Genomic DNA, 542,115 nt, shown 5'->3' with positions numbered 1-542,115 from the left:
CAAAAGAAAGAGAATTAGAGGGGCAGGGAGGAGACATGGGGGCGCGCATAAGGGGGTGGGAAACCAAAAGGGGCCAGATATAGGACACATCTAGATGGTGAGTAGGGGGAACCAAGGAGTTATAGGCCAACTATGCACTTGCAATATATAAGGGAGAAGGGCCAGGAGAGATGAAAGAAAGAAGGTGAGCAAACCAGAGTGTAGTTAATCACTGTGTCGGGCTCTCCTATGAGCTGGGGAGGCTGTTGGACTGGTGTCATTCGAGTCCCTGCAATGACTTGCTGATGGGGAATCGAAAGGCAGTGAGCGCTGTGTGCAAGATCAAGGGGGAGGACCAGGTACTTCCCGAGGAGCGGTCTGCTCCTGAGCCAGGGTCAGAAAGCACTATACCAGTCCAGCAGGTCAGGCATTGGAATATCCAGACATTCACAGAAGTGGGTTAAGTCTTCTGGTACTCGGAGCTGAGCTGTGCGGCCCATGGAAGAGGCCGGTAGGCAAAAGGGGAATTTCCAACGGTACATTATCTGCCTAGCCCGTAGGAGATCAAGTAAGGGATGAAGGTGTCTCCTGTGTTGTAACGTAAAAGTGGAAAGATCTTGAAAAAGTTGAAGCTCAACCCCATTGAATACAATGCAGCGTATGTTCCTGGCACTGCGTTAAATATCTTCTTTGATACTTACTAAACTGCAGATAACGTCCATCGAGGGATCGGTTTCCCTTCTCTGGGGTCGGAGTGCATGGAGAATGCGCTCCATTTCATTGGGTGTCTCTGGATCTCAGTCCAGTAGGTTGTTGAAGATATGGAGAACTGATTTAGACAGCTGTTCTTGCTCCACCATTTTAGGCAACACTCTGAGGTGCAGATTGTGTCGACGGCCCCTATTATCCATATCCTCCAGGCGCCTCTGAAGGTCTCTCATCTGCAGTGTGTGGGAGTCAGCAACGCATGTGTTTAATGGACGCCTCATGGTGTGAAGTTTGTTGTTCCACCAATTGCAGGCAGGTATCCATAACATGTATGTCCTGACAGAGTTCTGTGATTGCCGCTGACAGGGTGTTTTTGATGTCTGCCACTATGTCATGCAATTCCACCAGGCTAGGGACTTGTGGAGCTATGGAGGTGGTAGGCGGGAGGTGCTCAGGGCTTTCACGGCTCGTGTTCCGGCTTCCAGAGCCTGTGGTGCGAATATCTCTGGAATGTTCCAGCTCAGCTGCATCCCAGGTTCCTTGGGGGAGAGGGAGAGGTTTTTCTGGTGGTGGGAGCTCGGGAGTTAAGCAGCCATCGCGGACGAGGTCAGACCATGCCTTCCCTATATGGCCAATCTTAATTACAGCTCAATCTAGGCAAAAACTGAAAGGAAAGTACTTAAATATGTTGTAAGATTAAAGTAAAATAAAGCTAAAAAAACTATATTTAGATATGGACAATCCAGCTTAGGTCAGGTTCCCTATAATCTCCACCCCCAACTTCCTCCCTCCCGCTAAAAAAAAAAAGACTTCATTGTCAAAGGCTAAACTGAAAAACACTCTCATTTCTGAGATTTGGGTATGCTGTATTACAAACAGGGTGGATAAATATCAATGATTTTTTTTAAAAAATCAAACAAATCCGAATTTTTTTATTTAAATCGGATGTTTTTAAATAAAATGCTTTTTGAGGAAAATATATTACCATCCAAAGGTTATTCCATCATGAAATAAAGATTAGTTTTTTAATTATGTAGAATAAGGCTGTATATGTTTAATTTTTTTGGTAAATAAATTCCATTAATCCATTCACAATGTCATGCTCTTCCAGAGGTTTTTGTAAGATTATTGGGCAGTTTCTCTGCCTAAAAGATATTATCACAGATGCTTGGTTTACTTTTGCAGTTCTCAAAACTGAATTTGACTCAGCGGAGATCACATGCCTCTTCTTCACAGCAAAAATGTTATAACATGAACAGAGTTAAGAAAAAGACCTTAATCCTAACTTCTACAAACCTATGAATACAGAATCAACCCCTTCAGTGCTAAATTTCAAGAAATTCAGTGAATAGAATAGAAACAATATTTTTCTGATTGTTTGGAGTGGAATAGATCTGCACAAGAAGAAAGTGAAACTAAGTGTGAGGAGGAAGGGGCTGACAGTCTTAAGTTTCTTAAAATATATATATTTTGTTTAGCCAAATTAGTTAACAAACATGGATGTTTGTTTAAGCAAATAACATATGCTGTAATGTTATTGTTTCATTTGAATAAATCTATTTAAATTGTTATTATTAAGGTAATGATTATTTTTCTCCTTCCTAAGTACAACAGAAAAGTTGTCCAAATATGAATGATTAACCTATTAAACTGGGGATAAAAAAACTAATATGAAAAGTTGTTATTCTAAAAATCTTCATCTACTTGCATATTAAAGTAATACCAGCAAGAATTAGTCTATGTAGAAAACTATGATTTAAATCAAGCCTTACTGACTAGTGATTTAAATCGTGATTTAAATCAGTTTGATTTAAATCAAATCCACCGTGATTACAAGTGGATAGAGAAAGTGTAAACTGAGGGAAAGACAAACAGTGGATGTCAACTGCATGTGAAATTTTGCAAGCAATCCAAAAGCCACACATCACCACATCACAATAAGCAAAGGATAAATGTGACTAGAAACGGACAGAAGGGGGCGCCAATCTGAGTGTAGACGGTTATTGATTTATTAATAACATAGGGTATTAAAACTACTCACAAACATCATGAGTACAGGAACATGATAAGGTAATCCTTTGGTAAGCCATATATCCACCAGCGGTGAGGGTCCTGGTTCTTTAGGAAGAACGGGGATGGAGCCGTCAGCTGTCAGCAATGCAGAGAATTTGAAAATGGCACCGAAACCAGCGTGGACCGCAAGGAAGACAGGGACTCGGCAGGCAACCAATGGCAGAGCAGGGCAATGATGTAAGGTTACGTATTTCGAAGAAGTTGCTGTTTCTTCAGACCTGATTGGCTGTCAGATGCTCTGGTGCTTTATGTGACTAGGCCCAAACAGCCAAGCAGTGTCAAGTACTCTTTGGCCATAGAGTACATCATGTTATCAATAATGTCCTATCACTATCTAAGACTTACATCCCCATTGACACACAGACAGCAGGGTTTTGCTCCCTCATCATAGAATTTGATTGACAGAAGCAGGAACCAATGGCTGTCATTGCTGTTAATCTGCCCTGTGAGGAGGAAGAAAGCAGATAGAACTGCTGTTCTTGTGCACAATGCTGGATAGAGATCAGGTTCAGGTAAGTATAAGAGGAGGATTCTGGAAACAGAAGGTTTTTTTTGCCTTAATGTAGAAAATGCATTAAGGTAAAAAATGTTAAGACTTTAAAACCACTGTAACACCCAGTGCTTTCTGATTCTGATATAGCATAAATTGGTTGCAATCTGTTAGCCATTTTGCTTCTACCTAATATGTACAGCTCTCCTCTCTGAAACATACAGGTTTTTAACAGCAGAGTCCAGTAGCTCCTTCCTCCAAATCAAGTATGTGCCAGGCTTTCCTGCCACAAGGGTCATTTGGCAGCCTTCCTTGAAACCAAGAAAGAAAAAAATACAGGGTCACCAGATTAAGCGGCAGATGATTGTCTTTTCCAATAAAAGCACCAAACCTTTCCTAACATTAAGACTTGGCACGTCTTCTGAGTCCTCAGAGACAAATCAAAATACAGCCTGAACACAAACTTTCGTATTGCTTCCTCCCTTATCTGAAGCACTTTTGGAATGCTGCTCCTTCAGAGGGAAGAAGGTCCTTTGGATCATATCTGGCCTTTGCCCCACCAATTAGACAGCCCTGTTCTATATCAAGGTCTAATATGAAGGTCCTTTAAAATCTATGGTCCCCCCGTCTCTATGCCTGCCACCTTCCTTGGAAAAATCAAAAGTGCTGTGGTAGTTCACTGAAAACCACAAGCTGATAGCCGCTAAGGCTGTCAGAACTTGCAGTTCATTCATTCACAGAACTCTGTGAATGAATGACGTGGCCATGTGGGTGGAGCCCTGTATGGCCGTTCTGTTTTCAAATCTGACAAATAGTACGGGGAACTTCTATAGGGGAGGGCAGCGGGCAGCGGGCAGGTGGCTACAGCATTGGAAACAGGTTACATGTTGCACCCTAAAAATGGGTGGAACATGTAACATGTTCCCAAAGGTGAACTTATCCTTTAAATAAATGGCAATGTAAAGATGAAAGTTTTTCTTTTACTACTTGCATCTGACCATTGTACATACACTATATTGCCAAAGGTATTGTGATGCCTGCCTTTACACACACATGAACTTTAACCTCCCTGGCGGTATTCCCGACTGTAGCTCGGGGTAAAGTTTCAGTACCACAAGTGGTAACCCCGAGCTACACTCGGGAATACTATGCGGCGTTGCTCCACGATCCCTTGATCACTTACCTTGTCCTGCGCTCCCGCAATGTCCCTCTCCTGCAGTGTCCCCGGCAATGTAATCCGGCGGATGCCGGCATCTGTCACCTGGGTTCCGTCCCCTGCGAGCGTCGGGACGTACGGGGGACGGAACGGCGGGAAATTAAAAAATGACAAAAAGTGACATTCACTAAAATCACATAGTATAACATTACTGTATCAAACCATTTCACATATATTTTGTCCAGAGTGCTTTGTCCTGTGCCCTGCCTGCATTTGTACTGTTCTTTCTGCCTGGAAACTGAGAAATGTCCATGGCGTCCAAAAAGTGTCCCTTTAGGTCAAAAGCGGTTTTAGACCGGCTAGAGAACAGCAACAGTAAATCAGAACCACTTGCAGAATTGAGTGATAATGATTCGTGGGGGAAATTCGTCATCAGACACTGAAAACGATTTTGCGACTTTGCTCAGTGATGTGCGAACTTGGCGTTCTATTTCAAATTTCAGTGTTTTTGGTTTCATTACATTATTGAATTAAATTTATTATTATTATATTATTATTTTTATGATAATTTATTAAATTATAATTTATGATTTTGTGTTTCAAATTTTATCATACCGGGATGTTTACTAGACTCTTGTTCGGACAGATTTCAGTGAGTTATTCCTAAAAATTACAGGCCTACAATAAAAAAATACATATTTCCATGCAAAAAAATGGTACCTCTTTCAGCACTAAAAATCTGAAATAATTATACCGCCAGGGAGGTTAATGCCATTCCAGTCTTAGTCCATAGGGTTCAATATTGAGTTGGCCCACTCTTTGCAGCTTTAACAGTTTCAACTCTTTTGGGAAGGCTGTCCACAAGGTTTAGTTGTGAGTCTATGAGAATGTTTCACCACCCTTCCAGAAGTGCATTTGTGAGGTCAAACACTGATGTCAGACGAGAAGGCCTGGCTCGCAGTATCCACTCTAATTCATCCCAAAGGTGTTCTATCGGATTGAGACCAGGACTCTGTGCAGGCCAATCAAGTTCCTCCACCCCAAACTCACTCATCTATGTCTTTATGGACCTTGCTTTGTGCACAGGTGCACAGTTATGTTGGAACAGGAAGGGGCCATCCCCAAACTGTTCCCACAAAGTTGGGAGCATGAAATTGTCTAAAATGTCTTGGTATGCTGAGGCCTTAAGAGTTCCCTTCACTGGAACTAAGGGGCCAAGCCCAACCCCTGAAAAACAACCCTACACCTTAATCCCCCCTCCACCAAACTTTACGCTTGGTACAATGCAGTCAGGCAAATACCGTTCTCCTGGCAACAGCCAAACCCAGACATGTCCATCGGATTGCCAGACAGAGAGCGTGATTTGAACTCCAGAGAACACATCTCCACTACTCTAGAGTTCTGCGACGGCGTGCTTTACACCACTGCATATGATGCTTTTACATTGCACTTAGTGATGTAAGGCTTGGATTCAGCTGCTTGGTCATGGAAACCCATTCCATGAAGCTCTCTATGCACTGTTGTTGTGCTAACCTGAAGGCCACATGAAGTTTGGAGGTCTTTAGCTGTTGACTATGCAGACAGTTGCTTCCACTTTGTTATAATACCACTAACAGTTGACTGTGGAATATTAAGTAGCAAGGAAATTTCATGGATGGACTTATTGCACAGGTGGCAACCTATCACGGTACCACACTTGAATTCACTGAGCTCCTGAGAGTGACCCGTTCTTTCACAAATGTTTATAGAAGCAGTCTGCATGCCTAGGTGCTTGATTTTATACACCTGTGGCCATAGAGGTGATTGGAACACCTGAATCCAATGATTTGGAGCTGTGTCCCAGTACTTTTGGTAATATAGTGTAAATGGATGGACAGCACATTCTGAGGGTCAGAGGCCATTTAGAAATGCCCCTTTTTCACTTTGTGCTACACTTTGATCACTGTGCCCATTGAACACAGCAGAACACACAAAGAAGGTACATAGATGGTGTCTCTGTACCACTTTATTATTGTGACCTTTCACAGCACCACAAAATGTAAATAAAGACTGCAATTTGCAGTGAGTCCTCTCTTTCCTCTCATATTCTGATCAACTGTGAGATGAAAGGGAATGTTTTACATCTTGATTGACTGCAGAACCACTACCATTGTTATCAGTTACTAATTAAACTTAGCACTAGTGTTCTGATTGCCAGCCACACCAGTCCCAGTGTAAGCCAGCATCAGTGTCCGAATCACCATTCTTACCAGTACCAGTGTAAGCAAGCACCACTGTAATGATCATCAGCCACACCAATACAAGTATCGCCCAGTACCAATGTAAGCCAGCATCCCTATCCTGATTGCCAGCCTCACCAGTGCCTGTGTCACCTAGTACCAGTGTCCTCATCGCCAGCCAGCACCAGTGTCAATGTAACCTAGTACTAGTGTCCTGATCCCCAGCCAGCACCAGTCCAAGTGTTATCTAGTTCAATTGTAAGCCAGCTGCACCCCAGCCCTGATAGCCAGCCACATCAGTACATTGCCATCTAGTACCAGTGTAAGCTAGCACCAGTGACCTGATCACAGGCCACACCAGTACATTGCCACCCAATACCAGTATAAGTCAGCACAAGTGGCGATCAACAGTCACACCATTACAGTGTCATCTAGTACTACAGTATTTTAGCACAATATAGCACTGTATAGAAACTAACGCTCCCTGCAAAGACTGTTAGTTTTCCCTAAACTACTCCAAAACACAAAAGCTGCTGGGAACCAACATTTTTATAGTGAGGGGGTAGCACATAACAAAGCCCTCATTATTGGCCTTTCTAAACCAGCTGACCTAAGTTCAAAGATCAGACAGTGCGTTCTGCTTACAAAGAAGTTGGTCTGTCGAACCACTAACCTCAAACACGCAGGATTCCCATGTAACCCCAGTGAGACAGTAAAGTCATTGGGTCGAAACCCAACCATGACACTATCTGCCTGAAGTTTGTGCATTCTCCCTGTGTCTGTGTGGGTTTCCTCCCACATTAGTAGGTTAATGTGCTCCTGTCTAAATTGGCCAGAGTATGAATGTGAGTTAGGAGCCTTAGATTTTAAGTTTCTTTAGAGCAGGGACTGAGGAGAATGTACAATATATACAGTATGTGAAGCTCTGTGTAAATTTTTGGTGCTATATACAGTAAGTACCTCAAATATATATAGAAACCCCATGGTAGACCCGAGCCTCATCCATATTTGGAACCTCTGTTTGGTTGTAATTGCTTTCTGCCTCTCATTTGGGGAGAGTTCTTCTTTGTTCTGTCTTTAAGGCAACTTTCACTAGGGTGTGAGTGGAGAATCCCCTCAACAGTGACATACACAACAAGAAAATCCTTTCAAATCCTGTCCCCAAAGCTTGCTGTGTCTACTGGTACTCAGATGCCCCAGAACATGTGCCAGATTAAAATTAGTAAGTATTTTTACATTATGTAAAGGGATCCAAAAGGCACTAGAGAATTAGCAGCTGTGGTCAAAAAGGCCAAACCATTTTCCAAAAATAAAGATCTAGCAATGTAAAATGTTTGGCATTGTGATTTTTTTGTAAGGTTTATACAGGTTATACATTTTTACATTCTTGTGCTTATGTACAATAATTGAATTGTGGTACCACTTTTGACATTGTATGGTACGTTGCATATTGTACTTTAAAAAAACTTCAATAAAATGCTAACTAATATTGTGTTTTTTAACAGAAATAATTTATAAATGAGGATCAAACTACACTTTAGGGACTATTCATATGGCTCAATATGGCTTTAATTGTGTGTGTCTTGCGCGTTGGCTTCTCCAGCAATGTATTTTCTTTTTTACCAACATACAGAGGTCTGATGACTGTGTTGTTGCTCTAACGGTATCTGTATTTTCTTATTGGTGTAAGACATGTAACAATGCAGTTATAGTAGAGTCAAACAAACTTGGTGTATTATCAGAAATGGATGCATGCTGGCTGTTCCATATTACAAAGGTTTACTTACCAGCGTGGGATCACTGAAATCTATGTCACTGTTGTGTATATATAAAAGCCTTTTAGGCTGTCTCTAGTAGTGGTGTTATTTCTGTTGGAAATGTCAGACATAGACATAGAATTCAGTCACTGATCACTCCAGGCTCAACATACAATAGCAAAAAAAATTCAATGCATAAAGTTGTATAGTTACTGTGCATATTATAATCAATGGGCATTAAGGATGTCACATACATGAGCAAGTATGAAACAGCGTCATGGTAAATAAAGCTCATTTGGGTTTTATTGGCAGCCATCCTTTGTTTGCGGTTGGTGCATTTCATAAGGTTCATCTGTATACAATTTATGTGTTACCTATTGATGTAGTGTTGTGTGTATGCAAGCACAAAATAAGTAACCAACTGGTCACCCTGGTGTTTGCTCTGTCCCATCCAGGTCAGTGAACATGGTCTGACACCAGACAAAACTCCAGGCAAAGGAGGAAATAGTGTAATGAATCCACTATGGAACTCCCAGTCAGTATTTAAGATGACTATGTTGTCTAAATATGCCAAGGTGTATTTCCTATGTAGGCATAGGGTTTTATCCATTGCTGTTTGCATTTCCAGATAGACATTCACGGCTACGGCTGTCAATCACTGGGTCCCGGCAGGTGATTACTCGCTGGTGCCTGGTGATTGCCGAGCATCTCCAACGGGAAGGGGGGGAGAACTGTTTGTAAACAAAACAGTTCTCTCCCCTGTCAGTTCCTGCACACTGCTTTGCATAGTTGTGCATAGCAGAGCCATGCAAAGCAGTGTGCTTACAGTGAAGCACAAACACACAGTCCCATAGTAAAACAAACACAGCACACAGTTAACCCTTTGATCGCCCCACATGTTAACCCCTTCCTGCCCAGTGCCTTTAGTATAGTGTCAATGCATTTTATTAGCACTGATCACTGTATTGGTGTCACTGGGGATGTCAGTGTCCCCCCCAGTGTTAGAATGCTGGCCGCAGTCCCACAATAAGTTGCTGATCGCCGCCATTACTAGTAGATTTGTTTTTTATTCCATTATATATACCACAATTTGTAATCGTTATAACTTTCATGTAAACCAATTAATTTACACGTATTGGGATTTTTTTTTAAGCAACGAAATTTATGACGAAATTTGATTTTAAAATTTTTTTTACTGGACATACTTAATAGCAAAAAGTCAAAAATATTGCTTTTTTTCCTCAAAATTGTCAGTCTTGTTTTTTTGATAGCACAAAAATTAAAAAACACACAGGCAATCAAATACCACCGCAAGCTCTGTACTCCAGCGCTTTGGGATGGACTCAGCTAGGGTTATGGTAACGTCACAGATATCCTGGAAAATGCACTCCTTGCTGCCCTCAACGGACCGGGGTAGTCCAATGTTACTGGATACAAAGGAAAACAAACAGAGGGTGCACCGGCCTAGTGCATTATTGTAAAAAATTTATTGGAAGGATAAAAAGTAAGTATCGTACTCACAATAGGCAAACAGGTCAAAGGCACATCACACTATACAGCAGTACCCAATCCACATTGCATATAAGTCCAAAAAAATGGAACCCTGGACTTCCAACAGGCTAACACTCTTCCTCAGAGCAGTTTCCCATCAGCAGTATATAGTAGTCTTGTGACTTTTATCAGTGTCCAGCAGAGCACTGGTTAAAGCTTGTAGGAGGAATTTTCAATCTCCCCTATGAGGCTGCAGGACCCCTGACCCTCTGTCTGATACTGATTGGCCCTGTGCTGATCACATGCACTCTCCCAAGATAAAAAAAACTCTCTAGCAATACACATCAAACTAAACATGTGCAGCTTGTCTCCAAGTCTCTTTTCTTGGGGACAGTGGAAGAAGGGGAGGATCAGAGAAGTCAAGATCAAACATCCTTTTTTACACAATGTGGAGGATTAACCCCTTAGGTTCCACAGTGAGTATAACAAGCATGCTTTACTGCATATACAGACTGATTTTACTGTTGTGGGTTTAGTAACACTTCAATATCAGAATAGCCTAAACAAGATATGTATGGGATGGAACCGTAAACCTTAGCCAGTAAAGAGACAGGAACCATAACTTTCCACATCTCTTCATCGCCCTGTCCATCTAAGGGCCCATTCACATTTATGGCAGTCTTTTCTGCCTCTCATTAAAGCAATCCATGGTGGATTGGATGAGAGGCAATTGATAAGTGGTGAGGAGGTGATATGTACAGTCCTAAGGTGCTGCATGCCCTCGTTCAGTTGGGTGGTAGCGGTAAAACAGCATCTTAGCCCCCTGGTGCACATGTGAATGAAGCCTAACAGAAACAATAGACTTTCTTCATGCTCTTCTATAAAAGCTGTCTGTGCATCATTTACAGTCAGAGTATACAAGTCAGGCTTATTCCATATCTGACAAACGTTAAATTACAACTTCCTTTAAATGTATAGTAATGGCCACATATAATTATACAGTATCATCATTTTGGGGAAAAAAATTATTTACTAACGTATAACATAAAATGATACTACCAATCATGAAGAATTTATATTTATTCCGATTTCCCCTGCACACAGTGAAATGTTTGCTACGAACACATTTGTTTTGCTTCACTACTTTAGTAATCTGACCCCACGGATTTTATGCTTTTTATATCACTAGAGGTAATAAAAAGAAATACATTACAGACCTGCAGAACTCCAACATAATCTGAAACTAATGGCATGTAATTGCTTATCTGCTGCTGAGATCTGTGAACAGATATATGAAATCCCTGGAACAAAACATGAACTGGAAAATAAACTGGTGTTGACGCTTCAGCTCCTTTTCACTTACACAGCAGAGCTATACGTTGCCATCCATGAAAATGAACGAAGAGCTCAAATGATATAGTCCTACATTTTTAATTCAGTTTAGCATCTTTAAAGCAGAAGACTATTTTTTTAATTGTGCCAGAAATTGACATTCACAGATTTACTACCTAGGGAGAGGATCTACCTCTCATGCAGGGGCGTCCCTAGGGTTGATGTCACCCGGTGCCGGAACACTTGGCGACACCCCCTCTCTCTCTCCCCTCTTCCCCCCCCTCTCTCTGCCCTCTTTCCCCCCTCTTTCTCTCTCTCTGCCCTCTTTCCCCCCTCTTTCTCTCTCTCTGCCCTCTTTCTCCCCCTCTTTCTCCCCCCTCTATCTCTGCCCTCCCCCCCTTTCTCTCTCTCTCTGCCCTCTTCCCCCCTTCTCTCTCTCTCTGCCATCTTCCCCCCTTTCTCTCTCTCCCCTCGCCCCCCCTCTCTCTCTCTCTATGCCCTCTTCCCCTCCCTTTCTCTCTCTCTGCCCTCTTCCCCCTTTCTCTCTCTCTCTCTTTGCCCTCCCCCTTTCTCTCTTTCTCTCTCTCTCTGCCCTCTTCCCCCCCTTTCTCTCTCTCTGCCCCCCCTTTCACTCTCTCTGCCCTCTTTCCCCCTCCCTTTCTCTCTCTCTCTCTCTCTCTCTCTCTCTCTCTCTCTGCCACCCCCCTTTCTCTCTCTTTCTGCCCTCTTCCCCCCCTCTCTCTCTCTCTGCCCTCTTCCCCCCTTTCTCTCTCTCTGGCCTCCCCCCCTTCTCTCTCTATCTGCCCTCTTCCCCCCTTTCTTTCTCTCTCCCTCTGTCCTCTTCCCCCCTTTCTCTCTCTCTCTCTCTGCCATCTTCCCCCCTTCTCTCTCTCTCTGCCCCCCCCCCCTTTCTCTCTCTCTGCCCTCTTCCCCCTTTCTCTCTCTATGCCCTCTTCCCCTCCCTTTCTCTCTCTCTGCCCTCTTCCCCCCTTTCTCTCTCTCTTTGCCCTCCCCCTTTCTCTCTCTCCCTGCCCTCTTCCCCCTTTCTCTCCCCCCCTTTCTCTCTCTCTGCCCTCTTTCCCCCTCCCTTTCTCTTTCTCTCTCTGCCCTCTTCCCCCCCTTTCTCTCTCTCTGCCCTCTTCCCCCCCCCTTTCTCTCTCTCTCTGCCCTCCACCCCCCTTTCTCTCCCCCCTAACTACTACATGAAGCTGCAGTGCTGTCACCAGGGTCGGGGGATTACACACTGACCTGCTGCATACTCTGCCCACCCCTCCAGCTCTCCAACTTCAGCACCCATGGCAGGGATGTGGACCCGACCCTGCTGAAACTCTGAGGAGAAGAGGTGTCCGAAGTGCCTGCCTCCCTCACTGTCCATCCCCTCAAGGCTTGCTTATTTCAGCAGCGACACATACAGGGATGGACTGAGCTTCTCATGGGGCCCTTTAGTGACCCTGGGCCCTCGATCAGTCCGCTCCTAGTGGAGCGGGTCCAGTGTCACCTTGTGCAAAAGGTGTCACCCGGTGCGGCGCAAACCCCCCGTACCTGCCTGGGGACGCCTGCTGTCATGTACAGACTACAGATGCTGGCATCTCCAAAAAAGCATACACATCTAGTGCTGTGTGATTAATTGCATTCGTATACCCCTGGACCTGAAAGCATTAAGTTACAAAACTGGAGTTCCTTATTTTAAGATGAGCTGTGTTTTGTTTTCAGTCTATGTATACATACATTTATACATATATACATTACTATTACCAACATATCAACCACTTGCCCTCCTGAGGATTTACCCCCCTTCCTGACCAGGCCATTTTGTGCATTACGGCGCTGCAATACTTTAACTGAGTAAGTATCGTACTCACAATAGGCAAACGGGTCAAAGGCACATCACAATAAACAGCGGTGTCCAATCCACATTGCATATAAGTCCAAAAAAACGGAACCCTGGACTTCTAACAGGCTAACGTGTTTCGAGATCTCAACCTGGTGGCTCTGAGGAAGAAGTCGAGACCTCGAAACGCCTTGGAGGCAAGCTGCACATGCTCAGTTTGGTGTGTATTTCTATAGTGTTTTTTTTTTCTTGGAAGGGTGCATGTGATCACAGCAGGGCCACTCAGCACTGTCCAGACAGAGCGTCAGGGGTCCTGCAGCCTCAAAGGACAATCAGGGGAGAATTAAAACCCCTCTTACAAGCTTTAACCAGTGCTCTGCTGCATACTGATAGAAGTCACAAGCAGGGGCAGACAGACTACTCATAGGGCCCCTGCGCAATAGGGGATCATGGGGCCCCTGCGTCCTTGCCCACACTCAAAGCACACCCAAAAAAAGCCTATAAAGGGTACCAGGGGCATTTCATGGGGCCCCCTACTGACCCTGGGCCCTCAGGCAGTGCCCGAGTGCTCGAATGGTCAGTCTGCCCCTGGTCACAAGACTGCTGTATACTGCTGATGATAAAGGTATTCAGCAGTTTATCTTTACTAAATTAATTGAATTTCCATGATGTGTGTACTGTGGGAGACCAGATATAGTGAATGCAGGCTCCTGGGTTTAAAAACACTTTTGGCAAATAATTAATTTTCGACTCTACTGCAAATTTTTTACTAAAAGGATCTGGCTGGTAAAATCTCTTTTTGTTTCAGACTGACAATGGAAGTCACTGACTTGCAATTTATAGCAGTGTTGACAACCTGTTATGTTATCCTCCTCAGTTGGCCTTTGGGCTGTTTATCAGGTCTTCCAAATAGGCAGTCTAAAGCCAGCCATAGATGGATCAAATCTCAGGTGGTTCAGCAGGGACAAGCAGAGATTCGATTCATCTATGGGCAGGCTAGTGGTACTGAAGTTGATCCATCAATCGACTTCAGCACAGCCAGCTTGTTGGATTTTTTTCATGCAATCAGACACTGATAGAAGTCACTAGACTGCTCTAACTGCTGATGAGAAAAGGTATTTAGCAGTTTATATTTACTAAAATAATTGCATTTCCATGTTCTGTGTACTGTAGGAGACCAGATATAGTGAATGCAGGGTCCTGGGTTTAGTTACACTGTAAGAAAAGTTTTCTGGTCCTTTAATTTGCATAGATATAGCACCTCTAGATAACATTGTCTTAATTTATACTTACTTAATGTGTTTTATTTATTTCTTATTGATAACTATTTATTTATTTATCCTTGTCCAGTAATGTAGAAATGAATTTCGTTTTTTTGCACAAAGTAGTATGTGGATTGATAGTTTTTGATGTAATTCATTAGTGGCAACACCAGATTGGTAAATTGAGAGTTTGTATGAATGGCATATAAACAGCATAAAATATGGAGTCCGGACTGCTGCCTTATGACTTCCAGTGCTGAATCGCATTGAGGCGGGACTTCCGGTTGTTAACTTTACTTCTGCTGACATCATTTCTGGTGGTTTAAATGCACACTGACTCCAAGACATTTCAGAGCAGCAGTGGTTTCTTACAATCTGGTTGGATGGTCATACTGGGAGCCTGGGAATGGCACACCATATGTAACTGCAAAAAACATGCTCTCCCAGTATGCTAGATGTAAATGGGGCCTGAAAGTGAAATTAGTATGTTTACACTAGAACAATGACAGCTGAGTGTCTGCACCTACCATATACTATGCAATATGTACATTCTCAGTACAATGTCCATTAGATTTTCCAAAACTATGTAAAAGGAGAACCCACCTCAATAATCCATTCAATTTGGATTTATCAAATCAGACAGGCCCTTGTATTACATAGTTGTTTGTACAATCTCCTTTAGATCTACCATCAGATTGTACAATGTATGGCCAATCTAAAGAAACAAGTAAGAAAGTGGGCAGGAATAAAGAAAAGGTGATATAGTAACACGGGACCTGTGGTCTAGAAAGGTAAAACACACTCTATTCTGTGATGCAGTAAGGCAGTGCATGATGGCATATGAAGTTTTTTGGATGGACGCATGATGATTATTATGAAGAGTGAAATTCTGCCTGAAAAGGTGAACTTTATGCCTGGCCCTGGCTGAAATTGGCCAAATTAGTGATAATAATTAAAATCAGATCTGTGGAGTTCTCTAGGAGTCCCAAAACCTAGGACTTTTGTTGCTCTGTCATTTGGTCAGTAGTAAGGCCTACACCTTACTGTTGGTCTGTGAGACTATCCATAACATTCTGCACCAATATGGAAGGTATGGAAGTGTAGGACCGTCTAGTGTGCTACTAGAATAGTGTACTGTGCTGCAGGTAAAATCATTGTGTATGACTCATGGTAACTGTGTGCGTCTGTGACTGAGGTCGGGTTATTACAGGTCAGCTGGATGACTTAACAGGCTGTGGCTCTCTCTCCACCTCCTGACTCTGGAGCAAGGGCGGACTGACCATTTGGAAACTCGGGCACTGCCCGAGGGCCCGGGGTCAGTAGGGGGCCCCATGAGATGCCCCTGGTACCTTTTTCATAGGCTCTTTTGAGTTTGGGCAAGGACACAGGGGCCCCATGATCCCCTATTGCCCGGGGATCCCATGAGTTGTCAGTCCGCCCCTGCTCTGGAAGACCATAGAACCTTCCAGAAGTCATTAAGTAGGAAGGGGTGGAGACCTAATCTGCATGTTTATGAGAGTCTGGCCAATCCCAAGTTTGGAGGCCCTGATAGAGTGGTGGATTGCCCCATAAATATGGGAGAGTCAGGCTGACAGGAGGAGTCAGGTGGAAGATGGAGTGCTGAGGACACTATCGCTGCGTGGGATGGACTGAGACCTGGAGCAGTGGGAGCAAAGAGGACAGAGTGAGTACATCAACACACCCTGGAATCCACAAGGGGAAAGACTGCCACATGTAGCAATAGCAAGCTTTCAAAGGACAGCACATGGCTCAATCCTTTATCCTTGTCCAGGGAGATCTTCAGAGCAGTCAGGAGGGATGGTAGTATCTGTAGACTGTGAAGCTGGGAGCAGTTCTATAGGGGCGAGGAGACATCTCTGTATGTAGAAGCTAAGCTGATTTTAAGGGGCTGCTAGTTCCTCGCTGTAAACGGCTGATCCACAAAGACTGACGGCTTTCAAGGAAAAGAGCAGTCCAGGATCTGTTTTTGTACATAGGAAGGATGTTGTCTCCCCTTCATCAATTCAAGCCAAACTGGGCATCCCATAATCCCTATGTAGCCTATTGTAATGTTATTACTTGTAACACGTTGAAATGGACATTAGATGGTGGTGGTCTGCCATTCAGGGTCACTCACATGGACAGAACAGCCCTCTGGAACTTGTATGCTCTATAGCAGGACCAGGGGCAGACTGACCATTTGGAAACTCGGGCACTGAACGGGGGCCCGGGGTCAGTAGGGGGCCCCATGAGATGCCCCTGGTACCTTTTTCATAAGCTTTTTTGAGTTTGGGCAAGGACAAGGGGCCCCATGATCCCCTATTGCCCGGGGGCCCCATGAGTTGTCAGTCCGCCCCTGAGCAGGACTCAGCTGGTAAACAGGACAGTCAGGGACTACATTTCCCAAGGGAGGTGGCATGCGGATGGGGGTATTTAAATATCAAAGCCCGGGAGATTGGCCAGAAGAATGCGGTGAGAGACAGAAAGAGAAAGAGGTATGCTGATGGCTGAAGTGCTGAACTAGGCCGCGGAGCTGCAGTTGGAGAGAGAGGAAGAGCGGAAATTGCCTACTGACCACTTAGTCTGCCACGCTGCCCAGCAGGCCAATCTGACAGCAGGAGAATAGATGGGACACCAAGTCTGAGCAAGAGAGTCCCTGAACAGACCCTGTTTGCAGAGAAAGACAGACTGCTACGTACGATCTGCCAGACTACCTAATCAGGTGAGAGAGACCCATGCATCCACTAACCAAGTGAATACTGACAGTTTGCCACCTCAGCTATCTACCTACACATAGTTGTGAACATTACATGTAATTGCAGCAGTTTTCGGCCTAGTTCTCACAGCTACCATCGTTGAGATACATCTACATTGCAGTTTTTGTATTAGCAGACCGTAGCATGTACAGTGCAGGCCAGGATACAGCAGTGCCTCTGAAACAACAACTTACCCTTCTTCAACAGAGCAGGATTCCCATTACTGTTAACTTTTGCCCTTTGCTATATAAAGGAAGCTTTCTTTGCCTATAGACATTCATGCAATTGCTGCTATCCATTACTGCAAATCTGCCCCATGTTGAGTGTTATACAGGGGGCCCTGCATTAATTCACTACCACCAAGAGAAAAAGTGTTAACTCTTGTTCCTTCACTATTTCTGTGTCACCATCCCAAGGAACTATATTATACATCTCAACTAAATACCAACTGGGCCCCAACGAGCATGCAGAAAACATTGTAGTGTTCTTAAAGGGACAGTGCTCAATTTCAACTGAGAATTCACTTTCTTTCACATCTAAGCCTTGTCATCTAGTTCTGAGGACCCACAGTGAGCTTACCTGTTTCTTGTTAGTTGTTTTCTGCTCACTGGGGATTCAGCAGTTTCCTCATATTCGAAGACATGTATTATTTCTGAAAGCAGGCCTGCTAACAGTTATTGCTGGTTTATGGTGAATGTTGTTAATTTTGCTTGTAATTACCAAGAGTGGTTATATTTGCTGCATATATCAATGTCATTTTGTTCTTTTAACCAAGTTACCTTTAATTTCAACATAAACATCACATTGGTTTACACTAACTTGGTCACAGGAGCATGGTGGTGTCAGCAGAGGTTGGGTTTGCCACAAGAGGTTCAGATTGACAGGGAACCCAAAACAAATTACTAAGCAACTCTTAAGGTGGTAGTGGTACATCTATTTCCTGATCCAAGTTATTTCTCCTTAATAAAATAACAAAACCAAGCTCATATGCCTGTTGCCTGGCTGTGCAGACCTTAGGGGTTCCCACAACACAGCAGCCCTCACGAGCATAGCTCTACAGAAGGAAGGATAGTACTGGCCGGAGTCACAGCTCCCCAACTCAAGTCAGGTTTTGCATAATAAACTCCTCCATTTTGGGGCTCCAGGTGGTTGACCTGGAAAAAAGTACCTCAATAACTGGTTAGATTTCTTCTGACCTGCAGCTCCAAAATTGTATATCATATATGTTTGTGCATGTTTACTGGTATCTCCTGTGTTAGATTGAGTTTTCTATTTTTAGTAGGGATGATCTGTCACATTGTAACCAGGTGCATGATAGTAATGCATAATATTAATGTATAATAGTCATTCTTTGCTTATTTTGCTTTTCTTTTCTATCTCATTTCCTTGTTGAAAGCAGCAGAAGATCTAAAGAATGCCATTGCTGTAGTTGATGGACCTATGTTCTATATCAGATCAGATTCCCAAGATGAAAATGAAGAAAAATAATATCATCAATCATGTGAACTCCATTGGAATTGATTTATTTTGATAAATGATGTTAAAGTGTTTTCACATATTCTTCAGCATTATGGCATGAGAAAATAATTACAGAAACAAATCCGTAAACAAAGACATGCTGGTGATAATGGTTGATATTGTCATTTATGATTACATTAGGCATGTGAAATGATGTTGCAGACACAAAGAAGGAGCTCATATGACTCAGAATTAGTGATGGATGAATCAATTACATGATCAGAGGCATACTAGACCAGTATACTTGAAATTTTTCCTGCACCTGTGCTTGGTCCTTGCTCTTCCACCTTTTCCAACAGCCAGACAGCATGAGTAAGTTAGGTGGGTACTTATAAAACCCCAGGATACTCTATTTCTACATTACCAATTCCAGGATGCCCTTTTTTTATTAATTTATGTCATTTTGGTTGATTTTTGCAATGCCTGACTACAGAAAATGCAAGTAAAAGGTCCTGCACCTTATCTAAAATCATAGCCACAGGAAAACCACATAGTGATATGCAGTCCTCGGCACGGGAAAACACCCAGTGGTTTCCAGTGCATGGGGGTGCCCATGGAGAATTAATGGCACCCCTGTGTGTTTGCTAACATGAGCCTATTTTTGATGCGGGCGCAGGAAGGCAAGCAATTTCCATGTATCTAACCCTATATTACTATTTAAAATCTCAGCACTAATTTTTAGAACAAGGAAAGTGGAATTTAAAGGTTAAATGTGAAAAACATTGGACATTCACCCCCAGCATTACAGAAGTGAAAACCTGGCAACCAGAGGGTGGGGTTTGCTAACTGGCAGTTTTTCAGTTAGGTTTCTGGGAGTCCAAATGACCGACAGGCGCAACAAAATAATGAACATTTTACAAAGTTTCATAGCTTTTTCATTACCTACTGGAGCCCCTTGACTGCACATGCCATTTTCTGGAAAATGTGAACTTAGCCTTTAACCACTTGCCCTACAGAGGATTTACCCCCCTTTCTGACCAGGCCATTTTTTGCGTTACAGCGCTGCATTACTTTTTTTGGAGGAGAGAGAATGCTGAGTTGCATCCAAAGAACACCATACCTACTGTGAAGCATGGGGGTGGCAACATCATGCTTTGGGGCTGTTTCTCTGCAAATGTACAGGACAGAATGAATGGGGCCATGTATCGTGAGATTTTGAGTGCAAACCTCCTTCCATCAGCAAGGGCATTGAAGATGAAATGTGGCTGGGTCTTCCAACATGACAATGATCCCAAACATACCGCCCGGGCAACGAAGGAGTGGCTTCGTAAGAAGCATTTCAAGGTCCTGGAGTGGCCTAGCCAGTCTCCAGATCTCAACCCCATAGAAAACCTTTGGAAGGAGTTGAAAGTCCGTGTTGCCCAGTGACAGCCCCAAAACATCACTGCTCTAGAGGAGATCTGCATGGAGGAATGGGCCAACATACCAGCAACAGTGTGTGCCAACCTTGTGAAGACTTACAGGAAACGTTTGACCTCTGTCAATGCCAACAAAGGATATATGACAAAGTATTGAGATGAACTTTTGATATTGACCAAATACTTATTTTCCACCATAATTTGCAAATAAATTCTTTCCAAATCAGCCAATGTGATTGTCTGGATTTTTTTTCTCATTTTGTCTCTCATAGTTGAGGTCTACCTATGATGCCAATTACAGGCCTCTCTCATCTTTGTAAGTGGGAGAACTTGCACAATTGGTGGCTGACTAAATACTTTTTTGCCCTACTGTACGTGATCTTGTGCACCTGTGCCAACCTGTAGCAGTACTTCTGCTGTAGGGCAGATGGGAAGTGGTTAATTTTCCTTACCTGTGGCATTAAAAGTGGAATGTAGTTTGGTAAATGTGAACAATTACACTGTTTAGATATTTAAAAGACAGGATAGTTATTTCATGTACATTTGCTGTATATTGCCTGCGGTCACTAGGGGGGTAGGGGACTTTAAGGTAGGCATATCAAACTGGTGTTTTTCGGCCACTCACCCCTTTGCTTTAAGATTTAAATTTAATATTAAATGTTAAAGTGATCCTGTAAAGAAAAATAAGTTAAAACTAAAGGCTTCTATAAGACCTTCTAAACAAGTCCCTAATCCATGTGATGCACAAGCCTCATAAAGTAAACTTTCCCTGGCTGAGCTAAATCCTCCTTCCTATGTCTCCTACACTACCCCTCCCAGACACTGCAGATCACAGAACGGTTTCAGCAACAGAGACAGTACTGTCAGTCCAGAAAGCAGTGGACAGGACTAGGTGTGACCACCTGCTGCCTGACAAATTACAGGCTCATGAGTCAGCAGTGACAATGTTCATATACACACCCCCTGCAATACTTTTTCATCCCACTGTAGTGCAAGCTGGCACAGCCTATATGAGAGTGGCAACTCTGCTCTGAATTCAGGAGCAGTGCCGTAGTGTTGCCACATCATCATAGAAGGTTGCTTTCACTGGTAGGTTCAATAGGTGTTTGTGGGACTTTGCATGGGGATTAGGAGACACTGTAGGTGCAGATGCTCCTATAATTAGGTTCTACAGTACATATTTTTAACAGGAGGTTATAGGTATACTTTAACCTTCTGGCAGCAGGTGTGTTAAATCTTCACATTTTTGAAGAGCTTTGAGATGCTGCTGCTATCCAGCTCTTCTGTGTGTATCATATAATGTATCCCCAACTGAGTTCTGCAGTGACTACTGATGACCCCTAAGTCACTACTGCATCACTTAATGTGGTATTAATCTCCAAACCAAAAATGTATTATATTGCAGCTTACCAATCATTGGGCGTGTTAGCTGTATTAATTTTTCTTTTTAGGCTTTTTTTCTCTTTGTTTTCCCTAGCTGATCTGGCCAGTAACACACCTCTGGTATTAGTGATTCACCACTCTGGGTGGAGGAGCACAGGGGGCAGATTTAGACAGCAGCATTGTCAGTTTGGGGGGGGTGAATGTTAGATGTAGTAGCAGATTTAAATACAGTCATAAATTAAAGCCAAATTAGAGATAATATTTTAAAATCAGTTGCAGCTTTAATTTTCCTTTTGGGATAAAGGTTTTAAATAAACAAATAAAAGCTAGTGTTAAATGGTTTGTCTCATTCATGTAACTGCAAGACAGCTTGTTCTGTTGTCAGATAGAACTTACTGGCTGGATCCCCAGATGACAATAGAAGAAATAAAAACAAATGCAGCCATTACATATAAGAATTGGTAAGCTGCAATATGATAAATCTTTGCTTTTGGGTTTATTACTGCTCAAGAAGAATTTCCAAACTATAGCCTGAGAAATTCAAATATTTCTTTTTACATTTGAAAACTTCATTGTAATAAACTTTGATAAAGCACTTTCAGAAGTCTAACCTTCAAATACTATTTAAAATGTCAATGCTAAGATTTAGAACAGAAAATGCGGACTTTGGTAATGATCCTTGCCTGTAACATTTAAAGTAGAAAGTGCATAAAACTCATTAACATAGTTTAATAAATGTGAAAAGTGACAGTTTAAATATTTAAAAGGCAGGTTTAGTTCTTCATGTTTAATTGCTGCAGTATTGGTTTAAAGAATACATGACATGTCGAAAACGTAAGGCCTACAATTACTGAATGGACTATAAGGCAAGCATTTTAAACTGGTGTTTTTTGGCCTTCATTTAAAGTGTAGGTAAAGTCCAAACATTTTATCTAGTTTTTGATAGAGTGGGGAAGGCTTAAAGTATATTTCCACTTTTGCTGTCAAATTTGAGACATCCCCATCATATGTTTGTTATGTGTTCCCATTCAGATTAAAGATTAATTAAAAGCAAATTGTTATTTTAGTTTTTGAATCAAGTGAAGATAAATTAGAATACCTGTTAGTTTTTATTGCTGTCTTTTCTCCTTTAGGGAGTTTCACTATCTCTATTTGTCTTGTTTACCATTACCGCCGTGGTAGTTCATTGAGAACTACAAGCTGACAGCTGCAATAGCTGTTGGGACTTGTACTTCATTCATTCACAGAACTCAGCAGAGCCCCGCACAGCCGAGCTGTTTTTAAAAATTGACAGCTAATATAGGGAACTTGTCCCCCTACTTCTATCACGGGGGGGTGATCGGCCAGCGGCCACAGCGGTTTTAATAAGTTAAATGTTCCGCGCTAAAAACGGGCAGAACATTTAACATGTTCCCAAAGGTGAACTTATCATTTTAAACAATAAGTTCACCTTTTAAGAAAATAAATGCAGGTAAAATAATGTGCATTTGCTGTTTTTGTTTTAGGAGCCTGAAAGCATTGCACCAGCAGATCACTGGTGCCATGCAGGACTCCTGAAAACTGTCAGTGTAATCTGTCTGCCCGTGCATCGTACAGGCAGGCATTTCTACACTGATAGGAACTATCAATGAACTGCCACAGCACTCAACAGTGCAGTGGTAGTTCACTGAGAACTACAAGCCGACAGCCACAAAGGCTGTTGGTACTTGTAGTTTCCCTTTACAGAACTTGTTTTTTTTCAATTGTGACCGCTAGGGGGGGGGAGATCACAATGGGGATCTTCTAAATATGGGTGTAACATGTTACAAAAGGTCAACTTATCCTTTAACCCCTTGATGCCGACATCACACAGATATGCGGCCTCACAGAACTGGGCTTTTTTCTGTGGGTCTGCATATTTGCGTACCTGTCTTTGTGCTGGGAGCGCGCCGCACAGCGTGCTCCCAGCACAAAGACCGGGATGTCACTGAGAACCCCGGGTACCATTCTAACGATCGGGTCACATGATCGCTGTGATAGCCTCTGATTGGCTATCACAGTGATCAGTCCCTGTACAGCTTGGCCCCCTTGTTTTTTTTTTTCTCTCGTTGAATGGAGGAGAGAGATACATTGTATCTCTCTAACTCCTGGCATGGGGGGGGGGGGGGGGAATGTTTGTTAAAAAAAAAAAAAGATAAATAAATAATAAAAAATAAAATAAAAAATAAAGAAAAAATACCTAGATCAAGGTTTGATCTAGTTCAGTGCCAGGGTAACTGTTTGGGTCAAGGTCAGGGTCAAAGGTCAAGGTCAAGAGGTCAGGGTCAAAGGTCGGGATTTTTTATTTGTTTTTTTAATTGGTATTAGTGTCAGTGTGTTTTGGGTAAAAAAAAAACCCACAAAAAAACAAAATGTGCACTATTGTTTCTGGGCTGTACTACGGGTACAAACAACAAATAACATACACATATATGGCATCGTCAAGAACTGGAAAATTTATTTTGGGTTGTTCTATGGTGGTAGGTTATGGTAGTAACAAGAAACACACAGCAAAATTAAAAAAAATATATTCTTTTTACTATTCTAGGCCAGTTTTTCTTTGATAATAAAAAAAAAAATCAGGAGATATCCATTACCATATACCACCAAATGAAAGCCCAATTTGTCCTGAAAAAATGCGGTATAATACATCTGGATGTACAAAGTAGTTGTGATGATATGTACGGTTTTACTAACACATACCAACGTTGCAAAATTCTACTTAGGCATTAAGATTTGTTTTACCCTTAGGCGTGAAGGGCTTAACTTATACATTCATTATATATTCACTAAGTGCTAAGTGTACCTATAAAATTACCTAAAATCTAATTGTCTCCTGGTGGTTAACACACTTGACTGTCATTATTGCTCTTTGCAATGTATTATTGGATAATCCTGCGGCAGTCGAATAAATGACTTCATTCTAACTTATTTTAGTGAATGGCTATGTACACTCATCAACGTGGCAGTGTTATACATGCCATAAACATTCTTGCTATGATGAAATATGGTGCTTGCAGTGATATTTGTTATCATTTATCACAGTATGAACTACATTAACAGCAAGTCATGAATTCCTGTATCTTACTAGGTTAATATAATTAACCTAATAAAATTACTACCTAAAAGGCCATGAATACATTAAGCTTGTTAGACTACATTAACTCTAATCATTCCATCAGCTTCCTTCATATCTAATAGGAAATGACTTTAATAGAGCACAGTTACATTTTCACTGCATTAGTTTTCTCCAATACATAATAATAAAGTTATTATTTAAAATTAAGGTCATGAATGCATTAACTCATTTCTCAGCACTGCCCTTTCTTCTGTTTAATTAAAGCGAGTTAAAGATGAAAGAATTCATGAAATAAATGATCCAAGAAACCGTTTTTCTAAAATACCCCTGTGATCAGAAGGCACTAATATCTATCTCTCCAGGATACAAGAACAATCTGAAGTGATGACGAAGAAACACACCTGATATATAATAAAAAAATACCTTTGAGTATATTTTTTATAAGTATTTCTTGTCTTGCAGAATTCAATTATTTGCCATCATGATCATTATCTTCATGGAGTGCAGATGTCTTTTTATTCCAGGCTTTTCCATTTGATGAATAAAGCTGGCCATACACTGAACAAAATTTGCCTTGTTCAACTGAAGTCAAAAGGGCATGCAAGAAAAGTTTTGGCAATCAGCGGCTACAGCCACTAATCAGTACATTCTGAAAGTGGAAGTACAATGTCTCCGTGGGGGGATTCCTCCATCTACCTCATTGTGGATGGAGGAATCTGTTTTTTTTTTTTTTTGCTCAATCCACTTGTTCTCACTGTCTAGGTGGGATGCAGGAAGAGAGTACCAACTTTTACAACTTAGTTGCATGCTTGTTTCAGGTCAGTCTCTCACGTGGTAGGGAACTTGGAGGAAAGGAGAGGGTCAAGATCTATGGGAATAGGGATATTGCCACAAATACATTAAATCTATTTTGCACATTGCCCAGCAATTTTTTTTGTATAAATATGGGATATGGAGAGTATAATAGGAATCTGGATGGCATATAGCAGGAAACTCAATGTGGAAGTAGTAAAATAGTTATCAGGAGTATATATTCACACAATAATGCTCACAAATAGTTATACAAATTCAGATTACCTGCAGATACAAAAAAATACTCACAACATTAAAAAAAATGTTTTTCCAAACTATCGCATGGAAGTTTAAAGGTAAAGTTTAAATATGGCAATTTCTATGTAGTTACATTGGTTTCATTAGTTACATTGGTTCAACTTGGACCAATGTAAATATATGTCGTACCTGTGAGATCCCTGTGGAAACTGGAAATCACAGCAGTAGGTACCAGTATAAGTATGTAAGTGTCATACCTGTGGGATTGCACCTCCACTAGCTTCTGGGTCCATGCATTGAGAACTCAGGAGGTTGGTCACTTGGTATGGGCACCATTCAGAGAACACTTTGCATCCATTGAGAAAATTCAGACTGTTCCCTAGATGGGTGCCCGTTCTGAGCTGGCAACCTTCTGAATTCAGCAAGCAGCAGGGCAGCTGCTTGGCACAGGAGTGGCAATTACAATAGCAGCCATGCCTACAACAGGGATTTCCAGCTTCCAGGGGGATCGGGCAGGTATGGTATATCCCTAGACCAATTTAACTAAAAATGACCATACCTAAACTATAGCACTGAAGCAGACGTATGTCATAATCAACCTAAAAAAGATATTGTATTCTAAGAAATGTTAGTTGATATAGAGGTTAACTAGGTATATGTAAGGTTAAACCCTTACATATACCCAGTGAAGTGACTGGCCTCAGGTGATACACAGAGATGAAACAAATCATCCTACATAAGCTGTACCTGTTTATCTACAGCCATCTGTCCCCTACATCTATTCAAAGTGCAGAATTTACACAGGATCTCTGAGCTCTGAAAAGCGGGGGGCGGGGAGTTTCATCAGTGAGGAGAGCTCTGAGAGGTGGTTGGAGGGGAGATACACACCCCTCCCTCCACACAGCACACAGGAAGAGTGCCAAGGCTGTCAATCTGCTGGAGGTCCCTCCCCTGTCACCATTTTTCTCTTGGTGTCAGGAAAACTTGTCAGAAGTGATTCATGCTGATAGCAGAGGAACAAAGCAGCAGCCAGAAATAACACTTGGTGCTCTTAATTGACAAGTACACATTACAGAGGGATATGCTTTGTTCATATTTCATGTGTGAGGTTTACAACCACTTTGACCACTTGCCCTCCAGAGGATTTACCCCTCTTCCTGACCAGGCCATTTTTTTTTGCGTTATGGCTCTACGTTACTTTAACTGACAATTGGGCAGTCATGCAACACTGCAGCCAAATGAAATGTATGTCCTTTTTTTCCCCATGAATAGAGGTTTCTTTTGGTGGTATTTGATCACTTGTGCATTTTTTTATTTTTTGTGCTATAAAAAAAAAGGCTGACAATTTTGAGAAAATAATATTTTATACTTTTTGCTATTTAACCATTATGTCCTGTAAAAAAATTAAAAAAATCACATTTCATCATAAATTTCAGCCAAAATGTATTCTGCTACATGTCTTTGCTAAACAAAATCACAATACGTGTAAATTAATAGTATTACGTGAATGTTATAGCGTTTACAAATGGCGGTATATATACTGGGATTTTTTGTTTTTTTTACTAATAATGGCGGTGATCAGTGACTTATAGCCGGACTCCGGTGGGCATTCTGACACTGGGGGGAACTGACTTGGTTTCACTGACATCCCCAGTAACACCAATACAGTGATCAGTGCTAACAAAAAGAACTGACACGGTACTAATGGCAGGAAGTGGTTAACATGTGGGGCGATCAAAGTGTTAACTGTGTGCTGTTTTACTGTGTACTGTGTACTGTGTTAGTGCTTTCAGCGGTACACACACTGCTTTGTATGGCTCTGCTATGCACAGCTATACAAAGCAGTGTGCAGGAGCTGACAGGGGAGAGAACTGTATTGTTTACATACAGTTCTCTCCCTCCGTCGGTAATGCAAAGTGATCACTGGGTGCCGGTGAGTAACGGTGATTGATAGCCAAGGCCACGAATAGCAGTGCTGGTAGGGCACACGCGTCTTGCACACGACCCCTACCCAGAAAGGCAAATTCAATATACATGATTTTGCACACCCCTGCCGCCTTGAAGCAGTATATCTGCTATAGGGTGGCGGGAAAGAGGTTACCAATAAAAAGCTTTTGTTTTTTGGGTTCTATTTGAATATGACTGCAGTTAGATAAATGCTCATCAAAAAAGTAGCAATATCTGTTTATTCTACATACTTTTTGACTGAAATACAATTTATTGTATTTTGCAGCCTAATAAGTTGTACCTATACCCAAGCTAGTGATGAGTTAGGGAATGTACAGATATTTATGCTGATTTATATTATATATGGTTTGCTGACAACTTTGATCATGCTCAGCTGCCTTGGATTCCTGAGGCATACCCTCAAGCCACTTCACTACAGGATATTCAGAGAAATAGTTGATAATAATTACTACAGGCATCAAGCCGTGTTTTTAAAAGGAAATTTGATTTAGGGAATGTATGTATGCTGCCACACTTCTCTTTTTGAAAATGTTAGTTGCCTGTCCACCAAAATTATGCATTAGAAGGCCTTCCTAATCAATTTGCACTCAATCACACAGGCCCTTGCACTTCATAGTTGTTGGTAGATCTAAAGGAGATTGTACAATCAGATTGCATGGCGAGCTTTAGTCCTATACACTTACAAAAAAAATGGTCCATAAGCTGCCTTACGTAAAAATGGTCATAAGGTGTTGTGATTAGTTCAATGTAAATATGGTAGTCACCAGAGATTCAAAACATTTTATCATATTTCTGAACTGCATCCAATTTCATTACATGAGCATCTGCTGCATCCCGCAATTCATTTGTTTGTCGTTTATTTTCAGCCTTCACAAATAAACTGGCTGCTATTTGCATATTCTAACATTGCTTAATGAGACTAGCACAACATACTGTTTATTACAACCAGTGTATATTTTATATTTTATTCATATGATTCCTGAAAAGAAATGATGTAACAGATGGATGGGATTTTGTTTGTAATGCAGTTTTAATTTATAGTTTTCATTCATTTTTCCTTACAGTGTTACTGAACTGGGATTCCTTCCCATGACAATTTAAATTGTATGAATCCAGATATCCTGTTTGTGACAGTATCAACTATGAAAAATGTATTCCAGAAACTATTTGGATTGCATATTTACATTGGTCCAGCTTGGCACAATATAAAAAAGCATATCTCATAGCTGATAGGCTGCTGTGAAAACTGGAAATCACTGTATTTGGTGGAACTACAATAATAGCTGTAATTTTCCAGGTCCTGCTGGGTTTCTGTGGGGACCGCTTCCCCTCTGCAAACTGACCACAGGGAGTGGCTCACTTGACACTACTGTTATTGAATGAGTTGTATTTTTTTCAGCAATTACAAGGTGTTTTCTGATTAGACAAGGTGACCTCAGGACATCCACCTTATCCAATCAGAGAATGGCCTGTATTCTTTGAAAAATATACATGGTGTTCTATGAATGGCAGCAGTGCCAAGGGAGCAGTCCCCTGTGGCCAGTGTGCAGATGGAAAGCCACTCGGTACCCCCGGATAATTGTGTGCATTGGTGCACATGCTCAATGACAGCTAAATGACATCCATAGGAGATTCTAACTATTGCTGATCTTCTGAAAATGCTCATCCACTGGCTGTCCTGATGATTCAAAACTTTGCAAATAACTGAACTAGAACAAGAATGCAGAACGCTGTTCTGAAAGTATGACTCCACCCTGACCTCAGAGACAGTAAAACAACTAGCATTAGAAGGAGGTAACAAATAGCAAACAATGTATTTTATGGCTGGTGTCTTGAAAGCAATTCTGTTGAAAAGATGAAACTTAAATAGTGCATTGAACATCAATGGCCTTACTCCTCAGTCCTGTTTCCAGAGACTTCTTTCCAAGCCATCCAGCAGTGTAATGGATCAAAGTCACTGTTTCCTGTATGAGTCAAGCTACTTTCCTGTCTTAAGCTGGCCATAGATGGATCAACTCTCGACCAGTTCAGCAGGGATTGATCCATCTAAGAGCAGGCTGATTGTACTCAAGTCAATCCATCAATCGACTTGGATACAACCAGCCTGTTGGATCTTTTACATAGGATTACTGCCAATGGCAGTGCCATAGCTGCTAGCAGTAATCATTGTGTTCTACTGGCCAGGAAGTCTTCCTGCCAGCAGAACACAATTGCGCTGTGGGAGGGACTCCCCCATCAACAGACTGTGGGGGTATTGAGCGATTTTCTTTCTTTCCACCCATGGTGGAAGAAAGGAAAATTGAATCATCATTGGCTTGCTTTAGGGACCAGGCATTTTTTCCTGCTTGTTATCTTTCTTGGGCCCTGGTCCCCTCATTACCCTTATGCACATACAGTATAATTACAAGTACAGCATGGGATTATTTACATTGTTAAACTATAAACAGGGTTGGATTATGATTTAGCAATGTAATGAAACTAAAATGACAAAGAAAGCCCCCACAGCTGTGAAGGGTATTTAGTTAATAAAATGGCCTGGGGTTCCCTATTTTATTCCAAATAGGCATGTGGCCTGAGAGTGCAAAGAGAGTGTAGTAAGCATGCAACCCCTTCTTTCCATCATACCAGGCCACATGCCATTTGAGCAAAGCCCCCTTCCATTACAAAGTACCATTTCCCCAATGTTAAGGGACTTTTACCTTTGTGTGCCCCAAAATAAGAGGTGGGGATAACTATAAAATGAATGGACTTTGTAATTTGGCAGCCCCTTTTCTAATAAGGTGGTGATCGTAAATCCTCTCCTCCTGTGGGAATGAGTACAAGTGTACCTATTACCCATTCCCACAAAAAGTTGAAAGGAAAAAAAAACCAACACAGAATTGAAAATGCTTTAATAAAAGAAAACACAAACACATACTGACTTTTAAAATAAGACTTATTAATGTCCCAAAAACTAACTCCAGCATCAGTTGTGGTGTCTAACGGTGCATTCATCAATGAAGTCATCCAGCTAGGTAATCCACATCAATCACAGTGACTCATGGCCTGCCAATCCGTACACATCGGACTCCCGCTGCTAAATGACAGATTCCAGGCTGAGGTCATTTAAATTTCACCAGGGATGACATCACTGACCAAATTCCAGAATCTGTCATTTAGAGGCAAGAGAGTGGCATGTACAGCCTTCCTAAAATCTGATACTTTTGACTTCAGTGGTCTTTGGATTCAGGTTTGGGGGTTTTCCTATTTGGAAAAACTGCCGACTAGTAAGACACAGACATATTTGAGTAACACTAATCACAAGCATCCATTCAGCTTCCAGCTTCTTTTTTACTAATATTTTTCCTTTTTAGATTAGGAAATGAAGGGTAATACCTGATTCCAAAACTGCTTCCATACACAGCCCTTTCTGTGACTACCAACTCATCAAAACAGCAACATTTTATCTGTGTTAATCTGTTTCCTTTCACTATTTGTGCTAGTATACATGGAAGATCATTCTCACTCATGGAGAGTGTTGCATAACTGGATTTTTCTCGCTACATATTCTCTATTAGTTCTGCAATCCCAGTTCAGATTTAACCTGTGCATTTTAAAATGGCCTAATCTTCTCTGGACATATTTTTGTTAAGTTGTTTAACTGTACATATACTGTGCATCCCTTACACTGGAAGGCTGAAAGATTCTGCAGCAGTAGAAAAAAATAAGAAAAATAAGATTTCTTTGCCCCCGTTGTGAAGTTTAAAGACAACTTTCCCCACAACTGCAGCAGCCACAGGGGGATTTAGAGCTTGTTTTAAAGTGTATAATTCTGTAGTGATGTATGAACCGGCTTGAGCAGCCATTGTGAGGGGCAATGGAATGCAGGTATTCCAGACACCATGAAGTGTGAAATTCTTGTGATGGTCAGGAGGCAGTGAAAGGGCAGTGTTTCAACAAGCAAGCCATCAAAAAGATGGGAAAAGTATATTGCCTCCTTTTTTACTGGTATGCTGTTATGTACAAAGTGACCCTGTGTTGACTGGGTAGCTTTAAATACTTTACATAGATTGTCACGCGAATTGATAGAAAACAAGATAATCAAACAGAAAACTGGAACACTGTTTAACTTATCCATTCTACAACCTTAATTTTCTTGATTTAACTATGTCAAGGTTATCATAGTTTAAGATCAAGCCATTAAAATGGCACTTTCATTGTGACTCATTGTTTCTTATTTCCTAATTAATGAATGGGTTTCAACACAGTCTTCCTAAGTGAGGTCACAGAGATCTACATGGCCTAGCACTGCTGTGATGTAGAATATCATTTTTGATGCTTTAGAGGAAAATGTTTGATCGTCCACTGTCAAAGGGTCCTTAGCAATGAGTAACATCTGTTTCCTGCCAACTCACTTTGTCCAAGAAATAGCTTTCTGGGATAGCAGTCTGCGTTTCTCATAAAAATGCAACTAGCAGTCCTTTTCTGATCATGCAATGGAGAGGAATGTAATTAGTGCTATCAGTCCAGCTCCTAATACGGTGAAAATGTATACATTTGTACAACAGTCCCATGGCAGCAAACATGAAAGCAATTAAAAAAATCTGGAAGACAGTCACTGTGATATAAAGGTTTTTCTTTTGTTGAGGCCATGGACTTTCTAGGCAGCAGAACAATCGATGTATAAGTTTATTAGATATATATATACTGTATATATATATATATATACATGTAAACACAGTTACAACAGTACAAAAATACTTCTTTCACACTACCCAAACACTTGAAGGCCCCATAGAAGACAGATGTCCTGGTGGAAAATTATGTATAGGACGGGGCCTCTTGATGTGGTATGATTAACGTTCTACATGTTTTGCGATAAGCATCGTTTCTACAGGAGCTGTGTTGCAATTTTTCTGAATAAAATCATAAACGTTACAATGTTATGTTTTTATTCAGAAAAATTGCAACACAGCTCCTGAAGAAGCAATGCTTATCACGAAACATGTAAAACTTTAACCATACCACATCAAGATGCCCCGTCCTATACATAGTTTTCCACCAGGATGTCTGTCTTCTATAGGTCCTTGAAGTGTTTGGGTAGTGTGAAAGAAGTTTTTTGTAATGTTGTAACTGTGTCTACATGTATTTTAAAGTACTAATAAATGTATACCTTTTCAAAGAATGTTCTGGTGCCTAGAAAGTCCATGTGTTCTAAATTCATAGTAATTGATATTGTTTGGATGTGGCACTTGCTTACTACAGTAGTCTCATGCACCCACCGTAGCCAGCCTGTTTTTGAGCATTCCTTTGCAATCATGGTCCTTTGGTCCTTATGTGTAACTTACAATCTGTTGTCCACTCTCCTCAATCTTATTAGACCAGGGATCCCCAAACTATGACCGCCTGCTTGCTGTAGACTGGCCCCTGCAATAAGGAGACCTTGCATGCAGAACTTTCTTATTGCAAGACCTAGTAGAGAAACTGATGTGTGCAGAGAGGCAGAAGATGCCAGTCACCACAATCACAGTACCTTGCAAAGTAACAGGCACATTTGAACATAGTGATCTCCATCCTAAAGATGTCTGTATAGGCCTTGCCATGACGTCATCAAGAGGAGCAGCTCTGAACAAGAGGTCTGCAATGCTGGGAGGGGGACCATTTCTGATCCACAGGGACACTATTACTCAGGGTTGCCACCTGTCTGTTAAATCCTAAACATTTTTTTCTCCTGACCTTTAAAGTATGTGAATGAGATATACTGTCAGTAAAAATGACAGCTCAGCTAGTAAATACAATCTTTGCATGCACAATTCCACAGTCAGCTGATTTCACATAGACTGAGCTTTGCAAATGTCGTGAGTAGCCCATGATGTGTCATGGTCCCTGTATTGTGAAGTGCTGCTGAACCGGACCCAGTATGCCCAGTGACAATCTCAGTAACTCTTAGAAGGTCCATTGCCCCATTTGTTCTTGTGTATGGGTTGTGTGATGTCCGATGACATTCAGAACAGCATTTAAATATCATAAAGGTTTGACATTTTCCTGACACCAAATACAACAGCCCAAAATGCAGCGCAGAAAGCTATCTTCACAGTACAGTAATACATGCCAGCTGAGCTGAGGGTAAGAGAAAAAGCTTTTGAGTGACTTCACTCCCCCATTGAGAAGGATGAGAGCAGAGCACCTCAGATCTGCAGACAGAAGTCTTGGATTCTTGATACTTTATTCTTTAGGTCAGGGGTGTCAATCTCAATTTCATTGCGGCCGCATGAGAATTATGGTGTATCTACTCTTTATCATATTAAATAATTGCCTCTGCATTTAATTATTACTGGTTTTAGTAATAACTTCAGATCTAAGCTGTGAAGGGCAGGTGCAGATCGGCAAGGAGCCCATTCACGTTCCTGTAGAAGATGACGCAAGTGTGAAAAGGAGGGTCACACACCTCTGGTATCATCCACAAGAAACTTTATTGGAGACTGCTCAGACAAAACATGGTTCTGCCACAGTGTTCTATCTGAGTAGTCATAGTTACATAGTTAAATAGTTTCAGCTGGCATAGAATTGTATTATTGTCATAATAATTAGAAGCAGATGTCCAAAGAACCCACCCCCTTTACATAATTAGTCAAGAGTCCCCCCCCCCCACCACCATCATTAGTCAAGAGTCCCCCACACTCCCTTAAACCACACTGCATCCTCTTTAACATGTGCTGCTGATGCTGGGAAAAAGCAGGAGGCAGAGCTGGGAAGCATAAAGTGCAGGGTCTGGAAAGGACCAGTGGAGGGCTGGAGTCAGCTGCTGGAGCCTGCTGAATGCTACGACCAGAGGAGGTAGAGACAAGAGTCTTCACCGGGAGATGCAGGATCTGGCAGAGGAGTTCTGTCTTCCTATCTGCTGTCGCCTGCTGAGACAAGGAAGGGAAAAGAGCCGTATTGGACCAGTGGGCCTTGTGTTTGACACATGTGCTTTAGATGGTGACAGTAAGCATGACTCTTTTCTCCCGAATACAATACCCTTTCAGGGTCACAGAGCTTTCACTCTTCTCTACTCCTAATACCTTTTCCTGATGGAACTCTCCTCTGTGGAAATGTCAGCTTGGATTGGGAGTAGTTCTAGCAAGTCTGGTCTTTCACTACCATGATTTTTCATCACATAGCAGTAGATGGAAACTAGGGTGTGCCTTTTATCCACTTTCACATCAACCCTCATATTGCTCCTCTCTCAACTGGAGATGAAATGCCCTGTAGTCAATGGGGTAAAAAAGCATTGGTGTTCAGTGTTCTTATTTTCTCCCCACTGATGGCAGCATAGTTTTCTTTCTGCTGACCACTGACCCTACACATGTTTCCTCCCACTGATCTCTACTGTTGAGCATTTTTATTCCCACTGACCAAAGGCACTGGACAATTTTGCTGAACAGAAATATAAGGGGCACTATGACAAACTGCTGACCACTGCACTCTATATATTGTATGGTACACAACAATGCGTTTACCTCTGTACATTACATATTCCTGACCAAAGTATTGTATCAACATCAGTTTTAATAAGTTCTTCTTTAGGGTAGGCTCATACAAAGTGTTAACTCTTGGTCTATGTTCTCTCTTTTTTAAAAAAATAGATTCTTTAGGTCTATGTGTGTCTGTGAAGTTTGATTGTGGTACAGTGATTAGGGATACTTTTGTGGGTACAATGACTGTGAGCATTTGTGGTTAGTGCATACTGTGAGTCGGCTCAGACTGAATGTAACCATGTCCTTTTAAGGTATGCCCAATATTCAGCATAAAGTAACAACATACAATTTTTGCAGTGGCTCACACAGCATGTTTTGTTTCTGAACGCTGATGTTCTGTTATACTGTATAATCCTAGTCATGCTGACATTGTGTCATAGTATTTTGAATTCCTTATTGTAAAGCCAGACAGCTTACTTGGTATGGGTATTGTCAAAGTTATCATGTTGTTTATTCTGTTTAAATATTGATCATTTTAGTTTTAATAGGAGTTTCAGGCATATTTCAGGTGTTCAGTAAAAATGTTCTCTGTCAGTGAATTTTCTATATTTTGTCATTAAAAAAAAAAGTTGCAGGTGATTGGCAACCCTGATTATTCCCAATGATCACTGACACAAGAGCACCATTTCTCCCAATGATACAGGAATACCATCTCTCCTATTGACATATGGGCTCCATTCCCTCCACTGACCGAGGGGCACAAATTCTCCCACCACCCAAGATCACTGGGGCACCATTTCTCCCACTGACACAAGGGCACCATTTCTCTCATGAACTACTGACACAAGAGCATCATTCTCTCAGACCTGGGGGCACCATTTTCTCCACTGACCATGGACACAAGAGACGCATTCTTCCTGCTGACATAGGGGCACCATTCCTCCAACACATGCATACCATTTCTCTTGCTGACCACTGACATTGGTAACATTCCTTTCACTTACACATTGGTACCGTTCCTCCAACTGACCACTAACATGGGCACCATTCCTCCCACTGACTATTGACTCAGAGGCCCTATTTCAACCACTGACATAGGGGCAACATTCCTTGCACTAACATAAGAACATCATTCTTCCCACTGACACATGGACACCATTCCTCCAACAAAGCACTGACACAGGGCACATTTCCGCCCAGCTGACAGAGATATTTATTCCATCCACTGACCACTAATGTAGGGTCCTTTATTACTCTCATTGACCACTGACACAGGGGAAATGTTTTTTTAACTGACCTCCAACGTTGAAGCAATTTTTACATCTATTGACCACAGTATGGCTTCTAACATGTGAGGTTGATGGTCAACTGGACCTTTAACAAAAACAAATGGAATCACAGTCAGTGGGGAGTCAATGAACCACAACACAGCCACTCTCAGTCTTGCAGAGTGTTTTTCTCAGGCTGCTGCTGCAGTTTTCTTCTAGTCCACTTATTCTCCTCTGTGAAAGATGTTAGGTGTATATGCTTGTTAATTAGTTTACGCATTTCACTGCTTTCACCATTTCCTCGGGACCAACAAGGCATATAAGAGGTTTAAAGGCTTGTGAAGGCTATACAGTCATATAATCAAGTTCTGAAACAGACAAAAGAAAACATAAACATAATATACAAATTACAGTTGCAAGAAAAAGTATGTGAACCCCCTTGGAATTACGTGGAGTTTTGCATGAATTGGGCATAAAATGTGCTCTGAATGTCATCTAAGTCGCAACAATAGAAGAACACAGTCTGCTGAACATAATACTACACAAACATTAGATGTTGCCATGGTTTAATTGCACATAACATGTAAACATTCACAGTGCAGGGAGGAAAAAGTATGTGAACCTTTGGACTTAATAAATGGTTGACCCTCCTTTGGCAGCAATAACCTCAACCAAACGTTTCCTGTAGTTGCAGATCAGACCTGCACAACGATCTGGAGTAATTTTGGACCACTCCTCTTCACAAAACTGTTTCAGTGTAGCAATATTCTTGGGATGTCTGGTGTGAATCGCTCTCTTAAGGTCATGCCACAGCATTTCAATCGGGTTGAGGTCAGGACTCTGACTGGGCCACTCCAGAAGGCGTATTCTGTGCTGTTGCAGCCATTGTTTTGTTGAATTACTTGTATGCTTTGGGTCATTGTCCTGTTGCATCACCCATCCTCTGCGGAGCTTCAGTTGGCGGACAGATGGTCGTACGTTTTCATGCAAAATGTCTTGATAAACTCTGGAATTCATTTTCCCATCAATGACAACAATCCGTCCAGGCCCTGAGGCAGCAAAGCAGCCCCAAACCATGATGCTCCCTCCGCCATGTTTTACAGTGGGGATGAGGTTTTGATGTCGGTGTGCTGTGCCTTTTTTTCTCCACACATAATGTTGTGTGTTCTTCCCAAACAACTCACTTGGTTTCATCTGTCCACAGTATATTTTGCCAGTAGTGCTGTGGAACATCCAGGTGCTCTTTTGCAAACTTCAAACGTGCTGCAATATTCTTTTTGGACAGCAATGGCTTCCTCCGTGGTGTCCTCCCATGTACTCCATTCTTGTTTAATGTTTTCCTTATTGTAGATGTGTCAACAAAAAATGTTAGCATGTGCCAGAGATTTCTGTAGGTCTTTAGCTGACACTCTGGGATTCTTCTTTACCTCATGCAGCATTCTGCGCTGTGCTCTTGCAGTCATTTTTACAGGACGACCATGCCTAGGGAGAGTAGCAACAGTGCTAAACTTTCTCCATTTGTAGACAGTCTGTCTTACCGTGGACACATGAACATCAAGGCTTTTGGAGATACTTTTTTAACCCTTTCCAGTTTCATGCAAGTCAACAATTCTTGATTGTAGGTCTTCTGAGAGCTCTTTTCTGCGAGGAATGGTTCACATCAGACAGTGCTTCTTGAAACCAGTAAACCCAAAACAGGTGTGTGTTTTTTAAGGGCAGGACAGCTGTCAGCAACACATCCAATATCATCACATTGATTGGAGTCAAGGTTGGCTCACTCCTGGCTCCAATTAGCTCTGGGAGAAGTCATTAAGCTAGGGCCTCACATACTTTTTCCTCCCTGCACTGTGAATATTTACATGTTATGTTCAGCAGACTGTGTTCTTCTATTGTTGTGACTTAGATGACGTTCAGAGCACATTTTATGCCCAATTCATGCAAAACTCCACGTAATCCCAAGTGGTTCACAAACTTTTTCTTGCAACTGTATATAACCAGTTTATACATGCATCATCAACGGTACCCCATATTTGTGAAAAATAAATAAAATCATTAATAAGCTATCTCATTAACAATGATTTCTTACCCCCAATGTGTAAACTGAGGGGAAAGAGAAGCCATGAGGATTATATATCTTTTCTGCTGCGCTCAGTAAATACGGCTGTCGGCCCATGGGAGAGATTCCTAGAGGTAAACAATTCCAAGAGTATACTCCCTAATACCTCTCAAACATCAAATCTCATAATATCACATAGGTAAAAGTATATAAATCCACCAATAGCAGGTAAATAGACTGCTCCTATGCTATCAGTAACAGTGGTGATTGAATAAATCCAATTAGTAATGGATCTGATATGGTTGAGGCCAGACCTCAGATGTTATCCCAGCCTGAGTCTACACAAAATAACATGAGCACTCCTAAACAACCATAAATATTTAATATCAGATTCTGAAAAAAAAAAACAACTCACCCATTAAAAATGATGGTTATATTTTAAAAGGAGTGCTGGTGTTCCTCTCTAATTATGTCCAGATGCCACTAGCTCCCAAAAGTGTTTGGCCTAAATGTAGAGTATTATATGGGTCTGCATATGAACCAAACAAGACAAGTTGTCAATATCCAAACTCAATCACCATCCATTGTCCCATCAACATGCCTCTCATAAACACATGGCTAGACAATAGTAGTTTAAATACCTTCCAAGAGCTCTCCAAAGAACGCCTATCATGCAATGGACGGGTGCCTAACAAGCATCAGCTGTGTCCAGGGCATGTCAGCGGTCACCTCCTCTTCCTCCCCTGGAGTTTTGGGTGGACCAAGATGGCGCCAGACCAGAAGAGTGCAACTGAATGTTGTGCAGTCCCGGAAACTATGTCCTCCTCGGGTGAATCATGTGTCCATGGATAGAGACCCCGGTGTCCGAGCGGACCCGGATGTAGTAGTAGGAAAACAAACACATATTATTCCCATATAGTGGAATCCTATACATACTATCTTTCAGGGACTGCGGGTCTCGCAGCAGTGCACAGGTCTGCACATACACAGATTGCCTAGGTGCACTAATGTGCAGGCACTAGGACCTGGGCATCGGCGTCGGCAATTGCACCAATGACGGTGCAGGGCGCACTATTTAAACTGGCCAGACGGTGACTAGGTTGCCGCAAGATCTAGTTCCTGTACCCGTGTTCTGAAGTGTGTTCCTGTTGCCGATCCTGCTTGTCCTGATTTGTGTTGACCTTCCCCTGCTCTGACCCCCGGCTCGTCCCTGACTACTCTCCTGCCTGTTGTTATATTACTATTGGACCTCCCGTTGCTGAACCTTGGCTTGTGACCCGGCTGCTCTCTGTCTACTGCTTGGTACCTACCTGCCTCCACCGTTACCGACCTGGCTAGTCTGACTACGCTCATTCCTGACTGTCATCCATCCATCCCGCTCGGGACCTGCATATTGGTAAGCTCTCTTGAAGGATTTCATACTGTATTCTTGTTGAAGGAATCTATCCTGTAGGTTATATACTTGTCTTTCAAAGTCAATATCATTGGTACAGTTTCGTTGTATTCACACATGCTGTCCCATAGGGATACCTTTAATCAGATGTTGTGGATGGGCACTTGCAGGATGTAACAACGAGTTGCCAGCTGTTGATTTTCTAAATAAATCAGTTTGAATACTTTGGAAATTACCCTTTTTGATATGTAAATCAAGGAAAGGTAAAGTATCTTTGTACCATGATAAAGTGAATGTCAGGTTAAATTAGTTTCAATTAAGTTGGTCAACAAACTCCATCAAAGAGTCACTATTACCCTCCCAAAAAATCATCAGTATATCGTCGATATACAGTACCTGCTCCAAAGCATGATATGACAGGTATTTCAACAATTCTTTGCAAGACAAAATGTCCCACACACATACAGTTCCCTTTTGCCTTTGAACTTTAGGATGATACCTTGGTAGTCTAATTACTTTCCTAAATGATCTGCACTCTTCACCTTCCTACATATTTTCAATTCTGTTCCTGCTTGGTACATTTTTCATGATTTTTAAAGCAGAAACTCTTTAAAAATATGCCAGCAGGTGGAATTTTTGGCAGAAGAGATTTTCAAAGTTTTTTCTATCTGCTTACAAACTTTTGCTATCTGTACACTGACACTGGCATAGACAAGTGTGCCATGATGTATAGGTATATACAGTATAGTATTCACATATTGTGGCAGATGGTACTTGGCCATCCCTGCAGGTAGGTTATATTTTTTTAACACAGTAAAAAATAAAATAGATGCAACAAGCAAAAAGAAGGAAAAGAAAGTTTGCTTTATTGTCTTTACCCTCTTAAAAATAAATTATTAGTGAGCAAATATGACAATTGCCATGTAATTTTATTTCCCTGGTCTGTAGATTAGATAGTCCCATAAATAAGTGCACATGATCAAGATGCTCAGTTATCCTAATGTTTGCTAAAAATACATTCTTAACACTGTCAGGATAGACCCATGGATTCATGTTGTGTGTGTCAGTGGGGGGTTGGCATCATTTTACGTAAACTGCTTATACTACATTGTCTGAATCCAACAGGTAGTCCATGATTGCTTAAAACACACATATTTCCCATCCTAATGTTTGTTCAAACTAAACATCCTTTTCAGTTGGTAACCAACTAAAAAAAAGGCCCCGATTCACATTAGGCTGTTTACAGTTTTAAAAAATGTTTTATTTGAAAGCACCTAAAGTTGTTTCACAGTATACGAAGGTATAGGGCGGGTGTCGGCAACCCGCGGCTCCAGAGCCGCATGCGGCTCTTTTTCATCTTTGCTGCGGCTCTGGAGCACACTGCCCACCAGGTGACAGGCAATAGGGTTTCAGCGGTCGGCAAGCCGCGGATCGCAAGCCACATGCGGCTCTTCTGTGTGCCGGGCGCCCGCTCCCCTCCCTCCTCTCGGGCGGCCGCCTCAAAAGTCAGGACTCTTTTAATCCGGCCCGCGGAGCGTGGAACATTAGCTGTCAGGATGTAGGCGGGGCAGCCAGGATGTAGGCGGGGCAGCGTGACGAACTCCTCTCACAGTCCGCCCTGAAGACCGGAACACAGCGCGGGAACACAGCGAGAGGAACGCGCGGAGCAAAGGTAAGTGAATTGAGACAATATGGGGAATTAATTACTATAGGGGGGATGAATTACTATGGGGGATGAATTATTATATGGAGGATTAATTACTATGGGGGATGAATTACTATGGAGGATGAATTACTATATGGGGGATGAATTACTATATGGGGGATGAATTACTATGGGGGATGAATTACTATGGAGGATGAATTACTATGGAGGATGAATTACTATATGGGGGATGAATTACTATGGAGGATGAATTACTATATGGAGGATGAATTACTATGGGGGATGAATTACTATGGAGGATGAATTACTATATGGGGGATGAATTACTATGGAGGATGAATTACTATATGGAGGATGAATTACTATATGGGGGATGAATTACTATATGGGGGATGAATTACTATGGGGGATGTATTACTATATGGGGGATGAATTACTATGGGGGATGAAGTACTATATGGGGGATGAATTACTATAGGGGGGATGAATTACTATATGGGGGATGAATTACTATAGGTAAGATGAATTACTATGGAGGATGACTTACTATATGGGGGATGAATTACTATATGGGGGATGAATTACTATAGGGGGGATGAATTACTATATGGGGGATGAATTACTATAGGGGGGATGAATTACTATATGGGGGATGAATTACTATAGGGGGGATGAATTACTATGGGGGATGAATTACTATATGGGGGATGAATTACTATGTGGGGGATGAATTACTATATGGGGGATGCATTACTATGGGGGATTAATTACTATGGGGGATGACTTACTATGTGGGGGATGAATTACTATAGGGGGGATGAATTACTATAGGGGGGATGAATTACTATATGGGGGATGAATTACTATGGGGGATGAATTACTATGGAGGATGAATTACTATATGGGGGATGAATTACTATGGAGGATGAATTACTATATGGAGGATGAATTACTATATGGGGGATGAATTACTATATGGGGGATGAATTACTATGGGGGATGTATTACTATATGGGGGATGAATTACTATGGGGGATGAATTACTATAGGGGGGATGAATTACTATAGGGGGGATGAATTACTATGGGGGATGAATTACTATAGGGGGGATGAATTACTATGGGGGATGAATTACTATATGGGGGATGAATTACTATGGGGGATGAATTACTATATGGGGGATGAAGCTAACTGCACGATCCTGTATATAGCATTAAGGTAAGAAACAATATATGCAGTGTCGGATTTGTTTTAAATGTTGCAATGGTTTTGCGGCTCCCAGTCTTTTTTTTCCCTTCGGAAACGGGTCCAAGTGGCTCTTTATGTCTTAAAAGTTGCAGACCCCTGGTATAGGGTTAGGGTTAACTCTGTTCTCGGGTTTTTGGCTTTGGCGGGATCTTTGGGTCCGACCCACTGCTGCTGTGGATATATAAAAAAGGGACAGTGGGCCAGGGTCAAGAGTTCCCCTGCTGGTCCGTTAGTTGTGTTCAGTGAGGGGTACAGCCACTTAGGAGCCCGAAAAATGTGAGAGCTATCCAACCTGGGGTTCATTTCCAAAACACCAGCCTTTGGGGAATGCCACTAATGAACTTTTATTCACATTGACTCTACCTTTGCAGGTACGGTAGGGCAGCACGTAGCCTGGTTAGGATTAGGGACTAGGAACTTAGGGATAATGACTGTTCATCAGAGTTCTTGTTGAACTGTTCAGTCTGTTTTTGGACTTTGTACTGTTGCACTTTAATTCAGTAAAGCATTGGAATTTTGCCTTCTGCCTGGTCTGAAGACATTTGAAAGAGGTGCACTGCAAGTAACAGGCACTATTGCATACTTAGTCTACAGTTTGGGTCACTGACACATGGGGTATGAACGCATGTTATACAAGTGGTTGCCATGAGCAGTCTGTCGTAAACGTGTACCTGTTATAGGTGAAATCGCCTCTAGCCGAGAGGGACGCTACATTCTGTCTCCCATAGCAAACAGAGCAGAACTGCACTGCAGAGGTCCCTATCCTGTACAAAGGTATGGAAGTTCAAGAGGTAAAGTAGAATTATTGCCAAAACTTTCTTTTTCATTTTGGATAGTGTACCTTCACTTACTGCCCCACAGCCAAACAGGAAGTGAGAGGAAATACCTGCAAATTAAGGGAGTTTCTTGGGGATCCCCTGGATACTAGAACTAGTGTCCACACTGGAATATTTCCTGTCTATTACTTTTCTGGGGACAACCCAAAATTTGGGATTCTCCTTTACATTCACTTTCAGTGATAATAGTAAACAGGACAAATAGAGAGAGTGAATCTCCCTAACAGGGGCACAGACAGCAATAAAAACTGATAGGGCTTCTAATCCCTCTCTACTCTGTTCAAAACTACAAAACAAAGTTTTGCCTATAGTTATACTTTAAAGTCAAGTGTACATTGGAACGGCGGGGTTCAATGCTGCTACCGAAACCGGTGATGGGGAACGCTGAACAGGTGGCTGTGGTCAGTGTTTGGCACGGCCTGTCTAATTGCAAGCTACAGTGGGAAGATGTACATTTACACAGGGACCCACAAGTAACTGGAGAACAGTTGTTGTGTAAGTGTTTGTTCATCTCTAGAGTAGAGGCCTGCCTTAAGGTCGAGGTCCCTGACGGCAACCTCAGCCTTATCCCATGGCATTGGTGAAAACAGCACAGAGTAAAGATACCCCATGTGTTTGAAGTAGAGTGATCCTGTTATAAATGCCTAGCATAGCCCAGAAGAACCCACTCCAAGGTAGGCCGCCCAAGTGATCCTAGCTTGACGCCCAACTAGGAGTAGAACATGGAGGATGTGATGACCACCCATTACATGCAGACTAGGTTCACAATTGCATGTGGGAACACGTGCAAAGTACCATGCATTTTGGTGTGGCACAATTTTTAAAAATAAAAATTCTGAATGAACCCTCTGAACACTGCTACATACCCTTTCTAGTAAACTTCGAACAAAAACAGGGATTTTTTGTTTATATTTTTAAAAAGGGTCATGGACTTCTTTAGCATGTTTTCCATGAGCAGGGCAGTTGCAATCATAGGGCTGTCCTAAACTTGATGTGTGGAAATGAGCAAAATTGTGAATGTGCTCGGTGGTACCTGCATAGGTGTGAATGGAGCCATACAGACTATTTCAACATTAGGTCCAGCTCCCCATGACACATTGACATATTGGGACAAAATGTCATTCAACATCCCTACCACTTTGTTAACATTTGGCTTTTGGCTTTGAAGTCTCTTGGCCAGCAGCTGAATGGGGTTGGGGATGGGTCATTGATTGGTAGGAAGTCAGTGTCCTAGCAACCTTAAACCCTGTTTGGGAAGCTGTCACAGTCATGACAACTTCTCAGCACAGACATGACCACTCTGATGTAAACTGGTGTCCATGGGCGGACTGACAACTCATGGGGCCCCCGGGCAATAGGGGATCATGGGGCCCCTGTGTCCTTGCCCACACTCAAAAAAACCTGTAAAAAAGGTACCAGAGGCATTTCATGGGGCCCCCTACTGACCCCGGGCCCACGGGCAGTGCCTGAGTGCTCGAGTGGTCAGTCCGCCCCTGCTGGTGTCTCTATGTAAACAGGTGCAGTGTTGGTCTTAATCACCACCAATTTCCATATCTGTGGACTAGCAGTAATTTTTTAAGAATATGTCACAGATATAGAGACATGCTCTGAAAGTGGCAGTAGTATGAACTACCTATAATGGTTGCAGATGTTGGTACTGTAGCCAAACATGTTGCAAATGCTTTCCTGAATTAGGCACAAGCAGTTTTTTTAACTTCCCTAGCGGTCTGATTGTGTCAGTATTTCTGTGCTCAAAAGCTGTACATTGTTTTCAATGGAAATATGTTGTTTTTTTATTGTAGGCCTGTAATTCTTAGGAATAACTCACTGAAATCTGTCCAAACAGGAGTCTAGTAAACATCCCGGGTATGATAAAATTTGAAACATGAAATCATAAATTATAATATAATAAATAATCATAAAAATAATATAATAATGATACATTTAATTCAATAATGTAATTAAACCAAAAACACTGAAATTTGATATAGAGCTCCAAAGTCACACACCACTGAACTTAGTCACAAAATCGTTTTCAGTGTCTGATGACGAATTTCCCCACAAATCATTATCACTCAATTCTGCAAGTGGTTCTAATTTACTATCACTGTTCTCTAGCTGGTCTAAAACTGCTTTTGAGCTAAAGGGACGCTTTCTGGACACCATGGATGTTTCTCAGTTTCCAGGCAGAAAGAACAGCAAAAATGCAGGCAGGGCACAGGACAAAGCACTAGGGACAAAATGTATGTGAAATGGTTTTATACAGTAATGTAATATCAGATTTTAGTATATTGCGTGAATGTCAAATTTTTAAATTTTTTAAATTCCTGCCGGTTCCACCCCCCGTACGTCCCGACGCTCGCAAGGAACGGAATCTGGAAGACGGATGCCAGCATCAGCCAAGGATGCTGCAGGGGGGACATCGAGGGAGCGCAGGACAAGGTAAGTGCTGGAGGGATCCCAGAGCAACGCTGCAGTGTATTCCTGAGTGTAGCTTCGGGTTACCGCTTCTGGTACTGAAAGTTAACCCCGAGCTACACTTGGGAATACTGCCAGGGAGGTTAAAGGAACTAACTGCCATAAAAGTGTTGTATATGCTTTACCGAATTCCCCAGACTGTACTTAATGTAATATTAAAACTGCAATTTTTTAAGCACTTTGATCAGCTGACTTCATCATTTGCTGAGTATGTAGCTTCAGGTTTTGTGTTTCAGGGTGGCTCCTTTCTCTTTCAGATTCCTATGGAGTCACTCTTGATTGCAGGGACTATACACTGTGTGCATAAATAGAAACACACGGTCCTATACCCTTGGATATCAAGGTACTCCCCTGCTCCTTCCTGCTCTATGCTGACAGACTGGCTGGAGACTGCGGCGTTCACTGTTCACTCTGTCATGTTAAAACTGGAAGTTCAGGGAAGCAGGACTGAGCAAGCATGAACCAACAGCATTGAAAGTTGCACACTACAAGTGCTGGGGTAAGAATTTCAGCAGTTTACTGGGGATTGTTTATTTTATTAAAAGTAAATAGATAGAAAGGCGCTGCAATAAACCACTGAGATGTGATCTAAATTATAATAAAAATGAATAAAACATAAATATAATGAAGTGCATTTTATTGTGCTCAATGTGTTAAAGTGGTTCTAAGGCTTTTAAGGTTTTTTACCCTAATGCATTCTTTGCATTAAGGTAAATAACCTTCTGTGACTCAGATCCGCTCAACACACCCTTATACTTACCTGAGCCACATCGCGATCCAGTGCTATGCATGAGAGCAATGCTCTGCTCTCTCCCTCCTCACAGGGCAAATCGATAGCAGCAGGAGCCAATATCAAACTCTGTGATGAAGGATAAGAGGGCAGGGCTGTGTCCTGCTGTCTGTGTCTATGGACTCATGAGTGCCCCCATAGGAAGTAGCTTCCTATAGGGGCACTGAACAAAGAGGAGGATCCAGGAGCGCGTGGCGTTGGACCATGAAAAGGAGGATCCGAGCTGTTCTGTGCAAAATCATTGCACAGAGCAGGTAAATATAACATGTTTGTTATTTTAGTAAAAAAATATATATGAAGCTTTACAATCATTTTAAGCTAAAAAAATGATGAGGGTTTTATACTGCTTTAAGCTTTTTTTTATCACATTACCTGCTGTTGCGTCAATCAGCAGCTCATTTTCTTTCTCAAGTGATAAGTAAACAGAGAAGTGACCAAGTGCAGTCATGATAAAAAGGCTCTTTTCTGAAGATGAAACTAAGAAAGCCAGTCAGTAAACAAAGCTCAGCCTTTTATTAATACTTAATACTATTAGTGGAATTTTTTTCATTTGTCACATCCTCTATAAAACAGTGCACTGAGCTTTGCCATGGCAACCCTTATCTTACTGAAAGACACTGTAGACTCTTCTGCAGCTATGATGTGGAGAGGTGCACTGCGCTTTGAATCTATAATGAGAAGGAATACCGAGGTACCGAATTAGCCTTTCTGACAAACACTACATGCTGTGCAGAGGTGACAAGTCTTACCTGCCAATCAGGTCACACAAAAACACATATGTGATGTCAAAAAAGCTACTGTTTTCTCTCCATCAGATTGTCTATCTTTGCTGCACAAGAGCAAACAATTGACAGATGTTGTCAAAGTTCTATGCTGTAAATAAAAAGAAAAATCTGTTTCACTTTATAGTGATAGTAAACTCTGCTTTTTATCATGGGCAGCACAGTGGCTAAATGGTTAGCTCTTCTGCCTGGCAGAACTAGGTTCATTGGTTAAAATCGCAACCACAGCACCACCTGCCTGGAGTTTACATGTTCTCCCTGTGCCTGTGTGGGTTTCCTCCAGGTACTCCAGTTTCCTCCTACACTCCAAAGACATGCTGGTAGGTGAATTGGATCCTGTGTAAATTGGCCCTAGTATGTGTATGTATGAATGTGAGTTAGGGACCTTAGATTGTACACCCCTTGAGGGTTAGGGACTGATGTGAACATACAATATATATATATATATATATATATATATATGTAAAGCACTGCATAAATTGACAGCACTATATAAGCACCTATAATAAAAAAATCTTCTACCTACAGGCAAGCCTATAATAAGGCTTACCTGTAGGTACAATGAATATCTCCATTTATGAGATTTTTACATGTGTAGCAGCCAGTGATATCACCCACACATGTGCATTGCGTTCATAATAGATGGCATACCCAAGCATGTGCGGGAGTGACGTCATCATGGCTCAGCCATTTAAATAGCTGGAGCACAAGACGGAAGCCCAGGTAAAGATGGAATCCCCATCAACAATGACTGTGCACCACTGGAAGGATCCATTTTTTAAGTAAGTCTGTCATTTGTTTTACTCGGCTGCTTTAAATGGAATTTGTTATGACAGAAATGAGGGTGCTGCCATAGTTGACTTTTTACTCATCTCTTATATGTATGTAAGTTAGGAGTAAAACTTTAATGGCTGCATGCTTGTTCTGTGTTAGAGATGTACCAAGCAGAAAATAGGATGACAGTTTTTCATTTAGCACCTTTAAAGTGGTGGTAAATCTCCGGCATGAAATATGAACAAAGCATGTCCCTCTTTAGTGTGTACTGGTTTTAGTTAGGAGAACTAAGTGTCATTTATGTCTGCTGCTTTGTTCCTATGCTATCAACATGAATCACTTCTGACAAGTTTTCCTGACACCAAGAGAAAAATGGTGACAGGTGAGGGACCTCCAGCTAATTGACAGCCTCAGCTCTGTTCCTGTTAGCTGTGTGAAGCGGGGGGGGGGGGGGGGGTGTCTCTTCCCTTCAATCCATTCTCAGAGCTCTCCTCACTGAGCTCTGCAGTGTGTAATTTCAGCTCTCCACATCCTGTTTTCTGAAACCTCAGTCAAGATTTATAAATCCTGGACTTTGAATGAATGTAGAGAAGAGCAGCCTGAAGATAAACAGATACAACTTATGCAGGAGGATTTCTTTAATCTCTGTGTACCAACTGAGGCCAATCACTTCACTTGAGTATATGTAATGGTTTATAACCACCTTTACAAATACAAAATCTATGCAGACAAGGCATGTCTGTAGATGAAAACCAGCTGTGCAGCTATGATCAAAGTAGAATAAAGCCCTTGTTATAGGTGTATGCCATTTATATACAGTACCTCATGAAGACTCACCTAAAAATTCCCAGAACATTACTAGGAGTGGACTAGCACTTACTGTTCACCTTCATTATCACAGGAGTGAGCTTTGAATTTTTGGAATTTATTTTGTATGTTTGTTGGTCCGGGTGGCTTCAAAACATCTTGCTGTTTTTCCAGAAGATTGCTATATATTCCATATATTATTGAATCGGATGGATTCAAATTGGACGGTTTTGATATTTTCGGAAGCTAGTCCAACCCACCCAGAGAAATGGCATGAGCTGACTGGACATTCAACTAGTGCTATGAGCTGACTGGACATTCAACTAGTGCTATGAAACGAATAGAATTTGGATCTATTCATTATCGGAATATCGGAAAGTTAGAATATTGAATTTAGTTCTCCATGGGCCTGAACTATTATTGCATGATGTGATGTAATCCAAATAAAACAAATGCAAAATGAAATTTTCGTCAGAAAATTTAAATGAAAAGCACATGTCTAATGGATATCTCTAAGCTATGTGTGAGAAATCTTTATGTATACCTGTGTTTGTACTTGATTTGACATCCTAAATAAAGAAATAAAAAAAACTTAATCCTATAACAACTGCCTAAGGGGGAATTTTCCTTTTATTGGAAAGACATTGGAAAGACAATTTGAAGGGAAGGGACATCTCCCTGATGATACATACAGACCGATGGCAAAACAAAAAAAGAATGATACATATAAGGCTACTCCTTATTCAATACAGTGGTACACCCAAAAATAAATGAATATATCTAAAATAGACTGACATTCCAAAAAAAAACTCTGCATATATGTCCAAATGAAAAAAATATTGTCAAACATAAAATAATGTTTTCAAATATTGAAAACATAAATACAGTGCCCATATCTACTGCAGTGTTGTTTGAACACTTGTGTAACCCATTGAAATGTGATTACTTGCAGTACACTAAAATGGACATTAGATGGCGGTGGTCTGATCATCGGGGTCATTCACATGGGCAGAACAGTCCTCTGGAACTTGTATGCTGTATAGCAGGAATTAGTTGGTGAGAAGGCAGTCAGGGGCTACATTTCCCAAGAGAGGTAGCATGTGGGCAGGGCATATAAATATCAAAGCTTGGGAGATTGGCCAGGAGAGTGGGGGGAGAGACATAAGGAGAAGGTGTACTGACAGGTGAAATGCTGAACTAGGCCACAGAGGGAGTTGGAGAGAGAGGAAGAGCGGAAAGAGCCTACTGACCACCCGGTCTGCCACACTGCCCAGCAGGCCAATCTTACAGCATGAGACTAGATGGGACACTGAGTCTGAGCCAGAGAGTCTGTGTACTGACCCCATTTGCAGAGAGACAGACTGCTACGATCTGCTGGACTACTTAATCTGGTGAGAGATACCCATGCATCCACTAACCAAGTGAATACTGACAGTTTGCCACCTCAGCTATCTACCTACACATAGTTGTGAACATTAGATGTAGTTGTTTCAGTTTGCGCCCTAGTTCTCACAGATGCCATCGTTGAGATACATCTACATTGCAGTTTCTTGTACAAGCTGATCGCAGGACATACAGTTGCAGGCAGAGATACAACAGTGTCCACTGAAACAACAAGTTTCCCTTCCTTAACAAAGCCTTTGATGTTCAAAGGAAGCTGTCTTTGCCTATAGACATTTTACTTCAAGCCTGCCCGTGTTTAGTGCATTAAAGGGGACCCTGTCTTAATTTGCTACCTCCAAGAGGAAAAGTGTTAATTCTCCCCTTGTTCCTTCAATATCTCTGTGTCATCATCCCAAGGAACTATATTACACACCTTAACTCAACTTGATACCAACTGAGCCCCAATGAGCACGCAGAAGACATTGTAATGTTCTTAAAGGGACAGTGTTCAATTTCATATGAGAATTCTCTTTACTTCACATCTAATCCTTGTCACCTAGTTCTGTGGACCCACAATGAATTCCCAAGAGTGGTTATAATTTGCTGCATATATCAATGTAATTTTGCTCTTTTTGACCATGTTACCTTTGATTCCAATATAAACTTCATATTGGTTTACACTAACTAGTGTGTGAGTCCATTTTACAGCTGTAATTTACTTTGGTCACGGGAGCACGGTAGTGTCAGCAGAGGTTGGGTTTGCAACCAGAGGTTCAGATTGACAGGGAACCCCAAAATTACTAAGCAACCCAAGTACTACACTGTAGTAGATACAGTATGTATAGCACCATCCAGTGACCATAGGTAAATTAGTTTGGCTCACAAGTCGCTAAAGTGAGCATATCTGTGGGGTTCAAGCTCAGGTCAGTCTGGAGGGCTCTGCAGGTCAGGCCTCTGTCGCCTCCCCCTTTCCAGACAGTTCTAGAAGCTACAGGAGCAGAGATCTGAATATTCAAGGGAGTCTGACCAAGCCCCAGGCAGGAGGCCTGGCAGGGTGGTAAGATGTGCTCATAAATATTGAAGGGCCTGGCCAGTAGGGGTTGTTGCTAGTTGGAGTATGGAGTGCTGAGTCGAAGATCATGAGGCCTAGAGGGGACCCTGGGGCTGGGGGCTCTGCCTTCAGGCAGGAGCTGAGGAAGGGAGGAAAGAAGTAGTTTGATCACAGGGATTTTAACCACCCTATCAGTCTCATTCAGGAGATACCCTGTATTGCAAGGGAGGACCTGTACAGCAGGAGGCCTGAACAGTGGTCTTTGCTGAGCAGCAGGATTTCAAGGGACAGTGTGAGTACCTCTAATTACCCCCCCCCCAGAGCCATCAAAGGAGAAGGCAGCCAGATGCAATATTTTGCTAGTCCTAAAAGGAACAGTGCCACAACTTATCTCAACCCCTCCTTTGCTCTGGGATTCACTCATAGAAGCCAGGTGCGCTGGCTATTCCTACAAAGGGGACATAGAGCTCCTGCATACAGTTGAGAATTTGCTATTTTCCACTAAGGGGACATAGAGCTCCTAAAACAAAAGGGATATTTGCTACTGATCCATTAAGGACTGACATTATTCTGGAGGGAGTACAGCCTAGGATACATTTTGCTGCAAATTGTACATAGAGAAGTTGTCCTCTAAGTCGTTGTTGAACTCAGTTTGAGCATCCCATAATCCCCTAATCCCCATCCAAGTTTATATTCCCTCCATAGAACATAAAAACAAGCCCAAGGACTGGTTAGTGACTGAGGATGCAAGCTGAAAAAATGTGTGTTGCCTAGCTGTGCAGACAAAAGGGGGGCCCAAAATCCAGTGGCTCCTTAGGGGGTAGCGCCACATATGGACACTTTGTATTTCTGTTTTCACTGACAATATTTTTTCATTTAAACATAGTAATATACACTCACTTGCCACTTTATTAGGTACACTAATAAATTCAGTTGAGTGGTAACACAAATTGCTAATCAGCCAATTACATGGGAGCAACTCAATGCATTTAGGCATGAAGACATGGTAAAGACGACTTGCTGAAGTTCAAACCGAGCATCAGAATGGGGAAGAAAGGGGATTTAAGTGACTTTGAACATGGCATGGTTGTTGGTGCCAGATGGTCTGGTCTGAGTATTTTAAAAACTGCTGATCTACTGGGATTTTCACGCACAACCATCTCTAGGGTTTACAAAGAATGGTCTGAAAAAGAGAAAATATCCAGTGAGCTGCAGTTGTTTGGACGAAAATGCCTTGTTGATGTTAGAGGTCAGAGGAGAATGGGCAGACTGGTTTGAGATGATAGAAAGGCAACAGTAACTCATGTCAATATGGACTAAAATCTCTGAGGAATGTTTTTAACACCTTGTTGAATCTATGAAACAAAGAATTAAGGCAGTCCTGAAAGCAAAATGAGGTCCAACCTGGTACTAGAAAGGTGTACCTAAAAAACTGGCTGGTGAGTGTATATGCAGAGTATTTTCTTTTGGAATGTCACTCTGTATTAAAAACATTAATTTGTTTTTGGGTGTAGCACTGTATTGAATAAAGAGTAGCCTTATATGTATAATTATCAAGGGGATTCTACTTACAGCTGCTAATTGGTTATTATAATTTGCTTTTTGTGGTTTACTATTAGCGTGAAGTGGGTTATATTTGAAAACTAACAAAAATAGTCATTTTTAAGCCTTCCCTACCCTATACAATGTGAAAAAAAAGTTTGGGCTTTACAGTATATACTTTATTTCAAACTGAAACTTACTTCATTGGGATTTGCCCTACATTCCACAGTCAAATTCACTCCATTTACAATTGGATGACTGTGCTCTAGGTGGACCAAAACATAAAAATGTACAACTCTAATGCTCAATGACTAAACCCATTAGGGGGCAAATGCATCTGGAGGACCTCTCATGTGGGTGTAGAGCAGAACTGAAACCATCCTACACTACTTGGTTTAGTTTTGGTCAAAGCGGGTCAACATCCAGTGTCCTATTGGCCACCATTTTTCTGTAGCATGAATCAACATTCACATATATAATATCAGTAAATAATCTGTTTTAGCCTACAGTCAAATTTTCTGCAATAAATTGTGCTAGTGGTAAATGTAATTTGCGTGTTTTTTTAAAGTAAAAGAAGTAAAAAAAACAACACAGCATTGTTCCTCCCTCAGAGTTAACTGGTCTTGAATGCCAGGTCAACAGACTGGTATCCCTATAGCAGAGAGCTATAAATATGTAGCCCCACCCACCCATGAACTTCAGCACTAGTGGGAGGGGTACTTTGAGAAGGGTACCCACAAAAAAATGGGGTTCCACTTCCAAAGCACCAGTTCCCAAAGCTGACTGGCATTGGGCTCTAGGGCACTAACAGTGCTCAGGAAGGGGTGCTGGAAAGTGGCGGACTTATTTACCACTTACGCGGTAGCCATCCATTTATGCAGTAGCCAGCCATTGGGGAACTGGTTTTAGGGGTCCCCCTTAGCTCTATTTCACCATGCAAAACATTTTATCAAAGTGTCAATATATTTTTTTGATAATTTCACCAAGCAGTGCCACAAAGCAAAACTAGAGGTGAAGTTTGATGGAATTTTGGCAAAATTGTTGATTCTCCTTGAAAAATCCTACTCATCCCTAATTGCTGCAGACTGCCTTATTAGATATGTTTCCTTCCAAAGATGCTGAAATGTGATAAAGGGCTGTAGTGCAAAGAATGTCAGTAATGGTTCTGACTTGAGCTTCTTTGAAGAATGTCAGCAACAGAAAACCTTTAAGTGCAAAGGCAAGTTGCTCATAGTGGTATTGATTTTAATCGGCATTCACTCATCAGCAGGACGCCAAGCACCATCTATGGGGATGAAGGACACTCTCTTCACCAATGATCTCCATAGATGGCAATTAGCCTAGTAGGGAGTGCTTAAGTATAAGTAAGCATCTGGTCTCTGTGTCATTATCTGCACCATAGTAATCAAGAGACATCACACTGATTTGGGAGAGGATATCCTCTAAATATTTAAAAATATACTGTCTTTTTTTGTTTCTTAATAAATTTTTATTAGTTTCGAGAAATGTATAATACAGAAATAGTACATACTATTGCAAGGAAATACAAAAATTCAAAAATTGTATATAAATTGAAGTATAATGATACAAGGCATACACGGTTAATGTTGGTTTAATGACTTTACATCTGTTTAGCCATTGTACTCATAGATGCAATATTTTACACAAATAAGCGTATTTCGTAAACTAACTAAGTGGACTAACATAGTAAACAGTTCAAAGAAAGAGAAACAAGAACAGTTGAATAAACAATTGTGTAAAGGGTCTGACACTAGGTATGGGGAATTCCTGAGGTTGGTTTGGGGATAATGATTATGCACAATCTGTGCAGGTTTTTAATTAACTACATATTTAGATTGGGAATAATCATTCCAGATCTTCCACTGGCGTTCGTTCACCATTCTAGTACCTAGTTTGTTAGCAAGTAAAGATTCATAAAAATAATTTATACATATGATCTCTAGAACATTTGAGAGGTTTGGGGAGAAGTTGGATTTCCAGTTTCTCACTATAAGCATTCTAACTGCTAGTAAAATGTGGATTACTATTCTACGGCAGAATGTAGGAAATCTATCAATCCTGAGGTTTAAGATCGCAAGGCCAGGTTCAGGGATTGTGATAATGCCCGTTAGGTTAGAGATAAATCGGAGTTCCAGAAACTAGTCAGATTTTTACATGACCAGAAAATATGTATAAAATGACCCACACTACCACACCCTCTTCAACAAAGAGGGGATGCGTACTTAGTAAATTTGGATATGCTAAATGGGGTAAGGTACCAGCATATGGCGAGTTTTTGTGATAGCTCCCAGTGGTTCACACAGTTAGAAGCTTTATAAAGTAATTTAAAGGCATAACACCATTTTTCTATGGAGTATGATTTGCCCAGGTCCATCTCCCATTTTATGTAGGGAGTGGTTTTAACAAATTTAGTTTAATCTTGGAAAAGATTATGGATATTCCTTTGGCTTGAGATGTTTGTGCACTAAGGTATTTCCAAGCTGCTAATAAGAATATTTCTTGTTTGGGTAAAGTTTTTAAAAAATGCCTTATTTGAAGGTATTGATACAAATTATTATTATTATACAGGATTTATATAGCGCCAACAGTTTGCACAGCACTTTACAATATAAGGAAGACAGTACAATTACAATACATTTCAGTACAGAAGGAATGTGAGGGCCCTGCTCATGGAGCTTACAATCTAAAGGAAGGGGGAGATGATACAAAAGGTGATAGCTGCGGGGGATGATCTGGTGGAGGTGATTCAAGTACAGTTCTTAGGTGGAGGTGGGGTAGGCTTCCCTGAAGAAGTGCGTTTTCAAAGATCGCCTAAAGGCAGACAGGGTGGGGGCTGACCGGACATGCTGTGGTAGGGAGTTCCAGAGGATGGGAGAGGCTCTGGAGAAGTCCTTGAGGCAAGCGTGGGAGGAGGTGATGAGGGAGCTAGAGAGGAAGATATCATGGGAGGAGCGGATTTGGCCGATATCTGTGGATGAGGTCGGTGATGTAGCTAGGGGCAATGTTGTGGATGGCTTTGTAAACTGTGGTTAGTATTTTGAATTTTATACGTTGGGTTATTGGAAGCCAGTGAAGGGATTGGCAGAGAGGGGTAGCAGTCGCTGATCAGTTGGTAAGGTGTATGAGTCTAGCAGCAGCATTCATAATAGACTGAAGGGGGGATAGCCTGTGTAACAGTAGACCAGTGAGGAGGGAGTTGCAGTAATCAAGGCGGGATATAACCAAGGCGTGAATAAGTTGTTTTGTGGTGTCATTGGTCAAGAAGGTCCGGATTTTGGAAATGTTCCGGAGGTTGACGCGACAGGATTTAGCCAGTGAGTGGATGTGGGGCCCAAAGGAGAGGTCAGAGTCTAGCCTAGCACCCTGGCATGAGGGGAAGAACCAATGGTTGTGCTGTTGATCTTAATGGTAAAGTCGTGAGTGGGGGATCGGGGAGGAAGAAATATTACAAGCTCGGTTTTTGAAAGATTGAGTTTGAGGTAGTGATGTGACATCCATGCTGATATGTCGCTTAGTAGATTTGTGATAAGTGAGGAGATTGAGGGGGTGAGCTGGGGAGTGGAGATATAGATTTGGGTGTCATCAGCATAGAGGTGGTATTGTAAGCCATGGGAGGTTATCAGGGTTGGCCCAGGGAAGAGGTATAGAGAGAGAAAAGGAGGGGCCCAAGAACAGAACCTTGGGGTACCCTAACAAAAAGGGGAAGAGGAGCGGAGGAGGAGTTGTATGTGACACTGAAAGTGCGCTAAGAAAGGTAAGAGGATAGCCAGGAGAGAGCAGAGTCACGGAGGCCAATGGAGTGGAGTTTACTGAGGAGGAGCAGGTGGTCGACTGTGTCAAAGGCAGCGGAAAGGTCAAGGAGTATGAGTATGGAGTAATGGCCGTTGGTTTTAGCAGTTAGTAGGTCATTAGTGAGTTTTAGTAAATCAGTTTCTGTGGAATGTTGTGGGCGGATGCCAGTTTGTCGGGGATCAAGAAGGTTGTTGTCGGTGAGGTAGCAGTTCATACGGTTGTGAACAAGGCATTCGAGAAGCTTGGAGGCAAATGGGAGCAGGGAGATGGGTCTTAAGTTATTCAAACAGGTGGGGTCCAGCGAGGGTTTTTTGAGAATGGTAACCGGTGCATGTTTGAGTGGGGAGGGAAAGGTGCCCATGGAGAGTGAGAGGTTGAAGATGTGGGTTAGAGAGTTTAGGATAGAGCAGGAAGGAGGCTGCAACAGTCGCAAGGGGACAGGATCCAGGGGACAGGTGGTGAAGTGAGCCTTGGAAAGGACATCGGTAACTTCCTTGGAGGTAACAGGGTCGAAGGTGGAAGTGTTGAGTTTGTTGTTGGGCCTAGTATGTTGGTTAGAGGAGGAAGCTTGACACTGGAGATCTCATCACGAATTGTGCTGATCTTCTTCTTGAAGTGACTGGCAATCTCCTGTGCAGTAAGTAAGTTGGTAGGTGGAGGCAGTGGGGGTGGAGTAAGGAATTAAGGGTAGAGAAGAGTTGACGAGGATTGGATGAAAGGGTCTTGATGAGAGTGTTATAGTAGGTTTGCTTAGCAGCGTGGAGGCTGGAGTTGTATTTAAGAAGAGCGGATTTGTAGAGGGTAAAGTCTTTCAGGGATTTAGTTTTACGCCATGCTCGCTCAAGAGTGCGGCTGCGTCTCTTGAGACTTCTGGTGTCATCTGTTTGCCAGGGTTGAGACAGGCAAGGCCTGGTTCTGCGTGTAGAAAGAAGAGCAAGGGAGGATGATAGATAGTTGTTGTAGGCAGATGTGGCCAGCTCTGGGCAGGACAGGGGTGCAATTTCATCATAGAGGCGCTCAGTAGCGGAGTGAAGAAGGTCAGGGCTGAGGTGAAGGAGGTTTCTACAGGTGACGGTTTGGTGGTTGGAGGCATGGGGGGTAGGAGGCAGGGAGAGTGTGAAGCTGATAAAGTTGTGGTCAGAGAGAGGAAAAGGGGTGTTAGAGAGGTTACAGGGAGTGCATAGGTGGGTGAATACAAGGTCAAGGGTGTTGCCATTGCAGTGGGTGGTGGATTGTGACCATTGTGTTAGGTTAAAAGAGGAAGTTAGGTTGAGTAGTTGAAAGGTGGCAGGGGTGTGGTCATTGACTGGGATGTTAAAGTCGCCGAGGATGATGGCAGACACCTCAGAGGAGAGAAAGTACAGCAGCCATGCTGAAAAGTCATCGAGAAAGGCCCGGAGACCGGTAGATGACTGTGATCCTCAGACAAACAGGAGAAAAGAGACGAATACAGTACACTTTGAAAGAGCGGGGGGACAGAGATGGGGGAGCAGGAAGAACCTGGAACTTGCATTGTGGGGAAAGAAGAAGTCCGACTCCGCCCCCTTTTCGTCCACTGGGTCTGGGCGAGTGAGTCCAGAGGAGGCCGCCATGGGAGAGTGCTGCACAAATCTGTAAGAGATTAAATTCTTTGGACAATGCATCAGATGTTTTAATTATTTTATTGTCGTTTAGATCAGCTATAAACTGGATATAAACTGCCAGCCTACAAGAGAAATATTTGGTATTAAATTTGATAGGATGGATATGGGGATAGGGATGGATATTGATGTAGAAGGGCTGTAAAAAATCTTACAGAGATCTCTCCAGGCTAAGATAGAAGCTTGTATGGCAAGGGAAAAGATTGGACTGGATATGGGTACCAAGTATCGATTAGTAGAAGATGCCAGTTGGTTAGTTTCTTTGGTTAGTTTATCTATTAATACAGAATAATTAACGTCTGCTAGGTGTGCGGGGTCTGATGTGAGTTGTAGTCCTAAATAGGAGAGACCTGAGCCGCTCCAGGTGTAGGGGTATGTGTTTTGAAGTTGGCTCTTCATCCGAGTTGAGAGTTTCAATTTTAATATTACTGATTTGGTAAAGTTAACCTGATAATAAGATACTTGGTCAAAAGTTATGAGAGTAGAGTGGGCGTTAGCCAAGGATACGGAAGGGTTAGTTAGGAAAAGGACTACGTCGTCCGCAAAAAGGTTTATATTATGGAATCTATTTTTGAAGGAGAAGCCATGTATATGAGAATGTGTTCTGACAGTTTCTGCCAGGGGTTAAATAAGTTGGTTGAATATTGATGGAGACAGGGGGCAGCCCTGTCTAGTCCCATTTGTTATAAAAAATGGCCGAGAAAGGATACCTGATGTATACGCCTGTGCACTTGGAGAGGAATAGAGAGCTAGAATTGCAGATAAAATAGGGCCAGTGCAGCTAAATTTTTGAAGTGTCTGATTCATATAGCCCCAGTGGATTCTGTCGAATGCCTTCTCCGCATCCAAATATAGGAGCAGAGAAGGCACCTGACGAGCTCTGGCATTTTGTATTATATTAATGACCCTATGAGTAGCATCTGCAGCCTGCTTCCCTGATGCAAAACTTGTTTGGTCAGCATTAATTAGGGTAGGTAATATATGTAGAAGCCTATGGGCCAGGATTTTAGCATATATTTTTATATCTGTGTTAAGAAGTGATATGTGTCGAAAATTGGATGGAGATTATAGAGAGAATGATAATACTCAGCAAATGAGTTTGCTATATCTTTTGGATTGATAATTTTACTCTTATCCGAAGAGTGAATTATGTGGGTGATCTTAGATTGCATATGGCAGTGTTTAAGTCTCTGAGGAAGAAATTTACCTGCTCTATTACTTGAAGAATAATGGGTTAGTTTCAAATGAGTAAGATATTTGTGGTAATTTTCAATAAGCATAAGGCATAAATCAGAATGTACTCTGATTAGCTGGTGGGTCAATTTTGTGTCTGGTTTTAATTTATTATGAAGTTCTAAATGTTTAATGTCACTCATAAGCTGATCTGCTTTTTGAGTCCTCTGCCTTTTCACCTGGGGGCTCAGCTGAAAAAAAATTCCTCTAATGTAAGCCTTATGAGCACACAATAAAGAAAATGGTTTAGTAACAGATGAAGCATTAAGTGTAAAATATTCATTTAAATTATTAGCAATATGAGTTGTATGGGCAGGTGTGTGGAGCAGTTGGGAATTGATATGCCACACAGATGCCAGACCTGGGGTATTTCCCTCCTTAACCATCACGGATACAGATGCATGGTCGGACCTCGAGATCTCGTGTATGGAGGATGAGGACACTGCCTGTAGAAGTGACTTATGAACCAAAATCATATCAATACGTGCATATGAATTATGTCTGGTGGACAAATAGGTTTAGTTCTGTTCATTGGCATGTTGGCACCTCCAGACATCATAGATGTCGGCTGCATGGAAGATCGGCATCAAAGTTGGAGGGGTTCTTTTGGCTTTCGAGGTAGAGTCCAAGTGCTAGTCTATGATGAGATTAAAGTCACCACGGATTATTAAAGCACCTTTCTTTATAGAGGAGAGCTTGCGGAGGACTTTTTTGATAAAGTGAAGTTGATGGGTATTAGGTGCGTAGAGATTGACAATCGTGTAGAGCTTGTTGTTAAGTTCGCATATCAGGATCAAGAATTTACCTTCTGGGTCTGAGTAAGATTTCTGTAAAGTGAAAACAATAGAGCTTTTTATAGCAATAAGGACCCCCTTTTGTTTCGTAGGAGCAGATGCCATGAAGATATGCGGAAAGAGATTATGATGAAAGTTGGAGCTGATGTTATTTGAAAATGTGTTTCCTGAATGCACAGGATGTCACTTTACAGTCTAATTGCTTCCTTCCATAGGGATGATCTTTTTGCCGAGTGATTTAATCTTTGGACATTATAAGATGCTATTTGAATATCCATGGAGTGAAAATATGTAAAAAGATAGACCATACCTTTCTGCTGTATTGTAAAAGAGAGGGCTTCTCCACAAGAGTTGCTTCAACACAGTTTTCACTTGGTCACCCCAGAGCCAAAGCCAGACCAGTATAACAAGAAAAGAAAGAGGTGAAAAAAAGTAAATTAGCATATATTACAGAAAAACAATAAGAAAAAAGATTCGAACAGGAATCTGGTAGCCCAATACCAGAATACCAAGCCCACGATTCTCTATGTTGGTGAGTATCGTGGGCTTGAGGGAATCATGTAGTTTTACGGTGAGTAATAATGAGGGATTTAGGTTTGTTGTTTCTTACTGTGTTTTTTATGAGAAACCACTCTCCATTCATCCTTGGACTGCAGCTTATGCTGATTTGGTGGACTAGCAGGATCATGTTCTGGAATAATGCTTTAGGAACGAAGCAGGTTCAGTGCTTCAGCAAGAAAAGAGATAACTGTGTCCTTCTTTGATGATGGCTAGTTTGACCAGGTATCCCCAGCAATATACTATATTGTTGTTGTGAAGGGCTTTAGTAATGGGTAGTAAAGCTTTACGTTTTTGCATTGTGTATTGAGAAAGATCCGCAAATAGTTGCTTGCATGAAGTGATCTTTAATGTGGTAGAAATGCACACGTATAAGAATGTCTCTAGGGATGTTCTCCGCAAGGATTAAGTAATCGATGGATTCTATCCACCGCAATTTCTGAGGCGGGAGTTGAAGGCAGGAAGGCCTGAATGAGATCACATGCGTATTGGTGAAGTTAAGCTGGTTGAATGGCTTCCAGGATACCTCTTATTTTATTATTATTTCTGCACGATCTATCTTCCTGGTCCGCCACCTTGGCTTTGAGCCAGGTCACTTCATCATCTTGTTCATTATGTGCATCTACTAATGAGTTGTGCGATGCTGAGAAGTCCCCCATTTTTTGTTCAATATGGTATATTCTGCTCCTCAGTTCTCCTACTTCAGTTTTAAAGTTCTGAATACAAGTCATCATATCAGAGTGCAAACAGCTGCGGAGCTAAATTAACATGTCTTTCAATGTTGTATCAGAGATGGACTGATTCATAGTAGAGAAGGAATTAATATTATCCACCAATTCTCTAGTGTCATCTACAGAATCATTGTGTTTGCTCACCTCTGTGTTGCGGCGTTCAGAGTCCATCCTGGGCTTGGATTTAACAGGACTGCGGGATAGTGGTGTGGAGAGGCCTGGAGAGCAGTGCTGCGATCCAGCCGATGAGATAGGGCTTTGTGCAGGAGAGTGGGGATGGGCAGCATTGGAGGAGGCTGGAGATTGGCCATCGGCGCCATCTTGATCTCCTCTCTTCTTCCGGAGGAAAGAAATGGGGTAATTTCTTTGGCTGGGGTGCCTCTTTCCATTTGCGGGTCATCACTGGTGGGTGAGTAGGCAGTCAGATGATGAACAGTGTCTGCTGTGTGAGTCACGATCGCCCCAGGGATCAGGGATTCCCAGCGCTGGAGCGGAGCTCCTGTCTCAAGTGGCCATGCAGCAGAACGGTAGCCAAGCCTGTCTTTTGATGGCTTAACAATACACTAACCATGTAACCAATGCAGTATCATCCATTTGCAAACTCCACATGTGTAACCTGAAAGCTCTTTATTTTAATATTCACAGGCCCAACATGCATTACCAACAAAACATCAAGTGTGCCTTACACCGTATGTATTGCGGCATCATGTGAGTACACAGATGTGATGCTAAAAAATATTTATTAAAGTAGCACTGCATTTGACGTGTTCATTTATTTTCTTATGCCTAAAATAATAAAAATCTGGCAAGAAAAGTAGAATTTTTCTTAGTGGAATAACATAGTGAAGGATGATATCTGTCAAGAATAATGATATCCTTTCATTTTGGAGAGCGGTAAGAATTGACAGAGCTAAATTTGGTTTGAATTGCTTTCAGTTATGTGATTATATCTTCAATATCTATGCAAAATTTGAATAAAAATGTGAGAGTATAAGTCTGGACTACTTTGTCATGTCCACTATGACATTTATGAAAAGCTTTAACCTAAATCCAGTACATGAAAAGCCTTTTAGCACTAATGAGACAATCTTAAAGGGTAACTCAACTTTTGTTAAAAAATAATTTATAATATTTTCACTATTTCCATATAAACCACTATGGAATTTAATAGAGAAGGGCATTTACACCTTGAGGGTTAGATGACCCAGTTGTGGTACCCGCTTAGCATTTAGCATTTTGCACATAATGCTACTATACAGAACCAAAAAAGGAAATAGGACCTCATCAGCTTGGCAATCAGTGGCTAGAACAATAGCTGTTGGAGGCAGATATGGTTGCCACTTGTCCGGGATTCACTCGGACAGTCTGGGTTTTGAATCGTGTTTGGTTTTCAGTCCACATGAAAACTGGACACATTATTCAGACTGGACTGTGGCTCCCTAAGATAGCTGGTTCCTCTCCTTCCAGCCTGCAGGTGACGATAGATGGCCAGAACTGAGACTGAGAGCTCACCTCAGTCTCAGCGCTGCACTGCAGGGGAGTGAAGACAGTCTGTCCTTCTTCCTCTCTCCCCTTTTCAAGTTACTGATCGCATGACTAGAGAGAGGAAAGAGGATCTGCTTTCTATGCAGATTGTGATCTGTAAGTACAAGAGGGAAGAAGGGGGGAAACTCTGATGTGTGGAGGGACTCCTGATAGGGACACCAGAATAAGAAGGCACTGTGCTGGGGATACCAGATGAAGAAGGCACTCTGATGGGGACACCAGATTAAAGAGGCACTCTAATGGGGACACCAGATTAAGTAGTTACTCTGATGGGGACACCAGATGTTAGAAGGCACTCTGATGGGGACACCAGATGTAAGGAGGCACTCTGATGGAGACACCAGATGTAAGGAGGCACTCTGATGGGGCCACCAGAAGTAAGGAGGCATTCTGATGGGGACACCTAATGTAAAGAGGCACTCTGATGGGGACACCAGATGTAAGGAGTCACTCTGATGGGGACACCAGATATAAGGAGGCACTCTGATAGGGACACCAGATGTAAGGGTTTTTTCTGATGGATGGAGGCAACCTACCTAAGGGGGTACTCTGATGGGGGCAACTGATCTAAGGGGGTACTCTGATGGAGACACCTTATGTAATGTGGTTTTATTTTCTTTTACTTGAAATATGGATGTGATTGGCCTACTTTTATGTTTTTAATAGAAAGAAATTTGGACCTCCACTGGAAGAAAATTTTAGTGACGGGACCTCCATGAATTTCAGTTAATTACCCCTGTCCTAGGTAGACATTTGTGCATCGCAGGAATGTTGCAAAATTGTTTGCATTTCTGCAATCCACAAAAACACACAGCCCTTTTGCAGCTGTGCCATTAATTCTTGATCGCACAAACACACCTTAATTTTGTGCTCATTCACCTGTAGCAAAACGTATGCTAAAAAGTCTCATCCGTTTTGGTGTAGCGCAATTTTTAAAAAGGTTATACAGGTTTTATATCTATTTGTATTACATTTTGATTTTCATCTGCTGTGTATACTACAAAAAAAAGTATTTGGGTTTTGGCTTGCAGAGAAGGTGGCATCCCTAGAGGCAGATTGTTTGCAGAGGACCTAGAAACAAATAATGATAGCTGCTTAAATGACTTCATGATCTCCAGGAAGTGCTATGACTTGTTACACAATTAAGTATGTATCTGGTGTATGTAATCAAGTAGGTTAATACACATCTTGCCAAAGGCGACAGACAATGAAAAAACCAAAACAATTACATAAAGGCCACATGCCATCCATATCTGAATAGCAGTCGTGCTAGACTAAACGTTAGGGCACGTATATTTTTCAGACATTTGTGGTAGATTGCTATAAAAGCAAATAGCATGTGGCCTATTAGCAAGTGGAGGTTGAATATTACAATTTTACAGGCTGGGGAAAATTGGGAACATGTAACCGAGCAGCCAAACATGATCATGACTTTGCCTTTTTATTGTAAGTACAGCATCCTGTGGACGTAAGAAAGGACAACACACTAAGTGTGGCACGGTGCTGCAGAAATTATTGGCCATTGTAAAAGGTGGATGTTGTCCTAAAAAACATGGTAAGACACCTCTTCACTTACAGTACATATCATAGAAATTGAGAATTGTAAAAGATGATACATAATCGAAACTGTACTTTATGAACAAGATGACTGCAACTGTGTGAAAATGATATACAGTCAGGTCCATAAATATTGGCACATCAACACAATTCTAACATTTTTGGCTCTATACACCACCACAATGGATTTGAAATGAAACGAACAAGATGTGCTTTAACTGTAGACTGTCAGCTTTAATTTGAGGGTATTTACATCCAAATCAGGTGAACGGTGTAGGAATTACAACAGTTTGTATATGTGCCTCCCACTTGTTAAGGGACCAAAAGTAATGGGACAGAATAATCATCATAAATCAAACTTTCACTTTTTAATACTTGGTTGCAAATCCTTTGCAGTCAATTACAGCCTGAAGTCTGGAACGCATAGACATCACCAGATGCTGGGTTTCATCCCTGGTGATGCTCTGCCAGGCCTCTACTGCAACTGTCTTCAGTTCCTGCTTGTTCTTGGGGCATTTTCCCTTCAGTTTTGTCTTCAGCAAGTGAAATGCATGCTCAATCGGATTCAGGTCAGGTGATTGACTTGGCCATTGCATAACATTCCACTTCTTTCCCTTAAAAAACTCTTTGGTTGCTTTTGCAGTATGCTTTGGGTCATTGTCCATCTGCACTGTGAAGCGGCGTCCAATGAGTTCTGAAGCATTTGGCTGAATATGAGCAGATAATATTGCCCGAAACACTTCAGAATTCATCCTGCTGCTTTTGTCAGCAGTCAAATCATCAAAAAATACAAGAGAATCAGTTCCATTGACAGCCATACATGCCCACGCCATGACACTACCACCACCATGATTCACTGATGAGGTGGTATGCTTAGGATCATGAGCAGTTCCTTTCCTTCTCCATACTCTTCTCTTCCCATCCCTCTGGTACAAGTTGATCTTGGTCTCATCTGTCCATAGGATGTTGTTCCAGAACTGTGAAGGCTTTTTTAGATGTCGTTTGGCAAACTCTAACCTGGCCTTCCTGTTTTTGAGGCTCACCAATGGTTTACATCTTGTGGTGAACCCTCTGTATTCACTCTGGTGAAGTCTTCTCTTGATTGTTGACTTTGACACACATACACCTACCTCCTGGAGAGTGTTCTTGATCTGGCCAACTGTTGTGAAGGGTGTTTTCTTCACCAGGGAAAGAATTCTTCGGTCATCCACCACAGTTGTTTTCCGTGGTCTTTTGGTGTTGCTGAGCTCATTGGTGCGTTCCTTCTTTTTAAGAATGTTCCAAACTGTTGTTTTGGCCACGCCTAATGTTTTTGCTATCTCTCTGATGGGTTTGCTTCGTTTTTTCAGCCTAATGATGGCTTGCTTCACTGATAGTGACAGCTCTTTGGATCTCATTTTGAGAGTTGACAGCAACAGATTCCAAATGCAAATAGCACACTTGAAATGAACTCTGGACCTTTTATCTGCTCATTGTAATTGGGATAATGAGGGAATAACACACACCTGGCCATGGAACAGCTGAGAAGCCAATTGTCCCATTACGTTTGGTCCCTTAACAAGTGGGAGGCACATATGCAAACTGTTGTAATTCCAGCACCGTTCAACTGATTTGGATGTAAATACCTTCAAATTAAAGCTGACAGTCTGCAGTTAAAGCGCATCTTGATTGTTTCATTTCAAATCCATTGTGGTGGTGTATAGAGCCAAAAATGTTAAAATTGTGTCAATGTACCAATATTTTTGGACCTGACTGTAGACTCACCTAAACAAAATAAATAAAATATCATGCCATGGTCACAAATAATGCTTATCACTCCATGTTTTTACAGCTAAACTTAAATCTGCTTATATTTTGCCTTCCCTGGTACTCCTACCTCCCCTTCATAATATTAAAAAATGTATAAATAAAACATTTTCCTGTTCAGTACATACTGTATGTTGTACCCAGCCATTTCTCCACTGGGTTTCTGTACCTCTCTATGAAACAAAGACTGGTGGGATGGGTCAGCAGGATGCTGTACAAAGCTTCCTGGAAACATCACAGCACCCTGTTTCAGTACTCTTTTTAAGAACCCTTAGCCCAGATGCAAGCAGTGGTCTGGCTCTTATGAGTTATGGAAATATCAAAATGTCTTCATAGGTGGATGTCAATCTAGAGGAGTGGGAATTCTTATGCAGACTGCATTTGGATTATACAGGACTCCTGGAATGTGTCCTGGACAGCTGAGATATTCCCACAGTATTTGAGATGTAGCCCCTTTAGGGGGGCAGTTTTGGAGATTGCTTGGTAGTCGGGGGTTCTCACCCATGCAGGGTGAGGTGTTCTAGGGAAGTTTGGCTAGATAGACGGTTGATTTCTAGGACTCTCTGGATTGATAAATCCACACTAGGGACCCAGAATTTTGGCAGTTCAAGGAGTAAATAGATACCAAACATGTCACGCTTTAAAATTGTGCACATCCCTGCAACGTCATCAAACAACATAAATTTTACTGTCCATTGGGGACACTTTAAAAGTCTTTACATGTTACCACTTTAGATTTACAGAGGAGGTCTGGTGCTAGAATTACTATTCATATTCTGACATTTGCAATGAAAGCTCACATGTGTGGGACGAATGCTGTTTGCTTGCATGCGGGATTACACATGCGTTCACCTTTGCTCATGCACAGGGGAAGCAAGGACACTTTAAATTTTGGGTTTTTTTTTACACTTTTGCTTTAAATATTTTTTTTTCTGATTTTCTGAAATGTAAACTTCCTTTGAGACAGCAGTAGGCATGTAAAAGGTACTGTTTATGCAGAGACCTAGGGTCCTTAAAGCATTTATTCACACCAAGATCGGTGTGATCAAATGCTTTTCATTTTTAAAAATGGCGGTGTTTACCGCAGTGTAAACCAGAAGTGATGTAAGGTCATCGCTTCCAGGTTACAGTATCATATTGCTGAACAAAGCCGGTCCGGTCTTTATTCAGCTCTATGATCAGCCAGCTGGTCGATCGGGACTTCCGGTGGAAAAGGAGATCCCGGTAAAGCTGCGGAAGGTGGGAAGTCCCTTCCTGCTGCAGTAATAGCAATTCAGTGACTAGTTAGCTGCTTTGATTGCTATTACAAGGGATGGTACCGGTACCAGGATGGTGCCAGGCATTATCATGGTATAACTACTCAAACTCTGGTGACGTACAGGTACATTGTTGGAGCTGAAGTGGTTAAAGGCAATAAGAGTGAACACTTGGGCTTTAGACACTTGTTGCTTAACCCTTGCACACCGGCACCCTAACACCCAGATGAACCCAACCCTGGGGGGGGGGTGCTGAGACCAAGAGTTTGTCAGTGAGCCAATTGCATGATTCCTTGTTTTGATGGATCTATGAACTGTTTATCCGATTTTGTGCTGAAGGAAGCTATTTATGTTACCTGCTTTGGAGGAATTATTAAAGAGTTGTTTGCTATTACAGATGGCAGCTGGTGATCTTGGACCCCCCCCCCCCCCCATATTACAGGATGCAGAATGTTGAGCCTCTGCGTCTGAGAGAACTAAAATCCAAAGAATGAAAAGAATCCTGCACCACAGTTAAATACAATAGGTAAAGTTGGAGTTCAACTGTACCAAAGAAGTTCAACACAGTTTACAGTTTTGCATTCTTCCAGCATTGACTTCCTTCTCTACACTCTGCATTCAGTCACATGATATCACAGGAGCCACAAAAGAAGTCAACACTAAAAGATTTCTCTCTGTCAGGTACTGTGGTTGCAGGTCTGGACAGGGAGCAGATAGTTATATAAGGCCCCACAGCTGTCATTGTCTGCATGTCTCACTCTGATTGAGGTCTGAATGGGGGAATATCTCCACTCCCTAGGCTACCACAAAGCCACCACTCCCTAGGCTACCACAAAGCCCTACAGCAGTCATTGTCTGCATGTCCCACTCTGATTGAGGTCTGAATGGGGGGGTATCTCCACTCCCTAGGCTACCACAAAGCCACCACTCCCTAGGCTACCACAAAGCCACCACTCCCTAGGCTACCACAAAGCCACCACTCCCTAGGCTACCACAAAGCCCTACAGCAGTCATTGTCTGCATGTCCCATTCTGATTGAGGTCTGAATGGGGGAGTATCTCCACTCCCTAGGCTACCACAAAGCCACCAGCCTACCACAAAATAAACATAAAGGGTTAGTTCATGTTTTTTCAGAAAAAATGAAAAGGTGAACTATTTTTTCTGTTATCACGGAGAGTAAAAGTGATTAAAATCCCAAATTGTGAGTTGTCACCAGAACAGGAAGATCTTCTGATGGGGACACCAGTTCTGGTGACAACCAGGGATTTCCTTAGTTTTGGAGATATTTCCTCTCACTTCTTGTTGTGGCTATAGGATGTAGAGGGCAAAAAAAAACTGACGAGCTACAACCCTCCCTTACTCTATCCAAAATGTAAAAAAAATTTTCTTTTAGTTCTTCTTTAACTGGCACAGGGAGGAAATGCCACATTGCCTTAGTCCAATTCTCCCATATACAGGTCTCCGTGAAAGCTTGGAAACAAATCATTCATTGCATGCTATGACTTTGATGACTAAACTTTGTGCCAAAAAATTACCATAGCAATAAGATCACACTGATGTGTCTAAAACACTGGAAGGTATGACAGCTTATGTAGGCAGACGTTGAGCATAAATGTGCTTGACATGTAAGCAATTTGGCCTTCAGTACTAGGAGCATCAGGAATCTGGGCTCATATGGGAGCTGACTGACAGCTGATCACCAGCACGGTCTGGTTCTGCCGACACAGGAAATATGCAGCCAGAACAGTGCTGGCAGATGACAAGGACATTTACAAACATCGCACTGTTCATATGGCTTCAGCATGTCCACTTCATCAACAACATTGCACTGATCAAGCAGTCTGGTCTATTATTTGTGTCCTATCATCTGAACTGATAAATAAAAGCATGATATTTACTGACACATGACTGTCACTGCTTATTTCCAGTCTTTACTAATGTGACCTAGTTTGCCCCAGGGAGGTACACATGCAGGAAGCTTTTTATTGCGTACAAAAATAGACTGCAGCCAGAGAGAGGGAAAAGGATGTGATGTGACAGGGAAACCATACAGACGGCTTTTACCAGAGACTTTGTATACTGACATTTCTGGATTATAATAATAATAATAATAATGTGTTTATTATTACAAAAAAACTAGTATAATCCTGGTCCTTAACCACTTCAAGTCCGGACACTTTTACCCCCTTCCTGTCCAGGCCAATTTTCAGCTTTCAGCGCTATCACACTTTGAATGACAATTGCGCGGTCATGCAACACTGTACACATAAAAAAATGTTAGCATTTTTTTGAGATAGATAAAGCTTTAATTTGGTGGTATTTATTCACCACTGGGATTTTTTTTTGCTATATAAATCCAAACATTTTGAAAAAAAAAGTGCTTTTCTTATAACATTTTTCAAATAAATAATCTTTCTTCATAAATCTTGGCCAAAATGTATTCAGCTATCTTTTTAGTAAAAAAAAAGTAACCCAAATTCATTTATAACCAAAAATTATAATTTTTCAAAAAAATTTTTTTACATTTTTATTTTATTTGTTTTATATTATTATTTATGTTTTTGCTTTTTTTTAACATACTGTCACCCTAGCAGTACAGTGTCACCATAGTGACACTGTACTACTTGTGGGGGGTGATGAATATTTTTTTTTTCTTTTACACTGATTGCTTTTACATCCATAAAGGCTGTAAAAGCAATAATTTTGCCTTCTCTCTGGCTACATTCTTGCAGCCATTGAGAAATACTGTGAGAGCTGTGATTGGTCACAGCTTGTCACATGGTACAAGGCTGTTGTGAATAGCCTTGTACCATGTGACCTCTGTGATCATTCACAGATTTCACACGTAGTAAGCAATGATGTTAGGAAGTGGCATCTTGTTTACTACTGTTCATGTGATCACTGATTGGCCAATCAGTGATCACATGATCGGGACCTCACAAAGAGGTCCCGTACAGCGATCAGTGCTGCTCGCTCTCAGGGAGCGTGCACAGGCTGAAAATGCAGCACCGTTTATGAACGGCAAGCTGCTCCTGCACTGCTCCTGTCCGGCCGTTTATGTACATGGGCCGGATGGGAAGTGGTTAAGGGCCCTTTCACACTGATCAGTTTTTTAATTTAAAAAAAGAAGAAAAATTAAAAATGCATCCCTTTAAATCAGGGGTGCTCAACCCATGGCCCACGGAGCCCTCTGATGTAGCCTGTGACCTCAGACCCGGAAAGCACATACCCAGGGTCAGCAAACTCATGAATACAGGAGTTTTGGTGCTCTTTCAGAAAGTGCACCACACCTGCAAGATATATTAGAAGTCAAGAGCAAAGTGCAGCTAACCTACAGGAAAGTCACAGGTGTACTGTGCTACACCCACAGTGCGGATAAACCGCAGCGCATCAGTGTGAAAGCAACCTTATTGGGGGCTCAGGACAGTATGACTTGTTTACATTTGTGGTTTGGGGGTGGTAAAACCCTAGAGCTGAGACATGTTTTTACCACCCCTCCTCCAACCACTAGTGTAGGGTCAGCGGTCACAATGGCGACTCCATCACATGCTTCAGAGGACCCATGTGGCCTCCCTGTCACATTCTGTTTTACACTTGGACAGAAGGTCCGGCAAACGCAGCATATACAGGAACATCAATGGACTACGAGAGAGCTTAGCAGTGTCCTTGCAGTTCATTGAGAACTACAAGCTGTCTGCTGCAGTGGCAGACAGTAGTTGTAATTCATTCATTCACAAAATGCTGTGAATACATTTATTTATTTCAGGTACTTATATAGCGCCATGAATTTATGTAGTGCTTTACATATATACTGTACATTTCCATCAGTCCCTAACCCTCAAGGGATGTACAATCTAAGGTCCCTCACTTACATACATATACTAGAGCCAATTTAGACAGGATCCAATTAACCTATCAGCATGTCTTTTGGAGTGTGGGAGGAAACTGGAGTATCCGGAGGAAACCCACACAGGCACAGGGAGAACATGCAAACTCCAGACAGGAGGTTTTGTGGTTGGGATTTGAACCAACAACCCTAGTACTGCCAGGCGGAAGTGCTAACCACTTAGCCACTGTGCTGTCCAATGACGCAGGTGTATGGCAATCTTGCACAGCCGCACTCTTTTTAAATTGTGACAGAGGGTGCAGAGAGAAGATCCCCCACCCACTGTCACAGTGGGGCATCGGTGGGCCACACAGGTGCTCTTTATTAACATGTACCAATTTACTAAAATGAACTTATCCTTTAAGCAATTGCATTGCCAGATCTTACTATCTGTTCTCCTACAGCGTCACCTACAACACTGCCACCTCCCCCTCCCTCCCCCTCTCTGTCGGGGTCCCCAAGGCTCTGTCCTCGGGCCCCTCCTCTTCTCCATCTATACCTCCTCCCTTGGCAAACCTATTCACTCCCACGGCTTCAATTACCACCTCTATGCTGACGACACCCAAATTTACCTCTCCACCCCCCACCTCACCCCCTCACTCTCCGCCCGCATCGCCACCTCCTAAACGGCATATCAGACTGGATGTCGCTCCATTTCCTCAAACGTAACCTATCCAAAACGGAGCTCCTGGTCTTCCCCCCACCCCGTGCCCCCCCCCATCCTCTCCATCACTACTAACAACGCCACCATCTCTCCCACCCCACACGCCAAAGTCCTGGGTGTCACCCTGGACTCCCACCTCTCCTTCCTACCCCACATCCAACTGCTATCTAGATCTTGCAGGCTCCACCTCCGCAACATCTCCAAGATACGCACATTCCTCACCCCAGACACCACCAAACAACTCGTACACTCCCTCATCATCTCACGCCTGGACTATTGCAATTCCCTTCTCACTGGCCTACCCAAACGAATGCTATCCTCACTCTAGTCGATCCTAACCTCAGCGGCTAGACTCATCCACCGCACCAACTGCTCCACATCTGCCTCCCCCCTCTGTCAATCCCTTCACTGGTTCCCGATTGCCCAATGCATCAAATTCAAACTGCTAACCCTGACCTACAAAGCCATTCACAATGCCGCCCCAAACTACATAACTGACCTGATACCCAAATACTACCCTACCCGTGCCCTCCGCTCCTCACAGGACCTCCTACTCTCTAGCTCCCTGGTCTCCTCCTCCCACGCCCGATTGCAGGACTTCTCCAGGACCTCCCCCATCCTCTGGAACTCCCTACCCCAATCCATCAGACTGTCGCCTACCCTCCTCACCTTCAGGCGCACCCTGAAAACCCCCCTCTTCAGGGAAGCCTACCCCAACCTCACCTAACACCCGACCTCACCTAGCAACTAACCTCCTCCACTCCTCCTGCCACTCCATCCCCCACAGCCATCTCCTCCTGTGCCACCTTCCCCTCCCTCCTAGGTTGTAAGCTCGAAAGAGCATGGCCCTCGAACCCCTCGTGTATTGTATTGTTACTGTTTTGTCTCATGTTCTGTCCCCCTTGCTACTGTACAGCGCTGAGCATACCCTTTGGCGCTATATAAATACTGTATAATAATAATAATCTTACTTCTTTAAGATGTGATTAGATTCACTGGAGTTGATTTACTAAAGGCAAATAGGCTGTTCACATTGCAAGGGAATTTTAACGTAGCTTAGTGAATATAGTAAAAATTTAATTTACAAAGAATATTCAATCTTGTGCAAGGGGAAAAAATTATTTTTTAATTTTTGCCTTATTCCCCTTTTAATTTTCATGGATGTTGGCAGACTGGCTCATTTTTTCACATATGGTGTTCTTTTGCTTTGGTGGCACAATTTTGGTCTAAAGTATTCAACATGCTTATGAAACTAGTAGGTGATGCTAAAATCCTACAGGGAAAGTATGAACGTCTTAATCCGAAACCCCCGGTTTTAAGAATCTGCTACTTAAACTGACAGTCTTTATTTTTACCACTGCAAAATAGTTAATAGTTAAATCCTGGAAGTGCCCTACACTTAGTCCCCGTACTCATAGGCCAAATATCGGCCGGTTCAATAGAAACTGGCTGACATTAGTCCCATGTGTACACCAGCCTATCTGAGAGAAGGTAGCCAAAGAGCTGGCTTCTATTGAATGGGCATGCTGGAAAACCAGCATTCAATCAACATCCGATCAGTGCTGGCAACCAATGGCTGCCATGTATTGAACTGTATTGTTACTGTATTGTCTCCCATTATATTGTAAAGCGCTGAGCAAACTGTTGGCACTATATAAATCCTGTATAATAATAATAATGCCAGCGTTGACCGGTGTGTTCTGGCAGGTTGACAGTCCCCCTGTCAGAACACAGTAGCTCAGCAGGGAGATTGCTCTACTAATATTGGATAGTTAGTACAGCAAGCTCCTCTTGAGATCTTTAGGGGTTTTTTAGTTCAGCCTGCTAGGTTGAACGAAAAAAACTCATAGTGTGTACCCCGCAATAGTATAGTGGAGACCAGATCCAGAAACACTCAAGTAATGTTACATGAGAAGATAGAGGCCAGACTTTCCAATACAATGACCAAGTTGGCAACCTGAGGATGAACAGTTCTTGCACCCTGGTTTTGACATGCAACTACTCCACCTCACACTATCACCCTTTCCCCCTCCTTTCTGTTCATCCCATGTCTGATCCCTCCAACCCCACTTTCCCTGGACATTTATCCTCCCCACCACCTTTATGGACGATCTTCTGTTTTGTCTATGCAACTTTAGGCCATTTTCACACGGGGAAGGCTCAATTTTGCTCAACGGATGGGGGATCTGTGCGCTGATCCTCTGCTAATCAGAGCAGAGAGGGCAGATTACAGGTCCATGTCTACTCAGTTAATGCAGAGTGGACATGCAGGTGTAAACGGACTCCGCTGTCCGTTTACACCTGACTGCACTCCAATCCAATACACCTTAACAGAGGTTTTTTTGTGGACTGGATCAGATTGGAGGTAGGTGGGTGTAAATGGACACAAGGGATGAATGGAGGATCTGATCAGGTCTACGTGAAAATCTGACAGGTGGACCTGATCAGACCCTTCATGTGAAAGGAGCCTTATTATTTTATATTGACTGATTGCCTATATAGGTTTTATAAAAATCGAAATGTAATATCCTACTCAATGCAACCTTGAATGTTTGTATGAATACCTGTTAAAATATCAATAAACATAACAAGCAGTAGCAATAACCATAATGGGCAGCACAGTGGCTAAATGGTTAGTACTTCTGCCTGGCAGCACTAGGGTTGTTTGTTTGAATCCCAACCACAGCACCAGCTGCCTGGAGTTTGTATGTTCTCCCTGTGCCTGCGTGGGTTTCCTCCCACACTTCAAAGACATGCTGGTAGGTTAATTGGATCCTGTCTAAATTGGCCCTAGTATGTGCATGTATGAATGTAAGTTAGGGACCTTAGATTGTACACACTTTGAGGGTTAGGGACTGATGTGAATGTACAATATATGTGTGAATTGACAGCACTATATAGGTACCTGTAATAAATAAATAACAGGCAAAAAAAAAAAACAGAATTTCTGCTTGCTCATGATTCTACTATAGAAACTATCAGAGCTTCACCTCATTCACTAAGCAAAAGGAAGGAAAAATTCCCTTGCAAAAAGAACAGCCTATTTGCCTTTAGTAAAGCAACCCCACAGTGTTATTATACTATTTTGTACATACAGTGGATATAAAAAGTCTACACACCCCTGTTAAAATGTCAGGTTTCTGTGATGTAAAAAAATTAGACAAAGATAAATCATTTCAGAATTTTTTCCACCTTTAATGTAACCTATAAACTGTACAACTCAGTTGAACAACAAACTGAAATCTTTTGGGTGGAGGGAAATAAAAATAAAAAACTAAAATAATATGGTTGCATAAGTGTGTACACCCTTAAACTAATACTTTGTTGAAGCACCTGTTGCTTTTATTACAGCACTGTCTTTTTGGGTATGAGTCTATCAGCATGGCACATCTTGACTTGGCAATATTTGCCCAGTCTTCCTTGCAAAAACCCTTCAAATCTGTCAGATTACGAGGGCATCTCCTGTGCACAACACTCTTCAGATCACCTCACAGCCACTCTGGGCTCTGGCTGGGCCATTCCAAAACTTTAATCTTCTCATGGTAAAGCCATTCCTTTGTTGATTTGGATGTATGCTCTGGGTCATTGTCATGCTGAAAGATATAGTTCCTCTTCATGTTCAGCTTTCTAGCAGAAGCCTGAAGGTTTTGTGTCAATAATAACTGGTATTGGAACTGGGCTTAATTCCCTCTACCTTGACTAAGGCCCCAGTTCCAGCTGAGGAAAAACAGCTCCAAAGCAGGATGCTGCCACCACCATGCTTCACTGTGGGTATGGTGTTCTTTTGGTGATGTGCAGTGTTGTTTTTGCACCAAACATATCTTTTGGAATTATGGCCAAAAAGTTCATCTTGGTTTCATCAGACCATAACACATTTTCCCACATGCTTTTGGGAGACTTCAGATGTGTTTTTGCAAAATTTAGACAGGCTTGGATGTTTTTCCTTGTAAGAAAAGGCTTCCATCTTGCCACTCTACCCCATAGCCCAGACATATGAAGAATATGGGAGATTGTTGTCACATGTACCACACAGCCAGTACATTCCAGATATTTCTGCAGCTCCTTTAATATTGCTGTAAGCCTCTTGGCAGCCTCCCAGACCAGTTTTCTTCTCGTCATTTCATCAATTTTGGAAGGATGTCCAGTTCTTGGTAATGTCGCTGTTGCACCATATTTTCTCCACTTGATGATGACTGTCTTCACTGTGTTCCATGGTATAGCTAATGCCTTGGAAATTCTTTTGTACCCTTCTCCTGACTGATGCCTTTTAACAATGAGATTCCTCTGATGCTTTGGAAGCTCTCTGCGGACCATGGCTTTTGCTGTAGGATGCGACTAAGAAAATGTCAGGAAAGACCTACTAGAACAGCTGAACTTTATTTAGGGTTAATCAGAGGCACTTTAAATGATGGCAGGTGTGTACTGACTCCTATTTAACATGATTTTGAATGATTGCTTAATTCTGAACACAGCTACATCCCCACTTATAAGTGGGTGTGCACACTTATGCAACCACATTATTTTAGCTTTTTATGCTTACTTCCCACCCACCAAAAGATTTCATTTTGTTTTTCAATTGCGTTGTACAGTTTATAGGGCACATTAAAGGTGGAAAATGTTCTGAAATGATTTATCTTTGTTTCATTTTTTTTACATCACAGAAACCTGACATTTTAACAGGGGTGTGTAGACTTTTATATCCACTGTAAATTGAGATGTTATACTTTAGACATTTACTATGCAACATATTAGAGCAATTACAGTTGATTGTTTTTGTAGATGGTTATTAATGCTAATACTATGATATATATTAAATAAAATGGCATAGTTTTAGCTAGTCTAGGCTAAAAAAAAACCCTCTACAAATGTTCAGAAGCCTCACTTCTCACTGACCTTTCTGTTAGTACCAAATGCCTCATAGGCACTGTTAGCCATAAAAAAATTTCTCATCCCTGGCTGCCCTTTGATTTTGTGCTTGGGAGAGTAGAAAACGCAAAGCATCCAAAGCACTGCAGGAAAACTGCTGAGTATGTCTTAAAACGGTTTGAAATGACCTAACCATTGGAACATCAGCTCCGACCATTGCTGCTCCTGGGCTTGCTAGGGAGGCATGAAGCATAGCTGGGAAGATCAGACTCAGATCAGATATTATTCTGACCTAATGTTTTTCAAAATGTTGAGAATAAGTCGTCAATGGGAAAACCTGTTCAAATAAATCCCCCAGTGGCTTCAGTGAGTTCCTCTACCACCTACCGAACTGACAGTGCTTCTTTTCACGGTTTATTGATTTATTTCTTGTTCCCTCTATGTTTCTGTGTGTTTCGCAGCATCCACACATTTAAGCCAGAGTATACATTGCATTTAACAGAAGCTATTCATAGAGACATTTTACAGCTTTCTGGCAGGATTTAACACCTTAGCTTGGTTTGGTTTTTATTTTCTCATTGCTGCAGCGTGACCTGTCAATGGGATTGTGATGATAAAAAAATATAATGTTTAAGCTGCAAAATGTATAAAAATGGTGAATGATGGTCAAAGTTGACATTCATGTCTAAATGAATGATACATAACAATGAATATATGCTCTTCTTTATACTGGCATCCCTGAACTTAATTTATGATCCTATTACCCTTAGACCATGTGGTGGCTGCATCAGTGTTCTTTTTTTTAGGCTGTTTCCCCTCTCTTTTCACCTGGTGATCTGGCCAGTAACACACCTCCTGTATTAGAGTGCCCCCACTCTGGATGTAGGACCGCAGGGGACAGCTTTAGATAGCAACATTGTCAGTCTGTGGGGAGTGTTAGATGGACTAGTAGATTTAGATACACTAACCAATTGAAGCCAAATTCCAACTCACACTATAGTTACACAAGCAGTTACAGCAAACAGTTTTTTTCTTTTGGGATAAATGTTTTACATGATTAAATAAAAGCTGTAAGCACCCCTATCAGTGGTAAATGGTTTGTCCCAACACTCTAACTGCTATATCTGGAGGACAGCTTACTCTGTTGAAAAACAACAGACAATACAAGTGACAATACAAGTGCCAAAAATAACCCCGCCCCCTCGCTGACACCATCTGCCCCCCTGTTGCCGCCCACCGCCACTGCCGCCCCTCGCTGCCGCCGCTCGGTAGTTCTCAGCCTTTCCTGAGAAACCATCAAATGATCCCGGCGCTGGGCATAGAGATAAATGAAGGAAACATGGCCTCCACTCATCTCTATAACCTTGGAGGACCAGAGCGATGTCACTTCCGGTTCTGGCACCTTGTAAACAAGGCCTTTTTTTTTTTTAAAGCACTAGATCAGTGCTTTTTTTGATCTAATGCTTTACAATGTAGAGGAGAGATCATACGTTCAGGACACTAGGGACGCATTGATGAAGATAACACAGGTGGAGGTGCCTGCTGGGGCCATACTTGTCGGTATTGATGCAGTCCCTTTAAATCTCCATTCCCCATCAATGGTAGCCCTTTTCCTTGAGATAAATAATCCAGCAATGGGTGCTAAAAATGAATTCATATTTGAGCTACTTAATTTTGCTCTAAATAACAATTACTTTCAGTTCTCAGAGGTTAGCTGCTGCCAGATTAGAAGTACCTCTATGGGGGTCCCTTGGGCACCGGTGTATGCTTACCTCCATCTTGGTTGGTGGGAGGAGGAAGTCATTTATCGTTCTTCAATGTACCTCGGCCATACTCAGTTATGGCTGAGGTACATTGATGACGTCCTGGTCCTGTAGGATGGATTGATAGAGGAACTGCATGAGTTAAATGCCAATACCCAAAATATTCAGCTGACATACAGTTTCAGTTCCAAGGAGATTCCTTTCCTTGACCTCCTAATTTCTGCTGAGAACAATGAAAACCAAAACTCCAGCCATTATCCCAAGTCCCTTATACAGGGTATACCCACTGGACAGTTCTTGAGAATCCACAGGAACATTTCCAGTGAGCAAGATTATAGGTTGGAGGCTAATGGGTTGTATAGGAGATTCCGTGAAAGGGAATACCCTCACAGAGCCATCAGATAGTCTCATAAAAAGGTCTTGATACGCAGATGGGAGGAACTTTTAATATGCATACTAGAGATCCATCTGAGCAGCAGGCTCCTCTGGTACATATCATCACCTGTTATGGCATCCAGTGGGAGGAGGTTTGTGCAATATTACCAAACATTAGCATATCCTGACTCAATCACCACAATTGTCTAAAAATTGTAGGACTAAGACCACTATTGGTGGCAAGAAGAGCTATGAATCTTAGAGACAATTTGGTACAATCTGACCTTACTCATACACCCAAAAGGAATTGGTTAATCGATCATTGAAAGCCATCATTGAAAGGCATGTTCCCTTGTGGACGATGCCATATTTGTAAATATGTTGACCGATTGGACAGGTTTACCACCATAATTCTGTTCCAGACAGACTCAAAGGTAAAGCGGAGCTCCACCCGAAAAGGGAAGTTCTGCTTTAAGGCCTAGTCCCCTGCTCCCCACACTTTGGAGAGCGGGGGGGGAGGCAATACCTAAATCTGACAGGTACCCACTCCCACTACAATCGCCTAGGCGATCAAAAACAGAGGTTGTCCTCCCCTTTCCCTCTCCATAGTTTTCTGGGACATGTGACAGGTCCCAGAAGACTACGGGATCATTCACAAAGTGCGCAGTGGTCACCCGGCTGTGAATCCACAAGCTGTCACAGCTGAGTGCCTGCACTGGAGATGATGGCCAGTGAAAGGGACTGCAGTGAGGACACTGCTGGATCGAGGGACAAGTGAGTGTCTATTTTTTAAAAGTCATCAGCTGCAGTATTTGTAGATGCTGACTTTTATTTTTTCAATTTTGACTGGAGCGCCTCTTTAAGGTATTTTATACATCAAACCTCTGCAGCTGTAGAGGTGACTATAATACAGTCCTCCTGTGGAAGAAAAAGGAATGGATTTTTAAGTTGGGGCCACTGGCATGGAGTGGTGATCTGTGTCTTATACATAGTGGGTGCTGTTTATATCGAGAGCAGTTCTTGGGATTGTGACTGCTTCGGCGCAAAGAGCCGCAGACTACACAAATTGGAAACTGGTTACAACGGGAGTGGCTCCCGGGACTGTAATTGCTCTTAAGGGGTGTCTAATGCCCTGGCGTGGGTTAACCTCTGTATGCAAGATCCTTGCGGCTCCCGAAGCCCTCTGCCTTCACACTGACGTCACCCTCCTGCCTATTGCCTTTGCTATCTGCCTGTATGTGGTATTACCTGTGGCATTGCTTTGATGGATGCCGGAGCAGCACCATATATCCACTGACTGACATACTCTGATGGCTGGCCATTCATTCGTGGCTGATTTATCATTAGTTTGATGTTCCAGTATGTCTGGCTGGTTATGGACTTTAATTACCAGCTGATGTGGATCATGGATTGAGCTATTATATACCTTGAGTGTCTTCCACATAAAAAATATAGGTCTGTCACTACATGTCAATGTTCTAGCCCTCATAGTAAGCAATAGATTTACTACACAGGGATGAGGGTCGATCTACGACATTGACTCCCTGTTTAATTACCTTTTATATTTATGCTGCTGCAGCCTTTTTTCTAACTCCTATTACTACTAGCACCCTTGTATGTGTGGATTGTATGCCTGTGAGCCCTGGGCTCACATGTTTATAACATGACAATTTTGTTTTTAATCTGTGTTTGGTGAAGGCATTTTTGTTTAGTGATTGTTATATTTTTGATACCATTGGTAGATTTGTATTTTTTTAAGCCACGTTAGTTCTCTTTGGGACCTCTTTATATGTGAACTCTCTGCTTGCATTGATTTATTTTTGGTTATGCATGATTAGGTCCTGAGAACACCACCCTTAATTGTGGTGAGTCGGCAGCCACTCTTGTAGGAGTCCCGTTTGGTTTTTACATTTTAGTGCAAGTGTTCTAATCCCTCTATCAAAAAAAATGCTTTGCTTTTAGTTATTCTTTAAATAAGAATTTTAGATAAATAACAGAATAACAATATGCAGTATCAGTTTATACTTCACTTAAAAAAAACATTGACCAAAAATAGTATTCTCTCAATAAGCTATTTTCAATGCATGTTTTCACTAGAATTAAAAAATAAAATAAAGATAGTCCATTGTAAAAACAAATGTATATAGGGATTAGAACTGGCTACTTTGTAGCTTTTTATGAAAGCAGGAAGCTAACATGTTCAGGTTTTTCTCTAAATCGGGGGTCAACAAAATAATTTTTATAAACATTACATACACATTTAGAAATAACATTACAACTAACAAAACAAACAAACAAACAAAGGAACAAAACCCACAAATTTCATCTGATACAGCTTTAGTACAATGAAATGCTAGACCTGCCTTTCTCAAACTTTTCAACACAGAAGAACCCTTGACATAACTTTCCGGTCCCAGGGAACCCCTGCTAAAAAGGACTATATCTACAATTCATGATACATTTGTGTGATGGTCATGGGAAGAATGTTCCTTACACTTGTGGTCATTGGGAAGAATTACCCCCTTACAGATAGCTAAAAAGATCAATGGTGTCAGTGGGAACTTACCTAAGAGGTAAAAATTGCTCATTGCTCAAGGAACCCCCAGCAACCCCTAGAGCAGTGATGGCGAACCCGTGGCACGCGTGCCACAGCCGGCACGCCGAGCCTTATCTGTGGGCACGCCAGGAGAATCCAGCGGCGCGCTGTCTTCCCGGCTGTAGTGTGCGTGACAGCCGGGTCCCAAGTGCGCATGCACAAGAAGCAGTGCTCTTTGTGAATGGTAAGGCGGTACCTGGGACACATGACAGATCCCAGAAGCCGCCGGACCAATCACAAAGCGCAGCGCTTCTCGCGCATGCGCACTGGGCATCCGGCTGTCCGACGAGCGCCCACACTACAGAAGCCGGGAAGACAACGCGCGGCTGGATAAAGGAACAGGTAAGATAAAAAGAAAAAACTCTGCGGAAGTAAGAGCGGGTACCTGTCAAATTCAGGTACCCGCTCCCCCTCCCTCCCCAAAGGTCAGCAGTCATCTCTGTACTGTCCGCAGTCTCTGGTCATCCCTGTGCTGTCCGCAGTCTCTGGTCATCCCTGTGCTGTCCGCAGTCTCTGGTCATCCCTGTGCTGTCCGCAGTCTCTGGTCATCCCCTGTACTGTCCGCAGTCTCTGGTCATCCCCTGTACTGTCCGCAGTCTCTGGTCATCCCCTGTACTGTCCGCAGTCTCTGGTCATCTCCTGTACTGTCCGCAGTCTCTGGTCATCCCTGTGCTGTCCGCAGTCTCTGGTCATCCCTGTACTGTGTCCGCAGTCTCTGGTCATCCCTGTACTGTGTCCGCAGTCTCTGGTCATCTCCTGTACTGTGTCCGCAGTCTCTGGTCATCCCTGTACTGTGTCCGCAGTCTCTGGTCATCCCTGTATTGTGTCTGCAGTCTCTGGTCATCACCTGTACTGTGTCCGCAGTCTCTGGTCATCTTCTGTACTGTTCGCAGTCTCTGGTCATCTCCTGTACTGTGTCCGCAGTCTCTGGTCATCTCCTGTACTGTGTCCGCAGTCTCTGGTCATCCCTGTACTGTGTCCGCAGTCTCTGGTCATCCCTGTGCTGTCCGCAGTCTCTGGTCATCTCCTGTACTGTGTCCGCAGTCTCTGGTCATCCCTGTACTGTGTCCGCAGTCTCTGGTCATCTCCTGTACTGTGTCCGCAGTCTCTGGTCATCCCTGTACTGTGTCCGCAGTCTCTGGTCATCCCTGTACTGTCCGCAGTCTCTGGTCATCCCTGTACTGTGTCCGCAGTCTCTGGTCATCCCTGTACTATGTCCGCAGTCTCTGGTCATCCCTGTACTGTCCGCAGTCTCTGGTCATCTCCTGTACTTTCCGCAGTCTCTGGTCATCCCTGTACTGTCCGCAGTCACTGGTCATCCCTGTACTGTGTCCGCAGTCTCTGGTCATCTCCTGTACTGTGTCCGCAGTCTCTGGTCATCCCTGTACTGTCCGCAGTCTCTGGTCATCCCTGTACTGTGTCCGCAGTCTCTGGTCATCCCTGTACTGTCCGCAGTCTCTGGTCATCTCCTGTACTGTCCGCAGTCTCTGGTCATCTTCTGTACTGTTCGCAGTCTCTGGTCATCTCCTGTACTGTGTCCGCAGTCTCTGGTCATCTCCTGTACTGTGTCCGCAGTCTCTGGTCATCTCCTGTACTGTCCGCAGTCTCTGGTCATCTCCTGTACTGTCCGCAGTCTCTGGTCATCTCCTGTACTGTGTCCGCAGTCTCTGGTCATCCCTGTACTGTCCGCAGTCTCTGGTCATCCCTGTACTGTGTCCGCAGTCTCTGGTCATCCCTGTACTGTCCACAGTCTCTGGTCATCTCCTGTACTTTCCGCAGTCTCTGGTCATCCCTGTACTGTCCGCAGTCACTGGTCATCCCTGTACTGTGTCCGCAGTCTCTGGTCATCTCCTGTACTGTCCGCAGTCTCTGGTCATCCCTGTACTGTGTCCGCAGTCTCTGGTCATCCCTGTACTGTCCGCAGTCTCTGGTCATCCCTGTACTGTCCGCAGTCTCTGGTCATCTCCTGTACTGTCCGCAGTCTCTGGTCATCTTCTGTACTGTTCGCAGTCTCTGGTCATCTCCTGTACTGTGTCCGCAGTCTCTGGTCATCTCCTGTACTGTGTCCGCAGTCTCTGGTCATCTCCTGTACTGTCCGCAGTCTCTGGTCATCTCCTGTACTGTGTCCGCAGTCTCTGGTCATCCCTGTACTGTCCGCAGTCTCTGGTCATCTCCTGTACTGTGTCCGCAGTCTCTGGTCATCCCTGTACTGTCCGCAGTCTCTGTTCATCTCCTGTACTGTCCGCAGTCTCTGGTCATCTTCTGTACTGTTCGCAGTCTCTGGTCATCTCCTGTACTGTGTCCGCAGTCTCTGGTCATCTCCTGTACTGTGTCCGCAGTCTCTGGTCATCTCCTGTACTGTCCGCAGTCTCTGGTCATCTCCTGTACTGTCCGCAGTCTCTGGTCATCTCCTGTACTGTGTCCGCAGTCTCTGGTCATCCCTGTACTGTCCGCAGTCTCTGGTCATCCCTGTACTGTGTCCGCAGTCTCTGGTCATCCCTGTACTGTCCGCAGTCTCTGGTCATCTCCTGTACTGTCCGCAGTCTCTGGTCATCTTCTGTACTGTTCGCAGTCTCTGGTCATCTCCTGTACTGTGTCCGCAGTCTCTGGTCATCTCCTGTACTGTGTCCGCAGTCTCTGGTCATCTCCTGTACTGTCCGCAGTCTCTGGTCATCCCCTGTACTGTGTCCGCAGTCTCTGGTCATCCCTGTACTGTGTCCGCAGTCTCTGGTCATCTCCTGTACTGTGTCCGCAGTCTCTGGTCATCTCCTGTACTGTGTCCGCAGTCTCTGGTCATCCCAGTACTGTGTCCGCAGTCTCTGGTCATCCCTGTACTGTCCGCAGTCTCTGGTCATCCCTGTACTGTCCGCAGTCTCTGGTCATCTCCTGTACTGTTCGCAGTCTCTGGTCATCTCCTGTACTGTGTCCGCAGTCTCTGGTCATCTCCTGTACTGTGTCCGCAGTCTCTGGTCATCTCCTGTACTGTGTCCGCAGTCTCTGGTCATCTCCTGTACTGTGTCCGCAGTCTCTGGTCATCCCTGTACTGTCCTCAGTCTCTGGTCATTTCCTGTACTGTGTCCGCAGTCTCTGGTCATCTCCTGTACTGTGTCCGCAGTCTCTGGTCATCTCCTGTACTGTCCGCAGTCTCTGGTCATCTCCTGTACTGTGTCCGCAGTCTCTGGTCATCCCTGTACTGTGTCCGCAGTCTCTGGTCATCCCTGTACTGTGTCCGCAGTCTCTGGTCATCTCCTGTACTGTGTCCGCAGTCTCTGGTCATCCCTGTACTGTCCGCAGTCTCTGGTCATCTCCTGTACTGTGTCCGCAGTCTCTGGTCATCCCTGTACTGTGTCCGCAGTCTCTGGTCATCCCTGTACTGTCCGCAGTCTCTGGTCATCCCTGTACTGTGTCTGCAGTCTCTGGTCATCCCTGTACTGTGTCTACAGTCTCTGGTCATCCCTGTACTGTGTCTGCAGTCTCTGGTCATCCCTGTACTGTGTCCGCAGTCTCTGGTCATCCCTGTACTGTCCGCAGTCTCTGGTCATCCCTGTACTGTCCGCAGTCTCTGGTCATCTCCTGTACTGTTCGCAGTCTCTGGTCATCTCCTGTACTGTGTCCGCAGTCTCTGGTCATCTCCTGTACTGTGTCCGCAGTCTCTGGTCATCTCCTGTACTGTGTCCGCAGTCTCCGGTCATCTCCTGTACTGTGTCCGCAGTCTCTGGTCATCTCCTGTACTGTGTCCGCAGTCTCTGGTCATCCCTGTACTGTGTCCGCAGTCTCTGGTCATCCCTGTACTGTCCGCAGTCTCTGATCATCCCTGTACTGTGTCCGCAGTCTCTGGTCATCCCTGTACTGTGTCCGCAGTCTCTGGTCATCCCTGTACTGTCCGCAGTCTCTGGTCATCCCTGTACTGTCCGCAGTCTCTGGTCATCCCTGTACTGTGTCCGCAGTCTCTGGTCATCCCTGTACTGTCCGCAGTCTCTGGTCATCCCTGTACTGTCCGCAGTCTCTGGTCATCCCTGTACTGTCCGCAGTCTCTGGTCATCCCTGTACTGTGTCCGCAGTCTCTGGTCATCCCTGTACTGTCCGCAGTCTCTGGTCATCCCTGTACTGTCCGCAGTCTCTGGTCATCCCTGTACTGTGTCCGCAGTCTCTGGTCATCCCTGTACTGTGTCCGCAGTCTCTGGTCATCCCTGTACTGTGTCCGCAGTCTCTGGTCATCCCTGTACTGTGTCCGCAGTCTCTGGTCATCCCTGTACTGTGTCCACAGTCTCTGGTCATCCCTGTACTGTTAATTAGTTTGCACTACTGTACGAGTTGTTTTTTCTAAACCAAAAGCTCGATATTCAGGTTTCATTGCAGTGTTGGCACTTTGAAAGAAATAAGTTGGTTTTGGGTTGCAGTTTGGGCACTCGGGCTCAAAAAGGTTCGCCATCACTGCCCTAGAGGAACCCTGGTTGAGAAAACCTGTGCTAGACGAAGAGCTTAATTATACAGCTTACCCTGAAATAAAATTTAAAGGGGTAAAATCCATGTTTAACTTTTCTGCGCTTTTTATATAATATGTGGCAGCAAGATTTTATTTCCTTTTCATCTCTGGATAAGAATGTACCTTCTATTTACATAATTCTGAACTGCGCACATTTCTTCTCTGATGTCTACAGAAAGCAGTGCTTTTAAAACTTTACAGCTCCTGTCCTACAATCTCACAGGCTCAGATTCAGGGCAAATGAGAACAAAATACAAGGTTTATCAAAATAACAGATGCTAGAGCCGAATGGTGAATTAGCATTACTCAGCAGATACATTTTTTTTTACACTAAACATTAAGCATATCCGAGCCCAAAAGCAAAATGTCATATATTACACCTTATCATTCCTTCGTTATGGTGGCTGCATTAAGTTTTTTTCCGTTATTTTTTTTATTTGGTGATTCTGCCAGTAACATACTTCCTGTGCTATGATGACAGAGCTTCACTCACCCTTCTGTACCAGGACAACAGAGACCAGATAGGACCCCAGAACCCTTCCCTACTGTCAGGAGCATGTAATTCTCCTGCTCCATGATAGCTGCTGTTCTCCTAGCATCCTGGTTTTGGCTGAGATGCGTTTTCGCTGTCTGCCGGTCCACCTGCAAGGTGATTGATGTAGTCCATCTCTGGATGGAGATCAAACCTGTTTTAAGCAATCAAAACCCTCAGTCTTGCTTGTGATAGTGTGTGTAACACATGCTTCAGACTCCTTGTTCCTGTGCCTGCTAGTTTGGATTCCGCAATTGATGACCTCGGACTGGATATCAACTGCACTCAAAAAAAAAAAAGCCTTCCCTGAACCTGTACTGTCACAGACCACTCTGCCTGTTTTCCAGCCGCAAGTACTTGTCCTCTGTGCTCAGTTCAAGTACCTGTTCACAGTGCTCAGTTCTCTCCAGCCCTGGCATGGTAGCCAGGCACTATAGCATTGTGTACAAGACCTGGGGGCAAGCGAGTAAAGGTAGGCCTGCTTGCCTTATGGGAAAGAGGGCTACTATAGGCAAGGAACACAGAAGCCAGCAAGAGTTTCTGACCACCAAAGCTAGGGGTAGGCGTGACACCTACTTCTATTGTCAATAACATAGAAGGCATGCTTCTGTAGTCCTCAGCACTAACTAAGAACAATATAACTTATAGAGTCAGCACAGGCAGAGAAGACACAACATTATCTTTTCACATGATTTCTGCTCAACAGGTATTTTTTTGCAATATATCAAATTGATATGACAAAACACAATAATCGTTGTGGTCACTAGCATATATAATGTGTGCATGGTGTGTGTGCAGCACATGAGCCCTTAGGGGGATGAAAATTCTGAAGGACCCTCTGCACACTGGTATATACCCTTTCAAGCTGACTATGCAATAAATAGGGATATTTAGTTCACACATATTGCAATACATGCTTAAGCTGGCCAACTGCGTCAAAATAATCCCTCTATGGCCAGTCCTACTCTGCTCTGCCTACGCAAATGCTAATGTGGACACAATGCTAGCATAGGGGAAAAGACACAATGGGGGAGAGCTACAAGGTTCAGGTCCGGCTATTGTCAGTAGCCAGACCTGAACCTTGTAGCGCTCCCCATTGTGTCTTTTCCCCTATGCTAGCATTGTGTCCACAGTAGCACTGGCGTAGGCAGAGCAGAGTAGGACTGGCCATAGAGGGATTACTTTGACGCAGTTGGCCAGCTTAAGCATGTATTGCAATATGTGTGAACTAAATATCCCTATTTATTGCATAGTTTGCTTGAAAGGGTATATACCAGTGTGCAGAGGGTCCTTTAGAATTTCTAGTGTTAATATGTGGTTACACCCCTTTAGCACCTGATGGATAAATGCATGCACTAGCTTTTGGGATTTCAGCACAGGGATCTCTTGTTTGTTCTAAGGGGGGTGGAGTCACCACTGTGCACTTACTGCACATGTTGGGGATATGCCAATGTCTACAAGGGAGCAGTGCAGTCTTCATCATCCAATGGCTGACAGGGATCTGGGGGAGTTGCCACAGGGGTTGGCAGAGAAGAGGCAAACAAAGAAGAGAGAAGTATCATGGAAAGTGTATGGGCGGCCCATGGCAGGGCTATCACCAATATTTCTGTCACATGGAGGAGAGGAGCACTGCTTTCCTGAGCTTTAGTTTATGCCAGTGTTCAGATCCCCAAAGTGGAGAGCCCACAGCTGACACAGGTTAGAGGTGTGCATATATACAGAATGTCCATACAAAGTCTGTATTTATGTTTATACAGTGGGTGTGCATAGTTGGTACTGCTGTGCTATTTACATGAGGGTGGTGGTGACAGAAATCATAGGAGGTGTTGTGCGTTGGTCTGTATATACTGCTGTCCCCTGCACTGTGTACATTACAAACACTTGACCCCTGCACTCTGCACATAGGTTTAAGTTTTAAGCCCCACCCACTGTTAATGCCATTTTGCCACACTTAAAACTTATTGTGGTGTGCTGCGCATGTCATCTTCTTTTCCCTTTGTGTTCTTGTCTTGAGGAAGGAAGCCCAACTCATAATTTTGCACACATTTCCACTAGATTCAGAAAATGCCCCTGGTTAAAGTATCCTCTGATTCTCTGTAGGAAGATATGCCTGCAGTGAATGTTTGTTGATTGTCACATTCACTGCTATATAAATGTACCCCATGGAGTCTTTTATTGTACTACAATATCCAGTGGTAAGAGTACCATAATATATTACTGTATTGTGTTCCAATTAGCATTCATCAGTTTGGGCTGTAATTTAGACTTGCTTTCTCTTTGACAGTGTTCATCTAATTACAGTGAAATGATGAGCTCCTAGCTCACACCAAGCCCCAGGACAAGTCTTGTCCTAATTTCTTCTAGCAGTTTCTAGTTTTGTTTTGTGAAGGTTAACTCCTCCTTCTGTCAGTTACTCTTCTAAAACTCATCTTGAATCCCGTAATATGGGCTCAGGGCTTTCTATTCTATATGCCCAAGGGTTCTACATCTTCTTATGGGCTTGTTTCTGAGCAGAACTTGTGCTAGTGCTATACTTGTTAATCTGTTGTTCTATCTATCTATCTATCTATCTATCTATCTATCTATCTTTTTGCCTGATTTCCTACTTAGGATGAAAGAACATCCTGAAATCCATTCTAACAAAAATTTGCCCAGGTGGTCATGATGTTAGAAAGAAAATCCACAGTTTTTACCAATTTTGTTATTTTCTTGCAAAAGTGAGAAAAATTATACTTCTAAATAATTTTTACAGGTCACAGAATTGTCATTGTAATGTATCATGGTCTTCCAGTCTTCATATCATGGTAAGCACCATCAGAATCTTGGACAAAGTAAAGAGGATAATGAAAAGTAGAGGTGTCTGAAGTATAAATTATGTAAAGCCCTGTTCACTTTATCACATAGTGAGAACAAGCATTCCCACTACGCAATTTTGACATTGAAATGTCATGCAATTCTACGTATCCCATTGGGCAGCCCATTCACTTGAATGGGATGCCCAATGCACATATGTCACCTGAAAAAAGTTCCTGCTCCTTTTCTGTCAACAATCTTCATGTGATTTGTGAAGGAGTGGCTTTCCGCATGGGGGTTGGGATGCCATTGATGGATAATAGCACCCAAATGTATGCAGTGCATTGTGCTGGGATTGCCACACAATTTAGGATTGTGGGCAAAATGGCAGTCATTCTACCAGTGATCCCAAATTGTGAGATGTGCATGGGGCCGTAAAAAGAACTTGTTTGCAAACCTTTTAAAAAGCACTGTGGCCTAACTTCTTATTAGAGTAACACATGCTGAATCCTGGTCTGTGTTTGTCACTTTATCTTGACAGTTCAATTTTCTGAAGGCGTGATAACTGACATTTGAGCTAATTTGCTACTGACAGGAAAATTTAGTCAGAACTTGAAAGTATGGCTGTGGTGAGCATTACTAGAATTGGGCATACAGTCATGGCCAGAAATATTGGCACCCCTACATTTCTGTCAGATAATGCACCACTTTGTTCATAAAATTGTTGCAATTACAAATGTTTAGGCATTTTCATGTTTATTTCTTTTGTGTGTATTGGTATGACACAAAAAAGTGAAGACACACAAAGCCAAATCTAACACATTCCACGCAAAACCCGAAAAATCGACTGGACAAAATTATTGGCACCTTCTCAAAATTGTAAGAAATAGTTGCATTTCAAGTTTGTGATGGTCCTGTAATTTGCAAATAAACTCACCTGTATCAATTAACAGGTGCTGACACAACAGAAATCACACCAAAATGGTGAAAATTTATTCAACCTTTCTGCTGTGTGTCTCTGTGTGCCACATGGAGCATGGAGAAGAAAGAGCAACAAAGAATTGTCTTGATTTGAGAACAAAAATTGTGGAAAAGCACGGACGAGCTAAAGTTTACAAGTCCATCTCCAGAGATCTTACTGTTCTTGTGTCTACTGTGCGCAACATTGTCAAGACGTTTACAGCTCATGGCACTGTAGCTAATCTCCCTGGATGTGGACAAAAGAAAAAAATGATCAAAGATGGTAACGAAGGATTGTTCCAATGGTGGATAAAGAACCTCAACATGCGCATGGCATTATGAAATCTGAAGACTAGCAATTCTGTGGTGCAATGTAGGGCCCAGTGTCAGAATGTTGGGTTCCATCAGAGGTCATGGGTCTTACAGCAGGACAATGACCCAAAGCACACATCAAAAAGCACCCAGAAATGGTTTCAGACAAAGTGCTGGAGAGTACTGAACTGGCCAGCAATGTGTCCAGATCTCAATCCCATAGAGCATCTGTGGAGAGATCTCAAAACAGCAGTTGAGAAAAAAAAAACATTCCAATCTGAGGGACCTGGAGCAGTTGGCAAAAGAAGAATGGTATAGCGGTAGAGAGGTGTAAGAAACTCATTGATGGTTACAGGAAGAGATTGATTTCAGTTATTTTTTCCCAAGGGATGTGCTACCAAACATTAAATTGAGGGTGGCCATAATTTTGTCCAGTCCATTTTTTGGGGGTTTTGTGTGGAATGTGTCAGATTTGGCTTTTTGTTTTTCCACTTTTTTTGTGTCAAATCAATTCAAACAAAAGAAATAAACATGAGAATTCCTAAGCATTTGCAATTGCAACAATTTTCTTGGCGAAGTGGTACATTATCTGATGGAAATGGAGGGGTGCCAATATTTTTGGCCATGACTGATCTAAATGAAAACATAATCAAATTTTATAACATGTTATATCTTCACTGCAGTACTGTGTGGCTTCATGGGTTGACCAGAGAACAGTTTTCCCAATAGCTGGTTCCCATTCAAATTTGATATAGATTGGAAAGAAAATATAAAGTAATATTCCAATTCAACAGCTACTTACCCATGTCAGTTTTTTATTCTCTGTTTGGAAAAAAAATGCATTTCATAAAGATTGCATCCTGTAGTAAGAAATGAAGCCTGTTTCTTTGGGTTCTGGATAAAACAGCAGCCATTGGTCATCATATACCTGGAATCAATACAATGTATCTTTGTTCACTTTACTTGATTGAGAAGTTGCGCTCAACTGCTGTGAATGAGTTTGTAACCTTCATTATGTCAGAGCTTACAACTAGAAATCTCTTTACTGGAGATTTGTATCTTGATTAGAGTTCTCTTTATACACACAAGTCATTCCAAGCATAAACCATTTCACATGGTCATTCTTAGGGGAACCAGGATAGTCCCATGTTTTGTGTTGGTTTTTAAATGTATGTATAGTTTTGGGGAAAAAAAGTCTTTACCAGAGTAGTCAGAAGGGAAAAGGTTGCATATATTCAGTTTTATGCCACATCAGCAGCAACATTCTTGTTCTAAGAGTTATACAAATAACAGGCAATGGGGAAAAGCATAAAGAAGTACAAACAAAAAATACTTCTAGAGACTTGAAAGAGTTTTTGTTCGCAGTGTTTGAATAGGAACTCTAGACATGCAAGTATTTCAAGTGTTGTTTTGTATCTGTGGACTTCTTTATTAAAGAGTTCTTTTTGCTAAGCGCTCCTTCTTCAAGTCACTAACCTAAAGCAACCAATCACAATATTCAATCAATGGACTGACATCAAAAGAGTTCATTCTTATTGGTTACTATACACTTTTTTGGCCATTGTAGGTCACAGTCACAAAGACTCAGGTTGCAAAGGCTCTTGTGACACTGAAGGCTCCTAAATGAAGCTCTATTTTGTGCATTTTCATTTCTATGTTTCAGCATGAAGCTTTCTAAAAAATATATCTTCAACATACAGTGCTAATGACCCCCCTTTGCCCTGGGTTAGCAGAATCCACATATTCCATAGTCCCCGCAAAGATTGCAAAAGAAAGTAAAAGCTGTTTTAATGGAATTCAAGATGAGTGTCGCAATACAAGAATTAATATAGCAAAATTCAATAAAAACATCAACAGAAGTACTTTTATTATATAGTTTACTGGTGTATTGTTCCTATGTCAGTTTTCACAATAGCTTCCAAAGAATAACACTTTCTTTCTATTTAAGTATAAACTATTTTCTGGTTAAAAGTATGGTCCTCTTGGGTGGCTCACAATTCTGTTGAACTTCATTGGAAGACTGGATCATATTGTATATTATATTCTGACACAATGTACTGTACTTGAAACATATTCTTAGAGAAATACATAGGCTGGCATTACTGATTTCTCCTGAAATATTCAACTGTCATAATTACTGAATGGCCTCAATACTTTCTTGGTTACAAACCCAGAACAAGTGCAAATCACGAGTTCTGTCTTAAGCTGCCTGTGTATTGCTGGGTCTGTGATTGTGATAAGCAGAACTCAGAGGCAGCCTTCTGAGATAGTCAAGCTCTACTGCACATTGCACAGCCTGTCATATTAACACTGGTCAGTGAAATTGCAAATGTAGAGTTCAGATATCTCTGCAGGGGAGAAAAGCAAAATTATTATAGTGATACTAAACTCTGGTTTAAAAAAAGAAATCTATTAAAGTATGTCTATTTACAAAAACAATCAGTGACTTGTGTTATTCACTACTGAAAAAAAAATATTATAAAATATAAAAAGTTTTTTTTAAAAAACATATAAAAAATTATATTTGAAAAAGTCCACAAAAACTCTAACTTGTGTGCTCCTTCACCATTGTGCGCTCACCTGACGTATATGACCAAACCGTTAAGTGAGGTCAAATACAGCTTGTGTCCCTTTAAATGGACTTAGAGTTGAGTGGACATATATATCCCTGTCCCAGATGGATGGATGGATGAGTGGAGTGTTTGCCTTTTTCCAGCAGAGGGTCTCGCTGTTTCCCAGAGGCCTGCTTTCCTGGAGTTGGATGGATGGAGTAATCCCTTTCTCACTCCTTTCTGACTTATCTCTCCATGTGCATAAGTGTCATGTAATTAAAGAATGTAATATAGTGCCTTATCTCCTTTAAAAGTATTTATTAGCAGTAATATATAGTGCACTCACATGATATACCGTATTTTTCGCTCCATAAGACACACCTGACCATAAGACGCACCTAGGTTTTAGAGGCAGAAAACAGGAAAAAAAAAATTCTGAACTAATGGACTGCAGACATAGTACAGGAGATGACCAGAGACTGCGGACAGCACAGGGATGACCAGAGACTGCGGACAGTACAGGGATGACCAGAGACTGCGGACAGCACAGTGATGACCAGAGACTGCGGACAGCACAGGGATGACCAGAGACTGCGGACAGCACAGGGATGACCAGAGACTGCGGACAGCACAGGGATGACCAGAGACTGCGGACAGCACAGGGATGACCAGAGACTGCGGACAGCACAGGGATGACCAGAGACTGCGGACAGCACAGGGATGACCAGAGACTGCGGACAGCACAGGGATGACCAGAGACTGCGTACAGCACAGGGATCCCCACCTCCCCAAAGGTCAGGAGTAATCTCCATAAGGTCCCGCTGCAGAACTGAGCGGCCGGCCCGGTATTCTGACACGGCGGCGGTGGAAATACCGGACCGGCCGCCCTATAATCGCTCCATAAGACGCACTAACATTTTCCCCCCTTTTTTGGGCGGAAAACAGTGCGTCTTATGGAGCGAAAAATACGGTACATAATATAAACGCTTTTTGTGTGCAATATATCGAATCCTCTGTGTTTGCCACACTCCTTATACTTGCTGTGTAATATTCCTTTAAGCGTCGTGACGTAAAGTTGAAGTTTTTGTGGACATTTTCAAATATAATTTTTATATGTTTTTTTAAAAAAAACTTTTTTATATTTTATATTATTTATTTTTCAATAGAGAATAACACAAGTCACAGATTATTTTTGTAAAATAAGCACACAGGATTGCAATTTAAAGCCGGACTCATTTTTGTTACTAAAATCATTTTGGATTATACATATTAATCCTATGTTTATATTTCAGTGTAAATATCATATTTAATATTAGTGGAGTGCGACACATTTTGCATATATTTCTGATTATAGTGACACACGTGCATGAGTGTGTGTGAGGTATAGATATATGTTTTTTATGTATTTATTTACTCATTTACATTTAATAATTTATATTTCACTCACCAAATAAGATATTTATGCACATATACCATAGTAGCTCACAAGTATCACGGTTTTATATTTTTCTATTAAAGTATGTATTCATTTATGGCATCACCCCTACAGCAGACGTATTATTATACGAAACGCGTCTAGGAGGAGCCCTTGCACGCCTTGACATCACGCCGCCAGATCAGGAGGTCCGGCGGCCAACATTTGTATTATACTGGTCAGTGTATTCAGCAGCTTTATGCTGCATTGCTACTCACAGTCACCTTGTGTGTTTTTTACCTGTGTATGTGCACCACCTATACTTCTTATCTCTATGCTCAATAAATATTTTGAATACTACACTATGAGCATTTATATTTTTATTGCTCTGCACTGAGCTTTCACACCCCCACCCAGGATTCCAGGTGACCTGTCCAGGCCTAAGAAGCGAGTCATAGACCAGACCGGCATACCCACTACCCATTACCAAATAGAGGGACCTCCTGAGGACCATCCTAATACCAGGCAGTACCTGCACGGGACCTCCGGCCATTGAGATCTCTATATGCACATTAAGATTGTGCTTCTGGTGAGTGGGCAATCTTTCCATACTTTTTCACCTGGATCAGTTTTCACACTGGGCTAATCGAGTCATCATATGATATACCACATTGGACTTTTCACTTATACTCATACAGAATTGTTTACATAGGATTTGTTTCCTTATTGGATATTTTACATTTTTAGCGCTGCACTTTTATTTACATTTGCTTATTCCAGAAAGGTTTTGTGGTTCCTTTTGGTGCATATAGCTGCTTCCATGTGTGCTCGCTAGGTCTTACACATATATGTATTAATTTAACTCACAAATATATTTTCTATTGCTCTCAGCCTCCTCCGACTTTCTAAACTAACATTGTGTTCCAAACACAGTGAGGAAAAAAGGAAAGGAAGGTGGACAACAAGGTAGCTAAACATGAACAACAGATTACAAGGCCATTAAGGACCCTTTCATTGTCAGTTTTCCAGACAGACCTGATCACATGGGTCCATGTATCCCTATGGACCAACAGGTGCAAACAGATTTGTGTCCAATTATATCCACCTACCTCCAATCCAGCCTGGTTTGCTTAAAAAAAAAACACAGGGAATCCACTCCCCTCCATCTAGGCAAATTCGATCGGAGGGCAGTTGGGTGCAAATGGACAGCCAGTGTGCTTATATCCAACCACTCATAAAACAGAATGTGCTTGGTCCGTGTCTTCTCTTCATAAACGGAGTGGATACAGACCTGTTATCTGCCCGCTCTGCTCTGATCAGCAGGGGATCAGTGGTTAGATCCCCTGCTTATCTAAACGGAGCCTGTCCTGTGTGAAAGGAACCCAAGACTGCAAGCACAGTATGGTGTCGAGAGGCTCAGCAGCAGTAAGACATTTGAACGGTGCAAACATTTAAAAGATGGCCGTATGTCCGTTAATGACGATCCTGGCCGCGGTGGTTACCAGCTTACAGCAGTCATTCCTGTGAACATTCAGCGAGTGGAATGCCTGATCCTGGATAATCGATGCATAACCTGTCATGGTATTGCATTTCATTGAAGAGACTAATTTCAGCACTGATGGCGAAGTGAAGCAGAATGTCCTAGATGGTTCAGGCATACTAACAAATTTTTCTATGTTGAAGCTTTCCAGATATTAGTTAAATGCTGGGATAAGTGTATAAATGCAGCAGGGGAGTATATAGAAAAATAAAAAAAAGTTCCCACTCCTTGAAATTTGTTATTTTATTATAAAAAACTCAAAAGTCCTGGTTTGACGTGACTGCCCCTTGTACATATATATATATATATATATATATATATATATATATATATATATATACAGTCAGGTCCATAAATATTGGGACATCAACACAATTCTAACATTTTTGGCTCTATACACCACCACAATGGATTTGAAATGAAAGGAACAAGATGTGCTTTAACTGCAGACTGTCAGCTTTAATTTGAGGGGATTTACATCCAAATCAGGTGAACGGTGTAGGAATTACAACAGTTTGCATATGTGCCTCCCACTTGTTAAGGAACCAAAAGTAATGGGACAGAATAATAATCATAAATCAAACTTTCACTTTTTAATACTTGGTTGCAAATCCTTTGCAGTCAATTACAGCCTGAAGTCTGGAATGCATAGACATCACCAGACTCTGGGTTTCATCCCTGGTGATGCTCTGCCAGGCCTCTACTGCAACTGTCTTCAGTCCCTGCTTGTTCTTGGGGTATTTTCCCTTCAGTTTTGTCTTCAGCAAGTGAAATGCATGCTCAATCAGATTCAGGTCAGGTGATTGACTTGGCCATTGCATAACATTCCACTTCTTTCCCTTAAAAAACTTTGGTTGCTTTTGCAGTATGCTTTGGGTCATTGTCCATCTGCACTGTGAAGCGGCATCCAATGAGTTCTGAAGCATTTGGCTGAATATGAGCAGATAATATTCCCGAAACACTTCAGAATTCATCCTGCTGCTTTTGTCAGCAGTCACATCATCAATAAATACAAGAGAACCAGTTCCATTGGCAGCCATACATGCCCACGCCATGACACTACCACCACCATGCTTCACTGATGAGGTGGTATGCTTAGGATCATGAGCAGTTCCTTTCCTTCTCCATACTCTTCTCTTCCCATCACTCTGGTACAAGTTTATCTCAGTCTCATCTGTCCATAGGATGTTGTTCCAGAACTGTGAAGGCTTTTTTAGATGTCGTTTGGCAAACTCTAATCTGGCCTTCCTGTTTTTGAGGCTCACCAATGGTTTACATCTTGTGGTGAACCCTGTGTATTCACTCTGGTGAAGTCTTCTCTTGATTGTTGACTTTGACACACATACACCTACCTCCTGGAGAGTGTTCTTGATCTGGCCAACTGTTGTGAAGGGTGTTTTCTTCACCAGGGAAAGAATTCTTCGGTCATCCACCACAGTTGTTTTCCATGGTCTTCCGGGTCTTTTGGTGTTGCTGAGCTCACCGGTGCGTTCCTTCTTTTTAAGAATGTTCCAAACAGTTGTTTTGGCCACGCCTAATGTTTTTGCTATCTCTCTGATGGGTTTGTTTTGTTTTTTCAGCCTAATGATGGCTTGCTTCACTGATAGTGACAGCTCTTTGGATCTCATCTTGAGAGTTGACAGCAACAGATTCCAAATGCAAATAGCACACTTTGAAATGAACTCTGGACCTTTTATCTGCTCATTGTAATTGGGATAATGAGGAAATAACACACACCTGGCCATGGAACAGCTGAGAAGCCAATTGTCCCATTACTTTTGGTCCCTTATCAAGTGGGAGGCACATATGCAAACTGTTAATTCCTACACCGTTCACCTGATTTGAATGTAAATACCCTCAGATTAAAGCTGACAGTCTGCAGTTAAAGCACAGCTTGTTCGTTTCATTTCAAATCCATTGTGGTGGTGTATAGAGCCAAAAATGTTAGAATTGTGTCGATGTCCCAATATTTATGGACCTGACTGTATATATATATATATATATATATATATATATACAGTGTTGTGTTCAAAATAATAGCAGTCAGACATCACTAACCTGATCAATCTCTGTTTCTGGTAGAAATTATATTTCTACATGGCAAATAATTTACTAGCAGGTGTAGTAGATTAATAGAAATCCAACAGACCCAACAGTCATGACATGCATGCTGCTGATTCTGTTTAATTGAATCACTAAATGAAAGGGGCATGTTCAAAATAATAGCACTGTGGAGTTCTATTAGTGAGGTCATTCATTCTTTGAAAAACAGGTTGCAATTATTGCCCTTATTTAAGGAAGGAAGGCAGCAAATGTTGTACATGCTGGTTATAGTGCACTTCTCTCTGAAATTCTGAGGAAAATGGGTCGTTCCAGACATTGTTCAGAAGAACAGCGTACCTTGATTAAAAAGTTGATTGGAGAGGGGAAAACATATAAAGAAGTGCAGAAAATGATAGGCTGCTCAGCTAAAATGATCGCAAATGCTTTAAAATGGCAACCAAAACCTGAAAGACGTTGAAGAAAGCGAAAAACTAGAAGAATAGCCAAAATGGCAAGGACGCAGCCAACAATCAGCTCCAGGAAGATCAAAGAAGGTGTAAAGTTACCTGTGAGTACTGTTACAATTAGAAGACACCTATGTGAAGCCAAGCTATCTGCAAGAAGCCCCCGCAAAGTCCCACTGTTGAAAAAAAGACGTGCTGAATAGGTTACAATTTGCCAAAGAGCACATTGACTGGCCTAAAGAGAAATGGCGCAACATTTTGTGGACTGATGAAAGAAAGATTGTTCTTTTTGGGTCTAGTGGCCGGAGATAGTTTGTCAGACGACCCCCAAACACTGAATTCAAGCCACAGTACACTGTGAAGACAGTGAAGCATGGTTGCACAAGCATCATGATATGGGGATGTTTCTCATACTACGGTGTTGGGCCTATTTATCGCATATCAGGGATCATGGATCAGTTTGAATACATCAGAATACTTGAAGAGGTCATGCTGCCTTATGCTGAAGAGGAAATGTCCTTGAAATGGGTGTTCCAACAAGACAACGACCCCAAACACACCAGTAAATGTGCAACATCTTGGTTCCAGACCAACAAGATTGACGTTATGGAGTGGCCAGCCCAATCTCCGGATCTTAATCCAATAGAAAACTTGTGGGGTGACATCAAAAATGCAGTTTCTGAGGCAAAACCAAGAAATAGAGAAGAACTGTGGAATGTAGTCCAATCATCCTGGGCTGGAATACCTGTTCACAGGTGCCAGAAGTTGGTTGACTCCATGCAACACAGATGTACAGCAGTTCTCAGAAATAGTGCTTATACAACTAAATATTAATTAAGTGATTCAAAGGAAAGCAAAATCTTCAAACATGTTTCAGTTTATATAGTGATTGAATGTTTGAGTTTGTAAAAAAGAATACAAACACTGCTATTTTCTTGAACAGTCTAATATTCACTTTTCAATTCAATTTTTTTAGAGGAACAACACAAATTTGATATATTTTTCTTTATGTTTTGATTTGGAATAGAATGTGTAGTGCTCCCAATGCATTTGTGTGTATGGAAATAAAAGCTATTAGAAGGATTTTGAGCTCTATTCAATTTTTTCAACACACTGCTATTATTTTGAACACAACTGTGTATATATATATATATATATATATATATATATATATACACACATTATGTATGTGTGTGTATATATGTTTTTATATATATATAATGAAAGTATTTCTACTATGCATTTAGCTGTCTATCTGGAGTTTAGCTTTAAGTACTTAGCTCTTTGTATCGAATAAGTGTTGAGGCAGTACAAAATAAACATTTAACACTTTTACAATCAAATATACTGTCAAAATAAAAACAAATTGTACTTCTGTGACAAGACACTTGTACATCACTATGTTCTGTGTCAGCTGAACAATAGTCATTATCACATACTTAAGTGGAAATTGTTGAAGGAACAAAGATCAAGGCAAAGAATACCTGTGCTATTTTCTGTAGATATGTGAACAAAATCTTTGACTCATGTTCAAATATCACAAATTGAATCAGCAGCAGGGCGGGCGGTGTACCAGTAACTAGGACGTAACAGGACAGGGTGATGGGGCAAATGTAATGATTCCTAAAGAGGGACCTAACTGTCTTGCAGGACAGGGACTTTCAGTTGTCTATATCTGTCTCTGAACATAACTGCTCGACACGACAGTTTGAGAAAATGTCATGGAAATTTGAATAAGAAATAAAATGTCACATTTCATTTGTACAACTGTACTGTATGACATGTTCCTTCACAGCATCAATAAAAAATGACAAGTAGAACTCTGTATTTTATTCATAAATCTGTTATTAGCAGGGGGCTTTAGGAGATTTTGTATTAATTACAATAGTGTTGCAATTACAGATAAGTCAGTACCAGTTCAATCATACATTTCATGCAAACAAGGCAGTGTTTTCCCACTTCTATTAAAATTAGGGAAATTACTGTATATATTGTGCTTTCCATACAAAAGAACAGTCATGCCATCATTCTTTATAGTATAAACGGACTGGATAGTAATTTTAAAAGAATTTACAGTTTTAGGTTTTTGAAATAAAGATAACAAAATAAAATCAGATAAAAGTATGATAAGTGGCTTAGCCTTTAACTCTTTCACTGCATGAGCCAGTTTTGCATTTTTTGCACATGTTTAAAAACCACTTTAGATCTGAAGATTACATAAAACTCCCAAAACATTATTACACCAAATTCTGTATAAACAGAAGTCAATATTTAAATATTTTTTTCAGGGGGGCATGGAGGAATTTACTAACTGCGCTCCTGCCAAGACCCGAGGGAAATCACCACTCACTGACTTCCAGCCTCATCTCCTCCCATCTCCAATGGGCCATAGGGGATGCAGCACCTCCAGCCACGGCATACTGGAGTTCTTCACACCGGATGGAAGGGCCTGCTCCTCCCACACCACCAATAAGATTGTGGCTTCAGCTACAAGCGGCTCTGCCTCGGCCCGCTCCCAGTTTTTCTCCCCAATTCCCAGCCCAGTCCTGCTGCCTATCAATTCTGCTGGGCATCGCTCCACCACTCACTCCCATATTCCCCTGCTGACAGCCACAGGCATGGTGACTGGGACCTCTGGGACTATCTCCGTGTTCTGCCTACCTGCACAGAGATTGAGGCCTATGTGAAATGCCTCAAGCAGGGCTACCGCTTCGAGCTTCACTCCCTTAAAACAGACCTACAGGCAACTTGCTCAAAGATTAAAGAGCATGAGCAAACCTGCTATGCTCTGTCTGAAGCTGTGGTGACCCAGGAGCAATGCTTAGATGCCTATGAGGATTACATCACTTGATTATTTCTACTTCACGAGGCTGCAAATTACCCGAGGCTACGGGTACTGAGAATGTTTTACCAACGGTTCAGGGTATCTTTGTTGGCCTCTTAGACACCTCTAACTCTGTAGATCTGGAGATAGACAGAGTGCACTGAGCCCTGGGTCCCTGCAACCCTGACCCTGCTAAACCTAGGGACGTCATCTGTGCATTTTTTCCATACCAAAGAGCATATTATGCAGAAGGCCCGAGAGAAAGGTCTGTTGAACTTTGAGGGTGCATCAATTACGCTTTTATTGGATATTTCCAGTCATACTCTGGAGATGAGGAAGGCAGTCAAGCCACTGCTCACCCTGCTACAGGAGTGCAATATCTCTTATACTGATGTTTCCGGTTCCAACTGAAGATTTGAAGAAAGGGCAAGCTCTTCATCATCCGACGCCCCTCTGACATTCCTCCGGTGTTATCCGCTCTCCACCTACCTGATCTCCCTTCTCCTGATTGGCCTTGGACTTACTCCATGCCACTGGGATCCAAACGCTCTCCTGCCTCTATTGTGTAAACAGTGACAATGTGCGCAACCAAAAACAAATACAATGCAAATAATAATCAAGCTAATAGAGTTGCTGCACACAATGATAAGTGATCCCACAATTAAAAATAAGATATGTTGATATAGTGTTGCGCTACTCAATAGGACATCTCAAATACCTAAATACACTGAATATTAATGAAACAATAAACAATCAAAGAATCAAAGTGTCCATTAAATAGCTCATAACAAATAATGTGTAGGTGATCCAAAAAGTTAACACTGTATATGTTCTCCAACAGTATTATAACCTCCGCTTCAAAACTGTCACCTTCACTTTCTTTCTTCCACTCTGGGAACCCCAGGGAAGGAAAAACAAATGGCCTCTAACAGTGTAATACTGTTTATTGTATCAAAAGCGAATACCAATAAAAACACTTACATTATTGTAAAAACGCAACTCATGAGGACCGGACTTCCACTCCATGCCAGAAATTATGTCACTAAGCTCCGCCCTAATAATACTGTTGGAGGACATATACAGTGTGACCAGTTGCTGCCATCTAGAGTCCACTTATGGAACCGCAACTAAGCACTTGTGACCTGTATTTAATTATATAGGTCCAGGTATTTACATGTGGTGGTGTTTATCACACAATTGATTTTGGATCACTGGAGTATAATTGTTGGGTGAAGCACAGAATGAACTGGGGTATATTTGTCCGGTGAAGCACAGAATTAACTTTTTGGATCACCTACACAATATTTGTTATGAACTATTTAATGGACACTTTGATTCTTTGATTGTTTCATTAATATTCAGTGTATTTATGTAGTTGAGATGTCTTACTGAGTAGTGCAACACTATATCAGCATATCTCCTGCCTCTATGCCAGCACAGTCAGGCTAACTTGAGCTACTGGCCACTGGTAGAGCCTGAATGATCTGGCTGTTGTGAACCTCTGTAGACCCCACCAGGGTTTTTGCTCAACTTCCTCTTCTTGTTAAGGAGCTCTTATCCTTTGCTGGCTACCTAGTACTTATTTCCAAGTTTGCCTATGATGAGCATTGTTAATTGCACCCTTATGGGCCTTATCTGTTATTGCCTCGTAACTGTCTGTGGGGTCCCCCCCATTTCCCTTTGGGGTTGCAGGGGTAGGATCCCGCCCTTGTGATGCATCTGTATCTGTTACGTTATTTGCCCTTTGTGAATGCTGCAATATATATTTTTTTGATATACTATGTTAATGTTTTGTGCACGGCAATGGGACATAGTAGGAGAAGTAAATCCAGGATTTTGCTTCCTTATTGATTGCTTACTCCGGGGACTTGGGACTCCTTATAGGAGTGGCCTTGTGTACCCCCTACTAATTACATTTGCTCTCCTTATTTTACATGCCCCCCCCGGGGAGTTCCTTACTGCTCACTCCTCTCCTTTTACCATATCTGTATGCTTTGTTGGATTTGGGGCCTTCACTGCTTGCTCCATTGCCGCATACTATAATTGTTTGACCAGCACTGAACGCGCCATAACAGGACATGGATGCCTCTGATCTTTGCTCCAGGCTTTGGCCTTTTATGGCGTTCAATACTTTGTATGAACATAATGTTATGTTATTGAGCTGTTTTGCAGCCTGTGGGCCTCTGCTGGGGAGTAGATTACCCCTCCCTGGGCACAGTGGCTGGGTTTTTCAAGCCACTGTAGGTCACTAGAAACATTTAGGAATGTAATTTTATCATGTGGGTAAGGGACTGTTTAAAATTTAATTCGATTTCACAATGCTGTTCTTTTATAGCTGCTTCATTCAATGTTTTTTAAAATAGATCTGTTCTAAAGCAACAGCTATAAAGTTCTTTTCAGCCCATTAAATGTATACTCTAGCCCAGATTTTTTTGTTGTTGAAGTTTTGGATTGAGAAGCTCTTTACACCGAATATTTTCAAGCTTACAGCCTAACTCCAGGAATAATATGACTTTAAATAGTTTGTTTGGACCAAGCTTGCCTAACTGAATGGTGTAAATGGAATGAATGAAGAGGACTCCCGAGGCTCTCTTAGATTGTAAGCTCCAAGGAGCAGGGCCCTCCTAACCCTCTTGTATTGAACTGTATTGTTGCTGTATTGTCTCCTGTTATCTTGTAAAGCGCTGAGCAAACTGTTGGCGCTATATAAATCCTGTATTATAATAATACTCCCCAACAGAGGTCCACAGGCTGAAAAATAGCTATCCCACTTTCCCTGCCTATGTGCTTGTGCATGGGGTTATCCCTATGCCAGTAGCCCTGGCCCATGGCGGGTGGGGGGAGTTGGTTTTGCACTGTATTGCCCCTCTGCATTATTTCTTAGTCCTCACGTTTTTCAGGTCTGTAGTTTCAATCTTTTTTTCCCACCCCCAGGTCTCCCCCTTGAGCTCCCTACATGCGTATCCCCGTAGGACCACTGGTGACAAGACACTAGTGGATCCAACCAAAAAAGTGCAGTGAGACCTGTCTAGTAATAGGTCCATCCATTATGGTGAGTGTAAATCCATGTGGGGTCACCTGGAGCACCTGGAAGTGGTCACCTGTTTTTTCTGTTACTAATGGCACCAGCACCTGTTCACCAATCTTTTGGCTTTCAAGCAACTATTATTTGAATGGGACTTACTGATACTTTGGACATTATTTGTATTTTCTTGTGTTGTCTGTTTATATAATTTTTTTTAATTTATTGCATTTTCACATATGGCAAAATGTTAAGTAATTGTGGTTTACATTTTTGGCAGCGCAGTCTATATACGCATTTATAGGGCTCACTAATGTGGAAGTTAGACACATTTTGAAGACTACAGAATGACACTTATCTGTGTTTCTTTCTTTTTGGTTTCTTTTGGTTTTGCCTGTGGCACACAGTTTTCATTGTTATTTGCTCAGGTAGGGATTGATGACTTGTTTTTGAATCTTTCAATTACCCTCCCCCCTTTTCCCCTTTATTTGTCACTTTTTTCTCTTGGACAGCTCCGGACCCAGTGAGAGATACCTCTCTTACACCTTCCTAACACCTCTACTTTTCTCTTTCTTTCTTCTCTCTCAACTCCTTCCCTTCCTTTTCTTCTCACCCCCCCTTTTTTTCTTTCCTCTTCCTAACATTGCCTGGGGATGGCGCCCAGGATGTCACCACCTACTTCTTTCAAGCTCTGTTACTATAATGTCAATGGCCTCAACAATCAATCTAAACGGGAAAAAGTTTATACTCCCTATACAAGTCAAATGTTGACATTGTACTATTCCAGGAGACCCACTTCTGAGCTGATAGCCTTCATACTTGTTCCTGGAGATATTACTCCAGATGGTATCATAGTGTTCTCACATCAACCACAGCCAGTGGCATCTCCATCGTCTCCCAGTCCTCTCCTTGGAGCTCAAGGTTGATCCCAATGGTCGCGCTCGCTTCATCCTCGCTCCTTTCAAACATTTATTTCTAGCATTAAGACTCCTTCGGGTGATCTGGCGTTGGACCCACTCTTTCTTCACGAAACCTTTTGTGATTATTTTTTCTGCTTGATAGAATCTATCTCCTCAGGAGCGGGAAGGCGGCCCTTTGATGTTCCATGATCACCTTTGTGATTACGTTCAAGAAACTGCTCTGCCCACTATAGACGAAGACACCAGGGACTCTATCTTGGCGACCCCCTTGGGTAAAAGTCCAGGCTCTGGTGGGTTCACTCCCAAGTTCTATAAGACTTTCAAAGATGTTATTTCCCTTTCATGTTACATGTGTTTAATTCCATCTCTGCTGAGACACCTTTTCCGACACAAACCTTGGAAGCTCACATTTCTCTTCATCCTAAGCCAGACAAGGACCTTAATCTCTGCTCTAGCTATTGACCCATTTCTCTGATTGGCATGCATGTTAAAATCTATGCTAAAATGATTGTAACCCGCCTGCAGCCTCTCCTCCCAGGACTGATACACAAAGACCAAGTAGGGTTTGTACAGGGAAGGGAGGCACGCGATAACACCTTGAAAACCCTTCTAGTAACGAATCATGCTCAATTTGTTGGAATTCCTGTTTGCCTTCTATCCATTGACCCCAAGAAGGTGTTTGAAAGGGTTGGGTGGCAGTTTTTAGCCCAAACATTATCTCAAATAGGATTGGGCCCTAGCTTACAGCAGATGATTTTTGCCCTCTATTCCTTACCTAACGCTAAGATCCGCTTAAATGGTTCCCTAACGTTGAGTTTCCTCATAACTAATGGCACCCGGCAGGGATGTCCATTATCCCCAATTTTGTACGGCCTGGTTATGGAACACTTAGCAGTAGCATTCCGTAGCACCCCCAATATCACAGGCATTTCAGGCCTGGTTCAGAAAAGCACAAAAACCAATGCAGTTTGCATCTTGTCCATTTTGCAGTGCTTTTTGCATTTTGTGTTCTTTTGGGTTTCTTTTGGCCAACTTCTTGCTGGGCATATCAACCTCTCAGTGGCTAGGCCTTGACACATATTTGTGTATCATTTGTAAACACACATGTGCTGAGAGCGCGCCCTGCACACTCCCAGCACGTGTCAGCATTCCACGGAAAGGTCCCAATCTCTCCTTACGAGTGGGACCTTTCATGTGACTGCCATGACAGGAAATCATGGCGGTCACATGACCCTAAACCCCTTAAAAGGCCAGGAGGTGCCGGCGTGAAGGGGTTAAAAAACACAGATTGAGGCTCCAGTCACACTAGGGTGTTTCAAATTGCGGGCGCAATCGCCAAGATTCTGCTTGTGATTTGAAAACTCACTGTGAAAACGCATGATCGCGTGTTCAGGTGCCATTCAGTTCAATTGGAACTTTTTGGGGGCGTTGCGCAAAAAAACGCACCGAGTTTATGGCAAAAACTACATTGGTGTGAACCAGGCCTGAAATGCATTGATAATGCAGCAAAAACGCAACACAAAGTACACATGTGCTGCAGTTTTGAAGCATCTTTTGAGTCACATTACCTATGAAAAACACACCCTAAACATGGTAAAATCGCCGCAAAATCGTGGGTAAATTAACGGCAAAATTCCAGGTAAAATCACTGCAGAATTCTGGGCAAAATCGCAGGAAAAATTGCTTCAAAATTGCAGCAAAATGTGGCAAAATCATGGGTAAAAACACAACAAAATCGCAGTTACAATTATGCGTAAAATCACGGTAAAATGCTGTGATTGCGGCAAAAATGCCCCATGTTTTCAGGTGCAATTGCTTTGTTTCTGTTGTGTTGTGGCCAGGGATGTGATCACATGGAAGCATACAAGCAGTGGAAGTTGTTAGGAAAATAGGAAGAATTCTAATATTTAATTCCAGCAGACAACAGGGGATAAACAATCTAATTCTGGGCATGTGGACATATTTATTCAGGGATTAAAATCAGAATGTTCCTATTCTGTTGTGATTGGAGGGTGAATAATCACATGTGAGGATAGCAGTGGCCTCTGGGGAATGTGTGGGCATGTTTTCTGTTGAAGTGGGTGTGTACACATACCACACGTACAGGCCTAGTGTTCCTGCCCACATTCACTGCAATTCCCAAAGCTTGATGAGAAGTGTAGTTTCCTGAGAGGAGAGGATATGATGTCGTCCCTGCTGCTACACTTCCTCCTTGGCAGAGCAGATGCTGTTATTTTTTTAATTACAAAGATGACTTCCTGAAAATTCAATTAGACTTTTCACTTCACTGGTAAGGAATTTCACAAATGTATTAAATGTTTTGTGTAGGGGGGTGTACTAATGGGTGATTTTTTTTTGCCTATCCCGTAGTTCTTCTTTAAGCATACATAACCAGTCTCATGGGCACCAACCTGATATGTTCACAAATGAAATATTGGGAGAAGTATTACACTGGGAAGATACAGAAAAATCAGATCCCCAGCAGTTCCTTATAATAAGTGGTCAATGCCTTCCAGATGCATGCTGTGCAATTGATATAAGCAGGGTTAATTTTCCTCAGCTTCCCTGGTACTAATCTTTCATAAAGCTTGGCATCCCCTAATCCCTATGGTCTATTTTATCTCCTGATATTTGCACTACTGAAATGCATTCATAAACTAGCAGAAATGAGTTAAAATACTGTCAGAAATTCTGAGTAAGGCAGTAGAAAGTCTTGTTTTATGCACAGAATGTATTATGATTGTTAATCTCTGTGCAGTTGCTTTTTCTAGTCTCTGCCCCACATTTAAACAATCATCCTGGCGAGGAAAGGGTACCTAAATGAAATACACTATATTGCCAAAAGTACACCCCTCCAAATCAATGGATTCAGGTGTTCTAATCACCTCCATGGTCACAGGTGTATAACATCAAGCACCTAGGCATGCAGACTTCTTCTACAAACATTTGTGAAAGAATGGGTTGCTCTCAGGAACTCAGTAAATTCAAGCGTGGTACTGTGATAGGTTGCCACCTGTGCAATAAGTCCAACCGTCTATAGTCAATAGCTAATGACCTCCAAACTTCGTGCGGCTTTCAGATTAGCACAACAACAGTTCGTAGAGAGCTTCATGAAATGAGTTTCCATGGCTAAGCAGCAGCATCCAAGCTTTACATCATCAAGTGCAATGCAAAGCGTCAGATGCAGTGGTGTAAAGCACACAACCACTGGACTCTAGAGCAGTGGAGATGTGTTCTCTGGAGTGAAGAATCACACTTCTTTGTCTGGCACGTGTCTGGATTTGATGGTTGCCAGGAAAACGGAACTTGCCTGGCTGCATTGTACCAAGTGTAAAATTTGGCAGAGGGGGGATTATGGTGTGGGGTTGATTTTCAGGGGTTGGACTTGGCCTCTTAGTTCCAGTGAAGGGAACCCTTAAGGCATCAGCATACCAAGACATTTTGGACAATTTCATGCTCCCTACTTTGTGAGAACAGTTTGGGAATGGCCCCTTCCTGGTCCAACATGACTATGCACCAGTGCAAGGTCTATAAAGACATAGATGAGTGAGTTTGGGGTATAGGAACTTGACTGGCCTGCACAGAGTCCTGACCTCAACCCGATAAGACACCTTTTGGATCAGTTAGAGCGGAGACTGCGAGCCAGGCCTTCTCGTCCGACATCTGTGCCTGACCTCACAAATGCGCTTCTGGAAGAATGGTCAAACATTCCCATAGACACACTCCTAAGCCTTGTGGACAGCCTTCCCAGAAGAGTTGAAGCTGTTATAGCTGCAAAGGGTGGGACAACTCAGTATTGAACCTTACAGACTAAGACTGGGATGCCATTAAAGTTCATGTACGTATAAGGGCAGGTGTCCCGATACTTTTAAAACATAAAAATAATACCACAGCGCAAAAATTAAAACAAATAATGAAATACCATCAGTGATAATAAAAACCCACACCAAAGCAAAATTCTTCTGCATGGTCCAATGTAACCATCAGATGGTAGAAAATCAACCACATTCCATGAGGCACAAACCTATACCCAACACTTCTTAAACATGCAACCACATTTACAAGTAATCAATGACTCTTAAGTTATTTAAGCTAGGAGTCCATTAAATTTGGTGAGTGTGGACTGTACCGGAAGGTGATCACGGATGGTGTGGGCACTTTGAACTTTTTTTGGCACTGTTTGATTGGAGCACTTTTTTCACCGTTTATTTGGGCCAGTGGACTTTATTTATTGACTTTATTTTATTTACTAATATATATATATATATATAGTTTTTTATTATCACTGATGGTATTTTATATTTTATTAATTTTTCCGCTGTGGTATTATTTTTATGTTTTAAAAGTATCGGGACACCTGCCCTTATGTTGCCATGATGTTTTATGTTTTGATGGTTTTCATCTATGAACAGCAGCATTAAATAATGAATTGACTGATTTTAGGCGTGGGTTTATTTTACACATTTTGTCCCGATACTATTGGCAATATAGTGTACATGAATTATAATGCTGAAAAACATCTACTTTGAGCAGCATTTTGAATACAGAGAACAGAGGAGGCAACTATACAGAGATGCGCCATTATAACACAGTCACAGTGCCTAGAAAAAGCCTTAAAAACAACTTTCATTTAGGGGAGGGAGGGCTACTTTTTTTAACATAGTTGGTAGCTTTGCTTAAAATCAGAATTGTGAACAACATTCACTGTTTTAGTTGAAATGCTGTTTGTAGGGTCACTTACGGGCTGTTTACTTTATGCTCCATTTATGTTTTTCCAGCATGTTCTCTAAGAATGCATTTGAGATATCAGATATTTCGATAACTATCAAAGTTAGCTCATCCTCAGACCAGGTACTATTTATTTGGTGCAAATTTCCTTGCTGTGTATTTAATACTCATTCACTATGCCAGAATCTTTGCCTCTTAAAGCAAATATGTGCTATGTGCATGCAGTGCAAAGTACAGGCTCATTTAAATGCTGGCTAACTGCTTACATTACATTGTCCATTACAGTGTGCACTCCATTACATCCATCTGAGAAGTAAAGTGACATATCTGGTACTTCTTGGTATGGGGAAGCATGTGACTCCCCTTCCTTCCATATAACCATGCTGGTACTTGGCCACTGGCCATTCTGGCACCCAAAGCTGTCACATGAGTAAGGGAAAAAAATCCTCAACCCTGTATAAAGTGGTAGTAAAGTCCCTGTTTTAAGTTGTACCTACAGGTAAGCCTACAATCAGACTTATCTGTAGGTACCATGAATATCTCCTAAATGTGCACTGTTTGGGAGATATTCACATCGGCAATAGCCGATGACTTCACCTGTGCATGCGTAGTGACACTCTGCAGTCAGGTACACAGTATGCCGCTGAATGCAGTGCGTCATACCGTGGGTGGGCTCCTGCACACAAATCACGGAAGTGACGTCATCGGGCCCAGGCCACTCAAATGGCCAGAGCTTGTAAACCGAGAAGGAAGACCGGGTAAAGATGGAGGCACAAGGGGAGGCTGTGACAGCGCTGTTCTGGAGGGTTCTGTGTGCAGGCAAGTGTGTCATAATGTAGTATGCGGTACAAACTAGCACATTATGGCTTAGACCTGCAAGGGACCCGTATTTTTTTTCCGGCAGTTTACTACCGCTTCAAGCGTTCTGGGCTTACTGACCACAAAATAAGTTTAAGATGACACATATTCAGTGAAGGACCTCTTCTATACCGAGGTTAGCTTGATAATGTTTCATTATTGATGAACTAAATCCTTAAAAGGTCATAGTGACCATTATGTGACATGCAAGCACTGAAATCTTGACTAGTTATGTTAGACATTACAATATGATCATTCAATGATGATTCAATAAAAATATTGTTTTGACCATTTTAAAAGGAAACAACCCATTCAAGAAGAAGGTTTGATTGTATTCAACCAAAGCAGTTTGTTTGCTGTTTCTTGCTGTGTTGCGTTGTTTCAATTGAAACATTAAGAATGAATCAATCATTATGTGTATGGCCATTATAAGCATCAGACAGTTTGGTCAAGAGTGACTAATTCCTACCACACATCCTCATCATTCACCTTGCTGTAGGAAATGTATGTAATTAAATGTTTCCTACTGTGCTATCAACTCCTAGGATTAAGTAGGTCTTTACCAATAGCAGTTTGATAACAAGGAACAAATTCCTTAACAAAATAACATACATTACACATATTACCAAAATTAGCATGTGATGTAAATTGCTTCTAGCATTGTTCCAGTTTCTTCTTGCTGGAGGCCACTATTTTGTTGGAGCCCAGAACAGTCACTTTCTCATTGGAATCTATCCCCTTTGACTTGGTCTCAAAAACTATATGTCACTTTGTAAATAAAAGATGGACCTTTCCAGACTTGATGTATGTTTTGGCTTAGCTAGAGAGGAAGGCGGACAGCAGCTTTACAGTGTTGAAGTTCACAAGCTGCCATGAGGGAGAAAGGAGAGAATATCAGGGAGAAAATACACTCTCCTTGTAAGTTTAACTCTTTTATGTCTCCTTGGCAGCAGGGTTGTTCTGTCACCTCTCCTGCTTTTATTTTCAATCTCTCTAACCTGTGTTCCCTCAGCACAGTCTATGTCATTCCTGTTGCTTTCTTCCCCCTTCAGCAACAGTAAATTTTCTGTTCAATAATGTTTGTATTGTTTTCACAAGATAGCACTTAATGAGCCAGTGCAAGATATGAGCAACAGTAAATCTTAAAGTTTTCAGCTGATCGGACTCTATTAGCTCTGATTTTAGGCACAGTGCTGAAAATAGAAAACAACTGAGCATGTGCAGAGCAGGATGAAACAGTATCTTTCTGGATTTTAAACACTATAGGCACTTATTTTTAATGCTTTATATAGCTATACCTGCAAGAGAGACCAGCCGGTAGTCATCTATCTGGGCTTACTTTTCTGACTAAAGTTCCAACGAAAGTATTCTAAAAAAAAAGTTTCAATCCTGCCAGCTTTGATTACCTTAACTAACATTCCTATGACTTACTGACTCATAAAATTCACAAATCTGGTGTGTTCATATCCTGTTACCCGTTCTCAAGAGCGAGTGGCACAGTCTGTAAAATTGTAATAACAAGGCATGCTATGTACTTTGTTCTGCTTCTGATTGAAGAGCTGAATATCTTTGTGCTTAAGAATTAAAATCAGAAAGTTTGTGTCTGAAACCCATTTGGTAAGTATAAATATAACAGGTTTTTGTATGGTTTCATTTGATACAATACACAATGATTAAGCTAGGCTGTTCACTGTCGCACGTAATATTTACTGCAATAAACAATACATTTCAATAGACTCTCATAAAACACTACTCTGATTACATTTTTATGATTTATACTTGGTCCAAAACTACACTATATTGCCAAAAGTATTGGGACACCTCTCCAAATCATTGGATTCAGGTGTTCCAATCACCTCCGTGGCCACATGTGTACGAAATCAAGTACCTAGGCATGCAGACTGCTTCTACAAACATTTGAGAAAGAATGGGTCGCTCTCAAGAGCTCAGTGAATTCAAGCGTGGTACCGTGATATAATAATCCATGAAATTTCCTTTGCTGCTAAACATTCCACGGTCAACTGTTAGTGGTATTATAACAAAGTGGAAACAACTGGGAACAACATCAACTGAGCCATGAGGTGGCACGCCACATAACATGACAGAACGGGGTTAGCACATGCTGAAGCGCAGTGTGCAGAAGTCGCCAACTGTCTACAAAGTCAATAGCTAAAGACCTCCAAACTTCGTGTTGCCTTCAGATTAGCACAACAGTAGTGCGTAGAGAGCTTCATGGAATGGGTTTCCATCGACGAGCAGCTGCATCCAAGCCTTACATCACCAAGTGCAATGCAAAGTATCAGATGCAGTGGTGTAAAGCACGCCGCCACTGGACTCTAGAGCAGTGGAGACGTGTTCTCTGGAGTGAAGAATCATGCTTCTCTGTCTGGCAATCCGATGGACGTGTCTGGGCTTGACGGTTGCCAGGAGAACGGAACTTGCGTGACTGCATTGTGCCAAGTGTAAAATTTAGCGGAGGGGGGATTATGGTGTGGGGTTGTTTTTCTGGGGTTGGGCTTGGCCCCTTAGTTCAAGTGAAGGGAACCCTTAAGGCATCAGCATACCAAGACATTTTGGACAATTTCATGCTCCCTACTTTGTGGGAACAGTTTGGGGATGGCCTCTTCCTGTTCCAACATGACTGTGCACCAGTGCCCAAAGCAAGGTCCATAAAGACATGGATGAGCGAGTTTGGGGTATAGGAACTTGACTGGCCTGCACAGAGTCCTGACCTCAACCCGATAGGACACCTTTTGGATCAGTTAGAGCGGAGACTGCGAGCCAGGCCTTCTCGTCCGACACCGGCGCCTGACCTCACAAATGTGCTTCTGGAAAAATGGTCAAAGATTAAACAGTGCAATTCAAAGTGTCAGATGCAGTGGTGTAAAACACACCACCACTGGACTCTAGAGCTGTGGAGACATGTTCTCTGGAGTGACTAATCATGCTCCTCTGTCTGGAAATTTGATGGACGTATATGGGTTTGCCAGGAAACCGGTATTTGCCTAACTGCATTGTGCTAAGTTTAAAGTTTGGTGGAGGGGAGATTATGGTGTGGGGTTGTTCTTCAGGGGTTGGGCTTGACCCCTTAGTTCCAGTGAAGGGAACTCTTAAGGTGTCAGCATACCAAGACATTTTGGACAATTTCATGCTCCTAACTTTGTGGGAAAAGTTTGGGGATTGCCCCTTCCTGTTCCAACATGACTGCGCTCCAGTGTACAAGCAAGGTCCATAAAGACACGGCTGAGTGAGTTTGGGGTGGAGGAACTTGACTGGCCTGCACAGAGTCCTGACTTTAACCCGATAGAACACCTTTGAGATGAATTAGAGCGGAGACTGCGAGCCAGGCCTTCTAGTCTGACATCAGTGCTTGACCTCACAAATGTGCTTCTAGAAGAATGGTCAAAATGTCAGGGCAGGGCTTTGGCAGGGTAACGCACTGGCTGACGACAACCACCACCAACAGACCAAAGGGCGTGGAGTCTAAGTCCCAGGCTGCCAGGGCCCCTGATGGTGGGGATGGACTTGACGCAGCCAGGAACCAGGTCGCGGCTCCCGAGACACCCCGGCTGCGGTAATGGCGTGTAGCTGGTAAGAATGACAATAGTGTAGTCAGGCAGGCCGGGTCGACAACAACGGGACAAAACGGTACAGAACAGTAGACAGAGAATCACAGGTCATGGGCCGGGTTCAGCAACGGAAGGTCAGATCGAAGGAAAACACAGAGAATGGTCTTAGTCACAAGCCGAGTCAGATACCAGAAGAGTCACGAGAGTATACACAGAGCTGTAGCAAGACAAAGACACAAGTGCAAAGAGCATGTGCGGATCACAGGCTTATATGTACTCAGCCACACCCCTCTGGGGGATGGACCTCAGAGACCTGAAGGCATAAAAGATTCCCACCATGCTCAGCAGAAATCCAAGATGGATGCCAGCACATGGAGTAACATAACCTCTGGGAAAAGGTAGGACCTTGACACAAACCTTCTTATAGACATACTCCTAAACCTTGTGGACAGCCTTCCCAGAAGAATTGAAGCTGTTATAACTGCAAAGGGTGGGCCAACTCAGTATTGAACCCTATGGACTAAGACTGGGATGCCACTAAAGTTCATGTATGTGTCAAGGCTGGCATCCCAATACTTTGGCAATATAGTGTATGCACAGTTATTTTAGATCTGTTTGATTTCTGTTCATGCAAGTTCGCTATGTGCAGTCAAATTTGAGAAAAGCTCCCTATATGTTTGTCAAGTGTTCCTATTCACACTGCATGCCTAAAAAAAATTAAACATATTTCTTACCTTTTTCAGATGTTTCTGAGGAGAAGGTGTCATTACTGATCGCAAGGTTTTACAAACAATGTCATTGTGATCCTGTCCTTGGTAACATACAATAAAAGAAGCCTAGCCTAAAAACCTTTAACCCTTTGTTAGGACAGTGTTCAAATCCATTTACACTTGATAGTGAATATCCACCTGTGCAGGCAAGCAGGATTAATTATGGTAAACACAGCTGCCCAGCCCCCTCATAAACCAAGAGAACTATGAAGGATTTTTCCTTGCTGGAGTTTAAAAAACAAAGCATCCAAAATGGTAAGCTGGAATTTTACTATTTCCTTTTAAAGTATACGTTCACCTATTGAAGCATGTTACATATGACATCCATATTTATTTTGTTAACATGTAACATGCTTCAGACCTGCCCCCCACACCCCTGATCCGCCCTTCTTGTGACAGTGAGCGGGGGATCCTCTCCCCGCACCGCATTTTGAAATGGTATGGCTCTGCCATCAGAGCCATGTCATTAATTCACAGGAATCTGTGAATGAGAAAACTAAGTCCTGTCTGCCAATGCTGCAGTTGGCTTGTAGTTCTCAATGGACCTACAGGTGAAACTCGAAAAATTAGAATATCGTGTAAAAGTTTATTTATTTCAGTAATGCAACTTAAAGGTAAAACTAATATATGAGATAGACTCATTACATGCAAAGCAAGATAGTTTAAGCCGTGATTTGTCATAATTGTGATGATTATGGCTTACAGCTCATGAAAACACCAAATCCACAATCTCAGAAAATTAGAATATTACATGCAATGAATAAAACAAGGATTGTACATAGAACAATATCGGACCTCTGAAAAGTATAAGCATGCATATGTACTCAGTACTTGGTTTGGGCCCCTTTTGCAGCAATGACTGCCTCAATGTGGCATAGCATGGAAGCGATCAGCCTGTGGCACTGCTGAGGTGTTATGGAAGACCAGGATGCTTCAATAGCGACCTTCAGCTCTTCTGCATTGTTTGGTCTCATGGCTCTCATCTTTCTCTTGGCAATGCCCCATAGATTCTCTATGGGGTTCAGGTCAGGCGAGTTTGCTGGCCAATCAAGCACAGTAATCCCACGGTCATTGAACCAGGTTTTGGTGCTTTTGGCAGTGTGGGCAGGTGCCAAGTCCTGCTGGAAAATGAAGTCAGCATCCCCATAAAGCTTGTCTGTGGAAGGAAGCATGAAGTGCTCCAAAATCTCCTGGTAGATGGCTGCATTGACCCTGGACTTAATGAAGCACAGTGGACCAACACCAGCAGATGACATGGCTCCCCAAATCAACACAGACTGTGGAAACTTCACACTGGACTTCAAGCATCTTGCAGTGTGTGCCTCTCCATTCTTCCTCCATACTCTGGGTCCTTGATTTCCAAATGAGATGCAAAAGTTGCTCTCATCAGAAAAGAGGACTTTGGACCAATGAGCAACAGACCAGGTCTGTTTTTCTTTAGCCCAGGTAAGACGCTTCTGACGTTGATTGTTGTTCAGGAGCGGCTTGACAAGAGGATTACGACATTTAAAGCCCATTCCCAGGATCCATTTGGGTGTGGTGGCTCTTGATGCACTGACTCCAGCCTCAGTCCACTCCTTGTGAAAGTCCCCAACACTTTTGAATGGCCTTTTCCTGACAATCCTCTCCAGGCTGCGGTCATCCCTGCTGCTTGTGCACCAGGGATCCTTCCACATAACTGTCTAATAATGTGCTTTGATACAGCACTTTGGGAACATCCAACTTCTGTTGCAATTACCTTTTGAGGCTTTCCCTCCTTATGGAGGGTGTCAATGATAGTTTTCTGCACAACTGTCTGGTCAGCAGTCTTTCCCATGATTTTGATTCCTACTGAACCAGACTGAGAGACCATTTAAAGGCTCAGGAACCCTTTGCAGGTGTTATGGCTTAATTGGCTGATTAGAGTGGGACACTTTGAGCCTAGAATATTGCACCTTTTCACAATATTCAAATTTTCTGAGATTGTGGATTTGGGGCTTTCATGAGCTGTAAGCCATAATCATCACAATTATGACAAATCAGGGCTTGAACTATCTTGCTTTGCATGTAACGAGTCTATCTCATATATTAGTTTCACCTTTTAAGTTGCATTACTGAAATAAATTAACTTTTGTCTGATAGTCTAATTTTTTGAGTAGAGTGTGTTTATCAGCATGCTCCCAGCCCATTCACACTGCCTACTGCTCTATAAAGGAAAGCCTGTACAGAGGTATGGGCAACAGAGCTGCAGGCAGTGTTTTCGGGAGCCTGGCATTGCACCCACAATCCACTGATCATGGGTGCAATGCTCTGCGGGCTTCTGTAAAAAAAAATAATAAATGCACAGTTTTTTTCCCTGCAAAAATAAGTGCATTTATTATTTTTTTTAAAAAGCTGAACTTAGTCTTTATAGTGGTTGTAAACCTCAGACATGAAATATAAACAAAGCATATCCATCCTTCTGTAGTGTGTATTTGTCTAATTCCAGAACACTAAGGGGTTTATTTACTAAAGCAGGAGAGTGCAAAATTAGGCTCACTTCTGCATAGAAATCAATCAATCAGCTTCTAGCCTCAGCTTGTTCAATTAAGTTTTGGCAATAAAATCTGGAAGTTGATTGGTTTCTATGCAGAAGTGAGCCTAATTTTGCACTCTTCAGCTTTAGCAAATAACCCCTAAGAGTCAATTCTGTCTGCTGCCTCCTTCCTCTGCTATAAGCAGGAGTGTGCTGTGTGAAGGAGGTGAGTCCCTTCCCTTCAATCAGCTCTCAGAGGTCTGCTCACTGATATAACTTCATTTACCCTCCCTCTGCTTTTCAGAGCTGAGAAAACATGTAAATTCTGCACTTTGGATGGATGTAGGAAAATTATGGCTGTAGAGGAACGATGGCTGTAGATAAACAAGTACAACTCATGTAGTTGGATTAGTTTTATACTTGTGTATCACCTGAGACCAGGAACTTCACTGTGTATATGTAAGGGTTTACAACCACTTTAAGTTACGCTACATAAATGGGGACATGCAATAAATACTTGTATAAAGTAGGTGTTATCCCACTTTAGCTTCAAAAGTGGAAATATACTTTAAGTACCTGGTGTATCAAAATGAATTTACAAAGAACTATTAGGAACCCTGCATGAGCTAAGCAAAGGTTTGGTTTAACTTAGCCAGTCAATGGATGTATCAAGAACTACAGCAGCCTCTAGCTACACAGTGCACCAAGAGCTCTGTCACTATAGTATAGGGTTTTACCTTATCCAGATATAGCCTTTAGAAGCATATTGGCTCCATTAAGTTATTTCCCCTATCAAGCAAGTGTATGCAGAAAGTAATTCATATGCAGACATATAATTCATATGCTTGTGTCCCAATAAATAGAAGATTATTAGGTGACCAACCACCAACATTCATCCAAAATTGAAATACATTTTTTTTATTACCTGACTCGTTCAACAGGTTTATAAAACTTTCAAGACTTGTATCTCAAAGTTACAGTGGCTGCTTGTGTTACTAACTGGGCGGCTGATTTACAAAAAAATGACTGACGGCAAAAAAGTTCTTGACTGCATTTGACAATAATATTCCCAACATTTATTTGTAAGAAACAGAAAACATTCAATTTTGGTATGGTGGATGGCAATAAAAAAAAACAATCATTTTCCAATCTACAAAACCAAACACTCTGCTTCACCATTATTGTAGATTTCTTGAGTGAAACATTTTACTTTTCCTCTTGTAGCATGTTTAAAAAAATGTAAAATTAATTTTATTAATTTCAATAAATCAGAGGCAAAATGGCAAAGCAGTTAAAGGAAAGTGAACTTATTTAATTAATATTAGTACTGAATATAAAATACATTCTCTCCCTGGAAAAGCTTATTGTGTATGAGAGGTAACCCATTGTTCAGTGGTTTACAGAAAATAGGACCACATTTGACTGACAAAGAAAATGACTTTTCTCCTTGAAATGCCTGCTATATCAAAATACAGCTGACTGGCGCTGTCAACAATGACTTATTGACTCTTATTGACAATGACTCTCTTCTTTTGAAGACTCATAATAATATAAGAAAATAACATACACATTTATAGACAGTGCAAACATACATGATTTAATAGCCTTATTAAAAGAGTGTATTGTGTGGCCTGGATATTATAACCAGCATTTAAATCTTTCAAATAAGAACACATCTAACCTTTGCTTCAAAGTGAATGACCGCTAAACCTACAATGATTTCACATTTTACTAAAATATTATGTCAAGTTTATTCCACTGCAGTTGCAGTTACAACATGATTTGACACATTGAGCATCTGTGATAACCAGAGCTAAGGAAAATGTAATCACCGCCTAGAGAAACCACTTAGCTTAAGCATGTGGTATTTTTTTTTGTAATTTTGAACAGTCAATATTTTAGTATAGGTTTTCAGGAGATCCACTCCCTTCATATGGTTTAAGCAGTACTAATGCACAGAGGTTTAGAAAAATGCTAAAACAAATTCTGAAATTAAGATAACAGTTGGGGACAGTGGAAATACAGAGTAAATAAAATTGAGTGAAGTAAGAAGTAGAGAGTGGGCTATGGAATGAGAATGGAGAGAGTCACAGAGGCAAGAATGGTCATAAAGATATCTGCATGTAATTAACAAAAATAAAGCCAGCCATAGACGTATAGAAATTTGACTGGCTTGGTAGGAACGGGATGGATTTCGATAAAATTCCTAGTTAAATTGTTTTACTTGAATGGGATTTAAAGCAGAACTGAAGTTCCACAGTAACAAACAATGAGCAGGCAGGTTTTTATTGCAGAAGAGAAATGAGATACCAGCCTGCTCACTGTCTTCTCCAGCGCTGTAAACTAAGCTGCGCATAAGCAGCTCAGCTAACAATGCTGGGCCTGTCTCTGTGTGCCAGAATGATGGCTTCCTGCGCATGTGCAGAAGTGATATTATCCTGCGGTGGCCAATGAAGACAGACAAAGACTAGCATACAGGAGAAGATGCCAGTGAGGGACCACTGGATAGGTGAATATTAACTCCTTTAGTTCAGTTTTAAATTCCTTTAACCCCTTCGCACTGGTGCCTCCCGGCCCTTTAAGGGTTTCAGAAGCCTGGAGGCGGGACGGAGTTTAGGGTCATGTGACCACCGTGACACGCTGTCACATGATCGGGAAAGGTCCCGATCGAAAGAGGAGATCGGGACCTTTCTGTGAGTACCGGACATGTGTGCTGGGAGCGCGCAGGGCGCGCGCACTCAGCACATATGTCTTTTTTTAATAGAACGCAAATGTGCGGCCGCTCGGCATCTAGGCCCAGATGCCGGGAGGCCACACATTTGCGTTCGGCCAGCGTGAAGAGGCTAAGAACCAGGACATTGATGCCCTCCACAGAGTGGTCTGGTTGTGAGAAATTATGGCCATCAAGTGTACAGTATTTATCAGCATTTTGCCCCGTTATTGTATGTCTGCAGATTTATTATTTTTGTAATTTTTTGGGAAAAAATGTTTTAACTAAGAATGATGCTTTCATTTAAACTAAAGGTAGTGGACACAATCTCAATGTGCTATTTGAGCCAGAAGATGGGAGTTAATCTTGTGAAAGGTTGTCCTGTTAAAGGAAAAAAAGTTCCAGTTATAGTACTCAACTGTGTTATTACACATGCACTTATGAGGCTACATTCACCTCTAGGTTGCATTATGCAGTCTTCTTTGGGAAAGGTAATATGTAACCTGTTTCTGTAAGCACTATGGGGTTGATTTGCTGAAATTGGAGAGTGCAAAATCTGGTGCAGCTGTGCACGGTAGCCAATCAACTTCTAACTTCAGTTTGTTGAATTAAGCTTTGACAAAAAACATGGAAGCTAGTTGCTGCACCAGATTTTACACTCACCAGTTTTAGTAAATAAAAACCTATGTGTCTGCCATTGTGATGGCTATAAATAAGTATTAGGGGCAAAGAAAAGTTGAAGTGGAGTCCAGAGCAACACTTTATTTTTAAACCCGTGTTAGCAAAATTACCAATGTAATATAAGAACTGGTTTTGAGCAACACTTTTGTTTTCTCTTTCCATCTATGCTAATGTATTATCACCATTGACAAAACAGTAGCATGGTAAAAAGTTGAATCAGTCTGTCTGTATAGTGCCAAAACATCAGCCCCACTGCTATCATTTACTGTATAAGAAAAAAATTAGAAAAAATTCACATTGCTCAAGTAAACTTGGCTACAATTTCTAGAAAATATATACAAAATAATTGTAAATAAAATAAGCTTGAATGTATGTCAGGATTTTGTGAAGAGGTACGTGAAAATGGTTAACAGTATGGGTGTGGTTTTGAATATTTAGTAATTATAATGTAGAGTTACACAAACTTAACCTTAATGCAATAGTCTCTCAATTCATCCCATCCCAAAATATTCATATCAATGCTTTTGTCTCTGAAGGCAACGTCTGACCGTTGTTTTGTGTAATCAGTCTTTTACCAAAAATTTCTCTGTATATTTTTTCACGTGTCTCTGGAAGAGCCAGCACAGCTTTAATGTCCTTCACTTTGTCCAACAGAGGTTTCAACTCCCTTTGCAAAGCAGTCTGCTTGTTTCCATCATCATATCTCTTGCCTGAAGGAAAGGATAACATTATTGTACACCACACATACAGAAACTGTCTGTGATCAACTATACATATATTGTGATTTTTGGCCACATATTTATATAGAAAAAATCCATTATACTTGTCAAAAAATAGATTTTCTTCATGAATAACGGTCATAAAGAAATACTGCATAGTGTCACAAAACATTTGAGAACCAGTACAATAATACATAGTGAATATATTTTCTCTGAGGAACATCCAGCATTGAAATTAGCATAGTCTTTGAAGGGTTGCCACTGCAACATTAGTAATGGAGAAGGGGACTCCAGCTTAAAGTAACAAAGTCATCCCCATTTACCAATAAAGATGACAGGGCATTGCCATCTGGTAAGGCCTCTTGGTTGGCCATTCTCTACTATTAAACAAGGCATAGCAAAAGGCTCCTATTGTTCTTCAAGTTACACAATAGATTCATTGTCGTTCACTTCATAGGACTCTTGCCATTTCCCCTTTTTGTAGTTTGGTTTTTCTGCAACGCAAACAGGTTTGTCAGGAAATATCACTAAATAAATCCATCTGTGTAAATGTTGCTATAGAGGTATACTGTCCACAAATCCCCATGTAAGATGCACCTGAGTAGGAAAGTAGGCGTCTCTTAAATGCAACCAATAGCTTCAAGTTGAAATTTATTTTGTCAACAGGGGCTGTAATTGTTATTTGATATTGTTTTCAATTTTCTCATTATTAATGCCAGGCTCCAGCGAGATCCCATCAGTCTGTTTGGCTTTGGCCTGCTGTGTTTCCTCTATGTACTGCTGTACGGCCTTGAGTACTGCATTTTCCACCAGTCTTTTGCTTAAGCTCACCAGCTCAGCATCATCGGGTTCTCGTCCATTCTTATGACCTACACACCATAACAGAGAAAAGCAAGTTCCTAATAAGTTTTATAAATGTATGGGTTATTCTAAACACTATCAGCCACAGACACAGCAATTCTAGTCTCAAGTACTAACAGAAATTGCAGTAAAATATTTATGGTGAAAATAAGTGACTTTACAAACAGTTACCAGTAGCATTCACTTGTATTTCTAAAAGTATGTACACCTGAATCCAGCTGTCAATATGGATTGCCTGGTGCCAGTGAAAAATGCCAGAAGTGACACATACAGCCAGGATTCAGACTAGCTGTTATGGATTGAGACAGGTACATACTATTTGAGGATTTGCTTTGTTATATTTTGTATTTCAAAGTTTTCCCATATACAGTGGGTAAAGAAAAGAATCAATCCCCTTTAAAATAATCACAATGCATTGCTTTGCAGCCTGAAATGAAGACAGACACAGTTTTTGTTTTATCCAGCTGTATTTACTTATACTTGCAACTTTTAACATCCAAGTGAAAATAAAAATCCAAAAACAGAAAAACTGAGTTGGAAAAATGATCACCCCTTCCTAAAAATAATTTGTAAACTCAATCAGGCATAGCTAAATCACCTCCATGGCACACAAAGCTATTTGACTTTCACCTGTGATCAGCTGTGGTCATTTTGATTAGCTTAGCATGAAAAGAGCTTTCCTGGAGCATTTCAGTCCAAGGTAGTACAACTGAAGCAAACAATCAACTATGGGTTGCAAGGCACTGTAAAAAAGATCTTCAAGATAAAGATGTGGAAGCAACAAGTCAGGAGATGGATCCAAAAATTTTTCAAAAGGCATTATCAATGCCTACAGTAGAATCACAGTCAAGTCTATTATTAAGAAGTGGAAGGTATTTGGTACAACACAGACCTTCCCTGGATCAGAAAGTCAATCCAAACTGGATGAAAGAGTCAGGAGGAAACTGGTCAGAGCGGCTACCTAAAAGCCTACAGCAACTCTGAAGCAGTTGCAGGAATTTAGGACAAAGAGTGGTCATTGTGTGCATGTGACAACAATATCACAAATTATCCACAAATGTGACTTGTATAAGAGGGTTGCAATAAAAGCGTCACAACATCACTTCCGGGTCCAGGAACATCCAGGCTTAGTGAGAATGAGGCGTGGAATGCTTGTCGGCCTTCTTAGATTCACATAGGCTGAAAACACTGGTGCCGGTTTGCAGGCACCATACCATGTGAGTGCAATAGTGTTTGTTTTTACTTTTCTTTGCTCATTTAATAAAATACTGCACTTAGAAGGTGTTTCACTTGTCTGATTTATCTGAATGGTCCGGCATTATTCCAGCGTGAGGATTACCCATATCAAACATTAATATTGGAGGCGTGTTGGGAGTTTCTATACCTTAGTATATGGTCACAAGCGGATAATTGCTGGAGGGGAGATATCATTTGAGAGGATGGTTTCCTATATGACCAAAAAAGTGCATCTGACCACCTTAAATGGGGTCAAAAGGAGGTGAGTGAGCAATCTTTACTTTATTTTGTCGGCACGTGGTGAAGATTCAAGTCACTCTCTCGTTGTTTGGTTCGGGTCACAGTTTTAAGAAGCAACAAGGACTGTCACTTTAATTTTATGGACTTATATTTATTTGTTACACTTGTTTTGCTATTCGTATAAATTATGGGAATATAGCTGGCACCATGAGATATACATTTTAATTTCAAAGGTTCTAATATAGAGGCATGTAGTGATACTAGTCCCCTAATAATTGCACATTTTCACTTATTTGTACTTGTATATGTAGCGCCTACCTACTTTATCACATATTGACTCCTCAAGGAAGGCCACATTCAGTCACGACTGAGCTTTGCCAAAACGCACCTTGAAGATTCTGCGGCCACATGGAAAAATGTGTTAAGGTCAGATGAGAGTAAATTGGAATTATTTGGCCTGAGCAATAAGCGCTATGTCTGGCAGAAATCTAATACAGCGCACTATCCACATAACACCATTCCTACAGTAAAAGTGGTAATATCCTGTTATGAGGGTGTGTCTCTGCAGCAGAGACTGGAGGACTTGTCAGGATAGAAGGAAAAATGGATGGGAAAAAATACCGTCAAATTCTTGAGGAAAATCTGCTTCCCTCTGCCAGAAAGTTGTCAATGGAAAGAAAGTTTACCTTCCAACATGGCAATGACCAAAAGAACACAGCAAAACATTTCACATAGTGGCTGAAGGAGATAAAGGTGAATGTCTTTGCATGGCCTAGTCAGAATCCAGACTTAAACCCCATGGAAACATCTGTGGAATGATTTGAAGACTGCAGTCCACAAACAGTCACCATCACATTTAAATGAACGTGAGCAGTTCCGCAAAGAAGAGTGGGCAAATATTGCAAAGTCTAGATGTGCAAAGTTAGTACACACATATCCCACCAGACTAAAGGATGGAATTAAAGCAAAAGGTAATTCAAGAAAATACGGACATAAAGGGTGATCCTTTTTCCAACTTAGTGATTCTATTTTTGATATTTTTTCTGACATGTTGGTGTTAGATCTTTCACTTGGATGTTATAAGTTGCACTGAGTAAATACAGCTGGATAAAACAAAAACTGTGTCTGTCTTCATTTCAGGTTGCAAATCAACAACATAATTTAAAAGGGGGTTGATTCTTTTCTATACCCACTGTGCATATTTTATTTGTATACTATATATAGCCATGTACATGTAGTTCTCCTTTAATCCTTGATCCCTAATCAAGTGATTATGCTTTGATATACTCTCTCAAGGCCTGCCTAAGAAAAGCATGCTTAGAGAATATCATTAGGGTCTGATTCAGGTAGAACGAACCATTTTCTTTGTCACCCATTCCTAAGTTTTAACATTACAAATTTCTCACAAGTCACAGAGTGAAGCAGCAGGCGTGCAGATCAACGTGAAACATATGATAAGCACACAGCTAAAAACATAAATCCTAGTGTACAGTCAGTGGGACTTCTTCACTGAACTGACATCATTGTCCTGGAAACAGATGCCTACCCTACATAAAAAACAAAGATTCTGTTGACCTTCTGGGAAAAAAAGTGTTGAAAGGACTACTGCGATCTCTTTGAAAGGTTATACTTAGCATGCAAGCACTTACCATTAAAATATATATATCTAACATTAGGTCTGATTTAAAAAATTAAGAACATTTTATTAATAATGCTGCATGACTGATGTCTATAGTAATTTGCTTAAAGCAGAGTTCCAGACGTTTTTGTGTTTATTAAAAGTCAGCAGCTACAAAAACTGTAGCTGCTGACGTTTAATAAACACACACTTACCTGTCCCAGGGTCCAGCGATGTGCTCACCCATGCCGTCCCTGCTCTCCTTCTTCTCTCCACGGTGCTGGCATCTCAACTGTGGACACCAGGCCGTTTATAGCTTGAGGCTTCGCAGCCGAGTCATCCTGATTGGTCCGGCATTCTTATGGGACCTGTGAAGGTTGCCAAGAGACTGCGGGAGAAAAGAGGGGGCCGAACATCTGGCTCACTTGGCCACGGCGAACTGAGCTGGAAGAAGGAGCGGGTACCTGGCAAAACCAGGTACCCACTACCCCCCCAAAAGGTGCCGAATATGGCAGTGGAGGGGGGAGGAGGCAAACAAGCGGAGCTTCCACTTTTGGGTGGAACTCAGCTTCAAGTGAAGGTAAAATAAAGTACAATTACAGCTTTCCAAAGCTAGACTTTTTAGGCAAGAATTCTCCATTGCATTAGAACCTACCTTGCAAATGAACATATCCCAAATCACCTGTAGACAGATATGTCACTACACATCTGTATGTCACAACATATAAGAAAATGGTATATTTTACATCATCCCCTTCACAGTTGCAATTTGTGACTCTTTGGGTGTGCGCTGATCATGAGTCAATCATCTTGTGGGTTGATCAGGTCATAAATGCTCATAAGTCAATTAAAGGTGTGTGGCTGGTTTTGATGGGCAAAAACCTAGCGGGAATTGCAGTGTGTTGGTTTCTATAGTCCCGAAGGTGCTGGTGTGGGTCACAGCTCCCATTGCTAAGTATGTAGCTGGCATGGGTGACCACGGGTCAAGTTGACTGGATGAAATTTCAATGTGTTTCTTAAGTCTGGGGTCTGTAAAGTGATGTGTTTGGCGACTATAAACTCTAGGTTTTTGCCAGTCTGGTTAAAGGGCCACAAACCACCAGTTTTTTTGTAATTTGTGTCTGGTCCATGGAGGTGGGCTTGTGTGGTTAATGTGCGGCTGGTGCAAGAAGCCATGAGTCAGTGGGAGTTGCAAGTCACTAGGAAACCTGGGACTATAGTGTAAGCCATGGGTGTATGAAAATGCAGGGATACTGCATGAGTTGTTGTTTATGTTGTTTAGTCATTTGGTATTGTGCAGGTAGTCCACAATAAAACGGGGCATGTAAAACAGATCCTTGAGGGTGTTGTGCTGGCTGCTCAAACCCTGGGGGTTGCTGAACTGGGCAGGGATGTATGGATCAGGATCTGGTACAGGTGCAGAAGGATCTACAGTATGGTATATCTAGAAACATCAACAGCAACTGCCACCATCAACAGTTTATGGTACAAAATACAAACGTTTCACATGTAAAAGCATAATGTTCTGAGTAAGCAAACTACTGCATCAATACTTGTCTTTAAAAAGTAATCTCTACATTACAAAATTACAGACAGTTTCACTCATACTTCAAAACCATTTGCTAACAAGCAATAACAGGAAACAGATGATAAAACCAAAGGTCAGAATGGTCTGTATAGGTTTGTCTGATGACAGCTCAACATTTACTTGGAAACCCAACAGCATTGCTCTAAAATGTTATGAACGGTCCTCTAGAGAGCTCACAAATATCACTGTTTGTGTGACATTTATCTGCTCCTGTTTATTGCTAACCAGAGATCTAAGACAACACATTCAACAGAAAGAGTAAGCAGTGTGGATGAGCAAACCTTTATGAAAGAAATCTGATGTTTGAGTGCAACAATCTAAATTTAAAATGTAAAAAAGATCAGTGACACTAAAAGACATGCCAAAGAAATAATTGTTGAAAGGGCAGTATGACTGCTAAGTACATTACCTGTAACATCTGTATTCTGTCCTTATTATTACCATTGGATTATGGAAAATGTCACTGACATTAAATTATCAGTCTCAGAGACTGAGAAATGGCATAAGTTGTTTTATAATCTATCTGAGCAAACCTACACCTTCACCACCTAAAAAGAAAAAGCACGGTGCAGGTCTGAAAAAAATGGCACTTTCAAGCTAGGGTCACGCTAGTGCAGCTCTGAATTAATCCGATTTTCGGTGTGATTTTGTAATGTGACATTGGTATGTTTTCACATGTTTTTCATGCCACTGAGTTTTTTTGCAGGGGAAGGAGACTGCACAATTCACAGGTGCTGGTTGTTCATGAGTCGGCATCTGCTGGCATAATAAAAACCAATGATTCATTCTTGATGTCAGCCGGGTTTCCCGGCTGACAGCAGAATGTGAACAAAGGAGTCATCATTAATTAAAAAAAGGCTTGGGGGATCCCTTTACAAAGCATACCAGGCCTTTTGGGTCTGGCGTGGATCTTAAGGGAGACTCCATGCCAAAAATACAAATGGTGGGAGGTCTCCCTCCAAAATCCATATTAGACTCTAATCTGAACATGCAGCTTGGTAGGCAAGGAAAGTGGGGATGAGCATGTGCTCACTCCCAAACAATACGTGGGCACATGCTCTCAACATGGAGGAGTACTATGTTGATGAGGACAAGTGCCTCTTCCCCACAACCCTGGCTCGGTGATTGCGGGAGTATATAGGTGTGAGGCTTATCGGGATCTGGAAGCCCCCTTTAATAATAAGGAAGCCCCCATATACCAGTCTCTCCAATGTGAATGAGTAAAGGGCACATAGTACTAGGGCTGAAATACCTAATCAACATAATCAATTAGTTGGTCAGCTGATTAGTTTGCCTGCACAAAAAATGCATTATTTGTTTACATATCAGAAAATGCAGTTCAGCACACATACAGCTCAGTACACCATCCATATGTGTTAGTAAGTGGCTGAGAACTTGTGAATGTGTGAGGAGCAATGCTTTGTGGGACATATAGTCCTGGGCAGGAGAAGAAAGTTTTTTAAAGTAATTCTAAAGGCAGAAGTTTTTTTTTACCTTGCTATAGAGGTACACTATACTCTACTTTGCAGCTTGATATAGGGGCACTCTGAGGGCAGGAGGAGCCAGAAGCGCCAGAACAGGAGAATCGGGGTTGCTTTGGGCAAGACCATTACACAGAGCAGGTAAGTATTACAAGTTTGTCCAGCGTGTACAATCACTGTAAGGGCTCTGTGCAGGGAAGATCAGCATCTGAACCCAGAGAAGCTGGAGGCTGATAGACTGGAGGTATTATGATCTCTGAGTCCGATATGTGCCAGATTCAACCGCTAACAGTATATATATCTCTTCTGTTTGTTATTCTTAGATTGAATTAGATATTTTGTTCCCCAACCATATAGCTTGTTATTTGTATTTACCGCTGCATATAGATATTCAAAAATAAATTACTTTACATACTGTATTAACTAAATTATACACCAAACTTTTTTTGAAGTTTATATCCAATTAATCGAAGCAGCAATCGGTCAACTAATCGATTATGAAAATAATCGTTAGTTGCAGCTCTACATAGTATCCCTACTTATTCAAAAAGGTCAGCGGTAGATAAAAACACAACAGTTCTTGACAAGTCCTTAATTAAAAAAAATAATTTAAAAAATGTCCCTTGAAGTACATCCATTGTCAATCAATTCAGCAGAGATGTAGGTCCACATAAATCACAATGAACGACAGCGACTGACCCCACCCACTAACGACATCAATTAGGTCATCGGGTGACCCCACCCCTTTGTTTACTTAAGTGGAGGATGGGAGAACTGGCAATGTCATTAAGTGTGAGGCAATGGGAACAATTTTTTTTCTTTTCCATCAGCAGTCAGCAGCCGTCATTCATTGTGATTAATGTGAATCTGCATTGCTGGAAGATGTGATTGATGATGGATGTATGAGAGAAAATAAAAAAAATGAATACAGGAATTGTCAAAAACTGTGTTGTGTTTTTATTTACTACTGACTTTTTTTGGCAAATGAGTAAGAGTACTGTATACTCCTTTACCCCTTACTGATTCACATGAGGAGGGCCGGTATCTGGGGCCCCCTAATTGTTAAAGGGGCCTTCCAAAATTTGATAATCCCCCCACAACCAGAGGGTCAGGGTTGTGGAGAACAGGCCCTTGTCCTCATCAACATGGTGACAGGGTACTTTGATGAGGGGATCCCCCATGCTAAATGCATGTGGTCTGGTAAGGTTTAGGGGGGCACTCTCACCCCCTTCTTTTCCTAGCATGCCAGGCTGTATGTTCAAGTAATGGTCTGGTATTGATTTATGGCTTATGATAAATAATTCTGGAAGTAGTACATTCATAGTTTAGGTCTAAGCAGCAAGGTAAAGCATTTGCTTAGATATGAAGACTGTTAGTACCATCCATGCACCACAATAAAGGACTAGCTTCCTATGGATCTGCAAAACGTTACAAAAACATACAATGTTTTACAATGGTTTACAGTGCATGCACAAAATATAACACAAGATTCTTATAGTGTATTTTTCCCTAAAATATATCAGGATGAAGACTATCTCTAAAAAATAATAAGCTGCTAGAATGTAATCAGCTGCATCTCAGTATGCTAGAGCGTAGGAAGGCCTCCCTGAGGGAAATCACACGCTGCAAATTGCAATCAGAGTCAATGTCCATACAAGAAATAAAACAGTGTTTTGTAATAATGGAGCAACTTGTATAGCCTGACTTAACCACAGCTATGTATTCATGATGCCCCTTTAATTAGGCATTTTGCATTGTCTGTAGCTAACAGCTTAAAGCAGTATTAAACCCAAAAGCAAACGCTTATTTTATTGCAGCTTACCAATTCTTAGATGTGATGGCTTAGATGTGTTAGGTTTGCTTTCTTCTATCTGGTGATTCAGCCAGCAAGTCTGTTGTTTTTAGGAGCTCAAGCTCTCCAGCAGAATGTATCAGTTTACATGGATGAGACAAGCTGTTTGCCACTGGCAGGAGTGATTAAAACAATCAGCTTTTATTTATTCATGTAAAACCTTTATTCCAAATGGAAAAAAAACTGTTTGCTGCAACTGGTTATAAAGTGTTAGCTGGAGTTTGACTTCAGTTTGTTAGTGTTTTCAAATCTGCTAATACATTTAACACCCCCCATCCCCCCAAGACTGACAACACTGCTGTCTGCTGTGTCCCAGTGTATCCCTCCAAAGTGGTGTCTCATTAATACAGGAGGTATGTTACTGGCCAGATCTGCAGGTAAAAACAGAGGGAAAAAGCCAAAAAAAGAAAATGGATGTAGCCACCACATCTAATGATTGGTAAGCTGCAATAAAATAAATTTTTGGCTTTGGGTTTAATACCGCTTTAAACATTAAAATATACCTGTAGTCTTCAGTTATTTAGGTTTCTAATTTTCTGAATTTAGGCAATAAAGTAGAAATATCTTAATAATAATAGGACTCATAATGCACATGTGCCTACTGTTTGTTAGCTGTTTTGTTGGGACTGATAAACAAAAGTGATAAAAGGCCTGAAATGCTGCTTCATATTTCCTTCATGGTTGGCCACTTGTCTAACTTTATATCTGTCATAAAGGAGGATCAGCCAATAAAAAAGACTGGCTTTTTCCATCAGCGATCATATGGTCAAAGGAGTAGACTTTTGGCCATGTTACCAGCACTGAAGGGAGCCTGGAGCAGCATTTTCTGCAGGACATGTATGTATTCTTTCTCTCTTGCATTTGTTATTTATCCCAAGGCTGTAAACAAAGTGTATGGCTATGTTATGTAGGCCTAATTAAATGTTTTAATCTTTGTCCAAATAACTACTTCAGTGGTTTTAAGCCTAAGGTTGCCCTGGACATGTGACCTGTTTATATCCGGGTAAGCATTACTGAGTAAAACACACATGGTGATATTTTTTTTTATAATCTTGGTAATGTTATTATAAAGCAGAACAAGAGCCCAAAATAACAACATAAACAGGAATATCCTAATAAAAGATACAACAAAAGAGCAGGTTTTGTTGCAATATTCACATTCAAATCAGATTTCCCCTCTGCAGTAGTTCTGCCACAAGATGTCCTCAATCTGATGACCAGCATAATTTAACTCCTAGATTGTAAGCTCCAAAGAGCAGGGCCCTCCTATCCCTCTTGTATTGAACTGTATTGTCTCCCGTTATATTGTAAAGCGCTGAGCAAACTGTTGACGCTATATAAATCCTGTATAATAATAATAATTTAACCTTCTTCCTCTGAGTCCAATCTGGACCCGCCCCATCCCTTGACTGTACAGTGAAAGGTGAAGCAGCACAGAGATGAGCTCATCTGCCCTCCTCTTCTATCAGCATGCTCCTTGTCAGCATATGAACTAATCTGGCTCCCTGTATTGCTTCTCCCTCTCACACTCCAGCCCAGCTTAACAAGGACTGCATCACTGAGGTTATTTATGTCCTTCATAGGACACATTATCAGTTGTACAAATGGAAGAGTGATGAAGCATTGTATGCTCTATTAGGTTCACTTCTTAGGAGGCAGGGGGAGAGGTTTTGTGTCTAATGAATTACAGAGAACGATTACAGAGTTGTATTCATTTGTTTCTATTATATTTACCTAGAGTTCAGATTTAATACAGAACACTCTTGAACATACAAAAAAAAGTCCTGGAAATTACCCGCATTCCAGGTCCACCCAAAAAGGTCTGGTGGAGCCTCATGGGTTTACACAATCCACGGCTGCTTGTATCTTCAATACAACTGCAAGATTTCCTTGCCATAAATCTCAACTTTTGCATTCTCCATATTTAAAATATATATAAACCTATAGGATCTCCAAGAAACTGCAATGTGATTTAGCTTTCCAGCATCTACCAAAACACATCAGTTTGGATAAAAGGATACTAAATGTAAACTAAAAGTTAGCTGTCCTGTCTCTCTAGCCTTGAATGGTAAAGTGTAATCTCTGATTCTGGAACTTTAGCAGGGTGGGGCTTGGTGCTTTAAGCATCCAAGACATATAAGAGTCCAGAGGCTGACTCAGTACACCAGGGCTATTTCAGTTTGGGGATGGCATGAACCTGTAGCTGGGCCACGCAGGTACACATCCTTAACAAGCAGTAAATGAGTTTTAAAACAAACATTTGTTGAATTCTGAACCTGAGCACACATTCATTCAAAATTGACAGCAGAAGCACTAAAATTGTCCAAGTCATTCCCTCAGCAGCTCATCCCAGGGCATCTGCTCTCTGCTTACAACAACCCAGGACCCTGCATTCACCATATCTGGTCTCCCACAGTATACACAACATGGAAATACAATTATTTTAGTAAATAGAAACTGATAAATACCTTTTCTCATCAGCAGTTAGATCAGTCTTGTGACTTCTATCAGTGTCCTGCCCACCACTAACTTGTAGGAGGAGTTTTCTTTCTGCTCTAGGGGGATGGAAATCCCGACCTCTGTCTGGACAGTGCTGATTGGCCCTGTGCTAATCATATGCACTCTCCCAAGAAAAAAAAAAACCTTTCTAGCAATACACACCAAACTGAGCATATGCATGTCTATGGTTCAGTCTGGCGATAAAAGGTGGTCGCTTGAAAAAGGGGAGGAACAGAGAAGAAAGGATCAAACAGCCTTTTTACACAATGCAGAGGATTAAGCTCTTAGGTTCCACAGTGAGTATAACAAGCATGCCTTACTGCATATACAGAATGATTTTAATGTTGTGGGTTTAGTAACACTTTAACAGCTGGAAGGCTGTTGAGTGGCTGTGAGTGGAATCGGGGGGATGAGTTGCTCAGAGAATGACTTAAACAATTTTTGCTTAGAAATTTGAGTATGAATTGTTCCACAGTGTTGTTAGCTACAGAGGTCAGTGAAAGCTTGTTTTGAAGTAGATCTAAATCATATTATATCGCTAAAACCTCACTAAAGCTTTAATATGTCAACATCATTTCAAAAGTTATCAATCCTTTTAAACCTGAAGCTTTCATTAAAATATACTCTGTTGATCCTGCCATGTCCTTGTTCAGTTTTGCTCTTGCATTATCACCACAGGAGGAGACTACAGGAGATTGTACAGACACACATTACGCTGGCATAATCCAAAGTTGTCACTATTAGGAAGCTGGTACACAGTAATGATATGTAACTGACACTGCAGCAATTGTAAACTGAAAGGGGTTGGAGGAGACCAGCAGTACTGAGATACAAAATTATAAAAATGTGAAAACAGTATTTTACAGGTAAAAAAGCAATGGCAATTATTTATAGTGAACTGATATTTAATAAACTAAATTTTGTCTCGCTAGAGTTAGTGACCCTAAGTATCCTTAACTAAAAAAAAAACAAACTTTCTATTGTTCTCAGCCTCCTCAAAACTGCTTTTTATTGCTGCTGTGATCCAACTTCCTGTTAGACAGTAGCTACAATTGTTCTCTATAGTTCCACAGCATTTAGAAATGTAGCCACCCTCTCATGTTTGGTCTTGAGATGGACTAGGGACTATTGGATTTGTAGTAGTGTGCATGGAGCAGTGCACATAACCGCAAATATCGTGCTCTACTAATTCCAAAAGCAGAAGTGAGGGGATAGGGAGAGGTAAATATTTTGAAAAATTAAATAATTTTGGCAAACACTCCAGGTGTTTGTAGGCTGCTAGACATCAACTGAAACCAGACTATAAGGCCTTGTTTACACCTGCGGCAGCCCTTGCCACCCCTCTGAAAAACAATCAGTGGTGGATCGTTATTTAAAAGGAAGTAGAGAGGCATTCAGGAAGGGATAATGCCACATCCTGAATGCCCATTATGAATGGGGATTTTGTATGTACAACGTAAACACAGCATTTGGCTCACAGTTGTGGTGCAGCTCCATTCACTTGAATGGGTTGTGTTTTTTGCTGTGGCATGTGTACAACCCTGAGTGACTGCATGCTATCTTTTAGGCGAACTGTAAAACTGACACAACCTCCTTGGCTGCCTGCGTAAACAAGGCCTAAAAGTCTTTGGCCTCTTGCACACTGAGCGTTTGCCCAGCTCTCTTGAACACCTTTCTCCTGGCAAGAGAAAAGCAAAGGCAAAAAATGTGCCTAGAGCTGCAATTTTGTTTCTGCCAAAATGCTACTGCTCCAGAATGCGCTGACACTGGGGGTTTTTCTGCCTCTAAACGCATATGTGTGCATGGACACATAGGCTAACATTGTGCCCTGGTTCACACTGATGCGGTACAGAATTTGCAGCGTTTTCTGTGCGAATTAAGCACTGCATCAGAATCGCACCCCGTTCATGCGAACTGCTGCGGGTGTGTATGTTAAGTTAACAACACCCCAAAATCGGTCCGCAAAACAAGGTGAATCGGATCGCATAAGTGTGAATACCCATGCGATCCGATTCTAGTGCGGACCCAAAAAACGGTCCTGCACCTTTTTGGTGCGGTGCGATTAGAGCAATACAAAATGTATGGCTCCAATCGCACCGCACACAAATCGCTTGTGATTTGCACAGGAATGCGGAGCGGTTCCTGTGCGAATCACATGTGATATACCGCAACACATACAGTACATGTTAACCCAGGTTGAGGGGCATCAAATGCTTCTAAAAGTGTGCATGAGGCCTTTGTTGTGATATCTAAGGATGAATTACGTTAAAGTACATGCAGATAGAGATGTAAGTGATGACTTGTTTTAAAAAAGTAAAAGACCACTGCTTGTTAAAAGATGCATAAAAACAGTGCACTTGTGGCTTTCCTGCAGGTTAGCTGCACTGAGCCATAGTATTCTATTATATCCTGCAGCTTTGGTGCGCTTTGTGAAAGCGCACCTAAACTCCTGAATGCAAAAAGTGTACCTCACCTGCAAGATATAATAGAAGACTATGGCAAAGTGCAGTTAACCTGCAGGAAAGTTGTAGGAACACTACACTGCACCCGCAGTGTGGATAAACTTCAGCATATCAGTGTGAAAGCAGCTTTATAGGGGACTCTGGACAGTAAGGGCTTCTTTACATTTGCGATTTGGGGAACGGTAAAACCCAATAATTGGGGTGTAGCATCGGGGGCTGCAGTGGCAACCTTGCCCCATGCTCCAGGGGGCCCATGCAGGTTCCCTGTCACATTCTGTTTTACACTTAGACACGTGGGATGGTGGAAGCGGCATATACAGGAATCGATCCTTATCCTTTTCATTTTCCTCCTGTAACTGCTGGAATCTGGCTTCTCCTCCACTCCCTCCTGCCAGCATTCAGCGGCTGCCGGAGGAAAATGTTCATTATGCTATTCAAAATTTAAAAATTTTAAATTCGGAACCATCTTATTTCATTGTGTCCTGCAACTGTTTACCAAATCACTTAGGTGGCCGCCCTTGCTCTTCAAAAGCTCCCCTGGTTTACATTGTGGCCACAGGCTGTTTTTAGCAGTTACAATGAAAAGGACAAACTTGAAAAGCTTATGGGTCTTTTTAACAAAAATGTCTTTAGTTTTATACTTCTGCCTTTTTGGAGCTTCTCAGTATACAAAACAGAGATACATAGCACACACAATGTAATACTGAAAAAAAAAAGATTGACAAAAAATGGCTACTAAGCTACAAACTGAATGTGAAGTCCACAGAAGCATTGTTTTCAGAGAGCCGTTATGTGAATGGCGGAATGTTTCTATTCTTGTCACATTCCTGCGTTCATTCTTTGGCTGTTTATCATTAGGGATTTTAAGGAGGATGCATTTATCTCTAACTAAAGCATTGCAATTTCTCCCTAAACCTGGAAGTAATCCAAGTGGTAACTGTCTAAATATAGTTCATATTTTTTCATCCCTTCTTCCCCCTCACACTTCACACATAGGTGGCAATCATCTACTTTTCAGACAGCACATTAATCTCTTGCACCTTACATAACAGCTACATTATTTGTATCTATTTTGCAAGCGTGTTCAGGTTTTTAATTTGTAACAGAGTTATCAAGGTTTCCACTATTTTTTTTTCAGATAAATTTAGCCCTGACTGTTATTTCCCGTACCCAGAGTAAAAAGCACTCTAAGTACCCATTGTGCATAACAGGATATTTACAGATTGTACTTACTACAGTAGAACTGTGAAAGCAGTGTATCAACGGACTAAGTTGGAATATGATTAGTGCTTTGTGCATTGGGTTTGAGTTCATTATAAACACTTGTTATTGTATCTGTTAAATATTTTAAGCAGACTTTAGGTTGCAAAATGCTTTAACATATATATAAACCCTTACCTTATAAAACAACCCATTCAGTTTAAAACAGAAATTAAAGCAACACATTTGTATACCATTTTTTTTCTTTTTTATAAGTGAATCTCTGTTCTCAGCTACATAAGGGACTTAGGGAGGTGGGGGTGGAGAAACAACAGAACACTGATCTTCCCAGTGAATGGCTGTGCAGGTGGGGGGGGTTAGGGCAGAGCATGTCAGTACAAGTCTGAATATTGGAGGAAAGTAAACTGGCCACATTGAAGTGGATGTGCTCTCATGCCTAGCATGGTCGGTTTGAAAAATGAAAGCAGGGAGACTGTCAGGAGCACCAGGTATTTCAGACAGAGGAAGCAATACAAAGAGAACAGGATACTTTTTAATACAAGTACATGGTACATTAGACACATATCAGTAATATGAAATGTGGGCAAGGGCGGACTGACCATTTGGAAACTCGGGCACTGCCCGAGAGCCCGGGGTCAGTAGGTGCCCCATGAGATGCCCCTGGTACCTTTTCCATAGGCTTTTTTGAGTTTGGACAAGGACACAGGGGCCCCATGATCCCCTATTGCCCGAGGGCCCCATGACTTGTCAGTCCACCCATGAATGTGGGGTAACATATTCTTTAACCTTGTTACAGCGCTTTTAGGGCTTGAGAAAAGCAAAGCACTGTGAAATGCATTTGAATGGTAAGTTCTCTGGCCCTGTCACATGCAACAGGAAATGTGTCTATGTATTTGAAAATGGGAAAGTCATGGATATCATATTGAACCATTATCTCACCAATCCCCTCCACTTGATGACGTCACGACGCCGGTAACACAATGATACACTGTCACAGTTGATAAATGGAGGATTATCCTGAATGTTGGTTGAATATCATTTTTATATGCGCTTAATATCTGGTGTGATGTAGCACCTTTGAAATGTGAGTGGCCACTTTTTACATTTTTAATAAAATTGAGTCTTTTAAGGATAAAGCACTATTGTGTTTCCTCTCTTTTCCATTATACATGTGGAGTGGAGGAGGAGATTAAGAGAGTGGTGATAACTGGAGAAAGAATCCACTGGCAGATATACTGCTACAGGGCAGCATGGGTGAAAAAAATCACACATATATATATATATGATTTTGAATTTCCGGGTAGGGGGCACGCACACCCTACCCGCGTTGCCATTCACGGCTGTCAATTACTGGGTCCCGGCCGGTGATTACTCGCCAGCACCCGTGATTGCCAAGCATCTCCAACAGGTAGGAAAACTGTATCCACAGGGATACGCAACGCGTTGGGGAGGGGCAGTGACGTCACCACGTATCCGACTACCTGGCATGGCGAGTACTGACAGTGTGTGTAAGCACACCTACAAGGCTGGTTCCCACCGCACTTAGCGGTTTATTACAAAAAGCGTGAATTGTTTTATACTATGTGAGTGCATTATGGGCGCACAATAAAGTTGATCTTTTATCTGGGATAAGGCACCATATATTTTTCTTCTTTTCTATGGCCCATACGAGGATCAATAGAGAGCTGGATTGAGAAGTGCTCTGAGGAGAGGGAGAGATCCTTATCACCACACAGGCTCACACTGAAGCTTCCTATCTATACAATCCCACCTATACAACCATAGGCTACTGGAAGGAGAGTATGCTGAAGTTACCTACTTGCTGAACTCTGCATTAAGTTTGCTTTTACACAGGAATCAATTGGATTTTTTATTTTATTAATATCATTAATTGATGGGATTTTGTTTCTGGCACATTTTTTTGGGATTCTCATTTTTTATATTATTTTTTAATTTATCATTTATCAATATTTTTTAATATTTTGATTTTTCATTTTTTATTTTTATCATCAATTTTGTTTATTTTATGTCACTTTATTAAGCATGAATTAGCATTGATAATTTAGCACGTTTAAGTTTAGAGATCATGCAGATTATAAATATTAGGTATTGTAAATCATGTTTGGATCTTAATATACTAACATATTATTTAGACACAGGTTTGTGAGAGAGCGCGGCACCCTATTTTTATATATCTTTTACACATCGTTGGCACACATTTATGAGGGTGAGCAAGGGAGCCTGCGACCTATCCAGCACAAACGATTTATATTAAAACACCTTAGTGGCTCACAAGTAATTTTTCATTATTAACATGACCGTGCAATTGTCAGTTAAAGTAACGCAGCGCCGCAATGCAAAAAATGGCCTGGTTAGGAAGGGGGGTAAATCCTCAGGAGAGCAAATGGTTAAAGGCAATATTGAAAAAAACAAAAAAAAAACCCTCAAACGTGTTATATTTACCTGCTCTGTGCAGTAATTTTCCACAGATCAGTCTTGATCCTCCTCTTCTCGGGTCCCCACATACACTCATGGCCCCTCCTTCTTGCCAAGTGCCCCCACAGCAAGCAGCTTGCTATATGGACACCCAAGCAGCCTCACTCCCAAGCTGCTGCCCTGTGTGTCCATTAACACACAAAGTCGCTGTTGAGCCCCACCCCCTCTCTTTTCTCATTGGCTCACTGGCTGTGATTGACAGAAGTGGGAGCCAATAGTTTCCGCTGCTGTCTCAGCCAATGAGGAAGGTGGATCACCCTGGGGCTCGGGTAACAATTAGGAGGGGCTCAGGTAAGTGTTCTGGGGGCTTCTGCACACAGAAGGTTTTTTACCTTCATGTATAGAATGCATGAAGGTAAAAAACCTTGAGCCTTTACAACCACTTTAATTATACTACGCTTGTTTTTTTTCTCAGTAGGAACACTGGCTCATTAAAGGATAATTCTACTTTAGCACAGCTATCCTTTATAGGGACACCTTCTCTCTCAAATGGTCGCAGTCAGGAGACCTTGTGTACTCTCACACAACCCATTAATGAAACAATCAGTCACTAGAGGACATACTGATTAGTGAATGGGTTGTTATAAACAATGGGGCAGGCTGTGATGTCCCATTTTAGATCAACATTGGTATGTCTCAGTGTCCAGCTGTGAGAAGCCATTGTTATGTATACAATGAACAAATCCATTTACACAAATATAGCCTGCCATGCAGGGATCAGGAGTCTTAAAAACATTTTGTTTTGTTTTCTCCTTAGTGTTGCAGGCCATAATTTGGGGGAAATTTCACAGAAATTTCACCGTAATTCACCTTTCATCCCTATTTAGGACCAATTCAAAGTTTGGCATTTACAAAAATTAATCCTTTACTATAGGGCAGGGGTCTCCAAACTTTTAAAACAAAGGACCAGTTTATTATTCTTCAGACTTTAGAGGGGCTGGACTGTGGCCAGTAGGAGAAGAAAATGCCCCATCACTGGTGTCAGCGAGAGAGAGGAATAGTACCCCATCAGTGATGTCAGTAAGAAGAATAGTGTCCAATCGTTGGTGTCAGTGGGAGGAACAGTGCCCCATCATTGGTATTAGTGTGGGGAATAGTGCCCCATCATTGGTATCAGTGGGGGGAGTAGTACCCCATCATTGGTGTCAGTGGGAGGAATACTGTCCCATCATTGGTATCAGTGGGAGGAACCGTGTCCCATCATTGGTGTCTGTGGGAGGAATAGTGCCCCATAGTTGGTGTCAGTGGGAGGAACAGTGCCCCATCATTGGTATTAGTGGGGGGAATATTGCCCCATCATTGGTATCAGTGGGGGGAATAGTACCCCATCATTGGTGTCAGTGGAAGGAATAGTGCCCCATCATTGGTGTCAGTGGAAGGAATAGTGCCCCATCATTGGTATCAGTGGGAGGAACCGTGTCCCATCATTGGTGTCTGTGGGAGGAATAGTCCCCCATAGTTGGTGTCAGTGGGTGGAACAATGCCCCACTGTTGATGTCAGTCACAGGAATTATGCCCCATTGTTAAAGTCAGTGGGAAGAAAAGTGCTCTAAGGGCCAGATAAAGGCAAGCAAAGGGCCACATCTGCCCCCGGGCCACAGTTTGAAGACCACTACTATAGGGCATATTTATAATCAGGAAATACGACATTCGCCAAACATTCACTACAGGTGACACTGTTTTACCTGCAACTCCAGAAATTAATATTGCTGTAATCGAAACGAAAACACATGCAGCTGCATGCACTGCATTCATCTGCAGTAACTGTTTGGGGAATATAACATTTATTGCATTATAAATATGCCCTTAAGTTATTTTTAATGTTTTTATGTGCTTTTGATGCATTTGGACATGTGTTTTTGCATGTATGCTTTTATCCAGAGTGAAGACTATTTCAAGCATGAAAACACAATCATATAGTTTTTTATATGCAGAACCATTCATCTTTGTCATATGTGTATTTGCCTAAAGCAGCATAAAATAAAAGGCCCAATCTGTCCTGAAAAAAAATCAAGGCACAATTCACCTGTATATACTAAGTAGTTGTAAGGATGTACAGTTTTACTAACACAGTTATAAAACTGGGTGCTGATGTTAAAGGGGAACTTCACCTGAAAAGGGAAGTTGCACTATTTTTTCCTCCTCCTCTACTCATCCACTTTAGGATGTTTTTTTTTTTTGTTCTGGAAGCCGGTGCCTATTTTTGGCAGGTATATACATAGATACAATTAGCACACTAAAGGCTTATGGTCCTGTTGTTCAGCCAGGACACATAAAGGTCCATAGTCTGTTTAAAAGTCCATAGCATATGGTGACGCAACAGTGGCAGCCATCCTAAAGTGAGCCAACTCAATAAAAGCAGGAAAAAGAAGAAAGAGGAGAAAGGGGCCTTCAAAGTGCAGCATCACCATAAAAATTTATTTGCCACAGTTGAAAACACTGTTGATGTCAGTCACAGGAATTATGCCCCATTGTTAAAGTCAGTGGGAAGAAAAGTGCTCTAAGGGCCAGATAAAGGCAAGCAAGGGGCCACATCTGCCCCCGGGCCACAGTTTGGAGACCACTACTATAGGGCATATTTATAATCAGGAAATACGACATTCGCCAAACATTCACTACAGGTGACACTGTTTTACCTGCAACTCCAGAAATTAATATTGCTGTAACCGAAACGAAAACACATGCAGCTGCATGCACTGCATTCATCTGCAGTAACTGTTTGGGGAATATAACATTTATTGCATTATAAATATGCCCTTAAGTTATTTTTAATGTTTTTATGTGCTTTTGATGCATTTGGACATGTGTTTTTGCATGTATGCTTTTATCCAGAGTGAAGACTATTTCAAGCATGAAAACACAATCATATAGTTTTTTATATGCAGAACCATTCATCTTTGTCATATGTGTATTTGCCTAAAGCAGCATAAAATAAAAGGCCCAATCTGTCCTGAAAAAAAATCAAGGCACAATTCACCTGTATATACTAAGTAGTGGTAAGGATGTACAGTTTTACTAACACAGTTATAAAACTGGGTGCTGATGTTAAAGGGGAACTTCACCTGAAAAGGGAAGTTGCACTATTTTTTCCTCCTCCTCTACTCATCCACTTTAGGATGTTTTTTTTTTTTGTTCTGGAAGCCGGTGCCTATTTTTGGCAGGTATATACATAGATACAATTAGCACACTAAAGGCTTATGGTCCTGTTGTTCAGCCAGGACACATAAAGGTCCATAGTCTGTTTAAAAGTCCATAGCATATGGTGACGCAACAGTGGCAGCCATCCTAAAGTGAGCCAACTCAATAAAAGCAGGAAAAAGAAGAAAGAGGAGAAAGGGGCCTTCAAAGTGCAGCATCACCATAAAAATTTATTTGCCACAGTTGAAAACACTTACAGGATTAAAATAATATAGACGCCCATCAAGTCCGTGGTAAAAGGGAACCTGGGTATGTGGGGGTCACCTGACAATAGATGTCACCTCTGTAGATGGAGGAGGGATCCTGGAAAGCTGCAGCTGCAACCAGAAGTTCCTGGTGACCAGCGTGGAACGCAAATACTGGGCGTATGTGACGTCACAGGAAGGAAGAGGTGAGTACCATGAAGAGGGCAAGGCTACTCACTCGAAGCTTACTGCTCCTTCCGAAGGCCTTCCTCCTTCATCTATGGCGGTGACATCTATTATCAGGTGACCCCCCCCACAGACTGCGGAGAAATGGCCACATACCCAGGTCCCCTTTTACCATGAACTTGATGGGCGTCTATAGAATTTTAATACTATAAGTGTTTTTATCTGTGGCAAATAAATTCTTATGGCAATACTGCACTTATAAGGCGCCTCTCTCCTCTTCCTTCTTATTTCTGGCAGGGCCCTGTTTCCTCTTCTGCTTGGCTCACCTAGGCAAGCTGAGCAGAAGTCCCCCCTCCCACTCCGTAACCTCCTGGGATATGGCACAGGTCCCAGGAGACTGTAGGAACATTCAGAAAGTTCAGCATATCTTGCACATGCACAGTGGGGAGCTGGCTGTGAAGCACCAGGAAGTCACAGTTGGCTTTCCACATCCAAAATGGAGGTGTCGGGGACCCTAGTTTCGACCAAGAACCAGCCCGGTTGAGGACAGCACTGGATCCCTTGACTAAACAGTGAATATTTATTAAAAGTCAGCAGCTATAGAATCTGTAGCTGCTAACTTTTAATTTTTTTTTCCAGAACACAGTTCCTGTTTAAGGTTTGTTTTACCTTCCACCTTAAAGTGGTTGTAAACCCAGATTACTGAACATTTTAGCTAACTCAGCAAAGCAGCACAACTCATTTGTGCACAATCTGGCAGGGAAATGAGCAGCCTGTCATCTGTAATCCTCCCCACTTTGCTTCAGGAAAAAAAAACGACACATGTAAAAAAAAGTGCACCCCTCTCCTTTGATTGACATACATGCAAAGGAGATTTTTGAACAAGCATGAGTGAAGGGAGCATGTCTCCTGTTGCCTCAGCCTGAGTGGAGATCTGTTTAGTTTAAAGTGGCTGTTAACCTCATACGCATCATTTCTCAAATACAGAAATCATTTCATAGTTTGTTTAATAAAAATCCAAAGTACTGTTTTTCTTCCTTTAGTATTTTCATCTCTAAGCCTGCCATAGCTCTCTGAAAATCTCCGATCCATCGGCGGCACAGTAGTGACATCACTAGCCCCACTTCCCAGCAAGGAGTGACGTGCGTGCACACTTCTAGCACCCTGCGCACTGCTAAGCTGGCGTAAGTGTGTGAGTGTAGAGCTGGGAGGTGGGGCAAGTGATGTTATGACTCCGCCTCCCAAGCTCTGGTCTGTAGACACGCATGGACTAGAAATTTGCAGACAGTTGTGACAGGTTAGAGATGAAAATACAGAAGTAAAAATTCAGGGATTGTTACTGAACAAAATGTGAAATGGTGCATGTGTTTGAGAAATAATGCATATGAGGTTTACAACCACATTAACTTTTACCTTTCTTATTTTTATTGTAGTGAGTGCTGCCTATATAATATACATTTCATACTGCAAGTCCAAAGGCGACATGGACATGCCAGATTATGTGTGTGATGTGACATGAGAATGGTATAAATAAAGGCAGTCAAGTACTACTTTTACATAAAATTTCCTTAAGGGCTGATTCACACCATGTGTGGGGATGTGCATTTTTCTGCACCTCATTAACGCAGGTGCAGCACATAGAAAGTTCACTCCTCTATGTTATAGAGGAAAGGGGGTGGTTTTTGAACTCCATCTTGGTACCATAGGTTGAGCAAGCGCTGTCAACCTGTAACAGGACGTGCGTTACTAGCAGAATCACTAGGTGAAAATACTGTAAAGTGGAAAAAAAGCTTAAAAAAGAAACCTAATGCAAGGCCTGGTAAGCTACAATATGAAACGTTTTTGGTTTTAGATACACTTTAAGTTGTATCACAACCAGTGGGGAGTGAGAGGGACTGTCCAGGACAGTCTGCTCATTTCTACTGCCTGGGCAATGGGATCCCAGCAGTCAAATTCATTTGGAGATACCTAGGGCTACTGTACATGGTCATTTGTGTTTTCTTTCTGACTTACATTTCTAAAAGATCTGAAATATTGTTTGTATTTTAAACTGGATCTCACTTGTGTTAAATGTTTCATTTAGTTTGCTTTTATCCCTCTATGCAAGTCTGTGGGCGGCAATTTGAACTAATGGCAAATGAAAGTTATATTCATCTAAAACATCTAAAATAATGGCATATCAAGTACAATCTATTTAATCCCTGAAAGCATGCTGTGTTTGTTTTTCTGAGTCTGACACCGGTGTACACTAGGTCTAAGGGCTCATTTACATTTGCAGTGGGGAGGTAGGGGACATAAAAAAAGGTGGTTGAGCTGCTTTTTTTTTACCATCACCTTAAGTTATAAAGGCAGCTGGATGGGGTTGTGCAAATGCCGCAGCAAAAATGATCTCTGTCACTTTCGGCAGGCAGTACTATCATTGACTCCTTCAAGTGGATGGGACTGAGCCGCAGCCACCATGCAACCAAATGCAATGTGGAAAGGTGGTGCAGCCGTTCTAGGGTAAAGCAGGCAGTGAGGTGGGGACTATTCACTTTCTCACCTCCTGTCCAACACCTCATAGTATCATAATACCAAGTTCTTTACCAGTTCACAAGCCTAAACTTTGTTCAGGGTTGTCTACCATCAAGGACTTATTAATCCCCTATATACCTATCAAAAAAATCTGTATATTCTTCAATCTTTCAACTCAACTGAAAAACACATTACATCTGGCAGATGCCATATTACAGGGAATGGATATGTGTTCATCTTTGCTCCCGTGACAAGATCTACATATTACGCACTGTTAGTTGAGGATGACTTTAGCAAGATGGTTTAATAAGTTCAAAAAGACATGTTAACTTATGGAAATGTATTTTCAACAGGTAATTAATCTTGGCTCCCTTTCTGTGTCTTTTTTTAGCATGCACCTTAGGGAACCTCTCATTGATTATTACATGTGTGGCTAGACAATAGCAACTACTCTTTTGAAAGGTCAGACAAATACAAAATTGTCTACATTTCATTAACCTGTCATTAATGTAACACTTTAATGAGTATGCACTTTTAGCTCTAAGTAACATGTCAATGGAGCCTCTTTAGGAGTTCACAGCACTAGATGATCAATGATGACTGGAGGGGAACCACAATAAATAGAGCTTAATGTACATTAGTGAATGTAACATAAGGCACTTAAAAACTATTGCTTATTTGCACTCCTATAATTACTTCAGTGTTTCCTTATATACCACAACAGACGCCCAATCCGTTCTTTCATGATATTAGTCTTTTATGTGAAACAAAAGGTTTATACACTTAAATAAAGCACATATTTTTCAGCTGATTCATGTGGTGCACATATACAATCAGTGGGTGTGATCAGAAATAGCTTTAGCACATTTGGAAAAGCCTCGATCCCATAATTAGTTTATAAGCCAATAATGTATAATAATATTCATCTCATACCCAAGAATGGTACTGAAATCATATTGTATCTGGCAAATCACAGATCAGCTACAAACATTAGTGACATCAAAAGAAATAAGTATTAATACAGCTTTGTTGTGAGCGAAATATGTGTCGCATAAGGAGAAATTTTAGGCACATTTAGTTTTTAGTGAAATAATTCAGTGAGCTGTTTATGCTATGCAACAAACACTGAAGCTGGGATAGAGACAAAAGTTCTTCTCAGTTTAGTATCATCTGAGTTCTGTGTAATCCAGTGTAGCAAGATTTCAAGGAGCTCCTTACATGTGGGACAGGTATGCCGGCTTCTTGGACCACTGCGTACCATCTTTCTCTTGGAGACTGCTTTATCATGACTTGCAGTAGGTTTGTTTGGGCATACCTGTCCTTCAATGCATACTGGTAAGTACAAGGTTTCCCAAATCACCAGTACATGACTTTTAAGTGTAAAATGCAGCAACTTCAGAAACCCATCAAAGAATTTCTGTAACATTAGATAATCTTTGGGGTTGATTTACTAAAACTGGAGAGTCCAATATCTGGCGGAGTTGTGCATGGTAGCCAATAAGCTTCTAACTTCAGCTTGTGCACAGAAACCAAGCAGCTTCCAGGTTTTATTGTCAGAGCTACACCAGCTTTTGTACTCTCCTGTTTTAGCAAATTCCCCCCTGTAGGTCTAAGGGCCCATTCACACTGTTGTACCGAAATACTGCATGTTATGTTAAGGCAGCCCATTCATTTGATTGGGTTGCCTAACACACAAAAAAAGGTATCATTTTTGCCAGCACACTGCAGTCTATATCTGTTGGCAAGGTGGGTTGAGGTGCCTTTGATTCTGAATGGCACCACAATGCAAAAACATGCATAACCTCCATTACTGTGCATTGCAGCAGAATAGTGTGAATTGGTCTTAAAAGAGAACATACTTGGAGCCAGGAGACTAACAAAAGCCATAGCATTGCACTCATCTGCTACGGGGCCTGAGGGGGGAGTCCATTAGAGAGGTTATGCAAGAAAACTAAACTGTTAGGTCCCTTTCACAAGAGCTTTCCGATTGGGTCCGCCTGTCCATTTTTAAAGAAGACCCGATCAGACCCTCCATTCTCCTCTATGGAGTGGCGAATGTAAAATGACTTATGTCTGTTTACACCTGCTTACCTCCAATCTGATCCAGCAAAAACAAATGGAGGGGAAGATGAGGAAGGGGGTCCAGTGTAAGGTCACCCTACAGATTTTCTGTAAAGGTAAATTTACACTTTAAATTTAAAAATCTAGGTGGGCTGAAGTCAGACTTCAGAATGCTCCTAGCCACTAGAGATATGCTTCCTCAGAACTTATCTCCAGCCAAACTCCGAACCCGGAGTTCAGGTAGAGATGAGTTTGGAGCATGCTGGAGCTCATCTCTACTAGTCACAGATCCAACTGTCTGTGCAGTAAGAAGCTTTTGCTTATCTTTCACAGCAGTGCAGATTTATTGTCCTCTGATCTTTTATTACAGACAGAAATTACCCTTTATGCCTAAAGTAGTTAAAATTCCCAGAATTTATCCTCAGCTAAAACTTGATAGGACCAATTGATATCATTATAGTTAATATTATTATTATTACTACTACTACAGCAATAACGTTCATCCACAGCCATGGTCCCTTGTAGTGTACTGACAATGCTGACAGCTATCCTGCTACCTGTCCTTGATTTAGGCATACTTTATGTCAAGATCAGTTACATATATTGTCAAAATTGATCATACAAGCCGCTACTGAGAGAGTTAGTTGGAGGGCCACACCATAATTTTGCTATGGAGCCCTGTAATTCATTGTTATGCCCCTGCTTGAAGCCAAAGGCAAAACAACTGTTGATATAGTGGACATTGCAAATGTTGATTGGCTTGCTGCTTTCCTACATGTTGAAAACAGGCTTTACTTGTTAGAAAAAATGTTCTTATCAAGGATTACTGTCAGATTGTTTGTACAGTTTTGTGTATTATTCAGTAGGGAATAATAAGAAACTGTAAAAATAAGAAAACTGATGTTTTTGCTCTTGAGCTATAGTACTCTAGTCTGGAATTCTCCTTTAAAGCCATGTTATAGCCTGTTCTTACTAACATAGATGTATGTCCCTTCTTAGCTACTTGTGCCTCTCTTAGAGCTCATTTATATCAGCTTTGGCCCCTGAAGAGCGATCCATGGTGGATGTCTTTTCAGAAGGTGCTTGATAGGCAGCTAGGAGGTGTTACGTTGCCTCCTCACTGCCTATTTTATCCCTTAAAACCTTCACCTCCAAGCCACAATCATGAATAGCACACAATTTGCAGGGTAGTTGCGGCATGGTCCCATTCACGTGGTTTCCTTCAAACCAACTGAGAAATTAGGTCTTTTATTTGCATGAAACCATATGTCCTACAGTAATATGATTCTGGCTGAAACGCAGTACATGAGCAGGCTTCATATACAGGAAGTATGGCCTTTATGCTAGGGATTGGATCCAAAATATTATGTGAGATACATAAATCCATGGATAAACCTGTACATGAAGGGTAATCCTAAGAAGAACACTGCATCCACTCAGGGCCATGTTTAGACATCATGGTGTCCTAGGCACACCTTAATCATGACACCTTTTTGTAAAAGCCTTTACCATAATTTCTGGAAAAACTATGCTCGAATGCACTACTGGAGGAAACACAAAGGGTGCAGGCAGAGATGATTTGTGATCTATAGCCAGTTTTCTAATTTCTTTCAACATTCCCTTTACTCATAGCCTGCTGAATTCCTGCTGAATTTAGCCACAAGTGGCCAGAAGAGGATAACAAAATGGGTCTGAACATTTGAAAGCTTGATGCTGCATGACTTACACTACTGCCTTAGACACTGATCCACGAGAACCATTGTGGTAACTACAGCACTGCATCCACAAAGCTTTCTATTTATCTATGAAGCTGTGTTTTAAAGTATAAGGAAACCCTTCTAAAAGCTATGTTGTACATTATATACTACTGACTGCTGCACCATATTTGCTGTGATTTATGCATATATAATCCTGACTGCTGCACTCTGTAATGTGTGCTGTACATTAAAAACTTTTGATGATGCTGCCTATTGTTTCAACAGTTGCTGGTTGCTATGTCGTCCCCAGCAATTTTAATGAGGTTCTTCTTTAGGCTCCATTAACATCTAAACATTCCATGAACATGCAAAAAATGCACGTTGCGCTTCCAGTTTAATTCATTGTTAATAGCACCTCAAACACGGCCAGCAGACGCACAGCAAATACAGATTCGAATACAAGCACTGTGCATTTGGGTCTCCACACCCACTGCAGCCTGTATATCAAATTAACAGGTGTCCGTAAGGCCGCTGCGTCTGCATCTGCTTCTCTGGGCTGCCTTTGTGCAGCTTTGAGGTGGATGCAGATGCAGACAAAAGTGGCTCAGAACGAAGGACAGGTCTTAGTGCCCATCTGTGAATGAGGCCTATGTGTCTGCAGCACAGTGATCAAGATTATGTTACGCACAGGACACTTTACAAAGTACAACCAAATGACTCCCTCCTCCCAGTACAAATTCTGCACCCCTAAGCCCATATCTGCTACAGTACAGATCTCCCCTAACATCTCCAAATGACCCCTCCCAGCCTACCTCCTTAGTACAGATGCCATCAACAGAAACCCTACAGATTCCATTTCCAACACAGATCACCCCATAACACAAACCCCTTAGTACAGACTCCCCTCTCAGCAAGAACCCAAAGTACAGACAGACCCCTCAAGCACAGATCGACTCCCCCAGCACAGACTGGACCCCCACCACAGACCTGACCACCCCCGGAACAGATGGCCCCCCTCCAGCACAAACCCTTCAGTACGGACCCCCTCCATTCTCCCCAGCACTGTCCAACTTCCCCAGCACAAACCCCTCAGCAAAGATTTACTCCCTTCAGCACAGTCCCCACAATACAGACACTCCCAGCACAGACTAACCCCTCTTCCCCTCCCAACACAGACACCTCTGCAAAGCCTGACCCTTCCAGTACAGATACAGACCCCTCAGGGCATAGCAACCTCCCAGCATACACTCCTCAGAAAAAAACAACCCCCCCCCCCAGCACACATAATTCAGCTGTCTGTCACTGAAGCACTGGGTACGGACTTGCTGGAGGTGCCACCTGACATCTTTCTTTAAAAAGAAAATTGGAGATTTCCTAAAATGTTCCCTTAATGCACTCCACTGTGATGGAGATGCCAAGAAGAGGTATGCACCATGCTTCATGTCTTTTGGTCCTCCCAAGGAGTCACATTTTTGAAACAAACTAAACCTCCTCCAATTAGGCTATGGTTATCCAAGGTTAACAAACTCCAAATTATGAAGGAATTGATAGTGGCAGCTAATTCCAAAGAGGAACAAGTTATTAAAACTTGGTTCTATTGGACCATGTTTATTTATTCCACCTTGCCCTAATACATGAAAATGTCCTGTTTAGGACATCCCTCACACCCCCACTTATAAGCTAGATGTGTTCCTCCAGGAGGAAAGGTTCTCCACGGGTGTATGGAATCACTGACCAGCTGTAGTGTAGATCAGTGGTCTCCAAACTATGGCCCTCCAGGTGTTGAGGAACTGCAAGTCCCGATGAGGCTTTGCAAGACTCTGACAGCCACAGGTAAGACTCCCAGAGGCAAAGGCATGATGGGACTTGTAGTACTGCTGGAGGGCCATAGTTTGGAGAACCCTGGTGCAGATCATCATCCCATAAACTGGCTACTCATATATAGAATATGCCATAATTTTCAGAGCCTTGGGAAACATGCAATGCAAGTAATAGAGTTGCTATAAATGGATTCCTTATACTTATCAAGTCCATGCAGCATTCGAATATTATTCCCAGTGTAGGGCGATGGAGACTTGCCCATCCTGACCGTTTTCTCCGTATAACCGGCTGCCTCAGAGGTAGGCTGATGTTTGTCTGGCATGCTTGCAAACAATTGAACCTAAAATGGCCACTGGGCATCTACCACGCATGGGTATGACGTCACGACGGTGCGCACATGCACGAGCGTCATGACGTCACGCGCACACGCGGATCCCCAGAGGTCATACACATGAATTAAACACAAATATAGTGCAATAAGTTTAATATTGAAGAAAACCAACAGGCCTGCCATCTGGCATCTAGAGATCTAACACATTACCTACATTTAAAAGTGATCAAATATCTATCTTCTTCATCATAAAGTTAGACATCAATTACATTATGTGATTAGGCATTATCTACAGCCCAATATGAGAGTACGCCAGTACAAAGATACATAAAAACACTTACACAACAAGCAAAAGTTGTAGTGGAAAGAAAAAAGCTCCAGCCACCAAAACTCCGGTACTTCAACAATTTATAATTATTTAAACCAAGGAGAAAATCCCTGGGAAAACCTGCAAAAAAAAGCACAAAAAACCCCAACTGTAATTACTTCTGGATCAGAAACCTACTAAGCAGTCTATTCACCTTCATAGACATTTTATGTATAGTCAATGCTGCTGTGATGCCCACACATGGGTTGTACCTTCAATGGTATATTGTATACACAGGCAGTTCATTGATGCTGTTTCTGTTATTGTATGAACTGACTGTGCATACTGCTGTATGACTGTACTTTTGAAAATTTAAAAAAAAAGAATTAAAAAAAAATCATTTTGTTCCATAATACCCAATACAGCTTTAAAAATATACCAAGCTCGCTATTTAAACAATTTATATGTTGCTCACGATGCTGCAAGAAAAGATGCTGTTCCTGCTTTTTTTTTATTGTATTGATTCATTGATACATGTCACCCATGGCAGTGTCCAGCTTCTTATGTCTTCTTTGACAGTAGTTTGACTATTTGCCCTAAAAATGGGAAGAATCTAAATACAGAAATGTATCACATTTAGACTGCAATAGGATTGACAGATATGTTCAGATTTACCACTGGTAGGAGACACTAGTCTACCATATTTATTAGAATAAGTATTATACATTTTTTACACATATGGTGTATCTTGTAAACTAATCTTTTTCTGTAATGCATGTGCTACATTGTATACATCAATTCAGTAGATGCTAATTATGTTACAGTTTCGGGATTTTTAAATGACTTGGTGTCCTTGCTGATGGACAGATTTGTACCCTGAGCAAGAACATTGAAGGTTTAACTGTCAGGAACATAAATATGATGACCTTTGTTCCCGCATGTCATCGTTATGCTGGCACCAACAATACTACTAAGCCAATTACTAGTTCTCCAAGGCTATGATTTCTCACATACTTTTTCCTCATTAGTCATAACCTCTATAGGGTTCAACGAAACACAGGAATGGAGCCAGAAATACTGCTATAAATGGGTGAACTTTTCATTTTTAGAGGAACACAAACAGATTCACGGGTGTCCGGTATATGAAAGGTTTATAGTAGATTTAACACTTCTAATTACCAGAGCCACAGTTTGTTTTCCTTCTATTTATGTTTATATGCCTGCCTGAATCACATCAGACCAGCCTTTCTTAACCTTTTCAACACAGAGGAACCCTTAAAATTACTTTTTGGTCTCAGGGAATCCCTGCTAAAAATTACTGTATCTCCAGCTCATGACACATTCGTGTCAGTGGGAAGAATGTTCCTTACAATTGTGGCCATTGAGAAGAATTACCCCCTTATAGATAGCTAAAAATATCAATGTTGTCAGCGAGAACCTATCTGAGAGGCGGATATTGCTCATTTCTCAAGGAACCCCTAGCAACCTCGGGAGGAACCCTAGTTGAAAAACCCTGCATCAGACAGTCCTTTCACCAGTGAGGCAATGCTGCATTATACCTGTTGTGCAGCTATTTTAGACATAAGGCACCGTAAATTGGAAGTAAGTAGTACCTATTGAAATTCAGATTCTTAGGGCCCATTCACATCATTGCATTTTTTACATTTGTTGCAATATGTCTGTGAAATATATATGTCATTCACCCTATGCAATATGCTCTAGAAAGCACAAAAAAAAATTGCAGCAAACAGGGTAGATATAAAAAAAGCTTAACACTAAAGTGCATAGTTGTGAACTATTAATTATGACAGCCAGACATACTGCACTGAAGGAAACTAAGTTTTATTTAGAAATAGTTTTTTTTTCAGATTTTTTTGTTCAAGCAGATTTGTAATGGTTTTAACTTCTTGTAATTGGTGTAAGTTGGTGGCTAAGTGGTTAGCATTCTTGTAGCTCTGGCCCCTGGGTTCAAATCTGACTTGGAAAACTATCTCCATAGGTTTGTGTATCCAACACATACTGGTAGGTTACCTGACTCCCACCTAAATTGCTCCTAGTGTTATGCTAGCCATAAATGGCTCAATTTTTGGCCAAGTCCTGCTTAATTGGCTGAAATTTGAGCCATGGGGTCCAGTTGACTCTACTCAGCTTAACAAACTTTGATTACAAATTCAAAGAAGCTAGGTGATAAATTGAGGTGATACAGAAAGTAGTGGGCTCTGGTTGTCTGATTACAGTAGCCAACAGGGAAGAATCCCCCATCCATGCTGTTTAGGGTGGGTATAAACAGGAGAAATCTATCCATGTATGGCTAGCCATAAGCTGTCGATAGAAGGACTGAAATTCAGCCGGTTCAGCTGAGACTGGATTCGTTTTGATTCATCTATGGTCATTCGTGCTTGACAGAAATCAGTCTAATGATCAAGGAGTCATATTCCGTTGTCAGAATACAATAGCACAGCTGGGAGGATTCCTTCATCCACCTCTCTTTTGTGGATGGGGGAATCTGTTCGTTTTTCTTTTCCCCATTCAGCCTACTGCCTGATTGAACTAAAACAACCCATCTATGGGCAGTCTAAGTATTGTAATGACATCAGATTGTGAACTGCCTTGGAGGACTAATGTCAGTAGATCTACAGTATATATAGGGCTGTATAAAAATCAGATTTAAATAAAGCTAAAGTGTTTTCATTGTTTGGATAGTGGGTTATGTTGCTTTGTGAAATGAAGACTTGCTGAAATATAAATAGGGGAATAATATTTTCTTCAATAATTTGCTTACAGCAAATAATAATTTGCATGGCGAAAAAGAACTGTAAAATGGAGAAGAAAAAAAATCAACTTACTAATGAATTATGATCTAAATTTAAACACTAGGGTAAAATATGCTGTTCATTTTGCAAGGGGATTTTACTTAATTTAGCCTAATAAACGTAGTTAAAATTCACTTTGCATGAATTTTCCAAACACATGCAAAGAATACTCAATTACGTAAAAGAAAGTAAAAAAAGCAGTCATTTTGGATGATGGAAGTGAACAGAGCTTAACCTCAATCACGAAGGTAAGGCAAATTTCTCTTGCACAGTGAACATCTTATTTGTTTTTAGCAAGTCAACCTCATAATATTTTCTTTCACACCAGTAAAGACAAGGGGTAAAAAGTTTATTAGAATTAGAGGATGCTTTAATAATGTCTTATAGTTATTCATTACACATTTATTGCTAGTAATGTAGTATTTGACCCCATAACACGGGCAAGATGAATGCACCTGAAAGTTTGCTGCATTTACACAAGAATTTAAGGAATGTTTGCACATGTAGCTTTACAAGATTTGAGAAGCATTATTAGCGTATGTCCTTATCAATTTATGCACCAGTGATTTTCTGCTTAATCTCCATTCACTTTATTTACCACTTGATATAGTAGTGCCCAAAAGTTTACATACCTTGTCAGAAATTGTGAAATTTTTGCATTAATATTGAAAATATGACTGATCATGCCAAAAATCTGTCTTTTATTTAAGGATAGTGATCATATGAAGCCATTTATTATCACATAGTTGTTTGGCTCCTTTTTAAATTATAATGATAACAGTGGGGGTGGTAGTTAGGGGGTGAGGGTCCATCAGTGAGGTAAGGAAGAGGTAGTTGAGGGGTGGGGGTCAGTCAGTGGGGAGAGGGGGCGGTAGTTGGGGTTCTGTCAGTGGGAGTAGGGGGCGGTAATTAGGGGGGTGGGGTTGCTCAGTGGGGGACTGGAGGACATGGGATGGAGGAGATGGTACTGGAAGATGACGTGGGATGGAGGAGATGGGACTGGAGGAGGAGGACATGTGATGGAGGAGATGTTTACATTGCTTTATGTTAATATTGTTAAAGTTGTTGTTGTTAATATTTATTTTTGTAATTTTATTCTGCATAAACCATGTAACAGTGTAATTTCCTGAGATAATTTACGAGGGCATGTAACTCTTAAGGTCTGGCTAGTAGCTCAGGACGTGAAATTTTGAGCCCTGGCCCCAACCATAAGCGGTATGTTTAGAGAGGGTTCAACAAGGTCTAGAGCATCAAGAATACCATTCCCACTGTGAAGCATGGTGGTGGCTCACTGGCGGTTTGGGGGTGTGTGAGCTCTAAAGGCACTTAGAATCTTGTGAAAATTGATGGCAAATTCAATGGTGCATGTTATCAGAAAATACTGGCAAACAATGTGCATTCTTCAGACGCTCTTGGACTTTCCAGCATGACAATGACGCTAAGCAGAAGACCTCCAGTGGTTACAGCAGAAAAAAAAATGAGTGTTCTGGAGTGGCGATCACAGTCTACTGACCTCAATATCATCGAACCACTTATATGTTTACGGCTGCTCATGTGCTGCATAGATGAGAACAAAGGATGTCCAATCGGCTGCACTCCAAACAATCCATTTTATTGAACCAAGAAAAAAACAAAACAGACAGTCGAAATACAGTGGGAGACTGGCAGGTAAACGCGTTTCACGCTAAAGACAGCGCTTATTCATTACCCTATCATCGACCACTCTGGGGAGATCTCAAATGTGTGGTTCATGCAAGACGACCAAAGACTTTGCATGACCTGGAGGCATATTGCTAAGACGTATGTACAGCTATACCACCTGCAAGAATTCGGGGCCTTATAGACAACTATTACAAAAGACTGCATGCTGTCATTGATGCTAAAGGGGACAATACACAGAATTAAGAACTAAAGTTATGCAGACTTTTAAACAGGAAAAATTTCATTTTTTACTTGTTGCCATTTTTTGTTTTATGATTGTGCCATTCTGGTATGACCTACAGTTGAATATGGATCCCATAAGAAATAAAAGAAATGTGTTTTGCATGCTCACTCAAGTTTTTTTTAAAAATGGTACATAGTATTTTAAATTCTCCAAGGGTATGCAAACTTTTGCGCACAACTGTATATATATTAAGTTAGTTTATAAACATTAAATATAGAAAACTGACTAGATACATTTGATCAAACAAAGTTTTGTTATTAATTATTTTAATGCCAACTATTATTATTATTGGCATAACAGCTGTCAGAAAGCCTCAAAGGCAGGACTGTAGGAGTAAAATAGCTCATAATAATAAACTGTCAACTATGGAAAGTGAGTACATAAACATCCTCTGTCTATATATTAAGCATGTCCTGTTTCCTGTTCTGCTTGCTTATGCTTCACGAAGGTCTGGGAAATTTGGAAATATCTCATGCGTTATGTTGATTTACACTATCACTGAGAGAATAAGAATACAGGATCAGTAAATGAATACATTGTAGTCCCACCATTTTTCAATCTGTGTTGATATTCTTTTACAAAATATTATTTGATTATTAACATTGTATTATCATTTTATATGGCACCCATACTTTGTTTTTCATAAAGACTGACTTCACTTAAATTAAACCTGTAGTGGTCAAAGATAAACTAGCACTGCTGGAGTTTCCTGAAATGTTTTGGTATGGGGAAAGTGTGTGACTTAACACTAAGCTTGAGCACTGTCAAATTAGGGGCATCAGAGCACCTTGCAGATACAGACTTTCAAAAAGTCTGCATTTGCATATTCCATTTAGAGGTTTCCAGTGACACCACAGGGGGTCACTTGCTAGGCACTGCCACCCTTCACAGAATGTCTTGTACTTTCTTCAATGAATACAGGGCATTCTCTGACTGAATAAAGTGAAGTGGAAGGGCGGTGACATCACAATCTTCACCTTGTCCAATCAGACAGCGCCTGAAGAAAATACAAGGCATTCTGTAAATGGTGGCAGTACTGATGGTGTAACCCCCTGTGGTCAGTGTGCAGTGTGGCAGCCACTCAGCATAGGACCTAGAAGACTGTAGCAAGCATAGTAGTAGTGCCGATTACTATAGTTATTGTTGGCTTCCATAGTGGCCACAACGGTATGGGACACAGAAACATATACTGTATTCCAGCAAAATAAGATTTTTGCACTTTTGTACCAGACCTCAATATCTTAGTTCTTAAAGGGAATTTCAAAACTATCCAGAAAAGTAAAACTTTTGAACTAAGAATGATATTTCTATGGGCTGGGACTTGTGTTCCTCAATGGACTTCAAGAAAAAGATTTTATGGCAAGTAGAAACGTTACATTTCCATTATTGTCCATTGAACGACATAGAAATGTAAGAATTCTTGAACAGTCCAGATGTCCAAAACGAGTCCAACTGAGGGGTGGGCAACAGCAACCAAGAGATCCAACAGATGTGAAGATTATACTAGAAAATAGTATCTAAAGGATAACCTGGTGCTCCAGACCTGGAGAGATAATCACAGATAATGGGAAACTGTTACCTGCATGAGTTATGGGTCTCAATCCTTGAAATGAATCATCCACCAAAAACAGGTGGAAGAACCCACTAATTGAATGGGAGATATCTAGAACAACAAAATTAAGTAGGACAATAATTCACAACAGGACATAGAAACTTTACAAGGCCTCAATAAAATAGAGGGGTGGGCAGAAAAATGGCAGATGAGGTTTAATATTAAAAAATGTAAATGAATGCACTTGGGAGCATGCAAGTTACTGGTTAAGGGGAGTACCTCTGGGGGAACTGGGGATGGAAAAGGATCTGGGGCCTAGTACAGTGCCTTAGAAAGTATTCATATCCCTTGAAATTTTACACATTTTGTCATGTTACAACCAAAAATGTAAATTTATTTTATTGGGATTTTATGTGATAGACCAACACAAAGTGGCACATAATTGTGGAGTGGAAAGAAAATGATAAATGGTTTTCAATTTTTTTTACAAATAAATATCTGAAAAGTGTGGCGTGCATTTGTATTCAGCCCCCCTGAGTAAATACTTTGTAGAACCACCTTTCACTGCAATTACAGCTGCAAGTCTTTTTGGGTATGTCTCTACCAGCTTTGCATATCTAGAGAGTGACATTTTTGCCCATTCTTCTTTGCAAAATAGCTCAAGCTCTGTCAGATTGGATGGAGAGCGTCTATGAACAGCAATTTTCAAGTCTTGCCACAGATTCTCAATTGGATTTAGGTCTGCACTTTGACTGGGCCATTCTAACACATGAATATGCTTTGATTTAAACTATTCCATTGTAGCTCTGGCTGTATGTTTAGGGTCGTTGTCCTGCTGGAAGGTGAACCCCCACCCAGTCTCAAGTCTTTTGCAGACTCTTAACAGATGTTCTTCTAAGATTGTATTTAGCTCCATCTATCTTCCCTTTAACTCTGACCAGCTTCCTTGTCCCTGCTGAAGAAAAGCATCCACACAACATGATGCTACCACCATCATGTTTCACGGTGGGGATGGTGTGTTCAGGGTGACGTGCAGTGTTAGTTTTCCATCACACATAGCATTTTGCTTTTAGGCCAAAAAGTTCAATTTTGGTTTCATCTAACCAGAGCACCATCTTCCACATGTTTGCTGTGTCTCCCACATGGCTTCTTGCAAATTGCAAATGGGACTTCTTATGGCTTTCTTTCAACAATAGCTTTCTTCTTGCCACTCTTCCATAAAGGCCACATTTGTGGAATGCATGACTAATAGCTGTCCTGTGGACAGATTCTCCCACCTGAGCTGTAGATCTCTGCAGCTCCTCCAGAGTTGCCATGAGCCTCTTAGCTGCTTCTCTGATTAATGCTCTCCTTGCCCGGCTCATCAGTTTAGGTGGACGGCCGTGTCTTGGTAGGTTTGCAGTTGTGCCATACTCTTTCAGTTTTTGGATGATGGATTGAACAGTGCTCCATGAGATATTCAAAGGTTGGGATATTTTCTTATAACTTAACCCTGCTTCAGACTTCTCCACAATTTTATCCCTGACCTGTCTGTTGTGTTCTTTTGCCTTCATGATACTGTTTGTTCACGAACGTTCTCTAACAAATCTCTGAGGGCTTCACAAAACAGCTGTATTTATAATGAGATTAAATTACAAACATGTGGACTCTATTTACTAATTAGGTGACTTCTGAAACAATTGGTTCCACTAGATTTTAGGGGTATCAGAGTAAAAGGGACTGAATACAAATACTGGTGCTTTTTAAGGTGGCTCTGCTAAAGATGAACATACAGTAAAATGCATGCCATTGCATAATAGTAGTGCACAGCTACTAAAGTTTACAATAAGAAAATGGAACCTAAAATTGAAATATAAAAGGTGACACCTGGATTGAATTGAAGTTATGTGATATGGTGAAAGATCCTGGGTATTGGCCACAGCGTGTAATTCATTTAGCCTGGGCTTGCAGGAGAGTAGTCATGACTGAGAGCTAAAATGCTTCATAGGTGATAAGCACAGTGTGATGCTGTATACCAACAGGGTGGTGATGTACCTGTTTGGATTAGCTTTTCGGAAGGCTGTATGTGCAGCTGTGCATTTACAAGCCTGTTATATTCCAGTTTAGCATAAAGAGTAGTTCACTGAACTAACATTTACTGGATCCACAGGTCCTTCAGAGATAGGACTGTTACTGGTGTGCAGCACTAGAACAATGTGTCTGTGGTCTTGCAAAAAACATGCATTGCCTAAAGCTGTGCATCTGAGATCTGCCTGTGCATTACATGGCCATTGCCAAGACTTCTACAGCAGGAAAGATCCATGCTGTCAAAGTACCTATGAAGATCTAGGAATGAATATTACTTTGCAAAGGGGACCAAAATTGTAGGTACTTAATTTGGCAGCAGGCAAAAGCAAAGTTTGCCCAGCTGTCTGGGAACCCGGTCATTACAGCAACTGTAGCTCATAATTCAAACTGTTCACTGAGGCAAACTTCAGTATGCTGACAGTCCATAATTTACAATCTACTGATAATACTTCCTTTCTATAGACTCCATGTCCCAGTTACATGTGACATTGAAACCCTCTTATCTATAGAGCTGGCAGGAGTAAACTGCTCTCAATTCTGATGAAGGACAAACCAACATAAACTATGATCAAATGACAGATTAAGACTATGGCATTGACTGTGGGAAAGATTTTTTTTTTTACAAAAACACATAGCAGTTATGGTACAAGTTAGCATAACACAGTCTGTATTACTCTGATGCTACACTTGGCCTCAGAGGATCTTGCACTGCATAATTCCTAGGACTGTTTCCATTTGTAAAACACTCAGAATTCCCACACACACATTCATTTTTGAAACATTTGCAATGAATACTAATTTTTGTCCCTGCAGCATTTTTAATTTCCCAAGTTAGTAATAAAAGTAGAGAAGCAAACAAATCTTCTGACTTTCAAATACTGCAATTTTTAAAATAATTTTTTTTTGCTCCTTTTTGGTCATTTCACCAACGTATCATATAGATCAAAATGAAAAAAAAATATTAATTAGTATGCATACAGAAAAATGTAAATATTTCAACATTTCTGACCAATAAGATCACAACATTTCTGACTGGGTATTTATTATGAGTGAATACTAGTAAATGTAAAAAACATTACAAGTAGTGATGATAATCAGATAAAGTCACTTTGTAAGTCTAGATTTGGACAATAACATTCTAAATAGGATCTGAAATCTTTGGAAAATCACCTGACATAAAATCATAGACATTGACAACAACTGACGTCCACAAGCTGTTATGCCCATGTGGATAATAGCCAAATATCAGAACCTAACATATGGCAGAATTGTTGAACTGAAATATGTTCACTTTTTTTAAATTTTCTAAATTGTCTCATCATCTTAAAGTATTTGTGAGTGAACCTAACTTATGTAATCTATACAATGGCAAAACTTATCCACTGGTTAAGCATGCCATTTATGAAAAATGGTAAATATTATGTTAAAGTACTTTTTCTCTTTTATTTTATCAGTGGTCATGTGACTAAGGTTCATTTCTCCCTCTCCTGCCCCGGGTGCGGTGGGTGGATCCTCAAATTGATGTTAAGCGGCTTGCATGCCCGGTAGGCAAGTGGTATGTGCTTTGCCTACATGCTTTGCAAATCAACAGATTTGCATTAATTCCTCCCTGCCCAGCAGCACAAACTCACCTTTTGTTCGCTTCCACCTCCTGCTCTGTTCAGATGGTGTGAGTGAAGAAAATACTGGGTACTCCTAAATATGGAGGAGTCTGTGACTCACTCTTTTCGTCATGTGACAGCACTGGTGCTTGGTGACTGATCTAGTGCCATCACATGGCAGCAGGCAATGAGTCCTCAATCCTCTGTAAGCTCCAACTGAATCAACTCAAAACTTGCACAAAAGATGAGTATGTACTACTGGGCAGGGGGCATTAAAGCAACCCTGCTGCTAAAGTTCCCCAGAGTGGGCTTACATGTAAAAGAGTAGTGTAAATATTGACCTTCCCCACTGTGCATGGCATCGAACACCACTCTGTGCATTAGAAATTGACCCTCAGTCAGCTACAAAATCGACTTCAAAAAGTATTAGTCTCTTGGTTCTCATCACCTATCACTGGCCCCTCCTGCTGATGTCCACACCATTACAGAGTACAGTAATGACATGAAGTCAGCAGGAGGAACCAATAAGAGACATAGGGAACTATGAAGATCAACACTCCTGGAAATGTCAGTTGCCCAGCCGACGTTGAGGGGGGCATTTCTACGGAATAGCCAGTGTTTGCTAGAGTAGGCAGTGGAAAGGTTGAGTATTTACAGTCTTCATTTACAGGTAATCTTTTTCTTGGGAACTGTACAATAGCATTAGGGAAACTTTAAAGCATTATCTAAGCTCAGGTTCCCTTTAAAAGGCATGACAAAAGTTTGCTATGCCTATGAACAGTCATAAAAACGTAAAATGGCAAAAAAAAACTAATATAGGGATAAGCCTGTGCTATCTTAGGGATTGTTTGCTGAGTCTGCATAGCATATTACTTCCGCCCTTTCATGTATCTCTTGCTGTAATCCCGCGCATGCGCAATCACGTCCTAGTCAAGCGTCGTTTCTGATCCAATGTTCCTATGGTGACCATGCTCTGCCGCTTATAGCTAACATGTTTTACTCCACAAGACAGGCTGATTGCCACTATAGTATGCAGTCCAGTGCCAAGGTTTATACCCCATGTGATGTCACATGGACACATGGGGTGTAGTAGGAAGTTCAAAGAGAATCTGTAGTCTTGCAGGTTTTGAGTGCCGTTGGGAGTAGAAATCACAACCACGGTATCCTGTCAATGGACAGGCGGCACTCAGAGCATGTCGTGAATAATAGGGAGATGAGCATGCGCTGGTGACATCACTACACAGAACAGGACAGATTACAAGAAAACCAAGCAAGTAAGGAGACATCTAAAAGCAGCGATCATTAGGGTTTTTTATGCAGATTGATACGTGATAAAGTTGTGGGGGAGAGTTTACTATCACAAAACCTCACCAAATGTCTGGAAAATACTGCTACATGACTGCACAGCAGAAGATGGTGACATTTCTTTCCAAAATCTCCTACCTCCATTTTCTCCAACTAGTAAACATCAATAGATGTGACACCCACTGAGCGTTATCCTTCTTTTACATCCACCTAAGTATTATTATTATTATTATTGTACAGTATTTATAAAGCGCCAATAGTTCGCTCAGCACCTAAGTACTACCTTATCCACCATCTTACAAAGTCATACCTCCCCCTTCCATCCAGCAGCTTACAGGGAAGGCACTACTAACACAAGCCTTACAAAACAATAAAAAAGAAACATTTTATTGCAGAAGGACTGAAAAATGATTTCATGTTTTCCAAGTATATTTGCATAAAGAATGTTCTTATGAATTTAATTAGTGCTACTTTTTATTGTTTGTTAGCAGGTCCCTGTTTAAAAAAATATATCCCTTGCCTTTATTTTTTATTTAGTACATTTGGTTTGCATCTCAACCTCACCTACCTGCTTGTTCTACTGTTGCTTAAATCCTGGGAAAGTAAATTAAATCATAAAAAGCATGGTAAAATCTAATTGGACACAGCTTCAACTTATTGTGGTTGTCTTCTGGATTCTCTTTAACCTGCTTTGCATATCTACTCTTATAAGATCAAGAAACTGTAGAACAGTAGTTCTCAACCTGTGGAACCTCAGGACCCACATTCGTTCTTGGTCATTAAGTCACGACCTAAAAATAATTTAATTCCTGAAACATAATTTATTCCACAACTCAAACAACTTGTACAGTATTCTGCAATGAACAAAATTGTACATAATAAAACACTTTTTAGACTTTTAAAATAAATATTTCAAGCATAAAAATAAAATAACAAAAAATTCACCAATACCCCCTAACTTAGAGCAATTTCCCCTTTACCTCACACTAATAGCCCATCAAGCTGAGAAATGCCTCCTCTACCTCTCACTCTCTCAAAGGCACACTTCTTTAAGAGTATTAATGTCTTCAGTGGCTTTTTAAATAAACAGTATAGTTTGTGCAATTTTTGTGTGAGGGTTTTTAGTCCCCCCCATTTTATGAACTCCTGTAATCCCCCTTTCATGCCCTGCTTTAGCCCACCCTTTCATGCCCCCCTCTTTTCCCCTTTTATGCTGTTTCCTTATCCCCTTTTCACACCCTCCTTTACCCCCTTTTCATGCCATACCCATTTATGGTTTCCTTCAGTCCCCCCCTTCCATGCACACTTTAAATCTACCCCTCCCTGCCCCATCACCATTGACATCAGAGGCTGCATATAAGTAACATTTGTCAAGAAAGAAGCAGCAGCCACCAGGGGCACACATCATTAGAGGTACCTTTTTGGCACCTAGCTAATGCCCCAATAAAGTACTTGCCCATACTTCATCTTTAAGCAAACAGGCTGGCAGGCAGCTTAAACTATTCTTTTGTAAAGGTCTAATATGTTAAATTTACTACAACGTGGTATACCTATCATTACAAGTGTATGAAACATGGCAGTAGTGGCAATGTATGAGAGTACAACCATAAAAATAAAGGTGAAGCATACTAGGTCTCCTGTAACATGCTGGACTATGAACAAGGAATAAATCACTCACTGCATGTTATCAAAAACTGTGCATATTCATCACAATCACATGTATCGTAGATAACGACCTAGTTGAATAGCAATATTCATCTCAACTGAGGAGGTTCCTCTTTTTCTCTTTTGCTCTGTTAGTGATGACAATATGATGAGACCTAAAAAAGGGCTCCACTAGTGAACACTTCTGTCCCATTACCTCAAGTTGCATTACAGAACAAATACAATTCCATTTTAACTTCTTGACATTAATACCAATTTAAAAAATAGTAATACTTTTCAGCAGCAGCCTGAATAAACAAGATAAACGCAGAGCCAGATCAGCTTTGTACTCCGGCCAACTGTAGTCCTGATCATGAAGCTGGGCTACATCTTGGAAGAATTAATGAAACAACTCTCATAAATCAAAGCAGAGGGACTTTTAATTACCATTCATAGCAAAGCAGTTTGATCAGGCTTTTAAGGTATACTGAATTTTCAGATAACACACAGCATATCTGTTTCCAACGATTAAATTCATGCCCCAGGCAAATTCTAGTTTAACTTTGGAATACAAAATGATTGCAAAAAATTAGTAACAAAGTCGTCTATTTGTTTATTACTAATCAACTCCTGCATGGCCTGAAGGGTGCATTTATGTAGCAAAGACCTCATACACACACCAAGAATCCCACAATGCAGGGAATACCATTACAATATGGGTAGAGTACCACAGTTGTCATATTTTTTGCAGCTCGTCCAGCTTTGGGAAACGCATGAGCTGGTTGTCCAATTAATGCTAGTATACTACATGCAGCTTCCTCCTCGTACTTGCTCAGACGCGTTGCTATGGGGGTGCGGACTGCTCTCAGGTGACACCCACCAGAGGAGTGACACCATCAATCTCCACAAATATTTCTGCGATGTAGCGGGTGCAGCCGACCCCCCCCCCCCCCGGCTTGCCCTCCTGCGTCTACATTGTGACGGGTGAGGCACAGCTATGGAGTGCATATTCCAGAGCCTGCTCATCCCGCATCTCCCTCTGTCAGGACTGGAGCAGCTGTGACAGGGAGTGAGGCAGAGCCAGCTCTCTGTGTGCCCCCACTGCCTCCCTCTTCTCTTTTCTGGTCAGCAGCATGGGGACCAAAGACACATAGAGCAGACTGTGTGTGGATTCTTCTTTCTCACTCTTCTTCTGTCAACAGCAGGGAGGGAGATTAGAAAAGCAGCTGCAGGACCAAGCAGCTTGCAGATGGGAACACTGAGTTACAGGCAATCAGTGAGCAGTAATAATATGCAGTAACCTCTAGCAACCAATCGGTAAGTGGTAATGATGTGCAGCAACCTCTGGCAACCAATCGGTGAGTGGTAATGAAGTGCAGTAACCTCTACCAACTAATGGGTGAAAGGTAATTATGTGCAGTAACCTCTAGTAACCAATCAGTGAGCCAGGACTAATCAGTGAGTGTGGACCAGTCTTTAAGCTTACATATTTAAAGTTTTTTTCAGATAAGTCGATGTGTGTTTTGTTTTTTGGGATAAAGAGCAAATTGCATGGGTTGGGGGGCGCCAAGAAAATGTTTGCCCAGGGTCAATTAATATTAATGCCGGCCCTGTATCTGACCATGATGGTGTCACCCCAATCCTTGACAGTGCACAGGTTGGCACACCGGCGGCAGTATCATTTACAGGGGTCTTTTTGGGGTGCCCACTGCGACTGTGTGCTTCCGGCCTGAAACTAGCCTGACCAGTGCCCTGTGGCAGGCTAGGCAGCAGAGAGCCCAATAGCCTAGCCTGCACAGTGTCTGTTAATAGAGAAAAAAATTATCCGGGGGGGGGACGACACCAAATTTTACCACACCAGGTGACACCAACCCTAGTGAATGGGGAAAGAAAAAACAGAGGGCTCACAGGCCTAGTGCATTACCAAAAAAAATGTTTAATAAAATTAAAGTAGGTGTTGTACTCACAAATGACAATATAGTCAAGGCACATCATAAAGAGCTGAAAGAAAATCCAATAGTCTGACGCATTTCAAGGACTTGCCTCTTCTTCAGAGGCAAGTCCTCGAAACGCATCAGCCTATTGGATGTCTACAATCCCTATTGCGGACTGTTACTCAGTGCGGTGTTGACCCAGCAGCTCTTTATGATGTGCCTTGACTATATTGTCATTTGTGAGTACAACACCTACTTTATTTTTTATTAAACTTTTTTTTGGTAATGCACTAGGCCTGTGTGCCCTCTATTTTTTTTTTTCTTTCCTCATTCAGTATATTTGGATTCCCCTGGTCTATTTGAGGGCAGCAAGGTGTGCATGTTCCAGGACATTCTTATGGTATGTTCACTTGAAATCAGTGTAGCCTTGTGTGACAGTGTGAGGCTTTGTCACTATGTGAATTCAGGTATAAATGACACAAAATTTGCATTAAGGCTTACTGCAAAGCTCCAGAATGTGTATCGGGAGCAGAGAAAGCTGGTCTTTAAGCTTTCTCTGGGTTTTGTAATCCTGGAACCAGATGACACGAGTATGGGATTAGAAAAATATGAACAAAAACTGATTGTTTTTATGTTTGGATTGGGGCAACAAGGCCACTGACCAAGCAGTGATAAGATAACAAAACACCTCCAAATTCCCAGTAGTTCCCAGTATTGCCAATTGATATGTTAGTATGTTCAGAGTTAAATTTCTCCTTCAATTCAGCCCTGGTGCACCATGTCTTTCTGTCACATGTCAACAAAGTCAAGAGTGGAGTCAAAGTGAAGAAATTGATTTGATATGTCAGATGGCGTTCAACATTGTCAGTGACTGTGGACAAGGAAAATATCACTAGATGTAGCTAGATTATGTACATGCATTTTGCATTTATTTTGTATTTTTGTTTTATATATAACTAAAGATAATAAAATCAATAAGATTTTCTTTCAGCTGTTTAGTTCCTAGCATACAGTTTTAAATTAATTCCAAGCTATTGACATCTACTCAATTCATACTGCTACTTATCAGGCTAATGATAATGATTTCCACAGTCTGGCAAAGGTAGTTTTGGGACATATGGGGCAATCTGTTGGGTGTCTGTAATTTAACAAAGATTTAGAAAATGTGATCTAACACATGATTTAGGTCTTACTGAATAAGTATAAATACAGAACGTGTTGTGATTTGCACATTTTAAAATATGACAATTATCAAAAAATAATTTCCAGAACTTTGTGTTTAAAGAAATTGTAAAATTAACTAAAAGTCTTAAAATGGAACTTTAGTCAGAAAATTAAGTCTTGCCAGATCACTTCGGGCTCGTCCCTTTTGCAAGTATAGCTATATAAAAATTAAAAATAAGGGCCTATACTGTTTAAAATCCAGTAATCCACTGTCTCACCCTGCTCTGCACATGTTTAGTTGCTCTCCATTTTTAGGTGCTGTGCTGAATTTGTAGAGGCCGATCTGCAGACAGTCTAAAGATTAAAGCAGAACTAAACCTATAGATTTAACAGTTTAAAAAACAGTTACATTCCCGGCATGCCAAGAATGCTAACTGTCACATTTGCTTGCGTTCTCAACCAAACTGTGAAGCCATCAAATGACTGGTATAACTGATCACAAGTGCAGCACCATGGCAGTTGCAGAACAAACAGATGATCTTCCTTTGCTGAAAAGGATAGGAGGGTTTAGTTCTGCTCTAACTGCCGCTCAGGGCTCTGGGCTTCAACAAAATGGCAGCCTCTAGTAAGAAACAGGAACGATGCTGGAGGAAATTCACAGCACACACTAATTTTGGTTGCATAATTATTAATGAGGAATGTATGCTCTTTGCTAAAGAACATTATTTTTAATCGTTATGCATAAAGTTCTGATTTAACATCACAACAGAAAAAAAAAATCATATATTGGTGTTTTAATAAACCTATTATTGGTTGATCACTATGAGATTTTTCTTTCTCTACTTAGTAAGAACCAGCAACAAAGTTTGCTAAGCGTACTTGTACACTCACCGGCCTCTTTATTAGGTCCACATGTTCAATTGCTTGGTAACACAAATTGCTAATCAGCCAATCACATGGCAGCAACTAGACATGGTGAACACGACTTGCTGAAGTTCAAACTGAGCATTGGAATGGGGAAGAATGGGGATTTAAGTGACTTTGAATGACTTTGAGCGTGGCATGGTTGTTGGTGCCAGACGGGCTGGTCTGAACATTTCAAAAACTGCTGATCTACTGGGATTTTCACACACAACCATCGCTAGGGTTTACAGAGAGTGGCTATTCAGTGAGTGGCAGTTGTGTGGAAGAAAATGCCTTGTTGATGTCAGAGTGTCAGGGATCGCGGCGGCGCACGGGTCTGTGCATGCGCAGAATGCCGATGCGCATTAGCCGGTGGGCACTAGGGCATAGGCAACTGCGGCAACAGTGGCGGCTGCGCATGCTCACTCGCGATTGCGGACGCGCGCCTGGCACCAATGACAGCGCAGGGTGCACTATTTAAACCAGCCCTGTGCGTATCCAAATTGCTGTATGGTCTTGTTCCTGTGTTCCTGCTTGTTTCTGTTCCAGTGATTGCCTTGTTGCCGACCCAGCCTGACCCTGATCCTGTTGACTGTCTCCTGCTCTGACCTTTGGCTCATTTTGACTATTCTCTGCCTGATCCTGATTATCTGACCTCCCGTTGCTGAACCTGGCCTGTGACCCGATTACTCTTAGCCTGCTGCTCTGTACCGTTTGCCTCCGCTGTTACCGTCCTGGCCTGTCTGACTACACTACACTCCGCCTCTTCACATCAGGCTCTCACCTGTTACTTGCCACTGGCAACTACCTCTACCACAGCCGGTTGTACTCGGGGGCCGCGACCTGCTCTCAGTCTGCTCCAAGTCCATCCCCACCATCAGGGGCTCTGGTGAAACAGCAGGCTGGGACTTAGATTCCACGCCCTGAGGAATTCTGGTCTGTGGGGCGCTAGATGCTACCGCCAGTCGGCTCCTGTCACAGAGGTTGGAGAAGAATTGGCAGACTAGTTTGAGATGATAGAAAGGCAACAGTAACCCAAATAACCACTCATTACAACCAAGGTATGCAGAATACCATCTCTGAATGCACAACACGTCGAACCTTGAAGCAGATGGGCTACAGCAGCAGAAGACAACACCTGGTGCCACTCCTCTCAGCTAAGAACAGGAAACGGAGGCTACAATTCGCACAGGCTCACCAAAATTGGACAACAGAATATTGGAAAAACGTTGCCTGGTCTGATGAGTCTCGATTTTGGCTGCGACATTCAAATGGTAGGGTCAGAATTTGGCATAAACATCCATCCTGCTTTTTCAGCGGTTCACTCTGGTGGTGGTGTAATGGTGTCGGGGGTATTTTCTTGGCACACTTTGGGTTCCTTAGTACCAATTGAACACTGTTAAATGCCATGGCCTACGTGAGTATTGTTGTTGACCATGTCCATCCCTTTATGACTACAGTGTACCTATCATCTGATAGCTACTTCCAGCAGGACAATGCACCATGTCACAAGGCTCAAATCATCTCAAACTGGTTTCTTGAACATGACAATGAGTTCACTGTACTCCAATGGCCTCCACAGTCACCAGATCTCAATCCAACAGAGTTTCTTTGGTATGTGGTGGAACATTCACATCATGGATGTGCATCTGACAAATCTGCAGCAACTGCATGATGCTATCATGTCAATATGGACAAAAATCAAATGTTTCCAACACCTTGTTGAATCTATGCCATGAAGAATTAAGGCAGTTCTGAAGGCAAAAGGGGGTCCAACCTGGTGCTAGCAAGGTGTACCTAATAAATTGGCCGGTGAGTTTAGATAGTTCATCTGGAGGATTTTGTTTTTCCATTTCCTCAGCTCTCCCTCTACACAAAATGGAGATGCACTTTCAGAAATGTAATATTTATTATCAGCAAACTTCTTTTATTATTTTAATGTGAACCCGTCATGAACAATCAATGCAAAAACTACCCTAACTGAATTTTGGTATAGAATAGTAAAAACAGAGTGTGTATAAACAAAATGAAAGAAGTATCAAGTGCACTCAAAAATATAATTCAGATAATAATACACCTTTAAAAATTATCCAAGAGACAACAAAAAACAGTATTTAACTTGTTGCCGACCGCAGATAGCTGAATGACGGCTGCACTGCGGCCGGCCAGTTCTGAGTGGACGTCATATGAGGTCCCCCCAGAACGCGCTCTCCTGCGCGCACCCAGCGATCTCCGTGATCGCTGTGTCCTACGGACACAGCTGATCACGTGATGTGGTAAAAGGCCAATCACAGCGGCCTTTTACCACCTGATCAGCGGTGTCCAATGACACGCTGATCAGAGGGAAATGCAAGTGCTGGTTCTCGGCTGCACTTTCCTCACGCTGTCAGATCGTGAGGAAAGTACTGCCGAGAACCGGCAGTTGTCAGAGCGGGGATCGGCACCGATCATCAGGGCACTGATGATCAGTGCCCTGATGATCGGTGCCCAGCAGTGCCACCCGCAAGTTCCGCCCACCTGTGCCCTGCAGTGCGCACACTAGCTCCGCCCACCTGTGCCCAGCAGATCACCCACCTGTGCCCAGCAGTGCACCCACCTGTGCCCAGCAGTGCACCCACCTGTGCCACTCTGCAATTTCACACACCTGTGCCCAGAAGTGCCACCTACCTGTGCCCAGCAGTGCCACCCACCTGTGCCCACCCACCTGTGCCCACCAGTGCCACCCACCTGTGCCCACCCACCAGTGCTGCCCACCAGTGCCACCCACCAGTGCAGCCCAGCAGTGCTGCCAGTCAGTGCCACCAGTCAGTGCCCAGCGGTTGTGCCAGTCAGTGCCGCCAGTCAGTGCCCAGCAGTGATGCCAGTCAGTGCCGTCTATCAGTACCCATCATCAGTGTCACCTATCAGTGCCGCCTTTCAGTGCTGCATATTAGTGCCGCCTATCTGTGACACCTCATTAGTGCTGTCTATCAGTGCCGCCTATCCGTGCCACCTCATTAGTACTGCCTATCAGTGCCCTTTAGTGCTGCCTATCAGTGCCGCCTATCAGTGCCCATCAGTGCTGCCTCATCAACGCACATCAGCGAAGGAGAAAAATTACCTGTTTGAAAAAGTTTATAATAGAAACAAAGAAACTTTTTTTTTTTTCAAATTTTTGGCAATTTTTTATTTATAGCGCAAAAAGTGAAGCGCCCAGTGGCGATTAAATACCACCAAAAGAAAGCTCTATTTGTGAGAAGAAAATGATCAAAATGTCATATGGGTACAATGTTGCATGACCGCGCAATTGTCAATCAAAGTGCGGCAGCGCTGAAAGCTGAAAATTGGCCTGGTAAATAAGGGGGTATAAGTGCCTGGTAGGCAAGTGGTTAAAAGAGTAAACTTCTTCCCACTCAAACTCTCAAACTGAACTATAGCAACCAAAATTGGCCATAGAATAACACTGAATTATTAATCAGAATGCCATAATCACCCCAAAGCCTAATTCTATATTTCAGTGCTGAATTGAGTTGGCAAGATTTAATTTTCTGCCAGGTTTCCATTCTGCCTGTGACCCCATTATGGAGATGTTAAATATATTTCTGACTCTGTGATGCCTGTACAAGAAATTGGGAGGAGAGAGGGTTGGCATTAGGACAGAAAGACACAAACAGCAATAAATGTCCAGTCTTATAATATTTAACCCTTCCTCGCTCAACTAAAATGTGTTTTTGTGTTTTCCTGTGTCCTGGTAAGAGGTAGGGTGAATTTGCCCAATAAAGACACAGATAGCAATAAGCGCCTGACAAAATTCTATCAGTTACTTGCTTTTTCTGAGACAAAATAAATGTTTTGGCTGCATTTTGGCTTTAAAGTATAACTAAAGACAAACCTTTTTGTTAAAATGTGTAGAGGCCTAGCGAGCGCATATGTGAGCAGCTAAATGCACTAAAAAGGAACCACAAAACCTTTCAATAGCAAGCAAAATAAAAACAATATAGTGCAGTGCTAAAATGCAAATAAAAACCAATATGATAGAAATTCATGTGTTGAATGTAGTCATGAATTGACGGGCCCCTCAATGATAATAATAGTAAGGAGTGCTGATGTGACATTTCTGTAATAAATTCCAGTGTGGTATCCAGTGAAAAAGTGATAAGATTGTCCACTAATCAGATGGTTAGTATAGGTCTGGTCAGTTGTGAAGGTAACCCTCCAACAGCTTCTTCTTCTTTTCTGAACAGAGCTGGAGGATTACCTTCACAACTGACCAGACTTATACTAACCATCTGATTGAGGGACCCCCTGGAGGACATCAATATCCCACCAGCCTTTATCAGACCTCCAGCTGTTTTGGATTTCTACATGCGTATTAAGATTGCGCTTCTGGTTAGTGGACAATCTTATCACTTTCTCACTGGATACCGCACTGGAATTTATTACAGAACTGTCACATCAGCACTCCTTACTATTATTATCATTGAGGGGCCCGTCAAACCTTTTTGTTAGGTTTGGATAGAATGTAGAGGGAATAAAACCCCTGTCAGTTTCTATTGCTGTCTGTGCCCCCCCCCTGTTAGGGAGATTCATCCTTTCTTTGTCCTATTTACCATTATCATTGAAGGTGAACATAAAAGAAAATCCCAAATTTTGGGTTGTTCCCAGAAAACTAATAGAAGAGACATCTTACAATGGGGACACTAGTTCTGGTGACCTGGGGGTCCCCAAGGAATTCCCGTAATTTGCAGGGATTTCTTGTCACTTCCTGTTAGGCTGTGGGACAGGAAGTGAAGGGAAATCTCCGCATTGGGACACAGATGGGCAAAAATCTGACAGGGGTTATAACCCTCTCTTGCTGTATCCAAAATGGGAAAAAATAGCCTAAAGCTCTACTTTAATGGAGGAAGTCTGCATTATACCTTTTAGGGTTGGTTCACACCAGAATACAGTGTGGGAAAAGTGCATTCTGTGGGCATTTCCTACATCACAGGTAAATGCAATCTGCATGCGGGTATTAATGTATTGTTAATGGCACCCCACAAGCAGATTGCAAATGTAGTACCATGCGGCTTGGTGCAGTACATTTTGAAAAGTAGCGCAAGCACTACTTTTTCTATGGTCAAGTGTGTTTGCAGCCCATTCAAATGAATGGCCATCAAAATGCATTGCACACGAACATGTTCCTGTGCAATCCTGGTTTGAACCATCCCTTCAAACCCCTCTCAACTGCAACATAAACAGGATGCTTTTTCAATGGGAGATGTTTTTGCATTGAAGTCAATGGGAAATGTTTTGCATTGAAGTCAATGGGAGATGTTTTTGCATTGAAATCAATAGGAGGCATTTTTGCATTGAAGTCAATAGAAAGCATTTTTGAATTGAAGTCAATAGAATGTGGTTTTGCATTGAAGTCAATGGGAGGCAGTGTGTGAACCCAAGCACCAGGATGCAATTTCTAGTTGCCATGGCGACCTGGGATTTGTCGAGCTGTACGTTTTGAAGCAGAGTAATAGTAAATTCCTGTTTTAAAAGACACATCTTTACACATACTGCACTGACATAAAATAATGTCTGTATAATGTTGCCAAAAAGAATAATGATATTAAAAGGAGTTGTGGATCTCTTTGTATAGTGTATATAACAGAATGGAATCTATGAGCTGAGAGCTGAGAATAGAAGAAGTTAATGAACTTAATGTAACATGTCACACTTTATAAATATCACTACATCTTGCTATCTGGGGAAAATAATTTTATAAAGATAAATGTTCTTGTAGATGGAAGGATTAATATTATAAATCAAAGGATGTTTGCTCCATTGACAAGCGGTGAGGGGGAGTAAAAGTTGTTTGGATATGGCTCCCGGTTTTAAGAAAAACACATTTTTAGTAGAGTGAATAGCAATCATTATGGCAAACTAACAACTGCTACAGCTTAATGAAATGCACATCACTGTCACACTGCACAGTGCACAGACCTGCTAATCACAACTGACACACAATTTTGTTGCAATGCTGACGGACTATGATATTGAGAGGAATGTATCACATACATTCTAGAAAAGAAGGTATATTTATTTTTATATTTTACTACACTCCTTTGGCAAATAGAGTTTATCCCTTTAACCACTCCCACACCAGATGGCACACGCTATTGCAAAAAGCAGCAAGCTTTATAACATTTTAGCCTTGAACAAACTACAGTTCTAAATGTCAGGACACTATCTGCATGGAGTTTGTATGTTCTCCTTGTGCTTGCATGGGTTTACTCCAGGTTCTGCAGTTTCCTCCCACACTCCAAAGACATGTGGGTAGAAGAAAGGGTTCCTGTCTATATTGGCCCTAGTATGTGTGTGCCCATATGTATGCATGAGATATTATTATATTATTAAACAGTATTTATAAAGTGCCAATAGTTCGCTCAGCACTGTACATTACAAAGGGGGACAGAACATGTGACAGAACAATAACAATACAATGCAAAACATGAGGGGATTGAGGGCCTTAGCTTGTAAGCTCCTTTGAGGCGTGCGCCCCATACCCGGAACTGCAAAATCACATATATATATATGTGATTTTGCACAGCCGTGCCACCCTGTAGCAGTATTTTTTGCTACAGGGCAGCACGGAAGCGGTTAAAGTGATATTAAAGGCAATTTAAAAAAAAAAATTACAAACATATCATACTTACCTGCTCTGTGTAATGGTTTTGCACAGAGCAGCCCTGATCCTCCTCTTCTTGGATCATGTACCCCTAGAGCAAGCAGCTTGCTGGGCATCCAAGAAGGCTCACACCTGAGCCACTGCTCTGCGTGTCCATTTACACACAGAGCCGTGGGCCCCTCCCCCATTCTTTCTTCATTGGCTCACTGGCTGTGACTGACATCAGGAGGAGACAATGAGGAGGGAGAGTCCATGGAGAGCCAAGTATCTCGTGCACATCACTGGATCCTGAGGGGGCTTAGGTAAGTATTGGGGGGCTGGGGGGGAGCTGCACACAGAAGGTCTTTTACCTTCATGCATAGACAGCATGAAGATAAAAAATACCTTGAGCCTTTACAACTACTTTAAGTTCCGCTTTAAGTTAGCATGGTAAACAATCTAATAGGAATAACAGGCCTGTGTTAGGCTGGTCATACATTATACAATTTTTTTGTACAATTTTCCTTTAGATTTATCAAATCCATATAATATGAGATTAAATGTAAACACCTTCAATTTGTATGTAATCAGGCAGGCCCTTGCACTACATAGTTGAATGTAAATCTAAAGAAAACTGAACAAGAAATTTGTATAATGTTTGGTCAGATTTACTGTAAATAGATTGCATACAGACCTATTTCTATCTATCTTTCTACCCCTCACCTCACCCCTTCAGTCTCCTCTCACATTACTAACCTACTAAGTGACATATTGGCATGGATGTCACTCCACTTCCTCAAACTCAATCTTTCCAAAACTGAGCTCCTAGTATTCCTCCCAGCCCGTGCCCCCTCCCCTGACTTCTCCATCAAAATCAATAATACAATCATCAGTCCCTCCCCTCATGCCAGGGTACTAGGTGTAATCCTAGAGTCCCATCTGTCCTTTCAGCCCCAGGTCCAATCACTGTCCAAATCTTGTAGACTTCACCTCCACAACATCTCCAAGATACGCCCATTCCTAACCTCGGAAACCACTAAGAAACTTATTCACTCCCTGGTTATATCTCGCCTTGACTATTGTAACTCCCTCCTCATTGGCCTACCTAATCACAGGCTATCCCCTCTTCAGTCTATCATGAATGCTGCTGCCAGACTCATCCACCTTACTAATCGTTCTGTATCTGCCACCCTTCTCTGCCAATCCCTCCACTGGCTTCCCATTGCCCAACGGATAAAATTCAAAACATTAACAATAACGTATAAAGCCATTTATAACTCTTCCACAAATTACATCAATGATCTTGTCTCCAAATATCACCCAAACCGTCCTCTCCGCTCCTCACAACACCTCCTACTCTCTAGCTCCCTTGTCTCCTCCTCCCATGCTCGTCTCCAGGACTTTTCCAGAGCTTCCCCCATCCTCTGGAACTCTCTACCCCTATTTATCAGACTATCACCTACTCGGCTCACTTTTAGGCGAACTCTGAAAACCCATCTCTTCAGGGAAGCCTATCCTGCCCTCAGCTAATAATGGAATCTTCTACTCTTCCAACTAGTCCATCCCCCACAGTTACTACCTTTTGTACCACTGGCCCTCCTTCCTAGATTGTAAGCTCCAAGGAGCAGGGCCCTCCTTTCCCTCTTGTATTGCACTGTATTGTTGCTTTATTGTCTCCCGTTATGTTGTAAAGCGCTGAGCAAACTGTTGGCACTATATAAATCCTGTATAATAATAATTTAGCACTAATATATTTTTATATAAATGGATAATCCTTAAGAGTGTAAGTAAACACAAGCACTGATTGGTTTTTAATTGGTACCTGTTTAGCTGTTAAATATGACACTGTTAAGCTTTCTTTTTAAAGCCATTTGAAGTGTTAATAAATACCTGCTGATCCTGCCAGTATCTGCTTCTTCTTCTGGGTTCATGTAAAAAGGGTTGAAATGCCAACCAAGCACTCCTATTGCTGTGTTAGCATTGTCCCCCTGTCGTGCATGCTCATGTATTTGGACTACAGGACAATGTGCTGATGAAGAGTAGACTGTAGAGTCTCTCTGTTAGGCTGTGATACCACAAGGCAACCATACCTCTTGACCTGTCACAAGGTGATGGGATTTGTCCTGTAACCAGCAGTGACATAACTGGAAGTGGCTCTGCCAACAGCTCTGATGTGTACCTTGCAAGACCCAGGTATTGTAGTCACCTGACATCTAAATTATTCTGAATATTTTAATGGGGACACCAATACTTATGAGCACGATTTTTTTTGTTCACATGTACTTTACATGTACATGGCTTGTGTTTTATATGCAAATCAGATCACAGCATCAGATTGAATAGTTTTACTTTACATAAAAGGTTATCAAAGAAACAAAAATAAAATTGCAAAATAAAATTAAGCACAAGGACTCTTGTGAAACATTCACACCAGTCAGGTCCATTGTGTTACATTGCTCGTGTCGCGTTAAAGAGGTCTATTTATTTGAATGGGCTGCCTAATGCATGTAATGGAATAAAAATTGCACGCATTACTACCTATTTTAGTGCACTGCAATTCAAGAGCATCAGAAAATGCGCTGGGGGGTAATTCACAATAAATGGCAGCGCAGCACACAAATCCAGAATACATGTTACCGTGCACTGTTGTAATGCCAGTATAACTTTAACACACTGGTGTGTTTGGGTCTTTAAAGCGGTAACAAACTCAAAATTTTAATATACTGCAGCTTACCAATCCCTAAATGTGGTGGCTGTATTAGTTTTCTTTATATATATATATATATATATATATATATATATATATATTATTTCTTTTATTTATAGTCTGCCTTCCTTTATTTTTCACCTGTTGATCTGGCAAGTAACACACTTCCTGTCCTAAGGTGTCTCCACTCTGGAATGGAGGAACAATGGAGACACCTTTATACAGCAGCACTGTCAATCTGGGGGGAGGGTACTATCAGATACTATCAGTCTGCACTAGTAGATTTAGATTTAAAGTTGAGCTTCAGTTAACACTTTTAAGCAGTTACAGCAACTGTTTTTTTATTCTTTTGGGATAGAGGTTTAACATAAACGAATAAAAGCTGACAATTGTATATACCCCGTCATTGGTAAATAGTTTGTCTCAGCTTTCTAACTGCCACTTTTGCTGGACAGCTTGGTCTGTTAAAGGAAGTTGGAAACTTGCAGACTTGCTTACCAGGTCGCCAGGTAAAAATAAAGGAAAGAAAGCCTAAAAAAGAAAACTAATAACCTGTTATATAAGATCTAATTTTTGGGTTTATTACTGCTTTAAAGGAAACTATTACTGAGAGAAACATGGAAGGTGCAATTGACTTCTCCTTCAGCAAGAGAAGATGCCTGCCTATCATGCCAACACGCTTGCTTCAATACTTTGAGTCATTAAGTATGCAGACAAGGAAGAACGACTATATTCTGACTAAAATACATTCTTGTTCTGATTCAGAAAGTACTGAAGGCAGCAGATTAGCAGCCAGCATTTTTTTATAGCAGGAGGTCAGCAATGGAAGCCTACATACTTCTCTTGGGAATGGTTCATTTTGCACAGTTGATATATTAATTATATGCATCTGCTACATGAGTACTTTCAAAGTGATCTGAAGAACGGCAAGCAATTAACATACTAGCTTCATATGTTCTACCACCCCCCCATTCACGATTCAGCCTGTGCCTTGAACAGGATGGTTTGACGCCTTAATTATGACTGCTACATTTTCTTCCTTTCTGTAGGCTTGGATTCGATTTCTCCTGCAGGGTTGGCTTTTTTCCTACATTATTTTTCTCGAAAATGGGCCAGGTTTATATATATATATTTTTCTTTTTTTTTTACTCTGATAATTACTTTTAATTTACTGAACTCTGGTATGTGTAAGGTTTATCAACAAATCACAAATCTGCAGCTTTTAAACACAATCTCAATGTCTATTTTTTCAGCCAAACACCCAGTATTGAATCTATTAATGGAATGCTATTTTTCTCTACAGGTCAAGGACCTCCACCGAACTGAAATATATTATGACTGAAGATAAAACCACTGACACAAAGATTCAGAAATTCAAGTCTAAGAACTTCTCTTTGCAAAAAACTAAATGTTTGTAAATACCACACATTACATTTAATGAGATGTTTTAATACGAATTCCATTTGTTACACACTTAGGCCCATTTGCATGGGCCTAGCTGCTGACTGCTGCAGTGGTTTGTGTTGTCAACAGTGGCTGGCCCACACATAGCAAGTGATTGGAAAGGCTGCCTCCTGAACATCTGTTTGAAGAGGGACTTCAAGCCGAATGCGGTTTTGGCACAGCACTATAGGCTTGTTTTATATTCGTGACCATGGCAATGTGTATTGGGCTGTCCAGTGGCCATTGCCTGGTTCTGACAGGCAGTTGAGGCAAGGTCATAAAAGCACCTTAACTACCTGGTTTTACTACCTTTTACATGGGCCTTATGTTTTTCAACATAAGGCCCATGTGAAAGGGGCCTTATGTTGAAAAACACACATCCATTGATTTCAACCAAAAGAAAAATAAATTAAAAACCTTTAATGTATCACAAAGTTTTAATGGAGACTTTTGGAAAAGGAAGCTCTTTTGTCAGACATGTATTACTAGCATCACTTGTCAGGATACAGTGGTGAATATATCAAATAATAACAAGCCCTAGAGAAGTAATCCATTACAATTTTCCACGAAAAGTGCTCATTCACATGGTCACAGAGGCATTTTTTATTCATCTGGAGGAGTGTGGAGCTACAAGCAGCTAACCTATGTTAGCCAATGAAGATGTAGAGGCTTTGCAGACTCACTCCCAAATCCAGTTTGCCAGGCGCACAGGGACGAGTGCATGGCCCCGAACACAGACAGTGTGTACCCATCCCTGTACACCTGTCTAAGATGTATGATGAGTCTGTACAGCCTCTGCGTCTCCATTGACTAACATAGGTTGTCTCCGTGCTGCTCCAGAGACATAAATGGCTGTTTAGACTGTACAGGTCTCTGTGACCATGCAACCTTACTGAATCCAAAATTATATTTACAAATAAATTTTGCTATAAAACTACAATCAACTGGGGAATCTTGCAGAGTGCAAATACTATTCTTCTTCACACCTATCTGCCTCATTTTAAAGCATTACTAAAGGCTTTTTTTTTTTTTAAATAGCAAACATGTTATACTTTCCCGCTCTATGCAATGGTATTGCACAGTGCGCCCTCGAACCTCCTCTTCTCAGGTCCCCCGCTGCTGCTGTCCACTCTTCCTCTTCTCCATCTGCCCCCATATCAAAGCTATGGGGGCAGATGCACGGGCTCGCTCCTGAACGGGGCTGTGTATGTTTGTAGACACACAAAGAGTGGCTTGGCCCTGCCCTCTCCTCGCTGGATTTGAGTGACAGCAGCAGGAGCCAATGGCTTCCACTGCTGCCTCTGAGTCCTGTGAGGAGAGGGAGAGAGAACAACACTGCTGCTTTTGGGCACAGGGGGGCTGGGGGAAGCTAATCTTGGAAGTTTTTTTACCTTAATGCAGATAAACTTTAGCCTCTACAACCGCTTTAATCCATGCAATGTACATTGTTTTGGTTCATTCATTTTCTTTGGACCCAACACAGCAAACACACACCAGACTTATTTTTTTTTATGCAGTATACTACAACACATGTGTATTTACATCTACTGTTGTAGTACACTGAAGGTTCAAGTTCAACTGTTTACTGCACAGATGTGTAGGGGCTCTATTAGAAATTAATGGAATGCCCTGCATGTTGCTAACAAGCATTATTGCACATGAAGCCGCCCTTAGACAGTGCTGGACCATAGGCATACTTGAATGGTACTGTCTGTAGTGACTTTCACTTTAAATAAGTGCAGTTTAAATACATTATTTTAATTAAAGAGTCATTAATATATTTAAAATTCTGTTAACTGTATCAGTTCTTCCTGTGGTGTTATTGTTAACAACAAAAAAAGGATGAGCACAGTTTCCATGCCTTCTACATACAGCTTCTGATATGAAAGCGATAGTAAACTTTTGTACATTTTCTTGTAAAAGCATAATGCACTAGTATGCATTGCATATTAGCGCATCATGAAACAATTCCCTAAAAATAAAGAACTTTAGCGGCATGCTGTCACCATTGATGGGGCTTCCATCTTCACCAGCACTTCCTTCCGGGTTCACAAGCTCTGGCAGTTTGAACGGCAGAGCCGTGATGAGGTCACGACCAGGGTACAGAGCTCTGAAGAGATGGCATGGGTATGCTGTCACTTCCAAGCATCATCGGCTGGAGAAACACTGAATATCTCCTAAATGTGCACATTTAGGAGATATTCCTCGTACTTACAGGTACGTTTTACAACAGGTTTACCTGTACGTACAAGTGTTTAAGCAGTGTTTACTACCGCATTAATAATATCTAGTGTTTATACTACAAAAAAGTTAATATAAAGAAAATATATGATTATGTTGTCAGTGCCCAGAACCTTTTGAATCTCCGGTTATCATGTCCATGTATTAATGTGCGATTATCCCATGTCCACGTTTATCTATGCTCAACATGTCCTACACACTGTGCAATTTATATCACTAAATGTTTACTTGCTGTCTTTTGTTCTAAAATGATTATGAGTATATATACACTATATTGCCAAAGTATTGGGACACCCCTCCAAATCATTGAATTCAGGTGTTCCAATCACCTCCATGTCCACAGGTAAATAAAATCAAGCACCTAGGCATGCAGACTGCTTCTACAGACATTTGTGAAAGAATGGGTCACTCTCAGGAGCTCAGTGAATTCAAGCGTGGTACCGTGATAGGTTGCCACCTGTGCAATAAGTCCATCCACGAAATTTCCTTGCTACTAATTCCACAATCAACTGTTAGTGGTATTATAACAAAGTGGAAGCAACTGGCAACAACAGCAACTCAGCCACCAAGTGGTAGGCCATGGAAAATGACAGAGCGGGTCCGTGCATACTGAAGCGCACAGTGCGCAGAAGTCGCCAACTGTCTGCAGAGTCAATAGCTAAAGAACTCCAAACTTTGTGTGGCCTTCAGATTAGCACAACATTAGTGCATAGAGAGCTTCATGGAATGGGTTTCTATGGCTGATCAGCTGCATCCAAGCTTTACATCACTAAGTGCAATGCAAAGCATCGGATGCAGGGGTGTAAAGCATGCCACTACTGGACTCTAGGGCAGTAGAGACTGACTGCATTGTGCCAAGTGTAAAGTTTGGTGGAGGGGGGATTATGGTGTGGGGTTGTTTTTCAGGGGTTGGGCTTGGCCTCTTAGTTCCAGTGAAAGGAACTCTTAAGGCGTCAGCATACCAAGACATTTTGGACAATTTCATGCTCCCAACTTTGTCGGAACAATTTGGGGATGGCCACTTCCTGTTCCAACATGACTGCGCACCAGTACACAAAACAAGGTTCATGGATGAGCGAGTTTAGGGTGGAGGAACATGACTGGTCTGAGTCCTGACCTCAACCCAATAGAACACATTTGGGATGAATTAGAGCAGAGACTGTGAGCCAGGCCTTCTTGTCCAACATCCGTGCCTGACCTCACAAATGTGCTTCTGGAAGAATGGTCAAACATTCCCATAGACACACTCCTAAACCTTGTGGACAGCCTTCCCAGAAGAGATGAAGCTGTTATAGCTGCAAAGGGTGGGCAGATGTCCCAATATGGTATATATATATATATATATATATATATATATATATATACTGTATATATATATACACACATGTTTTTGTCATAGTGTGAAATAGTTGACACATACAGTAGTTGTCTGAATGGTAGATTTGCTTCAAACCTGAACTCAAGAAAACAGCTTAGGATTCAGTTGAAATACCCATATGTAAACTGTCTTATCTGAAAAAGGATTTGTAATTCTGCCCAGCTACTTATGTGATTACTACAGCTTTGTCATACAGCCCAGCCAAGGAAGGGGGTTACACCACTTTCTTTGTTAGGGCTTGGTGACTGGTGTTTTTTCTGCACTAGATAAATGCCAGTCACCACAAGGGTAATAGAAAATATTTGCTTTCCATGTGCCCTGTTCACAACACAATACTGGTGTGAACTTTAGTCCAGCGTCACACCAGCATAGTGGTGTGCAGAAAAATGCAGACATGCTACACCATATGCTGTGCAGAGACATGAATGTGCTGAAACACGCATTAAACTGCCCCCTCACTGCAAGGCAAAACTGATAATTGCCTGCACCCTAAACTGGATTGTTCAGAGCATGGGTAGTGTGAATGTTCCCTTAGATTTGAGGAATACAGTGGTGTCACCTCCCTATCTGCAGCCTGTGACAGATGATGATATCCATACAGACTTATGAATTTATGCTAGATGTATTTTTTGTACCCACTGTAAAAAACTTTCCTTGGAGTCAACTGAGGAACACAGGAAGTCATTCACTTTCAGGTTTTACAGTTGCCTACAGGGACACTGGCAAACAAAAAAAAACTGTAAGGTAGCCCAGGATATCCCTTCTATGTAAACCAAAAAAACCCAAATAGAAAGCTGCACATACAAGCTATCTAAATACCAAATACCATAAAATATATATAACATATAAGTAAACTTTACAAAATATCAAAAATAAATTACATGAAGTGTCAGCTTCTTTAGGTGAAACAATAGTCCAAGAGTGAATATCACAAAAACTATTCTGAGAATAAGACCGCCAAAATATAGGGTATATTATAGAACATGTAACGCATTTTAGCGCAGCTGTAAAATTCAGATCAATGGAAGGACATCTGAAAAACAGTCATTTCCAATGTGTCCTATTCACACCAAAGCGATGCATTGAGTTGCGCTAAAATGCAAAATGAATGTCAATAGATGTCAAAATGTACTGTATGTCAACAGACGTCAGTGTGCAATAAAACATAACTAAAATGGATGGAAATATACATGCATTTTACCGCAAGTCTGTGTGAATTGGGCCTCAATGGGAATTTACCAGGAAGTTTGCACGTTTTGCTGTGTTTGTGTCCACTAATATTGATTTTAGTGCTATTTTTAGTGAAAATATTGCTTTGATAAACATTTTGGGTAACTATCAGAGGGCATAAAAAAACATTAGCACCTTCTTTTTATTTTCCTGGTTCTATCCTTTCAGAAAATGTGTGATTTGGGGAGGTTTTTAAAAACTCTGAGGCTCTATGCACACTGCTCCTAGAGGAGTTTAGCATTTTGCCTGTATAAGCAACTAATGTTATCCTGTGTATCCATGCACATTAGGTAGTGCAGAGATGTTTTTTTTAGCTCAGCATTGAGAAAAAAAAAAAACCTTTCTGTTTTGTGTTTTTGAGAGCATTTTTCTGGCAGAAAAAAAGCTAAACGCTCCTAAACACTTAGTACAAAATTAGCAGGTTTTTTTACTGACAAGAGCACTCATGTTTTTTTAAGCCAGTGTGCATGCAGCCTTAAAGCTGTAAGGGGAATAATAAGAAAAACAATGGAAAAATTGCAAAAATGATCTGGCCACCTGAGTTGTAGCCCCCATTCACATTTCCTGTATTTTTGAGCGATTACCAAGCTATTTGCCATGTTGCGCCAAAGAAGCTCAGGGACCAAATTTTGCCCCTGAGCCAGGTGCATTTTTAACATGCACATTTTGCCAGCCAACAATCATGGCAAAAAAAATGAATGGTGCCCAAATGAGTCCATGCAGTTTGCTGCCATTTTAAATTGCCTGGTGCTGCAGGGTCTGGCAGCAAAAGGGTTAAAGATTTGTCAAAGTAATTGAGGTGGAAAGTGGTGGAAAATGAGATCATATAGTTACCAACCCCTGTTCTGTTGCTACAAAGATCCTACTTTAAAGGAACTTGCACTGATTGCTATCACAAAAGATTTTTTATGTACTTGTGTAACTAACTGTTTTATGATAAGAATAATTCCAGAGCAACTGTGTGACAATTTCATGTTGTACAGAGTATGAATGATGGCAACAAAAAACCTCTAAAGGCTGGTCTCAGCAGCAAATAAGAGAACCAGTGGTTTGGAGAAGTCTCTACTCTATACAATATATTAAGATTTCAAATCAAAGCTGGCTATATCTGCTGCAACTGGCTTAGACAGTGATCCTGCTGATCATTTTAGAAAACAACAAACCCTCATCCAATTTAGCTACACATGTATATGGCTAAAGAACATCTGTGCTGTCCCCTCAGCAGCAGAGTGGCAGTATCAACATATGTGATCAGCTGTAGTAGTATCTTGCAAACACAAGAACACAAAGGATATAGTATGTTAGCAATCAAGGACAAGTGTATTATGGGATACTGTGAACTGTTTCCGTATACACATTATGGCAGTCAAGGCTATTACAAATTATGACGTTTTCTTCAACTTTACCAAATGTGTTAGGGCATGGGTGCCCAACCTGTGGCCCTCCAGGTGTTGCGGAACTACAAGTCCCATCATGTCTCTGCCTTTGGGAGTCATACTGTTAACTGCCAGCCTTGTAATGCCTCATGGAACTTGTAGTTCTGCAAAAGCTGGAGGGCTGCAGGTTGAGAACCCATGTGTTAGGGTCACATACAAAAATTTTAAACTGAAGCGTAAGGGGAACCAATTTGGGCAGAACACACATACTGTAAGCCCAGCAGACAGCGTATACCATTGGTAACCACATATACTGTTCTTCTTATCCCTCTCCACTGTAGTCATATTTACAGGTTTTTTAACCCCCTTTCCCCTTTAGCAGCTCCTGCTGATCACATACACTGATCAACCATAACTTTATGATCATTGACAGGTAAAGCGAGTAACATTGATTATCTTGTTACTAGGAATGCACCAAAATTTCAGAGGCTGAAAAGCCCTATCGGCATTTTGCTGATAGGAACATTTTAGCCAATACAGGTGCCAATACAGGGGGCTGTGTGTACTGTAATGGGGGGGGGGGGGCAGAGGAGAAAGGCAGGAGAGGAAGCAGTGTATACAGTGAGGTACCATTAAATGTCACTGGTTTTATTTATCAGCTTTTTCCCCCTTCACTATAGCTCCAAGAAGGAGCTGTCATTCTCCCCTCCATTAAAGGAAACAAAGGGGTGGGGTCACTGCGTAATGTCACTGGTAACCCCACCCCTTTATTTCCTTTAGCAGAGGGGAGAATGACACTTCCTTCTTGGAGCTATAGTAAATGGGAATAAAAGCCGTTAATTAGATTTCAAAACCAGCATTGTTTTTAAATGCAATTACCGCTTTTTTCTTCACTATATTTTTGAGAAGGCACTGTCATTCTCCCCACCGCTAAAGTAAAATAAAGGGGCGGAGTCACAGTGACATTACCCAGTGACCCTGTCCCTTAGTTTCCTCTAGCGGCAGGGAGAATGACAGCTCCTTCTTGGAGCTATAGTGAAGGGAACAAAAGCCGGTAATTAGATTTAAAAACTGGCAGTTACAGTTGTGGCCAAAATTATTCAACCCCCAATGCTGTAAAGGGGTTTAGGGACTATAGTGTACATTTGGAATTGTATTCAGAATCAAATCCTACAAGGACGTTGTAACTACCCAAATGCAACTAAAATGACATCAATTGTTTATGTAATACAGTAGTAAATGGTTCTTATGTGGTTTCTTCATTGCCACAATTATTCAACCCCTTAAAGACTACCACTCTGAAGAACAGAGGTTCATACAGGTGCTTTCCATCAGGTATTGAAAACACCTGTGGATGTCACCGAGCAGCAATCAAGCATAATAAGCACCAATTAGGCAGCTTTAAAATGACTGTGATACTCAGCTCCTTCTAGACATTTACTGGTGTGGTTACAAACATGGTGAAGGCAAGAGAATGGTCCAGGAAGACAAGAGAAGAGGTGATTTCTCTTCACAGGAAGGGCAATGGCTATAAGAAGATTGCAAAGATGTTAAACATACCAAGAGACACCTTAGGAAGCATCATTCGCAAATTCAAGGCAAAGGGCACTGTTGAAACGCTACCTGGTCGTGGCAGAAAGAAGATGCTGACTTCGACTGCTGTGCGCTACCTGAAGCGTAGAGTGGAGAGAAGTCCCCGTGTGACTGCTGAGGAACTGAGAAAAGATTTGTCAGATGTGGGTACAGAAGTTTCAGCCCAGACAATAAGACGCACACTGCGTAATGAAGGCCTCCGTGCCAGAACTCCCAGGCGTACCCCCTTGCTGTCTCCAAAGAATAAGAAGAGTCGACTGCAGTATGCCAAAAGCCATGTGGACAAACCACAAAAGTTGTGGGATAGTGTTCTGTGGACTGATGAAACAAAATTAGAACTGTTTGGGCCCATGGATCAACGCTATGTTTGGAGGAGGAAGAACAAGGCCTATGATGAAAAGAACACCTTGCCTACTGTGAAGCATGGTGGAGGGTCAATCATGCTTTGGGGCTGTTTTGCTTCTGCAGGTACAGGGAAGCTTCAGCGTGTGCAAGGTACCATGAATTCTCTTCAGTACCAGGAGATATTGGATGGAAACGTGATGCAGTCCGTCACACACCTGAGGCTTGGGAGACGTTGGACCTTTCAACAGGACAATGATCCCAAGCATACCTCCAAGTCCACTAGAGCATGGTTGCAGAGGAAAGGCTGGAACATTTTGGAGTGGCCATCGCAGTCACCAGACTTAAATCCGATTGAGAACCTCTGGTGGGACTTAAAGAAAGCAGTTGCAGTGCGCAAGCCTAAGAATGTGACTGAACTGGAGGCCTTTGCCCATGAAGAATGGGCGAAGATACCCGTAGATCGCTGCAAGACACTTGTGTCAAGCTATGCTTCACGTTTAAAAGCTGTTATAACTGTAAAAGGATGCTGTACTAAGTACTAAGATTGAATGTCACTTGGGGGTTGAATAAAACTGATAATGCTGTGAGCACAGAAAAGACATTTGTGGTTATTTCATTATAACTGTTATGTTATATTTGTCTGACCTACAAGTGCCTCTTTAATGTAAATGTAAGCAAGATGACTGAATGATCAAAAGCAATGTCAAACTGGCCAAAACACTCAATTTCAGTGGGGGTTGAATAATTTTGGCCACAACTGTACATATATGGGCATCCAGTGAGGGAGCCTGAGTGTATACACTGCTCCCTCAACCGCAATGCAACCGTGTACAGTGCACGTGGTTGCACCACAGTAGTGTAGGCTTACAGGGTTAAAACAGGCAATGAGGAACTGGCATATTGCCTCCCAGCTGCTTGTCAAATGCCTTCTGAAAAGCGACCTACCACAGATTGCTTTTAAAAGGGATGGCAAAAGCTGCTGCAAATGGAAACAAACCCAAGAAATGTTGTAAAAAAAAAAATCACACTACTTTGCTAACCAGCACTTTTGCAACTCTAAAATAAAACTTATAATAAAGGAAATAGAAAGGCTGCCATTGCTAACCCTGAAACACTGAAAAAAGGTGCTAAGAATGGAAAATGGGTGGATGTTTGATAGGTCTGCCCCTTCTATTCACAGAAAACTGTGCTAAGGCTTCTATGAATGGAGGAGCTTGGCAGAAGAGGCAGACATAGTTGGGCTTTCTTGATGACAGCCTGTGATAGCACCTTGTATTAACCCCCTCATCATCCATAGATTACGACAACAAAGGAGGTGTTGGGGGGGGGGTGTCATGAAAGGAGAAGGATTTTAAATGGTTGTAACCCCAAATATAAAACTACTTTTTGCCATAAATGAATACATTTTAATGTAAACATACATAAACATAAAGCTGTGAGTGTGCCTTAGAAAAATGCTCCCTTAGCTCTTGTCTCAGCCCTCCAAAAACTGCTGGCCTGTGAGCGTGGCTTAGGACCAGAGAATTGTAGGTGGAGATGTGATGTCACACAATCCCTCAGTTATACACACCGTCCAACCTCGGCTCAAGAACGTGCACAGGTATCTGATATCTCTATGCTTGCGAGCATGTCTCCTGAGTGCATGCAGGGAAATACACAGGTGCTAGTGACTATGTCAGCTCTGCTTACAGCACAGGATCTGTGCTAATCAGGAGAAAGCTGGTAGGAAGGGTTAATGTTAAAAATCCTAGGAATCTTACAACCTAAAGTGGCAATGTGGACCTGGAAACATTCTCATGTAAGACTCTGTAAACAGCAATTCACAATCTAGGTGCTGTGAATACAGCAGGACAATAATCAGCTGTCAGCAGACTTACCTAGATAACTACAGCATTACTGAAGTGATGCCGATCTATGTCATAAATCACTGGTGCTGAGTTTTCGATCTTGTAAAGGCAGAGACCAGCAGGGAGAGGACACCCACTCCCCCACACCTTTGCAGTGTATTACATGGAGACTCATGCTTGTTTTGTCTTCAGTACAGTCTGTCACTCACAGGAGAAGGGGCGTGGCAACACCATTTTTCTGCTTGTGTCAGATTTATTCTGTTCAGAAGAGCAGGGGGGATTTCTGGAGAAGGGGATTGCGTCAAGATACAAACTAAGCTCAAATGCTTAGTAAAGGTAAAATCTATTCAATTGTAGGATTAGATTGATTTGTGTTTTTTTGGTTTACAACCACTTTAACTCAAAAGGAGAGACATTAGCACAAGGGACTCATCTTATTGACTGTAAGCTATGTCCCTTGTGCTGACCTTTCTGTTTATTTTTTTGGCTGCACTTAGGCTTTAACATGTTAAAGCTTATATAGGATTTCAGTGATTAAGATTTAGGTTAAGGGTTAGCTTCAATGATTGTAAGAGTTAAATGTTCAATATATACACAGTGGCAAGAGCCACTGTAGCCAAAGTACTAAATTGTCTCCATTTGTAGACAATGTGTTTAACTACCGCCTGGTGGATGCCTAAACATTTTGAGATTGCTTTGTATCCCTTTCCAGCCTTAGTCCTCCTGCACACTGAACGTTTTTACAGCTGCTGTTTTTGTCTTTTTTTCCTACAGCCAGTAAACTCCCCAACATGTTATCCTATGTGACCATGCACACATAGACTGTAATCAGCGCTTTTTGGCAGGGGTGATTTTTGGCTGGAAAAAAAACCCAGAACGCTGAAAAAAACCCCAGCTCTAACGCTGAAAAACGCAGCACACCGGCATTTTTGAACTCAGAAAAAAAATTATTTTTGGTCAAAAGAAAGCTAAAAACCACAAATGCAAAAAAAACGGCAAAATGCCACTAAACGCTAATGCAAAAACACTAAAAAACACTGAAAAACTCACATTTTAACGTGAGTTTACACAGCTAATGTTACAAGCGGTATGAAAACGCCCAGTGTGCATGGAGCCTTATGCAGATCAGCTACTCTTGATTGTATGTCTTCAGAGAGCTCCGTTTTGCAAGGCATGGTTCACATCAGCTGATGCTTTTTATAAACAGCCATCTTAAAATTTTGAGTGTCTTTTACCAATTAAAGTAGCTCTAAACCATACCTCCAAACTCATGTAATTAACTGGACTCCAGGCGTGGAAACTATTGACTCCAATTAGTTTGCGTTGAAGTAATTATTCTACGGGCGCAATTACATTTTCCTCCAGCACTGTGAATGTTTAATGGGTGTGTTCAATAAATATACAAGAAATTAGAATTGTGTGTTATCAGCTTAAGCACATTGGGATTGATTTACTAACACCCCGGTCACATCGGGTGCGACTTGGCATTCTTCCAAATCGTATGCCAAGTTGCACCCTATTGTCTGCAATTAGAGCAGTCAAATCAGTGCAGTTCTGACTTGGTCAGAGCCGCACCGATTTTCAAAGTAGTACATGCACTACTTTTGGTGCGATTTGCATAGACATCTGTTTCAGATGTCTTACAAAGCACACCTGAAATCGGCATTTCACCCGACTTTGAAATTGTGCAACTTCACTGTAAGTCGCACAATTTCAAAGTCGGGCTTGATTTGACCGGGGGGGGGTAAAGGCAAACATACTATGCACCGCAAATGCCCCTGTAAGTGCTCTTCAAGTGCAGTTGCTTTAGATCTGAGGGAAAGCTCTGAAATGAGGTGAAGCTCTGCTGAGTTCTTTAATCCAATCATGTGCAAGCGAACATGCTGTTTTTTTTTTCTTTCGTGCATATTCTCCTCAGATCTAGAGTAACTGCACTTTCAGTGCACTTGAAGTACGCTTCCAAGTGCACTTAGAGTGCACAGCCAATTTGCCTTTAGTAAATCAACCCCCTTGTGTTTGCGTTTATTATTTCCAAGGTGTTCACATACTTTTTTCTTGCCACTGTAGGTTCATTTTTTACCTACCAAAGAATCTTTAACTCATATCATGTTCATGTCATGCACATCTATGACATCAGAATGCCAGGCAGTTGTTACCCATTTCCCGATTCACCAATATAGTTTCTGCTCACCTCTCCCTCTATACTATTTAAAGTGGTTGTAAAGTCTGAAAGTTCTTACCTTCATGCATTCTATGCATGAAGGTAAAAACAAATCTTATGTGTGCAGCAGCCCCCTAATACTCCTAATACTCACCTGAACCCCCTCTCAATCCAACAATGTGCATGAGAGCTGTCGTGGGACTCACTCTCCTTATTGGTTGAGACAGCTGCTGTCAATCACAGCCAGTGAGCCAATGAGGAGAGAGTGGGGCCGAACTGCGGCTCTATAGGACCTTCTCTATTGCTGCGCATTACTTACGAGCAGGGAAAAGGACTACATTTCCCATGATGCAAATTAAAAAGCAGGAAATGAGAGGCATCATGTGCAGCAAACCTGTGGAGGAGAGGAGGGGGAGTGGAAGGTGGAGTTGGTGCCAAGGACTGCACATCCACATAGCCAGCCACTATCCTGATAGGCACAGTGGGCGACTCAGACCAGGAGACTTCTGAGTCCTCCCACTACAGCAAGCAGAGACGCACTTACATCCCTACTTGCTGTAAAAAAAAATTACAGCGGGGCAGAGACAAGACCGGTGGCCAGGGGGATACAAGAAGCCCTGATTCAAAAAATGTACCCTGGATTTCTCAAACAGGGCACACTGGGGAAAGAAAGAAGAAGCATTAACTATTAAGGTATGTAAGCGCCAGTGCTTACTGGTAGCAATATTTCTGCCCAGAGTTCTGCTTTAATCTTGCCCTCTGTGATGCAGGATAATTTCCTAGATGCCTCCATCCTGGTCAAGCATAAGATGAATGAAAGCCACACAACTCCCTAGTCTGGACACAACAGACTTCTATATACTGAAGCCAGCAGACTGCTTGGCTGGAAAGCTGTAAATGGGATTATGCTTACTCAAGACCCTAACAAGATAAGTGGACATGTATACCAGCCACTCCTGTATTGGCCTATGTGTTCTACATGTTTTATGACAATCATCTTTAAAATGTACATTGATACACACTTGATGTAGCTGTTCCTGATATCATAAAAATACAATGTTCAAGTAAGCAATGTACGGTAAAATAAAACACCTCTGTGTGGTTCCCTTTGCAACATCTGAGCAAAACACCCTAACAATCGGAAATTGAATGTTTCCAAGTAAACACATAAAATACCAGAAAACACTGCAATTGCTCAAGAACCTTTAAGTATCTTTCGACGTATGCAAATCCCAGACGGGAGACCTGAATGCAAATCATGTAATTATTAAATAATTTTTCTTTGCTATAGTGTGTCCATTTAACACTTTCACACCCTTGATTCATAAGAGAGTGTTAACACCTGTCAAACTAATTTTACAACAGGAGTGTTATAAGCTAAAGTAACATGAAAAACCCAAGACACTGATGAATGGTGAATACTGTGAAATCAATGAAGGGAGAAAATAGTTTTACATGGTAGTGGAAATGCTGATAGTTCAGAATTTACGATGTACAATGAATCCCTCTATTAATACCTAATTAAACCAATAAGCCTTTATATAGATCTTTTATACAGTATACCATATGGTCTTTTACAAACTATTTTAATATTGCAAGCACTGTCTATTTACATAGCAAACTATTTATTCCAAGTGTTAGATTCTGTTTATCAACAAGCAGATGTTATGTAGCAAAATGGGACTTTTATTTTGCTGTAGACTAGGAGTAGTACTTTTTGGGTCAAAAAGCAACTGTGAATCATAGCAAGCCTTAAAGGCACAAAGCTTCCTTTATGATCAGCTTGGCCAAGAGGATTTGAAAGCTTGCTATGACTTCCACAACATTATTCTTATCAACCTTTTGGCCCAAATAAATTATATTTTTAATCCACCAATAAATTAATAACATAATTTCAGATTCTGGCTCTACCCACCTTTGTGTGGATAATATCTGGGGCTATATTATCACAGATAATACTGTGGTTTTCACACAGGAATTTTTTTCTACGTCCCCTGTTCTTACCACAATGTAGCCAAGAGGTACGTGGTGGTAAGGTACAAAAAAAAAGTAGCATGTCATCCTACTTAAACTACTTAAACTATTCAAGTTATATCCAAATGAGGTAGCACTAACATCACAGATACGAGAGATTTACCATCATATCACAATGTCTGAGGCCAGCTTGACAATCTCTTTGAAGGATATATAAACACATCCTAATGCATGGTATACTAATGCTCCAAATTATAAGATTTTTGCATTTACAAAAAAGTTAATTGAGGGAGACAGAAAAATAGCCTAATATTACCCTGCCCTTAACCACTATATTTCAGTTTTGTGAGCAAGCAGCAAAAGTGGCCAATAAACACAAAGGGGTGGGGACCTGTGTTCCTAAATGGACTTCAAGAAAAAGATTTTGTGGGATGCAGGATGTCCAAAAGCAATCCAACTGAGGGGTGCACAGGAGCTCTTGAAAGATCCAACTGTGGATTTCCAAACAGGGAAATCCTACTAGAAGAATATCAGAATCAATCATTGTCTGAAAAAGGTTAACATGAAAAAGGAGTAACCACAATATAAATTGCTACTACTAAGGAAGGTCACCAAGAATGAATTTGGTGGTCCAGAACAGGACAGGAAATACCACTATAGGAAAACTATCTGAAAGAATGATGGATCTCAACAAAAATGTGAAGGACAATAAAGCAACTGCTAAAAAAAAAAAAAAACAGGTGGGGGGCAAACTTAGAACATAAGTGGTTAACAAAAGAAAAATGTTTGTACAGTGAAGGCCAAGACTAGGATTCCTAATGCTTGACCTAAGGGAAAGTAATGTTTGACAAAGCATAAATAGGTCCCATAAGGATCTCCAGACTTCTATCTACAAAAACTCTGCAGATAAAAGGAGAGCTGTGTCTTTTGATCTTCCAGGGGAGAGCAGGAGTAATAAGATGGATTTTCTTTGTGATGAAAGAAGCATTCTTAAAAAAAATCCCCACTGTATAAAGAGGAAGAAATTCACAAGCAGCGATCCAGGAACAAGAATTAGTGTCCAGCATTGAAATTGTGTGGACACTATGGGGTTTATTTACTAATGCTGGAGAAGTGAATCAGATTCACTTCTGCACAGAAACCAATCAGCTTCTAATCTCAGCTTGTTCAAATAAGCTTTGGCAATAAAACCTGAAAGCTGTTTGGTTTCTATGCAGAAGTAAGCCTGATTTTGCACTCTCCAGCTTTAGTGAATAAACCCCTAGGCGAACGCCAATGCTGTCCAGCATAAGTAGGCAGATATCAGTCAGGGACAGATGGAGACAAAAAGAACTGTTCTAAAATAGAACTTATAGGGAAGGTCTTTGTGTTAAGCCACGTACACACGGGCCGAATATTGGCTGGTATCAGCCGGTGCAATAAAAACCGTCTGACATTCAGCTCATATGTACACCCGCCTGGCTGGCTTCCAAACAGGCAAACATGAAAACCAGAATACAATCGGTATCCGATCAGTGTTGGCAGCTGGCAGCCAATGGCTATCAGCACTGACCAGTATGTTTTGGCCAGGGGCAGTCCCTCTGTCAGAACACAATAGCACAACGGGAAGATCACAGCACTAACATGGGATCGTTAGTAAAGCAAGCTCCTCCCAGGCTCTTCAGTTTTTTTTGTTCAGCTGCTTGGTTGAACAAAAAAAAACTGATGGTGTGTACCTAGTTTTGTAAGAGATGAAGAAGACCCTTTACCTGGTACAGCTGGTTGATCCTCTAGAAGAGCATACTGAATAGAGCAGAGGAAGAGCAGATTGGAAACAATTGTGTGCATATCAGAGTTATCAGGAACCTGGTGAAATAGTCTGTATGGTGCTGAGGCAGAATTAAATGTCTGCAAAGTACTGAGAATAGTAAAAATATTATGTTTTTCTTAGAAGCATCCAACCACTTAGGACACTAGCAAACAACTGAAGCATGACGGGTAGAGTGGGATCTATTCGGGGGCTTGTCTTCAATGCTTTATTTCTGTTTGGCAGTGTTTACCTCCTGTAGGCAGCTACATATAACCCAAATGTTAAACAATTACTATATTCCTGTATACCTTAATGGACAATAAAAAAATTATCTATGGCTTTAAACTGTGAAAGGCCCCCTCAATTATAATAATAAAATCTTTCCACCATTTTTTTTTCTTTGAGCACTGATCCATGTTGTATCACCTAAGCTGTTAATGATTGCTGAAGTTCTGAGGAGGATATTTTGAGCTCTGAGGAGAGTCCAGCTGGGTCAGCATAGATCTTACTGACTTATATGGAGGTGCAATTAGACGTTTGGGGGTCAATCTTAAAAGATGAAAATGTGCCCAAAGGAGAGTTTGGTGCAGGGGTCTACTATCACACATTTCTTGTACCACATTCACGTATATTACTGGACTGGATCATGGATTTATTTGTGGACATTCATGTTAGTAATTGTTGAGGGTTTTACACATATACATATGCACATGGTCTATAGTTTGTCTAATGGACTTAATGTAAAACATACGCTTTATTATTTAATTTAGCACAGCATATTCACATTCACCCTCATTTACGATAATAAAATCTTTCCAGCATATTAAATTATCAGACAGATTTATCAGTTTTCATATTAGACCTGTGTGAAATAAATATAATTACACTTATTACCACTGAAAATGAAAGACAAATATTTGAAGGAAAGGTCAAAGATGATATGGAAATAAAACAAACAATAACCAGCAGTCCAACTGCAGTTTACTTTAGATAGATCTGTGAAATGTGTATTCTGGTTGGTTGCTATGGGTTACTGCACTTTGTACCTTTTTTCTGTCTTACTTAGTAAATAATCAGGAAAGCATGTAATTTCTGTGACTGTTTCTGCTAATCTGATACTCCAAAGAGGTGCATTCATTCATAGTTTCATTCATTCATAACGGAAGAATTGCTCTTAGACGTCTTAGTCCATGAAGGCCACAATGTGCAGCCTGTGAGCATTTTGAAAGCCACATTTTTGATGGACTGGTTAAATCCACAGGAGAATTATGTATTGCACACTTTGTAAGACACTCACAGTTCACACAGCTTCTTCTAGCTATGTGAAAAAGCACACACACGGAGGTGCAAATTTATTTACTTAGCTTTGCCGGAAGCACTGATAATAATTCTTTGTTACGGATAAGCTATTTTCTATTATTTTACCACAGACTGTTCCAGAAGACTAAGAGAATGAAAAATGTAAACCATATGCAGGATTTGCGACTCTGGCTCAGATAACAAGAAAAAGCTTTGATATTCCAAAATCTAGAAACATTTTTACAAGCAATATGCAAGATTTTACAGTTTATGCAAGTAAATGCATCACTGCAGGACTGGCTTTTAGAAAGGCAAATCCAGACCATTAACCTTAGCTGATACCATACTAACTGGCTATAAATCAACACAAATACAGTAGCAGCAAATGTAGAAATTATACCATGTACTTCTCACTCCTCCACATACTGGATCATTTTACAAAAGAACTACATAACAAGGCTTTACTGCAAGCTCTTTATCTAAGAGCTAGTTGCTTATTTGAAGCTAATCATCTAAATATATGACTCAGTAACATTATTATAGCAATTAGTATACAATATTACATAGCGTATTTGAGAAAGCGAGGGAGAGAAACACTATGAGCAATCACCAGTCCACAAATGAAAGTAAATGCAACAGAAAAAAAAAAACTATTAAGCAGCTATACATCAAAGCACTACACAACTAAGTTTAAAAAAATGAGAATATGGCTCTATGAAACACAAGCGCACATGATTTTACCTTGTCGTGATCTGTTAATAGAAAGAAGCTGCCAGAAAACTGAGGGATAGAAAGCAGACACGTATTTTTAATATCTTTATTTATAGAAGAGGCAGCCTGATATGACGGTTTAAATGCCAGCTCCACTATCTGTGCCTTTTCCTTACAAATTCATTACCCTTCCTTACAAATTGGCTAAAAACAGCGTTTCTAAGCCAGCAGTCATTGCATCTACCGTGGATGTTCTTGTACAAAAGGGGGCACTTACTGATTTTCTCCTCGTCTCTGGAAAAAGGGAAGCAGCAGAGCTGGCCCATGGCACCTTGTTATTCTGCTGATCCTCTTCTGTGCAAACACCTCAAAGTGCAGATTAGTGCACAGGCTGGCAGAACGCTGCTTATTCCACAGACAAGGGAGGGGAGCAGAGGAGGAATTGAAGAGAAGGGAACCAGCGGCTATAGTGAAGGAACAGCTCCTCCTCCCTGTCCTGCTGTTTGATGCAATTGCTTTAGGACTGACAGCAGAGGAGACAGCACTACATTGGATCATACATGTGCAATGCTTTTTATCTGCACCCTGAATAATTACCGCAACGCTGCTTATGCTGCATTAAAGCATTTTATATAAAATGACTTTCCCTTTCTAGTCTTGTATTAATGTGAATATAGAAGGAGAGCAGATAAAGAAGGATGATGACCTAAGCTTTGATATACAATAAAGTATAAGGCTAATTGGGATAAGCAGTGTTTTTTTTTTGGGGGGGGGCCTTCAGGTGAAACATGCAGGCAAAAAGATCTACTCTTTTTCCTCCATTTTTATAAGGTTGTTTATTGGGGGGATGGGGGTGGGGTGTATTTATGGTAGCTTATTTCATTTCATTTAGGGGTCTTTCACTTGGCCACCCATTCAAATCTTAAGGCCGTACACATGTTGCAGCTGCAGCTGCAGCTTTTTTTAAAGGATAAGTTCACCTTTAAAAAAAATAAAAAAACTTTTACTATTTGTTTTTTAAGGAGCCTGGAAAGCATTGCACCAGCAATCAGCAGATCACTGGTGCCATACAGAGCTCCTGCACTGACTGTCCATACATCATACAGGCACGCAGTTTCACACTGACAGAAAAATTCAATGAACTACCAGAGTGTTCAACAGCTACGTGGTAGTTCATTGAGAGCTACAAGTCGACAGCCACAAAGGATGCTGATGCTTGTAGTTGTCACATTCACAGAACTCTGTTAGGAGCCTGCACAGTCATTCTCTTTTCAGTGACAGTTGGTACTGGGAAGTTCTCCCCGTACTGCTGTCACAGGGCTTGGATCGCCAAGGAGCAGGAACATGTTATATGTTCCACCCTAAAAACTGGTGGAACGTGTAACATGTTCCCGACGGTGATTCTGACACTTAAGGATCCTTTCACAGGGGCATAATCTGTTCAGTCGTGTTTTTGCTAAGAGAAAACAGAATCAGGGATGGTTCATACTGAGATCACATGGGAACATGCACGTTCACATGCGGTGCATCTTGACAGCCCATTTATTCAAATGGGCTGCAAAATGCACTGGACCATGGGAAAAGTAGTGCTTGCACTACTTTAAAAGCATACTACACCAAATATGGTATTGTGGCAGCATGAATTAGGTGCCTGCAAGAGCACTGTGTTTGCAATCTGTGTTTTGGGTGCCATTACATTGGCATCCACATGCAGATCACAAGGGCAGTATGTTTGAATGTGGTGTGGGAACACACACAGAGCATGCCTTTCCTGCACTGCATTCTAGTGTGAATTGGCCCTTAGTTTACATCAGTTTTCACATTCGTCTTAAGTTCAGTTTACATCAATGTAAACTTCAGTTCTGTTCAGGTCATTTTACATAATTTTCATCAAGTCCGTTTTTGCAGAAACCAATCATAGGCACCAAAAGTGCTTCTTGCCTAAAAGAGGACCTAAAAAGGAACGGATATAAACGGACAACATATGTTTACATACATTCAGATCTATCTAAGGCCTTGTTCACGCACAGCAATTAAATCCGTGTACTGTGCAGGGCTGTATATTACCAGCATGGAGATGCTCAGGTGTTGCTCACACCCCTGTGACAACAATGGGACTGCTGGCTTGGGGATGTAAGCAATGCCTATGTATCCCTGTTCCAGCAGTCCCATTGTTGTCTATTAGGACACAGCAGTGCATAGACACAGCTGCTGCTCCAAATGTGACAGCCATGCGGGTGCACAGTCCTGGATGCAACCAGGGTGAGTTCAGGGACATGCACCCATACAGATGTCATATTAGGACACAGGGGCTGTCCCAAAAGACATGAATGGGACTACCTGAATCGGGATGCATGGAACACCTGTGAATGAGGCCTAAACGGAAAAGGATGCTGCCTTGTTCTGTCCCAACACACAGATCTGAACAGGCACAGATGTAGGTAGATGATCATCCATTTACATCTGCCCACCCATAGTCATACATTATGGTTCAGTCTGGATCCATCTGAAAAACTGACAGATGGATCTAAACTGAATGTTTGTGTGAAAGTGCCCTAACTGGGGCTGCAGAGTTTAACAAACAGCACTGCCTACCAAGCTCACCCATTGAGATTAATGTGGCCACACCAAAACAGCAAGCCAAATGCTTGGATCACATTTTGCCACATTCTAAAATTGTTAAAAAAGTAAAATTGGTGTTTGGCAACTGAAAAAAGTAAACAAACAAAAATAACAAAAAAAGTGTTTCAGGAGGTGGCAGTACTGCCTCCAACTGACCAGCTGCCCTGTTGTTAACTGAACATGCTGCAGGTGGTTGCCTGATTGATACAGGTGCCAATTAGAATGCTTTGCAATTTATGATTGGCTAAGGTGGAGATCGTGACATCACCACCCCGCCTCATCCAATCAGGGAATGCTTTGCATTCATTGAAAGAATGCAAAGCAATCTCTAAATGGCGCTTGAACCATGCAGGCTACTTCCTGTGTGCACAATGCAGCAAGGCAGCCACTTGCCACAGGACCCTGAAGCTAGTGGAGATCACTGTAGTAGCAGCATCTACTACAATGATTTCCAGCTTCCAGGGGCTTAGCCAGGTATGGTATAAACATAGTTACATTGATCCAAGCTGAACCAATATGTAAAAAATATCTATACCTGGAATACATCGCAAAGTAAAGACTGAAGATTGTTAGGTCTAATACACTTGTACAATTTGTACCATTAAATGCATGTATTGTTATAGTCAATGGGAAGGCAAATGTATTGTAAGCCTCTTGCATAGCTGATATTTCCCTCTCAGGTCACAGCTCAGTGTCGAAGGCCCTCCAATACACCCACTAACCTATGAGGAAAGAAAAAACAGAGGGCGCCCAGGCCTAGTGCATTACCATAAAAAATGTTTAATAAAAAATAAAGTATGTGTTGTATTCACAAACGACAATATAGTCAAGGAATGTTATAAAGAACAGCTGGGTCAACACCGCGCTGAGTAACAGTCCGCAATAGGGAGTATAGACATCCAAAAGGCTGACACGTTTCGAGGACATGCCTCTTCCTCAGAGCCAACTGACCAAATGTCTGCTCCCTCTTTTATATGCTCACTACTAGTTAAACCAAAGGTCACATGGGCCATCCTGGACACTCCCCTGTGCAGGTGGAGGAGTCACAGGGGCAATCGACATAGTGTAAGTAAACACGAAAGGTCTATAAAAATATATATAAATATATATGTGTATAAATAAAACCATTGAAACTAGTGACAATCATAAAATCATATGAACCATAAGAAGTGTGCACAGTGAAAAATAAATAAGTGGAAAGTTACACATATATATAAAATAAAAATCCTTCCCTGGTGATGCACTGCACTGCTCGTCTTTAAATAAATGGATGGATGGATCGATGGATGGATGAGCAACGCTACAAAGCTGCCTAGTGCTCTGCTTGCCATAGACAACCATGGGACATGGATTTAGTATAGAGAGTAGATCTGAAACCCAGCAGAGACACTTTTTAATTTGTATTTGCTGGTTCTTTACCCACTAACCTATGTTCATAGGTCTGCCAAAAAGCATACGAGGTTGTACCATTAGCTTCAGGACAGGTGATTAGAGTGTTCTGAGCGCTTTCTAACAAGTGTATTGGAACATGGTTTAACTATTTCCACCACTCCAGGTGACCACACTTCAGCAGCTATGAACTGCCACTACTCTCTATTCACCTACTGCAGCAGAGCTGAGCACCTGACATTTTGGGTCTCAGTTGTAAGATAAACTAATTTTTGGAAAGACATAAAGCGGAGCTCCAGTCAAAATGTAAAAAAATAAAAATCCCTCGATCCAGCGGCTGTCCTCTCTCCCTGGCTCCGGCATGTTAAGTGTGGGCACCCGGCTGTATCAGCTTGCAGCTTCCCAAATGGGTACCCATTGCACATGCATGAGTAGTGCTGCGTCTTGTGAATGGTCCCGTAGTCTTCTGACACCTGACACGTGTGAGGGAGGACAACTTCCAGTTCGGAAGCGGGGGGCGAGGCCTTCCCTTTTTGGGTGGAGCTCCGCTTTAAGCTCTGTCCACTCTTTGCTTCCACAAGCCCCAAGCCCCTCTCTTTCACCATTCCACCGTATCTCCATGCCCTACAGTCAAAGGCTTCAAATCCAATTTTGATTGACTACCCCAAGTATTTAGTGATATAGCTGGTATTCTTACATTCATGCAATTTTTAGATACATCACTTTTCCAGTGCTAAGCTTCCCAGTCCCTTCTTAATGACCTGCTCCACCTCTTTCCTCTAATAATGGATGTTAACTGTGGCAACAACTTCCAGAGTCTTCTTTTGCCATCTATTGTACCCTGTTATATTTGGCTTTTCTGTGCAATCTGAGCACAGTTGCCATAGATACCACTGAAAAAGCAGTCACCACCACTCCATTAATAATCTCTATGGGAGTAAATGAAGCCAGCATCCCTAAATTCAACAGCTGCAATATCCCTCTGGATGAACAGGCAGAAATTATAAACTGTACCCATGTTTGTCAAACATACATATCTGGTTCTACAGGCATTATATAAAGAGGCATGTGGGAATATGTCCCAGGTGATACAAGAAACATGCTCCTGCTTTAATAAAATAATGAAGGTTTTAAAGCTAATTATGGAATATAAAATTGTCTTCATGTAAAAAAATTTACTAATGTATAGATATCTGGGATTTTGTAACAGCTATCCAAAATGAAGTAGCTTCCTTGGAGCAAAGACTGGAGCAAGCTCTGACCAAAGACAACCATTTAGGAAATTGTTTTAATCCTAGTGGTTTAAAATAGGCATAAGTACTCAGTGGTGAATCCAACATAGGGGAACAGTAACACAGTTCACTAATAACCAAAAAATACCTTCAAAACCAATCTCATAATCATAAAATAGAAAATCTTATATTCCTTGCTAAATCAAAGGCAACAGTATCTTTGTGAGAGACAATGATAATATGCATATAGTCAGAAATCATGAAATCCAATAACTGTTAACTACAAGGAAACTCCTAGAGATGCCAGCATTGCAAAAATAAGAAAACCTTGATGTATAATTATCATGGTTCATACAATTTGTTTCTTCAGAGCTACATTGAACTTTTTCATTTACCCACAACAATATTCACATTCATAGAACTATAAATGTTGATGTGATGTGCTGAAGTGTTTCCACCAGTGTTGCTGTCAAAACACAAAACATTTACTGCCGGAGCACATGCAACCTGAAATATGACAGAAACTCCCATTAGAAATTAATCCAATGAATATTTAAAGAATAATTTAATCATTAAGGAAAAAAAATATATGCAGATATTGTTTGAAGGTAAAAAAGGTGCATTTATTAGTTATTTCCCACAGTGTCTGCAAAGTATTGCACTTGCAATCAGAGGATCACGGGTGCAGTATCAGGCTCCTGCAGACACTTTATCCAGTTTTTTCAGGTAGAAAGCCAGAGGAAATGTCAAAGGACATACGAGTGCTCAGACTTGGGGTGAGCTTTAGGGTGGTAAGCAACATGTCACACCCTAAATACGGGTGTAACAAATAACATGATCCTAAAAGTGAACTTAGCCTTTAACCACTTGCCCTCCTGAGGATTTACCCCCCTTCCTGACCAGGCCATTTTTTGTTGATAACACAGGTTTTTTGATGGATTCAATTCTGTCTACCCTCTGGAGAAAAACGATCCAGTAATGTCTGAGTAGTAATTCCATCAGGTCCTCATTAGTAAGCTCATGTTGCACAGCAAGATGTTCAATGAAGTTGTCCTCTTGCAGATCTAGCTCCAGCTTCGTGCTAAGGGTCACTAAGTTGTTGAAGACCTCTTTGGACCCCTTACCCATCTTCTGAAGTCCATGAACTTCATGAACAAACTGCGGGCAAAGGTTTTTCCAAACCCCATTCATGGTGACAGCCGAAACCTCACGCCAAGCAAAGTTTATGTTTTTTATGGTCTTGTAGATGTTATACTCCTTCCAAAATTGTTGCAAGGTTGTTCCTGTTTCATCAATAGCCTTCACTGCCTGATGAAAAGAGTGACGTAAATAATATTTCTTGAAAGTTGCAATAACTCCTTGGTCCATAGGTTGGATGAGCACCGTAGTATTTGGTGGCAGATGCACTACTTTGACGTTGGGATGAAAGTCATCCATGAATTGGGGGTGACCTGGTTCACTGTCAAGCAGCAAAAGAATGTTGAATGGGATATCTTTCTCCAAACAATATTTCTCTATATCTGGGATAAAGTGGTGGAAAAAAGAGTCCTGGAAAATGACCTGTGTAACCTAGGCTTTGGAGTTACTCTTCCACACAACAGGTAGAGAGCCCTTGGCTATGTTCTTTTGAGGGCTCTTGGGTTCTCTGAATGGTAAACTAAGAGAGGCTTTAGTTTCATATCACCGGAAGCATTGCCATCAAACAACAGAGTAAGTCTATCCTTTGCGGCTTTGAAGCCTGGCATCTCCTTTTCCTCTTTAGTGATGTAACTTCGTTCTGGCATCCTCTTCCAGTACAGTCCTGTCTCATCGACGTTAAAAACCTGTGCGGGTAAATAAGCACCTTCATCAATAATTTCTCTAAGTGTTGCTGGAAATTCTTGGGCAGCTATGGTATCTGCACTCGCAGCATCACCACTTACTTTTACGTTGTGCAGGTGGGCTCTAGCCTTAAATCTGTTAAACCATCCATGGCTGGCAGTAAAAGATGGACACTGTTCACCCCATTTTTTCTTCAAGTCTTCAAACAGGCTTTTAGCTTTTTCTTGGATAAACTCTTGAATAAGCATTAAGCTGAGTGGGAGTCGATGCTGATGCTGATCCTGCATCCACACACTGAGAAGTTTCTCCATCTCCTCTATCACTTTACCACACTTTTTGGATATTATTGTTGACTTCATAGGCACAGCAGACTTCACATGTTTCATGATCTTGGCCTTGTCATTTAGAATTGTGCCAATGGTTGAATGATTCATGTTATAAGAACGAGCGATGTCTACCATCTTTTTGCCTTGGTCCAATTTCTCAATTATTTTCACTTTTGTTTCCATGGCTATTGCTTTGCGCTTCCTAGCAGTTCCCTCCACATCACCACTGCTTTTCCTCTGCTTCTGGACATCTTGTGCTCTGTACAGTACATTATCGCACTGTACTGTACAGTAAGCACACAGCAGCGCAGCTGTGACAATGTCCATCAGACAAATGAGCTACTTTCAGTGCTATGTTCGCATCTACGAATGTTCGTAATGAGAGGTCCTTTCGTATCTATGAAAGTTTGCAACTAAAGTCGGGGACTTAAATTAAGTGGTTTATGTGAAAGTTACAGTGTTTACAAATGTCGGTATAGATACTGAAATTATTTTTGTTATTTTTCATTTTTACTAGTAATGGCGGCGATCAGCAACTTATTGCAGGACTGTGGCGGGCATTCTAACACTGGGGGGGGGGGGATTGACTTGGTGCCACTGACATCCCCAGTGAAATGACACCAATACAGTGATCAGTACTACAAAAAAGCACTGACACTGTAGTAATGGCACTGGGAGGGAAGGGGTTACCATGAGGGGCGATCAAAGGGTTAACTGTGTGCTGTGTGCTGTTTCACAGTAAGCTCTGTGTGTGTGATTCACTGTAATCACACTGCTCTGGATGGCTGTGCTGTGCACAGCCATCCAAAGCAGTATGCACAAGCTGACAGGGAGAACTGTATTGTTTACATATAGTTCTCCTCCCTGTTGGAGATCATCGGCAATCACCAGCCGGGACCTGGTGATTGACAGCCGTGGCCACAACCCCTACCCGGAAATGCAAACTCATGTATATATATATACATGTGATTTTGCGCACCCTGCCACCCTATAGCAGTATATCTGCTATAGGGCACTCGGGAAGTGGTTAAACAGTACAAACATATGTAAACATTAACAATACTCATAACAAGTGATCCGCCTTTCAAAACAGCATGACAAAATGTGAGCAAGACTAAGATTATGAAAGACATGGGGCACCCTGCTGCAAACAATGGGCATGGGCATAGGCAGTGGGAGGTTTTTAAAGGGGGACTGAACACAAGCTGTGCCTGTTTACACTGCACACATACACCACAGTCCTTGTACCCACAAAATAACAATTACTGTACCAAAACTGACAGTCTCACAGACACAAACCTCAGGACAAAGGAGCATTTTTTTAAACAAACATTTCTATTACATATGTTTTTATGCATACAAAAAAGATATTTTTGTCTTAGGGAGTCTACCTTAAAGAAGAACTTCATTAAAACCAGCAACTGCATTGGCAAGGAACACCTTTGGTCGGGTCTATGTACAGCATAATATATTGAGTGCAGGGTTCAGCAGTAAGTAACAAACAAAACAACATACAGAGTTCAGCAGTCAGAATAAGCACTATGTTCATATCAGAACATCTTTGTTCTCAGAGTGCCACCTTACATGAGCTTCCCCTTACATCCTCCAGACTGCCCCCCTTACAACAGTGCCTCCAGAGTGCCTCCGTAGCCCCTCCAAATTGCCCCCTTATATCCTCCTGAGTGCCCCCTTACATCCTCCTCTAGTATACCCACCTACACATACATTACTGGCTGGTGGCAGCAGCAGGCTGCGACTTTTGAGCAGCTATCAGGAAAACACTTTAAAAATCCTTGTCAGCGACCCTGAACTGCACATGTGTGGTTCTGGAGCCAGCCAATTAGTGAACTACCGACCTTGGCCTCAACTCATGTGGGAGGGTATGTGAATATAAGCCACACCTGCTGCCCAATCCACAGCCGAGCTCAGCAGTTCTCTAATCAGCTGGCCCTGAAACTGTGCATGCGCGGTTCAGAGTCGCCAACAAGGGGATCTTTTACGGCACTTTTCTCCTGTCTATGGACAAGAGTGCCTGTTTTTTTACAAACCATTGGTAAATTTACAGACGATTGGATTCCATGAACAGGTGCTGTTCTATAAGCCCTGTATTTTCATACTTCATTTAATAACTTATATAATATTTAAAGCTCAAGTATTTCCATAAACTATTTTTGCACAATTGCACAGTAAAAATAAGTTACATCTACTGAAGTGTGCCATATCTCGTGCTGCTGCACTGTTTGTTAAAACTTGTATTCAGCCTGCAGTCTCCTGTCAGTGCCATATGTCCAGCACAAAGACTTGTACATTTGGCTGTAATATGGATATCAAAATAGGTTTCTTGCTTGGCACCTCATCCATTTGGAAAAAGCGGTGCATTCTTTTCATTAAATGCAACGTGTTCTGTGAAAAGTGGGGGTGTGGATGGATGGAACAATCTCCTTCCTCCAATCAAAGAATTCAGAGTTAAAGTGAATCTATGGCCAAAAATAATACAAACAGGGTGGCACTTAACACAAAGAGCACAAAACACTCCAGATTCCTGGAGCTATGCTTCCCTTTATAATGCACTTTCTGCAATGCAATCATTTTCCAAGGTCACTAACTCTGGCTGACATCCTCCTACTTGCCCACTGGACCATTTCTGCTAGTTGGCCTCACTAGCTCATAGTAACATGGAAGGAGCAATTGAGTGGGAGCCAGAACCATGGACTGCAAGTAGCTGTTGGAGTACAGATAAATTTGGGTTTTAAATGTACCTGAGAAAACCAAAGAGATGCACGACTGACAGCAGGCACTGTTGGTGGCTTTTCTTGCATTTTGGGCTACAGCTTCACTTTAAATTGAAAATATCTTTATTTGTTTGGGGCATCCCCTCCAGGGTATGGTCTTCCTCACTGTACAATATATAAATATAAATGTCTGCCAGCACAATTTAGAACTGCTTACAACCCTACCCTTTTGTTTTGTGCTGGCAGACATTTATAATTACCACCTGCATCTGTCTTTTATCCTGGCAGGTATATAGTACTGTACAATGTTCACATTTCAGCCATGATTTACAGCAGTTTCTTCTGTATTTTTACTACAAATTTTGCTATAAGTAAAAAATTCCAGGATAGGTACTAGGAAATAAATTCAGGAGTTAAGTACAGTGTGTTAATCACATTTACCTCACTGTTGTCCTTATGGACCTTTCAAGCTCTACAGTATTGTTAGCTGACCAATTGTGGTGCTTTTACATTATCTGATTTGAATTTCGTCAACAAAAGTAATATCCAGAGACTGGAAGTGGTCTATTAACAGTAATGTATTCTCAGAAAGGAGAGAATGTGTAAAGAACACATTACATTTACTTTTCACAGTCCTTAGTAAAAACCCATGTTGGAGTGTAGCAATAGCAATTATTTTTAAAGAAAAAAGTTGGTAAATTCTGCAAAATTTGAAAGCAACCATGCAGCATATGTGGAATTATTATCGATAAAATGGTTTCTGAAAAGTATACAGTACAGCAGGTAATAATCCAAAAAAAATATTTCAAATTATACAAAGCAAATGTAATAAAATCTTTGACACGTGACATTTTGTGATGTCCCTCTCCTCCCTATTAATGTACACTTCACTGTTCTACTTTATTTACATAGTAACAATGGTGTGTTTGTTGGCACAATATTGATATCTCTGTCCTAACTCTTTGTGCGCAACTAATTATTAAGGCAACATGAATAGGTGCCAAAACTCTCCTTACATTGCACCTGCTCAGAAAGTGTATTCTTTTAAAAAGCCATTTCTTAAAGCTGAAGCTTAGATATGGCAGTTTCTACACATTGGATCAATGTACCTATGTATGCCATACTTGTCAGATCCCAGTGGAAGCTGGAAATCACTGTAGTAGTGCCTAATACTAATACATTGACCATTGCAACCTTCCAAGTCCTGTGCTGAGTGGCTGCCCTGATGCTTAATGAACAGAGGCCATTTTCTTAACATTCAAAGAACACTTTGCATTTTCCCAATGTGATTTCACCTCCCAGCCTCTCCACCTTGCCCAACAGAAAAACATTTTGCATTCATTAAAAAAAAAAAAAAATTGCCATACCTAAACTTCAGCTTTAAAGTGTATAAATATTCACTCTAGCAAGATATGGTTTTAATACAAAAACATATTTTTATATGCCTGTAATGTTTAAAGCCTACTGATTGTAATTTATGTCCCTTGTGTTGATTTTTCTGTTTTTTATTTTAGCTGTATTTTCCGTATTTAGCTTTGTTTTGATTTTCAACCGGTAGTAAAAATCAGATTGTTGTATGATCCATGTGATCTCAACTATGCAACATAGTATCCATCTGTATCATGTACAGAGAGAAGAGTCACAACACATGAGCACAGGACAGAAAAGCCAACTTGATAACTTAGATTTTTTTCTAGTTATTTAATCCAATCTCTAAAGAAAATGTGGAGAAACGATGTCATATGCCCCAAAAAAGGCTACCCAACTGCTATGCATGTCCATATCAATACAACAGCAATACCACATATGTGTATGTTAGTTGCTGTATATACCTGTAGTACAGCCCGGAAACAATAGTGCGCATTTTGCTTTCTTTATCCTAAAACACACTGACACTATCTGACACTGATACTAATTTAAAAAAAACATTTTGTTTAAAAATCACAGAAAAAATACTGACCCTGACCTTGACCAAAACACTAGCCCTGGCACTGACCTAATCAAACCTTGATCTAGGGTTTGTTTATTTTTTTATATTATTATTATTATCATTTACTCACAGTTGTTTTTTTTTCTTTCTGGAAGGAGTTAGGGAGGGATACAATGTATCTCTCTTCTCCATTCAAAGAGAGAGAAAACACAGGGGCTGCCTCCACAGAGACTGGACACTGTGATACCCAATCAGAGGCTATCACAGCGATCAGGTGAGCCAAAATCAGGAGTTCTGGGTCCCGATCGTTAGTACAGGACCCAGTGCTCCCAGCACAAAGATATGTAAACACATAAGCAGCCCCACGGAAAAAAGCCCAGACCAGTGGGGTTGCATATATGCGTACGCTCGGCAAGAAGGGATTAAGTTAAACTTCAATACTAAAATGATAGATTCACAAGATTTTTCAAATATTTTCTGTATTTCAATATATATGCAACTGTTTGCTGTTTTGTGGCTTCATCTAACTTGCAATATAGATATAGCTATTGTATGCCACAAGTTAGTTACATTGTTGTCTGTCATATGGCCAAAAACCCTGAACATTGCTCTGCATGATCACTGACAGGGGGTATGATTGTGTCCAGTTGCTGGCTCTGGTTAAATCAGCATACCGGTGGAATTTAGCTGGCCTAAAACAGTGAACAATCAATTAGCTACCACCATTTGGACCACCACAGGACAGTAGGGGACCAGGTTATCTGGTTAAGCAGGACACACCAATTCAGGTATTACACACTATCCCCTATAGCAAACAGAAAAAAAAGCCAAACCAGCGCTCATGTCTTCTTGCATCCCAGGAACACGGTTTCAGTCACTCGCTGAGGTGCGGCCCTCTAAAGATCAGGGAATCTTGATACTACTGGATGAAAGCAAAAAAGGGCACACTCTCCTCGTGCATTACCATCATAAAAAAGGATTTATTAAAAATGACAAAAGTATATACTCACAAACCAAGGGTCGTGTAAACAAACCAAATGTGACAGTCCCAAAAAATAGTGGTCCTGCGACAGGGTATACTATCGCATTTTGGGAGTTGAACTCCCTTCCTCAGAGCTCAGAGGTATGAGTTCGACTCCCGAAACACGTTAGCATGCCCTGTCGTAGGATCACTATTTTCTGGGACTGTCATATTTGGTTCCTTGTCCGTTTACATGACCCATGATTTGTAAGTATACAGTATACTTTTGTCATTTTTAAAAAATTCTTTTTTATTACGGTAATGCACGAGGAGAGTGCGCCCTTTTTTGCTTTCTTCAAAGAGATTGCAGTTCAGAAATGAGTTTTGCCCAATTTGTTTGGTTTTTAAAGCTCAATTGAAACTTCAGTTTATATTAATATATTTCAAGTACATCAAAACAAAATATTTGCAGAGTCTTACATTGTTTGTTTTCTGTTTAAAGCAGCCACAGCCTGAACTGAAAAATCTTTGCCCTGCAAACATACTGCAAAGTTGACCCTTGCTCTCTCTGGGGAAGAAGTGGTCTCACTACAGAGGTCCAACAATTTCCCTGACAAGTCAAACCTTATGCTCCTTGCTAATTAGGGAGCTGTGGCTATGACTCAACAAGGGGCATATTAGACCTCTCCGAAGACATCAATGTTTCACCACGGAGCAAGCTATCAGAACACAGGCTTTCAATGTATCCAAGGTGTCATTGGGTATCCATTGGTAGCCCATTAGTACTTGTTCAATGAAATTAGATAGTTATCATTCCTTGATGCATACTGTAACACCAGAAACATGGAGGCTGCCACTACTGAACTATTTTATGAAACTGCTAGTTACTTGGCCACCACTGGCTTCAATGTGCTCTGCGTTAATGACCTGTAACAACCTTTCAGCAAATAAAGAGCAGGTGAGGTGCAGCAAAAGATGCTTGTTCAGGGCTTGAAAGTCAGAAAGTATTGAAATTATTGGATTAACATAACAGTGAGGCAACCAGTATTTTCACAAGGAGTGCTCAGCAATTACAGCCTTTACATACCCTTAGTATAAGTTACCTTTAACATATTTGAGTACAATAAACAAATAGCATTTGACTGTCAGCTCCTGTGTTTAGAGACCTTAGACTGCTGGCCATTGGTTTCTGCAGTTCTTCTATTTTTGCACTTCTTGTTTTTTGAGGCACTGGTGATGTAACCCTGGCCTCACAACTGCATCCTATGATGTTCCTGATCACTTGTTCCAAGGGGCCACCCTCTGGCAGAGTTCTAAGCAGAGTTCCAGATAGGAAAGATAGATGGAGTAATTTGCCCTTAGTGAAAATGGCCACTGCTAGAAGAATGGGGAGGAAAAGAAAAATATGGTATGCAAATAATAAATGGTCAGCAAGCATTTACAAGTATCTGTAGATTGCCATTACTAACATTTCTAAAAGTGCAATTCTTGATAAATTTCTTTCTAACACAAAATGTTCTGGTTAAATACTTGCTCCGGGTCAGTGAATCAGAAATGATCAAATCCTCGTGTCACCTCCACCCTACTCCCAACCTCCACAGTATACTTCACAACCAGTAAAAATATTGGTAGGGAGATTGTGGCTTGACATATATTGCAGCAAATGTGCAAAGGTAACAGGTCAAATGCAGATATCTTACCCCTGGAGTCCCAGAAGAATAATAAACTTTACATCATCTGCCAAATGTCAGCTTTTGGTGGTCTGACCCTTTAATTAAGGTGATCCTTAGATGTTACAACACTACTCAGACATGTATGATGAACACACTATAACACTATGCTTTGGTGCATGTCCAAAAAATAATAAAGCTGAATGTACCTGTAACCCACCCCATGGTACACGCATAATAGGCTAAATTCTATGCAATGTTTTACATGCTTCCCTTTGGTAGTTATAGCAAAATGCATTTACATATATACACACATCAGTAGTGTTTTGTTTTTCTCCATATTGCCACATGAAATTTTGAATGCGCTTTCAAATGTCTGATCAAATGTGCTGCTTTTGTGACTGCTTCTTTAATAAATATTGAAACCAACTTGGGCGAATACTCATCCAAGGCTAAAAGACTGAAATAAACAGAAGCATTCTGTATAGCTGAAAATGTATACATTTTCTGTTTGTAACATGCAATAAGATTTAACCAGGAAAATCTTCTTTCTAAACAAGCACTGATATACACTGTTAGCATGTCCAGAAATGGTGCCTGAAGAGAACTTCCAAAATTTGACTTAACACAGTTTATGTGTCGTCATTTTTAATGGGTGACTCAGATTGTCCTTGGCAATAATCCTAACTAGTGCAGAAGCAGATCATTCCTTAGATAGTCACATGCATGAAACAGATTTTGTAAAAGAAAACTCAGCTGAAAAATGTATACAGTCTAAAAATAATAAAACAAAAGGAGTGATAAAAAGTTGTGTGGATTGTGGCTCAAAATAGTTCAGCTGAAAAGTGAACTGTTATATTTCTTAGTGACTGCATTTTTAATGTGGGCATAAACTGCGTGAACCTGCTCCAAATTGATGACATTATCCAACACTCAACAGAAGACTGGGCCTGTTAGCCTAGGTTAACACTAGTGCTGCTGCATATCTATGCTTTTTTCAATGCTTTTTGTAGTGTGTTTTTACAGGTATTTTTCATGTGTTTATTTGTTGGAGAAGGACACTTGTTAAATACAAAACCCTGCCAAAAACACACCAAAAACGCATACACGTGCATTTTTTTGAGCTCCCATGGAAGTCTATGGTGTTAAAAACACACAATGCTGAACCAAAAGAAGCACCTGTACCTTTTCAAAAATCGCACTGCAGCATGTTGCATTGATGCAAACAGGTACCATACAGAGTAATGTGATGCCATTTGCATGTAGTGCAGCACAATGGCAGACATAGGAGAGATTGCACTACTATGAATATGAATAATATGAGTCGGAGTTTTGCCATAAAGGTACAATAGCACACATGACTTTTTGAGTGCACTTTTTGTGGTTTTGATCATTGCACTATTATGGTGACAATTTTGTGAATAATAAAAATCACCAGTTAAGGGCATAGGTTTTCTGGTACTGTGTTCTTTTTCCATGTTTTTGGACAGTGCTATCCATCTAGTTGCCAGAGAATTACTAAAGTCAAACGACTGTATAGTTTGTGACTGTTTTCCGAAATGAGAGCACTGCATTGAGCTGATATTTTAAGACTAAACACTGTGGGAGTAGGTCCCAGGACAGTGGAGGATAGTCAGCTGCCATTCTTAAGCTGGCCATACACATATAGATATTTGTTCAAGAATTTTAGTTTCAAGAATAATCGTTTGATTTTCTAATCGTTAGTGGAGTCAAATCGATGTTTTCTTTCGACAGCAGTGACAGAAAAATTCAAAGGGGTAGGAAGGAAAACTTTTCTCGATAAAACAAATTTTCGGCCTGTATATGTGGTTATCGTTCAGAAATTACATTAGTTTTAAACTCGAATGTTAAAAGCAAAAGACAATATTCGAACGACATTCGTCCATTTACCAAATGTACAAAGAATTTTCGTATGAATATTCTCGTACGAAAATCTACAAGTGTATGGCCAGCTTTAGGGAGATATGTGCCAAACCCAGAATGTATGCAGTGGTGTATTACGTTTTTGTGCTGCCGTAGGCAACACAAAAATTGGCTGCCACTGCAGGGCTTTCATAATATGCTGGAATGCAATGGATACTAGCACATTATGATATTATTTTGCAGAGGAATTTTTTTTTTTTTTACAGCTTTACAAACAAAAGCATTTCTAAATTAGTGCTATTCTCCTGAATGTACAGAAGTTTAAAACCAAATAAGTAATGCAACTTAACATATAATATCAAACAGTACATCAAATAATCATATATCATGCTAAAAATTTAAATCTGAATTTTATATATATACATATATATATGTATATATATATATATATATATACATATATATATATATATCTTCATATAGGAAAGGCAGAACTTTACAGGATCATTTGGTTAAATCCAACCAATTCTGCACTCCCAAACCTATTGCTACCTTCTTGGAACTGCGTAACACAGGTTACTATCCATGTTTGAACTGAATTCAATGTAATTGTATGATAAAGGGTCAGAAGTTTTCTCACCTACATAGAGGATCCAATATTAAAATTAAAGAAAATTATACATGTCAATCTTCATTTGATAAATACACTATATTGCCAAAAGTATTGGGACACCCCTCCAAATCATTGGATTCAGGTGTTCCAATCACCTCCATGGTCACAGGTGTATAAAATCAAGCACCTAGGCATGCAGACTGCTTCTACAAACATTTGTGAAAGAATGGATCGCTCTCAGGAGCTCAGTGAATTCAAGCAAGTGCCACCTCTGCAATAAGTGCATCCATGAAATTTCCTTGCTACTAAATATTCCACGGTCAAATGTTAGTGGTATTATAACAAAGTGGAAGCAACTGGGAACAGCAACTCGGCCACGGAAAATGACAAAGCGGGATCAGCACATGCTGAAGTGCACAGTGCGCAAAAGTCGCCAACTGTCTGCAGAGTCAATAGCTAAAGACCTCCAAACTTTGTATGGCCTTCAGATTAGCACAACAACAGCGTATAGAGAGCTTCATGGTATGGGTTTCCATGGCTGAGCAGCTGCATACAAGCCTTACATCACCAAGTGCAATGCAAAGCATCAGATGCAGTGGTGTAAAGCCACTGGACTCTAGAGCAGTGGAGACATACTCTTTGGAGTGACAAATCACACTTCTCTGTCTGGCAATCTGATGGACATTTCTGGGTTTGGCAGTTGCCAGGCGAACGGTACTTGCCTGCATTATGCCAAGTTTGGTGGAGGGGGGATTATGGGGTGAGGTTGTTTTTCAGGGGTTGGGCTTGGCCCTATAGTTCCAGTGAAGGATACTCTTATGGCGTTAGCATAGCAAGATATTTTGGACAATTTCATGCTCCCAACTTTGTGAGAACAGTTTGGGGATGGCCCCTTCCTGTTTCAACATAACTGCATACCAGTGCACAAAGAAAGGTCCATAAAGACATGGATGAGCGAGTTTGGGGTGGAGGAACTTGACTGGCCTGCACACCTTTGGGATGAATTATAGCGGAGACTGCGAGCCAGGTCTTCTCATCCAACATCAGTGCCTGAGCTCACAAATACGCTTCTGGAAGAATGGTCAAACATTCCCATATACACACTCCTAAACTTTGTGAACAGCCTTCCCAGAAGATTTGAAGCTGTTGTAGCTGCAAAGGGTGGGCCAACTCAATATTGAATCCTACGGACTAAGACTGGGATGCCAATAAAGTTCATGTGCGTGTAAAGGCAGGCATCTCAATACTTCTGGCAATATAGTGTATATCATTAAGTGCTCTATGTGGGTGACACCATCCAGAACGCTGAAGATCATAAATATTCCATCAGAGGTAAAAAGGTACAATTACCTTTAGCAAAAAATGTTACTGAAAAAGGGATATAGAGTTTCAAAATTAAGGTTTATAGTTATAGATGGAGTTGGGAGGAATCAAAGAGGAGGAGATCGTGAACAAATGTTAAAAAGATTGGAAGTACAATTGACATATTGATTGGATAGCTTGAGCCTCAGGGCATTGAACTTAGATTTCAATTTATACTTATTTTTGTGAACAAAATGATTGCTTTTGCCTGTGTATATGTAGATTAGTTTAGGATGTTTCATGTGATTTACAATTGCAGATCTATGTAATGACTGTTTCCAACTGTGGTTTAGTATTATTTATTATTATCTGTATTTATCTTTGCAGAAAATTATTATTTTTTTTTTTAATTTTGTGAATTTTGATCATTTGATGTTTTTGTTATAATTCTGGATATGTTTTATAATAGGTTGTCAGCAGAATGTTTTTTCTCTTTGCCAAAAACTGTTGCACTCCCAAAGGAACCCTGGGAAAGTCCTGTTCGGAGTTTATAGATCTCCCAGGTTCCTTTGTTATACCTTTAGGGATCTCTGATAGGAGGTCCAGTGCAGGGTTTACCTCTCTCTGTGGGCAATCAAATCCACCTGGGACCTGTAGCCAGGGCTCTCGGCCTGGGGATCAGACTAGTCCTGTATGGAGAGCTGAAAAGTTGTTGGAAACTAACAAGCTGTGTATGGTGTGGCTGACAAGCGGTAGGCTTGATCAGTCTGACAGTTAGGACCTGCAGTACTGTGTAGTGAGAGCTGGGACAGGGCTAGGTCTTTGTTTGATATTTTCTTGCCCTGTTTATTTTGGTTAAACACTGTACAGCACCTTGTATATAGTTTTGTAAATAGCACTAATAAACACCTTCATTGTTTGCCACTAATCTCACTGGCTTTGGTATCTGTGCCTGAAAGACTGCTTACTCAAGGAAGCATATATCCCGGCTGCCTATCCCCAGCTTACAATATATATATATATATATATATATATATATATAGATAGTGAAGTAAATAGACATTGTTAAACTGGATGGATCAGTGTCTTTATTCTGTGATCTTAGGGCTTGCCAGCCCACTTTTATTTAAAAATAAAGCAAAGTCCATGGTTTGTCACCCAGGGGTCTTCACCATCAAAGATAGACAGTCAAAATAATACCAGGCCATCTGGCTCTCTCTCTCTGTAGCAGCGCCGCTGCTTTTGCCTCCAAATTTTGCCTTTTTGCATTGATTAGACCCTCGGGCTGTCTCACCCAGCTCCCTTGGCTCTACAGAGACCAATCCAGGAATCCCAAAATCCAGAGAAAGCAGTAAAAACAGTTTTCTCCACACACAATCGATACTCTGGAGTCTCACACTCTGCATATGTGCTAACCCTTTGTTCTTTCTAAAACCATTTTCACAGCGACAGCCTTGCACTCTGACAATATATATAGTTTGAGAGAGAGAGAGAGACATGCACACAGTACATGTGTAATAAAATCTTAAAGAAAATTTCCTTTGCAGCTTTCCAATGAACGAAATAAACTATTCTGTAATAAAATGTCCAAAATCTATGAAGGTATCATAATTGCCCTTTGCATAGGACCTTTATATAATGAAAGAAAGGGAATGAAATGGGCCACTTTAAGCCATAACAATGGGATCAGTGTTTTCAGTGTGTTTTTTCTTTTTATATAATAACTGCACTGTAATAGGAGTTACAACAGCTTTGAACATTCCAGTAGTTTTGGAAATACTTTTTCAAAATAATGATGAATCTCTGTGTGGCATATCATTGTATATATGAATAAGGCAATGATGTAACCTTGTTGTTTGCATGAAAATTTCAGCAAAGCTAACTATAGCTCAGATACATTATCCTATACATAAATGTGGTTTTATTTCATGGTATCATTTCTTCAAAGCTTAACATGATCCCCAGAGCAAAACCCAATAAACCAGAAATCAGCTATATATAATTCTGCGTAGAGGTGACAGCTTCATGAAGCAGAATTATTTAAAGGTTTTTCTTAAACCATGGCAAAGCTGGGAAAAAGCTATTTATAGGTCCGGTTAGCTACATGCTTTTTTATTTTTCCCTAGCTTACGTTATTGGTCAGTCTCCTTTTGCCCATTGCTTGGCTATCTTTCCTCTTTCATTATAACATTTACGCACCATCTGTGCTCATTTCCTTTCAAATTTGCCTTTTACAGGGAATCAATCAATATGATACATACCTGGCCTGGAAACATCCACCTGCAATTCTGACTTTCGGCTGCATACTAGTTCTCGACCTCATTAGTTGAAATGAAGCTGAATAGGTGTTTTCAGCCAACAGAACTGCTAAAAAGCCACAGGTCAGAAAATTCAAGCTTCATAGGCATTGTAAGGAATAAGATGATGCAAGAATTTGGAATCTTTTACGAAAACTGTAAAAAGACAGGAAATTCTCTGTGTTTCTTCTATTACAAAGAAGGGTTCAAATAGGCTGTAACTAATGGGAACTTTTACATCCTGCACACTGCTCTCCATCCCCAGCAGGTTCTGAATGGCTTGCAGAAGCAGCAGAGGTATGGAAAACTCAGGCAGGAGTATGGAGAATAAAGTACTGGTGCGAAAGGCTAAGTTCACCTTTAACAAAAAACATTAAACACACAAATTTTTGCAAATACAAAAAAAAAAATGTGCATTTATTATTTTTTTTTCTATCTGAGCCTAAAGTATTGCAGCTGTGATCAGTGGATCATGTGTACAATGCCATACTCCTGTACATTCTCCCTCCAGCTTTTTGCCCATACCTCTGTATGGGTGTCAGGGCAGGAGCTGTGGAATGGACAGGCAGGCCTAATGGCAGGGTCACGCACCGACTGACGACAACCACCACCCACAGACCGGAGTCCCTCAGGGCGCGGAGTCTAAGCCCCAGGCTGCCCTTCACCAGGGCCCCTGATGGTGGGGATGGACTTGACGCAGCCAGGGACCAGGTCGCGGCCCCCGAGAAACCCCAGCTGCGGTAATGGCCGCCGCCAATGGCGTATAGCTGGTAGGAACCAGATAAGAACGATAGCGTAGTCGGACAGGCCGATTCGATAACAGCGGGACAGACAGTACAGAACGGTAGACAAGAATACACAGGTCACAAGCCGGGTTCAGCAACGGGAGGTCAGATAAAGGGATAAGGCTGAGAATAGTCTTAGACAAAGCCGAGTCAGTTTCCAGGAGAGCCACGAGAGTAGAAAAAGAGCTTGCAACAACACTATCAAACAGGACACAAATGCAAAGAGCAAGTGCAGACAACAGGCTTAAATGTGCTCAACCACACCCCTCTGGGGGATGGACCGCAGAGGCCTGAAAGCATAAAAGGCTCCCACCATGCTTTGCAGAAACCCAAGATGGATGCCAGCACATTGAGCAGCATAACCTCTGGGAAAAGGTAGGACCTTGACAATGGGTTTTTGATTTGAAAGCTGGAGGAAGTGTGGATGAACTACAAATGCGCTGATCAGCACACTTGCAGTCCATTAAAACCACAAGCCTGTCTACGGTGGTGGCAGACAACATATATTCTATTAATTCACAAATTCCTGTGAAGGAATGATACAGCAGTGCATGCAGGTGGAGCCCGCACATCCTCGCTGACTTTTAAATGTGACAGCGGCTGTTGGGGAGAGGAATCCTCGTCCACCGAACACTACAAGTTGGGTCAACTTTCCCGTGGAATGTAAACACCCGTCTACTATTTATTGCAGCTTAAGGAAAGGGAAGAGGGGAGGGGGCATAAAAATACAGCTAAACCACGTATTTTTGAGGCCCCACCAACCACAAGTCTAAACGAGGCCCAAAGCCTCATTCATGCAGGGAATACTACAGCAAGGCTGTGTTTAGCTGCACAGGAATGCATAGGTGCTCCATGCATATGCATACAGACAGTACCACTGATGTCAACAGGGATACAGCGATTGCATGGGACTGTACAGGTGGTCTGTGCATTCCTGTGCAGGGAGTCCCATTCATGTCAATTGGGATGCAGAAACTGCATGGACACAGCCACTGCTCCCTCTTTTACATCCATGTAGTTGCATGTCCCTGAACTCACACTGCCTACATTTGGGGCCATGCACCTACACCTGTATGGATGTCAGAAAGGGAGCAGCGTCCTTGCAGCCGCTTTGTCCCAATTGACATAAATGCAATGTGTGGATAAACATGGGCATACACTTTAGTACATCCTATATGAACAAGGCCTTAGTAGGAATTTAGCAGGAATTTTATAAGTTATGTTGTGTTCATGTGTGCTAATAAGAATTTTAGTGGGGGGTTTTTTGTGAAAATAGCGATTTGATAAACATTTGAGTAGCACATTCTTTTTGTTCTACTGGTCATGGGCTTTCATAAAATGTATGGTTTAGGGGGTCTTCTACATACCCTGAAAGCTGTAAGTGAAAATGAAAACCACCAGATTTTGAGAGTAGGTTGGATATTTAGTTTTGCGTACCTTCTATTTTCACCATTTCATAAAAATGAGGAATTTACCATTTTTGTTATTCATTAACTCCATGCAGGTAAAGCTTTTTATATTTAGTAGGAATTTAGCAGGAATTTGTAAAATTAGTGTTTGTATCTGCTAATAATGATTTTAGTGTATTGTTACATATTTATATTGTTTTGATAAACGTTTGCACAAATATCACAGGACCTAAACAAATTGGTAACACCTTTTTATTTTACTGGTCATGTGCTTTCAGAAAATATACGGTTTGTTGGGTCATTTAGAAACTCTGAAAGCGGTAAGGGAAAGACAAAAAGCAATGGAAAAATTGCAAAAATGGTCTGGCCACCTGGGTTTAAAAGTGGAGTGCAGGGCCTGGCAGCGAAAGGGTTTAACCAAGAGCTTATTGTCTCCTTTAGCATCCCTTATAAAAAACAATTGTTTTTTTAAACAGAATGTGTGTGATAGGTTTAGAGCAAATGATCGATGCAAAGGACCGTAGAAAACAATTGTTTTCTATGTGCCCTGTTCACACTGCAATTCTGCCTTCAGGTGGGTCCTATTTCCTGCAACAAACTCTGGAGATCACTGATTTGTCGCACTAGCCATTGTCAAGGTGAAATGTGACTTTGACATTTCAATAAAGGAAAAAAAAAAAAGGTAAACAGTGTGTTGAAGCAATGTAAGGCAATGCCCACAACTATGGGCACACAATGGACATTAGCCCACATGCTAAAATTGATCACTTTAGCATGTGGGTAGTGTGAACAAGTTTGTTCCCTATTCTCCAATCTACAAGACTTCTTCTAAAGCCCAGCTGTTGTTTACAAGACCTTTTTGAAAGATAAGAACCTCTCTGCAGTACGCATGAAGAGATCTAAATAATTAGGAGAGGTTTTTTATTTTTCTGACAATCCTATTTTAATTTAAAAAATCTGCTTTCATAAGTCACTAAAGTGGAAGTTTAAGCAAAAGAAAAAGTACACATATGATGCAGTTTGTCACTAGCATTATCACAGCAGTTTTTGTTTTTTATGAGTCCCCTCTTTAAATTAAAAAGGCTTAGTAAATGTCCCCAGTGACCCAATGCACACGGCCCTTGACCCTGTGAAATTGGTGCAGTGGTTTGTCAATAAAGTGTTATGTTTCTAATTGGAAGTTTTGGCTGTTGCTCTGTTATGGGCTTTTCAATTCTGCAGACCTTGCCTCCTTTGCTCCCTTTGTACAGAAAAAACACTGAGCCCTTCTCTATTCTGTAGTTATGCCTTCTCTGCATCTGTTAAAAGAATGAGCCCACAACCTCCCACAGCCCCTTCTCCATCACATTCCTCCCCTGGGAGATTTAACAAGCCTTAAAGTGACACTAAAAGTTAAAATATTTGAAATGAAAGTAATAAACATGTTATACTCACCTGCTCTGTGCAATGATGTGCAACATTTTTTAATGAAATGAATAAACATGTTATACTCACTTTCTCTGTGCCATTTGCTATAAGGGCACACAGTGCCTGCTCACTCCCAAGCTGTGTATATCTTTGGAGCCACATTCCACAGACAGGCACAGAGGGGCTTAGCCCTTCCCCCCATTTCCTCCTCACTGTATTTGATTGACAGTGGCTCCTGCTGCTGTTCGAGTCCTGTGTGAAGAGGAAGAGGGGGGAGAAAAGATGCAGCCATGCACAGCACTGGATCTCTTCTCTCCTCTCTCCTCCCTCACACAGGGAAGGGAGAGGACAGAGAGCAGTAAAACATTTTTTATATTAATGCAGAGACTGCACTAAAGTGAAAAACTTTGTGGCTTTAAAACCCCTTTAAAGGATAAGTTCACCTTTGGGAACATGTTACATTTTCCACCCATTTGGGAACGTAACATGTACTGTCAGATATGAAAACAGCGTGGCTGTGCGGGGCTCCGCCTCCACAGCCACGTCATTCATTCTCAGAGTTCCGTGAATGAATGCACTACAAGTCCAGACAGCCTTAGTGGCTGTCGACTTGTAGTTTTCAATGAGCTAACACCGTGCTGTGGAGTACCGTGGTAGTTTACTGAATCTTCCTGTCAGTATATCTGCTTGCTCGTACATCCCATATAGCAAGCAGATATAGTGACAGATCTGCAGGAGATCTTCATGGCATCAGCAGATCTTCTGATCACTGGTGCAATGCTTTACAGGCTCCTGCAGACAAAATAAATGCAAAAAAAGTGCATTTATTATTTTTGTGCAAAAAGGTGAACTTAACCTTTAATACCTTTTGGTGAGACTTCTCTTTTTTAAGTGACAAGGAAATAAAGGCCTAGCTACAGCTAACACTTTCTAGGCAGTTTCAGCAATGATTTTTTCTTAGCTGCCCACTGTAAGCACCCCTAACCGTGTTATATAGTTTGTCACTTTTGCTAGACAGCTTGGTTTACATGTAAATGTGAGGAAAAAGGAATTACTCACTTGCCCTCCAGAGGATTTACCCCCCTTCCTGACCAGGCCATTTTTTGCGTCACGGCGCTGCTTTACCTTAACTGACAAATGCGTGGTCATGCAATGCTGCACCCAAATTAAATTTACATCCTTTTTTTCCCATGAATAGAGATTTCTTTTGGTGGTGTTTGATTGCCTGTGCGGTTTTTATTTTTTGAACTATAAAAAAAAAAGCCGACAATTTTGAGAAAAAAAACAATATTTTTGACTTTTTGCTATTAAACATGTCGAGTAAAAAAAATTGAAAAAAAAATCTAATTTCGTCATACATTTAAGCCAAAATGTATTCTGCGACATGTCTTTGCTAAAAAAAAATCCTAATACGTGTAAATTAATTGGTTGACGTGAAAGTTATAGCATTTACAAATGGTAGTATATATACCGTGATTTTTTTTTAAAAAAATGTTTCTACTAGTAATGGCGGTGATCATTGACTTATAGCGGGACTGCAGCGGACATTCTGACACTGGGGGGGAACTGACTTGGTGTCACTGACATCCCCAGTGACACCAATACAGTGATCAGTGCTAATAAAAAGCACTGACACTGTACTAATGACACTGAGCAGAAAGGGGTTAACATGTGGGGCAAGCAAAGGGTTAAAAGTGTGCTGTGTGCCGTTTTACATGGTGTGCTGTGTTAGTGCTTCACTGTAAGCACACTGCTTTGTATGGCTCTGCTATGCACAGCCATGCAAAGCAGTGTGCAGGAGCTGACAGGGGAGAGAACTGCATTGTTTACAAACAGTTCTCCCCCCATCGGAGATGCTTGGCAATCACTGGGCACCGGCAAGTAATCACCAGCCAGGACCTGGTGATTGACAGCCTAGGCCACGATTGGTGGCACGGGTAAAGCGCTCGCGCACCCCCTACCCAGAACTGCAAAATCACTTATATATACATGATTTTGCACACCTGTGCCGCCCTGTAGCAGTACTTCTGATATAGGGCGGACAGGAAGTGGTTAATACACTGGATGATATCATACATTTATATACATAAATATGTCCACCATTTATACACATAAACATATTCACAATGTCAGTGTACTATAGAAGAATGTGTATCACCACATTATGTGCATTCGGATCAAATGAAGAAATTACAGTGCTGGCAGAAAAAAAATACATTCCATGATATCAGATGAACTAGTAAATCTGGTAAGATCATTAGGCTCTGAAAGATTTTTTGTGATCCAAATGAAGATGTGCAGTAGACTGCAATAAATGTCTAAAAGTAATTCAGGCATTTTGTACAAATGAACGCACATGCAATGAATCTTTAACCAGAGAACTAGTTGATATTTGCGGAAAATCATTCTCAAATGTCTGCATATTTACATAAGTCCATAACAAAACATATGCCCATATTAAGCTGTGAAACCATACATAATGCATATACAAAAAACATTTACACCTTTTTATAAAATGTTTTGTAAGGCCTCGTTCACATCTGGCGTTTTGTGATTTTAGGCAGAATCACTGAGATTCTGCCTGCAATCTAAAATCGCACTGCAATAGTGGCAAAACGCACCACGTGTGTGTTCATGTGCCATTCATTTTCATTGCCACCTAAACGCGGTGTGGTTCTGCTACTGATGCCGCGTGATTTGAGATTCTGCCTTAGATCCCAAAACGCCAGATTTGAACGGGGTCTTACAAGGCCAACACTGCAAGGAGGTAATTTCTTGCTTTGTCTAGGGGATAGGAGAATCACTTTGACTTACTGATCCTCCACTACCCCACTCTCCAGAGGTGGACTGTCTCTGTGCATCCACACATCCAATGCAGGGCTATGGATGGATAATAAACTATGTTATGAGGGGACTTCAAAAAAACAAAGACAGCTATGTTAATGCTACTGACAGACTGATTCCTAAATGTAATGTTTGATTTTGGCAATGTTTACATGTTAAGTATATATTGTAGATAGGCTGGCAAAGGATGTTACATATTGCCAACTGGCTGGATTCACACCTATGCACTTGCAATAACATGCAAAAAAACCCCACATATGCTGCAACATACACTAAAGTAGAACTGGTGTGCTGCCCCTTCCCAGCCAACATTATCATGTATGATCTAGCAAGCAAAACCCTTGGGTCACTTGCTGCTCTCTTGGGATCACCGTTATTATACTAGCAGCAAGACAGAAGTATACACATCATTTCAGTGTAACATTTCCCCATCTGCTGGATAATGTCACAATAAACAGATACAGGACATGGTGTGCCATTACATATTATAAATGGATCAGATCTAATTGCTGTACTATGGACACAGACAAGTGAAAAGATGCATTTAGCAAAACTGCACCTGCTGGTCTGTCAATATTTGGTAATTAAGGAATAAACCATAGCAACCAATCAATTCCTAATCAATACTCTTCCAAACATCTGCATGTATTTTAGTGATCTATGCAGCCTAATCTTACCAATTTATTTTTCTCTTGTAATGACTTTAGCAGCAGAGGCAAAACCATTGGTTTAGGAAAACAATATTTTCCTTTCATGCTAGTGTTCCAGCTAATTTGACTGTGTTTCAATTCCAGCAGCAGCATTCTGTTATAAGGCCTCATGCACACAGGGCGTTTTTGCAGCAACTTTTAAGGGCATCAGGCGTTTTTTTTTTTACTGCTTCCAAATGGCCCTTCATGTTATCCTATGTGTCCATGCACATATAGACTTTTAGAAGCTTTTAGTAGCAGTAGTGTTTACCAGCAGGAAAAAAAACAGGGCCAGTGCATCCAGGAGCAGCAGCATTGTGGCAGAAAAAATGCTTGACGTGGCTAAACGTGCCTAAAGGCTAGGCGCGATTAGCAATTGAGAGTTAATTAATTTCAATGGCCAGAATAAATTAACATTCTGACCAATGAAATGAAATAACGCCCAAGCACTTGACGCTTGTAAACGTGCCAAAATGCTTGTAAAAGCGTTAGATACTTTTACAAGCGTCAGGCGTTTTTTCTGCCAGGACAGCTTTTTGGAGAGTTTTTTTTAGCGTCCTGTGTGCATGAGGCCTAAAGCTGTAGAATCACTCACAGAAAATACATTATATAACAACCCTGAGGAAGTCACGTGTCTATCATGACGCAACGCGTCGGTACGCGAGGAGGATTCTGGGAGCGCGGTGACGTCATTTCCGGCGTGGTGGCCATATTTGAAACCCCTATATGAAATACCCATGCAGAACATTCATAGCATGTGGTATAGAAGCCTGTGATTGAAGATTCAAATGTGAGTGGGCATTTTTTATTATATATATATGGAATAAATACAGTTTTACACTATGAGAGTTTTTTGTCTATATATGAACCGAGGAGGAGGCTGCTGAGAGAGTATATGAGTCTGGGGAGGATCCGGTGATTCATCAGAGTGGTGTTTTATCCTAAGGCAAGCTGACCCTGTGGGGTCTATGCAAGGAGGTGAGGGGCCACTGCAGCCATTGTTTGGATTCACACAGTGTGGACACTTGTGATCACATGCATGAAGATTGAGAGTTTTTTTGTTTTGTTTGGACACCATTTCTCATATGGACTTATTTTGAGTAATATATATTTGCAGTGATTTTGTATTATTTATTGCTATCACTTTGAACACTTCTAATATTCCCGGTGGGAATACACGTGTTGCACTTTATTATATTTGCACTTTTTTGCACAGATTTTCTAGCACATATTTATATATTTATTATTATATATAGGATTTTAAGTTTAGCACTGTTTTGTGTATTACTCATTGCACAGATATACATTTTGCACAGATTTTTAGCACTTAAATATATATTCATTATTATATATGGGATTGTAGGTTTAGCTCTGCACTTTATAATATTTATTATACATTATATAACAAAACGCTTTTGGAAGCACAAAACAACGAAGACAAAAATGAAAAGCAACTTGGATGCAAATAATCCAAATGGAATGCTTAGAATAAACTTACTAAATATAACAGACCTATGTATTGCTTAAATTTATGAGAGGGAATGGTAGATAAAAATAGACTGCATTGTGGAATTATAAATTAACCAGACCTACTAACCTGCCTCTAGGTATCCTTTCCAGTTCATGGACTACATAGATGTCCCTTGTCTTGATCCCCTAAGATCCAGGCAGCAAGGACAGGTAGGAAATGTTCATTCCAACAATATGCACACACTTGCTGGCTCTGCTAGTTTAGTGTAAACAATCTTGATAAACATTTTTACTAAGAAATATGTTTTTCTGTACTGAAAATTGCAGGAAAGCATATCTTGGGATTCTATTTTTAAATGTGTGGAATCCTGGGTGAATGTTGTGTGAAATCATTTATAAATAGATCCCTTAGATACGCTTTCTTGCCATTTCAGTACAGGAAAATATATTTCTTAATAAAAATAAATGTTCATTTTTAAAACTTGTTCACACTAAATGTGTAAATGTGTAGAGCCAGCAAGAGATAAAAATGAAGCACACAGCACATTTATTCCATCGAGTTGCACTTTTCAAATAATCTTTGAAATGCAATCCTTAAAAGCCAAGAAAAGACCATGAATCAAGATATGTTACCAACATGGCTAAATGGTTAGCACTTCCTCCTGGCAGTACTAGGGTCGTTAGTTCAAATCCCAACCATGGCACCAAATGCCTGGAGTTTGCATGGTCTCCCTGTGCCTGCGTGGGCTTCCTCCGGGTACTCCAGTTTCCTCCCACATTCCAAAGACATGTTGGTAGGGTAATTGGATCCTGTCTAAATTGGCCCTACTATGTGTATATATGAATGTAGGTTAGGGACTCTAGACTGTATGCCCCTTGAGGGTTAGGGACTGATGTCGTATGTACTCTCCAGCGCCTCAGGATATGCACAGCCAAAAGGGAAGCCAAGGGTACGAGGACAGCGACAACCAAAGGAAATGTTCCAGGGGTGCAGCGCTCCTCAGACGGGGAAATCAGCCACTGGATAGAGAGAAAACAGGTGGCGCACACACCTAGTGCATTATCCAAGGTTTATTGTAGGAATGAGATAATAGGAACATACTCACAGACGAAGCATGTGTCTAAAAAGCATAGAAAAAGGGACTGATGTGAATGTACAAAATATATGTAAAGACTGCATAAATTGACAGCGCTATATAAGTACCTGTAATAAATAAATAAAACAGGTTTGTATAAAAAATAATTTTACAGGACTGCTACAGAGTGATAAAGTTCTGTAAAAAAAACTAATTCAAATTGTAACACCATGTAGGTGTCTGTGTCTGATTAAGTTTTTTTAAAGTAAAATAAGTCTTTTTCTAAAAATAGAAACTATATTTTTGTCAATAATATAAAAAAAAAACCAATCCTCATCAAGTCATTTAAATACCCTATAAAGTGGGGTTCTGCAACCCGCAGATCGCAATCTACCAATATATCGCAGTCAGGTGACTGGTAAATCGTGGTCTAAGCTGGTTGACCCGCCATCCCAGAGTATCAAACAGAGTGCAATACAGAGGGACTACTTGTAAAGTTGGAGCTGTAGTAGGGAACAAGAGCTGCATAAGCTGATGCCTCCTCTATAGTGCTGGCTCCTGTCCCGTGTGGAGTGATACCAACTGCACTCCACCTCTTATCCCAGCTAGCGGTCTCCAGGGTGGTGCCAGCAGCAGGAAAGAAGAGATTTTCAGGTCAGTGTAAAGCAATACACTGGGAATAATAGTATAGGGCTGCTTTCACACTGATGCGCTACGGTTTACCCACACTGCAAGTGCAGTGCAGTGTACCTGCAACTTTCCTGTGAGTTTGCTGCACTTAGCAATAGACTTCTATTATATCCTGTGGTTTTGGTGCACTTTCTGAAAGCGCAGCTAACCCAAAAAAGTTGCAGATGCGGTGCTGTGTAGTTAAGCTGCAGCACATCAGTGTGAAACAGCCTTATAGGGGACTCAGAACAGTAAGGATTAATTTACATTCCCAGTTTGGGGGTGGTAAAACTCCATAGATAAGAGGTGTTTTACCACACCCCCTTTAGCTGCAGTGGCCGGGGGTGTACACATGTCTCAGCTGATTATATGCCCTGTCATGGTTGGTGGATGTAGCACCTGCCAAGAGTTACCAATTCAAGGTAATGAGGCCTCTCTGCAAGTGCCCTACAACCTTATGCAGTACAGCAGACAAGGGGTTAAAGCAGGCAGCATTGTGTTGCTTTCTCACCACCTGCTTTAACCCCTTGGACCCCACAGAAGCATGCAGTTGCAGGGTGCTTGCAGAGTAGCCCCATTTCCTTGAATGAATCATGAATGGCAGGAGGTAGCACCCACCAAAAGCAACAGGGGCTTAATTAATGATTACTATGCACACCTTTGGCTGCTGCCTTAACAGCTAAAGGGGGTAGGGCTTGGGGGCAGTGAAACCATGGCTCAACTGCTGGGTTTTACCACTCCCTAACTTTATGTGTGAACGAGCCCTAAAGGTGCCGCTGCCAAATGTAACTAAGGGCTCATTCCCAAGTGCAGCAGACACTGCTGCTCTTCTGAAAAGCAATCCGAGTGTGTTTTACATGTCGCAACATGCAATATATTGCCACCTTACCACCTGATTTAAACCCATGATTGCCATGCAATGCAAGCGATTGCAACACAGTAGTACGGCAATTAGTGGTTTAAATCAGGTGTGAGGAGACGGCACTTGGGGACACTGTGCCCGGTGATTTTGACTTCTCCCTTTTTGTTCAGGTAGATCTCTACCTCTTAAAGTTTGCCTACCCCTGCTGTAAAGATTTTAGCAAATATTATTGCAGACTCTTCCCTGTATCTGTTTATCTGATATAAAGACAGACTATTCCATTACATTCCTCAAAATTAGCGCTATTTAGTCAGCCCTGCCTACTATAATATTGATATAAGGAAAATGTAATCACGTCCATCCCTATGGTGCTCTTTCTGAAATATCATCAAATATAAAACACTCATTACATTGCTATCTAATAAAGCACACTAATTAGTCTAAGATATTGAAGGTGGTTGATACTTCTGCCCTGAATTTCAAGAAAGTATCACTTTTAGAAACAAAGTGAAACCAAGTTCAGAGGGGTACATACCTTTTTCAAGTCTTGTAGGTAGACAAATATACTCTATAACAGGGTCTCCAAACTTTTTAAATAAAGGGCCAGTTTACTGTCCTTCAGACTTTAGAGGGGCCACAATGTGGCCACTGGGGGTAGAAAATGTCCAAGCATCAGTTGGAGTAAACAATGCCCCATCCTTGGTGTCATTGGAAGGAATGATGCCCCATCATGGGTGTCATTGGGCCCCACTGTTGGTGTCATTGGTAGGAATAGTAACCCATCATTGGTGTCATCGGTAGGAATAGTGTTCCATCACTGGTGTGATAGGGAGGAATTGTGCCCCATCATGAGAGTCATTGGGCCCCATTGTTGGTGTCATTGGGAGGAAGTGTGCCCCATCATTGGGAGGAATTGTGCTCCATCATTGGTGTCAATGGTAGGAATTGTGCCCCATCATTGGTGTCATTGGGACCCATTGTTGGTGTTATTGGCAGGAACTGTGCCCCATTGTTGAATGAAATGGTGCCCCAAGAGCCAAATAAAAGCAAGCAAAGTGCCGCATCCGGCTCCCGGGCCACAGTTTGGACACCACTGCTTTATAAGAGTTACAATAGCTGAGAGTTTCATTTTCAAATACCGTTTTGCTTTTTTTTCCAGTAAAAGTCTTTATTAAAGACTGCAAGTATACAGTCAAATATAAAAGTACATAGAAAACAAGTAAAAAGTTACATGAAACAACAGCGGTATCACAGATTCACAAACAAAAGGTATGGATTATGATACACAATACAGTGATGCAGTATGGTATCCATATAAGGTAGCAGCGTGTACCCACCGGAGCAGGGAAAGTATAGCTCAATCAGCAGCAAGGGGGGGAGGGGGAGGGTGAAGGGGAGAAAAGGGGGAAAAGAGAAGTGATATATTCTATTAGAAAACCCACATTCCAAGGTCAATAAATTATGAAATTAAACAGTAATCCCTGAACATCAACCCGGCAACTCCAGACTTTGGCAAATATTTGGGGACAGTTCCTACCAGCATAGATCAATTTATATAAGGGCAAAGTTCCATTTATAGCTGCCTTCCAGGCACTCACAGTAGGGGAGTTTGGAGACCTTCAACAAAGAAGAATTTCTCTCCATGCATAATAAGAAGAATAAAATACAGCAAGTTTCCCATGTTTAATGGGCACCGGCCCCTCCGGAATGCCCAGTAACCACAAGGTGGGATCTAATGGTAGAGGGAGCTTGCCCACTGCGATAATGGTATCCACCACACCATGTCAGTACCACTGTATGGCAGTGCAGAACCAAAAAACATGGAAGTAGGTGCCAACCTCTGTTCCACAACGAAGGCAGGTATCCGAGGTCACAGGATATATAATGGGTAGACATCAGGGGGTATAGTAAACCCAGTCAAGGAATTTAAGTTGAAGTAACCAATCCCTGGAGGAAATCATAACTTTCAGAAATTGAAGTACACAGTCCTCCCAGTCGTCATCAGTTAAAGTAGGGATATCAACCTGTTGTTTGTTATATAGAGTAGTCATTTTAGGTAGGGTCAGAGGAGTCAATTGAGAATAGAGTGCAGACATTGGCTTAGGGAGGTCCTCAACTGACAGCAGTCGCTCCAACGGGTCAGAAGTCAAGGAAATGCTGCAGGGGAATTGTGTGTGTGCCACATGCAGAAGCTACAGGAACCTAAAAAAGATGTGGTTATGTAAAAGATAAAGGTCTTGCAGCACATTGAAGGACAGTAGGGAGCCTTGTGGCATAATATGTTTGAGTACTGTAATTCCGTGTCTGGGCCATATGGAAGGGTCTGGGATCATGTGAAAATGGGAATGGTTGGGATTGCCTCATAAAAGAGTGTACAGAGAGTATGCATCGTATCCTGCATTTTGGATTCTAGCTTGTTTCCATACAAGGAGTGTGGTTTCCATCGGGACTGTAAGAAAGACCGCAGCTGCCGATAGGGCAAGTTACTAAGGCTTGTATATGAACCCAACAATGCAGCTTCAAGCATGACAGCGGCATTGTCCTTAGGTTGTGCAAATCACCACTATTTTGCTTTTTGACTACACTGCACCTATCTCACTGCAAATAAAATAAATTATTTAAACTGATTACCAAATTATTAAGAAATGTCGTAATTGCGATATAATTAGTAGACAGAATTTGATGGGAAACTCTAGTCCTGGAGACTCCAGAAATAATATTTTGGCATAATAATTTACAAGTTTTAATCTCACTAATTCTGCTACAAGGGTGTTCAAAGTATCCACACGCATCCGGCTGCATTTCTGACAATTGCTAAGAGAGTTTTGCAGTCCTCAGAATTCTAGTATGGAGATCACTTCACACAATCCTTAAGAAACATAAGAAAGTATTAGGTGATTAAACTCTACAGGAAAACTGCAATATCAATTTAGAGCAGATTACTTTTTAAAGCCCAAGTGTGGTGAAACATACCACAAGAGAACATAAAACATTGGATATAACGATTGAAGCAGAAATGTTCCAAATTTAGCATATGATGAAAAAGCTACTTGTGCAGAGGTTGAAAGAGGTTTATCCAGCTATATAGTCAGGTGAAGTTTCATGCAAATCTTGACTCTTCCAGTAAAGGATGGGCTGAATCTCCTCTCACCTTTAGAGCCTTGGCCCTTAAATGCTATAGGTGGCATCACAGTCTAACAAGGAACCTGGGGAGGTAGAATGGAATGATGTCAAAATTCAAATTATAAAATTCAGTTGCCTGTATTTCTACATTTTCTGACTATTATAATAAGTGGTTTTCCCTGAGGGTAAACTCTGCAGATGTATGATTTCCTCATATGCTTAGGTTGCGTTGTCCAAGATGAGACAGGTTTTCCTTAAGTAACCCTATCAGTACAGGGTCACATTTATCTAAAAGTATACCAGCTAAGAAGCGGGTATAATATACTTACCTTTCAGGCAGCCTTTCTTTAACCACTTCAATACCAGACACTTTAACCCTCTTCCTGCCCAGGCCAATTTTTAGATTTCAGCACTGTCACACCTGAACTACAATTACTTGGTCTTGCAACACTGTACCCAAACAAAATTTTGATAATTTTATGAGAAAGATAGTGCTTTCTTTGGGTAGTATTTGATCACCATTGGATTTTTAATTTTTTGCAAAATAAATGAAAAATTACAGAAAAATTTGAAAAAATCCCACAATTTATTAGTTTTTGTTATAAAATTTTGAAAATAATCTTTATTCATAAATGTAGGCCTAAATGTATTCTGCTACATTTCTTTGGTGAAAATAAACCAACATCAGTGTATATTATTTAGTCTGTGTGAAAGTTATACAGTCTATAAATATATTTTTGAAAATTGATCAATCCTGGAGGTACTGACAGCCTCTCATTTCTTTAGGCCCTAAAATGCCAAGATAGTACAAATACCCCCCCCCCCCCCAATACCCCTGGGTATTTGGTAAGAGGCATAATGAGTATTTTTACATTGTACATTTTTGTCACAGTTTTTTTGGAAAATGAGTAAATAAAATATTTTTTTTTTCACATTTCTTTTTACATACTGTCACCACAGTACTACAGCATCAAGTGTCACCATATGACTGGTGGTGATCAGGGACACTGACTGGTGAAAGTATGTAAAATAAAAAAGGATATATATATTTTTTTAATTTTTAAAACATTTATTCTGATTTGACATTTGTTTTTTCACCATAGTGACACTGTACTGCTCTGGGGCGGTGATCAGGATTTTTCTTACACCATGATTGATTATTGCAGTGATGATCACTGTATAAACAATCATTTCTATGAATACCATCCATTCTGGTGCCATTGTATACAACTGTAATAGCTGAAATTGGCTTCAGCTATCACATGGTACAGGTCTTCTGTGATTGGCTATCACATGGTACAGGTCTGCTGTGATTGGCCATCACATAGTACAGGTCTGCTGTGACTGTATCATGTGATCACTGTGACCAATCGCAAAGATGATAATATTACACAATGAATGGCTATGAATGAAAGCCATTGTGTACAAATGGCATGTGATCTCTGTGATTGGTCACAGAGATATCACATGGTAAAGGGCCAATCCGGTACAATGATCTGTGTTTCACTGTGTCTAGATCGTGCCGATGCGTGGCCCCTATGGTACATCATATTGCCCACCCAGAATAATGGTGCTTCTGCTCAGCCTTATCATTATAATAGGCCAGGTGGGAGGTGGTTAAATGATATCCATATTTTCAAAAAATTATTCCATACACAGTTGCTACCTAATGGTTTCTACATACATTGGGATGATTGAGTGAGAATGTAGCCACCTTCTAACAGGAATTTAGAGCACATAAAAAAAACAGGAAAATTTGGAGAAGGTTAAGAGCAACAGAAGGAGCTTTTTTGAGTTGAGAATATATACTTGAATAGAATATATATGTTTTAAGCTTAGAGGCACTTTAAACACAGCTGCAAGTATCTGACAAGTCAGATGAGTCAAATACCAGTTTCCTATGCTGCATTCAGTGGTTCCTATGGTGTGGGAAAAAACAGAGAATGCAGTGGATGAGCATGTATCCCACATACCTGAAAGTGTAAAATACTTGCAGTGGCTAGGGAGCAAAGAAGCTGCGGTTTTTCAAAACAAGATCCACTAGAAAGGTAAGTATTTTCCCTCTTAGTTTATCAGGTATCTTTTTACTGTACGTGACCTTCACTGACAGTCGCTTTAAGAACTAGACAAATAGAATGTATGCCACTACTTACTATCATTATTACGGTTTTCTAAAAGTAAACAAATCAATAATTCATTCCTTAAAATAATAAAACTAAAAGATCTATAATTGTCTTTTTTCATAGCCATTCTTTCTTGAACACAAAATTCAAGGCAACACATGCAGAAAGAAAACAAAGCTGATTATTGTTAAGGCCTACAAAAGCACCATTTCAGAAACAAAATCAATAGCTCAGGCAATAGTGAAGCTTTTTTATTTTTTGTCTACTTTGAACTACAATTCAACAATAAAACTAATAAGTACAAAACTAAAGCAGCTTAGTGCAACTATTTCAATGTACTAGTAAAATATAAATAATATCAAAGACTGCTATGTTTATGGTTGAACCTCATGTTTGAAAATGCTGCCACTTAAAAAATAAAGTATCACAGCAAGGCTAAATGCATAGACACAATGCAGCTTTTCAAAATACAATGCAAACAATAAGGTGTTAAATTCCTGATAGGTAAAAAGTGAAATGTGGGGATCAGTAAGAAAATAAATAGTGGTTGAAGATAAAAACCTATTCCAAACTGAATGTTGTCTCATGCCAGCCACCTCATGACTGCTTGCTTCGTAGAAATAAAGCTGGCCAAGCTCTTGGAAATTCTCCTGCTTTGCACTGACACATGATCTGTAATCAACAAAAGTTGCCTAAAAATTGGACCTATATATAGTTTCTGAAATGTAGCAACCACAAAGCATCCTTTATCCATGCCTAGTTATGGAAAATGTTGTTTAGCCAGGCATATTTCCAACCTCTGGAATCAAGAACATATATCACAACCCTTATTTACTCTGATAACGTACTATTGTGTTTTTTTTTAAAGGTTTTTTTTTGTGTAGGAACAAGCAGCATTTCTTTGGAAAAAAATCATAAAGCCATAATAACCCAATGTTCGTTTACCCAGTGAGCTTCTCACCCTTCTGATGTCTCCTGCTTTTTTCTTTAAACACAAAAATACATTGTAGTTTTCTTAAAATCACTCTTCTGTTGAAGATTTAAAGGGAACATATAGTTTTTTGTTTGCTTTTAGATAAACATGTAGGGAAGCAACTTAATTCAAAGAATTTTAGTGAAGTGTGTTGTGTTCCCTTAAAAACTATGTTTCTAATATGTCATTATAAATGCTCATGGTGGCAGATATATTTGATTAGCTGCTTTACTACCACGCTACAGCACGGTAATCCAGTTACGGGAGGGCATATTATGATGTCCTTCCAGAAAGCGCCCCCCGCGTGCCCCTAGCAGCGTGCACCTGCCCCCAGCAGTGCACGGACCAGTATGTAAATACACGCGCCGGTTATCGGCAGTACTTTCCTCACGCTGTGACAGCGTGAGGAAAGTACTGCCGGTAACCAGAAAATGTCAAAGCAGACATCTGCACTGATTATCAGTGCCCTGATTATCAGTGCAGCCCCAAAAGTGCCCATCAGTGCCCAACAGTGCTGCCCAGCAGTGCTACCAATCTGTGCCCATCAGTGCCCTTCAGTGCTACCGATTAGTGCCCTTCAGTGCCGCCTATCAGTGCAACATCATCAGTGCCCCTCATCAATGCCCACCAGTGCCTCTTCATCAGTGCAGCCTAGCAGTGCCCATCAATGCTGCCTATTAGCACTGCCTCGTCAGTGCCCATCCGTGCTGCCTATCAGTGCCCATCAGACTGCCTATCAGTGCAGTCTCATTGTTGCACATCAGTGAAGGAGAAAAATTACCTATTTGCAATATTTTATAATAGAAACAAAGAAAACTTTTTTTCTTTTTCAAAATTTTAGCTCTTTCTTTGTTTATAGTGCAAAAAATAAAGCACTCAGTGGTGATTAAATACTACCAAAAGATTTGTGAGAAAAAAATGATAAATATTTCATATGGGTAGTGTTGCATGACCGCGCAATTGCCATTCAAAGTGAGACAGCGTTGAAAGCTGAAAACTGTCCTGGGCAGGAAGCAGGTATAAGTGCCCGGCAGGCAAGCGGTTAAAGCCCAACTACTGGAAACCTAAAAATTCTCCCTTGCAGTGGGCTTAGCCCTCACTGCAAGGGTTGACTGCTTGTTTATGTTTAGGGGGCATAGAAAAGAAGATTTACTTACACGATCCTCTGCGCTTCTAGACTGGTCCCCTCAGTAACTTCTCCCCCATGATCCAGCAATCTAAGGTTCGGCATTGAAAATTCAAAACGAACAACAGGTTGCACAAGAGAATAGGCCAAACTTCAAAAAATTCTTCAGCTATATTAATAGTGAAAAGGTCAGGTCTGAGCACATAGGCCCTTTACAAGATAATTGTAAGTTGGTGACTGGGGATAAGGAGAATCCAAATTTATTAAATATCTCCTTCAGCTCTTCAGATAGTATTAACTTAGCCCCAAATGATCCACAATGGCTAAAAACTGATATGGTCCAAAGACACTTAGATAAAATAAAGGTGATTAAAGCACCTGGACCAGATGGTTTACACCTTCGGGTCCTCAAAAAGTTGAGCTCTGCTATTTCTAAACCATTGTTTCGAATTACTGGTGCAGTACCATTGGACTGGATAAGGCCAATGTTTTGCCTAAACAGGGATCGAGTGTTTACCAAGTAACTACAGATCAGTTAATTTAACTTCTATAGTCAGGAAGATACTTGAGAGTTTAATAAAAGACCACAAGGAAGAGTTTTTACTAAAAAAATTATATTTTAAGCAATAGTCAGCATGGATTCATGAAAGACGGAAGTGGTAAAACAAATCTGAATTCTTTTTATGAGGAGGTAAGCAAAAACATAGGAAAAAGGAGTGGCTGTGGATAGTTTACTTGGTTTTTGCAAAATGTTTGACTCTGTTCTCCACACACGACTAATGTGTAAGTTAAGGTCTACTGTACACACCTAATCACATGGTATTGCAGTACCATGTGATCTGGTGCCCAAAAACATACTGTTTGCAATCTGCATTTGGGGTGCCAATAACAATGTATTGGCACACAAAGCAGATTGCAAAGGCAGTGTGTTTTGAACACGGTGCAGGAAACACATGTAACATGCCTTTCCAAAACCGCGTTCTGGTGTCAACCAGTCCTGAATGGTCTAAGGTGATTAGTGGTGCATCCAAAGGTTCAATGCCGGGACCCTTACTTTGTAACCTATTTATATGAAATAGAATTTGGTATTAAATATACCATTTCACACCATAAAAAAAAAAAAAGGTGCACCGTTTCGGAGCCACACAAGGCTCTGTGTAGCTCTGAAATGTTGCACATTTTGTTTGTAATGTGATCTGCCTTCAATATAAAAACCATTGGGACTTATTTGAAGATCTGTGGTGTGCTGGTGAATATTTACATTGTTGTGGATGCTCCAGTATCCAGCTGGTAGTCGTTACAGCACCTGGTACTTTTGAGAGTTCATTCCAGGAACGTGTGTGATGGGAATATGAGCTGTTAATTTGCAAGCCAACCTCAATGCACTATTTAAAGGACCCTGCATTCACTATATCTGGTCTTCCACAGAACACACTACATGGAAATGCAATTATTTTAGTAAATATAAACTGCAAAATACCTTTTCTCATCAGCAGTTAGGGCAGTCTTGTGACTTCAACAGAGCACATGTAGGAGGAGTTTTCTTTCTGCTCTAGGAGGATGCAAAACCCCTGACCTTTGTCTGGACAGTGCTGATTGGCCCTGTGTTGATCACATGCACTCTCCCAAGAACAAAAAGCCTCTCTAGCAATACACACTAAATTGAGCATGTGCAGAGGGTCTCCACACAACATGTCTTCTCAGGAGATAAAGAGGGAACCACTGGAAGAAGGGGAGGATCAGAGAAGTCAGGATCAAACAGCATTTTTACACAATCTGGAGAACCCTTAGGTTCCACAGTGAGTATAACAAGCATGCTTTACTGCATATACAGTCGGATTTTACTGTTGTGGGTTTAGTAACACTTTAATTTGGCAATTATGTGGCAAATAAGGTTTAATATTGATACAATAAATGTAAAGTTATGCATCAAAAATTCTAGGAGAACAGCTGGGGGTTCATGTTGGGAAGGATCTGGGTGTTCTGGTAGATAATAAACCTATAGCATGCAATGCCAAGCTGCAGTTTCTAAAGCTAGTAAAATACTTCTTGTATTAAAAGAGGTATAGACTGCAGAGAGAGACATCATTTTGTCCCTGTACAATTAGTATGACCTCAACTGGAATATGCAGTTTGGTTTTTGGCACTAGTTCACAAAAAGGAGATTGGAGAACTGGAGAAAGTGCAGAGATTGACAACCAAACTGATAAGGGGCATGGAGGAGCTCAACTATGGGGAAAGATTAGCTGAACTGAATTTATTCTCTCTTGAGAAGAGGGATATGAACAACATTTATAAATACATAAGTGGTCCATCTAGTGAACTTGGAGTTATTCATTTTCAGGTTATTACAGAGGACAAGGGGGCACACTTTGGGGTTTATTTACTAAAGCTGGAGAGTCCAAAATCAGACTCCCTTCTGCATAGAAACCAATCAGCTTCTAACCTCAGCTTGTTCAATGAAGCTTTGGCAATGAAACCTGGAAGCTGATTGGTTTCTATGCAGAAGGGAGTCTGATTTTGGACTCACCAGCTTTAGTAAATAAACCCCTTTATGTCTGGCGGAGACATTTACCTTTGCATATGGAAAGGCTTCTTCACAGTAAGAACTGAAAATATAGAATAGGCTGCCTCAAGAAGTAATGCTAGGGCTGGAAGCATTCCCCAATGCACAAAATATAACTGGATACAAACAGCATTAGGTAATTACACCAGACATAGTTGCCTTCTGAGGGATTAGGAACGATTTTTTTCACCAGCTTGAGCAATTTGGGTCATGCTTTATAGGGTTTTCTCTGCCTTTCTCTGGATCAACTGTGGATAGAGGATAGTGCATATAGAGATTTATAAACATTGAACATCCAACTGAAATACTGCAAACAGTAGTACTGCAACACATTCTGGTGAAGTGGCAAGTACTGCTAGTGGGGTGTTGCAAAATGGGTCACAAAGAGTTAGGGCAACACAGTCCCAGAGTGTTCATGCTAGTCACTTTCAAATCTTTGGTGCTACCCTCTACTTTAGTAGTGTCTGTCATCTCCCCGTTTAAAGTCGAACCAGGTATTCAGGTAGAAACAGACAATTTCTCACCAATTTAACATTTTATTGCCACTAATCCAGATTCCAGTTATGTTAGACTATTTGAGTGGAAGCCTGTCACTGTTTATGAATTTAAAAATCTTTCTTGACATGACCCTAAACATGGGAGTTACAAAAATAAATAAATAAAACTACAGTCATATTGGTCTACACACCAAATCACCACACGTTCATATATCCCTCAATCATGGGAAATGCATGCTCAATTGGGTTGAGATTAGGTGATTGACTCGGCCATTGCAGAATATTCCACTTCTTTTCCTTTAAAAACTCCTGGGTTGCTGTTGTTTTTTTTTTTTTTGCTGAATTTGGGCTGACAGTATATCTCTAAACACTGCAGAATTCATCTGGCTGTTTCTGTCACATCATCAATAAACACCAATGACCCAATGCCACTGGAAGCCATGCATTCCCATGCCATCACACTGCCTCCACTATGTTTTACAGATGACATTGTGTGCTTTGGATCATGAGCTGTTCCAAGCCTTCTCCACACTTTTTTCTTTCTGTCATTCTGGTACAGATTAATCTTAGTTTCATCCAGCCAAAGAATGCTTTTCCAGAACTGGTCTGGCTTTTTTAGATTTTTTTCTGGAAAAGTCTAATCTGGCTTTTCTATTCATCAGGCATATGAATAGTTTGCACCTTGTGGTGAGCCCTCTGCATTTGCTCTCGTGAAGTCCTCTCTTGATTGTAGACCAGGGATTGAAATTTCGAGTCTAGACCTACTAGTCAAGCACAAACCTTACTCTCCACCAGTTGCCCCACTCAACCTCTCCCAGGTCCTCCTCCAACATGTCCCCCAAGGCGGTGGAGAGCAGGCCTCTCCTCGTGTCCCCCGCAGCGGTGAAGTCGGCTTCCGGAAGTTGGCTTCACAAGGAGGCTTGGAGCGCAAGTGGAATGCAAATCGATCCACGGGGCCTGGGGATCACATTGCAAGCCACCCGCTCCATCTGTGCTTGCCACAAAGGGATTTCCACTCACATTTGGCGAGTGGAAATTTCAAGCCCTGTAGACTTTGACAATGATACTCCCACCTCCTGGAGAGTGCCCTTCACTTGTCTGGATGTTGTGAATGGGGTTTTTCTTTACCAAAGAGAGGATCCTACAATCATCCACCACTGATGATCTTCCGTGGACGTCCATGCCTTTTTATGTAGCTGAGCTCGCCAGTGCATTCTTCTTTCCTCAGAATGTACCAAACTGTTGATTTGACCACTCCTAATGTTGCTGCTATCTCTCTGATGGATTTGTTTAGTTTTTGAAGCCTTACAACGGCCTGTTTCACTTGCAAGGACAGGTCCATTGAACACATGATGTAGGTTCACAGCAATAGATTCCAAATGCAAATACCACACTTAGAATCAACTCCAGACCTTTTACCTGCTTAATTGATGAAGAAATAATGAAGGAGTAGCCCACACCTGGCCATGAAACAGCTTTTGATTCAACTGTCCAATTACTTTTGGTCCCTTGAAAAAGGGAGGGTGGCTACTCTTAAGAGCTGTAACTCTTAAACCCTTCCTCCAATTTGGATGTACATACCCTCAAATTAAAGCTGAGAGTGTGCACTTTCAGCCCATATATATATAACTATAGCTTGAATATGTTTTGGTAAATACCTGAAATAAACTAAAATTGTGCCTGTGTCCAAATATGTATGGATCCAACTATATATACACCATGGTTTGTGGACTCTATAACTTTCCTACAGACTAAATAATACACTAATTTGGGGTATTTTCACCAAAGAAATGTAGCAGAATACATTTTGACCTAAATTTATCAAGAGATGTTATTTATTTGCAAAATTTTATAACAGAAACAGAGAAAAATGCCTTTTGTTTTCAAACGTTTCAGTTTTTTAAGTTTATTTAACAAAAAATAAAAAACTCAGTGGTGATTAAATACCACCAAAAGAAAGCTCTATTTGTTTGAAAAAATTATACATATTTTTTATGGGTACAGTGTTGCATGAACGCACAGTTGTCATTCAAAGTGTGACAACAGTGAAAGCTGAAAATTGGCCTGGGCAGGAAGGGGGTAAAAGTGCCCGGTATTGAAGTGGCTAACATGGTTTCCTATGGGACACGTACACATCTATGCTGTTTTGAGCCACTGCATTTTGGAAAGGGCCAGGGACTTTTTTTAAACGCAAAATGCCACGTTTTTGGTTCAATAAACTTCAATGGAGACATTGCAGAAAATGCATGTAGTGCATTTTTCATGTGTTTTTAATCTGCCCAGCAACAAATTGCACCCCCCCCCCCAAAAAAAAAGCAAAAAACGTGGCAAAAACACACTGCAAGATAGACAAAACTCAAACTGCATTGATGTGAACCCGGCCAGGATACTGCAACAGTAACATGTTACAACCTAAACATGGGTGTAACATGTTACATATTACAAAGGGTGAACTTATCCTTTAATGAACCATAGTATGTCACCAAGTGTGCTGAAGTTAAAATCTCAACATATTTGGTATCTATTTACTTGACGCAACATCATCTTTTATATTTTACAAATAAAAATGGATATTAAATTGTGTATGTGAAAAATTAAAAAACTGCCCCAGCAGGCAAGTGGTTAAAGATGACCTGTTTCTCCACATTGGTATTCCTAGTTAGTTCAATCAAAACATTCACATAAAGTCTGGTCATTCTACCAACATACTCAACATGGCATGTGACACATGAGGCGACGTAAAAGACACTTTTTCTGAAAATTCACCAACTGTTTAAAGTGGTAGTAAACTCTCATTTTTTATTTTTACCTATAGGTAAGCTCATAATAAAGCTTACCTGTAGGTAAAATGAATATCTGTTTAGGAGATGTGCAAATGTGCACTGTTTAGGAGATAATCTAGCGAGCAGCAGCCAGTGAAATCATCATGCCCATGCCACTTTCAGAGCTTTGTGCTGAAGCCAAGAGTGACATAATTGCAGCTTGACCAATCAACTGGCCACAGCCCGCGAACCTGGAAGGAAGACCGGGAGAAGATGGAAGCCTCTGCAGTGGTGACAGCGCGCCTGGAGGACTTTGTTTTAAGGTAAGTCCTTCATAATGTGCTAGTATGCGATGCATACTAGCACATTATGCTAACTTTTTTTAATTTTTTTTTTAGTTTACCACCACTTTAATGCAGAAAAAATGACCATCCTTATACAACTGGACAACATGAGCATCACTCAGAAAAGCAAAACTCACACAACAGATCCACATCTGAACATGCTTGTGTGCTATCAAGTATTTTTTTCTTTTAAAATGGAATAAACTGGGTGACAGTATATCCCCAATAATCATTTGATCAAAAGAACTGGTAATTAGAACTATTAGAAGTAGTGATCATTTTTATCTATTGAATAGAAAGGAGGCTTTTTAGATCTTTATGTTATTGACCACAGAACTTTGAATGGGATGTTACCCTTTGTTATAAATGAATCCTGATTTTGAGTAGGTCTGTTTTACTTTGTCAGGTTTCCCTACATAATAAAGGTTCACTGGTCAGTGAACACTCTGAAGCTTCATGAAGGGTGTCCCCTGCTTTAAGCAAAAGCTGAAATGCATGTACAATATTTACTCTTTATTTATGGTTAAATACTTATGACTTTTTTATGATATAATTTTGTTTGCTTCAATAGATGCCACATTTTGTACTTTTATGACATTAATATATATTGTTAAGCTAAAAAATATTTAAATATTACTGTGCTGTTCATGTATTTTGAACAAAAGAACATTTGGAATTCACTGCAAACTAAACACATTTACAGCTCTGCTGCATATATTGACACATAAAATGTGTCCCTGTACATGAAATATACATAACTGAGACACTTTCAGGTTTCAGTGCCCCTGCATAAAACGCATGGCCGTCAAATAAAGCTTCAATGCTTAATGATACATTAGATATTCTGTGACATACGGACAGCCATATATTTGATAAAGGGGCTCTAAAGCCAGCAAGGAAAATCACAACAAAGATTCCAACTTCATCAGGATAACCAAACATCAGACATGCAGCCATCACACATGGAGCTAAATTCTGTGAACTGCTTTTTGCACTTGAATAGGTAATATGATGGATCTCTGACCATATTCTTAAAAAATTTTCAAAGATTCACAAAGAAAATAAAAAACCTAAATTAAATAAAAATAATAATATAGCGAGCGCTTTTAAACGTCAGAAAGCAGCTTGCATAAGATCAACCTCTAAAATCCTTAACATAAATGATAAAAAAAATGCAGCGCTCATAATAAAGTGCAATAGTGACATATAATGCGCAATCTTATGCGCTAATACAGTGAACATATGCGTGGTGTCTTAAATGAAGACAATAGTTGGTAAATTGTGACATCATTACATGGTGACATAAATACAACCAATCTAATATAAAAAGTCTATAAAATAATTTAATCAAGGTGCGCCAGTTATCCTGGAAACTTGCGTCAATGGTATTATGTGCCCGTGACTTCTATGATATGAAGAAAAAGGGATGTACTCACCAGACGCAAGATAATAATGCGCATATAATGTAAGTAGTCATCTAGGACCCAATGGATAAGTGATACTCCAATGGCACTGGAACCTGGGTAAGACCTCTCAGGGGACCCTCTCAAAGGATAGGGACTCTTCGTTGTCTTTAATAACCAGTAGTAGGTAGACTCAGCAGAAACACCACCTTTAGTAGCTCAAAATAAAGCCACCAAAAAACAAAGGGCTAATATAGTATAGCAATTTTATTTTCCAGTAGTGGTGTACAAATTAAAGCGGCATTTTCAACCGATATGCTCTAACAGTCCATAGCCATAAGTAAACATTGGTGGGTAGCAACAGCTACAAAATGAATATAAGATGGTAAATGTAGCCCGTAAATCAATAGCATGCAAGTCAGGAATCCAAAATGGCTGCTGGTTTAGCACATGGTTTACAGCAGTACTCAACAGTGAAATAGGAGGTCGGTGCGGCAAGCTTGTACTGACACGTTTCGTGCAATGGCACATTGTCAAAGGGTTTTTCTTCATAAATTTTGATAAAAATTTATACTGCTACATTTCTTTGGTAAAAAAAAAACAAAATCAGTGTATATTATTTGATCTGTGTGAAAGCTATAGAGTCTACAAACTATGGTACCAATCACTGAAAATTGATCACACCTGATGTACTGATGGCCTATCATTTCTTGAGGCTCTAACATGCCAGGACAGTACAAATACCCCCAAATGACCCCTTTTTAAAAAGTAGACATTCCAAAGTATTTAGTAAGAGGCATGGTGAGTTTTTTAAAGTTGTAATTTTTTCACACAATTCTTTGGAAAATGAAGATTATTTTTTTTCACAAAATTGTCATATTAACCAATTATTTTCTCGCACACAGCACAGGCATACTTGCAACTACACCCCAAAACACATTCTGCTGCTACTCCTAAGTATGGCGATACCACATGTGTGAGACCTTTCCACAGCACTGGCCCAACACGCAAGGAGGTGTTCTAGGGACATAAATTACACATCTAATATCTTGACTACCTATTTTTGAAGGCCCTGAAGCACCAGGACAATGGAATTATCCACAAAATGACCACATTTTGAGAAGCAAACACCCCAAAGTATATTCTATGAGGCATAAAGAGTCTTTTGAACATGTCATTTTTTTCCACAAGTTTTCAGAATATGTAGAAAGAATATGAAAACATTCCTTTTTATTACACACATTTTCCCATTTTTACACATAGCATGTAAATACCAAAAAATACACCTCAAAATACATTCTGCTACTACTCCTGAATATGGCGATACCACGTGTGAGACTTTTCCACAGTCTGGCTATATAGAGAGGCTCAACATCCAAGTAGTACCTTTATGCGTTCTAGGAGCAAAAATTACACATCTAATTTCCTGACAACCTATCATGTTTGTGAAGGCCCTGGAGCACAAAGACAGTAGAAACACCAACAAAATGACCCCATTTTGGAAAGCAAACACTTCAACGTATTTTTTATGAGGTATAATGAGTCTTTTGAACATGTCATTTTTTTCCACAAGTTTTTGGAAAATGTGGGAAAAAAATGAAGACGTATTTTTTGTTACACAAAAGTTGTCCATTTATAAGATATTTCTAACACATACAGTGAGGAACAGAAGTATTTGAACACCCTGCGATTTTGCAAGTTCTCCCACTTAGAAATCATGGAGGGGTCTGAATTTCACATTGTAGGTGCATTCCCACTCTGAGAGACAGAATTTAAAAAAAAAATTCAGGAAATCACATTGTATGATTTTTAAAGAATTTATTTGTCTTGCACTGCTGAACATAAGTATTTGAACACCTAAGAAACAGCAAGAATTCTGGCTCTCAAAGACCTGTTACTGTGCCTTTAAAAAGTCCACCTCTACTCCACTCATTAATCTAACTTATTAGCACCTGTTTGAGCTCTTTAAACACACCTGTCCACCCCACAGTCAGTCAGACGCCAACTACTACCATGGGCAAGACCAAAGAGCTGTCAAAAGACACTAGACAAAATTGTGGACCTCCACAAGGCTGGAAAGGGCTACGGGCAATTGCCAAGCAGCTTGGTGAAAATAGATCAACTGTTGGAGCAATTGGTAGAAAATGGAAGAGGCTAAAGACGACTTTCAGTCTCCCTCGGACTGGGGCTCCATGCAAGATCTCACCTCGTGGGGTATCACTGATGATAAGAAAGGTGAGGAATTATTATTATTATTATACAGTATTTATATAGCGCCAAAAGGTTTGCTCAGCACTGTACATTATAGTGGGGGACAGTACATGAGACAATACAGTAACAAAACAATACACAAGGGGTTCGAGGGCCCTGCTCTTTCGAGCTTACAATCTCGGAGGGAGGGGAAAGTGGTACAGGAGGAAGTAGCTGTGGGGGATGGAGTGGAAGGAGGAGTGGAGGAGATCAACTGTTAGGTGAGGGTGGGGTAGGCTTCCCTGAAGAGATGGGTTTTCAGGGTGCAACTGAAGGTGAGGAGGGTAGGTGACAGTCTGATGGATTGGGGTAGAGAGTTCCAGAGGATGGGGGAAGTCCTGGAGAAGTCCTGCAGTCGGGCGTGGGAGGAGGAAACCAGGGAGCTAGAAAGTAGGAGGTCTTGTGAAAAGCAAAGTGTACAGGTTGGGTGGTATTTGGGTATCAGGTCGGTGAGGTAGCTTGGGGTAGCATTATGAATGGCTTTGAATGTCAGTGTTAGTAGTTTGAATTTAATGCATTGGGCAATCGGAAGCCAGTGGAGGGAATGACAGAGGGGGGTGGCAGAAGTGGAGCGGTTGGTAAGGTGGATGAGTCTGGCCGCTGAGTTCAGGATAGACTGAAGCGGGGATAGCCCGTGAATAAGCCCAGAACTACAAGGGAGGAGCTGGTCAATGACATGAAGAGAGCTGGGACCACAGTTTCAATGGTCACTGTCGGTAGAACACTACACCGTCATGGTTTCAAATCATGCATTGCACGGAAGGTTCCCCTGCTCAAGTCATCACATGTCCAGGCCCGTCTGAAGTTTGCCAATGATCATCTGGATGATCCAGAGGAGGCATGGAAGAGTCATGTGGTCAGATGAGACCAAAGTAGAACTTTTTGGTCTAAACTTCACTCGTCGTGTTTGGAGGAAAAAGAAAGATGAGTTGCATCCCAAGAACACCATCCCTACTGTGAAGCATGGGGGTGGAAACATCATGCTTTGGGGGTGCTTTTCTGCGAAGGGGACAGGACTACTGCACTGTTTTAAGCAGAGGATGAATGGGGCCATTTATTGTGAGATTTTGAGCAACAACCTCCTTCCCTCAGTCAGAGTATTGAAGATGGGTCGTGGCTGGGTCTTCCAACATGACAACGACCCAAAGCATACAGCCAGGATAACCAAGGAGTGGCTCCGTAAGAAGCATATCAAGGTTCTGGAGTGGCCTAGCCAGTCTCCAGACCTAAATCCAATAGGACATCTTTAGAGGGAGCTGAAACTCTGTGTTGCTCAGCGACAGCCCCGAAACCTGACAGATCTAGAGGAGATCTGTGTGGAGGAGTGGGCCAAAATCCCTGTTGCAGTATGTGCAAACCTGGTCAAGAACTACAGGAAACATTTGACCTCTGTAATTGCAAGCAAAGGATTCTGTACCAAATATTAACACTGATTTTCTCAGGTGTTCAAATACTTATGTTCAGCAGTGCACGACAAATAAATTATTTAAAAATCATACAATGTGATTTCCTGAATTTTTTTTAAAAATTCTGTCTCTCATAGTGGGGATGCACCCACAATGTGAATTTCAGACCCCTACATGATTTCTAAGTGGGAGAACTTGCAAAATCGCAGGGTGTTCAAATACTTCTGTTCCTCACTGTAGCATGTAAATAAGAAAAAATACACCACAAAATACATTCTGCTACTCCTCCCAAATGTGGCAATACCACGTGTGAGACTATTTCACAGCCTGGCCACATACAGAGGCCCAATAGCCAAGTAGCATCGTCAGGTGTTCTAGGGACATAAATTACACATCTAATTTCCTTACGACCTATCATTTTTGAAGGCCCTTCATATTTGTAACACATAGCATGTACATACCAATAATTACACCCCAAAATACATGCTGCTAAGCAAACAAAAGATAACCTGTTGTTTTAGTAGTGGAGAGCATTGGTCCAGGCAGCAGGCGGGGACGTGGTCAGTGACATCAAAAGGAATTGTCCAAGCAGCAGGCAGGAATATGATCCATAGTTAGTACAGGCAGCAGACAGAGATATTGTCAGCACACCCAAAGCATTATTCCAGGCAGCAGGCAGAGATGTGGTCAGCAGCAGCCAAAGGACTTGTCCAGGCAGAAACATGGTCAGCACAGCCAAAAATATCAGTCCTGGTAGTAGGCAGGAGCATGGTCCATAGTACAGGTAGTAGGCAGAGGTGTGGTCATTTCATGCAGCAGACAGAGGCATAATGGCAGTAAGTCAGCAGCAGGCAGAAATATCAGGCTTAGGGCCTCTGTCAGGTAAGACTTGGGCACAGGGGTGGAGGCTTCATCCCACCCAATCTTTTCGAAGACTCCAGACTAACAGACCCTTTTCCGGGAAATACAAAACCCAGAGAAAACAAAAAATGTAGTTTTTTCCACTCTGAAAAACTATTTTGAAGCTCCTCACATATTATTATTATACATACAGTATTTATAAAGCGCCAATAGTTCACTCAGCACTGTACATTACAAAGGGGGACAGAACATGTGACAGAACAATACCAATACAATGCAAAACATGAGGGGATCGAGGGCCCTGCTCTTTCGAGCTTACAATCTAGAAGATACATATGTGAGACCCCTGTGTTATCTTGAATCCTACTATTACAGCAGCAAAGCAGAAGATCAGTCCAAGCAGCAGGAAAAAATGTGGTCAATAAACAGGCCACGGTCAGTTCCAGAGCAGGCAAAGGTATGGTCAATTTAGGAGGCAGGCAGAATTGAATAAAAGGCTAGGGTCAGTTCCAGAGCAGGCAGAAGTATGGTCAGTTTAGGCAGCAGGAAGTGGCATGGTCAAATAACAGGCTTGGGTCAGTTCAGAAGCAGGCAGAGGCATGAGGACTGTGAAAGCAAATGGCAGGAATTCAGAATTACGTTTACCATACTTCACTAATATTGTAGGAAACAGTCACCTATGCAGAGACCTGGTTGGGAAGGACACTGGGGACAATAAATACTGGTGTCTCCTATAATTCTTCTTCTGGAGCACACCCAACATTTTGTTTACATCTTTCAACTCTTTCTCTAGGAAGGACTTCTGGAGCAGCTCTGTGACTTAAGCTAACAGTGGGTTTTAGCCAACTCTGGGTCAAAGGAGAGCAAACAAATGCACTTCTGTGACTGTGATGAGAAGTATGGCCAAAAAAGCTTTGGCCATACTTCTCTTTTAATATCTATGAGCTAAATGTCTGTATCACCTGACAAAGTAGATCCTTTTTTCTATTGCAAGAAAAGCTGCTCTTATAAGACATAATGGTAGGATGTTACATTTTGCCAGTGTTTCCCACAGCGGTTTTGTTTTTCTGATGACTAAGGGCATAGTTAAGGTTTACACCTTAGGGGCGGTAAATATAGGTGCCTGCACTGCAGTTTTACTGCTCCCTGAGCACTCACTTAAACAAATATGGCAGGGGTAGCAATGCTTTGCTTTGAAGCCCCAGTAAAAATTATATCCTAAGGACTTTTTTGTAAATGCTGCAGCCCTTGCCACCCCTTTGAGAAGCGATCTGCAGTAAACTGCTTTCAAAGCGTGGTTGAGAGGCAGCTGGGATGTAATTTGTCTCCTGCTTACTACCTGTTTTAACCCTCAAAAACTGGCAACACCATGTTTTTGCAGGACAGTTGCACTACAGCTCCATTCACTTGACAGGGGTTATAATCTTTGGCACAGCTGCGAAGCAAGTCATTGCAGCATACAGGTGAAACTCAAAAAATTAGAATATCGTGCAAAAGTTCATTTATTTCAGTAATGCAACTTAAAAGGTGAAACTAATATATGAGATAGACTCATTACATGCAAAGCAAGATAGTTCAAGCTGTGATTTGTCATAGTTGGGATGATAATGGGTTACAGCTCATGAAAACCCCAAATCCACAATCTCAAAAAATTAGAATATTACATGCAATCAATAAAACAAGGATTGTACATAGAACAATATCGGACCTCTGAAAAGTATAAGCATGCATATGTACTCAGTACTTGGTTTGGGCCCCTTTTGCAGCAATTACTGCCTCAATGCGGCGTGGCATGGAAGCTATCAGCCTGTGGCACTGCTGAGGTGTTACGGAAGACCAGGATGCTTCAATAGCAGCCTTCAGCTCTTCTGCATTGTTCGGTCTCATGTTTCTCATCTTTCTCTTGGCAATGCCCCATAGATTCTCTATGGGGTTCAAGTCAGGCGAGTTTTCTGGCCAATCAAGCACAGTAATCCTACGGTCATTGAAACAGATTTTGGTGCTTTTGGCAGTATGGGCAGGTGCCAAATCCTGCTGGAAAATGAAGTCAACATCCCCATAATGCTTGTCTGTGGAAGGAAGCATGAAGTGCTCCAAAATCTCTTGGTAAGACAGCTGCGCTGACCCTGGACTTAATGAAGCACAGTGGACCAACACCAGCAGATGACATGGCTTCCCAAATCAACACAGACTGTGGAAACTTCACACTGGACTTCAAGCATCTTGCAGTGTGCGTCTCTCCATTCTTCCTCCATACTCTGGGTCCTTGGTTTCCAAATGAGATGCAAAAGTTGCTCTCATCAGTAAAGAGGACTTTGGACCACTGAGCAACAGACCAGGTCTGTTTTTCTTTAGCCCAGGTAAGACGCTTCTGACATTGTTTTTTTGTTCAGGAGCAACTTGAGGAATATGACATTTGAAGCCCATGTCCAGGATCTGTCTGTGTGTGGTGGCTCTTGATGCACTGACTGCAGCCTCAGTCCACTCCTTGTGAAAGTCCCCAACACTTTTGAATGGCCTTTTCCTGACAATCCTCTCCAAGCTGCGGTCATCCCTGCTGTTTGTGCACCTTTTTCTTCCACACTTTTCCCTTCCGCTTAACTTTCTATTAATGTGCTTTGATACAGCACTTTAGGAACATCCAACTTCTTTTGCAATTACCTTTTGAGGCTTTCCCTCCCTATGGAGGGTGTCAATGATGGTTTTCTGCACAACTGTCAGGTCAGCAGTCTTTCCCATGATTGTGATTCCTACTGAACCAGACTGAGAGACCATTTAAAGGCTCAGGAACCCTTTGCAGGTGTTATGGCTGAATTAGCTGATTAGAGTGGGACACTTTGAGCCTAGAATATTGCACCTTTTCACAATATTCAAATTTTCTGAGATTTGGGGTTTTCATGAGCTGTAAGCCATAATCATCACAATTATGACAAATCACGGCTTGAACTATCTTGCTTTGCATGTAATGAGTCTATCTCATATATTAGTTTCACCTTTTAAGTTGCATTACTGAAATAAATGAACGTTTGCACGATATTCTAATTTTTTGAGTTTCACCTGTATGTACAATAATATTCGTCTGCCTTTGCAATTTAAGGGGCAGCGATGAAACTGCCAATTTTTATGCGTCCCCCTGGCTGCAGGTGTAAGCAAGGCCTTAAACTTGATGGGCATGTCCTTTATGGATATAACCTATTTCTTAACACCAATACAGCTTAATAAAAACATTACTACATGCTGTTTCCTTCCTACAAATTACTAAGCAAGTCTAAGAAACCATATGATTTTTGCACAGAGTATGTGCAAATTATAACCATGCTATAAATAGTAACTACAATACTGCAGTAGAGGGTGAGCAATACACTGTAATTATATAACAACATGGGCTGGCTGGATGTTTCCTCCACATTAGCTCTAAGTATTCAACGGCCTTTAGCTTCCTTCCTAAGAGATTTTCTAGGTGATCATAAATAGTTTCTCTTCACTTTTCCTTCTGCACCTCTGCATCTGTATTTTTTCCCTTATGCTAATGACCTTTGCAGCCGAATCTTAATATAGAACATCACATAGGGATTACCACATGCTAGAAATACAAATTCTCTCTCTAATCGTGTAGCACATCATATAAGCTGATCACATTTATGCCATGAGCTATAAAACTTTCAGAATGGTGGCCAGCAAAAGATGAACTATGCAATACAGTCCATTCCATTTTTATCTGTGCTTTGAAGTGATAATTCGTCATGGACCATAAAAAACTAAATTGCTAGAATGATCCGACTATGCAAGCTTTGAATTTAAAATGTGCTTTTGCAAAAAAAAAGAAAAAAGAAACGAAAAGGAAAAAAAGTGCATGATATCTGAAAGCATTAGATTATACTGATCATAGAAAAAAATTTTTTTTTGGCTAATTCTACAGAAAATGCTGGTGTCACAGTAGGTAAAACCTAGAGTTTTTGGAATGATGGTAAGTCAATGTTGGCACATGATAAAAATGTAATAACCTAAAGCAACTAAAATGTAGAATATCTGAAAAGGAAAAAAAATTGTTTGCTGTAACTGCTTATAACGTATTAGCTGTAGGTTGGATTCAATTTGTTAGCGTATCTAAATCTGCTAGCACATCTAACACTCCCCTCCCTTAGAATTACAACGCTGGTGTCCAAATGTGCCCCTGTGCTCATTCACCCAGAGTGGGGGCACTGTAATACAGGAGTTGTGGTAAAGGTCAGATCACAGGTGAAAATATTGGGGAAAAAACCTAAATAAGAAAACTAATACAGCCACCACATGTACTTATCAGTAAGCTGCAATTTTTGATTTTGGGTTTAATACCGCTTTAATATTTATAGGTTGGGGTAGGTGGCTGAGTGGTTGACACTTTTTTGTGATGGCTGATCGCTGAACGTTTAATGCTCAGCTAATGTAAAACCACTATGAAGAAGTTATGGGAAAGTTTTGCAAATAATGCACCAAATTCTCAGTTGACCAACACATATCCCCAGTTACCATCTAAACTAAACCGCTTCCATTGCCATTCTATTAAAACTGCTGGTTCTCTAGCTGATTTAATATCTTTAATACTTTGTGAGGAGCTCTGACCGCACTTCCTGCATTCTTGAACCAAGTAGCTGGAAAAAAAAAACTGAAGTCAGAAGACAATCAGGCAACTTGCATTTTTAGAAGGAGGGGGTCAATGTGAAATTCCCATATTTCTCTCACCACAGGTTTACTTTACTGTTCATGTATAAATATACCATGTATATAAGACATCAATGTTCTGCCTCAAGCAGGGAAATCTAACATACCTGTCCTCCTTGTGATATTAAATTTGGCTACTACACCCTGTTCCAAATTATTATGCAAATTCTATTTAAGTGTCACAAAGATTAAATATTTTGTTTTTCAGTTTAACTCATGGATGGCATTGTGTGTCAGGGCTCTTTTGATCACTGAAAACAATCTCGAACACCTGTGATAATTAGATTGGCAGGTGAGCCCAATTTAAGGAAAAACTACTAAAGGAGGGTGTTCCACATTATTAAGCAGGACACCATTTTCAAGCAATATGGGGAAGAAAAAGGATCTCTCTGCTGCTGAAAAGAGTGAAATAGTTCAATGCCTTGGACGAGGTATGAAAACATTAGTTATTTCACGGAAACTTAAGCGTGATCATCGCACTATTAAGAGATTTGTGGCTAATTCAGAGCACAGACGGGTTCGTGCAGATAAAGGCACATTGAGGAAGATTTCTGCCAGATCCATGCATCGGATCAAGAGAGCAGCTGCTAAAATACCATTACATAGCAGCAAACAGATATTTGAAGCTGCTGGTGCCTCTGGAGTCCCACGGACATCAAGGTGTAGAGTCCTCCAGAGTCTTGCAACTGTGCATAAACCTTCTATTCGGCCACCACTAACCAATGCTCACAAGCAGAAATGGCTGCATTGGGCAGAAAAATACATGAAGACTAATTTTCAAACAGTCCTGTTCACTGATGAGTGCCATGCAACCCTGGATGGTCCAGTGGATGGAGTAGTGGATGGTTGGTGGACGGCCACCCTGTTCCAACAAGACTGCGACGTCAGCAAGGCGGTGGTGGAGTCATGTTTTGGGCCAGAATCATGGGAACAGAGCTGGTCGGCCCCTTTAGGGTCCCCGAAGGTGTAAAGATGACCTCTGCAAAGTATGTGGAGTTTATGACTGACCACTTTCTTCCCTGGTACAGAAGGAAGAACTATGTTTCCGTAATAAAATCATCTTCATGCATGACAATGCACCATCTCATGTTGCAAAGAATACCTCTGCATCAATGGCTGCTATAGGGATAAAAGGAGAGAAAGTCATGGTGTGGCCTCCATCCTCCCCTGACCTCAATCCTATTGAGAACCTTTGGCACATCCTCAAGCAAAAGATCTATGAGGGTGGGAGGCAGTTTACATCCAAACAGCAGCTCTGGGAGGCTATTCTGACATCTTGCAAACAAATTCAAGCAGAAACTGTCCAAAAACTCACAAGTTCAAAAGATGCAAGTCTTGTGAAGCTGCTATCAAATAAGGGGTCCTATGTTAAAATGTAACATGACCTGTAAAAATGTTTAAAAAGTTAAAATGTTGTTAAAAGTTTGATTGAAATAGCTTTTGATTTCAGTAAATATGCTGCAAACACAACAGATGACAATTTTCAGTTCTTTACAACCTACCTACAAGTCTTGTGACTTTTATCAGTGGCTGGCTGAGCACTGGTTAAAGCTTGTAGGAGGAGTTTTCATTCTCCTCTGACTGATCTATGAGGCTCTATGACTCCTGACCCTCTATCTGGACAGTGCTAATTGGCCCTGTGCCAATCACGTGCACCCCCCCCCCCAAAAAAAAAAAAACCCTCTCCAGCAATACACAACAAACTGAGCATGTGCAGGGTGCCTCCTAAGGCTCTGTACTATCAGCAAATTGGTTTGGAACAGTAGAAGAAGGGAAGGATCAGAGAAGACAGGATCAAAACGGCCTTTTTACACAGTGCGGAGAATTAACCCCTTAGGTTCCAAAGTGAGTATAACAAGCATGCTTTACTGCATATACAGATTGATTGTACTGTTGTGGGTTTAGTAAAACTTTAAGAAAAGGAAACAGGTGCATCCTGGGAGCTCAGACTCCATCTTACGAACTGAGAGAAAGGAACCAGCCACAATTATCTGCAGCACATGTCATAAAATGAACTTACATCCCCAAAAGGCAGCATCGCTAGTGAGCATGGACTTATTGCCATCTACAGCCTAAATATTTCATTGTGTTTGTAAGTTTCATACATTGATTGTGTGTATTTCTCTTCTGTTTTTCTGAATAGTTTCACCCACCCTGTTTGTTAAGAAACCTTCAAGATTACATTCAGTATGGCTTATTGTAGAATAGGAGAATTTCGCTGCATGTCAAGTTATATACAGGGAAACGTGTAGCAAGGACAAAACTGTCAAGATCTATCTAATTATATGTGAAGGGTAACATATTAGTGTTACTACTTAGACTGGTCTTTCTCAATCTTTTTAACACAAAGGAACCCTTAAAATAACTTTCTGGGCTCATGGAACCCCTAATAAAAGTTACTGTATCTACAACTCATGATACATTAGCGTGATGGTCACTGGGAAGCATGCTCCTTACACTTAATCTAAAAAGATCATTGTCATTGGGAACGTATCTGAAAGGCAGAGACTGTTCATTGCTCAAAGAACCCTAGTTGAGACACCTTGGCTAACCCCCCAGTCACATCAAGCCCGACTTTGAAATCATGCGACTTATGGTGAAGTCGCACGATTTCAGTCAGGTGAAATGCCGATTTCAGGTGCTATTTGTAAGACATCTGACACAGATGAGTAGTGCATGTACTACTTTAAAAATCGGTACGGTTCCGACCAAATCAGTACCGCACCGATTTGATCGCTATAATTGCGGACAATAGGGTGCGACTTAGCATATGATTTGCAAGTCGCACGGCATGCAAATCACATGCCAAGTTGCACCCGATGTGACCGGGGTGTTCTAATCACCTGCTTTGTCCACTGCAATAAAATGAAGTCATGCCAGCAGCATTTTTTTGAGATAACATTGATAAAGCAAATCAATCTTGCCTGTAATTAAGTAGCAGTACAAGGTTATAGCATTTGGCAGCTGTATCTTTTAAAGGCCTGCTTTGTGGGTTACACTTAGATAAAACAACAAGCTTAAGAAACACTTTTAATAATTAATAACATGAAATGTCCTAATGTTTAAATGATTGCAGTGCTCTTTTCTTCAATGGTTATCAAATCAATAAAAAAGTCATATGTTTAAAACAGAATCGACGTGCAATTACTAAGCAGGAAAGGAAAATACATGCAAAATAAATTAAAAATCTTTTCTTTAAACCTACACTGTATGGATGTCCCACATTATTACAAACACAGACATTGTACCAAATCCAAAGAAGAAAAGCTCAAAGTGGCTACACAGTGTTAAGATGTAGACACTTCATACAGTATATTCATTTAGTACTGTCAGGCTGGCATGCACCACATAGATATACCTTCCAAAACAATCCCTGTTCCAAATATAAAACATGCTGAGGTTGAGCAATGTGTAGACACTTTTACATTCCCATTACAACTAAATACAGAATATACCTGGGTGGATTCAGAAAAATATAAAGCACCATTTTTCTGTGCTTTGTCTAAGGGTCATGCCACTCTAGTAACTTGTTTTGTTCTCCAGCAATTTACTTGCTCCTTGATGGCTAAAATCTTCCCTGTGCAGCTACAAATTGCTGGTTTGCCATGATCATCAAGCAGCTGCATTTGACAACATAAGCCACCAAAGCTGGAAATTTCCCTGTTAGCTTCAAATGTTGCAAAAAGGCAATTGCTCAGCAACTGAGCTATACATCACTGTACTTGAGCCACTGTCAATCACCTCTGTAGAGGAGGGGAAGCATGGCTTTGATTCTGTGTCTCTTGCACTGCCTGTGTGTGCGAAATTGGGAGCAGCTGCACATAAGCTTCTTCAAAAAGAAGCGTGCAATAAGTAGAGATTCTAGCAGGATTCCATAGGTCCCGGCAGACATAGGGGGGAACCCACATACCTAAAGTCGAGCAGCAGGACTGGGGGACAGCATGAGGAGCAGGCACAAAGGAGAAAAACTTAAAAATAAACACTGAGAGCATTTAAGTTCTGCTATCAGCATCTCATTTTACAAAAAAATGGCTTTAATATCACTTTAGTACAGTGACTGCAAACTCCATTTAAACAAAAAATTGCAGTGCCCCCATAGCAAACCACCTGCAGACTTGCTCCCAAACTGCGCTGCCAGTGTCCATACACAGACAGCGCAGCTCGGCCCGACTCCCTCATCACAGGATTTGACAGACAACAACAGGCCAAGCCAGCAAGAACAGGGAAGAAGAGCTGCTGCAGATGGGAACAGCGCTAGATCGAGGTGGGGGGGGGGGCAATACTTTTATACTTTTACCCAAACATTTTCACCTTGCACAGAAATGCATTAAGGTAAAACATTATTAAGATTTAGAACCACTTTCATTCCAGTGATGTAGCCTTTAAAACAAATTAATGACTCTAAAGTTGTCTAAACATAAAAGAAAAACAAATTAATATATGTCTAAAGTTAGAAAACTATTGTCCTGAATGGACTTAACATTGAAAAGTCAAGTGCATCAGTGCAGTATCTGAGTTACAAATGTCACACACGGCTCACACTCATAAATCATGGACCTTGTGAATATCTGGTCAGTATTGCTCACGTGCAAGTGTCTGGGGAATGCTGCCAGCATACAGTAAATTCAAAAAACACCATAGTGTTTCCACTACTTGGGTATCCTCTGGCAAGAGGTAGCACTTGATGCAGTCCACCAATGGACCATGGATTGTCCTTTTACACTGTAACCTGATATAGGTACACTATATTGCCAAAAGTATTGGGACACCCCTCCAAATCACTGGATTCAGGTGTTCCAATAACCTCCATGGCAACAGGTGCGTACCATCAAGCACCTAGGCATGCAGACTGCTTCTACAAACATTTTTGAAAAATTGATTGCTCTCCGGAGCTCAGCGTTCCACAGTCAGCTATTAGTGGTATACAGAGGCGAACTGACAACTCATGGGGTCCCCGAGCAATAGGGGATCATGGGGCCCCTGTGTCCTCGCCCACACTCAAACCACACCCACAAAAGCCTATAAAAGGTACCAGGGACATCTCATGGGGCCCCCTACTGACCCCGGGCCCTCGGGCAGTGCCCGAGCTCCCCAATGGTCAGTCCACCCCTGGTGGTATTATAACAAAGTGGAAGCAACTGGGAACAGCAATTCAGCCACAAAGTGGTAGGCCACGTAACCTGGCAGAGCAGGGTCAGCGCATGCTGAAGCGCACAGTGTGCAGAAGTCGCCAATTGTCTGCAGAGTCAATAGTTAAAGACCTCCAAACTTCGTGTGGCCTTCAGATTAGCACAAGAGTGCATAGGGAGCTTAATGGAATGGGTTTCTATCCAAGTCTTGCATCACCAAGTGCAATGCAAAGCATCGGATGCAGTGGTGTAAAGCACATTGGACTCTAGAGCAGTGGAGATGTGTTCTCTGGAATGACAAATCACACTTCTCTGTCTGGCAATCCAATGGACGTGTCTGGGTTTGACGGTTGCCAGGAGAACAGTACTTGCCTGACTGCATTGTGCCAAGTGCAAAGTTTGGTGGAAGGGTTATTATGGTGTGGGGTTGTTTTTCAGGGGTTGGGCTTGGCCCCTTAGTGCCAGTGAAGGGGACTCTTAAGGCATCAGCATACCAAGACATTTTGGACAATTTCATGCTCCCAACTTTATGAGAAAAGTTTAGGGATGGCCCCTTCCTGTTCCAACATGACTGCGCACCAGTGCACAAAGCAAGAACCATAAAGACGTGGATGAGCGAGTTTGGGGAGGAGGAACTTGACTGACCTGCACAGAGTCCTGACCTCAACCCATTAGAAGACCTTTGGGATGAATTTGAGCAGAGTCTGCGATCCAGGCCTTCTAGTCCAACATCAGTGTCTGACCTCACAAATACGCTTCTAGAAGAATGGTCAAACATTCCCATAGACATACTCCTAAACCTTGTGGACAGCCTTCCCAGAAGAGCTTAAACTGTTATAGCTGCAAAGGACGGGCCAATTCAATATTGAACCATACGGACTAAGACTGGGATGCCATTAAAGTTCATGTGGCGTCCCAATACTTTTGGCAATATAGTGTGAATGTTAATGACAGATCATCAATATGTTATAGTAAATGGGTTTTGCTGGAAGCGCATTGAGGTATTTGGCTCCCCTCATGATGAATGTGTTTCATACTTCATCTTTGCGGTGAGGAAATTCCATGCTCTGCACAAACGTTGGATTACTGGAGCTTTATAGCAACATGGTGCTAAAACATACCAATATTAATTCATTGAATGAACTCCTTCACCTTCTAAACAGATAACAAAAAAAAGATCAAGACCAGAATTACATTAGCAATGAATGCATGAACAATTATGGTCCTGAAGGGTTTGCAAAGGTAGTGATCAAAACAAAAACAAGAAATATTTAGTTGTTAGCACATGGAAACGTCTCTCAAGTGAATGTTGATGAATTAACATTTACATATTTTGGGTTGCTTGGGATTTTTGCAGTATTTCAATTTTGTTTTTCATTTACTCTTCACAACATAATAATTCGGTGGGCTAAAACACTGGATATTAGTCGCTGTTTTTTTCCATAAAATAGTGTTTTTGTTCCTTTTTTTCATTCTTTTTCCCACATCAGTGCTGCTGATCTCCCCCAGCCCCTTTTAGCCACTTCCTGTGCACAATCACTCACTCCGGCATTGGCTTTATAATATTATTGCTTTGGACCAGCCTCTGATGGTCATAACGACAAATCATGCCTGTGAAATGTGTTCAAGAAGTACCTAAACAAGGACCTGCATGGCAGGATCACTGAGTATTGTTTTAATGAATGCTGTTGATTTCAGTGGACGAAATGAGTGTGTGTATCTGGACCCACAGATACTCACTTATGCAGGATCCCCCCCACTACCTTTACCTCTGTCATAGCCACCACTGAAATGACAGTGTTCAAGTCTAGAGTACGGTTGCCACCTTATTCCTTTAAAACCAAACACATATTCATTACACAGGTTCTGTGGCTGATTAAGGCAGTAATTAAACTCAGTGCCTTATTTGCATTAAATTAGCCTCAGAACCTGTGCAATTAATGTATTCGGGTTTTAAAGAGATGGGGTGGCAACAATTGTCTAGAGGGAGCAGTGACAGCACATATGAGAGTGCTCAGTTCCAACAACTGTACACTAAGCCCAAGCACTGTATCATTTGGAGAGGCCACATGCTCTCCTACAGCACTGCGTATTTTGGTGGCTACTGCTAGGGAGGAAGGAGTTATTCTCAGTTATCACTATTCTCACTTGATACCCATGGACATTTAATTCTGCCTCAGTATGCCTGTACTGAACACTGTATGGCCTCATTCACATTGACAGTCATTTGTGGCTGCCAGCAGGTACTTGCCAGAGGAGGAACAGCTGAATGCACAAGCTGGGGTTTATCTACTAAAGCTGGAGAGTGCAAAATCAGACTAGCACAGAAACCAATCAAATTTTAATCTCAGCTTGTTCAATTAAGCTTTGGCAATAAAACTTGGAAGCTGATTGGTTACTATGCAGAAGTGAGCTGGATATTGCACTATCCAGCTTTAGTAAATAAACCCCTAAGTGTGTGCAAACAGCAGCAGCGTGGCCATCTGTATAAATGACTTTCCACTGTTTGCATTTAACTGCTCATATGAGTAGGAACAAGGGTATAGAGCCCCTGATTAGCCCTAGGTGTAGACCGCTGTATCTAAGGAGGGTAATTCTGATTGCAGCTAATCAGCCAATTGTATACGGCCATAGCAAAGAACACTAGTGCCTAGCTGACTCTGAATGCAGCAGCCTATGCATCCTTATTAGCTCATTAAAGTGGAAGTAAAGGCAAATCCTAACTAACTCTAAACCCACTCTCAGCCACTTTCTAAGCCTAATCTATCTAGCCCTGCAAAGAAAAAAAATCATTATACTTACCTGTTCTGTAGCCACTCCAGGCCAGTCCCGTGCTGAGCTGTCAGTTGTGATTTCAGAGTGTAGGAGCGTGCAGGAGAGGCAGCCGACAACTGAAGCCCCATAGTAACTCTATAGGTGATGCCACTTCCCAACCATTGTCAACTGTCTAAAGCCCACAGAGGGCACAGCTGGAGACCGTACCGGAGTGGCTGCAGAACTGGTAAGTACTGTATAGTGATTTTTTTGTATATGTTTTGCGGTAGTGTTCCAATTCTACCATCTCTCTGTAAATGTAAACATTTCTTTGAGGCCTTGCATTTTACATCAAATAGCAGAAGCCCATGTGGTCAGTTTCACTTTTAAGCCCTAGTTCACACTGATGTAGTCCGATTTCTACACATGTTCATATGAGATTTCAGGAGTAGTGGCGGTGCGATATCTTCCTTGACATACGAATAAATGCGTTCTGAAACACAAGTTCTGGTCAGAACTGCATCAGTGTACTCCAAGGCTAAAGAGAATTCAAACAAATTAAATAAATGCAGCATAAGCAGTGTATCTGATTAACAAAGAAATAGCATATGTTGCTGATATAAATTATCACCTAAAGCTGTAATAGTCATATGAAGTAGGGACATAATAAAGTGTAATAGAGCATTAGGTGCAGTTTCACGTTTGAAATACCATGGATGATTGGGTAATCAATTTAGGTCAAATACAAATCCACTTCATGTATCAGGAGACTATTGAATACCCCAAGTCTAAAGCCATGTAATTTAAAAAGTACAAATCCATCGTCACGGTTCTTCAATAACTTGGTTTCTAATCTGCAGGCAAACAGCAAATCTATTTACAGAGAGCAATTTAGCTAGTTTTATAAAGACTGATTCTGAAAAACATGCTGCTGTAGGACGCCAGATACAAACAGGTGTACCAATTTTAATTACTAGAAATGTAAAAACAGACCATGGCATTGAAAACTGAATTCAATAAAATGAACTAGACAGACGTTAATTACTACTATATGCTGATTTCAAACTACATCCTAAGAAAATCAATGCAAATACATATTTTCCTGAAAATATTCCATGAACTCTATTTTTGTTGATTTTTTTTCCATGCATAGTAGTGTAGATAAATAGATAAAAAAAAAATCAACTACTGAAAGGTTTTCAAATCTATGGAATAAAATAAAGTATAGAACTATTTATCAATGGAACAAGTTAGGGCCTCTTCCCACCATTGTGATGCGACACAACACACAGCACCCCATGGCACTTTCCCAGCACCTGCTTTGTAGCACAGCAACACATTAACATCCACTACAGTGCACTGCTGAGAATGCTGCAGGCATGATTTTTGGCCCTTTGTGATGCATTAAGCAGCCAATTTAAATGAATAGGGTGCAAAAATGCAGGCATTTAATGTCTTAGTGGACTGGACTGGTGTGAATGGGCTATTAATTATTCTCTGTATTCCGGTACAGGTATTCAATGGTATGTGCCACATGAAAACACCATAGTCTATGAACCAGTGCTCTAAGCCTATGTTTGCACTTAACATGCAGAACAGGGAGTCTAAACGAAAACTTCTAAAATGACTGGTCAACATTTTTCCAGTCTTGGTGAGCAAGGTGAGCTGTTCAATGATCCTTGAAACATGCACACTCTGGGTGTTGTAAAATGACCTATATACAAACTGCAATATGCAAATTAATATCCACAAAGTGTGTTCCTGGAGGATGACTGGTGGCCTCTGATGCAACAAGGTAAGACAGCTCTCAGGAGCTATCATAAGCATTATGTATTCTGCATTAACTACCAATGAAGCAAAACATTATAAGAAAATATTAAATAGATTAAATAGTTGGAGCCCCAATGAACAAAAAAATTTTTAATGTAAAGTGATATTAAACCCTTACATAAGCCCACTGAAGTGACTAGCCGCAGGTGATACACAGTAATGAATTAAATCCTCATACATAAGCTGTACGTGTTTATCAGCAGCCCTCTCCTCTCTCCTCCAGAACCCTCCAAAGTAAATTGTATTTCTCAGCTTACAGAAGGCAGGGGCTGGGGATCTGACGTCACACACTGCACAGCATAGGCACACAGCTGCATGTAATCTGAAATCTGAGTGGATGGAATGGACATACTCCCTCTACACAGTCTCACAGGGAAACATGTACATCTGAGGCTGTCTATCACCTTCTGTGTGCTTGGGGTGGACATGAATAACAAATGACTAATGCAAATAGCAGAGGAAGAAGAGAGCAGCCAGGAACCACACTAAGTGCTTTAGACTGAGGCAAGTACACACTATATAAGGATATGCTTTGTCATTTTTTAATTCAGGGGTTTACAACCACTTTAAACATTTTTAATTACTGAATTTTGCTTTCCAGGCAGACAGGGAATCATGCCTATAATGGAACACTAGCATGGACAGTAAGTTACTGTAACTCCTTGGCGCCAAGCATTCGCAAATATGTAAACACTTGGCCTTGGAGCCGAGGGGCCCCATATTTGCGCACCCAATGTAAACAAAAGAAGTGCAGAGAATGCGTGCACCCAGCTCATTTACTGTTGTCTCATGGAAAGGTCCAGATTGCTGCTTGTGCTCAGGAGCTTTCCGATCATGTGACAGCCGTCGCAAAGGGGTTAAGATTTATGAACCAGGATTTATGACCAAAGAAATTGTCAGTGAGTAAAAATAAACTTGAAGCATTCTACTGTGGAGATATTTACTTTTAATTTTTTGATTTATGATCTGTGTTTATTTTTATTTTGTTTTCGCATAAAAATTATGTACACAGATTGAATATTGCATATGATAACAAATAGGAATGCAGTGGTGTAATAGTACAAACATGTACAAACTGAAACTGTTGTATAATAATCCTTCTGTAGTTCAATCTACAGCAAGCAGAGATGTATTTCCGTCCCTGCTTGCTACAGTGGGTGGAGCGGGACTCTCAGACTCCCGCTCTGTACTGCCCAAGGAGGTAGGATGTTCTGGGTCTGTCCAGCCTCTCCTATGCAACAGGAAGAAGGGTCAGCCGCACACCGGGGGTTTGATGAATATAGTGTATATTTAGTGATCCATAGAACACACAAAACACCAGGACATGAATACAGGACCTGTTAACACATTTCACACGATCTCGTACCTAATGATTAAGCACGAGATCGTGTGAAATGCATTAACAGGTCCTGTATTCATGTCCTGGTGTTTTGTGTGTCCTATGGAGCAATAAACATGCACTATATTCATCTATCCTCTGGTGTGCGGCTGACCCTTCTTCCTGTTGCATTGTGTGTGGTGGCGAGCCAGAGCCTGCACTTGTTGTGGACTGATCTGGATTGTTTGCCTGAGCGGTATACCTCTGTTCTTTGGATTCAGCCTCCCTTATCCCAGTGGCCCAGTGTTGCCAGTAAGACACACCAAATGCTGTTCTTCTCCTCCCGCTTCAGCCACCTCTGCTATTCCCATCCAGCGTTACCTGTCCAGAACTACATGTCTCCTTTCACCACTCTCCCCTCCTGCACTATCTGGCTTCAATCAACCCGGTCCCGGGAGCCAATACAACCCGCCATCCATGCTGCTCTATGAGAAAGGCAGAGCATATTGAATGTGCTGTGTCCGCGCTGGCTGCTAATAGAGTGGTGTCGGCTGCTATAAGGAGGATGGGTGGTGAGCTTTAGGAGTATGCTGCGTGAGAAGTGACAGCTGTCATAGGAGGGAAGGGGGATCTGCTGAGTTTAGCGGTGAGAGCTGTAGATGATCGAAGGCTTGGTTCAAAGGTCACAATTGTGTTTTGGGGAGGATTCTAGTTGCAGGGGTGACAACTGTGGATGAGTGGGGGGAGGGTTCCACCTGAGGACTGTGGATAGGTGGGGGATGGTTGCTGAGGTGAACGGTGAGGATGGAATGATGTGCAAAGTCATCAGTGCCCATCAGTGCAGCCTTATCAGTGCCCATCAGCGCAGCCTTAGTGCACCCTCATCAGTGCCCACCAGTGAAGCTTATCAGTGCCACCTCATAATTGCACATCAGTGCAGCCTATCAGTACAGCCTCATCAGTGCCCATCTATGCAGTCTCGTCAGTGCCCATCTATGCAGTCTCATCAGTGCCCATCTGTGCAGCTTATCAGTGCCCATCAGTGCAGCTTATCAGTGCAGCTAATTAGTGCCCATCAGTGCTGCCTCATCAGTGCACATTAGTGCAGCCTCCTCAGTGCCCATCAGTGCAGTTTATCAGTGCTCATAGGTGCAGATTGTCAGTGCCCATCAATGCAGCTTATCAGTGCCCATCAGTGCTGCCTCATCAGTGCCCATCAGTGTAGCCTCATCAATGCCCATCAGTGTAGCCTTATTAGTGCACATCAGTACAGCCTATCAGTGCCCATCGGCTATTACAGCAGAATACAGTGGGTAAAATATATAATCATGACCATGTGTCTATAGTTCAGTAATGACTACGTAAAGCATGTAAGGACAATTAGTTTATCTGCTGTTGTGGCTGGAGGGGGAGAGGTCACATGTGAAGATAGCAGCCACAGTCAGTAACAGAAAAACTAGAGGAGGGAGAATTAAATATTTAATTAAAGTAGACTACATAGAATGAACTAAACATTTTGCACATACATGCATTTATAAGATTGTCACCTAACAGTCCTGCTGTATGGTGCTGAGCAGTGTGGCTGGGCGAGTACATATTCAACATGAACAGGCCTACTGTACCCGCCCACACTTACTGCAATTTCCAGTGGTTGATCGGAACTGTAGTTTCCTTTTACTGCAAAAAGAGAGGAAAGGATATGATGTAATCCCTGCTGTTATACCTCCTCCTTGGCAGGGCAGATGCTGTTATTTTTTGAATTACAATGAAGACTTCCCGCAAAAATCAGACTTTTCTCTTCAATGGTAAGGAATTTCACAAATGTATTAACTGTTTAGTGCTTTGTGTAGGTTGGTGTACTAATGGTTGATTTTTTTGCCTATCCTGGAGTTCTTTAACCTCATACTGTAATGCTTATGCCCTGGGTTTACAGATTATGAAAGCCAACCTACTGGACCAAGTTCAACGAGCTCCTATAGGAGCAAACGTAACTCCCATTGTTGCCTAGAAATTTGAGATTTCCATTTAAACCTGGCCCAATCAAACTTTAAATATTGAAATTTAAATAACGGCATTTTTTTGTTTCAGATAGAGTAGGGAAGAGTTAGGTCTTATGTACAGCTTTTGTTGCAGTCTATATTCCCTTCTGGGAATATTCAGCAATCATTTTGTCAGGTGACCATCATCTTCAAGACAAAAAGAGGTAGTCCAATAGGTTAGAGCTGTCATCAGAACAAGGTGTCAGAGAGGACCTTCCAATGGGTACACCTGTACATCTAACAACAGGTGTAAGATATGAAATCTCTCTAAAGTGATCAGAATTCCCATTAGGTCTCCAGGAGAGGAAGTAAAGGCAAATCTTCCTAGTGAGCAAAAACAACAAACCCTCTCACGCTCTTCACTGACCGGGAACAATTAAATTGACTGCCTCCAGATTCTGCCTTGCTTTTCAAGTCAAAGCTTTCTGTCATGAAGCTCTTACTCTTTGAAACTTACTTCAAAATAAAAGTATTTAAATTCAGGCAACAAATTAATATGTGCTGCACGGTATAAGAGCAAATGATTATACTCATGCCCCTGTAAAGAACCTTGTGACAAATAACACTTGATAACATGCAACTGTCAGTATACATGGAATGCACATTGGGTCCTTTGGAAGAAAGCACATTATACTGTAAATGTTTGTTATTGCTATTGTCAATAAGCCAGATTTATATGTGTGGTTATAGTGTCTTACAAGCCTCTCTCTTTCCAAATCTCTTTGTTAGGTTGATTTATGCTTAAGGTCTTTGCTGCCCTCATATAGCCTTTGGTATGCTATTTTCTCCTTAAATATTTCATATTTTAGTTGTAATCACCAGGACTTCTTAACCACTTGCCCTCCGGAGGATTCCCCCCCCCCCCCTTTCCTGATCAGGCCATTTTTGCGTTACAGTGCTGCGTTACTTTGACTGACAATTGTGCGGTCATGCAACGGTGCACCCAAATGAAATTTACGTTTTTTTTCCCCACAAATAAAGCTTTCTTTCGGTGGTATTTGATCGCCTGTGCATTTTTCATTTTTTTCGCTATAAAAAAAGACCAACAATTTTGAGAAAAAAAACAATATTTTTGACTTTTTCTATTAAACTTGTCCAGTAAAAAAAAAGAAAAAATCAAATTGCGTCATAAATTTAGGCCAAAATGTATTCTGCTACATATCTTTGCTAAAAAAATCCCAATACGTATAAATTAATTGGTTTACGTGAAAGTTATAGCGTTAAAAATGGTGGTATATATACTAGTATTTTTTTACATTTTTTTATTTTTATTAGTAAAGGCGGTGATCAGCTACTAACAGTGGGACTACGGCGGGCATTCTGACACTTAGGGGAACTGACTTGGTGTCACTGACATCCCCAGTGGCACCAATACAGTGATTAATGCTAATAAAAAGTACTGGCATTGTACTAATGGCTCTGGGCAGGAAGGCGTTAACAAGAGGGTTGATCAAAGGGTTAGCTGTGTGCTGTTTTACTATGTGCTGTGTCCGTCTGCTTCACTATAAGCACACTACTTTGCATGGCTGTGCTATGCACAGCCATGCAAAGCAGTGTGCATGACCTGACAGGGAGGAGAACTGTTTTGTTTACAAACAGTTCTCCTCCCCGTCGGAGATGCTCGGCAATCACCAGGCACTGGCAAGTAATCATCGCCTGGGAACCGGTGATTGACGGCCGCGAATGGCGACGTGGATAGGGCGCGTGCCCCTGACCGGAAATGCAAAATCACGTATATATACACGATTTTGTGAACCTGTGTCACCCTGTAGCAGTATTTCTGCTATAGGGTGGTCGGGAAGTGGTTAATATGAAGTCTATATGCACGATAAAATGACAGCCCAAATTCATCAGTTTTCATATGCTTCTTCCCACATAGAATGATTCTGAACTGTATCCCCCCCCTATTGTTCTACACTTCTACATTTTAATACACATATACTGTACATGCCTAATGTCCAAATTTATATTTCTGATAAATGGCGAAGGAAGGCAGTAAATTGCACGATGTTGATAAGCAAAAGAGGAAGGATGAAGTGAGAAACAGTGCTGCTGAATGATGAGGCAGCAAAAATGTGGTGTTGCTAATCAGTGAAGGGAAAAAAGACAAGAGACACAATGCAGGTGGATAATGGAAAAAGTGGAACATGCAGTACACAGTGCAACTAAATGATAAACAGAAAGGGGGAAAAATGGGAAACAATGCCTCTGAATGGTGGAGGAGAAGCACAGAATTATGCTGAATGGTCAGGTAGCAGGTATGGAATACTGTGCTGCTGAATGGTCCAAGATTTCATGGTTAGATTTCAAAAGGAAACACTGAAGTAGGAATTTTATAAAATGAATCAAAATGTTGGAGTAAGATGGCAGGAGTCAGTAATCAGCGGGCACTGTTAGAGTCTACCATCCTGGAGACTGCTAGATTTTATGTCAGTCAATTTATTAATAGTAAATGGAAGGAAAACAAAAACAATGCACAGTAGTTCACTAAAGAGGTAAGTAGGATAATAAGGGAGAAAAAAATCATCATATAGGAGATTCAAGGAAACAGAAGGTGTAGCTGATAGAGAAGTGCATAAAAATAGACAAAAGGAGGCCAAACATATTATCAGTGCTGCCAAAGCACAGAAAAAGAAGGAAATAGCTAAATCTATTAAGAAAGGAGACAAAACCATTTCCAGCAGCGATGGAATGAAAAAACACAGTGGGATCACTAAAATGAAACTGGGTACAGCACTTATGTTGAGGGAGACCTGGAAGTAGCAAACCATTAAACAATTACTTCTGTTTAGCCTTCTCAGAAAAAAATTGTACTAACAATAACAAATTGGAGGATCAGGTTGGTTCTAGTAACAGAGGTTCATTTTAAGAATTTCTGGAGACAGAGCTAGTAGAGGAACTGGCTCAGTTAAAGCTTAACCCCTTGGCACCAGCGCCTCCTGGCCCTTTAAGGGTTTCAGAAGCCGGGGGCCAGGGTTTTAGAGTCGTGACCACCATGATTCGCTGTCACAGTGGTCCCATGATCGGGAAAGGTCCCAATCGAAAGAGGAGATCAGGACCTTTCCGTGAGTACCGGACATGTGTCCCGGGAGCGCGCATGACTCCCAAAGGCAAAGACATGATGGGACTCATTCAGCAGGATTTCTGGCTCCGAGGTGTCTTGGCAGATCCTCTCCAAGTAATTAAGGTTTGGTGGCTGACGAATGGCAACTCGAACTTTCAGCTCCCTCCACAGATTTTCAATTGGATTAAGGTCTGGAGACTGGCTAGGCCACTCCAGGACCTTAATGTGCTTCTTCTTGAGCCACTCCTTTGTTGCCTTGGTGGTGTGTTTTGGGTCATTGTCATGCTGGAACACCCATCCACGACCCATTTTCAATGCTCTGGCTGAGGGAAGAAGGTTCTCACCCAAGATTTGACGGTACATTGTCCCATCCATCATCCCTTTGATGCGGTGCAGTTCTCCTGTCCTATCCCCTTAGCAGAAAAACACCCCAAAGCAGAATGTTTCCACCATGTTTGACAGTTGGGGTGGTGTTCTTGGGGTCATAGGCAGCATTCCTCCTCCTCCAAACACGGCGAGTTGAGTTGATGCCAAAGAGCTCGATTTTGGTCTCATCTGACTACAACACTTTCAACCAGTCCTCTGCATCATTCAGATGTTCAGTTGCAAACTTCAGACGGGCCTGGACATGTCCTTTCTTGAGCAGAGGGACCTTGCGGGCACTGCAGGATTTCAATCCTTGTCAGCGTAGTGTGTTACCAATTGTTTTCTTGGTGACTGTGGTCCCATCTGCCTGGAGATCATTGACAAGATCCTCACGTGTAGTTCTGGAATGATTCCTCACTGTTCTCATGATCACTGACACATCACGAGGTGAGATCTTGTATGGTGCACCAGACCTAGGGAGACTGACAATGTTTCTTCCATTTGCGAATGATTGCACCAACTGTTGTCACCTTCTCACCAAGCTGCTTGGCGATAGTTTGGTAGCCCAGTCCAGCCTTGTGTAGGTCTACAATCTTGTCCCTGACATCCTTGGACAGCTCTTTGGTCTTTGCCATGGTGGAGAGTTTGGAATCTGATTGATTGCTCCTGCGGACAGGTGAATTTTATACAGGTAACAAAATAAGATTAACAGCACTTCCTTTAAGAGACTGCTTCTAATCTCAGCTTGTTACCTGTATGAAAGACACCTGGTAGCCAGAAATCCTGCTGAATGATAGGGGATCAAATACTTATTTCCCTCATGAACATGCAAATGAGTGCATAATTTGCTAGACATGCATTTCTTTTGAATTTTTTGATGCTATTCTGTCTCTGTATTACAATACACCTACCATTTGATTTTTAGACTGATCATTTCTTTGTGAGTGGGCAAACATTCAAAATCAGTAGGGGATCAAATACTTATTTCCTTCATTGTATATGATGAATGTATAAAACTAGGAGCCATTCAGGATATGCTGCATCTGCACATTTAAAGAATGAACATTCAGGGTAAGAGAGCACAGTAAGCAAAGTTATGACCTCTTCATTATGCTGCTGCTTCTTCGCTGTTCAATCAGTAAGCTGGAGACCAGTGCCCTTGAGCAAGGTAGGCTGCTGTGGTATTGGAGAATGAGAATCTCAATGAACTCACTAGTAGGGGTTACTGAATTTAAAAACTGACTTTATAAATTTACAGGTAGGTAAAAAAAAATCCTGTATATACCATTTTGATGCATTGTTAGCTGCATGCCTGAAATTCAGATCTATGAGTTACATCTGAGACCATAAAATACTCTGCCATACAATAATGGTGAAGCTATGTGAAATTAAAAAAACATTTGGCTTGAAATGAGGATCTACTGCCACCTACTGTGGCAACACCTCATTATTACACCCAAATAACATTTACTATTAGGAAGAAATTCAGACAAATTGAACTGTCAACTCAGGCTATAACTAATAATGCAGAGATGTAGTACAGCTATTGCAAGCATCAAGAATTAGGTGGTACTAAACTTATATTCAGTATTGTTCAAAATGCAATTGTTTTCCGGATGGCTTACATCATCATTTACTCAAGTGACTTGCTGCTGAAAACATCCCTATTTAATAAGAAGATCCAATTCCACATTTAAAATGCAAACAGACCAAAACCCAGCACGTCTGTTTGCTGTGATCTCAACTATTTTAATATAGTTGTTCATAATATACCTTTTTTTTTAATTTTTAACATTGTTCCTTGAAATGAACACCAATAGATCATTAGTAAACAGTAAAACTAAAGGCTTCTTTTAGTCCTTTAAAAAAAAAAAGCTTACAAAAGAGTCACATAAGGCATACTGGCATATTATCAATCTTTCCTCTCCATATAAAAGTACCTTAAATAAATAAAATATTTCTCTTTCACTTCTACAGTAAGCAGATTGGTGTTCAAACCTTGTTTGCTTTTCTCCTCCAAATGTTTCTAATTATTCAACTGTAGCCCTTTTTAAAGTGTTACTAAACCCATGACCCTGCATTCACTATTTGGTCTCCTACAGTACATAGAACATGCAAATGCAATTATTTTAGTAAATATATACTGCTAAATACCTTTTCTCATCAGCAGTATATAGCAGTCATGTGACTTCTATAAGTGTACGGCTAAGCACTAGTTAAAGCATGTAGGAGTAGTTTTCACTCTGTTCTGACTGTCCTATGAGGCTGCATGACCTCTGATCCACTGTCTGGACAGTGCTGATTGGCCCTGTGCTGATCACATGCACCCTCCCAATGAAAAAAAAAACCTCTCTAGCAGTACACACCAAACTGAGAATGTGTAGAGTGTCTCCTAGAGAGCTATACTATCACCAGATGGATTGGGGACTGTGGAAGAAGGGGAGGATCAGAGAAGACAGGATCAAACAGCCTTTTTACACAATACAAAGGATTAATCCCTTAGGTTCCACAGTGAGTATAACAAGCATGCTTTACTGCATATACAGACTGCTCTTACTGTTGTGGGTTTATTAACACTTTCAGTATTGTACTATTTGTATATTTAAAGAGTATTACTCGTTAAACATTTAAATATTCAAATCTGAAGTTTATAGCTTCAGTGACCTAACTTACCAGTAATGAAGTATGTCCAATTTTCCTCTCTGAACTTATGGTACTGCGATGGATAATAGTTCCAAGTCTTCGGGGAAGCTGCAGCGAACAAGCTTTTGATGATGACCTGCCCCCTCCTCCTCCATTGAGAAAAGTTGTTTCATACTGTACACTGCATATAACACGATCTCTTAATAGGGGAGATTCTGATGAGTCACAGGACTATTTCTTCCACTCAGAGATCATGCTACATGCAGTGTATACTATGAAACAAGTTTTCCCAATGGAGGAACAAGGAGAAAGTTGGAGCTTTTTCAATGCAGCTTCAAAGAAGACTTGGAGCTATTAAAGTATAATTACACCTGTGTGGATAAGTTCACATATTACAAGAAGACAACATTTTTAAACTCATGTGAAAAAATTATGAATACCTTTTTTTCTTTTATAAAGTTTGGTCAAATGGTAAACGGCTTCCTCTTTACTGCACTGAAGAGTAAGGGGATGGAGCAAGCAGAAAATGTCAACTGTTAAAAAAAAATTTGGTTGGGTGGAAAGCAGGGGGGAAGATGTATGTGTTACATATGCCTAAGCCATCTGCTGTTATCCTTCTTCAACCTATCAGTTTCTTTCCCCTCCACCTTTTTCTCCCTGCTGCAGCCACTGCTATGATGCCTGCTCCTCTCTCCTTAGATGTAAATTCGACCAGCAGGAGCAGAGTGGGCATTGCCCAGCCACCATCACACCAGCAGAAGAAGGGAGTGCTACCCCTAAAGAAAAAAGGCAGGCATCATACGAGCAAAGCTGCAAGAGAGGAAAAGACAGACAGGGGTGAAAGCAACTGAGCCTCCAGTTACGGAAGGACAGAGGCAGACACTGAAGGATCAGGTCTCTGGCATTCAGCCCTAGGTGACTCTTTTCGGCAGCTTGAGGGGCGGCTCCCACAGGGAATGAGACAATGAATGGACTCACAGGAGCTCCAGCAGTGTGTGCAGAGTGGCAATGGTGCAGCCAAATGATTAGTTGCTATATTGTTGCCAATAACAATAAGGTTGTCAGTGGAACTGACAGGGTTAACCAGGTCTTTACTAGTAAGGTCAATTTCAATGCTGAAAAGCTTCTGCATACAGCTTTGTAACAGATTTTTACATTTTTAAAGCAAGACATTCAGTAGCAGGAGGATGGGGCATCTCTGCACCGAAAACTTGCTTCTGAAAGATCCACCTGCCTGCACACTGTGGGATATACTTCATTACAGGTATGTTAGGTCATTAAAGCTATAAAAATGTTCTTTTGTAGAAACTTTAGCTTAAACATTTTTTGAACAGGAGTTCATTGAGTAGAATGAATAGAAATAGGTAGAAGGTACATACACGAGCACAAAATAAGAAGTTTTAATTACCATAAAATATTTTTCTTGAATCCACTGAGGGACATAGAAGTATAAATAACCTTGGGTATTTGTATTATGTACAGCTGCCTAGAGGGGATGGACACTGGTAAACAAAAAAAAAATAACAGGAAACAATATCAAATTCACCTCATAGTTGAGTTGGTTAGCCTTGTTTCCACATCCTATGCACAAAAAGAGGAACCAGGTGCGGAAAGATGGCAGCAGGTGCTCTGGACTAATGAGTCAAATTCTGAAATATTTGGCTGTAGGAAGAGGCAGTTTGTTCACCAAAGGGTTGGATAGCTGTACAATAATTAGTGTCTGAAGGCAAAACTGAAGCATGGTGGAGATTCCTTGCAAGTTAGGGGCTGCATTTCTGCAAATGGAGTTGTAATATTGGTCAGGATCATGGGTGTCCTCAAAGCTGAGAAATACAGGCACATATTTATCCATTGTGCCATATCATCAAGGAGGCGTGTGACTTTCCCAAATTTATTCTGCAGCAGTACAATAACCCCAAACATACAGCCATTGTCATTAAGAACTATCTTCAGTGTAAAGAAGAACAAGCATTCCTAAAAGTGATGGTTTGGCCCCTCACAGAGAGCCCTGATCTCATCATCATTGAGTCTGTCTGGGATTACATGAAGAGACAGAAGGATGTGAGGCTGCCTACATGCACAAAAGATCTGTGGTTAGTTCTCCAAGATGTTTGGAAAAAACTGTGTGCTGTTTGAAGCATAGCAACTGTGTGCTGTTTGAAGCATAGCAACTGTGTGCTGTTTGAAGCATAGCAACTGTGTGCTGTTTTGAAAGAAACAGGTGGTCACACCAAAAATTATTATTATTTTGATTAGGATTTTTTCATCTGTTCATTAACTTTCCATTTGGTTAACTGATAAAAATAAACACTTCTATTTCTGAAACTGACAAACTTCTTGGGCACTGGTAACCAAAAATGAGGTCTTGTAGCTTTGTGAAGGCTAAAACCATAGCTGCTCAATAAACCATAGGAGACATATGTGAATTGAACAGTAGCTGATACTGAGCGCTATTGGTATAGAGCCAAATTAATAGAGACCAGTAAAGTATTAAAAATTAGCAAGGATGATGACAATGTTATCCAGAGTAAAAAAAGCAGGATTTTATTATCCACTTGAAAGGAATTAAAACCATTTTTCGGCGCTGTAGTAGAGCTTCTGGCTCTCTTTATCATATTTTTTGGACCTGCAGCTCCATTGCTCCTTTTTGGGAAGAGGTTCGCTCCTTGTTGCAATCGTTGTTGCATGTTTCTCTCCCATTTGACCCATTGCATTTTTTGCTGGGCTTGCCATTCCCGGGTCTACCTAAACTAGCCAGAAAACTTGCTGCACATGTGCTAACAGCGGCCAGGAGAAGTATTTCTATGTGTTGGTTATCCTCTACTCCACCTTCATTGCCAACTTTGTATAAACTTATTGCCGATGTAAGACAGATGGAGTGTTTGACTGCTTCACATAGTGGTTTGTTTGCTGTATTTGAGATGATCTGGCTCCCGTGGGATAATTTCTCTTCCTCTATGCTGGCCTGAAATGTAAGACCCTGATTATTAACGCACTGTTAATATATGACTCTATTGGTCTTGACTAAATGTAATCCTTGCCATCGATGTACTTCTCTGTTTTGCTTGTCTTTTTTGTTTTTCTCTCCTTGTTTTCTGTAACATATGATTTCTTTGAAAACCAATAAAAATTGTTAATATAAAAAAAAAAACCATTTTTCATAGTCATATGTTCAATGTAAACGAAGGAAAATGTAGGTGGTATAGCCCAAATGTGTGAATGTGATCAATAAAATTGGCTTACTGCTGAGGAAACGGGTACATCCGGACCAAGGTGCAGGAGGCAGTGGAGAGGAATCCTGTGAGCTGCTCTGCTGGAAGATAGGTCACCAACTATGAGAAGGTACAACTCAGAACAGAATGCTGCCTCGGATGTCCCCGGAATTCGCGCACTGGAAATGACATCGGCGCGTTCCGAAAGTGATGTCAGTGAAGCGCAGAAACTGGAAGATGGACTTTGATGGAAGTACTTTTGACAAAGCACGTATCTGTGCAAAATGTGTCGTCTTAGCAACCAGGTCTTGTTGTGGTCCGGCCCATGCACTCTGGCTTCTCTAGAAGCAAAAAGTCCAAGCGCCTGGACCCAGATATATGGGGACCACTTGCCCATGGCTGCTAGTGTCACACTAGAAGAAATGATTAGTAGTTTTAAATAATCCAGCGCTGAGGAGACTGTGGCTTGAAATCAATAAAAACACCACAATAGATTACATAAGGGGAATGCTTTTATATCATAAAAACTTCATTGAGAGCAAGATTCATCCAGAAAACTAGCCCCCGGGCCATGATGTGTTGGTGAAAACGGTGATAACGGTGTACTGCTGTCCGGCTGGGGACCGCAACGCTCCGGAATGATGTCACAATAAGCCGGGAGGAAGTGGAAGTTAGGCGCTAGGTATGCACCGCAAGCTTGGCTGGTAACCACGACAATGCATTTCGCGCACATGCACTTTATCAAGTCGTGGATCTAAGTGGTTACCAGCTTGTTTATATAGGAGAACACAAGTGGACTGGAGTCAACCAAGGGCAGAAATGGAATGGACATTCCCCCTGTGTTACGTCAATACACCTGCAGAGTCCATTATAAAACATTATTATATATATTATATTATGGTAATCCATCAAAAGATAAAATTATATATATGGGCACTTATATAAAAAACAAAACGTTGTGAATTATACAATGTGCATAAAAGAGAAAAAAAACTCTTGAGTTTGAACATCAGAAATACAAAAAAAATACTTTTGTTCCTCAACACTGGATTAAGATGAAATTAAAAATTCAGTCACAAACTACCACAGAAAATACATATAAATATGAATAAAAAATATATAAATGAAAGATGTAAATAAAAAAATTTGAATTAATGATAATAGTCTACACACATACCTACATGTATATTTAACTAAATAACAAAAGCAGATAATATAAAATACCAAGAGCCAGATTCAAACAATACTATAGACAAGGGCTTGAAAAAAATGTGAGGAGAAATTCCTCTGTGGCGAGCGGCGAGCACAGATGAAGCATGGAGTGACTGCACCTGTGCTCCAAGCCTCGTTGTGAAACCGAGTTTCAGTTTACAACATCCGGTTTCCGGTTTCTTCGGCTCCGCTGAGAGGAGACACCCTCTCCACCACCGCAGGGGACTCGGAGGGACTAGGAGTAAGTACTGTATACAACATGTCATATCACTATAATGGAGTACAGGGGAGCTGGGATATACATTACTCAGTAATGTATATCCCAGCTCCCCTGTACTCCATTATAGTGATATGACATGTATACAGTATGTATATCCCTGATCCCCTGTACTCCATTATAGTGATATGACGTGTATAAGGTAATGTATATCCCAGCTCCCCTGTACTCCATTATAGTGATATGACGTGTATACAGTAATGTATATCCCAGCTCCCCTGTACTCCATTATAGTGATATGACATGTATACAGTAATGTATATCCCAGCTCCCCTGTACTCCATTATAGTGATATGACATGTATACAGTATGTATATCCCTGCTCCCCTGTACTCCATTATAGTGATATGACGTGTATACAGTAATGTATATCCCAGCTCCCCTGTACTCCATTATAGTGATATGACATGTATACAGTAATGTATATCCCAGCTCCTCTGTACTCCATTATAGTGATGACATGTATACAGTATTCATTATTTTTCTGAAGCAGAACTGGAAGTTCTACAAGAAGGTTTAAAGTTGGACAAATTTGAAGTGTTTGTTGATATTGAAAATTTGGTAGGAAGCGTAATATAAGGAACTTTGTGAAAGAATAAATTGAGGTACCCTCTGAATTTACACAGTGGCCTAAAAATCAAATCTACATTTAATCCTAAGGCTACGACTTATAAATGTATTGATGTGTTTAAGTATATGGTCCAAGAAGGAATGGAACACATAAAAAAGTAAAGTAAGCAAAAAAAAATTATGGAATGGTATTAAAGGATTCAAAAAGGGAATAGTGATTAGCCCAGCAGATAAGGGGGGAGTTCTTGTAATTTTGAAGAAATCAGATTATGAAGCAGAGATGCAAAGAATATTGAATGATAGGAATGCCTACAAAATTGCCTGCAGATCCTACACATAAATTGAAGGAAAAATTAATAGAATGGATTAAGAAAGAAAGAGAAAATACAATTCCTAATAAAAAGGAAGCAAAATATTTAAAGGTAAGGGCCCCAAGGATCCCAGTTATGTACCAACTACCTAAAATGCATAAAAATAAAGACTGCTCACCAGGAAGACCTACAGTCAGGTCCATAAATATTGGGACATCGACACAATTCTAACATTTTTGGCTCTATACACCACCACAATGGATTTGAAATGAAACGAACAAGATGTGCTTTAACTGCAGACTGTCAGCTTTAATATGAGTGTTAGGAATGGACTTGCCAGTAATGGTGGGACTCACCTGCCTTATGGGCTGCAGTACCAGGGCTGGCCAGCGGGTGCTCCCAGCAATCAGAGACTCAACCCTGCAGTCAGCCAAACACCTGAAACTGCTTATGCAGGTGTATTTAAGTGATGGCCAGACCTGCAGTCTTTGCCTTGGTGTGTGTGTTTTTCCTGGGCCCTGTATCTTGTAATCCTGCATTCTTGTTCCTGTTCCTGTGTTCCTGCTAGTACGTTTCCTTGTTGCCAAACTCTGCCTGTTCTGATTACGCTGACCCTCTCCTGCTCTGACCCCGACTCGTTCCTGACCATCCCTCTGCCTGACCCTCTGTACCACGCTGCCCGCTACCTGCTGAACCTGGCTTGTGACCCCGATCATTCTTCGCTTGCTCCCCCTGTACCTACCTGCCTGATTGTTATTGACCCGGCCTGCCTGACGACGCTTGCATTGTATGTTCTCTGTGGGTGGTTTGGTTTGGTTCATTTGCACTGTTATGTTTTAGTATTGCACTGCGTTTATGTTTGTATTGTTAGTGTTAATAAATTATATTGTTTATCTGAAGTCTGCGTTTCCCTGCGTCAGTCACATACCTCTGGTCATACCCGGGAGCCCTGACAGTGAGGGTATTTACATCCAAATCAGGTGAACGGTGTAGGAATTACAACAGTTTGCATATGTGCCTCCCACTTGTTAAGGGACCAAAAGTAATGGGACAATTGGCTTCTCAGCTGTTCCATGGCCAGGTGTGTGTTATTCCCTCATTATCCCAATTACAATGAGCAGATAAAAGGTCCACAGTTCATTTCAAGTGTGCTATTTGCATTTGGAATCTGTTGCTGTCAACTCTCAAGATGAGATCCAAAGAGATGTCACTATCAGTGAAGTAAGCCATCATTAGGCTGAAAAAACAAAACAAACCCATCAGAGAGATAACATTAGGCGTGGCCAAAACAACTGTTTGGAACATTCTTAAAAAGAAGGAACGCACCGGTGAGCTCAGCAACACCAAAAGACCCGGAAGACCACGGAAAACAACTGTGGTGGATGAACAAAGAATTCTTTCCCTGGTGAAGAAAACACCCTTCACAACAGTTGGCCAGATCAAGAACACTCTCCAGGAGGTAGGTGTATGTGTGTCAAAGTCAACAATCATGAAAAGACTTCACCAGAGTGAATACAGAGGGTTCAACACAAGATGTAAACCATTGGTGAGCCTCAAAAACAGGAAGGCCAGATTAGAGTTTGCCAAACGACATCTAAAAAAGCCTTCACAGTTCTGGAACAACATCCTATGGACAGATGAGACCGAGATCAACTTGTACTAGAGTGATGGGAAGAGAAGAGTATGGAGAAGGAAAGGAACTGCTCATGACCCTAAGCATACCACCTCATCAGTGAAGCATGGTGGTGGCAGTGTCATGGCGTGGGCATGTATGGCTGCCAATGGAACTGGTTCTCTTGTATTTATTGATGATGTGACTGCTGACAAAAGCAGCAGAATGGATTCTGAAGTGTTTCGGGCAATATTATCTGCTCATATTCAGCCAAATGCTTCAGAACTCATTGGACGCCGCTTCACAGTGCAGATGGACAATGACCCAAAGCAAACTGCAAAAGCAACCAAAGAGTTTTTTAAGGGAAAGAAGTGGAATGTTATGCAATGGCCAAGTCAATCAGCTGACCTGAATCCGATTGAGCATGCATTTCACTTGCTGAAGACAAAACTGAAGGGAAAATGCCCCAAGAACAAGCAGGAACTGAAGACAGTTGCAGTAGAGGCCTGGCAGAGCATCACCAGGGATGAAACCCAGCATCTGGTGATGTCTATGCGTTCCAGACTTCAGGCTATAATTGACTGCAAAGGATTTGCAACCAAGTATTAAAAGTGAAAGTTTGATTTATGATTATTATTCTTTTCTTTTATTCATTACTTTTGGTCCCTTAACAAGTGGGAGGCACATATGCAAACTGTTGTAATTCCTACACCGTTCACCTGATTTGGATGTAAATACCCTCAAATTAAAGCTGACAGTCTGCAGTTAAAGCACATCTTGTTCGTTTCATTTCAAATCCATTGTGGTGGTGTATAGAGCCAAAAATGTTAGAATTGTGTCGATGTCCCAATATTTATGGACCTGACTGTATTATTATCTCATCAGCTCATTTTATACACGTCTTGGGAATATCTTGACATATTTCTACAACCTTTTTCAGGGAATAGAAGGGTCTTTTTAAAAAATAGCAAGGATATTATTTCCTTGTTACGAGAATTATTTGTTAATCCATGCACACTACTGGTAACAGTAGATGTGGAATCATTGTATACAAATATCAGGCAAGATTATGGGTTGGATGCTGTTAAAAAGGCATTAAAGGGACAGACAGAATTAAAAAGACCTCATATTAAATGTATTTTAGAACGGTTAGACAAGGCGATGTCAACAACTATTTTTAACATAATGGGGAATTTTTCAAGCATATTAGAGGAGTTGCAGTAGGGGCTAGATATGCCCCCAATGTAGCTAATTTATTTAATAAATGGGAGGAAGAATACATTTTTTCAAGACCCAGGCCCCAATTAACAAGTTAACGTAGAATTGCTGATGACATCTTGTTCATCTGAGAGGGGATTGAGAATAAGCTCATCTCGTTCCTTACCCAGAAGAATACTAATGCTTATGGTATCAAGTTTGTGGGGAAATTGAGTCATGATATGGTACAGTTTCTAGATTTGGAAATTTTCAAAAAGGGGATAAACTTGCCACTCACACACATTTACATGGATACATTTACACCGTAGTTGCCATCACCCTAGATGGACTAAAGCCATACCTAAAGGTCAATTAGTACCAATTAGGCGTAATTGTGATGATGACTTCTTAACCCAAAACGATATGTTAATACAGAGATTTATAGAGAAGGGATATAAACAACATGATCTGGTTATAGCTACCTCGCTAAAAAAAATAGAGGGCAGCTACTTCAACAAAGAGGGAACAGAGAAAACAGAAATTATTTAGCCCTCATTACCAGGATTAATGTTCAATATAGGAGTGTTGAGAAACTTTTTAAGACATTTTGGCCTATATTGTTTGAAGGATACTACATTCAAAATTCTACTTCCTAAGAAACCTACAATTATCTATAAGCGAGCCCAGAGTCTTCAAAATAGGATTCTTAGGAAAGTGGTGGATCCCCCAAGAAGAGTTGGGTTCTATAGATGTGGAAGATGCTTATCGCGTAGAACAACCAAAGATAAAATGAAAAACATTGAATCTCTTTTCTCCACTAATGGCAGAGAATACAAAATAAAGAAGTTTATAACTTGTGGGATGAAATTTGTAACATACCATTTAACATGTGGCTTGAAATATGTAGGTAGGACTACAAGATGTTTATCCACATGTATTAATGAACATGTCAAGAATATAAAAAGGGTTTTAAATTGCATAGTGTGTCCAACCATTTTCGAGTGGCACATAACAAAGATCCTTTGGTTTTGAGTTTTTATGGAATAGATAGGGTGATAAAGCACTGGAGAGGCAGTGACCTACTTGCACAGACATTGCAGAATGAGACCAGATGGATATATGAGCTTGATGCACTTGTACCCATCTGGTCTCAATATCGATATAGATTTGAATTGATTTAAACCAGATTTATGAGGCCCATTTCAATATAAATTATATTTTAAACATATATATTATTTAATAATTATTTTATAAATAAAAAATTTTAAATATATGAAACTTTTATGTTACAAATCCTATTTCTATTCTCTCTAATTGACATCCCCCTTTATGCATTTTTTACATTGTAATAAATTACATTTTTTTGTTTAGATGGCAGTTTTTTGATAGTTGACGTTTTATATTGCCAGTTAGTTTCTTGGACACTAGAGGAGGGTGCTATTCTAATAGAGAGTAAGATGTAATGTGTGTGTGTGTGTGTGTGTGTGTGTGTGTGTATGTATATATATATATATATATATATATATATATATATATATATATATACAGTCATGGCCGAAATTGTTGGAACCCTTGATATTTTTCCTGAAAATCAAGTATTTCACACAAAAAAGGTATTGCATTAACACATGTTTTGCTATACACATGTTTATTCCCTTTGTATGTATTGGAACAAATATAAAACAGAGGCAGAAAAGCAAATATGACATAATGTCACACAAAACCCCAAAAATGGGCTGGACAAAAGTATTGGCACCCTTAACTTAATATTTGGTTGCACACCCTTTGGAAAACATAACTGAAATCAGTCGCTTCCTATAACCATCAATAAGCTTCTGACACCTCTCACCCGGAATTTTGGACCACTCTTCCTTTGCAAACAGCTCCAGGTCTCTCTTATTGGAAGGACACCTTTTCCCAACAGCAATTTTAAGATCTCTCCACAGGTGTTCAATGGGATTTAGATCTGGGCTCATTGCTGGCCACTTCAGAACTCTCCAGCGCTTCTTTGCCATCCATTTCTGAGTGCTTTTTGACGTATGTTTGGGGTCATTGTCCTGCTGGAAGACCCAGGATCTTGGACGCAAACCCAGCTTTCTGACACTGGGCCCTACAGTGCGACCCAAAATCCTTTGGTAATCCTCAGATTTCATGATGCCTTGCACACAGTCAAGGCACCCAGTGCCAGAGGCAGCAAAACAACCCCAAAACATCATTGAACCTCCACCATATTTTACCGTAGGTACTGTGTTTTGTTCTTTGTAGGCCTCATTCCGTTTTCGGTAAACAGTAGAATGATGTGCTTTACCGAAAAGCTCTATCTTGGTCTCATCTGTCCACAAGACGTTTTCCCAGAAGGCTTTTGGCTTACTCAAGTACATTTTGGCAAACTGTAGTCTTGCTTTTTTATGTCTCTGTGTCAGCAGTGGGGTCCTCCTGGGTCTCCTGCCATAGCGTTTCATTTCATTTAAATGTCGACGGATAGTTCGCGCTGACACTGATGCTCCCTGAGCCTGCAGGACAGCTTGAATGTCTTTGGAACATGTTTGGGGCTGCTTATCCACCATCCGGACTATTCTGCGTTGCAATCTTTCATCAATTTTCCTCATCCGTCCACGACCAGGGAGATTAGCTACAGTGCCATGGGTTGCAAACTTCTTGATAATGTTGCGCACTGTGGACAAAGGCAAATCTAGTTCTCTGGAGATGGACTTGTAACCTTGAGATTGTTGATATTTTGCCACAATTTTGGTTCTCAGGTCCTCAGACAGTTCTCGTCTCCTCTTTCTGTTGTCCATGCTTAGTGTGGCACAGACAGACACACAATGCAAAGGTTAAGTGAACGTCTCTCCTTTTTATCTGCTTTCAGGTGTGATTTCTATATTGCCCACACCTGTTACTTGCCCCAGGTGAGTTTACAGGAGCATCACATGCTTGTAACATTCTTATTTATCCGCAGTTGTGAAAGGGTGCCAATACTTTTGTCCAGCCCATTTTTGGAGGTTTGTGTGACATTATGTCGAATTTGCTTTCTTTCCTCCCTTTTTTTGTTTTGTCCCAATACACACAAAGGGAATAAACATGTGTATAGCAAAACATGTGTTAATGCAATACGTTTCGTGAGAAATACATGATTTCCTGGAGAAATATCAAGGGTGCCAACAATTTCGGCCATGACTGTATATATATATATATACTGTATATACAGTGGGGCAAAAAAGTATTTAGTCAGCCACCAATTGTGCAAGTTCTCCCACTTAAAAAGATGAGAGAGGCCTGTAATTGGCATCATAGGTAGACCTTAACTATGAGAGACAAAATGAGAAAAAAAATCCAGACAATCACATTGGCTGATTTGGAAAGAATTTATTTGCAAATTATGGTGGAAAATAAGTATTTGGTCACCTACAAACAAGCAAGATTTCTGGCTCTCACAGACCTGTACCTTCTTCTTTAAGAGGCTCCTCTGTCCTGCACTCATTACCTGTATCAATGGCACCTGTTTGAACTTGTTATCAGTATAAAAGACACCTGTCCACAACCTCAAACAGTCACACTCCAAACTCCACTATGGTGAAGACCAAAGAGCTGTCGAAGGACACCAGAAACAAAATTGTAGATCTGCATCAGGCTGGGAAGACTGAATCTGCAATATGCAGGCAGCTTGGTGTGAACAAATCAACTGTGGGAGCAATAATTAGAAAATGGAAGACATACAAGACCACTGATAATTTCCCTTCGATCTGGGGCTCCACGCATGATCTCACCCCGTGGGGTCAAATGATTACAAGAACGGTGAGTAAAAATCCCAGGACCACACGGGGGACCTAGTGAATGACCTGCAGAGAGCTGGGACCAACGTAACAAAGGCTACCATCAGTAACACACTACGCCGCCAGGGACTCAGATCCTGCAGTGCCAGACGTGTCCCCCTGCTAAAGCCAGTACATGTCCGGGCCCGTCTTAAGTTTGCTAGAGAGCATTTGGATGATCCAGAAGAGGATTGGGAGAATGTCATATGGTCAGATGAAAAAAAAATAGAACTGTTTGGTAGAAACACAACTCTTCATGTTTGGAAGAGAGAGAATGCTGAGTTGCATCCAAAAAACACCATACCTACTGTGAAGCATGGGGGTGGCAACATCATGCTTTGGGGCTGTTTCTCCGCAAAGGGACCAGGACGACTGATCCATGTACAGGACAGAATGAATGGGGCCATGTATCATGAGATTTTGAGTGCAAACCTCCTTCCATCAGCAAGGGCATTGAAGATGAATCATGGCTGGGTCTTTCAACATGACAATGATCCCAAACATACCGCCCGGGCAATGGAGTGGCTTCGTAAGAAGCATTTCAAGGTCCTGGAATGGCCTAGCCAGTCTCCAGATCTCAACCCCTTAGAAAACCTTTGGAGGGAGTTGAAAGTCCATGTTGCCCAGCGACAGCCCCAAAACATCACTGCTCTAGAGGAGATCTGCATGGAGGAATAGGCCAACATACCAGCAACAGTGTGTGCCAACCTTGTGAAGACTTACAGGAAATGTTTGACCTCTGTCATTGCCAACAAAGGATATATAACAAAGTACTGAGATGAACTTTTGATATTGACCAAATACTTATTTTCCACCATAATTTGCAGATAAATTCTTTCCAATTCAGCCAATGTGATTGTCTGGATTTTTTTTCTCATTTTGTCTCTCATAGTTGAGGTCTACCTATGATGCCAATTACAGGCCTCTCTCATCTTTTTAAGTGGGAGAACTTGCACAATTGGTGGTTGACTAAATACTTTTTTGCCCCACTGTATATATATATATATATATATATATATATATATATATATATATATATATAAATGCACTAAGATTATTATTTGCGGACACAAAAACAGCGAAGCTTACACATTTCCTGCTAAATCCCACTAAATATGAAGCTAAAACTGTATTGAGTTACAAAATAACAAATATTTGTAAATTTTACATTGCACCTTTTTCTGAAATGGTGAAAAATGAAGGTACGAAAAACTGTAAATAAAATCAATTTACTCTACAAACCCGAGGTTATAATTTTTCCCTTATAAATTTCAGAGTCAATAAAAGATCCCCCAAACCATATATTTTCTTAAAGCACATGACCTGTAGTATAAAAAAATGTGCTACTGAATTTTTTTGGCCGCGCCAAAATTGTGCAAATGTTTTCACTAAAAATACAATAAAATCATTATCAGCAGACACAAACACAATATAACTTACAAAATTCCTGCTAAATTCCTACTAAGGCCTCATTCACATGGGACGTACTAAAGTGTATGCCCATGGAGGGCCGAGTTTACGAGTATGGGGATGTCCAGGTGTTCTGGGCATCCCCGTGCAGGTCGTCCCATTCATCTCAATTGGGATTCAGTAGTTGCATGGGCACAGCCACGTCTCCCAACCTGACATCCGTGTGGGTGTAGGTGTGGGTGCACAACCCCAAATGCAGACAGTGTGAGCTCAAGGACATGCACCCGGACCTACAGGATGTCAGCTTGGGAACAGCAGCTGTGCCGTTTCTACATCGCAATTGACATCAATAAGACTGTTTGCACAGGGATGCACAGGACACTTGTGCATCCCTGTGTGGGTAAATATGGTCTCACAGGGGCATGCACTGTAGTATGCTCCATGTGAACGAGGCCTTACTAGTTTTTTTCATTTTTTATTGCACAAATTTATTAATATTTTATAAATTTTTTTTTTGTTCCACAAAGTTTATTGAGAAAAATTCAAAACATATAAATTGTACAAAGTAATACAATGTGCCAAAGAGAAACGCGGTGAAACACCAATCGCATATGCCAAACAATAAGAAATACTCAGGCGAACAAAATGATAAAGCCATCTCATGTCACCTGTAACAATAATGTAGTTGAACTAGGAGAAAAAACACGAGAACACAGCAAAAAAAAAAAAAAAGGCAAACACTAATCATAACAACCACACAGCGTACGAAATATCACCAAACGGGCAGGGTCATTTGTTTGCTCCCCCATATATCTTTTATCGTAGAGTAGCAGAGTAGGGGGGAAGGGGAGAGGGCTAAAGGTGCTGGGCTTCTGGTGCAAGGAAGAAGTTGCGAAGATATAGAAAGCTCGGTGCTATCCACGAGGAGCAACAAAGGTACCACTCAAAGGTAGCCAACGCGTAGGAAAATAACTCCGTGGATTGGGAGAGGCACATGTGCAAGTGTAGTCTGGGTGTGAGATTAGGTTGCCTATGGACAGAAAAATAAACGTATGTGTAGGAAGAAAAAGGAAAAATGAAGTAGAGAAGATGTGAAATACAGGAAAGACAGAAATGGCAAGTACAGGACACAATGAGGAAGGAGTCCGGAGGGGATAAAAAATGGTGAGGAGCTAGAGAGCCAAAGAAGGAGAAAAAAAAAAAGGGGAAAAAAGGGGGGGGGGGTAAGGGTCAGAGGGATAAATTTTTTTTTTGTGTGTGTGTGTGTGTAGGGGGTGGGTGGAGGGCTTTGGTGAGATATCTGGGATCTAGTCTCAGTCCCTTTCTCTGCAGCCACAGTTCCACTTCATATGAATGAATAGAAGTCTCTGCATAGAGACTCCTATCCATTCTTAAACTGGAGTCTAGTACTGTTTACTATACTCCAGTGATAAACAAATACAGGAGCAATCTGTACTGATCTGTATGTATTTATTCAGGAAAGGAAGGGGGGTGGTAAACACACATCTAGAACATTCAGTCCAGCACACAGAGCAAAAATTCCGGACAGAGAAGGGTTAATCCAGCACACAGGGCAAAGGTTCTGGCCAGAACAGGGTTAATCTAGAACAGGGAAGAGATCCAGGCAGACAGGGATAAGTCCATGGGCTCTTGGAAGGGGTCTGCGGGGGTCTGGCAATAGCTCAGAGCCTCACACAGCACAGCAACACAGACCCAGACACCAGTTCCCCTGTATCCATCACTGGGGAAAGCTAAGAAAAAAACTGCCACTTTCCCCCAGCATAGGGAAATTATACTGTATTTTGAACCCAGTCAAGACTAGCACACAACTGGTACCTGTACGTCTGGCCCTGTCCAGCCACAGGACATCATGCTGACTGTGCCTACCGCTGAGATCAACCTTACCTCCCAACCTCTGCAGGGCCCAGGAACTCACAGAATAATTACAGAAAAGCTGACTGCTTTTCACATTGTTGATTTCCACAAAAGAAAACAAAAAATATATTTCTGCCCTCAGCTACAAGTATCCTTTCTGGGTTTTCCATTCCAGTTTTGTGTTTTGGATGGATTAGAGCTACTCAGTTGCATCCAAGGTTGGACTGAATATGGTGATCCCACATCCTGCAGGCTACATTATTGGCCTTAGGAATCTGGTGAGCGAGTAATTTACCTATATTTGCACATGGTGGAGCACGTTGTCCTAAAGATCTGTCATCTCTTAACAATACTAATTGCTAATCAACCAATCATATGGCAGCAACTTAATGCATTTGGGCATCTAGATTTGGTGAAGATGACTTACTGAAGTTCAAACAGAGCATCAGAATGGGGCAAAAAGGGGATTTAACTAACTTTGAACGTGCCATGGTTGCAGGTGCCAGACGGGCTGCTCTGAGTGTTTCAAAAACTGCTGATCTACTGGGATTTTCACGCACAATCATCTCTAGGGAAATTGGTGCTCACCAGACCAGGCAACATTTTTCCAATCTTCTATTGTCCAATTTTGGTGAGCCTGTGTGAATTGTAGCCTCCGTTTCCTATTCTTAGCTGTCAGGAGTGGTACCTGGTGTAGTATTCTGCTGCTGTAGCCCATCTGCTTCAAGCTTTGACGTGTTGTACATTCAGAGATGGTATTCTGCATACCTTGATTGTAATAAGTGGATATTAGAATTACTGTTACCTTTTTATCATCTCGAAACAGTCTGCCCATTCTCCACTAACATCAACAAGGCATTTAGGTCCTCACAACTGCCACTTACTGGATATTTTCTCTTGATGGTTGTGCATGAAAATCCCAGTAGACCAGCAGTTTTTTAAATACTCAGACCAGCCCATCTGGCACCAACAACCATGCCACATTCAAAGTCCCTTAAAGCCTCTTTCTTCCCCTTTCTGATGCTCGGTTTGAAGTTCCGCAAAGCGTCTTCACCACGTTTAGATACCTAAATGCACTGAGTTGCTGCCATGTGATTGGCTGATTAGCAATTTGTGTTATCAAGCAATTGAACAGATGTGCCTAATAAAGTGAGGTCCAGTGAGTGTATACCAATACATAGGCTTGCGCCTACTTTATATTTAATTCTTCACATTACTACAACCCTGGATTGCTTATTGTTAATAAAGCTGTGTTCCTCAATATACAGTGGATATACAAAATGTTTACACACCCTGTCAGGTTTTTGTGATGTAAAAAAAGAGACAAAGATAAATAATTTCAAAACGTTTTCCAACTTTACTGGGACCTATATACTGTACAACTCAATTGAAAAACAAACGGAAATCTTTTAGGGGGGGGGAGTAAACATAAAAAACTAAAATAATGTGGTTGCATAAGTGTGCACACCCTCTTATACTTGAGGATGTAGCTGTGTTCAGAATTAAGAAATCACATTCAAAATCATGTTAAATAGGAGTCAGTACACACCTGCCATCATTTAAAGTGCCTCTGATTAGCCTCAAATAAAGTCCAGCTGTTCTAGTAGGTCTGTCCTGACATTTTCTTAGCCACATCCTACAGCAAAAGCCATGGTCTGCAGAGAGCTTCCAAAGCATCAGAGGGATCTCATTGTTAAAAGATATCAGTCAGGAGAAGGGTACAAAAGAATTTCCAAGGCATTAGATATACCATGGAACACAGTGAAGACAGTCATCACCAAGTGGAGAAAATATGGCACAAAAGTGATATTACCAAGAACTGGACGTCCCTCCAAAATTGATGAAAAGATGAGAAGAAAACTGGTCTGGAAGGCTGCCAAGAGGCTTACAGCAACATTAAAGGAGCTGCAGGGATATCTGGCAAGTACTGGCTGTGTGGCACATATGACAACAATCTCCCATATTCTTCATATGTCTGGGCTATGGGGTAGAGTGGCAAGATGGAAGCCTTTTCTTATAAAGAAAAAAATCCAAGCCCGGCTAAATTTTGCAAAAACATATCTGAAGTCTCCCAAAAGCATGTAGGAAAATGTGTTATGGTCTGATGAAACCAAGGTTGAACTTTTTGGCCATAATTCCAAAAGACATGTTTGGCGCAAAAACAAATCTGCACATCACCAAAAGAACACCATACCCACAGTGAAGCATGGTGGTGGCAGCATCATGTGTTGGGGCTGTTTTTCTTCAGATGGAACTGGGGCATTAGTCAAAGTAGAGGGAATTATGAACAGTTCCAAATACCAGTGAATAATGGCACAAAATTGTCAGGCTTCTGCTAGAAAGCTGAACATGAAGAGGAACTTCATCTTTCAGCATGACAACGACCCAAAACATACATCCAAATCAACAAAAGAATGGCTTCACCAGAAGATTGAAGTTTCGAAATGGCCCAGCCAGACCCCAGACCTGAATCTGATCGTAAATCTGTGGGATGACCTGAAGAGGGCTGTGCACAGGAGATTCCCTTGCAATCTGACAGATTGAGTGTTTTTGCAACGAAAAGTGGGCAAATATTGCCAAGATGTGCCATGCTGATAGACTCATACCCAAAAAGACTGAGTGCTGTAATAAAATCAAAAGGTGTTTCAACAAAGTATTAGTTTAAGGGTGTGCACACTTATGCAACCATCTTATTTTAGGTTTTTTATTTTTTACTTCCCTCCACCTAAAAGATTTCAGTTTGTTGTTCAGCTGAGTTGTATAGTTTATAGGTTACATTAAAAGGTGGAAAAAATCTTAAATGATTTATCTTTGTCTCATTTTTTTTACATCACAGAAACCTGACATTTTAACAGGGGTGTAGACTTTTATATCCACTGTACGCTAAGCAATCTACTTTAAAGAAATCTGTGATTATCAAATGTTTTCAAACTACAATAGAGATGTGTATTCATAGTTAATTCTTGGTGTCATTTGTGCATATTCCTGATATGTGCAGAGATCCAGGATAGAACAACTCCTGCACTTTGCCTTGATCAGGAATTGTCTGCATGAAGGACCAGTGACTTACTATTTGTGCAGGGTGACTGGCTAAAGTGGTAATAAACCCAATAGCAAACATTTAGGCTGAATTCACATTGAATGGACAGTTTTTTTTCCCTGTGGGTTGAACTAGATGGACTTATAGTATGTCTTTTTTTCATTTAGTGGAGAAGTACACGGGTGTACTGGCAGTCAATGGGGAAATGCGCGGGTGAATCGACCTTCAGTGAAGTTTTTGGAAAAGGAGCACATTGGGGGTGATGTAGTAAAGAAGATTAGAAGGAAGGTGTTAGAGGAGCAGTGGGTGGCTAGAGAGTAATAAAGGAGTATAAATGTGGCAATAACAGAGCAGCACAGGAAGGTAAGAAGGTATTACAGGTGCATTAAAGAGTTAGTACAGGTGTAGTAGAGGTTATTAGAAAAGAAGTGGAGGAGCAATAGCAGGGCAGTAGATCTGCTTTAACAAGCTGCTGGCACAAATACTGTGTACTTTCACACTCTCCATTCTGTGTAGCATATATAATTGTTAAGCCCTGATAAAGGAGGCGATTTTGAAGCCCTCAAAATGTGTTTACTCCATCATTTATCCTAATTTTCACTGCAATAGATCTATACCTGGACAATCAATTCTTGGTGAGGTGCTTTAATCATAGATCCATTCATTTAGAAGCCAAAGAAAGAGTGTAAAGTCTCTGACATGAAAACTGCCAGCCCTGAATGCAGGCAACCCATCCAAAAACCATTATAATTTCTACTACCGATAGGACAACCTCAGTGCAGTTTTTGTAAATAACCCCCAAATAGTCACTCATACAACATGCTAAAGACTGAATTTTCCTTACCAAAGAAAATGGAGGCTTCAGTGTGATAGTAACCATTTGCTTGTCTTTTCTTTAACATTGAGCACAGATCCAGTTGTTGCAAAAACTCCTCTCCGAAGTAATGACTTTGGAAATCCTTGTACAAAGCAGTATCAATCTTTTTAATTCCCTAGAAGATAAGTGTTCAGTTTTAGAAAACTGTAGGTGCAAAACACTCTATATACCAATTCTATAAACCAAGACAAACAGTCACATATTTCCTTACACAAAAATGTGTTAAGGTTTCATAAAGTTGACAGCAACTAACAAATTTTATCAATATTTACACTGGATTCTTACAGAAAACGGTTATTTCAGTTTACACTGACAATAGTTAATTCATAAAAAAATAAAACCTACTACTGCACTAATCCCCTACTGCCCTTTCTGAACACACACAATGTCATAACCTCCAAGACACCGTAACAAGTGCCCTCATATAAATGTCACTCCCATTGCACCTCCCTTAACCTCTGGAGAAAGCTTTCTTAACCATGGCCTTCCACCAACCAACTTTCTACCCCACAATCAGCACCCTCCTTCCTCTGGCTCGTGCTGCAACCCACAGTCTAATTTCAATTCCCATGCTTCCAAGAGCCAGCCCTCCTTATCGCGTGCCCTCTGGAATGCCTGCTTAATCTGTAACAAACTCACCTTGGCCAATGACATCTTTATTTTCAACTGCTTTATTCTAATTGCTGTTACCAAAACCTGGCTTCTGGATACTGACTCTGCCTCTCCATCTGTCCTCTTCCACAGTGGCATCCATTGGTCTCACTGAAATACAGTGGACAAAAGGAGGAGGAAGTGTACTCCTATCTCCACAAAGCAACCTTCAAGTACTTTCTAAACTTCCCTATCTCTTTTTTTTCTCCTCTTTTCTGTCTTCCAAACCCTATCCCACCAACCAGAAAACACTTACCCTTTAAAGACCTTTGCCACTTTTTACACCCTCCTCTTCTCTATTCTACTACTGACTACCTCTATAATAAAAACACATTCCTATCTTGATCTGACTTGGCCATCTCCATTTAAAGCAACTTACTCTCATCTTCTCTAGAAATTCTTCCTTCCCTCATTATATGAAGAATCAGGCATCAACCACTACAGTGTTGCAAACAGAAAACAGCAGATGTCTCAAGAGATATAGCTATGGTCTTGAACAACTGTGGTGTAAAACTAAATCCCTGCAAAATCTTACAGAAATGTACTCACCTAAAATTCAATTCCTGCCACCTCGCTGAAAAACAAACCTATTTCATCATTCTCACAAACATCCTCCCATCCAGTCCCCAAAAACTCTACCTTTAACTGTCTTCATTTTGTTCCTTACTTCTTCTACCCACTAACTCACTCACTGCCCAAGAGTTTGTCGATCATTAAAAAAGATGCAATTTGTGCATACATAGACATATTGCTTGAACTGCTGCCTTTTGTTCCCTGACACCATCCTGGTTAGTATCCTGTCCAAAAGAGAACACAAGTGAATTAAGGAAATGCTTCTAGATTGTGAATCATCAAACTCCTCCCTATGCATTATGGAACACATACAATATATATTCTCCACACAGTAGGGACAGTCAACCATTGTCCACCCTAGTCATGGCTATCGCTGTCATGTCTGTCCTCATCAGCAACAGTCAACGACTACCACCCATGCTCCTAAGGGTAAAGAGGATCAGGAGATATCAACTTCCATTTACAACCAAATTAAAGCCCAATTTGTCCTGAAAAAATAATGTATAATTCACCTGGATACATTGCAATGATATGTAAAATTTTACTAACACATGTCAAAGGATTTTGTTTTCCCTTCATTATGAAGGGGTTAAAGACATATACATATATGTAACAAAATACATTAGTTATATGGTGACTAAATAAAGAATCATGATCACTCAAAAGGCTGATTGTGTGTATGTGACAGTGTACATGAATGCATCTGGGAACAACCAATACAAATACAATCTTGTACTGTTTTGTGCATTCCTTGCTTGTTGATGCATAACATTTTGGTAATTATTACTGAGATCAAATAAATCTCTGAGGCTGCTGCTGACTATGCATATCAAGAGCCACATACAGTACCTAACAAGAACTCATCATGGTGTTGAATTCAAAATCCCCAAGCAGAAGCATAGTACTGGACCCACACTAATACTGGCAATAAAACAACCGTAATTTGGCAAATGTTCAATTGCAAAAACAATCAAATAGCTTAATACAACCGAATATATATTTCAAAGATGTACACAAACAAATTTACAATTTATTCAATCATGTTCGTAATTAAAATCTAAAAGAAGGTTGTTAAAACTAATAGAACACTTCCGGTTCCGGCGCCACATGGAGAGGGGGTGAAGGCACAGCACTCCCCCAACTTTCCTCCACTGTGCCCTAGAATCCTGCCGCAGACCAGGGGGTCACCTCCCCTCGCCTGTCACAAGGGGACACAGCGGCCGCTGCAGTCAAGATGGCGGGTGCAACTCCAGCACATACTCACACAGGGGACCAGAATCTCAGTGCACAATCACAACTCTCTCCATCTCAGCCTCCGGACACTGCTTCCCCAGCAGGCATAGCCCAGGCACTTATGTCACTGCTCCCCTTACAGCAGCTGTAGACATTGCGGTTCTTAAAGGCTTAGAACAGCTCCACAAAGAACTCCATGTTCAGGCTCAGCACATTACTCAAGTGGAAGAATGAATCTGCTCCATTGAAGATTACTCTTTAGGCTGCGGTGGCAAGACTTACATCCGTTCAAAGGGAGTTACAAAAAAAGGTAGACGATCTTGAAAACCGTTCATGGCGCAAGAACCTGCACATTATAGGCCTGCCTGAAACATATATTCCCTCTATGCTTGCTACTATTTGTGTAATGTCCATCCCGGAACAACTAGGTCTGCGTTATCCATGTGCGGTTGAGCGAGCTCACTGTATTGGCCCACCATCCAATTCTCACCCCAAACCTAGGCCGGTGATAGTCCGCTACTTGAACTATGCTGACAAGCAAGCCATCCTTCAAAAATTCTGGCGGGCACACATGTTAGCTGTGGACAAAAACCAACTACTCCTGTTTGCGGACTATTCCATAGAGGTTATGCGCCAACGTTAGACCTTCCCGGCGATTTGCTCTGCTCTCTACCACAAACATATCAAATTTACTCTGGCATATCCCGCTGTCCTCCATATCCAACCTCCGGAGGGGGACCGTCTTTCTTTCACCTCACCTTCCGAAAGTGAAACACTACCTCAACACCCCTGAACCGGCGATGGATCAAGGGGCACATTCTACACAATCTTCCTCCCCCACCCCTCGGGAAAAGCTGCGCCCTTCCAAAACCAATCAACCTCCAAAAACGTCCCCACAAACTTGTCCGCTTTGGTCGATTAGAGGACCACTACTTTAATCGCAGATTTGCCTCCTCAAGACCCAAGTTCATCTTGCATCCTGTATGCACCTTCAGGGAGTAGTGCCCACTGACCAATCACCAGTGCCCTTTGATTCATATTCTCTGCTTTCTTCTATTTTTTTCTCTGGCCCTGATAGAGCTGGGGCTCTGCCCTCGGATGGTACTGCTACCTGCATCTCTTACGGCTAATTACTATGTCCGCTTCTCCCCCCTAGTAGAAGAAACAGGCTTCTTAGCTCCCTTCCCCTGTTGTTCCCCTACAGTCCTCATGTGCTCCTCGATACTATCTTTCCCTTTCTTCTCACATTCCCCCTCCCCCCATGAATATTGAGTAAATTCTCAGTAGTGGAGTCTCTAGCCTTAATGAGGTTGCATCAAGCGGAAAAAAGTGAAGTTTTTGTTTTGGTTAGGGAGTACCTCCCTTTTTGTTACAAATACTCTGCTTTTATTGTCCTGCTCCATTGTTCTTTATGTTTAATTTCCCTAGGAACTGCATGGTACTATTGTGAACCTGTACTCGTTGGGGCAATGCCTGGCATGGTATTGCCCTCTTATGGGCTATATTCTAATACTGTACTGCAAAAGACATGGCTCCATCAGACGACAGGTAATCTCTTGGAATGTTAAGGGGCTATGCTCTCCAAACAAAAGTAGGCAAGTTTTACGACATTTGAAGCGTTTGAGGGCAGATGTTGCACTCCTCCAGGAGACGCATCTCTCAGCAATCGAACTCTCATGACTGTCGAAGCTCTGGGTGGGCCAGGTATATGGTTCTCCTGCCATAAGTCGTAAAGCAGGGGTAGCTATGCTGTTACACAAACATTTACACCACACTGTATGCTCTATCAACTCTGATTCTGAGGGTCGCAAACTTACCAATCATTTCACTATTGCCTCTTGTGATATTGCTGTCTCCAATGTATATGCCCCTAACTCCCCAGGACAGATCTTTACCAAGACCTGATATCATGGGCCCTACAAATCCCAGAACCCTGCCAAATACTGGGTGGGGATTTTAACTCTGTTATGCACCAATATTCTGATCGGACCAGGGACTGTCTAACGCAACGCACTCGACAACCGTCTCAGCCTCCCACTTTTACTGCTTTAGCACACTCCATCCATACACTTAATCTTCATGACACAGGGTGCCTGCACCACCCGACTGACTAGGAATGCACGTGCTACTCAAACCCAATGACTCATTCTCCCTCATTGACTATTTCTTCTGCTCGTGGTCTCTCCTTCCCTTATTACGCAAAGCGACAATACTTGATATGGCCAGCTCTGATCATTGTTCAATTCTGATGCAACTGTCTGGGTTGAAAGCTCTGAGGACTACTAGCTCATGGCGCTTCCTCGCCTGCTTAGCTAATAGCGAGGACTTCAAAACTCATCTCTACACAGCCTGGGCGGAATTCGCAGACATGAATGGAGCCCACTTAACTAACCCCAATCTATTCTGGGAAAGTGGGAAAGCGTTCCTCACAGGGCGCATAATTTCTTATACCGCACAATTTAAAAAACGATCCCATTTACAATACCAACAGGCTAGTGAATCTCTTTGTCAAGAGCACATTGCGCTCTCTCTCAATCGCACTTCAGTAAACAAGCTGACCTGGCAATCTACTAAACGAATCTTTGATTATTGGGCTGAACACCAGGAAGCAGCCAAATCGGCCTATTCCACCTTGAAATTTTATAGGTATGGCAACAAAGTAGGTAAACTGCTAGCACGGCTCTGTGCTGGCCCCCGGGCTCCTACTTATATTTCCACCCTCCGGTCTCCCACGGGAAATCTTTTTACGATGTCCTCAGATATTAACTTGCTTCTCACATCTTACTACACTTCTCTGTATTCAGAAGACCCGATTGATCCTAAAACCACTGAAGACTTGTTAGCTGCTGTGCACCTGCCTAAGCTTTTCCAATCCAAGCTAGAGGCTCTCAATGCTCCTATCACGTTAGACGATATTCGTGCCACTATTACAAATTTGCCCTCTGTTAAGGCTTTAGTGCTGAGTTCTATAAACTAACCATCCCAGACACCTTGCATCATGTTTACAAGGCAATGTGGGAGGATGGCCCTTATCTCCCATCAGGCTCCAAAGCACATATCAAGCTCATAGCTAAAAAGGGGAAAGACCCACTGTTGCCAGGATCCTACCGACCTATTTCTCTGATTAATATTAACGCCAAAATACTATAAAAAATTGTAGCGGCCAGGCTGGCCCTGTTACTCCCTACCATGTTGCATCCGGCCCAATTTGGCTTCGTACAGGGACGATCAGCGACACTTAATATCAGTAAAGTACTGTTGACCCTAGAATATGCAAAAACCCACTAAATGCATGATTTGGCGCTCATATCCTTGGACGCTGAAAAAGCCTTTGACAATATTAGTTTTACCTGGCTCTTCATGGTCATGCAAAAGTTTGGTATATTGGGTTCCATTCAAGACTTCTTACGACAGATGTACTCTTCACCCACAGCTAGTCTGGTCACACCTGACTTTATATCCACTGACATTCCCTTAACTAAGGGTACGAGACAGGGCTGCCCACTTTCCCCCCTTCTTTTTAATATTGCTTTAGAACCTTTATCCAGACTACTCAACTCCAGGAGTAAGTGGTATCACGATCGGCGAACACAATATTTGTTCAGCTCTATTGCGGATGATATATTGTTGTTTAGATTACTTCACAATTTATTTGCAACCTTCCGTAGCTGCCCAGGTTTACGAATCAGTTTTGACAACAGTTAAGTGCTCCCTACTACTTCGAATCGCTAGCTCAAGTCTTCCCCTTTTTGTATAGCTAAACACTCAATTACCTATTTGGGCATACACATAGGCAGAGAACCATTGTCTCTCTATTACCTTAATTACCCTCCTCTAATCAATAAGATTGTGCAGGAATTGGAAGCTTGGTCGACACTCCCCCTCTGACTCTTTGGGAGAGGCCATCTCTTCAAAATGATTTCATATGTGAGACTGCTATACCCTTTACAAACACTTCCTATTTTGTTAAAGCATTCTGCTATACAGAAGATTCATACGGCCCTACAAGCCTTTCTTTGGAAACACAAAAAATCCTGCATTGCGTTATAGAAGCTAAGTTTCCCTAGGAGTGAGGGGGGCGCATGCCTGCCAAATATTAGATTTTACAATTTGTTCTGCCTCCTTCACCAGGGTCTTGATTGAATTACCATGAAATCACGTTACTCTAATTACTCTCTGGAGGAAGCCCTGGTCTCCCCGTTCCATCTCTCTGCCATTCTGCACTCCAACCTTAAACCTCTACCTGTGTCTCTCCGATCTAATCTTTTGATCAGAGACACCATATTGGCTTGGAGGGAAATGCGGAAGCTTCTTGGCCTACCACCCAGGATATCCTGTTACCTGCCTATACTTGGAAATCCTATGTTCCCTCCAGCTAGTGAACACGCAGCATTCACCCATTGGTCATACAATGGACTTACTAAGGTTATGTCAGTCTTTGATGATACCCAACATTCATTTAAACCCTTCTCTGTGTTAGCTGCTCAATACTCTTTGCCATGTTTTCCACCATCATCAGCTGGTGAATTATATCCGGTCCTGCTATTCCCCTAAACAGGATCTCTTCCAATGCTCCTTCATAGAGATATTGATTCGACAAGACCGCTATTCCATCTCAGACATCTACTCTCATCTGGTCTCTCATCAATCTGCAAAATACCATCTTACTCCATTTAAACCCTGGACCCCCATACTTTCTACGGATGATATTCCAGACAAACTATTATCAGGATACAGGAAAATTGTTTCACTTGTACTTAGTGAAACATGGCACGAAACTCAATTCAAAATAATTCACCGGGCCTATTATCCTTTTTCCACAAACTTGGTAGTTGCTGCCCACCCAACATGCCCTTGGTGTGATCGCAACCGACCGACCTTGTTCCATCGCTTGTGGGAATGTGCTCGAGTTTCATCTTTCTGGGACCGAATCCTTTATTACATCAACCAACTATACAACATCTCTGTGTCCAAAGATCCCATGATTTGTTTCTTTAGCTATGAAGAGCCTTCAACATCGGCACACCCTACCGCTTTCCCCCAGTGAATACATATTTGTCTATTGTTGGCCCGCAGAGCCCTCATGCAAGCCTGGATTCATCCAAATCCTCCCCCTCTCAAAGCAGTAAAACAGGCACTAACTAACCTTTTCAATCTGGAAAAGCTTGACACCATCACCCAAAACTTTAAGTCCACTCGTCGTTTCATCTCAAGATGGTTACATGGAGCATTCCTTCTCACCTGCTGATTTATCCGCTCATATGGAACCCTTCTGCTACACAGATTGGTATCTCAAAGATCAACTAACCAATACACTAGGTAGACTCCAAGTGATCAACTCACTCTCTAGCCCCAACCCCCACTTATCCTCTTCCCCAACTCTCTGTGGACTGTATAAACCGCAATAAGTAGTACCTAGCCCACATGGTAATCCTTTTATAGTGTTCTGTCAGATAAAGAAGTACTTTTGTTCAGGCTACTGTATCCAAGCTTTGATTCCTAGGGAAATGCTTAACCTTTAGGTTCGACCCTCATTACGGTCATGTTATACCTTACATGCCTATTTCTAACACAGTGTTTTGTACGTTGTAATTGTTGTACAGGCGTTTGTATTCCTTGTCTTACAAATACCTCTGGTTAATAATGGGTTTTATATTGAGATTGTATGGTTGTATTTACCTTGAAAAACTTCAATAAAAATGTATTAAAAAAAAACAACACAAAAATTGACAGAAGTATGAGTTAAGACTTCTGCAACAAGACTGAAGATTTATGTCTGTTTAGCAACATCAGAAAACAGAGTGTGGTTTATTTACCAAAGCTGGAGAATGCAAAATCGGGTTCACTTCTGCATAGAAACAAATCAGCATCTAACCTCAGCTTGTTCAATTAAGCTTTGGCAATAAAACTGGGAAGCTGATTGATTTCTATGCAGAAGTAAGCCTGATTTTGCACTCTCCAGCTTTAGTAAATAAACCCCAATGTGTCATTTTTGTTGTTCTACAGCTTGGAAAATAAGCTCAGGAACAGGAAATAGTTTTACAGTATTTACACATTGTCAGGCAAGACTGCACTTTATAAGAGCATTAAGGTGGTGTTTGTGAAGCTTTTCTGGCAGTATTGGCCGATTAGAAAATCCTGCACCTAAATTATGAAAGTCTTGTTACAATCAATTTTGAAAAGAGTTCCAGTAGTTCTTCTTTGCATCACTTTCATGTTGGGTCAAATTACAGCCAGTTTGTAGATGCTGAAACTGGAGGTAATTGAGACCAAACACTAAACTGGCTTACAGAGACTGGTCAGAGTTTTCAGTAGAAGGTGTTGTGTATGAAATGTATTCCTGTGTATAAGTTTGCTACATTGGTTGCTAGGAGGCAGGCCACCAACATCCTAGTTATCCATATGGAAGGAAAATATATTTGAAATGTATTTTAAAAATATTCTTCCCAAATATATTGCCATATATTTGAAATGCTAAAATTTTGACCATATTCAATATATTTCAATAAATATATATATATATATATATATATATATATATATATATATATATATACACACATACTGCATTTTGAAATGTGTTTTTATTACAAAGTATATGAAAAATGTTTTTAAACATACATTTCAAATATACTATATGTCTTTAAAAATACAAATCTACATTTTTGGAATGCATTTACAAATACATGTAAAAATATATGTTAAAATGACTTTTTTATGTTAAACAAAATCTGAATAATATATTTAAAAAATGTATATTCAAATATCTATGTCTAAATGAATATTTATCTCTGTGAATTCAACTTGGCTTTTATTTACCAGCATTATTATTTTGACTTGAGTAACAGAACCTCACCTGTGTACGCAGCTTTGGGGCTCTTGACAGCTTCATCAAAGTCAAATGAGGTACAAAATCTCTACTTCCAATAACAGAAATGCCCTTTTCTTCAAATATCTTCCTCATAGTTTCTGAAGGAACACCAATCTGTAAATAGGTATGTACATTCACAGTAATGCACTCACAAAGTCAAGTGCACTCCCTCCATCACAAGTGCATTACATGGTTAAAGTGTTACTAAACCCACAACAGAAAAATCAGTCTGTATTTGCAGTAAAGCATGCTTGTTATACTCACTATGGAACCTAAGGAGTTAATCCTCTGTTTTGTGTAAAACGGCTGTTTGATCCTTTCTTCTCTGATCCTACCCTTCATTTACTGTCCCCAATCCATCTGCCGTAGTACACAGCAGCAGTGGCATATCTGTACATGCTCTGTTTGGTGTGTTATGCTAGAGAGCTTTTTTTTTTGGGGTAGGGGGAAGGTGAATGTGATCAGCACAGGGCCAATCAGCTCTGTCCAGAGGGTCAGGGATCATGCAACCTGATGGGCCAGTTAGAGGCAAGTGAAAACCCCTCCAAGATTAACCAGTGCTCAGCCAGACACTTATAGAAGTCACAAGACATATACTGCTGATGAGAAAAGTTATTTAGCAGTTTATATTTACTAAAATAATTGCATTTCCATGTTCTGTGTACTGTGGGAGATCAGATGCAGGGTCATGGGTTTAGGAATACTTTAATGAGTCACTTTACTTAGCTTTAAAAAAAGCTCTCATTCTCAACACAATATTATCTTTAAAGGAAGTTCCTTCTTTCTTTATTCAATTGCAACGTTTTTGCTCCTCCTCGTAAAGACGACTGATTTGTGGGCAGTCCTGTAGTTGTGCTCTGCCGCTGCCCTCGTGCATAGTGATTGTGCCTGTTCTGAGTGCTGACACCGGACCTGGAATTGAAACCTCAAAATAACACCCTAGCCACTCCCTGCACATACACAGACTGGACTGTGAGCAACAGAGGCAGAGCTTTGCTGTGAGTGTTGCCTGTGTTGTAAAGCGTGTATGACAAGGCCCCCTTTCTTTGCAATCCATGGTGACAGCACTTGTCTCAGACAAAAGCATGGAGCCAAAGGCAAGTGTAGTCAATCGTGGTTCATTACATATTAGTTTTCCTTGATATTGTGTTGCAGCAAAGCAGTTGGGGAAGAGGGAAGGAGCACTGTCAAACATTATATCTGGGCTTTTACAGCACATGGAAAGATAAGTGCTATATACGCTTTGTACCCTAGAGGACTGGAGATTTTTAAATCTTTTTTCCTTTATTTTCCCAAGGTTTTATTCTAGTTACACACTTCCTGTCTCAAGTTGACAATGCTCAACTACTGTACAGTGTTTTTGAAAACCAAACTCCTCTCCTGATTTGAATTACAACCCCCCCCCCTCTCCTCCTCTAGATCATATATGAGGGTGTTCTGTACTTCACAGATAACTAAGTTTGAAATTTTTAGTTAATTTATCAGGAAGATACTAGGACACTAGAACTCTAACAAGATTAACAGGTATTTTCCTGTACTTGCAGAAAACATACTTATCTTAAAAAAAGTCATTCAGCTACCACATTTAAGGATTAGCAAGCTGCAAAATATTATTTTTGTACTTTGAGTTTAGATATAATTTAATATCAGGTGTTAAACTTTACATACACCTAACTGTGCAGCGTGCTAATTTCCACACTGAGCCACAGACTGCTGATCTTGGTGTAGAAGTCAAAAGATCTAAACCTATTAAATGAGTTGCCATCTTGTGTCAATCTTGCTTCACCACACCATTCATAAATAACAATGCACTTGGATATAACATCGCATTCCACTCCCATCTACTTCCTAACTAGAGGAAGATGACACCACCTGCTGTAAAGGGGCTAGCAACACCCACTGCATCAATAAAAGGCATATAAAATACAGTTGTGACCAAAATTATTCAACCCCCACTGAAATTGAGTGTTTTGGCCAGTTTGACATTGCTTTTGATCATTCAGTCATCTTGCTTACATTTACATTAAAGAGGCACTTGTAGGTCAGACAAATATAACATAACAGTTATAATGAAATAACCACAAATGTCTTTTCTGTGCTCACAGCATTATCAGTTTTATTCAACCCCCAAGTGACATTCAATCTTAGTACTTAGTACAGCATCCTTTTACAGTTATAACAGCTTTTTAAACGTGAAGCATAGCTTGACACAAGTGTCTTGCAGCGATCTACGGGTATCTTCGCCCATTCTTCATGGGCAAAGGCCTCCAGTTCAGTCACATTCTTAGGCTTGCGCACTGCAACTGCTTTCTTTAAGTCCCACCAGAGGTTCTCAATCGGATTTAAGTCTGGTGACTGCGATGGCCACTCCAAAATGTTCCAGCCTTTCCTCTGCAACCATGCTCTAGTGGACTTGGAGGTATGCTTGGGATCATTGTCCTGTTGAAAGGTCCAACGTCTCCCAAGCCTCAGGTGTGTGACGGACTGCATCACGTTTCCATCCAATATCTCCTGGTACTGAAGAGAATTCATGGTACCTTGCACACGCTGAAGCTTCCCTGTACCTGCAGAAGCAAAACAGCCCCAAAGCATGATTGACCCTCCACCATGCTTCACAGTAGGCAAGGTGTTCTTTTCATCATAGGCCTTGTTCTTCCTCCTCCAAACATAGCGTTGATCCATGGGCCCAAACAGTTCTAATTTTGTTTCATCAGTCCACAGAACACTATCCCACAACTTTTGTGGTTTGTCCACATGGCTTTTGGCATACTGCAGTCGACTCTTCTTATTCTTTGGAGACAGCAAGGGGGTACGCCTGGGAGTTCTGGCACGGAGGCCTTCATTACGCAGTGTGCGTCTTATTGTCTGGGCTGAAACTTCTGTACCCACATCTGACAAATCTTTTCTCAGTTCCTCAGCAGTCACACGGGGACTTCTCTCCACTCTACGCTTCAGGTAGCGCACAGCAGTCGAAGTCAGCATCTTCTTTCTGCCACGACCAGGTAGCGTTTCAACAGTGCCCTTTGCCTTGAATTTGCGAATGATGCTTCCTAAGGTGTCTCTTGGTATGTTTAACATCTTTGCAATCTTCTTATAGCCATTGCCCTTCCTGTGAAGAGAAATCACCTCTTCTCTTGTCTTCCTGGACCATTCTCTTGCCTTCACCATGTTTGTAACCACACCAGTAAATGTCTAGAAGGAGCTGAGTATCACAGTCATTTTAAAGCTGCCTAATTGGTGCTTATTATGCTTGATTGCTGCTCGGTGACATCCACAGGTGTTTTCAATACCTGATGGAAAGCACCTGTATGAACCTCTGTTCTTCAGAGTGGTAGTCTTTAAGGGGTTGAATAATTGTGGCAATGAAGAAACCACATAAGAACCATTTACTACTGTATTACATAAACAATTGATGTCATTTTAGTTGCATTTGGGTAGTTACAACGTCCTTGTAGGATTTGATTCTGAATACAATTCCAAATGTACACTATAGTCCCTAAACCCCTTTACAGCATTGGGGGTTGAATAATTTTGGTCACAACTGTATGTATTCAACCTGAAGTTATATGCTGTAGGTGTTCTTGCCATTATTATCCTTGCTGCCCTGTTTGTTAAGCACATTGATGCCCTATTAACTGGTTACAGTGTCCCATGCAGGCCTGCCTTTCTCTTTTGTATTTTTTAATACATCTTCTATGATTTTTGTGGATCTGGTCACATAAAGAGGGGCTAAAATGTTTTTTTTCTCTCTTTGAATAGAGTGGTAAAGTGTTAAAACCTCTATTAGGTTTTAATTTGTGCCTCTTTCCTTGCTGGGGATATTTTGCCACACTACCTGTCAGGAAGTCTCAAGAAGAAGTGAGAGGAAATCTCCCCAAAGTGAGGGGAAAAACTAATATTTAAAAGTTCTCACTGGAACTGTTTTGGTGACAAATAAGAACTGAATATGAGTGGAAAATGCCTTTAGCAAGGGAAAATGCCTTTTTAAACATTTTCAGCATCAACTGTTTGTGTGTTTTCTATAGTTAAAGTATCTACAGGTGAAACTCGAAAAATTAGAATATTGTGCAAAAGTTCATTTATTTCAGTAATGCAACTTAAAAGGTAAATCTAATATATGAGAGAGACTCATTACATGCAAAGCAAGATAGTTCAAGCCGTGATTTGTCATAATTGTGATGATTATGGCTTACAGCTCATGAAAACTCCAAATCCACAATCTCAGAAAATTAGAATATTACATGCAATCAATAAAACAAGGATTGTACACAGAACAATATCGGACCTCTGAAAAGTATAAGCATGCATATGTACTCAGTACTTGGTTTGGGAAACTTTTGTAGCAATTACTGCCTCAATGCGGCGTGGCATGGAAGCTATCAGCCTGTGGCACTGCTGAAGTGTTATGGAAGACCAGGATGCTTCAATAGCGGCCTTCAGCTCTTCTGCATTGTTCCGTCTCATGTCTCTCATCTTTCTCTTGGCAATGCCCCATAGATTCTCTATGGGGTTCAGGTCAGGCGAGTTTGCTGGCCAATCAAGCACAGTAATCCCACGGTCATTGAACCAGATTTTGGTGCTTTTGGCAGTGTGGGCAGGTGCCAAATCCTGCTGGAAAATGAAGTCAGCATCCCCATAAAACTCGTCTGCGGAAGGAAGCATGAAGTGCTCCAAAATCTCTTGGTAGACGGCTGCGCTGACCCTGGACTTAATGAAGCACAGAGGACCAACACCAGCAGATGACATGGCTCCCCAAATCAACACAGACTGTGGAAACTTCACACTGGACTTCAAGCACCTTGCAGTGTGTGCCTCTCCATTCTTCCTCCATACTCTGGGTCCTTGATTTCCAAATGAGATGCAAAAGTTGCTCTCATCAGAAAAGAGGACTTTGGACCAGTGAGCAACAGACCAGGTCTGTTTTTCTTTAGCCCAGGTAAGACACTTCTGACGTTGTTTGTTGTTCAGGAGCGGCTTGACAAGAGGAATGCGACATTTGAAGCCCATGTCCAGGATCCGTCTGTGTGTGGTGGCTCTTGATGCACTGACTCCAGCCTCAGTCCACTCCTTGTGAAAGTCCCCAACACTTTTGAATGGCCTTTTCCTGACAATCCTCTCCAGGCTGCGGTCATCCCTGTTGCTTGTGCACCTTTTTCTTCCACACTTTTCCCTTCCACATAACTTTCTATTAATGTGCTTTGATACAGCACTTTGGGAACATCCAACTTCTTTTCAATTACCTTTTGAGGCTTTCCCTCCTTATGGAGGGTGTCAATGATCGTTTTCTACACAACTGTCAGGTGAGCAGTCTTTCCCATGATTGTGATTCCAACTGAACCAGATTGAGAGACCATTTAAAGGCTCAGGAACCCTTTGCAGGTGTTATGGCTTAATTAACTGATTAGAGTGGGACACTTTGAGCCTAGAATATTGCACCTTTTCACAATATTCTAATTTTCTGAGATTGTGGATTTGGGGTTTTCATGAGCTGTAAGCCATAATCATCACAATTATGACAAATTACGGCTTGAACTATCTTGCTTTGCATGTAATGAGTCTATCTCATATATTAGTTTCACCTTTTAAGTTGCATTACTGAAATAAATGAACTTTTGCACGATATTCAAATTTTTTGACTTTCACCTGTATATAAATCTTTGATTGAAAGGCATAATTCTTACCAGTTATCTGCTTGAGTGTAGATACAGCATGTCCTGGTGTAGTCTGGGCAAACACAACTTCACGTTTAAAATCAGATATACCACAAAATGTTAGAATCAAATTCACTCCTCTTAGGATTTCTTCAACTGGCTTTTTACTCTCCAAAAGCGCATTTACTGCTCTAGTACAAAGAAGGAAATAATTTGTTAGATTATTAAATATTTTGTTCATCAAAAGTGATACTAAAATTTGACTAATAAGAAGTCAGTAATAAACATAGTTCTGGTCAGGACTGGACTACGACAAAAAATAGGCCCGGGCATTTTAGACTAAGTACCCAATTTCAGGGGGGGTGCAAAGGCATTTGTGGGGGCAGTTGGTGACAGAATATTCACGGAGTTGGTCCTTCGCACTATAATATAAAGGGGCACTATGATATAAAGGGGACTGCACTGTAAAGGGTCACTGTATTGATGTCTCTTTGCTGGACAGGGATGTCTCTTTTCTGGATCGGGATGTCCCTTCTTGGACTTGGCTGTTTCTTTGCTAGATTGGGATATCTCTTTGCTGGATTGGGATGTCTCTTTGCTGGAAGGGTATGTCCCTTCTTGGACTGGGCTGTCTCTTTGCTGGATTGGGACATTTCTTTGCTGGACCCAACTGGGCAAAGAGACAGCCCAGTCCAGCAAAGAGACAGACCGTCTAGCAAAGAAACAGCCCGTCCAGCAAGTAGACATCCCCACAGAGCAAAGATGGGATGTCTCTTTGCTGGACAGGGATGTCTCTTTGCTGGGTGGGGATGTCCCTTCTTGGACTGGACTGTCTCTTTGCTGGATTGGGATTTCTCTTTGATGGACCCAACTGGGCAAAGAGACATCCCCATCCAGCAAAGAGACAACTGTCCAGCAAAGAGACAGCCCGTCCAGCAAAGAGGCAGACGCTCAGCAGAGAAAGCTCGTCCAACAGAGACAGCCCATCCAGTAAAGAGACAGCCGTCCAGCAAAGAGACAGCCCATCCAGCAAAGAGACAGTCTCTAAAACAAAGAGACAGCCCTTCCAGCAAAGAGACAGCCCATCCAGAAAAGAGACAGCCCATCCAGCAAAGAGACAGCCATCCAGCAAAGAGACAGCTTGTCCAGCAAAGAGACAGCTCATCCAGCAAAGAGACAGCCCCTCCAGAAAAGAGACAGCTCATCCAGCAAAGAGACAGCCCATCCAGCAGAGACAGCTCCTCCAGCAAAGAGACAGCCCATCCAGCAAAGAGACAACTCATCCAGCAAAGAGACAGCCCCATCCACCGCTGTTACAGACCTGTCACAGTGTGCCGGCGGGTGAAGAAGAGAGGCCACCATTCTCTCTTTAGTGCAGCAGCCGGTCGAGGAGGTGTCCATGTGTCAGTGGCGCTTCCTGCTAGTCTTCAGGAGCCACCACTGCCACTCCTCCTGTTGGCCCTGCTTTGGGTATAGCCGCACAGTGGGAGGTGAGCGGCGGCCGCGGTCTGTCACAGCCCCACCTAGACCGCGGTCGCCGCTGCCTGGATGGGGTCACCGCGGTCTGGTGTGCCCTATGGCCAGTCTGGGCCTTGTTCTGGTTATGTAATTATCTAGAGCTAAACTACAACCTAGACATCTTTCAGCAGCTATGAGCACAGGCAAGCTGTACAGATGGTAAACTCTAGGCTACAGCAATAACTTTAAATGGAATTAACAAAAAGTCTTCACCCAGAGTTATAAAACAGTGCTGAAAAGCAATGGAATAGTTTCACAGTATTCAAAATTTATGTTTAATACCTGGATAACAGTACATTATGTAATATTACTATATTTTCATAGTTGGCATGCTAAGAAATAATTGTAATAGTTATCAGAGTTGCAAATGATAGACAAAGATACTAACACGGTTAGCTTTTCCAGCTTAGCTGGGAGAGCATGCACCAAATCAAGTTGGTTCCTCAAAAGAAATAGAAACATGCAGACCTTCAGCACTTCAATGCTCTCATATATCAACAATAAAGATACCAGCTCATACACACATATATATATATCAATAAAAACTCAATATAAAGGTACCTGATATTTTTTTTATCCACATCGTATTAGACAATTAACAAAGTATGCCAATTGGAAAGAAAAAATCCCAAACTACATCCCTCCAAATCTTCCCACATTGCACTCCGATCTTTTCCTTTCCCACTCTACCAAAGCAACTAATCTATATGCAGTACTGCACATAACCATCAGGCCCTATTGCTGTTGTGTTTTTCCTTATCTAAGCCAACAAATAAACAACAATAAACAGGAAATTTCTGCATTTGATGAAAATGTTCTTAGCTTAAAAAATGAGAACTAATACAGCCACCACATCCAAGGACTCTCTGCAATACATCACCCCATGTTTTAACCCTCTAAAAGCTCTGCAAGTAAACAAAATTCACCGTGAATCTTAGGATGATTTCAGAGTGCTGAAAATGAAATGATTGCTAACAAGAAGTTACATTTCTCAGAAGCAAAATATTTATTTACAGATGTAGTCGTAGCCTTAGTCTTACAGAATTGCTGGTGGGTGGCTGGAAGAGCGGAGCATATACACTCAACGGCCACTTTATTAGATACTTGCTAGTACCAGGTTGGACCCCATTTTGCCTTCAGAACTGCCTTAATTCTTCGTGGCATAGATCTAACAAGGTGTTGGAAATATTCCTCAGAGATTTTGGTCCATATTGACATCTCAAACCAGTCTGCCCATTCTCCTCTGACATCAACAAGGCATTTTCCTCCACACAACAGCCGCTCACTGAATATTTTCTTTTTTTTTTGGACCATTCTCTGTAAACCCTATAGATGGTTGTTTGTGAAAATCCCAGTAGATCAGCAGTTTTTAAATACTCAGACCAGCCCGTCTGGCACCAACAAGCATGCCACGTTCAAAGTCACTTAAATCACTTTCTTCCCCATTCTGATGCTCAGGTTGAACTTCAGCAAGTCATCTTCAGCACGTCTAGATGCCTAAATGCATTGAGTTACTGCCACGTGATTGGCTGATTAGCAAATCGTGTTACCAAGCAATTGAACAGGTATGCCTAATAAAGTGGCCATTGAGTGTAAGTACCCTGCACATAACTTTTAATACAGCAGACCTGCAAAATCACATTATTATTCTGCAATTAAAATTATTTAATGGTGTTGTCCACTAATTTGACATTTCATACTGTTCCAGGAAAAAAAAATCATTATTGACATATCATGTAAACTAAAACTTTTTTCTATAATGACATGCTTGCAGAAATCAACTACACATTGAATTCATTCTTTTCACCTAATAAGGCCTAGAATTACAAATCAAAATTCACCTATTCTGACCATTAAAACAGAAGAGAAGGATGCCTTTTAGTGCAAATGTAGGCAAAAGGTTTGCTATTAGAAGAGAATCAGAAGGGAAGCAGTGTGTATACAGTATGTGACATTGTAGAAGAGTCCAGGTGCTTAACTGGCCTGCCTGCAGTCCAAACAATTCACCAATGGAAAATATTTAATGCATCTTGAAACTAAAAATATGACAAAGACGACCCGGGAATGTTGAGCAGTTAGAATGCTAAATCAGGCAAGAATGGAACAATATTCCTCAACCAAAACTCCAACAACTGATCTCTTCAGTTCCCAGACATTTAAAGAGAGTTGTTAAAAGAAGAGGGGATGCTACACCGTTGTAAACAGGGACCTGGCCTAAATTTTTTGAGACACATTGCTGCCATCAATTTCAAAATTACCTTTTTCATGAAATGGTACATTTTCTCAGTTAAAACATTTGATATGTTTTCTATTTCTATTGTGAATAAAATATGGGCTTATGCGATGCGCAAATCATTGCATTCTGCTTTTATGTAGATTTTACACAGTGTTCCAATTTGTTTTGGAATTGGGGTTGTTACAAATAGATATTCATTCACCTTTATATCTTGATATCAATCACTGGAAACAAACATGGTGCTTACACATCATATACTCTTATTATAGCTGTAGTATACAGAGTACAACTTGTTAAACTATATGTAAACCAAATAATAATAATCAAATATGGGCAGCACAGTGGCTAAATGGTAAGCACTTCCGCCTGGCCGTACTAGGGTCGTTGGTTCAAATCCCAACCATGGCACCTCCTGCCTGGAGTTTGCATGTTCTCCCTGTGCCTGCGTGGGTTTCCTCGGGGTGCTCCGGTTTCCTCCTACACTCCAAAGACATGCAACATCCAACATAGCATTGGCAACTATCATCATGGATAAAATTGGAGTAAGCATTGCACTTCGGCTCTGCACTTCAGCTAAAGCACAAAGGAGAAGCCACAGCAGACAACTCCAAACACTAAACAGACTACAGATGACCTGTTTCCCCATCCAGCTTTTTCATCTCTTACCCAGTCTGCTTCTTCATCTCGTCCGCTCTGTAACATGCACTCCCTACTCCACCTTCTCACAGTTGTATCCTTTCTCTTCAAACTCTCTTTCCTTCACCCATCTTCTCCACCCCACAGCTGATATATATCACCCTCACTCCTGTCTTCACCTTATTACTGCACTTATGAACTCCAGCTAATTCTGAATCCACATACTAATAACACCTCCAGGACACTGGGATCTGTCCTTCCATATAAATCATACTCCCATATTACCTCCCTCACCCTTCTGCTTCTCCTAACATCTGGAGACATTTCCCCAAATCCAGGGCTGCCATCTTTTTCCTTTTACCAACACACCCAGCACCCCCTGTCCTCTAACAGCGGCCGCAATCCACATAATCTAGTTACTATTCCTCTTCTTCCTAGCACCAGACACCCCTTTTCCTGTGCCCTTTGGAGTGCCCACTTTGTCTGTAACAAACTCACCTTTGTCCATGACCTTTTTATCAAAAACTCCTTTAACCTACTTGCAATTCCGGAAACCTGGCTTCACAAATCTGACTTTCCCTCTCCTGAGGCCTCTCCCATGGTGGTCTCCTCTGGACTCACTCTCCCAGACCTAGTGGACAGAAAGGAGGTGGAGTAGGAATCCTCCTATCCCTTTAAAGCATTTTTCAGGTCATTCACCTCCCTCTCTGTCCCTCTCCTCATTTTAAATTAGTCAGTTTCTTTAAGAACTGCTGTGATCTATCGTCCTCCTGGACTAGTATCAAGCCTCCTTGGTGACTTCTCTGGCTGGCTACCTTACTTTCTCTCTTCTGAAATTCCCACAATCATTCTTGGTGACTTCAACATCCCTGTTAATCTTAACACTCCTGCTACTTTTAAACTTCTGAGCCTAACCACTTCTTTTGACCTAAAACAATGGACACATGCTGCCACTCACTCTCATGGTAACTGCCTCGACGTTGTATTTACCTACCTATGCACTCCTTACAACCTCACCAACTTTCCTTTTCCTCATCTCTGATCACACCCTTTATTATCTGCACTCTCTCCTTGGCTTCCTCCTCATCTTCCAACTACCGAACAGTTACCTGTAGAAACCTTCACTATCTTTACCCTTCTCTTCTTTTTTTCTGCAACAGATGGTCTCTGACAAAATCTCAGCCCTGTCCTGCCCCAACCTGGCCACTTTTGTCTATAACAGTTCACTGTCATCCACCCTGGACACATTGGCCCCCCTCACTACACACAGAATTAGACCCCAACCGCTACAGCCCTGGCAAACAGACAACACCAGATGCCTCAAAAATTGTAGCCGTGCTGTTGAGCATTTATGGCATAAGACTAAGACCCAGCAAGACTTCGACCAATATAAATATGCCCTTCAAAAATGCAATTCCTTCCTCCACACTGCCAAACAGACCTATTTGATCACTCTCATTAACACCCTCTCACGCAGTCCCTGTCAATTCTTTTCCACCTTTAACTCTCTACTTCATGCTTCATTACCTCCACCTACTAACTCACTCACTGCCCAGGAGATCGCTAATCACTTAAAAAATAAGACTGATACATTTTGTGAGGAGATCTCCACTGTACAGATATCTCTCTCATGCTATACTCCTTGTCTACCTGCACAATCAATACTTCCCCTTTTTTAACCCAGCTACTATAAAGGAAGTTAGTAAACTTTTTTCTAAAGCTCACCTAACCACCTGTCCCCTGGACTTTGTTCTCTCGGAAATACTACGGTCACTCTACACTCTTTAACTGATATCTTCAGTCTCTCCCTTTCTACGGGCATCTTCCCCAACTCTATAAAACATGTGCTAGTCACCCCCATACTTAAAAAGGCCTCACTAGACCCCACCAATCTTAGCAACTTAATACCCATCTACTTACTCTTTTTCCTCCAAACTTCTTGAAAGTTTAGTCTACAACTGGCTGAGCTGCCACGTCATTGAGAATAATCTTCTTGATCCCCTTCAGTCTGGATATTGCCCATAACACTCCACAGAAACTGCTCTCCTAAAACTCACAAACGACTTACTAACAGCTAAAACCAATGGTCACTATTCCATACTCTTACGCTTGGTCCTCTCTGCTGCCTTTGACACAGTTGACCACCCCCTCCTCCTCAAAAAACTCTATTTACTTGTCCTCCGTGACAGTACTCTCCGTTGGTTCGAATCTTACTTATCTCACATCACCTTCAGTGTCACTTACAACGCCACTTCCTCCTCTCCTACTCCTCTTACTGTCTGGGTTCCCCAAGGTTCTGTTCTTGCACCTCTCCTATTCTCGATCTACACTTTTTCCTTGGGTCAGTTGATAGCTTCCCATGGTTTGCAATACCATTTCTATGCTGATGACACACAAATCTCTCTCTACTCCTCAGCTCACCCCATCAGTTTCCTCGCACATCACAGATTTACTAACAGACATATCAGACTGGATGCCACACCCTTTCCTAAAAGTCAATCTATCCAAAACTGAGCTCATAATATTTCCTTCCTCCAGTCCATCATGAATGCTGCTGCCAGGCTCATCCACCTTACCAACCATTCAGTGTCTGCTACCCCTCTCTGCCAATCCCTCCACTGGCTTCCACTCACCCAATGAATAAAATTCAAAGTACTAACAACTACTTACAAAGCCATCCACAACTCGGCCCCCAACTACATCACCAGCCTGATCTCAAAATATCAGCCAAGCCACTCACTTTGATCCTCCTAAGACCTTCTGCTCTCTAGTTTTATGTAACCTCCTCCCATGCTCGCCTCCAGGACTTCTCCCTTCCTATGGAACTCCCTACCCCAATCTGTCAGACTATCTCCTAATCTATCCACCTTTAGAGGATCCCTGAAAACCCTTCTCTTTAACCACTTGCCCTCCTGAGGATTTACCCCCCTTCCTGGCCAGGCCATTTTTTGCCTTACGGCGCTGTGTTATTTTAACTGAAAATTGCATGGTCATGCAATGCTGCACCCAAATTAAATTTATGTCCTTTTTTCCCATGAATAGAGCTTTCTTTCGGTGGTATTTGATCGCCTGTGCATTTTAAATTTTTTGCGCTATAAAAAAAAAAGACCGACAATTTTGAGAAAAAAACAATATTTTTGACTTTTTAAACTTCTCCAGTAGAAAAATGTAAAAAAATGTAATTTCATCATAAATTTAGGCCAAAATGCTGCTACATCTTTGCTAAAAAAAAAATCCCAATACATGTAAATTAATTTGTTTACGTGAAATTTATAGCATTTACAAATGGAGGTATATATACTGAGATTTCTTTTTTATTTTTACTAGTAATGGCTTCAATCAGCGACTTATAGCGGGACTGCGGCGGGCATTCTGGCACTGGGGGGAACTGACTTAGTGTCACTGACATCCCCAGTGACACCAATACAGTGATCAGAGCTAATAACAAGCACTGACACTGTACTAATGGCATTTGGCAGGAAAGGGTTAACAAGTGCGCTGATCGAAGGGTAAAATGTGTGCTTTTTTACACTGTGTGGTTGTGTTTTTGCTTCACTGTAAGCACACTGCTTTGCATGGCTGTATGCTTAAAGTGTGCAGGAGCTGATAGAGTAAAGAACTGTCCCCCCCCCCCCGTTGGGAGATGCTCGGCAATCACCACCGGGCGAGTAATCACCGGCCAGGACCCAGTGATCGACAGCCGCGGCCGAGCTCCCTGCCCAGAAATGCAGAATCACGTGTATACACTTGATTTTGCACAAATGCGCCACCCTGTAGCAGTACTTCTGCTATAGGGCGGATGGGAAGCAGTTAAAGAAGCCTATCCTGCTTCTAACTAGTAAACTTCTTTTTATTTCTTCGATCAGCTCATCCCCCACAGCTATTACTTTTTGTATCACTCAACCCTTCCTCTTAGCTTGTAAGCTCTAACAAGCAAGGCCCTCTGTTTCCTCCTGTACCAAATTGTACTGTAACTGTAATGTCTACCTTCATTTTGTGAAGAATTGCGCAAACTGTTGGCGCTATAAAAATCCTGTATAATAATAATAATATAAATAATAATAGTAATTTCCTGCTATAGGATGATAGAGCACTGTCCCTGTCTCTCACTGGTTCTTTGGATTGTCACTTTTTCACAGGCTTTCCCAGTGGTTTTACTAGGTTGTCACTCTGTCACATGCTCTCCTATATGAAGTTGAGGACAGCTGTGCTAACACAAATTGCATAGGCATCTCCCACTGTTGTCACCATGATGGAAACTGAGAATTGGTATTCAGCAGTGACTGTAGTGTATGCATGTAGACAGAAAGTAGCTGCAGATACTTGCAACAAAGAATGAAGAAAAGGTAAATACAGTATTTTATTTAAAAAAAAAAAAAAAAGAATTGGAAATTGTTTATGATACATTGACATTCAGTTAGGTTTTATATTCACTTTAAACGTACATAAAACAAGCATTATATCAACATGCTGTAAATGTTACAAGCATCATGTATGGTCTTTTCTAACATACAGGGAAACGCACAATTTAGCAGCACATGTGGAAAATATTTTAACGTACTGTTTTTTGTGGCACACTTTGTGCAAGGTTTATGTATAATATGCAATGTATGTTGAAATGTCATACAGGTTCTTCCAGATGTGCTAAACATGACTTTTATATGCCCCTTGTTGCATTCAATTCCAAATTTAGCTATTCCATATTGTAAATATTCTTTACGCTGCCAAGCAATAAAGTTCTGGGAAATAGTCTATTGTTTTCAAAAAGTAGTAAGCTCATACTTACAAAGTAACATCCTCTTCACTGGCTAAATGCATCACAAACAGGGTGATATGGTAAGAACCCTTTGGAATCATAGCATTGGAAAGTATATTAACCTTCTGTAAAACTGAATCTTGAATAGTCTGGATGTCATCTTGAATCTAAACAAGTGGATAAAATTTCATGTAAATGCAATAAAATATAGCATGCCAAAATTTAAAGTAAATGTCATAAAGTCATCTTTGGCACTGATTGTTAGGAGTTCTAAGATAATGTGTAACTACAACAAGCCACACTCTTCTGGGAAGGCTGTTCACGAGATTCTGCAGTGTGCCTATGGGAATGTGTGCTCACTGGGCCAAAGCTGAGGTCAGGTACTGATGTTGAAAGAAAAGACATCACAATCGGCAGTCCAATTCAATCCAAATAGAATACAAGGTAGCTAAAGCACAGGAATTAGTAAAAACAAAAATGTGTCATTTATTGAACAAATATCCAAACTTACATTCAAGTAAGAGAAGTGCTGCTTGGACATGGAGGGAAATGACAGTTATGTGTGTAAGAATGATGAGCCAGGTCTAGGACATGGAGGGAAATGACAGTATGTGTGTAAGAATGATGAGCCAGGTCTACAGCTATCATCCACTGGAAACCGGACCGTGTAAAGATGAAAAGCAGCAGCATCAACAGCTGTCCTCAACGAATCTGGCATACACTGGGAAATGCGAAGGAGGCGTGTACAATGCGGTTCAGAGGTCCTGCCTCCTTTGTCAAGTACTTGACAATAGTACTTGGTTTGCACGAAAGTTATAGTGTTTATAAATTGTGGTATATACAGTTGCAAGAAAAAGTATGTGAACCCCTTGGGATTATGTGGAGTTTTACATGAATTGGGCATAAAATGTGCTCTGAACGTCATCTAAGTCACAACAATAGAAGAACACAGTCTGCTGAACCAAATACTACACAAACATTAGATGTTGCCATGGTTTAATTGCACATAACATGTAAACATTCACAGTGTAGGGAGGAAAAAGTATGTGAACCTTTGGACTTAATAACTGGTTGATCCTCCTTTGGCAGCAATAACCTCAACCAAACGTTTCCTGTAGTTGCAGATCAGACCTGCACAACGATCTGGAGTAATTTTGGACCACTCCTCTTCACAAAACTGTTTGAGTGTAGCAATATTCTTGGGATGTCTGGTGTGAATCGCTCTCTTAAGGTCATGCCACAGCATTTCAATCGGGTTGAGGTCAGGACTCTGACTGGGCCACTCCAGAAGGCGTATTCTGTGCTGTTGCAGCCATTGTTTTGTTGAAGTACTTGTATGCTTTGGGTCATTGTCCTGTTGCATCACCCATCCTCTGCGGAGCTTCAGTTGGCGGACAGATGGTCGTACATTTTCCTGCAAAATGTCTTGATAAACTCTGGAATTCATTTTCCCATCAATGACAACAATCCGTCCAGGCCCTGAGGCAGCAAAGCAGCCCCAAACCATGATGCTCCCTCCGCCATGTTTTACAGTGGGGATGAGGTTTTGATGTTGGTGTGCTGTGCCTTTTTTTCTCCACACATAGTGTTGTGTGTTCTTCCCAAACAACTCAATCTTGGTTTCATCTGTCCACAGTATATTTTGCCAGTAGTGCTGTGGAACATCCAGGTGCTCTTTTGCAAACTTCAAACGTGCTGCAATATTCTTTTTGGACAGCAATGGCTTCCTCTGTGGTGTCCGCCCATGTACTCCATTCTTGTTTAATGTTTTCCTTATTGTAGATGTGTCAACAAAAATGTTAGCATGTGCCAGAGATTTCTGTAGGTCTTTAGCTGACACTCTGGGATTCTTCTCTACCTCATGCAGCATTCTGCGCTGTGCTCTTGCAGTCATTTTTACAGGACGACCACGAGAGAGTAGCAACAGTGCTAAACTTTCTCTATTTGTAGACAGTCTGTCTTACCGTGGACACATGAACATCAAGGCTTTTGGAGATACTTTTGTAACCCTTTCCAGCTTAATGCAAGTCAACAATTCTTGATCGTAGGTCTTCTGAGAGCTCTTTTCTGCGAGGCATGGTTCACATCAGACAGTGCTTCTTGAAACCAGTAAACCCAAAACAGGTGTGTGTTTTTTAAGGGCAGGACAGCTGTCAGCAACACATCCAATATCATCACACTGATTGGAGTCAAGGTTGGCTCACTCCTGGCTCCAATTAGCTCTGGGAGAAGTCATTAAGCTAGGGCCTCACATACTTTTTCCTCCCTGCACTGTGAATGTTTACATGTTATGTGCAATTAAACCATGGCAACATCTAATGTTTGTGTAGTATTATGTTCAGCAGACTGTGTTCTTCTATTGTTGTGACTTAGATGATGTTCAGAGCACATTTTATGCCCAATTCATGCAAAACTCCACGTAATCCCAAGGGGTTCACATACTTTTTCTTGCAACTGTATACTGGAATTTACACAGCTTTTACTTTCTGACTCACATGTCTAGAGGTGCTAAAATGCCAGGGCAGTACAACCCCCCCCCAAATGACACCTTTTTGGAAGGTATACACCCCAAGGATTTTGCTGAGAGGTACATTGAGCCCATGAAAAATTTTATTTTTTGTCACAAGTTTTTTAAAAAATTAACAAAAAAGTTTTCCTTTTCTTTTTTTTTTTTAAACATAAAGTCACCTAAATGATATATTTCTCACACATGCCATGGGTATATGTGGAAGTACACCCCAAAGTACATTCTGCTGCTTCTCCTGAGTATAGAGATACCAAATGTGTGACACTTTTTGGCAGCCGAGCCACGTATGGGGCCCGAAAAGCAATGACCACCTTCAGGCTTTCAAAGAGCGTAATTTCCCCATTACCCTTCCTCACTACCTATCCCAGTTTAAAGGGCCATAAAATGCCAGCATAGAACATCCCCTCCCCCCAAATGACCCCTTTTTGGAAAGTAGACATCCCAAGCTATTTGCTGAAAGGCATGTTCAGTCTATGGAAGATTTACTTTTTGACAAAAAGTTTTAAAAACTGACAACAAAAAAAAAACTTCTTTTTTTTTTTTTACACAAAGTTGCCACTTAACCACTTGCTGTCTGCCGACTGTTTTTAAACGGCAGGACGGTGTCACTCTAGGGGCGGGTTGCCCGCATTTTCTAGTTGGGAGGGAGTGCGCCTCCGGACACAGTGGAACACCGATCGTCGGACAGGACCTCTGTATGAGGTCCCGATCATGTGATCACTGATTGGCCAATCAGTGATCATATGCAGAGTAGTAAGCAAGATGTCACTCGTGACATCATTGCTTACTACATGTGAAATCTGTGAATGATCACAGAGGTCACATGGTACAAGGCTATTCACAACAGCCTTGTACCATGTGACAAGCTGTGACCAATCACAGCTCACTCAGTAGTTCTCAATGGCTGTAGGAATACAGCCAGAGAGAAGGAGAAATGATTGTTTTTACAGCCTTTATGGGTGTAAAAGCAATCAGTGTAAAAAAAAACAAAAAAACCTTCATCACCTCCCACAAGTAGTACAGTGTCACCAAGGTGACACTGTACTGCTAGGGTGACAGTATGTAAAAAAAAAAACAAAACATTTTTTTTTAATTATAATTTTTGGTTATAAACTAATTAGTGTTATTTTTTTTTTACTAAAAAGATAACGGAATAAATTTTGGCCAAGATTTATGATGAAATATTATTTATTTGCTTTTTTTCAAAATTTTTGGACTTTTTCATTTAAATAGCAAAAAAAATAAAAATCCCAGGGGTGAATAAATACCACTAATATAAAGCTTTATCTGTCTCAAAAAAATTCAAAAAAATTCATATAGGTACAGTGTTGCATGACCGCGCAATTGTCATTCAAAGTGTGATAATGCTGAAAGCTGAAAATTGGCCTAGACAGGAAGGGGTTTAAAATGTCCGGACAGGAAGTGGTTAAATGATATATTGCTCCGACATGCCATAGGACCTATGACATAAGTATATGTGGAATTACACCCAACAACACGTTCTGCTACTTCTTCTGAGTATGGGGATGCCCACAAAATCCAATGACCACCTTCAGGCTTTCAAAGGGCATATTACCTCATGTCATTTCCTCACTACCTGTCACAGTTTTGGAGGCCCTGAAATGCTAGGATAGTTCAAACACTCCCTCAAATGACTTCTTTTTGGAAAGTAGACAAACCAAAGAATTTGATAAGAGGCATGGTGAGTATGTTACAGATATGATTTTTTGCAAAAACTTGTGGGAACAAATGAGATCTGCAAAATAGCATGCATCTCAGCAAATAGTTTAGGGTGTCTACTTTCCAAAAAGGGGTCATTTGGGGGATGTTTGAACTGTCCTGGCATTTTATGCACAACGTTAGAAGCTTCCACCACGGATTACCCACTCTTCTAATCACTTGAAGACCAAGCCTTTTCTGGCATTTTTTTATTTACAAGAAAAAAATCAGTATTTATTGCTAGAAAATTACTTTGAACCCCAAAACAGTATATATTTCTTTTAAGCAGAGACCCTAGAGAACACAATGGTATGTGTTGCAATTTTTTATGTCACACAGTATTTGCACAGCAATTTCTTTTTAACGCAATTTTTTTGGGAAAAAATACACTTTTTAAAATTTTAATGCACAAAAACATAATAAATTGCCCAATTAAAAATGTGCATGACCATTCAATTGTGACAAACTATATAGATTTTATAAATCCTTAGGTGACGCTTTAAAAGCCTTTACAGGCTACTACTTTACACACTTAAAGTTCAGTGCATACCAGTACGTCATTGGTCCTTGTTGGGCATATACTGTATGTATTCTTTTTTTCATGCAGCCTGTGAGCTGAATGAAAAAAAAAAAAGAACCTAACAGACTCTTCCATTCACATCAATTGATGTGGATGGATAAATCTCTACCAAAATAAGTGATAAAAATATCTGCCAAAGCATAGGAGCAATCATCCCACTGACCACCCCCAGGCCCTCATGCTTGGGCATATATGTTTTTTTTTTAAAATGAGGATTAGAAATCTCCTCCAGCAGCGCTGCATACACTGATGTATATATTCTGAAAGCACAACCTGCTAAACAGATCAGTGCTGCAGCTGAATGGCGTTCCTGCAAAGGGCCCTACGGCCTGTGCTCGAATTCTTGTTGGCTGCGGGATGCTGCTAGTGCTAGCTACTGCACCAACTTGAACTGCACTTATGGGACTCGCCACGTCACCATTTGATACTGTAGTGCTGGTGTGTAAAAGGCCAGTATGTATTAGGCTGCTGGTGCCTGTCAGTTCACCAAAAGGTATTGCATTACTAGTACTTGGACCCTGCTGCTTGAGACAAGTCAAGCGTTCCTAGCACTTCAGCTACATGGGGACGTTGGCTCTGAGGAAGAGGCTAAGCCCTTGAAATGCGTTAGCCAGTCCAGGGTTCCTATTGCGGATGTAGTGTGGATTGGACAGTGCTGTTCTTTGTGATGTGCCTTGGACATGTATTTCAACTGTGAGTACGAAACCTATTTTTTATCATTTCAATAAATGTTTTTTACGATGATGCACTAGGCCGGTGCGCTCTCTGTTTGTTTTCTTTATATGGGGTCGGGTAAGCCTGATCTTAGCAAGGACCCCTTCTCCATCATCCGAGCTACCTGTCAGGGTGTTGCTGCTCTCTACAGGTTCATATTCTGAGGCGGATTCTGTCACTGAGGACTCCACTTGCTCTCATTTGACATGTTCAGAATCCTGTAGACCTCTTCACTAGAGATTCTTTCTTTGGACAGTTTGGCCTATAAATGTATAGGTATCTATTGTGGGAAAAAGAGCTCCTGGCTGTCAGGGACTGCTTGAATGGCTAGAAATAAAATTCCCCTGCTAGTGCTACCAGAGATGAGGCCTGATTCTGCTAACACTGTGGTTTTGTGTGCAATGTATCACAGGTGACAGTGATCAGAAATTACACAGACACTGCACTTTTTGTTGGAGGGGGGGATTAAATGCTATTGCTGCCAGCGAATGGGGCTGATCCTGCTAACATTGCGTTTTTGGGGACACTATACCCCTATACTAAGGGGAGACTAGTATAGTTCTGTTCGTGATCAATATATTGATCCATACAAACACTATATGTCAGGGATCCGGGTATGACCAGAAATGTGTGGGAACATAGGCGTAGTCAGGGCTGGAGAGGTGGAATGGTCAGGCAGGCCGTTTGGTTCTGTTAAACACCGCCTGGCGGTGTCTCTAGCAGCCCACAGCACGGGGTTTCTCAGGGCGCAGGGTCTAAGTCCCAATCTTCTTATTCACCAGGGCCCCTAATGGTGGGGATGGACTTGCAGCAGACTGAGACCAGGCCGCAACCCCTGAGTACGGCAATGGTAGAGAGCGCCGCCAGAGGTGTGCGGGTAATGGAGCCTGATGTGAAGAAGCTGGCAGACCTGGTAACAGGGACAGATCCGTGCGGGATGGATGGATCGTCTGGGTAGCGTAAGGCGTAGTCAGGCAGGCCAGGTCAGCAACGTGCGGGCAGCGAGGTACTGGAGGAGCAGGCAGAGAATGGTCAGGGTCACAAGCCGGGTTCAGTAACTTACGGGCAGCGCGGAACAGAGGATCATGCAGAAGGATGGTCAGGCAAGCCAGGGGTTAAACAGGAGACGGTCACCGGGGTCAGGAACAATGCAGAGGTCGGCCTCAGAAGATTCACAGGATCAGATATCAGGAACAGAGCAGATAAGCAGGAACACAGGGTGCCAGGTACAGGGGCTCATGGGAAACAAACACCAAGGCACTGATTGCAGGCCTGGTCCTGCTTAAATAGACCTCCTGCAATCAGCCTCAGGTGATGGCTTGATTGCAGGAGTGAGACCCTGGCTGCTGAAAGCACCCTCTGGTAGGAGCTGGCACTGCAGCCCACAGAGCAAGTGAGCCACAGCACCACCAGTGGTGAGTCCATTCCTGACACTATACTAGTAATGGTGGTGATCAGCGACCTATAGCGTGAGTGCGATAGTGTGCAAGCAATCTGCTAGCTGACCTTCGCTGGGAGGGGCACTAACTGACCCTGACACTATCTGATGTCGCTAGTGGCAGAAATACAGTGATCAGTGAAAAATTCTATATATTGACACTCAAAGGATTAAGGGCAATCAAAGGGTTAAATGTGCTAATCTAACGTGTGTGTAAAATGTAGTACTTTTACGCACAGTGTGGTTTTCTCTCTTCTCTCCCTGGACTGAAAAGGGTCCAGGTAGAAAAGAACCAGCTTCTCCATTTGCAGCAGAAGATCAGCAGAATCCTGGACGCTCACACCTGGAAATAGATTGCAACGTATAGGTATGTCGCTTTGCCCAGAGCTACTGCTCACCCGCAATGTACTTGCGGGCACAAGTATTTAAATACATTTTTTTTTTCATGCAGTACAGTGCCATCATATGACATGTGTGGCGGTAATCAAGGACACTGACTGGTGACAGCATGTTAAAAAAAAAAACAACAAAAAAGCAGTTTTTTATTAATTTAATAATTTTTTTTTTTTTTACTATTTAAAAAATACTTTCATCAGAGTAGTTCAATGTTACCATAGTAACACTGAACCACTCTGGGAGATGATCAGGGATTTATTTTTTTTTGCACCAGCAATGCTATGAACTGTCATGAAAAGGTTAAGTTCATGACAGTTCAGAAAACTAGTGATCTGTGATTGGCTACAGCTAATTACATGGTACATGGCCCAGGTACCATGTGATACCATGTGAGCCATTCACAGCTAACTAGATCAGAAAAAAAGCTATTATGAATGAAATTCATTCACAACAGCTTTGTTAACACTGAGATCACATGATCACCGAGTCCCGGTTACTGGGATCCGCATTTCGCTGTGTCCGATAGCTGCGTTCACCTGTGTCAGTACAGCCACAGCAACATACCGGTTCATCACTCTGCCTGTACATGCTGCCCTTCCGCAGTACAAGTATTGTGGGCAGTCAGCAAGTGTTTAATAACATTCAATTACAATATGACTTGTGTTGCAATTCTATACGCTTTAATATATATATATATATTTATTTTTTCATTTGCTAATTTTTTTTGTTCACAAAAGTGGAGCTAACTTTTAATTTTCCTCAAAACACACAAACTGACCTTGAATCAAGAGCCAGTTTTAAGTCACTTACATTCACATTTTAGATTGAAAGCCCCCACTAGCAGGGTCTTCCAATCCTGCTTATTGATCTGTATTGTGACTGGACTGTCTCCGTTATACTGTAAAGCACTACTGAAACTGTTAGCAATCCTGTATAAAAATAATAATGTGCTAACACGATAACAAACCAACACAATTACCTTAGAATTTGTAATAGGCAGAGATACAAAATAATTAGCCCTCTTTTGCCGTTTACTTTTATCATCGTCTTCACTTTCTAACTTATGTATTTTTCTTTTCTTTTTCACCTTCTTCTCTGCTGTTCTTGTGACTGAAATAAATGATTTTAATGAAACACAAAAGAAGACAGACAGCAAAAAGTGGTCTGAGCTTTTTTTCAACATTTTTGTCGACTGTATAGATCTATGTTCATCCCATGCATGTGTAAATTATCTAGGCCTCATTTACACTATCACATTTCGTTTGGTAAAATAACACTTTTTAACTATATCCTTAAAGTGGTTTTAAAGGCTTAAGGTTTTTTACCTTCCTGCATTCTATGCAGGAAGGTAAAAAACCTTCTGTGTACAGCAGCCACCCCAGCCCCCCTAATATTTACCTGAGTCCCAGCGATACTTATGATAGCCTAGGCTCTCCAGTCTCTCCCTCCTCATTGGCTGAGATAGTGGCAGCCATTGGCTCCCGCTACTGTCAATCCGAACCAGTGAGCCAATGAGGAGAGAGCGGGGCAGGGCTGAGCCATGCTCCATGTGTGAATGAACACACAGAGCAGCGGGGCAGGCACTAGGCAGGAGGTAGGGGCCAGGAGCACTGGCAGGGGACCTGAGAAGAGGAGGATTGGGGCTGCTCTGACTATTGCAGAGACTATTGCAAAACTATTGCAGAGAGCAGGTAAGTATGATATGTTTGTTATTTTTTTTACAAATGCCTTTAATGTCACTTTAAACTTTCCTACAGATAAAGGTGATGCTTAAGAAAACAGAAAGAAAATGTACCTTTTATTCATTTATTAAAAAAAAAATCAATGGACGTAATGGTGTTCTGTGGAGATGTTGAGCAGAGCCTTGACCTCAGATACTGGTATTTCCTCCTTTAGCAGGAATTGCATCTTGTAGGCATTTAGCATACAGTATCTCCCAGAAATGAATACACCCCTCACATTTTTGTAAATATTTTATTATATCTTTTCATGTGACAACACTGAAGAAATGACACTTTGCTACAAAGTAAAGTAGTGAGTGTACAGATTGAATAACAGTGTAAATTTCCTGTCCCCTCAAAATAACTCAACACACAGCCATTAATGTCTGAACCGCTGGCAACAAAAGTGAGTACACCCCTAAGTGCAAATATCCAAATTGGGCCCAATTAGCCATTTTCCCTCCCCGATTTCATGCGACACGTTAGTGTTACAAGGTCTCAGGTGTGAATGGGGAGCAGGTGTGTTAAATTTGGTGTTATCACTCTCACTGTCTCATGCTGGTCACTGGAAGTTCAACATGGCACCTCATGGCAAAGAACTCTCTGAGGATCTTAAAAAAAGAATTGTTGCTCTACATAATTGAATGGCCTAGGCTATAATAAGTTTGCCAAGACCCTGAAACTGAGCTGCAGCACGGTGGCCAAGACCATACAGCGGTTTAACAGCACAGGTTCTACTCAGAACAGGCCTCGCCATGGTCGACCAAAGAAGTTGAGTGCACATGCTCAGCATCATATCCAGAGGCTGTCTTTGAGAAATAGACGTATGAGTACTGCCAGCATTGCTGCAGAGGTTGAAGGGGGGGGGGTCAGCCTGTCAGTGCTCAGACCATACGCTGCACACTGCATCAAATTGGTCTGCATGGCTGTCGTCCCAGAAGGAAGCTTCTTTTAAAGATAATGCATAAGAAAGCCTGCAAACAGTTTGCTGAAGACAAGCAGACTAAAGATTTGGATTATTGGAACCATGTCCTGTGGTCTGATGAGACCAAGATAAACTTATTTGGTTCATATGGTGTCAAGCGTGTGTGGCAGCAACAAGGTGAGGAGTACAAAGACAAGTGTGTCTGGCCTACAGTCAAGCATGCTGGTGGGAGTGTCATGGTTTGGGGCTGCTGAGCGCTGCCGGCACTGGGGAGCTACAGTTCATTGAGGGAACCATGAATGCCAACATGTACTGTGACATACTGAAGCAGAGCATGATCCCTTCCCTTTGGAGACTGGGCCGCAGGGCAGTATTCCAACATGATAGCGACCCCAAACACACCTCCAAGATGACCACTGCCTTGCTAAAGAAGCTGAAGGTAAAGGTGATGGACTGGCCAAGCATGTCTCCAGATCTAAACCCTATTGAGCATCTGTGGGGTATCATCAAACAGAGGGTGGAAGAGTGAAAGGTCTCTAACATCCACCAGCTCCATGATGTCGTCATGGAAGAGTGGAAGAGTGCTCCAGTGGCCACCTGCAAAGCTCTGGTGAACTCCATGCCCAAGAGGGTTAAGGCAGTGCTGGAAAATAATGGTGGCCACACAAAATATTGACACTTTGGGCTTAATTTGGACATTTGCACTTAGGGGTGTACTCACTTTTGTTGCCAGCGGTTTAGACATTAATGACTGTGTGTTTAGTTACTTTGAGGGGACAGCAAATTTACACTGTTAAACAAGCTGTACACTCACTACTTTACATTGTAGCAAAGTGTCATTTCTTCAGTGTTGTCACATTTAAAGATATAATAAAATATTTACAAAAATGTGATGCGTGTACTCACTTCTGTGAGATACTGTAACTGTCCACTAGTCTTTGACTTCGACTTTGTGAAACTATTCATTCATAACAAGTGTTGCCACAAATGAAAAAGTAAGCACACATAAAAAAATACTAAATAAGTCCTGCATTCCAATCAATATAAGGATGGGTCTGAACTGCCCTGCTACTTTCAGAAATTGATATGACTGTGGTTACTTGTTCTCCACAAAAGAATTATGCTAATGTGCAGTACAGCCAAACCAAAGAGATTTCAGAGGACCAGAAAGTCCTCTGAAAGGTCTTTCACACTTACGGCTATGTTTACCACCTTATGAAAAGCTGCAGTGGAACACTTTTCAGAGGGCAGTATAGCAGCAGCTGACAGATGTTCAGGAGGCCCCACTGCCACCTCCCGATGCCTGCTTTGCCGAATAGCAATTTTACATTGCAGGACCACATCCTAACTAAGGGATGAGCCTTTGGCTCCCAGTTGCAAAGCAGCCCCATGGATCTCAATAGGTAAGTTTACCAGATGGTGCACAGCTGCAACCTGAGTTAAAAATGCCACAACAGAGAAACAAAGCATTCTGGCCGCACCATGTGCCTTGTCAAGTTGCAATGTTAGAATTTGGGTGGGCAGCCTGGAGTTTGGTAAAACTGCAGCTCAACTGCCTGTTTTTACTGCTTTCCAGCTGACCTTGTGAAAGAGCTAAAAAATAGTTGTTTAAATAAAAAAGGTGAGGGTTACAACATTTTTATGACTTTTTAAAAAATGTTTAGGATCTTGCTTTATTAGGCCCACAGTCAGGAAGGCAGCTCAGAACTAAACAAAAATCAGAAACATCTCTTCCATTTGGCACCATCTGTGTTCACAAGCCTATCAGAAAAAACTCTGAAGAGAGGTGTTCATGAGACTTTGCTACATAGGATCTACTGCTGCCAGTTTCAAGTAAACTAGATTCCATTTGCTTTTTCCACAGCTCTACTGCTGAACTAATAATTTGTGGCAACATAAAGTTCACAATTTACATTATATTCTCACACTTGTTCTGAGTGGAAAAAAATATTGTAAATAACATGATATACTTACTTTCAAAAACGGCACTGATATCTGCATTTACAAAAGGCATCTCACTTAGCAGGTTTCCTCCAGATTCATTGCTCCTAAGCCTCTTTCTCTTGCATTTGCTTTTCCTATTTTTCTGAACTCCCTTTGTTTTTCCATCTTGTGAAGCTTCCACAAAAAAAAGAAAAAAATTAGTTTTTTTCATGTGGATACAATATATTTATAGTGCGACGTATATGTACTTTTTAAACAGGTATCAAAGGTAAAGGTATACTGTCATGAGAATTTATTAGAGGCTGCCATTACTGAACTCTCCTTTGAGAACACTAGCTCTTGGCTGTCAAATAGATGCTTTGACTTCTATGTTGTCTGAGTTGGTGGCCCAGATGAATAGTAATAAGTAGTTCTGATGCTTTTCTGACACTCATTTGCAGCATGCTTGTTCCAGTGCTGTGACTGAAACATGCCAAAGTCAGGTACAGGCAGGTATCTACATTTTTCAGATGGAGGACTGCACTGACATCCCCCATATTTATCTTCCTTTGTTTGCTTGTTTTTTAATATTTTTTTTTAAATACTTCTGAAAACATCTGTTTCTCCATACCAGAAACATACAGCTATTATTTAAAGGAAAGGCTATAGGGGTTATATATAAAAGTGAAGTAATAGAGGGTTTTTTTCAGTGGTATTTAATCACCACTAGGTTTTTTATTTTTTGTTAAATATACGAAAAAAGACCGAAAATATTTTTTCCATTGATTCTGTTATACAATTTTGTAAATAAATAATATTTCCTCATAAATTTAGGCCAAAATGTATTCTGCTAAATGTTTTTGGTGAAAATAATCCAAATCAGTGTTTATTATGTAGTCTGTAGGAAAGTTATAGAGTGTACAAATTATAGTATATATCTGAAAACTGATGTAGTGACAGCCAATCCCAATTTTTGAGGCCCTAAAATGCCAGGACAGTACAAATATCTCCCAAATGACCCCTTTTTGGAAAGCAGACAGTCCAAGGTATTTAGCATGGCAAGTTTTTTGAAGTTGTAATTTTTTTTTGTCACGATTTTGTGAAAAGTGAAGAGATGTATATTTTCTATATACTGTCACCACTGCAGTACAGTGTCATCATATATATGGTCTGGCAGTGATCAGGGACACTGACTGGTAAAAAAAAAAACATTATAATGTTTTTTAAATATATTATTTTTAATTACATTTTTTTTTCTTTTTTAAAATACTTATTTTTTTTTAAACATACTGTGACCAAAGCAAAACAGTGTTAACATAGTAACTCTGGGGAGGTGATCAGGATATTTTTCCTTTTTTTTTTTCTTTACATACTATGTTTGCCTATAACAGTGAATATCAATGTTATAAGCAACCATTTTTTCTGAATAAAATCCATTCAATCCAGTATGTACTATTGTTTTGATCTCTGTGATTGGCCACAGCTAATCACATAGTACAGATGGACTGTGATTGGCCCTGTCTGTACTATGTGATTACTGTGACCAATCATACAGATCAACACAATAGTACATAATGAATGGTATGAATGAAAGTCATCCATTGTGTATAATTGTCATGTGATCTGCTGTGATTGGTCACAGTGACAACATGGTAACATACACTGATCTGTCATCAGACACAGCAGGTGTGAGCCGTCCGCGAGGTGCAATCCTGGGAGGACATCATATGTCAACCAGAAAGGGAGAGCTCCCGCCTGGCCTTTGGACAAATGATGGTTCATATAAACATATATATGTTTACTGTGTTTATACACACACACCTATATATGCATGTATTAATAGTATTAACAAGAACCCAATAAGAGGGTAATAAAGAGCTAGTAACCCAGTATACCTTAACCTAAAATTAGGTGCTTTCTTTGTAACTCATAAAGCCATCACAAAAAATCATCCCCATAGAGGGGATATAGTGATTATTTATGAAGGCAAAACGTAAGGACTGGTATTAAAAATTGTTACACTTTATTGGTATAATTCTTAATAAAAAAAATCTTACAAATCACTTGTGAAAAACCTATTTACAATTACCAGTGAATAACAAGTATCGACTAGCTTAAAACACATGTAGACATACATATAATGCAGGCAAAAAGACAAGACAAAACAAACAAATATACAAATTGACGATGTCCGGATGCCAATTATAACCATACAATGGGATATACCGTGGCACTTGCCACATGTGACTGTAAATAATAAAAGTAAGTATTACCAATTGTATGTATATCGGGTGGGGTGTAGTAACCTAAACTCCAATAAATGTTCCTGATTAATAGTAAGGACAATGATAGTTGTAATAGGTTCAGGAGCAATGGATCAATAAGGCGCAAATGATGTAGTTATATTGCAGTCCTATATATCCACAGATAGTAGCCTCCTTGTCGAAACAAGATATAATAAATATACAGTCCACAGTAAGTGGAATTCCCCGCTGGCACTCGGCAATCACCGAGTATCACGGACGGGGGAGAGACCTGTATGTATAAGATACATATCTCTCCTATGTCAGCTCCTGCACATTGCTTTGTATGGCTCTGCATAGCAAATATATAGTTTTTTCTCTCAAAATTGGCTGGGTTTTTTTTAGTGCAAAAAATAAAAACTGCACAGGCAATCAAATACCACCGAAAGAAAGCTCTATTTGTGGGAAAAAAGACACAAATATAATTTGAGTGCAGCGATGCATGAGCGCACAATTATCAGTTAAAGTAACGCAGAGCCGTATCGCAAAAAATGGCTCGGTCAGGAAGGGGGGTAAACCCTCTGGAGGGCAAATGGTTAATTAAGCTTTTATAATAATACCTGGAAGCTGATTGGTTTCTAAGCAAACCTGCCCAAGATTTTGCACTCACCAGTTTTAGTAAATACCCCCAAAGTCTAAGCATGTAGGACCTCTAAAGAATAGGAACTTGAGGTTGGGTCACTGGGCACTTTGAAATAATTTCAAAGGCACCACTGTGGTTTAAAGTTGATATAGTCCAGAAACAATTAGTGAAAAAAATGTAGATAAAGAACCTGAGACAGCCAGCTTATACCCACAAGTTGTCAAAGAGCTGAGCTCAGTTTTTCTAAGCCATTGTTCTTTATTATTAGACTTTTTTATAACTGGATGGATACCAATGGAGTAGTGCAAACCAAATGTGGTGCCTATATTTATGTAGGGATCAAGGTATTTGCACAGTAACTACAGACATGTAAGTTTACCCTCTTTGGCATGGAAGATATTTTAGGAATTGGTAAGAGACCACATACAAGACCATGGGATAGAATGGAATATATGGTTTTCTGTGTGCCCTATTCACACACTGCATTGATGTGGGTTACAGTGTAACTAAAGTTCAGCTATGATACATGGTGAGCAGGCAGACATTTTATGGCAACTGTGATATGCAATGTCTCTTCTGCAATAAACATGTCTGCACACAGTGATACGGACTATTAACTGAGCTGTGCATTCCACAACCCTACACACAGAAGATGCCAGCGTCGGAGAGGGAGCGTAAGGAAGGTGAATAACCTCCCTTTAGTTCTCCTTTTAACAGCTTCCTGACCACCCTATAGCAGAAATTATGTTACAGGCCGGCACAGATGCGCAAGATCACGTGATTTTGCATTTCCGGGTAGAGGGCACACGCCACCATTCGCGGCCTCGACTGTCAATCATCGGGTCCTGGCCGATTATTACTCACCCTGCTTGGTGATTACCGAGGATCTCCGATGGGGAGGAGGACTGTTTTGTTTACTAATCGCCGTCATTACTAGTAAAAAAAAAAAAAGCATTCCAGTATCTATACCGCCATTTGTAAATGCTATAACTTTCACGTAAACCAAATAATTTACACGTATCGGGATTTGTTTTAGCAAAGACATGTAGCAGAATACATTTTGGCCTACATTTATGACAAAATTTGATTTTTAAATTTTTTTTTACTGGAAATGTTTATTAGCAAAATGTCAAAAATATAGTTTGTTCTCAAAATTGTCGGTCTTTTTTTTTATAGCGCAAAAAATAAGAAACACACAGGCAATCAAATACTACCAAAAGAAAGCTCAATCCGTGGGAAAAAAAGGATGTAAAGTTAATTTGGGTGCAGCATTGCATGACCGCGCAATTGTCAGTTAAAGTAACGCAGAGCCGTAATGCAAACAATGGCCGGGTCAGGAAGGGGGTAAATCCTCAGGAGGGCAAGTGGTTAACGGGAGAGTTCACTTTCACCAAAAAGCTGCCTAAGCAGATAACGGGTGTCTGTAGATAAAAACAAACTGTGCAGCTCTGACTATAGTTGAATAATGCCCTTGCTATAGGTGTAGGCTATTTACATACCCCCTGAAGACTGGCTGGAAAACTGCCAGGACATTGCTAGGTGAGGCCTAGTCATTACTGCTCACCACCATCATCAAAGGAGTGAGCTCTCAGATGCTGAGTTCAAAGGTACTGCATACTGGAGAGAAAGAGCATGTGAGGGGGTTTGAATCAAAGAAAAAGCTCACTCCTGTGATGGTGGAAAGGTGAGCAGTAATGACTAGGCCTCAGTTACCTAGGAGTATTCCAGTCAGGATTCATGAGGTACATAAATGGCCTACACCTATAGCAAGGGACACACAGCTTGTTATTATCCACATACACACCTAGGCAGGCTTCTGGTAAAGGTGAACTAACACTTTAAAATTGCAGATTTGCTGCATTTTTTGCAACAGATGTCAGTGCACAGAATTAAGTAACACTTCAATAAAAATTACAAAAGAGAGAAAAAAAGTAAACAGAAACTATTGCACTACCCTACACAATGTACAACAGTGCACAGGTGCTTTTGGGTGTGGGCTGGCATGAACAAGCTCTAATGCAGGCCATAGATGGGTCAAAAATCGGCCAATTTTTAGGCAGAAAATAAAATCGGCCGATTTTCGGATCGTTAGTGGGCTAAATGTTTGGTATTTTCGGTATTTTGGCAGATTTTTTTTATCGGTAAAGTTGGAAAAAAATCGGCCGATTTTGCCGATCTGCCGATTTTCGCGGCAATGATGGGCAAATCGGCCGATCTTTTTACCGATAAAAAAATCTGCGCATGAGCAGTGACCTGCAAGAGGAAGACAAAAAGCAGAAGAAAAAAGAAGAAGAGGATGAAGAAGAAGAAGGACAAGAAGAAGAAGAAGAGGAAGAAGAAGAGGATGAAGAAGAGGAAGAAGAAGAATAGGAAGAAGAGGATGAAGAAGAAGAAGAGGGTGAAGAAGAGGATGAAGAAGAGGAGGAAGAAGAAGAATAGGAAGAAGAAGAATAGAAAGAAGAAGAGGATGAAGAAGAGGAAGAAGAAGAAGGAGAAGAGGAGGAAGAAGAAGAAGAGGATGAAGAAGAGGAAGAGGATGAAGAAGAGGAAGAAGAAGAGGAAGAAGAAGAAGAAGGAGAAGAGGAGGAAGAAGAAGAAGAAGAGGATGAAGAAGAGGAAGAAGAAGAAGAGGATGAAGAAGAGGATGAAGAAGAGGAAGAAGAAGAAGAGGAGGATGAAGAAGATGAAGAAGAGGATGAAGAAGAAGAGGACGAAGAAGAGGACGAAGAAGAGGAAGAGGAAGAAGAGGAAGAAGAAGAAGAGGATGAAGAAGAGGAAGAAGAAGAAGAGGATGAAAAAGAAGAGGATGAAGAAGAAGAGGATGAAGAAGAAGATGAAGAAGAGGATGAAGAAGAAAAAGAAGAGGATAAAGAAGAGGATGAAGAAGAAGAGGAGGAAGAAGAAGAATAGGAAGAAGAAGAGGATGAAGAAGGGGATGAAGAAGAGGATGATGAAGAAGAGGATGAAGAAGATGAAGAAGAGGATGAAGAAGAAGAGGAAGAAGAGGAAGATGAAGAAGAGGAAGAAGAGGAAGATGAAGAAGAGGATGAAGAAGAAGAGGAAGAAGAGGAAGAAGAAGAAGAGGATGAAGAAGAAGAGGAACTCCAGTCCGGCAAAAAATCTCCCTGCAGAGAGCTCCGCTATTTCTTTGACAGTTCCCTGACATTTACAGAGGTTGCAACAATGTATCTATTTGTTTCTGAATAAAAACATCTGTATCCTAAATGGATACAAATACATTGTTGCAACCGCTATAAATGTCAAGGAACTGTCAAAGAAATAGCGGAGCTCTCTGCAGGGACACTTTTTGCCGGCTGTAGGCAGGATGAAAATCGTCCGATTTTTTTTTTACCGTTGCTGGTAACATCGGCCGCTTGAACGACCGATTTTTCGTTTTTTTAAAGAAAAATCGGCCGATTTTCGACCCATCGATGGCCTGCATAAGGTCCTGATCACACCTGTGCTTTATAAATATGTGTCATAAGAAGCAATGTTATTCAGTGAGCCTGCGCAGGGCAATGCGGTGTGGTGCAGTTTTAAAAATGAGACATGTCCTCTTTTTTTGTGCATTTTCATCCGCTGTGATTTCCAACAGGATAATGAAACTGCACTAAAATGTACATTAACCAGTTGCCCTCCTTAGGATTTACCCCCCTTCCTGACCAGGCCTCTTTTTGCTATACAGCGCTGCACTATTTCAACTGGTAATTGCGCGGTCAGGCAATGCTGTACCAAAACAAAATTTATGTCCTTTTTTTTCACACAAATAGAGCTTTCTTTCGGTGGTTTTTATCACCTGTGCACTTTTTTATTTTTTGCACTATAAACAAAAAAAGACCGAAAATTTGGAAAAAAAAAGATTTTTTTTACTTTTCGGCTATAAAAAATATATAGTAAACACAAAGTCATAAATTTAGGCCAAAATATATTCTGCTACATGTTTTTGGTAAATAAATCCCAATAAATGTATATTGATTGCTTTGTGTGAAAGTTATAGCATCTACAAACTATGGTATAGATACTGCAATTTATGCCATTTTTTGCTATAGAGCGCTGCACTAGTTTAACTGACAACTGCATGGTCTTGCAATACTGTACATAGATTAAATTTATGTCCTTTTTTTCACACAAATATAGCTTTCTTTTGGTGGTATTTGATCACCTGTGTACTTTTTTATTTTTCCTGCTATAAACAAAAAAAGACCAAAAATTTTGAAAAAAAAAGGATATTTTCTCATTTCTGTCATAAAAAATATCCAAAAAACTCAAATTTAGGCCAAAATGTATTCTGCTACATGTTTTTGGTAAAAAAAAAATCCCAATAAGTGTATATCGATTGCTTTGTGTAAAAGTTATAGCATCTACAAACTATGGTATAGATAATGGAATTTACACCGCTTTTACTTTCTGACTGCCTATCACATTTCTTGAGGTGCTAAAATACCAGGACGGTGCAAACACCCCAAATGACCCCTTTTCGGAAAGTAGACACCCTAAGCTATCTGCTGAGAGGCATGTTGAGTCCACGGAAGATTTATTTTTTTCCCAAAAGTGTTTGGAAAATGACAAAAAATGTTTGTTTTTACATAAAGTTGTCTCTTAAATGATATATTTCTCACACAAGCCATGGGTATATGTGGAATTACACCCCAAAATACATTCTGCTACTTCTACCAAGTATGGGGATACCACGTGTGAGACTTTTTGGGAGCCTAGCCACATACAGGAGCCTGAAATCCAATGACCACTTTGAAAGCCTGAAGGTGCGTAACTTCCTCAATTCACTTCCTCAATACCTATCACAGTTTCAGAGGCCCTGTACTTGGCTAGACTGCCAAAAAGTATCTCACATGAGGTATCCCCATACTAGGGACAAGTAACAGAATGTATTTTAGGAAGTAATTCCACATATACCCATGGCATATGTGAGCAATAAATTATTAAAGTGACAATTTTTTGTCATTTTCCAAAAACTTGTGGTAAAAAAATTAAGTCTTCTATTGACTCAACATGCTTCTCAGCAAATAGTTTGGTGTGTCTACTTTCCAAAAAGGGGTCGTTTTGGGGGGGGGGGCATTTTATGCCCAGCATTACAAGTTTATGCCACGCATAACTCACTCTTCTAACCACCTGAAAACCAAGCCTTTTCTGACACTTTTTGTTCACATGAAAAAAAAAAATCGGTATTGTTTGCTAGGAAATTACTTTGAACCCCCCAAACATCATATATTTTTAATGCAGACACCTTAGTGAATAAAATAGTGGGTGCTGAAGTTATTTATGTAACATAGCACTAGTGCAGCGATTTTCAAACGCAATTTTTAAAACAAAAATACACTTTCTTTTTACTTTTAATGCACAAAAACGCAATATATTGGTCAATTATTTGGTACAGTATAAAAGATGATGGTATGCCGAGTAAATAGATACCAAACATGACATGCTTTAAAACTGCGCATGCCCCGTGCAATGGCGACAAACTGCATACATTTTTAATATCCATAGGAAACGGTTTAAAAGCCTTTACAAGATACCATTTTAGATTTACAGAGGAGGTCCAGTGTTAGAATTACTGCCCTTGATCTGACGTTCGTGGCGATACCTCAAATGCATGGTGCAACCACTGTTTACATACTGGCACAGGGTCAACTCTCGCGCACGCATGTTCACGCATGCGGGGGGGGTGGGCGAGGGTGCTTTTTTTTTTTTTAAGTTAATTTGATTTTTGTAATTATTTTTACACTGTCCCTTTCTTTTCTCTTTTGATCACTTTTAATGCTATCACAGGGAATATAAATACCCCCTATAACTTCAATGGGCATTGTCATATATTCTTTTTTGAGAAATCTGGGGTCTATCAGACTCTAGATGTCTCCTTTGCACTTACATTATCTAATCTCACCAAGATTGGTGTGATCAGATGCTTTCCCGAATTACAAATGGCGCTGTTTATATCCTGTGAAACTGAAGTGATGAAATGCTCGTAGCTTCCGATTTCTTAGACTATAGAGATGATTGGCACCATTCCGGTCTCCAATCAGCTCTATGATCAGCTGGCAGAAACACTGGCTGCATTCTCAGGTTCCCCCAATGGCATGGGACTGTCTGAAAAGGCCCTGGAAGGCAGCGGGGGAGGGGGGCATCTTTTCCTGCTGCTTGTAAAAGCAATCCTGCAGTTAACTAGCCACTAGGATTGCTTTTACATGAAAGCCGATCACTGGCTGAAAAAAATGATACCAGAATGAGCCGTGCAGCTGCAGGCATCATCCTGGCATAACCACTCAAAGTCCAGTGATATACCAGTACGTCGCTGGTCCTTGTTGGGCGTGCATGCTATGTTCTTTTTATGCAGCCTGTTGGCTGAATGAAATAAAGAGAAGTCTCTGCCAGAAAAAGTGTGTGGCATGCCTGCCATTAGAATATACCTCCCTGCATTCACCCACTTCTAATGGTGGACACATGTGAAATGTGCCAAAAAATATTATAAAATGTATATGCCGAAGCATAGGGGCCATCCACCCACTGGCCACCCCAGGCATCAGCATATATGCTCTTTTTGTAACTGCGGATGACAAATCTCATCCAACAGAGCTGCCCACACTGACATATGTAAATTCTGAGAGCAAATTCCTGTTGCTGTCAGAAGAAACAGGTTGGTGCTGCAGCTGAATGACATTCCTGCAAAGAAAACAGCAATGATTAACAATAAACCAGTAAAATCATAACAGTAAAACAGTAACAATGACAACAACAAAAAAAACTATAACTATTTAAAAAAAAAATTTTGGGGGGGACTTGAACTTTTTATTTTTTATTTACATTTTTTTTAAATTTTAACTTTTTAAAACAGATTGTATGGTCTCTCGAAATGTGATAGCCAGTTTCCTAACTACCTAACATCTTCCGAGACTCTGTGTAAATATGTGCCCTGAACTATGAAGTGCTGTACCCTATACTAATACTCCACTAGTGTATGGTAGCGACGGAAGCAGTCCTTGTGGCAGAAATCAGGTTAGCCAGGACAAGAGGGACAAAAAAAGCGGGTGTCGAGTCTTATTCCGTGTCTGCTACAGACACGACATCTTCATTGGGGTGTCCTTTGGGTTGGAGTACCAGAGAAGAAATTCGGAAAATGCCTCTCATGCAGCCGGCTAACTGCATCTGGATTTGAGGATTGGGCCACAACACCTTCTGGATACAAAAGGGCCGAGATGATCTCTTCCTGGATTTTAGAAAGGATCCACTTTGTCCAGTTGCTTTGTAAATTACAAAATGGTTATATACAGCCAATTAAAATAAATAAATAGATACCTTTTTCTGAGAAACTAGGTACGGATTCATCATTTGGTTGTTGAAGTCTACCCCTCCCATGTTACAGTTATAGTCGTGGACAGAGGGGTTTCTCAACAACGCCAGATACTGTGTTAATTTGGACTGTCCCTTCTGCGTGAATACAGGATGAAAACATCCCATTTGTCCTTCCACACATCTGCAAATTTCTCAGTGAGGTGGTTTATGAGGGGCTGAATTTTGTACAGCCTGTCATGTTCAGGCAAGCTCGTCCAGAAGGACACTAGGGGCTCTACAGGCCTGTGTGCGAATTCTTGGTGGCTGCAGGACACTACTTGTGCTCGCCATCGCACCAGCTTGTACTGCACTAATGGGACTCGCTACGTCACCAAGTGATACTGCAGTGCTGGTATAAAAAAGATCAGGATATACTAGGCCGTTGGTGCTCGCCAGTTCACCAAAGGGTTGTGCGGCACTAGTACTGGCACTCTGCTGCATATGAGACAAGTCATGCGATCCTAGCACTTCAGCTTCATGGGGTTGGGTATGCCTGATCTTAACAGGGACCTCTTCTCCATCTTCCGAGCTACCTGTCAAGGTGCCGCTGCTGTCTACAGGTTCGTATTCTGAGACTGATTGTGTCAGGGAGTCTTCCCCTTCGCTCTCATCTGACATGTTCAAAATCCTGTAGGTCTCTTCGTACCTTTCATTGGACATTTTGGACTCTAAATTTACAGGTACCTATTGCGATTCACGGGGATAAAGAGCACCTGGCTGTCAGGGACTGCTTGAACTGCTACCAAAAAAATTACCGGCAAGTGCTAACAGAGATTAGGCCTGATTCTGTGAACACTGTGGTTTTATGTGCAATGTATTACAGGTGACAGTGATCAGAAATTATACTGATACTGCACTTCTTGTTAGGGGTGGGGGGGAGCGTTGGGGCTAAACGCTAGTGCTGGCAGCGAACGGGGATGATCCTGCTAACACTGCATTTTTGGGGACACTAATACTAAGGGGGCATTGGTATAGTTTTGTTCATGATCAATATATTGTTCCGTACAAACACTATACTAGTAATGACAATGATCAGCGACCTATGGCGTGAGTGCCATAATGTGTGGGCAATCTAACACTAGCTGACCCTGGCTGGAAGGGACGCTAACTGATATCTGATGTCGCTAGTGGCACTAAAACAGTGATCAGTGAAAAATAATGTACACTGACACTGTACTAATGGCACTGGCAGGGTGGAAGGGGGCAATCAAAGGGTTAAATGTGGCAATCAAGGGGTTAAAATGTCTATATCTAACGTGTGTGGGTGCAGTGTGCTGCTTTTACTTACATGTGATGTCTTTCTTCTCTCTTTGGAACAAAATGGTTCCAGGGAGAGAAGAACCAGCTAGATCCTGTGCCTGTATTTACACATACAGGCACAGCTCTGCATCTCCATTCGCTGTAGGAGATCAGCAGAGTCCCAGCCAAAATTACTGGCTGAGACCTACTGACATACTGTACACCTCCTTCAATGTTTGACAGCGGGGTTCAGCATGGGGGCGCACGCATGCACGCTCTAAACCTGGAAGAGCAAAGCGAAGTATGGGTACGTCACTTTGCCTGCATCTACTGCCCGCCCGCAATGTACTGGAAAGCGGTTACAAAAAAAACAAAAAACAGACAAATAAACAGACGAGCAGACACTAACAGATGTGAACCAGGCCTAAAGTCCCATTTACACCTTCACAATTTATCATGTGTGTTGTAAAGCAAAACAATGTATGTCTCATAAGAAGCAATGTTATTCAATAAGATTGTTGAAATATCTGTGGTTTGGTGCTCTGCAGTTTGAAAAATTAGACACATCCAGTATTTTCATGCATATGTTAAAAAATGCACCAAAAAAACAGACAAACAAGGACACAGATAGATGTGATCATATCATAAATGTTTGGGTTTATGGTGGCCATACACACTTCAATAAATGACTGATTTCTTTTCTGACTGATCTCTCCCAATAGTAATTTTCGATCTATAGATAACAATCCAGTGGATTGACATGCCACATATTAGGAAACAGAATTAGATTGATAGATGGGACGATTCAGCTACAAAATATCGATCATATCTCGGTTTACACCCAGCATTCTTATAATCTGATTGAATGAAATCTGAATTTATGACTAAATCTCAGTGCTACTGATTGATTCAAAATAATCGATAATTTAATTCTCCACTCTGGCTGATTGACTAAGTTTGTTTGAATTCAATCCTAACCACTGGATGCCAAATCATGTACATGTATGTAAAAATCAACTGAGTGGCTAATTAGCTGCTAGATGGCTTTTACAGTTGGCAGGAGGGATCACATGGCCCCCCGCCCCCCAGATGCTGCTCCAGGCCTTACCATCCCCACCGGCAAGCCCAGAATGAACCGCGCAGTGTTGCATTGCGTGGTCATGCAACACTGTACCCATATGAAATAGGTGGCACTGATGGGCACTGATGAGGAGGCACTGGTAGGTGGCACTGATGGTCATTGACAGGCATCACTGATGGGCACTGAAAGGCAGCACTGATACATGGCACTGATAGGCGGCACTGACTGGCACCGATTGGCACTGATATGTGGCACTGACTGGCACTGATTGGCAGCACTGATAGGTGGCACTGATGGGCATTGACAGGCATCACTGATGGGCACTGAAAGGTAGCATTGATACATGGTACTGATAGGCGGCACTGACTGGCACTAATAGGTGGCACTGATTGGCAGCACTGATAGGTGGCACTGATTGCCATTGAGAGGTGGCACTGACTGGCACTGATGGGTGACACTGAAGGCAGCTCAGATGGGCACTGATATGTGGCATTGATGTGCACTGGTAGGCACTGATATGTGGCATTGTTGTGGCACTGATGAACACTGACAGCTGGCACTGCTGGGGCTACACTGATCATCAGGGCACACTGATCATCAGTGCCCTGATGATCCGTGTACACGTCCCCTCCGCGGAAAGCCGATTACCGGCTCTCCTCTGTTAGCGTGACAGCTCGAGACGAGAGAAATGCCGATAACCGGCATTTCCCTGTTTACATGTGATCAGCTGTGATTGGACACAGCTGATCACATGACCAAGCCGACATCTTCGGCTCTTTCCGTGATCGGTGATCCGCTGTGTCCGAGGGACACAGCGCATCGCCGCGCATGCTTGGAGAATGGGAGGACGTCATATGAGCCAATCACGGCAAGTGATGTATTCTATTAATGAATACAGAGCCTGCTTGGATTGGCTGCGTCAGAGAGGCGGGCTGATGATGTCACAACTTCAGCCAATCCGAGCAGGCTCTGTATTCATTAATAGAATACATTGCTCGCCGTGATTGGCTCAGCGCGGTACACTGTATGTAGCTGAAGCTACCGTACAGTATTACCGCACATCCAGCGGTTCTATACCCGGCGTATAAGACGACCCCCAATTGTTGGGGTATGTTTTTAAGTAAAAAAAGTTGTCTTATTTGCCGGAAAATACGGTAAATACTATGTAATCAAATAATAATTATCCCCTACACTTAAAAAAGGTAAAATGATAATAACAATAATGTATTATTTAAAACAAATATACAGAGGAAGTCAGAATGACAAAACGCGCCAAAACGTGACCATCTGTGACATCAGCATGCATGCCGGGACCATGTGGTGCGATCACGTGACTGCTGTTGCTGGGAATCCATAGGAACCAGTGTGTGGTGAGACTGTCGCCAGTCGTACTAGCGTCGGCCATTTTTATTGGAAGTGCTTGCTTACAATGTGCATTACTTTTTTACTCAATGTGAGTGCATTTTAAAAAGGGGGGGTCGTTTAAGGCAATAAATGTGTTTACGGTATCACACTATGTGGCTGTTTTATTTTGCCCATATATGGATTGATATCATCTAATCGGGATGATGAGATCAGAGTATGAACGATTAATAATCCATTGATTGGAGGTTGTTTTGGGTTGCTGACTGATGATCCAATTGTTGTTTTCACAACCATTCAGCATTAATGCGATTGATTTTCTACTGAGTTTCCACTGCTGGTTATTCACCAGCTTCTGGAGAGTGTTGAATTCAATGGGGTGATAATCACTGCAGAATCACATAGATGGTGGATCAATGCCACCTTAAAGAGATGTCACATTACTGAAATGAACTGAACTTTTTCACATTTTTTATTTTGGTGGAAGTTTCTTTAGTATTTCCTTTTTAATTGTTTTTGATTGGATATTGTTTTATGTTAGATTCCTATCTTTAGAATCATTTATTAAGACAGAGGGCTGTTTATGTGAATCTTTCTAGTCACTGTATATTGATTTATTAGTTATTTAAAACAGCTGCTTAGTTTTACCATTTAATATTTGTGTGACACTTTCACCACTTTAGCGTGGAGATATAGGCTGTGATTTCCAGCTTATTTATATTGTTTCTAATAATGTATTATTATTATTGTATTTTTTGTTTGGGTGTTTATTTTTTTATTATTATTAATTAATTTAATATATATTTTTTTAGGGTTGGGGGTTAACCGCTTCTGCGCAGCCTTATAGCAGAAACACTACTAAAGGGCGGCACAGGTGCGTAAAATCAAGTACATATACGAGATTCGCATTCCCGTGGTGATCGCAGGCCTGGGGCGCATGCACACCGACCCACAGGTGCCGTGATTCAGTGCCCAAGGGATTAATCATCCAATTAAGGCCAATGATGTTCGGCCTGAATTGGATGACAGAGATAGCTCAGACGATGGAAAAGAGGTCCCTGCTAAGGTTAGGAGTACCTGACCCCGCTCCAGGTTCCTGAGATGTTACAATTGCATGATGATTTTCTCATATGCAGCAGAGTGCCAGGACTAGTGCCACTCTACCTTTTGGTGAACTGGTGAGCACCAGTGACTTAGTACATCCTGGTCTTTCACATACCAGCACTGCAGTATCACTTGGTGACGTGGTGAGTCCCATAAGTCCAGTACAAGCTGGTGTGATGGCGAGCACAAGTATTGTCCCGCAGCCACCAAGAATTCGCACACAGGCCCATAGAGCCCGTAGTGTCCTTCCAGATGTGCTTGCACATCCTTATTTGCAGCCCACAAATTCTGCAGCACCCGTACTTACCCCATTCACTGAACAACCCGGAGTTCAGGTGGAAACAGCAAATTTAACTACTCACCTTGATTTTTTGGAGCTGTTTTTCACGGAAGATCTGTGATTGTTGATCAAAGCAATTTATATGTACAACAATTTATCGCCGCCAACCCAAATTCAAACTTTGCCAGACAGTTTGTATGGAAACCTATTATGGTTTACAAAGTTAAAGTTTTTCTGGGCCTAACCCTCAACATGGGCGTTACTAGAAAAAATGAATTGCGGTTGTATTGGTCCACAGACCTAATTCATCATATGTCCGTGTTCTGTGCTGCCATGGCCAGGCATAGATATGAGAAGATAATGCGATTTATGCATTTCAATGACAATTCACTCTGTTGTCCTTGGGGTGACCCTGAGTTTGACCAGCTCCACAAAATTCAGCCCCTTGTAAATCACCTTAACCAAAAATTTGCAGATGTCTATACTCCCCAGCAAAACATCTGTGTTGATGAGTCCCTCATTCATTTTTCTGGCTGCCTTGCATTCAAACAATTTCTCCCCAGCAAGCCTGCCAGAAGTATAAGACCTGTGAGAGGGAAACAGGCTATACATATCAGTTTCATGACTATACCCTTAACATGGGAGGGATGGACTTCAACGACCAGATGATGAAGCTGTACTTAGTTTCCCGAAAAGCCAGACACTGGGACAAAAAAGTGTCTGTTTATTTCAATTGGCTCTAATACTTTTCTGCTTTACAAAGTAACTGGACGTAGTGGATCCTTCCTAAAATTTCAGGAAGAGATCATCACGGCTCTTTTGTATCCAGAAGGTGCTGTGGCCCAAACCCCCAACCCAGATGCAGCTAGCCAGCTGCATGAGAGGCATTTTCCCAATACCATTTCTGGTACCGCAACCCAAAGGATACCCCAAAAAGGATGTTGTGTCTGTAGCCGACATGGAATTAGGGATGACACCCGCTTTTTTGTCCCTCCTGTCCTGGCCAACCTGGTCTCTGTCTCAAGGACTGCTTCCGTCGCTACAACGCACTAGTGGAGTATTAGTTTAGGGTACAGCATGGCACAGTTGAGGGCACATATTTGCACATGGTCTCGAAAGATGTTAGGTAGTCAGGAAAATTGCATTTTAAGAGACCCTAATATCTGCTTGTTACAGTAAAAAAAAAAAACACTATAAAAAGCACAAAAAAAAATTTAAAAACCAAAAATAGTTTTTTTTTGTCAAGTTACTGTTATACTGTTGCAGTTTTACTGTTACTGTTTTATTGTTGACCATTGCTGTTTTCTTTGCAGGAAATGCCATTCAGCTGAAGCACCGATCTGTTTATTCTGACAGCAACAGGGTCTTGCTCTCAGAGTATACATAAGTCAGTGTGTGCAGCACTGTTGGATGAGATTTTTCATCCGCAATTAAAAAAGAGCATATATGTCCAAGCATGGGGGCCTGGGGTGGCCAGTGGGTGGATGGCCCCTATGCTGCGACATGTATTTTTAAAAAAAAATTTGGCAGAGATTTCTTCATCCACATCAATTGATGTGAGTAGAGGAATCTGTTAGGTTCTCTTTTTTTCATTCAGCCCACAAGCTGAACGACATAAAAAGAACAATTCATGTGTGCACATCATTAGAAGTGGGTGGATGCATGGTGGTATTTTCAAATGGTGGGCATACCACACACTTTTTCTGGCAGAGATTTCTTCTCTTTTTTCATTCAGCCCACAGGCTGCATTAAAAAAAAAAAAAAGAACATAGCATATATACCCAACATGGACCAGCGATGTACTGGTACATCACTAGACTTTGAGTGGTTATACCAGGATGATGCCTGCAGCTGGGATATAAACAGTGCCACACATGTGGTATCCCCATACTCTGTAGAAGTAGCAGAATGTATTTTGGGGTGTAATTTCACATATATCCATGGCATGTGTGATTAATATATCAAAGTGACAACTTTGTGTAAAAAAAAAAAAATTTAATTTTCCAAAAGCCTGTGGAAAAAATAAATCTTCCATGGACGCAACATGCTTCTCAGCAGATAGCTTAGTGTGTCTACTTTCCAAAAGGGGGTCATTTGGGGGTGTTTGTACTGTCCTGATATTTTAGCACCTCAAGAAATGTGATAGGCAGTTGAAAAGTAAAAGTTGTGTAAATTCCAGTATCTATACCCTAGTTTGTAGATGCTATAACTTGCACACAAATCAATTAATATGCAGTTATTGGGAGTTTTTTTAACAAAGACATGTAACAAAATACATTTTGGCGTAAATTTATGGCGAAATTTGAGGTTTTGGATATTATTTATGACAGAAATGAGAAAATACAGTTATTTTTCAAAATTTTAGGTCTATTTTTGTTTATAGAGCAAAAAAAAACCCAGAGGTGATCAAATACCACCAAAAGAAAGCTCTATTTGTATGAAAAAAGTACATAAATTTCATTTATGTACAGTATTGCATGACCGCGCAATTGTCAGTTAAACTAGCGCAGCACCATATAACAAAAAGTAGCATGAATTCCAAAATCTATACCGCCATTTGTAGAAGCTATAACTTTCACACAAACCAATTAATATCCAGTTATTGGGATTTTTTTCACTAAACACATTTTGGCCTAAATTTATGGCGAAATTTGAGTTTATAGGATATTTTTTTATAACAGAAATGAGCAAATATTGTTTTCTTTTCAAAACTTTTGGTCTTTTTTTTATAGCTAACAAGAAAACAACCTAGAGGTGATCAAATACCACCAAAAGAAAGCTCTATTTGTGTGAAAAAAAGGACATAAATTTCATTTATGTACAGTATTGCATGACTGCACAATTGTCAGTTAAACTAGTGCAGCGCTGTATAGCAAAAAAAAGGCCTGGTCAGGAAGGGGGGTAAATCCTTTGGAGGGCAAGTGGTTAAGGTTAGGGGTTAATTACTATTTATTTATCATGATTTTTTATTTATTTGGGCATTTATTTTACATTTATTTATTCATATATTACTATTTTTTTTTTAAATTTTATTAAAAACACGTGAAAGCGTGGAAAACTGTCCCCATCGCATGTTTCTATTCATTTCTATGGGAATAAAAATGCACCAAAAACATGCAAACCTGCCCAATGTGAGCTACAAAAAAGCTCCAGAACTTGTTTGAGGTTCATGCATTGGCTTCAGGAGACTTGGAGTGAAGATGTGAACCATCTCCATTCAGAATAATTGACTTTTTGTCTTCAAGCGTTTTGGAGCTTTGAGCTACAAAACTCTCAGGTGTGCATGAAGGTAGGGACATACTAAAAGGAATGAGAGAATGGATTGCCCATAGACAATAATGGAACAATAATGGAGTCAGAACCATGAGACATATCACATAAATCCTTAGCAGACATATTCTCCAAATTCAGTGGTAATGTTAAAAATTGAGATTAGGTTTGATTATTATTGCTTTCTATGGAATACGAAAAGTGAATGACAGAAAGGAATGCTCATAGAATATAATGGAAAGCACAATATAAACTAATTTGCAGACATAAACAGCAATTTATCCTTTACCACAGGTGTTCCCAAAGTAGAGTATCAGATTGTAAGAATACATTTATTTAGAATTATAGCTGTTTTCTACAGAATGACAGATGAATGACCCAAAGGAATGCCCATAGAGTATAATGGGAAGTACAATGTGACTTGCGGTCAGAAGCATTAGACATATCAAATAAATCCTTAGCAGACATACTCGCCAAATTCAGTTGTGATTTTTAAAATTGGGATTAAGCGGGATTATCTTTGTTTTCTATGGATTGACAATGGTTAATGACAGAAGGGAATGCCCATAACATATAATGGGAAACAAAATATAAACTCATTTGCACACAAATCTGAGAAACATAGCAATTTCACCTTTACCACAGGTGTTCCCCAAGTAGAGTATCAGATTGTAAAATTGGAATCATTTGGGATCATAGATGTTTTGTAAGGAATAGAATGTCCATAAGGTATATAGGGAACCAAGATGGGAACTGGAGTCAGAACCATTCAACATTCCAAATAAATCCTTGGCAGTCCCACTCTTCATGTTCAGTGGTGATGTTTGAAACAGACATGAAGTGGGATTGTCATTGTTTTCTATGGAATGACAAGGGTGAATGCCAGAAGGGACTGCCTATAGAGTATAAAAAGAAGCAAGAGGTGACCTGGAGTCAAAACCATTACGTGTATAGGAAAAAAATGTTAGCAGACATACTCTCCACATTCAGTGATGATGTTTGAAATTGATATTCAACTGGATTATCATTGCTTTCTATGGAATGAGAAAGGTGGATGACAAAGCCCATAGAATATAATGAAAAGCAAAATATGAATATAATTGAAGACAAATCTGTCAACTGTCAAAAAAAAAAATAACTGTCATTTTCCAACTGTCATTCTCCAACTTTCATAAATAACAGTAATTTTCCAACTGTCATTTCTCAACTGTCATTTTCCAACTGTCAAAAATAACTGCCATTTTCCAACTGTCAAAAATAACTCATTTTCCAACTTTCAAAAATAACTGCCATTTTCCAACTGTCATTTTCCAACTGTGAAAAATAACTGTCATTTTCCAACTGTCAAAAATAACTGTCATTTTCCAACTGTCAAAAATAACTGCCATTTTCCAACTGTCAAAAATAACTGTCATTTTCCAACTGTCATATTCCAACTGTCAAAAATAACTGTCATTTTCCAACTGTCATTTTCCAACTGTCAAAAATAACTGTCATTTTCCAACTGTCAAAAATAACTGTCATTTTCCAACTGTCAAAAATAACTGTCATTTTCCAACTGTCATTTTCCAACTTCCATTTTCCAACTGTCATTTTCCAACTGTCAAAAATAACTGCCATTTTCCAACTGTCATTTTCCAACTGTCAAAAATAACTGTCATTTTCCAACTGTCAAAAATAACTGTCATTTTCCAACTGTCAAAAATAACTGCCATTTTCCAACTGTCAAAAATAACTGTCATTTTCCAACTGTCAAAAATAACTGCCATTTTCCAACTGTCAAAAATAACTGTCATTTTCCAACTGTCAAAAATAACTGCCATTTTCCAACTGTCATTTTCCAACTGTCAAAAATAACTGTCATTTTCCAACTGTCAAAAATAACTGTCATTTTCCAACTGTCAAAAATAACTGCCATTTTCCAACTGTCATTTTCCAACTGTCAAAAATAACTGTCATTTTCCAACTGTCAAAAATAACTGCCATTTTCCAACTGTCAAAAATAACTGCCATTTTCCAACTGTCATTTTCCAACTGTCAAAAATAACTGTCATTTTCCAACTGTCATTTTCCAACTGTCAAAAATAACTGTCATTTTCCAACTGTCAAAAATAACTGCCATTTTCCAACTGTCATTTTCCAACTGTCAAAAATAACTGCCATTTTCCAACTGTCAAAAATAACTGTCATTTTCCAACTGTCAAAAATAACTGTCATTTTCCAACTGTCAAAAATAACTGTCATTTTCCAACTGTCAAAAATAACTGCCATTTTCCAACTGTCATTTTCCAACTGTCAAAAATAACTGTCATTTTCCAACTGTCATTTTCCAACTGTCAAAAATAACTGTCATTTTCCAACTGTCAAAAATAACTGTCATTTTTCAACTGTCAAAAATAACTGCCATTTTGCAACTGTCAAATATAACTGTCATTTTCCAACTGTCAAAAATAACTGCCATTTTCCAACTGTCATTTTCCAACTGTCAAAAATAACTGTCATTTTCCAACTGTCAAAAATAACTGTCATTTTACAACTGTCAAAAATAACTGTCATTTTACAACTGTCATTTTCCAACTGTCAAAAATAACTGTCATTTTCCAACTGTCAAAAATAACTGTCATTTTCCAACTGTCAAAAATAACTGTCATTTTCCAACTGTCGTTTTCCAACTATCAAAAATAACTGTCATTTTCCAACTGTCAAAAATAACTGTCATTTTCCAACTGTCATTTTCCAACTGTCATTTTCCAACTGTCAAAAATAACTGTCATTTTCCAACTGTCAAAAATAACTGTCATTTTCCAACTGTCAAAAATAACTGCCATTTTCCAACTGTCAAAAATAACTGTCATTTTCCAACTGTCATTTTCCAACTGTCATATTCCAACTGTCAAAAATAACTGTCATTTTCCAACTGTCATTTTCCAACTGTCATTTTCCAACTGTCAAAAATAACTGTCATTTTCCAACTGTCAAAAATAACTGCCATTTTCCAACTGTCATTTTCCAACTGTCAAAAATAACTGTCATTTTCCAACTGTCAAAAATAACTGTCATTTTCCAACTGTCAAAAATAACTGCCATTTTCCAACTGTCAAAAATAACTGTCATTTTCCAACTGTCAAAAATAACTGCCATTTTCCAACTGTCAAAAATAACTGTCATTTTCCAACTGTCAAAAATAACTGCCATTTTCCAACTGTCATTTTCCAACTGTCAAAAATAACTGTCAATTTCCAACTGTCATTTTCCAACTGTCAAAAATAACTGCCATTTTCCAACTGTCAAAAATAACTGCCATTTTCCAACTGTCATTTTCCAACTGTCAAAAATAACTGTCATTTTCCAACTGTCATTTTCCAACTGTCAAAAATAACTGTCATTTTCCAACTGTCAAAAATAACTGCCATTTTCCAACTGTCATTTTCCAACTGTCAAAAATAACTGCCATTTTCCAACTGTCAAAAATAACTGTCATTTTCCAACTGTCAAAAATAACTGCCATTTTCCAACTGTCAAAAATAACTGTCATTTTCCAACTGTCAAAAATAACTGTCATTTTCCAACTGTCAAAAATAACTGTCATTTTCCAACTGTCAAAAATAACTGCCATTTTCCAACTGTCATTTTCCAACTGTCAAAAATAACTGTCATTTTTCAACTAAAATTTTCCAACTGTCAAAAATAACTGTCATTTTCCAACTGTCAAAAATAACTGTCATTTTTCAACTGTCAAAAATAACTACCATTTTGCAACTGTCAAATATAACTGTCATTTTCCAACTGTCAAAAATAACTGCCATTTTCCAACTGTCATTTTCCAACTGTCATTTTCCAACTGTCAAAAATAACTGTCATTTTCCAACTGTCAAAAATAACTGCCATTTTCCAACTGTCAAAAATAACTGTCATTTTCCAACTGTCAAAAATAACTGCCATTTTCCAACTGTCATTTTCCAACTGTCAAAAATAACTGTCATTTTCCAACTGTCAAAAATAACTGTCATTTTCCAACTGTCAAAAATAACTGCCATTTTCCAACTGTCATTTTCCAACTGTCAAAAATAACTGTCATTTTCCAACTGTCAAAAATAACTGCCATTTTCCAACTGTCAAAAATAACTGCCATTTTCCAACTGTCATTTTCCAACTGTCAAAAATAACTGTCATTTTCCAACTGTCATTTTCCAACTGTCAAAAATAACTGTCATTTTCCAACTGTCAAAAATAACTGCCATTTTCCAACTGTCATTTTCCAACTGTCAAAAATAACTGCCATTTTCCAACTGTCAAAAATAACTGTCATTTTCCAACTGTCAAAAATAACTGTCATTTTCCAACTGTCAAAAATAACTGTCATTTTCCAACTGTCAAAAATAACTGCCATTTTCCAACTGTCATTTTCCAACTGTCAAAAATAACTGTCATTTTCCAACTGTCATTTTCCAACTGTCAAAAATAACTGTCATTTTCCAACTGTCAAAAATAACTGTCATTTTTCAACTGTCAAAAATAACTGCCATTTTGCAACTGTCAAATATAACTGTCATTTTCCAACTGTCAAAAATAACTGCCATTTTCCAACTGTCATTTTCCAACTGTCAAAAATAACTGTCATTTTCCAACTGTCAAAAATAACTGTCATTTTACAACTGTCAAAAATAACTGCCATTTTCCAACTGTCATTTTCCAACTGTCAAAAATAACTGTCATTTTCCAACTGTCAAAAATAACTGCCATTTTCCAACTGTCATTTTCCAACTGTCAAAAATAACTGTCATTTTCCAACTGTCAAAAATAACTGTCATTTTCCAACTGTCAAAAATAACTGCCATTTTCCAACTGTCATTTTCCAACTGTCAAAAATAACTGTCATTTTCCAACTGTCAAAAATAACTGTCATTTTACAACTGTCAAAAATAACTGTCATTTTACAACTGTCATTTTCCAACTGTCAAAAATAACTGCCATTTTCCAACTGTCAAAAATAACTGTCATTTTCCAACTGTCAAAAATAACTGTCATTTTCCAACTGTCAAAAATAACTGTCATTTTCCAACTGTCAAAAATAACTGCCATTTTCCAACTGTCATTTTCCAACTGTCAAAAATAACTGTCATTTTTCAACTAAAATTTTCCAACTGTCAAAAATAACTGTCATTTTCCAACTGTCAAAAATAACTGTCATTTTCCAACTGTCAAAAATAACTGTCATTTTTCAACTGTCAAAAATAACTGCCATTTTGCAACTGTCAAATATAACTGTCATTTTCCAACTGTCAAAAATAACTGCCATTTTCCAACTGTCATTTTCCAACTGTCAAAAATAACTGTCATTTTCCAACTGTCAAAAATAACTGTCATTTTACAACTGTCAAAAATAACTGTCATTTTACAACTGTCATTTTCCAACTGTCAAAAATAACTGTCATTTTCCAACTGTCAAAAATAACTGTCATTTTCCAACTGTCAAAAATAACTGTCATTTTCCAACTGTCGTTTTCCAACTATCAAAAATAACTGTCATTTTCCAACTGTCAAAAATAACTGTCATTTTCCAACTGTCATTTTCCAACTGTCATTTTCCAACTGTCAAAAATAACTGTCATTTTCCAACTGTCAAAAATAACTGTCATTTTCCAACTGTCAAAAATAACTGCCATTTTCCAACTGTCAAAAATAACTGTCATTTTCCAACTGTCATTTTCCAACTGTCATATTCCAACTGTCAAAAATAACTGTCATTTTCCAACTGTCATTTTCCAACTGTCAAAAATAACTGTCATTTTCCAACTGTCAAAAATAACTGCCATTTTCCAACTGTCATTTTCCAACTGTCAAAAATAACTGTCATTTTCCAACTGTCAAAAATAACTGTCATTTTCCAACTGTCAAAAATAACTGCCATTTTCCAACTGTCAAAAATAACTGTCATTTTCCAACTGTCAAAAATAACTGCCATTTTCCAACTGTCAAAAATAACTGTCATTTTCCAACTGTCAAAAATAACTGCCATTTTCCAACTGTCATTTTCCAACTGTCAAAAATAACTGTCAATTTCCAACTGTCATTTTCCAACTGTCAAAAATAACTGCCATTTTCCAACTGTCAAAAATAACTGCCATTTTCCAACTGTCATTTTCCAACTGTCAAAAATAACTGTCATTTTCCAACTGTCATTTTCCAACTGTCAAAAATAACTGTCATTTTCCAACTGTCAAAAATAACTGCCATTTTCCAACTGTCATTTTCCAACTGTCAAAAATAACTGCCATTTTCCAACTGTCAAAAATAACTGTCATTTTCCAACTGTCAAAAATAACTGCCATTTTCCAACTGTCAAAAATAACTGTCATTTTCCAACTGTCAAAAATAACTGTCATTTTCCAACTGTCAAAAATAACTGCCATTTTCCAACTGTCATTTTCCAACTGTCAAAAATAACTGTCATTTTTCAACTAAAATTTTCCAACTGTCAAAAATAACTGTCATTTTCCAACTGTCAAAAATAACTGTCATTTTTCAACTGTCAAAAATAACTACCATTTTGCAACTGTCAAATATAACTGTCATTTTCCAACTGTCAAAAATAACTGCCATTTTCCAACTGTCATTTTCCAACTGTCATTTTCCAACTGTCAAAAATAACTGCCATTTTCCAACTGTCAAAAATAACTGTCATTTTCCAACTGTCAAAAATAACTGCCATTTTCCAACTGTCATTTTCCAACTGTCAAAAATAACTGTCATTTTCCAACTGTCAAAAATAACTGTCATTTTCCAACTGTCAAAAATAACTGCCATTTTCCAACTGTCATTTTCCAACTGTCAAAAATAACTGTCATTTTCCAACTGTCAAAAATAACTGCCATTTTCCAACTGTCAAAAATAACTGCCATTTTCCAACTGTCATTTTCCAACTGTCAAAAATAACTGTCATTTTCCAACTGTCATTTTCCAACTGTCAAAAATAACTGTCATTTTCCAACTGTCAAAAATAACTGCCATTTTCCAACTGTCATTTTCCAACTGTCAAAAATAACTGCCATTTTCCAACTGTCAAAAATAACTGTCATTTTCCAACTGTCAAAAATAACTGTCATTTTCCAACTGTCAAAAATAACTGTCATTTTCCAACTGTCAAAAATAACTGCCATTTTCCAACTGTCATTTTCCAACTGTCAAAAATAACTGTCATTTTCCAACTGTCATTTTCCAACTGTCAAAAATAACTGTCATTTTCCAACTGTCAAAAATAACTGTCATTTTTCAACTGTCAAAAATAACTGCCATTTTGCAACTGTCAAATATAACTGTCATTTTCCAACTGTCAAAAATAACTGCCATTTTCCAACTGTCATTTTCCAACTGTCAAAAATAACTGTCATTTTCCAACTGTCAAAAATAACTGTCATTTTACAACTGTCAAAAATAACTGCCATTTTCCAACTGTCATTTTCCAACTGTCAAAAATAACTGTCATTTTCCAACTGTCAAAAATAACTGTCATTTTCCAACTGTCAAAAATAACTGCCATTTTCCAACTGTCAAAAATAACTGCCATTTTCCAACTGTCATTTTCCAACTGTCAAAAATAACTGTCATTTTCCAACTGTCATTTTCCAACTGTCAAAAATAACTGTCATTTTCCAACTGTCAAAAATAACTGCCATTTTCCAACTGTCATTTTCCAACTGTCAAAAATAACTGCCATTTTCCAACTGTCATTTTCCAACTGTCAAAAATAACTGTCAATTTCCAACTGTCAAAAATAACTGCCATTTTCCAACTGTCAAAAATAACTGTCATTTTCCAACTGTCAAAAATAACTGTCATTTTCCAACTGTCAAAAATAACTGTCATTTTCCAACTGTCAAAAATAACTGCCATTTTCCAACTGTCATTTTCCAACTGTCAAAAATAACTGTCATTTTCCAACTGTCATTTTCCAACTGTCAAAAATAACTGTCATTTTCCAACTGTCAAAAATAACTGTCATTTTTCAACTGTCAAAAATAACTGCCATTTTGCAACTGTCAAATATAACTGTCATTTTCCAACTGTCAAAAATAACTGCCATTTTCCAACTGTCATTTTCCAACTGTCAAAAATAACTGTCATTTTCCAACTGTCAAAAATAACTGTCATTTTACAACTGTCAAAAATAACTGCCATTTTCCAACTGTCATTTTCCAACTGTCAAAAATAACTGTCATTTTCCAACTGTCAAAAATAACTGTCATTTTCCAACTGTCAAAAATAACTGTCATTTTCCAACTGTCAAAAAATAACTGCCATTTTCCAACTGTCATTTTCCAACTGTCATTTTCCAACTGTCAAAAATAACTGTCATTTTTCAACTGTCAAAAATAACTGCCATTTTGCAACTGTCAAATATAACTGTCATTTTCCAACTGTCAAAAATAACTGCCATTTTCCAACTGTCATTTTCCAACTGTCATTTTCCAACTGTCAAAAATAACTGTCATTTTCCAACTGTCAAAAATAACTGTCATTTTCCAACTGTCAAAAAATAACTGCCATTTTCCAACTGTCATTTTCCAACTGTCATTTTCCAACTGTCAAAAATAACTGTCATTTTTCAACTGTCAAAAATAACTGCCATTTTGCAACTGTCAAATATAACTGTCATTTTCCAACTGTCAAAAATAACTGCCATTTTCCAACTGTCATTTTCCAACTGTCATTTTCCAACTGTCAAAAATAACTGTCATTTTCCAACTGTCAAAAATAACTGCCATTTTCCAACTGTCAAAAATAACTGTCATTTTCCAACTGTCAAAAATAACTGCCATTTTCCAACTGTCAAAAATAACTGTCATTTTCCAACTGTCAAAAATAACTGTCATTTTCCAACTGTCAAAAATAACTGCCATTTTCCAACTGTCATTTTCCAACTGTCAAAAATAACTGTCATTTTCCAACTGTCAAAAATAACTGCCATTTTCCAACTGTCAAAAATAACTGCCATTTTCCAACTGTCATTTTCCAACTGTCAAAAATAACTGTCATTTTCCAACTGTCATTTTCCAACTGTCAAAAATAACTGTCATTTTCCAACTGTCAAAAATAACTGCCATTTTCCAACTGTCATTTTCCAACTGTCAAAAATAACTGCCATTTTCCAACTGTCAAAAATAACTGTCATTTTCCAACTGTCAAAAATAACTGTCATTTTCCAACTGTCAAAAATAACTGTCATTTTCCAACTGTCAAAAATAACTGCCATTTTCCAACTGTCATTTTCCAACTGTCAAAAATAACTGTCATTTTCCAACTGTCATTTTCCAACTGTCAAAAATAACTGTCATTTTCCAACTGTCAAAAATAACTGTCATTTTTCAACTGTCAAAAATAACTGCCATTTTGCAACTGTCAAATATAACTGTCATTTTCCAACTGTCAAAAATAACTGCCATTTTCCAACTGTCATTTTCCAACTGTCAAAAATAACTGTCATTTTCCAACTGTCAAAAATAACTGTCATTTTACAACTGTCAAAAATAACTGCCATTTTCCAACTGTCATTTTCCAACTGTCAAAAATAACTGTCATTTTCCAACTGTCAAAAATAACTGTCATTTTCCAACTGTCAAAAATAACTGTCATTTTCCAACTGTCAAAAATAACTGTCATTTTCCAACTGTCGTTTTCCAACTGTCAAAAATAACTGTCATTTTCCAACTGTCAAAAATAACTGTCATTTTCCAACTGTCAAAAATAACTGTCATTTTCCAACTGTCAAAAATAACTGCCATTTTCCAACTGTCAAAAATAACTGTCATTTTCCAACTGTCATTTTCCAACTGTCATATTCCAACTGTCAAAAATAACTGTCATTTTCCAACTGTCATTTTCCAACTGTCAAAAATAACTGTCATTTTCCAACTGTCAAAAATAACTGTCATTTTCCAACTGTCAAAAATAACTGTCATTTTCCAACTGTCATTTTCCAACTGCCATTTTCCAACTGTCATTTTCCAACTGTCAAAAATAACTGCCATTTTCCAACTGTCATTTTCCAACTGTCAAAAATAACTGTCATTTTCCAACTGTCAAAAATAACTGTCATTTTCCAACTGTCAAAAATAACTGCCATTTTCCAACTGTCAAAAATAACTGTCATTTTCCAACTGTCAAAAATAACTGCCATTTTCCAACTGTCAAAAATAACTGTCATTTTCCAACTGTCAAAAATAACTGCCATTTTCCAACTGTCATTTTCCAACTGTCAAAAATAACTGTCAATTTCCAACTGTCATTTTCCAACTGTCAAAAATAACTGTCATTTTCCAACTGTCAAAAATAACTGCCATTTTCCAACTGTCATTTTCCAACTGTCAAAAATAACTGTCATTTTCCAACTGTCATTTTCCAACTGTCAAAAATAACTGTCATTTTCCAACTGTCAAAAATAACTGCCATTTTCCAACTGTCATTTTCCAACTGTCAAAAATAACTGCCATTTTCCAACTGTCATTTTCCAACTGTCAAAAATAACTGTCATTTTCCAACTGTCAAAAATAACTGCCATTTTCCAACTGTCAAAAATAACTGTCATTTTCCAACTGTCAAAAATAACTGTCATTTTCCAACTGTCAAAAATAACTGTCATTTTCCAACTGTCAAAAATAACTGCCATTTTCCAACTGTCATTTTCCAACTGTCAAAAATAACTGTCATTTTCCAACTGTCATTTTCCAACTGTCAAAAATAACTGTCATTTTCCAACTGTCAAAAATAACTGTCATTTTTCAACTGTCAAAAATAACTGCCATTTTGCAACTGTCAAATATAACTGTCATTTTCCAACTGTCAAAAATAACTGCCATTTTCCAACTGTCATTTTCCAACTGTCATTTTCCAACTGTCAAAAATAACTGTCATTTTCCAACTGTCAAAAATAACTGTCATTTTACAACTGTCAAAAATAACTGCCATTTTCCAACTGTCATTTTACAACTGTCTAAAATAACTGTCATTTTCCAACTGTCAAAAATAACTGTCATTTTCCAACTGTCAAAAAATAACTGCCATTTTCCAACTGTCATTTTCCAACTGTCAAAAATAACTGTCATTTTCCAACTGTCATTTTCCAACTGTCAAAAATAACTGTCATTTTCCAACTGTCAAAAATAACTGTCATTTTCCAACTGTCAAAAATAACTGCCATTTTCCAACTGTCAAAAATAACTGCCATTTTCCAACTGTCATTTTCCAACTGTCAAAAATAACTGTCATTTTACAACTGTCATTTTCCAACTGTCAAAAATAACTGTCATTTTCCAACTGTCAAAAATAACTGCCATTTTCCAACTGTCATTTTCCAACTGTCAAAAATAACTGCCATTTTCCAACTGTCATTTTCCAACTGTCAAAAATAACTGTCATTTTCCAACTGTCAAAAATAACTGCCATTTTCCAACTGTCAAAAATAACTGTCATTTTCCAACTGTCAAAAATAACTGTCATTTTCCAACTGTCAAAAATAACTGTCATTTTCCAACTGTCAAAAATAACTGCCATTTTCCAACTGTCATTTTCCAACTGTCAAAAATAACTGTCATTTTCCAACTGTCATTTTCCAACTGTCAAAAATAACTGTCATTTTCCAACTGTCAAAAATAACTGTCATTTTTCAACTGTCAAAAATAACTGCCATTTTGCAACTGTCAAATATAACTGTCATTTTCCAACTGTCAAAAATAACTGCCATTTTCCAACTGTCATTTTCCAACTGTCATTTTCCAACTGTCAAAAATAACTGTCATTTTCCAACTGTCAAAAATAACTGTCATTTTACAACTGTCAAAAATAACTGCCATTTTCCAACTGTCATTTTCCAACTGTCAAAAATAACTGTCATTTTCCAACTGTCAAAAATAACTGTCATTTTCCAACTGTCAAAAATAACTGTCATTTTCCAACTGTCAAAAAATAACTGCCATTTTCCAACTGTCATTTTCCAACTGTCAAAAATAACTGTCATTTTCCAACTGTCAAAAATAACTCATTTTCCAACTGTCAAAAATAACTGCCATTTTCCAACTGTCAAAAATAACTGTCATTTTCCAACTGTCAAAAATAACTGTCATTTTCCAACTGTCTTTTCAACTGTCAACAATAACCACCATTTTCCAACTTTCATTTTCCAACTGTCAAAAATAACTGTCATTTTCCAACTGTCAAAAATAACTGTCATTTTCCAACTGTCAAAAATAACTGTCATTTTTTAACTGTCTTTTCCCAACTGTCAAAAATAACCATCATTTTTCAACTGTCAGATATTTATCAGACATACTCTTCAAATTCAGTGTTGATGTTTGAAATTGAGATTAAGGGGTATTATTATTGCTTTCTATGCAGTGAGAAAGGTGGATGACAGAAGGGAATGCCCATAGAATATAATGAAAAGAAAAATATGAATGTATTTGCAGACAAAGCTGTGTCATGCAGCAAATTAACCTTTACCACAGGTAAATGACAAAAGGAATGCCCATAGAGTATAATGGACAGCAAAAATGTGACTTGAGATCAGAAGTATTAGACATATCACATAAATCCTTGGCCAACATACTCTCCAAATTCAGTTGTGATGTTTAAAATTGAGATGAAATGGGATTATCATTGTTTTCTATGGAATGACAAGGGAGAATGGCAGAAGGGAATGCCCATAGCATATAATGGGAAACAAAATAGAAACACATTTGCAAGCAAATCTGAAAAACACTGCAATGTAACCTTTACCACAGGTGTTCCCCAAGTAGAGTAGTAGATTGTAAAACTGAAATAATTTGAGATTATATCTGTTTACTATGGAGTGACAAAAGTAAATGACAAAAAGGAATGTCCATAGAGTATAATGGGAAGCAAATTGTGACTTGACATCAAAACCACTAGATATATCAAATAATTCCATAGCAGACATACTCTCCAAATTCAGTGGTGATGTTTAAATTGAGATGGAGTGGGATTACCATTATTTTCTATGTAATGACAAAGATGAATGACAGAAGGGACTGCCCATAGAGTATAATAAAAAGCAAGATGTGACCTGGAGTCAAAACCATTACGTGTATAGGAAAAAAATGTTAGCAGACATACTCTCCACATTCAGTGGCGCTTTAAAATTGAGATTAAACAGGATTATCGTTGCTTTCTGTGGAATAATAAAGGTGGATGACAGAAGGGATTGCCCATAGAATATAATGAAAAGCAAAATGTAAATGTATTTGCAGACAAATCTGTGTCACGCAGCAAACTAACCTTTCCTACAGGTGTTTCCCAAGTAGAGTATCAGATTATAAGAATGAAATTATTTAGGATTATAGCTGTTTTCAATTGAATGACGAATGATACAAAGGAATGCCCATAGAAGTATAATGGGAAGCAAATTGTGTCGTGTCATCAAAACCACTAGACATATCAAATAATTCCACAGCAGACATACTCTCCAAATTCAGTGGTGATGTTTAAAATTGAGATTAAGTGGGATTATTGTTATTTTCTTTTATGTTGGCTATGGATTTATTTGCTATGTCTAATGGTTCTGATGTCAAGTCACATCTTACTTCCCATTATACCCTATGGGCATTCCATTCTGTCATTCATCAGTCATTTCCTAGAAAATAGCTATAATTCCAAATAATTGTATTCTTACAATCTGTTACTCTACTTGGGGAACATCTGTGGTAAAGGTTACATTGCTATGTTTTTCAGATTTGCCTGCAATGAGTTTATATATTGCTTCCCATTATATTCTATGGGCATTCCCCTTTGTCTTTCCATAGAAAAAAATAATAATCCCACCTAATCTCAATTTTAAACATCACCACTGAATTTGGAGAGTATGTCTGCTAAGGATGTGATATGTCTAATGGTTCTGACTCCAGGTCACATTTTGCTTCCTATTATACTCTATGGGAATTCCTTTGTGTGAGATTAAGTGGGATTATTATTGTTTTCTTGTAGAGTATTTTGTCAGCTAAGAATTTGTTTGATATATCTAATGGTTCTGATGTCAAGTCACATCTTACTTCCCATTATACCCAATCAGCATCTATACTGTCATTTACCTTTGTCATTCCCTTGAAAACAGCTATGATACCCAATAATTCCAATTTTACAATCTGCTACTCTACTTGGGGAACACCTGTGAGAAAGGCTAAATTGTAACATGACACAGATTTGTCTGCAAATAAATTCATATTTTGCTTCCCTTTATACTCTATAGGCATTCCCTTCTGTCACTCACCCTTGTCATGCAATGATAATCCTGCTTAATCTCATTTTTAATCGCTTGCCTGCCGTCCTTTAGTAGAAGTACTGCTACAGGGCGGCAGGGCTGCACAAAATCGCGTATATACATGTGATTTGCACTTCCAGGTAGGGGGACCGTGCTGCCTTACCTACGCCGCCCTTGGCGGCTAGGGATGTCAGTCACCGGGTCCCGGCTGTAGATTCACCGCCGGCACCCAGCGATCGCTGTGTAAAGCTGACAGGGGAGAGATCTATGTGTAAACAGCACAGGTCTCTCTCCTGCAAGCAAAGACATGCTCCTTTGTATTTCTCTGCACAGCAAATAAATACAAAGCAGCATGTCTCCGTAGTAAAACAGCACACATAGTAAAACACACACAACACAGTTAACCGTTTGATCGCCCAAAGGTTAACCCCTTCCTGCTCAGTGTCATTAGTACAGTGCCAATGCTTTTTATTAGCACTGATCACTGTATTGGTGTCACTGGAGATGTCAGTGGCAGTTAGTCAGTTCCCCCCAGTGTCAGAATGCCCGCCGCAGTCCTGCTATAAGTCGCTGATCGCTGCCATTACTATAAAAGTTCCAGTATATATACCGCCATTTGTAGACCAATTAATTTATACGTAATGGGATTTTTTTTAGCAAAGACATGTAGCAGAATATGTTTTGGCCTAAATTTATGCTGAAATTTGATTTTTAATTTTTTATTGGATATGTTTTATAGCAAAGAGTCAAAGTTTTTTTTTTTTTCAAAATTGTTGGTCTTTTTTTGCTTACAGCGCAAAAAAAGAAAAACTGCAGAGGTGATCAAATACCACCGAAAGAAAGCTCTATTTGAGGGGGGGAAAAAAGGACATAAATTTCATTTATGTACAGCATTGCATGACTGCGCAATTGTCAGGTAAATTAACGCAACGTTGTATTGCAAAAACTGGCCTGGTCCGGAAGGGGGGTCCCCCTGCAGGACATGTGGTTAAACATCACCATTTAACATGAAGAGTATGTCTGCTAAGGGTTTATTTGGAATGCTGAATGGTTCTGACTCCAGGACGCATCTTGGTTCCCATTATACTCAATGGGCATTCTCTTTTGTCATTCACCTTTGTCACTCCATAGAAAAGATCCCAAATGATTTCAATCTTACAATCTGCAACTCTGCTTGGGGAACAACTGTGGTAAAGATGAAATTGCTATATTTTTCAGATTTGTCTGCAAATGAGTTTATATTTTGTTTTCCCTTATTCTCTATGGCAGGGTAATCCAAACTTTCTAGACAAAGGGCAGTTTATTGTCCTTCAGACCTTAGGGGGGCCAGACTGTCACCTTTGAGAGTAGAAAACGTCCCGATTTCAGTGGAGCAAAAACAATGCCCCATCTTTGGTGTCAGTGGGAGGAAATGTGCCACATTGTTGGTGTCAGTGAAAGGAATTGTGTCCCATCAACGGTGTCATTGGGCCCCATTGTTGGTGTCATTGGGAGAAAGTGTGACCCATCGCTGGCATCATTAGGAGGAATTGTGCCCCATAATTGTCATATGGAGGAATAACGCACCATCATTTGTGTCAGATGGGGAAATTATGCCCCATCATTGGTGTCAGTGGGCCCCATTGTTGGTATCATTGGAAGAAATTGTGCCCCATCATTGGTGTCAGTGGGCGGAATTATGCCCCATTGTTGATATCAGTGGATGAAATAGTGCCCCAAGGGCCAAAAAAGCAAAGGGCCACATCTTGCCCTCAGGCCACAGTTTGGAGACCACTGCTCTATGGACATTCCCTTCTGTTCCAATACTGTCTATGGGCATTCCACTGCCCTGTTAAAAGTCTATGGGCATTCCATTCTGTTCCATTATTGTCTATGGGCATTCCATTCTGTTCCATTATTGTCTATGGGCATTCCCTTCTGTTCCATTATTGTCTAAGGGCATTCCACTGCCCTGTTAAGGTCTATGGGCATTCCCTTCTGTTCTATTACTGTCTATGGACATTCCACTGCACTGTTAAGGTCTATGGGCATTCCCTTCTGTTCCATTACTGTCTATGGGCATTCCACTGCCCTGTTAAGGTCTATGGGCATTCCCTTCTGTTCCATTACTGTCTATGGGCGTTCCACTGCCCTGTTAAAGTCTATGGGCATTCCCTTGTTTCATTACGATCTATGGGCGTTCCACTGCCCTGTTAAGGTCTATGGGCATTCCCTTCTGTTCTATTACTGTCTATGGGCATTCCACTGCCCTGTTAAGGTCTATGGGCATTCCCTTCTGTTCCATTACTGTCTAAGGGCGTTCCACTGCCCTGTTAAAGTCTATGGGCATTCCCTTGTTTCATTACGATCTATGGGCGTTCCACTGCCCTGTTAAGGTCTATGGGCATTCCATTCTGTTCCATTACTGTCTATGGGCGTTCCACTGCCCTGTTAAAGTCTATGAGCATTCCCTTTTGTTCCATTACTGTTTATGGGCATTCCACTTCCCTGTTAAAGTCTATGGACATTTCCTTCTGTTCCATTACTGTATATGGGCACTCCACTGCCCTGTTAAGGTCTATGGGCATTCCATTCTGTTCCATTACGGTCTATGGGCATTCCACTGCCCTGTTAAAGTCTATGAGCATTCCCTTCTGTTCCATTATTGTATATAGGCGCTCCACTGCCCTGTTAAAGTCTATGGGCATTTCACTCTGTCATTCCTTTTAGTATGTCCCCCTTAGGAACACACACCAAATTGCACGCTTTGCCTACATGCACAGCTCTGTAGTAGCCATACTGGGGTGCCATTACCCCTAGGCATCTCAGAACACACGTATTCAGACTTCTTTTTGCGCTCTTCGCACACAGAGGGCAGCCATTGAAATAAACGGTGAGCCCTACACCCAAGGTGTTCCATGGCAGCTGCACTGTGACCAGAGACTGGTGTGTACACTATCAGTACAGCTACAAGGACACACAGCACGGCTCTATCTCCTCCACTACCAAGAGGGGTTATTAGCGGTCACACCGAGCTATATGGACAGCGGTACTCCTACAGATCACACCTTTGTGTTCCGGCTGTGCGGAGCTCTCGGGCTCCCCGGTCACCCCAATATCTTGTCTCCCCATCTGAGGTGGAGCAGGAAGAGGGAGAGGCTCCATGAAGTGAGGGGCTGGAATACGGCGAAGGGTAGCAGAGGAGCTACAACGACTAGAGCCCCGGACCGTGATACGGAGAAGACAGGAGAACAACCTCCAGCCACATATCCGCATAGTAAATACAGCGCTACGGGCCGGAGGACGGAACAAACGTCACGTGACACCAAGCAAGCTTCTGTGTACTGGCCTCAGCCTGAGCTCTTCCTCGAGCTGCTGTGCTCGTCTACCAAACTCCTCCCCCCATACACCACAGTGCAGCACTTCCTATGTCCCGTCTGCTTGATCAGCTTGTATACACTGCTCCAAAAAATTAATCACTTGCCCTACAGAGGATTTACCCCCCTTCCTGACCAGGTCATTTTTTGCGTTACGGCGCTGCGTTACTTTAACTGACAGTTGCATGGTCATGCAGCGCTGCACCCAAATTACTTTTCCCCACAAATAGAGCTTTCTTTCGGTGGTATTTGATCGCCTTTTTGTTTTAATTTTTTTCGCTATAAAAAAAACTAAAATTTTGAAAAAAAAACAATATTTTTGCTATTAAACATGTCCAGTAAAAAAAATTACAAATCAAATTTCGTCATAAATTTATGCCAAAATGTATTCTGCTACTTGTTTTTGCTAAAAAAAAATCCCAATACATGTAAATTAATTGGTTTACGTGAAATGTATAGTGTCTACAAATGGCGTTATATATACTGGGATTTTTTTTTATTTTTACTAGTAATGGCGGCAATCAGCGACTTATAGCGGGACTTCGGCAGACATTCTGACACTGGGGGGAACTGACTTGGTGACACTGACATCCCCAGTGACACTAATACAGTGATCAGTGCTAATAAAAAGCACTGACACTACTAATGGCACTGGGCAGGAAGGGGTTAACATGTGGGGAGATCAAAGGGTTAAATGTGTGCTGTGTGTGTTTTACTAGGGGACTGTGTGTTTGTGCTTCACTGTAAGCACACTGCTTTGCATGGCTCTGCTATGCACAGCCATGCAAACCAGTGTGCAGGAGCTGACATGGGAGAGAATTGTTTTGTTTACAAACAGTTCTCTCCCCCATCGGAGATGCTCGGCAATCACTGGGCACTTGACAGCTGCAAATGGTGACTCAAGTAGGGCGCGTGCCTTGCGTGCGCCCCCTAACTGGAAATGTCAAATCACGTATATATACGTGATTTTGCGCACCCATGCCGCCTTGTAGCAGTACTTCTGCTATAGGGTGGACGGAAAGCTGTTAAAGGAACACTTTGAAAACACATCAGTTCTCAATGGGGAAAAATATCATGCTGGATATCTATACGAATATGGACTGGGTGATGTGTTAGGAATGTAAGGATGCCCCATCGTTTTGATGGAATTTAAAATTATCAACTTACAGAGGACTGAATTCAAAGACACCCTGAAAATCAAAGTGAAAAAATTATGCAGCAGGCTAGTCCATTTCATTGCAGAAACTCAAATGGTACTCAGTAGTTCGTATGGCCCCCATGTGCTTGTATGCATGCCTGACAACCTGGGGGCATGCTCCTAATGAGATGACAGTTGGTGTCCTGGGGTATTTCCTTCCAGATGTGGACCAGGACATCGCTGAGCTCCTGGACAGTCTGAGGTGCAACCTGGTGGCGTCGGATGGACTGAAACATGATATCCCAGAGGTGTTCTATTGGGTTTAGGTCAGGAGAGTGTGGGGGCCATTCATTGGTATCAATTCCTTCATCCTCCAGGAACTGCCTGCATACTTTCGCCACATGAGGCCATGCATTGTAGTGCACCAGGAGGAACCCAGGACCCATTGCACCAGTCTAGGGTCTGACAATGGGTCCAAGGATTTCATACTGATACCTAATGGCAGTCAGGGTGCCATTGTCTAGCCTGTAGAGGTCTGTGCATCCCTCCATGGATATGCCTTCCCAGACCATCACTGACCCACCATCAAAACGATCATGCTAAACAATGTTACAGGCAGCATAACATTCTCCATGGCTTCTCCAGACCCTTTCACGTCTGTCACATGTGCTCAAGGTGAACCTGCTGTCATCTGTGAAAAGCACAGGGCGCCAGCGATGGACCTGCCAATTCTGGTGTCCAATGGCAAATGCCAATTGAGCTCTATGGTGTCGGGCAGTGAGCACAGGGCCCACTAGAGGACTTCGGGGCCTCAGACCACCCTCATGAAGTCTGTTTCTGATTGGTCAGAGACATTCACACCAGGGGCCTGCTGGAGGTCATTTTGTAGGGCTCTGGTAGTGCTCATTCTGTTCCTCCTTGCACAAAGGAGCAGATACCAGTCCTGCTGATGGGATAAGGACCTTCTACGACCCTATCCAGCTCTCCTAGAGTAACTGTCTGTCTTCTAAAATCTCCTCCATGCTCTTGAGACTGTGCTGGGAGACACAGCAAACCTTCTGGCAATGGCACGTATTGATGTGCCATCCATGAGGAGTTGGACTGCCTGTGCAACCTCTATAGGGTCCAGCTATCGCCTCATACTACCAGTAGTGACACTGACCCTAGCCAAATGCAAAACTAGTGAAAAACAGTCAGAAAAAATGAGTAGGGAAAAAATTGTCAGTGACCTCCACCTGTAAAACCATTCCTGTTTTGGGGGTCGTCTCATTGTTGCCAATCTAGTGCACCTGCTGTTAATTTCATTAACATCAAAGCAGCTGAAACTGATTAACAGCCCACTCTGCTACTTAACTGACCAGATCAATATCCCAGGAGTTTAACACCTTCCCGCTCAGCCTATAGCAGATTGATGGCCAGGTGGGACACTCCTCATTGTGACTGGTCGTCATATGATGTCCTGTCAGAAGGAGCCATTCACCCAGTCGTGGGGCCACGCAGTGGCACGATCTGTCAGTGGCTGTGTCCACGGATAGAGCCAATGACATCACTACACCAGCCCGTTGCCAGTGTCATGTGACCGCTGTGACTAATCACAGCTGATCACATGTCAATTGTATACAATGGATGGCTTCCTGTCATGCCATCCATTGTCTACAATTGAGTTAATAGCTGTGATTGGTCAAAGCAGTCACATGGTACAGATGGGGCCAATCACAGCCCATCTGTATCATGTGATGAGCTTTGCTCAATCACAGCTAATCACAACAAAAAACTGAATGAATCAGTTTCATTCAGTAACAATGATTGCAAATATCAATTAAATACATTGGTATTGGCAATTATAATGTGCTCAGAGTAGTTCAGAGTTACTATGGTAACATTGTTTTGCTTTGGTCACAGTGTGTTGAGAAAAATTAGTAGAAAAAAATAGTGTAATAAAAAATAAAATAAAAAAATTAAATATATTACTTATTTTTTTTTTACATACTGTCACCAGTCAGTGTCCCTGATCACCGCCACACCAGTTATATAATAAAGCTGTACTGGACTGGTGACAATACAGTATGTATAAAAAGAAGTGATTTTTTTTTTATTTCTACATTTTTCCAAAAATTGGAACAAAATATTACAACCTCCAAAAAACTCACCATGCCTCTTACTAAATACCTTGGACTTTCTATTTTCCAAAAAATGGGTAATTTGGGGGGTATTTGCCCAGTTTCGGGCTTCAAGAAATGAGATGAGCTGTCAGAACATCAGGATTGATTGATTGTCAGATATATACTGTATACCATGGTTTGTGAACTCTATAACTTTCCTACAGACTAAATAATATACAGTAGCAAGAAAAAGTATGTGAACCTCTTAAGATTACGTGGAGTTTTGCATGAATTGGGCATAAAATGTGCTCTGAACGTCATCTAAGTCACAACAATAGAAGAACACAGTCTGCTGAAGATAATACTACACAAACATTAGATGTTGCCATGGTTTAATTGCACATAACATGTAAACATTCACAGTGCAGGGAGGAAAAAGTATGTGAACCTTTGGATTTAATAATTGGTTGACCCTCCTTTGGCAGCAATAACCTCAACCAAACGTTTCCTGTAGTTGCAGATCAGACCTGCACAACGATCTGGAGTAATTTTGGACCACTCCTCTTCACAAAACTGTTTCAGTGTAGCAATATTCTTGGGATGTCTGGTGTGAATCGCTCTCTTAAGGTCATGCCACAGCATTTCAATCGGGTTGAGGTCAGGACTCTGACTGGGCCACTCCAGAAGGCGTATTCTGTGCTGTTGCAGCCATTGTTTTGTTGAATTACTTGTATGCTTTGGGTCATTGTCCTGTTGCATCACCCATCCTCTGCGGAGCTTCAGTTGGCAGAAAGATGGTCATACGTTTTCCTGCAAAATGTCTTGATAAACTCTGGAATTCATTTTCCCATCAATGACAACAATCCGTCCAGGCCCTGAGGCAGCAAAGCAGCCCCAAACCATGATGCTCCCTCCGCCATGCTTTACAGTGGGGATGAGATTTTGATGTTGGTGTGCTGTGCCTTTTTTTCTCCACACATAGTGTTGTGTGTTCTTCCCAAACAACTCAATCTTGGTTTCATCTGTCCACAGTATATTTTGCCAGTAGTGCTGTGGAACATCCAGGTGCTCTTTTGCAAACTTCAAACGTACTGCAATATTCTTTTTGGACAGCAATGGCTTCCTCCGTGGTGTCCTCCCATGTACTCCATTCTTGTTTAATGTTTTCCTTATTGTAGATGTGTCAACAAAAATGTTAGCATGTGCCAGAGATTTCTGTAGGTCTTTAGCTGACACTCTGGGATTCTTCTTTACCTCATGCAGCATTCTGCGCTGTGCTCTTGCAGTCATTTTTACAGGACGAGTAGGGAGAGTAGCTAAACTTTCTCCATTTGTAGACAGTCTGTCTTACCGTGGACACATGAACATCAAGGCTTTTGGAGATACTTTTGTAACCCTTTCCAGCTACATGCAAGTCAACAATTCTTGATCGTAGGTCTTCTGAGAGCTCTTTTCTGCGAGGCATGGTTCTCATCAAACAGTGCTTCTTGAAACCAGTAAACCCAAAACAGGTGTGTGTTTTTTAAGGGCAGGACAGCTGTCAGCAACACATCCAATATCATCACACTGATTGGAGTCAAGGTTGGCTCACTCCTGGCTCCAATTAGCTCTGGGAGACTTAATTAACCACTTGCCTACCAGGCACTTATACCTCCTTATTTACCAGGCCAATTTTCAGCTTTCAGCGCTGCTGCACTTTGATTGAAAATTGCGCGGTCATGCAACATTGTACCCATATGAAATTTTGATCATTTTTTTCTCACAAATAGAGCTTTCTTTTGGTGGTATTTAATCGCCACTGGGCGCTTTACTTTTTGTGCTATAAATAAAAAAAGTGCAAAAAATTTGAAGAAAAAAAAAAGTTTCTTTGTTTCTATTATAAAATTTTTCAAACAGGTATTTTTTCTCCTTCACTGATGTGCGTTGATGAGGCAGCACTGATGGGCACTGATAGGCGGCACTGATGGGCACTGATAGGCAGCACTAAAGGGCACTGATAGGCAGTACTAATGAGGTGGCACGGATAGGCGGCACTGATAGACAGCACTAATGAGGTGTCACAGATAGGCGGCACTAATATGCAGCACTGATAGGCGGCACTGATAGGTGACACTGATGATGGGTACTGATAGACGACACTGACTGGCATCACTGCTTGGCACTGACTGGCGGCACTGACTGGCACAACCCCTGGGCACTGACTGGTGGCACTGACTGGCAGCACTGCTGGGCTGCACTGGTGGGTGGCACTGGTGGGCAGCACTGGTGGGTGTGCACAGGTGGGTGGCACTGGTGGGCACAGGTGGGTGGCACTGCTGGGCACAGGTAGGTGGCACTTCTGGGCACAGGTAGGTGGCACTGCAGAGTGGCACAGGTGGGTGCACTGATGGGCACAGGTGGGTGCACTGCTGGGCACAGGTGGGTGATCTGCTGGGCACAGGTGGGCGGAGCTAGTGGGTGCACTGCTGGGCACAGGTGGGCGGAACTTGCAGGTGGCACTGCTGGGCACCGATCATCAGGGCACTGATCATCAGTGCCCTGATGATCGGTGCCGATCCCCGCTCTGACAACTGCCGGTTCTCGGCAGTACTTTCCTCACGATCTGACAGCGTGAGGAAAGTGCAGCCGAGAACCGGCACTTGCATTTCCCTCTGATCAGCGTGTCATTGGACACCGCTGATCATGTGGTAAAAGGCTGCTGTGATTGGCCTTTTACCACATCACGTGATCAGCTGTGTCCGTAGGACACAGCGATCACGGAGATCGCCGGGTGCGCGCCCCCTGGAGCGCGCAGGAGAGCGCGTTCTGGGAGGACGTCATATGACGTCCACTCAGAACTGGCCGGCCGCAGTGCAGCCGTCATTCGGCTATCTGCGGTCGGCAGCTAGTTAAGTTAGGGCCTCATATACTTTTTCCTCCCTGCACTGTGAATGTTTACATGTTATGTGCAATTAAACCATGGCAACATCTAATGTTTGTGTAGTATTATGTTCAGCAGACTGTGTTCTTCTATTGTTGTGACTTAGATGACGTTCAGAGCACATTTTATGCCCAATTCATGCAAAACTCCACGTAATCCCAAGGGGTTCACATACTTTTTCTTGCAACTGTACACTAATTTGGGGTATTTTCATCAAAGAAATGTAGCAGAATACATTTTGACCTAAATTTATGAAGAAATGCTATTTATTTGCAAAATTTTATAACAGAAACAAAGAAAAATGAATTTTTTTTCAAAGGTTTCAGGATTTTTTAGCAAAAAATAAAAAACTCAGTGGTGATTAAATACCACCAAAAGAAAGCTCTATTTGTATGAAAAAAATGTTAACATTTTTTATGGGTACAGTGTTGCATGACCGCACAATTGTGACAACACTGAAAGCTGAAAATTGGCCTGGGCAGGAAGGAGGTAAAAATGCCCCATATTGAAGTGGTTATTAATTGATTTGATGCTATACTCTGATTAAAAAGTGTTCTTTAAATTTCTTTGAGCAGTGTATTTACAGGTCATGGGGTTACCTAGGCTTGCTTACACATGCAGTCTGATAATAATAGATGGTTGCAATGAGGTTTAACCACTTGATTTCTGGAGTATTTTACCCCCTTCATAACCTGGCCATTTTTTTTGCTATTCAGCCCTATGCAATTTTGGCAATAGGGTTGCCTCCTCATCCTTTTAAAACTAAACACATATTATTTACATAGGTTCTGAGACTAATTTAATACAGATAAGGCACTAAATGAGTTTAATTACCACTCTTTTCAGCCACAGAACCTGTGTAATTAAAGCAGAGCTCCACCCAAAAGAGGAGGTTCCGCTTTAAGGACTGCTCCCCCACTCCCCATTAAGAATTGGCACCTTTGGGGAGTGTGCAAATGTTCCATAAATAAACCACAGAGAATTTCATATTAAAATAAATATAAAAATAAAAAACTAGATAATATATGATGTGAAAAAGATCAACAGTACTGTCCCAAGTGCAACTAAGCAGATAAAGTTCCAGCAGAAACAGCTATACTCTCCTTCAATATAAAGATAGGATCTTTGCAGTTGAGCTGTGAGCCTGTGTGGCTGCAAGGCTGTGAGGGATACTCCCTCCTTTAATCCGCTCCTTAATCCAATGCCTTTCCTCGTATGTCTCATGCAAAAAAAAGATAAAGAATATGGTGCCTTATCCCAGGGATAAAAACAGCTTTAATGTGCTTCCATAATGCACTGACATGTAACATAACATTGCGCTTTGGGTATGTCAATAGCCATAGCTGGCAGTAGAAAACAAAGCAGATGGTGTGTGTCCTCACACCTTCAGTACTTGCCTTGTAGTAGATAAGATATGCTGTGATGTCACTGCCCCTCCCCAACGCATTGCGCTGCAGGGATTACGTAGCTTTGTCCGGGATCATCCCCTGGCTCCAGGGCTTTCTCGTGCTGTCCTATCCCACCGGGGAACCCAAGAATGCAGCCAGAAGTTCTGCCGGCTGACCATAGAGTTGATCGGAGACTGGAATGGCTCCAAGCATCTCTATAGTCTAAAAAAACAGAAGCTATGAGCGTTTCATCATTTCAGTTTTACTGGATATAAGCAACACCATTTTAAAATTGGGAAAGCATCTGATCACACTGATCTTGGTGATCAGATGCTTTAAGGGCAGAGGAGAGATCTAGAGTCTAATAGACCCCAGATTTCTCAGAAAAGAGTACCTGTCACTGCCTATTGCTGTCACAGGAAATATTTATATTTGCTGTGATAACAATAAAAGTGTTTAAAAAAAAAATTAAAGGGACAGTGTAAAAATAAAAAAAAACAGAATTATTAATTTAACCACCTCAATACTGGGCACTTTCACCAAGTTTCAGTTTTCAGGACTGTCGCACTTTGAATAATAATTACTCAGAGTCATGCAATACTGTACCCATATGTAATTGTTATTTTTTGAGACAGATACAGCCTTCTTTTGGTGATATTTGATAACCACTTTTTTTTATACTTTTTTGTGCTATAAACGAAAAAAGACTGAAAATTTGGGGGGGGGTGTTTTTCTTAGTTTCTGTTATAAAATTTTGCAAATAAGTAATTTTTCTTCATAAATTTTAATAAGAGTTTATACTGCTACATTTATTTGGTAAAAATACCCCAAATCAGTGTATATTATTTGGTCTGTGAGAATGGTATAGAGTCTACAAGCTATGGTACCAATCATTGACAATTGATCACACTTGATGTAATGATGGCCTATCTCTATTTCTTGAGGCCCAAACATGCCAGGACAGCACAAATACCTCCCAAATGACCCTTTTTGGAAAGTAGACAGTCCAAGGTATTTAGCAAGAGGCATAATGAGCTTTTTAAGTTGTAATTTTGTTCCACAATTCTTTGGAAAATGAAGACATTATATAAAATGTGGTTGTTCTCCAGAAAAATGTCATAATAACAAATTATTTCTCACATAGGCATACTTGCAGCTAAACCCAAAACACATTCTGCTAATCCTCCTGAGCATGGCGATACCCCTTGTATGAGATTTTTTCACAGCCTAGCCACATAAAGAGGCCCAAAAACCAAGGATAACCTTCAGGCGTTATCCACTTTAGGACCAGACAGCCTTCTGACACTTTTTGTTTACGAGTAAAAATCAGTATTTTTTTGCTAGAACTTTGAACACCCAAACATTATCTATTTTTTAGGAGAGGCCATAGAGAATAAAATAGTGTGTTTTGCAAATTTCTTTGTCACATGTTATTTGTGCAGCGTTTTTTAATGCAATTTTACACACTAATGCAAAAATACACTTTAATATACTTTAATGCACACAAGCACAATATAATACCAATTATTTTTGTGAAATATAATATATGGTGTTGCACCGAGTAAATAGATACAAAACATGCCATGGTTTAAAATTGCGCACACTTGTGAAATGGCGCCAAACTTTGGTAATTAAAAATCTCCATGGACAACGTTTTTTAAGCCTTTACTTGTTACCAGATTAGAGTTACAGAGGAGGTCTGGTGCTAGAATTATTTCTCTCACTCTGACGTTCGCAGCAATACATGTGTGGTGCGATCACCATTTACATATGCGTACAGGACCAATGCATGTGTTCACCTTTGTACACGAGGATGGGGGGAGGGTGGCATTTTAAATATTATTATTTATTGGTGGGACACTGGTACACTGACAGATGTTTCTGTGCATTTGTACATTGTGACAGATGTTGATCGCCCACTGGTGGACACAGACAGATGTTGATGTTGTGATTGGAACACAATTGCAGTTGTTTTGTGCACTGGTACACTGACAGATGTTGATGTGACACTGGTATACTTTGACAGATGTTTTGTGCACTGGTACAGATGTTTATGTAACACTGGCACAGATATTGATGCAATACTTGGATAGGGACAGGTTGTGCTTCATGTACTGTGTGGGGATGGCAGCAATCTGTGTGTTCTTTGCATAGCTGAACACTAAAATTATCAGCTATGCAGAAAGCTATCACAGACTTGCAGTATCCCCCTCTGCCCCCCATACTGAGCCCTCACTGAGCTCGGCAGGTTAAGCTGAATGATTTCCGACAGACACAGCTGTCACCGGAGCACGCTGGTGCGTGCCCCCCGAGGCTGCACAAGGCGCATGTTCTGAGAGAATGTTCAGGAACGTCCTCTCAGAATGGGAAAGTTCTCACCTGGCCGTTTATGTGCAGTTGCCGCAGTTAAAAAAAAATCACCATCAACCCTCCCCCCCTTTGCTCACACGCAAAGGCCAAAGCAATCTTCGGTCCAGTGTCAGAGATTTTGCCATGCATGTGAGGTATCACCATGAATGTCAGATCAAAGACAGTAATTCTAGCACTAGAACTACTGTGTAAGTCTTAAGTGGTAACCTGTAAAGGCTTTTAAAGCATTGCCTATGGATATTGAATATTTACACTTTGTCGCTTTTGCATGGGAGTGTACAATTTTAAATCATGTCATGTCTGGTATCCATTCAGGCTGGGTACACTCCTATGTGGGTTGCGTTTGAGCCATTTCTGCACTGCGTTTTGTGTTGTGTTTTTGCACTTGCGTTTTTGCCGCTATTTTTATGCATTCTTATTTTTCTTGTTGCTAGGCAGATTTAAAATGCAAAACGCATCAAAAACATTCCAAAACTGCCGCAAAAACACAATACATAGTTTTCTGCAGCATTTCCATTGAAGTCTATAGAACCAAAAACACAACTTTTTGCGTTCAAAAAAAGTCCCTGACCTTTTCCAAAAAATGCACCTGGTGAAAACTCTCAGATATGAACATGTCCCATAGGAAATCATGTTAAATGGACTGTACTGTGTTTTTGCAAAATGCTACAGAAAACGCTTAGGTGTGAACCTAGGGTTACTTGGCATAACATTCTTTTTTATATTTTATCAAACAATTGTGCAATATATTGTGTTTTTCTGCATTAAAATTAAAAAAACTGTATTTTTTCTAAAATATTTGTGTTTGAAAAATCGCTTGCGCAAATACCATTTGACATAAAAAATTACTTTCCAAAAAGTCATTTGGGGGGGTGTTTGTACTATCCTGGCATTTTAGGGCCTCCGAAACTGATAGGTAGTGAGGAAGTGATGTGAGGAAATATTCCCTTTCAAAACCTGAAGGTGGTCATTGGATTTTGGTGGCCTGTATGTGGCTACGCTGCCAAAAAGTCTCTGTAAGGGATTTCCGGCAAGACGAATCGTGACCGGAAATGCGCGATCGCACACACGCAAGTGCACACGCACGGCGAAGATTGGCACCAGACGGCCTATTTAAGGAGTGTCTCTGCTCATGTTCAGTGCTGACTGGTCTTGAGCTCCCCCGTGTCCTGCTTGTTCCTGTATGATTCCTTTGTTGCTGACCCGGCTTGTTCCTCACCTAACTCTGATTGCTCTCCTGATACTGGTTCCTGACTTCGGCTCTGCTCCTGACCTTGGCTTTTCCTTCTGATTCTGTACCGTGCTGCCCTACTGTTGAGGACCCTGGCTATTCCATGACATTGCTCCTGTCTCTTGTCCTTACTACCTGCCTTGCTCTGGTGCACGCCTGGCAATCTGCAAAACCTGCTCAGCCTACTACTACTGTGCCAAGATTAGAGGATCATCAGCCTTCCAATTTTTTCATCAGCAAGAGCTGCAAACAACAACTACTTGCACTCTTGTTCCCCTGGGTCCTAGACTCCCTCTGTTCCTACTTCAGTGGGGTCAGGACTAGTGACACAAGTGAGGCCGACCTCATCATTTCAGTCTCCCATCAGGACAGTCTCTGTGGTATGTGGTATCCCCATACTTAGGAGAAGTAGCAGAATGTGTTTTGGGGTGTTTTTCCATATGTACCCATGGAATGTGTGAGCAATATACCATTTAAGTGACAACTTTGTGTAAAAAAAAAAAAATGTTCTGTCATTTTTCAAAAATTTGTGGCAAAAAATAAAATCTTCCATGGACTCAACATGCCTCTCAGAAAATCCCTTTGGGTGTCTACCTTCCAAAAAGGAGTCATTGAGAGGTGTTTGTACTGCCCTGGCATTTTAGCACCTCAAGAAATGTGATAGGCAATCAGTAAGTAAAAGCTGCGTAAATTCCAATAACTATAACAATTTGTAGATGCTATAACTTTCACACAAACCTATAAACATACACGTATTTAGATTTTTTTTTACGAAAGACATGTAGCAAAATACATTTTGGCTTAAATGTATGACTAAATTTGAGTTTATTGGATTTTTTTTATAACGGAAAGTAGAAAATCCTGGCGACCCCCCTCTAAGGACGTGTTTGAGTACGATACGCGTCAGGAGGAGCCACATCACGCCGTGACGTCACGCCGCTTGAGCTCCGGCGGCCATCTTTAATATCAGATGGTTAGTTCTGTCTGTTTAATTTCCTTTGATGCATCACAATAAAGTTGTTTATATTTACTACACTATGGGAGCTTCCTTGTCCTTACCCCCTGGGGGAGCTCTTTAAACGAGCAGACCCACTACTCCAGATTGGATTGCCATACCCTGAGGGCTGATCTACATATCCAGGGAGTTACTTCAGGTTGAAAATAGAGGAGCTCTTAAGGACGAGGACCATCTTTACCATCCCCATAACAGCTAATCTGATGACCCACCATCCCTGAGAGGGAAGCCCATCTACTTATTACCTGTCTGATGACATCTGGATTTTTACCATAAGGCGCAATAATTATGCAAGTCCGGTGAGTGCGCATTACCTTTACAACTACTCCACTGATACCGGGTCCAGAATCGCCAAAGCACGAGAGTCACTTTATATATCATTTATATTGGAACTTTTTTGATTTCACCATTTGATTGTAGATTGAATAATTTATTGATTGGATTCAGTGATTGATTTTACAGAGTTATTTGGATATCATATTTATTTTAGCGCTGCACTTTCTTGTATATCATTTTGATTATTTGCATATTCTATCATTTGAATGAATCACAAATCAATTGGATAACTGATTAATAGGTGTGTATGGCCACCATATTTTGATTGGAGCTGTGTTATTACCTGATTGTTTGTCCCTAAGTGTACCTTCGCATTTTGGCACAGTGCGAATCCCAGCAGCAGGAATCTACACTGCAACGATAGGCACTTTGTGCGCAAACAGCCATGATCACTGCAGGTGATCACTGGCCCTGTGAGCAGTCATAATGAACTGGGACCACTGGCTGTGCCTCATTATAGTGTATGGCCTGGGTGGCCACAACTAGCTGTTTGCAACTGTCACACCCAGAGGCAGGAATCCATAGATTCTTGCTATTGAGATTTACACTATGGCAAAATGCCTTTGCACATGTACCCTGAGTCTTTATATAGTTTAAACCAAAATAATGTCATAATGTGGTAGTATGCATCGTATACTAGCACATTATGAAAGAGTTACCTTAGAATGAAGCCCTCTAGCGGCATGCTGTCACCTCTGACAGGGCTTCCATCTTCCCCCCGTCTTCCTTCCAGGTTTGTGGGCTCTAGCCACTTGATTGGTTGAGCTGCGATAACGTCACTCCCATGAATGCGTGCGGAAGTCTCTGCTGTGGCACAGAGCTCTGAAGGACCAGGAATGGGTATGGCGTTCTTTCAGAGCGCATGTGCCAGTGACGTCACAGGCTGCAGGGACACTGAATTTCTCCTAAACGGTGCACATTTCGGAGATATTACTTGGACCTACAGGTAGGGTTTATTATAAGCTTACCTGTAGATACAAGTGTCCAGTGGGGGTTTACTTCTACTTTAAGCCTAAATCCCAAAATGTAATATATTGCAGCTTACCAGTCATTAGATGTGGTATGCAAAAGAACCACAAGCAGGGTGCCAGGTCAGCGTAGATAAAAGCAGTAGCACTTTAGTATAAAGAAACTTACATCTTAAAATCCCTCAGTGAGTGTGGCAGATAAAAACACCAGAGCCAGGAACATCAGAGGAGCGAATCCGATGGACTATGCATGGCCTGGGAAGAGACCTGCAGCGATGGATAAACAGTGTCTCTGTGTGCCTTCCCGCCGATAGTGGGGAGAAGTGACAGGTGCTGTGAATGGAACGGAGGGTGAGCTGCAACGCGTTTCAGAAGCTCTGCCTCCTTTGTCAAGCAAGCCTGCCCCTGTGACCACAGGGTATATATGAGCTGTCAGGTCAGGAAGCCAATCAAGGGGAAGAGAAGAGGAGGAGTGTGGAGGGAAGGGGCTGCTTGTGCTCTCCGGAGATCGCGGGATACAGCAAGATGAAGTAAAGAATACACACACCGATTAGAATATCTAGGAGCAATCCAGATGACCAAATAAATGATAGTGGTATATCTAGTTTTCCATCTTCTGTGTGAGTGCTGAAGGGTTGTTCATAATTTCTGATGATCATCTCTTATATTAGATGTGGTGACTGCATCAGTACTCATATTTCAAGCTAAGAACATTTTTATCAAATGCAAAAAATTCCTGTTTATTGTTGTTTAATTGTTGGCTCAGATAAGGAAAAACCTGGATTCATAGTACACTATAACAATAGGGATAGATGGCTTTTCGGCTTTTTTCCTTGTTTTCATTTGGTCATCTGGCCATCAAAGCAGCCCATAGATTACTCCCACAGACAGAAGGAAAGAAAATCAATTCCCCCATAAACAGGGGTTGATAGGGGAATGCCTCCTGCAGCGCTATTGTGTTTTTGCCAGCGGGGGCGTGGTGCGCCTTCCCGACAGGCAGAACACAATGGTTACTGCTAGTGGCTATAACCCCTGGCAGTAATCAAATGTCAAAAAATCGACAGGCTGGTTTATATTGATTGATGGATTGGCTTGGGTAAAATCAGCCTGCCCATACATGGATTGAATCACAGCCAGTCGATCCATTTACAGGAAGGCCTGGCTTTAGAGTGCCCCCCACTCTGGATGAAGGAGCGCAGGGGCACCTTTGTACAGTAGCATTGTCAGTCTGGGGGAGGGGAATGTTAGATGGACTAGCAGATTTAGATACACAAACAAATTGAAGCCAAATTCCAGCTCACACTTTATAATCAGTTACGGCAGTTTTTTTCTTTTTGGGATAAAGGTTTTACATGAATAAATAAAAATTGATCATTGCAAGCACCCCTGTTAGTGGTAAATGATTTGTCTCATCTTAGTAATTAATACATTCTACTGGACAGCTTGTAGTTTTGAAAAACAACAGACCTACTGCCTGGATCACCAGGTGAAAATAGAAGAAAGAAAGCCTAAAAAAGAAAACAAATGCAGCCATGACATCTAAGAATTGGTAAGCTGCAGTATGATAAATGTGTTTTTAGGTTGAATACTACTTTAATTAATAAATACTGACATTTCATTATGGATTACAAACTTCAGTGCTGGCATCATGTGAACCTCAGTTTTACATTTTATTGAAGTCTTTGGGGATAGCAGATCAGTGAAATGCACGGAGCTTTCTACAGTTTTGCAGATCCAAAACGTTAAACATTTTAGTGGATATATTTGACAGCTTATTTCTTTTAATAGCTGTAATCATATATCTGTGTGTAATGTGCAATGGACAGTGCTCTTATCTTTTCATTTATTAACGTTCATATTTTCACTGCTGACAGGTAGCTGGGTGTTTGCGAAAGTGGCAGTTTCACTTCATGTCGACTCTATTTGAATTGAAGATCTCATTTGTTCCTGTCATGGCATGATTCAAGCATTCCACTGACAATGTTCGCTGCTGTTTCCATGGAAACGGTAAAATGTTTCATTAAACAAGAAGTATTCAGTTTTGTACCTTCTTCAGAATATGCAGAGGTGATGAATCAACAGAGCAGCACAGTGGCTTAGTGGTTAGCCTTATGCCTTGCAGTACTGGGGTCCACTGTGCAGGACACTGTCTGCATGAAGTTTGCATGTTCTTACTGTGTTTGCATGTGCTTCTTTCAGGTTTTTCAGTCTCCTCCCACACTCCAGAGACATTCTGGTAGGTTGATTGGCTCCTATCCAAATTGGTCCTAGTATGTATGCATGAGAAATAGGGTCCTTAGATTGCAAGGCCTTAAAGAAAGGACTGATGTTAAAGTGGTTGTAAAGGCTGAAGTTTTAAAACTTATTGCATTCTCTTCATCAAAGTAAAAAACCTTCTGAGTGCAGTTTTCTCCTGATACTTATCTGCGCCCAATCTCGATCCAGCACTGTGCACGAGAGCAGCATTTCTCTCTACTCTCTCCCTCCTAATAGGCTCAGAGACATTGGCTCTACCTGCTGCCAATCACAGCCAGTGAGGAGGGAGCAGGAGGTGGGGCTGAGCCGTGAACTGTGTGTCTATGGACACATAGAGCCAGCCAGGGAGCAAACCCACATGAGTACCCCAATAGCAAGCTGCTTGCTCTGGTGGCCACTTGGCGAGGGGGGGGGGAGAGCTGAGAAGAGGAAGATCGGGGCTGCTTTGTACAAAACTATTGCACAGAGCAGGTAAGTATGATGTGTTTCTTATTTTAAAGAAAAATATATGGGTTTTGAATCACTTTAATTTACAGGTGTAAAGAACTGTACAAATTGTCTGAGCTATATAAATAACTGTAGTAAATAAACATGCTGCACTGGGAATGGTAACTGTGTGATGATAAATAATTATTGATTTAGCAGCCATCATAACTGGTCCTCTTTACAATTAGAGGCAAGGGTGCCCATATACTTTAGATGTAGATGTAACAGACATGATCCTACTGCTTTCAGGGTAAAGGTGTGTTTCAGGCTACACCTGATGCATCACATAGCTCTAAAAAAATTGAAAAGGACATAGTCCTTGCATGGTTTTTTTTCTGGACCTTAATGGAATGTTTACATCAGCCTGCCCATAGACCAACATGGAGCCTCTGATCGGGTCCACCAGGAAAATGGACGGGTAAACCTGATAGCCAGTGTAAAAAGGGCCCTAAAAGCAGCAACTGAATCGAAGCTGACTAACCAAAAAAAAGCCAGCTAGCAAACATCAAACATGGACTGACTTCAGCCACTGACAAAGGATCATCACCTGATCGGGGCAAAAATGGGTAATTTTTGTGTCTAGCTTTTTGTTTTACAGTAGTGCATCCAAATAATAAAAGCAAGATTTCACTGAAAGTTAATCAGTCTTAAAGTTCTACATACAGTAAATGCTGGAGAGTTGAAAATAAATTCCATTCTCTCCATAGGCATGTGCACAGGGTGTGCTGGTTGTGTCTCGGGACACCCTAATGACCCCATGTGGTACAGATTTCTCCTGCTGCCAAGCCCTCCCCCCATATTCCTCCAATGCAGCGCTGCCCACTTCCCTCCTCTCTGCTCCTGCCAGCTGCTATGGGGGATGTTTCAGGATGGAGAACAGGGCAGGAAAATATGTTATTTACTGACCTCTGCCTTGTCTGAATAAACACAGTGAGTGATCGGCCCTGATCACTCACTGTGTCCATTTAAAACTATGTTTACTATGCTTCAGTTTGTGAATGAGCAGGCAGCGGCACAGCACTGAGCACTTTCCATTCATTCAAAGTTCAGTGCAACCAAGGCTGCAGAGAAAGTACTGGGGAATCTCTGTCCTCAGTTCCTTTCTCCGTCCAAACAGACCCCTGTTATTTCAACAAAGCCCCCCAACAGGGATCCTAAAATTGTAATAAAAAATTATTTTGTAAAAATAATACTACAAAATTGTAAAAAATAATAAAAAAATAAATATAAAAAAAACTACTGACACTATCAACTGCCCTTCTGACACCAACCTTTGCTCTACTAACACCGTAGTCTGCGCTACTTAGAAAGTCCACTGCCCTACTGACACCATCCACTGCTCTACTGACTGATACCATCCACTGTCTTGCTGACACCAACCTCTGTCCTGCCGACATGGCCACTGCTCTACTGAAGCCATTTACTGCTCTACTGACACTACAGCTATTTTTAACCAAATCCATGGACTTTCTAGGCACAAAATTACAGATATATACAATTAAATTTCACCTTTATTAATACACATTTAAAAACACTGAAATCACTGAGCAGTGTCAATTCATAAAAAGCACCCTTAGTAGAACAAGATATATACTGTTACATATTGTATTCCTATGCCTGCTGGCTTAAGGTAGCATATAGTTTATTCTTGCTAGAGATGGCTTGATATGTTTCTAGGAAACCGCTTCTTCAGGAGTTTCTTTTGGGTGCTGAATAGCTAAAACATTTGAAGAAGCAGATGCATCTGTGGTTTGGAAGAATATGGCAGGGCAAATAAAGCGGGAAAGAAAGAGAGAAGGCCACCCATAGATCACAGCACGCAACCAGATGGAATGCCGCTTGTGTAAGTATTTGTAAAGACCTGGGTCAATCTAGGGTAAGAATCTTAAGGCTCACTCCATTGGCCTGCACGGTACATAACCAGATATTAATGGTAAATATATATATATACAGTCAGGTCCATAAATATTGGGACATGGACACAATTCTAACAATTTTGGCTCTATACACCACCACAATGGATTTGAAATGAAACAAACAAGATGTGCTTTAACTGCAGACTGTCAGCTTTAATTTGAGGGTATTTACATCCAAATCAGGTGAGTGGTGTAAGAATTACAACAGTTTGCATATGTGCCTCCCACTTGTTAAGGGACCAAAAGTAATGGGACAAAATAATAATCATAAATCAAACTTTCACTTTTTAATACTTGGTTGCAAATCCTTTGCAGTCAATTACAGCCTGAAGTCTGGAACGCATAGACATCACCAGATGCTGGGTTTCATCCCTGGTGATGCTCTGCCAGGCCTCTACTGCAACTGTCTTTAGTTCCTGCTTGTTCTTGGGGCATTTTCCTTACAGTTTTGTCTTCAGCAAGTGAAATGCATGCTCAATCGGATTCAGGTCAGGTGATTAACTTGGCCATTGCATAACATTCCACTTCTTTCCCTTAAAAAACTCTTTGGTTGCTTTTGCAGTATGCTTTGGGTCATTGTCCATCTGCACTGTGAAGCGGCGTCCAATGAGTTGTGAAGCATTTGGCTGAATATGAGCAGATAATATTGCCCGAAACACTTCAGAATTCATCCGGCTGCTTTTGTCAGCAGTCACATCATCAATAAATACAAGAGAACCAGTTCCATTGGCAGCCATACATGCCCACGCCATGACACTACCACCACCATGCTTCACTGATGAGGTGGTATGCTTAGGATCATGAGCAGTTCCTTTCCTTCTTCATACTCTTCTCTTCCCATCACTCTGGTACAAGTTGATCTTGGTCTCATCTGTCCATAGGATGTTGTTCCAGAACTGTGAAGGCTTTTTTACATGTCGTTTGGCAAACTCTAATCTGGCCTTCCTGTTTTTGAGGCTCACCAATGGTTTACATCTTGTGGTGAACCCTCTGTATTCACTCTGGTGAAGTCTTCTCTTGATTGTTGACTTTGACACACATACACCTACCTCCTGGAGAGTGTTCTTGATCTGGCCAACTGTTGTGAAGGGTGTTTTCTTCACCAGGGAAAGAATTCTTCGGTCATCCACCACAGTTGTTTTCCGTGGTCTTCCAGGTCTTTTGGTGTTGCTGAGCTCACCGGTGCGTTCCTCCTTTTTAAGAATGTTCCAAACAGTTGTTTTGGCCACGCCTAATGTTTTTGCTATCTGTCTGATGGGTTTGTTTTGTTTTTTCAGCCTAATGATGGCTTGCTTCACTGATAGTGACAGCTCTTTGGATCTCATTTTGAGAGTTGACAGCAACAGATTCCAAATGCAAATAGCACACTTGAAATGAACTCTGGACCTTTTATCTGCTCCTTGTAATTGGGATAATGAGGGAATAACACACACCTGGCCATGGAACAGCTGAGAAGCCAATTGTCCCATTACTTTTGGTCCCTTAACAAGTGGGAGGCACATATGCAAACTGTTGTAATTCCTACACCGTTCACCTGATTTGGATGTAAATACCCTCAAATTAAAGCTGACAGTCTGCAGTTAAAGCACATCTTGTTTGTTTCATTTCAAATCCATTGTGGTGGTGTATAGAGCCAAAAATGTTAGAATTGTATCGATGTCCCAATATTTATGGACCTGACTGTATATTATGGAGACATGGATGGAGGGGTGAGTTTGCTTTAAATATTAAAAAAAGAATTCAGTAGCTTTTTTAGTTTGTGGTGCTCAGATACAGTTTAGTTCTGCCTTAACAAATTGAACTAAAAGCTGTAAGGAAAAATACATTTAAAAAAAGGAAAAACTGCACAAATGGTCTGGCCAGTTGAGTTTAAAAGTGGAGCTCAGGGCCTAGCAGTGAAAGGGTTAAAATATACATTTGAGCAAAATAAAAATAAATGTATTCAGTACATCTTTGCAAAGCTTGTCCATATACAAATCTTTGTTGCGATGACTTCCACTTAACTGAAAATAAGTAACAACCACTTCTTCAGAAATATCCCAAATCACACAAAAAAGTGAAATAATTGCATTTAATAAATAATAACTGCCAGAAAACAGGTTTTCTTAGAAAATATGCCCTGAGCACATGCTGGGATGCAGCTATGACAATTACCAACAGGTGGCACCAGCTGAATGTATGAAACGTATGCAATTAATGCTGGTACCCAATGTCATAAAACAAAATGAGCAAAGAGAAAAACAAAGCCAGTATTTTGAGGATGTTTTCACACGGTTTTCATCAGTTTAGTCACATTTTGTACTAAGAAAAAAATGATGAATACTGATTAGCCCAGGTTAACACTAATGTGGTGCAGGAAACACCACGATCCATGCACATTTCCCATACTGCATTTCAATTGCACTGCCTTGCGATCTGCTGCAGGTGTCAATTAAAAGATGATGCCCCAAATGCAGTGTGTTTGCCTGGACCGGGTTGCACCAGGTCATATGGTACAAAAGAGACATACGATCCAGTTGCAATGCACTTCAAAATAGGTGCATGCATGTCTTCAGTGTGATGCAGTGCAATTTGACCCCATTCAAAGAGAATGGGCTCAAATTGCACAGCACTGAATTGAATGTAAATTGCACAGGAATGAAATGCGGTTCCTATGCGGTTCATAGTGTGAACCAAGGCTATGGTATTGAGTGTAGTGATTTTGCATATCCAACTTTAGTTCAGTTTAAATCCATTTTTGCTTCTGATTTTGTACACCTCCTTTTTCATAGGTGACAAAATGTAAACAAAAAATATATTTTGCCTAAAATTGACATAAACGAAATGACCGTAAACATCCCTCAGCTTTTTTTGTTTTGTTTTGTTTTTTTAAATAAGTAAGGCCAGCCATAGATGGATCAAAATTCAGCAGGTACAGCAGGAATATAAATGGGAAGGCCTTGAAAAACATTGGAAAAATTTGCAAAAAAGGTTTGTTCAGTTTTTTTCCAAAGACAATTTTTGTATATTTCCAGGAAAAATGAAAAAAGAAGTGTGAAATATGTTACTTCCCAATGATAAGTAATAAATCTATGACATGGTATTCCAACTATATAACATGAATATCTTGATGAAAGATTTCTGAGACTTTATTTAAAGGCTTAAATTATTGTAAGTTCTCTCAGACAAGCAAATTCTGGAATACAATTCAAGTAACACTGTACAGTACTTCTAACTGCAGTTGTTAAACAAGAGAAATATGCATTTCTGCCACTACGGGGCACTGCAGAGGAAAGGCTCCAGTTTTTATTTTGTTTATTAGGATTTGTTACATACAGCATAAAAACATACAAAACTGTAAGGTGACAACCCTCGCAGGGGCAACAGTGCGCCAGAAAAATCACAATGTTAATGAATAGTAAGGGAAACATGAGAAAACAGAAAGGTGCAGCATAGAATACATAAACAATCATATAAACAAGATTTTCAAACAATTACGGTATGCTGCTATAAGTTAGGTCTCATAGGTCAGCAAAGAATTCAACCAGAGCCAGTTGATGACATTGCAAATGCAGTAGAAGGCTCCACCAGCCATTTACTCCAAACCCTATCATATTTCTTAGGGCAGCCTCTATTTATGTAAGTGTCCTTATACAGAGGTAAGTTGTTGTTTACCAAGCTTTTCCAGTAGGAGAGAGGGGGCTGTTTCTTCCAATTTAATGCTATAGCCTTCCTTGCATAAAACAGGAGTAGGCAAACTAAGGTGTGTTCTGCAACTGTTGGAAACAGATTTTCTTCTAATCCCAACAGGCAAACACTTACGGAGGGTTGTAATGAAACAGATGTGACTCAATTAATCAAGGTAAGCACCTCCTCCCAGAACTTTGCTATCACAGGACAGTTCCAAAATATATGAGAGAAATCTCCCAGAGAGGAACCATATCTCCAGCTCCCCTGAGAACAGGAGGAATTCAGTCTTTGGAGCCTAGAAGGTGTAAAATAAGCTCTGTGTACAACTTAAAATTGTATGGGCCAATCTCATAAAGAGACCAAGGTTTGGAAAGGGAAATCCCAGAAAGGCTTCAGTTTAGTTTGCTTGTGGGCTCCATCTTGTACCTCCTACAGTTGGGTGATTGTTGGGATACAGTAGATGAACGTTCCTGTCCTCTCAGACCTTAATTGATAGGAAAGAGGAAGGATACATTTGTTTGACAAGTACGTTTATCTTTATTGCTTTTAAATTATTCCTATTAATGTTCTACACCATCACAGCATAATGTTTTCCTATAGTCTGCTCAGTAAATTGTTGTTATATTTTCTCCCCTCTCAGCAAAATGGTGAGACCAACATCTAGAATTTGTAAACATTTCTACAGTGCAAATTCTGCTGAGAGCAATTTGCAAATATTGTGAGAAGAAATATTCTTTTCCAAATGCTACAAGGATGACAAAACACATCCCTGCATGCCAGAGGTGCCCTAAAGACATTAAAAAATACTTTATGGAATGAAATAATGAGGACCAGAATTAAAGTGCAAGTAGCTTTTCCCTGGAAACTCTTTCTGCTGCTTCTGGATCATCACAAATTTTAAAAAGCAAGTTTACTTTTTTTACTGAATAAGTAGTATATTTATTTCATGCGTAATACTTTTATATACATCGCATATCACCTTCCCAGTGTAACAAATATACTTTCAATTTTTAAAACTGTTTCACACTGATTTTTTTTTTTTTTCAATCTTTCCGAAAATATAAATTTTTTCCGAAAAAAAATGATTTTTTTCTTAAGGCCTCAACATTTTACATTTCCAAGCAGGAGCTGGCTGAATATCGATCCATCTATGGGCAGACTAGTTGTACTGAAGTCGATCCATCGATTGCTTTAAGTACAACCAGCCTGGTGGGTTTTTTTCATCGAATCACTGCCAACAGCTAAAGTCGCCAGCAGTGATCATTGAAAGGCTCTCCGCACTCTTGCCAGCAAAACACAATATTGCTGCTGGAGTGATTCCCCCATCAACACTGACTGTGTTGATGGGGGAATCAAGCAATTTTCTTTCCTCTAACCTGTGGTTGAAGGAAAGAAAATTGTATAATGCATGGCCTGCTTTTATCCATTTATATCCACTAAACCAGAAAAGGGTGCAGACATAAATATACTCAGATGTAAGCAGATGTAAATGAGCATACATCCACCCACCCATAGACATATTTTGTGGCTCAGTCTGAATCTGTCAGGAAAAAAATGACAGATCCAGACTGATCAATCATCTGAAAGGACCCTAATTCTCTTAAAAAGTTACTGTACACCATATTATATTTGTAAAATGTTGCTGCCGCCAGTTATATTCTACTGTATTCATGTTTGATTTATGTTTTTTAGTTACTTTTGCGTCTACAAGAATATAAAGTTATTATCCAGCATCATACAATTAAATATTAGGGCCTTTTCCCTTTGACTAAATATCTCTAAAATTCCAGCAGTACCTAAGCAGGACTAATGAAGTGTGTATAACAAAACGTCATGCTGAATACATAAAATGCCACAAAATCAGACTCTCCGTTGTTCTCCAATTACATTGGCCAGCTGCATGCTCATCCATAATCAGAACCTTGTTTGAACCCTTGTGCATTAATAATTACAATAACTGTTCACATCCAGTGCCATGTTTCACTTGCTCCTTTCAAACCAAATATTAAACTATTTGTAGTGTTTTTATGCATTCTTGATAAATTTCAGATGTATGCATCCATCTATTAACCAACTGAACAAGCCAACTTCCTTGCAGGACAGCTTTGGATAGAGATCTTGGTAAATCAGCAAAGTATCTAGAAAGCATAAACAAACAGTATGCCTCTCAGATGACGTTCTTCTTTATTTAAATTCACTTGCAGTTACATGCATTTAGAAGTAGTAGGAGTAGTTAATCTGTCCCCGGACGCAGATAATTCTAATTTCTCTGAAGACCGCTAAACTGACTGGATCTAAACGCAGGCAAACGAGCAGTGTGAATTATACAATTTCAAATTGTTACATACAGGTATATGCATTTAGAAATGTCCTATAAATGCATAAAAACACATTAATGCATGTATGTCATTGCCAGTGTGAATTGGGTCTTATACATTAATCCATCCAAAATAATTAATATAACCCTAAAGACATTATTTATCTGTTTTCAGAGCTTGGTTCTGGTGGACATGCCCCAATCTTGGAGATATGTCATGTACACGAGGAAGTCCAAGCTGACAAGTACAGCTTCTCCTAAATCCTTAGCAATGATAACCTACAATGTGCATCCAAAACTTATGAGCATTGATGAAGAGAAGATCAAAGAGTGGCAATCAGCATGGTGTGAAGCAGAACCCTATGTGTAGAGCCATGCCCTAACGTACATAATCACATGTCTACATCGGTACATGCGCATGCCTGTTGGCATGCCCTTTCAGATGTTAAATATACAGGATACAGAAGTCAGCAAGATTAGGTAATGAGGTACAGAATGGACAGGCAGGAGTGGGTTGAAACACAGGGCAAGGTCAGCAATGGTCAGAGAGTGAGGTAAAAGTGAGGAGAGCAGAATTGTCAAAGAATAAAGTTCAGTTCACCCATGGTTGGCTATTAGGGTTTAGGAATAATGTATAGAACTGAGATTACAAGAACAACCTGAGATCAGCAACAACAAGCCAGAGGTTTAGACCGGGTTGATTCCAGATGTAGTTTGTAGCATCCAATGCTGGTTTAAGAAAACAACAGGAACAGGTTACTGCTGAAAAGCAATCCACACTGGTCAGAGAGAGACCAGGATGCACTGAAGTCAGATAGAAACTGAGCCTAAATAGCATGTTTGGAGGAAATGCCAGTAGTGGTAACCCCATGTGGACAGCCATGCACTGAACGTGTGCATGTTCACATATTGACATTGGTACATGTGCACTCTTGCTAGCATGACCTTTCAGATGTTAAATCTCTATCAATAGCACTTCGGGGGGACAGAAATTTAATAGCACAACACTCATTGCTCTCCTTTATTCCAAGTAAGCCCAAATCTCTGTAGGTTCAGAAGATTTGTAAACTTAAATTTGGTTAAAGTTCAAATCTAAGGAACCTAAAATTTTCCATTGTAGTGGGGCTGTGCCCATGCTGCAAGGCTTGACTGCTTGTTTAGTCTAGGGGAAAGTAGAAGCAGTTTTCCTACTACCCCTTTGCTCCCCTGACTCACCCTATGCTCAGTGTACTCACATCCATTGGAGAGCTATGGGCCCTGCATCAGTTTTGATGATGTCAGAGGACCTTAGACCACTGGAGCATGCAGGAGAAGAGGTAGCAGGGCGGATCTAGCAGCTCAGAGGATCTTGCAGAAGTGGAGGACTGGAAAAGTAAATCTGCTTTTCCAAATCCACTAGACAGAAAGTTTAATCTTGCAGCACAGGCGCAACCCCACTGCTAGGAAGAATTTTTAGGTTTCCTTAGTTCAGATTTAAAGCCCAACTCCAGGCAAAAAAAGGGTAAAGTTAAGGTGCAAGGGTTAACTGCTTTTTTTTGTCTGATCCTGCCAACATAAGACTAGTCTTTGCTGCTCCTGCCCCTCTGCAGTCTAGCGGTCCTGTGCAGTGGACTGTTCCTGATGTCATCAACCCCATAGACCTGTTTTGGGCGTGAGGAGAGCACCGTTTGCTGCTGGATTGTCTCTGGACAAAACCAGCAGTTAATCCATGCAATGTCAGCACAGCCCCACTGCATGGGAAAACTTTTTTTTGCCCCGAGTTGGACTTTAGGCTTACTTAGATGATGGTAAAGAAAATACTGTTCAGTATATTACAGAAAAAGTCAAAAGAGGTTGAGAACTGTGGTTCCTTTGGATATATTATCTTGCATCTTCAGAGACAAAGCAGGAGCAGAGGGCCCTAGCTCGTGCGTTGGTATCAGCCTTACTACACATTTAATCCTATCATCATACAGTCCCTTTTCATTCTGCCTTTGCTTTCTACTGTGTTTGGATATTCTGCCTCTTTGATAAGCTTGGCAAAGTTATGTGGAAATCTCCGAGGCACTCAGCTTCTATAACATTCTTAGATGAGTAATCTTTTTAGTGAAACATCTCCAGTCTGTTCATGGCTACAGTGATACTGTACATTGACGCCAATATTTTCCTTGGAACGTCTGTTTTGTGTATTTTTTAACAAATGTGCCAGACTTATACTATGTATTATTTACAAATCTTTGAGTAAAACCATGAAAACACAAATATGTTAATTCAGATGACACATGTTTATTACCCGGAAAATATATTTGATTTAGCATATATTAGCACATAAAAAAATCTATAAAGACTGTAACTTAGTGTGCTGGAAATAAAATCGCAATGTTTTCATATCAGAGAACTACTCTGGTAAGAACTAATTTTTTATATATTATAACAAAAAGGAAAACATATAAGGCTAAAAGCCTCTAATTGCCTGGAACATGTGCAGAAAGTTGAATTAATGTTCTTATGTGTTTTCATTCTTCCTTCTGCATTACATAATGCAACCATTCATTGATTGGCTGTGCCATTGATTATCATGATATAGTGGAGGAGATGGTCATAGATACATACCTGTATAGATGGTCATATGCTAGACTAAATGATCTGCTGTCTACTCACAAGCAAAAACAAAGTATTAATTGTTCAAGTATGGTAGACTCCTCATTTTAAAATTTATATCCTTCATTAATGTGGCTCTAAACGAAAAAAGGTATTTTACCTTAATGCATTCTTTATATACACTGTATAGTACATTATATACTCCTGACCCCTGCATTCCTTATGTTATATTATACATTACATACTGATGACCTTTTTACATTTACAAATTGGTTGTAATAAGGTTTGTACATGTGTGTTAGACTCTCACTTGTTGCACAATAATTAAAGCATTTTGTATAGGGACTGTGGCATACTATATATTTACCATGTATTCAGAAGGTAGGCTCAGGTTTTTATAACCATGTCCCTTTAAGCTCCTCCCACTGTTAGCACAGTTTGTACACACCCACCACTCGGTGCAGCATGCAACATTCACTGCCTCATCTCTCTCCTTCATTTGATTTTGGGTGCCCCAAGTCTTTCACAATACTAGCATCACCCTGAGTAAGAATTAGACCTCTTAACTTTACCATCATTATACTAAGTTCAATATTCCTGTCCTTAATTGTGGTGGCAATAGCATTATTTTTTGCAAATACTCCCTTCTGAGTCTGAAACAAATAAAAATGGACAGCAAGTATAAATGGACAGATACATTAAAATATATGTATAGCCAAACCTTAAATATTTTAGCTTCCAATGTTTTTTTATTGAGTAGTTTTACAAAAACAAGTAGTACGGATAGTACAAATAAACAGTGTACCATCATACATACAATAACAAAGAAATATGCCACAAACAATTGACATTTAAGGCAACTAAAGCAAGAGTAAGTGTATCTCTCCTAACCAATATATAAAAAAACAATACATAACAGAGGAAAGGAAAAGAGAAAGCAAAGAAAAGAGTGGAAGAGATGGTCAAAATGAGGGACATTAACCACATGCCGCCCAGCCACTGTAGAAATACGTTGGCAGGGCAGCACGGCTGGGCAAAACCACGTTTTACAACGTGTGTTTGCAAAACAGGTAGGGGGTGTGTGCGAAGCGCGCCACCGCCCTACCTGTCCCGCCGATCACGGCAGCGGATGTCAGTCGCTGGGTCACAGCCGTTCGTTACCGGCTGTGTCCCGCCGATTAGTGACAATTACTGACAGAGAGTAGGGCTGCAGTAGCTCTGCTTTCTGTCAGTTCCCTGTCAGCTCCTGACATGCTGAGACGGAGAGAAGAATTTATCTCTCCGGATCAGCTGTCCCCGTGCAGTACACACCCCCGCCCCCTAGTAAAACACTCCCCTCACACAGTTAACCCTTTCAGTAAATAAAAAAGTTAACCCCTTCCTCCCCAGTGCCATTAGTTCAGTATCAGTGTTTTTTTTTTGCACTGATCACTGTATTGGTGTCACTGGGGATGTCAGTGACCCCAAGTCAGTCCCCCCCCAGTGTCAGAATGTCCGCCACAGTCCCGCAGTCCCGCCATAAGTCGCTGATCGCCGCCATAAGTCGCTGATCACCGCCATTTTTAGTATAAAAAATAATTAAAAATCCCAGTATCTTTACCGCCATTTGTAAACAGTATAACTTTCACGTAAACCAATTAATTTACACATATTGGGTTTTTTTTTAGCAAAGACATGTCGCAGAATACATTTTGGCCGAAATTTATGATGAAATTTGATTTTTACATTTTTTTTACTGGACATGTTTTATAGCAAAAAGTCCAAAATATTGTTTTTTTTTCTCAAAATTGTGAGCCTTTTTTTTTTAATAGTGCAAAAAATAAAGTAGAAGTAATAGGTTGCTGCATAAGTTCTTTATGGGCTTCAGTGAGGGAAGGAATATGCAAAGACTCTAGAAAGGATAGAACGGAGGGAGGTTCCACTTGTCGAGGCGTGCTGTATAGGGAAGCATAAGAATCATGAAATTCATGAAGGATCTTCTGAGGGTCTTGCATGATAGTACCCCCCTTTAGCCGGTGTTTGGGCAGTGCTGAATGAGTGAATTTGAGGGTAAGCTTATGCGCTAGAAGGGAACCTGGTCTGTCTCGCCACGTAAAAAATGTATGATTCGTCAAACGTAATTGCTTTTCCGCTTTTGTGGTGAGGTAGAGGTTAAGTTCCAACCGGGCTTGCTCCACCTTAGACATAAGATCTAATGTCGGGGCAATTTTATGTTGGGCAACTAGCGATTCATATTCTCTAGATTTGGAAGAGATAAATTCTTTGTAAGATTTTTTTTATTCTGGAGGACAGCTGGATAAAGAAGCCTCTGTCTGAGGCTTTGTGGGCTGCCCAATTAATAAAGGGATTCGTATACTCTGCTTTAATAAATGCAAAGTAGGACCTGAGATGGTAGCCCACTGCCAGGCAATAGGACTCGTCGCTTAGTAAACACTCGTTTAATTGCCAATGTGGTTTAACCACTCTAACTGTCAAATCAGAGAGCATCAGAATCACTGGATCATGGTTCGACCAAAGTGTCGATATAATTTTAACCAAATGTAGCTTTGCTATCATTTCTGAGTGGAGAAAAACATGATCTATACGAGAATAATGATCATGAGCCCTAGAAAAGTGGGAGTAGTCTCTATAGGGGGGATTGGCTTCCCTCCACGTGTCAATTAGGTCATGGTGATGCAAAAGTTGCGCTTTTTTTAGAAGGCAATTTGAGTTTGATTACATGGGATTTGTCGAGTACATGGTCTAAAGCCAGATTTGAGTCCCCTGCCAAAATCACATCACCTTCCAGTTCTTTAGACAGAGATTTAAAAAGGGAATGGAAGAAGGCAACCTGATTCGTATTAGGGGCATAGTAAATAAGAAAAAGACACCATATTTCCATCCAAATGACCTTTGACCAGAAGGTATCGTCCCTCCCTATCCCTTAACACTTTAGTTTCAGTAAATGCTAGCTGTTGGAAAAACATAGTGCCACCCCTCTCTTTTTTTCAGAGGCGTTGGCGAAAAAATTAATTGGAAAATCCCTATGAATATATCTGGGAGTAAAAGCAGGGGCAAAATGTGTTTTCTCTGTCGGCTCCCAGAGGCTTATAATGGGAAAATATTGTGAGTCGCTTAGAAAGGGAGCATAAATCTTGAACATTATGAGAAAGTAAGTGGATCATGGAAGTGCATTACTTTAAGGTAGCCATGGAAAGCAAGTGGCATAGCTAATATTAGACAAACTCATCCATCCATGTGGAACATCAAGTATCCAGAAACCATTCAAGACTCCTGGGCTGACCCTCAGACAAGAAAAATGACAATTAGAAAAGTGAGAAAAAGAAAAATACAGAAACCAAAGATGCCGAGGCCGAAGAATGGCCCACATCCATTTACAGGCTAAACAATAGTATGCAACGTAAGATAACAAAATACCAATATCTTAGACACTAGGTCAAGGTCAGAAAGAGTCTCCATTAAGTCAAACAATGGGGAGAGTCTTTTAAGTAGGGAGAGCACATAGACTCTTCCCGGCACCCCTGGGTCCACAAGAAACACATGATAAGACTTTTAAAGCCACCAAATTATTTTACCAAAGAGTAACAATCAAAACCATAAGGCAGTACACACATACAGAGGCCAATGCCCCATAAATTTGACAACTCAGAGGCCTCCGTTAAAAATTTTTAAGCAGCAGCAAGCATAATTTTTAAGTCACCCGATGTGGTGTTGCAATTGGGGATTTCTTCTTGGAAGCGGGAGACAATAGAGGTAAGAGTGGAGGGGAGGGGGGTCCATTAACTTTAGGCTGGTTCTGGGAGGAGGGGCTAAGGGAGATAAAGCCCAAGTTCTGCAAAAGTCTTTCCCCCTCGAAAATGTAGAGAAAGAGTGGGATTTGTCGTTATAAAGAAACCATCGATAGCGGATATCCCTCTGAATTAACGGTGAGAGTAGTGGTTTAAAGGCCCCCCTCTTTTGGATGGTAGCTTGAGAGATGTCCGCGAAGACTAGAATCCGATATCCATCAACCTCCAAATCTGGATGTTCCCTAGCGTAATGCGTCACTGACTCTTTGACCCTGAAAAACGTAGGCTTCACTATTATGTCCCGAGGAGGGCCGTCCGGTCACAAAGGGACCAAAGCCCTGTGGATGCGATCTATTTCAAGATGAATTTCATCAATCCTAGGTATTGCAGCATGGATCAGGGAACGGGCAATAGATGCTATATCTTTTACCGTTTCAGGCAGCCCTCTAATTTGAAAATAGCACCACCTAGCGCAATTCTCAAGATCATCTATTTTATTGTATGCCTCGTCCAAGCAATCTTGTAAGTCGTCAATCATGCTAGGATTTTTGGTCACTCTGTGAACTGTATCATCGACTTTAGATTCAATCTTTTCGAGGCGATCTCCCAATTCCCGAAAATCCTGTTTCAGGTCAGAGGCTGACTTAGTGGTAGCTTTATCAATTTCCCGCTGTAGTAAATCAGCAAAACTGCGATGAGTATGGAATCCCCAGTATAGTGCGGGGGTGCAGGAGGAAAGGAAGGAGAATCCACTGGGCCATTGTGTGTGGAATCTTGGCTACTGGTTTGACTAGTAAAGATATCTGCTATATCCCTGTCTAGCAGGGAGAAAGCTTGGGAATCACGGCCTGGAGACAGGCTTACGGCCTGTGAAGGAGACCCAGGAGGACAAGGTAGGGAGCTAGGAGGTGCAGGAAGGTCACTCACATGATCCATGGCTCTGGAGGAATGTTCATCCTGATGTCCAGGAGTAGAAGAGGGAGACACTGTCCCCTGTGACCGCTGCTGTGACCCCTCAGCAGCCGAGGAGGCCTTGGAGCTGGCGCCGGGCACCATCTTGCCTACTCTGCCTGTGCCCTTTACTGCAGCATGGGATCCACCCGTGGACTTTCCAGCCAGTCGGGAGGGCATAGGAAGATCACCATCCCAGTAATCAGTACAGGTGAGTGCCAGGGGTGCAGGTGGGTGTTGACTGCTAGTGTTCCCCCATGAAGTGCCAGGATTGTGTGGAGCAGTCAGCAGGACATCTGCTCCGGCCGCCCGCCCGCCAATACGCTCTCCAAAATATTTTAGCTTTACATAGCGTAGGGAGAGTTTTGTTGCTGTCTTTGTTCTATTTGGGAGACTTCCTGTTTTAGAGATGCAACAGAGAGTGAATAGAAATCACCCCAAGGTGAGGAAACATTTGCCCCCCATTGGAATTTTTTCACTCACCTCTTGCTCTCATTACAGTTTAAAGTGTAGCAATTATTTTATTTCATTTTGGCAACAAAGATTACCTGGAAAAATAGAGGGGTGAATCTTCTCAGTAGGCAAACAGACAGCAACTAAAAACTTTACAAAGGGCCTACCATTCTAATACAGAACAAAAAAAGAAGATTTTGCCTTTACAAATTGTGACAGTGCTGTACCCTGTCACTATGTTAGTAGGATTAAGTCATTTTAAGAATGCCAGTAGCATTAACTTTATAAAGTCACATTAAAAAGTGCAAGTTTTTCCTGCATTTTTGCATTAGTGTTTAGCCCCATTTAGCCTCGTTTTTCGGCGTTTGAATTTTTTTAGCTTTTTGTTACACAAAAAAAATTACATTTTGGCTTAAATAAAGCCTCAAAACGCTGATTTGCCTATTTTTACAGAAAACAAAACTCCTCTAGAAACCCACTAGTTCTGGGTTTTTTTCCCTGCAAAAAAACACTGATTATGCCTGGACACATAGGATAACATGCTGGGGAGTTTACTGGCTATAGAGAAAAATGCCAAAAACCAAAAAACAGCAGCTGTAAAATGTTCAGTGTGCATGAGGACTAAAGATTACACAAGGTTCTCATGGATGCAAGTTGAGGGGTTCTAGGATGTCAGTTTTGAGTGGAGAAAATTGGTTTTTAAGTTTTCCAACTCCCAGATCGAGTTCTGGAGTTCAGAGGCTTTGAAGAGTTTTGAAAGGGAAGAAGCCTAAAACTGTGGGTCCAGGTTTAACTGGGGGCCAGCAGGCTGTGTGTACAGGTGGGCACATTCTTCATAATAAGGGCCTGACAGTGATTCATGGATCCAACCAGGAGAAAGAAAGTCCCATGCCCAGAGGTCATGGAGTGGGCCACTGCAAGGAAATGAAAGAGCTATGCAGAGTATGCATGTGAGCACACTAGTGCTGTGAGGTGGTCTGAAGGAACAGACAAAGGCTTAAGCCTGAGGCCAGAGTTGTGGCACTACGAGAGTGAGCCAGGAGGTTGAAAGAAGCACCTGTCTTTTTGTATAGCATTGAAGAAGCAATTCTGAATACCTCTGTGAGGTAACCTTTTGATTTACATTGTAACTTCTACTTTTCCTATAAATAAAATTGGACCATCAAGCCCTAAAAAAGTATTTCCTGGTTGGTCTGGAAAGCACAACACATTGGGTGATACCCCCACAAATATCTCAATACACTTTAATATACATCAGTGGCAGAACTACAAGGGTTGCAAAGGTTGCACTTGCGACCAGTCCCTGGCATTCCATTACCATGGGTGGGCCCCAAGACGGCAGGAAGGGGACCTGCTGCAGAACATGTGAAAGGGTCCCACTACAGGACCATAATAAAGGGCCCTGAGACAGGAGTAAAGGGCCAAGAGGGAAGGGCCCCAGCCGAGGGTCAGGGGGGCCCTTCATGGTTTTTTTGCACCGGAGCCCTGAAGGTTCTAATTATGCCTCTAATTAACAATATAGTAGAAATTTGTTCTACGATCTGATGATTTTCAAAGACATAGTAAGTATTGCTCAATTATCACATTTTGCATATCCAGGCTACCTAATGGCCATGGTAGTTAAGTGCTGGAGCCACTGTTTTTGTTGTGTGTTACAGTGACTTGATGTCTGCATTAAAATGACTAAGGCTACAATCACACTGAGCTGAGCCTTTTCAGACATTTTTCAAGCATTTTTTTCAGACATTTTTTGAGCAGATTTGCAAATATTATAGGCATTTTTTCAGGCGTTTTTAATTTAGGCATTTTTGCGGTGACAAATAGAAATAGCTGCTTTTTGAGCTGAAAACATCTGAAAAAAACACTTGAAAAAATGCTCATTCCCACTGTTCAGACGTTTTCCATTCAAGTCTAAGGGGACAAAATGCTCAGATCTGCCTGAAATGTAGCACAAGTCCTTTTTTGAGTGACAGGCATTTTGCCACAGGCGGCAGAATGCTCAAGTGTGAACAGGGGCCATTGTAAATACTAGGATTTTACTTGAGCTTCGAGCTGAAAAACGCTCAAGTGTGAACAGGGTCTTATTCTGATAAGTTTGAACATGTTCATGTTGTTAATTTACAGAGCAAAAACTACATTACAGATCCAGTGGCCAACTGGCTTCAGGTTACTCTAGAACTTTCTTTGATAGAATATGATATAACCATACAGTAAGTTTCATTTGAATACATTTTATTTATTCAAAATTGTAGTAGTTATAATATCTGTATTTAATTGTAATAAATATATGTCAATTTTTATTTAATTGATGACTGTAATATTAATGGTTGATAGTGGTTGATAGCGATAACGCTAAGACACGACTTCAATATTCTTTTTATATCAGACAGACAGATGGCAGACCCAGATTATACTCCCTTCTAATCACTTAGGAAGTCTACAGAAGCAATGCTTGGAGAATTAGTCACCCAGCTCCCAGTAACAATGCTGTGATTGGAAGCTTGAAATCCTTTAACCCTTTTCAAAATAGAATCTGCTCACTGTGTCAAGCACATCATCACTACCACTTTGAAATGACGATATCTGATCATCATCTTTTATACTTACTTAACACATCCAAGCTATACAATATCAAGCCAGAATGCAAAAAATAAATAAATGCACATGTACATACTGTAAAATAAAAAAGCCCTTGTGATCATATTCATTGGCTTTATCAATATTCAGCAAGAATTGTAAGAACAGTGATGACGTGCAAACTTTTGTGACCTATAATAATCAGATTTATGTTTACTATGCTGAAATCTGTTAAAAGTGATTTCAGTGTATGTTTGTTTTGCTATGTGTACATTGTTATTATTGTTCTTATGCATATAAAATACAGGATTGACTTGCTGGATATTTTGGCCTAGTCCTAAAGCAATGATGGCCAAAAGAAAAAAAAAAAAAAAAAAAGAAGCTAACAATATTTTTTTATGAGAGGGACAAGTTCAGATTATGATGTTGGAAATACTTTGATGTTATACTGTATATTGGTATTTGTTAAAGCTTTTGATAGTGTTTCTAATAATAGACAACCTTGTACAAAAGTTGAGGTTGTAGTGCCTAGGGGAGAATATTCATTCAAGGTTAAACAACCGGTTAAAAGGGAAAAGACGAAGTTAGATATAAATGGAACAATGCAATGGTATGTCATAAGAACTGGCTTTGGGCCCACTTTTTAAAAATGTATTTATTCATGATTTGTTGGATGAAATGATGAGTAGTGTTGCTACTTTTGCTGATGGCAAAATTTTTAGCAGAATTATTATATACCAGCAGACTAGTGACTTATTACAGAAAAAATCTTGATAAAATAACAAATTGAGCAGTTAAATAGTAAATTCATTTTTAATTTTAAAATGTAAGGATATTCACTTAATCCATGTTTATACCATTGCCTCCTATACACTATTTAGAATGCATTACAGCACACTAGAACTAAAGACACATTTTGAAATATTGGTTAAGTGGCAGCTTCAAAATCAAATCCAATATTGGATTATAAATAAACTCATAACGGTATTATATAGCTGCAATCATTTGTTATAAGACCAGATCTAGAATACAGTGCTCCGTTCTGGGAACTACATTGTAGAAATGTCTGCATAGGGGTCTTGGAGAGATCTTAAATTCAGGCAACTAAATAAAAACAGTAGCAAAAGTTCAGGAAGCCGTTCATTAGAACATGAGTAGTTAAGCTACTGCATGAATGAATAAAATGATGGAATATGAAAAATGATTGAATGTTTCCTTGTCATTAATGATGTTCGAAGTTAAAATTATGAAAGGATAATATGGGAATATTTGTCATTTGAAACTATGACTATTAGAATGTAATTGTTTTCCCCTTTAGGACAAAATTCTCGACAGTTGTCAGTTTTGTTTTACCTCCTGCCAAGAGATCAGTTGCCCTTTGTTGCCTAAATAACCAGTAGACATTTGCATCCTGTCTCGGTCAGAACATACTGTGTATGAAAGATTATTTTAAGCAGATGAAGGCATTGTCAAGGAGAGTACTGTGATCTCTATGCTTAACATGCATGCATTTAACATGAAAAATATATCTGATTCTAGGTCCACTCGAAGATTCTGCCTGCTTATGCAACATTATTATTATTATTATACAGGATTTATATAGCGCCAACAGTTTGCTCAGCACTTTACAATATAACGGGAGACAGCACAGCAACAATACAGTTCAATACAAGAGGGATAGGAGGGCCCTGCTCCTTGGAGCTTACAATCTAAGAGGGACATAATTAATGTTTTATACATTTTAATAGATATTTTCTGTAGAATGTCTAAAGTTACAATTTGATTTTTTTTCTCATTCACAAAATTACTGATATTATCCAACATGCTCAAAATCTTGCTAGTAGCTCTCTGCAGTAAGAAATACTAGCTCCTGTCTCTCCATTCCAGTGTCCTTAGATGAGCCTAATACAGAGCTAATCAGAGCACAGATGTATGAATCACGCTAAGCAAGTAAACAAAGCATACTCTTCAATCCCTTCATTACGAGAGCCTGGCTTTCAAGCTATGTCATTGCCACAAATAGCACTCGGATCTCTGATATAATGTCACAGTAACCTTACCACCAATACAGATTTATAGTTCACCTTCTTCATCTGCAAATATACTGGATACCTTTTACCAGTTACTTTAAAATGTTTGTAGCAAGCTTTCCAGCTTTAGATTTTGTGTTGTAAAAATAATTTATTAAAATGTGTGTCAATCCTCATAGGGGAATTCATATGTAGGTATCTATTGTTATCATACATTAGGCTAGGTTCAAACTTGTGCAGGTCCTGATTGCCATGTTTGCACTGACACATCAGCCCACTCATTTGAACAGCTGCTGTACCTATGTAAAGTCACATGGAATAGCATAGATTTGTGCACCCAAAAACATGCTGCATTTTTCAATGCGTGGGGATGCCATTAAGATTTAATGGCACCCCTGTGCATCTTCTGAAGAGCAGCATGTTTTTCCTGCAGTGTGAACCTAGCCTTAGGGAACTTGTACACAGTCCTGCAACCCCAAGTCTGTCTAGATTATATTCCATTCCTTGCAGTTACTGGGCATTAGGGTCAAGCTTTGGATTCGTATCCACCTGTTCTGAAGTCTGTCATTTAGCAACATTAGCACTACTGCTGTTAAATTACATATATAGAAGATCCCCAACACGCTTCTATTTGTAAACAAAGTGACCGGGTATCCTGGGTGAAGTAATTGACTAAATATGGATATGACCATGATTGGTCAATGGGGACAATTCACTAAGCAGTATCTTACTGCATCCATGTGTGCGGTAAGATACCGCTCAGCTTTTTAAAAAAAATGTTGGCATTGGAACCCGCAGACAGCTGAATATAAAAAAAAAGGATTGACAGCAATTACAAATTAATTGAAAGACGTTGTGGGGTCCCCCCTACATAAATACCAAGCCCTTTGGGTCTGGAAGGGATTTTGAGGGGAACCCCCACACCAAAATAAAAGAAAATGGAGTGGGGCCCCCCAAAAAATCCATACCAGACCCTTATCAGAGCATGAAGCTTGGGAGGTCAGCTAAGGGGGGTGGGCAAGCGTGCCCCCCCTTCCTGAACCATACCACACCACATGCCCTCAACATTGGTGGCATAACTGAGTGACCACACCACCTTGTGCCATCATCTACCAGGGCATGCTGGGTTGATGATGTCACAAAAGGGTGTAGTCAACACCAAATGTTATTTAAGAGCTGTAAAGCAACAGAGCTTTCAGATAGCGGGAGCCTTCGTCGAGAGCTGAGCCTTTTTTTCTTCCTCTTTTTTCTGATCAGTGGTGGCGGCGGGCATCCTTATTGACGATGGATCTACACTGGGGACATTTTTATATTTTTGTTTTTTAATAAAGGACTTGGTAGAAACTGCCTCCTGTGTTTTTATACACTACCTTTTTTTTGGTGAATGATTAGTGTACCCCACACTCATTCATATAGGGGGAGGCCTGGATCTGGGGGCTCCCTTGCCAAAGACAGCTTCCAGATTCGGATAAGAGCCCCGCCCACAGACCCCCACAACCACTGGCCAGGGTTGTGGGGAGAGGCCCTTGTCCTTATCAACATGGGGACAAGGTGCTTTGGGGGGGAGCCCCCCTGCCCCAAAGCACCTCCCCATGTTGAGGGCCTTGTATGGTTCAGGAGGGAGAGGCACTCATTCATCCCCACCTTTCCTGACCTGCCAGGCTGCATGCTCGGATAAGGGTCTGGTATGCATTTTGGGGGGGAATGCCTTTTTTTTATTTTGGGGGGTTCCCTTCAAAATCCATACCAGACCTGAAGGGCTTGATATGGATGGCGGGGGGAGGCCACGCCATTTGTTTGCCTAATTTTTAATTGCTGGCAAGTCTTTTCTTTTACATTCAGTTGTCAGCGGGGATCCACCCACACCTTAACAACCATGACAGTTACTGACAGTTTCCAGTGCACCTTTAGTGAATTGTTCCCAGGGACATAATCTAGCATCCCTGTTGCTGTTGTTTACATTCTAGCAGTGCCAGGACCTCTCATATGCAAGGGTAGTACCAACGGTCATCTGGTCACTGGACCGGCGCTACTGCTAGGTGAACTAGGCAGCTGCCTAGGGCGCACTGCCGCCTAGGGCGCAGCCACGGCAGCTAGCTTCCTTACTCTTCGCCAGCTCAAGATAACATCTCCCAAAAGAATCAGAAGTAAACAAAGACATATGTGAGCTGTGTATCTGTTGGGATGTAGAAGCTGCAGACAACCAAACCACGAAGCTGACAAGCTATCCTCCAAGCTACTCCAGCACTCTGCCCCCTGATCTCCGCACCCAGCACCATCTTGAGGACCACTGACAAGTGACCCTACGTCACTCCATCAGGCACGCCACTGTCCAGAAGTCATTGGCTCAGCACTTGTGAGTGACATCTGCATTTGGACACTGACTTGCATTGTGATTGTTCACTTGCTGCTGTTCAGCTTTCCTCATTGCTGTGTGTGTGTACCCGCTGCCGCCTCTGCTGCTGTAACTGGACTGACTGTGTCCCAAGAACAGTGCGTGCAGTTCTAGCTGACAACAAGGTGAGTGTGCTGGCAGGAGGGAAGGTGGGCAGAGGCAACTACTGGTGTCATTGTGTAAGTTCAGAGCTACACAGGCACTCTGAATTTCTGTAACCCTTGGCTTCTGTGATGGTGGCATGTATGTACAATGCCACATGTGTGTGAGCCAAGGCTGTAGCATTAAAGAGGGGCAGTGTGTGCAGGAAGAGGGGCAGTATGTACTGGAAGGGGGGGGAGTAGAGTTAATAGGCACAGTGTGTGCAGGAAGGGAGGGCAGTGTGTGCAGGAGGGGGGGGGGATTAAAGGGCACAGTGTGTGCAGGAAGGGGGGCAGTGTGTACTGGAAGGGGTTTAATGGGCACAGTGTGTGCATGAAGGGAGGGTAGTGTGTGCAGGAAGGGGGGTGTAGCATTAAAGGGGAGCCGTGTGTGCAGGGTGGGTGCAGCATTAAAGGGGGTACGTTTGTGCAGGAAGGGGGCAGTGTGTGCAGGAAGAGGGGGGTGTGGGGTTAAAGGGCACAGTGTGTGCAGGAAGGGTGTGTAGCATTAATGGGGCCAATGTGTGCAGAAAGGGGGTGTAGAGATAAAGGGGGGCAGTATGTGCAGGAAGGGGGCAGTGTGTACAGCTTCATTGTTTTTTGGGGGGTGCAAGTTTCTGGTCTTGCTTAGGGTGCAAAATAGTCTAGCACCGGCCCTGGATGGTCGTTGTGGTTAACGTCATCTGGTGGCATAGTGATTGATGTGGATGTACAGTGTGCATCAATGGATGACAACAGTGATGTTGGGTTTACATAGTAGGGCAATATTTATTTCTATATTTCTAATAAATAACTTTTTTCACAGTGTGTTTTTTCTAATTACACACTTACTGTTCTCTCCTTCCTGGCCACCCAGGCTACATGCCTGGATAAGGACCTCCCTTAAAATTCATTCAACCAGACCGAAGACACCTGGAAAGAAGGTTTGTATAAAAATGATTAAAAAAGGTGTGGGGAGCTCCAAGGAAGCTGAAGTTGATCTTTAATTTAGAAAATACTAGTTCCCTGACTGGCAGCAATGCACAGAGCACTAATTCAGAACAAGTATTCAGTTAAAGAGTTAAAGAAACCTAGAAACACAGAAGAGTGACAACAGAAAGAGACCATGTGGTTCATCAGGTCTGCCTCTTTTTAATATCTAATTTTCTTAAGATTTACATTTGTCTTTTTATTAAGAATTTTGTGCAAAGTCCCAATCATGTTTTAATTCACCTACTTCTTACTGGCTTGCTACCTATGTTAAAGGTCAGTTCCAAGCATCAACTATTGTTTTGATAAAATATTCCTTTCCAAGGTCCCTATGTTCTTGATCTTTATGCTGAAAATACTGCCCTCTTTAACCTTATTCACTCTTTAAAGGATAAGTTCACCTTTGGGAACATGGTACATGTTCCACCATTTTTAGGGTGGAACATGTAACATGTTCCCATAGCCTTGGCCACCACCTGCCGCTCATCCTCTCTCTGACAGACAGTACAGGCAGAAGTCTCCTTGTACTATCTCTCAAATTTGAAAACAGCGCAGCCATGTGGGGCTCCGCCCACAAGGCTGCATCATTCATTCACAGACTTCCGTGAATGAATTGCACTTCCCAAAAGCCTTAGCATCTGTCGGCTTGTAGTTGTCAATGAACTACCACAGTGCTGTGGAGTGCAGTGGTAGTTCATTGAAGCTTCCTATCAGAATATCTGCTTGCTTGTGCATCCCATACGGCAAGCAGATATTCTGACAAGTCTGCAGGAGACCTGCATGCCATCAGTGATCTACTGATCATTGGAGCAATGCTTTCCAGGCTTCTGCAGACAAAAATAATAAATGTACATTTTTTTTACCTGAAAAAAAACGTGCATTTACTATTTTTGTCTAAAAGGTAAACTTATCCCTTAAAGTATTTAAAGGTTTCAGTCATGTTGCCCTGTTCCTGTTTTTCCTCAAGTATGTATATATTGAGTTCCTTCATTTCTCCTGATATGTTTTATCCTTTAGACATTTCATCATTTTTGTTACCCGTGTCTGGACTCATTCTGTCTCATCAATATCTTTTTGTAAGTGAGGTCTTAATTTAGGAAAGGTTTCCCTTTAAAATACAGTTACTTTCTCCATGGGATGTGGTGCCCAGAGGTCCTGCCCTTAGGGCAAAGTAGTTGGAACACATGGGTGCTTGGAAAAGAGAATGTAGATATGCCAGTTCTCCCTTTTTTCCTCTTCTTTTCTCTTCCATCATCCCCCTCCCTGACCCTTTTTTTCCTCTAACCCATATGATCCTAGGGGTTCTGGACTCAGCCCCTCAATTTTTGAACCTCAATTGTTGAGCTTACAGACAATTTCAAATAACCACTAAATGCCATTTGTGGTGGAGTGGTGGTTTCCAATACCCTTTGCTGTACTATCTAATGGATAATTTTTGGGATACTTACAGCTAGTGATATAATATATGACTTGGTCTATTATTGTTCCATATCTAATAATTTCGATGCTTATCAATCTAGGTTTAGGGTATGATCCATATGAACTATGGTTATGGGAATAAAGACTATCTGTTCTATAGGTGAATGCTTTGTTTATTGAATGTTTGGAAATTTCTCTGGTGCTGTTTTATGACTGGATACATTGAATTTTCTCAGCGCAGATCCGAAAGCAGTGATTTTAGGATTACAAAATGCATTGATATTATGCAGAAGTGAAAAATTAAGCATCTGTGTGTAATGATTTTAATGACAAATTTATGTTTTTTAGGTTTTCAATAAAAATATATTATTATCAACTTTGTGTATGATATGTAATCATCATTCTTAGCAGTGCAGTTAGAGTCCCACACCTTCTGTACACTTGGATTGAGGATATGCTTCAATTATGTTTATATGGGGGTGGTAGCTGTAGGAGTTTTGAAGCTTAATACATCATAAGTCTGCCATCTTTAATCCAAAAGAATGTAGGATGCTCTATGGTCACTAGGTTGCATTTGGAGTCATGGGAGTCACAAGAGGGAAAACTACATTGCATTCAGATTTGTAATTCCTTCAGTTTATTTAGGGATCTGAATGCAGTTGTTTGTTGTGCTATGGGCCCCTGCACACAGCTGCTCCCAGCTCCATTATCTGGAGCTGTAGTCAGTTGCGTAAAAAACAAAATATGTTAGGTGGCTTTTGCCACCTGGGTCCTAACAACCAAAGATGCTAGGTGGCTTCCTTTTCCTGCATCCTAGCAATCAAAGACTCTAAGCAGCAGAAACCACCTGTGCCCATGCAACCTATAACACTAAATGGCATAATCCCCCTGCGTCCTGGCAACTGAAGAAAGTAATTAGCAGAAGTCGCTTAGCAACTAGGTAACTAGGTGTCAGAAGCTGCCTGCATCCTAGCAGCCTAGGACAATAGGCAGCATGAGCCGCCTACATCTTAGGAACCCAGGATGTTAGAAGGTATGAGCCGTCTGTGTTCTAGTAACCTAGGATGCTAGGTGGCAGGAACTGCCTGCGTCCTAGCAGCCAAGCTACAAGGCCACCTGTGTCTTCATTTGATTTTCTGAAGGTACTTACTGCCAGCAAGATCTTATATATACTCATGTGGCTGTGTGCATGAGCCCTAAGTGAATTAGTTAATCTGCTATCTCTAAAAAAAACTTTGTTACTAGAACCAATATGATTTTTCAGTTTGTTTTTATTAGTGACATTTATTTCTGAGAAGACAGAACAGAAGTAGTTGTTTTAACGGTTTGTTCCCTCCATCTCCCTCAACATAAGCACTGCACGCTTACCTCCCAACTTTTGAACTTAAAGTGGTTGTAAAGGCTCAAGGTTTTTTACCTTCATGCATTCTATGCATGAAGGTAAAAAACCTTCTGTGTGCAGCATCCCCCCCTAGCACCCCCAATTCTCACCTAAGCCCCCTCTTGATCCAGCGATGTGCACTGGAGTCTCGGCTATCCCGGGACTCTGTCTTCTCATTGGCTGAGACAGAACCGGCAGCCATTGGTGCCCACTGCTGTCAACCACAGCCAGTGAGCCAATGAGAAGTGAGAGGGGGCAGGGCCAAACCGCGGCTCTGTGTGTTCATGGACACACAGAGCAGCGGGTGCCCTCATAAGAAGCTGATTACTGTGGGGGCACCAGACAGGACGGAGGGACCAGGAGAGCCTGTGTTGGAAGAGGAGGATCCGGGCTGGTCTGTGCAAAACTACTGCACACAGTAGGTAAGTATAGGCATGTTTGTTATTTTCTCTTACATAAAAATAGAGTCACTTTAAAGAGGGACAATTTGCAAAGGGGTAGAATGCGAGACGAGGAGCTCTCTGTTGCGAAGAGTAGGTGTGGCCAGTGAAAAATTGGTATGATTTAAATGGTCACTAGGCAAAAGGCAAAACTTTTTTTTTTTTTGATAGAGTAATGGAGGGTTATGACCCCTGTCAGGTTTGTTTTTTTTTTCTCTGTATCCCATTGGGAAGAATTCCCCAAATTTTCTGTCCCATAGCAAAACAGGAAGTTTGAAGAAATCCCTCCAAAGTCAGGGAATTCCGGTGTCACCAGGATCACCAGAACTAGTGTCCCCATTGGAAACTCTCCCTTCTATTACTGTTTTGGGGACAACCCAATTTTTGGAATTTTCTTCTACTTTCACTTTTGATGATAGCTGTAAACATGGCAAAAAGAGCACATAATCTCTCTAATGGGGGCACAGACAACAATAAAAACTGACAGGTGTTTTATCCACAGCTACAAAAAAGTTTTGCCTTTAGTTATACTTTAAGCTGCATTGGATGAAACGTGTTAGGAGGGCAGTCCTAGGGCAGGCACTTCTATTGTGTGGATTTTTGTTAGGCTGGCCATACACTATACAATTTTCTTGAACATTTTGCTTTAGATTTACCAAAAATCATATAACATGAGGTCAAACCTAAACAACACTTTCAATTGCATCCTATTAGACAGGCCCTTGCACTACATAGTTGAATGTAAATCTAAAGAAAATTGGACAGAAAATTGTATATTGTATGGCCAGCCTAACTCTATAAAATAATCTTGGGCTATAGCGATGACATCGGTGTGTGGTAAACTCTCATTCCTGCAGTGTGTTAGGAGTGTATACAGATCCAATAGTTCCCCAGTGTTCAAGAGGCAGTGGGAAGGCTCAGCTTTGGAGCGAAGATGAATGGGTTATGCCAGGTAAATGTGGGTTTTCTTTTCCATTTACAAATTTGTGTGACATATAATCTAGTTGCGTCCAGGATGGTAGATCTAAATAGTGATGTGAATGTACAGTATATAAAGTGTTGTGTAAATTGCAGGTGCCATATAATTGTCTGTGATAAAAATGATATTGATTACTGACTCCTTCCATTTTACTCCAACCTATTCATCGAGTTTTTATGAATTCACCAATTACAGCAAAATTTGCCTTTCACAGTCTAAAACTTTCAGTTCTATTCAGCGCAACAGCATTGCGATGCAGTAATTCATGTCAAAACATGTTGTCCTTTTAATATCTCTACAATATCTCAGCTCCTGCTTGTAAATGCAATTTGAAAACTCCAGTTAGTGGCTGGCATGTAATAGCTACCCATAATTAAAATCTCTCTTTCCATTGTCATTTGAGTTTTTTTCATCAATCAACAGGTACCATAATCCACAGGCTGTCCTGGGGGCATATATACTACATAATTGTTAAGGGAATATCCCTTTCTGGCTTGTTGGCAGACCCAGAAGATTTCAAGTAGTTCATTTGTTTCCTGAATTAAAGCAGAATTAATCCCAAAAGCAAACATTTATTATATCACAGTTTACCAATTCTTAGATATGATGTCTGGATTAGTTTTCTTTTTAGGCTTTCTTTCTTTTATTTTCAACTGGTGATCTGGCCAGTAAGTGTGTTGTTTTTCAAAAGAACAAGTTGTCTTAGAGCTGTATCAATTTACAGGGATGGGGCAAACCATTTAACACTGGCAGGGGTGATTACAATGATCAGCATTTATTTATTTATGTAAAACCTTTATCCCCCCCCAAAAAAAACTGCTTCTGTAACTGTAGTTTGGTTTTGATTTGTTAGTGTATTTAAATCTGCTAGTACATTTACACTCCCCTCCCCCAGACTGACAATGCTGCCAGAGTGGAGGTACTGTAATACAGAAGGTGTGTTAAGCTGGCCATAAATGGATCCAAATTTGTCAGTTTCAGTCCTTCTATGGGCAGGGTGGTGTCAGTGCTGGATTTGAACTTGGAGCCTGTGCTGTTTCTGACAGTAACTCTTTTTGTTGAGCCACCTGAGATGCTGGGCAGGTCTCTGTCTGATCTGTTAAACAATCTTGCCTTGTACTTTGTTTCTTGTGAAACTTGAACTCTTTGCTCCTCCCATGAATTTTATATTTAAGCCATTCCTTTGCACTTTCTGTTTACCAGATTATTGTGCTCTTTCTAGCCAATATCTTGTTCTTGTCACTCCTGCTGCCATCTGTATTTTTGCTACCACTCTTTACTGACCTTTGGGTTATTCATCAACTTTGCTTCTGCTTGATCCCAGCCTGCAGGGATCAATTTTTATCTACATTTTTTCAGTAAAGTAAACAGACAGTGGTCTAATTGATCTCAAACAGTCTACAGTCACACAAGGCCTGAGTCATTACAGAAACAAAAGATTTCCAAATACACACTTTATAGGGAGGACAGAGCCATACAGTTAAGCAGATTTATACCAGGGTACTCAAAAAAACCCATCCTCTCCAAGGTTGAATAAAGTGGTAGACCGTTGTTATGGCATCAAAGTAGAGGTGTACAGATCCACAATACAATAAGAAAAGGTTAGACATAAAGGGGACAAAAAAGGATAAGGGAGTGGACAGCTACAACCATTCCAAGTGTACATGAGGTCACGTACATTAACCTAAGTGACATTACAAGTCACATACTAATCCTGACATTTTTTAACCTTAGCATGGATAATAGCCCTCCCCTTCACTATGATTACACATGTCTGGTAATTCATGAGAGTAATAGATCCACCCTGCCCAGATATCATGAAACTTCCCCAATGCACAAGTTTTATACCACCTAGTCAAGTCAAGAATTGATATCAAGACTCCTGAATATGGAGAAGAAGTGAGTGAGTCTTAATCTTTTGTAGTTAAGGTAGGGAGAACTCCATGTCAAGGTTCCACTTCCATTCTCTAACAAAATAGGGTGGATAAGTAGAACTCAAAAGCAGCTCATAGATTCAGGAACAAATATGACCTAAGTCCGAGGGAGAGGAGCAAAGAGATCCAAATTTAGTGAAAGAGGAGCTAGCTCTCAATTTAGGGAAAGTCTTGCCAATGAGGTTAGAGAGCTGTTGGTATCGCCAGTTGTCCATGGGAACTATCCGTAAGTGCTTCTCAAAATGTCCAGGGGAAGGAGGAGCCAGTGGATGCCAACCTAGCACAGGTAGTATTTCCATCCGACCCCCATGCACGGAAAAAGCACATGTCCTCCCCAGGCTCAAACCAGGGGAAATTCCCCAAAAGAGATAAGGGTGAGATGCCTGAGGCTAGAACACCACTGGCCCTCAGCATATCCCAGATCTTCAGCGTCAAAAGTGTATGCGGCGAAGTCAAGTCTGAGAGCCCTTGAAGTGGAGCAGGTATCCAGGGGGAGCCTGACAAAGTACGGCCTGCCATCAACATTACTAGATGCTGTCAGACTCCTCTACCCCTGTTGGAGATACCTGGTAGTTGCGACCTGGTACCGGAGCGCTCCAAGTCCATCCCCACCATCAGGGGCCCTGGTGAACAAGTGCTCCGGTGCTTAGACTCCGCACTCTGGGGAGGCTCTACCAGGGGACTGATAGAGGTGCTGTCAGGCGGTCTGTTACAGTACCATTCGGCAACAAGTGTTTGTGCAGAGCTGGTTTAAATAGCCCGCCCTGCACCTGACAGGTGTAGCCTGGGTCCCAGTGCCTGCCTAGTACTGTCCAGACGACGGGTGCGCCTGGGTCCCAGTGCCCTGCCACCTATACGTCTCGGCAGACACCTACGCATGTGTAGACCCATGCGTCGTGATGGTTCCTGACAGATGCACCCTAATCTTATCAGTGTCATTATGGCACCAGTTCAATATACAAACCAGAGACATGGCTTTATAATATAGGGCTCCATCAGGGAGACTTGCCATCATGGCTGTACGTGTAAGCTAATCGAGGGTGCTTGCCATGCCACACAAAGGTCATGAACAGCCTCTGCAGATGTCTAAAAACGGTCTTGGGGAGGGTGATCGGAATAGTAACAAATAGATAATCCTTGGGAGGATCATCACCTTGATGATGTTGATACATCCAAACCAATTAAGTGACAAACTCTGCCATGCTCGGAAATCTGAGTCCACTCTATCCAGCAGAGTTCCATAATTTACTTCTCATAAACGGCCATAATCTGCTGTGATATGAATCCCCAAGTAAGGTAGCTAACCCAAACACCATACAAAGGGAAAGGAGCATCGCAACTGGGTTGCTAAGTCCTCAGTCTGCTAAAATCTCAGACTTATTGTAATTAACCTTCAAATCAAACAATCTGTTCTAGCATAAGGGCCAGTAGTATAGTATGTGACTGAGAGAGATAAAATATCATCCACTTAATTTGAGAATTTTTGCTCTCTAGAGCTTATACATACACCCTCAATGTTTATTCGTTGGAAGGGTTCCAACACCAGGGCAAATAAGAGCAGGGAAAGTAGGCAGCTCCCAATTGGCAATGGGTCCCATTGCCAATTGGGAAAGAATCAGATAGTAAACCATTCACTTTCACCTGCACAGAGGGACTGCTACAGAGAGCCATGATCCATCCAAGCATGTGCTCTCCCAGACCTAGCAGATGTAACGGCTCCTCCATGTACATCTAATTCGCCCTGCCAAATGCATTCTCAGAATCAGATTACAGGAGTAGATAGGGGATGAAATCTGGGCCATACTTCGCCCAGTGTAAGATATGGAGAGCCAGAATCACATTATCACAAGCTTCACTGCCCAATATGAACCCAGTTTGATCACGGTGAACTAACGGTCCTGGAGAGGCATAGCTAGAAGTTCAAAAAGGATTTCAGTGTCTGTGATCCACTGAGTATTACTCTACTGTGTTGAACTGACCCTTTCCTGGATCATTTGCCATCATTTTCCTTATTTATACTGTTCCTCAATCCACCACTACAAAGCACTCCTGCACCTAATTGTACTTGGAACTGAACGCAGCTTGTGCCTTCTAATCATCACCATTTAGTGCACCACTGTTAAAGGGCCCCACCCATAGCCATCAAAAGAAACCATCCAGAGACTGCTCTTTTATCTTTCTGAATTTGCCTAAATTTCACCACCTGTGCCTTATCTGGGGCTGTTATGCCTAAAGAAGTACTGCAGGCAGACTTGGACCTAGCATGGTTACCCCAGTGCACAAGTGGGCAGTGTAGTTCCCAGGGTTTAAACCAACTGTTTAAGCTGCTTTTTTCTGCACCTTGGGTGATACTGTTATTGTTTAAGTTATTTGGGTAGATAGTGAAGAAAAAGGCTCAAGTACCATCTCTGGTTATTGCACATGAGTTTGTATAAAAGTACCCTTAATTGTATACAGTGTACTACTCTGTTCTACCTACTGACCCGATTTAACTTCTGTAAATTCTGTTATATGCCTGTTATATGGTCAAGGTTTACAAGTTTTTAGCCTTAATTAGATTAACACTTCAACTATGTTTTGTCCATTTTCTTGAGACATGGTTAGTGCCAAACCTGGATTTCTGTGAATTTACCTGGGTGTTTCAGAGTGGCAGAGGTATCAACACATTCAAGACTGGTATCAGAGGACCCCTTTAAACTAGAGGCTCCTTAGAGGGTGTGCTACATTACTTTTTTGAGTCACAAGCATGCAACAATTGAAGATAGATCAGTGATTCTGAAGCCGTTTATTTGCATGGCAGCCAAACCAATAGCATTAAAAGACATCAGACCCCAATGGCAGCCTTCATAATTCTTTTATTAAAAGGTTTTCTTTTGCCAGTGTAGTCTTTACCTATAACTAATTCATTGCCAATAATCGCATTTTTCTTTTTGTTTATATTGCATTTATTTTTATTTTAAAGGCTAAATTCACCTTCAGAACATGTTAAGCATGCGCATGACAGGTCCGTGTCCACTCAGTTCATGTAGAGCAGACATGCTCTGCTCTATGGGCGGTTGTGTGTAAACAAACTCCCCTTCTGTTTGTTTTTAGCAGATTGGATCAGATTGAAGGTAGGCGGGTATAAATGGTCCATTTACATCCACTACTACATAGAGGAAAATGGAGGGTCCAATTGAGCCTTTCAGCTTTCTTTTACTATGTGTTGTTGGTTAGAAGAAGACATTTAAACACTATCAGTGAAGATACCCCATTTATCAAGATAATCCAGTCTATTGCTTTTCTTTGTTCCTCATCCTATCACACCAGAACATTTCACTTCAATGTAAAAAAATTCAAAATTGACTTTTGTGAAGATTGAAAAAAAGCTATACAAACGGTAAACAATGAAACTGCTCCACCTTAGGTAAAGTTCTTTTGTTTGTCTAAACCCTTCAATGCATAGGCCAATACATTTGAGAAGACTAAAATGAAGTATATTTCAGTTAATAGCTAGGAGTCCATTCTTTTAATAGAATAACCTAAGGGGTCATCCTGTCTGCATCTCTGTGTTCTCTAATAGTCAAGTTGCTTCTTGCTGTGTTCTTTGAAAAAAAAAAAGAAAAAGAAAACTATAAAAATATGTAGAAGCAACTGCCTTTAAAGCAGCATTCAGGCAGATATAAAAACACAGAATTACAAAACTCTATATTCATTAATACAGTAGATCATGCTTAGCAATGATTTTACTACTGCTGCTAAATCTGACAGCTTCCCATCCAGGTTGTTTTTTAGGAAGCCAGTGGCCGCCGGCTTCCAAGCAAACAGTGACTTTGTATTTATTTTTTTAGTTCAATAAGGTTTTTATTAATACAGATTAAGAATGAACAAAACAGAAACAAGTAATGCAAAGTGGTGGATACAGCTTCATGATGGCAAAAACAACCATAGAAGACATAAATTGTTCACTCATTTATGCAGCATGAAAATGGTATAATCCACCGTTCTCATAGTTTAAGTCAATCAATTAGTATCTCAATCTGAAAAAGATAGTGAAAATCAGTTTCTATAAAACCAAAACAAAACGTAAGCCTTTGGTGTGTGGAGAAATAGCCAAAGAAAAAAAAAAGAAAGAAAAAATAAATAAATTTGTAGAACAACAAGGGTTATGGATATTTCTGGTCCCTGAGGAAGGGAAAGAAAAAAAAAAAGGAGGAAGGTAACAATAAATGAGAGATAGAGGACAGAAACACTGAGGTGTTTCCCCGCAGGCTTAAACATCATTACGTACCATAGTAGATGTACTCCTGTGACAGCATAAAAAGAAACCAGGGGGTCCAGGTCTTGTGAAAGCGATCTGATGATTCATTGGGAATTGCCACTGTCTCCTTCATGGCGTATACTGATTCCACCTTAAGAAACCAGTCTCTAATACTGGGTACGTGCATGGATTTCCAATGCAGGGGAATCAGCAATTTGGCAGCATTAAGTAAATGTTTGGTAAGTGACTTTTTGTACTTTTTGAATGAGCAGGTGAACATGTGAAGAAGGCAACATGCTGGTGTGAGAGGTATAGTAGTCTCCATTATGTGGAGAATTAATTTGCGTTTTTCTGTCCAAAAAGTCCAGATGTGCATTAAGGTTCCTTCCTCATATCCACATCTCCAGCAAAGCTCAGACACCTGAAGATACCAACCTGGATCCTGGCTGGAGTTGCATACCATCTAGTAAGAAGCTTTCTTGAGTACACATGCACAAAGAACTTTTGTGCACAGACACATGCTTTTTGCCATAAATCATCAGAAATTTCCATGTGTAAGTCATGCTCCCATTGTGATCGTATCTTATCTGTCCCCTGTGGAATTCCTAATTGAAGCCAGGAATACACCATTGACGTGAACCATTTGAATTTCTCCTGTCTTCAGCAAGATTTCACAAACAGGGTAAGTTGGTGAGAAAACTTATGACCAGTATTCACTAGGTAGTTCCATATTTGAAAGAAAACCAACACGGCAACTTTCCTTTTCTAAGAGCCGATTGTAATTTAGTTTGGGACTTTAATAGGCCAGAATGAAAGCAATCTTTTGCAAGCAAAGGCTCTCCATCAGTATTGCACAGTGTAAGTCTTGAGGAAATCCCTGGTGGAAATTCTGGATTTAGGGTAAGAGGTGTCAGGGGGCTGGGGGAAGATGATAAATTGTAGGGTAATGCTCTTCAGTGAAAAGCCTCCAAAGTTGCTCCAATTGTTGGATGTGTTTTAATTTCAGGTAAGAGTCTGGCATTGGGTATCCAGGGAGAATATTTCAACGGCAAGATGGTGAGGGTATCTTCAAGTGCTACCCAATCTTTGTTGGCTTGGCGACAATTCCAATCTATAATCCGGGCCACGTGAGTGGCATAGTAATCATTTTTGAAATTTGGGAGCCCTATGCCTCCCAAGGTCTTTGCCCTAGTCAGTAGGTGAAACTTAAGTCTAGATTTCTTACTTGCCCATTGAAGGTAATTTGTAAGGATTGTATTTGTTTAAAAAAAGAAGATGGAAGTCTAATGGGAAGAGAGTGCATGAAATATAACAACCTGGGGAGAATAGACATTTTAATAATGGCAGCTCTGCAAAATCAGGAAAAGTACCCGACATTCTACTTGCAGAGATCTTTTTCTATGGTCCCCAAGAGAGATAGTGAAAAGTTTGTGTGAATCTCAAGTAAGTATGTCAGCTTTTCAGATTTCCTTTTGAAAGGGCAGATCTTTTTAATTTGACACATCCTATTTGGGCCTATGGTAAGATTCAGTGCTTCCGATTTATTGTAATTTATTTTTACATTGGATAAATAGCCAAAATGGGCAACGTCAGACAGTAGGTTTGGAATAGTGGTGAGTGGTTCCGTCAAAAAGAATAAGTCATCTGCATAGGCGGCTAATTTATACTCCTTGTCTCAGATTGTGAAGCCTTTCATCGAATCATTATGATTGATTGTCCGAATAAATGGTTCCAGCATTAAGATGAACAGTGGGGGTGACAAGGGACATCCTTGTCTAGTACCATTGCGTATGAAAACTAGATAAGAAAGGGTACCATTAATTTTAATTTGTGCAGTGGGATTAGAATAGAGGGAGGAAATCCATGCCATCATTTTAGGTTGCAAACTAATATGTTTGCAAACTGCTAGCATATAGTCCCACGTTACTCTATCAAAGGCCTTCTCCGCGTCTGTAGAGAAAAGGCCCTCGAACGAGTCCTGTATTGATCTATGAATTCAATTAAGAGCTTTGATGATATTGTCTCTCGACTCCCTACCTGGCTGGAAACCTACCTGATCCAGGCCTTTGTGATTAGAGAGAAAAGGTATCAGGAGATTTGCCAAAATTTTTGCCAGTAACTTCACGTCCATATTGAGCAAGGAGATTTGTAACTCACGCAATCCGAATGGTCCTTGTGTGGTTTAGGGAGAACAGTAATGTGGGCCAATAGAAAGGATGCTGGTATATTACCCGATTCATTGAGAGAATTTAAGACTTGTAGGAGGTGTGGAGAAAACAAGGCAGGAAAATATTTGTAGTAGTAGGCCGGGAACCCATCTGGCCCTTGGCTCTTCCCAGGTTTTAAGGATTTGATAGTCAACATGAGCTCCTCTCAGTTATAGGGCTTTCCAGAATCTGGGCTTCTTCTAAAGGTAAAGTACGCATTCCACAAGTTTGTAGATACTCCTCTATAATGGTCGCCCTATTACCTTGAAAAGAGGCAGGCCTATGTTGTAGAGGGAGGTTGTACAGGTTGGAGTAGAATTGGGGAAACTGTGCCGCTATTTTGTCTGTGGCATTCTCCAACTTGCCTAGCGGATTTCGAATATGGTGTATAATGGTATAGGTGTTAGGATCTTTTAAAGCCCTAGCTAGGTATTTACCAGTTTTATCACCATAGTCATAATATACTTTTTTTTTTTAGGAATAATGCCTGTTTGGCATTTAGTTCCAAAAGTTGTTGCAAGGAAACCCTAGCCTCTAACAGAGCCCTGGCAGCCTGGGTAAAGGAGGTGTTAGGGATCCGGGTATGACCAGAAATGTGTGGACTGACACAGGGAAACACAGGCTTCAGGTATAGTATAAACAATACAATTTATTAAAGACTAAACAATACATAAACGCAGTGCAAGACTAAACATAAGGTACAAGGAGCAGGCGGAAGCGTAGTAAGGAATAGCCGAGGTCAGGACAGGCAGAGTTCATGCAGAGTCAGGATTAAAGCAGAATCAGGATCAGGCAGGAAGCAGACAGGATGCAGGTACAGGGGCTCATGGGAAACATACACCAAGGCCCTGATCACAGGCCTGGCCATTCCTTAAATACACCTGCTGTAATCAGCCTCAGGTGATGGCTCATTGCAGGAGTGAGCCTCTGGTTGCTGAGAGCACCCGCTGGCCAGCCCTGGTACTGCAGCCCACAAGGCAGGTGAGTCCCACCACCACTGGCAAGTCCATTCCTGACAGGAGGAATGTTTATGAAGAGCTTCTAATTTGGCTATAGTGGCAGAGAGTTGGGTAATTTTTTGTTCTTTCTCTTTTTTTTTGTATAGATCCCCATTTAATAAATTCCCCAAGTATAGTACTTTTATGGGCCTCCCACACAGTCAAGGTGCATAGATTGTCCTTGATATTATTATCAAAGTAATTCTCAATCGCCTGACTTACCCAATTAGTGGGTAAGTCAGGGGGTCCATCAAAAGACTAGCGTTCAGTCTCCAGTTTTTTATTCTCTGAGTTCTATGGGCCAGGTTCAGGGTTAGTGATATAGGAGCATGATCAGAGATGGTTTTAATCACAATTGCTACATTGACAAGTATTGGCAAGTCTCGTTGGGCGATAAAGAAATAGTCAATCCGCGAGTGACGGTTATGAAGTATCGAAAAAAAGGTAGAATCTTTGCTCGATGGGTAAACCGATCGCCAGGTATCAACTAGCAACAGGGATTGTAAGAGACTCTTCAATTTTTTCAGCATTCTATATGTCATGCAAGTATTGAGCAACTGGAGGCAAACCATTTAAATTAATCTACTATATGTTTACAAAAGGTCACGTGTGCTGTGTTAGGGAAATAAATGTTGCCTAAAGTCATGGGATTGCCTGATAGGGTGCCTTTGATGAAAATATAGCGACCCTGAGGATCTGCAAGTTGGCCATCTAAAGAAAACTATGCTGCCTTACTAATCAAAATTGAGACCCCTTTTGTTTTTGCTAGAGGATTGGATGCATGGTACATCTGAGGGTAGAGTTTTGAAGCAGGCTTTGGGATGTGTCCTGTTTTAAAGTGTGTTTCTTGCAAAAAGACAAAAAGGGGTTTAATTTTCTTCAATTCCACAATAATGTTGTCCTCTTTTCAGGGATATTTAAGCCCTTGGTATTGAAGGAAATTACAGTAGGGTTTTTACCTAGTGTAGAAAAGGCCATTGTTGGCAAGATAGAATCCTACTGGAGAATAGCTGGAGAGGAGTGCAAGAGATACCTTGGTGGATCCCGTATGTCCTTTAGGAAATAGAGAAAAATGACAGAGGAAGAAGGAAAGGAAAGAAAATGAAAACAAAGGGGGAGAAGAAAGAGCAGATAGCACACACAAAAAACCTGTATATTTCAACCTAACTGTTGAAAAACAATAGAGTGTACCAACCCTGTGGAGGGCACAAATGTAGTTGGAAGATATTACACGTATGATATCACTTTGCCACTCCAAAGGGGCAGGAATCAGGAAGTAATGCCTTACTACAGCAAGTGTCAAAGGCAACCAGTTAGCGTGGCATGAGACAAAAATAAAAGAATGAGTATAACAATTTATACACTCTTATGAACACGTCTATTTGTGGGGAAACATGGAAGAACAAACCAAGCACGAAATGTGCCACAAAGGTAATTCTATTTAACCAGTAGTTACTCACAATTTACCTCGGTGCCTCAAAGAAAAAATATACAGTTTTCTAAAACTTTTTCCAGGTCTCTTCTGAATAATAGACACCAAAAATGTAAGAGGGGGAGGGAGGGGATAAGAATGAATAAGAAAGGAAATGGAGGAAAGAAAAAAAGGAAGAAAAAAAAAGGGGGGGGGGAATGGGAAGAGAAAGGTAAGGAGAGAGAAAGAAAAAAAGGGGGGGGAGAGGGGAGGGGGGGGGGGGGGGTAAAAATATGATAAGCGGCACATTATGTTGTCTGAAGGTTATGTGGTGGTAAGTGACCCTGAGATCACTTGGTATTCAGTAAACACTAGAAAGTGTTTTAAGACCTCCAGTTCAGCCCTGAATTTAGCAATCAGAAGAGTTGTCTGCCGCGTCTATGGTAACATCTGCAGCAAAAGAAAACTAGCCAAAATAAAAAAGGGGGGGGGGAGAAGGAGCATGCAGTCAGTATCTGATCTTTGATTAGAGCTATAAGATCACAAAGCAATTAACATGATTTTTATGAAGGATAATATAAGACATCAGAACTTCACGAAGGTCCTCCATCAACCAACAACCTGAAGGATTTTACAGATGAGCGTGGAGGCCCTGTTTTACCAGGAGTAGATTTATGGTATTTGCCCTTCTGGAAGGTGGTTTTGAAGGCGAAGACTGGGGAGTCTGTGCAGGGCTAAGTATCGGGGGAGGCAAGCGGAACTCCTGATACCATTCTGGCAGATCCAAGCTGGGTAGCTATAGCAAATCACAGAATGTAGGCAGGTCCTCTGGCATACATTGGTAATGCTGTTTCCCCTCGAGAGTAGTGCACAGGGTGAAGGGAAAGCGCCAATGATATGTGATACCTTTGTCTCTCAGGATCTCCAGAAGGGGGCACAAGGCTAGCCTATTGTTGAGAGTAATGGGAGACAAATCCTGAAACAGCGTGATGGTTTCACCATTAAAAATAATCAGCTCGTTCAGCCTGGCTTTTGCTAAGATCTCTTCTTTTAGCTTAAAGTCTGGAAAACAGCATATCACATCCCTCGGAGGCGCATCCTCAGGGCCTTTCTGTCTTAACGCTCTATGAGCCCGATCAAAGTCAATAGGGGAGTCTTCTGGCCTTTCTAATAAATTATTAAAAAATCATTGTAAAGCTTGTCGTAGTTGATCAGCAGCAACCGACTCTGGTATCTCTCTTACTCTAATGTTATGTCTCCTGCCTCTGTTGTCTAAGTCCTCAAGGTGCCTGTTAATAGCAATAAGGTGGTGGGCTTGAGATTCAGCAGTCATCTCCAGTCTAGATATGGCCTTGTCTCTCCGCTTCTCATCATGTTCAGTAGTGGCTAGTTTCTCAGTCAGGACCAGGAAGTCGGCCTTTAAATCAGTAATGGCATCTGGGAGAGAATTTTTTATATCAGCTGCTATAGCGGTCATAATGGTGTAAGTGGGAGGTAAGTCATCGGTATCTCTTACTGTGTCTTTGCAGACTGAGAGACTCTTCTCTGTAGTTATCTTCCATGCAGACCGGCGCCATCTTGCCTATCGTCACCATGGATTGAGGAGGTTGGGACTTGAAGATGTCTGAAATGTTTCTGCTAGAAGATTCCACCACCAGACGATGCAGATGGGTGAGTAAGTTGTGTCTGGTAAGTTTGCCCATTTTCAAACAAACAGGGACTGGGAAATCGCTGAAAAGGCAGCTGTTGTCTCAGAGCTCTGCGGCTATCCGTTCCAGAGTCCAAGCCATGCCCTGACTTTGTATTTATTAATAGATCATGCTTAGCAATGTTTTTTTTTCTCCTGCTGCTAAATCTGACAGTATCCCATCCAGGTTGTTTTTTAGGAAGCCAGCTTCCTAGCAGCCAGTGATGTATCTCCACCCCACCGTACCACTCAGCTTTCAGCCAGACATTCCCAGCTGACTTCTTAATGTAAACAAAAGGGTAGGGATGGAGGCTGACATCATTGAGCAAATATGGCCATGGTCATATGGGTCAAGGGAAATGGCCATTTTTGGCCAATGACGTCTACCAAAATATGGCCAAGGATTTGTCATTTGATATAAGTCTCCATCAGAAACAGTGGTGTCAGCGTGTTTTTTTTTTTCAGTGGATGATGTTCATCGGTTAATGAGAATCTGCATCACTGGATAACCTGACTGAATATGGATTTATAGTACATGGTGGGACTTTCTTTGTTTAATAAAGGACTTTTCAAAGTGTGTGGTGTGCTTATTTACGGTTAATATTGTTTTGTGTGATTAAGTAGGTATTATGCACCCCTCACTTATTCATGTGTGTGGGGGGGGGGTTTCCCCCACCCCAAAATACATACCAGACCCTTAAAGGTCTATATGTACACTATATTGATAAAAGTATTGGGACACCCCTGCAAATCATTGGATTCAGGTGTTCCAATCACCTGCATGGCCACAGGTGTAAAAAATCTACCACATAGGTATCAGGTACCTGGTGATGGAGGCCAATGGTTTAGGGCTTCCCTTGCAGCTAAGTTCCAGACTCTCCTGAGAGTGGGACAGCGGGAGTCAGGCCCAAAGTGGCACAGGTCGCCTGTAGGAGTGCTTGTTGGTGGTCCACCCAGGAGCACAGCTGATGCACAGAGCTGAGGCTGCAGACAGATGGCGCCTGTGCGAGGTATGCAAGCCCTTCCGGGAATAGAGGATTATTGGATAGCCGGTTCAAGCCAAGGTCAGGTACCAGGTGGGAATCAGAGCAGACGTAGTCAGATGGGATAGCCGAGGTCATACACTGAGGAGCGAGAGAGAGAGTATCCATTAGCCAAGCCGAGATCAGATCAGGGGTTAAGCAGAGTAGACAGGTCCAAGAGCAAGCCAAGTCGGTAGCAGGAAGTCACAGGTCACGATAACACAGGAAACAGAAACCAGGAACAAGGTACTTGAAGGAGTGAAGAGCCTCCTTATAAAGGTTGTTTGGCGCCAAAACTGGGCCTGATGCGTGTATTTCTGTGGCCATGTAAGGTACTGGCGGAAATGCCCGATCTTCCAGGACTTCTGCCATGGATAGGACCCTGACACTAGGCATGCAGACTGCTTCTACAAACATTTGTGAAACAATGAGATGCGCTCAGGAGCTCAGTGAATTCAAGCGTGGTAATGTGATAGGTTGCCACCTGTGCAATAAGTCCATCCGTGAAATTTCCTTGCTACTAAATATTCCGCGGTCAACTGTTAGTGGTATTATAACAAAGTGTAAGCAACTGGGAATACCAGAAGCTCAGCCACGGAGTGGTAGGCCATGTAAAATGACAGAGCTGGGTAAGTGCATGATGGAGCGCACAGTGCACAGAAGTCGCCAACTGTCTGCCGAGTTAATAACTAAAGACCTCCAAACTTCATGTGGCCTTCAGATTAGCACAACAACAGTGCGTGGCATGCCGCCACTGGACTCTGGAGCAGTGGAGACGTGTTCTCTGGAGTGACGAATCACGCTTCTCTGTCTGGCAATCTGATAGACGTGTCTGGATTTGGCAGTTGCCAAGAGAATGGTACTTGCCTGACTGCATTGTGTCAAGTGTAAAGTGTAAAGTTTGGTGGAGGGGGATTATGGTGTGGAGTTGTTTTTAAAAGGTTGTGCTTGGCCCCTTTAGTTCCAGTGAAAAGAACTCTTAAGGCGTCAGCCTACCAAGACATTTTGGACAATTTCATACTCCCAACTATGGAGATGGCCCCTTCCTGTTCCAACATGACTGTGCACCAGTGCACAAAGCAAGGTCCATAAAGACATGGATGAGCGAGTTTGGGGTGGAAGAACTTGACTGGCCTGCACAGAGTCCTGACCTCAACCCAATATAACACCTTTGGGATGAATTAGAGGAGACTGCGAGCCAGGCCTTCTCATCCGACATCAGTGCCTGATCTCACAATTGCGCTTCTGGAACAATCGTCAAACATTCCCATAGATACACTCCAAAACCTTGTGGACAGCCTTCCCAGAAGAGTTGAAGCTGTTATAGCTGCAAAGGGTGGGCCAACTCAATATTGAAGCCTACAGACTAAGACTGGGATGCCATTAAAGTTCATGTGTGTGTAAAGGCAGGAGGCCCAATACTTTTGGCAATATAGTGTATGTTGGGTGGGGGTTCCATGTCATTTTTACAAAGAAGACCAAGCTGGAAGGAGAATGTCATTTACAGGCAATTTAAATTGCATTATTTTTCTTTGTGTCAGTTTTGCTGTAGTACATTACGTACAGGTTGGCTACTTTACAAGCAGGTTTAAGACATTGGGAATTGGACACTTTAAACATCACTAAATTATTAAAATCACTGCTGCCTGTAAAACAGTATTTTTAAAAAGTTTTTTTGCTTTGGTACATATGCCCCCCCCTGGCTGTGCCCAGCCCTCCATGATTTCTAAGTGGGAGAACTTGCAAAATCGCAGGGTGTTCAAATCCTTCTGTTCCTCGCTGTATTTTTGCAAAAGAGTACATTTTCACATAGAGCATTGAACTGCATTTACTTCTGTTATCCAATCTGATGTAAAATAAATTCTTATTTAATTAAACTGAACATTGATGTATGTTTCAAGCAATATGCATTATGGTTTAAAAACCTTGCATCTGTACCAGCTAGGAGCTGAATGTACCTGGATACAGTTTGAGGGGAAAAATGGCATGGAGGGCTGGGCACAGCCAGGGGGGGCATATGTACAAAAGCAAAAAAACTTTTTAAAAATACTGTTTTGCAGGCAGCAGTGATTTTAATGATTTAGTGATGTTTAAAGTGTCCAATTCCCAATGTCTTAAACCTGCCTGTAAAGTAGCGAACCTGTACGATGTATGTAATGTACTACAGCAAAACTGACACAAAGAAAAATAATAAATTGCCTGTAAATGACATTCTCCTTCCAGCTTGGTCTTCTTTGTAAAAATGACATGGAACCCCCACCCAACATACACTATATTGCCAAAAGTATTGGGCCTGCTGCCTTTACACGCACATGAACTTTAATGGTATCCCAGTTTTAGTCTGTAGGGTTCAATATTGAGTTGGCCCACCCTTTGCAGCTATAACAGCTATACTTCTGTTCCTCACTGTAACCCTTCAAAATTCAGCAGGTTCAGCTAAGTTGATCAGTACACACTAGCTACTGCTTACTTTGTCACTGATAGGGCCTTCAGATACTCATTTTGTCAAATGAAAATGAAAAGGTAATTTCTTTGCATCCTATTAATAAAACAAGAGATGTACAGTGGGGATCGAAAGTTTGGGCACCCCAGCTAAAAATTTGTATTAATGTGCATAAAGAAGCCAAGGAAAGATGGAAAAATCTCCAAAAGGCATCAAATTACAGATTAGACATTCTTATAATATGTCAACAAAAGTTAGATTTTATTTCCATCATTTACACTTTCAAAATAACAGAAAACAAAAAAATGGCGTCTGCAAAAGTTTGGGCACCCTGCAGAGTTAATATCTTGTACTGCCCCCTTTGGCAAGTATCACAGCTTGGAAACGCTTTTTGTAGCCAGCCAAGAGTCTTTCAATTCTTGTTTGAGGTATCTTTGCCCATTCTTCCTTACAAAAGTCTTCCAGTTCTTTGAGATTTCTGGGCTGTCTGTCACGCACTGCTCTTTTAAGGTCTATCCATAGATTTTCAATTATGTTGAGGTCAGGAGATTGTGAAGGCCATGGCAAAACCTTTAGTTTACGCCTCTTGATGTAATCCGCCGTGGATTTCGAGGTGTGTTTACGATCATTATCCATTTGTAGAAGCCATCCTCTCTTTAACTTCAGCTTTTTCACAGATGGCATCAAGTTACCATCCAAAATTTGCTGAAATTTTATTGAATCCAGTTTTCCTTCTACTCGTGAGATGTTCCCTGTGCCACTGGCTGCAACACAACCCCAAAGCATGATTGATCCAACCCCATGCTTAACAGTTGGACAGAGGATCTTTTCATTAAATTCTGCGCCCCTTCTTCTCCAAACGTACCTTTGCTCATTCCGGCCAAAAAGTTCAATTTTAACCTCATCGGTCCACAGAACTTGTTTCCAAAATGCATCAGGCTTGTCTATATGTTCATTTGCAAAGTTCAAACGATGATTTTTGTGGTGAGGATGTAGAAGAGGTTTTCTTCTGATGACTCTTCCATGAAGACCATATTTGTACAAGTATCTCTTTATAGTGGAATAGTGTACCACAACTCCAGTGTCTGCCAGATCTTTCTGGAGGGATCGTGCAGTCAAATGTGGGTTTTGAATTGTTTTTCTCACAATCCTGCGAGCTGTTCTGTCTGATATTTTTCTTGGTCTTCCAGATCTTGCTTTAACTTCCACTGTTCCTGATGACTGCCATTTCTTAATTACATTCCGAACAGAGGATATTGACATCTGAAAACGCTTTGCTATCTTCTTATAGCCTTCTCCAGCTTTGTGAGCGTCAACTATTTTCAGTTTCAGTTTTCTAGACAACTGCTTAGAAGAACCCATGGTGCTGATTGTTGGGGCAAGGTCAGATGAGTCTGGGCATTTAAAACCTTTGAGATTGACATCACCTGGTCTTCCCAGATGATGATTGAGAACAATCCATGACACTGGCAGGTCTCAGCTTGGCAAAGGGGGCAGTGCATGCTATAAATTCTGCAGGGTGCCCAAACTTTTGCAGACGCCATTTTTTTGTTTTCTGTTATTTTGAAAGTGTAAATGATGGAAATAAAATCTAACTTTTGTTGACATATTATAAGAATGTCTAATCTGTAATTTGATGCCTTTTGGAGATTTTTCCATCTTTCCTTGGCTTCTTTATGCACATTAATACAAATTTTTAGCTGGGGTGCCCAAACTTTTGATCCCCACTGTAAGTGAATTAGATAAGTTTACACAAGTCATACTGCAGTAGATGTTGTAGCGGCATAGTGTCAACAAAAGGTTTACAATTAATTTGAAATAAGATTAATTTGCTTGTGGCTGACAGCTAAATCAAATAGTTTAAATAAGAAATATGTTGTCAGGGATTAGAATAAGTTATGTATGATGTCTTTTAAAATGGCTGCCAATAAGACAAACAACTATAAAAGTTTCCACACCATTTTAGAAGTTTAGATCATTGTCATCCTGGTCAATTTAAGTTCAGCAACCTGTGAATTGTTATACTATGTCAAAGACAAATAGCAGTCTGCAGTATGCTTTGTACATAGCATACAATGTGATAGCAGTAAGCCAGCTGAGTGCATGAAAATATTTTCCCCCAAAAATGAAGCTTTTATGTCATCATTTTTTGTTTATTTAAAATTCCTATAAATTGAGAGCATAGAAAATACATATATAAAGCCTAAATTTAATGGCCATGATAAATAATGTTGCAAATAAACCAAACACTACATCAGCAGATAAAAACATACACAAAGAAAGACTGATAAATCAGAGTTCCAGCCATTTTTGTGTTTATTAAAAGTCAGCAGCTACAAAAACTATAGCTGCTGATTTTAATAAACACACAATCACCTGTCCCAGGGTCCAGCAATGTGCTGACCCCCGCCATCCCTGCTCTTGTTCTTCTCTCCACGGCGCCAGTATCTCAACTGTGGGCATCAGGCAGTGACATCTTGCGGCTTCACAGCCGAGTGCCCACTGCGCATGCACGAGTTGCGCTGTGCATCCTGATTGGTCCGGCAGTCTTCTAGAATTTGTGAAAGTCCCCAGGAGACTGCGGGAGGGAGGAGGGGGTGGACTGAGCTGGAAGTGGGAGTGGGTACCTGTCAAAACCAGGTACCTGCTCCCCCCGAAAAGGTGCCAAATATGGCAGTGGAGGGGGGGAGGAGGCAAACAAGCAGAGCTTCCACATTTGGGTGGAACTCCGCTTAAGCACCATAATACTGTTGAAGATTAGCCCAAATACTCATGAGCTATCTTTTTGACCCTTGTGTGTATGGAACCTTTTACTGTCAGCATTAGCAGAATTATATGCCTTAAAGGGAGGGTTTAAATAAAAAAAAAAAATAACATGTCATACTTACCTACTCTGTGCAATGCTTTTGCACAGAGCAGCCCTGATCCTCCTCTTCTGGGGTCCCCCTCTGGGACTCCTGGCCCCTCCTCCCTGCCAAGTGCCACCAGAGCAAGCTGCTTTCTCTGGGGGCACTCATGTGTGCTCGATCCCTAACCCCACTGCTGTCAATCACAGCCAGTGAGGAGCACACAGGGGGCAGGGATGAGCTGTGCTCTGGGGGCACTCAGTAGGGGGGAGGGGCCAGGAGTGCTGGCGGGGGACCCCAGAAGAGGATCAGGGCTGCTCTCAGCCAAAGAGGAAAGAGAGACCCGGGAAAGCTAAGGACCCTGTGCACAGTGCTGGATAGAGATCAAGCTCAGGTAAGTATTAGAGGGGCTATGGGGTAAGCAGCACACAGAAGGTTTTTAGAATGCATTGAATGCAGGAAGGTAAAAATCCTTCAGCTTTTACAACCTCTTTAAATGATGTTCAATACATTAATGTTAATTTATCACATGTGAGGCAGTGTAGTGGAGCATGCTGAAGCAATTAAAAAATTACTTTAAAGTGACACTAAACCCACAGCAATAAAATCAGTCTTTATAGTCAATAAAGCATGCTTGTTATTCTCACTGTGGAACCTAAGGGGTTAATCCTCTGCGTAAAAATGCTGTTTGATCCTGTCTTCTATGATCCTCCTCTTCTTCCAGTGTCCCCCTCTTATCTCCTGATAAGACATATCGTGTGGAGAAACTGTGCACATGCTCAGTTTAGTGTGTTTTGCTACAGAGGTTTTTTTCTTTCTTGGGAGAATGCATGTGATCAGCACAGGGCCAATCAGCACTGTCCAGACAGAGGTCAGGGTCTATGCATCCTCCTAGAGCAGAAAGAAAACTCCTCCTACAAGCTTTAACATGTGCTCTGTTGGACACTGATAGAAGTCACAAGACTGCTCTAACTGCTGATGAGAAAATGTATTTAACAATTTTTATTTACTAAAATAATTGCATTTCCATGTTCTGTGTACTGTGGGAGACCAGATAGAGTGAATGCAGGGTCCTGGGTTTAGTAACACTTTAAATATTGATGTTTCCTGTTTTAGAGTGGAAATATACTGCATCTGAGCACCACAAACCAAAAATGTAATTTAATTCATCACCATCCATCTATGCCTCCATGTTTAATGAGAGACCACTTTGAAAAACAAACCCTAGCATTTTGTGGCCATCTTGATAAGGGCAGATGATTTATTTAGCATTTTCTTCCTGAAATCTATCTGCCCTTAGCTTAGGCATGTAGTCAGGAGGGTGTGCTTAACTGAGAAAACCCCTCCTCCTCTCCTGAAGACTCCTAGGATGTATTGATTCCCTAGCTACCGTATTTTTCGCTCCATAAGACGCACCTGACCATAAGACACACCTAGGTTTTAGAGGCAGAAAACAGGAAAAAAAAAATTCTGAACTAATGGACTGCAGACATAGTACAGAGATGACCAGAGACTGCGGACAGCACAGAGATGACCAGAGACTGCGGACAGCACAGGGATGACCAGAGACTGCGGACAGTACAGGGATGACCAGAGACTGCGGACAGTACAGGGATGACCAGAGACTGCGGACAGTACAGGGATGATCAGAGACTGCGGACAGTACAGGGATGACCAGAGACTGCGGACAGTACAGATGACTGCTGACCTTTGGGGAGGTGGGGAGCGGGTACCTGAATTTGACAGGTACCCGCGCTTACTTCTGCAGAGTTTTTGTTTGATCTTACCTGTTCCTCGATCCAGCCGCGCGCTGTCTTCCCGGCTTCTGTAATGGCACTCGGCATGACAGCCGGGTGCCCAGTGCGCATGAGCGAGAAGCACTTGCGCTTTGTGATTGGTCCGGCGGCTTCTGGGATCGGTCATGTGTCCCAGGTACCGCCTTACCATTCACAAAAAGCACCGCTTCTTGCGCATGCGCACTTGGCACCCGGCTGTCATGCCCAGTGCCCGCACTACACAAGCCGGGAAGACAGCGCGCCGCTGGATAGAGGAACAGGTAAGATCAAAGAACAAAGAAGTAAGAGCGGGTACCTGTCCAATTCAGGTACCCGCTCCCCACCTCCCCAAAGGTCAGCAGTCCTCTCCATAAGGTCTCGTTGCAGAGCTGAGCGGCCGACCCGGTATTCTGCACGGCGGCGGTGGAAATACCGGACCGGCCACTCTATATTCGCTCCATAAGACGCACTGACATTTTCCCCCCTTTTTTGGGGGGAAAAAAGTGCGTCTTATGGAGCGAAAAATACGGTATTTATTATTGCTTGCACCATACTGTAAGGAATAAAAATAATCAATATTGACTGAGAGAGTGAAGTTCCACTTCAAGCCATCAACAGTATACTGTAGGTGGTTATTATTAGAAATATTTATTTTGAGGGGAATGCAGCACGTTCTTGCCCTGCAGCAGATCTGGTTGGCTCCTTGTATTGTTTATTCTTCCTCCTCTCTGAACTCCGTTGTGCAGACTGTTCAGTAAGGCCCCCTTCATACAGGCGTTCCATTTTTTTAATCAGTTCAGTCACGTTTTTCCCAAGTAAAATGGATCAATGCACATCGGTTTTTCATCTGTTTATGTAAAATTTTCATCAGTTCACATCAGTTTTTCGTCAGTTTACATCTGTTTTTCATCAGTTTACATCCGTTTTTCAGCAGTTTACATCCGTTGTTTGTCCGTTTTTCATCCGTTTAACATCCCTTTTGTGTCCGTTTTTTTTTAATGGAAGAAAAATTGGGTTTTCTTAACAGATGTTAATGGATATGGACATTAAAAGATGTTAAACAGATGATCATCCGTTTACATCCACTAGTCCATAGAAATACATGGGGGTCTGTATACAAGTTGCAAAAAAAAAATGTTATATTGTAATTAATACAGAACTACAATAATTTGTACTGTTAAGAGTTATTTTTGTTTTTGGGTGTGCTGTTGTTGTTTTTTAAGTGTCATATCTTAGTTTTTAGAGTGTGATAATTTCATTTTTAGATATGGTAAATTTTGTTGAACTGAGACTTTCACACCCACAACTACTACTACTACTCCTGATTTCTTTAAACAAAATCATGCAATGTGTATTGGGAGGAGTGCTGTTGTAATCTGTCCTTGCAAATTGGTTAGTTATAATTCTCATGATGGGCTTCTGAAGCTGAAAGACACTAGATGCTTGTGAAAGATATCAGAATAAAAAAATCAGAGAAATATCTTACTGGTCTTCCAGGTGAACAGCATTTGCTCAAACTAGTTGCAGGCAAGTGCCAGTTACAAGTGAGGTGGCAGGATCTGGCAGGCACAGTGACAGTTATCAGTTTATGTATTTCAATTATGGATTGTCTTCATACTATTTAAAGTGGCACTAGACTCTAGTTTAAAAAATATATTCTTTTCAAGTATGTACTGTATTCTTAAAGGATAATTTTTTTTATAATAGCAAACATGTCATACTTACCTTCTCTGTGCAATGGTTTTTTTGGTTCCCCGCCAGCACTCCTGGCTCCTCTTCCCCCACTTGCCATGGGGGCAATCCCAATCCAGCTCTGTGTATCCATAGACACACAGGGCATGGCTCAGCCCTGCACCCTGTTCCTTCTTCACTGGCAGTGACTGACAGCAGCGGGAGCCAATGGCTGGATCGAGATCAGGCTCAGGTAAGTATAAAGGGGGGGGGGGGGGAGGTTGATGGTCACAGAAGGTTTTTTTACCTTAATACAGGGGTCTCCAAACATTTTAAACAAAGGGCCAATTTTCTGTCCTTCATACTTAAGGGGGGCTAGACTGTGGCCAATTGAAGTAGAAAAGGTCCCAACTCCAGTGGGAATAAACAATGCCTCATTGTTGGTATCAGTGGGAGGAATTGTGCCCTATTATTGGTATCAATGGGTCCCATTGTTGGTGTCATTAAGAAGAATTGTGCCTCAAGGTTGGTGTGATAGGGCCCCATTGTTGGTTTCATTGAGAGGAATTGTGCCCCATTATTGGTGTCATTGAGCCCTATTGTTGGTGTCATTGAGAGGAATTGTGCCCCTTCATTGGTGTCAGTGTGGGGAAAATTATTTCCCATTGTTAGTATCAATGGATAAAAACAATGCCCCAACAGCTGAATAAAAGCAGGCAAGGGGCCGCAGTTTGGAGACCTCTGCCTTAATGTATAGAATGCATTAAGGTAAAACACCCTCATCCTTTAGAACCACTTTAACTCAAAAAAGTATCTTCAATTTCACTCTAGCCTATGTGTTGTTTATGTAGGCAATTTTAAGATATTTTGTGTGGCTTTTTTGCATGTTTTTCATGCGCTCAAATTGAAGTCAGTAGGGCCAAAATGCCCCATACTGCTTCTAAAGTAGCTCATGTATTTTTTGGAGAATAGCACTAGGCTATAGGCGCCTGAACGCTCAACTGTGAGCAGGGACAACTTAAAGCGTAGGATTAAGTTTGGTGATTTTTTGGTTTTGAGCTTACAAAATGCTTAAGCGTGATCGGAAGCTAAACTTAGTGCCGTGCATTGCAACACGTTGCATAGAAAAATAAATGACTACAGCAAACTCTAAAAAAACATGCATCAACACAAGCATGCAATGCAGTGCACATGGTATGGGTCCAACACTGCTGTATAAATGTTCAATATTGATAGAACTAGCTTGGAGATGTGCTATAGGGACTTATTTCTTTTCACTAATTGCATAGCCTTATAAGCCACCTCTAAAACTACAAGTATAGAAAGATCTAGCTATGCATAAGTTCATTTTAAGTACCTAGAAGAGTACACGGTCTCGATGATGTAATCCCAAGCACCATGTCTAGAAAAACAAATGATTTTTTGCCACCTTGCTGTAAAAGTCTCGGGAGAATAATCTCACCAAGACACGTTTACTTGCTGTTAATCCCCATGTGCAAACATTTTGAACACTGAAAGTCACCATGGGACATATTGTAACTGATGTAATACTGTATGTTTTGTAGCACCATGGCGACCTTTGTCCTATAATTTCTAAACCGGCAGCCATAAATATATGGTAGTCTTTATACTGTATATAATGCATGTGCTTGCCAGGCTCTTGCCTATATAACTTAATACTGTATACGTTTATTATCGTTGCTTTTGGTTGTTTGCTCTTGATTGACTCAAGGAATTTAACCACTTGCCTACTGGGCACTTTTACCCCTTCCTGTCCAGGTCAATTTTCACCTTTCAGTGCTGTTGCACTTTAAATGACAACTGCATTGTCATGCAACACTGCCCCCATATGAAATTTTTATCATTTTTTCACACAGATAGAGCTTTCTTTTAGTGGTATTTAACCACTTGCCTACCAGGCACTTATACCCCCTTATTTACCAGGCCAATTTTCAGCTTTCAGCGCTGCCGCATTTTGATTGACAATTGCGCGGTCCTGCAACATTGTACCCATATGAAAGTTTGATCATTTTTTTCTCACAAATAGAGCTTTCTTTTGGTGGTATTTAATCGCCACTGGGCGCTTTACTTTTTGCGCTATAAACAAAAAAATTGCAAAAAATTGGAAAAAAAAAAAGTTTCTTTGTTTCTATTATAAAATTTTTCAAACAGGTAATTTTTCTCCTTCACTGATGTGCATTGATGAGGCAGCACTGATGGGCACTGATAGGCGGCACTGATGGGCACTGATAGGCGGCACTGATGGGCACTGATAGGCAGCACTAAAGGGCACTGATAGGCAGTACTAATGAGGTGGCACGGATAGGCGGCACTGATAGGCAGCACTAATGAGGTGTCACGGATAGACGGCACTAATATGCAGCACTGATAGGCGGCACTGATAGGTGACACTGATGATGGGTACTGATAGACGGCACTGACTGGCATCACTCCTGGGCACTGACTGGTGGCACTGACTGGCACAACCGCTGGGCACTGACTGGTGGCACTGACTGGCAGCACTGCTGGGCTGCACTGGTGGGTGGCACTGGTGGGCGGCACTGGTGGGTGGGCACTGGTGGGTGGGCACAGGGGGGTGGCACTGGTGGGCACAGGTGGGTGGGCACAGGCGGGTGGCACTGCTGGGCACAGGTAGGTGGCACTTCTGGGCACAGGTGTGTGACACTGCAGAGTGGCACAGGTGGGTGCACTGCTGGGCACAGGTGGGTGATCTGCTGGGCACAGGTGGGTGATCTGCTGGGCACAGGTGGGCGGAGCTAGTGGGCGCACTGCTGGGCACAGGTGGGCGGAACTTGTGGATGGCACTGCTGGGCACCGATCATCAGGGCACTGATCATCAGTGCCCTGATGATCGGTGCCGATCCCCGCTCTGACAACTGCCGGTTCTCGGCAGTACTTTCCTCACGATCTGACAGCGTGAGGAAAGTGCAGCCGAGAACCGGCAATTGAATTTCCCGGTGATCAGCGTGTCATTGGACACGGCTGATCATGTGGTAAAAGGCCACTGTGATTGGCCTTTTACCACATCACGTGATCAGCTGTGTCCGTAGGACACAGCGATCACGGAGATCGCCGGGTGCGCGCCCCCTGGGGCGCGCAGGAGAGCGCGTTCTGGGAGGACGTCATATGACGTCCACCCAGAACTGGCCGGCCGCAGTGCAGCCGTCATTCGGCTATCTGCGGTCGGCAACTAGTTTATTTTTTGCACTATAAATGAAAAAAGACAGACAGTTCTGGGAAAAAAAAGTTTTTCTTTGTTTCTATTATAGAATTTTGCAAACAGGTAATTGTTCTTCACTGATGAGGCTGCACTGATAGGCAGCACTGATGGGCACTGATAGGCAGCATTTATGGGCACTGATGAGGCAGCACTAATAGGCAACACTGATGGGCACTGATAGGCTGCACTGATGAGGCGGCACTTGTGGACATTGATGAGGAGGCACTGATGAAGCTGCACTGATATGCAGCACTGATGGGCACTGATAGGCAGCAATGATGGGCACTAATAGGCAGCACTGAAGGGCACTGACTGGTGACAGTGACAGGCACCGATTGGCAGCACTGACGGGCACAGATTGGCAGCACTGCTGCACACTGATGGGCAGCACTGTTGGGCACTGATGGGCATTTTTGGGGACATGATAGTTTATAGACTGGCATGCTGTATCAAAAGCCTTCCAGGCCACTGCCTCCAAGTTCAATCAGGGCTACTACTATACCAACATATACAGTAGGGGGTGACAATTTAATTCCTAGAATGGACTGGTAATAACTCTATCACACACCTCTGCGTTCTTGAAAAGATCAGATGAAATTTGAAGATGTCTTTCTGATCTTCTGTCAGGGTTCGAGGTACTATCTTTGTGGAAATATTTCTCATTCCCGAATCCTCCGTTAGAATCTGTAACACTGGTTCCCTGCTCATTTTCAATTCTTTTGCCATCATTTGCACACTCAGTCTTCGATTTGAGCGTATGAAAGGTTCACACTCTGCCACATTTGTATCTGTTCTTTGCATTATTGGCTGCCCACTTCTTGCATCATCATGGACATCTTATCACCCCTCCTTAAACTGCCTATGCCATTCAAAACCATTTAATTTCTTCATGGACCACTCCCCATAAGACTGTTGTAACAAAGATAAAGTTTCACTTGCACTTTTGTCAATTTTCACACAAAATTTGATGTTAATCCACTGCTCCAGATTGCTGTCACTCATTTGCCTCCAACAGCACAACACACCCATATGTGTTGTTTCTTCTACTACTCCATAAAGACTGAGCCAACTGGTCTGTGACCCAGGCAAGTGCGAGTTAGAACACATCAGAACACTCTCAAATGCAAATGGCTGTATGACTCACAACCATAGTGCTATGCCAGGGGCATTCCAGGAATTAAATGGTCACACTTCCTGGAGAGAGGGAGAAGTAGCACAAGGAGCCAACCGACTGTTTTGCAGTATTTGTTAGTGCAAACAAGGAACGTGGTGATATGAGACAGAAGAGTGATAGAGAGATGAGCTACTCAGTCTACTTCTTTTCCTTCACTGTCCAATCACAGGCTGGGAACAGGGAAACGGAAAATTTCCTGTCAAATAAGTACCGGAATTTTATTTTCCTGATGGACTCCATGGCAGCATACGTATGGGTTAGTCCCACCCTCTCTTCTCCTATAGGACCCCACTCCCATTAACCTTTGCTCCTTGCCAGAGGCTGTGTTTCATAACTAGCCTACTGAAGGCATTGGGACAGTACTCCTGCTGCCATGGAGTCCATCAGGAAAGGAAAATTATGGTAAGTATTTGATAGGAAATTTTCCATTTTCCTGACAGACTCCATGGCAGCATATGTATGGAAAATAACTAGCCATACACACACGGGTGGGCAGATACTCAAACAAAGACTTTAATTTGCCTCTTCAACCAACAGGACTTTCAAGCCAAAATTAACAGAGGATAAGGAGACCGGCTATACACAGTGATGAGCCATAAAATTGTTGATTGAGAACCATGGGGCCACTGCAGATCATCTCAGGGACGACATGTCGGGAAGCCGCCCAGGATGTAGCCGCACTTCTGGTTGAGTGTTCGATCACCGCCTCCAGAACTGCCAAGTCCTTAGCTCTGTAGGCCATTTGGATGGCCTTGATGATCCAGGCCACGATTGACTTGGGAAATGCCCGGTCTCCTTTATTCTTCCCATGGAAAAGGATGAACAGACGGCCCGACTTGCGGAAGGATACTGTGACCCGCAAGTATAGTTTTAAGGTCTCACCTACGTCCAGGGGGGGAGCATCATTGACTCCCGAGGCTCGAAATGTTGGTAGGACAATCTCTTGGTTCTCGTGGAAGACCGAGATCACTTTAGGATTAGAACCTAGCATAGGGATGAGGACCACTCGATCCGGGAAGAATGTCAAAAATTACTCTTTACAGCCAAGGTTCCCGATTTTGCAGACTCTTTTTGCTGATGTAACTGCCACTAGAAAGTCCGCCTTGATGGAGATCTCCCTCACTATGGGAGGCCCAGCTGATTCTGGCACGCCTCCAGAGAAGTCAAGGACAAGTGGCAGGTTCCATTTTGGAAACCTCGGTTTCCTTTGGAGCCTCAGCCTTACTGCCCCTTTGAAGAATTGCTGAACCAGAGATTCATTGACTCCATTGAAGACTGACACTTGAACCCTGAGGGTGCTGACCAACAGGGGCAGGTCCAGGTCTGATTGCAGGAATCCCAGGACATCCTGAACCCTTGGATTACTAAAGGATCCATCCACAATCGAGATATAGTCTACGAAATTAGATCAGACTCTTCCATAGACCCTGTTGGTACTTGGTCCTCTGGCATTCATCAGGGTAGGGATGACTTCAGCAGGACAGCCCAAGGCCTCCAACCTCCCCTCTTAAGAATCAGACCATTAGATGGAGCCGGGCTGGGCAAGGGTGAATAATGGCCCCCTGCGACAGCAGGTCTGGCCTGAGAGGGAGAGAAACTGGATCCCGAAAACTAAGCTGCGCCAGTAAGGGAAATCATGGTCTGTTCGGCCAGTATGGAATAACAGCCACTACCTTCACCGCTTCTGCTCTGATCCTCCGAAGAAACCTGAAGACCAGGGGAAATGCATAGGCCATGCGAAACCCCCACTGATCCAGCAGAGCATCTACCCAAAGGCCTGGGGACAACGATTCCTGGTGTAGAACATCCCCAGTTTGCTGTTGCATGGGGAGGCAAACAGGTGGACTTCCGGACTGATCTCGAGGGTCGGTATTCACTTGAAAACCACTGTGTTGAGAGACCACTCGTTGTTGTTAAATTGAATCCTGGAAAGGAAGTCTGCTTGTGAGTTCTAGACTCCGGAGACAAATACTGCGGATGTGTTGGACAGGTCTCTCTGAGCACAAGCCATGATGGGCTCTATCTCTTGCAAGAGGGACAGGCTGTGGGTCTCTCCTTGTCTCTTTATGTAGGACACTGCCGTCATATTCTTGGACCTCAGGAGGACTGATTTCCCCTGTGTTAGGTACTGAAAGGCCTGTAGGGCACAGAATGCCGCTCATAATTCCAGGATGTTCAACCCCAATCTGTGGGAGGGAAAGCTACATCTGGCCTGAGCTATCTCTCACTTGCAGAGAGCACCCCATCCGGAGTTGCTGGCATCCGTAGTGATCCTGACACAGAAGATGAGGGAAATCGAATGGCAACTGAGCAGGTTCTTCCGCTGCAGTCACCAAGGAAGGCACTCCTTCATGGAGGGTGATATGTAAATGACCTGGCCCGTGCTGCCTGGGATCTACTGTTGAAGGAAACCCTTATGGAAGGGTCTGTCAGGAATGGACTGGCCAGCAATAGTGGGACTCAGCTGCCTTATGAGCTGCAGTACCAGGGCTGGCCAGCGGGTGCTCCCAGCAATCAGAGACTCAACCTTGCAGCCAGTCAAACACCTGGAACTAATTATACTGGTGTATTTAAGGGACATTCAGACCTGCAGACTCTGCCTTGGTGTTGTGTTTCTCTTGGGCCCTGTATCCTGTTCCTGCTCTCTGTTCCTGTCTGATTCTCTGCTGACCCTGCTCTGATCCCTGGCTTCTCTGACCATTCTCCTCTGCCTGACCTTCTGTACCACGCTGCCCGCTACCTGCTGAACCTGGCCTTTGACCCCGACCATTCTCCGCTTGCTCCCCCTGTACCTACCTGCCCGACTGATATTGACCCGGCCTGCCTGACGACGCTTGCATTGTATGTACTGTTATCTGTGGGTGGTTTGGTTTGTTTGCACTGTGTTATGTTTTAGTATTGCACTGCGTTTATGTTTGTATGGTTAGTGTTAATAAATTGTTTATAACATATCTGAAGCCTGCGTTTCCCTGCGTCAGTCACACACCTCTGGTCATACCCGGGAGCCCTGACATTACACCAAGGCCAATCCTGACCAGAAGTGGCTGCACAGGGAAGCCATCTTGGTTTGTTGCTGGGAAGGATGGATCTGGATGAGGTTGCGTATTTATATCTGCTAGTGTTTGATGACAGGGAGTATGCTTATCAAACTCTGAAGGAGTATACCCGGGATGAACTGCTAGAATGTATACGGCTCGCTCATGTTCTAGTAGATCAGGGCACAGAGTTCTCTGAGGTGCAGCCTTTGATTGAGGTTTGTGCTGAGTTGGTTTCATCTGGTACCCCCGAATGCAGGGATGAATTTTTGCCACCATTTAGTGCAGACCAGGTAGAGTCCCTGGTATGGTTATTAGAGGATGATGTGGATTACTTTCTGGAGCGTTATTCCACATGTTCACCACAGGTACTAAGAGATTGTATAAACGCAGTGCAGTCTTTGGTCAGACAGGCTTTGTGTAAGCTCAGCTTTGTTCAACCCATACTGCAGAAATGGACAGGTTTGTTGCACCCAGCCTCAGTCAGCTTACAAAAACCCAGTCCTGCTTCTAATCTATTTCCTCAAAACTCTATTCCTGCATTCCCAACAGCTCCTCCTGCCCTGCTATCTACCGCATGTCAGTCCCCTGTTCCCACTCGCTGCACCTATCCTGCCTTTAACCCTGTAAAAAAGCCCTCTGTAGCAACTGCTCCCTCTCCTGTTCCATCCTCCAGTTCTTCTCTGTCTCCAGCTGCTCCATTCGTTTGCAGACCTGCATTTACTTGCAGTGCTCCAGTAGTTAAAACCAGAAAAAAGCGAAAATTCTTTCCAACCAATACCATCCTGCCAGTATCCAAACCGGTGAACCTGCCTTCCGTGGTTCAGCCTGAATCCTCTACTCAGCCTGATGCCTGTACTCAGCCTGATGCCTGTACGCAGCCTGATGCCTCTACTCGGCCTGATGCCTGTACGCAGCCTGATGCCTCTCTTCAGCCTGAAGCCTCTACTCGGCCTGATGCCTCTGCTCGGCCTGATGCCTCTACTCGGCCTGAAGCCTCTACTCGGCCTGAAGCCTCTACTCGGCCTGATGCCTCTACTCGGCCTGATGCCTCTACTCGGCCTGATGCCTCTACTCGGCCTGAAGCCTCTACTCGGCCTGAAGCCTCTACTCGGCCTGAAGCCTCTACTCGGCCTGAAGCCTCTACTCGGCCTGATGCCTCTACTCGGCCTGAAGCCTCTACTCGGCCTGAAGCCTCTACTCAGCCGGACGCCGGCATTCAGCCTGATGCCTCTACCCAGCATGATGAACTGATCCAGCCTGACGATCCTATTAGGCCAGTTGACTCGATGCCCGCTGTTGATCCAGATGATCCGGTACCTGATCCGGTGCCCACTGCCTTGCCAGATGACGCGGTGCCCGCTGGCAAGCCAAATGACCTGATGCCTGGTGACCCAGTGCCCGCTGTCCTACCTGGTGACCCGATGCCCGCTGTCGAGCCAGACGATCCAATGCCTGGTGACCCGGTGCCCACTGCCTTGCCAGATGACGCGGTGCCAGCTGGCAAGCCAAATGACCTGATGCCTGGTGACCCAGTGCCCGCTGTCATACCTGGTGACCCGATGCCCGCTGTCGAGCCAGACAATCCGGTACCTGATGACCCGGTGCCCACTGTCGTGCCTGTTGACTCGGAGCCCACTGCCTTGCCAGATGACGCGGTGCCCGCTGTCGAGCCAAATGACCTGATGCCTGGTGACCCGATGCCCGCTGTCCAGCCAGACGATTCAATGTCTGCCCCAGTGCCCGCGGTCATGCCAGTTGACTCGGAGCCCACTGCCTTGCCAGATGACGCGGTGCCCGCTGTGGAGCCAAATGACCTGATGCCTGGTGACCCGATGCCCGCTGTCCAGCCAGACGATCCAATGTCTGACCCAGTGCCAGCGGTCATGCCAGTTGACTCGGAGCCCACTGTCGTGCCTGGTGACTCGGTGCCCGCCGCTTCGCCTGGGGGCCCGAGACCTGTCGCTCCACCTGGGGGTCCGGCGCCCGCCGCTCCGCCTGAGGGCCCGAGACCTGTCGTTCCACCTGGGGGTCCGGCGCCCGCCGCTCCGCCTGAGGGCCCGAGACCTGTCGCTCCACCTGGGGGTCCGGCGCCCGCCGCTCCGCCTGAGGGCCCGAGACCTGTCGCTCCACCTGGGGGTCCGGCGCCCGCCGCTCCGCCTGAGGGCCCGAGACCTGTCGCTCCACCTGGGGGTCCGGCGCCCGCCGCTCCGCCTGAGGGCCCGAGACCTGTTGCTCCATCTGGGGGTCCGGCGCCCGCCGCTCCGCCTGAGGGCCAGAGACCTGTCGCTCCGCCTGGGGGCCCGAGACCTGTCGCTCCACCTGGGGGTCCGGCGCCCGCCGCTCCGCCTGAGGGCCCGAGACCTGTCGCTCCACCTGGGGGTCCGGCGCCCGCCGCTCCGCCTGAGGGCCCGAGACCTGTTGCTCCGCCTGGGGGTCCGGCGCCTGTCGCCCCGCCTGGGGGCCCGATGCCTGTCGCCCCGCCTGGGGGCCCGATGCCTGTCGCCCCTCCTGGGGGCCCGGCGCCCGCCGCTCCGCCTGGGGGCCCGATGCCTGTCGCCCCGCCTGGGGGCCCGATGCCTGTCACCCCGCCTGGGGGCCCGACACCTGTCGCCCCGCCTGGGGGCCCGACGCCTGTCGCCCCGCCTGGGGGCCCGATGCCTGTCGCCCCTCCTGGGGGCCCGGCGCCCGCCGCTCCGCCTGGGGGCCCGATGCCTGCTGCCCCGCCTGGGGGCCCGGTGCCTGCTGCTCCGCCTGGTGGCCCGTTGCCTGCTGCTTCGCCTGGTAATCCGATGTGCCTCTGCCCGGAGCCCTGCCCGATGTGCCTCTGCCCGGAGTCCAGCCCGATGTGCCTCTGCCCGGAGTCCTGCCCGATGTGCCTCTGCCCGGAGTCCTGCCCGATGTGCCTCTGCCCGGAGTCCAGCCCGATGTGCCTCTGCCCGGAGTCCAGCCCGATGTGCCTCTGCCCGGAGTCCTGCCCGATGTGCCTCTGCCCGGAGTCCAGCCCGGTGTGCCTCTGCCCGGTGTGCCTCTGCCCGATGTGCCTCTGCCTGGAGTCCAGCCCGATGTGCCTCTACCCGGAGTCCTGCCCGATGTGCCTCTGCCCGGAGTCCAGCCCGATGTGCCTCTGCCCGGAGTCCAGCCCGATGTGCCTCTGCCCGGAGTCCTGCCCGATGTGCCTCTGCCCGGAGTCCAGCCCGGTGTGCTTCTGCCCGGTGTGCCTCTGCCCGATGTGCCTCTGCCTGGAGTCCAGCCCGATGTGCCTCTGCCCGGAGTCCTGCCCGATGTGCCTCTGCCCGGAGTCCTGCCCGATGTGCCTCTGCCCGGTGTGCCGCTGCCCGGAGTCCTGCCCGGTGTGACAGTCTTTGATATCCCGCCAGTTACCAGACCCGGGCGGTGGAACATTTTGCCCAGCTAGGACTGTTTGGAGCGTCCTGAGGCCGCTCTTTGAGGGGGGGGTACTGTCAGGAATGGACTGGCCAGCAATAGTGGGACTCAGCTGCCTTATGAGCTGCAGTACCAGGGCTGGCCAGCGGGTGCTCCCAGCAATCAGAGACTCAACCTTGCAGCCAGTCAAACACCTGGAACTAATTATACTGGTGTATTTAAGGGACATTCAGACCTGCAGACTCTGCCTTGGTGTTGTGTTTCTCTTGGGCCCTGTATCCTGTTCCTGCTCTCTGTTCCTGTCTGATTCTCTGCTGACCCTGCTCTGATCCCTGGCTTCTCTGACCATTCTCCTCTGCCTGACCCTCTGTACCACGCTGCCCGCTACCTGCTGAACCTGGCCTGTGACCCCGACCATTCTCCGCTTGCTCCCCCTGTACCTACCTGCCCGACTGATATTGACCCGGCCTGCCTGACGACGCTTGCATTGTATGTACTGTTATCTGTGGGTGGTTTGGTTTGTTTGCACTGTGTTATGTTTTAGTATTGCACTGCGTTTATGTTTGTATGGTTAGTGTTAATAAATTGTTTATAACATATCTGAAGCCTGCGTTTCCCTGCGTCAGTCACACACCTCTGGTCATACCCGGGAGCCCTGACAGGGTCGCATTCGCCACTGTGCCCACTTCACTATCGGCACTGTGGGCACCATGGTGCCAATGATCTTCAGGCATTAAAATAGCAAGGATACAGCGAGCACTAAAATCAGAGTAAATTAATAGATAAACACATAAAAATTATTATTATTATTATAACCAGCTGCATATGCACCAACTTAGGAGCCCTAAAACCCAGTGAAAAACAATCATTAAAAAGTGCAGTGCTGAAAATGCTTATAATGAGAAATTTTGTCACCAAGGGTGTTGCTTTCTTCACATATACAGCAAAACATATGCCTGGACCTGTTTCCATTTGCCAGGTAACTGCCAGAAGAACATTCCATTTGTACTGACCACTTATCATGCGAAGTTCCTCAGTAAGTCAGATTGCCGATTAAAAGGACAACATATTTTTTGCTGCATATGTGAAGAAGGCAACACCCTTTATTAATGATCTGAGCTAAATATCACAGAGATCCCCAGAGGAAGCGTGGCTGCAGAGGAGGCTTGTGTCCAGAGGAGGGATCCTTGTTCCAGGCTGGCTGATAGATCTACCTAAAGGGGATCCCTACAGAGTCATATTCTACTTAATGCGCATACTTTATGTGCATCTGGTGAGTGCGCATTTTATACAGTATCACACGGATTGAATCACACGGATTTTTACCGGAAGTCACAAATGATTATATGTGCATTGAGCACTAATTTGTTCACCTGACCGCGTCAAGCCTGCGCTTCTGATTTACAGACTATTGATATTATCACGTTCTTATCTGGCGCCTGATGATGCAACACATTCACTTGGATTTATAAGTTATATAATAATATTTATTTTACTGGCGACAATATTTATTGGTGACAATATTTCTCATTATAAGCATTTTCAGTGCTGCACTTTTTATTGATTGATCTTCAGGCATTGGAGGGCCCAAAGGTGTGAGACAGGGCAGGTAGTATTCAGCTCCAGGTCAGCGGAATCTTCTCCACGGGCAGGGAGATGGTGGCGCTGATCGTGTCGAAATGAGCCCCGAGGAATATTAAAGACTGCGTGGGCTCCAACTGGCACTTCTCCAAATTCAGCAACCACCCGAACTCGAGAAGGGTCAAGATGACGTGGGCCCTGTGCTGTAGTAGCTGTACTCTGTCCTGGCATAGTAGGAGCATGTCGTCTAGGTAGTGGTGCAGGCAAATGCCTCTGGTTCTGATCAGGGCCACGACCGCCAACAAGACTTTTGAAAACACTCGAGGCAACGTCGAAAGCCTAAAGGGGAGACACACGAATTGTAGATGCCGATGGTCCACAGCAAACTGGAGGAATCTCTGAAAATCTCTTGCAATAGGCACATACAAGTAGGTGTCCTTCAGATCTATAGACAGGAGTCAATCACCTGGCTGAATTGTTTGTTGAATTGTGAACAGTGTTTCCATCCGGATAAATTAATTTACATGGGTGAAATCTATATAACCGGCCTCCAGGCCCCGTTTCTTTTCTGGACCAAAAAGAAGGGCGAGTACAAGCCATGAAATTCTTCAAGCATGCTGTAAAGATACCATGTTGACGGCCCAGGCGTCCCGGATTGAAGCTGCTCAGACATGCCGAAAGTGGTGAAGGCATGCACCCACCTCACCTGCCTGAGTGGGCCCAATCTCAAAAGGACTTTGTGGCCTCACAACCTCCAGAGGTTGAGCCCTTTGGAAGATTTGTGAAAAGATGATCGGCTTCTCCTCCAGCTTCTCTTGAATTCCCGGCCTGGCTTGTAGAGGCGTGTATCCTTAGCTTGTTCAAAGCCTTGACTTCTGGGCTGAGCCCTCTTCTGGCCTAGCAGACGCCATTCCACGTTATCCGACCACACTTCCATAGCTTTAGGCAAGACTGCTAAGGCAAGTGACGGCTTGCAAGCCATCCACGCCGTAGTGTAGATTCGCTTGAGATAGGAATCGATTCTCCTTTCAAGGTTGTCCTTGAAGGATACCAAATCTTCAAAAGGGAGGGTAATGTGTTTGGCTAGTCTCATCAAGGCCGCATCCACCAGAGGGGCTGATTCTAGATGTTTGATGTCCTCTGACTTGAACGGATAAAGCATGGCTGCTTTGTTCAGCAAGGAGACCCTCTTGTCGACATTGCATCACTGAAAATGTCCCCAAGTTCCTCCAGGAATGGAAAGTTTGGATGATCCTTCCTTAGATGTTTAAAGAATTTCCTGTGTTTAAGTGGAGACTCCATGGCTTCTTCCCACTTCAGGACCTCTTTGACCGCTTTGACTAGGAGCAAGAACAAGGCGAAATTGAAGCCCTGGCTGACCGGTGGCTAGGTTGTGAAGGCTCCAATCCCTCTTGGGATCTTTGGGAGGGGAGCACACCCCGACCGATGGGCTGCAGGCGTGACTAGTTCCAATTTCTCTCAGGGACTCTTGAACGACCCATCTGACCAAAGCTTCTTACTGTTAGTTGGCACTTTTTCTCTCGCAGGTCACCCTTGCAAAACAGGAGTCACATAATGACCTGCCGTCAGGAACCTGAGAATAGCTCCCCCAGCAAATTTTCCTATATAAGTTTTCCTATTGGAGAAGCTGGAGTGCCCCTTAACGTGATGCCTGGAGGAGGAGCGAGAACTTCTCCGATGACGCTTGGAGCTGGAAAGAAACTTGTGGCGTCCAGATTTGGAGGATGAATGATGGTGCTGAGACCTGGATGCACTTCCGTCAATATGCGATGTATAGTGGAGATCAACCCTAGAAGGGCTGAGAGAGAGAAAGAAAAAAAACACAGAATGAGGGATAGTTAAAAGCCACAGAAAAGCACCAGTGGGGGATCAAGGGGCTAAAGCCATCCGTATGTACCTACTGTGCAGGGGCTGGCCACAAGGAGGCGGTGACACATCCATGCTGGGTCAGCTGCAAAGGCAATCAAGCTGTAAAAAAAAAAAAAAAATGACATGCAAAATCCTAGCAGACCACCGGGGGGGGGGGGGGCAGGAGGGACAGGTACTGATCTTTACAGTGGACCACAGCACTTGGGGAAGCTGCCCCATCAGTGTACAGGATTTCCCAAAGAAAACAGCTCTGATAACTGTTTAAATTTGCCGCCAATGCTGTGGCACATGAGTCGGACCCCGGGATGCAGTACTGCGCATGCATGAAGCCTCGTTGGCCTCGAGGCCAACTCGCACATGCGCAGTACGGTGGAGACTGCCCTGGACCCGGAAGCAGCAGCCTGGAGTGCAGCATTGCGCTCCTGGCACCCACTAGCACCAGGGAAAGAAAAATAAAGACAAGGGAGCACAAAATGAGACCCAAACATGGGCAAGGAGCACTGCTTACCGACCCTACACGGCCATGACCGCCTGAATTGGAGACTGCCTTGTCTGATCGGGGCGTTACATGGCCACCCGCTATTAGCAGGCTATCCAGCCGAAGAGCCGCTCACCACCATTGGCAGACCTGAGCTTTTCTAGGCACCGACTCCTGCTCACCCATTTCCACCCCGCTTTTAGCTGGGGAACACTGGAATTTGATGAGGAGACGCCTGCTCTGCCACTCCCGGCACCGCATCCATCCACCGCGTCTAATACCCTTTAGCTGGGGACCCGTGGAACTGAAAAGCGGTGCGTCACCTCACATCTCCCGGAGAGGCTCGTCGGGCCTTGGTCATGGACCATCTTGTACAGGAACCAGATAAGACTTGCCATAGGAGAAGGACAAAAAGGAACACGGCCTCTGGCGAGCAGCGGGGGGTCCTATAGGAGAAGAAAGGGTGAGACTAACCCATACGTATGCTGCCATGGAGTCTGTCAGGAAAATTTTTTTAACATAAGATGTATTACTTATATGCAGTAGAGAAAGGGTAGTTCTCCAGGTCAGCTGTGCTGTTTGGCAAGGCTGAGTAAATCTCAAAAACCTCACAACAGAAATTCAAATGCTTTGATATGTAAACAGCCCCCATATGTGTATTTAATCTGTATATTGATGTTTGTCTGGATTTCAGCTTTAAAGGAAAATTGGGTTATGTTTACTGAACCGCCTTAACATTTTATGAAATGTTTCTCACAATTTTATATTGTGCTAACAACAATCCAAAATCCAGCAGCAAAATTTGCTATAAAAGGTCCTTGCTGGCTCATTGCCCATCCTCTATTCACTACTGGCTGTGCTGAAATTTAACACAGTAGTGGTTAATATGGAAAGATCAAAATGTTAATAAACAGTCAGATAGCCATACAGCCACTGAGAAGCAGAGCACTCTGCAACAAAATAACAGATAACTGCTGTGAAATATAGACTGTAGGCCAAACTGAATACCACATTATGTTGGGATGAAATGGCATTGTGCACACTGAGATATGCAGAATGCTTCTTTGTCCACTAGCTCTGTGGTTTGCATCCAAATTCCTTAGCTGAAAATCTATGAAAAGGCAAAGAATATGTAACATTTTTATTAAACCTAACAGCTGCCAATTGAGCAGTCTAGAAAAGCCCAATTTCTTTTAGACATTATGGTTTTTATGATAGCTTTATATGTACCATACTGTAGTAGTTTCTCCTGTACTAATGCACGCATTTTTCCAAATATTTTTTTGTAGTATAAGCATGCTGTTCAAAGATAAGTGAGCCTGGTATGTAAAAAGCTTGTTACTTTTCCCTTAATGTCTGTGAATTTGTGTTTTTCAGGCTTATTAAAGTAGAGCTCCAAACAGCAAAATACATGATGTAATACATATATAGGACCTATTTAAACTGACATAGGATTTGTAGATGTACCAGTCTTAAGTTTAAAGAGGTTCTTCACCCTGTAAATAAAAAAGTAAAAGTCAGCAGCTACAAATACTGTAGATGCTGACGTCTAAAAAACAGACACTTACTTGTCCCAGGATCAAGCGCTGTCCTCCCTCGTCCTCGCACTTCACCAGTCTTCGGATCCCCAGCGCTGGCATCTTAGCTGTGGGCAGCGACTGTTGAATGGTCCCGAAGTCTTTTGGGGCCTGTGACGTGTCCCAAGAGGCTTTGGAGAGGAAGGGGGCGGTTAGAGGAGGAAAACTTCCACCCTGATTGCCTAGTCAAAGTGGGAATGTGTACCTGTCAAAATCACGTTACCCCCACCCCCCAAAAAATAGACGTTCCAAGTGTAGCACTACCACCTTAGGAATCGCTGAAGTTTTGGGTCACCTTATAGTCCTGCACAGCCAGGCAACACACATTTTCTTCCAGCTTGCATACAGGAGACAGTAAACAGTCATTCAGCTTGTTTTTTTTTGGAGGGGGGGGTTTAATAAGGGGTATTTAAACTTGGATAAGGTCAAGGGGTGTATGGGATGCCCAAGGGAACTGTAGCTGAGGACAACTCCTTAGCAACTATGTACAAGTCTCTATGCAGCAAAAAAACAGTGTTTCTTCCTGGAGAGCTTTCCAGCCTCTCCTGGTGTACCATCCCGACCTCAGATGAATCCTCTCATCATCCAGCTGTACTGGGTGAATCCCTGGGCAAGGGTCCCGGAATCTGTTTCTTTAAATCAAACAGACCCAGGTGGGGGCTAGTCAGGTTTCCCACCAAAATGCCCTTTCCCCTTATTAGGCCCAGGAGATGTAGGCAGACCCGGTGCTTCCACTAGGCAAACTAGGCAGCCGTCTAGGGCGCATTGCCAGCTAGAGGAGCCTTGGCGCAGCACAGGCCAGCTCTCTCTCTGTGTGGGACCCCACCATGGAAGATGCCAGGTTTCTGGGGCAGTGTAGCAGCTGAGCTGTCACTCCTTCCAATGTTCCTCAGTCCCTTACTGCAAGCCAGCTGGCGGCTGCTGATCACTGTGAAGTTCCAGCCTTTCTCTTCCCATTCATCTGTGAAGGTGGAGTTGTGCCTGCAGACGAAGATTATGTCTGACTCTGATGTCTTGTGTCTGTGTGAGTGTGGCCAGGTCGGCTAGACATCCATCACATTTTCAATGTATCAGTGAGTGATGACTGCTGGGCCTGCTGATCTGTGTCAGTGTTGGTGGTGTATTGTGTCTGATCTGTCACTGTGTGGGATCACTCAGTTTATGTGTTCTCTCTGTGTGTGTTGCTGGGCTGCCTGCTGTCACAGAGTTTTATCTTCCCCCCATTGCCTGGGGAATTCCAGCATGGGATCTCTCAGAGCTATCTTATGGCACTTATTTTTGCAAATTAAAAGAAATTTAGCAGTTTTTTTTGGGTTTTTTTTGGGGGGGGGCAAGTAGCTGATCTTGCCTAGGGCACTAAAATAGCACAGGCCCTGGGTGTAGGTCTACTCACTTTACCTCTCCTGTGAGCTTGTTGGGTTGGTGGCTGCCTTCAGGCCTCCTGCTAAGCTGGCTCCTTCCCTGTTGCACAGGTGATCCTCTCTCAGGGGACTGCTGAGGGTGAGAGATCCTCCTTTCAACTTCAGCCTGGAGGTAAGCCACTTCCCACTGGGCCCCCTCCCTGGCTCCTGCATCCCTTACATTTTCCACCCAAATTCTCCTGCTGCTGAGAAGGCTCAGTCACACTTCCTCCTGCTTGGGGATTGCCCAGAGTCCCTTACATGTGCAGATCAGCTACTTCTCACTCTCACCCACTGCCTTCTAGAAACTTCTCAAGTCTCTAGAGGGGGGGGAGGTATCAGGGAACTGATTTGCAGAGCCCTCAGCCCTGACCTGGAATGACCTGGCTGACTCACATCCAGTCTGTCTCATGCCCAGGGTGCTATCCAGCCTTTCTTTAAAAAAAAAAATCCTAGCTAGCTCCCCCTGGCTAACTAGAGGGGTGCTACACAAGCATGACAGAGGAAGGGAGAAAAAGGAAGAAAAGTGGAACTTCTCCTTTTGGGTGAAGTTCCACTTGAAGGATAGGTTCACACTAGCCTGTGCAGTAAAATGTAGTGTTTTACTGTACAGTCTAGTGCAGTGTTCAGCAGGAAGCTGAGAGATGCACATTTCAGCACATAACAATGCTTGTTTTTTTCCTGATCGCTCCAAGATCAGGAGTAAGTGACCACAAATTGCAGGGGTCAGGAAAAAATAATGCAACTACTGTAGTGCAGGGGTCAGGAGTGTGTAACACAGAGTGCAAGGAGTAAATGGCATAGTTTGCAGGGGCCAGGAGTTCATAAGGCATAGAATGCAAAGGTCAGGAGTAAGTAATGCACAGAGACCACAGGTCAGGCGTTAGTAACACACAGAATGCAGAGGTTAAGAGAAAGTAAAACACAAAGTGCAGGGGTCAGGGGTAAATAATGTAGAGTTTGCAGGGGTCAAAAGTAAATAACACAGAGTGCAGGGGTCAAGATAAAATAATGAACAGAATACAGGGGTCAGGAGCAAATAACACACAGAGTTCCCGGGCCAGGAGTATGTAGCATAGAGAATTCAGAAGTCAGGAGTAAGTAATGCACAATGCAGAGGTCAGGAGTAAGTAATGCATGGTGTGCAGGGGTCAGGAGTTCATATTGTAAAGATTGTGCGGTTAAGAAACTAGTAGACTTGGTCGGAGCCACACTGATTTCTAAAGTAGTGCATGCACTACTTTTGGTGCGATTTGCATAGACATCTGTGTCAGATGTCTTGCAAATCACACCTCAAATTGACAAGTCACCTGACTTTGAAATCCTGTGAGTTCACTGTAAGTCACACGATTTAAAAATCGGCTTTGATGTGACCGGGGTGTTAAAGCGGCTGTCAGGACTTATAGTTTCGTATTCACAGAAGACTGTGAATGAGTGATGCAGCACTCACTAGCTGTCAAAGTGGGGTAGCGGGGGGCAGTGTATTCATAACATGTTGTAAGGCAGAGCCTAGGAAAGGCAGAGCCTAGGAAAAGCCAGACATGACATGTTATACCCATATTCAGGGTGTAACATGTATGTTACACCCTAAATATAGGGATAACATGTCATGAAAGGTGAACTTATCCTGTAATGCAGATCGGTTGTGTTCCCGGGCTTTTCCTAGGCTCTGCCTTCCACCTTGTGGTACATATAAAAAGGGGGAAGGCTGGGTCTGGGAGAGGCCGGAGCTGGGAGGACCACATGGGAAAAAGCTAAAGAGTTCACATGCAAGTATGTAATCAGCAGCAACCTGCGTGCACTTCGACAACGTAAGCTACGAGTCACGGACTGCCTGGTGAGGTACACCTGGGCAGCCGAGGGATATTAGTTAGGGACTTATGCACTGTTGGACTGTGTTGATGCTGAAGTATCAGTAAAGTTATATTAACCACTTCTGAGCCTGGTCTAAAGTTATTCAAAAGGGGCGCATGGCGTAGTAGCAATGCTGGCAATGCTGCTGTCCAAAGGTGCCCCTGTGCTCCTTCATCCAGAGTGGCAGCACTCTAACACAAGAGGTGTATTTCTGGCCAGATCACCAGGTGGAAACAGACAGGAAAAGCCCTAAAAATATAAATGCAACTACCACATTCAATGATTGGTAAGCTACAATATATAACATTTTTAGTTTTGCGTTTAATACCGCTTTAAGCATCTCTGATATAGACACATAAAAAACTACATAAAAACTGACTAATAGTCACCAACTGTCAGTGTCAGTCTTTGTTTCAAAATGTCATCTCCCTGTTAATAAAATAATCCCTGCTCAAATGATATTTTCACTAACAATACACTAAACTCATTATTAGAGGACACAAACACAATATAGCAACCTGCAACAGTTCAAAGCCAGCTGGAGGAATTGGAGGAGAGACTGGCTTTCAGCTGCTGCTGGGGAGACACACTGGAGATCAGTTCCTGTAATTGCCCCCTGCTGCACTGATCACCCTCCCTGCTGGCCTGGGCCTGGTGCAGGAGGACCAGATCTACCACCTTATGAGCGCACTTCCATAACTATATGCATTTTAGTTTTGTGTTGACTGATTATTTCAGTGGAACAATTTTGTATTAAGACTGTCTTTCATGTATGCAGTACTTGGAACTTAACTATAATAATATTCTTTGTTTTGGCGAATTGGCTATGTGATTTTGCTTCAATGGCATTGAGTGATGAAAGTGTTACTAAACCCACAACAGTAAAATCAGCCTGTATATGCAGTAAAGCATGCTTGTTATACTCACTGTGGAACCTAAGGGTTGATCCTCTACATTGTGTAAAAAGGCTGTTTGAACCTTTCTTCTCCGTTCTCCGGGGGTGTGACAATGAGAGGCTCTGCCATTGTGGAAATACAGGAGAAAGTGACAGAGGGTTCACACATAGGCAGAGTGCCGGACTGCAGAATGCAAGTTCTGAGCAGAGAAAAGTGTTTTTTTGTATCTTTCTCTAGGTTTTGTAATTCCTGGATCAGGGTTTGGAGCTCGCAGATTTTGAAGTGTGTTGAGTGAGAAGTCTGCAACCCAGTCTCCAGATTTTGCCAAAAACCAGCAGGGTATATGTTCAGATGCAGACAACCCTTATAATAAACATTTGGGCATAGCTCAGGGCTCCACCTGAGAGACAAGAGGTCTCTGACTAGGTGTCAGGAGGACCCCAACCTTCCTGAAGAGACAGGGAGGTTGCATGGGGCAAGGCCTATCCAGAGGCCAGGAGTGGGCCATGCAGCAGGGTGCTGTGACTTAAGGCTGAGTGAGCAGAGAACCAGGAGAGCTGGGAAATACTGGTAAGAAGAGCAGCCGTGCTGTTGACAATCGAGCTAAGTATTTAGGGAGCTTGGCATTTTCTGTTCATGTTAATGGTGGAACTCCCTGCTTGGGAAACTGATTTATGTGTGATCTTTCCATTCTGTTTAATAAAAGTGGGATGCTGTGCTCTAAAATACAGTTTGGACTGGCACAACTCATTAGAAAATGCTTCTGCCACATGAGCATAATCACCCCAATACCACAGGGGACAGAGGAGGGAAAGTAGAGGGTCCACAGAAGGGGGGCATGGGAGAAAGAGCTGAGGATCCATATGGGGGGCACTGGAGGGGGAGGAGACAGTCCGCATGGGTGGGACACTCGAAAGCAGGGGCGGACTGACAACTCATGGGGCCCCCGGGCAATAGGGGATCATGGGGCCCCTGTGTCTTTGCCCAAACTCAAAAAAGCCTATGAAAACAGTACCAGGGGCATCTCATGGGGCCCCCTACTGACCCCGGGCCCTCGGGCAGTGCCCGAGTTTCCAAATGGTCAGTCCACCCCTGCTCGAAAGAGAGGAGAGGGGCAATATAGGGGTGATGATAGAAGGGATGGCACTGTGCTCATGTGAACACCCCTATGAGGACAAGAACATCCAAAACTTCAGGGTGGGTGGGAGCAGAGCTAGGATATATGGTATGGTGTACAAGGTGCGACAATGTAATTCCTGGAAAGGACCAATCATAACCTTATCAAACACCTCTACATTCTTCAAAAGATCATCTGAAATTTGAAGAGGACATTCTTTCTGATCTGCCAAGATTCGAGGCGCCATCTTTGTGGATCCACTGCACTGTTTCCCTGTTCAATGCTTCTGCCATCATTCGCATGCTTACTCTTCATTCTGGATTCACACTCTGTCCACATTTCCGTCTGTCCTTTGCGTTTTTGGCTGCCCACTTCTTGCGTCATCATGGCCATTTCCCCCCTTCCTTAAACTGCCTATACCTTTAAAAAACACTTGATTTCTTCATAGGATGCTCACCATAAATCTGTTGTAACAGAGCTAAAGTTTCACTCATACTTTTGCCAATTTTCATGCAAAAGTTTACGTAAATCTGCTGCTCCATATTTCTGCAAAAGCAGTAGTATGGGCAGCACAGTGGCTAAATGGTTAGCACTTCCACCTGGCAGTACTAGGGTCGCTGGTTCGAATCCCAACCACAGCACCACCTGCCTGGAGTTTGCATGTCGTGTCTGTGTGGGTTTCCTCTGGGTACTCTGATTTCCTCCCACACTCCAAAGACATGCTGGTAGGTTAATTGGCTCCTGTCTAAATTGGCCCTAGTATATGTATGTATGAATGTAAGTTAGGGACCTTATTTTATATATATATATATATATATATATATATATATATATATATAAAATGCTGAGTAAATTGACGGTGCTATATAAGTACCTGTAATAAATAATAGTAAATAAATGAGGATATAAAACAAGTTCCAATAGAAATATCTCCTAGATTGTAAGCTCCCAGGGTCAGGCCCTCCTTTCCCTCTTGTATTGAACTGTATTGTCTCCTGTTATATTGTAAAGCACTGAGCAAACTGTTGGCGCTATATAAATCCTGTATTATAATAATAATAATATGTTAACCTTTCAAAGAAATAAGTGACAAGCTAGAACTGTACTGTAAAGACATAGAACTAGTAACGCTTTTCAGAAAGCAAACACACTAAGAACGCACACAGAGCAACCAATGTTACGAGTTTCCAAGAACGGGCGTGGACACCAGACGTGACCTGACAGAGAAGACAGGTCCGCTTGATTGACAGACGGCTCAGCCAGGGACACTCAGCCATAATACACAGCTTATCCAGTCAGAGTGAGGCGGGAGCAGTGTGAGGGTGTGGCTTGCCCGTGTTGTGGTAGTGGTATGGAGTGAGAGAGCAGCACGATGTGCTGGGCGGGTCTTTCTGAGGGTGTGGGCGTGTCCTAGGCTCCAATCACTAGTAGTGCCCACTTGCTTGCGTGTCGGGGAATTTGAATGGTGAGAGCGGCCGTGTCGGCTGGCTGAGGCGGATGCAGTAACGGTAGATTCAGCGGCACGAAGCTGAGGAGGATTCTTCCCCGGTTCTCCGCTCGTGGTTACGTCATTCTGTGAACGTCAGACATCCTCACGTCAGAGGCTGCACCGCTGGAGGGCGGTTATCTGTCATCTCCATCTTCCAGTAAGTGCGTACAGATAGGTGGTGGGGGCTCGGAGCTTTCCCTGGATCGTCCTATGATCTGCTATACGGCTTATGTGTATATATGGCGCTGTGTCTGTGCTGCTCAGTGTTCATTCTGAGCGCCATACCCCTCCGCTGCCTCGCCTCAGACACACAGGGGTTAATGGAGTTCAGATGTGCGCTCTGCTGTCCATTGCCGCGGAGGGGACAAGCACATGTACACGGTGTGAGAGATGGACACACACTGACCACAACACACGAGTCCTGCATGGGATCTCACTGAGGGTACCTCAGTGCTGGTCATGGGAGATGTGAGGGGCAGAGGACAGTGCTGTGCAGGGAGGGAGCTGGGCTCTGCCACTGGGCTCTGCCACTGGGCTCTCCTCATCCTTCCTGCACGCTTGTATGCATCCTTCTGCTCTCTATGTCACACACCAGCTTGCTCGCTTTCTGTCTCTTGCCCTCTCTTCTGTCTGGCATGCACTTTCCTTTGCTGTCTTCCTGACATGCCTCCTTCTTTCTCTCTTCTTTCTGTCACACTCTCTCAGGTCTGTTGTGTGTGCTCGCTTACACTCACTTTCTATCATTTTGTCTGTTGCAAGTGCACACTTTTGCTCCTTCCTTTCTGGCGCACACTCTTTCTGGTGCGCGTGCGCTCTCTTCATTTTGGTGCACGCTCTATTCTTTCTTTCTTGCGCTTCTTTCTTGTATGCATTTGCGCTCTCTTCTTTCTGTCGCTCCCACTTTATATCATTTTGCCTGGCACAAGTACATGCTTTTGCTCCTTCCTATCTAGTGCGTGCTTTTTCTGTAATCTCTACCATGCACGCTCTCTCTTCTTTCTGTTTCTTGCGCTTCTTTCTGGCATGCACTGTGCTCTCTTGCTCTATCTTTCTCACGGCTTTCAATCATTTTGTTTTTTGCATGTCCACAGTTTTCCTCCTTCCTTTCTAGCACAGACATGCACTCCTCTCTTTCTGACATGGACACGCTCTCTCTCCATTCTGGCGCAGGCGAGCTTGCTTGCTATCCATTCTGGCACAGGTGGGCTTGCTCGCGCTTTCCGTCTTTGTTCTGGTGCACACTCTGTCATTTTGTTGCATGTCCACAATTTTGCTCCTTCCTTTCTGGTGCGGGCCCGCTCGCTGTCTCCTTTCTGGTGCGGGCCCGCTCGCTGTCTCCTTTCTGGTGCGGGCCCGCTCGCTGTCTCCTCTCTTGTGCTATCTTACCGCTTTCAATCATTTTGTTTTTTGCATGTCCACAGTTTTGCTCCTTCCTTTTTAGCGCAGACATGCACTCTCCTCTCTTTCTGACATGGACACACTCTCTCTCCATTCTGGCGCAGGCGAGCTTATTATCCATTCTGGCACAGGTGGGCTCGCTCGCGCTCTCCGTCTTTGTTCTGGCGCGCGCTCTCCGTCTTTGTTCTGGCGCGCGCTCTCCGTCTTTGTTCTGGCGCATGCTTTGTCATTTTGTCGCATGTCCACAATTTTGCTCCTTCCTTTCTGGTGCGGGCCCGCTTGCTGTCTCCTCTCTTGTGCTATCTTTCTCACGGCTTTCAATCATTTTTGTCTTTTGCATGTCCACAGTTTTGCTCCTTCCTTTCTAGCGCAGACATGCACTCTCCTTTCTTTCTGGCATGGGCACTCTCCTTTCTTTCTGGCATGGGCACTCTCCTCTCTTTCTGGCATGGGCACTCTCCTCTCTTTCTGGCATGGGCACTCTCCTCTCTTTCTGGCACGGACACGCTCGCTCTCCATTCTGGCACGGACACGCTCGCTCTCCATTCTGGCACAGGTGAGCTTGCTCGCTCTCCATTCTGGCACAGGTGGGCTCACTTGCACTCTCCGTCTTTGTTCTGGCGCACGCTCTGTATCATTTTGTTTTATGTCCACAATTTTGCTTCTTCCTTTCTGGGTCGGGCTCACTGTCTCCTTTCAGGGGCAAACATGCTCTTTCTCTGCTCTGGGCTTATTCTCTTTCTTTCTGCGCAGGTTTTCTCTTTACTTCGTCGCGCTCTCTCAAGCTATGTATTCCAGTGCGCGCTCTCTTTTCCTTCTGACGCTTTCTCTCTCCCTTCTGGCGTGCATGTGATTTTTCTCCCTTCTGGCGCACGTGCTCTCTCTGTTACTGTCTACAACAATCTGAGGTGGTTGATTTTTGGTTTAATGCCTATTATTTTGTAACTTAAGCCAGCCATACCTGCAGGCCACTTTTGATCCATTCATTTATCAACTTGGGTACAGCCGGCCTGTCAGATTTTCTGCATGTGATTACTTCCAGCAGCTATACCCACTAGCAATAACCATTGTATTTTGCCAGCTGGGAAGGTTTCCTGCGGAATACAATAGGAATTCCCTTATCACTGACTTTTGTTGATGGAGGAATCAAGCGATTTTGTTCCGTCCATGGTGGAAGGAAAGAAAATCGCTTCATCTATGGGTTTATGACTTATTAGAATGATGGTTTGCCCTCTAAATCTCTTGTTGCTGGATGAAAGAGGCATCTACCAGTCATTATTGGATGGGTAATCCTTTAAACACTCTGGTGTAAACCTCAAGTTTTTGTGACCAGAACCACCTGACAAGTTTCTTGAAACGGCTAGACCTCTCTACTTGTTCCTGATGAGCATGCCTTTATAAGAAATACAGATAACCCAATCTATGTGTTCATTGTCAGTCTGCCTATGGATCTAAAGCAACTCCTATTCATAAGTATTTCCCAATCTGCTCTGTAATGGATCTGAAAATGCAAATACACTATATTGGCAAAGGTATTGGGACACCCCTCCAAATCATTGGATTCAGGTGTTCCAATCACTTCTGTGGCCACAGGTGTATAAAATCAAGCACCTAGGCATGCAGACTTCATCTACAAACATTTGTGAACGAATGGGTCGCTCTCAGGAGCTCAGTGAATTCAAGTGTGGTACCGTGATAGGTTGCCACTTGTGCAATAAGTCCGTCCATGAAATTTCCTTGCTACTAAATATTCCACGGTCAACTGTTAGTGGTATTATAACACAGTGGAAGCCACTGGGAACAACAACAACAACTCAACCACAAAGTGGTAGGTCACGTAAAATTACAGAGCGGGGTCAGCGCATGCTGAAGCACACAGTGCACAGAAGTCACCGTTTGCCAGCAGAGTCAATAGCTAAAGACCTCCAAACTTTGTGTGGCCTTCAGATTAACACAACAACAGTGCATACAGATCTTCATGGAATGGGTTTCCATGGCTGAGCTACTGCATCCAAGTCTTACGTTATCAAGTGCAATGCAAAGCGTCGGACGCAGTGGTGTAATGCATGCTGCCACTGGACTCTAGAGCAGTGTTTCTCAAACTTTTTTCAGTCGAGGCACCCTTTAAAATTATGGACAGTCTTGAGGCACACTATTTTATAATGGGGTGCCTCAAGACTGTCCATAATTTTAAATGGGGACCCCATTCTAAAATGTGAAAAACTATTCTAATAGTTTTATATAACGCAGCAACATCCAGACATGTAGGACACCCAACATTAGAGGTGATTTATTCTTCCAAAGCAAATATACTTTTGCACACTGGCACTGAGTAGTATTCCATTGTTTCTCTTCTCCCTCAGTTTTTCTCCATCACTGAGCTAATGATGCTATTTTTGATATTTGCCAAACTGAACTATGCCAATGAACTTTCATACATACTTAGCCTATTGGTCCTTCATTCACTTATGTCAGTATCCACGTTTTGGATCTAGAACTATGGACACAGTACCCATACCTTTGGATAGCTGTGACAACACTCACATTAGGGTTTACTGCCCTTGAGTGGTATCTATCCATTTTTCATGGACGTTAGTCCCCCTTGCTAACTAGCATCAGGTTTGTCCGGCATATGTGGATGAGTATGGCGATTTATGATGTGCAGGCTGTACAGCCCTCCTTTTTGACCAGACAACGCTGTTTTTTTTTTTTTTTTTTTTTTTTTTTTTTTTTTTTTTTAATATGGTGTAAAGGTAGTCTATTGCTCTTTAATTTTTTTTGCAATTTTTGATTATAATAAAGCCTGTCTTCTTCTAATAAGCCACTTTGTCCACCTCGTAACCTCCTATCGGGCTTTCTTTTGGCCCTTTTTGTTCGGAGACTGAGCTAATGTGACCCCTGGCACTGATGGAGAGGGGCTGGGGAGGGTCAAAATAAGATGCTGTGCAGGCAACTGACATCCTCCTGATCAAGTGATGATGTAATTGGTTGTCAGGACGCTGGCGGCTAGAAGGTTGTAATGGTGCACAATGAAAACCTGTGGCTTTCTGTAACTAAAAGGCAGGCTTGTTCCACCTGCTGGCTAGCATACAAGTTTTGGGCAATTTTTAGACATTTTGACAAGGCACACTGGTTGAGAGAGGCTGTTCTAGAGCAGTGAAGATGTGTTTTCTGGAGTGACCAATCACACTTCTCTGTCTGGCAATCCGATGGATGTGTTGCCAGGAGAACAGTACTTGCCTGACTGCATTGTGTAAAGTTTGGTGGGGGGTTATGGTGTGGGGTTGTTTTTCAGGGGTTGGGCTTGGCCAGTTACGTCCAGTGAAGAGAACTCTTAAGGTGTCAGCATACCAAGACATTTTGGACAATTTCATGCTTCCAACCTTGTGGGAACAGTTTGCGGATGGCCTCTTCCTGTTCCAACATGACTACGCTCCAGTGCAGAAAGCAAGGTCCATAAAGACATGGATGAGTGAGTTTGGGGTGGAAGAACTTAACTGGCCTGCACAGAGTCCTGACCTCAGCCTGATAGAACACCTTTGAGTGAATTACAGCGGAGACTGCGAGCCAGGCCTTCTTGTCCGACATCAGTGCCTGACCTCACAAATGTGCTTCTGGAAGAATGGTCAAACATTCCCATAGACACACTCGTAAACCTTATGTACAGCCTTCCCAGAAGAGTTGAAGCTGTTATAGCTGCAAAGGGTGGGCCAACTCAATATTGAACCCTACAGACTAAGACTGGGATTCCCTCAAAGTTCATGTACGTGTAAAGGCAGGCCGACCAATACTTTTGGCAGTATAGTGTATGTCTTTGGATTACCCTAAACCTGTGCATACACCTCTAGGTCCGCTGATCTAAAGAATGAAAGTTGATGGCCTTGAAAGGATTTTTCTAGCCACTCACTATTGTGCCCCATATTTTGTTGGTGTAATTGTGCATGCTTATGGCATGATATTCATTTGGTCATGAGATCTCTCATACAGGAATCTTAACTCTTTTCCTGTGATTTAATGCATGCAGATCTCAAGAGTCATCCTCCTGGCTCTCTGGCCACAGCGCCTGTTTTTGTCCTATCTTTGCTCAGGCAGGTTACATGACATGCAGATACTGTTTTAGATTTGTACAAGGAGAGCGTAGGAGCTGGAATAGATTTACCAGCAGATATTCAAGCTGACCATTTGATTGGCTCAGCTAAAATGAAGCTTTCATCAGTTTGCGTCAGTGTTCAGTAACGCTTCTCTGCCCAAGGAGCATTAACAGCAGCACGTCCTACCTCATTCACTCAACACTTTATTTTCACAAGAGTGCTGGGTATCCATTTTCATTCAGTGCTTGTCTGTGCATGGCATTTAAGGAATCGTCAAATATCAGATGCGTAAAGGAAGCCATCTGGTAAAACTTTGTCAATTATGGAATCTAGAATTAAGAAAAAAATTCTATGAACTTATTTTTTGGATGGATGACTGCAGATGGTTGTACTTGATTTAAGGAATTCAGGTAGCCCAGGAGCTGGTGTTTTTAATAATCATGTTTTAACCACTTAAGGACCGCCCTCTAGCAGATAAACTGCTCCAGGTAGGGGGTGCGCCGCCATGGATGCCAGTCACCGGGACCTGGCCGGTAATTACCCGGTGAGTACCGGCGATCACCGATGGGGAGGAAGATTGTTTTGTTTACAAACAATCTTCCTCCCGGTCAGCTCGAGCACACTGCTTGGGATGGCTGTGCACAGTACAGCCATTCCAATCAGTGTGCTTACAGTGAAGAACACAACCCCCCTACCCCAATAAAATACTCCCAGCACACAGTTAACCCTTTTCATTGCCCCTCACATTAACCCCTTCCTGCCCAGTGCCATTAGTACAGTGTCAGTGCTTTTTGTTTTTTTTAGCACTGGTCCCTGGAGTGTCAGTGACACCAAATTAGTTCCCCCCCAGTGTCTGAATGTCCACCGCAGTCCCGCTAAAAGTCGCTGATCGCCGCCATTACTAGTAGAAAAAAAAATTGCATTATCTATAATGCCATTTCTAAATGCTAGAACTATCACATAAACCAATTAATTTACACATATTGTGATTTTTTTTTTTTTTTCTAGCAAAGACATGTTGCAGAATACATTTTGGCCTAAATTTATGCTGAAATTTGATTTTTTTTAAAATTATTTTACTGGACATGTTTAATAGCAAAAAGTAAAAAATACAGGTTTTTTTTTTTTTTTCAAAATTGTTGGGTTTTTTTGCTTATAGCACAAAAAATAAAAACCACACAGGTGATCAAATACCACCAAAAGAAAGCTCAATTAGTGGGGAAAAAACCCCCAAAATTTCATTTGGGTGCAGCGTTGCATGACCACGTAATCGTCAGTTAAAGTAGCGCAGCGCCATAACACATAAAATGGCCTGGTCATGAAGAGGGGTAAATCCTCAGGAAGGCAAGTGGTTAAAATGCTTGGATTGTCACTCTGTCTTTTGACTTTTTTGTCTAGTGTTGTTGTGTTATCATTCTGTTGTAGTGCGGAATGTGATGAGTTTATGATTAAAACACTTGTGTTCTAGAGCAGCTGTGTTTTCTTTTTCTGGAGTTTCAAGTATCAGTGAGCCAATTTTCTAGATCAAATCTATTTGTTGTTCAAATAATAGATGACAAATGGTTTCCAGTAGAGCCAAAAGAATAAGGGGTCACCTCTAATATTTTGGGATCTTAGAAGCTGACTCAGGTTTTGGTGCATTTTAAAGCAGAACTAAACCTATCAGTGTACCGGTTTATTAAACAGTTAGGTCTCGTTCACACATTATGTGCAGAAAAACTGATGGAATCTGATGCACAGATTTCACTTGCAGAGACATCGGTTTACATCAGTGCTGCAATTAATTTTATACATGTTGCAGATTCGTGTGCAGCAAAAAATCTGCGTGTGATACCAGTTCTGTGGTGTGAACAGGGCACATAGAGAACAATTGATTTTTTTTGTGCCCTTGCAGAAATACGTCTCTGCACCATGATGTAATTGAGCCCTTACATTCCCAGCATGCTGGGAAGGCAACCTTCACATTTGCTTGTGTTCTCATCCACACTGTCAAATCATCAAATGGCTGTTGTCATAACTAATCGCATATAAATAATCACATCATGGCAGTTGCAGATCAAACAGAGGCAAAGATGGCAGCTTCCTTGGCTGAAAAGAATGGGTGGGTTTAGTTCTGCTTTTAAATGTGGAATTCTAGTTTCTATCCTACAGGATTGGTTTTCAATCTTTATCTGTCAGCTTGCACTTATAACACTTATAAATCAGCTTGTGATTTCCTTTAATTTTCTGTTTTGTCGATAAAATAAAATATTGTACTTTACAATTTATAACATTTTTTTCAGTTTACTACTTTAGAAGAGCATTGCCTAGTCAGTGAAATGTAAAAAAAAAACAGTGCAGCTATACTAAACTTTTAAAGAAACGGTTTTGCAGGTCATAGTAAATGTTTTTGCCAATATCAATTTTAGTTTTAAAAAGTTATGTACCTTTTTTACTTTCTAAAAGGTTGATCTGTGCTATACTTAATACATAGAGGTATGTTTATAATGCAGTCAATGTGACATCCTACATACATTCACTGGTAGTGGATCAGTCACCTTTTTCAAAACTGCATGTTCCAGGAAGATTCACCTGCAGTGAATGTTTGAATGTCAGATTTACTGCTGTTTAAATAGTCCTCTTAATATTCTAATGGTTTTACTTTTACCTCAGTGACTAAAAAATGGTCTGTACAGAGTAAATTGATGCTAAGCCAACTCCTGCAGCTTTGTCTGTCTTTGAAGATTAATGTGACGTCCTGGAATCTGCCCCAAGTTTTGTGGGAGGTTATTGCCTCTTCCTTTCTCATGCTGTTATAGGGTTATGGGTAGTTTCATCCAATAATGAAAGTACTAGAATTTTAGACCAAAAATAGTCCCCACTCTTGCAGTCTTTGTGCATTGGAGGCATGGAACATGTGTGGCTTTAGTTGCTTCCTTTTTTCCCTTGTTTTTTTCTTCTAATATTTGAAGTATCAAACTGTATGCCTTTTTAATTTATTGGAAGCTCATTATGTACGGTGTAAATATTACCTATTTATACATTGTCTGTTTTTGTATGGTTTGCTATCCACAAAGTTCTACATTTTGGTAAGACAGAAATACTAACAAAATGCTACTTTCCAGTTTTAATAATGACATGCATAATAAGAACATACTTAAAGTAAAGTTGAAGTGGTAATAAAATGCCCAAGCTGCTAGTTGCAGCATGTAGCAGTCACCTACAGGTCCCTTTTTCTTTTTCTCCATCAAAACAAAGGAGGCAGTAGCATGTAGGTATTCACCAGATATCCTGGTTGAGAGCCTGATCATCACTGTCTCGCACACACTCTCATTTGCCCATCACTGTGATGGGAGACCTTAGTGGCCAGTTGTAAGGCTTCTAAGGTTTGTACCACAAGCATGAATAGTAAGTGATCTGATGTGCCGTTTCCTAGATCTTCCTATAATGTGGTACAGCTCGTGGGACCAAGATCTTCTAGTGGGCTGCTTAGGAATACAAATGCTGGGGGAGGCTAAAGGAATGCTAGAGAACATGTCCTTATGTTGATTTGTAACTTGTCACGTTGAGCTACTTTTACCTAATGTTAGGGTGTTGACTCCTGGGAGTGAAGATGGTGTCAAAGAACATGCGTCCTATAGAGGACTACAAGTTGTTATAGGACACCATTATGCTGCAGTTGAGTGTCAGAGCCTGTTCATTGTGGTATAATGTGCATGTTAGGTATTGCACTCCATATTACACACCACAATGCATCTGCAAAGTATACTACAACTTCACCCCCTTTTTTACGAAACAAAAAGAAAAAATTATTTCCTCTGTTGGTCTATTCAAAATTAATAGTCTGCAGTAACGCAGGGCACTAAGTCAGGGTGAAGCACATTTGTTACTGCAACACAGCCTGGTGTGAATAGGCCCTTTCATTTGGACAAAATAAATAAAAGCTAAATAAGGTGGGTGGATAATTCCTAATTCATAAATCTGAGTATTTATTCACGGTTATAGAGAAGTGAGTAAAATCTTGAATTTCCCCTATAGGGTTGTTTTTAGTATGGTATGAAGATGAAAAGTTGATTCATATGTACTGCTTCACAATTCCTCAAATGGTTGGCAAGGAAAATATATTGTCTCCTATAGTGGTGCTTTGGCATTTTATTAGTGTTCTGTTTCCCAGGTGACAAAGACCCATCCTTCTTTGAGCTGTGGAAGGCTTGCTATGTGGCTTCTCTAACGGCATCCTGACAACGCAGCTACTACGGAGACGGCTGCATTGATAGTCGGCACTTATCACTGGCTCCAAGCACTTGTACTGGCAAGAGGAATGCAGAGGGAGCGGGCGGGGGGGTCCGATTTCCTGAGACAAAAACAAGCTATCAGGGCAGTCTTCTCCTTGCTAGCTGCGTTGTCTGATGGCTGTGGGGGGGGGGGAGACGAAGAGTCCTGCCTGACCACAATAGCTAGCCTTCCACAGCAAATAGGAAGATGGGAGAAGATACTACATATACTTTGTCCACTGGCAGACAGAACACAAATGAACTACTTCTTTAATGTTATATTAAAGAACCCAATAGAGGCAGTAAAAGTGTTCTAAACCCAGGACCTTTCATTCACTATATCCGGTCTCCCACAGTACACACAACATGGAAATGCAATTATTGTAGTAAATATAAACTGCTAAATACCTTTTCTCATCAGCAGTATATAGCAGACTTGTTGCTTCTAACAGTGTCCCGCTAGCACTGGTTAAAGCTTAAAGGAGTAGTTTTCATTTTGCTCTGACTGTCCTATGAGGCAGCATAACCCCTGACCTCTGTGTGGGCAGTGCTGATTGGCCCTGTGCTGATCACATGCACCCTCCCAAAGAAGTAAAAAAAAAAAAAAAAACGTCTAGGAATACACACTAAACTGAGCATGTATAGAGTGACTCCTAGAGCTCTGTATTAGCAGATGAATTGGGAACAGTAAAAGGGGAGGATCAGAGAAGACAAGATCAAACGGACTTTTTACACAATGTGGAGGATTATCCCCTTAGGTTCCACAGTGAGCATAGCAAGCATGCTTTACTGCATATACAGACTGATTTTACTGTTGTGGGTTTAGTAACACTTTAAAACATAGGAGACCTTTGTTAAGGTTTATACATTACAGGTGGAACTCTTGTTAAAACAGGCGAAGTAAACACTGTAAATGATGTGAACTTGTCACAAGTCTGAGCATATAAAAAAAAGTGTGAATAAATGTATAATAATCAGTTGGTCCAGGGATATACAGGCAACTGAAGTTATATCCACATTTGCCTTCCTGTCAAAGTTTTGTTCTTACTTAAAATGCCAAGGCCAATTTAAGATGATAGACTGCTTCTTCACTAGTATGAAGACCTAGGAATTTGGGAGGTGATGTCAGGCTTATACAGGAAATGTTGAGATTTGCATAGAACGTCAGCTGCTCACATCTTGTGATATGATCATTTTAATATGCCATTTTCACTGAAGAAAAGTTCTGCTCATGCAAATCTTTCTTAACTACTTAACATACAAAGGATTTACCCCCCCCCCCTTCCTGACCAGGACATTTTTTTTTATCATTCCCCCCCCCCCCCCCACTAATAGAGCTTTCTTTCGGTGGTATTTGATCGCATGTGCGGTTTTTTAATTTTTTGTTAAATTTGTTTGCGCTATAATGAAAATAAAACTGACAATTTTTAGAAAAAACAATATTTTGGACTTTTTTACTATTAAACATATCCAGTAAAATAAAAAAATCTAATTTCATCATAAAATTAGGCCAGAATGTATTCTGCTACGTCTTTGCTAAAAAAAAAATCCCAATACATGTAAATTGGTTTACATGAAAGTTATAGCGTTTACAAATGGTGTGTGTATATATACTAAGATTTTTTTTTTTTTTTTACATTTTATTTTTACTGGTAATGGCAGTGATCAGTGACTTATAGCGGAACTGCGGTGGGCATTCTGACTGGGGGGAACTGACTTGGTGTCACTGAAATCCCCAGTGACACCAATATAGTGATCAGTGCTAATACAAAACACTGACGCTGTACTAATGGCACTGGGCAGGAAGGAGCTAACATGTGGGGCGATCAAAGGGTTAACTATGTGCTGTTTTACTGTGCGCTGTGTGTGTGCGCGCTTGTGCTTCACTATAAGCACACTGCTTGGCATGGCTCTGCTATGCAAAGCCATGCATAGCAGTGTGCAGGAGCTGACAAACATGACAAACATTTTATTATATTGCAGCTTACCATTGTTTAGATGTGATGGTTGTATTGGTTTTGTTTGTTAGGCTTTTTTTTCCCCTTAATATTAAACAGGAAAGCTCTATTACAGTTACAGGAATGAGACAGACAATTAACACTGCCAGGGGTGCTTACAATTATCAGCTTTTATTTATTTAAAACTTTTATTGCAAAAGGAAAAAACTGTTTACTGTAATTTATTAGAAAGTGTGCTGCTGTTCAAATGTGCCTCCTGTGCTACTTCATTCAGTGTGAGGGCACTCTAATACAGTAAGTGTTACTGGTCAGATCACCAGGTGAAAATAGAGGTGAAAAGACTAAAAATTAATGCAACAGCAACATCTAATGATTGGTAAGCTGCAATACAGGTGAAACTCGAAAAATTAGAATATCGTGCAAAAGTTAATTTATTTCAGTAATGCAACTTAAAAGGTGAAACTAATATATGAGAGACTCATTACATGCAAAGCAAGATAGTTCAAGCCGTGATTTGTCATAATTGTGATGATTATGGCTTACAGTTCATGAAAACCCCAAATCCACAATCTCAGAATTAGAATATTACATGCAATCAATAAAACAAGGATTGTACATAGAACAATATCAGACCTCTGAAAAGTATAAGCATGCATATGTACTCAGTACTTGGTTTGGGCCCCTTTTGCAGCAATTACTGCCTCAATGCGGCTTGGCATGGAAGCTATCAGCCTGTGGCACTGCTGAGGTGTTATGGAAGACCAGAATGCTTCAATAGCGGCCTTCAGCCCTTCTGCATTGTTCGGTCTCATGTCTCTCATCTTTCTCTTGGCAATGCCCCATAGATTCTCTATGGGGTTCAGGTCAGGCGAGTTTGCTGGCCAATCAAGCACAGTAATCCCACGGTCATTGAACCAGGTTTTGGTGCTTTTGGCAGTGTGGGCAGGTGCCAAGTCCTGCTGGAAAATGAAGTCAGCATCCCCATAAAGCTCGTCTGCGGAAGGAAACATGAAGTGCTCCAAAATCTCCTGGTAGACGGCTGCGTTGACCCTGGACTTAATGAAGCACAATGGACCAACACCAGCAGATGACATGGCTCCCCAAATCAACACAGACTGTGGAAACTTCACACTGGATTTCAAGCATCTTGCAGTGTGTGCCTCTCCATTCTTCCTCCATACTCTGGGTCCTTGGTTTCCAAATGAGATGCAAAAGTTGCTCTCATCAGGAAAGAGGACTTTGGACCACTGAGCAACAGACCAGGTCTGTTTTTCTTTAGCCCAGGTAAGACGCTTCTGACGTTGTTTGTTGTTCAGGAGTGGCTTGACAAGAGGAATACGACATTTGAAGCCCATGTCCAGGATCCGTCTGTGTGTGGTGGCTCTTGATGCACTGACTCCAGCCTCAGTCCACTCCTTGTGAAAGTCCCCAACACTTTTGAATGGCCTTTTCCTGACAATCCTCTCCAGGCTGTGGTCATCCCTGCTGCTTGTGCACCTTTTTCTTCCACACTTTTCCCTTCCACATAACTTTCTATTAATGTGCTTTGATACAGCACTTTGATACATCCAACTTGTTTTGCAATTACCTTTTGAGGCTTTCCCTCCTTATAGAGGATGTCAATGAGGCTGCACAACTGTCAGGTCAGCAGTCTTTCCCATGATTGTGATTCCTACTGAACCAGACTGAGAGACCATTTAAAGGCTCAGAAACCCTTTGCAGGTGTTATGGCTTAATTAGCTGATTAGAGTGGGACACTTTGAGCCTAGAATATTGCACCTTTTCACAATATTCTCATTTTCTGAGATTGTGGATTTGGGGTTTTCATGAGCTGTAAGCCATAATCATCACAATTATGACAAATCACGGCTTGAACTATCTTGCTTTGCATGTAATGAGTCTATCTCATATACTAGTTTCACCTTGTAAGTTGCATTATTGAAATAAATGAACTTTTGCACGATATTCTAATTTTTTGAGTTTCACCTGTAATATTACTTTTTTGGTTTTGGGTTTAATACCGCTTTTAATATGCTGAGTTAAAATGAATGACTTACTTTGCAGACTGGATAGAAAGCCCTGCCTGTTTGCTGATGACACCTGTTGCCCATGTCTGTTACTCTAATATAGTCACCTATTTCAGAGTCCAGTAGGTCATCATAAAGGAGCCCAACTATAAAACAGTTCCTTGTCTGAGGGGTTTGCTGTTTGTTGTTCAGGCAACTTGGTTCAAATTTTTGTATATTTGAAATTGTTTGCACTGCATCCTTTGACATTGTTCTATTTGCTTATGTAACATTATCTGTGTTCTGAGTAATGGTCATCATTTGTATGAAACCCTCAGCATTTTTAGCTCAGCACTGTAAGCATCATAAAAAACATGTTCCTTAGGAAAATACTTCTTAAAATGATTACCCCAGCACTTGCAATTTACAATTTGCAGCTGACTCCTGCTCACTCAGTGATGCTTTCCTGGACTTCTGGTTTTCACCGGAAAGAATTAACCGTGGACAGTGCAATCTCCAGTTAGTCTGCTAGCTTGTAGGAGGGGGACAGTGAGTGCCTTGCTATCCTAGACTACAGGGGTATATGTTGATGCGCACAATGTAGGGAGACACAACTCTAGCCTTTGCATGCAAGCATGGCTCCATATGACACTGCAAGAGAAAGGAGCCATTCTGAAACGGGAAACCTGGGGCAGTGGTCTTGGTGGCAGCTTAAACTGGAACATAGGACAGGGTTAAAAGATAAAGCAGCTTCATACTCACAAAATGATTAAAGTGCTAATAGACATATATATATATATATATATATATATATATATATATATATATATATATATATATATATGTATGTATATTATGCTCATACTTTGGCAGAGGACATCTGTACTCTCATTCTGTGTTCACACAGCACTGGATGTAGAATGAGAAATGAAAGGCTTGAATGGGAACTGAACCGGAGCATGCACACTAGATGTGACAACGGGAGATCCATACAATCACAGGCTGAAGCAGGGACACAGGCAAAGAGGGATCACCACAAACAGCAGGGTCAACCAGGTATTTTTTTCAATCCTACATGAAACGAAAGGACAAATACTTAAGTCAGTATGCACATATTGAGACCCCATTCACACTATAGTGTTTTTAATTGCAGGCAGAATCACTGCGGTTCTACCTACGATTTAAAAACTCTTTGCTAAATAACAATCACACAATAGCATGTTCAGGTGCCATTCATTTTATTGGCACCTAAAAACGTGGTGCTGTTCTGCTGTGATTGTTGTGCTGCAATTGTGGCAAACCGTGTTACCCAAAAGAAGCTCCTGAAATCCCTTTGGGTGACACACTTCAGCAATGCAGTTTGCCATGATTGCGGTGCAATTTATTGCCGCAGAACCACACTACATTTTTAGGTGCCATTAAAATGAATGCTGCATTTCTGCCCATGATTCAAAACACCATAGTGTGAATGGGGCCTGAGATATAGCATGTGAAGATTGTTTTAACATTGTGGCTTTAATGACACTTTAAATCAGCTGCTGAAAGTGCTTAAAACTGAAGGGTTTATTATCGCCTTAATAAAGAGTTGCTGTAACTTAAAATACTCTTGTTTGACTTATCAGCATTTTTCCATACCCAACAATATGGTACTGCCACCTTCACTGTTAAATGGTATTATTTTTTTTAGTATTAGAATACAGGATTTCTATAGTGCCAAGCAGTTTGCACAGCACTTTACAACATGGATACAGACAGTAGTTACAATACAAGAGGAATCAGAGATCCCTGGTCGTTGGAGCTTACAATCTAAAACTATAGTGCTTTTTAGCACCTCTTACCCTTATGATTTTTAGTGAACCCAAAATGCAGTTCTGACAAAGCTGTCGCTCTCTGTACAGTATTTGGAACTCAAGGTAGAAGCATGTAACCGGGGAGTAATGTCTACAAACTTACATTAGCCCCATTACTTTTCGACTTCTAGACCCCTACAAAATGCTCACACAGGACAGTCATGGGCCTAGTTTATTACAGGTTTATAAATCCTTGTAATTAAATAAAATTCAGCACAAGCTTTAATGTCCTTCTGAGGCTGATTAGTTGCAGAAACGAAAAAAATGCAGCTGCTATGGTGATGTGTTTTCTGATTTATTTGTTCAATCATCTTGAGCTGTTAGAGGGACTCATTAAGCAGTATATAAGCAGTAATTCAGGAAGTATGAACAATTCTTCAATAGATATGAAGACTTATCAGTTTACTATGATGTAATTGGTATGAAAGGGCAGCTGATGTGCAGATGCACAACTTTTAGGAATGATTGTGTGTTGGGTGTATGTGAGTCTAGTACAATTCCCTGTTTTGTGTGCAGGGCCCTCCGATAGGGAGATACTGGAAGAGGACAGGAATTGATTGAACTGTTGCAGTTCAGCATTGTCTGTGTGCATGTGGAGGTTTATTGGCATCTGATCTGACTGCCTTACAGTGCAGCCAGCTGTGAGAGAATTGTCACTTCCTTTCCCCTCCCCCTCATCTCTACTTTATGTCTAGCTCATCCATCATCATCTTCCATAGCCCTCTGTGCTGCTCCCCTGAGCTTTGCCTGCATCCGGACTGTAAACATCAGCCAGTATGAGCTTTAGTGGGTGGGAGTAGTGTTAAATGTCCTGCCATCTGCTGTCTAAGTACAATCTCTGCATCACGGTCAAGTGCAGTCACTTTTTTCCCCCAATTGTGATGACAAGTCTACTAAACACAAGCTCTACATATTTTGAAAATGTATTTATATTTGTTCTGCTGATCGGAGTTTAGAGTGTTTATACTAGAGTGGAAAAACAATGCAATGTGCTTGTACTGCTTTTTATGGGAAAAATATTTTATTGTGGGTCTGACATATGGAAACTGGAGGAAGAAGCCAGTTATGCTCAGTACCCAGGAGTTCCCAGGTTTCATCTTGACCTGCACTGGAGAAGCAAAAGATGGAATATGGTTGTTAGGGTAAAAGGCTCCATTCACACTAGGGTTTTTCAAATCGTTGGTGGGATCGTTACAATTCTGCCCATGATTTGAAAACACGTTGTGAAAATGCGCAATCGTGTGTTCGCATGCAAGGGGATTTTGCCATGATCACAAAGGCGTTTTTTCTGTGCAACAAATGGGCCACTTTTCACAGAGCATTATCAAATCGCGGGCAGAATGGCGGCGATTCTGTCCGATTTGAAGATCGCTAGTGTGCATAGAGCCTTGGTCCTTCTTTTTTTTTTTTTTTTTTTTTTTCTCTCTCTAATTCTTATCAAGATTTTAGTGATTGACCTTTTTTTTCCATGCATTGGAGGATGTGAGTTTATCATCTTTTTCTGTCCTGCTAAGTTTTGGTATTTCCTGACTGCTGCTTCTTGCTCATCATTCAGTCTATTGTATGGTAGGAGATCTAGGGAGCAATCACATCCTTCCTTACCCATGCTTCTGTAGTATGTTTATGTTTCATGTTAATTCTAGGGAAGAGCACTTCCTCCTTTGTTTACATATAGTATCGGCAGCGAAAAACTGCCCATCAAACCACTTCTACAAGTAGTTTGTTACTGTGTTTAGTAGGAAACTTTTTTTTTTTTTCTTTTCTCTTGCATCATTTATTCAGTAAAAGATATCATACGTTCTCAAACCATGAGCAAGTTAGTTTTACTGCCTTTTTTTGACCCTCCCAAAGCCAACATTGATATTAGCTGGCAGTGTTTGTCAAAATTTGTTCTCATGTATAATTACAAACAGCGGATGTTTGAACAGTGGGCTGTCTGGTTTGTCATTTTTTTTTTCTCTGTAATGGTATTCATGCTTATATTTTACATTGTCTATGGTTTATCAAGAATCTTTGCCTAGAGTACAACCCTGACAGTGCAGCCCCTCTTGGATTTCTTGGCTATGTTGACCAATACCTTTTAATTATGTTTTAAATACTTTTAGGTTGTGCTTACAGTGCCTTTTATAACTGAAGTTTTACTTAGAGATTTAAGCAGGCCATAGACAATGCGATCTTTCTTTCCTGCAACCAAGAAAAGCTCTTGATTCCCCCATCAACAAAGTCAGTGTTGATGGGGGAATCCGTCCCGCAGAGCTATCGTGTGTGTGTGTGTGTGTGTGTGTGTGTGTGTGATGAGTTGTCCCTGATCGGAGAACACCACCTTAATTTTTGCTAGTAGCTATAACTGCTGGCAATAATCGCATGAAAATCCAACAGGCTGGTTGTACCCAAGTCGTATAATTGGCCTTCTTACAGATGGTTCAAATCTCAACCGGTCCCTGCTGAACAGGCTAAGACTTGATCTGTCTATGGCTGGCATTAGATATTTTTAAGTGTATGCATAGCAAAGCCATTTTTTATTTATGGATGGAGTATAGAAGGGTTGGAACCCCTTTAACATCTGTAATGCTGTTTGTGCCCCTACTGTCCACTGTCGCCATGGCTGTAAGTGAGGGAAAATCTAGTTGTCACTATATAACTAGAGGTGAGGGTAAATATTCCAATTAGGACAACTCTTCCCATGGTATCACAACATGCTTTGCTGCATAAAGATGAATGAAAAGTAATTTTGTGACATTTTGAATAAAGTTGAAAAAAAAGTAAACTGTGTGATGCGTCATTACAACACGTTGGCACTGCTCTCTTCCCAGCACACAGCAGCGATGGCTTGTGTGAACAAGGCATTGAAGTTGTTTGTCTTGTCCCTTCATAGAACATTGTCCCAGTTTTGTTCAGAAATCTGTTTGTTCTCATTAGGGATGAGCTCAGGCGTATCTGGATCCTGGTCAGAACCCAAGTGAAGAATCCTGCCAGGAATCTTGCACTGTATTTGGCCAAACATAAGCTGCCAAGGCATTCACCACCCCGCAGCTATATGTGCAATTGGGGGATAGGTAGGCCTCGGCCGTTTTATAATTGGCGCAGTACAAATGACAGCTTCCTGAGGGGATTGATCAAGTAGGTTTGGACTTGGATTGGAACACACCTGATCTCATCCACTACTACTTATATTAAATATTGGGCAACACATACAAGTTGATAGAACTCCTATCTTGCTGATTTAAAAACTAGACTCAAATTATACAAATGACAATCTTTTTCTAAGACCTTGTCTATTTAAACCCTTTATTTTATAAAAATGTGATGGAGAGTGTGTGTGTGTGTGTTAACATTTACTGTATGTTAATTGTTAAATTAATATTTGTTATTATTGGTGTGTTGTTAATAGTACTTAAAGTAGAACTACAGCCAAAACTTTTTTTTTTTTTTGATAGAGTATGGGAAGGTTATAACCACTGCCATCTGTGTCTCAGGGAGATTTCCCTTTTACTTCCTGTCTCATAGATAAAGCAGGGAGAGAGAGGAAATTCTTCAAAAGTAAGGGAATCCCTGGTTTTCACTAGGGTCATAAGAACTAGTATCCCCATTGGAAGATTTCCCCTCTTATTATTCTGGGGACAACCCAACATTTTAAGATTTTCTTTTACTTTCAATAACTGTAAATAGGACAAATAGAGAGGGTGACTCTCTCAGGGGCAAATACAGCAATAATTTTGCCTTGTTTTGAGGTGGGACTGTTCTGGAATAGCCACTCAGTGCAGTCCTACCACACTTGGTGTGAATAGACCCTTAGGGCTCATTCACCTGGCTGCCCAGGGCCATACACAGCCCTGATCAGCATATTTCTGTGGTATGATATGAGCAAGTGTTTGCGATCAGCTGTGGCTGCTCAGCCTGATGCAGAAATTCAGTGATCTGGAAGAAGTACAGTTGTGCTAAAAAAAATTTTCATACCCAGGCAGAAATTGTAAAATTTTGGCATTGATATTGAAAATATGACTGATAATGCCTAAAAACTGTCTTTTAAGCACAGTGATCATATGAAAGTATTTATTTATTGTTTGGCTCCTTTTTTAAATCCCAATGATCACAGAAATTACCCAAATGGCCCTGATCAAAAGTTTACATACCCTGGAATGTTTGGCCTTGGTACAGACACACAAGGTGATGCACACAGGTTAAAATGGCAATTAAAGGTTAATTTCCTACATGGCTTTTTACATTGCAGTTAGTGTATGTGTATAAATAGTCAGTGAGTTTGTTGGCTCTCACATGGCTGCACTGAGCAGGCTAGATACTGAGCCATGGGGAGCAGAAAATAACTGTCCAAAGACCTGCATAACAAGGTAATGGAACTTTATAAAGCAGGAAAACCATATAACAAGGTATCCAAAGCGTTGAATATGCAGTCAGTACTGTTCAATCACTTTTATTAAGAAGTGAAAAATTTGGGGTTCTCTTGGTACAAACCCAAGGTCCAGTAGAGCAAGAAAGATTGCAGTCACAACTGCCAAAATAATTGTTTGGGATACAAAGAAAAACCCACAGGTAACCTCAGGAGAAATTCAGTCTACTTTGGAAAAAGACAGTGTGGTTGTTTCAAGGAGCAGTATGCGTCAATACTTGAACAAAAATGAGCTGCATGGCCAAGTTGGCAGAAAGAAGCCTATGCACCAGTTGCACAAAAAGCTTGGTTACAATATGCCTAGCAACACCTTGACATTCCTTGCAGCTTCTGGCACATTGTAGTCTGGAGTGGCGAGACCAAAATAGAGGTTTAGGGTCACAACCATAAGCACTATCTCTGTAGAGGGGCCAACAGGCTCTATAATGTCAAGAATACCATGGAGGTGGCTCACTGATGGGGGGGGGGGGGTTATAAAAACATGGGGAATCTTATGAAAATTGATGGCACAATGAATGCAGCATGTTATCCCAAAATACTGTCAGTTTGCATCCTTGTGCACGAAAGCTACGCATGGGACGCTCTTGGAATTACCAGTACAACAATCTAAGCACAAGGCCACGTTGACCCTCCAGTGGTTAGAGCAGAAAAAGGTGAAGGTTTTGGAGTGGCCATCACAGTCTCCTGACCTTAATATCCAGCCACTCTGGCAGATTTCAGATGTGCAGATCATGCAAGACGACCAAAGACTTTGCATGACCTGGAGGCATTTTGCAAAGATAAATGGGCAGCTTTATCACCTGTAAGAATTCGGGGCTCATAGACAACTATTACAAAGGACTGCACACTGTCATTGATGCTGAAAGCTGCAATGCACAATATTATGAACCAAGGGTATGCAGACTTTTGAGAACTGTATATCATCCAGGGCCAATGTGAATTACCCCTTTGTCAATAAAATCCTCTCTGCTGCGCTAACGTGGCTTTATGATGGAAACAAATTCTGCCACTGACCTCATAATTTTACATCTGATTGGAGTGAAATTCTGTCTCATCTTCTGTGCTAAGCCTGTTGCAGACCTTTTACAAATCTGTCTCCGTTTTCTACCCAAGATTCCAGATGCAGGGGTCACAAATAAACAGTAAAACTGTTGCATATACTAAATGAAAAGCAGCCTAATTTGAATGCAAGAGTGCAGGGGGACAGGGCCAAGCTGCACTATGTATATGTGTGTCTGGACACACACAGCTCCGCTTGGGATCAAGCCTGCACCTCTGTCCCCTTAACAAGCCATTTGCTATGGGGGCAGACACAGAAGAGAAGCAACCAAGATCATTGGCAGGGGACTACAGAAGAGGTTAAGGGCTACACTGACGAATACCATTGCACAGAGCTGGTAAGTATACACCTCTAGTATTTTAATAAAAAAATTACTTTCACTTTAAGCTGACCATACACTGAGTGAATTTGGGCCAATGCCTAATGAACTATCTGAAATTTTGGTTTGTGGGTGGCTCTGTTGGCACCCTTGTGGCTGACATCCTTTGAGTGACGCTGGCTGTCAGAATGCAATAGCCTGCACTGCAGATTTGTCTATCCACTCTGTATAGCATGGATGGACAAATCAGTGTTTTTTGGGTTTTTTTTTTTAATCTACCAGTGTATGGTCCATTGGCAGTTTTGCCCCTCTCTAGCTTTGATGGACTTACGACTAAACACTTTCAGATTGATTTACTACAGGCAAATAGACTGTGCAAGTGCAGTTGCTCTATGGCTTCGTAAATAAGGAGAAGCTTAACTTTGCAAAGAATATCCAATCACATGCGTAAAAATAAAAAACAGCATATTTCCTTGCATGTGGTTGGGTGAGGGAAGTCAGCAGAACTTGCCCTCATTTACTAAGCTCTAGAGCAGGGGTGGGCAACCTAAAAGAGGTTGAGATCTACCTGAACAACATATAAGAAGTCAAAGATCACCAGGCGCAGTGTTGCCTCACACCTGATTTAAGCCTCTAAGTGTGATAGTATTGTGTTTCAGTTACCTGCACTGCACGGCAAGCATGGGTTTAAACAAGTGGTGAAGAGGCAACGTATCGCATAATACACTCAAATTGCTTTTCAGAGGAGCAACAGTGCCTGCTGCACTTGTGAATGAACCCTGCATTCGGCTGTGGCACCCTTAGGGCTCGCTCACATGTACAGAAAATCCTGCAGTTGAGTCGTGGTTTTACCACCCCCAATCCCTACCCCCTTAAGCTGATGAGGCAGCAGCCAAAGGTGTACACATGCCACAGCAGGAATTAACCCCTTGTTGCTTTTGGTGGGTGCTACCGTTTGCCAAACGTGACCCATTCAAGTAAAAGGGGCCACTCTGCAAGTTCCCTGCAACTGCATGCTTTTGCGGGATTCAAAGAGTTCAAACAGGTAGTGAGAAAGCAACACAATTCTGCCTGCTTTAACCCCTTAGTGGGTCAGAAAGTCCAGGCCATGATCTACCAGTCACCGGGACACAATCCACTGGTTGCTGACCAGTGCAAATGCACTTGCAAAGTGTGCAGTCTATTTGCCATTAGTAAATCAATCCCTTTTGTCTTGTAAAATACTGCTGAAGAGTTTAACTGTAATAGCCTGCATTATTCAAAAGAGCAAGCCTTCAATGCATGTCCTTGTATTTGCTTATCTAAGCTTAAATTAAGTGATCCAAGGAGCTGCATAAAGGAGTGTTAAAAACAAGATTGTTTTAGAATTTGGTAGCAGGGAGCCATGAGATCACTTAATCCTGTTACATGCCAACCTGCAATATCACTTGACATGAGTGCTATGAAACAGGATTACACCGCAGTCTGTGTTAGTGTTATGTTTTTTTGTTTTTCATTATATAGTGGTGGTATTACATTTTATTAATGTTTGCAATCTCCTCATAAGCTAAATTTTTACTAAGTTTCCTCATTCTTCATAGATCACAACAGAGTGCTATATCTTCACAATAATTGATCTGTTGATTATGTCAACATTCTTCCTGCATGTGAGTAGGCAGGCAGCTCAAATAGAAAAGCCCAGGCAGTTTGCTGATCATTGTGTAATCTCTCACCAAGAAGCAATGAATTGATAAGGCAGCTTTAGTTTCTGACTTATGTTTTAGAAGGAACTAGACCGAAGTATGGTATGGACAGTATGATGCTTAGAATTTGTATATATGGAATTTTCCCCCATTTGTGTTTTTTTTTTTTTTTTTTTTTTTTTGTACTTGTCATGTGGTTTGAAGAAGTTACCTGAGCAGTCACAAACATTTTGTGATCTAATACTGTGCATGCATGCACACAGCTCAGATCCTAACAATATGGAGGTTGTCATTGTTGAACTTTCCTTCAGAAAATGCCAGGTGACTCCTTGTCATGCTGATTTAATGGTGTTAGTTTGAGTTACTGACCAGGAATTGGCATGTGGATCAGGAGCTGCATAACTGTTAATGGTGACAGGTTTAAAAATTATATTGAAGCTCCAAACAGCCAGGTGACTAGCATCTTCAGCAGGAGGTCAGCAGTAGCAGCTCTTGTATTTGCAAGCTATTCAAGAATGACAACCACCCCAATAAATAACTACCTTTTTGAAGTGAACTGTGCAATGCCCTTCCATGTGCACCTTAAACAGATGCTTTCCCAACACACTTACCAGATAGCTGCACTGCTTTACTAAGGCTCCTCTGTAAAGTGTCATCCTTACTGGCAGGTATGCCTGGAGGGAGCCCATTCCACTTTAAAGGCACGGTGGCGACTGAAAGCATCCAAGGTGTGCCCAAACCATTTTCTTTTAGTGCAGCAATCTTTTAACCACTTGTTGACTGTGCTGTAGCCAAAAGACGGCTACAGTGTGGTCTTCCAGGACTGGGTTGGCGTCAGTATCCTCCTCCCTGAACCCAACTCCCCCGAGTGCCTTTTGCGGTTAGCATCAGGCGCATTCTGTGATCACTGTGTTTTTTCGACACAGCTGATCACAAAACAGGGTAAAGGGCAAATCACATCAGCCCTTTACCATGTGATCAGCTGTGTCTGATCACATGTAAATAGCCTGTTGGCTACTGGCACTCCTTTCCTCCCATGCTGTATCTGTGGGAGGAAAAGAGAACTGTCAACCAGCAAGCCTGTCAGGACATCGTTTTCACTGATAGGTGGCACTAATGATCACATAATTGTGAGGTGGAAGGAAAATGATAAATGGTTTTTAAAATTTTTTGTAAATTAATATCTGAAAAGTGAGGCATGCATTTGTATTCAGCCCCCCTGAGTCAGTACTTTGTAGAATTATCTTTCGCAACAATTAGAATTGCAAGTCTTTTTGGGTATGTCTCTACCAGCTTTGGACATCTAGAGTGAAATTTTTTCCCATTCTTCTTTGTGAAATAGCTCAAGCTCTGTCAGACTGGATGGAGAGTGTCTGTGAATAGCAATTTTCAAGTCTTGCCACAGATTCTCAATTGGATTTAGGTCTGGACTTTGACTGGGCCATTCTAACATATGAATATGCTTTGATCTAAACATTCCATTGTAGCTCTGGCTGTATGTTTAGGGTCATTGTCCTGCTGGAAGGTGAACCTCCGCCCCAGTCTCAAATCTTTTGCAGACTTTAACAGGTTTCCTTCTAAGATTGCCCTGTATTTGGCTCCATATATCTTCCCATTATCTCTGACCAGCTTCCCTTGTTCCTGCTAAAGAAAAGCATTCCCACAACATGATTCTGCCACCACCATGTTTCACGGTGGGGATGGTGTGTTCAAGGTGATGTGCAGTGTTTGTTTTCCACCGCACATAGCGTTTTGCTTTTAAGCCAAAAAGTAAAATTTTGGTCTCATCTGACCAGAGCACCATCTTCTACATGTTTGTGTCTCCCACATGGTTTCTCGCAAACTGCAAACGGGACTTCTTATGGTTTTCTTTCAACAATAGCTTTCTTCTTGCCACTCTTCCATAAAGGCCAGATTTGTGGAGGGCATGACTAATAACTAATAATAGTTGTCCTGTGGACAGATTCTCTCACCTGAGCTGTGGATCTCTGCTGCTGCTCTAGAGTTACCATGGGTCTCTTGGCTGCTTCTCTGATTAATGCTCTCCTTGCCCGGCCTGTCTGTCTAGGTAGGTCTACAGTTGTGCCATACTCTTTCGATTTTTGGATGATGGATTGAACAGTGCTCCGTGAGATGTTCAAAGCTTGGGATATTTTTTTTATAACCTAACCCTGCTTTAAACTTCTCCACAATTTTATCCCTGACCTGTCTGGTGTGTTCCTTGGCCTTCATGATGCTGTTTGTTCACTAATGCTCTCTAACAAACCTCTGAGGGCTTCACAGAACAGCTGTATTTATACTGAGACTAAATAACACACAGGTGGACTCTATTTACTAATTAGGTGACTTCTGAAGGCAATTGGTTCCACTAGATTTTAGTTAGGGGTATCAGAGTAAAGGAGGCTGAATACAAATGCATGCCACACTTTTCAAATATTTATTTGTAAAAAATTTTGAAAACTACCATTTTCCTTCCACTGCACAATTATGTGCCACTTTGTGTTGGTCTATCACATTAAAATCCCAATAAAATACCTTTTACATTTTTGGTTGTAACATGGCAAAATATGGAAAATATCAAGGGGTATGAATACTTTCTCAAGGCACTGTAAGCTACTGCCATGAATTTTTGCATCTCCAGCAGCCCTCTGGATGCGAGATTTAAAGAATTCGATGCAACCAAGCTAGACCAATGTAAGTTTAAACAAAAGAAAAAAGACAATTCCTGGAGTTCAGCTTTCAGATTGTTGTCTCGCTAGCTGAAATCTGAGTGTCATCGTCACAATGGTCATTGAGTTACTTGTTTTATTTTATTCAAGATTTATTTTCTTAAAGGGAATGTATAGTTTTTGAGGCTTCATGCACATTGAGGCTTTTATAAATGCTTTTCTCCTGGCAGGAGACAGATATTATTTTATTCTGGTCCTTGAATAAAAACTAGTGGTGCACCAAAACGAAAATTCTGGTGCCAAAAACGAAAATTCAGAATGCACTTTGCTGAAAACTGAACTGCGCAGCTTTTAAAAATAAATAGAATTTTTTTGGGAAAAAATACACTTTGATTAAAAAAAAACCAACTAGATATACCCCAATTTTTTTTTGTTATATGAAAGTGGATGTTACGTTGAGTAGATACCCAACATGTCACACTTTTAAAATTGCGCACACTCCTCTCTTGAATGCACAAGGGACCTTTTTTTTATTTATTTTTATGTTTCTGCCTCTAAATGCCCCTGCCTTTAAACTTCTATAAACACCTATGTGTGCATGGACATATAGGTTAATGTAGAGGGGCATTTACAGGCAGAAAAAGTTAAACACATGTAATACAGGCATTTACGAGATCAACGATCATGAGGCCTTAACAATTTGCTAAATTAATGTTAGAGATCCTAACCACGGCACTACCTGCATGTTTGCATGTTTTCCCTGTGCTTGCGCAGATAGCAAAGACATGCTTGTAGATTAATTGGCTCCTGTCTAAGTTGGTCCTAGTATGTATGAATGTGAGTTAGGGTCTTTTAGATTACATGGTTACTGCTTCCTGCTTTGCAGTGCTACAAAAGGTGATGCTATACACCTCTTTCACACAGTGCACTTCTATGAGTAAACCAATACAATGAAAATATATTCAAGGTTGAATATTGAATAGTTAAACATTTGGATGTTTTAACTCAAGCCCATGTAAAATAAGCCAAAGCTACAGAAAATCTGGGAACTAACTTGCAGTCTTTACACATGATATCATTTATCCTTCCTGTTATTTTCACCGCTCCCGTCAAAAAAAACAAGAGGTCACACAATGTATTTTGCTGCACATATAGATTAACTATTTATATTTTGTCATTTACACGATTATGTAAAAGCAGAACACCAAGACTAGTTTTCGTATCAGCTATTTATACATATCATCAGTAATGGCAATTATTCCATTCTATAACCATGTACATTAGATATCCACTATCACTTTGTTCTATTTAACAGTGTTGTTTATCCTTAGGGGAGGACCGTTTGATTATGGACTGAATATTTCAGTTGTCCAGGGAATGAGTGTCTGCAACGGTCATGATGGTTGTTTACTGAACCAAACTTGAAACTGCCTCGGTGAAATAGAGTTCAGCTCTGTTTCATTGAGCAAATAGAAAGTTAACTGCAAAGTACAGAGAAAAGGCTGACAAGTAAAACCTGCAAATGGTCGATTGTAAACAAATATAGGGGCATACAACCATGTTATGGGGAACGTAGTGGTTGATCTTCTCTGTATAGTGGGCACCATTAGAGGCCAGATAGTCCTCAAAGACATCTATTTTTTTTTTTTTTTTTTCTTTTCAGTGCTGCCAGATACTGTAGAGTATTACTGAAAGATACCCACCCATGGCATGGGCTAGTACACGCCACTGCTCATTTACATTGATGGAATCTGGTCTCTACAGCTTAGGGTAACGGGATCGTTGCAACCCTCATCACCCCTACAGATGGAACACTGGGAACCCTGTAGCAGTTTGATAAACCTGTCTAGATTTAAAAGGATACTGTCATGAGAGGATCATGGAGGCTGCCATTGCTAAATTATGCTTTGGTATATTGTGTTCACTGAGAAACACATCTAAGGTCTCAATTACACTGGGACTCCTGTTTTTCTAAATGTAGGAAACGTCTTCTGGAAAGAATAAATGATTTTTATACTGCTTGGATCACTTTTTGCTGCATTTAGATGTCCCTGCTTAAAAGCAGGTTTAGCTGTGTTCAGCCATTTTTAGTGTTTTGCATCACGCAGATTCTTATTTTGTGCAGTGAAGTCCTTCCTTATCACTGGAAAGTGATAATGACCAATGTGCTCCAGTCGTTCACAATTCAGGAAATATGGTCATCAGTGGAAGCCAAGTTCCCCATAAACATCCTGGTGCTCAGTGCAATAATAATGGATCTGCAACACTGGACCCCCCTTTTGCAAAGACACTCAATCAAGGTGCAATCAGAGAATGACATGGCTATGGCCTACATCAGCCACCAAGGGGGCACTAGGAGTCCTTCAGTCTTGAAGGAAAGCAAGCCAGATCATCTCATGGCTGGAAACCTGCTGTCTTGTGTTGTGGTGGTTAATGTAAGGATATATATTATTTATAAAGGGCGTGTCCCTTTCCCTTAGATGAAATATTACAGTGCCTCCAGCCGTTAAAATACGGCAAATATTTAGTAAACCAATAATTTGGACACCTTGATAATTTGATCACCACTTATTATTATACCTTGAATTCTTTTAGCCAATATGATTTCGTACCATACACACAAAATTTGCCTTATAATAGATAAATATAAAAATTTATTTATGTACAAAAATTATATATATATTAACACAAAACACAAAAGACTGGTGATAAATGAATATTGGTACACACAATCAAAAATATATCCTACCAATGTAAGACACACTAATAATGTCTCTAACTAATTACATCAATCACAAATTTAAATGATACGATATTTATTAAATTTATTAATAATTAATAATTTCGAATATCTCAAAGGTTATATTCTCGCATGCCGTGGCCATAGGCTTGCAAGAAGTAAGCCCTTGATATGTGATACTCTGGTTATTAATATTCAATAAATTATGAAATATGGAAAAATTTATAATATGGCAATAAACAATTTTTAACAGTAACACAGTATCTGACTACATATATCTAACTACCCAATGTTGTTGTAATACACTACGGTAATTTTTATGATTCTACACAACAGAGGAAATAATTAATACAAAATCAAATAAACATCTCACCACACCCGGACGTCAGACTAGGCAACTCTCCCGTGGATTTAGCTGGCAGTGGAACGCCTTTAGACTGATATATAGGCAAGTGATAGATTCAATAGGGGAGAATGTAGGAAGTTATAAGTTTAGAGGTTTAAAGTTTTAGGAAGTTTGAAAAGATGGAAGAGTAGTTATTTCAGCAGAGATCTTCTTCAGATGTCAGGTCTTTCCATGAGGTCTTATGAGGGTTCTTCTTTTTCATGAGGTTTTTTTTTTTTGTTACAACACATGGGCTTTTTATATCCACTAGTCCATTGTTCTAAGATACCTTCCCACCAGGCTTCCTGATTGGCTAGTTGAGAAATGTGTGTACATAAGCTATTTCTCACCTGCCCGCCAGGTGGCGGTCATGTATCACAGAACAATGTGAGTATTTGATATGACTCATATCTTGGGTGGAATCTTCAGGTAATTTCAGGAATAAAATATACAGCACTTTCCAGATATAGCAGTGATCATACCTATGATATTCTAAATAGGGACCATGGAATATAGGTGTATATTCGGTTATTCCTCCTTGAAGTATCATCCTGTTTGTTTCCTGATAAGACATGTAACTAATGCTAGTTTATAATACATCTTACTTCCCATCATCTCAATACTCAAGTTAGTGATATATAGTTCCCATTGCTGAGTATTTAGTGGTGTTTAAAGTCTATGACATCTTATTTATAATCTGTTTTTGTAGTACATTTTTGTAATGATATACAGTGAACTTTTAAACTTAAATGTCCTGAATTTCACCCCTTGGTTTCAGCATCAACATTTTTCTCTGTGTAGGGAAAAAACTCTCTATTTGCATGGCCCTTGTATTGGGCTTATGGTAAACAATTGTTAATGCTTTCACCCTTGGTGAACAATAGTAGATAGTAATAGTTCCAGAGGTCTGTTGGTTCATCACACTCTACAAGGTTTGGGTAAGCTCTCAGACAATCAGTTTGGTTCCTCTATTGTCATGTCCAGACCTTGTATATGTTTACCTGCTTATTGAAGTCTGAATAATGGTGTTTGATCACCTGAGAACTTTAAAATAGTATTGTCTCTAGGAGGAAAGAAAAACAATCCCTTTACCCATTACATTTCTCTAGCTAGATGGTTCAACCAAGACAAAATTAACTCTTAGCATCCGGCTATTGCTGAGCTGTTTGCCATATAATATTATGTCTTGATAAAAGTCATATTCTTGAGACATGATTCAAAAGCCCACAACAAAATCCCCCTTTGTTTGGGGTACAGGCACGTGTATAGGGGTGTCTGTGTCGCAAAACATGAGTGGGGCTTTTGGCTAGAGTGATTGTTCGTCTTCTCCGGTGAAGTGAATGAAATAAAAAAAAATTTTTTTTTTTTTTTTTTATAATAAAATGGCAGCGGTGATGCTGGTTGGTCCTCAACTTGACTCGGCGTCTTTAGATGGACACTTCTGATGACGATCCTGGTCTTGTGATGAGGCCGGCCTGGCCTGTCACATCCACCTTGGGGTCCATGGGTCCTCCGCACGACAGGTCTCTTAGACGGTCTCCTAGGCGGGTCTTTTCCTCTGGACTGGCCCTTGGTGGCCTGGGACATCAGGTTATCGTCTCCGGATCGATCTCTGGCATCTGGTCTTTCCCACAGGACATTATAGCTTCCTTCTAGGGTCTGGTCATTGACACCTCCGATCGCCGGTCTGGTCATAGTCTGGGCCTTCCTTTCTAAATTATTAAAATGAACAATTTAAGTATGGGATATACATAAAATTATGTTACTGGATCCTGTAAGGCAAAAGATGAATTATATGTTCAAAGGAAATTTAATAATGATCTCAATATCTCCAGATAGGAATTGGTGGGTTTAGTCTTCCAACAACTGCAATTGAGACTTTGGATGGCAAGCACGTAATTGGTTGATGTGCACCCATCTATCACTGATTTCACCATACCGGGTAACCTGCAATTTATATGCGACCGGAGAAATTTTATCAATGATAGAGAACGGACCTTTCCAAGATGGAAGGAATTTCCGATCCTTGATCTGGTCTCTTGCAAAGTTGTATAGATAGACTTTGTCACCAATCTCATATTCCTTCTTGGAGGTTTTGAGATCATAGTATGTCTTAGCACTAGTTGCAGCTCTTTCCAAATTTCGCTGGGCAAAGGCAAAAGCATATTGCAGATGTTTACGTAAATCCTCTATGTACTGGTGTGTGGTGGTAGCATTGATCAAATTTTGATCTGTAGTGCGATACAATAAGTGCTGGGGCAGTACCATCCGTCTACCTGTCATCAGTTCAAAAGATGACATTTTTGTAACTGTATTCGGAGTAGCCCTCAACGCCATCAGGACCAGCGGGAGCTTGACATCCCAATCTTTGCCTGTTTCCTTAACAAATTTCTTAAGGACATTAACGATGGTCTGATTGTATCGTTCTACACCACCACTAGAGGCTGGCCGATAGGCGATATGCAATTTCCTTTTAACCCCCAAAATTTTCCACAATTTGGCCATCACTTCGCTAGTGAAGTGCGATCCTCTATCAGACTCTATCCTCTGAGGTAAACCAAAACGAGAAAATACATGATTTATTAGCAATGCAGCACATGTCTCGGAGCTATTATTTGGTGCTGGTATACATTCGACATACTTGGTGAATAAACATGTAACTGTTAACATATACCGATTTCCTCGTGAAGATTTTGTTACTGGCCCAATAAAATCCATCTGAAGGTCTGACCAAGGCATACATATCCCCCTCTTCTGGAGAGGTGCTCTGTGAGTTGGCTTGGTAGGTTGAAATTGGGGACATATTAGGCAACCTTGGCAGTATTCCTTCACATCACGTAACATATGAGGCCAGTAGGCATAATCCCGCAGGATCTCATACGTGATCTTCTCTCCGCGATGACCGGAAGTGGGAGCATCATGGGCATGCTGTAGCATCAAACCTCTAAATTTAAGTGGGACGACCCATTGTTGTACGCCACCCTTTGAGGTTCGTATCAACAATCCCTGGTATAAAGAGAATTGGGATTTGGATTTCATTAAGATACGTAAATCCTCCTTCCCACTATATACTTCCTTATTTATGGGATTTTGGTTGGGATCTTCTATATGACTATAAAACAAGCCAATTATTGGGTCTTCTTTTTGGGCAGTAATTAAATCCTCACTAGGAGAATCGTGACTCCACTGTAATGCATTCGGATCACCAGCTGTTCTGGCCTGTTGCCTGGTGACAGCTTCAACCTGTACGGTACCTAAAAATTGGTCAATGTCTAACAGTTCACCGGTGATTGCCCCTTCCTTGGCTAGAGAATCGGCCAGATCGTTTCCTTCTTTCTCGGCACCTAGAACCTTGGAGTGGCCTTTGGTCTTCTTGAAGTGCAGAGTGAGATCATTGGACCTTACCAGTTCATCGATGTGACAAAAGAGCTTACCATGTTTCACGGGTTTGTGATTACTCTTGTTCATGTTGTTTCGCTTCCACCTAGGGAAATACTCTACAAAACTATTCCTGACATAATTGGAATCGGTTATGATGGCACACTCTTTGATGTTGAACTCTATAGCCATCTCAACTGCTCTAAGAATTGCAGTAAGTTCAGCAACCTGACTGCTTTTTGGTCCAAGTTTGTATCCCACAGAAATTGGGGTGACACCTTGGGTCCAAACGATTCCAATACCTGCCACTAGTTGGAGCTGTTCCCCATCCTTGTGATGAAAAGCACAACCATCCACATATACACACGGCAGCTGTTTACAGTATTCTTCATCGTAAACCTTGTAAGGAGAGAACAGTTGTTCTTCCAGAAAGTCAGTGTCCGGGGCCTCCATAGCAGGCGTAGTTGCGGAACAATCATGGAGCTCGGCTAGGCCCTGGGCTACTGGACTTTCCTTGTTCTGTTTGTACCGAATTTCAAGAGGCCACCCTTGCAAAGACAAAGTCCAAGCAGTGATGCGGCTATTAGACACATTTCCTCCCTTGATACGTTCACTCTTTAAATACTGTAAAGGCTGGTGTGCCGTTTCAACAATGATTCTCTCTCCCTGAATGTAACTGCGGAAATTCTGTAATGCCCACACGGTGGACAATAGAGCTTTTTCACAGTCACTGAACTTTACTTCAACCGGGGACAAAGTTTTACTGGCATAGGCAATCACCTTACTGACATCATCACGTTTCTGGTAAAGAACAGAACTCATACTTACCTGCGTAAACCCTGTCTCTAGATAGAAATTTTTACCCCCTTCGGGATATCCGAGACACGGAGCTTGTGTGAGACGTTCCTTTAATTCCTTCATGGCGTCCTCCTGTTTCTTACCCCACGACCATTCGACATCCTTCTTCAGTAGGTGAAGCAGTGGCTTGCTTATCTCGGCGTAATTATCAATAAACTTACGCGAGTAGTTTACCATACCTAGGAAGGATCTCAATTCTTTAAGGTTAGTAGGGACTTTACAGTTCAGAACCGCCTCAACTTTCTTCTTTTGTGGGTTCAAACCTTCAGCAGTAACTTCATGGCCTAGGAAGTTTACCTTCGTGCGACACCACTGGGCTTTTTGTAATGACAGTTTTACTCCTGCTGCTTTTAATTGGCCCAGGACATGCCGAAGTTCTGTAATGTGTTTGGCCATATCAGTACTTTTGATCAGGATATCGTCCACATATGCCAACGTCCCCCTTTCGAAGGCGTCTGGCATGGCCTTGTGCATGAACACAGCAAATTCATGTCCGGAATTTATGAATCCGAAAGGCATTCGTACCCAACAATATTGTCGATTCCCAAAACTGAAGGCCAGTTTGTATTGGTCTTCCTCACTCACCTTTATGGTCCAATACCCCTGTGCACAATCCAAAGCTGTGAAAACTTGGGATCCTTGGAGCTGGGCGAGACACTGGTCTATGTATGGGACCGGCCATCCTGACATGTACACACGTTTGTTCAGCTGACGGAGATCAGCGCATAAACGCCATTGTCCATTGGGTTTTAAAATACCCAGGATCGGGTGGTTGTAGGAGCTGTGGATGGGCCTAATTATACCCCTTTCATGTAACTTCCTGATAATCTCAGCTAGAGATTCATAGGAAGCTAATGGTAACCTATACTGTCTTACGAATACTGGTGGGGCATCTGGATCTGTTTGGATCCTAGCGATGTGTAGGTCAGTAGTCCCACAATCGTAAGAATCCTTGGCAAAGATCTCTTGGAACTCAAGGAGAAGCTCTCGGAGCAATTGTCGGTCGAGATCACTGGCACACGCGTCGGCGAGGGCCACCATCTCTTCCACTAACTCCTTGAATCCAGGAAAGCTTTCCGGCTGACCTATCTCATATGCCTCTTCAAGTTTCGTGGTGAGGTCATTGGGTATGTGATGTGTGTGTGTGTTCTCCTGCCATCCAGGTTCTTTGGGGTACTCTTGTTCTTTGATTGGGTGATCAAAGACAATTGATGTCTCTTCGATTCGACAGGTGCCATCTTTAGAATCGAATGGATAAATGGATTCTATGGTGAAAATACCCTCTGGTAATGAATGGAATGTTTGTTCAATTAATTGTTCCTCCGACAAATATTCATCGGGGATGAGTCCAATCACCTGGTTAGTGACCCCAAAGGTGTAATATTCAGTCTCTACCGCTAGACCAATAAGGGTCTCTTTGGGTAAGACGATGTCCTGATTGGACAGATTATGTACGTAAATGTACATCGGGGATTGATGTGTGTTGACCAGGGGCGTGTGTGTAATGTTCAGTCCCTCCCCCTGCATTTTATGGGAGAGGCATACTAATGCATCTGACCCCTTCAGTCTATGTCCCTTTTTAACTTGGATGGGGAGTATGAAATTATTTATGCCCTTAGGAATTGTAATCTTTTGGGCTACCTGGACTTCAACAGCATAAGGCATCTGTTGCTGGGATTTTAAAGCTAAGTCCAGATTTTGGTATTTTTCGGGGTCCCCCTTTAGTCGACTCCATAAACAGTCATTAATTAGGTCGACTTGCATTGCAAAGCGATGTAATATATCGTTGCCAAAATAAATTTTAGTTTGGGAATTATCCAAGACTAGGAACACATGGGCGGCTGTTTTGTTTCCTACAGTGACGTTTAAGAGACACCTAGCCATTGAATTGTGATCATCAGAGTCATCAAGGGAGTCTGAAATCCAATGACGCTGAGGTGTGGAGAAACGGATCATTTCCATTTCGGTCAGGTGTTTTATCAACCCATGGCTTACAAAGCTGTGTTCCTGTCTCAAATCTAGTTTGGCATATTTTGACCTATTAAGACCATTTATCCGGATGGGGATAAACAAGTCGCTGTTAACCCTTTCAATACCTGTCAAGAATTGGGTGTGATCTCCCCCTTTTCTTGGTTTATCCTCCTGATGAAAAGATATCGTAAGGATGTCATCTTGGAGGGAAATATCTTTGATTTTATCTTGGGGAATTCTAAAAATGTGTTCCTCATCTCTTCTGATAGGGTTACAGTCATCAGGTTTGATAACCGTTACATCAGGAAGTTGGCTGTTCCTGAAATGGATTTCTAATGATCCAGGCCTTTCTTCCACCAGGTGGCAGTGTTGTCGGGAATGGGGAGTTTTAAGTTTCCCATATTTAATCGGGGTATTTACCTGTGACCACAGCACTTGGTTCACACAATCAACTATGGTGTTCAGCCTTTTTAGGAAGTCCATCCCAATTATCATGTGGTGCTGTGATATGCTAGCAATGATGATGGGGTGTCTCAGTTCCTTATTACCCAGTTTCAGTTTAAGCCAGGCGGTACCCATGACTTGTAAAGGGTCTCCACCTACACCAATCAATGAGCTGTCAAAACTTTTAAGTCTCGGCTTGGTGGGCATGACATTCGCCACTTTGTCAAAATGTTCCTGTGACATGATGGTTGCTTGGGATCCAGTGTCTATTAAGCCGACAATCGAAAGATCACTGGCATCCTGCACCTGCACCGTGGCATAATATCTCCCATCAGATTCAGTCAGCTCACACATGAAATTAGTGTGGTTGAAGATCTGTGGGCCCTTCAATAACCTATGACTAGCTCTTATCTCACCGCATGTGGTGGACACATCACCCTTATCCTCCCTGGTGGGATTCTTGGACTGTCTCAAGACAGAAGCACAACTAGAAGTTGGTGCTCCGTCTGGCTTGTCAATCCCGACGACTTCCGATGCCGCGACTATATTAGGGGCAATAGATGGACACTGAAAAACAGGAGAATCATTAATAACCAACAACTGGTCCCCCTTTGCCTGAGAACTAGATTCTCTATTAGTAGGCGTGTCAGGGACGGGGCACACATCTCCTGTCATTTGACTCAGTGTCCTCCCCTGTTGGTTTAAGGCTTGGTTGCCTGTTAATTCTGTGACCCTTGGTTGGTCACAGGAGCTGCTCCTAAAAAAGGATTGGATGGAAATTGAGTGACAAGCCTGTCCATTTGTTCAGCCATTTTGCTGACCTGTGCCTCTATTTGTCCAATACGCTCAGAGGAGTCATTCTGTTGATTCTCCCTTTTCCTATATTTGCGCTTGTATTTTGGACGAGACTGGTAATGAGACTCAGAGTCAGAACTACTGCTCTGGTCCCGACGCCATTGTTCTCTCTGAGGTTTTGGGGTCTCCCTGTTATTAAAGGGAGCCTGGGGTACTGTATCCCCCCTTTGAGCCTGAGGGTGTTCTTGGCGTGGAGGAAATCTTTGGAAATCGGAGTTTTTATTAAAATTGGGATTCTTATTGTAATTATGGTTCCTGTTGAAATTGGGGTTCCCATAAAAATTCCCATGTTGGTTTTGGCGAGGATAATAGAACCTCTGAGGATACCATTGCCTCCTTTGATTTTCATCACTGTACTGGCCCTTACCATACTTTTTATTCTTCTCACTTCCACTACCGTAGTTCCCTGGCTTTTGCCTATCCTTTCTCACCCACTGGTTTTGGGGTGCAAAGTTATGGACCTCCTTCACTTGCTGGGTTTGAGGTGCAAATCTAGGGGAACCATTGGTTTTACCCCCACGGACTACTTCCGCATATGATTTCTTCTCTGCCTGCACATTTGGATTTGGAGGGGAAACGGTAGTGGCTGCTACTATCTTGGGGCTATTTTTAGGTTCTCTTTTTATCCCGCCCTCACTGGACTGTTGGATCGAGAATAAATAGTCACTCTCTCTCACCAACCAATCAAGAGAGCATCCCTTTCTGTAATCCTTTGCAAGTCCCAATTTTATGTAAGCAGGTAATGCTTCATAGAATAGTGTCTTGAATTCTGGCTGGTTAGGATTGGGATCCTTTTCAGCCAGGAAATAGGCATTTCTGAGGACAGCCAGAAATTCTGCAGGGCTTTGGTGAGGACCACACTTTAAATTGTAGGCCGCAGCCTTGGCAGAGGTTACAGTTTTATAAGGCCCAAATTCCATGTGGCACTTATGTTTAACCTCTCTCCAGGACTGATTGGAATAGGCCCTCAAGGTCTCAAAGAATTGCCGGTATTTCTCCTCAAACACCCATGGCAGCAATTTTATTTTGGTGTGGTCATCTCTAATGCCCAGAATCTCTAACGTCTGTTCATATGTTTTCATGTGTTCGGTGATTTCAAGGGACCCTTTCTTAGAAAACATAGGAACAGTGTCCTTCAGGAACTTAATGACCTTTGGGGTGTCATATCTCCTGAATGACCCCTGGGATTTCCCTTCCTGCCTATATGAAACCTCATATCTTTCTTCAGAGCGCTCTGGAGTGTATCTTGAAAGCTTAGGAGGTGACCTATATTCTGACCCTGACTCACTATCAGATACTTCGCTGTGATGCGGGTATCTCCGCTCATCAGCCTCTGGCTTGACTGGGTTGGTCCGTCTTTGGACCCCAGAATTTATTTGGGCCGTCAACCTTATAATCTGCTCCTCCAGAGTTTTCTGCTCAGATTTTATCAAGGTAAGTTCTGACTGGTCATGCTTATCCCCTGGGTGAACTTTAATTTTGACAGGAGATAACCTCTCTGATCTGAAGTACTCCACCTCATCTTTTAAGTCCTGATACTTCTTTTGAAGTTGTTTTAATTCCTGAAAGTTTCTTTCATATAGGTCCTGAGCACTTCGAAAGTCTCCGACCAATCTATCATAATGTTTCTCGGATTCGTCTAAACGAACACCGGCATGACCAAGCTTCCCTTTCAAAGACTCAATGTCCTGATTTTTGCTTTCTAACAAGAGGCGGGCCTCTGACAACTCTTCCCTTAGAGTCCTGGTCTGCTGGGCAGCTCCAGCGGTCATGAACCATAACATGGGCCAAGCTTCTAGGAGAAGTCTGTCACGGCTTCTATCACTTTCTGCTCCAGCAAATGCTATTAAAAACCCAACAACCTGGCCCTTTTGGTTGAACAGGTCCTCAAAGGTATTCATGGCCTGCTCCTTCTCTTCATCCACAAATTCATTATTGCTATCCCCCAAATTCAATCTCTTGCGGAGATAATCTATTACTCCACATTCAACATAATTCTGCCAAGCACCGGCAGCTTTCCGGGCTGGCTTCATAACTTCCTGCTCAATGCCTTGAGCCGCCATATTTTCCTCGTTATGCTTGGAAGAGGTGGATCCGTGATTACTGGATGCCATTTTGATACAAAATATATGTTTGATAACGTGTACAAATATACAATCACCAGTGCGTTTTGTGTTATGGTACGATTTCTATGGATCTCAGCAGTGCCTCCAAATTTATGTTGTGGTGGTTAATGTAAGGATATATATTATTTATAAAGGGCGTGTCCCTTTCCCTTAGATGAAATATTACAGTGCCTCCAGCCGTTAAAATACGGCAAATATTTAGTAAACCAATAATTTGGACACCTTGATAATTTGATCACCACTTATTATTATACCTTGAATTCTTTTAGCCAATATGATTTCGTACCATACACACAAAATTTGCCTTATAATAGATAAATATAAAAATTTATTTATGTACAAAAATTATATATATATTAACACAAAACACAAAAGACTGGTGATAAATGAATATTGGTACACACAATCAAAAATATATCCTACCAATGTAAGACACACTAATAATGTCTCTAACTAATTACATCAATCACAAATTTAAATGATACGATATTTATTAAATTTATTAATAATTAATAATTTCGAATATCTCAAAGGTTATATTCTCGCATGCCGTGGCCATAGGCTTGCAAGAAGTAAGCCCTTGATATGTGATACTCTGGTTATTAATATTCAATAAATTATGAAATATGGAAAAATTTATAATATGGCAATAAACAATTTTTAACAGTAACACAGTATCTGACTACATATATCTAACTACCCAATGTTGTTGTAATACACTACGGTAATTTTTATGATTCTACACAACAGAGGAAATAATTAATACAAAATCAAATAAACATCTCACCACACCCGGACGTCAGACTAGGCAACTCTCCCGTGGATTTAGCTGGCAGTGGAACGCCTTTAGACTGATATATAGGCAAGTGATAGATTCAATAGGGGAGAATGTAGGAAGTTATAAGTTTAGAGGTTTAAAGTTTTAGGAAGTTTGAAAAGATGGAAGAGTAGTTATTTCAGCAGAGATCTTCTTCAGATGTCAGGTCTTTCCATGAGGTCTTATGAGGGTTCTTCTTTTTCATGAGGTTTTTTTTTTTTGTTACAACACATGGGCTTTTTATATCCACTAGTCCATTGTTCTAAGATACCTTCCCACCAGGCTTCCTGATTGGCTAGTTGAGAAATGTGTGTACATAAGCTATTTCTCACCTGCCCGCCAGGTGGCGGTCATGTATCACAGAACAATGTGAGTATTTGATATGACTCATATCTTGGGTGGAATCTTCAGGTAATTTCAGGAATAAAATATACAGCACTTTCCAGATATAGCAGTGATCATACCTATGATATTCTAAATAGGGACCATGGAATATAGGTGTATATTCGGTTATTCCTCCTTGAAGTATCATCCTGTTTGTTTCCTGATAAGACATGTAACTAATGCTAGTTTATAATACATCTTACTTCCCATCATCTCAATACTCAAGTTAGTGATATATAGTTCCCATTGCTGAGTATTTAGTGGTGTTTAAAGTCTATGACATCTTATTTATAATCTGTTTTTGTAGTACATTTTTGTAATGATATACAGTGAACTTTTAAACTTAAATGTCCTGAATTTCACCCCTTGGTTTCAGCATCAACATTTTTCTCTGTGTAGGGAAAAAACTCTCTATTTGCATGGCCCTTGTATTGGGCTTATGGTAAACAATTGTTAATGCTTTCACCCTTGGTGAACAATAGTAGATAGTAATAGTTCCAGAGGTCTGTTGGTTCATCACACTCTACAAGGTTTGGGTAAGCTCTCAGACAATCAGTTTGGTTCCTCTATTGTCATGTCCAGACCTTGTATATGTTTACCTGCTTATTGAAGTCTGAATAATGGTGTTTGATCACCTGAGAACTTTAAAATAGTATTGTCTCTAGGAGGAAAGAAAAACAATCCCTTTACCCATTACATTTCTCTAGCTAGATGGTTCAACCAAGACAAAATTAACTCTTAGCATCCGGCTATTGCTGAGCTGTTTGCCATATAATATTATGTCTTGATAAAAGTCATATTCTTGAGACATGATTCAAAAGCCCACAACACTTGTGATCTCTGCTGTCAACATCCTAGGAGAGGACAACTAAGAGGAGGATTGCCTCAGCCATTACTGCCTAAACCAAGGGTAATTGGCCCTTCCCTCCAACACTTTCAACCTGATATGTTAGAAATGAGGAACCCTGGACATGGATATGCTGGTCTCCAGATTCCGCAATGAGCAAAGACATGCTGGTAGGTTAATTCGATCCTGTCTACATTGGCCCTAGTATGTGTATGTATGAATGAAAGTTAGGGACCTTAAATTGTACGCCCCTTGAGCGTTAGGGACTGATGTGAATGTACAATATATATGTGTAATGCGCTGCATAAATTGACAGCACTATATAAGTACCTGAAATAAATAAATAATGAGCTAACTCTGTGGCCTGGACCAAGGATCCTCTAACACTGGTATTTGATGTCTTGATAATCCCCCTGGTCTTAGTTCAGGCTAACCTTTGCCTTCTCTCTAGTAATTCTATCTTGCTCCACAAAATAGAACAAGACACAAAAAAGTTTATTCTCATTGTACCAAACTGGCATACAAAATCCTGATACACAGACATACTAAAACAGCTAGGAGTTGATCCCTGGCCGCTTCTCAACAGTCCATACCTTCTGTCTCAAGGCCCTCTATTCCATCCTGATTCTCAATCGGCAGCTTTAATGGCATGGCTGTTGAAGCCCCGGCCCTAAAGGACAGAGCGGTCTCTGAATCTGTAATTCCTTCCTTGCTGAAAGTAAGAAAAGCCACTTTGAGAGAGATCTTCCATCATACCTGGAAATACTATGCTGTCTGGTGTGAACACAAGCACTTCAATCCCAGAGATTACTCTGTGCCTTGCATTCTTCTCTTTCCGCAATAATGTCTTGACCAGAACTTGGCCCGAAGTGTTCTGAAAAGTCAGGGTTTGGTCCATTTATTTTACAAAATCCCTGGCCTAGTTCTCCTTTGCCAAAACGCTTTAGCTGTACTTCACCTGTGTATCACAGGAGTGCAGTTCATTCTGCATTCCTGTGACCCATTTTCAGCTGACCGGGTTGAAACCCACTGTTGGCTGACGTCACTTGGCCAGGCTGGGGAAAACCCCAGAGTCTGGAGCGGCACTGGGCTTAGCCTCTCTGCGATCTGCTGAGAGCCTGATCCAGTCGTTTCCTCCTCCACAGTCTAGTGCTCTAGGGGGGCAGAGCTGACAGCGGTGACTGACACCGCTCTTTGCTCAGAGCAGAGAGGAGAACTCAGTGGTCATGGAATTGATGAGTTCTCATCCTTTTAAAGCCGGTTGGGGACAGATGCAGCTTCTAACCGTTGCTGCATCCACCTAGGTAAGTATGATTTTAAAAAAATAAACTCCATACTTCTCTTTTAATTCCATGTATGTGAGATCAGGCCCCTTTACAGCACTTTGTGCTTTCTTTGGAACATACAGTGGGGCAAAAAAGTATTTTGTCAGCCACCATTTGTGCAAGTTCTCCCACTTAAAAAGATGAGAGAGGCCTGTAATTGGCATCATAGGTAGACCTCAACTATGAGAGACAAAATTAGAAAAAATATCCAGACAATCGCATTGGCTGATTTGGAAAGAATTTATTTGCAAAATATGGTGGAAAATAAGTATTTGGTCAATATCAAAAGTTCATCTCAGTACTTTGTTATATATCCTTTGTTGGCAATGACAGAGGTCAAACGTTTCCTGTAAGTCTTCACAAGGTTGGCACACACTGTTGCTGGTATGTTGGCCCATTCCTCCATGCAGATCTCCTCTAGAGCAGTGATGTTTTGGGGCTGTCGCTGGGCAACACGGACTTTCAACTCCCTCCAAAGGTTTTCTATGGAGTTGAGATCTGGAGACTGGCTAGGCCACTCCAGGACCTTGAAATGCTTATTACGAAGCCACTCCTTCATTGCCCGGGCGGTATGTTTGGGATCATTGTCATGTTGGAAGACCCAGCCACGTTTCATCTTCAATGCCTTTGCTGATGGAAGGAGGTTTGCACTCAAAATCTCACTATACATGGCCCCATTCATTCTGTCCTGTACATGGATCAGTCGTCCTGGTCCCTTTGTGGAGAAACAGCCCCAAAGCATGATGTTGCCACCCCCATGCTTCACAGTAGGTATGGTGTTCTTTGGATGCAACTCGGCATTCTCTCTCCTCCAAACACGACGAGTTGTGTTTCTACCAAACAGTTCTATTTTGGTTTCATCTGACCATATGACATTCTCCCAATCCTCTTCTGGATCATCCAAACGCTCGCTAGCAAACATCAGACGGGCCCGGACATGTACTGGCTTAAGCAGGGGGACATGTCTGGCACTGCAGGATCTGAGTCCCTGGCGACGTAGTGTGTTACTGATGTTACGTTGGTCCCAGCTCTCTGCAGGTCATTCACTAGGTCCCCCTGTGTGGCCCTGGGATTTTTGCTCACCGTTCTTGTGATCATTTTGACCCCACGGGGTGAGATCTTGCATGGAGCCCCAGATCGAGGGAGATTATCAGTGGTCTTGTATGTCTTCCATTTTCTAATTATTGCTCCCACAGTTGATTTTTTCACACCAAGCTGCTTGCCTATTGCAGATTCAGTCTTCCCAGCCTGGTGCAGGTCTACAATTTTTTGTTTCTGGTGTCCCTCGACAGCTCTTTTGTCTTCACCATAGTGGAGTTTGGAGTGTGACTGTTTGAGGTTGTGGACAGGTACTGATAAGAAGTTCAAACAGGTGCCATTGATACAGGTAATGAGTGCAGGACAGAGGAGCCTCTTAAAGAAGAAGGTACAGGTCTGTGAGAGCCAGAAATCTTGCTTGTTTGTAGGTGACCAAATACTTATTTTCCACCTCAATTTGCAAATAAATTCTTTCCAAATCAGCCAATGTGATTGTCTGTCTGGATTTTTTTTCTCATTTTGTCTCTCATAGTTGAGGTCTACCTATGATGCCAATTACAGGCCTCTCATCTTTTTAAGTGGGAGAACTTGCACAATTGGTGGCTGACTAAATACTTTTTTGCCCCACTGTACGTCTTGTTCTCTCTGCCCTCCAGAAACCATCCTTTGAACCCATTAAGAAAATTCCCTTCAATCTCTCTTGCAAAGCTGACTTGTTTGCGATTTACGTCTGTCAGACATGTCGTCTCTCTTGTAAGCCATTCCTTCACAAATACTTGTACTAGTAGTACATGCAAGACAATCTTTTCTTTGTATGGTGCTACGAGTCTCAGTGAAGACAAACCTTCCATCTTTGTGCTCTACTATAAAGTACCCAAAGGAATTTGCTCTTCGTTGCCTAGATGTAGTCAGCCATCAGAGTCTACCTCAAAGCAACAGCTTCTATCAGGAAGATGAACTCCCTATTCTTACTACTTAATCCTGCTTTAAAATACACTCATCACCGTAGTTTACACCCTAAAGGAGAAAACTTTTTGTGCTCCCTCCACCAGGTGGGTGGATGTTTCCTGGGCCTTCTGGCAACAAGCCTTTTTGGCTCCACTTCTGCACATGCAAATTCTGTCTGCAAGGTTCTTGCAATGGCACTATGAAGTTTGGTCTATTGACCATTATTGTTGGACCTGTTCGCACAGTTCTGTTTGTCTATTTGTTGCATATTTGACTTGGCTGTAAATATCATATCTTGGAGTACAGGACACAGACCACCCTCTCTTCTCTTCCTGGGTTACTATAGGGGGGGAGTGTCCTGCAAGCTTGCCATTGTCCAGTCGCCTGAAGGTACAAGCCTATAACCCAGGGTTTTTAAATACGTAACCAGTAACCAGCAATAAAGTAAAAATTTAAAAAAATAAAAAAAAATTAAAGCAACTAATCACTCTCGCACACCCCCCAGTAGATCACGCTCTTGCATGTAAACATTATACCACACATGTGAGGTGTGGCGAAGACCAGAGTGAGAGCAGTAATTCATAGTTAACTCTAAACTAAACTGATGATCTGTAAAAGCTTTTGAAGCATCACCAATGGAGCATTGTACACTACTCAAAAAAATTAAAGGAACACTTTTTAATTGGAGTATAGCATCAAGTCAATTAAACTCCTGGGATATTGATCTGGTCAGTTAAGTAGCAGAGTGGGTTGTTAATCAGGTTCAGCTGCTTTGGTGTTAATGAAATTAACAGGTGCACTAGATGGTCAACAATGAGACGACCCCCAAAACGGGAATGGTTTTACAGATGGAGGCCACTGACATTTTTTTCCCTACTCATATTTTTTCTGACTTTTTCACTAGTTTTGCATTTGGCTAGAGTCAGTGTCACTAATGGTAAAATGGGGCGATACCTGAACCCTACAGAGGTTGCACAGGCAGTTCAACTACTCTAGGATGGCCCATCAATATGTGCCATTTCCAAAAGGTTTGCTGTGTCTCCCAGCACAGTCTCAAGAGCATGGAGGAGATACCAGGAGACAGGCAGTTACTCTAGGAGGGCTGGACAGGGCCGTAGAAGGTCCTTAACCCATCAGCAGGACCGGTATCGGCTCTTTTGTGCAAAAAAGAACAGAATGAGCACTGCCAGAGCCCTACAAAATGGCCACCAGCAGGCCACTGGTGTGAATGTCTCTGACCAAACAATCAGAAACCGACTTCATGAGGGTGGCCTGAGGGTCTGGCGTTCTCTCGTGAGCCCTATGCTCACTGCCCGGCACCATGGAGCTCGTTTGGCATTTGCCATTGAACACCAGAATTGGCAGGCCCACCCCTGGTGCCCTGTGCTTTTCACAGATGAGTGCAAGTTCACCCTGAGCACATGTGACAGACATGAAAGGGTCTGGAGAAGCCGTGGAGAACGTTATGCCACTTGTAACATCATTCAGCATGACCATTTTAGTGGTGGGTCAGTGATGGTCTGGGGAGGCATATCCATGGAGGGATGCACACACCTCTATAGACTATACAATGGCACCCTGACTACTGTTAGGTATGGGGATGAAATCCTTGGACCCATTGTCAGACCCTACGCTGGTGGAGTGGGTCCTGGGTTCCTCCTGCACGACAATGCCCTGCCTCATGTGGTGAGAGTATGCAGGCAGTTCCTGGAGGATGAATGAATTGACACCATTGTTTGTCTCCCATGTACTTGTAAGCATTTGTAAGCACGTTTGTCTGACCTAAATCCAATAGGGCAGCACAGTGGCTAAATGGCAGTACTAGGGTCGTTGGTTCGAATCTTAGCCACGGCACCACCTGCCTGGAGTTTGCATGTTCTCCCTGTGCCTGCGTGGGTTTCCTCCGGGTACTCCGGTCTCCTCCCACACGCCAAAGACATGCTGGTAGGTTAATTGGATCCTGTCTAAATTTCCCTAATATGTGTATGTATGGATGTAAGTTAGGGACCTTAGATTGTACACCCCTTGAGGGTTAGGGACTGATGTGAATGTACAATAATATATGTGTAAAACGCTGCGTAAATTGACGACGCTATATAAGTACCTGAAATAATAAATAGAACAGCTCTGGGATATCATGTTTCTGCCCATCCGACACCACCAGGTTGCAGCTCAGATCTCGGAAGAAATACCCCAGGACACCATCCGTCGTCTTATTAGGAGCATGCCCCGACATTTTCAGGCATGCTTACAAGTACATGGGAGCCATACAAACTACTTAGTACCATTTTGAGTTGCTGTAATGAAATTTTCGCAAAATGGAGTAGCCTGCTGCATACTTTTTTCACTTTGATTTTCGGGGTGACTTTGAACTCAGTTTTCTGTAGGTTGATCGTTTTCATTTGCATCAAATGATAGGACATTCTTACGTTCCTAACACATTACCCAGTCTTTATCTGTATAGATATCCAGCATGATATTTTTCATCATTGAGCATTCATTTAATTTTTTTTGAGCAGTGTTATGTAATGAAATGTAATTACGTGTTTGGTATCGATTTAAACAACCCCATCTTTTATGTATTACCAAAAAAATGGGCAATATTGTGCATGCTTGCACTAAAATTAATTTTAGTGCATTTTCCCCTGAAGATATGCATATGATAAATGCACAAATATCGTGTGACATAAAAAAATTGCAACTGCCACCATTTTAGTCTTCGGGGTCTCTGCTTTCAGAAAATATATTATGTTGGAGGGGTTTACAGTTATTTTTCTAGCAAAAAAATACTGTTTTTTTTTTTTTTTTTTTTTTTTTTTTTAAATATGAAAAAATTTCCCTTAAAGTGGTAAAAGTAAAAAAGTACAGTTTGCCTGGTCCAAAACTCAGTCCAGAATGAAGTATTAAGGTAATTGGCTTTTAGGAACAAGTGGCCTTTAGCAATCTGGTATGATTTTGATGGAAAACTGCTGCAGCTTTTTTCTGGACTCTGTAGAGAGTATCACTGAACCAATCCCGACCCAATAGGGAGGGGTGGGAGGTAGGACTGCTGATGTGTTTTTGATATTTCAGTAAAATCTTCATCAATGCTATTATTATAACTGTATTAATATTTCTAGATGGCCATGTTTTACAATCTGGCAATCAATGTGTTACTGAATGGAACATTATGATTTGATTGATAACAAACATGATGTAATGACTATTCTCCTTTAGAAGGTGTAATGAGCCCAATTTATCTGCTGTATTGTATGGCATGTCTGGTACTAAACTGATACTTTCTTTACATTTGAGTAAACACTTGATATGACTAATTATTCATATTCAAGAAATCCTGATATGATAAAGAGTTTGAGTTGTATGAAAAGAGCAGTTTTAGGTCAAGTAGAGCCAGACTCAAATGGGTTTTGCTATTAAATGGCTAATTACCAGCGGAAGAAGCCTGTTATAGGATCTGATTTTATGATTGCTATTAGCAGGCTTGCTTAACAGATATCTTGTTATTGGTTTTAATGATCTGAGCCTGTGTTCTGTCAGATGCTGTGACCAGAATGTGGATTTGTGACTGCCTGCTTTGTGTCTGAAGCTGACTGTTAAATCTGATGTTTTTGTCGCTGACTTATGAATTGTGGAAAAATGTATGGCTCTGTGTTTAGTAGAACACTCCATTTTAATTAATTTGTTTTGGGATTCGTTAAACCTCACTGTCACAATCTCTCCCATGTTGATTTATCAGTGGTTGATCTATGGTGTTGTTTTTTTCTGCTGCTGAATGTTGGTTAAACTGCCTGCACATGTACAGTATTTGCAGATATAATTGAAACAATGGGCTTGGGTTTTGTCCAAGAAGCTGAATTCTGCAAAATATGGAAACTTTGTCTTTCAATTTTCAAGATAATTTGATTGTAAGTTAGAACACCTCTTCAAAGGAAATCTGGCCATTTAGAAAACATTCAAGGACTGACATATATTCTTAACAAGCAATAAATGAAATTCAAATCAAGTCCCTCACTGACCCGTGTAGCTGCAGACACTGTAGAGAAAGTCAGTCAGTCAGTCATTTTCAAATAACCAGTAAATAAGATTTAAAACACGTCCATCACCGATTCTGTAGCTGCAGGTACTGTGAAGCAATTCATAATTATAGTTACAACAGAAGCACAGCGGCATCTGTAAGTTAATTAAATGTCCATAGCAAATTAAGGGAAACATTCCTTCTAAAACTACCAATCCAATTGTTAAGATATTAAATCGCCTTAAATTGTTTAAGCTTTCTTGGCTACTCCATTTTTGTGCTTTTTACACTTGACTTAGAAATACAGAAAGGAGCACCAGACCAAAACTGGTTGAAAATTACAAGAACATTTTAACCCCTTCACGCCTAAGGGTAAAACAAATCTAAATGCCTATGCACAATTTTGCAGTGTTGACATGTGTTAGTAAAACCGTACATATCACCACAACTACTTTGTACATCCAGGTGAATTATACCTTGTTTATTTTATTATCAAAGGAAAAGTGGCCCAAAATAGTAAAAAAACACAATTTTTTTTTATTTTATTTAGCTGTGTGTTTCTTGTTACTACCATAACCTACCACCAAAGAACAACCCAAAATAAATTCTCCAGCTCTTGACGATCGCAGCGATACCATATGTGTATGTTGTTTGTACCTGTAGTGGGTAGCACAGTGGCTAAATGGTTAGCACTTCCACCTGGCAGCACTAGGGTCATTGGTTCGAATCCCAACCAAGGCACCACCTGCCTGGAGTGTGCATGTTCTCCCTGTGCCTGGGTGGGTTTTCTCCGGGTACTCCGGTTTCCTGCAACACGCCGAAGACATGCTGGTAGGTTAATTGGCTCCTGTCTAAATTGGCCCTAGTATGTGTATGTATGAATGAGTTAGGGACCTTAGATTGTACACCCCTTGAGGGTTAGGGACTGATGGGAATGTACAATATATATGTAAAAGTGCTGCGTAAATGGACGGCGCTATATAAGTATCTGAAATAAATAAATAATAGTAGAGCCCAGAAACAATAGTGTGCATTTTTTATTTTTTTTTAATACCTAAAACACACTGACACCAATTTTTTTTTTTTTTTAAATCCTGACCTTTGACCCTGATCTTGACCCAAACACTAACCATGGCACTGAACTAGATCAAACCTTGATCTAGGAATTTTTTACTTTTATATTTATATATATATATATATATATATATATATATATATATATATATATATATATATATATATATATTTTTAACTTTTTTTTTTTCCTCTCTATGCCAGGAGTTATCAATGTATGTCTCTCCTTCATTCATAGAAAGAGGGAAAAAAACAAGGGGGGGCGGGCTGTACAGTGACTGATTACTGTGATAGCCAATCAGAGGCTATCACAGCGATCATGTGACCCGGAAACGGGAGTCCCCGGTCCCGATCGTTAGAACGGGACCTGGTGCTCTCAGTCTCTCAGTGACACCTTGGTCTTTGTGCTGGGAGCGCGCTGTGCGGCGCGCTCCCAGCACAAAGACAGGTATGCAAATATGTGGCTCCACAGAAAAAAGCCCAGTTTTGTGAGGCCGCATAGTTGTGTTGCATCAGCGTCAAGGGGTTAATAGTTGGTAAAAGTAAAAAGTTCAGCCTGCATGCTGCTGTGGTTATGAAGTGTTTCCACTCCCTCTGTTGGATTTTAATATATTTTATATTCTAGACCTTGCAGTGACAGATGGCAGCCATATGCCAGAGAACTTGGCATCATTATTTGCATGTTATTCAACAGGGGATAGCAGAGAAACTCAAAATATTAAACTGTGCCTTGGATTTGAGCAGTTCTCAAACTCTTAATGTTTAATGTCTTGTTTTGCATTTTGTAGAACGTTGATCATTACGGACCCATGTTTAAAGTGATTCTAAAGGCAGAAAGATTTTTTTTTAACTTTTTTTTTTTTTTTAATGCATTCTATGCAATGAGGTTAAAAAAACCTTAGGTATGTATCTCCCCCCACTCACCTCTTCCCAGTCCCCTCTTATACTTACCTGAGCCCGATCTCAGTCCAGCACTGTGCCTGAGAGCAGCAGCTCTCCTGACTCTCTTGTCACAGGAGAGAGGTAGCAGCAGGAATCATTGTCTGAAAATCACAGCCAGTGAGCTTGGGGCGGGGCCGAGCCATGCTCGGTGTCAATGTAGCCGCTTGCTATGGGCACAGTTGGCAGGGGGGAGGAGCCAGGAACATTGGCGGGGAACCCAAGAAGAGGAGGATCAGGGCTGCTCTGTGCAAAAGCATTGCTTATTGCAGGTAGTAGAACTAACATGTTTTGTTATATACAAAAAAAATTAGATTTAAAAGTGTGTTGTGTTTGTGTTGCTTTGAAATTGTATGTACAGTATACACCCTGTTCCAAATTATGCAAATAATATTTTTCTCATTTACCTAAGTAATTGATATAAATAACAGTCAGCATAATTCTCATGTTATCAAATATTAAGAGTACAATTAAAATTTTATTGAACAAACTTCCTAATGATAACGGTATTCTTTTTTTAAACATAAACGTACAATGCACTGTTCCAAATTATTACGCACAGTAAGTTTCAAAACACTTTATAGGTTGTAAAGAACTGAAAATTGTCATTTGTTGTGTTTGCAGCATATTTACTGAAATCAAAAGATATTTCAATCAAACTTTTGACAACATTTTAACTTTTTAAACATTTTAACATTGTAACATAGGACCCCTTATTTGATAGCAGCTTCACAAGTCTTGCATCCATTGAACTTGTGAGTTTTTGGACAGTTTCTGCTTGAATTTGTTTGGAAGATGTCAGAATAGCCTCCCAGAGCTGCTGTTTGGATGTAAACTGCCTCTTACCCTCATAGATCTTTTGCTTGCGAATGCTCCAGAGGTTCTCAATAGGATTGAGGTCGGGGAGGATGGAGGCCACACCATGACTTTCTCTCCTTTTATCCCAATAGCAGCCATTGATGCAGAGGTATTATTTGCAGCTTGAGATGGTGCATTGTCATGCATGAAGATGATTTTATTACGGAAAGCATAGTTCTTCCTTCTGTACCAGTGGTCAGTCATAGACTGCACATACTTTGCAGAGGTCATCTTTATACCTTCGGGGACCCTAAAGGGGCCGCCCAGCTCTGTTCCCATGATTTTGGCACAAAACATGACTCCACCACCGCCTTGATGACGTCACAGCCTTGTTGGAACAGGGTGGCCATCCACCAACCATCCACTACTCTATCCATCTGGACCATCCAGGGTTGCACGGCACTCATTAGTGAACAGGACTGTTTGAAAATTAGTCTTCATGTATTTTTCTGCCCAATGCAGCCGTTTCTGCTTGTGAGCATTGGTTAGTGGTGGCCGAATAGGTTTATGCACAGTTGCAAGACTTTGGAGGACTCTACACCTTGATGTCCGTGGGACTCCAGAGGCACCAGCAGCTTCAAATATCTGTTTGCTGCTATGTAATGGTATTTTAGCAGCTGCTCTCTTGATCCAATGCATGGATCTGGCAGAAATCTTCCTCAATGTGCCTTTATCTGCACAAACCCGTCTGTGCTCTGAATCAGCCACAAATCTCTTAATAGTGCGATGATCACGCTTACGTTTTCGTGAAATATCTATTGTTTTCATACCTCGTCCAAGGCATTGAACTATTTCACTCTTTTCGGCAGCAGAGAGATCCTTTTTCTTCCCCATATTGCTTGAAAATGGTGCTCTGCTTAATAATGTGGAACACCCTCCTTTAGTAGTTTTTCCTTAAATTGGGCTCACTTGCCAATCTAATCATAGATGTCCGAGATTGATTGTTTGTTTGTTTTCAGTGATCAAAAGAGCCCTGAGATAGAATGCCATCCATGAGTTAAACTGAAAAACAAAATATTTAATCTTTGTGACACTTAAATAGAATTTGCATAATAATTTGGAACAGGGTGTATGAAATAAACTTCATAGTACTGTAAAATAACAAGACTTTAAATCCAGATATACATTAAATAAAATCATTAAATGCATTCTTACATTTTATGCATAAGTAACTGAACCTCTCTTGATATCTGTAATTCTCAGCTCAGCAGCCCCTACACTGGGAGAAGCAGGGCCAGCATACTAAAGTCTAGTAGACACAATCATAAAATTGTACGAAAAATACTGTGTTCGAAGTGATCGTACGTTAATCTGATCGTTAGTACACAGCTTTCATTCAAAATTATTTGAAGGGACAAGCATAAAGATTTTTCTCGTACGATACCAGATTGTATGATTTTCGTTTTAATCAGTACAATTTTGAGTTTTTATCCAAAAATACATCACGTCTGAGTTTTTATTATGTTGTACGAGAATTTTCATAACATTAGTACCCTGTTTGTTTTGACTAGCATGAAAAAACAAACAAACTGGATGATAATTCATCCAATGTCCTCAGTGTGCACAGGACTTAAATAAATTAAGTTGGGTTGCACAGTGCGATTAGCTTATTACAGGGAATACGCTTGGTGGATGAGTGACCTCATCTCTTTTACAGTGGCTGGGCAGATCCTTTACTGGGTTGTATGGATCCTAACGCAGTATAGACTATATAGATGCAACACAGAGTCTGCGATTCAACTTTTAAAGCAGATTTACAGTATACTCAAAAACTGGGGATTTGTTGTTCTATAGGTACAATACTATGTAGCAAATTTGAAAGAGGTATGGGTTTCATAAAAAAAAAATCCTCAGGCTGCCACTTCTAAGACTGAGATCTGGGAGATCAAAGACCACTGATCGCTCAGTTCTCAGCCTTCAGTGAGCAGAGAGAGGGGCTCTCTGCTCTGCCTCTCCAGCGCTCACTGGAGCACCGGGCTGTGGAAGAGGGAAGATGTGCTGCCTCAGGCTCTCAGCAGCTCTGGATATTTTCAGAGCCTAGACCAGCTGTGTGACGTCAGCCGACATCAGGCTTTAGCACACTGTTAGTCGAAAACAGGTCACAGCAGTGCAGAGTGAACTGCACTCCTGTGATCTATAGACGTACAGCCAAAAAAGCTTTGGCTATACTTCTTTAATGTGGCTAAGCAGTACCTTTTGAAAAATCCTACCTTTTTTAGCCTTGAATTTCTATTGATCATGTCAGTTTATTTCCTGTCCTGTGCAAATGCCTACACACTCCTAATCCTGTAGACCCATAATTACATCTCTCTGTGAGATCATCTAAGCCATATCTTGCCCACCCCTGCCTCTGAAGATTGCTCACAGCAGTGGCTGTTGGTTATGTCAATATTGTGCTAATTTGAGGGCCTGCTGGAGAGAAAGCCTTATTCGAAGTTCTGCAGTGTGAGGCTCTCTTATCTTCTACTTCATTCAGTCTGTGCCTTCTTAATTTTTACAAATTACAAAAAATTCTCTCAACAGCAGTTGTCCATTGCATTGTTTGTTCTGCCTATCTGACAGTGAATGAGCACTATGAGGAAGTACTCCTCAATCATGTTTCCTCTAGCGCAACAGCAATTTATCCATTTGATGAGAAAATGTGTTGCTTTGGAAATGCATATATTTTGAAGGAGCTGTACTTTGCAGATTTAATATAGCTGGGACACTGAGGTGCATTTGTAATTTTCTTACATTAATGTAGTATAAAAGCTTCAATAACCTTTTTTCACCAAATGATTTTGTCAAGATGGCTTGGCTTTCATCTTCTCACTGTAGTTGACTTTGCTGGTAAAACAACGTGTCCTTTGGTATGATTATCGTATCATTTGGGCTATGTGTACCTGCATTTTTCATTTAAGGAAGAATACAGATTTACAGCTTCAATTAAAATTAGTTTGCTTACTTTTGTTAAGAGACAGCCAAGTGTGGCCCATATTCTATTCATATTGGAAATGCTCAGACCCTGACCAATATTGGCATTCTTACATGCTTATATAATAAAGCAGACAATACTGAATGTGTACTAGTCCACAGAGACCAATCAGTAATTCCCATTTGCTAATCTAAAACTAAACTACCAAAAGGTTCCATTATCTTGCTCTCGGCAAGGTATGTCCTTCATAATGTGCTTGTATGCAGTGCATGAAAGCCGACTGCTGGCTGAAAACAAAAAGATACCAGGATAATGCTTGCTGGGGAGAAATTGTTTGAATGCAAGACAGCCAGAAAAATGAGGGACGTGGGGGTGATCAGGGGGTGACCCAGATGTGCTCTTACTGTCTCTGTGTAGAGCTTTGACTCATGGGTCTGCTTTCTTCTGTCTCTGGAATGGAATGCGCTCCAGGGAGAGAAGATTGCACCTTTTCCTGTGCCTGTGTAATATAAACACTGGCACAGGAAGATCTCTGATTCAGTACAGTGATTAGCAGGTCCTGGCCAAATGTAATTGGCCTGAATTTGATGAGTGATCAGTGCTGTACAGCACCGCTGAATGCGCACACCCGTGCCCCTTGCCCGTGAACAGGGTAGCGTGGATCAGGTATATGTACATGATTTTGTGCAGGGAGTCCACCCTGTAGCAGTAAAACTGCTATAGGGCGGAGGAAAACTGGTTGAAGCGGTAATAAACCCCAAACAAAAATGTTATAAATTGCAGCTTACCAATCATTTGATGTAGTGGTTGCATTCGTTTTGTTTTTGTTTTTTTCCCCTCTTTTTTTCACTTCGTAATCTGGCCTCAGGGATGTTCGATTCCTATGGCCCGACGCCCAGGACATGTAGTTCCGGGCATTGGGCAGGCAGTTTTTTTTCTATCTTTTAGTCCTGCTGCGGGCAAGCAGCTGGCTCACCTGTCAGGTGAAAGTATTTTGTCCCCTATGTGATAAAAAGTGTTTTGTGTTTTTTTTTTTGTAAAAAATTAAAGTTTCACCCAAGCACATACTATCCCACCCCTAAAAAAAAATTGAGCGCCCCCCCCTCCCACATATACACACGTACAAACATAACCGCACACGTTGGGGCGCCTACACATGCAAACGTCGATTGCGATACACTTGTCACATATTGCCGCGCACGCCAGAATGAAAACAATAATTCTAACACCAGACCTTTTTCGTAAAACACTAAACTGATGACCAGTAAGGAGCTTTAAAAGTGTTGTCTATAGAAAATATAGGGTACTGAAGTTCGTCAACATTTCCCGAGTGTGCGCAAATTTAACGGTTCAAATGTTTGGTATCTATTTACTCGCTGCAACCTCATCTTTTATATTTTACAAAAAAACAGGGTCATTTATTGCATTTTTGTGCCCTAAAATTAACTTACCTAATATTTTTTACTGAAATTTTGCGGTGATACCATGCAACATAAAAAAATTGGAAATACCACTATTTTATTCTCTAGGGTCTCTGATTTCAGAAACTATATAATGTTAGGGGGTTTATGTAATCTTCAGGCCTAAAATTATTTTTTAAACTTGTGCAAAAAATGCAAAAACTGCTCTGGCAGTGAAAGGGATAAAGGATAAGCCCTGACCCACCCTTTCCTGAGGAGCAGCCAGTCCGTGCTCATTACTCTGCAAGGTCTCTCCCCTCCCTGCTAGACCCTGGGTGCGGTGCTGGAGACAGGCAGGCAAGGAAGAGATAAACAGCATAATGTTAAAAATATTAACCATTTAAGTCGCCATAAAGCCTCTTTTTTTGTTTTTAAAACCCCCAGACATTCCTAATATCACCTCCGATTTAAATACATTTTTTTGGTTAAAATCTTTTTTTTTTTTAATCTGTACAAGTAGATTGGAGCACCGATTCAGTCCCTGGACAAGTAGTTTTTTCAGAAATTATCACACCCCTGGGCCTGTAACACAGCTCCTGTATTAGTGTCCCCACTCTGGATAAACTCACAGCAGTCAGAATATTATTAGTCTCGAGGGAGGGTAGTGTTAAATGTAATGCGTTACTTTCAGTAACAAACTGAAGCCAAACTCTAGCTCATACTTTTATAATCAGATACAGCAATTCTCTTCTTTTTAAGATAAAGGTTTTACATGAATGAATAAATAAAAGCTGATCATTGTAAACACCCCTGCCAGTGTAAAATGGTGTATTTCATCCCTGTGAACTGATACAGTCTGCAAGATAGTGGAGATACTGACTGGATCACCAATTGAAAATAGAAGCAGGAAAGCCTAAAAAAGAAAATGAATGTAGCCATCACCCCTAAGAATTGTTAAGCTCCAATACTGCACATTAAATGTTTGCTTTGGGTTTAACCTCCTTGGCGGTATGATTCTTTCCGATTTTTGGTGCTGAAAGCGGTACCATTTTTTTGCATGGAAATATGTAGTTTTTTTTATTGTAGGCCTGTAATTTTTAGGAATAACTCACTGAAATCTGTCCGAACAAGAGTCTAGTAAACATCCCGGGTATGATAAAATTTGAAACACGTAATCATAAATTATAATTTAGTAAATAATCATAAAAAATAATATAATAATAATAATACATTTAATTCAATAATATAATCAAACCAAAAACACTGAAATGTGAAATATAGCGCCAAGTTAGCACATTGCTGAGCAAAGTTGCAAAATCTTTTTCAGTGTCTGATGACTAATTTCCCCACAAATCATTATCACTCAATTCTGCAAGTGGTTCTGATTTACTATCGCTGTTCTCCTAGCTGATCTAAACCGCTTTTGACCTAAAGGGACACTTTTTGGACGCCATGGACATTTCTCAGTTTCCAGGCAGAAAGAACAGACAAAATGCAGGCGGGGCGCAGGACAAAGCATTAGGGACAAGATGTATGTGAAATTGGTTGAGACAGCAATGTTTTACTATGTAAAATGTAAAAAAAAAAAAGACATTTTTTTAAAATTTTTAAATTTCCCGCCGCCAGCGGCGCCCGTACATCCCGACGTCACAGGGACAGGACACAGAAGCCGGATGCCGGCATCGGCCGGAGGAGATGGCCGGGGACGCTGCAGGGGACACATCGTGGGAGCGCAGGGTAAGGTAAGTGAAGAACAAATGCTGGAGCAGTGCCGCATGGTATTCCCGAGTGTAGCTCGGGGTTACCGTTTGTGGTACTGAAATGTTACCCCGAGCTACACTTGTGAATACCGCCAAGGAGGTTAATACTGCTTTAAGCCCGGCTGCTGGGCATCTGTATGCAGATAACTAGAATACAATCCACTAGTAGCAGCATGGCTTCTAAGTGTTTCTGGCATGAGGAAAGTAATGAGGACATCATTGCTGGCATCCTCCTGCAAATGTTATTTACCAGGCTCTGTCTGCTTTAAAGTGGAACTAAGTATTTACCTCTTCTCCAATACCTCAATGTCCGCAAGGGGTCCTGCACTGGCATTTTCTCCCGAGTGGCGGTGTTTGGCCATCTTAGCCAGTGCAGGATAGCATTAACCCTGTGCATGGCAGGAGTCATCCTGGCACACCAGGCTGTGCCGGGGATGTAAACTGATTTAAAATGCGCATGCTCCGTGTACATCTAAAAAGATATTCAGCTGCGCATGCCTCATATAGTAGGATAGATTACCTTTTTTGTCTCTCTCTTCTGGATTATAATATCTCCTCTGCTATGGGCCTCCAGGTTTGTCAGACCATGTCCCTAGATATCTCACTGTAGGCCATTTACCTACTATCACTTACAGATTTTCATGGAGATTAAATGACAATCTCCTGATAGACCCGGTTTGCAATCAGGCTATCTTTCAAGCCTTTACTGACTTTGTCTGGGATCATATTTCCAACCAAACACACCCCATGACCAAATGGGAAGCTCTTAACTGTGTCTTGAGAGGCATCTTTATCCAACATGGCTCTACACTTAACCGAGAGAACTTCTGACATCCGCCGATTGCTGACATTAATTTCCAATCTAGAATCTGTCCACAAAAACACCTTGAATCCTGCTATACTCTTCAATGCCCATAGGGATCTATTGAGCCTTTTTGCGACCTGATCTTTGGTGGCTCGAGATAAAATGCGACACCTTTACTACACTCAGGCAAATAAATGTGGCAGACATCTGTCCCGAGTATTGCATCCTAGGCCTCCGATTTCACATATTCTTTCTCCCGCTAACAAAAAACTGTGAGATTGCTTCTGTATTCCGGCAGTATTATTTGGAGCCCTACCATTTACAGTCTATACCCTCCCCAAACGACCACTCAGACCTACTTTCTTACATTCAGGGGACTGCGTTACCCACTATCCCACCAGCTGACACAATGGACCTAGATGCTCCTTTACAGGCCTCTGAGTTCTTGAGTCATACAGGGCCTTAAGAACGGAAAGAGTCCAGGATGCATATATTCCTCGTTTTTATAAGACCTTTGACCTCTTATCTCCACTTCTGGTTACTGCGTTCAAAGCTATAGACACTTCTCATCACAACTTCTCCAGGCTCCGATTGCTGTGATCCCGAAACCGGGAAAGATCTGTCCATTTGTAGTAACTATAGACCGCTCTCCCTGCTAAATATAGACTTAAAACTTTTTTGCCAAAGTTCTCTCACCTCTTTTACCCAACATAAATCATAAAGACCAGGTTAGTTTTGTCCTAGGGCATGAAGCCAGGGATAACACCACCAAAAAAATCCACCTTATCTCCCTGGTCAGGAGAAATCATATGCCAGCTTGCCTTCTCTCCTGTGATGCAGAAAAGGCCTTTTGATAGGCCTTTCTTAGACAAGCTTTAGTGCAAATTGGTGTAGGCCTGCGAATGTTACCCGTATTTTGTCTCTTTACTCCACGCCCTCCGTAACTGTGCGGGTTAATGGAACACAATCTGAGGAGTTCACTATTACTAATGGCACGTGACAGGGATGTCTCCTCTCTCCCCTGCTATTCGTGATAGTTATTGAACATTTAGTTCAGGCTATTCGTAATAATAATTCCATCAATGGAATCCACACTCCTTCCTCACATTGTAAACTTTTGTTATACGCAGACGATCTACTGTTATTTGTAGCCCAACCAAACATTAGTATTGGTATAGGTATAGGTTTTAGCAACTTTAAATTGAACCTTACCAAAACTGAGGCCTTGAATCTCTCTATCACCTTCCACTCTTTTTGAATCTTATGCAGAATTTCCACTTTAAATGGCAATCCAAAGCAACTACATATTTGGGTACAGTGATCCCTGCCCACCTACAACACCTTTTATGCTCTCATATTTAGTCAACTTCTTACCAAAATCCGTAGGTCACTGGAAACATGGCGATATCTACCTGTACCTTGGTTTGGACCCATAAATATATTGAAGATGGACATTTTGCCTAAGCTGCTTTACCTATTTCAAACCATACCAATTCCATTACCCCCTGCTTTCTTCCACACTCCAGATTGAAACATAAACTCTTATGCTATCCTAAATCTGAGGGTGGCGCTGGTCTCCCAAACGTCGAAATCTCTCATGCTTCTGCAATACTGGCCCGCTTACTAGAATGGTTTCCTCGTCCGTTCACCAAGGCTTCTGTCATTGTCGAATAAGACCTCTCTCCAGTGGACCTACGAACATTGCTCTGGGGCTACTCTAGCTCTTTCCATGCTCTCTCTACGCTTTCTCCCTTGACAATGGCCTTGCTTAGGGTCTGGTATCTCCGACGTGGATGTTATTAGTTGTTTTCCGACCCAAGCCTGTTCACACCCCTTTTTGATAATCCAGCACTTTCGAATAGTAGGCAAACCATTGTCTATGGCTTCTATGATGGATCTGTCCGGCATGTTCTTTTGTATACCTTTCTACGGGCTCCTTTTGTGAGTTCCACAGCCCACATAACACCCTCATTAAACTGGCTGACGAAGATTCATTTGTCGACGTAGTAAATCCCTATACTCGGGAAACATATATAGACCTTTTCTAGATTTTGAACACATGTCTACTCTCGGAGTTACTCTGCCACGTTCTCTCAAAGGTATACAAATTAATTATCGCACACACATAATTCGCTACCTACGTACATTAGAGTCTGGTCGGGGGAGCTGGGAGTGGAGATCTCCCCTGGGGAATGGCAGAAGGCATTCATTTTCACTCACAAATCCTCTGTCTCTAACTATATACAGGAAAAAAATTACAAGTTACTTTCTAGATGGTACCGTGGCCCGGTCTCCATCAACCGCATCTTCCCTTCAACCTCGGACATCTGCTGGCGCTGTCACAGAGCGAGGGGAATGTATTTACACGTCTGGTGGGATTGCGACTCATCAGTCCGTTTTTGGACTAAAATCTTTCAAGTATACTCGGAAATCTATAATGACTCCATCTCCCAAAATCACGTTATTATCCATTTTACCTGGTTCCATCAAATCACAAAAACTAATCTTTTACGTTCTTCCTTTCCTCAGCCCGTCAACTCATCTCAAGATTTTGGAAAACCACAGTTAGCCCTTCCCTATCCCTCTGGGTAGACATTTTAAATTAAACTATGTTGATGGAAAAAATGCAGGCAGCAGAAATTGACTCTTGGGTAAAGTTCCATTCCTTATGGTCCATATGGATTCATTACTCTGCCTCTGAGAAATTACGGAATAGACTTCAATTACTCCTGTAGTTAGGGTTTTTCCGTTAGATACTATATAGAGGGAATTGGATTGGTAGGACTCGTGCCCTTGTACGCCTGTGCCCTTTTATACTCCATGCTCTTTTGTACTTCCTCATGTCTTCTTCCATTTTGGCTTCACTTATTCTATCTTAGTTTCTTTTTTCGGTACTCTTCCCTTCTTCTTTTCTCCCTGGCTCAATCAAGTGTTCTCCAGACGGAGTGTCTGTCAGTGCTGTATACATGATATTTTCTTCTGTTTTTATGTAATGCCTGTTTGATTTACTCTATGCGTCATTGTAAATGTCTATCTACACCTTTCAACAACCATCCTGTTACTTCTATGCCGTTATAGCCATATTGTTACCACTATTGCTTGTGTTCTGTTCTTGTACTTGTGTACGCAAAAAAACAACAACTTATAATTAAAAATATATTCAACCTTCAAGACTGAGCAGGCATGTAGATTTTATTTTACACTGCATATCTCTTTTGTCATAAATAGCCCTTTGTAATTTTGCGTTTAGTCCCACTTTATGTACTTTTGAATCCTAGACCCAGAAAAAGTATCCTTCAAACGATTACACCCTTATTTCTATATTTGTTCCAGGTCACCTGTTGAGACGGCATTTGAGTCCAAAGCATTCACATGATAACCAGAGAACCAGCTTTTCCAAATTAAAGTTGATCAGTGGCAGCCACCATGATCCTCTGGTATCTGTGGTTTTTGCATCAACTATATTTAGCAGTCAGTAAAATGGACCCAGGAAGAATACTTTTTTGAGCAATAGATTGTAGATGCCATAGTGAAGTTTGTGTCAAAAACTTTTGTTTTTGTAAATTTTTTTTGTTGGAAACTTCATCTAAGTGAACAAAACATTTTAATCATTATTATAATACAGGATTTATATAGCGCTAACAGTTTGCGCAGTGATTTACAATATAAGGGAGACCGTACAATTACAATACATTTCAGTGCAGAATATGAGGGCCCGGCTCGTGTAGCTTACAATCTAAAGGAAGGGGGAGGTGATACAAAAGGTGATAGCTCTGGGGGATGATCTGGTGGAGGTGATTCAAGTACAGTTCTTATGTGGAGGTGGGGTAGGCTTCCCTGAATAAGTGAGTTTTCAAAGATCGCCTAAAGGCAGACAGGGTGGGGGCTGACCGGACATACTGTTGTAGGGAGTTCCAGAGGATGAGAGAGGCTCTGGAGGAGGTGATGAGAGCTAGAGAGGAAGATATCTTGGGAGGAGCGGAGTGGGCGATATCTGTGGATGAGGTTGGCGATGTAGCTAGAAGCAGTGTTGTGGAAGGCTTTGTAAGCTGTGGTTAGTATTTTGAATTTTATACGTTGGGTTAGTGGAAGCCAGTGGAGGGATTGGCAGAGAGGGGCAGCAGTCACTGATAGACTCATACACCTTACCAACCTATCAGCAGCATTCATAATAGACTGAAGGGGGGATAGCCTGTGTAACAGTAGACCAGTGAGGAGGGAGTTGCAGTAATCAAGGCTGGATAAAACCAAGGCGTGGATAAGTTGTTTTGTGGTGTCAGTGGTGAGTAAGGGTTGAATTTTGGAAATGTTCCGGCGGTTGAGGCGGCCGGATTTAGCCAGTGATTTCATGTGGGGCCCGAAGGAGAGGTCAGAGTCTAGGATTATGCCTAGCACCCTGGCATGAGGAGAAGGACCAATGGTTGTTCTGTTGATCTTAATAGTAAAGTTGTGAGTGGGGGATCGGGAGGGAGGAAATATTACAAGCTCGCTTTTGGAAAGATGGAGTTTAAGGTAGTGGTGTGACATCCATGCTGACATGTCGCTTAGTAGATTTGTGATACGTGAGGAGATTGAGGGGGTGAGCTGGGGAGTGGAGAGATAGATCTGGGTGTCATCAGCATAGAGGTGGCATTGGAAGCCATGGGAGGTTATCAGTTGGATTTATGTTGGTTAAAAGAGGTGAGAGAACTTTGGCAAAAAGTTTTAAGTCTATTTTTAGCAGGGAGAGCGGTCTATAGTTACTACAAATGGACAGATCTTTCCCGGTTTCGGGATCACAGCAATCGGAGCCTGGAGAAGTTGTGATGAGAAGTGTCTATAGCTTTGAACGCGGTAACCAGAAGTGGAGATAAGAGGTCAAAGGTCTTATAAAAACGAATAATATATGCATCCTGGACTCTTTCCGTTTTTAAGGCCCTGTATGACTCAAGAACTCAGGGGCCTGTAAAGGAGCATCTAGGTCCATTGTGTCAGCTGGTGGGATAGTGGGTAACGCAGTCCCCTGAATGTAAGAAAGTAGGTCTGAGTGGTCATTTGGGGAGGGTATAGACTGTAAATGGTAGAGCTCCAAATAATACTGCCGGAATACAGAAGCAATCTCACAGTTTTTTGTTAGCGGGAGAAAGAATATGTGAAATCGGAGGCCTAGGATGCAATACTCGGGACAGACGTCTGCCACATTTATTTGCCTGAGTGTAGTAAAGGTTATCAGAAAAGGAGAGGCCCAAGGGCAGAACCTTGGGGTACCCCAGCAGAAAGAGGAGTGGAGGAGGAGTTGTATGTTACACTGAAAGTGCGCTGAGAAAGGTAAGAGGAGAACCAGGAGAGAGCGGAGTCATGGAGGCCGATGGAGTGGAGTTTAATGAGGGGGAGCGGGTGGTCGACTGTGTCAAAGGCAGCAGAAAGGTCAAGGAGCATGCGTATGGAGCAATGGTCATTGGTTTTAGCAGTTAGGTCGTTAGTGAGTTTTAGTAGGGTGGTTTCAGTGGAATGTTGTGCGCGGAAGCCAGACTGTAGAGGATCAAGAAGGTTGTTGTCGGTGAGGTAGCAGTTCATACGGTTGTGAACAAGGCGCTCGAGAAGCTTGGAGGCAAACGGGAGCAGGGAGATGGGTCTTAAGTTATTCAAACAGGTGGGGTCCAGCGAGGGTTTTTTGAGTATGGGGGTAACCAGTGCATGTTTGAGCGGGGAGGGAAAGGTGCCCATGGAGAGTGAGAGGTTGAAGATGTGGGTTAGAGAGTTTAGGACAGAGCAAGAAGGAAGCTGCAACAGTTGTGAGGCGACAGGGTCTAGGGGACAGGTGGTGAAGTGGGCCTTAAAAAGGAGTTCGGTAACTTCCTCGGTGGTAACAGGGTCGAAGGAGGAGAGTGTTGAGTTTGGTGTTGGGCCTGGTATTTTGGTTGGAGGAGGAAGCTTGACACTGGAGATCTCATCATGATCTTGTTCTTGAAATGACTGGCAATCTCCTGTGCAGTAAGTAAGTTGTTAGGTGGAGGCAGTGGAGGGTAGAGTAAGGAATTAGGGTAGAAAAGAGTTGATGAGGATTGGATGAGAGGGTCTTGATGAGAGTGTTTGTAGTAGATTTGCTTAGCAGCGTGGGGGCTGGAGTGGTATTTGAGAAGAGCGGATTTGTAGAGGGTAAAGTCTTTCAGGGATTTAGTTTTACGCTATGCTCGCTCAAGAGTGCTGCTGCGTCCCTTGAGGCTTCTGGTGTCATCTGTTTGCCAGAGTTGACAGGTGAGGCCTGGTTCTGCATGTATAGAGAGGAGCAAGAGCGTACAGGGAGGAGAATAGATAGTTGTATACAGATGTGGCCAGTTATTGGCAGGACGGGTGAAATTTTGTCGTAGAGGTGCTCAGTAGCAGAGTAAAGAAGGTCAGGGCTGAGGTGGCGGAGGTTTCTACAGGTAACGGTTTGCTGGTTGGAGGCATGGGAGGTAAGAGGCAGGGAGAGTGTGAAGCTGATAATGTTTTGATCAGAGAGAGGAAAAGGGGTGTTAGAGAGGTTACAGGGAGTGCATAGGTGGAAGAATACAAGGTCGGCAATGTGACTGGTGTATTTTTAAATACACCAGTCATATTGTCGAAGGGCCAGTTCACACCACATGCAGTCCAATGTGCAAGACTCTGACAGCCACAGGCAAGACTTGCAGAGGCATGATGGGACTTGAAGTATTTCAACAGCTGGAGGGTCATAATTTGGAGACCCATGTGATAGACAAACACAAAGTGGCACATAATTGCGAAGTGGAAGGAAAATGATAAATGAACACACCAGACGGGTCAGGGATAATATTGTGGAGAAGTTTTAAAGCAGGGTTGGGTAAAAAAAAAAAAAACCCAAGCTTTGAACATCTCAAGGAGCACTGTTCAAGCCATCATCTGAAAATGGAAAGAGTACGGCACAACTGGAAACCTAACAAGACATGGCCGTCCACCTAAACTAACTGGCAACGCAAGTAGAGCATTAATCTGAGAAGCAGCCAAGAGGCCCATGGTAACTAGAGGAGATGCAGGGATCCACAGCTCAGGTGGGAGAATCTGTTCACAGGGCAGCTATGTCGTTCAGTCCACAAATCTAGCCTTTATAGAAGAGTGGCAAGAAGAACGCCATTGTTAAAAGCCATAAGAAGTCATGTGGAAGAAGGTGCTTTGGTTGGATGAGACCAAAATTTAACTTTTTGGCCTAAAATCACAACGCTATGTGTGGCGGAAAACAAACCCTGCACATCACCCTGAACACACCATACCCATAGTGAAACATGGTGGCAGCATCATGTTATGGTGTCATGGTGCTTTTCTTCAGCAGGGACAGGAAAGCTAATCAGGGTTGATGGGAAGATGGATGGAGCCGAAGACAGGGCAATCTTAGAAGAACTTGTGTTAGAGTCTGCAAAAGACTTGAGACTGGGGCGGAAGTTCACTTTCCAGCAGGATAATGACCCTAAACATGCAGCCAGAGCTACAATGGAATGGTTTAGATCAAAGCATATTCATGTGTTAGAATGGCCCAGTCAAAGTCCAGACCTAAATCCAGTTGAGAATCTGTGGCAAGACTTGAAAATTGCTCTTCAGAGACTCTCTCCATCCAGTCTGACAGCGCTAGAGCTATTTTGCAAAGAAGAATGGGCAGAAATGTCACTTTTCTAGATATGCAAAGTTGGTAGAGACATCCCCAAAAAGACTTGCAGCTGTAATTGCAGCAAAAGCTGGTTCTACAAAGTATTGACTCAGGGGGGCTGAATACAAATGCATGCTACACTTTTTCAGATATTTATTTGTAAAACCTTTTGAAAACCATTTATCATTTTCCTTCCACTTCACAATTCTGTACCACTTTGTGCTGGTCTATCACATAAAATCCCAATAAAATACATTTATGTTTTTGGTTGTAACATGACAAAATGTGGAAAAATTCAAGAGGTATGAATACTTTTTCAAAGGCTCTGTAATTATACACACTTAAATATATATTTTTTTCTTTTAAACAGAGTTTAGTGCCACTTTAACTGCTTGAACACTGGCATGCTAAACCCCCTTTTTGTCCAGGTCAATTTTTCTGTTTTCAGCACTCTAATATTTTGACTGACAATTACCCCACCATGCTGCACCCAAATGGATTTTATATAATTTTTTTTGAGACAGGTTGAGCTTTTCTTTTGGTGGTATCTACTCACCATTGGATTTTTTTTTTACTATATATAGTGGCCTACCTGAATCAGGCTGACTTTTTTGGAACTACAAGGTGCGGTCAAGTCAAACCGGGACTTTTGAGTTTATATAATAAAAACTAATTTCAAGGAGTGGAAACAGCATTTATTTTTGACGTACTCCCCTGCTATATTTATACACGTATGCCAGCATGATGCCTGGAAAGTGTTAGCATAGAAAAAGTTGTCAGTACGCCTTAACCATCCTAGGACAGCCTGCTTATCTTCGTCATCAGTGTTGAAATGCAGACCACAGAAAGAGATTAATCTCTTGTGCAGTTTCACAAAAGGTTATGCATTGATTATCCAGAATCAGGCATTCCACGCGCTGAATGTTCACAAGAATGACTGCTTTGGGTTGCGAACCACCACGGCCGAAGTTGTCACTGACGGACGTACTGCCATCTTTGAAACTTTTTCACCATTCAAATGTTTTATTGCGGCTGAGCGTCTCATTACTATACTGTGCTTGAAGGCTTGTGTAGGTATCCATGGGTTTTACGCCTTTATTCATAAGAAACTTTATCACCACACACTGTTCCTTGCACACACTAACACTGTTTTCTGCCATCTTTAGTAACGGTATCTGGACTGTCCCTTGTAACATGTGCACCGCCTATCACTAATAGGACACACTTGCCACTTACTACTGCGTGTAGTACTGCCACGCTAGCATCCCTTTTTTACCTGCAAAATTAAAGGTCTTGCTTTGACTTGAACGCCCCCTTGTATGTCACAATTTCTCAGGCAACTAACTGCTTTAATGAAGCTTTCACTGACCTGGGCTCAAAAATGACAGGCTCCTTCACCAGCTACATCATCTTTACCTAAGTTAGAACTAGATATGCCTGCCCAAAAAGAGGTAGGCATAGAAGGGAATGACGTGGTCCTGAAGGCAGCGTTAGAGGAGGCCACAGAAGATTTTTCATCTCTCCTATCCCATCCTGATGGTTGGGCTTCACGTAATATGATTGCCTCACTTCTGCTGTGCGGAAAAGCCTTGGTATTGCTGGAATTGATCTCTCGATATCTCTCTCTTGAGAAACCAGCTGTTGCTGCAGTTTCTGTCTGCTGAACTACAGTTTACAGGACTAGGGCAATGAACAACCAACATGATTCCTTATTTCAGGACTGCTTAACTGAGCAATTACCTTCTGCCTTGTTCTTGTGCTTGGATGCTGTAGGACAAGGTCTAAAGAAAACTCTAACATTGGCTCTGATTTCCATTCATATGCTTAGAATCTTGATGCTCAGAGCTTGATCAGCTTAAGCTGCATGTAAAGGACTCCTTGCACGTATGCCCCTTTGTAGGAGGATGTCTTTTTGGTGTAGCACTTGACAAATTCATTAAGGATGTCATGGGAGGAAAGGTTTTCCACAGAAAAAAGTTCCAAACTCCCCCATGTGTCTCTTCCTCCTCATAATACAGAGCACCTCAACGCTCTACCCAGGTTTCAAATTCTAAGCCTAAGTTCAGCCCGCCCTTTTGTCATAAGATGTATCCTGCAAAGCCCAACAAGTCTTCCCCAGAACCTTCTTCCGAATGAAGGGGCACCTCTCGGGGCTCCCTCAGTCTTAAGAGTGGGGGAATGTCTTTGACAGTTTGCATATCTCTGGGTCACAGATGTCTCAAACCTTTGGGTCCAATCGGTGGTTTCAAAGGGGTACAAAATAGACTTAAAAACTATCCCCTCACCGCTTTTTTTTCCTTCAAACCAACCAAAATATGCCCAAAGACAGTAAGTTTTGAAGAATGCATTGAATCCTTTCACAGGTTATTTAGACGATGTGCCTTTTTGAAGGACTCCTTTCCCTTCCAGCTCTCTGCAAACTTCTACATGCCAATTCAGATGTTTCAGGCTTCAGGATTTCAATGAATTCCCTAGCCTGGTAGATCACCAACCCAGCCCTGACAGTGATAGAGTAATTTCTCCTATATCACTGGAAGGTGTTAAGAGATGCCCTCAGTTCAGGGAACAGGATCACCAGAGGAAGCCAGGCTCCCTATCAACATCCAAGAGCTGAGAGCGATAAGAAGGATCTACACCATTGGCCCTGCTTTCAAAGAGACCCAATCAGGTTACAAGCAGACAATGCTACAGTTTTAGCCTTTGTCAGTTGCTAAGGGGGTACCAGGAGTCGTGTAGCTTTGAAGAAAGTAAGCTAGATCATCTTATAAACAGAGGAAAGTTATCCAGTGATCTCTGCTTTCCAAATCCCAGAAGTGGACAACTGAAAGGCGGATTATCTCAGGTCTCGCCACCTTGACCAAGGGGAACGGGCCCTTCACCCTGACATTTTCAATCTGATATTTCGGAGATGTGGGATTCTGGACTTTGATATCTTGGCCTCCAGATTTAGATTCAACAATGTACCTCTTTGTGACTAGGACCAATGATCCCCTAGAACTGCACTGGATATGCCAATAGTTCCCTGGACTCCAGGCTAACGTGCAGCCATTTGTTTACATGGGTGATCTCTGTGATTGATAATTATATTGTCCCTGTACCCTACTCTAACAATTTTTGTTCTGAAAACACGTCAAATAACTTTTTTGCTTTTTTTAACATTAATTTTTGGCACAAATAGAATTTCCTGAGTGAAAACCATCTTGCTCCTTCAAAATTTCTTGCCTTTGAACCAAAACAAACATCAATTGGATGCCACTAGTAGTGTGGCACCTGAATTATAGAACTCCAAATGATCTGTCATTGACTATATGAAATAGAATTGGGCATTCGGTGGCCCCAGTTTAACACCACATTACTGTTATGTTGCCTAGACAATTGTTACACACTGACATGCCACTTATTGGGTAGAATGTAAAAGTTCCTGGTGCATTTCCTCAGCCATTGCACTAGTCTACAAACCTAGTATTTTCACTGACAGTGGAATTATGCCATCTTCTTTGGCAACCTATGCTCATTAATAAAGAACGAGCTTTATTTGTTTTGTTAATTTATCCAAACGAGTTGGGTCATCATGCTGGCAGTGATGACAACCTTCCAACTCACAGGCCCAATTGTACTATGTCCTTGCATGCTATCCTCGTCAGTCCTTGAATAGAACACTTGCATATTAAACTCAAATTTCCTGATAAAATAACATTCAGATATGTTGATGACTCTAGGAGTTTGTATTGTCCCCTTTTTTCAGTTGTCTTCATAAGTTGACATTGGTAAATGTGTTCTGGGTTTGTGTTGATCTCTTTTCTAATGGTGCACATGTTGGACTCTGTATTGTAGGCTTTGATGTACATGTAGCACCCTGCTAGGTTTATTACAGGCTGCTAGGTGAATTTAGTTGGGCTTCACCGTAATCAGTGGAGGCCGCAGTTTTAATAGTTGTGGTGCACTTCCCAATCTCTGGGGAGGTTGACCCAGAAGGTGAAGTGCTCATAAATAGCCTGAGTCTGAAGCCTGAGTGGCAGGGCAGTCTGCAGTAGGCTGGTGTAAAGCAGCATTCCAGGGTCCATCTCTCCTTCCCTCTGGCAGAAGCCAGGAAAGAGTCAGTTTGGAGACATCGAGGTCTCAGTTAGGCTTAGCAGGGGGACCGAATTGAAGAGAATCTCCGGAATCCTTGGAGTCAGGAGAAAGCTAACAGGAGGAGAATGGAAGGAAAGCTGTGAGAGAGAGCCCAAGCTGTCCAGAGGCTGAGTGAGTCTTCATCTCACTCATGGGTAAAGATCTTAGTGGATATTGGCAGGAGGCAACAGATGATCCTGTGGTTGAATGAATACAAGACCCAAGTGCTGCAAGCGGACTGTGTGGTGCTTTAGTCTCTGGGAAGAGGACAGGTCATAGGTAGCATAGAGATTCAGTGAGACATTTTTGCTTGGAGACACATAACCTTTGACTGTATAAGTACAGCCAAGCAGGGATCAGATGCCATGGGGTGCTGTACAGGTGCAGCTGAAGTTGTACCAGACTTTTCAAGGGTTGGACTAGGGCAGCCAGAAAGTTAGCAGTCTTCAAGTTTTGTTCAAGTTCTACAGTTCCAGGGTATCCCATGCTCTCTGTCCCAAATCAAGTTCATCATTCTCCAATAAAAACAACAAAAGGAAAACCCCTGGACTGATTCATGAGCCAGAGAAAGACTGCTGAAAATGCTGTGTGCCTGGCTGTGTTCTAAGGGGAGGAAATAGTCCCAAATTACCAGCGGTTCTTTAGGGGGTGCACTACATCCAGTATCTTTTGTAACAGAACATAGCTAAAGCTATACTGATTAACCACTTTCTGGCTGCCTACCTACAATATACTGCGGGCAGCAGCTACAGCACCAGCGATATCGCTGGTCTTTTGCCAACACGGGGGCACGCAACCCTACACCCCCCCCCCACGTCTGCTATGTCCACCGGTCACAGCACAGTGAGAATCCTGGTAATTGGGACCCTGTGATCACGTGATCGCTATGCCATTACATGATCACAATGTCAACAAAGTTTTTATGAATCAATCTGAAGTGTAAGAAAAAAAAATTCCTGATTTACCCCCCCAACATTGCATTACTCTGATAAAAGTATTTACAAAAAAATATCAAAGAAAAATGTTTAAAAAAAAAGTTTTCAGTTTTTGTTTTTTTTTTTAATTTAAACTACTTGCTGCCAGCCCACCCGCTCACCAACAATGGGTGGGCGAGTGGTGGCTCTGGGCAAAGCAGCATAATCTTGAATTGCTTTCTATTTTCAGGTTTGCATGCACCCCCCGCTGCCCCCTATACTGTTCAGGGAGAGAAGAACAAACTGGGCACTGAGTAAAAGCACTACATTTTACACGCACATGTTAGATTTAGCACATTTAACTCTTTGATTGCTCCTATTAACCCTTTGATCACCCCGTCTCCCATCCAGTGCAGTTAGTAGAGTGTCATTATATAGAATTTTTCACTGATCACTGTATTACTGCTACAGTGATCAGTTAGGATCAGGGTCAGCTAGCGTTAGATTGCCCGCACACGATCACATTCGCGCTATAGATCACTAATCACCGCCATTAATAGTATAATGTTTGTACAGATCAATGTATTGATCACGAAGAGAACTATACTAGTGCCTCCTTTTGTATAGTGTTACCAAAAACGCCGTGTTAGCAGAATCAGCCTCGTTTGTTGTGAGCACTAGCATTTAGCCCCACCACTCACCCAAATTCAGCTCTTGCCAGACAATTCACATGGAAACTTATCATAGTTTCTGAATTTAAAACTTTTTTGGGCCTCACCCTCAACATGAGCATTACAAAAAAGAATGAATTTGCATCATACTGGTCTGCAGACCCGATTCATCATATGCCGATGTTCTCTGCTGTTACATATATGCCCAGGAAGAAGGGTCAGCCGCACACCGGAGGATAGATGAATATAGTGTGTATTTATTGATCCATAGGACACACAACACCAGGACATGAATACAGGACCTGTTAATGCGTTTCACATGATCTCGCGCTTAATCATAAATATGCCCAACATGGACCAGCAATGTACTGGTATATCGCTGGGCTTTGAGTGGTTAAACCGGGATGATGCCGGCCGCTACAGTATCATTTTTTTTTTATTTTTTTTTCAGCTGCTGGTCGGCTTTCATGTAAAAACAATCACAGCCACGGATTAGCCACTGGATCGCTTTTACACGCAGCGGGAATGGACTTCCTCACTCCTCCCGCTTTCCAAGGTTTCCTTGAGCTCTTCTGTCTGGGGAACCCAAAAATACAGCTGTCAGTTCCGCTGGCTGACAATAGAGCTGATCAGAGACTGGAATGCTCTAATCCTCTCTATGGTCTAAGAGACCGGGAGCTATGAGCATTTCGCCATTTCCGTTTCACCGGATGTAAACCGCTCCATTTTAAAATGGGGAAAGTATCTGATCATACCCATCTTGGTGAGGAGAGATCTAGAGTCTAATAGACCCCAGATTTCTCAGAAAAGAATACCTGTCACTGCCTATTGCTATCATAGGGGATATTTTCATTCCCTGTGATGACAATAAAAGTGATTGGAAAAAAAATACATTAAAACATTTTTCCAAAAATTTGCGGCAAATAAAATGTTCCATGGACTCAACATGCCTCTCAGCAGATTCTTTGGGGTGTCTACTTTCCAAAAAAGGGTAATTTGTTTTTTTTTTTTTTTTACTGCCCTGGCATTTTAGCACCTCAAATGTGATCGGCAGTCAAAGTAAAAGCTGCGTAAATTCATATATATGAAACTACAAACCAATTAATATACCTGTCTTGTGTGTATTAATTTTTTTTTTACCAAGGACATGTAGTAGAATACATTTTGGCCTAAATTTATGACTTAACTTTGAGTTTACTATCTTCTTTTTTTTTATAGCTGAAGGTAGAAAATTTATTTATTTTTTCCTTCAAAATTCTTGGTCTTTTTTTCAATATCTCAAAAAATAAACCCATTGCTGATAAAATACCACCAAAAGAAAGCCCTATTTGTGTGAAAAAAAGGACATAAATTTTGTTTTGGTACTGCATTGCATGATCGTACAATTACAAGTTGAAATAGCACAGTGCCGAATAGCAAAAAATGGCCTGGTCAGGAAGGGGGGTTAATCTTCCAGAGGGTAAGTGTTTAATAAATAATTCAAACCAGCTAGTGTGTTTTCAGACAATGACGGAAGAAACAATCTAAATTACAAAACGATGTGTTTTGTATATGTGCTTTATATACATGTTGAAAGTGGAATAAAGTTTTTTGAAAACTGCAAGCAGGCAGTCTGTTTATTGCAGAAGAATCTTACCTGCCTGTTTACAATCTTCTTTGAAGTTTACACTGAGCTGCGCAAGCTGTGCATGCTTAGGAGTGATGTCATACCACACTAGCCAATGAGAACGGCCAAAAAAGCTGGGTAGAGGATGCTGGTAAAGGATGTCAGACTGCTCAAGGGACACAAGTATTGCTCCATTTTGTGTGAACAAATTGTTTTTTTTTTTGTTTTTTTTTTCCTCCTGTCTTGTGCTATTCCATACTGTAAAACGGAAAAAAATATGGTGTTAAAACAGTATTAAACCTAAAAGCAAACATTTATTATATTGTAGCTTACCAATTCTTAGATCTGATGGTTTGTATCATTTTTTTATGCTTTCTTCTATCTTCATCTGGTAATCTGGCCAGCAAATATGTTTTATTAAAGCTCAAACCAATTACTTACTGTTCTTAAACTGCTAATACTTTTAAGGAGGTGTGTTACTGGCCAGATCACCAGGTGAAAAAAGAGGGAGAAAAGCCAAAGAAAAGAAATCTGATGCAAGCATCATATCTAATGATTGTTAAGCTGTAATAAATAAATAAACTTTTTGGTTTTGGCTTTAATTTTAACTAACCTTAGAAAAATATATAGCATAAATAAATAAAAATAATGAAACATATATGCTTGTCACACAAGTTGATATTAAAAATTAACTTTCCTTTTCAAACTGCGGCATTGTCATTTTCTGTAAATCCTGGAGTTGTATATAGACCACCTCCAAAAATGTAATTTCCTGAATAGCACATGGGTGCCATTCAAAGAATTCTCTGTACTACAGTGATCTCCAGGAGTTTCCGGAGCCCTTGCTGAACAGGCGATCTCCCGTGTTTACTATGCAGCAGGGCAGGCGCTGGGTGTGGGAACTGGAAGCTAGTGGAGATCACTGTAGTAGTGATATGTATTACAGTGATCTCCACCTTCTAGCGGGATCCCACAGGTATGGTATATGCACATCTACATTGGTGGTGGTATATGCTGGTCTCATGTAACTACATAAAAATATCTATATCTATACCTGAAATTCCCAGCAAGGGAATTTCTGTTGTGGCTGTTTAATCCTGCAAATCTAGTGATCTCAGAGAACAGAGTTGGCTAAATCTCAGGTAGCCAAAAAAGAAATAGTTTTGTTTAGTGAATCTTTTCTTTTGAACCAATTGGTATAACTTGAAGCCTTGTCCTAAATTAGATTAACTGAATAAAATTGAAGTGATTTTTTTTTTTTCTTTTTACCTCTCCTCTTTCTTCTTGCTGTGTGCTATGGGGCACCTGTGCAGGTGTGCTCCCGAGCTTGGCTGCGTGCATAGACACACACAGTGTGGCTCTGCCCCGCTCCCACTCCCTCCTCATAGGATTTGACTGACAGCAGCCGGAGCCTATAGCTTCCGCTGCTCTTAGAGTCTCCTGTGACAAGAGGAAGAGAGAGCAGTGCTGCTTCAGATGGCACAATGCTGGATAGTAAGAGGACTCCGGTAAGTGTTTAGGGAGGGGGAGAGGGGGTAGCCAGAACAAATACTTTTTTTTTTTTTTTTTTTCCCCAAAGGAAAAGGGGTTAAAAGGGTTAAAAACTTTCTGAATTTTAAACCACTTTAAGTTAAACCAATTATTTGACCGCCTCATTAGTGAATTTTTTACATCTTTCATATAATTTTTTAGAATCCCTCTCTCTAGCCTTGTGCAGTCAGTTTGTAAATTATGTACCATATGTTTACAGAAAGTCAGATATACAGTGCACTGTTGGGTTACCCAGAGCTGGCACAGAGATCCTGCCCACCTACCTCTGCTCTGAAATCTTGTCATTTTTTTCCTGTTGCTAGACTTTGTGCATATACAAAGTTATTATGAAAAATCCATTTTTTTCTCTATAGCTGAGACAGGCATATACACCCGGTATGGTTGGAAATCCTGTGGCTTGTGCCAAGGGTTTACATCAGGGGTGTGAAATATTTTGACTTTCCTGGGCCCCATTTGAAGAAGAGGAATTGTCTTGGGCCACACATAAAATACAGTAACAGTAAGGATAGCTGATGAGCAGGAAGTTGGGCAGATCACAAATTAATGATCACTGATATAGAAAATTTACCGATCTTGAGTAATAAATCTTCATTTTTAAAAAAAAGTTTGTATTATAAAAGAGAGCACCCTAAACTTAGTGCAAGATTTGACACTTTTTTTTTTTTTTTTTATTTATTATAAACTAATGCATTAGTATTTGGTTTGATGGATGTAGAAACAATTCTCAGTGAATTCTCATTGTGCTCATCAGATGTTTTGGTTCTAATCTTGTCCTTTGTGTTCTTCATCCTTGAAAATTGTTACTCACAAATATAGGTGCTGCCAAAAACTGATGACCTGAATAAGGCATGATTGTGAAGAGTGGGAGACTTTTCTTTGGGAAGATAAAACTTACAAAAGTCCAGTAAAGAGACACTGTTCAATTTTGCTTCAGCCGCATGTGTTCACTGAATGTAAATGCATTTTTACAAAAAATTCCAACCAAAAAAACCCCAAATATTTAAGTAGGTTTACTATTTTGTGTTGGCTGCGTTCATAGCCATCTTGTGCCGCATGAGGCCTGTGGGCTACAGGTTGGACACTAGTGGTGCACCGAAATGAAAATTCTGGACCAAAACCGAAAATTCAGGATGCATTTGGCCGAAAAACGAAATGGGACAGTTTTTAAAACATATTTTTATATATAATTGTATTATATTTGACTTTTAAATTAATATTATGAATTTAAATGAATATGAGTTTATTTTCAGCCAATAAGCTGTTTTCACCCTGAGCAGTTTTTGAAGTGCTTTTGTGTTTAAAAAAGCACAAGAAAAGCTCAAGAAACATTCATCCCTTTTAAATTTAATGTATGTCTATGTACTGGTCTGTTGCGCTTCCCTTGCGGTGTTAAAAATCCTGTTTGCTGCATATTTGGTCAGTTAAAGAAAGAAAAAAAGCAAAAAAAAAAAAAAAAAAGCGCCTCCCCATTGAGGTCTGGTTCTAACCTATGTGTTTTTAGTGCTTTTTGCAGAAACACACTACAGTCCATTTAACATGGTTTCCTATGGGACACGTTTACATCTATTCCTTTTTGAACTGCTGCATTTTTGGAAAGGATCAGGGACATTTTTTTAAACGCAAAATGTTGCATTTTTGGTTCCATAGACTTCAATGGAGACACTGCAGAAAACAAATGTACTGTGTGTTTTTTTTTTTTTTTTTTTTTTTTTTTTTTTAATGCAGTTTTTGAGTCACATGACCTATGAAAAACAAACCCTAAACATAGTAAAATCGTAGCAAAATTGAGCCAAAATCGCATGTTTTTCGGAAGCCATTATCTGCACCTTTTTTCCTAATGGCAAAATGCTGTTAACACTGGTTTACAAAAAATAATTTATTCTTATTCTGAAAGTGTCCAGATTCATTTTATAGCATGAGGATGGCTACATACAACCCAATTCAACATCCCAGTATTAGACTAAGGTACTATAGTGTTTCTGACACTTGGAATTGATCGGTTTAACACAGTGAGTTTTTTCAGAAAAATCTGTGCGACTGTTATGCAGGCCATAGACGGGTCGTTTATCGGCCGAATTTTCGTCAGCACAAAAAATCGGTTGATATTCACGCCGTTAGTGGGGCAATGCTGTTGGCCGTTTTTCGTGGATCTTCTCATTTCTTTTTATCAGTCATGCTGGAAAATCCACGAAAAACGGCCGTTTTTCGTAGACATTGGTGGCGGCAATGGCAATGACCGATTTTTCCTTTATTGCCCGATAAACGGCCCGTCTGTGGCCTGCATTTGCAGTCCTCAGTTGCCTTATAGAAAAGGGAAGGGAGGTGTAAACCACAGGTAAGCATCCTATGCTGAATCAAGCCATGTTAACATTGTGATTGGTGATTGCCAGATGTCTTGTCTATATCCGTCTTCGTAAGATATTTCCCAACTTTTAAACAGTATTGGAACACCATGAAACTTTTCGACATAGATAATATTGGTTTTAGAAAAGTTCTGGCACATGTCTCCATTTGGTTGTATTTTGGTAATTGCCATTTTCCTGTAAGAGATTATGATCAGAAGTACTAGTAGTGTATTAGTTCTTTGAACTTTATTCCCAGTCTTTAGTTTAGAATGTGTGTTCTATGCTCTTATGGAATTTTTAACACATGTCAACGGTTTGTGGTCATTCTGTGATATACTAATGTGGGAAACTTTATTCTGCTGGCAAAAAAAGCTGTAATAGTTAACCTGAATTTTCCCTGGTTTTCTTCCCATTCAAGATCATTCATCTGTGCACATTTTAATTGCAGTATTATTTGTGAATTCAGTGCCAAGACCCCCTTCTCTCTCTCTCTGCATGGATGCTACAATAAGACCTTCAAATTGTGGTTTTGTGTTTCACAGAGTCTTGTAATTATAACGTGTTTATATGAAGTGGAAATGCTGATAGATTACAAGTTTATATATACTGCACAAATGTATAATATAGTGTTTTTTTTTTTTTTTGCTATCCTTACAGAGAATGCAGATAGAAATGGAGAATTACATTTTGTGCTGTATCAAAGCTGTAGTTTAAATGGACTTTACTGTTATTATATTGATAGTTATAATGTAAGGTCATATATACACAGGCTTCATAGGAGTTTTAGTAGGTTTTTTGTATGCTCACAGAGAGCATCCCAAGCAGGGGGCTGAAAATGGTGTGCTGAAATACATGGCAAAGTACACAAAACAAGCAGATAAAGGAAGCATGTTCTTTAGTTTATGCTTTAGTATGTTTGATGCTTCATACCCTTTTCATAATGAGGCCTGGTGAGCAAACTTTGGATAGATGGCTGGCATGTGACCTGAAAGTCAAACTGTTGCTTGCTATGCATCTGTAGCCAGTACAGCTTTGTTGTAACTGAAGTTTCCAGTTAACTGCTGGTTAATCAGAAATAACCATTAAAAAAAATATTTAATATACATTTTATTTTAAAGATAGATGTACAGTGGGGAAAATAATTATTTGATCCCTTGCAGAGTTTGTAAGTTTGCCCACTTACAAAGAAATGAAGGGTCTACAATTTTCATCATAGGTGTATTTTTAATGATAGAGCCAGAATATCAACCAAAACTCCAGAAAAAAACACATGATAAAAATGTTATAAATTGAATTACACTCAGTGCGTAAAATAAGTATTTGATCCCCTACCAACCAACAGTAATTCTGGCTCCCACAGACTGGCTAGGTGCTCCTGTGGTACACAGATTAGGCCTGTCACTTTAAGAAGGTGCTCCTTACGGCAACTCATTATGTGTATAAAAGACACCTGTCCACAGAATCTTTCTTGGGCACCACCATGGGAAAGACCAAAGAGCTGCCAAAGGCTGTCGGGGACAAGATTGTAGGCCTTCACAAGGCTAGAATGGGCTACAAGACCATCAGAAAGAAGCTTTGTGAAAAGGAGACAACTGTTGGAGCGATTATTTGCAAATGGATGAAATACAAAATAACCATCAATTGCCCCCGGTCTGAAGCTCCATGCAAGTTTTTGTCTCATGGGGTAAAGATGATGATGAGAAAAGTAAGGGATCACCCCAGAACTACACAGGGGGAGCTTGTGAATGATCTCCAGGCAGTTAGAACCACAGTCACCAAAGAAACCATTGGTAACAGAATACACTGTCATGGATTGAAATCCTGCAGTGCCCGCAAGGTCCCCCTCCTCAAGAGGGCACATTCAGTTAAGGATTGGGAGAAAGTGCTGTGGTCAGATGAGACCAAAATTGAGTTCTTTGGCATTAACTCGATTCGTCTTGTTTGAAGGAAGAAAAATGCTGACTCTGACCCTAAAGAACACCATCCCTACAGTCAAACATGGAGGTGGAAACCTTATGCTTTGGGCCTTTTTTCTCTGCTAAAGATACAGGCCGACTTTGCCGCATTGAGGGGCCAATGGATTGGGCCATGTATTGTAAAATCTTAGATAAGAATCTCCTTCCCTCAGCCAGAAGATTGGATGGGTCTTTTAGCATGACAGTGACCCAAAACATACTGCCAAGGCAACAAAGTGGCTCAAGAAGAAGCACATTAAGGTAATGGAGTGGCCTAGCCAATCTCCAGTCCTTAATTCTATAGAAAATTTATGGAGGGAGCTAAAACTTCGAGTTGCCAAGCTGCAGCCAAGAAGTCTGAAGAATTTAGAGGAGATCTGTAAAGAAGTGGACCAAAATCCCTCCTGAGATGTGTGCAAACCTGGTACCCAACTAAAAGAAACGTCCTACCTCTGTGCTTCCCAACAAGGGTTTCTCCAAGTGCTACGTCATGTTTTGCTTGGGGATCAAATACTTATTTTACTCACTGAACTGCAACTCAATTTTATAACTTTTGTATCGTGTTTTTTCGGGATTGGTTGATATTCTGTCTATCATTTAAAATACACCTATGCTAAAAATTATAGCCCCTTCATTGCTTTGTAAGTGGGCAAACTTACAAAATCTGCAGGGGATCAAATAATTTTCCTCGCCATAGAAGGTGGTCCTTTTAAAGCACCTTTTTTCCATTTGAAAAAGTATAAAATGTTAATGTATTTAAATAGCAGGCGCACGATTCAATGTACTTTAATATGTAGTCTCATACACCTTGGTATCCCTAAAACCAAGGGTATTCTGATATTCAAATATCCTTTCTTCCCAAATTATATTCCAGCACAGCACATGAGAGAGAAGTTCTTCTTTTACAAGGAAGTCCTTCTTCCCAACTAATCAGTTATTGTTTCCTTTGCCTGGAGAAGCATCCTTGGGAATCTGGTACTCGCCTTTCTTCATGGTGGGGTCCTCATTTATCTCTGCCCCCCAGTCCCTTCCCTTTATGGGCAGTAAGATGTCTGGGCCCATTTCCTGTTTAGTGCCTGGGGAAAGCGAATACTGTCCTGGAATATGATTTGGGAAATCCAGTTACCCTTATTTCCAGGAGTCTTTTGTTACAGCAAGAGTCCATCCTTTTGTGTTTTGTTCTTTTTCCCAGTCCTTCCAGGCAAGCACTTGAGAGAGTGTAGCTCCTCCAATAATTCTCAGGAAACTCTGCAGTACAATTTATTTAAAAATAGGCTTCTTCTTGCCCTGTTGGCTTTTTTTCATCCGGCATGGTGGGAGCATTCTACAAGGAACTATGGGGACTTTGTTCTGCTCAGGTGCTATCATGGGTTGTTCTAGATAAATTTCCATTCCAGGAAGATATCTGGTGACAGAACTTCGAAAGGATAGGGAAAAATCTTTGGCTATGATATATCAAGTAGTTATTCCATTGCCTCAGGGAGAAGAACAGGGGGTTCTATTCCCATGTCTTCCTTGTAAGAAAGCCTTCAGGAAACTTAAAGTTCCATTCTGTACAAGAAGCTCCTCATGGACCTTTCACTCCAAATTGTTTTATGACCTCTAAAGTTTTGATGATTACTTATCTGAATATTCCAATTTGCCAGGATTCCCTGGAGTATCTCTGTTTAGCAGATTAGGGGACAGGACCTTTCACCTTCAGTTCAGAGTTCTTCCCTCTGCTCCAAGAATTTATGCCAAGGTGATGGTGACTGTTAATGTCTGTTATTCCTTATCTAGATGACCTGCTTTAGCTGCTTCAATTCATTTGGGTGCTGTGAATAAGATAATCCATGTCAGCCCTAGGTCTTTCTTCCTTAATCCTGACAGTGCAGTGGGCAAAACTTCATCTGCACCCATTACAGTTTATATTTCAGGCTAAGCAACAGGAGTACCTGGATGTATGTACAGTATAAAGATCCCCAGCCAAGCAAAATGATCCCTTCTGGGTGGCAGAGGAATTTGATCAGACTGATGCATGGGTTAATGAACATCACGGGTGGAATGCCAGGATCTTGCAGACTTTCAGTAAACTGTCTTCCTGTACCTCATAAGTTTAATACATTCAACGGAAACTGAATGAATGATGCAGTTGTATGGGCGGAGCCCCACATGGCCTTGCAGTTTTCAAATTGTGAAAGCAGGTGTGGGGAGAAGATTCCCCCCCCCCCCCCCCCAACCTGCTGTCACAGAGAGGAGCGCACTGGCGACGGGAGGTGAGTACATTGGAGCATGTTACATGTTGCAGCCTAAATATGGGTGTGATATGCTCCTAAAGGTGAACCTATCCTTGTAAGATAAAATAACTTAAGCCTTTACAACCACTTTGTCTAACTTAATTTTCTTCTGTATATGTTTTGCTTCAGATTACAGCCTTCAGTTATTTTTTTAGTACTAACCAGTTTAGCAGAAGGACATCCTTTTTAAGATTTTTTTGGTGATTTGTTTCTGGTTCCTGGTGCCAGTCTTACTCTGGATTTCTCCATGGAACTACATTGTATCTGAGTACCAGAAACCAAAAGCTCAGTTTTAATTAATTTTTAATATTCAAAGCAAACTCACCCATCCATGTCTCCTTGCTTCTTTTTTGCTTCTTTTGGCACTTAAGAAAACACTCCCTAGCATTTCTGGCCATGGCGATCTTGAGTAAGGGCGATGATTCATGTAGCAATTACTTTCTGGAATCCATCTGCCTCTAGCTCTGGCTGCAGACAGCAGGGTGTGCTTAGCTGAGAAAACCCCCTTTTCCCCTCCTGAAGACTCCTGGGGTGTATTATATCTTTTGCCTAGGCATGGAAACCAGGAAGTAACTGAAAAAATGTAAAAAACGGTTTAAAACAAGTAAATATGATAAACTTTCCTATCTATTTACTAATACTAGCAGCATAAGGATTCAAAATAGCCAAAGTGATTGAGAGAGTGAAGTTCAAGTGTATCTATGTTCAAAATTTTTAAAGCATATATTAATTTCCACATTGTAGTTCAGTTAATTCTAACATACTCATATTAACCTGAACAATTTTGAAGTTTGTAAACTTAAAGTGATTCTAAAGGCTTATTTTTTCTTAAAACAAAAACTAACAAACATGTCTATACTTACTGCTGTGTGCGTTGGTTTTGCTCAGAGCAGCCTGGACCCTCCTATTCTTGGGTGCCCCACAGGTTCTCCTGGAGAAGAGGGAGTCCCGGGATAGCCGAGACTCCAGTGTACATCGCTGGATCGAGAGGGGGCTTAGGTGAGTATTAGGGGGGGCTGCTGCACACAGAAGGCTTTTTATCTTCATGCATTGAATGTTTGAAGGTAGAAAAAATCCTCGAGCCTTTACAAACACTTTAAAGTGGTTATGAAGGTAACTGTGTGCAGTTCCCAATTTCCCCCCTCCCCAGCCCCCTTGGACTTGCCTGAGCCCGATCCTGATCCAGCGATTGCATGAGAGCCTTGGCTGTGTCGGGTCTCTTCCCTCCTTATTGACTGAGACATTGTCTCCTGCTACTGTCAATCACAGGCAGTGAGGAGAGATTGGGTGTGGGGGGTCAAGTAAGCATGTCATGTTTTCTTTAAAGAAAAAAAGTATGCATTTTCAATCACTTTAATTTTGTGAAGAATTCCATGTATAGTTCCTTGATGTCTGTGACATGTATTTGTTATGCCCTATGAGTAGGCACTGCTGTGTCGCACATTTCACAGAGCCTGCCTTCTGAACTACAGAGGTGCTGAGAAATGAAGTTTTAGGAGGTAGAACTGGTATAGGAATCGCTGTGTGCAGGCAGCAAAGTACCATGGGATATATAGTCCTTAGAAATTGAAAGTTAACAGCTGAGAAGCTGCAATGCATTCAGAGAACCCAGGAAGTTGTGGAAAGACAACCAGCAGACTGGCCGAACTCACAACATGATAGATTTTTTTTCATGAAAGTGAGCTTTATATTGGATTGGCAAAAAGAACGATTGTTTGTATTGTAATTAAAATGCTGGTGTAATGAAATTGTAGTGTATGCAGTGATCATAGATGTCTTTTTAAGCCTGCCTCATGCTTTAATGTTGATTCTTAGGCACAATTCAGGGATTCTGCAATTTCAAAAGCCTGAGAGGAAACTGAAATCTAATGAGTGAATTTTGAGTGTTTCCTATATTTTTTTTTTTTTTTTTTTTTAAACTTGGAAATAAATTAACAAAACATTGTACTTTTTAAAACCTTTGCTTGTAATTTTGCTAAAAAGCAAAAGATTGCTCTGGTTCTGCAGCAGTTAAAACAAAAACTACTTCCGTTTTATCTCTCACCCATATATAAGCTGTGCTTTGCAGTATGCTATGAACTCGGAGAGACTTGTAGAGAAAGAAGACCTCTTCCTGACTCCTGACCAGCCAGCATTGTTCACATTGGTGCAGCTCTGTTGACATTCCACACAAATATTGTAGCCAAGAATGAAGAAGAGAATTCTTTTGTTTTTTGACCTTTCAGTTCAGTTCTCTTGTTGTGCAAAAGGTACAGTTCCAACAATTGTCTCCATCTGTGAGGAGTGTTACGTTTCCCATCCAGTATCAGAGAAACATGGGGTACTAAAGTTAAGGTTAATTTAAAATGTTTTCTTTTTATAAACAAAAATGATTAAAGCTTTACCTAAATGTGTCTTACTAGTCAAATTCAACCTAAATGCCCTGAGTTGTCTGTCTTTACCCTTCATACAGCTTCTCAGCTGCCCATGGAGTACGTAAACTCAGCTTCAAAATAAAACTCTCAGCTTCTGCTGAATAAATTGATGTTTGGCTATCCCCCCCCCACAACTGTCTCCCAGAGGTGACTGTTATTGTCAAAACGTTGTAGGTCTTCTTATAGTGTTCACCATTGTGTTGTAACTGTTACATGTCCAAAGGACATAAATGCACATAAAATAGTGCACATAAAATAGTTTGCATTATAGTCTATTAACACTTGATTTTGCATTTCCGGGCAGGGGGCACGTGCATGCACCGCTCTTGGGGGCTACAGCTGTCGATCACTGGGTCCCGCCCGGATATTCCCCACCAGCACCGGTGATCTCCGAGGAACACTGACGGGAGAGAGGTCTGTATGTAAACAACACAGATCTCTCCCCTGTCAGCACCAGCATGCTGCTTTATATTCTGCATAGTAAAGCAATACAAAGCAACATACTTGCATAGTAAAACCCACACCGCAAACAGTTAACCCTTTTGATCACCCCAGATGTTAACCCCTTCATGCCCAGTGCCATTAGTACAGTGTCAGTGCTTTTTATTAGCACTGATCACTGTACTAGTGAGAGTCAGTCCCCCCTACCCCCCCCCCCGTGTCAGAATGCCCGCCACAGTCCCATAGTAAGTCGCAGATGACCGCCATTACTAGTATAAAAATTCCAGTATATATACCACCATTTGTAGATGCTATAACTTTCACGTATACCAATTAATTTACATGTATTGGGATTTTTTTTTTTAACAAAGACATGTCGCAGAATACATTTTGACCTAAATTTATGATGAAATTTGATTTTTTTTTTCTTTTTTTACTGGATATGTTTTATAGGAAAAAGTAAATATTGTTTTTTTGTTTTTTTTTCAAAATTGGTGGCTTCTTTTTTGTTTATATCACAAAATAAAAACTGCACAGGTGATCAAATACCACCGAAAAAAAGCTCTATTTGTGGAAATAAAGGACATAAAATTTCATTTGTGTGCAGTGTTGCATGACCACGCGTTGCATGACCACGCAATTGTCAGTTAAAATAACGCAGCGCCGTATTGCAAAAATAGCCTAGTCAGGAAGTGGGGGTAAATTCTCAGGAGGGCAAGTGGTTAAAGTAGCTGTAAGCCCTTACATATACCCAGTGACATGATTAGCCCCAGGTAATGAAACAAATCCTTCTACATAAGTTGTATCCGTTTATCTGTATCCCTCACTACTGTAGATCAATGTAAAAATGCGGAGATCACAGACCAAAGGTTTTTTTTTTCCGGCTCTAGCAGCAGGGGGCAGGTATCTGACGTTAAACACACTACATAGCATAGAGCACAGAGTTCTCTAATATCTGACAGCTGATTAGAGGAAAGTGGGAAACACCCCCTCCCCCACTACACACTTAAGCCAGCCATAGATGGGTCGAATCTCCGCCAGTTCAGCAGGGACCATCTATGGGCAGGCCATTTGTACCAAAGTCGATCCATCAATCGTACAGCCAGCATATTGGATTTTTAGCATGTGATTGCCAGTGTCTAGAGTTTCTAGCAATAATCGTGTTCGCCTTGCAGGGACTGCTCCCCCCGTCCCCCTTGCCTCCTTCCCCCTCCAAGAGAACACAATAGCTCAGCGGGACGGATTCAAAACCGTCAATGTCGGTAGGGGAATCAAGAGATTTTACTTTCCTGCAACCTGTGTCTGCAGGAAATAAAATCGCATAATCTATGGCCTGCCTTACATGCTTATAGAAGAATGCACAGAGCTAAGGATACAAGTCACCTGCCGTGTGCTGAAGGGGTGGGCCATCTCCCTCTAAGCTGTTGTGTCTGGAAAAAGTGTCAGAAGTGACTCCTGCAGAGAGGGAAGATTAGAGAAGAACTATGCTTGGTGTTCTGGATTCAGGCTAGTACACACTTTAGTGGGATATGCTTTGTTCATTTTTAATGTGTGAGGTTTACAACCACTTTAATGCACCACATTAAAAACACACAAACGTATTCTAATGTGATGGTGTAAACCACCCTGTTATCTCAGCTACCACAGACTAGTCTTCTATAGAGAGGGTAGGGGATGGAGTAAGGAAACAATAGTGATTTGTCGAGCTTTTTTAACCTGTCTAGTTGACTACTTCTTGAAAGTGGCCTGCTTGATCAAGGACTACCTGCAGGCAGGAAATGTTTTGCCCAGTTTTCCTCATGTTAATAATTATAGCATTGAAAAAACATTGTTTTACGAAGACTATTTGTTCATGTATTTATTTGGGTCAAGCTCATGTGTGTATGGATTTACTTGTTTGCGTAATTTAAAATCTGTAAATGTTTACCATAAACCAGTGTTTCTCAACTCCAGTCCTCATGGACCCCCAACAGGTCATGTTTTCAGGATTTCCATTATTTTGCACAGGTGATTTGATCAGTTTCACTGCCTTAGTAATTACCACAGCTGTTTCATCTGAGGGAAATCCTGAAAACATGACCTGTTGGGGGTCCATGAGGACTGGAGTTGAGAAACACTGCCATAAACTATTGTTTTTAGGGGTAAACTGTAGCTGCAATATTCCATACATGATCACAGCATGCTGTGCCTGTGTACCATGGCTCTGCAGGTGAATTTATAGAATGAATGAACGCTAAGGCTCCATGCACACTGGGCTTTTTGCAGCGTTTTTGTATTGGCGTTTAGCTGCTTTTTTCCACGTTCACATTTTTTAGCTTTTTTTTTTTTTGGGTTAAAAAAAAAGTCCACAAGTGCTGGTTTGCCTCGATTTACCGCATTTTGCTGTGTTTTTCAGCGTTAGAGCATTTTTACAGCTAAAAAACTTCTCTAGAAACCCACTAGCTCTCCCAGAAACAGTCAGATTGACAGTCAGTACACCAGTAATCACATTTAACCCCTTGATTGCCAGGAAGACACTGATACACAATAAACCTCCATTGCTAGTATAATGTCTGAAAGGATCAATATCTTTAATCAGATCAGCACTATACTAGTGTAAAGTAAAGCGTCTCCAAAAATGCGGGATCAGCCCCGGCACCTGCCAGCACCTGCGTTTATCTCCTACGCTTACCCTTCCTTCTCCCCCACAAATGCAGTGTCAGTAGGTCACTGTCACCTGATACATTGCACACAAAACCGCAGTGTTCGCAGAATCAGGCCTGATCTCTGTTAGCACTTGCCGGTAAATTTTGATGACTCTCATATGCAGCAGAGTGCCAGGACTAGTGCCACGCTACCTTTTGGTGAACTGGCGAGCCCCAGCGACCTAGTACATCCTGGTCTTTCACATACCTCTTAGATTGTAAGCTTCAAGGAGCAGGGCCCTCCTAACCTTCTTGTATTGACCTGTATTGCTGTATTGTCTCCTGTTATATTGCAAAGCGCTGAGCAAACTGTTGGCGCTGTGTAAATCCTGTATTATAATAATAATAGTTCTTGGGTTTTTTTTCCAGCCAAAAAAAACGTTCCTGCCAAAAAATGTTGATTACAGTCTGTGTGCATGGACACATAGGATAACATGCTGTGGAAAAAAAAAGTCAAATGTCTAGTGTGCATGAGGGCTTAGTGTTTCTCAGTCTCTCAAATTGATGAACCAAAGTGATTGAATCTATACCCAAAATAGTTATAGGGCATTATATTCTTCATATCTGCAAAAGTATAGTGTAACACTAAAAATAAGAATAATTTGGAATTCCTCCTCAAATGGATTAAATATTTAGAAGTCTGTATTTTAATAGATTTATGCAGATTGTCTGTCTTGTAAAGTTTTTAGGTAGCTACCTGACCTAGTTATTTTACTCGCAGACTCACAGGCAAGCCAGAACTCTTTCAAGCATTAAAAATAAGATGGTGCAACTGCAGGCTTAGTTTAGCATATTTCCCAAATTTGCAATTTAACCTCTTAGTAACGGAGGGTAAGACAAATCCTAATGCTTGAACACGATTTCACAACTTTGACACAATTTTGACTGTACATATCATCAGAACTACTTTGTGTATGCAGGTTATTATAAAAAGAAACTGTAAAAAAAAAAAAAAAACCCTGATTTTCTTTTTTTTATTAAAATTGGGTGTATATTTCCTTTCACTACCATGATCTACCACTAAAGATCAACCCAAAATAAACTCCTGCTCCATAAAATCGCAGGATACCCACGTGTATGTTCGTTTTTGTTTGTACCCATAGTAGGGCCCAAATACAAGAGTCTGCATTTTTGCTTCTTATCCTACCTAAAACACACTGATACTAATTTTAAAAAAAGTTTTATTAATTTTTTTTTTTCTTAAATACTGCCCAAAATATACTAACCCGACCATTGACCTGAGCTTCTGACCTTGGCCTTTGATCCCTACATTGATACCAATACTAACCCTGGCACTGACCTTGATCAAATCTTGATCTAGCTATAATTTTTATTTTTATAATTTTGTTTTTTACACACTTTTTTTGTTTTACTTCTTGTATCTTTCTCTCCATTCAGAAGAGAAAGAAAAAACACATAGGCAGCTATACAGTGATTGCCAATCGATTGTGTGGTGTGCTCCCAGCACAAAGACATGTACACATATATGTTGCCTTATATAGACCCACTTCTGTGAGACCACATATCTGTGTAATGT

At 41.4% G+C, this 542,115-nt stretch overlaps 2 protein-coding genes and 1 long non-coding RNA gene across 26 annotated transcripts in view; 2 read left to right on the top strand and 1 right to left on the bottom strand.

Annotated features, from left to right (window-relative positions):
• Positions 1 to 122,265: 122,265 nt before the first annotated feature.
• AKAP7 (A-kinase anchoring protein 7) lies at positions 122,266 to 364,846 on the bottom strand. 3 transcript variants are annotated; one of them, XM_089676168.1, is made up of 8 exons: positions 364,537 to 364,846; positions 328,703 to 328,846; positions 325,062 to 325,192; positions 316,739 to 316,875; positions 307,593 to 307,753; positions 301,897 to 302,009; positions 292,551 to 292,698; positions 122,266 to 123,284 (listed from the first exon to the last, which is right to left on the bottom strand). In XM_089676168.1, exons 1-8 carry the CDS (start codon positions 364,742 to 364,744, stop codon positions 123,094 to 123,096), a joined length of 1,233 nt encoding a protein of 410 aa, XP_089532294.1. In that variant the 5' UTR covers positions 364,745 to 364,846; the 3' UTR covers positions 122,266 to 123,093. The 3 variants fall into 3 exon arrangements, with proteins under 3 accessions (XP_089532294.1, XP_089532296.1, XP_089532295.1); XM_089676170.1 differs by lacking the exon at positions 122,266 to 123,284 and adding an exon at positions 231,042 to 233,106; XM_089676169.1 differs by lacking the exon at positions 122,266 to 123,284 and adding an exon at positions 287,377 to 287,821.
• LOC149462844 (uncharacterized) lies at positions 166,154 to 179,974 on the top strand. The gene is made up of 2 exons (XR_016312553.1): positions 166,154 to 166,513; positions 179,827 to 179,974. It is a non-coding gene; the product is annotated as an uncharacterized LOC149462844 (long non-coding RNA).
• Positions 364,847 to 454,286: 89,440 nt separating the features above from the next.
• Positions 454,287 to 542,115, top strand: part of EPB41L2 (erythrocyte membrane protein band 4.1 like 2) — a 296,017-nt gene continuing 208,188 nt past the window's right edge. For 6 of the 22 annotated variants that reach the window (XM_089676145.1, XM_089676162.1, XM_089676156.1 and 3 more), the window contains exon 1: positions 454,289 to 454,569. The gene's annotated coding sequence lies outside the window, so the exon portion shown is untranslated. Of the gene's footprint in view, positions 454,570 to 542,115 lie in introns of all 22 variants that reach the window. The other 16 variants (XM_089676148.1, XM_089676150.1, XM_089676154.1 and 13 more) reach the window with 7 other exon arrangements.

This window comes from Staurois parvus, unplaced genomic scaffold (genome assembly GCF_062004578.1).
Source record: "Staurois parvus isolate SC_StPar_1 unplaced genomic scaffold, SC_StPar_1.0 ptg000165l, whole genome shotgun sequence".
Lineage (NCBI taxonomy): Eukaryota > Metazoa > Chordata > Amphibia > Anura > Ranidae > Staurois > Staurois parvus.
This window is presented reverse-complemented; position numbering and strand designations above follow the sequence as displayed.

What these genes read in the sequence shown, in the direction of transcription:
- AKAP7 (XM_089676168.1), bottom strand. Translation starts at nt 364,744, where the DNA reads ATGCGGATATGTGGCTGGAGGTTGTTCTCCTGTCTTCTCCGTATCACG. An exon ending in TGCCTATTACAAATTCTAAG is followed by an intron (nt 316,876 to 325,061) that starts GTAATTGTGTTG and finishes CCACTTGTTTAG; the next exon opens with ATTCAAGATGACATCCAGAC. An exon ending in CCCCAAAGCTGCGTACACAG is followed by an intron (nt 292,699 to 301,896) that starts GTGAGGTTCTGT and finishes CTTATCTTCTAG; the next exon opens with GGAATTAAAAAGATTGATAC.